This window comes from Orcinus orca, chromosome 16 (assembly GCF_937001465.1).
Source record: "Orcinus orca chromosome 16, mOrcOrc1.1, whole genome shotgun sequence".
In the NCBI taxonomy this organism is placed as follows: Eukaryota; Metazoa; Chordata; class Mammalia; order Artiodactyla; family Delphinidae; genus Orcinus; species Orcinus orca.
The window spans coordinates 62,373,271-62,949,986 of NC_064574.1; the positions used below are offsets into that span (position 1 = coordinate 62,373,271).

Genomic DNA, 576,716 nt, shown 5'->3' on the forward strand with positions numbered 1-576,716 from the left:
CCTCATGAAACCAGACTCATCACTTGTATCCCAGTTCAAAAGACCCTTCCTCCAGGAAGCCTTCACTGACTTCCACTGCCAGTAGGCCAGGAGGACCCTTTAAAACCCTCTTACTCCCACTTTTTCTTCCTAGCTTTTATCACAGCTGTAAATATACTTTGTGTGATTATTTGATTAACCTGTTCCCCTCCCATTAAAAAAAAACACTTTAAACACCCCTTCCGCGCAAGAAACCCCAACACTTTAAGCACCATAAGAGCAGCAACTTTGTCCTGTTTCCAGAAAGACCTGGCGTATAGTAGATGCTCAGTAAGTATTTGTTAAATGTATAAATGTCAAAGCAACAGCTCAAAGAGCATTATAACCTAAAAGTAATTATCCCATAAAAACTCACTCACCCTGAGGGGAACCTGGGCCAATAAAAAAAAGTCACAGAAAACAATGCTATCTCCCTCCCTCCCTCACTAGGTTCATGGCAGGGCAGTGGCAGGGGGAGGGGGGGCGGTCTCAAGTTCAATCACTCTTCCTGTTTTATTTGGTGCAGCTGGTGTGTGTGTGTGTGTGTGTGTGTGTGTGTGTGTGTGTGTGTGTGTGTGTGTGTGTGTGTGTGTGTGTGTGTGTGTGTGTGTGTGTGTGTGTGTGTGTGTGTGTGTGTGTGTGTGTGTGTGTGTGTGTGTGTGTGTGTGTGTGTGTGTGTGTGTGTGTGTGTGATGGAAACCATACATCAGGCAGGGGATTAAGGAGGAAAGCTTTGACTCCCAGGCCCCAGGCCCAGCTTCTGTCACTGGCTGCCTGTGTATTAAAAAGAGACAGTATAGTATGCATTCCTTGGAAAATCTGAACAAAATGAGTGAGAACACTCTACCGTCTCCTCATCGAATCTGAGGGCCAAATAAAAAGGAAAAAAAAAAAAAGAGACAGTATGGCAAGATGGTTAGCATTATAGATTCCTCCCTTCCCGATCAGTCAGCTTGGATTCAAAGTTTGGTTCAGCCACTTACGGTCTACATAATCCCTGACAAAGTACTCTGCCTCAGTGGGCCTCAGTCTCCTCAACTGTAAGATGGGGATAATAATAGTACTTACCTCTTGGGGTTCTTGTGAGCATTACACATGTTAATTCATGTTCATTGCTAACAGCTCAGCCTTGGGAAGCCCCATGACTGTGAATGCTTGTTAATTATTACTGTATCTCTAGTCCTCAGTTTCTTTACCTCAAAGGTAAAGATCAGTAACCTGGTTGTTTCCTAAGTGCTGCAGAGAAGGTGGAGAAAATGTCAAAGCTGCTTGCACACAGCTGTTTGGGTTGGAGATTGGAGCCTTCAGGCTGAGTGCTCTGGAGTCAGACTGGTCATGGGTTCCAGCCCCACTTTTGCCGCTTGCCAGCTGTGTGACCTTGGGCAAGTCGCTTCACCTCTCTGAGCCTCAGTTTCTCCACCTGTAAAGCATAGATTAAATAGAGTATCCACCTCCTACTGTTTCTGCGTCAGCTCTGGAGTCAGCAGGCTGGGTAAGCCCGGTGACCCTGGAGAAGTCACTCAAACCTCTCTGCCTCTTGTTTTCTTCCTTCATGAAAAGGGAGTCATAACAGTGAGGGTGCAGTGAGGACGCAGCTACGGTGTCTGGCACTCTCCTGGCTCATAGATGGATAAGTACACTCTATTTCCCCCGGTTGTTTCTATTACTAATGCTGTCGTCGTCGTTGTTGTTACAGCAGGATTTGAAAACTGGTCGCGGGGTCTGGACGCAAAGGTCGCGGCCGCATCTACAGCGGACTTCCCCGGGCCTCCTATGAGGGGGTAAGATCGGGCGCCCGAGGGTCCGGGGCCAACCGGCCGGACCAGCGACGGTGCAACCTCCCGCCGTGGCCCAAGCGGGCCGGACGAGGTGAGCGGGGCGGGGCCGTGCGGGGCGGGGCCGCCGCATCCCCGTGACGCGCCGGCCAACCAGGCGGCGTTGCGGCCCCGGCTCCCTCCGCCGCTGCCTCCCGCCCTCGCCGCCGCCGCCGCCGCCGCCGCCGCCGCCGCCGCCGCCGCCGCCGCCAGCAGCCGGGCTAGTCCGTCCGCCGCTCCCCGCCGTGCCCGAGCCGGCCGCATGGCGCTCCGCGGCTTCTGCAGCGTCGATGGCTCAGACCCCTTCTGGGTAAGTGCTCGGTGGCCGCCCGTGCCGCGTGGGGCCGGCGGCGGGGAGCGGGAGGGAGGGAGGCCGGCGGGCGGGGAGGCAGGCGGTTAGGGCGAAGCGCCGGGAAGGGCGGGCCGGGCCCGCAGCCCCGGGGACCCCTGCCGCCCCGAGCGCCGGGCTCCCCACCCAGCAGCTGGCCTGGGGGCTCCGCTCCCCAACCCGCCCGCGGCCGGCCCCTTCGGGAGTGCTGCTGAGGGGGGAAAACTTGGGTGACTCGGCTCCGGGGAAGCAGGGCGTTGGGGAGGGCTTGCCTGTGCCCGGCTCTGGGGCTTTTGGGGGAAGGTGAGGGGCCAGAGCCTGGGGGAGGGGGCTGAAAAGAGGGGCCCTGTCCGCTCTGGGGTTCCCTTTTCGATTAAAAATAACCTGCCGGGGAAGGAGGCGCCAGAGGTGGGGGGTGTCTCGCTGCTTAAGTTCCCCCATCTCCTTTGTGGTTTGGAGCCCCCTTTTCGCAAACACCCCGTTACCAAAGGGCTGAGCTGGGGAAGGGCTCAGGCTATGGAAAGGGGCTTCCAGCGACTGGGTTGAGGTTTTCCCCCTCCCCACTTGTTTTGCATCCATATTAGTCTCCTGTGGTTACAATTTTTTTTGTCATCTTTTACTTTCCTTTTGCTTATACTTTGAGGGGAGTTTGGGGGAACAGGGGGAAAATTAGGGAAGTTTGAGGAACAGCCAGGAAAGAAGGTAGGGCTGCTCACCCCTGCTCTGACTTGCCTGACCCTGGGGTCGGGTTTGGGGTGCAGCTGAGGATGCCCAGTATCCTGGTACCAGTGGGCGTGCCATTCCACCCCCTGAATCGTGAGGCTCGTCTCTGTGGGGACCCCCACCTCCAGGTTTCTTCTGAATGTCCATTGCTGAGCCTGCTGAGTCTTCGGAGTCCATTCTCTGTGGTTTAATCCCCAGTGTCTTGGGCTTTAGTTTCCCAGTAATGCTATTTGCCTCTTTGTTACAGGAAGCACTCTTGTGTCCCACCATCTTGATTATTGGTAAACACGGAATGCAGTTCTGGACAGGATAGTTTTCCCACTTTTGTTTAGGAATCAGGAGAGGGAAACACCCTTGGTTCTTTGGAGCCAGTGATTAGCATCCAAAAATACCTTCTTGTTCTGTTTTGTGGTCCTCTCCTTGCAGGCTGCATTTGGAGTGTTGAAAAGTCATCCTTGAGGGCCCCGTAGGAAAGGCTTTATTTTTGGGAGGTATCACTTGGTAGAATAACAAAACACTGCTGGGTATGTCTCACATTTTCAGGCCAGTGGGATCAGAGATTTACTCTGGGGCTGGAAATAGTCCAGAGCTTTGCACTCAAGGTCCAGGACTAATTGGAGAGCAGACTTATTTGCAAAGTAGTGTTGTACTTAGCAGAGAGAGGAGAATCTGAGGAGTCCTTGCTCCCCGTACCTGGTGTAACAACAGCAAGATGATTTCTGCAAGAATCAGATGGGGATCTGGTCTAGTGCTGGCTGTGAATACTGGAGTATTTCCTTGTTTATTTTCTTCTCATAAATTACAGAGGGGAAAAAATAGGCGGCTGTAAATTAGATTCTGCACCAGGGTGTATTTCATTGATGGCAACTGGCAGTTGACGTCTAGTCAGGTTTTCCAAAGTCGACTGGGTTTGGGGGTGTCCTCCGTTTATTTAGCTAAAGAAGCTCATCCGGGGAAACAGTTGTGTTTTTTCTCCTGCAAGGACTTTTGCTACAGAAGTTGCCAGGTGGTTGGCTTTCCCTTCTGCCAGGCCCTGCATCTTTCCCCAGTCTTTGGCCCTGCAGACTTTTCTCTGCGCTCCCTCCCTCTGGATTTCTGGACTTGCTGGATGTCCCAATTTCTGGATGTGCCCTGGAACCAGAGTTTGAGAGTAGGCAGCTGGGGCATGAGAACTTCCAGGTAGCAGGAGAAACCAAAGTAATTGAAAGCAGGTGACTTCTGTGTTTTCCAGGGCACACACTCAAGGCCGGGAGAGACTCTGTGACCTTGGGCAAGCCAGTGTGCCTCTCTGTGCCTCAGTTTCCTCATCTGTAAAGTGGTGGTGGGGGCCCCCAAAGTCTCAACCTCCTGCGGTGGTTTTGAAAAGTAAATGAGTCCGTCTGTGCAAGTGGCTCAGCCTGTGCCCTGCACAGAGTTAAGCAGAGGTTATTATTCTTCTTTCCAAAGATGAAGTTGTGTGTTTCGAGTTGCTTGTCCTTCCTTTGGACCCACTTTTTCTTCACCTGGGGCATGGGATTGGGCCACCCACCCAGTCATGCCTGCCTCCTCCCTTGACCAAGGTCATGTGTTTAGAAATCAAGGTGACTAGCCCACCTGAGACTCTAGTCAGAGCTTTGTTCCTGGGCCAGTGCCGGCCTCTGAGCCCCAGGAAATGGCCAGAAAAACCAGCACGTGGAAATAGCCTGTGGTGAGTGTTTGGCTGACTTCCCACCTTCACCCAGGCAAATGCTCTGGGATGGAAAAAGAGGAACTTGGTTATCTAAATGGAAAACAGGGGCTGAGTTCCCCAGCGCTGGGTTTGCCTTTGTTTTTTTTTTTGAGGGTGGTTGTAGGGGGGCGGGTAGGAAGGACTGTTTTGTGGCTGATGTTTAAATGATGGTTGGGAAAATGGGCACGGGCCTCCCCTTGCGAGTTAATTTTTTTAAAAAATTCATTTATTAATGTGTTGCGTGTCCAGTGTAGAAAAATCAGAAAATGTCGAAAAGTAAGCGACAAGTCAGTAAGCAGTGGAGTATGGCGGCTCTGAGCAGTGCTCACATCCCTGGGGTTCAAATCCTGGCTCTGCAGCTTGGGCGAGTTACTTCCCCCTCCATGCCTCAGTTTCCCCATGTGTATAATGAGGATGGTAACACGGTACCAAGAGAATCCTTGGCAGGTGCTTAGAATGTTGCTGCTTGGTATACAGTTAGCACTTAGTACATGTGAGCGGTGCAGCAACTGGAATTTTCTAGTTAATTTTTGCTGCTGTACCTGCTGCTGCTGGGGATGAACAGAAGTGGTGGATCTGTGTCATGGTTCATGGAGTCCTGCTAATATTTGGTCCTGGTGCTGATACTTGCCACGGAGCTGCCCTGAACCATCTTCCACCTGAGTAACCCCCTGAATATTCAATTTAGCTGCTAAAGGGTGGGAGAAAAGGAGTATTTTAGAAACCATTTGAAATTCTTCTTGGGGTAAGGTCTGACCTTGGGGTCAGGCTAATTCCTGGCGTAATTAGCTCCCTTAGGCTTTACAACAATGTAGAATGAGCGGATTTATTTTTCCCCCATTCTTCAAATTTTCTATGGGTTTTTAGACGCATCACTGTGCCTTCCTCCACCTTCCTCTCTGCCCCTCCTTCCAGTCTCCTCTTTCCCTTGCGGATTAGAGCCAAAGGGGCCCTGGAACTGATGGGGTCTTCCCCTCCGTCCACCCCACTTCACGCATGTTGAATCTGAGGCCCAGAATGGCAGCGTGACAAGGCGGATGGCTTTGGGAGGAGAAAAGCCATTTGAGAGGCATGGGCAGGGCAAGGGCTAGTTCAGGGTTCCTGGGTTCCCCTCCAGCCTTGCAGAACGAAGCCCCAGCGACCCAACAACAAGGAGCCGTGATCTTCTCCCAGCTGGACTGGCTCTGTTTGTGATAGTCTTGGAGGAGCCTCACGTTTGGAACCCAGTGGTGGATGGAAAATCTCTTTCCATTTGTGTTCTCAACTTTTTGGAACTAACGTCTCCACCTGGGTGTCTCATGGGTGGCTCCGGTTTACCGCGTCCCACATGGAACTTGGAGCCCCCTCACCCCAGCCCTCCCCATCTCAGCTGATGGCAGCCCTGTCCCCAGAGGCTCAGGCCCAAACCCTGCGTCATCCTGGACTCCCCACCTTTGCCTCCCATTGCACAGCTGATCTCTCAGCAAATCCTGTTGCCTGTTCCTTCAGAATGCCTGCTTCTCACTGCTTCTCCAGCTGCTGCTCTGACCAGAGCCACCATGGGCTCAATCCTGCATTTGGGTGTTCCCGCCTCAGTGCGTTCCCTGCTGCCCTCCTTGGCCCCTACAGTCTGGTCTCAACCCCGCAGCCAGAGGGCTCCTGTTAAAGACAGAGGTCAGATCCTCTCCCCTTCTGCCCAAGACCCTGCAGCGACGCCCCACTTCCCTCAGGGAAAAAGCCAGAGGGCTTAGAGAGGCTTACAAGGCCTGACAGCATCTGGTCCCCTCACCTCTCTGACCACATCAGCTGGTACTTTCTGTCTCCCTCACACTGCCTCAGGGCCTTTGCATTTGCTGTTTCCCCTGCCCAGAATGCTCCTGCACCTTCAAATCCTTGTTCAGATGTCACCCCAGTCAGCCTTTCCCTGACTCCCTGCCGCTTCCTTGTATTCCCTGTCCTCTGGCTCCTCCCAACCCCCCCTCCCCAACCCAGTACGTACTGCCATCTACACCAAATCTTTTTTTTTTTTTTTTTTTTGTGGTACGCGGGCCTCTCACTGTTGTGGCCTCTCCCGTTGCGGAGCACAGGCTTCAGACGCGCAGGCCCAGCGGCCATGGCTCATGGGCCCAGCTGCTCCGCAGCATGTGGGATCCTCCTGGACCGGGGCCCGAACCCGCGTCCCCTGCATCGGCAGGCGGACTCTCAACCACTGCGCCACCAGGGAAGCCCTACACCAAATCTCTTACTTATTTGTTTTGTTTACTCCCTGTAAACTCTCACCAAAAGGTCAACTTCACAGGGACAGGGGTTTGGCCTGTGCTGTGTAATCCCAGCACCTGGAACAGTGCCTGGAACATAGTAGGTGCTCAGTAAATATTTACTGAAGGAATGAATGACATGAAGCTTTGGAGTCGCTTGTGAGCTGGGTTGGAACCTCTTTCCAGAGCCCTCTAAGGATGAAATAGTCCCTTGCCTGTTTGGAATGGATTCTCAGGTAGAACAAGCCTTCCAGCTTCCACATCCAACTGCTTATATTTTGTCTTGCAAAGGTCAGAACTGAGTCTGGTCCGTCCCTTTTTCCAGGACTCAGAGCCTGGCATACTGTAGGCGCCATTAGCATTTGAATTTGAGTGTCTGAGGTATGAGTTCCTTGGGGGGAGTTAGATCTGGCCCACTGGTGTGCTGCTTTGACTTTATTTTAATGTTGAATTACTATGATTGCTAATATTTACAGATGGGGAGAATTCACAGAAAAATCTGCATTTCTGACTTTTGAAAGATCATTGCATGAGGGCCCGTGTTTGTACGTGGTGGTGGTCAGCTGGGGCTGACCACCTGCAGAACAGGCCTGCTGGCCCCAGGTTGCCGCAGTCCCCGCTCCTCCTTATTGTGCTTTAATTCGTAGGCCCGGCGTCCGTTGCCTTTTTTCTTCGTGCTTTCTTACCTGGTCTGCTTCCCTCACTGATGGACCCCACCTGGCACCCATAGGCATTTGAGTCGGCATCTCCCGCTTTGAAGCCCGGCCTTTTGGTGAGATGACTGGGGCCGCTCTGGCTCACTGGTTTGGTGCTGCTCTAGCTTGGTCATGTTGGCAGGAGGGAGATGGATAAACAAATTATCAATGCCCGGGGAATTTGAAGCAAACGTCTAGTTTGTGATGTCGGCTCCAGATTTTCATGGTGGGATAAGGTCTAGATTTCATCACCTCTTAATGGTCAGTAAAACTCTAGCCCATAAAAACTTACCTGAACGTTTTGCCAAAAGGAATAAAGGGCTAATGAAATGGATTGAGATAATGACAAGGACTTGAACATCCTGAGGCGAATGTTTCCCCCAACCTGGCGTGGTAACTGAGACAGCGTCTCTTCCGGTGGAGCTGTGGAACCCCTGCTTCCCTCTTGAAGGCTGAGCAGTGAGGAAGCCGGCGTGGGGGAGGGGTGATAGGTGTGGAGCAGTTTCTCATCCTGGGCACTCTTGACCTTTTGGGCCAGATAACTCCGTTGTGGGTCTGCCCTGTGCGCTCTGGGCTGTTTGGCAGCATCCCTGGCCTCTACCCACTAAATGCCAGTAGCACCTCCCCACTGTTGTGACAACAAAAATGTCTTCAGACGTCCCCTGGGAGGCGAAGTCCCACAGCCGTTGGTGGGGAGGAATCTGGAGGAGAAATCTGGGGCAAGACTTTTGCCTCACCCCTCCTGCATTTCCTTAAGCTTTTTTTTTTTTTTTTTTTTTTTTTTTTGCGGTACGCGGGCCTCTCATGTGGGATCTTCCCGGACTGGGGCACGAACCCGTGTCCCCTGCATCGGCAGGCGGACTCTCAACCACTGCACCACCAGGGAAGCCTTCCTTGAGTTTTTAGGCTGTTGAACGTCTCCCGTAATTGGCTTATTGGGGTTGCTGTGGAGAAGCTTAATGAGATGTTAAGGAGGTTAAACTCCAATTAGCTAGAGAAGCGATTGCAGCCGTTTCAGTGCTGTTTGCCACTTTCCACCCAGGGCTTTTCTCCCCGAATCCATTTGGGTTGGGAGTGGGGTTTCTGACGGCTCAGTCCCAGCGTGAAGTCCTGGTCCTTAGAGGTCAGCTTTGAAGCGCTGCTCGTTCATCTTAAACTGCCCCAGGATAGGTGGACAGTTACAAAGTCGAGACTCTACTTAAGTTTCCCCTTGGTTTAATTGTGGGGTTTCATCTCCTGGAGGAGGTTGCCAAGTTCTGGAAAATGGGTTCTAGGTGACCCGGGGAGGGTGGCATCCGGTACCCTCGGGGAATAATTCAGGTTTTTTGAGGCTTTTTCCTTCCCTCTCAGTGAGTTGTCTCTCTGAGAACCTCCGTTTACCTTTTATTGGCCTCTTGGGTAACTACGGATACGTGCTTGGGGATACCTTCCTCTCTGGAGAGCAGTTTTCAAGTGCCTGCGTTTCCCCGGCACGGACAGCTTGAGAGTGGTTTTTACAACACTGGATTCGTTCTCCTGTTCTTCCCGCAACCTTTTCTCACTCGTTCATTTATTCAGTCTTTTATTATTAATTGAGCATCTACAGGGTGCTGACACTGTTCTAGATGCTGGGAATACAGCCACGAACAAGGCAGACGAGGTCCACGTTCTCATGGAGCTTACGCTGGGGATGACCAAAATGATTTTGGGTGGCGGCAAGTGCCACAAAGATGTGAACTGGGAAGAACTGGGGTGCAAGCTATGATAGGGGCATGTCCAGGGAAGGCTTTTTGGAGGAGGTGACATTTGACCTTTGACCTGAATGGCAAAGCTGGCTGTGCAAGGGCTGGGGGAAGGGAGCCTCAGACAGAGGGAACAGCAGATGCGAAGACCCTGAGGTGCAGAGCCCGTCTCATGAAAATCTTGCCTGGAGCATTCTGCAAAAATCCATAAAGCACTAATAAAATGGCTTGTGGTAATAATAAGGGTTTGGAAATTCCAAGGAAGAAGCTCACTGCAGCTTAGCGAGGAGATGGAGCGTTACTTGCTCCCTGATAGTCATGGGCTTTTGATCCATTTAGGTTTGAACGAGTCTCAGGTTTATATTTTTCAATGAGTTTCATCTGTTTCAGAACCTTAGCTGCACCGTTCAGGGTCAGATCAAGTTGGAATTCCCCACTTGATTCCCCTTCAAAGCATTTTCAGGGCCCATTAAGATGATGAGGTGCTTTTCTTGCACGATTAAGATGACTTTCTACAGATTGCTAGAAAACTCTTCTTTTAAAACTAGATGTTGGAGTGAAGTAAGTCAGAAAGAGAAAAACAAATACCGTATGCTAACACATATATATATGGAATCTAAAAAAAAAAAAACGTTCTGAAGAACCTAGGGGCAGGACAGGAATAAAGATGCAGACGTAGAAAATGGGCTTGAGGATATGGGGAGGGGGAAGGGTAAGCTGGGACGAAGTGAGAGAGTGGCATAGACATATATACACTACCAAATGTAAAACAGATAGCTAGTGGGAAGCAGCCGCATAGCACAGGGAGACCAGCTGGGTGCTTTGTGACCACCTAGAGGGGTGGGATAGGGAGGGTGGGAGGGAGACACAAGAGGGAAGAGATGTGGGGAATATATGTATACATATAGCTGATTCACTTTGTTATAAAGCAGAAACTAACACACCATTGTAAAGCAATTATACTGCAATAAAGATGTTAAAAACAAAACAAAACAAAACTAGATGTTGAATTGGCCTGGAAGATCTTGCACGGTAACTTTTTTGATTGTGCTTTTACTTTCAAAAAATTATCATTTTAAAAAAGTTATAACTTTTTAAAAAAGTTATAAAAATCCCAGAATAAAACTATATTCTAGAAGAATATAAAGGGAAAGTAAAAGTTTCAGTACTTCCTCTCCCTGTGCTCTGTTTGCAGAAGTCGCCATTCATGGTAGTTTCTTGGGTGTCCTAGAAAATTTCAAGCATATGCAAATATGTATGAAGGGTGAGGGGGTGGGGAGAGATTGAAAATGAGTATCTTTTTTTCCTCCCCAAATAGTTTCATATTCTAAATAATGTTCTGTATCTGGCTCCTTTCACTAAGAAGCCAGTGTTGATTTTCTTTACATGTTAAGTCCATGCAAATTGAAAGAAAAAGGGAATAATACTTTGCAGGCCACACTTTCTTCTGTTAAGGACTGTGCTGTGTATTCACCCAGTCCTCCCTCAGTTGCTGTCAGGGTCCTTGGTTCCAGTTTTCAGTGTGATGAACGGTGCTGCCACGAGCACTCATCTTGGTACTGTATGCAAATAGATGTAAATGACAAAGCAGAGTAAATCCCTACCCCCACCCCCCCACCCCGAAATTGCTGGGTTGGGGGATATGTGCATTTTGAAATCTGACAGTTCTAATTGTCAGGTGGAGCTGTAGTTTATACTCCTACTAATGGACTCACCAACATTTATTAAGCACCTGCTGTGTTTGTGGCATTTGAGAGCATTGATCAGGCTGGGAATTGACCAGGCTCATGTTGCTTCCCTGTGTATGAGAGGGTTTTGCCCAGCGGAGTTAAACCTTACGTTCCAGTGGATTTGGTCCAGAGAATGATTGGTTTTGTTCTAATTTTAAAAAGATATGTTTAAATTTTAAACGTTCTTTGACGTCTTTGTTGTTTAAAAAGTGTTTTTACATCAACAATTTAACAACAGGTAAAAGTTTTACTCATAATCTAATGCTAATACATGCTAATACAACTAATACATGCTAATACAAGCTGATACAACTCGGATTTAATTTTTACATGTAAACTTTCTAGTTTCATTGTAGAGTTCTTTTGTTCCCAAAGTGCTACTCCTTGTGAGAAAACAACAGAGATGTTTAAATAAAGCGTTAACTCTCTCTCTAATCAATAACCAAGCTATACTTCCTGTCCTTTCTCTGTAATCATGGAAATGTTTATAAACATAAATAATATGCTTAAAAATAAAATGGGTTATGTTATAATCATCACTTTATTTTTGCTTAACATATGATACATGGCAATACATAGAATCTCACTAGTAATTCCTTAGTGAATTGTATAATATAGATTTGCTATAATTAATTCAGCCATTTCCCAGCTAATAACATCGCTTGTGTTATTCCCCATTTTTTGTTTCTGTAAACAATGCTCCAGTGAACATTCTTGTACATGGGTTAAAATTATGTAAATTTTAGTTTTTAATGGGTATTGGCTAGTTATTTTCCAGAAAAGTTGTAGCAAGTCCATTCCTAGTGACAGGGACTGAGAATTCCCATTTCTCTGCATCCTTCCTGGCACTGGACATGGCCGAATTCTGTTAATTTGATGGACAAAAAAGATATCTTTTTTCACCCATGTTTCCCTTAGAAGTTAGAAGCTGAGCATCCTACAACATATTCCCTGGTAATTTGCGTGTTCTTTTCTGTGCATGTCTTTCTTTCAGTGTCCTTTTTGTGCATGTTTACTCTGGTTTGCTTTTTCCTGTTAATTTGCGGGGCCTCTCAGCGTATTGGGAATCTCGCCCCTTTGTCTATCATGTGTGTCGCACATATTTTTCCATTGGCCATTGTTTGTTGGTGTGTTGACATCTGATTCTTGTCCAGATTTTTATGTGGTTTTGCAGGTTGCGCTTGTAAAGTGTGTACTATTTTCTATCCCACATTTTCATTTATTCTTGTAAGAATTTTCCCATGTTCCTGCACAACTTTTGTAATTATACCTTTAAATGTCCAAGCAGTAGTTCCTAGCATTGGTAGACTGTAATTTATATAATTATTGCCTGTGGTTTGACATTTAGGTTGCTGTTTCCCCCCTTCTTTTTTCTTTTTCTTTCACAGAGAACATTGTAATGAGTATCATACGGGTAGTGCCTGTTGACTTACTTTCTTGGAACATACTCTTAGGAGTGGAGTGAATATCTCAAATCATCGAAAAGGTTTTGTCCTATCTACAGCCTGGCTTGTGTTTAAAAAAGTGGTGGCTCACTTCTAGCAGGGTCTCTCTAAGGGTGCCCGTCATTATTGTTGTTGTTTTTACGATTGTTAATAGCAGATGACCGGTGCATATTAATGGCAGTGCCTTCTGCAGTCCCTCTAATCAGCTTTATAAGGCTGGAGACCAGTGGCCCAGGGGAAAGCTGGAGCTTTAGGGTGCTGGGGAAGGTGACCTTTAGGGTGCTGGGGAAGGTAGTTATAATTTAGATTACCCAGGAGCCCTATGATAAGGCTTCTTCCTCAAAAACAGTTTCACTCACTCAGGGTCGCGGAGCAAAGACACGTGGTAGTTTAGGCTCTGAGAACTGCAGTTGTAGTGTAATGGGGCTCTCCCTTCTTTTACTTTTGTCCACTGAAGTCCTTGTGGTCTAGGTGGACCACTTCACACTTGGTGCTGGGGTCAGGGCTGGCCTACTTCCAGCTCATTTGCATATTTGGTGGGGAGGGGTTGGAGAAATGGCCCCCCCCTCAGTCAGACCCTCTTTATTCCCAAAGAGGATATTAGTTGGGGGTGGTGGTGGGGGGGCCAAGCATTGGCAGCTGAAGGCATGGGGATACTTGGGCGAGGAGAAGGTGTAGCTCCAAAGAAAGCCAGGGACACATACGGCTGGGGTCACGAGGCCAGCTTCAGGGGCCTGGGTGCGAAAATCGGTCCTGCCAGTTCCCGGTGTGCGACCTTGGGCCAGTCACTTCACCTCTGGGAGCCTCAGTGTCCTCATCTGTGAAGTGGGGATCATGATCATGCCGTGTATCTCACAGAGTTGGAAAGAAAAGAGGCAAGATATAGAGGATGCTTAGCTAAGCGTGGCAGGCACTCGCTGTGGTGCTGCAGGAGGCTGGACAGGAGGGGACCGTGATGGACAGTTGGGGGCAGTGGAGTGGGGATTTCTGGTGTGGCAATTCTCTTCTGGTTTATCACCTCCTTGTAACCTCTGCGCCCACGCAGGCCTTGACAAAATCAGGATGGAGCCCAGCGCAATTTCAGGGATTCAGACTACCGGTCCCCAGCATCTGAGGATTTGGGCTAATTCGCCCAGTTGTTATGGGGTGTCTGTAGGGTGCCCGGGTCTGGATGAGGCATGCCAGGGTGTTGGGTGTCAGCTCTGAAATTGGGCTGATGGGTGGGGAAATTCATTCTGCAGATTTTCTTTGTAGTTGAGGATTAAGAAGACTTGCTTAAGTACTTAAATCCATGGCACAGGAGTGAAGGTGGGCTGTGACAGCTGAGACTGCTGACAGATGCATACTTGGGAAGTTCCAGGTTTTCAGCTACTGTAAAGATGGTCACGATTGAGTTACTTAAAGGGACTTCTTTTCTCTTATGCTCTTCTTTGTCTGACATTATAAGAGGTCCAGTATAAAATGAAACAGTACAGGAACCAGTATAGTAGAATGTGAAAATCCTCCATAATGATGCTCTTCTAGAGATAACCTCTTATTGGCATTTTAATTTTCAGTCTCTTTTCTCCGCACATCCCAAATATAAGATATTTTTTTAAAAAGCAGAAACGGGATTTTCTGAAAACATTCTTTATGTTTCAGTAACTGTGCATCTTGGATTCGACCCATTTTTAACTAACATATTTACTCAGAGGTGAAATGTCAACATGAGCCTAATTAAGTAATTTGCTAATAATTGTTTCCTCTCCAGGCAGTTGGATAGCCTTGTTTTATAACTTCTATGTAAGGGAGATCTGGGAATGATGTGAAGCAAGGTTGGGTGGGTGTCAAAGGGGCATGTTTTCCACCCTCTTAGATGCCCCTTGCAGGAGACAGAGCCTCCGAGGGTCAGTGCGCCAAGACTGTGAGCTGTGCACAGAAGACAGAGCTCTCACCCCTTGGTCCCGTAGCCTGGGCCCATTCAGTCGACATTCTCTGGGTGCTCTTGATTATCTTTGCACTGAACTTGATGCCGGGAGTCAAAGATGTGCAGAGCAGAGCTCCCTGCCACCGCTGAGTGCCAGTCTTGTCTGGGGATTGAACAAATGAGTGGAAAATCATAGCTGTGCAGTGCTACGAAAGGGAGCTCTGTGATGTAGTAGGGGGTTTGATCTGATCCAACGAAGGAAAGGAGAGAATTCCTGAGCCTATATGATATTATAGGTTTGGCTGCATGTGGCATAGACCCTAAACACAGTGGCTTAAGATAGAAGCTAAATTCTCTCTGGTGTAAAAATCCCAGTTTGGTGTGGCAGCTCTGTCCCTGAGGGTGTCAGGGGCCCAAGCCCCTCCTGTCTTGTTGCTTTACTGTCCCCAGGTGCCACCCACATTGTTGACCCAAGCATGTGTACCGCTGTGAATTCCCTGGTGGGCCAGTGGTTAAGAATCTGCCTTCCAGTGCAGGGGATGCGGGTTTGATCCCTAGTCGGGGAACTAAGATCCCACAGGTCATGGGGCAACTAAGCCAGTGCACCACAGCTACTAAGCCTGTGCGCTCTGGAGCCCGCATGCCGCAACTAAGACCCGACACAGCCAAAAATAAAATAAATAAATATTTTTTTAAAAAAAAAAGGAATGTGCAACCCCATGTCCACATTCCAGCCAGAGCAAAGGGGGCAGAAGGGTGCAACTCAGAAGTCACCCACATCACTCTGTTCACATCCCACTGGCCAGTACCTAGTCATGTGACCACATCTAGCTACAAGGGAGTCCGGGAAATGTAGTTTCTTTTCTGGACAGGCATGTGCCCAGCTGAAGATTAATTACTAGGGATTCAGGAAGAGTGGGTATTGGAGTACAACTAGTAGTTTGCTACAAAGACAAAAGCAGAAGATAAGAGTGTTCTAGGCAGTGGAAAAAGCATGTACAAAAGCCCCAGCTTAACAAGGAAGGCCAGTGTGGAGATTGGAGAGAAGGGGGGCCAGCGTGAGGAGACAGACATGGACCTCTAGACTTGGATCCTCCAGAAAGTCTTGGTTGCTTGATTTACTGTCTTTAGCACCAAGGCAGGGGTATTTTACATACAATCCTTACAGGCAGCTTCCTTTCTAGGTGTTGCAAAGAACCAATGACTGAATCAATTCTAGTCTTATTTATTTATTGGCTGTGGTGCATGGGATCTTCGTTGCTGAGCTCTGGCTCCTCTCTAGTTGTGGCACACAGGCTCCAGAGTACGTGGGCTCTGTAGCTGCTTCATGTGGGCTCAGTAGTTGTGGCACACGGGCTTAGTTGCCCCACTGCATGTGGGATCTTAGTTCCCCGACCAGGGATCGAACCGGTGTCCCCTGCATTGCAAGATGGATTCTTAACCACTGGACCACCCGCGAAGTCCCCAATTTTAGTCTTTAGTCCTATTTTATTGGGTAACTTTGGTGAGAATTTATTTTTGTAAATAACATGCATTGAGGATTATTCTATGTCAAGTAGTGCCTTCTTTGTAAATACTTTGTTTGGGGCTCATGGTAATGCTGGGTATGTGCTCTTATGATCCCTTATTTAGATGTGGAAACTGAGGGCACAGTTAAACTTGCCCATGTTCACACAGCTGGCAAGGGTTGTAGACAGTGTTCAAAGCTTCCAGTTTGACCTCAGTGCCTGCCGTCTTCTCCACTGTCTCACCCTCAGTCCCTTGTGTGATTTTCATGATTTTGACATTTATATCTCACTTCATACCTACTAGGATTGCATTTGGCTCTAAGGAACAGAAAGCATAACTCCAGTGGCCTAGACCTAAAAGTATTTACTTTTTTACACATCAGGAGGTCTAGTACCTCTGGCGGTTGCTGGCATTGGATTAGTGACCCAGTGGTGTCAGGGCTGACACCATTTTCTTTGTCTTTCCCTCAAAGCCCCAGAATGGCTCCCATCACATGTAGGTTCAAGGTAGGGAGAGAGAAGGAGCACACCAGCCTCATTTATCTCTTTTTATTCAGGAGAGTAAAGATCTTCCCTCAAAGGCCCTCTCCTGGTGCTGTAGACTTCTGCTCGTGTCTCCTTGGCTGGAGCTGGATCACATGACCACCTCTAGCTAGTAGGGAGGCAGGGAAAGTGAGCATTTGGTTTTACACTTCTTTAGCGGGAGACAGCGAGAGAGAAGGGAGTTGGGAAAGGCTGTTGAGGAAGCTAACCAGTAGTGTCTGCCACCTACTTATTTACTACTTTTCTTTAAATAAGTTCACTTTTTTTTTTTAAACCTAAATAAATTTATCCCCAAAGGAAGTTTCATGTCACTTTTGAATTTCTATGAGATTGCAGGTTGGTCATATTCTTGTATTTACCTAATAGCTGTTAAATATGTCACCACTAAATGAAAAAATAGGATATTCTGCAAACTGCTTAGATCAGTGCTTCTCTCCTCCAGGCAGTTTTGGCCCCAGGAGACATTTGTCAACATCTGGAAACATTTTTGGATGTCACAACTGGAAGGAGGGTGCTCCTGGCATCCAGTGGGTAGAGGCCAGGGATGCTGCTAACATTGTACAATGCATAGGGAAGCCCCCCCAATAACAAAGAATTATCGGGGCCCAAATGTCAAGAGTGTGAAGATTGAGAAACCCTTGCCCAGACTCAGTCCACATGCTGCCATGTTTTGGGCAAGGCCATGATTTGCTAGTCACTTATCACTGTCTGTGTGATTCTGTTTTCTCCCGGTTGACGGTATATCGGTAACACTTTACATCTGCAGCCTGCTTGTACTTTTCAGGCCTCTTCCCACAGCTAATCAGATCTCCAGCAAACCTGAGAAGTATACATGTGGATGTGAATTCAGCATGTTGCTGCTCCCCAAGTATCTTATAGAAATTGAGGAGAAGGGAGCTCATGGACCCAGAAGTGGTTGAAATAAAAACCCTTTTCTGAGGCAGATCCTATCTGAGTGTGTGTTTCAGAAAGAACACTGTGCTGGCAGAGAGGATTTCTCTCATGGGGCCAGGCAGAAACCATGGCCCTTGGGAAAGGGCTGTACGTCCTTTGTTGAGTAGGTTTTATTGCCTCCTCTCTGCCTGGGTTTGGCAAAAACAACCTGGCCTGGGCAAGGGCCTGGGGAAGGGACTGTGGAGACAAGAACGCAGCTGGCAGGTGGAGATTATCAGATGAGGCTGCTGGCGGTTTTGCCCTAGGTGGCCTGGTCAGGTAGCTTGACAGTTACACTCATCCTCCCGCACCCCCATTAAAGTTACTCGAGTTGTTACGGAGCTGTGCTGAAGAGGTGGGGCAGGGTGGTGATTGCCTCTCTCCTAGGGTTAGCTTGGCCAAGAAGTAAGGGCAGTTTTCATTTCTCCTTCTTGATTCTGGAAACTTAGGAAAAAGCCTCTTGCCATCCTTCATGGTGCAGTAAGATTAGAGAAGAGGCTGGAGTGTTGAGAGAGGCACACCACATCTCATCGAATCCAGGAGGCCGGCAGTTGTGACATGCATCCCAATTTCAGGGCCGCTAGGCTATGAAAACGTGGCCAGCAGAGATTGTAGGATGCACTGATCTCGAGATGCAGACAGATGTCACGTGACGAAACATGGGCCTTTGAATTGATACAATAAGATAATAGTTTTATTTTCTTTTTGGCCGCGCAGCATGCGGGATCTTAGTTCCCCGACCAGGAATCGAACCCCTGTCCCCTGCAGTGAAAGCGCAGAGTCTTAACCACTGGACCGCCAGGGAAGTCCCAAGATAATAGTTTCTGATCCCTCCCTGTTCTGTGTGTTACTGCTGTAGGTCCAGTGCTAAGTACAAGTGAAACCACAGCCTCCCTGCCTCATGGAGGCCAGTTGGGAAGATGTTTAGAGGAAAATAGCAACACAGGGAGCCAGTGTAGCCTCCGCTCAGATCCTGGTTCTGCTGCTTGCCAGCACTGTGACCTCAGTAAAGTGACTTTACCTCTCTCTGCCTGTGTTTTCTCATGTGTGCACAGTGGTAGCGCCTGCCTCATAGAGTGCTAAAATTAAATGAGTTAATATACAGTTATGGTGCCAGTCCTGTCACTGCAAAATGCTGTTATTATTACTGTTGCTCTCCATCGTTGTTATTACCATCGTCTTCATCATCATCATCGTTACACAGCAGTCCCTGCTCTGGTCCAAAGTGAAATCTGAGGATCTGGGAGGAAGCAGAGGTGGAAAAAGTACAGGACAGCCATGTAGGCCCCTCGATTGGCCCCTAAGTTAGCCACAGTTGACTTCTGGTCTTCCGGGTAACACGGTCTCCTTGGCCCAGGTCAGGGAGCGTTTTCATTCTGTGTCTCAGTTTCCGCATCCGTAAAATGGAGACTAGTGATAGGACCTGTCTCCTCATAGGTTTGTTTCAGGGATTAGACAGGTTGAGCCTGTGCCTGGGGCTATTTAAGGACTTTCTGTGAGGGTACCTAAACCTCTCCAGAAAAACAAGACCTCCCTTCCACCTTCAGCACCAAGCATTTCTGTGATGTGGGATCCTCCCCTAACCCTTAATCACAGCTCTTGTTCTTGGTCTGCTTTCACATGCAGGTTAAAAACCCTCATCAGAGGGCATGAGCCTGGGTGGCCAATGCCTGCCCCTCTCTGTTCGTGGCCTCTCCAGGGCCGGAGGTGGCCCCGGCTTTGGTTCGTGACAGCTGGGTCATTTTCAGCAGGATCCCCTGCCACTGTTTGCTCAGCTCTTGCGTGCCTGGGAGCTTCCTGGTTGTCACTGAGAATGGCCCAGCATGTGAAAATTGTTCCTTTTCTTGCTGTTTGAGTTATTTCCTTTGGGCTTGTGCCCATAACTATGATTGTTGGGTCACAGGCGGGGACAGTCTCTGGCTTTTCTTTGCGCGTTTCTGGGTTGCTCTTCAGATAGATTTATTCACCCCTTTCATTTGTTGAACAAGTCTTTAATGAGCACCTCCTGTATGCAGGTGATAAAGGACATGATCCTGCTTTGGGGAGATTACAGGTAGGAGGGAAAGAGAGACACTTAGAACTCAAACGGGAAGTAGTTGATAGTGCAGACGTGCAGGGCATTTGCAAAGCTCTGGGGACTGTGCTAAGCTCTTTGTAAGTCCTAATGATTCCGTCCCACAGTAGTGGAGTAGAGACTGATGGGGAAACGGAGGCAGAGAGAGGTGACATCACCCAGCTAGTAGATGGCAGAGCTGGTTTCAAACCCAGGCCCTCTGGCTCGAGTCTGGTTGGTAACCCCTGTCCTGTGCTGCCCCATAAACATAGGGGCACTGAAGGAAATACACGGGGTTTGGTCCTAGTGAAGAACCCGGGAGGGGGGCGCTTTAGACAGGTAGGCCTCTCTCCTCCGGCATCGCTGGAAGGATGTGAAGGAGCTGGCCTGGCCAAGGGTATTCCAGGGCCAGAACAGTGGGTGGGAGCCCCCGAGGTGGGGAAAAACCTGGGTGAAATTGAAGGACAGTGGGGAGGCCATCACAGCTAGAGCATCAGAGGTCAGGGGGAGAGTATCATGGGCCAAAGTAGGGGCACGACCATGCCTTACAGGACCCGGTAAGACTGATGATCATAGCTAACAGTCACGGTGCTCGTTAGTCCCAGGCCCTGGACAAAACACTTTCCGTTTAATCCTCAAAAACAGCCCTATGAGGTTAATAGACTGTTATCATCCCCATTTTACAGATGGGGAAACTGAGGCCCAGGGTGGTTATGTGACTTGCCCAAGGTAGTACAGCTCATATGTAGCAGAGCTGGGATGGGACCCCAGCTGTTTGGCCCAGAGTCTAGGCTCTCAGGGGTGGCACCGTCTCCACCGTGATGGGAGTGTCCCTTGTCGTCACAATAGTGGCCTGTTTGACAGTAGCCATTGTGGGTGCTTCCAGGTCAGTGGCCATGGTAGGAGGACTCAGGTGGGCCAGAGTGGAGGCTTTTCTGACAGACTGTGTCAAATGACTTTGACTAAGCCTGGAGCAAGACAGATGAAAGAAAGTCTCCTTGGGGAGGCTGCAGCATTCCGGCACAGGGCTTTATGAGCTGTTATCCTCACTCAAACAATGATAACGACAACAACAACAATAACAGTGGCAGTAATAATATAGCAGAAGTAAGCAGCAGCACGTTCAACCCCCAGTGGCCACTCCCTCCCCTCACACTGGGTTGGTTTGTTTGTTTAGTTATTTATTTTTTGGCCATGCTGCACAGCATGTGGGATCTTAGTTCCCCAACCAGGGATTGAACCCGTGCCCCCTGCAGTGGAAGTGCAGAGTCTTAACCACTGGACCGCCAGGGAAGTCCTGTAACGTTGAGTGTTTAGTCCAATGAGAGATGAGTGGCTCAAAGTCAGAGGTGGGGTGACTCCCCCAAGGCCACACAGCCAGGAAGCGGTGGTGATAGGATTCAAGGCCTTCGGCTCCAAAGCTTGTGCTTTTGGCCATCGAGTTCTGGTCCTCTTCAACAGTGCCCGTGATGCTTCTTGGCACGGATGCGGAGCACAGAGTTCAGATTTCAGTTGGGAGTAGAGACCTTGGGACATGGAGATGGGCGAGCCGGGACACTCTTTGCGTTGGAAGGCTCTGGGGCAGGGGACAGTGACAGGGTGTCTCCAAGGGATTGTTTTGAGGATGAGGTGGCTTTCCCAGTTTCCTGTTCTTGGGCCTATTCAAGAGAAGGGAATGAAAAGAGTAAGCCAGGAATTTTCTCTCTCGGTTTCACAATTCCTTGGAGCTTTTGCAGCGTATAGGTGATGCAGCACTTTCTTGGTGGGAAGCCTAAGTGAACCTCCCCTTTGCTTTGCTTAGTTTGTTCAGGCCCTGGCCTGTCCTCCCAGCCCTGTCTGTCACCCAGTCCCCTCCTGGCACTTCGTTCCACTTCTTTGTTCCACTCACATGCCCTAAGCTTGTCCAGCAGCTGCCTTCCATCCTGCCATGCCCCCGTCTTAGAACACCGTTCCCTCCTGTCTCCATATTGGCAAATCTGGGCCCCCTCCCCTTAGATTTTACCTACTTCAAGAAGACTGCTGAGTTCTCAAGTTCTCTCAACAATGACAATAACTTCCACTAATAGAGTGGTCACCGGGTACCCGTCTGTTGTCACATGTGTATTTTCTCAGGGAGGCAGGACCTGTAGCAGTGAACCAGCCTGCCTGCGTTGAAGTCTGCTTTGGCCACAAGGCTGTGCCACCTTGGGCAAGTTCCTTTACCTCTCTGTGCCTTGGTTGGTTCCTCTGCAAAATGGGAACAATAGTACCCACTTCAAAGGGTTGGGGGCGAAGATGAAATAATGTGATGTGTGGATTCACTCTTCATGATGACTCTGAAAAGCAGGTATTATTGTCCTTGCCGTGTGGATGAGGAAGCTGAGTTTTCTTCCCATTCGCTTTGTGAATTAACCCTTCTCTCTTTTCTGGAAGTGTCTTGCCATTTATGTGTATGTCTTTGATGACACTTAGTGCTTTCAAAATCCTTTAGCCATTTATGTACCCGTCCTACCTTCTGGACAAAGTTCTAAGCTCCTTGAGGGCAGGATAGGATGTGGATGTTTCTGGTTCACCCCTATTACAAAGTGGGGCTTAGGAAATGTGTTAAATGAATGGATGGCAGGTGGGTGGGTCTTGAGAGTCACTAGGTGTTGGCAGGAGTGGGGCCAGATGGAAAAGCTGTTAAGCCAGTGGATCAAAACTGGGGCAGTTTAGCCTCTAGGGGACATTGACAAGATCTAGAGACATTTTTATTGTCATGACTGGGGGCGGGGCAGAGGATGCTACTGGCTTCTAGTGGGTAGAGACCAGGGATGCTGCCAGACATCACACAGTGCACAGGGCAGCCCCACAGCAGAGAATTACATGGCCCCAAATGTCACTAGTGTGAAGGTGAGAAACCTAGGTTAGGGGAACAGGTAAAATCTAGTTATAAGCAAGATAACAATGGGAAAAGACATTGCATTAATTCTTTTTTTTTTTTTTTGCGGTATGCGGGCCTCTCACCGCTGTGGCCTCTCCCATTGCGGAGCACAGGCTCCGGACGCGCAGGCTCAGCGGCCATGGCTCACGGGCCCAGCCGCTCACGCGGCATATGGGATCCTCCCGGACCGGGGCGCGAACCCGCGTCCCCTGCATCGGCAGGCGGACTCCCAACCACTGCGCCACCAGGGAAGCCCCCCAATTCTTTTTTTTAAACAAGTGCAAACAAGTCCCGTCTAGATGTATCCTCTTCCTGAGGTGATGAAGTGGGGGGTCTTTGTATATTTACTAATTTTTTTGAAGAGTGTTAGGTTCTAAGGACAGCATATATAAGGTGAAAACTTCATGGAATTAAAATGATGCTGGGTCTTATTCATCTTTTTAAAATAGCTTTATTGAGATAGAATTCACATGCCAGGTCATTTGCCCATTCAAAATGTACAATTCGGCAGCTTCTAGTGTAGTCACAGAGCTGTACATCCAACACCGAGACGTCTTTGTGGGGAGAGCGGGATGCAGAAGAAATAATGTATAAAATTAGCAGCATTGGAAATTGCTGGCATTCAGTGATTCTTGACCTATATCCAGGGTTGGCAAACTTTTTCTGTAAAGGACCAAGTTGTAAATATTTTAGGCTTTGCAGGCCAAGAGGCAAAATTGAGCCACGCCGTTGGCAGAGGCCAATTGTTATTTTTTACATTTTAAATTAAAAAAAATGGGGAATCCATTCCTAGTTTGGGGGCTGTACAGAAGCAGGCAGCGGGGCAGATTTGGCACATGTGTTGTAGTTTGCCAACCCTTGTCCTGCACAAATGGCAATTCATATGGTTCATCTTAGTCATATATTATACATAATATATACTATATTGCATATTCCATGACAAATGTAATATAAAGTATTAAATAAGGTAATATATGACATCGACAAATAAATAATATCTGAAAGAAACGTGTAGTGACAGAGTGTGGTGAGTGCCCGAAGGAAGCATACAGAGTTCCGTGAAGTGGTTAAATGAGGGATTTGTTTGAGCAGGGCTTGGGGGTTGGGCAGGACCCCCTGAGGAAGGGATGTTTCAGCTGAGAATGGAAGGATACCTCTGAGTTGAAGTCAGGGCCGAAGGAACTGGCCGTGTAAAACCCTGAGGCATAGGGTGGTCCAAGAACAGCAAGCCAGGGCTAGACCCAGAGGCTGCAGTGAGGAGTTTTAGGCCGAGTGTGATGGGATCGGGGTTGCAGGTTGAAGCTCTCCCCTTGGCTACTGTGTGGAGGGTGGACTGGAGGAAGATCAGGCCACCTGTTAGGAGACTGGGATGGAATAAACATTTATCAGGTGTGGGATGAATCGAAGCAATCGCGTACCTTCTAGCGGTGCGTCACTTTTTGTTTTATTATTTCAAGTTAGGATTCAAAAGGATTTCTTATTTATCAAAAGGTCGTGGCTAGGGACTTCCCTGGCGGTGCAGTGGTTAGGACTCCACACTCTCACTGCCGGGTCCTGGGTTTGAGGCCTGGTGGGAGAACTAAGATCCCGCAAGCCACGCTGCAGGGCCAAAAAAACCCCCTAAAATCATGGCTATGTCTTATTCCAGCAAACCCATACGCTCTCATTTCCTTGATGATCTCTCTACCTTTCAGTGGCTAGCTGAGCACTGCCCAATAGAAATATAACGCAGGCCACATATAGGATGTTAATTGTCTGGTAGCCACATTTAAAAAAAACAGGTGAAATGATTGTAATAATATATTTTATTTAACCCAATGTATGCAAAATATTATCATTTCAACATGTAATTAATGAGATATTTTGTATTCTTTTTTTTCATCCTAAGTCTTTTAAATCCGGTGTGTGTGTGTTTTTTAAGCACATCTCAATTTGGACTAGCCTCATCTTAAGGGCCTAATAGCCCCAGGAAGCTGGGAGTTACTGTATTGGACACTGAAGGTGTTGGTGTTTTCTCTTATTTTGTTAAAAATTAAACATTATATAATAATATTATAATATTTATAGAACTATATATACCTCCAGGAACTACATACTTACTTTATTTACTGATTCCCCCCCCAGGTTTATTGAGATATTATTGACGTACAACATATGTAAGTTTAGGCTGTAAAGCATTTAATACCCATGTATATTGTGAAATGATTACTACAGTATGGTTAGTTACCACCTCCATCCCCTCACATTAATTACTTTCTTTGTTTTCATTTTGTGGTGATAATTGTTAAGACCTACTCTCTTAACCATTTTCAAGCATACAATACAGTATCTCATCTTACAATTGGGAGTTTGTACCCTTTGACCAGCATCTCCCCACTTCCCCCACCCCCAGCCCCTGGCAGCCACCATTCTCTCTAGTTGAGTTCAGCTTTTTTGGATTCCACATGTGAGTGAGAACATAACACTATTTTGTCTCTCTGTGTCTGACATTTCACTCAACATGATGCCCTCAAGGTTTATCTGTGTTGTCACAAATGGCAAGATTTCCTTCATTTATGGTTGAATAATAGTTCACTGTGTATATGTATGTGTGTGTGTGTATCACAGTTTCTTTACCCTTTCATCCATTGATGGGCACTTAGCTTGTGTCCACATCTTGGCTGTTGTGAATAATGCTGCAGTGAACATGGGGTACGGATATCTCTTGGTGAGTGATTGCATTTCCTTCGGGTGTATTTCGTCCTGTTTTAAGGACTACATTCCCACAGGAATCCCTGGGTCAGCGTTTATCTTTAGTTTGGTGACTCTCATTGTGTATCTCCAGGTTATCACAGTTAACCTGGGCCACCTTCTTTTCCGCCCGCGTGGCTTACGAGCGATTAAGTGAAGCCCTGTTGGTCTTCGGGTCAGGCTGTCCGTGTTTTCTTTAGCTTAAGGAGTAATTTCTAAGGGAATTCATTGTGTCATTGTTTGGAATAGCAAAAGCTTGGCAGCCACCCAAGTGGCGGGCAGTAGGGACTGTGCAGAGGGGATGGGCTTATGGGGAAGAGGGAGACTGAGTAACTTTCTACTGTTTGCCCTTGTATTTTACACACATATGTACATAACATATACGTAGTTAAATTTGAGTCATGCGTTGCCTGTTAAAGTGAAATTTAAAGATGGATTAATATTTTCCATCATTCCCTGCTCCCCAAATCATACAAAAGTGTTTCCTAAGCAGCTCCCCTGTAGGGGGAGGCAAGGATGAGCCAGCCCGTCCTTCAGGAAGATGTCAGAAGTGCCCCCCCGGGCCAGCAGAACCCAGGGCGTCAGGGAGCATGTGCTGTGGAGGCCGAGTTTGATTCAGAGCAGGACCAGGTCAGGATGAGGTGGGAACCAGAGCCTACCCGAGCGCATGGAGGCCTGCAGGAGCGTCTGCTCGCTGGGGGGCACCGCTGGTCCTTGTGCCCTGCGGGCTCTGTGCTGTATGAGTTTCCCATGGCTGCTGTAACAAGTCACTGTAAACTTCTGGCTTAAAGCAACACAGATTTATTCTCTTCTAGTTCTGGAGGTCAGAAGGCCAGGGTGCGGTGCTGTGTTCCTTCTGGAGGCTCTTGGGGAGAATCCATTTCCTTGCCTTTTCTAGCTTCTAGAGGCCAACCACGTTCCTTGAGTCGTGGCACCGCCTCACTTTGACCCCTCTTCTTTGGTCATCACATCTCCTTGTCTGACACCCCCCCTCTTTTCCCTTGTAATTCCCTTGTGGGTCCATGGGGCCCACCTGGATAATCAGGATCCTCTCCCATCTCAAGATCCTCAACTTAATTACATCTGCAAAGTCCCTTTTTGTCATGTAAGGCAAAACACCCACTCATTCTGGGGATTGGGATGTGGACATTTTGCGGGGCTCTGGCCAGCACAGTTCCTGGCACATTGTAAGGGCTCAGGACATCTCTGTTGGGTGAAAGAATCATTTGGTGAGGCTGGAAATGTGGAAGGGACATAACAAGAGGTGGATCTGGCAGTGATGTTTGTTGACCACCTACTGTGAACTCTGGCTCATGGTTAATTGAGTGCATGTTTGCATCATCTCATTAGTATTTCCACTTTACAGGTGTGGAAACTGAGGCTTAGTGGCTTGCCCAGTGTCACGTGGTGAGGAGCTGAAACTCCATCTGCCTGATAAGGGGTGTGTTTGGGGAATAGGGCCCCTAACCTTGGTAAGGGCAGGGATTCTCTTAAAACGGGGTTTCTCAGCCTCAGCATTATTGACACTTGGGGCCGAGTCATCCTCCGATGGGCAGCTGTCCTGTGCATTGCGGACGTTTAGCAGCAGCCTCAGCCCCTACCTGCAAAATGCTCATAGCATACCCCGCAGCCGCACTCCAAGAGTGACACCAAAAATGTCTCCAGACCTTGTCAGATGTCCCCTGGGGGAAAACTTGCCTCTGGTTGAGAACCACTATCTGAAAACATAGAGCAGATGATGACACGTCAGATCCACAGTCTCCACGCCATTCAGAGTGAAAGTCAGAATCCCGACGATGGCCTGTGAGTCCTGCACAGTCTGTCCTTCCCCAGCTCCCACCTTCCTCCCTGACTGCCTCTCCCATTTTTCTTGAATCATACTGGCCTCTCTATTATTGCTCCCAAACGCCAGACGTGTTCCCACGTCAGGGCCTTTGCACTGGCTGTTTCCTCTGCTTGGAGCGCTCTTCTCCCAGATTCTTTTCCCAAATGGCCAGTCGGCTTACTTACTTGTTTCTTTCAAGCCTTTACACACATACGCCTTCTCAGCAAGGCCTTCCCCCTTCTCTGAGTCCTTTCGTTGTTGTTTTTTTGTTTTGTTTTGTTTTGTTTCTTGCCTGCACTACTCGCTCAACTTGCAGGATCTTAGTTCCCAGACCAGAGATCGAACCTGCGCCCTCTGCAGTGGGTGCGCAGAGTCCTAACCACTGGACCGCCAGGGAGTTCCCTCTCTGAGTCCTTTTATTATTCTTTAAAATAAATTCTGTTTAATTTTATTATCTCATCCTTTTATTTTTAAAAAATATTTATTTATTTATTTGGTTGTGCCAGGTCGTAGTTGCAGCATGTGGGCTCCTTAGTTGTGGCATGCCAACTCTTAGTTGCGGCATGTGGGATCTAGTTCCCTGACCAGGGATCGAACCCGGGCCCCCTGCATTGGGAGCGTGGAGTCTTAACCACTGGACCACCAGGGAAGTCCCCCCTCTCTGAGTCCTTTTAATCATCACTCACACACACTATATTTTATATAATACATAGTTTGCGTGTATATATATTTCCTCTAGTTGACTCTCTGTCTTCTCTCATCAGACTAGACTGTCAGATCCAGGAGGGCAGCCCTTTGTCCTGCTGTTCACTGCTGGGTCCTCAGCACCTACAAGGGTGCTCAGTGGATGGATAGATGCTATCCCTCCTGTTTACTGCTGTGTCCCCAGACATGCCTGGCACATGCCTGACCCCTGACAGGTCCCTGGAACGTGACCAAATGGAGGATTTGGTGAAGCTCCAGAGTCCGATAAGAGGAGAGGAGTCGGCAAAGGGGTCAGGGCTGGATGGAGAGTGCAAGGACAAGTGTGTAATTTGCCCATGTGCTCACTGGGCGGGCTGGGGTCAAGGCAGGTCGGAGCAGACTGCCTGCTGCTGACATTCAAAACACCTATGATGGGCAGCCGTGGCTGCTTTCTTCTTGGCGCTTGAAGTCCTGTTCAGGCAGACTTTTGCGTGTCACTCCTGTCCCTGTCTCGCCAAAGTATCCAAATCTGCAACTTGGGCAGGAGGGTTCAGTGAGGATTTGGGACTCTTGCCTGGGCATGGCCAGGGCCTTCCCGGGCGCTGGGGGTAAGACCTGGATGCTGCCCCGCCCCTCCCCCCAGGTTTCTGGGCTTTATTCTTAGCTCTGGTGAGTCAGAGGGGGAAGGAGGGCCACGGCTCTGCCCGCAGCGTGATACTGGCACCACTGCCTTCTCCACCGCTGTGTGGGGGCTGTGGCCTCAGGCCTCTCCTAGATCTCTTCCAGGACTGTGCGGGGCAGTGGAGGCCTCCTGCCGCCTCTGTAAACAGGATTAATGTCCAGAAGCCCAGCAGGTCCCCTGACCTAACTTGGGCCTCCCAGCATTCTTTTTCTTGGCTTCCCTTTGCTCCAGAGCTGCCCCTTTGCCAGGGATCTCGCACCCGGGATGGTTCTGCATATGGACTTTATAGATGGCCTGTTGCCTCCACGTCCGCCCCTGCCCCTCCACGGTGGGCCCAGTCGTTGGCTGTGTCCTGCAGAGCTCCTTCTTTCCTTTGCTGGGGGTGTTGGCCCCGGCTCTGGAACCAGCCTCTCTGGGTTTGAATCCAGGCTGTGCCAGGTGCTGCCCGGGTACCTTACGACAAGTCTTCTCACCTCCAGTTGCCTCTGTGTCCCTCCCTGTAAAGTGGGAATGAGACAGAAGCTACCTCATAGGGTGGTGATGATGAAATGGAACGATGCACACTGAACCCAGAACACGGCGCCTGTCGTTACAGTCAGGGCTCGGTAAGAGCTGCCGTCTTATTGCTGTGATTGTTAGTCTGAGTTTCAGCCCCCTGGGTTTGCACCTTCTACCCTCCCAATCCCAGCCCCTGCCGCCAAGCTGGGGTGCTCACCCCCGCAGTCCGAGTGTTGGTGCCATTCTTAATCCTGTTTTTGCAGATGAGTGGTCAGGGTGGGAGAGAGGAGCTAATTTTCTGAAGGTCAGGAGCCAAGTGAGCAGCAGCGACTAGATTCAAACCCAGGCCCAGCGGTTCCAGGGTCCCCACTCTTTTGTGGCTATTGCTGTTGTTTGTATTCCCTTTATCCCCTTTCTCCTTTCTCTCCCTCCCTCTCTTACTTCTCCATTTCTGAAAATGTGGACAGGCTCCTGGGTCCCTTCCGCCTGCCTTGGACACGTTTCCTCCGACCTCTGGCTGCTTCTGGTCCTCTCAGATCCTCACCTGATACTTTCTGTCCCATCGCTCTTCCCCTTCATAGCAAGTGTTGTCCTTTGTAACTAGGTTTTGATTTGTGACCTTATGTCTTTAATGGACTGTGAGTCTTAAGAGGGCAGGGTCTGCACCTGCTTTGTTCCCATATCCCCATGATTAGCCCAGAGCTTGGCATGGAGTAGGCACTCAATACATATTCATTGCATGATGGACTGAATGAATGAATGAATGAAAGCTTGCACTTGTGTTTGTTGATTAGTCTCTTGGCCAGGAACTGAAACTGGAACCTTTTGGATCATCTCATTTAACCCTCCCGATCACTCTACAATAGGTGGGTCCTGGAATTAGTCTCATTTCACAGATGAAGAAACCAGGGCCTGGCAAGCCCACTGCATTAGGGTAGTGGGGGCAGTTTTGCCCCCCAGGGGCACATTTAGCAGTCTCTGGAGACATTTTAACTGTCACAACTGGCTGTGTATGTCACTTGAAGGTTATGTGACCTCAGTTTCTTACTCTGTAAGAAAACTGTAAAATGGGTTTAAGTATAGTACCTTCCTCCTAAGGTGATTTGTGAGGATTCAACCTGATGTGTGCTGTTGGCATCTATTGGGTGGAGGTCAGGGATGCTGTTCAACATCCTACAGTGCACAGGTCAGCCCCTCAAAGAATGTTCTGGCCCCAAATGTAAGTGGTGCTGAGCTTGAGAATCCTTGTTTTGGGGCACGTATCTGTGACCCGGAGGAGATTAGGACCCAGACCTTGAACCATCGTTCTTAACCATCACCCTGCATTGCTCACATTGGGTGGATGGGTAGGGGGAGTTGTAGAAGATTCTGTGTCTGAGTCAGCACTTTGCTTCTCCATTCTGTGCCCATGAGCTTGGAATCCCCAAGGCCTGAGGACAGCGTTGCCTTGCAAGCTGCCTCTGGCGGGACGGTGGGGCCACTGGCCTCGCAAAACGCTCAGCGCTCCAAGCACCTGGCTGACGGGTGGTGGAGCCCGGGAATTAAGAACTCAAGTGTCAGACAGACTCTCTATGGGTTCAAATCCCCGTGTTGCCTGACTCTTCCTGGCTCTGTGAGCCTGAACCAGTTCTGTGAACTCCCTGGGCCTCAGAGTCCTCACCTGAAAAGGGGGAGTTTTCACATTCCCAACTTTGTAGGGCTGTTGGGAGGTTTAAATGGACTCACGCTTGGAAAACACTTAGCATGGGGCCCGGTGTGGCCACTGTGCTTTTATGGTAGGCACCCAATAAATATGTGCTCTCTCTTTATTCCTAGCCCAGCATTTAGAAATTTCTACTCTTAAACTCCTGCTGCTGCTATTTATTTATTTAAAGTGTGAACTAGTTTTGTTTTTGTTATTTTTTAGAGGTAATACATGTGGAGTAAAAAAATTCAAACAGTACAAAAGATAATAAAACAAAAACTAGTAGTCGCCTTCCTCTCACCAGCTTCAGCCCTACCCCCTGGAGATAATCACTCTTCATGTTAACAAAAATGTTAGCTTTTGTTGTTCTTGTCCCCTGCTAAGAAAATTTCCCTGCCTAGGCAAACATCTATATACTCTTTTATACTAATTTTAAGTGGGAACAGTAGTACATGCATATGATAAAATATTGCAGACAATACATTTGCTACGTATATAGAGGCATCTGCGCTGGGATTCAAATTCTTGGCTGTCCATACTGCTTACAGGCTGTGTGACTCAGCCTCAGTTTCTGTATCTGTAAAATGGGTTTAGTTATAGCCCTGCCTCCTGGAGTTGTTTGTGATGTAAAGCCCTTAGATCAGTCCTGGCACATGATACTGAGAACCTTACTGACCCTTTCACTTTCCATAGATAGTAGAAGGTAGCACACATTTCTTCATTTGCTTCACATCTTCGCTTAGAGGACATCTTGGCTCAGAGGACTTTCCTGTCCACCTGATATAAAAGTAGCACCCAGTGCCCACCGTGATCCTCTGTTCCCTTGATTCTTCGTCAGGTCGTTTGTTGCCTAGACATACATAGAGTTGTTTGTTTAGTATCTACCTCTTGTGATAGAATGAAACTGAGAATGGAAACCTTATTTACCTCCGAATGGTATTGGCACATAGGAATCTCATGACTAATAGTTGTCCATTGAACTTCCCTGGTGATGCAGTGGTTAAGAATCCGCCTGCCAATGCAGGGGACATGGTTCAAGCCCTGGTTCAGGAAAATCCCACATGCCGCAGAGCAACTAAGCCCGTGCACCACAACTACTAAGCCTGAGCTCTAGGGCCCGCGAGCCACCACTACTGAGCCCGTGAGCCACAACTACTGAAGCCCGTGCGCCTAGAGCCCGTGCTCCACAACAAGAGAAGCCACCGTAGAGAAGCCTGTGCACCGCAAGGAAGAGTAGCCCCTGCTCGCTGCAACTAGAGAAAGCCCGTGTGCAGCAATGAAGACCCAGTGCAGCCAAAAATAAACAAACAAACAAACAAATAACTTGATTAAAAAAATTGTCCACTGAGCCTTAGAAAACTGATGGTTGTAAGTTATTGAGACAGTTGAATGCGAAAAGGGATGTTCAGGCCCCGGGGGAACAGCCTGGTACTAGTAGGCCCTCATTACTCAGTAGTGTCAGAGCAACTCTGCTAACGGATGCTGGTGATGCTGAGCGGCAGTTCAAGTTCATAATCGCCTCCCCTATCGTCCTCTCTGCAGCTTCCCTCCTGTCCCGAGGTCGGCCAGCTGGGTCCAGGCAGGACCGTTTCCATTGTCTCCACAGGCCCCAGCCAAGTGAAGCTGTGTCGGCAGGCCGGGGCTGTAGGGGCAGCCCTGCAGAGACCTTAGGCTCTGGCCTAGGGGACACCTGGTACCTGGGTGCTCCTCTCCAGAAGGATTGCAGCCCTGCAAGCACCTTGATTTTAGCCCAGGCAGACCCATTTCAGATTTCTGACCTCTGAAACTATATGAGAAGAAAAAGTCTGTGTCATTTTAAACCACGAAATCTATGGTCATTTGTAACAGCAGCTGTAGGAAACTAATACAGGTAATTGGTTCTGAATTTGGTGGTGTTTGGGGGATTCACATCTTCCTCTTGGCCCAGATTCCCTGTGGGTGAAGGCATGTGCTCCAGAAAGCTCTGTTAGAATTCTTATATTGCCCATCACTAGGAGTTGGTGTCAGGGGTGGGGTGGCTCAGTAGTCAGGCTTCCTAGGTTTGAGCCCCAGCCTCATCCCTTACAGGCTGTGTGATCTTAGGCAAATTATTTGACTTCTCTGTGTCTCAATTTCCTCATCTACCAAATGGGGATCAAAACAGAACCTCCTTTCTGGGTGATCATGAAGATTGAGTTAATTCACATAAAGTGCATGGAAGCAATACCTGGCATACAGTTAGTGCTCAGTTAAAGCTAGGTGTTGTTATTATCAATAACAATATAAGATTGTCGTATTAAGAGTATAATGCTATAAACTTCATTTATTTTTATTACTGATGTAAGAATTAAGATTAGTGACAATAGTCCTTTATTGAGTGTTAAGATATGACACTGACCTGTATGTATGTAATTTTATTTAAATTGCAGAATAGCTTTAGGAGATAGGTATTAGCCGTTAGTCATAGGTAAGGCTCAAAGAGGTTAAATAACTTGTCTAAGGTCACACAGCGAACAGAGAAGGAAATTGGACCTGTAAGAAAAGGGACAAAGAGACAGATAGTCTTTTGGGGAGGGGAGGAGGAGTGATTGGGAAAGAGAATAGGAAGAGAAGTGGGTTCCAAAAAGTCAACTGAGGCAGTTATAAATAATAGTCATAATCAACATTTATTAGGGCTTTTAGGATCTCCTGTGGAGGAGAAGGTAGTATCTCCATTTTGCCAGTGGGCTTTTTGAGCCTCAGAGAAGAACAGTGACCTGTCCAGCAGTATGCTTCTAGTAATGTTGTATCCCTAAATTCACTCGTGTCAAGTTCTAAATCATGTTGTTGTATAGAAAGTTGACGTAGTGGATCAGAACTTGTATTACTAGGGTGCTTTGTATTGTAAGTGAGAGCAAATTTATTTCAAACTTGTGTAAAAGTGAATTTATTGGAAAAGTCCAGTGGGAGGGTGGGCTGCAGGTGAAGCTTGATCCAGCAGCCCACAAAACACCAAGCATCAGTTTCTTTCATCTCTGCCTTTCACGATGTCAGCTTCATTCTCACACTTGCCCTGGTGGTGCCACCCCTTCCTCTCCACTCCCAACTCTTGGTGCTTCCTTTATAAATGGCTGAGACACCTGTCAACCCCACATCCTCACTCCGTGTCACTGGGGACAAGAGAGTATGTGTCCTTGTAGTGATTGGATTGACTGGGATCAAGTGCCCATTCTGGAGCTAATCACTAGCACGTGGGTAAAGGACTCTGCTGACTGGCTGATACTAAAGAGGACCTACCCCTGGAGCTTTGCCCCAAGCATGTGGCTGACGAGAGGATTTGCTTACGAACAAGGGCCAGCGGCTGTTGCCAGAGAAGGGAAAATGTGTGTGGGGCGTGGACAACATAAACCCACTGCAGCATGGCCTTTGGGAAGATGCCTTATCTCCTGGTGCCTCGATTTCCTCATCCGTGAAATGGGGATAACAGCAGTGCCTCTTCTGAGGGCTGAGTGATGTGCCTGGCCCATCCGTGCTCAGAATGTGCTGCTTGTCATTATTCCTCTGAGGGAGAAGGGTGCGACCTGACACCACACAGTAGAAACTGTATGAACTTCCAAAGCTTGTGGGCCAAGCAGACTTGTACTTGTTCCCCAGATCCTCGAATGTCAGCACTGGAGGGAGAGGGACATAAATGGATGACGAAGGTGTCCTGAGAAGAAAAGCCTCAACTGGGGGGATCAGGGGATACCCTTTCTCTAAGATTTCCATGGGCTGGGTTCCCGGAAGTGCAGAGCCTGGGCCAGCGCTGGTGACTGTTTTCCAGACTCCTGGAGCTGAATTTTGTTTCCCAGTAGTTGGGCTGATGGACGCTCCATTAGCAGAAACAGGGAACGATGGTCCGACCAGCTTGATTTCTGAAGCTCCCTGCGTTTGGAGGTAGAGCCCCTGAGGAGGAAGACTGTGGTTGGCTGTCATCTCTGGGTTCGGGGCAGTCTCAGTGAGTCGTTCTTCCTTAAGAGTGGCTTTCGGCATTCCCTGTTTCCCCCAGAAACCCCAAATAGAGGGGACCCCACTGCCTGTCTTCAGGGGTTCTCAAGGGGATCGCACAGAGGATTCATCAAATTCCCGGCAAGTGAGGGACATGCAGGAGGCCTTTGACCCAGTTACGTCACTGCTGTGACAGTGTTGTGGTCAAGACCACTATTGGCGGGCGGTAGTGGCAGCAGGGATGGTGCAAGTTCACGGTCACAATCGGATTTCCTCTTTTCATGCCCCCCTGTCCTTCCGCCTCCCTCCCGTCTCTGCCCTCTCAGTCAGGGCTGGCCACCTGGCTTTAGCAGGAAGCCGCTGTCTGAAGAATAAACCCCTTCCTTTGCTAAGCATTTCTCCGACCTCTCCTTCCCCGGAGTTCCGTGTCCTTAGATGCTCCCCAGTCTCCTCTTGCTCACTTCCTAACTTGAACTTGTCTTTGTCCCTTAAGCTTCCTGACTCTGGGCGGTGCTGCGGTTAGTGGTGGAGATTATTACTAATTATTGGTCTCTGCAACTAATAGCCATCACTTACCAACTCTAGACCGTGCCAGCTGGTGCAGAGGATGGGCCCATTTGATACTTTTTCCAGGCCTGTGTGTTTTCCTGACCACACTGCTAAGGAGATTGAGGCTTGGAGAAGTTAAGTGACCTGCCCAGGTTCACATGAGGTCAGGGCCTGAATTTTAATCCACATCTATCAGACCAGAAAGCCAGGGTCATAGCCAGGTTCTACCTTGATGGATGGTTTGGTTTTGTTTTTTTTGAATTTTACTTTATTTTATTTTTTTATACAGTAGGTTCTTGCTAGTTATCTATTTTATATGTCTTAGTGTATATATGTCAGTCCCAATCTCCCAATTGGATTGCTTTTAAATAACAAAGTAGGGGGACTTCCTGGTGACGCAGTGGTTAAGAATCTGCCTGCCAATGCAGGGGACGCGAGTTCGAGCCCTGGCCTGGGAAGATGCCACATGCCACAGAGCAGCTAAGCCCATGTGCCACAACTACTGAGCCTGCACTCTAGAGCCTGTGAGCCACAACTACTGAGCCCGTGTGCCACAACTACTGAGCCCACGTGCCTAGAGCCTGTGCTCCGCAACAAGAGAAGCCACTACAATGAGAAGCCTGCGCACCGCAACAAAGAGTAGCCCCTGCTCACCGCAACTAGAGAAAGCCCGTGCACAGCAACGAAAACCCAATGCAGCCAAAAATAAATAAATAAATAATAAAAATAAATTAATTTAAAAAATTATTTAAAAAAAGTAGGAAATAATGCTGGGGAGGGGAGACATGGTTTGGGCCATTTGTTTACTCAGTAACCTTTGGGTACCTGCTGGGTGAGGAGGAGATGAGTCAAAAGTAAATACCACACAGTCCTGGCACTGAGGTCCTTGTGTGGTCCTTGCAGGACAGAGGTATTGACAGACACGTGAGAAAATCATTGCAATGTACAGGGGGTGTCCTGATGGTTTGGGGAGTGAAGGAGAAGGCTTCTTAAAGGAGGTATCTGAGTTGGGTTTTGAAGGATGAATAGGAGTTTGTTACTGTGGAAAGACAGTGCAAGAAGAGCTTCTAGCAAGGCATCCCCAAAGAACCATTCATTTGACTAGCAGTTGGGGAATGCCTTAAAGGCAGGGACCTTTAAGGCACCTTAAGGCACCAGGGACCCTTCCTGAATCTCCAGTGCCTTGAGCAGTGCCTGACACAGGCTTGATAAATTCTCCTTTGAGTGAATAGTGGAGTTGACACATTGGGGAACAGGGCGGGAGAAATTGTAGAAGAAACAGATGGGGCTTGAATGTGGAAGGCCTCATGAACCGCAGCAAGGATCGGCTCTGAAAGGTGATCTGGAGCTATTGGAGGTTGTTACCCAATAGCAACAGTTGTGGTCAGGGCCACTATTGGCAGGCGGGGGTGATCAGATCTGTCCCACTTAATATCACAAGTATTTAAGCCTATAACTTTTCCCCTAAGGAGGAGAACCTGACTGCTTTTAAATGCAAAAAATGGCAGGATTTTCAGTTTCACTCATCGTAAAGAGAAAAGGAAGTTAAGCTACAGGGAGATATGTTCCACTATTAGATTGGCAGAGATCAAAAGCTTTTAATATACTGTGGTATGGGAAGTAGTTACCCTTGTACCTTGTTAGGTGCAATATAAACTGATGGTACCCGTTGGAGGCAGTGTCTGTATAAATTTTAAATGCATACACCTTTTGATCCAGCAGGTCTACTTCTAGAAAGTTATCTTACAAACATGCTTGCTTTGTGTGCAATGAGGCACTTATTAGGTTATTTATTCACGGCTTCATTGTTTGTAAGAGCAGCCCAGTGCCCAGTCAGCAGGAGGCTGATGATATAAGGTCAAGTCCATCCATACAATGGAATACAAAGCAGCTGGAACAAAGAATGAGGAAGTGTGCAGAGCAGGATGATCTTTCAGATCTGTTATTAAGAGATGAAAGGAAGGTACAGCGCAGGATGTGTGGAGTATGTTTCCCTCCATTTGATAACAGAAAATACGTATTTATTTTTGTTATAGATGCATAAAATAGTTTCTGGAAGGATACACAAGAAACCGATACTGTCACCTCTAGAGAGAGGAACTGGGAGGTTAAGGACCAGGAATGGAAGGTGGCTTGTGACTTCTACCCTTTTTTCAAAAGAAATAAAATTAAGCTATCAAGGATAAAGTAGATCTGTGGCACTGATAGAGATCAGTTTCTAATGTTAAGTAAAAAAAGCAAGGCATGGAACTGGTATGTATTATGGTACCTTTTGGGGAAGCAAAGTAGGTAAGCTATATTTGGAAGAATATACAAGGTGTTAGCCATGGTAGTTTTGCCTGTGGTTTAGGAGGGGAGTGCTGTGAGTTCAGGAAGGAGGATTTATTTTTCACAGTGTACCATTTTGTGTAGTTTGGGAAAATTTTAGCACGTAAAGTAAATGTATTACCCATTAAAAGTAAATTAATACAAAGAGAGACATGGATGAATACCTCGGTGGATGGGTGGGTGGATGGATGGATGGATGAGTCAGTGGATGGGTAGTTGGGTGGATGGATGGATGAGTCAGTGGGTGGGTAAGTGGGTGGATGGATGGATGGATGGATGAGTCAGTGGGTGGGTAGGTGGGTGGATGGATGGATGGGTGCATGGGTAGTGGGGGTGGGTGAATGGATAGATGGTAGATGGATGGATGAGTTGGTACATGGATGGGTGGGTGGGTGGGTGGGTGGATGGATGGATGGGTTCATGGCTGAGTTCATATCTGATGCACGTATGGACGCATAGATAAATAAGATAAATTTGGCTGTGGTGGGGAGGACTAAGTGGGGCCCAGAGGGGCTGGAAGCAGGGAATGGCTAGGAAACTACTGCAGGAGTCCAGGCAAGGAATAATTGGGGTAAGGATCAGATTATTGAATTGATTCACATAGGAACCGAGCTTCCTGTATACCTAACTGTGTATATTAAGTCCCAGCATTCTTTTCTTACTAGAAAGGCAGATGCCTTTGGAATGAGCTTTTTCTGGCAACTGCCCAGAAACTGCTTTGTATATAATAACCACCAACAGTTTAATCCCCATTTTCACCATCACCTTAAGAATTATAAGTGAAACCAATTAAAATAGTCTTTGATATAAACTACTCCTCTCCACGCTCATTCTTATTTCCAAGGCTGTCTTCCAGTGCCCAAGTCCAGAGGCATGACCTTTGTCCTTTTAAGGGTTTCTTTGTGTCTAGAAGTTTCCTGGCTAAATCCCTTGGTGTATGTTGACCTTTTAAAGTTTACTTTTCAATGATTCCTTGTTCTTTGTTCTGGAAAAATAACCATTTATATCACAGAATAATTAAACCTCTGAAGAACCAGTTTGGGTACTTAATACCTAGGTCTTTCTCTCTCCCTCTTTTTCAAGTCAAATCCTTTTTTTCAACCATCTTAACCATTTTTAAGTGTACACTTCAGTAGCGTTAAGTATACTCACAGTGTTATGCACAACTCTTTTGAAAAACTCGGAACATATATTTTGATTGATCATCAAATGTATCTTTAAGTGAAATGGTCTGCTTGTTCCCATCATTTTCTCTTCTGTAATGTTCTTTGATGTGGCTTTAAAACTTGCATGGAGTTGTAAGAATCCAGGTTCCTTGGAGTTCCTTGGTGGTCTCACTTATCTGATTGTGGGAAGGCTGTTGGAACCGGAGCTGTCTGGAGGTGTCTGGAGAGCACATCATCCAGTGGTGGGGAGAGAGTGCTGGGGGAAGGGGGCTGCATGGGGACTGGCCAGCTGGACCGCATGGACCTTATCCAAAGGCTGGCTACTTCTAGCTCCTCCCAATGGTTGTAAGGTGGGAATATGGGCCCAGTGCTGCCAGATTTTCTGATTTTTTAAAAGAGACACTGGAAATCCAAGTTTTACATGAAATTTCCTGATTTTTAAATGTTGGCAGCTAACATAAGATTTTTTTTAAAAAAAGCATGCTTAAAACACCAACAACAGTAACCGCAAACAATCTGCGAGCCATCTCAGCCTGGGAGCCACCTGTTTCAGACCTCTAATTTCATCCCACCCAATTATGGTAGAGATAGGAAATTGAGACCCCAAGATAGGGTAATAACTTTTCCCAAAGTTGTATAATGGTTCAGTGGTCAGATCAGGACTTGAATTAAATTTTCCATTACGGAAGTCTGAAGTTTATTCTTGGGCAGATACAGATATACCTGGTCTATTTATGCATGTATCTATCTACTTATCTATTTGGCGTGTCTCTAATGAAGTACAGGTGGCTTGTTAAAAAATTAAAAGTAGTTAAAACAAATTTGTTTCTGAGGCTGGATAGCTTAGTGGTTAAATGCAGGAACTCCAGAGCTGAATTCCCTGAGTTTGAGTTTGGCTCCAGATCTTACCAACTGTGAGATACTGGGCAAATCACTGAACCTCTCTGTGCCTTAGTTTTCCCTCCTGAAAAAGGAATGATAAAGTAATTATAGAATTAAAGGAGGTAATACATATAAAGGACTTAGAATAGGGCCTAGAACATAGAACTGCAATTTGGATGTTATCCATGCTGCTACTGCTGCTGCTGAAGGTGGTGATGACGATGGCCATGATGGCCATGCTGATGGTGCTGATGAAAGTGATCACGATAGTGGTGATGCTGATGACATTGATGGCAGTGATACAGGGATCATGGTGATGATAATGAAGAAGAATAATAGAAAGCTCTTAATTCCCAAGACTGTAAAGTAGGAATGATTTCTATGACTAAACGACGTGTCAGTTTACAGAATACCCTTTAGGATTCCTTTAAATGGCAGTCTCCACCTTTTGTACAATAATGGAACTTACCACAGGTCCCAGAACTTGTCCGTTAGGTGAGATGAGATATACGTTTGTTCGTTGTTCCTTGTTAGGAGGCTTTCTGGCTACTAATCTTTCCAGTTTGCCTGTTCTGCCTGGTGGGGCCTCGTTGTTCTTAAACCCCATGACAGCTAGTTTTGAACTCTTCATGGGCCCCTTGTCCAAGCTCTTGGGGACGTCCTGTTGACCTGTGCCTGTTTGTGTCCTCAGGAGTGGAATGTCACGTGGAACACCAGCAGCCCCGACTTCACCAAGTGCTTTCAGAACACCGTCCTCGTGTGGGTGCCTTGCTCTTACCTTTGGGCCTGCTTCCCCTTCTACTTCCTCTATCTCTCCCGCCATGACCGGGGCTACATTCAGATGACACATCTCAACAAAGCCAAAACTGTAAGTCACGTGGGAGTTTATCATGATGTGTGTGTTGTGGGTGTGTGTGTGCTGGGGTGGGGAATGGTGGTTGTGAAAACTGACATGTTCCTTCTGCTTAATTGGCCCTGAGTTCCTTTTACTGAGAGACAGAATAATAATGTGGTGGGTAAAGGCTGGGGCTCTGAGTTCAGACGTGGGTTCAGATATCGGCTCTGCCACTTACTAGCTGTGTGGCTTTGAGCAAATTTCTTTTTTCCTTCCAGTTTTATTGAGATAAAATAGACATGCAGCACTGTGTACGTTTAAGTGTACAGCATAATAATTTGACTTACATCGTGAAATGATTATCACAGTAAGTTTTGTGAACATCCACCATCTCTTATAGGAACAAAATCAAAGAAATAGAAAGTTTTTTCTTTGAGCAAATATCTTAACTTCCCTGAGCCTCAGTTCCCCCATGATTATAGTGGGGGTGATAGGATCTATCTCACGAGATTATCCAGAGGTCTTCCTCCCTGACCAAGGATGTCTTTTTATTTTTTTTTTAAGATTTATTATTTATTTATTTTATTTACTTTTGGCTGTGTCAGGTCTTAGTTGCGGCATGCAGGATCTTCGTTGAGGCATGCGGGCTCTTTGTTGTGGTGCGCGGGCTCCAGGGTGCACGGGCTCCGTAGTTGTGGCGTGCGGGTTCCAGGGTGCGTGGGCTCTGTAGTTTGCGGCACATGGGCTCTAGTTGTGGCGTATGGGCTTAATTGCCCTGTGGCATGTGGGATCTTAGTTCCCTGACCAGGGATCGAACCCGCATCCTCTGCATTGTAAGGCGGATTCTTTATCACTGGACCACCAGGGAAGTCCCAAGGATGTCTTTTTAATTTTAAAAAAGTTTTAATTTTGAAATAGTTTCAAACTATAGAAAAGTTGCAAGGATGATACTAAGCACTCCCCAGCCCTGTATACTCGTTACTCATAGTCACCGATTTTTAACATTTTGCCACATTTAACATTTTAACCTCATCCTTCTCTTTTGCTCTCTCCATATACACGTATTATTTATGTTTTTCTGAATCATTTGGGAAAAGCTAGCATCCACCACACCCCTTTACCTGTGATTCTTCAGTGTATCTTTTCTCAAAACAGGGATATTCTCTTATATAACAACAGTACAGTAAATTCAGGAAATTTAACATGGACACAATACTTAAAAAAAAAACCTACTGTGTATATTCCAGTTTTGTCACTTGTCCCAATACTGTCCTTTCTAGCACCCCCCTCCCCCTCCCCTCACTTCAAGGTCATGTGTTGCATCTAGTCACACTCTTTATTTTTCTGTAATTTTGGAAGCACTTTTCACCTTTCTTTGTGTTTTATGACATTGGCATATTTGGAGCGCGTGGGCCAGTTAGTTTAGAGTCAGTTCCTCAACTTGGGCGTTGGGACAATGTTCCCTCATGATTAGATTCAGGTAATGCCTGTCTGGCTGGAAAACTACAAAAGGGATGTGGGGTCCTTCTCTGGTTACATCTAAGGCCGCATGGTGTCCGTCTGCCCCTCGGTGATCGGCTTAATTTTGTTCCTCTGGTCAGCGTGTCTGGTTTCTCTGCTGTGCAGGTGCTGGTTTTCCCCTCATAAGGATGAGCTTTCTGGGGGAGACACGTGAAGGGCATGTATATACCTGCTTCTCATTCCACTTTCTCCTCTTGACTTAGCATGTGTCTCAGTCCTTTTTTAAGCCACATTTCCCAAAATTTATTTCCATAAGCCCTTGGCAAACAGGAAAACTTGAGTGATTTTACTGAAGCTGTCCCCTTGCCTGTAATACCGCCGTCCAAACCTGTCTCGTTCAGACCACAATCCGAGCCTATCTCAACATGCTGTCTGCTCCCCTATCCTCAGCTGGACCTGATGTCTTCCTCTTAGACTTCTGGAAGCGCTTTGTACTTCTCTTGGGGAACAACATCTCCCTTTAAAATGTAAATCAGATTTTATCCGTGCCTTGCTCAAAAAAACTCTAGTGGCTTCTCATTATAGGGAATAAAACCTGGACGTCCTCACAGTGGCCCCGCTTGGTCTGGCTCCAGGCTCCTCTTCAGCCATCTCCTGCCACACCCACGGCTCATGCCACAGCAGCCGCAACCTTACTGAACACATTCCTACCTCAGGACCTTTGCACTTGCCCTCTGCCTGAATTGTTCTTTCCCTCCAATAGTCACTGTTGGCTCTTTACCCAGATGTCACCTGATGGGAGAGGCCTTCTCTGACCACCCTATCTAATCTGTTTTATTTCTCCTTATATTACTTCTTGCTGGCATTATAGTATGTATTTTTCAGTTTGTTTCTTGCCTGTGTCCTTCCACTGGAATCGCAGCTCCATGAAGGCAGTGACTTCTGTCTGTTTTATTCTGTTATCCCCTTGGCACCTTGGCAGGTATGTGGCCCACAGTAGGACCCCAGTAGATTTTGGTTGGATGAATGGTCATCGTGAGAGGCGCCCTGTGCAGGCTGCTGGGGTTACAGATGTAGATGAGCCAGACTTGCGTTTTCAGGTGCTGGGGAGAATAGTGACCACACAGAGTTGTGCCTGTGGTGCAGGAGAGATACAGACCAGTGTGGGACGGCCCAGGTGCTGGCTCACCCTACCTAGGGCTTGTCTGTGTTCCAGAGGATACATGCTGTATCTGAAGACCACAGCTGATGGTTTAGGGGGTGGCTGGTGCCCCCAAGGCTGAGATTTTTGCACAGGTGCTGGGGGAGGTTCTGTCGCTGTCCGTTGTAAGATGTGTATGTACTTCTCTTCCAGGCCTTGGGATTTTTGCTATGGACCGTCTGCTGGGCAGACCTCTTCTACTCTTTCTGGGAAAGAAGTTTGGGCAAGCTCCTGGCCCCAGTGTTTCTGGTCAGCCCAACCCTCTTGGGCATCACCATGGTAAGTAGGGGCTGGCACTGTGGAGACCAGAAGTAGTGGCTGGCATTTAGAAATGAAATGATTTCACAGTAGAAATCCAGAAATACAGCTGTGTTAGGTGGATTTGATGTGGTCTTGGCAGGGCGGGGGGTAGGGAGGAAGGGATGATGGGGCTGAGGCCTAAAGGATGAGCAGGATGTTAAAAAGTTGAAGGGGCTGGGGGTAGAGGATGATCCAGTTGGAGAAAATAGCATGTGCAAAAGTCCTGGGGTCGGAGAGAGAGAGTGAGAGTTGGCCTGTGTGGCTGGGGCAGAGACAGTAAGGAGGGGAGAGCAGGGGAGCAGGAATGGCAGGAAGGGCAGAGGACTGACCCCGAAGGACTTCGAGCTTCAGGCTTAGTGGGTTTTGTCTTGTTTTTCATTCCTGAAGGTGGGTTCTAAACCTTTTTTGTGCCATGGACCCCTTTCTTCTTTGCCAATCTGGTCTCCTCAGATAATCACAGAACACATAGGCTTACAAAGGAAACCAATCATACACACATATGTATACATATGAAGATTTTGTGATGTACATTTATATTTTTACTTGAGGTTTAATTTACATAGGGTAAAATTCACTTTTTTCCTTGAACAATTCATGAGTTTTGATAAACAAATATTGTCAGGTGAGTACCATGTCCACAATCAAGATACGGAACGGCTCCATCACCCCCAAAAGTTCCCTGGTGCCGCCCCAGCCCTTCTCTCCACCTCTTTACCCCGCCCCCCGCCTGGCTACTGCTGCTGTGTTTTCTGCCCCTGTCGCTTTGCCTTTTCCAGAATGTCATGTGAATGGAACCATGAAGGCTGGAGCAGTTTGAGTCTGACGTCTCAGGCCCTGCGGTTCCAAAGATCTTTTTTTTTTTTAAAGTCACTCAGCGTGTTTGATTGTATGGATCCCGCACGCACTGTTTATCCGTTCTTCGGGTGCAGTACATTTGGGCTGGGAAACCAGTTATCTTTAATCACAGTTATGAAAAGATTAAAACGCAAAATAAAAATATATGTGCTTCTTTATGAATACATTTCAAATCAAGACCTACCAGCAGCTGTGACTGATGCCTCCTTAATTTCCAAATAGCAATTGACCATACGTGATAGTCAGAGACATCTTCAGGTACCTTTTTTTTTTTTTGGCTGCTGCCGTGCAGCATGTAGAATCTTAGTTCCCCAACTGGGGATCGAACCCATGCCCCCTGCAGTGGAAGCACGGAGTCTTAACCACTGGACCGCCAGGGAAGTGCCTTCAGCTGTCTATTTTCAGATAGGATGACAGAGCCCCAGGCACTGCTGATGCCATTGTGGTGTGTTGCTTTCACGTGTCATTGGTGGTGCTAATAAGGGAAAGTGAAACTGTAATTGTTTCCCATCTAAGTTCATGGACCCCTGGGTTCTATCCAGAGCCTGTCCTTGGACCCCAGGTTAAAACCCCCCAGTCCTAAAGGCAAAGGTTCTGAGCAAGGGCATGCCAGGCTGTGCATATTTAAGAGCTGACCGTGGCCTCCAAGTGGAGAATGGATTGTGGTGCAGGAGTGGAAGCTGGGAGGCCAGTAGGGGGTCCTCTGGCATTAGGGGATGGAGGCTGAGACCAGGGTGAGCAGCAGGTAAGCTGAGGGCGGGCCTTGGTGGCAGAGCCAGTGTGAGTTGCTGATGGATAGATGCAGGGAGTGAGGGAGATGGGGCGCTGAGGAGGACAGATGAGGACAGACAGACATGTCTCTGGCTCAAGCAGCTGGGGGATGAGGGGAGGTGCCCTGGGTGCCCATAGCTCCACGGGAGTCAGGTTCGTGACTGTGACTGGCGTTGGGGTCTGCCTCCAGAGGGCCGCCTGTCTGGGGAATGGCCGTGGCATTTCCTTCTTTCAAGGAAACACAGTTTCATTGTTTATTTTCTCTTCCTGATCTCTAAGTCACGTGTAAAATGGAAGTCATAGCTCCGGGTATCAGGAATGAAATAAAATCCCAATCCTCCCACCACGGTTGTTCTAATGAAGTTTCCTGAAGACAGGCGTGTGACAGTAGCAGGTTAAGTAAGTTTCCTGATCTGCAAACTGGGGTTGAAGACAGTTGAAAACAGGCTGCACCGAGTCGGTGCGTGTGAATGCCTCCTGTGTGGCGGAGATAAGAGAAGCTCAATAAAGGGGAGCAGTTAACCACTGATGCCCAAGGCACAAGAACCAGTCAGTATCAGGGCTGGATTTCCTGATCTAAATCGAGGGTCGGCCTGCCACCTGTTTTTGTAAATAAAGTTTTATTGGCACACAGCCGTGTCCACTCTTTCATGTATCGTGTAAGGCTGCTTTCACACTGCAGTGCAGACTTGAGTAGTTGTGAAAGAAACTCCATGGCCCACAAAGCCTAAAATATTTACTCTCCGGTTGTTTAAGAAAAAGTGTGCTGATCTCTGTCGTAAACTGAGCTTTCCCCTGACTTTTCCATCCTGTCCTGGGTCTGTACCTGGTCTGTTAGATTCCCACGGCTCTTGAGTTGGATACTGTTGTCATCCCCATTTTGCAGACAAGGCAGCAGAGGCTCAGAGAGGTTCGGTGACTTGTCCAGGGTCACCCAGCAAGGCGAGAGCAGAGCTGGGACTGGAGCCAGGTCCTTCCCAGGCTGTTCCCAGTGCTTCCCACGCCCGACAGCAGCCCTCCTCCAGGCCTTGCATCTGCCAGACTCTGGACTGTGGGAGCCTTGGGAGCCTGGCCTTCTCCTGACGACTCCTGTTGTATGCTTTTCTCTTCCAGCTGCTTGCTACCTTTTTAATTCAGATCGAGAGAAGGAGGGGAGTTCAGTCCTCAGGAATCATGCTCACTTTCTGGCTTATAGCCCTACTGTGTGCCCTGGCCATCCTGAGATCCAAAATCATGACTGCCTTAAAAGAGGTAAGTGGTGGCCTCATTTTGCGTCTTCCGTCAGCATCTCCTGGAAGATGCTTGTTCCTTCTGGCTTTTGTGGAGATCATGCGTTTCCATGGGAACCAGGGGATGGCTACTGCACGGGCCCAGCTTCTTTCCTGAGGATTTCCCTCGCCTGTGCAACCTTTGTTCTAGAACCTTCTTTCCTCAGGGCCCCATGTGTCTGTGTAGCTCTCGGGCAGGAGCTACAGGCAGATGCACGCCACCCTCTGAACCTCTGTCAGCGGTAACAGCCAGGCAGGTTGGCGCTCAGTGTCTATTGTCTGGAACAGAGCAGAGCAAGGAGCAATGTTTGCAGGGTGGTGGCTTGGGGACCCTAGACTCGTCCCCACTTTGCCTTGGTGCTGCTCTGGCTGGGAAGTGGCTCTCGTTGGCTGCCATCCGCTGCTCCTAGGGATTCAGAAGAGCGTGCTCTTTCAGACTGTCACGTGGTTCCCTGTCACCTTCGGGCTAATCAGGAACTGGCATCAGGCAAAGGAAGGAAGAGTAACTGAATGTTTGTTGAGCACCTGCAGTGTACATTGCAGGCAGCTGACATTTATTGAGTTGGTGTTTACAAAGTGCCAGGCCGGGGACTGAGTCGTTTCCGTGAATAATCTTACTGACTTCTCACAATTACCCTGACAGGGTCTCTCAGCTTCAGCACTCATTGACATTTGGGGCCCAAGACATCTTTGTTTTGTGGGACTGTCCTGTGCTTGTCGGATGTGCGGGGCAGTGCCAGTAGCCTCCCACTCCTGAACAGAAGTGTCTCTAGACACTACCAGATGTTCCCCGGGAGGCAAAGTCACGCCCACTTGAGAACCACTGGTCTGTCTGTAGATGGGGAAACTGACGCACAGAGAGGTTAAGTCCCATGGCCAGAATGAGCAGAGTCAGGCCTTGAAGGTAGGTCTGTGCTACTCCCAAGCCTGGGGCTCCTCCGCTGTGTCGGCTGCCTGGACCAGGCAGTGTGGACCAGGCTGTGACGTAACTGCTTGTCTTCTGTTATCTTGCAGGGGGTAGGGTCAGGGTGGGAAAGCTTGCCGTCAGGCCTGCAGGCTGAGAGAGTGGGCCTCCTGCTGTCTGCTCCCCCAGCCTCCGCAGGTTGCTTCCAGAAAGTGATGTTTTCTTCCTCCTTCCCTCCCTCTCATTCAGGATGCCCAAGTCGACGTCTTTCGCGATGTCACTTTCTACATTTACTTCTCCCTCGTGCTGATCCAGCTTGTGTTGTCCTGCTTCTCAGACCGCTCACCCCTGTTCTCCGAAACCATCCACGATCCCGTAAGTGTGATCACAGATGAGCACAGACACGTGTGTGCATGTGCGTATGCAAGAGAGAATGCACAGTGCCAGCTAACGTTGATTTGAGCCAGTATCGTCCATCTAGGAGCTCCTTCTGTCTTCCCTGAACACCTGGCAATACGTAACATTATCCTCTCCACTTTACCGTTGGAAAAACTGAGCCGTAGACGTGGCTCTGGGGATTTAAGGAGGGAATCTGATTCACAGTTGTTAACTGCTGTGTTTTCCAGCCCGTTGTCTCATTTGGTTGGCATAGTGGTTTTAGACAGTGCGAGTGAACTTTTAAAAATCAGGAAATTTCATATAAGTTCAAACTGTCCAGATTTTCTGGAAAAATGAGAAGTTCTGGCAGCAGTAGGGCTGTTATCCCACATGGCAGCGGTTGGCCAGATTTGAGGAGCATTGCCCTGGTTTCCTTCCACAGTCCTCACCACTCCCTGCTTCATTAGACAGTCTTGCTTCCGTCACCTGTGTACGTGCCTGGCCCATGGGGGGTTTGAGTTTGAGACCCTGGGTCTCTTCCGTCCGCTTGAGGGAAATCCTGCTTGTGTAGAAGGATCTGAGTGGACCGGGTGGGGATGGCCGCCCTTCTGCTGGTAGCAGGAAAGTGAACACGGTTATTTATCACCCTTGCCTGTCTTCTTTCTCCCTCTCTGCCTCCGTCCATCCTCTTTGCCTTCCTCATTCCTCCCCTTTCTTCCCTCCCTCCTTCTGTCTAGTGCTGAGTGCCAGGCCTCAATCTGGACACAGGGCTGTAGCAGTGAATAAAGCAGAGTTATTGCCACTTGAGGTTTATGTTTTCATGGGCAGGGGCACAAACAGTAACCCAGGAGCCAAGTATATATCCTATCAGTCAGGTGGTGGTAAAGGCTGGGAAGAATAGTGGGGAAAGGAGGTAGAGATGATGGTTTGGGGTCGTGTGTGGTTTTGATAAAAGCCATCAGGGAAGCCTGCCTCCCCCCCGCCTCCAGGAAACCTCATTGGAGCAGAGACCTGAAGGAGTGAGGGAGCCAGGCAAGCAGATACCCAGGGAAAGAGGTTCCAGGCAGAGGGGTGGCAAGTGCAAAGGCCCTGGGGCAGAGCTGCCGTGAATGTCGCCGGAACAGCAGGAAAGGCTAGTGTGGCTGGAGAAGCGAGAGGCAGGAGGGGGCTGAGGGATGGCCTCTGAGAGCCGGGACAGTCACCTATGGGCCGGGGGGGCTGTTTGGATTTTATTTTGAGAGGGATGGGAAGCCTTTGGAGCGTTCATTTGATGCTTTGTTCATGGTTAGTCAGCTGCTAACGGATGAAATTGCAGTGGGAGCAGTTTTCAGCTGTGGTTCTGCTGGGTTTGGCCTGAACCTCAGCAAAAGGCTGAGGCTGCTTTTGTGGGTGATGAAAGGATCTGTGGGGCATCAGCCTGGAGGAGGTGACGGATGCTCCCAGTGTAAGTTTCAGAAACCCGTGCCCTAGAGTGTGTTCAGAGAGGCCCCATTTTCTCATCTCCCTGCTCTGGGAGGAGCTGGGTTGGAGAAGTTAGACAAGTGTGTATGTGTGTCTGTGAATGTGTGTATATATGTGTGTTTGTGCACATAGGGGTGTGTGTGTGTGTGGTGTGTGTACGTGCATGCACATATGTTTACATGTCTTGCATGTAGATGTGTATGAGTGTGTGCATGTGTGTTTTTGTGTGTTCATGTGAGTGTGTTTTGCATGTGTATAAAGTTCACAAGGGCAGCAGCCATGCGTGAGCACCCAGGGGATCCAGCCCCCGGCTGGCACAGAGGAGGAGCTAAGATGTCTCCGGCCCTCACGTCTGCTGTTCATAGGTGTTTGTGTGCACGGGTGTGGGTGTGTGACAGTGGAGTGTCCCCATCAGAAACATTAGGTGTCAGGCTGTTCTGTGGAGAAGGGGATCACACTGAACAAGTCATACCCCCCCGAGTGACTGCAGACCCTGGGGTGCTCTGGGGGTAAACCGAGCCCAGGGGAGGCGGACAGGCCCACGTGGGGATCTCCTGACTCTTCAGGCTCCCTGTGGGGCCTGAGAAGCAGCCTCTCCCACTGGACGGTCCCTGATGCTTTATGGGGAATTTCTGATTTCTGGTCCCCTCTGGGATCTGGATAGAATTCCTGTCTCTTCTCTCCTGGGTGTGTGTGCCTCGGGGTGTCTCAAAGAGCTGCCTTCCTCCTCCCATTGTGCTTTCTGCAGTTCTGGGGTGTGGGGCCTTCTCTGCCCGGGTACCCCGACTCTTCTCCCAGCTGTTCCTTTTCTCTTGTGGGACTCAAGGCTCAAAGAGGTTGTCTTGACTTACAGCCTGAATCTGATGGTGGAGGCAACATGGTAATGGAAGGAGAGCCTCATTTTGGAGTCAGGCAGACCCTGGGCTTTAATTTCACCTGCGTCCCATTTATTCTTCCAATAGATATTTATTAAGCACCGTTTTTTTACTGCGCTTCGTTCTGGGGACACAGCAGTATGTGAAAAAGTGTGGTCCATGCCCTGCTACGCTTATCTGTTACTCCGTAACAAACCACCCTGAATTTAGTGGCATAAAACAGCAACAGTACTTTGTTATGTTTCACAGGCCCGGGCGTTGGCTGGGCTCAGCTGGGTGGTTTTCACTTAGGGTCCTTGCTCACGTGTCGGGTGGTTAGCGCGTTGGCCTCTGGCTGGAGCCTCAGCCAGGGTTGACAGCCCCACCTGGTCTCCCCGAGCTGCCTGGGCTTCCTCACAGCGTGACGGCTGGTCTCTAAGAGTGAGCACGCATGAGGTGGAAGCTGTGTCACCTTTTAGGACCTAGTCCCAGAGTCACATAGAGTCACTCCTGCCACCCTCTTCTGATTGAGGGAACCACGAAGGTCTTCTGGGTGCAAGGGGTGGGCGCACACAGGCCCCCACCTCTAGATGGGGGAGCGGCCAGGTCTCATTGTAAGAAGAGCATGTGAGATGGCAGGTGATTCCTGGCCAACTTTGGAAAGTACCATCTACTGCATGCCCCCAGGAAGCTATCGTCCCTTTAAGCAGGTCAGCAGACTGTGTGACTACAGTCGAGATGAAGGCTGGGAATCAGGTTATGTGACTTCTGGATCTGACTTTGGGCAAGTCGCTCCTCCTTTCAAGACCTCAGTGTCCTGTTCTTTTTTTTTTTTTTTTTAACATCTTTATTGGGGTATAATTGCTTTACAATGGTGTGTTAGTTTCTGCTTTATAACAAAGTGAATCAGTCATACATAAACATATGTTCCCATATGTCTTCCCTGTTGCGTCTCCCTCCCTCCCACCCTCCCCATCCCACCCCTCCAGGCTGTCACAAAGCACTGAGCCAATATCCCTGTGCCATGCGGCTGCTTCCCACTAGCTATCTACCTTACTGCGTTTGTTAGTGTGTATATGCCCATGTCAGTGTCCTGTTCTTGAAAATGGGTTGAGGCTCGATTTGATGCTGGCCGCACCCGCCTCCCTGCCCCGGAGCTGAGGCCTGTGACCTGGGGAGGAGGACGCTGCTAGGTGTCACCTCTGCTGTCTCCCCGTCACCCTCAGGGCTCACATCACAGTGGAGCCGGAAGATGGGGTGAGTCCAGTCCCTGTCGCTGTCCCACCCTCAGAGCAGCAGTCCCATGTCACCTGTCCTCAGAGCAGTCAGCCAAGCCCAGGGTCAGGCGGGGCCAGCCTGGGGGCCGGCAGTGCTGACCTTCTCCCTCCGCTGAGTCACCGAGCTGTCGTCCTCCCCAGCTGGCCCCGTGCCTGATGTGTGACTCAGAGCTGTGTCCTGGCCCTGCTTCCTGGCAGGGCTGCTCCCCTCTGTGCATCAGGTGGGGCCTGGCTGAGTGGGCCTCGCAGGCTTTCTGAGGCTGTCACCTGTCCCCAGCCTCTAGTGCTTTGATCTTGCTGGCCCTGAGGCTACCGCTTAGGATGCAGGGACGGGGTTGCCGTTGGCAGTTGGGGGCATCAGGGGCAAATGTGGCAGATAGTAGACCCTCAGTTCTCAAAGTGGGGTCCTCAGACCGGCAGCATCAGCATCCCTCAGGTGCTCATTAGAAATGCAGAGTTTCAGGCCTGCCAAGTCCTGTTGAGTCAGGGTCTCATTTTCACAAGATCCCTGGGTGGTTCATGGTTGGAAAGCACTGGTTTAGCAAATTCTTAAAAATTGCTCAGCTCATTTGGTGTAAGAGGTATTTTTAATCCTGTTCGTATTTTACTGTGAACATTTCAAATCTACAGAAAAGTTGAAAGACACAGCGAGTACTCCCCATCTACCCACCAACTGTATTTTACAAGTTAACATTTTGCTAAATTTGCTTTATCACAGATCTATCTAGTCAGCCAGCCGGCTAAGATTTTTGGTATTTAAAAGTGACCTTGAAATACATTAGTATCCTTCATTCACACACTCCACTGTGCAAATCATTAGCCAGAGCTCAATATCTCTTTATGGTTCGTTTTTTTTTTTTAAGTAAATTTACATAGTGACATTCCTGAATCTTAAGTTACCATTTGATGAGTTCTGACAAATGAGTAACTCAAACCCCTATTGATATACAGAACATTCCCAGGACCCCAGAAAGTCCCGGACCTCCTGCCCCTTCATGGTCAGTCTCTACCCTTTGCAGCCCAGAGGCAACTGCTGGGCCTAGACCTTTAATGAGAGCATCGAAAACTCCATTTTTAATTCCTTTCTCCGTTATGCTTTCGGCCATTTAGTGATTCGGCGTTGTGCCGGGGGCTCCGCTGGGCTCGGAGCACCTAGAAACGAACCGACATTGACCGCCCCTTAGGAAAGATGGAGGAGGCGGCGGGCAAATAAGCTGCTGCTGCGGGATGGACAGTGGGGTTCCAAGACAGGGGAGTGCTGGGGGCTGCGGGTGCCCGAGGAGCAGTCCTGCACTCAGCCTGGGGGGCCAGAGCCACCATCCGAATGAGGGGATGCCTCCATCCCCTCCCGTAATGTTGAAGGCTTGGAGGGTGGATGGGAAGGTGCTCCTGGTGGTGGAAGCAGCATGTCCAGAGGTCCAGCGGTACGATGGAACTTGTGGGTGTTTGGGTACTGTGTGGACTTCTGCTTGGTTGGGTCTCTTGCTGAAAGGAGGATGCATGAGGCTGGTGACACTTTAGGAAAGCCATTGCCAGAGTCCAGGCAGGTTGAGAGGAAGGCTGGCCTGAACAGTGACCCTGTGTGTAGCAGAGCATCAAAAACCAGGAAGAGAAATCGGACAAGTTCATGGGCAAAGCACACATCGTGTGTGCTGCAGTAGAAGAAGTTGTGGTCCTGCACCCGGAGGAGCTTTACACAGCTGAGAAGCGGCAGGGCCAACAAAGGACACTAGTGTAACATGCTGTACCAACGGATTTCTTATTGTCCGACGTTTAGGTGGTTCCAGCCAATAATAACGATAGCAGCCTTGTGTTAATAAATAAAATTAACTTATTTAATCCTCACGGCAACCCAACTTTGAGGCGGAACTGTGAGTCTCCCCCCATTTTATAGATGAGGACACCGAGGTTCAGGGTGGTGTAGTGTCGCCTGAGTTGACAGGGCTGGACTGGGAGCCCTTCCACCAGGTGAGCCCTTCACATCAGAGCCTGCATCAGCATCACCTGGAGGGCTTGTTAAAACACAGATCATTGCTGGGTCCCACCCCCAGAGCTTCTGAGTCAGTCAGTTTGGGTGGGGCCTAAGCCTTTCTGTTTTTAACAAACTGCCAGGCACCGTGGATGCTGGTGATGGGGCCAGGTTTCAGAACCCCTGGTCTGAGCTACAGTGCTGCTTACGCGTCCCTTACTGCTGGAGTAACTGGCAGAAAACTGAACTAAAAGTAGAATCAAAACCAGAAAAGGTGGGTGAGGACCCAGAGAGTTTCTGACAGAAAGGCCAGAATGCTGAGGGCCCAGACAAAGGTCCTCAGAGTGCCTTGTGGTCACGGGTGACCAGTTCTCAGAGAACCAGTGCCTGGGGGGCTGTGTACCAAATTAGTTTAAACCTCATAGTTTCAGGCCAAATTACCTGCACCAGGTAGAGATGCCAAAGAATGCAGCTCTCTGCATGAACCTCCCTGCTCCTCTTCCTCCGCCTTCAGCCAGGGCCTGTCTGAATTATTCTTGTTTCTTTTTTTTTTTTTTTTTTTCCCCGGTACACGGGCCTCTCACTGTTGTGGCCTCTCCCGTTGCAGAGCACAGGCTCCGGACGCGCAGGCTCAGCGGCCATGGCTCATGGGCCCAGCCGCTCCGCGGCATGTGGGATCTTCCTGGACCGGGGCACGAACCCGTGTCCCCTGCATCAGCAGGCGGACTCTCAACCACTGCGCCACCAGGGAAGCCCTGAATTATTCTTGTTTCTAACCAAATGGGGGATCAGTTAACAATCCTCCTTCCTCCTGGGACAGGAGTTACTCCATTTCAGTCTCAGAGGCCGGGAAGCCCCCAGCCAGCAGCCCTGTCTTTTCCAGTTCTGCTTGGTTTTGGTTGAATGGAACGCTGCCTGGATCCTTGTCCAGCGGCCTCTTTTTTTTTTTTTTTCCTTCTTTCTTATTTTATTAATTTATTTTTGGCTGCATTGAGTCTTCATTGCTGTGCATGGGCTCTCTCTAGTTGCGGCGAGCTGAGGCTACTCTTCGTAGCGGGCTTCTGATTGCAGTGGCTTCGCCTGTTGTGGAGCACGGGCTCTAAGGCGCGCGGGCTTCAGTAGTTGCGGCACGTGGGCTCAGTAGTTGTGGCTCGAGGGCTCTAGAGCACAGGCTCAGCAGTTGTGACGTGTGGGCTTAGTTGCTCCACAGCATGTGGGATCTTCTTAGACCCGGGCTCGAACCCGTGTCCCCTGCATTGGCAGGTGGATTCTTAACCCCTGTGCCACCAGGGAAGTCCCTTTCCTTCTTTCTTTAATTATCAGTTCTTGACTACTTCGGAACTCTAATTGTCTGTTATCACATGAGGCCTTTCATGTCAGATAGGGACTTCCAGAAACCAGCTCCCAAACTGATGTAATTTTTTATCTGTGCTGGTGACAGGAGCCGGTGTCTGCCCAATGTGACTTCTGATTATCTGAACATCTGGATCTGGGTCCAGAGGAGGGAGGAGCGGTGGGGAGCCGAGCTTAAGGAGGCTCCTGGATTGTGCACAGTAGAAGCTGAAGTGTTCACGTTGCTGATCCAGCCTTACTGCATCTGGAGGGTGCATTTTCTCGCAGGGGCTGGGATTTTTACTAGCCAGAGTGAGGATTAGTCTCTCCCCGCTGGGCCGTCATTTCTTATGGTCTTAGGGGTAGGACTCCATTTGGGTACAACTGGGTACAAAGGGAATGAATTCACCTTCAGTTATGTAGCTGACAGGTTGCTTTGTTCTTTTCCTTCGGTTTTATTGAGAAATAATCGACATACATCACTGATTAAGCTTAAGGTATAACAGCATTGATGGTTTCATTTACATATATTGTGAAACGATTACCACAGTTGGTTTAGTTAATAACATCTGTTTTCTCGAATAAAAGGAAAAGAAAAAAGCAGTTTTTTTTTTTTTTTTTTTTTGGTTGTGCTGCGTGGCTTTTGAGATCTCAGTTCCCCGACCAGGGATTGAACCCTGGCCCTCAGCAGTGAAAGTGTGGAGTCCTAACCACTGGACCTCCAGGGAATGCCCAAAAGAGCAGTTTTTAACTTTATAAATGTTGAGATGAAGATTGAATAACTCCACCTCTCCTTCCTCATCCTCTCCCCCCAATTTTATCATACTTTAAATTACATCAGTAATTAGTGTTTGCATCATTATAACAATTGTAAATATTGTTCACTGCAGACCTGTTTGAATTCTGTGTTTACATGTCCCTTTTTTTTTTTTTAATCGAAGTATAATTGGCCTACAATGCTGTAGGCATAGTGATCCGCCATTTCTATACATTTACAAAGTGATCATGATAAGTCTAGGTTGCTTTGTTCTTGACCCACAGCTGGGCTTGCCTGATTTTGAAACAATGCCAGGATTTGTGAGGCCCCTGTGTGTATAAGCCTGACACCCTGACAGTTTGCACCGGGCCTCTGTGCAGGTTAGAAAAAGGCATCTGGCCCTCTCTGGGTGGATGAGTTTGAGAAAGGCCCTGCGTCCTTTCAGCCAATGCAGTCCTGCCGCCCCCAGGCCCAGGACCAGCTGCACTTCAGCCCCCACTCGCCCCCTTGGCTGGGCTTCTTTGTGCAGGGCTGACTCTGTGTTGATGCCAAGACTGAAAGAAGGCTGGATTTGGAGGCAGAAGGCCCGCGTTTGAGTTCTAGTTCCTCCCCTTAAGAATCGCCATCTTTGGTGTCGTGAGGTCTGATGTAAGCAGGGGGCAGCCAACTTTTTCTGTAAAGAGGCAGATAGTGGATATTTTAGTCTTCGTAGAGCACATGGTCTCGGTCGCAAGTACTCAGCTCTGCCACTGTAGCTCAAAAGCAGATGTGGACAGTACGGAAATGAATGGGCATCGCCGTGTCCAAATAAAACTATTTTGCAAGTGGCCGGACTGTGGGCCTGACTTTGCCAGCCCTGATGTGAAGCGTCTGGTACAGTTCTTGGTGTGTCACGGTCTGCAGGAAATGGCGGACTTGTTACTGTGTTTACCGTTAGTATTCATGTTAATACTGCTGATGTCATTGCTTGAGCTTTTACTCTGCACCAGGAACTGTCGCCTAAGTACTTCACAGGTTTTATCTCATTTAATCTCATCATCACCAAGTAACTTGGCCCAGGCCCCTCAGTTAGTAAGTGGCAGGGCTGGGATTCAAACCTCCCTCTAACCACCTTGCTTCATGTTGCTTCACCCATGGACGCCCCCCAGCCTGGCTCCCACCCCCACCGGGACCCTGTTTTGTTGTTGTTGTCACAGCTCTCACCGTGTATAGTTGTATATTTATTTGCATCTTGGTTTGCTTACTGTCCCTCTCTTCTGAGGCGAGAGGCAGTACGGGGCCGGGACCTCACTGTCTCTCCTGCGTAGCTCAGTCTTGGATGTATTTAGCCACCTCCTGGCATATAAGCAGATCCTCCCTCATTATTTGCTTAAGAAATAAATGAGTCATTGCCAGCTGTATCCCGCCCCCATCCCCTTCTCTGCCAGCACCTTAGGGAACTGGGCTGTAGTTGAAGTGTATTTGCGATTCCGTGACAACCCACCCACTTCCGGAAGAAAAGCCAGCCTACAAAGCAAATACCACCACCTGCTCCAGGAATAATGCTGCGGCCTTAGGTTGGAAAAATGAGGTCCCATGGACCTCATTCCACTTGTCCCTCCTTGCAGTCCCATGAGGTAGGCTGAGCAGTGGGACTGACCGCTTCCAATTCCCAGATGCGAAAACTGAGACTTTGGGGTGAAAGGACTTGCCCAAAGTCATTCAGCTAGAAAATGGCATAGCTGGGATTTGAACCCAGGGCCATCTGGCTTTAGGTTTGTTTAGAATGTAGGTCTGTGTGCCAGCTGCATCTGATTAAAGACATACTGATGCCAGGGCCCCAGCCCCAGAGAGAGTGATCTAGTTGGTCTGGGCTGGGACTCTCAGCACCTGTGTTTACAAAGCTCCCCAGATGATTCCCGGGCTGGTAGGACCGGAACCTCCCCATGCCTCATGGCCCCCAGAGTGAAACCTGGTGGTTCTCAGCCCAGGCTTCTTGTTTGACTCACTGGGGAAGATTTTCATGATGGAAACTTTCAAATGTGTACAAATGTGGACAGCATGGTATAATGAACGCCATGGACTATTTACCCTGCATCGCATGTAAACATTTCAATATGTATCTCTGAAAGATAAGGAATTAAAAATTTTTAATAACATTTTATTTTGAAATAACTTGACTCGCAAAAAGTTACAAAAATGGTAGAGTTCCTTCCCCAGCTTGACCATCTTCCTCAGGGGCGCCTTTCGTGACCTCTGTCAACTAGATCAGCCCAGTGAGATACCAGTGATCTCACTGGTAATATTGACTTGCCTTCAGGGTATGATCCTTGTCACAGTTGCGGTTTTGTACTTGTTCACGTGATCGTTTGATTAATGTCTCTCTCCGGACCCTGACTGTTTGGGGCTCACATTCTATCTCCGCTGCTTCTAGCTGTTGGCACCCCGGGCAAGTCTTTTCATTTCTCTGCCCCTCCGTTTCTTTAACTACAAAATGAGGATGATGCTTTTACCTACTTCATAGTGTGGTTATGAAGATTAAATGAGTTAATTTGTGTAAAACATTTAAAACAGAGCTAGCTAGCAGAGAGTGTTAGCAGGTGGTGTTATTGCCCTGGTTTAGGGTTATGTCTGTTTGTCCAGATTTGTGTACAGGTGGCAGGCACATAGTAGGTGCTCAGAAAATATTTGTTGAATGAGTGAATGAATGAATGAAAGAAATAGGAATACTAGTAGTACCACACTTACGGTTCTGTGAGGATATGAGATCATGCTAGTACATCGTTGAGTGCCTGGCACATTGTAGATGCTCAATAAATATTTGTTGAATGGACAAATGAATGAACTAAAGCAGGGACAACAGTAGGGCCGTGTTTGTTGGGTTGCTGTGGGGATATAAGATAAGGCAGGTATGGGACGCATTGTACCGTTTTTACACATAGCAGACACTCAGGAAACAGTTACCGGGTAAAACTGGAGGAGCTGCCAGGTGTTTCTTTCCAGGCCACTGGTGCTCAGGAGGGAAGCCCTTTCAGGGTGAAAATCAGTGGCGTGAGAGTGGCCGCTGGTCCACTGGGAGGAAGAGCAGTCAGCTGGCTGCTCCCTGCCTAGAGCTGGCGTAGATGAGAAGTTTAACCATTCATTTCCCCTTTGCTCCCCACCCTGTGCTTTCTTTCCACTAGAATCCTTGCCCAGAATCCAGCGCCTCCTTCCTTTCCAGGATCACCTTCTGGTGGATCACAGGGTAAGTCCTGGTCCCCAAACCTCGGGCGGCTGCTGGGCCATGAGTGTGCCACTAGGGCCCCTGCTCTTCCTCCCTTGCCCTTTCCGATGGGGCTGTGTCCTGAGTGTGCCTCCCCTGGGCCGGGGTCTCAGAGACACTCACCCTGACCCCACGTTCATGTGATAAATGCATAAACCTAAACAGCTTGCACCTCTGTGGACGGCTTGGCCTGGGCAAGAAGCTGCACGCTCTTGGCTCAGCTTTGAATTTGGCTGTTTTTTTGCATTAGGTGTAATTATTGTTGTTGGCATTGTTTCCCCCCATGAGAAAAATAATGCCCGTGCACCGTAGGAAAAGTGGCTAAGAGTGTGGACCAATAGCAACAGAGCACCAGAGGCAGCCGCCGTCCACAGCTCAATACACCCCCTTCTCGCCCTCCTTTTATTTGCACATTTTTTTCTTTACATTGTCAGCATCCTACTGGGGATTATTAAAATCCTTCCCCCAACCCCCAAGCATTTTTCCTTGTCTTTATAAACTTTTTACAAACATTGTGGGTTTTTTTTTTCCATTTAATATTTGTCTTACTTAACTATTTTTCAGTTGCTGTTAAAGAACAGCGCTAGGACAGTGTAATTTGAATATGGACTGTAGGTCACGCCAGCCAGGCTCGTATTTCTGATTTTGGTCATTGTACTCTGGTTATATCAGAGCACGTCCTTTCTCTTAGGGGGATGCACACTAATATTTAGGGGTAAAGATGTGTAGAGTCTGCAACCTACTATGAAATGGTTCAGAAAAAAGAAATACTTCATTTTTTTTTTTTTTTTTTTTGCGGTACGCGGGCCTCTCACTGCTGTGGCCTCTCCCGCTGCTGAGCACAGGCTCCGGACACGCAGGCTTAGCGGCCATGGCTCACGGGCCCAGCCGCTCTGTGGCATGTGGGATCTTCCTGGACAGGGGCACAAACCCATGTCCCCTGCATCGGCAGGCGGACTCTCAACCACTGCGCCACCAGGGAAGCCCTGAAATACTTCATTTTATTATGCTTCGCAGACACTGTGTCTTTTACAAATTGAAGGTTGGTGGCAACCCTGCATCAAGCGAGTCTGTTGGCGCCATTTTGGGAACAGCATTCACTCACTTTGTGTCTCTGTGTCACATTTTGGTAATTCTCACAATCCTTCAAACTTTTTCATTATTATTATATTTATTATGGTGATCTGTGATCCATGACCTTTGATGTTATTACTAGGATTCGCTGAGGGTGCAGATGATGCTTAGCATTTTTTAGCAATAAAGTATTTTTAAGTTAAGCTCTGTTGTTTTTTTTAGACATAATGCTATTGCACATTTAATAGATTATAGGATAGTGTAAACATAACTTTAATATGGGAAACCAAAAAATTCCTGTGACCTGCTTTATTGCAATATTCACTTTATCACGGTGGTCTGGGACCGAACCCACAGCATCTCTGAGCTCTGCCTGTATGTGTTTGCATATGTATGTATCTAGAGACAGAGGCAGATACAGCACACTTAAAATGTTAACAGTCGTGAACTAGGTGAAGGGTAGACAGGAATTCTTTGTAAGATTCCTGTGATTTTTCTCTGAGTTTGAAATGTTTCAAAATAACAAGTTAAAATATTAGGTTTGCTTTTTATCATGAAAGTATTCAAACCGGAAAGACTAGTTTAATAAACCTCAATAAACTCATCACCTGATTTAACGATGGTTAATGCTTTGTCATATTCGCCTTAAAAAAATTTTTTTTAAGTAAATTAGAGCCATCCTGCTATTCCTCCTAAATATTCTGTATGTATCTCTAAAAATGAGGCTATTTTTCCTGGGTGACCTAACAGTAAAATTAGCAATAATGATTTAATGTGCCCACATGTCCATTATTCCTTATTGAGATATTCCTGAGTTGCGGCCGCCTTCGGTCGCATGGCCGTGGTGGCAGGGAGGGTCGTCGTCGTCCTCTTCCTTCTGACTCTCATCGCCTCGCGCCTTGTGTTTCGGCCACAGGATGATGGTCCAGGGCTACCGCCAACCCCTGGAGAGCACTGACCTCTGGTCCCTGAATAAGGAGGACACGTCAGAACAAGTTGTGCCCGTTTTGGTAAAGAACTGGAAGAAGGAATGTGCAAAGTCCAGAAAGTAAGTGCCAAGCATCCTGCCCCGGGGAAGCTGGGCACTCACTGGGGCGACCCCATAGCTCCATCCTTCCACCTCTTGCTAGCTTCATGGCCCTGGGAGGGCTGCTTCCCTCCTCCGAGCCATGGTTTGCTCATCTGCAGAATGGGGTAGAGTCTGACGTGTAGCTAAGACAATTTGGGTAGGAAAGAAGAGAGAAAGATGTCAAGTGGGAGAACCATTTTGTTTGCCGTGACCTTGGCGCGCGTGTACCTGGCTGTGTGACGCTGCCCTTCCCGCGTCAGTCTCATTTTCCCTGCTTCTCTCCGAGCATCTGGCATCCTGAACGTTCTTGCTGTTTTAAATGTTTTGGTTCAACACGCCACATCAACTACTTCTTGAGGTGTTCAGCCTAAGAACCCCCATTTGATAGTGATTTGGGCTGTACTGGATTTTTTTTTTCCAACAGCCTTTATTTTTTGGAGCAGTTTTAGGTTCACAGCAGTTCTGAGCAGAAGGTGCAGAGACAGGTGCACCCCTCCCCTGATGTCAGCATCCCCCATCAGAGGGGCACATTAGTGGCAACCCGTGAGCCCACATTGACACAGCATTGTCACCCCGAATCTGTGGTTTACATCAGGGTTCACTCTCGGTGTCCAGGATTTCAGACTCTCACCGATGAGAGCTGCATGCCAACCCCGACCTCTGTCATCGGGTTATTTGGGGAATCAGGCCAGGGCCTCCCCAGCACATACCTTATTTCATCAAATCTAGGACGTCATCAGTTGTGCGATGCATCATTATTTTATGCACCAGTGAGAAAAAGAAATGGCTGCCGATTAAACCAGGACATGACGTTGACATAAGACGCATCCTGCGTCCAGAGGGGCCGGAAGAGGAATCACGAGGGATTTGGTGGCAGGGGACGGCGTCATTACTTCTGTTGTCTTTACGGGGTTGGGCCTGTTGTCCACCTCAGAGAGCTGGCTGACGAGAGCCCAGCCTGGTGTGTGGCCCCGCAGAGCAGCTGGCCTCCCAGGAGAGAGGCCCAGGCTCTAGGTCTGATTCCTCACCCACTGCAGCAGTTCCAGGTCTTCACTCAGGCCGAGGCTGTGGATGGGAATGTGGGCCATCTGTGCTGGCCACCAGGACATCAGCAGAGGACTTGAGAGGCTGTGCCGTGGCCTGTTCGGGGTGGCCACGGACGGAGGAGAAGTTGTCCCTTGGGAGGTGGATTGAGCTTGAGCCTCTGTGGTTGGGCGTTGTGAGGAGATGGCCGGTGCTCTGTGCACACACGGCTCTGGCAGGGTCCCATGTCTGTGACCCAGTTGGAGGTTCTCAGGCAGAAGTGGGGTCTCTGGTTTCCTCCGGCCTGGCCTGCAGCCTCCTTCCTGATGAGAAGGCTGCGTCCTCAGCTTGAGTTACCCGAGCCTCGCTGACTGCTTGGCTCCGTCTCCTTCCCACGTTGGGTGGCAGGGGATGCCCACCGTGCTGTCCCGTGGGGCTCACCCAGTGAGCCGGTTGCTGCAGATGTTGTAGGAGGGGCTGGCAGTGAGGCTTTGTGGGAAGAGGACTGGCTATACAGCATGAAGCTTCATCATGGGCCTGGCCGTTCGTTGGTTCGTTCAGCAGATGCAGTTGATTACTGCTGATATGCTGAGTGCAGTTTAGGCCCTGGGGGTTCAGAGAGTGGAACAAGATAGACAGGCTCCTTGTTTGGTGCTACTTACATTCCGTGTGGGACACAGGGAGTTGGGAGTCAAACACACACTGTTGAGAAACTTTGAAGAGCCTTAGTGTGATGATGAGGTTAAATAGGGAAATGAGGGTGAGAGTGACTGTGGGAGGTGATGCAGGTTTGGTGGTCAGGGATGGCCTCTCTGAACAGAGATTTGTGTCAAAGGAGGGAGTAAGCCGCGTGCAAATGTGGGGAAAGGGCTTTCCGTTTCACGGGAACAGCTAGTGCAAAGGTCCTGAGGTAGAGGTGAGTGTGGCATTCTTATGGAGCAGCAAGGGGCCACATATGGCTTGAGTAGAGTGAGAGGTGGGGAGAACAGGAGGAGATAAAGTAGGAGAAGTGTTTGCAGGGATCTCATAGGCTATGGTACTGGCTTAGGGGTTGATCCCAAATGCGGTGAGAAGACCGCTGGGTTTTACACAGGGCAACGGCATGCCTGGAGTTCTGTTTTATATCAACCAGTTAGGCTGTGCTGGGGAAGGTGGTTTGTGGGGCAAGAATAGGGGCAGATGGGTCAGTGGCTCTGTTCCCAGAGGCGTGAGCCACATCCGGCCCTGTGACCCCTGTGGGCATGGGTGGGGAGGGGAGAGTCCTGTGCTCTGGGCTGCTGGGTGCCCCAGGGCTCCCGGGGAGCAGGTGACTGCGGCCTGGGCAGGGCTGCCTTGGCTTCTTGGCCTTGGGTCTCAACCTCCCCCCCCACCCCGCCCCCAGTTCTTCTCCTCACCCCTGAGTGGCTCCTCTCAGGAGTCAGGTCTGAGCTGCTTCCCCTGCTCCCCTGACCTTTGGGTTTTAAAATCCAGTGCCTCACTGGTTTTCATTAGATGATTTTGAGTTTAACAAAATGGAGTAGAAATTTCTCGACTTATGGCCTCGCATAGGTTAAGGCCATTTAGGACTGTGGTTCCTGATGGAATGACTATAAAATGGTTTGGCGGCTCTGGAAAAGACCTGGGCAGTTTTTTTTAAAAGTTAAATAGTTATGATACCACCCAACCATTCTACTGCTAGGTGTACACCCAAGAGAACTGAAGACATATGTTCATAAACTTGTACAGGATGTTCATAGCAGCTTTATGTGTGATGGCCAAGGCTGGAAGTAACCCAGACAACCATTAACAAGTGAATAGATGTGCAAATCACAGTGTATCCATGCAAGGGAACACTTCTGAGCAAAACAACAGAATGAACTATTGGTACACTCAGCCACATGAAAATCTTTAAATAATTACGCTGAGTGAACGAAGCCAGGCAACAGTACATACTAGGTGATTCCATTTATATACAGTTCCAGAAAATGAAAGCAAGTCTGTAGTGATGGAAATCAGATCAGTGGTTGCCTGAGGTAGGGGGAGGTAGTGAGATGGGAGGAGAAATTTCAGAGAGGAGAGCTCTTTGGGGGTGATGGGCCTGTTCATTATCTTGGTTTCCCTGATGGTCTGACAGGTGTGTAAATATGTCAGAACTCATCACATTGTACACTTCAAATGTGTGAACTTGATTTTACCTCAGTTATACTCCAATAAAGCAATATATAAAAAAGCAGTAGTGTTTAAAGGAAGGGCGACCATTTTACTTAATTGTGTCTATTTCATAAAGGAGTGCAAGCAGCAAATAACAAACAAAAACAAAGAAAACAAAATGCTCCAAAATACAGGTGTTAAGCTATGGTTCCCAGCCTTTCAGACCCATTACCCCCTTGAGTAATAAAGATATTGTTAACACCTCCTTAAATGTACTTTAATGAAATATATAAAAATAACCCACTCACGTATCTTACTTTAAAAATCAACAAAGTGTTCTTGCTCAACTTTAACAGAGAACTAAAAGGCAAGGGATTTGTAATAAAACGTCATCCATGTATGTCTGTGTGTAAACGCTCAGGCACATGCTAGAATAGAGAATGAAGAATCGCTGAGTGCTCGTAAGTGGAGCCTTCTCTGTGGCAGCAGCAAATCCTGACCGACCCAGTCTTGCGGTTGTGGAGATCAGAACCATCATCACCCTCACGGACAGGGTTTTGCAAAGTGGTGATTCATGCTTGCCAAATTTCTGAACAGAACTTAATTTGCACACTGACTGCATTTCTGAAAAAAATCGAGGTATATTTAAACTTGCAAAAATAAACCAAAACACTCTGTGTATGGATTTATGCCAAAGCTGGAGTTAAGAGTGTAGATTTAGGTGATTTGGGGACTTCCAGTTGTTAGTTGTTAAGTTCAGTTGTTAAGACTCTGTGCTTCCACTGCAGGGGGCGCGAGTTCGATCCCTGGTGGGGGAACTAAGATCCCACAAGCTCTCGTCGGTGGTGGCAAAAACAAACAAATAAACAAACAAAACCCCCCATAGACTTAGGTGATTTTAGTAGGCTCTTCACCTACATGGATGCCTGGTAGGGTCTTGTTCCTTTGGGATGGTCCTGTACTCAAAGAGGGTCTGGTTTCTGGCCCAGTCATTGTGACATCAGAGGGTGAGAAACCCCCTTGACAGCCTGTTTTTTTTTTTTTTTTTTTTTTTTTGACAGCCTGTTTTTGAGAAACAAAAAGCACTCTACGACAACAACAAAAAGGGAAAGAATGATCTTGAGTCGTTTGTATTTGTGCCCAACACAGTCAAAATCCTGCCAGGGCTATACTTTCCTTGCGGGACTGGAGGGGTGGGAGCGGGGAGGTGACTGCCATGCCCATCTGTGGTTTCCAAAACTGTTATCCCGTATATTGTGAGCTCTGAGGAGAATGAAAATGTGCGTTAAGGGTGTAAAGTCCATTCTCTGCAATTGTAGGTCAAATCTGCCCTTCCGTATTATACGGGGTATCATGGATCAAAGACAGTGCTCAGAGTACATCCAGAAATTTTAGTTTTAATTGAGCTGTGATCTTTATAAGTTTGAGGTTTTTGCCTTTGCCTCAACACTAGAGATCTTATTTGTTTAACAAATGACAAACAAAGCCTGCAGTAGCTCCTCATGGCCCTTTGGTTGGTTCACGCACCTCCCAGTCTGCTCTCTCAGCCCTGCTCTGGTTACTTGGGGTTCTTGGAAGGGCTGCCTCACCTCTTTTCAAAATCCCTTCGTTCCAGGCCTTGCTCATCCTGTTTCCCCTGCCTAGAGCACCCTTTCCCTCCCCAAGTGGACTCGATCCCTCATCATGCAGGTCTCAGCTTTGATGTCGCCCTCTCCAGGAAGCCCCCATGATAGCCCCCCTCACACGGCTGATCTGTTTCTCTCACGGGGCTGCTCGATGGTGGGGCTCTCCCCAGGGCCCGGCCCAGAGCAGGGCATTCGTGGAGGAGAGAGCAATGGGTACCTTTGCCCATATCGAAATCCCCTGGGTGAGCAAGTTCCTTTTTCTTCCCAGCCTCCAGCTTCCCCACCCCTTCCTGTTCCCCTGTCCTGAGCAGTTTTCTTCTGACTCAGACCTTCCCTCTCCAACTTTCCTTTCTTTCCCAGCCAGACCATTCAGGTGCCCTGCTTTCTTCCTCACCCTCCAGGAGCGCCAGCTTCCCTTGGAGGGCTCTTGTTCACTGGGTATTTTTTCTCTCCTGACTCGGCCGTAGCTGGTCCCTTCCACTTCTCTAGACCCCTTCACCCCAGGCCTGAGCCTTCCTCCTCTCTGCCCTCCTGAGACCTTCTCCCTGGCCCTTTGGCCGCCCATCTCCTGGCCACAGAAAACAGCCTGGGTCAGTGGCAGCCCAGGGAGGCCCAGGCCCAGGCCCAGGGCCAGGGCCCAGCTTAGGACGTGGTGCAGAAAATGAATGCGGAGGGGGGAACGACTCAGCCACTCCCTGCCCCCCGGTCCTGCCTTCTTGTCCTCCTTTCCAAGAGGGCATGTGTGTGCTGAATGAAATCATACTAAAAATCCCCGCCAGAATCCCAGCTTCAGGGGAAGTCAGTAAAGTGAGCAGGGAAAGAGTTTACGCAGTGACACTGACAACACGAAAAATAGAAATAATCCTCTGTGGTTGGTGGAATGACGCCCCCCCAAAAAAAAAGATGGCCACATCCTGATCCCCAGAACCTGTGAATATGTTACATGGCAAAGGGACTTTGCAGATGGGATTCAGTTCAGGATTTTGAGATGGGAGACTCTTCTGGGTTATTGGGGTGGGCCTGATGTCATAATCACAAGGGTCCTTATAAGGAGGAGGTGAGAGAGAGAAGATGCTGAGCGGCTGGCTTGGAAGGTGGAGGCAGGGGCCACGTGCCCAGGTGTGTGGGCTGGTTTTTTTTTTTTTTTTTTTTTGGCTGCGTTGGGTCTTTGTTGCTGCGCGGGCTTTCTCTAGTTTTGGTGAGGGGGGGCTACTCTTCGTTGCAGTGCACGGGTTTCTCGTTGTGGTGGATTCTCTTGTTGTGGAGCATGGGCTCTAGACGCACAGGCTTAAGTAGTTGCAGCATGCGGGCTCAGTAGTTGCAGCACATGGGCTCAGTAGTTGTGGTGTGCGGGCTCAGTAGTTGTGGCTCGCGGGCTCTAGAGCACAGGCTCAGTAGTTGTGGTGCACGGGCTTAGTTGCTCCGTGGCATGTGAGATCTTCCCGGACCAGGGACTGAACCCATGTCCCATGCATTGGCAGGCGGATTCTTAACCATTGCGCTACCAGGGAAGTCCCTGTAAGCATCTTCTAGAAGCTGGAAAAGGAGAAAACAGATTCTCCCATGGAGCCTGCAGGCCCACCTTAGATTTCTTTTTTCTTTTAATCTGTACAAATCAAGCATTTTATTTATATAGCAAGGAAGCACTCCTTTATTCTCCATTTAAATACCGTACTTGAGATTTAAAATGACAGTTGGTGGGGCTCCCCTGGTGGCGCAGTGGTTGAGAGTCCACCTGCCGATGCAGGGGACGCAGGTTCGTGCCCCGGTCCAGGAGGATCCCACGTGCCGCGGAGTGGCTGGGCCTGTGAGCCGTGACCGCAGAGCCTGCGCGTCTGGAGCCTGTGCTCCGCAACGGGAGAGGCTGCAGTGGTGGGAGGCCTGTGTACCGCAAAATATATAAATAAATAAATAAAATAAAATGACAGTTGGCAGTGTACTACAGGATGCTAAATAAGACTTCGTCCATATTGCTTTAGATATCTTGATATTTTGTTATATTTTCCATCATCCATTGGAACAATTAGTTCAGCTTCCTAGAAACATTTGAACAGTAGTTAGATGTTTGCCCAATAACCCAGTACCCTCCAGGTTTTTGAAGTGAAGAATGTTACTTGTGCCAGTCAGAATCTGATACCAGTTAAATAGTGACAGCTTTTCCAATAAACAAGAATGTGCTCTTCCATGGCTAGGAAGGGAGACTTCCACAGCTGACAGGTCCCAAAGATACATGGAGCCACCTTAGATTTCTGACCTCCACAGCTATGAGATGTTAAATTTGTGTTGTTTCAAGCCACTGAGTTTGTGTTAATTTGTTGCAGCAGCCGTAGGAAATTCTACACCTTCACCCAGACTTTAGATTGTATTCTGGATGCAGTGGGAGGCCAGCAGTGGCGCTGAGGTTGGGGTGATGCACTTTAGGAGGATCCCACCGGCTGCCGTGCAGGGACTTGGTTGTTAGGGACCGAGAGTGGAAGGAAATGGGGGGAGTGGGGAGGAGGCCCTGGCGATGGTCACTTGCATGGGTCAGAGGCTGTGGCGATGGAAAGCGTGGATGGATGACTGCACACATCCCGGGAGTGGGATGGACACAACACGTGCCTGACTAGAGCTGGGAGCGTGGAGGAGAAGGGTTCAGGGATGATTCCCATGTTTCTGGTCCTTTCCTGGGGTGAGGAGCATCGAGGGGAAGGATACCGACTTGACAGAGCCCAGACCAGTGCCCACGGTTTGGAGTGGGGACGGAGGAGGGCGTCTCCTTCAAGGCAGGTTGGGAGGCTGTGGTCTCCAGGAGGGCGTTTCAGTTGGTCCACATGGTCAGATGTGGCTTAGATGGGAGAGGCAAGAATCCCCTGTGATTAAACGATGTTCAGTGAGCTCATGCAGTGGACGATTGTGTCGGGTGGACGATGGGGATGAAGCTTGGGTGCACATTTCAGGGATGGAGCCCACGTTTGGCCTTTTGAGGAGGTTGCTTTGACTGCATTTTGGGAGAGGGAAGCTGTATGTGTTGCTACATAACAGGTCACCCCCAAACGTAGCAGCTTTAAATAAGAATGAACATTTACTATGTCACACAGGGTCTCTGGGTCGGGGGTCTGGGATGGGTCTAGCTGGGTAGTTCTGGCTCAGGGTCTGTCATGGCTGCAGTCCTCTGAAGCCTTGACTGGGGCCGTGGACCTGCTTCCACATTGCACATGGTTGGTAAGACTGTGCTGGCTGTTGGCAAGGTCTCACCATGGGGGCTTCTCCAGGAGGCTGGTGGAGTGTCCTCTTGACCCAGCAGTTGGCTTTGCCCAGAGTGAATGATCCATGAGAGGGCAAGAAAGAAGCCACAGTGTTTTCTGCAACCTAATCTTGGGAATGACACTCTCTCTCCATCATTTCTGCAATATCCTGTTACAAGTGGGAGGGGACTTCACAGGGGCATGTATGAGGGTTCCGATTTCTCAACATCCTTGCAGACCTTGTTGTTATCTGACTTTTTGATGATAACCATCCTAGCGGGTGTGAAGCAGTATCTCATCCTGGTGTTGATTTGCATTTCCCTGATGACTTAAGATGTTAAGCGACATTACATGTGCTTACCCCGTTCGCATGTCTTCTTTGCGCCTTTTATGGTTGGGTTGTCTTTTTCTTATTGATTTGTAAGAGTTCTTTATTTGCTCTAGTTACAGGTCCCTTATCAGAGTTTTGATTTGCAAATATTTCCTCCCATTTTTTTTTTTTTTTTTTTTTTTTTTTTTGCCGTACGCGGGCATCTCACCGCTGCGGCCCCTCCCGTTGCGGAGCACAGGCTCCGGACGCACAGATTCAGCGGCCATGGCTCACAGGCCCAGCCGCTCCGCGGCATGCGGGACCCTCCCCGACCGGGGCACAAACCCGTGTCCCCTGCATCGGCAGGCGGACTCCCAACCACTGCGCCACCAGGGAAGCCCCTTCCTCCCATTTTGTGGGTTGTCTTTTCACTTTGTTGGTGGTGTCTTTTGAAGCACAAAAGTTTTTGATGAAGTTCAGTTTATTTTTTCTTTTGTTGCTTGTGCTTTTGGGGTCGTATTTAAGAATCCATTGCTAAATCCAAGGTCCTAAAGTTTTGCCCCCTCTGTTGCCTTCCAAGAATTTTATAGTTTTAGCTCTATGTTAGGTCTTTCATCCATTTCGAGTTCATTTTTGTATATGGTGTGAAGTAAGGGTCCAACTCACTCTTTTGCCTGCAGCTATCTAGTTTCCCAACACCATTTGTTGAAAAAACTATTCTTTTCCCATTGAACGGCCTTGACAACCTCGTCAAAATCAATCAGATTTATTTCTGGATTTTTAATTCTGTCGCATTGATCTCTGTATATGCTCAACCTCATGCCTGTCTTGATTATGGTTGTTTCAGAGTAAGTTCTGAAGTCGGGAAATGTGAATCCTCCAACTTTGCTTTTCTTTTTCAAGATTGTTTTGGCTCTTTTGGATCCCTTGAGTTTCCATATGAATTTTAAGATTAGCTTCTCCATTTCTATAAAGAGCCAGCTGGGATTCTGATAGAGGTTGCACTGAATCTGTAGGTCATTTTGGGGTTGGCACTTTTCTCTGCCTTTTAGCTATATTAAGTCATGTATAGGTGAGGTAGGTCCTACTATTTCCCCATTGTACAGATGAGGAAACTAAGGCCTAGAGAGGTAAGGCACTTGCCTAAAGTCACACAGCTGGCCAGGATCCTGAGTCTGTGGTCAGAGTCACCGTGCTAAGCTGCTTCTCTGCAGCGACTGGTTTTCTTTGGCTAGGCCTCCCTGTTGGGGGGGCCTTCTCCTACCCTCTCCTGGCCGGTGGGCTGAGTGTCTGGCAGACCCCACAACTGCTCCTTGCTCCTCATGTTCCAGACAGCCGGTGAAGATCGTGTACTCCTCCAAGGATCCCGCCAAGCCGAAAGGGAGTTCCAAGGTGGATGTGAACGAGGAGGCCGAGGCTTTGATCATCAAGTCCCCCCAGAAGGATTGGAACCCGTCCCTGTTCAAGGTGTTATACAAGACCTTTGGGCCCTACTTCCTCATGAGCTTCTTGTTCAAGGCTGTGCACGACCTGATGATGTTTACCGGCCCAGAGATCTTAAAGTAAGGCCTCTCCCCTCTCAGCCGGGCAGCTCTTCACGTCCTTGACCTTCCACTTGCGACACCCTTCACCCTCCCTTAGGGTCACGTGGCCTGCTCCCGAGGGCACGGGGCCAGGCCTCTACCTCCTTACCTGCTTTGCCTGATGCTTTGCTTTAATACAACCATCTTAATTAAGGCCACGTTGGTTGCAAGTAACAGAAACCTTACCAGGCTCCCCTGAAGCCAAAGGGGGGAGGATAGAGGATTATCTCGGGAAACCAAAAGCAGGGAAATGTCAGATTGCATGAAAGCTGCAGCCTCAACCCTGAAAGGACGTCATCTCTGTTCACCTCCCTCCCTCCCTGCTCCTGTCTGTCTCTTTGGTGCCACATGTTCGTTCTCTTTCCCTCCCTCCGCCCCTTGTGCTCTCTACTTGGTCACTTTTGGATGATGAGGCAGAGCAATCAATGCGAGAAGCCCGGGGCTGCGCGCCGTGCCGTGATTACTACCCCCCACCCCCACCCCGGCATGGGCATCGCCACGTGGGTTGGGCTTCCCGTCCATAACACTGGCGTTGAGAGTGCCTGCCTTGCCTGGCTCAGGAGAAGGTCACCCGCGGAAGCCAGAGGACTTGGCCCCACGCGCACGCATTTCGCGGTCTTTGACGTGGGGCTCTGTCCCTGCTGCCCCACAGGTTGCTCATCAGCTTCGTGAACGACAGGAAGGCCCCAGACTGGCAGGGCTACTTCTACACGGCGCTGCTGTTCGTCAGCGCCTGCCTGCAGACCCTCGTGCTGCACCAGTACTTCCACATCTGCTTCGTCAGCGGCATGCGGATCAAGACCGCCGTCATCGGGGCTGTGTACCGGAAGGTGGGCCCGCGGCTCCCGCTGCCGCCGCGGAACCCCTGGGGGCTTGGCCGGGTCGCCTCTCAGGCCCAGCTTCTGGAGCAGTGGCATGACGGTGGCCTGAGTCGCCGCGGGCGGCAGGGAGTGACCGTCAGGCCTGAGGGCTTAGCAAAGCTGATCCCGAGGGCGAGCCTGCGGCGTGTCCGGGGCCCTGGGGTCAGCATGTCCGGGGCCCTGGGGTCACCTGCGGGTAATTGAATTTCTTAGATGGCACTTGATTTGGGGAGATCCAGGTTTGAATCCGTGCTGTGCTGCCAACAGTCTGTGTGTGAGCGTGTTCTAACCCTCCATCTGAACTGAGCAGATGGTATGTTCCTTGGGTGACAGATACTCAGCAGGTATCTGGGCATGGACAGCCTTACAGGACCTGGATTACCTCCTCGGTCCCTTCACTTCTTAGCCTCTGGGCCACGTGGGTTAAGAAGAGACTGTTCAGCAGGTAGTCAGGAAGGATGGACTTGATCGTGGGCTCTCAGCCCTGCCTGCAAGTTAGACTCACCCGGAGAGCCTCAGAAACTTCCGACGACCAGGGTACACCCCAACCAACTAAGTCATGATCTCCGAGGGTGGGACCCAGGCATCAGTATTTCTAAAACTCCCCAGGTGACAGCGTGAAACCGTGGAGAGCCAGGATGAATGTGTGTCCCTCCAGGGGATGTTTGGCAATGTGTGGAGACATTTTTGATTGTCATAGCTGGGGGTGGGGGCATCTAGTGGGTGGAGGCCCCGGATGCTGCCGAACATCCTAAAAGGCACAGGACGGGCCCTCAGAGAATTAGGCTCAAATGTCAGTAATGCCAAGGATGAGAAACCCTGGCTGAGACCTTGGTCCTTCAGGGTGACCTGGGGACCAGCAGCGTCAGCATCTCCTGGGGGCTTGTTAGAAATGCAGAGTCCCTATTCCAGTCCTACGATAACAAACTCCCTGGGGGTGCGTACACACTCAAGTGTGTGAAGCCCTGGTTTAGGCGACCTCTGAGGTCCCTTCCATACTGAAGAGCTCAGGATGGGGAGGCAGTGAGTGCTGTCGATAAGAGAGTGGACTTTGTGATGAGACACATGGGCTGGGAAGGCAGATAAGCCACCAGGAGAGGAGAAAAGAGCAGTGGCCTCTCGACTGTTGAGCTGTCTCCTTCCTCCACGTGGGCCCGGAGGGAGGGCGCTGGGCTGTCGCCTGTCGCACTCACCCTCTTTCCCTCTCCTTTGTCTCCAGGCCCTGGTGATCACCAATTCAGCCAGAAAATCGTCCACCGTCGGGGAGATCGTCAACCTCATGTCTGTGGATGCCCAGAGGTTCATGGACCTGGCCACGTACATTAACATGATCTGGTCAGCTCCTCTGCAAGTCATCCTTGCCCTCTACCTCCTGTGGCTGGTGTGTGTTTGATGTCATTCCCGTGGCGCGTGGGGAGGGGCCTCCATGTGTGGGCATTGGGGGCGAGTGAGTGGGTGTCAGTGATAAGAACCTCTGTAGCTCACTGGCATTTCTTGCCATCATTCACATTTTATTTTCTGGCCTGTCAGCCAGTTCCTGGATATTTTATTCCTTTCTTCAGTTGTTGGGTTATGTTCTCTAGGGTGGCATGGTATTCATACGCATTTGTCTCTTCTTGACAGTGTATGTAGTTAACAACCCTATAACATACACATTGTATTTCTCCCTCTGTATCATCCCAAATGCTAACCAAACTCATTTATTCACAAGTCCCAGGTTATGCTGGTTAAGAGTCTCTTGGTTGCAGGGGATAGAAATGCATCTTAGAGTAATATAAGCAAATAAAGGGAATTTTATGGGTGCATGTAACTGAAAAGTCCAGGGTCTGGCTTCAGGTAGGGATGGATCCAGGAGTTCAAGCAGTGCTGTAAGAATTCAGTCTCATACTCTTATCATTTCTTAGCCTGTGTTTCTCTGAGTTGACTTCATTCTCAGTGGGATTTCTTCAAATGGCCTCCATAGTGTTGGGCTTATATCATCTTCACAGATAGTGGTGCCAGAGAAAAGAGATTCCTTTTTGCATTCCTCTTTGTCTCAGCCGGGTCCCAGGGGGCACTCTGATTGGCTCGGCACAGTCCTATTCTCATCCCTGAGCCAATCACTGTGAAATAGGCAGAGTTCTCTGATGGGCCACCCTGGGTCACATGCTCTCTCTCATTGTGGAAGGGGTGGAGGTGTGATTGACAGCCCTTCCACACGGGGAAGGGCAGTTCCCAAAATATAAAGATGACAAGCAAAGATGCTTATAGCCTAATATGTGCCTTATTCTGTTCTACTCTTGGGGCTTTGCACGTGTCTTTCCTTCCACCAGGAATTCCCTTTCCTGTTTCCTCCCTACTGATGGAATCCCACCCAAACTTCAAGGCTGTGACAAATGCAACTTCCACTGATTCTTTTTCCCTTTCAGTTACATGGACTTCTTCCATCTAGCAGATGTCTTGGGGCATCTGCTTCCCCAGAAAGTGCTGCTATAGAACACTTCTTTTAGAATTGCCTTCACGGTTGATTTGTGATCCACTACAAAATTGCTTTTTTTTAGATGAGAGTTGCTGAATGTGTTACTGATATCTGGGGCCGGATAATTCTTCCTTGTTGAGGACTGTCCTGTGCATTGTAGGATGTTTAGCCGCATCCCTGGCCTCTCTCCATTAGATCCCAATAACACCCCACCTCCCCTCCCCCACACTCCCACCACCACTTGTGACAGTCTCCAGATGTTGCCACATGTCCCCTGGGGGAACAGTCCTCCCTGGTTGGGAACCGCTGCTTTAGACCAAAACCAGGGTTTCTCTATTTGACAATCAAGAACATGACATAAGATAATGGGGGACAGCGTGGCTCTGAAATCAGGCTGCCTGGGTTCAGATCCTGCCTCTTCCAGACCTTATTACTTAACGTCTCTAAGCCTTGGTGTTCTCATCTGTAGACTGGTAATAATAAGGGAACCTCATCATAGTGATGTTGGAATAATTGAATGAATTAGCACAGGTAGTGTTCCCTGAACAGTACATGGTACAGCGACGTGCTTGGTATCTTTTAGTTACTATGATTTGCTCTCAGAATTGATTCCCAATGCTTTCGATTGTTGGTAGAAATCACCTTCATGCTTAGAGGTGGATTAATCTTCACTGGGCAGAGATCCGTCACAGAAACAAGCGGTGGCAGCATATTTTTGGTAACTAGGACTGGAGACCCCGAGGGTGACTCCTTGGAAGGGACTAACACGCTTACCCTCTAGTTCCATCCGTCTCAGCTAAGCAAGTGTGCACTGGACGGACTTCGTAGGCTGTCTCTTTTTATTTGTGTAACTTGGAAGTTGAAAAATGTTGATCTGTATCTTGTCTCAGTCATGACCACTTAACCTTTCTGAGATGCAGTTTCCTTATCTGCAAATGCGATAATAGAACAGTCTACAGCATCTTATCTACAAGTCCTCAAGTTAAAGAGCTCTGAAAATTGAAAGTTTTTCTTAACTTATTTGGTGGCAAGATTTGACTTGAACTGATGTGTGATTTATAATTTTGATTATCCCTCTCATGGGAATATTCCTATTTTGCTACTGAAAAAAATCATCGCATTTGCTTCTGGAGCACTGTGCCAGGGCCCTGTGGAGGTGCGATATACAGGCATATCTACCTGTGTCAGGGGTCCCCGAGACCCCACCAGGTTCGTGATTTGCTAGGAGGACTCATAGCTATCATTTACTACAGCAAGATTAGCAAAGTTCGGAGGGAACCAAGGACAAACTTCCAGGAGTCCTCTCCCCCTGGAGTCACACAGGATGCACTTAATTCCCCAGCAACGATTTGTGACAATTGTGACAGCATGTGTGAAATGTTACCAGCCAGGGAAGCTCAGGAGAGACCCTGTGCCCCGGGATTTTTATTGGGGGCTGGTCACACCAGCAGCCTCTGCCTGGCACAGACCAAACTTCCAGACTCCCAGAGGGAAAAGGGGTTAATCAGGAGAAACCAGCGCAGTGAGTTCATGCAAACAGCTTAGGCGCAGTGAGTCACTCTTACCAGTTCTGAGAATGGTGGGAACCCTCCCAAAATCCAAGCACCTAGGCGCCAGCCAAGGACCTTTGAACGAGATAAGCCGTCAGGTGGGCCATGTTCACTGTTTTCTGCTCCACATCCTGTTACCTTTCTGAAATCCTTAAGCTCTCATTTGCAAAACTCAACCTGGTCCCAAGGGTTTCGGATAAAGGATTGTGGCCTTGAACGTTCTTACAGGGTTTGTGGGACCCCAAGGGATGCTCCCGGATAAATCTGAAAAGTAATGTGCCTACACTGGGTGGCTCAGCCCGTGGAAGCCCCGTGCTAAGGCCTTTGTTCTTGTTCCTTCCATAGAACCTGGGCCCCTCCGTTCTGGCTGGAGTGGCTGTGATGATCTTCATGGTTCCCCTCAATGCAGTGATGGCCATGAAGACCAAGACCTACCAGGTAGGGGGTGTGTCTGCACAGGGCTCCAAGCTGCACCCCTGCCTAAGGCCTTTCCACTTGGGTGTTAGTTGAGTTCCTTCTGCACAGACCTTGGGGGTCTCAGCCTTGTCTGCCTGTGGGAACCCCCTGGGGAGCTTTAACAAATGCTGATGCCTAGGCCCAGTTCCAGGGATTCTGATTCATCTAATGTGGGTGAGGCCTGGGCATTGGGAGTTTTTAAAGCTTCCCAGGTTATTACATTGGGTCGCTGAGGTTGAGAGCTCCCGAAATAGTTAGACCTCATGGGCCAGTGACTGAAGTCCCATCTGTGAGCCTCCAAGAGATTCCTTATTTCCCACGGGTGTATTCCTTTCTGTGTGTGTGCATTTTCAAGAGCTGAGCAAAAATCACCCCTTGCTTTTCTCCCCATTTCCTTATGCTGGTCGCAGGGTTAAACTCTTTATTTTCAGAGATACTTCGTATTTTTTAAGTTTTTAAATACTCAAGTAACAGAGTGAATGCCTTTTCATTATAAAAGGAAGTTCAAATAATACAAAAGTATATAGATAGGGCATGTCCCTTCTCTGTCCTCTTTTTTTTTTTTTTAAATTTTATTTATTTATTTATTTATTTTTGGCTGTGTTGGGTCTTCGTTGCTGCACGCAGGCTTTCTCTAGTTGCGGCAAGCGGGGGCTACTCTTCCTTGTGGTGCGCGGGCTTCTCATTGCGGTGGTCTCTCTTGTTGTGGAGGACGGGCTCTAGGCATGCGGGCTTCAGTAGTTGTGAAACATGGGCTCAGTAGTTGTGGCACGTGGGCTCAGTAGTCGTGGCTTGCGGGCTTTAGAGCACAGGCTCAGTAGTTGCGGCGCACGCACTTAGTTGCTCCGCGGCATGTGGGATCTTCTCGGACCAGGGCTCAAACCCGTATCCCCTGCATTGGCAGGTGGGTTCTTAACCAGTGCGCCACCAGGGAAGCCCCTCTTCCCTGTCCTCTTAACACACTAAAGCAAATCCTTCTAGAACTTTTGATGTGTTTATATAGAGATCGGACTAACTCTATAGTTAGGCTTGGTGTGTATATGTGTGTGTGTGTCGTGGTGTTATCACCATATATATTTTAACACAAACGGGCCTGTTTGGCAGAGTGATTTTATCGTCTGACACCATGCCTGGGAGATCTTTCTGCAGCATGCCATGTGGTCTGACTTCATTGTCTTGAACTCGTGCCTGATGGTCCATAGCAGAGACAGGCCAGAGTTCATTCCTCTGCTCCCCCACTGATGGCTGTTTATGATGTGCCTGTGGAATTTCAAATGAGAGAGCTTGGCCATGCTGGTGATGCCGAAGGAGAGAAGAGTTGCAGGACGTGGGGCTGTTGGAATGAGGTTTGGGGAGAAGGGAGGAGACGCGTGGGAGGGGCATGGGGCTGTGTCGACTCTTAGCCTCTTCCCTGAACGGCCCACCTCTGAAATGGCTTCAGTCTCTGGCTTTGACCTCATGTTGCTTAAACTGTCCTCTTCTGTGACCCAGGAATGACATAACACTTAATGATAGGGTTCTCGTGAGCAGAACTAAATGCACTTGAAAAGCTTAGAAAAGTGCCTGGCGTAAGGAAAATGCCAGGTGGCATTAAAAATATTTAACAACTCTGCAGCATGGGCACCCAAATGGTCAGAACCAGTGCTAGCTGGTACAGAAACACTTCAGCATTTTAACAACTGTGTACTGCCTGAAAAGCAATAAAGAAAATAAGAAAATGGAAGAAAAAAAAATATCATCTCTCGGTTTAGATCAGCAGAGTAGGGCATGTGCCCCTTCCTCCCTGGATACCTGAAAGGTTTTTCTTGCCTCTCTTCCTCCCTTCTGAATTTAAGAGGTTTCTCTGATGTCAAATTTAATGTGATTCGAAGCAGTTTTTTTTCCCTTGAAAAAAGAATCCCTTGGAGTGCTCTCAGGGTCAAGAGTTAGGGTTCATAGGGATTGCAGGCCAGCTTTCCCACCCTTAGGACGGCCCATTTTTAATAGGTGGGGTTGTTGAGTGTTGGTCTGATGCCAGGGCCAGAAGTGAGCAGCCGGCCCCCAGGTGTGATATTGACTGCTCCTCTCTTCGAAGGTGGCCCACATGAAGAGCAAAGACAATCGGATTAAGCTGATGAATGAAATTCTGAATGGGATCAAAGTGCTAAAACTTTACGCCTGGGAGCTGGCATTCAAAGATAAGGTACTGGCCATCAGGCAGGAGGAGCTGAAGGTGCTGAAGAAATCTGCCTACCTGGCCGCCGTGGGGACCTTCACCTGGGTCTGTACACCTTTCCTGGTGAGTGAAGCCAAGTTTATCCTGGCCCACATTGTTTGATGTTTTATTGTGTTGTCATGCCTAAATATTTTTCAGAAGTCACTGTTTCAGCAAGTCAGCAAAGCCTTCTCCAACCACTCCTTTTTAATAGTGCTACTCCCACCTTTTGTTTTATTCACAGCATTTACAGCTTCCAGCCCAGGGATACTCAAAGTAGCTAGTTCAGGAACTGTTTGTTACAGGTTCACGATAAGATGAGAAGTTTGTGGTGGAATGTAAACTTCTGCTGTCTGCTTCCTTCATTGAGAAAGTCTTTTTTTTTTTTTTATTTTTGGCTGCGTTGGGTCTTCGTTGCTGCACACAGGCTTTCTCTAGTTGCGGCGAGTGGGGGATACTCTTTGTTGTGGTGCGCGGGCTTCTCATCGCGGTGGCTTCTCTTGTTGTGGAGCACAGGCTCTAAGCACGCGGGCTTCAGTAGTTGTGGCTCGCAGGCTCTAGAGTGCAGGCTCAGTAGTTGTGGCGCACAGGCTTAGTTGCTCCACGGCATGCGGGATCTTCCTGGACCAGGGCTTGAACCCATGTTCCCTGCACTGGCAGGTGGATTCTTAACCATTGCGCCACCAGGGAAGTCCCGAGAAAGTCTTGCTAAGAAAAAAAAATGTCAGCTGAACTACATGCATGCTTGTTGCCATAGTTGAGCTACATTATGGTATCAGCTCCTTATCTACTGTCATCTGGTCACAAACCGCAGATTGGCAGTAACCTGTGGACCACACTTCAAGTGGCAATGCCAAACATACTCTGAAAGTCACCTATTATTTCATGAATTGTCTGCCTCTGTCCACTAGAATGTCAGGGATTTCTTCTGTTCACTGCTGTATCCTGGTGCCTAAAATGGTGCATAATAGGCGCTCAACAAATATTTGTCATTCACTGAAAAAAAATTCAAACTGTACAGAAAGTTATGAAATGAAAAGTATATTGTCCTCCCCTCCATCTGTCCCTTTCCTCCAAAGTGACAGTTTTGTATGTCTTTTTAGGAAAATTATGCATATAGATATTTTAAAAATATTTGTAATATATTCAAATGGACTCATACTTACATGGTGTTCTAGACCTTTGGACTTGATATGTAATCTCTCTCAGTTCATGTGTTCAGATCTGCTTCATCTGTTTTTTTTTTTTTTTTTTTTTTTTTTTCCGGTACGTGGGCCTCTCACCGTTGCGGCCTCTCCCGTTGTGGAGCACAGGCTCCAGACGCGCAGGCCCAGCAGCCATGGCTCACGGGCCCAGCCACTCCGTGGCATGTGGGATCCTCCCGGACTGGGGCACAAACCTGTGTCCCCTGCATCGGCAGGTGGACTCTCAACCACTGCGCCACCAGGGAAGCCCTGCTTCGTCTATTTTAATGCTGTGTGCTTGTCCAGAGCATGGATGTGCTGTAGTTGACTTAACCCATCTCTCGTTGCTGGCCTTTTAGGCTGGTCCCTCTTCTTTGCAGTTATGACCCACATTGCCCTGAATGTTCCCATATGCATGTCTTGGGGTACTGTAATGGGTCTACCCCTAGCTGGCCAACTTTGAAAAGTTTAAAGACAATAGCGTGAGTTAACTGTTTTCCAAAGCTGGCCCCAAACCAGGAGACAGTATGGACTGTGGAAACCCTTTAAGCTCAGTTGACAGTTGAGCATGGTTATGGAGGACTTCAGATCATGCCCCGCCCATGTTTATTTTTTCTCTCTGTCTTTATATTATTAACTATGTCATTCTTTTTAAAAGATGTTGTGCTAATAAGTATTACTTAGCTATGTTGGCAAATATATATTCTTATGGGAAGTTCCTATGACTAAAACCACACATTTTCATAAATTAGAAACAATTTTCTGTTAGGCTGCCATCCGCTTCATCACAGCGGAGTTGCAGGTGGAATGTTGAAGGAAACTCCTGCCTTTTCAGTGTTTGTCAAAGTGTATCCATTCTGACACTGGATTTTTTTAGGCTCAGCTTAATGTCTCCCAGAGTCTTAACCCGAACACAAGGCAGTGTGGTGGAAATCAGTGATGCTCAAACTTGTGTGGGCCTCCCAGTCACCCGGAGGGCTTGTTAAAATGCAGCTCACTGGGCCCCACTCAGAGTTTCAATCCAGTCGGTCTAGGTGGGCCCGGAGTATTTGCATTTCTGACATGTTCCCAGGTGCTGCTGATGCTCTTGGTTTGGGATCCACGCTTTGTCCTCAGCAGTGGGGCCCATGGACCAGCAGCACCGGCATCACGGGGTTGCTTATTAGAAATGCAGATTCTCGGGCCTCACCCCAGACCAGGCTAAGACAGACCTGAGTATTAGCAATCTCCCCCTGGGTGATTTGTATGCACATTAAAGTTTGAGAAACGCTGGGAAAAAGGAGGAGTAAGCAAACATTTCCTGTATAGGACCAGCTAGCAAATATTTTGGGTGTTGAGCCGTGCGATCTCTGTTGCAGCTGCTCATCTCTGCCGGTGTAGTGCAGGAGCGGCTGTGGATAACACGGAATGAATGGGTGTGGCCGTGTTCCTGTAAACATTACTTTATAGACACTGAAATCTGAATTTTATACACTCTTCATGTGTCATGAAATATTTTGATTTTTTTTTGATCCTTTAAAAATATAAAATCCATCCTAAGCTCACGGGCCCAGACACAGATGGGTAGACCACAGGCCATAGTTGGCTGAGCCCTGGCTTAGAGGAATGGAATGTTTTGCTGTGAGTCAGGACCCCTGCTGAATTCTCCTGCCAGCTCGTGGTGTGACCTGCAGCGGTCATTTCACCTCCCTGCCTCTGGGTTTCTGAGCGTGAAAGATGAAGGGGTTAGGCCCCAGGGATGTGACATTCGGGCCCTGCCCTCCCCCGCCCCCATACCACAGCAGACACCCCCGGTCTGTCGTGGTGCTCTCTCCCACTGAGTTACGTTCAAGCAACCCTCCAGGTGACCGCTGCCAATTGACTGGAGTTGGCCCAAGCAGAGACGTCTCTTAGCTGTTCTGAGATTCAGTGTTCCCTAAGATCCCCTCCAGCTCCCCTCCAGCATTCCAGGCTGGAGGGGTCTGCTGTCTGATTCTTTTCGTACTCCAGTCTCTCCAGCTTTCCCCAGGTCCTTCGCGACTCTCTTGGTTTTTTTCAAAAGTAAAAATGTAAGACTGGATGGTATAGAGGATGTTCGTTCTTTTTTTTTAAACTGTTAAATAGTCTCTATGTATTAAATACGACTGCTAAATAGTCCTTATTGTATATATGATACATTTTAATTTAAAAACAGAAAGCAATGCACTCGCGTGGTAAGAACAGTTAAAGCTGTTCCACAGAGGGCCTGCAGCTGCGTTTCTCAGCCCCAGTGCTGCTGACGTTTGGGACCCGTAATTCATTGTGTCTGTGATGGTGCTGTCCTGTGCATTGTGGGATGCTTAGCAGCGTCCCTGGCCTCTACCCACTAGACGCTCAGTGGTACCTCTGCCCCCACCTCCCCAGTTATGACAGTCCATTTTTGATTGTCTCCAAACATTGCCAAATGTCCCCCAGTTGAGAACCACCAGTCTGCAGTGAAAGGCACTGCTCTTTCTCTCCGCAGACCCCCATCACCTAGCTTCCCTCTCCATACCAGTTTCTTTTGTGTATTTCCAGAGAGAGCCTGCATGTATACCAGCGTAACATTGACTATATGCAATAAATGTAATCAAACTTAACCATCTCTTTACTTTACTTTACTTTTATGCAAGTGATAGCAAATCACACAGAAATTCAAGGCATTTGGATTGCATTTTTTTTAAATAGGAAAAGATCTGCAGTCAGAAGGGTCAGGCAATAAGGTTTACTCGGTGGGTTGTGTTACACTTAGGACGAAGGGGACCTTTCCCCCTTTCCCCGTAACCCTTTGCTCTGTACATCAGATCCTCTGACAAAACCTGCAGTTTCCAGCTTGTCACCCTCACTGCTAACCCTTCAAATATCATCTCCTGCCCTGGCTTCCGTTAGGAGGCCACAGCAAGAGATGCTTAAGAGTGGGACTGGCTTTTCTTGACCTTGAATTTGCCATAAAGTTTTTGGGTGATGATGGGCTTCCAGAGACGGTGTTGGTTCAGCTGTTTGGCATGAAACAGATGAGCCCAGGGGTCAGTCAGGGACCTTGGCCCAGACCGAGACACTGAAGCCTCTGACTACATTAGGATAAAATATGTGGCCTTCTGTTCCCTTGGAAGGTGTTTGCATGTGCTTTCCACTGGTGAATTCCTGCACTTCAAGGATGATGTGGTGTTTACCCACTGGTAGGTGTGATGGAAGACAGAGGCCTGGGGAGGTCAGGCAGGAATAGGGATGCCATGTGGCAGGATTGATGGGACTGTTTTTCTGGAATATAGAGCCTGGCATTTATCATGTCCTCATGTCCACCTAGTGCACTTTCCTAAAATAGCATCCCTGTCAGTATTTAACATTTGCTCTCTTGGAAGATTTGTGAGCTTCTTGCCTTCTCTGTGCCTTGTATGTCCGTCCCTTCTTTAGAATAATTATCATTCCATATGCTAATTACCTGTTGTGCAGTTCTCTGCTGACCGGAACATACATGGACCTTGTCTTTTTTTGCTTGTATCCCTAGAACATAGAGGACTTGGCAAATGGTACCCACTCACTAGGTGTATGTAGAGGAATGACTGACTAAATGAATGGACAGAAGATTTGAATAAACTGTATTAGTCAGGAACTATCTTGCAAGTGGCAGAAACCTAACGTAGGTCCACTAGAGTAAAAACACGAAAGGGAGATTTTTGAGTCACAAAACTGAAAAGTCTAGGAAGGTGCTGGTTTTAAGCACGACTGGGGTTTCGGGTGTGGCTGGACCTAGGTGCTCCAGAGATAATGTTGGGTATAATTCCTCCTCTGTCTCCCAGCTCTGCTTTCTCCATGGTGGTTTCTTTGTCAGATGGAAACTCGCCATGTGATTACAGTTGATTCTGTCATCTCAGTAACCACAGTAACCAAGGAGAGAGCTCCCCTTTTCCCATTAGTTCCTGCAAAGCTGTGGGGTTGAGTCTCATTGATTGCGGTTGGCTGCATGCTTGTCCCTGAATCACTGGGGCCAGGGAGCAGGGATGCTTGGATTGGCCAGGCCTGGGTCATGTGGCTTCTTTGGAGATTGGGGTCGGGTCCGGTATGGGCAGTTCATCTGTGGCTGAAGCTCATGGACTGAGGTTGGGGGAGGTTCAGCTCCCCAAAGGAAAACTGACGTGTTGTTACCAGCAACAAGAGTGGATGCTGACCGGGCAGAAGGAACAGATGTCCTCATGGAGAGATGGCAGATTTTTAGGGGTTGGGCTGGGGAAGTTGGTTCCGTCATTTGCCCCATTTCTCAGCATGGGGGGGAGGCTCTTTTAGCACTTAGAGGGGGGCGGTAGTCTTCCTTGTTTGCGAAGGATTTTTCGCATCCTGGACCCTCACCCTTTATAAGGCTGTAGCAAACCCCAGCTCCCCGTCCACCTCCACACGCAGACACTCGTGCTAGAGAGACCCTGGTGCATATCTGTTCCCCACTAGACCGTGCGTCTCAGGATCTCCAAGGCTGCCTCACACAGTGCCTGGCACACAGTAGGTGCCCAATTAACAACTGATGGATGAATGAGTGACCTCTGCTTCCTGGAGAAGTGGATGATGTGGATCTGACGGGGACCACGCGATGTTTCTCCCTCTTAATGCGCTTCCTGTGCTGCCAGCAGCCACCCTATCAGTTGGGCCAGTGGAGCTGGGATATTCTGGTGGTGAGATGCCTGAGGCCTGATTTTCTCTGTTGCTGAAGAGACACCCTTGAGTGTGTGCTTTCTCGCCCTTGGGCAAATCCATCCACCTGCCTACCCATCCATCTGCCTACCTCTCCATCCACCTGTCTACCCAGCCATCCATCCACCCACCCACAAACATTTCCTGGGTATCTGCCATGATCCAGGTGCTGTCCTAGGCACTGATGATAGAGCAGTGAATACTAAAGACAATAATCCGCACGCTCATGGGGTGTTCATTCGTTCTAACTGGGAGAGACAGATAATGCACACCAGTATGATAAATATATAGTATGCTAAACTGTCATAAGTGCTATGGGAAAAAAAGGTTCTGGTTAGAGTGATAGGGAGGGCTTGCAGTTTTTAAATAGGGTGATCATGGGACTTCCCTGGTGGTCCAGTGGTTAAGACTCTGTGCTTCCACTGCAGGGGGCATGGGTCCGATCCCTGGTCAGGCAACTAGGATCCCCCATGCTGCACAGCGCAGCCAAAAAAACCCAAAAGAACAAACAACAACAACAAAAGGGATGATCAGAGCCTTCACTGAGAAGGTGATACTTGAGTCTTAACCTAATGGTGGTCAGGGGCCTGACCAGGGAGAGGGAAGCGTGAGAGGCCCTGAGGCAGGACTGTGCTGCCCCAAAAAGGAATAATCGTGGAGGCAAGCGGGGCTGGAACAGAGGGAAGGAGGTGGGAGAGTGGTAGGAGAGGAGGGCACAAGAGTTCAGAAGAGGGACGTTTATGAATCAGGTGGCCCCTGAGCCTGAGTCAAGACTTTGGCTTCTATAGTGAGTAAAATAGACGGATATTGGAGAGATTTTTTTTTTTTAATTTATTATTTTTATTATTATTATTTTTTTTTGCGGTACGCGGGCCTCTCACTGTTGTGGCCTCTCCCGTTGCGGAGCACAGGCTCAGCGGCCATGGCTCACGGGCCCAGCCGCTCCGCGGCATGTGGGATCTTCCCCGACCGGGGCACGAATCCGTGCTCCCTGCATTGGCAGGCGGACTCTCAACCACTGCGCCACCAGGGAAGCCCAAAAAATTTATTATTTTTATTGACATATAATTCACCACTTTTATGTGTACAGTTCAGTGGTGTTTAGTATATTCACAAGGTTGGGCAACCATCTCCACTGTCTAATTCCAGAGCACTTTCATTACCCCAGAAGGAAGCCCTGTACTTACTGGCAGTCACTCCCATCCCCCCTGTTCCCCCCCCCCCCCCCGCATCCCCGGGCACCCACTAATCTACCTTCTGTCTCTGTAGATTTGCCTTTTCTGGGTATTTCATTTAAATGGAATCATACAACACGTGTGGCCTCTGTGTCTGACTCCTTTTACTTAGCATCATGTTTTCTGGGTTCGTCCATGTCGTAGTGGGCGTCAGCACTTCATTCCTTTTTATGGCTGAATACTGTTCCTCTACGTGGATGTGTTTAGAGAGTTTTGAGTGAGGAGAATCTCTGGCTAAGAGGCAAGTACGTCATCACTACCTGGAGGAGGGGACCTGTGTGTGCAGCCATCCCAGGGATCAGGTGTCAGTGGCTTTTTGAGCATCTAACTTCCCTCCTGGCCAAGGATCCTGGAAAATTTCTGTGTCTCCCCTCAGGGTCACCTCGCTCGTTAATGTCAGAACCAGAACAGGAACCAGCTCTGCTTTCCAGTACCTTGTTCTTGGGAACCAGTTAATAGACTCTTCGGAAAAATAGTCCAAGGAGTTTGGACCAAGTCCTGAAACAAGAAATAAAACAGCCACCATCTACTGCATTTTACTGTGCCCCAGGCACAGGGCTAAGCACTCTGCACAAGTGCCTGATTCCTTGCTGCCAGAAGCCCTGCGAATACGTATCATGACCCCCATTTTATAGACGGAAAAACAGAGGCTCCATTGGAGAGCTGAGGTGACATCACAGCTCAGGGTCACCCAGCTGATAAACAGGCAGAGCTTATGGATTTAATTTTTAAGATGTAGGACCTTTTAATAGGTAGGAAAGAAATGAGGCAGCTGAGACCCTGAAAATACCCTGGACCGCATCCACACCAGAATCTTGGCCACTCCGCCATCTCCTGATTGCCGGACATCTGCCCTGAGCTCAAGAATGAGGTCCCAGGCAGTTTGTTTCCCCTAGGGAAAGCCTTTAGTGGCTCTTGGCGCCTGGGACTAGCATGGGGTAGAGACTTTTGCCCATCTGCTGGGGTGCACGGTTTTCCAGGTTGCTTTGGTGGTGTATACCAGGTGATCTCAGGGGGGATGTTATTAGCCTCCTCCGGCAACACCTGGCCCTGCTCGGGGGCCAACAGGTGGGCGGGGCATGGAGATCCACCTGTTGATCTTTTCCCTCCTAAGCCACGCAGCCCAGCCTTGGATTATTCAGGGGTCCTTCCTTTTTCCTGGCGAGGGAAGTGAAGTGCTGCTGTCTCAAACAACCGAACCCAAATTCCGATTGCCTGAGAATTGAAATCCCAAGCCCCACTGCAAGGCTTAAGGCAGGTCTGACTTTGTGGGGAAGGGAGTAGCCTTTGGGGGACCTTTGGCTGTTTGTTTTCCTTTTTTTTTCTTTCTTTCTTTTTTTTTTTTTTTTTGAAAACCTATGTTCCTTTCCTGGGGATATAAGACCCTATACTCTAAGCTGGAAGGAGCTTTCAACAGTAGCACGAATCCTCCACATCCATTTCACTGATGAGATGTCGGAGGCATGGGGAGAGGAGGTGACTTACGTGAGGTCTCGGTGCTCCTATGTGCCTGGGGTCATTCTAGGCCCTGAGGATACAGCCGTGTACAAAAGTCCTTGCCTTTGTGGAGTTTGCATTTCATACTGCAGGAGACAGACAATAAACACCTATAATCTTACAATGTAAGGTAGTGATAGGTGTTATGAAGAAAAATAAACCAAGATAAAAGGATGGAGGGAAGTAGCAGGGCTGTTTTGGGTAGGGCAGCCTCTTGGAACGGGAAGAGGGAGTAACCAGGCCACTGTCTGGATAGGAAGGTCATTTCAGGCAGAGGGAACTGCAAGAACAAAGATCCGGAGGTGGGATCATGCTTGGTGATGTTGAGGGACTCTGAGAATGCCATCCGGTGTCCCATGGAGAATGTTGGTGGGAATGGCCCGGACTTCTGGCTTCTGGTCATTGGTTTACCCAGTTCGTTCTCTGGGTGTTTAGTGAGTGCCTCCTGTGTGCTAGACACTGTTCGGGCATTTCTGCTGCCTCCAGAGGCCAGTCGTCAGCCCCTGCAGCTCACACCAGGAGGCTGGAGCAACTTCCCTGGGCGCGTGTCACTGCTTCTGTGACTGGGACTCTGACTTGGCCTCTGCTTGCAGGTGGCCTTGTGCACGTTTGCCGTCTACGTGACCATCGACAAGAACAACATCCTGGATGCCCAGAAGGCCTTCGTGTCCTTGGCCTTGTTCAACATCCTTCGCTTCCCCCTGAATATTCTCCCCATGGTCATCAGCAGCATCGTGCAGGTACAGGCAAGGCTGGGGAACTTCAGAGAGGGGGTCTCTTGGGGAAACAAAGCAAAAGGGCATGAAAATCCCCCTGGATGCAGCTCCCTCTGTGCAACCCATCCCACTGTGGCCGGGGGGCTTATCAAGGCCCAGACTAGTGGCCTTCGTGCTTTTTTGGTCCTGCCCCAAAGAGAGACATACGTTTTACTTCTCGGTGCACACTCGAGTGTATGAAACAAGTTATTGCAGCTAGGCTGTCCTAAGCTCTGCAAGATTCTTTCTGAAACATTCGATCCTCTTCTATTCTGATCGAGTCTGTTCCACCGTGCCCTACGTTATCCTGTTCTGTTTCTTCAAAAAATGCAGCTTTTGATCCACTAAATTGGTTTTGCAACCCATTCACAGGCCTTGGCTCACCATTTGAAAAACCCCAGCTGGCCCGCCTAGAATACCCCCAGTCCCTGCAGTGGTTCTGTAACGAGAGGGAACCGCTCAGTCGCACTTGCACCATCTGAAACTCCTGCACTTTGCTGCCGACAGCATTTGTCACACTCTTCTCCCTAGCCTTGCACGTTTTCCTGTGAAAACCCTTTTCTTAGCCACATAGACAAATTAAGATTAAGATTTGGTTGTACAAGCCCTGGTCAAGGTTTTTTTTTTAAAAAATAAGCCAGTAAAACCCCTTCTTATTACGAACAATTTCAAATATACACAGAAGTGGAGCGAATAGCACGAGAATGCTGTGTGCCTGTCACGCAGAGTCAACATTTTGCCACAGTTACTTTGTCTAATCGTTTTTCTGTCTTCCTTCTTCCCTTCATTACTTTCTCTCTTTGCTGAAGAATTTTAAAGCAAATCACAGACCTCTTGGCATTTCACCCATAAATACTTAAGCACAAATTTCTTCTTACATAAGTATAACACCATTATCATACCTAACAAAATTAACAGTAATCTCTTAATACCCAGTTCATATTAAAATTTTTTGGATTATCTCAGAAATGTCCTTACCATTGGGCTGTTTGAATCAGAACCTTTGCTTTTTTAAAAAATTTATTTTTGTAAAACCATAATTCACATTGTGTTCAACGTGTGCAATGTGGTGATTGGATCCATGGATATGTTGCTATACAGTTATCGCCATAGCGTCAGCTACACTCCTGTCACGTGCCACAATTATCATTTCTTTTTTTGTGTGGGGGAACCATTAAGTTCTAGTCTCTTAGCAACTTTGAAGTTTATTATACAGTGTTGTTGGCCATAACCACCATGCCATGCATTCGATCTCCAGGACACGTTTATCTCCGAGTCGCAAGTTTGTCTTAAACGGGGCCATTGCCTTTGGTTGTTTCTTAGGTCCCTTGTCAGCTACGATAGTCCCCCGCTGTCTTTTTTAATACTGGTTGTAGGCTTTTAAAGGAAAGCAAACAAGAACCAAAACCCTTTTTGTTTTTTATTCTAAGGTGTGGCACTGCAGCACCTTCAGAAATAAGGGAGGATGTGGGCCCCTCTGCACCCAGAGGAAACCACTGTAAGTTAGCCTCGGTCTGTTTTGTAGAGACGTTTTTCAAAATAACTACACCTTGTCGTTGCTTTCTGTGTAGGCGAGTGTCTCCCTCAAGCGCCTCAGGATCTTCCTCTCCCACGAGGAGCTGGAACCCGACAGCATCCAGCGATGGCCCATCAAAGACGGTGTGTCCTAGGAGAGTGGGCGGGCGCAGGATCTTACCTAGTCTTCCCAGGAGGGTGAACTTGCACTTCTGTTATCTTGCTTTCTTGCTGAGAGGCAGCCTCCCTGGGAGAGGTTCACCCCTGAGGGCCGGGTTCCAGGGCCTGGGCTTTGATTCCATACTGGGCAGATGGACGGGCAAATCAAGGATGTTGGAGATTGACCAGCCCCCTACCCCCACTAGCTGTGCAGCCTTGGGAAGGTCACTTCAGTGCTCTGAGCCTCACTTTCCCCACCTGGGCAATGGAAATGCAGGTGCCTTTCTTTGGCTGGGTGTTACATGGATTTTTATTGGTAGGTTTGTTTATTTTATAGCTTATTAATTTATCCTTTCCTAGTCAACCCCCCTAAGCAGGGATTTCCAGGCACTTAATAATAAATATTAATAGCACTAATGGTAGTGACCACTTTTGCTGAAATGACACTCCCGCCACGCACGTCCCGTCCTGAGGACATCACTGTACTCCCCGTCCGTTGCTCACTGCAGCTCAAGGAGAGGGGCCCCCACCTACAGATGAGAAGACTCATCTGGGTAACTTGCACGGCCAATAAGTAGAGTCAGGATTCACACTTGCAGCCCGTCAGCAGAATCTGTGCTCTCACCCACCGTAGAACATCTCTGCACTGAGATTTATTGAGCACCTACTATGTGACAGTCATTGTTCTAAGGACTCTCTGTTTTGCATAATGTTCTCATCACAGCCCTGTGAGGTTGATCCCATTATCAGTCCCATTTTACAGACGAGGAAAGTGAGGCACAGAGAAGTTAAGTAACTTGCCTGTGGTTCTCCAGCTAGGAAGTGGCAGCACGGGGATTTGAACCCACACAGTCTGGCTCCCGAGCCCAGTAGATATGGTCAGGAGAATGAATGTGTGTATATGTTGGTAATAATGTGTGAGCGGTGCCTGGCACCTAGCAGGCATTCAGATGTCCTCAGTGACGTGAAAACACCCAGCACAGTGCCCGCCAAACAAAGATCACGGTGGTTGTCCCTTCACCAGTATGTGTGAGAGGCGATCGGCCTGGGGGCAGGGTTCCTCAGCCTCAGTACCACCGACATTTGGGGCAAGATCACTTTGCTGCGGGGGCGTCCTGTGCATTATAGGATGTTGAGCAGCACCCCTGGCCTCTACCCACTATATACCAGTAGCACCCGCCCCAGTTTTGGCAACTAAAAGTGTCCCCAGACATCGTGTTCCTCGGGGGTCAAAGTCACCCTGAGTTGAGAACCACTGCTTGCTGGAATCTCCCTCCCGATGTCCCTGGCCCGTGGTGGTCCAGTTTCTGTTGTGTGAGGACCGAGTCACTCCCCCCTTCTCACACACACACACACATACACACACACATACAGAGATGTGAACACACGCACGCACGCACGCACGCACACATGATGTGGAATGATGCCATCTACCAGGGTCAAATTTCCCTGCATAACACAGGTCTGAAATTGGGGGCAGCCGAGGAGGTTTCGAGCTCTTGACGTTGCTCACAGCTCACTACAGGAGTCACACTGGAAAACCCCTGGGCCTCAGCCCAGGCCTCAGCCCCACTTCCTGCCCTGACGGCAGTCTCCCGGGCGGTTTGACTTTATGTTTACCCACATTCTCTGGGTGCCAGGCGGGGCCCCCTTTGCAGCTCCGGGCCATGTCTTGCAGCCTCTAGCTTGACCGACTCAAGTGGCTTTTCTTAAATTCCTTTAATAGCACCTTCCAGCTTCCTCCTTGTTTTCTGTTTCAGGGGGGTGATGGGGGAGGGGGAGGTTAAATTAGGTTAACCAGTAACTTCCTCTCTCCACAGTTTTTGTTTCTCTGATGGGTGGGGGAATTTATTTCTTCATTGGACAACTTGAAAACACCCCCATCTTTTCTCTAGATGGTTTTAAGTTGGCTCATAATTGAGTCAAAAGTTGTTTTTGTAAGTGAGGGGCGTGGAGTAAAAAGAAAATAAGGGGAGCGAAAGTAGATGAAGGCAGAGGTGCGAGAATCACAGAGGGTCCATACAACGCAGGCTTCGTCTTAAGCACCCTCCCTCCCCTCCTCTGCCGCGATTCCCGACTTCCTGTTCCATCCCTGAGTTTGCACAGTTTACAGTGGCCTGTGTTTTAGGAAGACTGGCTTGCTGTGATGTGAGCAGGGTGGCTGGAGGGAGTGGGGGAGGGGGGGGATGCAGGGAGGTGAGTTAGGAGGCTGCCCTGAAATCCAGGAGTTTCAGGGCAAAGGACCCCGCTTTGAACATAAAGGAGGGGCCCCAGAGGTGTAGTGAGGGCCCTGGGCCAGCCCAAGCTGATGGACAGGCATCTGCATGAGGGCACTGCTTGTGCCCCGTGACCTTGGCTGCTTTTCGACTCACCCAGCCAGAGCTGCCGGAACCTCCCAAGACTGAGTGAGGGAGGCCCCCAGGGGTCCCCCGACCTTTCCAGATGGTGCAGCCTCCTATCTTTCAAAGGCAGAGCCCTCTCGCGGTTTCCTGCTGCTCTCTGGGTCTGAGGCCGCCTCCAGAGCTGCTGGTTGAAGTTCTTTAGAAACGGTGACTGATGTAACCAGATACTGCCTAGCGTGAGTGGCTAGCAGCTGGAGTTGAACCACTTGATGAGGAAAAGCAAACAGTAAGAGCCTGCTGTTCACGCTCAGGCCGTGGCTTCATCTACGCCTGACATACTGTCTCTGGTGCTTTCCAGCTGGGGCCACAAACAGCATCACTGTGAAGAATGCCACGTTCACTTGGGCCAGGAGCGACCCTCCCACGCTGCATGGGTAAGTGGGACGTGGAGAAAGCCACGGGGCTCTGGGCAAACACAAGTTTGAATTCCAGCTGCGCTCCAGCTCTGTTACCGTGAATAGGTCACTGCCTTTCTGAGCCTTAGTTTGGCTCGTCCGTCAGATAGATCCAGTCACACCTGCTTGGCCTTCAGGGAGAAGCAGCTGAGAGTGTGCCTGGCTCAGAGAGTTCCCTCAGACTGTATGTGACAAACCTTGTACAGATAGCGGATAGGTTTAGGCAACAAAGGGAAATTTCTGGTTCACGTAACTGAGAAGGTTCCCTTTCAGGGACATGGATCCAGGGGCTCAGACAATGCCATCATGACTCTCTCCATCTTGTCTTTGTTCCCCTTCCATCTGTGCTGCTTCCTTTTCAGACGTCCTCTCCCCTCGTGATCCAGATGGCCCCCATTGACTCTAAGTGTCCCTCCTACCTCATCAGGAGACCCACTTGCCTCTTATTGGCCCAAGTTGGGTTATATGCCCCTCCCTGAGCCAGTCACTGTGCCAGAAGAGACTGAGTGCACTGATTGGCCAGGCTGGGTCTGAGGTTGTGATGCCACCACTGGTGACAGGAAGGCTTGGGTCAGCTGAAAAGAGTTCTCGTCCACTCACGTTTGCTATCAGGATGGGTTGTTCTCCATCCTCTCCAAGGTCCCCCAGCTGCCTGGCTTACCCTTTCTCACACCATTTCCACATCTGGGACCCTGCCCACCCCGGTCCTTATTTTTCCAAATCACAGGATCCAGGGAATTGACCTGATTCCCTGGGTAACTTGTCAATTGCCTCTGATTTCTTTCTGACCGGAGGCCTTGCCCAGGGGCTCTTTTAAGCCTCCTTAAGGAGTCCCCCAAACACAGGGCCACATGGGACATTTTTAGGGGCCAGGTTTATCCTCCATGCCCCTAAATAATTGCTCCCTTAACTGGGTAGCCAAATTACTGCTGTATTTTATCTGGGGACGTGGGGAGGGGCAAGGGTCAAACTCTCCAGAGAAAAGAATCTGTGTTAACACCTCCCTTGATGGGACTGGTTGTTTAGGAAGTTCTTTCTTGTGTCTAACTTAACTTCTGCCTGCTTCAATTTTAGCTTTTCTCTCTAGTCCTGCTTCACAACTAAATAGTCTGTACCTGTGCCCCCATCCCTGCCTCCATCCTTCCAGTCTCAAAGACCTTACCTTCTTGTTTCAGTCACCCTTCCTCACCCCTTGAATCCCCTGCAAATTTCTCCATCCAAACCTTTTTTCTCCTCAGCCTATAAAATATTCCTGTCTCGCCTGGACGATCACAAGAGCTGCCTCACTGGGCTTCCTGTTCTGTTCTGCCCCCTTAATCCATTCCCCTCCCGGCACAGAACAAAACAATCAGTGTGACCATGCAACAGGTACACAAGAATTAGACAATGGCAGCAAAATCCATCAGCCTTTCCACCAGTATGTTGAAATCATAATAGCAGCGGCTGGAAGGCAGCCAATAGCCAATGTAGGTGAACCCAAGGAGGCCCTGGACGTACCCGCTCTTCCCCGGGTGGGTGGAATCCCAGCTCCGACTTTGCTGTCCACGTTGGAGGGGCCAGTCTTTCTGGCAGTGTTGAGCCTGTTTTATTGTACTTCGATTACTGTTATCTGCCATAGGGCAATTTCTGTAGAGACGTGTTTCTGAAACTCAGATTCACCCCCTGCATGGCTCCCAGCTGGGAAGCGTGTCCTCTGAGGCCCTCTTCGGTCTGGCTGCCACCCACCCACCTCTTCAGGATTGGCCTTACTTTCCCTGCCTCATCTTGTGTCATCGACGTGTCCACCCCTGATCACGCCTGTGATTTCACACCCATGGGCCTTTCCTCAGGCTGTCCCCTGGGTCTGGGGCACGCTCACTCTTCCTCCAGTGTTGGTTTTGGGGTGTCCTCTCCCTTGGGCATCTGCATCACGCCCCCAGGCAAAGCTGATCCCCTCTGCTCGGCCCCCTTATAGTGGCTCAGCCCCTCAGGTCTGTCCCGCAGGATCTTTTCTAAGATGCAGGTGCATCCCAGCACCTGTCATGGGCCTCAGGCCCAGAGGCCTCTGAGACAGTTCCCTGAGCTAAGCTCATCGTAGATGCGGCGGGAGGAGTTTCCAGACCTCAGAGGCTCGCGACAGCCCTGCCTTCTGTCTCTCTCTCCACTCAGGGGTCCATCCAGCTTGGGCGGGCCAAGCACCCCCAGCTGAGCCCCAGGGTGTGTCGTGTCGTTTCAGCATCACTTTCTCCATTCCGGAAGGTTCCCTGGTGGCCGTGGTGGGCCAGGTGGGCTGTGGGAAGTCGTCTCTGCTCTCAGCGCTCTTGGCTGAGATGGACAAGGTGGAGGGACACGTGGCTATCAAGGTAGGAGGCCTGGGTGGGGGTGGGGTAACTAATGGCCAAGGGGGAGGCCAAGGGCAACATTGTGTTCTCTTTTATGACGACCTTGTTAAGTGGGAACAGCTTCATCCTTTCTCCTCTTCTCTGTGCCATCCTAGGAGGCAAGATTGTGGTGTCATTTATTTCCTGCTGTGTCTCAGCACCCAGAATAGTGCCCGGCATGTCGTGGGCACTCGATAAGCATTTCTTGGGGGGTGGTCTGCAGCAAACTCAAACTCATCTTGCAGGATATTTGGGGAATAAAGAGTCCTGGGCTCAAACAAGCTTGGGAAATACTGCATATTCTGATTCCCTCCCTCCTGGAGACTTATAAGAAACATTAATAAAGTAAAGGCTCTGAGAAGTCCTGCAAGGAGAAAAAACCTATTTAACTTTGGTTAATCCAGCGTGTCCCAGACACATTTGTCTGCATCTTTTGGTTGTCTGTGTAGCAACTCCTTAAATCCCTAAAATTACTGTCTCCTGGAATCTGCTTTTGGGGATGCTGGTTTGTGCCATTGTTTTCATTTCAGAGCAAAATCCTTTGCTGATTATATGATGCCCTTGAGCCTAGTGTGCCTTAGAGAAAGCGTATATTACAATAGTTGGGTCCAGACTAATGACATTTAGCCCTTGTTTTAAGAAATGATCTGTCATTACTTTCAAATATACATTATAAAGTAAGATTAATGGGCAATGTGAGCTAGGTTAATGGAAGAAAATTCCAAATCACGGTGGGATCCACATTGCGTTCTGTTTCACTAACCCCGGGTTTCCACAACTGCAGCCCTATTGATATGTCAGGCCAGGTAATCTCTGCTGTGGAGGCTGTCATGTGCATTGTAGGATGTTTAGCAACATCCCTGACCACTACCCACTAGATGCCAGTGGCAGCCCCAAGTTGTGACAGCCAAAAGTGTCTCTAGACATTGTCAGATGTCCCCTGGGGGACAAAATTGCCCCCAGGAGAGAACCACTGTTTTCAAGTAAAAACGCTTTAAATACAAAGATATGATGGCTCTAAAAAGTGAGGGTGCTTGAGTATTTGGTTTGATAAGGTTATAGATTTATTTGTGACTGGTTATTTTGCCTTGGTAAGGGGAGTGTTAGAAATGTGTGTAAAACGTTTATTTTTTTCTAAATATTTTAGTTGGTAGGGCTTGTGCATACTGTGTCTGAATTATCTGTGGGCTGTACAGTGAGGCTTTGTGATAGTTTGGCCCCTTTAAGTTAGGAGACTGGAGTCAGCAATTTGGTTATTTATCTCAGAATGAAGGAGAAGAGTTGGGTTACCTGGGTTCCATTCCCAACCTTGTCCTCCTAGAATCCCTTTTTGCCTTTCCAGTGAAGCCCATACTCCTCACTAGGACCACCAGCCCCCCTGCCTTCCCCTGCCTCCCAGCTCATTCCTGCCTGTCTTCCCCTCACAGCGTGTTCCTGTCACACCAGGCTTCTTGTTCCTTGAACTTGGCGAGTTCCACTCATCTCCAGGCCTTTGCATGTGCTGTTCCTCCGACTGAAATGCTCTTCCCTCTTCTCTTGATCAGACCAAATTATTTTCACCTGTCAGTGCTTGTTTAAAATTTTTTTTCAATTACTAAAATATGTAAAACAAGTGCCCTCCCCCTAGCCTTTATTCTTGTGCCACTTTTGACACTTGATATTATGTGGAAATAAAGACTTTAGAAATGGACAATTTTTATACAGACATCCTTGGTTAAATTTCATCAAGGAAATTTCCTCAAGGACTGATGTCTCAAACTAAGTCTCCCTTTTTATTTTATTTAAAATTTTTTTAAAATTTATTTTTGGCTGCACTGGGTCTTCTTTGCTGCACGCGGGCTTTCTCTAGTTGCAGCAAGCGGGGGCTACTCTTCATTGCGGTGCACGGGCTTCTCATTGTGGTGGCTTCTCTTGTTGCGGAGCACAGGCCCTAGAGTGCATGGGCTTCAGTAGTTGCAGCGCGTGGGCTCAGTAGTTGTGGCGCACGGGCTTAGTTGCTCTGCGGCATGTGGGATCTTCCCAGACTACTGCTCGAACCCGTGTCCCCTGCATTGGCAGGTGGATTCTTAACCACTGTGCCACCAGGGAAGTCCCTAAGTCTCCCTTTTTTAAAAAAAATGTATTATTTTTTAATTGATGTACAGTTGATTTACAATGTTGTGTTAGTTTCTGGTGTACAGCAAAGTGACTCAGCTGTATGTGTATATATACACTCTTTTTCAGGTTCTTTTCCATTATAGGTTAAGTCTCCCTTTTTAAAGGACTTCTTAAAATTCTCATATTTTTCTCTCTTAGCATTTACCACAACAATAATCAAACCATTTTCTTTTATCATTCAGGTACTTCCCATTCTTGGGAGTTAGGAGGTTTTTGTTTATTTTAAAATTTATTTTATTTTTAATTTCTTTTTCAATTTTTTAAATTGAAGTATAGTTGATGTACAATATTTTATAAGTTACAGGTGTACAGTATAGTGGAGCTAAGTGTTTTGTTCGCTGCTGTACGCACTCAGTGAATAGTTACTAAACATGTAAGTGTAATCTCATCAACGAGGATTTCAGCTCTCGAACTCCTAATGTTGGGGCTAGTGATTGACCTAGTATGGGCTCTGGTCCCAGCCCTGGTGACTGTAGTCCTTTGGGACTCGGCTTCCCTCTTGTTAAAACCATAGATATGATGAAAATGTCTTGTGAAGCAGGGCCCTCCTGGTGGGTGGGTAGGCCGGCTGCTGTCTTGTTCACCAAGTCTGTCGGTCTTGCTGCCTTCTCCGCTTTCCTCCTAGGGTTCAGTGGCCTACGTCCCCCAGCAGGCCTGGATTCAGAATGTTTCTCTCCGAGAAAACATCCTTTTTGGACGCCAGCTACAGGAACGGTATTATAAGGCTGTGATAGAAGCCTGTGCCCTCCTCCCAGACCTGGAAATCCTGCCCAGTGGGGACCGGACAGAGATTGGTGAGAAGGTCAGTAGGCTTCAGCATGGCCCCTGTATCAGTCAGCTATTGCTGTGTAACAACTACAAAATCTGAATGGCTTATGATGTTAAACACTTACTCTCCTATTTATGGGTGAGTCGACTGTGACTGGTGACCCAGGCTGGGCTCAGCTGGGTGGCTCTGCTCCATGTTGCCGGCCAGCTGATCCTGGCTCCAGGCTGTGGGTTGGCTCAGGTCTGCCCCACGTGGCTTCTTGCTAGGGCCTAGGTGAGGGAGCAGCAGCTCCATGGGGGGGAAGCTCTTCTAATGGCGGCAGCAGAAGCCCAAGAGAACAACAACAAAAAAATGTGATGTCCCTTAAAGCACACTGTCCTTTCTACCCACAAAGCAAATCACTTGGTTGAGCCCAAAGACAAGGGACCAGGAAGTGCACTCTACCTTTGCAGTCATGTGACTTTGTCACATGACCAAGGGCACTATACAGAGAAGAGGGGTGTCAGTGATTCAAATGTCCACAGTTCCTTTCAAAACTGTGATAACGGTAAAAATAATACAATAGCTAACACTTACTGAGTAATTACTATGAGCCAGGCACTGTGCTAAACATTTTATACGTATTTTGTCCTTACAGCAAGCCACGAGATGGGATTTACTGTTAACCCTATGTAATGGTTGAGGAAAAGGAGGCCAAAAGACTTGCCTGAGCCCCTTCCCACCTCAGGGCCTTTGCATGTGCTTTCCCCTCTGCCTGGCTGGCTTGCTCGAGTGCCCCCTAGTGGTTACGTGGTGTGCGCTCGGGGAGTGTGAATGTTCTACAGCTGCACTGAAGAGCTTTCCCATCTTTGCTTTTAGTTACAAGCCAGTGGCTCCACCAGCTTTCCTAGTTGGTGAATGATTTCTTTTATTTGAGGGAAATCTGCAGCTCCTTGGAAAGAAAAAACAAATTACTAGGGTTTTCTGGGTTTTTAAGTAGAAAAGGAGCCTGAGTTATTGCTAGTATAAGCAGAAAATAACTCAGTGAGAACTGAGTTTAAGGATACAAATGCATTTCCTGGAATCCAAGGGCTGGTATGTGGTGGGGCTCACAGGCAACCTGGGACAGGCAACCTGGTTTCTCCTCTGTCTTTTGTCTCTGCTTTTCTGCACAGCTTTGTCCCTTTTTTTCACAAGTGTCTGTTTCTGCCACTTGGAGACTCCTCACTTTCGCTGTTTAGGTCCCAGTACCAAATTCTGGAGGGAGAGGACGTGATTGGCTTAGTTTGGGTCTGGTGTCTGCCCTGGGCCAACAAGCTGTGGCCAGAGGGACCCTCAAAATGAACCTGGCTACCAGGACCCCACCTCAGAGCATGGAGAGGGTGGGCATCTCTTGGGAGAGGGGCTGGGCAGTTAGCCCATGTCCACTTTGATTCCAGCCAGATATGGAAGTCATGCTGGGTTATCTGTTGCAGGAGGGCTGTGTGGGCCATGCCCCCTGGTTCAAATTAGAAAATGGTGCCCTTCCTGCCGGCGAGTGAGACACAGGCTGGATTGCAGCACCCCCAGGGCACAGCCTGCCTTGACTGTGTGGCTTCACCAGTGAGTGATCCAGAGTGAGAACCAGACTCCAAGATCAGGAGCCCTCCCTGTAGCCAGCGCTGTCTGGTGCCACCGGCCTCCCTTTCCCAACTGTGCCGAGTACCCTGCTCAGCAGTGCCCGGAGGCTCAGGTTTTCTCTTTGCCTGTTTTACATTTGAGGCCGAACCCCCTGCCGGCACTTGAACCCACGTCGGTGCAGGTGTGATCTCACGCCGTTGCCACCTGCTCCATCCGTGGGTGGCGGGTGCAGCCCTGAAGGGCCTACGGCCGCCGTCTCCTACATCCCGAGCAGGTGGCCCCCTCTGTCTGTCTCTGCTTCCCAGGAGGCCCACCCTTCTAACGTGTCTCTCCCCAGGGCGTGAACCTGTCTGGCGGCCAGAAGCAACGCGTGAGCCTGGCCCGGGCCGTGTATTGCGACTCCGACATCTACCTCTTTGACGATCCCCTCTCGGCAGTGGACGCCCACGTGGGGAAGCACATATTTGAAAACGTGGTTGGCCCCAAGGGGATGCTGAAGAACAAGGTACCTGCTGCACGTGTGGCTTGGGGTCTGGGTCTGGCCGTCGCTCTTTGGTCAAGTCGCAGTGTGTCCCCTTTGGGATACCTTAACTTAACTGGACTCGAGAACATGTTTCTAATCCTTCCCTTGGCAGCCTTCCCGGGACAGCCTTCTTGCTCTTGTCTTTATAGGCGGACGTCCTCGGCACTGACTGGAAGTCATTGCCTCCACTTGGCCAAAAGAAGCCTCTCTTCCTGATTAAATAACGGGGGGTGGCTTCGCAGAGGGAAATCCCACCCCAAGATCCCCTGTCAGCAGGGAGGCCGCTTTCCCTTCCCTGCTGAGATGGCCATGGGCTGAGGGACAGAGGTTTGAGCAGGAAAACTGCCACCACACCTTAACGTGACAGGAAACGGTTCCTTTCCTCTTTTATTACTTTTTAATTTATTTGTTTAGGGGAATTATAGGAGAGGCAGGTTAACTGGCTCTTCTTCCCCCTCCCCCATTAACAAAGTAAGACATGCCCGTGGGAAAAATGTAGCAAATTCAGAAAACCACGGAGGAGAAAAACAAAAGCAGTTATGCATAATCCCCCCACTTGGAGATTTTTTGTATTTCTTTCCAGTCTTTTTGCTGTGTATATAAGCTTTTTAATAGGATTATCACATCATGCCTAGATATAGTAAACCTCATGCCACTTAACGTGTTATAAGCATTCCCATGCACACCACAAAAATTCTGTATAATTTTTAAATATTAAAAAAAATTTTTTTGCTGTTGTCAAAGTAACATATGTCCATAGTAACAAAACCAGAGAGTATGAGAGCATATGTAAAGTTAAAAAAATGATTCTCCCTCATCCTGCAGCCCTAGCTCCTCTGTGGAAAGCAGGGGCCAGCAAATCTGGCCTGCTGCCTGTTTCTTGGGCAGCCCACTAGCTAAGAATGGTCTTTACGTTTTTTAACTGCTTGGAGAAAACCTGAAGAAAAATATTTTGTGACAGGAAAATTGCATTAAACTTACATATCAGCTTCCATAAATAAAGCGTTATTGGATCACAGCCAGCCCATCTGTTTATGTCTTGTGTATGGCTGCCTTCAGACCTGGCAGCGACCAGAGGGCCCATAAAGCTGAAAATATTTACCATTTGACCATTTAAGAAAAAGTTTGCCAACTTGTGTAAACAGTTTGATGAACATCCTCCCAAACTTTGAGATAGTTAGATAAAATGTATACACATGTACAAAACTCTGTACTCTTTTCGGGGAGGGAGAAACTTGAAAAAAATTCAGCTACTGCCTGCACATTTTTTGTAGCAGTGTCATTCTTTTATTCATCTACACATGCATGGTTCCCTCCTTCCCTCTCCTCCAGATATTTGTTTAAAAATAACCTCCCCCATAACCCTTGTTAAAATTGCACCGCCCCTAGCTACCTCGATATCCCTTCCCCTTTGCTAATGTGTGCTCACCATCCAGCACAGTGTTTTACTTACGTTGGTCATTTCTCCCCCGACCCTGGAATCTGGGGCAGGAATCTTTGTTTCCCTCCCTGCTGCCCCCCCGACCCCAGCTCCCGGCCAATGCGTGTTGAATGAAAGCACGTGCGGATTGGAATGCTTCTGCACGCTTGCATCCCAGGCGCGTGTCCAACCTCAGAGTTGAGATCTGTGTCCAGGTGGGCGGAGGGGGGCAGGGAATTTCCCTCTCGCGTGCATGAGCTGATGTGGCCATGGCTCTGCCCGCAGACGCGGATCCTGGTCACGCACGGCATCAGCTACCTGCCCCAGGTGGATGTCATCATCGTCATGAGTGGTGGCAAGATCTCCGAGATGGGCTCCTACCAGGAGCTGCTGGCCCGGGACGGGGCCTTTGCCGAGTTCCTGCGCACTTACGCCAGCGCCGAGCAGGAGCAGGGGGAGCCCGACGACGGTAGGGCCGCGTGGGGCCCCGGCGCGGGTGGTGCCTTGTCCAGCCCCAGTTGTCCCCTGGAGGTTCCCACCAGCCACCCTAGCAGCTCATCAGGGCATCAGATGGGGGGTTGGGCCAGGCACCCTGAGGAACCATCTGGAAGGACTTTCTGGGCTGAATTGAGAGGGGGCCCCAGTGCTTTATAGCCGGGTCAGCAGAGCTGGACGCAAGTCCGCACACTTTTCTGCGATGAGGCTCTGTGCCTATTGAGTGTCAGGGTCTCGGTGGCAAAAATGGAGGTAGTGATAGTTACAGTCCTCCTGGCTCCCAAGAGGCTGTGAGAAGCCAATGGCATATGTGCCATAATCCAGAACAGATAGATGTGAGGGTCATGAGGCCATACGTGGTGGCAGAGCCTGCAGGCTGGAAGTTGGCAGGACCTGGCTTCAAACCCCAGCTGCTGCCCTTTCCAGCTGTGTGATGTCAGGCCGTTGTTGATAAAGCAGTGTAACAACAGAACCAACCTTCTGGCACTTGGTGAAGAATGCATGTGCTAGATTACTGGAGCCTTTGGCACGGTACCAATGACAGCTGCTGTTATTACTCCCCTGGGAAGCGTGCCCCTCTGATGTCCCCATGCACTTGGCATCTACCAGGTCCAGGTAGACCTGCCCGCTTCCCAGCCACCACACCCGCTCTGTCCTCCCAGGTCAGGACTCTGAGAGCAGGGATAGTCCCAGAGGTACGCTTTGAATTCTGGGCTGGGAGCTCATCCTGTCTTTATTTGAAGCAAATGGGGTGAGGCTTATGAGAATCCTGTTCTCTCTCTTATTCGTCGGTTTAAAATTCAGGAAATTGGTTGGTAGCCTTTCCAGGCTCCCCTGTGTTTATGTCAGATTGGCGTCTGGAATGGATCCTCTGCCGGTCCTCCTCGGAGCCTCGACCTGAGTTAATACGGAGAGGGAAGAGGTCACCTGATGCCTCTTCTGCTTTGGGTTCAGCTGTTGCTAAAAAGAGTGGAACTAAAGAGAGGTCACCTGTCCTACTCCGATCTCCCTCTTTCAGGAGCTAATTACAGACTCCCTGAGTGTCTGGGGTGTGTTTGTTACATACTTAGTCCCAAAACAGGTCTCAGCTTGGCTGTCCCCCAGGGTGGGGCTGCAGGACTGCCTCGTTGCACAACTCCTGTGGGCAGAGTTGTCATCGAGGTGTCTGTGATGTAAAGACACACAACAGTGAATGGTTGTTGACTACTTACTGGGGCTTCTGTCCTCAACAGGGGTTATCCTGTTGACTCCTCCTACCAGCTTTTCGTGAAAGAGGTAGGATGTGGTTCCCAGTTCACTGGTGAGGAAACTGAGGCTTAAAGAAGCTTGTCCCTTCTATGCCTGGGGCAGACGGGTCCCTGTCCCTGTGAATGGGGCCGATCACTAAGAAAGCTATTTACTATTCATTGATTTAGTCATTCAGTAGGTGTTTACTGAGCACCTAATACGTGTTAAGTGCTTGTATTATTTTCCTAGCGCTACTGTAACAGAGTACCATCAGCTGAGTAGCTTAAACAACAGAAATGCCTTTTCTTACAGATCTGGAGGCTGGAAGTCTGAGATCAAGGTGTCAGCAGGGTTGGTCCCTTCTGAGGGCTGTGAGGGTTCCATACCTGTACCCCAGCTTCTGGTGATTTGCTGGCAATCTCTGGCATTCCTTGCAGAAACATCACCTCAGTCCACCCTCATCTTCACATGGTGTTCTTCTCCTTGTGGTGTGTCTATCTCCAAATCTCCCCTTCTTATGAGGACACCAGTTATATAGGATTAGGGTCCATCCTCATGAGCTCACCTGAACTTATTACATCTACAAAGACTGTATGTCCACGTACAGTCACATTCCAAGATACTGGAGGTTAGGACTTCAGTATATGAATTTAGTTGGGTGGGGGGGAGTATAATTCAGCCCATAACAGTACCGTTCTAGGTTTTGAGGAGACAGAAGTGAACAAAATATAGGCAAATCCTGCCCTCGTGGAGCTCAGAATCTAGTGAGAGAGAAAGGCAGTAAGCAATCAGCAGATGAAGATGGTGTCATGCAGCATTAAGTGCTGTGAAGGAAAGCACGTAGGGTAATGGGCTGGGGAGTGATGGGGGTTCGGGCAACTCAGGCAGGGTGGTCAGGGAAGCCCTTTGTGGGGAACAGTGTTCTGACACGGAACAGCACAGGCCTCAGCCCGGCGTGAGCTTGGTCTGTTCAAGGAACAGAGAAGAGGCCAGTGTGGCCACACCGTGGTGGGCAAGGGACAGGGTGGGAGACGAGGCTGGCAGGGGGGTGGGTGGTTACCCTTCGGGGCCTTCAGAGTGAGGAGTTTGGGTTTTGTTCTCAGTGCAGCAGGAAGCCACTGAATGTCAGAAAGGGGAGCGCACACAGCAAGAGTGCACACTTCATTCCTCTGTGTTAGAGATTGCTGGAGTCCTCGTAGTTTTTTTGTTTTTTTGTTTTTTGTTTTTGTGGTACGCAGGCCTCTCACTATTGTGGTCTCTCCCGTTGCGGAGCACAGGCTCCGGGCGCGCAGGCTCAGCGGCCACGGCTCACGGGCCCAGCCGCTCCGCGGCATGTGGGATCTTCCCAGACCGGGGCACGAACCCGTGTCCCCTGCATCGGCAGGCGGACTCTCAACCACTGCGCCACCAGGGAAACCCTCTCTTTTGGTTTTTTTTGAAGTGTAATTTACCTGCAACGCTATGCTGGTTCCTGGTTCACAGTGCAGTGATTTGATATTTCTATACATCACAAAGTGACCGCCACTCAAGTCTGCTTTCTGTATAGATTTGTCTTACTCTGAACATTTCATATAAACAGAATTCTTTAACGTGGTCTTTTGTGCCTGGCTTCTCTCACTTAGCCTGATGTTTCCAAGGTCTGTCTGTGGTAGCTTGCATCAGCACTTCATTTCTTCTGATTGTTGAATTGTAGACACACAACATTTTATTTATTCATTCATCAGCTGACGAGCATTCGAGCTGTTTCCACTTTTTGTCTATTATGAATAGTGCTGCTACAAACCCTAGGGGTTTTAAAAGAAAAGTATTTTCTTTTGCCAGTGCAAGATAGCTGACGCTCCCTCCAGCATTTAAACTCTAGGTTGGAATGAGTTTCTACATGTTCATGCTCCTGTGGTTGGAAGGTTCTGCTGTAAGTCTAAGCTGCTTTCCTCTTGCTGCAGAGTCTCCTTCCTCAGATTGTCTCTTAGCCCAAGTCAAGCCAAGGTCACACGATGGGTGGTGGCAACTTCAAGATCACTGTATTTCACCGGCCTGCTTGGTGGGCTGCATGTAGGCAAAAATAACCCTCTATGCTTTCTAAAGTGACGTGTGTGGGTTTATCTGAATCTTTTTCCCAGAATGAGGTCTCTGTCTCCCCTTTCTATCCAGCTGAGCAGGGACTGTCCTTATATCTTGTTGAGTTTTTTCCCTTCCCTTCCGCCCCAGCCGCCCGCATATCCAAAGCAGGTTATGCAGAACATGGAATGCTGCCAGTAAAAAAAATAGTTTTGTGTGCACGTCAGCACTTAATTTAGTGGTGAAAATACCATCCACCACCCTAGCTCCACTGTGGGTTTATTTCCCCAATTCAGCCACCCATCCCCAAGCTGGACAGGTCACAGAGGTCTTCTGCCCATGGGTCTAAAAATCAAACGCCCTCCCCCCTTTCTTTCCACCTCTGTGGAGGGGCCCCAGCGATAAGGCTTGGCGTCAGGGTCCAGACTTGCTCAGCTGTAGTCAACTCTGAGTGCCAGTGACCTTGGATTTGTTTGAACCACATTTTTGGCTCCTTCTAAAGGGAAACTTTTGTTTCCTCATTGGATTAATCAGGTCTTTTTTAGAACACAAGTGTTCTGAAGGACAAGTGTCTGCTGTGAGGGGATTCTTTCTCCCTGGAACGGGGAATAGTAGCTAGGCTTGGGGTCGGGGGAGACTGACCCCTCCCCAGGGATATGCATGATCCTGTTTCTAGGAGACTTTCTGTTTGTTGGTTTTGGTTGCAAAGAGAGTTACAAAGTAGTTCGTTAACCTTGTACTTGGAAGGTATAGAACATTTTCATTTTCTCTGGTTTCTTTATTAGAAACCTAAAACCTAGAATGGTGGTTTTCAGTAGAGAACATTTGTGCCTCCCAGGGACACTTGGCAATGTCTGGAGACATGTTTGGTTGTCACAGTGTGGGTGGAGGGGGACACTCCTGGCATCTAGTCGGGAGAGAGCAGGGATGCTGCTAAACAACCTGCAGTGCACGGGGCAACCCCCTGTGTCCCCCAGGAACGGAGAATGACCCAGCCCACGATGTCAGTAGAGCCGAGGGTGTGAAATCCACTCTGCTTTGACTTCTCTCTGCCCAGGTTCTTCCCTTGTCATCTTGGGAGAAAGACTTTGATTCCAACGACCTGGCTGCTTTTCAGAACCTTACTCGAGACATCTCTCAACCTTGTCACTCATTTTTTTCCCTTTTTTCAGATTTTTTGGGGAATTTTTTTTTTACCTGATTATAAAATCACCATGTGCTCCGTGTAGACAATGGCAAAGTGTAGAAAAGCTCCAAGAACCAGCAAAAAAGAACATCCTTCTGCTCTTGCACTGCCCAGAGGGGAACTGCGTTGGCATTTGGCCCCTTTCCCACCTGTCTTTCTAGCCCAGGACCTTTTCCCTGAGAAGAGCAGGGTCCTAGGGCGTGCTTTTGTCATCAGTTCACCTGTCCCTCTTTTGTTTCTTAACGTCAGGCCCCAGGCACCTCCCCGTGTTGCAGAAGTCTGTTGTAAGCACCGAACAGCAGCTGGAGAGTCTGTCAGACAGATGGCACATTCCTCCCTGCTGTCCTCAGTGTCCGTGTTTCTTCCCCTTTTGAGTCTGAAGAACTTGCAGGGCCGAGGCGGGAGGATAGGGCTGGGTGATGTAGCCGATCGATTCCGTTTTTGGTCAAAAACCAGCCGTTGACTGTAAAGCAGTGACTTGAATTCTTCCCTCAAGGGGGAGGCTTGCCTGCTGGCTCTTGCCCAAGCTGAGTTCCAGAACCTTCTTGAGAATAAACAGCGAGCCTGCGAGGTGCCCGCCTTGAGGGTCAGTGGCTGGCTGAACACACGGCCCGGGCAGTGCTTAGGTATGTGGTTCAAGGGCTGGGGTGGCGCCTGGCTTACTAGTATCACAGGCCCGTCCCTGGTGCTTAGACGTACTCAAAGAAGAGTCATTGGGTTGCAAGTTTTATGTCTTTGCTTCTTAATTATTTTATAGCACCCTCCCTCTCCCAACCCCCCACCATTCGTATTTTCTCCTTCCCCTGCTTTATTTTTCTTTGTAGCATTTAACACTGCCTGACGGTATGTTCTGGATCTACTACTTGATCATTTCTTCTTCTCCCTTGGAATTTAAGCTCCATGAAGGTTTTCTTGGTCACCTCTGTATCCCCAGGGCTGAGAACAGTGCCTGGCACATAGTGGATACTCAGGAAATGTGTTAAATATGTGACTGAATGAGTTGCATCTTGATTGTTTAAGGCATGCCCTGCGTAACCATCGGACATTAACACATCTGTGTATATATCCCAGATTGGAAAGAGCCATGAGCTGGTATTGCCCATTTCTCTCAGGGCTGGTTTAGAAACCATCTTTGTGGGTTCAGGCTAGGAGGTGGCACCACTGTGGCCCATACTGTGCCCCTTCTGGCATTGGAAGGTGGCTCTGCTCGTTCCCTTGGCCACTCGTTTGTTAATCCGTCCATCTGCTTATCTGCTGTGTGCCACGGGGACATCTGGTACATGAGCCACCATATGAAATGGTGCCCCTTGGATTGTGCAGTGCACATCCTGTGCAACCCCACATGACCATCGGATGCACCAGGTGCTGGGAGTAGAGTGGTAGGTAAGACCTAGGAATGGTCTCAAGAGTTCACAGTATGATGGGGGAGATAAACACTAAATAATCAGGGACATCATCGTGCTAAACGCGGTGCTGGAGGCGAGCCTGGGGAGCTGGAAGAACCCTGAGATGGGGTCCCCGTCCCAGCCTGGAGGGTCCAAGATGATATCTAAGCCAAGTCACCTCCTCTTCCCCCTTCTCTCCACGTGGAGCTGGCTCAGAGCAAGGTGTTCGTGTCCTTGAAGAAGCAGAGGCTGTGGGCTGGTGAGAGGCCTGTGCCATCTCCCAGCTGGCACACCTGCCCTGCGGTCTGTAATACTTTCTCTCTCTCCCTGTGGTGCCCGGAAAATAGGCATGAAGACAGAAGGTCTGTCTGCATTTTTCTAGCTCTCTTTATGTTTGAACACTTGCAGCTTTTAGAGTAGGGGGCTGGCCCAGGCAGTGCACTTGTCAGGGATGCGCCCAGAACACGTGGGATGGGGAAACTGAGGCACAAATGCAGCAGGTCCCTCAGCTGTCCTTGCCCCTCACCCTTAAGGAAAGACATTCATCCAAACCCTCTGGGCATTTAAGTGGGGGAACTCAAGGCTGGGGGGTTTTACCTTGGTACTTAATGCTTTCTTGGGTCTTGTGAATTCCCAGGCACCAGTGTGATGGATGAGGAAGGTCAGTGACAGCGAGGTGGAGTGGGCTGTGCTTGCAGAATGAGGCTGCAGATGGGCTTGTCCTGCTGCTGCATGCCTGGGAAGGGACCCTTGAATGTCTGCCTTTCCATCCCTTTCCATCATTCCTCCAGCATTTATTGGGCACCTGCTCTGTGCCCGGCTTTGTGGTTGACCCTTGGGGATACAGTTCGAATCTCCAGATTTCTTACAGGTCGGCTGAGTGACCTCAGCTAAGCTTTACCATCTTTGCAGGTCAAATGACCGTGACCAGCATGCCTTGAAGGAGATCCTGGTTGCGAAATGCCTGGTACACAGTAGGTGGACAATGAATGTAACAGTTTGATTATAACGACCCCACCCGTACCTCCTGGGCATGATCAAGACCCAGGCAGGCCAACACAGCACCGGGGTGATGGGTTCCTGATGGAGTAGCTGCAGGTGGCTGGGGCACCGGAGGTGGGATGTTTCTAGAAGAACTTCAGCAGAGAAGGCTGCCCTGGCTCTCTCTAGTGACAGAAAAGTGTGAACCCGCCACCAGAGCAGATCCCTCCCTCCTGTCTTCCGTAACCGGTACGTGTGGCTGAGGGTCCAGACAGAGGCCCCTTTTGGAAGCCACAGGAGCCAACTCCAGCCAGTTAAACAAGGGTGTTTACAGCCAGCTCAGAAATCAAAGGCAAAACTGAACAAGCAGGACTCAGGCAGTGGGAACTCTGGGCATGAGACTCCTTTAGGACAGAGCAGTTGTACAGATCTTTGGTCCCTGGCTGAAAGTGCCGGGGGGAGGGGTTCTGATAGGCTGGCCTTGGGCAGGTTCCCCCTTGGCGGGGAGCCTGGGCATCCTGGCAGACAGGCCTGGGAGACTCGGGAGGAAGGGGACTAAGCCCCTGAAAATTATGGGGTGTTGCGGCACACACATTCGGTTCCCTCCTAGGACTCTCGGTCCCTCCCTTGCAGACGAGTATTTTCCAGCTGGCATATCACCTGTGGGCTAACTGGGTGGAGAAGACGGGGAGGCAGCCATGGAGGCCAATGTGGGGGCCTCTACTGTGTGGGGAAAACAGGAGGGGGAGGGAAAGTTGAGGCTCCCAGAGGGCCCCTGGGCAGCCGTGCAGGACAGAGGGCTCTCTGAAGCACCCGCCGCAGGACAGGTGTCTCTGGGAGTGTTTTAAAGCATCCCCATCCCTGCACAGAGCAAGACAGTCAAGGCCGGGCTTGGGCCCCAGTGCTGTGCATGTATATGAGCACTGTCTGCATGCGGCTGCATGGGAAGTCCCGCTTGTTATCAGTCTTCTTTTCTGTTTGTTTTAGGGGTTTTTTTCCAATTAAAAAAAAAAAGGATGCTGATATTTAAAGAAACATTTAAAGCAGTGATTCTCAGTCCTGGCTGTGCCCCAGAATTACCTGTGGGACACGTTTAAAGATGCAGATATAACAGTAAGTGCCTCATCAGCATCTTACATTTCCCGAGCACCAGGCACACCCTCATTTCGCCCTCCTGATAATGAGGGCGGGTGCTGTTGTTGCTCCCATTTTGCAGATGTGGAAGTTGAGGCTCAGAGGTTCATTCCTTCTGCAGTACCCACAGCTGGGAAGTGAGAAAACACTTCCCACACGTCCCAGCCACCTGACTGTGCTCTCAGCATGGAGGTTGGCCTCCCTGGCAGAGTCAGTGCAGGGACCTGGCTGGCCCAGGGCATCCTGGGTGATTCATTCACAGCCAAGATTGAGAATCACCAGCTCAGAGCTCCTCCCATCAACCCAGGAATGACCCCCAGCCCTGGTTCCCTTCCATCTTCTGTTTCTTCCTGTGGCTGATGCCTGAGAGAGCCTGCCTTTCTGGATTCTGCTTTAATTCATGTCACATCAGCATGTTCTCAGGGTCACTGCTGGCTGCGTATTTATCCCCTCATATAACGTCTGTGCTGCATCCCCTCCTCTTCCAGGGTCAGTCCTTTGGAGCCCTACTTTATGCTTCTCTCTCCTGCTTTCTCTGTCCTGGCATCAAAGAATGAGGAAATCAGTGCAAAGTGGGTGGTAATAAACGTATCACTGAGTTGCTGGAAGATTAAAGGAGAGACTGTATTTCAACACAGCACAGTGGCTGACGATAAATGTTAGCCACCGTTCTTAAGGTGACGGTGATCATTGTTGATGCTGGGCAGATACTTCCTGGGATTGGGGCAGATATCCGGCTGGTATGGTGCCCCGTGGTGGCTGTATCAGTTGTTGAAGTGTTGAAATAGTTCCTTATTACTGGAAAAGCAGCCACTGCCCTATAGCAGTCCCAGGTACCCCTTACCCCGATCGTCAGGCCCTCCCCTTGATCCGGCAAACAGAGGGTTAACTCTTGGCTGGGGGCATCTGGGACTCTAGTGTCTGATGCCCTTGTCAAAACTGGTTGTCATTTATTTTGGGTTTCACCCCTGCTTGGGATGCTTGGGGACCAGAGGACTGTGCCCTTTCCCCCATGTGGTTCACTGTGTCCTGGCTCCATTATCCGAACTTCACACAGCACAGATGCCATCACCAGAACTGGATTTTACTGGTCGCTGCTGGCACGGGGCACTTGCTCAGGCCCAGGGCCCTTGAGACGGTTGCAAAGCACCATCCCTGCCCCAAGGAAGCTGGTTCCAACATCTCCTGCAGCCCAGCTGGGGAGCCTGTCCGTGGCTGCAGCAAAGCAGGTCTTTCTGAGCTTCCGGGAGGCCAGGTTATCTGCCATCTCCCCGCACAGTGACAGGTTTTGGTGTCCAGCTCTTAAAGCCATGATTCCCCCTCCCCGCTTCTGCCAGGCTTAGCAGGTGTTGGCAGGCCAGGGAAGGAGATGAAGCAGGTGGAGAACGGCATGCTGGTAACGGACGCTGTGGGGAAGCAACTGCAGAGGTAAGGCGGGGGGTGGGGGTGGGGACACCCTGGGGATTCTCCCGGCACCACTTTCTGCCCCCTGCCTGGGGAGGGGGGAGAGGAGGGAGACGGGTGCCCGCGGCGAGGCTCACCTACCAAAAAAGGCCTTCAGCTTCTGCCTCCCTCCCAAATCCTTGCGGGGGGACTTCACTTTCCAGGGAACAGAGGCCCAAAGGGGAAGCCTGGTTCTGTTCCTGCGAGACGGCATGGCTCACACAGGCCTCACGATTTACCCATCCCTCTGCGCTTCTGACACTCAAGCTCCCTACATGGTGTCTGTGGCTCTCTGCTCAAGTCACGCAGAGGGGCCTGGAACGTTCAGGCTTTAAGAACCAGCAGCTGATTCAAAATAGAAGTAATATTGACGGCTGCGTTTTATGTCCTGTTAGGAGCCAGGCACAGTGTCAAGCCCTGTAAGGTCTGTGGACCTGGAGGTAGTTACTGTCATCTTCCCATTTTACGGGTGAGCAAACTGAGAGCTGTCCATAGGTCACGCAGCTGCAGAGAAGCTGAGCTTGAATTTGAACCCGAGTTTGGCTTCTGAGTCAATGCTCCTAAGTTCTACACTTCGGTGCTTTAAAGAAGGTTGCTTTTGGTTAGATCATTGGGTATTTGGAGGAGCGGCATTAACCTCCCTGTGCCTCAGTTTCCTCAGTTGTCAAATAGGGTCTTTGGTGCACTCACCTTGTAGGGTTGTAGGAAGGCTTGTGTGATACGCTGCCTGTGAAGCCATCAGCACTCAGTAAATGCCACTCAGTTATTTGGGTGAGCTGGGACCGCCTGGGGTTACTTCTTTTGGGGTGGGGGGATTTCACAGAAATGGGCTGGGAAGGAAATTGGCACAAGCATCTGTGCCCCCCAGAACCCTGCCCACGGTCCCCTCCTGGGCCTGGCTTTGTATCATACACAAGAGGTGGACATACTTCCTTCCTTTTCTGCTGGTGCACCAGTACCGGTGATGAGCTCGGTGTGTGTGTGTGTGTGTGTGTGTGTGTGTGTGTGTGCGCGCGCGCGTGACCTATGGACAGCGTCCTGGGACGTAGGGGCAGGTGACTGCGAGAGAGAGCCACGGGTGGACTGAGCAGAAACACACAGAACACTGGGTATTCGTTTTCCATTGCTGCATAGCAAAGGATCACAAGCTTAGTGGTTTGTCATCTCAGTTTCTGTGGGTCGAGGCGTCCAGGCACAGCTTAGCTGGCTCCTCTGCTCAGGGTCTCTCACAAGCTGTAACCAAGGCATTGGCCAGGCTGGGGTCTCAGCTAAAGGCTGGGCTGGGGAAGGGTCGGCTTCCAAGCTCACGTAGCCGTTGGCAGGACTCAGTTCCTCAGTTCCTAACTGGCCACAGCCTGGAGCATCCCTCCGTTCCCAGCTCCGTGGGCTTCTCCGACCTCCACACACGCTTCATCAAGGCAGGCAAACCAAGAAGGCAGTAGGGTTGATGACCAAGGTGGAAATCGTACCCCATCCCTCTGCTTGTGTGTGTCTGAGCCGTGTACGCACACGCACGCACACGCACACACACCCACCCATGTCATTCCCCAAGCATACACCTCCTCAGGGAAAGAGACTGCCCCAGGGAGGAAAGCGCTCTGAATGATGATCTGTCATGATCTGCATAAAGCTGGTGAGTACTGGTGGGCAGGAAATGCTTTCTGAATAAAGTCTGCATAAAGGAGCGGTTCTTCCATGGGGCCCTGGGGCCAGACCCTTCCCCTCTCGGGGTCATCTGTGTAAAATCACAAGGGGGAACTAGTTTGGTGCTTTGGGGCCCCACCTCTGCCCGGGGCCTCCATGCGGTTGACGCCTGTGTGCCTTGCTTCCCCAGACAGCTCAGCAGCTCCTCCTACGGCGGGGATGTCAGCCGGCACCACACCAGCACCGCGGAGCTGCAGAAGCCCAGGCCCGTGGAGGAGGACACCTGGAAGCTGATGGAGGCAGACAAGGCTCAGACTGGGCAGGTGAGGGCGACGGCCCGCGTCGCTGTGTGTCCCTGGGGGCTGGACCCTGTGCGGAGTGCTGGGGTCGTCTTAATTCATGTCTTCCTTACAAGGAGCCTCGAAAGGTACTGTTTTAAGGGCCAGAAACCATACCGGAGGGCCTAGGTGACTTGCCCCAGGTCACAGCTGGTGCGTGACAGAGCTGGGATTTGAACCCGGAACTCAGACTCCAGGGTTGGTATCTGTAGTCTCTGCCGTCCTGACCACCGCCTCCTTCGAGCAGCTGGGGCCCTTGTAAGCCGTAGGTGACCCGGATGCCTTAAATCAGGGCTTCCCACCTCACAGGGTTCAGTTGTGTGTGCCTTGGTTTCAGGTCATCACAGACTCAGCCCTATAGAACATTAATTATGTAGTCAGAAAAAATTGTTTTTCACTTTTTAATTTCTATTTTTGCCCTTATGATTACAGGCAGATCCTGTTTTATTGTGCTTTGCTTTATTGCACTTAACAAAGACTGCATTTTTTACAAATTGGAGGTTTACGGCAATCCTGCGTGGGACACTGGTGCCATTTTTCCAGCAGCATTTGCTCACTTTGTGTCTCTTTGCCACATTTGGTAGTTCTTGGAATATTTCAAACTTTTTCGTTAGTATTATAATTTGTTGTTATTATTACTATATAAAATATTATATTGGTTATTATTATTTAACATTATATTATGATATTTGTCATCTGTGATCTTGGATGTTACTACTACAACTCACTGAAGGCCCAGATGATGGTTAGCATTTTTTAGCAATCAAGTATTTTTTTAAATTAAGGTGTGTACGTTGTTTTTTTAGACATAATGGTATTGCACGCTTAATAGACTACAGTATAGTGTAAACATAACTTTTATATGCACTAGGAAACTGGAAAATTCGTGTGACTCACTTTATTGCGATGTTTGCTTTATTGCAGTGGTCTGGAACCAAACCCATAATGTCTCTGAGGTGTGCCTGTATGTCAGTGAGAAAGTCTCGGCCGGGGCTTTGTCTTTAATACCTGTCTTAGTCCCTTTGGGCTGCTGTAACAGAAGACCATGGTAGAGGTGGCTTAGAAATGACATACGTTGGGGACTTCCCTGGCAGTCCAGTGGTTAAGACTTCATGTTCCAATGCAGGGGATGTGGGTTCAATCTCTGGTCAGGGAGCTAAGATCCCACAAGCCTCGGGGCCAAAAAACCAAAACGTAAAACAGAAGCAATATTGTAACAAATTCAGTAAAGACTTTAAAAATGTTCCACATCCAAAAAGAAAAACAAATGACATACATTTGTCACTCATAATTCTGGATGCTGGCAAGTCAAAAATCATGGCACCAGCAGATGCAGTGTCTAATGAGATCTTCCTGTTCATAAATGGCCATCTTCTTGCTGTGCCCTCACATGACAGAAGGGATGAGGGAGCTCTCTGGGGCCCCTTTTATAAGGGCACTAATCCCATTTATGAGGACTCCACCCTCATGGCCTAATCGCCTCTCAAAGGCCCCACCTCCTAATACTGTCACATGGAGGGTGGGGGATTAGGATTTCAACTTACAAATTCGGGAGGAGACACGAACATTCCATCTATAGCACAGAGACTTGGAAAGTAAAAAGGAAGCACTCAGTTATACCTTGGACCTCTGTTTTTCCACCTGCTTCATTTTTGTTTGTTTGTTTTGTTTTTGTTTTTTAGTTGTTTTTTTTTTGTGTGTGTGTGTGTGTGGTACGCAGGCGTCTCACTGTTGTGGCCTCTCCCGTTGCGGAGCACAGGCTCTGAACGCACAGGCTCAGCGGCCATGGCTCACAGGCCCAGCCGCTCCACGGCATGTGGGATCTTCCCAGACCTGGGCACGAACCTGTGTCCCCTGTATCGGCAGGCAGACTCTCAACCACTGCACCACCAGGGAAGCCCTCACCTGCTTCCTTTTAACCAGATTGCACCTCAAACAGATGATGCTTATCTTATGACCCAAAATTCAGCATGAAAAGCCTGACGTGACAATGAGCACACACACAGGGAAAGATACCTGGAGTTTGTTGAAACCACACCAAGCGGGTTGGGTGTGAGGCTGGCCCAAAGCACATTGTCCCTGTCTGTGGTGTTCAGCCGCCCTTTGAGTGGCTACACATAATTACGTAGCCCCCATGCTGGGCTCCATAGGGATATAGGAGTGAAAGAAGCCCCCAGCTGTCACCTGGTGGAGTTGGGGAACGGGCTGAGCAATGGGAGGCCAGTTGCGATTGGGAGGAATTGGTGTTGGGTGTTCAGAGGACTGGGGGTGGGGGGGATGTGACACTTGGTCGTGGGTGCTAGGCAACACGTCCCATCTTCCCATTTTCTTCAGACTCTTTGATGGCTTCCTGATGGTCCTGGAGTAAAAATCGGAATCCGGGACAGGATCTCTCAGGCCCTGTGTGGTCTGGCCGGTTCCTGTTCTTCAGCCTCATGTTGCTCCAGCCATCCTTTCCTCCTTTCAGGTTCCCTCCCACGTCAAGGCCTTTGCACATGCTGGTCCCTCTGCCTGGAGTGCCTTTTTTCCATTTTCACCTGGTTAATTCTTTGATGTCCCTTCCTTAGGGAGAACCTCCTCTGATACCTCCCCACCCTGGGTTAGGTCAGGATGCCCAGTTTTATACTCATATGAAATCATGTACCACTTCCAGCCCTTCTCTGGGATTATGCATTTATCTGGGCAATGATTTGTTGAAAGCCTGTCTTGCCACTTGACTGGAAGCTCCGTGAGGGCAGAAACCTTGACTTTGCTGCTGCTGACTTGTTTGCCGAGGAACTAAGGGGGAGGGGGTCGTAGGCATGAGCACAGGTTAGGGGGCTGGACCACAGAAGCTGTTGAAGTTCCTGACCTTGGGTGGGCATGGCTGGTGGGTGCATTCTGTAAGATGCCTTCTCTCCCTGGTCTCAGGTCAAGCTCTCCGTGTACTGGGACTACATGAAGGCGATAGGACTTTTCATCTCCTTTCTGAGCATCTTCCTTTTCCTGTGTAACCACGTTGCTTCTCTGGCCTCTAACTATTGGCTCAGTCTCTGGACTGATGACCCCATCGTCAATGGGACCCAGGAGCACACGAAAGTCCGGCTGAGCGTCTATGGAGCCCTGGGCATTTCTCAAGGTGGGCCTCCCTGCTGTTGGCACTTGGAGCCACTTCCATGTCTTGTTACAGGATTGGGTCCCCCAGCTTGTCAGGGTTTTGCAGACCCACAAACCAAACACACATGAATAGTAACTATCGCATAATAGACACTGAGGTATTTGTAGAATGAATGTTTCTCGAACGCTCTGTTTCGTGTGGCCCTAGGAGACAGAGGGGAGGGGAGCTCCAATGTGCCCATTTTACAGATGAGGAAAGTTGAGAAATAGAAGGCGACCAAGGGCCCTTGCCCCTCATTGTTCTGGCAGGGTAATGGTGTTTCTGTAAAGTCTTATTTGTGGACTTTTGCCTGCTGCCTAAAGGTGGGAATTAGTTTATACTAGTGGTTCATAATGCAGGCAGTGTTGTCCTCAGAGGACATTTAGCAATATCTAGCGATACTTAGAGTTGTCACAGCTTCAGAGTAGGGGTGGATACTACTGGCATCTAGAGGCCAAGAATGTTGCTAAACGTCCTGCAGTACACAGCACAGCCTCCACAGCAGAGGATGTTCCAGCCCCAGATGTTAATAGTGAGGAAGTTGAGAAATCCTGCATATACCCTTCCTGTGGTCCCATGAAGGTACCTAGACACAGCAGCGTTAATAGTCATAGCTAATGTTTACTGAGCACTTACTTGGTGCCTGGTTCTGTTTTAAACACTTTAAGGTGTTTTAATTTATTTTACTTTTGCAGCAATCACATGAGGTAGGAGCTAATGTTTCCCCCATTTTAGAGATGCAGAAACTGAGGCCCAGAGGGGTTAAGTAAGTTGCCCAAAGTCATGAAGCTAATCCATGGCACAGCTTGCATTGAGCAAGGCAGTGTGGCTCAGAGCCCATCCTCTTCACCACCACGCTACATGGTCCCTGAGCTATGTGTTTATGTGCTCATAAAAATGATGTATTTATGATAAATAGTGTATACATTCTGCATTTGGAGCACTTCTTGTGTACCAGGCACATTGCCAGGTGGGCCCTTTACGTTCAGCAGTGTTACAAGATGTGTCATTGTCCCCCGTTTTACAGTTGAAGAAACTGAGGTGCAGAGAGGTTAAGTGACTTAAGGAAGGTCCCATGGCTGGTGAGTGGCAGCGAGAGGATTTGGCTCCAGAGTCTGTTGTCCTAGCCCCTGCCTCATGGCTTCTTTGATCAAGGAGACCAAGATCGAAGCTTCTCTATCCCTGTGAAATCACCTCTCTGAACAGAAAGGGTGCCCTACTGTGGCTTGTTTGGAGGGACCATAAATGTCTCATGATCTCCAAGAGATGGCTTTGAAAAAACCAGAAGAGCAGGCAATTTCCTAATCCCTAAAACTCCCTCAAAGGGCTAGGGTCTGTGGCCTTCAGATTATAATTAAGAGAAGAGAGAGCACAGAGAGGGTGTGATGTTGACCTGGACCCATAGCAGCAATGTCTGTTCCAGAGCTGTGCTGTCCAGTATGGTAGCCGCTGGCCTCATGTGGCTATTTGAATTTCAGTTCATAAAAATAAAATAAAATTAAAATATCAGTTATAGAATTACACTAGCCATATGACAAATGCTTAATAGTCGCATGTCGCTAGTGGCTACCACATGGGACAGCATAGTTGCATACCATTTCCATTATCACAGAAAGTTCTGCTGTACAGCGCTGGTCTAGAGGATGAGGCGTACAGATAAGAGCATGACGCTGGAGCAGGCTGCTGCCGTGGGAACCCCAGCTCTGCTTCTGATTGGCTGGGTCTATTGAGGGCAAAGGAATTCACCTACCTGAGCTTCAATTTCCTTATCTCTGTGGCATGAGTACTAATAGAACTTATACAGGGTCCTCATAAGGATTAGATGCATGTAAAACTCACACAGTGAGGTTTGTACATACTAAGTGCTCGATTCATAATTGCCACCATTATTATTGTTATTAGAAGCTGGGAGTCCAGGCTGCTTGGTCCACATGGTCACATGGCCACTCGTCCCTGCCCTCAGCCCGGTCCCTCTCCCATCGTGGAATTTAACGCGAGAGTGTTTGTAGGTATCACAGTGTTCAGCTACTCCATGGTGGTGTCCGTCGGGGGCATCTTCGCCTCGCGCCGCCTGCACCTGGACCTGCTGCATAACGTCCTCAGGTCGCCCATGAGCTTCTTCGAGCGGACCCCCAGCGGGAACCTGGTGAACCGCTTCTCCAAGGAGCTGGACACAGTGGACTCGATGATCCCGCAGGTCATCAAGATGTTCATGGGCTCCCTGTTCAATGTCATTGGCGCCTGTATCATCATCCTGCTGGCCACTCCCATGGTGGCCGTCATCATCCCGCCCCTGGGCCTCATCTACTTCTTTGTCCAGGTAAGAGGTGGGGTCTTAGGGTCCAGGACGAGCCCAGCTCTGTATCACTCTCCACGTGAGCACAGGGCTCCCTTTGTTTTGTGTTTCCTCAGTGTGGGGCTGTGGAGGACGTGCTGGAGGAGGGTTAGATTTATTTTTGTCAGTTTTGAATACCTAAGTTGATTGTTTTTAGCTTGCAATAACCAAATATCCTTTTTTCCTAGCAATAAGGGTTTTTTTAAGCTGTAAGTTATAAAAGAAAATAAGCTATAGCCATAAAGGCATCTTTATTATTAAAATTCCTTTAAGTATGAAATTCTTTAGGTCCTAAGTCCCCTGCAGATAATGAAGACATGAATAACAGCAACTTAAATATTTTTTTCCCTTGTAATAGAAATCTTGAGGTAGACTCTTCAGGGCTGGTGTGGCAGCTCCATGAGTTTGTTAATATCCCAGACTCCTTCACTGTGGGTTGTTTGTTTTCGGGGTGGGGAGGGGGTGTTGTTCTATTGTCTTTGCCTTCCGTTCTTAAGTTGGTCTCATGGTCCAAGTTGGCTACTGGAGCTCCAGCCATCACATTTCTATTTCAGAAAATAAGCTTGAGGAAGGGGAACAGGGCAAGGGAGCATTTGACAGCTGAGTCAACATCAGCTGTGGTGCTTCCAGTTGACAGATGAGCATGTTGAGGCCCAAGTGGGGGAGCTGGGAATGTGAACTCGTGCCCGATTCGAAAGCTCTTGCTGGTAACTGCAGTGCTGCGTTGTGCTTTCCTGCCTCTGAGAGGTTAGCTGCAGCACAGTTGCTAGTGGGGGACTGCTGTTTAGATGGGAGCGTAATGACTGCTGCACAAAGTAAGAGTAAGAAACCACGAGGTGCTCCATACCTCAAACTGCACTCTGTGTGGCCTGTTCGTGTGGGTCCTGGGAGGCCTTGGCCCAGTCAGCCAGTGCCCAAACCCTCCCACACTGTGGCCCAGTGACTGGTGAGTGTGAACAAAGGTGGAATCAGAGCAGGTCCCGGACCCTCGCTGTGTTCTCTTTAAATTGGTGCCAGCTTTTCTGGAAAGTCGTCCAGCTGCATTTACCCAGATGCTATCCGAGTTCACACCCTGGCTGGACAATTTCCTGAAGGACCCAATTCAAGAGAACAAAATGGGCCAAATGCGGCGTTTGAGGCGGCTCAGATATCTGCCAGTAGCAGGGCCTTGAGCACACCATGGAACAACTGGGTAATGGAATGTTATGTGCCTTTAATGGGAGAATTAGGAAGACACTGTTGCGACACTGACAATTTTATTTTTAAACAACAAAGGGAATGAAGTTAGCGAAGGACCATGTTGTCAGCACACTATCATTATAACTAAGACCACGTGCATAATGTGTGTGGGCAGGACTGGAAAGAGAGGCACAAAAATGAAAACATTGCCTTTCTAAGGGCTGAGATTATGGGAGAATTTAGTTTTTTAATGGCTTTTAACTGAATATATGCTTGTCCTATAACCCAGCAGTCTCAATCCTCAGTGTATATGCAAAAGAAGAGAATCTATCAAGCAAAAACAAAAAAAAGCTAGAATGTTCTTAGCATCTTGATTCATAATAGCCCCAAATGTCCATCACAGGAGGATGGATACGTACATTGTGGTATATTTATACAATGACTCAGCAGTGAAAAGGAATGAACTACTGATACACACAAGGAGGATGAATCTCAGAGATACTATGTTGATCGAAAGAAGCCAAACACAAAAGAGTACATTTGTGTGATTGTGTTTTTATGAAGTTGAAGAACAGGCAAGTACGATGTGGTAAAAGTCAGAGTAGCGGCTATAAGGAGTGTTGACTGTGAGAGGACACGAGAGAATTTTCTAGATTTTGATCAGGTAGTGGCTATGCAGGTGCAGATAAACATAAAATCCATAAAGCTGTAAAGATTTAGTGCACTTTCCAGTGGATGTAAGTTGCATCTCAAAAAGTGGCTTTTGGGCTTCCCTGGTGGCGCAGTGGTTGGGAGTCCGCCTGCCGATGCAGGGGACACGGGTTCGTGCCCCGGTCCGGGAGGATCCCACATGCCACGGAGCGGCTGGGCCCGTGAGCCATGGCCGCTGAGCCTGCGCGTCCGGAGCCTGTGCTCCGCAACGGGAGAGGCCACGGCAGTGAGAGGCCCGCGTACCGCCAAAAAAAAAAAAAAAAAAAGGCTTTTAAGGGTGTATGTGTGTAAGGGTATGTATTCTCTCTCACTCTCTTTCTCGGGAAAAGATCTAAAAGGTTATATACTGAAATATGAATAGTGCTTATCTCTGGATTGTGGACTTAATGTAATGTTTAATCTTTCTGTCTATATCACTCCAAGATTTTAAAAAATGGATATACATTACCGTTTTAACTTAAAAGCAAGTCATTTTTAGAAAAAGGAATGTAAGAGGTAAGATGATGTGGAATTCTGTTTGGGCTTCCACATTGCTGGAATAAGGCATTTCTGCCTGTGGAACTGTTTGGCATCCATGAAAATTACCCGGCACACGTCTTAGTGTCTCGGCTCTCAGCCCGCTTCCTGGCACAAGGCAGGTGTGTGTCGGGCAGTTATTTTCACTCAGGAGACCAGGCAATGTCTTGGTCTCTGAAAGAGTAAGGTGAGTCCACGAGGTGGATTATGTCTCCTGGAACAGAGCTTAAAAGGAAAGCTAATAAGTATTTTTTAAAAACCAGGCTATTCCTTAACAAAAATAAATCTCAGGTTAGCTTTTTAGAGGAAATAAAATTCTGAGGACATGACAAGTGGAATAAAATGAGCAGGTAAAATGTTTTAGAACTGTTTCCACCCAGGATGAAAGAAAGCCAGGGAGAGGAGGTGATTCCAGGAGAGGGTAATGGGGACAGATGCCAGGGGGCCTTGAGCCAGACAGGAGGTCTGGATTTCATTTTGCCACCAGAGGAAGAGAGAGCATCTGACCGTGTGCAGGGATTGTCAGAACCACTGTTCTGAGATGGCCCTGGTTGGTGTGGTCCCTGGGTGAGTTTTCAGAGTTTCTGGAGCCCCAGAAGGCTGCCCAGCTTGCGGTTCAAATGACCACGTGAGCTGCCATCCAGAAAGAAGTGGCTGACCTTGGAGGCCCTGTCAGAGCCACCTGTTCTGTTCAGTGCTCTCCGTGGAAGGTCTCTGCCCCCAAAATGGCCCGGGGCACCCGACGCAGGCCAGGAGGCAGGAGGCCATGTCCCTGAGCACCCTGTGTCTGCTTGCCTGACTCCACTGTTGATGAAGCAGTGTTACATCTGCAGCACGTCCAGGAGAATAGAGGTGTCTTCAGATGACCAGTCCAGCCTGTGTCACAGCTCCTCAGCACTTCCAGTGAGCGACTCCATCTTGTTACATCTCTAACGAGCTGAATGCCCGGGATTAGGGCAGGAGCAGAGCGGATGTGGTCACTGTCCATGGGGACGGGTGGAGGCAGGGTTTGCGCTGAGGTCTGGTTGTCATAAAGCCACACTGCAGGGTCCATAAACCCTAGAGGTCAGTGGTATCAGAGGGGCCATGCAGTGCTGAGGTTAGCACTTTGATGGGGTTCAGATCCTAGCTCTGCCGCTTCCTAGCCACGTGACCTTAGGGAAGAGGTTGTCTTTAGTTTACTCATTGTGAAACTGGAATGAGCACCTCGTAGGTTTTTGGTGAGGATTGCATGAGCTGATATATGTGAAAGAACTTAAAACAATCCTAGGATGCTGGGCTCCACGTAAGCGTTAGTTATTATCATCATCACCACCACCGGCAGTATTGTGGGCGCTGTGCCTGCCATTCGCCAGCTGAGTCGGGACACCCTCTGAGAGCAGCCCAGCTCCAACATTTCGCCCCTGGAAGGATCCAGACATTCTCCAGCGCAGCCCTGGGAGGCTGGGATGAGGAACCCTCCCCCACTCCCCATCTCTTCTCTCCTACAGAGGTTCTACGTGGCCTCCTCCCGGCAGCTGAAGCGCCTCGAGTCAGTCAGCCGCTCCCCGGTTTATTCCCACTTCAACGAGACCTTGCTGGGGGTCAGCGTCATCCGTGCCTTCGAGGAACAGGAGCGCTTCATCCGCCAGAGCGACCTGAAGGTGGACGAGAACCAGAAGGCCTATTACCCCAGCATCGTGGCCAACAGGTGGGCGTGGGGCCGTGGGAGGGGGCAGGGGGAGCCCCTTGGTTCCTGGATGAGGGTGTGGAGCGATAGACTCGGTGCGAGGAGAGGACTTTATAACCATTAAAAGCAGAAAGGAGCACGGTCAGCACGCAGCTCCAGGGGCATTGGAGTGCAAGGACAAAGAGTTCTTCTGGGGTCAGAAGATACTGCAGGATCCATCATTTAGCTGTTGTCCTGGTGCTACAGGATCATCAGTGACGGCAGCCTCAGCTATTGAGTGTTTTTGCGCCATGCTTCTCATCACACCACCCCTGTGTGATGAGTATTGGAAGCAGTTTACTTATATTAGGTTGAACCATGTGAAATTGCCATTTGGGGGATCAAGAATGATTAAATACCATCAATCAAAAAAAGGGGGTAGAAGTTTGCTAATTACTGACGAATCTGGAAAAGTATCCTCCTCACTTGCTTACCTCCTGATGTATTTTTTGAGATGTGGGATGGAAAACTCTGGGGAGGGGTAATAGCACCCTGGAAGTGACCCACTGTGCACAATGTAATCCCATCGTGTAAGACTGGGCAGGGAGATTGTGAAGTACTGGAGAGAACCTTGCCTTCCCTTGAAGAATTTTTAGGGAGTTTGTCAAAATCTGGGTGTGTGTGGGAATAGCTCACACCCTGAGGACCAGTCACATGGATCTTAACGCTGTAGTGGAAAAAATGTTGATACTACTGTCTTTTCTAGAATGCTTTACATTTTAAAACATTAAAATAATGTTCCTATGTGATATCTTATAAAAGTTAGCTTTAAACCAGTTTATATTTTAAAGCTAAGGCAATACATTTTAATGTTTTTGAAATGAGGGTGATCTGGGTCTGGGAACCCTTTGGCTGTGTTGAAAATGGTGGTTTATTTCTCACTCCCACCTCCTCGTCTCCTGCCAAGAAGAAAATTATTTTAAATCAGGGGGTGCCTCTTATAGTTGATGATTTCTTAGTATTTAGGAATTTTCTGGGACATATTTTTAAAAGCACACATGGGTATATTTTAAAGGTTTCAGTGAGAGAAAGTTGGTTCTTAAAAAGGCAAGCTTCAGTTTCCTGGAAAGGTCACTTTTGTAGAACTCTATTTTAGTTCCTGGGCTTGCCAGATTAGTGAGGAATTCCTGAAATCGTGTCCCTTCGGCCCTCCTTCCCCATGTCCCATGAGCAGGGCAAATGAGGCCTCTCTCAGGAACTATTGGGGAATTATTTCAGTTAGCAAAGTGGCCACCACCACTACCCCGCCCCCCAGCTATAAATCAAGTCCCTGAAAAGCTGACTCTGGGCGTGTGTGTGTGTGTGTGTGTGTGTGTCCGTCCATGTGTCCGCCCGTCCCTCTGCCTGTGTCTCCACGTAGGTGGCTGGCTGTGCGGCTGGAGTGTGTAGGCAACTGCATTGTCCTGTTTGCCGCCCTGTTTGCAGTGATCTCCCGGCACAGTCTCAGTGCTGGCTTGGTGGGCCTCTCGGTGTCTTACTCACTGCAGGTAAGGGGGGTGCTCTCAGGTGGATTTTCCAGTTCTCTTAATGGGGAGCCAATTGTCAGGTTTTTGGGCCTTTGCTTTGGATCTCTGTGGGAGTGGGGGAGAGGAAAGGGGACCAAGTAGAGTTTGACGAGCAGGTCTAGAGCCCAGTGACCGACTGGTGCAGGAGAGAAATTAGATGTGCGGCCCTGATTCCCCCATCAGCCAAGGAGAGTCCTTGATGGCATGAGAGGATGCCCCCAGCTACAAGAGAAATGTACTTAATCCTATAAATTTCCCTTGAAGTACTGCTTTAGCTGCATCTCCCAAATTTTGATACATTGTGTTCTCTTCTTATCATCTGGTTCAAAATATCTCTTCATTTACTTTCTGATTACTTGTGTGGCCCCTGGGTTATTTTGACATGTGGTGCTTGCTTAAGAGACACAATGTAGGAAGTCTGGCCACAGTACTTGGGGTTGCTGTTTTGTGTACCTTGGTTATCTGAAACATTTCATAATGAATAATGACTTCATGGAAATAAAGCAACTCTCGCTCACTCTAGAAGCTCCATGTGACTCTTCCACTCACAGGTCACCACATACTTGAACTGGCTTGTTCGGATGTCGTCCGAGATGGAGACCAACATTGTGGCCGTGGAGAGACTCAAGGAGTATTCAGAGACTGAGAAGGAGGTAAAGCAAGCCCCCGGCCTGACGTCTTGGCCATGATCTTCAGTGTGGCTTTACCCAAAAGAATCCTTTGAGCCCTACCACGTGGGCCTTCAATAGGCAACCTCTATCTGACAAAAATAATCTTCTGTTATCTGTTATGTTTTTTGCGGGGAGGACTTACATTATGGAAAGTGAATCATACTAATTTTCTCTTTAAATAAGTTTAAACATTAAAATACAAATGAGTCGTTTAAAAATATTAAAAGTCAGGAACAAGAGAATCAGTACATGGATATTGCAAAAATCATGTTATTGGTAAGGAATTGACCAAAGTTTGGGAAACCCTGCATTTATTTAACCCAAGTCCTCATTTTATAGGTGGAATAAAAAGGCATGTAGGGAGGGACGATGGCTGGTCCGAGGTCACGCATGGTCCGTGGGACAGCTGGGAGTAGGACCCAAGTCTCCAGGCTTTGGTGCCATGATTCCCCTAAAAACTGCCTTATTCTGCCCACACACCACCTCCGAATAGCAGTAGTAGTGTTAATAATGGTAATAGCAGTGATGCTTGGAGATACCACCATCCCCACTACTACCAATAATAATAGTAATAGGGACACACATATTGTGCTCTTGTGGGGTGTCAGGGCCTGTACTAAACATTTTACATAGAATAATTCATTTATTCTCTACACAGCCTTATAACTCACATTCTACTGTTATCCCCATTTTGCAGGTGAGGAAATGGACAGAGAGAGGTTAAGTTGCTTGCCTAAGATCACATGGCCGGTAAATGGCAGACCCAGGATTTGGGTGTGTGCCTTTATGCCGCACTTTATTCCAAGAAAGTGCCCCTTGGGAATGAGACCAAAGTGACCCTGGTTAGACTTTGTCTTGAGGATTTACAGAGGTGAACTACGCCAGGTCCTTTAATGCTCTGACTTGGTGAACCAGGGCCCACTTCCTCAGAGAGCATCTGTCAGAATGGTGTGAGCGCCCCCTGTGGAAATAAGAGCACATTACACCAGGAGTTTCCCACCCTACACTGAATTTATCTATTTATTTATTTTTAATTTATTTTTATAAAAGCTTTCGAGATGTAATTCTTATGCCACTCAGTTCACCCGTTTAAAGTGTGAAATTCAACTTAATTTACTTTTAAAATATTTTACTACTTCTAATTATTTATTTTTATACTTTTAGAATAAGAGCATATTTGAAAAAGAGAAAGATCACCAGTCCTACCACTATTAAAATATATGTATTTACTTATGTGTTTATTTATATTATGTATGATATTTATTTATAGATAGAAAGCTCCACCCACTTCTCTCCAGTCCCCTTTGTGTTCTTATAGCATGTCCCCTTATTTATATAAAGGGTGTAAAAAAATTAACATAAGAAGTTTATGGGCGAGAAAGGATGGACTTTCTCTTTTATTGCCCTCACCATTCCTCTCCTTCCCTGAAGATAGCCCTGAGCCTGGCCCAGAGCACATCCAGAGGTAGACCTCAGGAAATGCTGAAATGAACTAAGCAGCTTTTCAGAAACAGGGGCTGTGTGACCCCAGGCAAGTTGCTTTCTCTCTCTGTGTTTCAGTTTCCTCATGTGTAAACTGGGGATAGGAAAGAACCCACTCGTGGGATTGTACTGAGGATTAAACGATGTAATGTGATAGAGTGACCTTCAAGTGTTAGTTGCTGCTTTTACCAGACCTTAGAAGCCATTGGAGTATCTCACCTTTACCCTTGTGTCTGTCGAGAGAAGACCACTCATTCATTGATTCAGTCCATGAGTGTTTATTGAACACCTACTATGTGCTCTGGGCCCTGGGATATAGCAGTGAACGAATAAAAGAACCTGTCCTCATAGAGGGGATTTCCAGTGGGCGTGGGTGACAGAACAAGCAAATATGTACTTAAAATGCTAGGAGGTGGGTAAGTGCTCTGAAGGAAAATGGAGGGGGGGAGGGGAGAGATGGGCCCAGGGCTAGGAGGGTGGTCTCATTGGCCTGAGATCTGCAGCAGGTGAGCAGGTCCAGAGGGTAGTTTGGGGAAGAGCACTCCAGGCAAAAGAAGCCGCAAGTGCAAAGGCCCTGAAGCAACAGGTGTGGGTGTTCATGGAACAGTCCAGAATTCAGTGTGGGGAGCGTAGTGAGTGAGAGAGAGAGCCATGTGGTCAGAGGGGTCATGGAGGCCACTCACACAGAGCCTTAGGGCACATGAGGTGGACTTCAGACTCCTGAACCCCACCCCACCACCCACTGTGATTGCAGGCTCCCTGGCGAATCCAGGAGATGGCACCCCCCAGCAACTGGCCCCAGGTGGGCCGAGTGGAGTTCCGAGACTACGGCCTGCGTTACCGAGAGGACCTGGACCTGGTTCTCAAGCACATCAACGTCACCATCCATGGAGGGGAGAAGGTGGGCGCACTTTGACCCCCACCAGTTCACGGTCGGGCGTAGGTTGCCACCAGGCAGATGAAATGAGCTTCCTCATTTTCCCAGTCTGTCCCTGTCCCAAACCACAGGGTGGAGTGGCCTTTCGGGGAGGGGCTTATGGAAGTAAAAGCTGCTCAGAGTGTCCCAGCAGGGTTGCAGACTGGTAGCCCGAGGGCCAAAGGAAGCCCACAGATACGTTTTGAAAGAAATCTAAATTGCAAATGTTGAAAAATCTGGAATGTTTTATATAAAAATCCATTTCCTGCTTTTCTTGAAAGATCAGAACACGTGGCAACACTGGGCCCATCCTCCTTGCCTGACTCTTTCTAGACAAGACACGAGCCTCCCAGTTCACCGACTGGTCCCTTCCTGCTCCATTCATGTGCCCACTCAGCCCCTTAGGCATTTGAGTTGGCAGTCTCTAGAACAGAAAGACGTCATCGTCACTACTAGGGATGGCTCAAGGGACATGTGAAATGGACAGAATTTTGGAACGTATTGCTGTTCCTGGAAGACATCCTTGCTCTGAGACCCAGGGTCCTCCTGGCCGTTTGCCAGAAGACAGTGTTTCATCTCTGAACATACGAATTTGTTAAACTTCCTACCCCAAGGCTCAGAATGTACCGTTCCCATGAGAGAATTTCTCCAACTTATAACAAGGGGGGGAACAGAGTGGGCGGTGTTCTCACTGACGCTTTATGGCTTATGTTACATCATGAGACTCTGCTCTGTGAGTTGCTGTCAGAGGGTGGAGGAGCTGGCCTCTTTGGAGCCCAGATGAGAAGGGAGAGTTCTAACTGGAACATCAATCATTGGCCATTAAATGGGGAGCCCAGTTCCCTCAAGAGAGGATAAGTAGAGGCCAGGTTGTATCCCTAACCTCTTTCTGCTTCCTCAGCTGGGATGCAGGGGGATCTGCTTGAACCTTGGAGATATTTCAACAGCTCAGATATTTCACCAGAACAATCTGATTGTTACTTAATATTATCTTGAGTTGAAAATAACTAATTTATAAAAAACAGCTGATTAGCTATTTGTAATGAGGTGGATGGACCTAGAGTCTGTCATACAGAGTGAAGTAAGTCAGAAAGAGAAAGACAAATACCGTATGCTAACACATATGTATGGAATTTAAGAAAAAAAATGTTATGAAAAACCTAGGGGTAAGACAGGAATAAAGACACAGACCTACTAGAGAATGGACTTGAGGATATGGGGAGGGGGAAGGGTAAGCTGTGACAAAGTGAGAGAGTGGCATGGACATACATACACGACCAAACGTAAAATAGATAGCTCGTGGGAAGCAGCCGCATAGCACAGGGAGATCAACTTGGTGCTTTGTGACCACCTAGAGGGGTGGGATAGGGAGGGTGGGAGGGAGGGAGATGCAAGAGGGAAGAGGTATGGGAACATATGTATATGTATAACTGATTCACTTTGTTATAAAGCAGAAACTAACACACTACTGTAAAGCAATTATACTCCAATAAAGATGTTAAAAAAACCTAATTTTAATTTCTAAAAAGAGCTGGCAAAGAGAAGGGAGTCCTTCTTGACCTTTGGCCAAAACAGCCCCTAAAGGAATGTCTCTGGGAAGCTGCTGAGGGTGGGGGCTACGGTGAGAGGTGGGTTGACCAGATGACTGAATTGCTCTGGGGCTGGTACTTAAAATGAGGGCACCATGGGGCAGGAGGTAACCCCAGATAGCAGCATTCCCACCTCACCCTGGGCCCTTCCTGTCCCACAGGTTGGCATCGTGGGGCGGACAGGAGCTGGGAAGTCATCCCTGACCCTGGGCTTGTTTCGTATCAACGAGTCTGCCGAGGGAGAGATCATCATTGACGATGTCAACATTGCCAAGATTGGCCTGCACGACCTCCGCTTCAAGATCACCATCATCCCCCAGGTGGGGCCGATGGGCTGGGCTGGGTCACGCTGAAAGCGACATGTGTGTATTTTCAGGACAAACCTACCTTTATTCCTACTTTCATGATTTTTTTTTTTTTTTTTTACTGAAATTATGCTGTGTTTCTTCACGGAATCTCCTCTTAGCACATAAATAACAGTGAGCCTTAAGCAGGTTTCATTCATTCCTTCACTCCTGCCACCCAGTAGGCAGCTTCCTGAGCATCTCACAGGATACAGTTAAGATACTGGCTTCTCTGCCGGCTGTCGGTCAGCACAGGGATCTCTGACCCTCCCAAGAGCTAGGCGAGAATGATGAATTTTCTAGACTGATGCCAGTAGGTGGTGATTCCTTAATACGTTGCCTTTTAGTGTTGTTTTGCCTTATATTTCTCCTAAGGTTCTTATTTGGAGGTGGGATGGGGAGGAATCCAGGTACCTTGCAATTAGGAATTGCCCATGCTGCATCTCCCTTCCCGAAAGTTCCCAACACATTTGCATATTGAATGCTCTGGGAAATCTTGCAAGAAAGAAATCTATTTTATTTCACTTAATCCAGAGTTTTCCAGGCTTTTTTCCCCCATTATTGACATCTTCGGAAGTGGTGATTCCAAGGGACTGTGAAACCCCATTTTGAACAATTCTGGCAAGAACTTTCTACATTGCACCTCTTTGCCCCACCCGTGTCCACCGTGACGTGAGCCTCACACGTCATCTGCCATCTTCCCTTCGAACAGGACCCCGTTTTGTTTTCGGGTTCCCTCCGCATGAACCTGGACCCATTCAGCCAGTATTCAGATGAAGAGGTCTGGACGTCTCTGGAGCTGGCCCACCTGAAGGGCTTCGTGTCGGCCCTTCCCCATAAGCTGAACCACGAGTGCGCAGAAGGCGGGGAGAACCTCAGGTAGGCGGGGGTGAGGCCCCAACCGGGTCTCCTCGGCTTCAGCTCTCCCTCCGTCAGGGCGTTTGTAGGTTTTGTCCATTTCCATCTGGTTCAGACCTGGGTTTGAGTCCCAGCTCTGCCACGTGAGCTGTTTGTCTCTTAACCTCTTGGGGCCTCAGTTTCAGTATCTAAAATGGGTTTCAATCTAGGCTCATTTTACCATGAGGTGTAACCAGGATGGCCAAAACGCTTCCTTGCTTACACCAGGTCCATTCAATGGAGAGTGGCTATCAGTCGTTAAACTTTGGAAAGGCTTCTCTTCCAGTCAGTAAATAGCACTGCTCTGAGCCCTCCCTGTCCCCACTCACTGCCCCAGCTGCCGTGGTCCGTCTCCCAGGCTCCCCAGGATCCACCCATGATCCAGCAACTGAAGTGTTAATGCCTGGCGCAGCAGAGATCCTGTGCCTCTGTCACTTACCCATCACCATGACAACCAAGCACCAAACCTCAGGTGTGTTCAACAAGAGCCTGACCGCTCACACACTGGGGCGGTCAGCCAGGCAGCTCTGCTAGTCTTGGCTCACGCACATGGGTGGTGGCCGCTGGCTGTAGGCAGATCTATTCGGCCTCTGCTGGGGGCAGTTAGATTCTGCCCCGTGTGTCCCTCATCCTCCAGCAGACCAGCCCAGGCATATTGTCATGGTGATGGCAGAGGTGCAAGAGTGAGCAAAGCCTGGTGTGCATTCCCATTTCAAGCCTCTGCCGGCCTTATGTTTGCCAGCATCCCATTGGCCAAAGCCAGGCACGTGACTGAGTCCAAAGTCCGCAGTGAGGGGCCCCACAGAAGGCATGGATATGGGATCATTTTTGCTACCTGTTATTTTGGATAGCACCTCTGAGCCCTGTGTTGAGAATGATTCTGAGCCTGCTTCTAGCTCAACGGGAAGACCATTCTGATTGATTAGTGATGTCTGCCATGGGCACAGATGTGGAGAGTGGAAGTGCTCTCCTGGTCTAAGCAGCACCCAGTGTCTCTTCTCCCTTCTCACAGTTCAGGCCTAGGCTCAGGGTCAGGGTGGTTTTGACACTGTTTCCTGGTCCTTCTCTCCCGGTCAAGCGTTGGGCAGCGCCAGCTTGTCTGCCTGGCCCGGGCCCTGCTGAGGAAGACGAAGATCCTTGTGTTGGATGAGGCCACGGCGGCTGTGGACCTGGAAACGGATGACCTCATTCAGTCCACCATCCGGACGCAGTTTGATGACTGTACCGTCCTCACCATTGCTCACCGGCTCAACACCATCATGGACTACACGAGGTGATGCCCTGGCACAGAAGGCCTCTGGACCTTGCGGTCCACCCCAGTCACCCGTTCATTCATTCATTCATTCATTCATTCAACACTGTCGTTATGCCTAGTGACAGCCTGAGCTGGTGGAACGTCTCTTTGTCCTGGTTAGTACCAGGCATTTTTTGACATCACTCAATCATTTATTCAGTCAACACATGTGTGGAGTGCCTGCCACATTCCTGGCTCCGTTCCAGGCACTGGGGACTGAGCAGGGATCTGTCAGACAGGGAGCCTGCCTAAGAGACCTTACAGATTAGTTGGGGGCTGGGTGCAGAGACAGACAATAAACACAGCAACAAATGGAATTGTGCTGGGAAGGAAATATAAAAGGTGATAGAGAGTACTGGAGGTAGCATCACAGGACATTGACATTGACTAGAACTGGGGTTGAGGATGGGCAGCCAGGTGGAAGGCTACTGTAACAGTCCTGGCATAGGGTGTTAGGGGCCTGACCCAAAGCAGGGACTTGCCCAGGTGGGCTCTTGGGGCACGAGGTGCCAACCCCTTCCCCACCCCTCATGTCTGCGTCCCCTCCTTGCAGGGTGATTGTCCTGGACAAAGGGGAGATCCGCGAGTGTGGTCCTCCCTCCGGCCTCCTGCAACAGAGAGGTCTCTTCTACAGCATGGCCAAAGACGCTGGCTTGGTGTGAGCCCAGAGCTGGTGCAGCTGCTCAGAACTGCAGGGCCGACATGCCAGCAGCCAGGGATCAGTCGGCATCCTTGGGAACCCAAGCCTCGCGTAGACTGAAACCAAAAAAAAAAAAAGAACAACCCAAAACCAAAACACACAGAAAGCAGCCACCCTCTGGCCCCCTGCCTGGAATTGGCTGTGAAGAAACAGGAGAGACACAGGGATGCAGTGCCCCCAAAACACGCACATCCTTGCCTCTGTTACCCCCACAGACGCACACATGTTCTCACGCCCCTGGGAGGGCACATGTGCTCTCCGTGCTCTGTGGGGAGGTTTGGGCCGCCAGACTTCCAGAGAAATCGGTTGCATAAAACATGCTAGTGACCAAATCCAGCCAACTGCCTCAGACCTCTCCAGCCGAAGTCTGCAGGTTCCAAGCTTTCGAGAAGCTCCCTTGTCCCCGGCACCTCTCTGTCCTTGCCTGGCTCTACCCAGATGCTTGTTTCCCCAAGGCTGCAGTTTGGAGGTGAGGGGCCTGGTGAAGGTCATTTTCACTCTCAGGCAGTGTCCTGAGGGGCATGGACGCGCTTCTCACCAGCCATCTGGTCTTCTGGGTGCTCAGACGTGGGAACCAGTGTCACAGCGCTGCCTCCACCGGGACTTGCTTCATGGACCAGAGGCCGCATGTCTCCCAGTGCTTCTCGTTGACGGGACTGGGCTGGCCTCCGGGTGACCTGGCCCTGGAGCTCCAGGCCGGGAGAGCTCTCTCAACGCCGACTTCCCCGCTTGACTGCTCACCTCGTCACCCGCTCCCGTCTTTGCCTTGCCTTCCTTCCTCCCTCTTTCTACCTGTAGCTAGAATGGGTTTATGCCTTCAGGTGCCCGAAAGAGAAGACCTGGTCATGGTTATTCAGCATTCAAAGCCAAGAGCGCTGGTGCCTCCAGGTGTGAGCAGTTGGTACTGAAAAGAGCCCCGTTGAGTCTCCTCCTTGTTCTTAGAGTTCAGTTTCTCACCCGGGGCCTCTGGTTGGCTGTCAGGGGCGGCGGGGTGGAGAACTTGACTTACGGTTACTGAGTCTCTTCTGGGACAAGAAAAGAACCCATTCATGAGTGTCAGTGATTTTCTTTTTCTTTTTTTTTTTTTTAAGTACTGCTCTAGGGAGAAAAACAGTCTCAAGACTTTAATTTCTTGGGAGGAAGTACTGGGCCGAGGAGCAGCATCCCAGGGAAAGGCCAGGTTGGCTCAGCATCTGGTGGTTGGTCCCTGTGTTCCTGGAAGGAAACGGGCAAGTGGGGTCCTTTCTTCAAAGCCCTGTAGGTCCCTTGATTGGAGACCAAAGTGAGACCCAAAAAGCAAAGAGAGGTCACGGCTGCCCCAGGATTCATGCTCGCTATGTGAATTACGTTGCTGACTTCAAGCCAGAGAAGCATCTTTCTTCTTTTGGGTGGAAATACATATTTATTTTTTGTAAGTTAAACCATTATTTCACATTAGATAAACCAAGTGTTTCTTGGGGATCTTTTTGTAATGACTTACACTGGAAACGTGAACATTTGCAAATAATTTGCAGTTAAAAAAAATATTTTATTTCTTTCTAAACGACTGTTCCATTTTCTTTCTAGCGAAGGTTCCTGCCGTCTCTCCAGGAGTCGGGATGGGGCACCCTCTCATCTGCTGCTGTTCTTTCTCCTTGGCGAGCATGTTGTTTCTAGCGGGAGCTCTTGGAATTGGGAACCTAGAGATTAAGAATCAGGTGGGGTTTGGTGGGGAATCGGTGTAGCACAGTGGACAGGGTCCTGCCCTTGTCATCTGCAGGCTGTGTGACCCTAGGCAGGTCACTTAGTCTTCGTGCCTCAGTTGCTTCGTCTGTAAAATGGGGCTGATCCCTGCCTCCTGGGCTTGTTGTGAAGATGAGCACTGATGTGTGTGTTACGTGCATGGCCCAGGTTGGGTTCTAAGACACAGGCGAGGCAAACATCACACATGGCAAGAATTAGCCTTGGAAATCCCTTTGTGGTGTTAGGCCAGGCTAGGCTATGCTGCAGTAACAAATTGGCCATAAACTCTTGGGACATGAATACAAGGGTGTATTTCTCATATATTTCTTGATGAGAATCAGGCGCCTCTCCTTTGGTACGATGACTGACAGATCCAGACTGTTCTGGTTTTATGACATCGCCTCTCGGGGGCTGGCTTCTGGGTCACCACAGCTGGGGAAGGGAAGTTGTGGACGACTCACACCCACTGTTACGTATCTCAAACCAGAAATGACACAAGTCAGTTCCACTCACAGCCTGTTGGCCAGAATTAGTCACATGGCCCCACCAGGCCACAAAGGAGGCAGGAAATGCAGGGACACATAAGGAAGGAAGCCCCTTCCTGTGGTAACTGATGTCATTTCTCAGTTTTGGATAGTGGGGGAGGAAGACCGGGGTGTTGGGATCTGAGTTCGTATTGGTGAGTCTGGACAGTGAGGAATGCCAGGATTTGGGGAGCACACACCCCAGGACCATGCTCCAAGGACACATGCAGGTGGAGCGGCCAGCGCTGGCTGCGTGTCCCCTACCCGCCCCCCGCCTCCAGGCTGCCTTGTCTGAGGAGCTGGGAGGTGAAGGTGCTCAATGAAAAGCAGCTGCGAGGTTGTCACCCTTAGAATGAGAAGCACTTGGATGTGCCTTGTGGGGAGTCGACTTTAGATGTGGGTGTGTTTCTGTCTCAGGGCCTGGCCCTGAGTATTAAAATCCTGGGTCAGATGCTAAATGAGTGTGCGATCGGCGTGTGCCTTCCACGTCAGGAAGAGGGGCGGGTGCAGCATTAACCCTGAAGAGAGTGAGCCAGGGTGTGGAGGGGGGTGGGAGGGGGCCTGCACACCTGCTCTTCCAGGTGAGTGCCCCAGCGCCATGGAAGAAGGGGAGAAGCAAGCTTTGTTGTGCACCTGCTGCGTGCCAGGCCCGGGGCTCAGCGCTTTGCACAGCTCTCCTCGTGGGAAAGGAGCCCCGGGCCAGAGAGCATCCCCAGCAACGCTTGCCTGCTCACCTCGCTGCTCTTCTTCCAACCTCAGGGTCCTCTCTCTCTTCCCAGACGTCTGCGTCACCTGCTCCTTTCCCTATTTGACAGGGGCAGCTCTGTGCAAGCAAGGCTGTAATCTCTTTATTTCTTGCTGAAGGCTCATCTCTAGAGCAGGGCATGTGGCACGTGCTTAGTGACTGCATTCTCCAACCTGGGACTGTGCTGTCCCTGTGCCGGGCCGGAACCCAGAGTGAAGTCACTCGGGCCCTAGAACTTGCCCTTCCGGAGTTGCAGCTTCCTTGCTGGTACAACTGGGATCTTTGTAGCCACCTGGCCAGGTGGCTGTGAGGATGAAGACAGCCATGCCTTGCCCTTAGGATGCCTTCATATGTGGTGATGCCGTCCATGCATTCATTTGTCTGTTCATCCATCCACCTATTCATTCCCTCCATCCATCCAGTCATACAGTCAGTATCTATTGACCCCTCCTACGTGCTGTGTACCACGCTGGGTGCGAGGGAAAGCACAGCCAATACAAATGCACAGATCTCTCGTCTCAGTTCAAGAAGGAAAGGAGCCCTTTCCTTCCCTTCTGGTGGGATTCTAGAGTGGAATTCAGCTCTTATCCATGAGCGATGTGCTAGAGCTAAAGGAATGTGCGAGAGGGAGTGTGGTACAGTGGTTAGGACGTGGGCGGCTCTGGCACCAGCCTTCCTGGGTTCAGATCCCTACTTGCTTACACTCTGTCTCAGTTTTGTCACCTGTAAAAGGGGCCTAATGATAGTACCTTCCTCAGCACAGCATCCTAGTAAGGTGTGGGGTGACTACTGGAAGCTAGTCACCCTCCGATTGTGAGGATTAACTGGGTGACAGGCATTTAGAGCAGGGCTTTGTGTTTGCTGTGACCAGTGGGACTCGGGTGAGGTTTAAGGACTTACCGAGAGAGGCACTGACCAAGGAAGGTCTGTACACAGCTTTCCTGCCTCTTAGCTGTGCTCACTCGCCAGCCAGGCGCTGCTGGCAGGAGCCACAGCCAGAGGATTAATGGCCCGGGTGGCCCGCGGGCTGATGTCCAAGGAGCCATGGGGTGGGCCCAACATCAGCCTTGTTAGTGGGCTCTTGCGGGCGCTGGTTCCACGGCCCACACTCTGCTTCCTGGCAAAACACCTCCCTCCATGAAGGAGGCTCTTGTGGCCCTGGAACAACACCACGTGACCATGCCAAGCACACAGCTGCCACCTTTGCCTGCAGTCGCTCTGCCAGGGCATCAGCTGACTCGGCTCCAGGAGGAGACATGAGAAGTGCTGTGTCTGGCCTCTTCCCGCGCCTCGCAGTAGGACAGACACCCACACAAGATGACTTGGACTTTGGTGTTAGGCCCAAGGGGAGATCCCCGCTCTGCCACTTACTAGCCAGGTGGCCTTGCCAGGTCACGTCCACTCACCGAGCCTCAGTTTTCTCATCTGCAAGATGGAGCAAAATCACTAGTAATGATGGCATTTTGTTGGCATGACAGGGGGTGGGCAAGGGATGCAGGCCCCTACCCCATTTTGAAGGTATCAAAATGAACTATGGTCACATCTTGAAAAGGGGAGGCAGCCATGACTGGACCTGGATTTAGATTCCTCTGGGCCGAAAACCCTAAGTCAGGATGGACAATCAGAAAGTCCCCATGAGGTTAGGAGGTCAATAGGCACAATGAAAAAGTGTATACAGAACAAAGATGACAACTCAAGCCTTAAACTATTCAAAGGAATATAGAAAAAAAAAAAAAAATGTCCCCATGAGCTGTCTGGGACAGGGCAGGCCCTGTGTCCGGGCAAGTAGGTGTGTGTCCACGGGCCTCTCCTGACACACCAACACAGCCGTTGCCCAGTGCATTATTGATGGCGGAGACCCATGACTCAACTGGCAGTGTCTGGAGACATTTTTGTCACAACTAGAGGAGAAGGTGCTCCTGGCTTCGAGTGGGTGGAGGCCAGGGACGCTGCTGAACATCTGACAGTGCGCAGGATGCCTCCACATGGAATTACCCGCCCCGCCTATCAATAGTGAAGAGGTTAAAAAGAAATCCTGTTGTATCTACCCTCCTCTGCTGTCCCTCAGAGGCCCGTAAACACAACAGTATCAAGAACAATAGCGAACGGTTATTGAGCACTTACTTTGTACCCTGCTCGGCTCCGACCCTCTCTGAGTATTAACTTGCTGTCTCCCAGCTGCAGTGCCGGGCGTCAGTGCAGACCCCTGGGCAGCCATAGTTATGATCCGGGGATTTGTCTCATTTCTCATGCTGTGCTTTTCAGCTGTGTCCCTGTGACCTCGGGCTTGGCTACTTCAGGCTCTCACCTCTTTCCTGGTGCCTGAAGCCATTTTTATTAGAATGCTGATCGCTGTCACAAACGGCCCGAGCCTTGTGCACTGTGTACTGCCCTTCATTGAAGCAAGCGCTGGACCTTGACCCACCCCTGACCTCGGCCTTCCAACAGCGTCTCCCCCACGGTGCCTGGCGGGTGGAAGTGTGACCAGAAACGCCCGAGGTGTTCCAACAGCTGCTGGGGCAGATTTAGTCCCGAATAAACAAATGGATGAAATGCACCAAATCCTGAGCAAATTCTCCCGGTAGGGCCCAGGAGACGTGGCTCTTCTCATCTCCCTTTTGGAATTGAACTGTGTGCTGGGCGAGGGCTTGTGCCCGGAGAGGCCCTTCCCTGGTGTGGGCTGTGGCTTGTGCATCTGTTCAGACATGATGCTCCCTGGAGCTCATGCATGAGGGTGAAGTAGCAGTTCTCAGTCCTGGCTGCACGTTGGAATCATTTGGGCTGGAGACCACACCAGTGGTTGTGAGGGCAGGGGGAGGTGGGTGTGGTTACAAAATGGCAATTTGAGGGGTCCACATGGAGACGGAAGCAGTCAGCATCCCGACTGTGGTGGTGGATGCAGGAACCTGTACGTATGATGCAATTACATAGAAGTAAACACACACACACCCAGTGAGTACAAGTAAAACTGGGGAATCTGAACAGGATCGGTGGATTGTACCAATGTCAATTTCCTGATTGTGATATTGAGCTGTCGTCTTTTAAGATGTTACTGTTGGTTTCTCAGGTGAATTCTACCAAACATACAAAGAAGACTCACACCCATCCTTCTCAAACTCTTGCAAAAATTTGAAGAGGAGGGAACACTCCCAAAGATATTCAATGAAGCCACCATCACCCTGATACCAAAACCAGATAAAAAGACCACCAAAAAGGAAAATTACAGGCCAATATCTTTGATGCATATAGATGCAAAAATTCTCAACAAAACATTAGCAAACCAAATCCAGCAACACATAAAAAAGATCATACATCACAACCAAGTGGGATTCGACAAAGTGGGATTCGACAAAGTGGGATTCACCCAAGTTCACAAGGACGGTTCAACATATGTAAATCAATGTGATAGGCCATGTAAACAAAAGAAAAGGCAAAAACCACATGGTCATCTCAATAGATGCAGAAAAAGCATTTGACAAAATTCAACATCCATTCATGAGAAAAACTCTTACCAAAGTGCATATAGAGGGAACATGTCTCAAGATAATAAAAGCCATTTATGACAAACCCACAGCCAATATAATACTCAATGATGAAAAGCTGAAAGCCTTCCTGCTAAAATCTGGAACAAGACGGATGCCCACTCTCACCTCTTCAACATAGTATTGGAAGTCCTATCCACAGCAATCAGACAAGAAAAAGAAATTAAAAGGTACCTACATTGGAAGGGAGGAGGTAAAACTCATTATATGCAGATGATATGGTATATAGAAAACCCTAAAGACTGCACACAAAACTGCTAGAGTTGATAAATTCAGCAAGGTAGTAGGATACAAGATTCACATACAGAAATCAGTTGCATTTCTTTACACCAAAATGAAATATTAGAAAGGGAATATTAAAAAAAAAAAAACTTTTAAAATCACAACCCCAAAAATAAAATACTTAGAAATAAACCTCACCAAGGAGGTGAAAGACTTATATGCCGAGAACTATAAAACATTAAAGGAAATTAAAGATGATTCAAAGAAATGGAAAGATATCCCATGCTCTTGGATTGGAAGAATTAATATTGTTCAAATGGCCATACCACCCAAAGCAATCTGTAGATTTAATGCGATCCCTATCAAATTACCCATGACATTTTTCACAGAACTAGAAAAAAGTAATCCTCAAATTCATATGAAACCATAAAAGACCCAGAATTGCCAAGGCAACCCTGAAGAAAAAGAAAAAAGCAGAAGGCATAATTGTCCCAGACATCAGACAATACTACAAGGCTACAGTAATCAAAATGATATGGTACTGGCACAAAAACAGGCATATGGATCAATGGAACAGAATAGAGAGCCCAGAAATAAACCCACACACCTACAGCCAATTAATCTTCAACAAAGGAGGTAAGAGTATACAATGGGAAAAAGAGTGTCTTCAGCAAGTGGTATTGGGAAAGTTGGATAGTTGCATGTAAGTCAATGAAGTTAGAACACATCCTCTCACCATGTACAAAAATAAAATGGCTTAAAGACTTAAACGTTAAGACATGACACCATAAAACTTCTAGAAGAGAACATAGGCGAAACATTCTCTGACATAAATCGTACCTATGTCTTCTTAGGTCAGTCTCCCAAGGCAATAGAAATGAAAACAAAAATGAACAAATGGGACCTAATCAATTTACAAGCTTTTGCACAGCAAAGGAAACCATAAGCAAAAGGAGAAGACAACCTACAGAATGAAGAAAACATTTGCAAATGCTGCAGCCAACAAGGGCTTAATTTCCAAAATAAACAAACAGCTCATTCAACTCAACAACAAAAAACCCCAAAACAACCCAATCCAAATATGGGCAGAAGACCTAAATAGACATTTCTCCAGAGAAGTAATACAAATGGCCAATAGGCACATGAAAAGATGCTCAACATTGCTAAATATTAGAGAAATGCAAATCAAAATGCGGTACCACCTCACACCAGTCAGAATGGCCATCATTAAAAAGTCTACAAATAACAAATGCTGGAGAGGATGTGGAGAAAAGGGAACCTTCCTACACTGTTGGTGGGAATGTAAGTTGGTGCAGCCGCTGTGGAAACAGTATGGAGGTTCCTCAGAAAACTAAAAATAAAATTACCATATGATCCAGCAGTCCCACTCCTGAGTATATATCTGGACAAAACTATAATTCAAAAAGATACATGTACCCCTATGTTCATAGCAGCACTATTCACAATAGCCAAGACATGGAAACAACCTAAATGTCCATCGACAGATAAATGGATAAAAAAAGATGTGGTACATATATACAATGGAATATTACTCAGCCATAACAAAGAATGAAATAATGCCATTTGCGTCAACATGGATGCAACTAGAGATTATCATACTAAGTGAAGTAAGTCAGAAGAGAAAGACAGATACCATATGGTATCACTTATATGTGGAATCTAAAGTATGACACATGAACCCATCTATGAAACAGCATCATGGACATAGAGAACAGACTCTGCCAAGGGGGAGGGATGGAGCGGGAGGTTGGGGTGAGCAGATGTAAGCTTTTATATATGGAATGGATAAACAACAAGGTCCTGCTGTAGAGCACAGGGAACTATATTCCATATCGTATGATAAACCATAGTGGAAAAGAATATTTTTAAAAAGAATGTATATATATATATATGTATGACTGAATCACTTTGCTGTACAGCAGTAATTATCACATTGTCAATCAACTATACTTCAAAAATAAAAACGATGTTCTTATTGGGGAAAAGTAGAGGGTACACAAGTAGTTTTCTGGATTATTTTTTACTGCTTGTCAATCTACAATCATCTCAAAATAAAAGGTTACTCTGTAAAAGGTACACACACCATTGTTCCAGCCCCAGGGATTCTCATTTCATTGGTCTATGGTGGAGCCTGGGCACAGGCAGTTTTTTGGGGTCCCCAGGTGAGTCCATTGGGCAGCCAGGGCAGAGAGCTGCTGTCGACTTTGGCTCCAGGGTAGATGGGGCTGGATGAGCCCTGATCAGGCTGACCTGTGGGTTGCTGTGTCCTCTTGGGTCTGGGGTGATCGGGCATTTTCTCCTCCCAGAGAGCAGAGAGGGGTCTAGACTCAATTCCATGGGGCCACTGATGACCCCGGGTCACTGTGTCTCCAGGGCCTGGCAGACTCTCCGGGTTGGTGGGGCGGGAGGAGGATCCAGGGGCTGGGCTCAGACCAGGCCTGACTCCTGCGCCAGCCTGTAAAACAGGCCCCTCTGGGCCAGCAGCTGGGCTGGGCTGCCGCTCTCTGCCACCTGCCCCTCGTCCATGACCAGCACCCTGCAAGGGAGAGGGACACAGCCAGCTCTTTGGACCCCAGCCCAGGGCCTTGGCCGCTCTGAATGCCCAGTGTGTCTGCTCTAAGCAAGTCTGGCCTTCCACGCGGCTTACTGACCCCGACAGCCCAGTTGGAAGCATCTGCTGGGCATGTGTCTTCGGGCTTATCCTTCCCCTGTGGGCATCAGTCTTGCCACCTGTACAGCGGGCACTTCATAATCTATTCCAGTGCCCTTCCAGCTCTAAACCCTGATGCCTTCCTCTGCCTGCAGGGGTGCCCTGGGGGCCAGCTGGGAGGGGTGGGGTGTGGGGGCCTACCTGGCACAGTCCAGAACGGAGCGCAGGCGGTGGGCGATGAGTAGTACCGTGCACTGCGCAAACCAGCTCCCCAGGGCGGCCTGCATCTGGCGCTCCGTCCCCGGGTCCACAGCAGCCGTGGCCTCATCCAGGATGAGGATCTGGGTTTTCCGGAGAAGGGCACGTGCCAGACACAGGAGCTGCTTCTGGCCTAGGCTGGGAATGAGTGGGACAGGCCAGATGTTTGCACATCAGGACTGACCTGCAGGGGGTGCCCACAAATGTGTCCTCATGGCAGCTGCGGGAGTGGGGGATGTGTGCCTGTGTGTCCCCAGACGTGGGTCCCTAGTCTACAGAGCTGGTAGGAATCCCCATCCTGCCATTTTTGAGCAGAGTGACATTAGGCAAGTCATTGAAACCCTCTGGGCCTCAGTTTCCCCATCTGTGCAATGGCTATCTCTGTTTCTATTCTGTGGTCTTCACTATGTGCCAGACACATCCTATATGCTTATGTATATTAACTCATAAAGACCACAAAGGTAGGTATTGTGTCAATGAGTCCTTCCACACTGGGTTGTGAGTATAAGACAAATCATATAAAAGCCATGCATGTCACAGAGTAAACCCTTCTTTTACTCGAGTTACAGATGAGAAAGTTGAGAGTCAAGGTCACACAGTCAGTGAGCCCCCAGAGCCTGGAGACTCAAGGGTGTTTGGGGCTGTTTCCTGCCATGTTCAGCTTCCTCAGAGTAAACCCTTTAGGGAACCAGGACCTACTACGGCCATGTGGGTGTCAGGTGCCTGGGCTTTGCTCCAGACTCACCACTTATGGGGTAGGTGAGTTGGCAACTCTCAAGCCTCAGATTCCAATTCTGTGAAATGGGATTAGTGAAAGTGCAGCTTTGAGGATTAAAGTGAATATTGAAATGAATATTTCTTACATGCCAGGCACTGTTGCAACAACTTTACACATAGCACTCATTTAATCCTTGCACAGATAGGCAGGTTCTAACTATTATTCCCATTTTACAGATAAGGAAACTGAGGCACTGAAGATTAAGCAACCTGCCCAAGATCCTACAACTATGTCTATGCTCCTGGCTACCAAGCCCTGCTGCCCTTCTAGTGCCATTACCACCCACGGTCCCTCACCCTAACATCTTCTGGGTCAGGTGGGTTTTAGAATCCAGAATGTCTTGACTTTTAAAAAGGCACACACCTGTATATCTGTGTTCACAGCAGCACTATTCACAATAGCCAAAAGGTAGAAACAACCCAAGCGTCCATCAATGGATGAACGGATAAGAAAAATGTGGTCTATCCATACAATGGAATATTATTCAGCCTTAAAACTGGAGGAAATTCTGGCACATGTTACATCATGGATGAACACGGAGGACATTATGCTGTGTGAGATAAGCCAGTCACAAAAAGACAAATACTATAATATTCCACCTAAATGAAGTACCTAGAGAAACAAAGTGAAATGGGGGCTGGTGGGAGGGAAGAATAAAGAATTGTTGTTTAATGGCTACAGAATTTCGGTTTCACAAAATGAAAAAGTTCTGGAGGTTTATTGCACAATGATGTGAATGTACTGAACACTATGGAATTGGACACTAAAAAATGGTTAAGATGCTATGTGTATTTTACTACGATTTCTTAAAGCTTTTAAAGGCGTACACCCTATGTTACTTGACGACCCCAGTGAGCGTGGGGTTAGCACCCAATATCAAACACAGTATCTTTGCAGCAAAATAAATGCTGAGTGAGATAAATACAGACCAGAAGTAGCCTCGTGTCAGTAGAGGTTGAGTTTTGCCACCAAATAAACTTAGAAACAAATTTAGGAAAAAGAAAAAATATCTCTTGATATTCAGAGATTGTGTTGGAGTTTGGAACGGCTGATGAGGGATGGGATTTGTACTGTGATTAGGAATAGAATGGGGTTGATCATCCTATGTGGGGAGGTGACTTCCAGGGCATATTACCCTGGGGGGGACCTTGGCCACACCTGCCTCTCCCCCAGCATCTCACAGGGTTTGGCTGGGGTGCGGCGACCGTACCTCAGGTTGTCGCCTTGGTCGGCACACTCGTAGTGCAGCTGGCCGGGCAGGCTGGCCACCGCGGCTCTGAGCTGCACCGTCTCCAGGGCCGCCCAGATGGCTTCGTCTGAGTGCTCGTGTAGCATGTCGAGGTTCATTCGCAGAGAGCCGGGGAACAGGATGGGGTCCTGGCCGGAAGGGACAGTGGGTCAGAGCTGGGCCAGCCATGCCTCCCACCTATCCCCCTCCCCCCACCTCTGCCCACCCCTCCCCAGGCCTCACCTGGGGGATGATGGTGATCCTGGACCGAAGTGTGTGCAGCCCCACTTGGGCGATGGGGACCCCGTCGATCCAGATCCCGCCCTCAGCCGCCTCTAGGAGCCGCAGCAGGCCCCCAGCCAGGGAGGACTTTCCTGCCCCTGTCCTGCCGACGATGCCCACCTGCCGGGGGATGGGGGAGTAAGGCCCATTCTGACCAGGCCCGGCCAGAAGGCAGGCCATAGCCCACAGGGTTCCTGGGCATGTCTTTGCTAGATGTTTCCCCTGCACCCAAGACCCATCCATCTATCCATCATCCTTTGAGCATCCATCCTTCCATCTGTCCATCTGTCCACCTGTCCATATATCCATTCATCAATCCATCCAACCTTCTGTCTGTGCATTCTTCTCTATCTTCCCCTCATCCTGATACACCTCTCCCATCTTTTCATCCACTTCCCCACCCTTCCTCCTATTCCTTCATCCTTCCCCTTCCTTCCATCCATACCCTCATCCTTCCCTCTGTCCTTCATCCTTCCTTCCACACACCATCCTTCCATCCATATTCCTATCCTGCCTTCCATCTCTCATCCTTTCTTCCACTCCATCCTATCCATCCATTCATCCTTCCATCCATGCCTCTTTCTTCTTTCCATCCAGCCCCCAATCCCAGCCATCCATCCTTCATCCTTCCATCTATCTGCCCATCTTTCTATCCATCCCCCATCCTTCCTTGACACTTGGTGGGGGTTCAACACTCTTTGTTTAATAAGTGAACGAAGCATGTGTGTCGCCCACTGTATGACAGGCACTCTTTTAGGCACCAGGAATACAGAAATTAAGGAGTCCTTGCTCCAAAGGGCTCACCATCTGGTCTTGGAAACAGTGCACCTGAGTAAACTTGAATACAGTGTGATGAACAAGCACTCTCTATAACCAGGCTCTGGCCTGCAGCAATGGAGGTAAGCATGGAGGTGCTGCTGTTCATGTTGCCTGGGATGGAGGTTGATGGGGTAATCAGAGAAGGCTTCATGGAGGAGAAGATACTTGAGTGGAATCTTGAAGGATGACTAGGAGTTCAGGGAGGGGGAAGATGCCGGGTGAACCACACCAACTGCTAGCCTGTAAGCTCCTCGAGGGCAGCACCATGTACCCACCTGGCCCAGAGGCTGCTGCTCCACAAATGTTGGCTAAGCCCTGGCAGGGCAATGAATGAAGTGGAGAAAGGGCCTTGAATGCCAAGCTCAGGAGTTTGGGCTTTACCAGAAGGAAGCTGGGAGAGAGAGGAAGGTCTGGAGCAGGGAAATGACATGCTCAAATCAAGATCACAGGAGAATAGATTGGAGGGGGTGAAACAGGAAGCTGAGGGCCTGGAGCAGTGGAGGGGAGGGCAGAGAGGAAGTGTCACCAGGTGGGGAGGGCAGAGAAGGATTCAATGAAGCAGCCTGACTAATCATCTGTAAATGAGGTGATATTAGGTGTGTTGTCAGAGTGAAAATGAAAATAATAATGAATAAAAGCATTGGTGAGCACTTCTGTAGCATTTGCTATGTGCCAGGCACTGTTCCAGGCAGTTTCTATGTATTAACCCAGGTAAACTTCTCAACAACTCTATGAGGTTGACATTATTATTCCCACTTTACAGATGGGAAACTGAGACCAAGGCATGCAGTGACTTGTCCAAGGTCAGGCACGGCAAAGCAAGGAACTGAGCCCATGCAAACTGGATAAGTATGTGGAACATTCAGCACCTCACCCAGCACATAGTAGGTGTTCAACTAATGATAGAGAAAGAAGAAAGAAGTTGGGGTGATGCCTCCTCATCTGGGACACCAAGGTGGGTGGGTTTCACCAAGATGGAAGCAGGTTTGGGGAAGATGATAAGTTCCCTTTAGGGCGTGGTGGGTCTGAAGACTGGGGGACCTGAGGTGAGGACGTGGAGCAGGCAGCCGGTGCTCAGGACCTGGACTCTGGGTGATGCCCAGCCTGGCCACGGCCCTGAGGCCTCTCCAGCCGCCCTGTGGCCTGGCCACCACGAGGAGGAAGTTGTAGGTGAGCCGCTCACCTTCTCTCCTGCGTGGATCTTGAAGGACACTCCCCGCACGGCCAGCGGGAGCTCGGGTCGGTATCTCAGCCCAAAGTCCCGGAACTCGATCTGCCCCCCACGAGGCCAGGGGGGCCGGGCCGCACAGGTGGCCGGCCTCCAGGGTGCCTAGGGCAGGAGGGGACATTGGGTCAGAGGAGCCTTTCTCCAGGCTTCTCACAAAAGGGCCTGCCTCTCTGACCCTCAGTTTCCTCTTCTGTAAAGTGGGCTTATTTACTGCTACTTTACAGGGTTGTTATGGGGCATGGAATGCAGCAAGGCTAAAAACAAATAATATTTGGTATAGTGAAAATAAAAAAATAATGATGTTAGCTACTCTTTATCTATTTTTGTTATTAGCCATTATTAATTTTCAAATATTCTCTCTTTCGCTAGTAGAGGTAGACACTCTCCTTTTAGGGAAAAGGGCAAGTCTGTGCAGTGGGGAGACCAGTGCTGCCATTTGCTATTCCTGTGACCTTGAACAGGTCACTCCACTCCCTTGAGCCTTGGTTTCCCCATCTGTGAAATGGGGCTAATTAGAGTGTGGACATGTATTGAGTGTTTGCGGTGTGCCAGACACTGTATGAAGTCCTTTATTGTGGGATGACCTCCTAGTACACCCAGCACCGTTACGTTGCTGCTATGTTTCTCTACTGTTCCTGCTATTCTGTTTCAGTAGTGCTATCGTGTTACTGTTGTGCTGCTGTCATGTTTCTATAATGTTGCTACCAAGCTGCTGTTATGTTACTGTCATGTTGCTGTTACTCCTGGTCCCCTGTCACTCAGAGTGCCCTGCCTTGCCATTCAGAGGAACCAGGATTTGACCTCGTCTCAGACCCTACCCTCTTAACCATTCCTGCCACCTTGGCTGTGACTGCAGTCTGCAGTGGTGGGGGCTCTAAAGCCGGTGGCAGATGTCAACATGGGTCCACCGTCCTCTGCTGTAAGTCCTGGATGGTGCCCGCTCCCCCTCCATCTCTTGCCCATCACCTCCTTGGGCGTCTGGGCGTAGTCCTTCAATCGTTCCACCGACACGATGCTGCTCTCCAGGTCTGTCCAGCTGCGAACAGCCCACTGCAGCGTCTGGGTCACCTGGTTCGAGAAGACACCTCAGGACAGCTTCAGCAAGGCCACCCCACAGGTGAGGCAGGGGCTGGGAGGCGGGACCCGGAGCAGACGAGGGGGCAGAATTTGGCTGTAGCCACAAGGATCCCTCTTTTCCTTTAGTTGAACTGGAGTATATGGACCAGAAAGGAGCCCTCGGACATCAGCTTATCCAACCCTTCTTGAAACAGGTAGGGAGACAGGACCAGAGAAGGTGTGTGGCCCTCTCAAGGACACCCAGCAGGATCCAGCCCAAAGACTTCCATTCAGAGAGGTTTCCCTCCACTTAACACTGATTTCCCACTTGGTACCACACCAAGCTCCTCCCCAGAGTCTGCTCGCCCTGCCCCCACCCCTTCCCAACCTCATTTCCCTCCAGTTTTGTCCTCACACTCTCTCCAGCCACACCGCTTTCTTGCTGTTCCTCTAACACACCAGTCGCACCCCTCCCGCCATCGCAGGGCCTTTCCTCCTGCTGTTCCCTCCACCAGGACTGCTCCTCCCCTATTCCCCCACTTCCTTTAGGCCACAGATCTCAAGCCCCCTTCTCAGAGAGGTCTTCTGGGCCATGCAAAAGAAAAGCACCCTCCCCCCAATCATGTTCCCTCCTGTTACTTGCTTTAGCCTTAAGCTTAGTTGCCTCAACTGTAAAATGAGGACAGTAATAGTACCCCTGGTGGGCTTGTGGGCGGGATTAAATGAGCTAATATTTATAAAGCTCTTAGAACAATGTCTCATTCATAATGAATGCTACTTACATATATGTATATATATATATATTTTTTCCTTTACAGATGTCATAACCTGACATTAAATATTGTTATTAATAGTTAACAAAACGTTAACAATGCACTGGAAATGGACTCTGTCTACTTTATCTCAATGAGTCTTTATAGTGTCTGAAGTGAAGGGATTACTGCCCATTTTTCAGAGGAGCACAGCGAGGCTCCAAGGTCGAGCCTAGGCTCTTGCAGAGCCGTGTCTTCCTCACTGGTTGGTAGTTTGGACTCAGGTCCTTGAAGGTCCCACTGGCAGAGGTCTGTGTCCATTCTGCCCGCACCCCAGAGCCCAGGTTGGGGTGTCGGAAGTACCTGCAGGGCGGCTGAGACAGAGAAGCCCACGAGGCCGGGGCTGAGGTGGGCCTTGCTCAGGACTGCGCACAGGGCGGCCGCAAACACCAGCCCATTCCCCACGAGCTCCAGGTTGGAAGCGAGCCACCTGCGAGGGGACAGGTAAGAGTGGGGTCAGTGGGGCCTCTCTGTGCTACCTGCCTCCCTGGGCACAAGGCCTGGACAGCATGCCGGCTCGAGTGCCCATGGGGTCCCGGCAATGGTCTCCTCCACACCCAGGCCCCACAGTAGGTGCTCAAGTAAGCTCTGCTGTGCTGCCACTTTTCTGTCCCCAGGCTATGCCAAGCCATGTCCCCTGTGTTCCCCCTGCCTGAATCCGACCTCCTTCTTCACATGGCCAACATCTTACCCTCACACAGCCAGCTCAAGCCTCACCTCCTCAGAGAGCCCTCAGGACGACTCCTCCCTTTTATCACTCTGTATAGCTAAACTAGTTAATCAGTCCTTGACTGTCGGCCTCCATCAGCAGGCTCATGAGGGCAGCAACTTTGTCTTTTTTTTTAATTAACTAATTAATTAATATTTCATTTTTGGCTGCATTGGGTCTTCATTGCTGTGCGTGGGCTTCCTCTAGTTGCAGCGTGTGGGGGCCACTCCTTGTTGAGATGCGCGGGCTTATTGCGGTGGCTTCTCTTGTCGCGGAGCATGGGCTGTAGGCGTGCGGGCTTCAGTAGTTGTGGCACGTGGGCTTCAGTAGTTTTGGCTCGTGGACTCTAGAGTGCAGACTCAGTAGTTGTGGCGCATGGGCTTAGTTGGTCCGCGTCATGTGGGATCTTCCCGGCCCAGGGCTCGAACCTGTGTCACCTGCACTGGCATGTGGATTCTTAACTACTGCACCAGCAGGGAAGTCCATCAACTTTGTCTTGTTCATGGCTCTGTCCCCAGGACCCAGCACAGGACTGAGCACGTAGTAGGTTCTCAACAAATACATATTGAATGGATGAGGAAATTGAATTCCTACTTCTTTTTCCTTTTATTGAATTCCTACTTGAGCATTCATTCATGCATTCATTCAGCAGATATGTATTCAGCACCTACTGTGTGCCATGCATGCTGGAGACACAGCCGCAAACCAAACAGATAAAAATCCCTGTCTTCAGGGAACTCTGGGCTTCACTGCGTATAACACCTAGTCCTCTTAACAACCCCACGATGGGAGGACTGTTGTCCCCATTGGACAGATGAGGACACCAGAAGGGTTAGGTACTTGCCCAAGTCCACAAACATAACAAACACCGGGATTTGAAGCCACATCTGCCTGACTGAGGGTCTGCCACTTCCTAGATGGCTGACCTTGGGGGAGTCCCTTCACTTCTCCGAACCCCAGTTTACCCATCTGTGGGATGAAGTAACGTCTGGCTCATTATAGTTGTGAGGATTAAATGAGATACACCCATCGTATATGGCGCAGAAATCATTGACCCTTCCACAAAGTAGGTGCTTTGTAAATGTTTGTAAGGTCCCTCCTCCCTAGGCTAGGACCCCAGGAAGGGGCAGGGCAGGTCACCCAGAAGGCATATGGCATTGAGACACTGCCCACAGCTGCAGGGCCTCATAGCCCCAGCTGGCTGGAGATCTGGGCAGAAAGAAGGAAGGAACTGACATTTATTGAATTCACACCCACTGTGTGCTTGACCCTCTCCACACTCTGGCACCAGACTGACTGGATTCAAATCCTCACTCCACCATGTATTTGCAGTGTGGCCCTGGGCAAGTTCCTAAATCTCTCTGTGCCTAAGATTCATCATCTATAAAAGGGTCTCTGCCTGGTGGAGTTGTTAATAGGATTAAATAAATTAATCCACAGAGGATGCTGAGGACTGTGCTGGGCATGTGGTAAGCACATTACAAGGATTAGCTGTGAGTGTATTTGTTTAATCTCAGTAGCCACTCCATGAGTGCAAACTCACTTTGACAAATGAGGCTCAGAGAGGTTATGTGACTTGCCCAAGATCATCCAGCTAGTAAGTTGCAGAGCTGGGATTTGCACCTGTGTCTGTCTGTGCTCAAAACTTGTGTTCTTATTCTTGCTTAGTACCGAAAGGAGGCCGAGGATGCTTATGTAGCTCCTTTGTCACCAAGGCAACAGAGGCTGGTCTAGTGGCCTGGCAACAGAGGCTTCTTCCCTTTTGCTGACACCTGTACTTCCTGCCCATCTGTGGTTGGGGATCCCTCAGGCCAAGGTCCATCTGCTCACACTGTGAGCCATGTGCACCCATGGGGTCTAGGCTCTGCTTTACCCTCGACTCGCTGTGTGACCTTGAGCAGGCCACGTGACCTCTCTGACCACACAGTATGACCTTAGGTCTCATCCTCTGGGGACACAGAAGGATTATAGGTTCTTCTCTGCCCCCTTCCTACCTGTCAGCCACCAGCCGCGGGAAACTGACTCTCTGGCTTTCATCCATGTGTGCGTCGTTCTGAGCCACAAAACAGCCCTGGACCCGGAAGGCCCTGACCACTGCTCCGCCCTGGAATGTCTCGGCCACATGGGAACACACGGATGAGTACCTGGCTGATTCCAGGCGTCTGAGCTGGCATGAGCTGGCCACATACAGGCTCTGAAGTGGGACAGTGGGGAGCAGAGAGGTCACAAACACAGAGATACAGTTTGAGAAGCATAGGGAGCTCTGTTACCAGCTTGCTGTGTGACCTTGGGTCAGTGGCTTCTCTTCTCTGGGCTCCAATTTCCTTGTAGAATCAGAGTTCCATGGGTCTTTTTAAAAATCACCTGAGAATCTTCAAAAACTCCCAATGCCTCACCCCCGAACTATTGAATCAGAATCTCTGGTGGCATCAACCTCTCTGGTGGCATCACCTTGGCCTTGGAATTTTTAAAAAGCCTTCGAGTGATTCTCATGTACGGCCAGGATGGAGTCTGGTCTATTTACTATAGACCTAGTCTATAGTAAATATCTCATTCTCAGCTCTAAGGCCAACTGCTTCACTTAGGGCCAGTCATTGTGGGAACAAAGCCACAAAGGGCAAGGAAGGCAGCTTGACAAGTCAAATTCATTCACTTAACTCGAAGGTTACATGCCAGGTGCTGCGAACACCATGACGCACAAACAATATATATCGTTATTTGGTTTGAGGTTGGAAGCTGTGTGCGGCTGGCAGGCAGGAAAGAACCTGCATTTGCTGATCACCCAGGCTGCATGCCAGGCTCTTTCCAAATACAGTTGACCCTCAAACAACATGGGCTTGAACTGCACAGGTCCACTTATTTGTGGATACTTTTCAATAGTAAATACTACAGTGCTACGTTCTGCACTTGGTTGAATCTGTGGCTATGGAGGAACTGTGTATGCAGAGGGCCAGCTATAACTTCTAAGCAGATTTTTAATTGCAAGGAGGGTCAGTGCCCCTAATCCCCACGTCGTTCAAGGGTCAACTGCAGTATTCAGTCATTGTGAGGTGGGCATTAGGGTCGTTCACAGTTTATAGGTAAGAACACCAGAGGCTCAGGGGGATTAAGCAGCTGGTCTAAGCCTCTATAGCAAGCAAGTGGCAGGACCTGGATTCAAACACATCTCTGTCCGACTCCAAAGCTCTAGAGAAGCAGTTCCTCCCCCAGGTCAAGAGGCTATAGAAAAGACTTGGGATAGTTGTGGAGGGCAGCGATGGCCATGGTTTTTGTCTGGCTACCATGTTTTGTTTTGTTTTTTCTACTTCTGATTTTTGTCTGGCTACCATGGTTTCTTCTACTTCTGATTTCCTTGGTGGGGATGGGGGGTTGGCGGTCAATCATGAGACCTGATCATGGAGGTAGTCACATGACACAGCCCTGCTAGGCAGAGTAAACTATTCCTTTGGTCACAGTGATGAGCTCAGGGATGACACATGCCTCATGAAAGGCCAATCAGAATCTTCCCTGGGATGGATGTGTGAATGCTGAGCTGGAGAAAAGTTGCTTTGTGTCGGGGGTTGCTGAGGTGGGAGGCTGTGAGTATAGGGTTGCAAGGGGGCCATCAGACCTGCCCCCTAGAAAAGGAGTGTGTGCAAAGTTAGGCCAAGCAGAGCTGAGCCAGTGATTCTTAAATATTAGCATGGATCAGAATTACCTGGAAGGTTCATTAAAACCCAGATTTCTGGGCCGCAGCTCCATAGTATCTGAGTCAGTAGGTCTTGAATGGGGCCTGAGAATGTGCATTTCTAACTAGTTCCCAGGTGAAACTGATGCTGCTGGTCTGATACCACACTTCAAGAACCACTGAGGGAAGATATGGAAAGAGTGACAGCGTCCTAGTAAGAGCTGACCCCCTGCACCCTGGGAGCATAAGCCATTAATTCTGTTCTTGTGTTTAAGCTAATTTAAGTTGGTCTCTGGTTCTGGCAACTGAAAGAGTCGAGCCTAATACAATGGTCTTTGAGAGCTTGCAATGCCTTCTTGGTTTCCAGATCACTGAGGAAGAGATAGCTGATTTCAGCAACAGCAGCAGGATAAACTGTTAGACGTTAAGAACTTTGATGTGAACATTTGGGAGACAGAGATGAGAGTAAGTGTTAGAAACAGACTGTGGTGTCTCCGTCTCTGAGAATTCTTCTAGGGGCAGCTCCTAGATGTCCAGCTGGGCAGAACCTCTTACACTGAGTCCTGCCCAGAGACAGGGGACTGGTGGAGGTGACCTCGGCTGGCCCCAGGAGCCTCTCCAACCTCCCCTTACCTGAAACCCAGCATAGAAGAGCAGCAGTGGCACGATGGCCACGACAGCCAGCGGGGTGGTCACTGTCACCACCAGGCCAACCTCCAGGAGTCCGAAGGCATACATCAGTAGAGACCGGAATTTGTCTGGGATGTCCACGTCTACTATGTCTGTCTCTTTGGAGAAGCGGTTCAGCAGGTTCCCAATGGGCGTCCGCTCAAAGAAGCCAATAGGAGACTGTGCTACGTCCCACAGGAGCCCCCGGAAGAGCAGGCTGGATGCCCGGATCCCTCCTAGGAGCACTGTGGCCATGGATGCAAAGAGCCCGATTGCTGGGGAGAGAGAAGGGGTCAAGGCATAAGGGCTGGAGACCCCCATCACCCTGTGGTGGCTATGTTATGAACTGGCCACCCTGATTTATCCTTTGATGGGACCACCATGCAGTGGGTTAAATAGTGTCTCCCCCCAAATTCATGTCCACCAGGAACCTCAGAATGTGACCTTATTTGGAAAGACAGCCTTTGGGGCTTCCCTGATGGCACAGTGGTTGAGAGTCCGCCTGCCGATGCAGGGGACACGGGTTCGTGCCCCGGTCTGGGAAGATCCCACATGCTGCGGAGCGGCTGGGCCCGTGAGCCATGGCCGCTGAGCCTGCGCGTCCGGAGCCTGTGCTCCGCAACGGGAGAGGCCACGCGTACCGCAAAAAAAAAAAAAGAGGGCGTTTGAAGATGTTATTAGTGAAAGAGCTTGAGGTGAAATCCTGGATTTAGGGCGGCTTCTAAATCTGATGACTAGTGTCCTTATAAGAAGAGGAGAGGACACACAGAGACACAGAGAAGAAGATGATGTGAAGACGGAGACAGAGACTGGAGTGATACACCACAAGCCCAGGAATGCCAAGGATGGCTGGCAACCAGCAGAAGCTAGGAGAAAGGCATGGGACAGTTTCTCCTTCAGAGCCTCCAAGAGGGACCAATTTTTGCTGACACCTTGATTTTGGACTTCTGGCTTCAGAACTGTGAGAGAATAAAAATTTCTGTTGTTCTAAGCTACCAAGTTTGTGGTAATCCGTTTTATGGCAGCCCTAGGAAACTAATACACCCCCTTCCTCCCAATGCCAATCTGTGTGCTTGGAACGGAGCTAACTTCACTCTCTGTTTCTGGGGTGGGGAAAATTTCATCCCTAGCCAATCCGAACCATTGCAGTTGGCTCGGGGTGAACACATGACCCAAGTCAGGCCAATGAGACCTGGGACTCTGCTGGGACTTCTGGGAAGAGGTACTCACTTTGTGGGATACTATGTTAGCACCAGGGGAAGTAGCCTGCCTGGACAGGAAGCTATCATAGAGGAAGAAAATGAAGCTAATCTTCCAGTATTTGCTGGACCCGTGGATCCAGCCATACCTCAAGCTAGTTACCTATGGATTCCAGTCCACAAGCCAATAAATTCTCTTGTTGCTTAAGCTAGTCTGAGACATATAGTTTTAAATAGTTAGTATATTATACCTGTATAGTTTGTAGCTATATTAACCTCAAATAGAGCAGACTTTAGAGTAAGAAAAGTTATCAGGGATAAAGAGGGGCATTACATAATGATAAAGGGGTCAGCTACTCAAGAAGACTTAACAATCCTTAATGTGTATTGCCTAACAAAAGGGCATCAAAATATGTGAGGCAAAAACTGATAGAACTGCAAGGAGAAATAAATGAATCCATTATCATAGCTGGAGATTTCAACACCCCTCTATCAGAAAAGGCAGAAAATCCAGCAGGGAGAAAATCAGTTAAGGACAGAGATGAACTCAACAACACCATCAATCAACTGGATATAATGGACATAAACAGACCACTTCATCTAACAGCAGCAGAACACAAATTCCTAAGCTCACATGAAACATTCACTAAGATAGACCACAATTCTGGACTATAGAATACACCTTAACAAATTTAAAAGAAGAGAAATTATACAATGTCTGTTCTTAGACCACAGTGGAATTATACTAGAAATAACAAATACCTGGAAAATCCCCAATACTTGAATATTAACACATTTCTAAGTAACACGTGGGTCAAAGAAGAAACCTCATGAGCAATTTTTAAATATTTTGAACTAAATGAAAATAAAAACACAACTTATCAAATTTTGGGCATGTAATAAAAGCAGTACTTAGAGGGAAATGTTTAGCACTGAATAAATATATATTAGAAAAAAGAAAGCTCTAAAATCCATCGTCTAAGCTTCTACTTTAGGAAACTAGAAAAAGAAGAGAAAATTGAATCCAAAGTGAGCAGAAGAAAAGAAACAATAAAAATTACAGTAGAAATCAGTGAAATTGAAAACAGGAAATCAATGAAACCAAAGCCTAGTTCTTTGAAAAGATCAGAAAATTGATAAGCTTCTAGCCAGGCTAAGAAGAAAGAGAGAAGACACAAATTACTAATATCTGAAAAAATTTTAAAAGGGACATCACTACAGATCCCATGGATATTAAAAGTATAAAAAAGGAATACCACAAACAACTCTCTGCCCATAAATTTGAAAACCTAGGAGAAATGGACCAGTTCCTTGATAGACGCAATCTACTAAAACTTATGCAAGAAGAAATAGACAATCTGAATAGGCCTATAACTATTAAAGAAATTGAATTGACAATTAATAACTTTCCAAAACAGGAACTGCCAGTCCCAGATGAGTTCACTAACAAATATTTAAGGAGAAATTATACCAATTCCCTACACTCTCTTTCAGAGGGTTGAAGCTGAGGGAATACTTTCTAACTTATTCTATGAGGGCAACATTTCCTAATACCAAAATCAGACAGACAGTACAAGAAAACTGTATAGACCAATATCTCTCAAGAACGTACATGTAAAAATCTTCAACAAAATATTAGCAAATTAAATCCAACAATGTATGAAAAGAATCGTACATCATGAACAGGTGGAATTTACCCCAGATATGCAAGGCTGCTTCAACATTTGAAAATTTGGGACTTCCCTGGTGGTCCAGTTGTTAAGACTCCGTGCTCCCAATGCAGGGGGCCCGGGTTTGATCCCTGGTCAGGGAACTAGATCCTGCATGCCACAACTAAAGATCCCGCCTGCGACAATGAAGATCTTGCACGTGGCAATGAAGATCCTGCGTGTGACAACTAAGACCCAGTGCAGCCAAATAAATAAATAAATATTTTAAAAATCTGAAAAATCAATTAATGTAATCTATCACATCAATAGGCTAAAAAAGAAAAATCACCTGACCATATCAATAGATGCAGAAAAAGATTAGACAACATCCAGTACCTATTCATGATAAAACAAATAAACAAAAACAACCCCCCCAAAACAAAACCCAAAACCTCTCTCAGTAAAATAGGAATCGAGAACTTCCTCAACTTGATAAAGAATATCTATTAAAAACCTAATGGTGAGAAGCTAACCTAATGGTGAGAAGCTTGGTGCTTTCCCAGTAAGATCTGGAACAAGGCAAGAATGTCCCCTCTTACCACTCTTCTTCAACACCCTGCTAGAAGTCCTAGTTAATGCAATAAGATAAGGAAATAAAAGGTATGCAGATTTCCAAGGAAGAAATAAAGCTGTATTTGTTTGCAGATCACATGATCATCTATGTAGAAAATCTAAAAGAACTGACCAAAAACTCCTGAAACTAATAAGCAATTATAGCAACATTCCAGGATGCAAGGTTAGTATGAAAAATTCAATCACTTTCCTATATGCCAGCAAAAAAAGGAAAGCCCACAACTAGAAATACAAACTGTACGAAAGGAAAAATCTCATTGGTAAAAGCAAATACACAGTAAAAGTGCTAAACCAACCACATATAACGCGAATAGGAAGATTAAAAGATGAAAGTCATAAAATCATCTATATCCACAATAAGTAGTTAAGGGATATACAAAACAAAAAGATGTAAAATATGATGTCAAAAACAGTAAATGTGGCAGGGAGAGGAAAAAAAAAAGCAAGGTTGTTAAATGCTTTCGAACTTAAGAGATCAACAACTTAAAAAACCCACACATATATGGATTGCTATATTTAAACCACATGCTAACCACAAACCAAAAACCTATAATAGACACACACACAAAAAAAGAGAAAGAAATTCAAAAATAACACCAAAGATAGTCATCAAATCACATGGGAAGAGAACAAAAGAAGAAGAAAGGAACAGAAAAGAACTATAAAAATAACCCCAAAATAATGAACAAAATGGCAGTAAGTACATTAAATGTAATGGACTAAATGCTCCAATTAAAAGACATAGAGTGGCTGAGTGGATATAAAAAAAGACCCACATGTATGCTGCCTACAAGAGACTCATTTTAGACCTAAAGACACACAGAGATTGAAAGTGAGGGGATGGAAAAAGCTATTCCATGCAAATGGAAATGATTATAATAGATGACTATGAACAATTATATGCCAATAAAATGGACAACCTAGAAGAAATGGACAAATTCCTGGAAATGTACAACCTCCCAAGACTGAACAGGAAGAAATAGAAAATATGAACAGACCAATTACCAGGAATGAAATTGAATAAGTAATAAAAAAAAAAAAAAGTCCAGAACCAGATGGTCCAGACTCTTTAGAGACAAGTTAATACATATCCTTATCAAACTATTCAAAAAATTGCAGAGGAACGAACACTTCCAAAATCATTCTACAAGGCCAGCATCATCCAGATACCAAAATCAGACAAAGATAGAACAAAAAAAGAAAATTACAGGCCAACATCACTGGTGAACATAAATGCAAAAATTCTCAACAAAATATTCGCAAACCAAATTCAACAATACATTAAAAGGACCATACACCATGATCAAGTGGGATTTATCCCAGGGATGCAAAGATGGTTTAATATCCACAAAGCAGGCAATGTGATACACCACATTAACAAACTGAAGAGTAAAAATCACACAATCATCTCAATAGGTATGGAAAAACCATTTGACAAACTACAACATCCATTTATGATAAAAATTCTCAACAAAGCAGAGGGAATACACCTCAACATAATAAAGGCCATACACAACAAGCCCACAGCTAACATCATACACTGTGTTGAAAAGCTCAAAGCATTTACTCTAGGGTCAGGAACAAGACAAGGATGCCCATTATCACCATTTTTATTCAACATAATATTGGAAGTCTTAACCACAGCAATTAGACAAGAAAAAGAAATAAAAGGAGTCCAAATTGGAAAGGAAGAAGTAAAACTCACCATTTAGAGATGACATGATACTATACATAGAAAATCCTAAAGATGCCACCAAAAAACTACTAGAACCCAATAATGAATTCAGTAAAGTTGCAGAATACAAATTTAATATACAGAAATATGTTGCATTTCTATACACTAACAGTGAACTATTAGAAAGGAATTTAACAATCCCATTTACAGTTGCATCAAAAAGAATAAAATATCTCAGAATAAATCTAGCTAAGGAGGTAAAAGACCTTTTCTTGGAAAACTGTAAGACACTGTTGAAAGAAACTGAAGATGACACAGATGGAAAGATATACCATACTCAGGGATTGGAAGAATTAATATTGTTAAAATCCTCATACTACCCAAGGTAATCAACAGGTTCAATGCAATCCCTATCAAAATACCAATGGCATTTTTCACAGAACTAGAAAAAAATAATTCTAAAATTTGTATGGAAACACAGAAGATCCTGAATGGCCAAAACAATTTTGAGAAAGAAGAATAAAGCTGGAGGTATCACACTCCCTGATTTCAAACTATATTACGAAGTTACAGTCATCAAAACCATATGGTACTGGCACAAAAACAGACACACAGATCAATGGAACAGAATAGAGAGCCCAGAAATAAACCCACATTATATGGGCAATTAATCTACAAAAAAATATGCAAGAATATACAATGGGGAAAAGATACCCTCTTCAATATTACTCAGCCATAAAAAGGAAGGAAACTGGGTCCTTTGTAGAGACATGGATGGACCTAGAGACTGTCATACAGAGTGAAGTAAGTCAGAAAGAGAAAAACAAATATCGTATATTAACACATATATGTGGAATCTAGAAAAATGGTACAGATGAACTGGTGTTTGCAAGGCAGAAATAGAGACACAGATGTAGAGAACAAACGTATGGACACCAAGAGGGGAAAGCGGGGGTGGGGGTGGGGGTGGGATGAATTGGGAGATTGGGATTGACATATATACACTAATATGTATAAAATAGATAACTAATAAGAACTTGCTGTATAGCACAGGGAACTCTACTTCACTGTACAGGAGAAACTAACACAACATTGTAAAACAACTATACCCCAATTAAAAAAAAAAAGACATAAGGTTGGATTGGATTAAAAAAAAAAAGACAGCCTCTTCAATAAATGGTACTGGGAAACATGGACACTACATGCAAAAGAATCAAACTGGTACCTGCAAAAGAATCAAACTGGACTACTTTCTCATACCATATACAAAAATAAATTCAAAATGGATTAAAGGCTTAAACATAAGACCTGAAACCATAAAACTTTTAGAAGAAAACAGGCAGTATGCTCTTTGACATTGGCCTTAGTAATATTTTTTTGGATATGTTCCCTCAGAGACGGGGGAATGCGGGGAGGGGGAACTGGATGAAGGCCGTCAACAGGTACAAACTTGCAGTTATAAGATAACTAAGCACTAGGAATGTAATGTATAACATGATAAATATAATAAACACTGCTGTGTGCTATGTATGAAAGTTGTTAAGAGAGTAAATCCTAAGAGTTCTCATCACAAGGAAATGTTTTTTCTATTTCTTTAATTTCATATTTATATGAGATGACGGATGTTCACTAAACTCACTGTGGTCATCATTTCATGATGTATGTAAGCCAAATCATTATGCTCTACATCTTAAACTTACACAGTGCTGTAAGTCAACTATATCAACAAAACTGGGACGAAATATTATGGTATACAACTCAGGAAAAAAAGACTCTGTGGTATTGGTGAAAGAATAGACAACGAGATCAGTGAAACAGAGATGAATAGGTGGAGAACAGAGAATTTTAGGGCAGTGAAACTATTCTGTATGATACTGTAAGAGTGGATATATGTCATTATACATTTGTCCATCCCATGGAATGTACAACACCAAGAGTGAACCCTGATGAAAACTGCAGACTTTGGCTAACTAGGATGTGTGGATATAGGTTCATTTGTAACAAATGTACCACTCTGGTGGGGGGATGTTGGTAATGATGGAGGTTATAGATGAGTGGGGAAATCTCTGTACCTTCTGCTCAATTTTGCTGTGAATGTAAAACTGCTCTAAAAAAATAAATCTATTTTTTAAAAAGGAAGAGAAGATGGGAGGAGATGATGGTGGGGATGTGATGCAGGGCTCTACCTCCTATGGGGGATGGGGGTGGGGCAGTGGCAGAAGCATGGGATTGGGGTGGGGTGCTGGAAGTCACCAACAGTCGGACTTGGGGCTGTCCTCAGCTTGGGAGAGGGGCAGAGTCCAGTGGACCTGCTGCCCCACCTAAGTGCTCAGCTGCCCCAGCATCTGGAGGCCAAGATTCTGCCTTTGCTGATGAGGCTGGAAGAGACTCTGAGGCTTCTGTAAAAGTAGGGATGTGCCCTGTCCCCCACTTCCCCAGCCCCATCTTAAGGATGCAGGTCTGTGTTTGGACCCAGGACATTTGCACAGATGTTCAGGAAGGACAGGGTGAGCCAGGGAGGTGTGGGCGAAGGAGCCCTGAGAAACCCTCGGGTGGAGCTGGAGGATGGAGAGTGAGGAAAGCTGGCAGGGGTACCTTGGAGGCAGCCCAGGAGCCCAAAGACCCAGCCCCGCAGGGCTGCGTGAGTCTGCCGTCCGTCCACGGTGGGGTCATCTGCCCACAGGCTCAGCCAGTAGCCACGGCAGAAGGAGGCCACTTGCTGGCATAGGAAGAGGAAAAGTGCGTGGAGGCAGAGCGGGGTGCCCACAGCTCGTAGGTAGGTCAGGTACATGGTAGCCTTCACCTGTAGCACACGTAGGAGAGATGGGGGCAGAGAGACACCCCAGGGGGAGAGAGGAAAGGCCAGGTGGGGCTCCCACAACTTGCCAGTGGGGCAGATGGAACCACCATGCAGTACCTCCCACCTGGAGCATCCTCTCCCCTCCAGGCCCGCCCAGCCTCAGGACCCCCTTCCTCTATGGCTCCCAGATGGCAGTGGGAGCCTTAAAGGGGACAGGCTGTGGCACTTTCCGAGTTTGGAGTGATTTATTGAACACCTACTATGGGACCAGCACGTGTCTCCATCCTCATCATAATTCCCACCTGACAGATAGGGAAACTGAGGCACAGAGAGGTTAAGCCACTTGTTTAAAGTCTGGTTCCTACAAATCTGAAATTCTCCATGCAGCTGCAGCCAGAGTGAACTTCTGAAAACATCCACTTGCTGTTGAAAACATCTTGCTGTTGCTAACCTGCCCTGCACTTTCTCTTGCTCTGAGAAGAAATTCTAAACCTCTTGTACACTCTTTCACCTTACCGTCTACGCACTATCCACTGGTTTCATGGGATCCCTTTCTTTTCTCTGGCACCCTAAGCTCCTCACCTCAGAGTCTCTGCCCCTGCTGTTCCCTCTGCCTGGAATGCTCCTCCCCCTGCTCTTTCCATGGCTACTTCCTTCGCATCCTTCAGGGATGTCAAATGTCACTCCTCAGAGCATCCTATCCAAGCAGGTCCCTGATCCTTGGTCGGTCCCTGTCTCATCACTTTCTTTATTTTGTTTATAGCATTTATCACTACCTGATATCACCTTGCTTATTAGCATAATTGTTTTCTCACTCTCTCCCCTGTCCCCCACCACTAGCCTGCAAGGTCCACCAAGGCAGAAACTTTGTCTGGCACACAGTGGGGGTTCTGCAAATGTCTTCTGGATGGATGAGTAGGTGGATGGTTGAGTGGGCGAATGGGTGAGTAAATGGGTAGGTGGGTGGGTGGATGAATAAATGAGTGGGTCTGTAGGAGGGTGGGTGCGTAAATGAGCGGATGGATGGATGAATGGATGGATGGATGGATGGATGGCAGGGTGGCAGATGGGTGGATGGTTGTGTGAGATGGATAGAAGAGTGAGTAGATGGGTAGGTGGATGGATGGGTGAGTGGGATGGATGGGTGAATAGGTGGAAAGGTAAATGGATGGATGGATGAATGAGTAGGTACGTGGGTGAATGGGTGGGGGATGGGTGGACAGAGCAGCATAGGAGAGAAGAAGTAGTACAAGTTTCAGATTCAGACTGTCCTAGGTTTGAGTCCCAAGTTGGTCACTTGCTAGCTGTGAGAACACAAATGTCTAAACTCTTTAAGAACCCAGTTTCTTCATCTCTACAATGGAGCTATCACCATCTGATTTTAGGGTGGTTGTGGGCATTAAGAAGTATGAAGTATCTAGAATCTTACGTGGCACATAGTAGGTGTTCAATAAAGGTGAGTCGTCCCCCCAGCCCCATCCCCCCCCCAAGTGCTGTATCTCTTGGGAGGTCCTGAGTCCCCCCCAAGTGCTGTATCTCTTGGGAGGTCCTGAGTCCCCGGGGGCAGCAGCGGCAGTGGATGTGGAGAGGGGGAGGGAGCAGCGGGTGGTTACCCTGCCATATTGCATGCTGTCCTCTCCTTTTGGCTGTCCTGCCCCCTCAGGATCATCTAGGGGAACCCCTGTCTGGGCCTCTGAAGTGGCGCTGTCCTTCTCAGGGACTAACTTCATGGACCTGTCATTTAGAGGAAATGAGGACAAATCAGTGTCTCTCTTCGTGGGGTGTATATGCCCAACCCTCATGGCCACTGGAAGCCACTGAGCCACTCTCTCATTCATTCATTCAACTAACGTACTGAGCACCAACTAGGTGCCATGCCCCAGTTCTCCCTCTGTGGTGCCCAGCTAGATGCCACCTATCACCCCAGAGTCAGGCAAGCCTGTTCTTCCGACGCCATCTCATTGAATGAACTTATTTGCCAACTTTGGAACCTGGTTTTCATTTTGGTCTAAGCTTTGCTGCAGTCATTTTGCACCTGCTGTTTATTCTCAGATTTGTCAGTCCAGGTTTGCAGGAAGTCAGCTTTGCACAATTCAGATGCTGAAGGTTTCTTGAGTGTTCCTTTTATCTGTGGCTGAGTAGGCTGACAACCGTAAATGTGAATTACCATCTGCTAACTGTGAAACCATGGGCAGCTGACAATCTCTCTGTGCCTCAGTTTCCTCAGGTGTAAAATGGGGATAATCTATGTCTCTCTGGCTGCCTATCTGTCTGTCTATCAATCAATCTATTTATTCACCTATCCATCTTTGTGATATTGTGATTTATGTTAAGAAATATATACTTGGTCTTTGACCCCATCCCTGGCACAGAGTTCCTAAAACCCTTGTAAATTCCTAAGTGATAAGAGCCCTAGGAGCATCTTTTGTTCTACTGAGGTGACTCTGGGTGGGCTCCTGGATGGCTCCTGATTGGGGGCTGGTCACCAGAAAGACTAAGCCATGACTAGAAGCTTGGAATTTTCAGCTCCACCCGCATTCTCCAGAGAGGGAAGAGGGGCTGGAAATGGAGTTAATAATGGATCATGCCCACACGAGGAAGCCTCCATAAAACCCCAACAGTACGGGATTCGGGGTGCTTCCAGGTTAGTGGACACATCCACATACCCAGAGGTTGATACACCAAGCTCCATGGGGACAGAAGCTCCTGCATGTGGGACCCTCCCAGACCTCGTCCTGTGAATCTCCTCAGCTGGCTGTTCTGTCTCCTTTGTCACATCCTTTAATAGACTGCCAAATGTACGTGTTTCCCTGAGTTCTGTGAGCTGTTCTGGCAAATTACTTGAACTCGAGGAGGGGGTGATGCAAACCCCCATTTTGTCCCCAAGTAGGACAGAAGTTGTGGGAACCCTGGAGACCTACTACTTGCAATTGGCATCTGAAGTGGAGGGAGCAGACTTGAGGGACTGAGCCCTTAACCTGTGGGATCTGACATCTCCAGATAGTGTCAGAACTGAGTTGTGGAGAATTGCTTGGTGTGAAGGTTTGCGGGGGGGCAGGGGGCACCCATCTGGTGTCAGAGTGAACGTTGTAGTTGTGTGAGAGTAATGGAGAGAAAGAGGGAAGACTAGCAGGTTTTTCCAATACAATATTTATCTATCTACATCCATCTGTCTATGAACTCTACCTATCATCTATCTGTCTATTCATCCATTCATCATCTATCTGTTTGTCTGTCACCCTATTTGTCTACCTACCTACTTACCTCTCTACCTATTATCTACCTATCTGGTCTTACTTAGGATACTGTGCACTGTGAAGACGGCGGGCCGGTCCAGTGTGTGGCCCAGGAGTACTCTGGCTGGCTAGCTGGGATGGGAGGAACTGGGGCCCAACCTCAGGGACCGAGGCCCTCCGGTTCCCCCTGCAGTTCCCTAACAGCTGGCACTTAAGCTCACACTCTCTGGTTCCCAGTGGTCTGTTGTTCTGTTTCACAAGGTCACTTTCCATAAAAAGGGAGAGCACAGGAGTCCAGCTATGGCCTGGCTAAAGGGGGCAGCAGGCCTCCTCCTGGTGGCCCCCACCAGCACCAAGAGATGCTGATGTCCTTCAGAGCATGAATGACAGGGCCTGGCACGGACATTAACAACTATGGCGTGGATCCTTCTTTGGAGCTGGCCCTGCCCCACTCCAGCCATGACAACTCTGATAAACTTTAAGGGATTCATCACATCTGAGGGCAAACTGGTCATCCTGTGAACAGAACATGTGGGGACTTAATCATTGTGGCTGATTGACTGTCAAATAGTCTCTGGTGAATTATCCCACGGCTGAGCCCCATGGTGGGTCTTAAGCAGATGTTCAATCCAGAATGGTTGAGATGCAGGTGGTGACACAGCCGCCTTGCTTCAGCCTCAGCTTTTGTGCCCTCCCCAAGCTCTGCACCAGAGCAAACTCACCTCTCCGGTCCACCCTCAGGCCTCCCACCTCCAGCAGAGCCTCTGCGGTCCTTGGCACTGGCCGGGGGTTCCGTTTCTGCAAGGTCAAGGGAGCCGTGTCACTCTATGGGGGTCGGTACCTCAGAGTCCAGATGCCAGCTTTGACACCCATGGGCTGTGCAGCCTCCGCTCGCTGAGCGTCCATTTTCTCTGATCTGCCTCCTCCCCCCTCTCTCCATCCTCCCTGGGTTCTTCCAGGAACATTATTCATTCATTCACTTATTCAGTTGGCAAATATAATCAAGCATCGGCTATGAACTTGGGGCTGGGAAACAGCAGGAAACACTGCACATAGTCCAAAAGCTCGGGTCTCCCCAATACCCTTGCATAAGCAATCCATTGTGTCTGCGATGTTCTTTTCCAGGTAGCTCTCACCCAACCTCAGGTGTCATCTCCCCCAGGGAAGGACCCTCCTGCCCACCATCCCCAAGCCGGGAGGGTTCCATCTTCAAGCTCCAGGAGGTTGACACCGTGAACCAACACTTAGGGTTTTTACCGGGGTGAGCCAGGGCTCAACAGAGGAGGCAGAGCCTGGGACGGGGGACCTGGCTGTGAAACCCCCTCTGTCATGCAGGGACAGCACACAGCCTGCAGTTGGAGGTTCAAAGCCCAACACTGCCACTTATGAGCCGGGTAAACTTGGACGAGTTCCTTAACTTCTGGGCCTCAGTCCTCATCTGTAAAATGGAGCTAAGTACAGTACTGACCTCACAGGGGCTAAGTGGTGATTAAATGAGTGAATGGAGGGGCCCCTGGCTGTTCTTTATCACTCACTGTGGCTGCGCTTGGATCACTGACTTCACTTCCAGAACACTGTCATTTTTCCAGTGGGCACTGTGTTCTCTGGATTAGTAGAAGCCCTAGCTGGCATGTTGGGGGCCTCTGGCCTCAAGGCACCAAATGACCTCTTTGCTCAGTCTCTGTAGCAGTTTCAAGCACAGACCCTGGAGTTGAACACACCCAAATTCTAATGTGACCTTGGGCAAATTATTTAACTCTCTTCGGCCTGAGTTGCTCATCTGAAAAGTGGCAGCCATAATTGCAGGGGTCCCCCAGGGGTGTTGTGGAGACCACATGAGACAATGCATGTTTATAGAAGCACTTAGCACAGCCCCTGGCTCACAGAAGGTGCCACGGGCTCTTACTGGGGGCTGGGTGGCCTTGTGGGAGAGGCGTCTGCCTCCAGGCCTGGGCCTGCAGGGAGGGTGTGGCCAGAGTGCTTCACTAGCCAGTGGGATCTGTGGAACCTTCTCCCCAAGGGTGACAGAAGCCAGGCACAGGGTAGCCCAGCCAGTACCTCCTTCTCCTCCATCTCCTGGCTGTCTGGCTCCATCCAGAAGGCCCGCCAGGGTCCCCTTCCTGTGCAGAAGCTCCTGGAAGGAACCCATCTCTGCAATGGCCCCATCTTCCAGCACCACGATCCAATCAGCCTGGGGCAGGACGTGGAGCGCGTGGGTGACAAGAATCCGTGTCTGGGCAGGAAGGGATGGAATTTACACTCGTGCGCTTGACCACTGTTCCAGAGCTGGGGGAATGGGCCAGGAATATCCTGGGGCTCAGAGTGGGGAAAGCTCTCCTTCTTGTGCTCCTGCCCTTTTTCTCAAAAATAGCATGTCCCAACAGTGAAATAGAGGGACTCCTTCAACCTGTCTCGAAACCAGAAGACATGGAGTTCAACTGAACGTGGCCAGTGACCTGAGGCAGAGCTGTGGTAGTTTAACCACAGACCCAGAAGCAAGAAATGACTGCTCGGACTTCCCTTGTGGCGCAGTGGTTAAGAATATGCCTGCCAATGCAGGAGACACGGGTTTGATCCCTGGTCTGGGAAGATCCCGCATGCCACGGAGCAACAAAGCCCATGTGCCACAACTACTGAGCCTGTGCTCTAGGACTCATGTGCCATAACTACTGAAGCCTGTGCACCTAGAGCCTGTGCTCCGCAACAAGAGAAGCCACCACAATGAGAAGCCCGTGCACCGCAACAAAGAGTAGCCCCCGCTCACTGCAACTAGAGAAAGCCCGCACAGCAGTGAAGACCCAGCACAGCCAACAAAAGAAATGACTGCTGCTGTGAGCCACTGACATTTGGGGGTTGTTTGTTATGCAGCACCGTCACAGCAAAAGCTGACCATTACAAAGAGGAACACTGGATTCATGGAGAATGGTGGTAAGCAGACTTGGGTTAGGACTTTCTCTGCCTTTGCTCTATGCCCTCTGAGACATTTTCCCAAACTTACCGTTCCCTGGAGCAGCCCATCAGGCCCAATGACCTGTTTGAAGACATGCTGGCCAACATGGGCGTCCAGGGCTGCCAGGGGGTCATCCAGCAGGTACACAGCAGCCTTCCTGTACACAGCCCGGGCCAGGCTCAGCCGCTGCTTCTGGCCCCCAGAGAGATTCATGCCCTGTGGCCATAAGAGAGAGACAGGGACCTGCGTCTACGCCTGCTGGGTGAAGCTGGTGTGACAGGGGCCAGGTCTGCTCATCAAAGTGAGCTGTGGCTCATGGGGCCTGTCCTCTAGGGCCACCTCCAGCTTGAAACGCTTGCTCTCAAGCCAACATCCCCCCCAGCTTCCACCCTGCCTGGCTTCTCCCCTTTCCAGACAAGCTTCCTGCACCCACTGCTCCCTCCACTTGAGTCTGGCTTCTGTTCCCATTTCTCCACTGATGCAGCCTTCCTCAAGGACACTGGTCATTCCCCTGTTGCCTAATCCAGTGGTAGCTTTTCAGTCCTTATGTTCTTATTTCCTTCCTTCCTTCTTTTCTTTTCTTTTCTTTTCTTTTTTCTTCCATTCTCTTCCTCCCTTCCTCTCTTCCTTCCTTTTGTTCTTTCACTTGTTCATTCATTCCACTCATATTTACTGCATGGCTATTATGTACCCAGCAGTGTTCTAGGCTCTGGGGACACAGCAATGAACAAAACCTCATCCCTGCTTTCATGGATCCTTCACTCTAATGAGGATGGGGTGGGATAGAGATAATCAATAAACAAACACATAAAATGTTATCACCTATCAGATGGTGTTATACACCATGAAGAATAATAGAGAAGGGGAAGGGTGTAGGGTGTACTGGCATGAGCAGGGTTGCTGTGCTGGGTAAGGTGGTCAGGGAAAGCTACTCTCCACTAAGAGACTTGACGGGATGAACCATGTGAACTCCTGAGAAACAGCTTTACAAGCAGAGAGAACAGCAGGTGCAAAGGCCCTGAGGTAGGAGCATACTTTGGGTGTTCCAGGAACATCGTGGAGATCCATGTGGCTGGAGAGAAGCAGGAAAGAGGGAGCATGATGGGAGATGAAGTCGGAGATAACTGGGGTCAGATCGTGGGGGTGCGCCTTGTCAGTGATGGTCAGCACTGTGGCTATAACTCTGAGGGGATGGGGAGACCTGGAGGGTTCTGAGCAGACAAAGGACATGAACTGACAGATCTGAAAAGAATCCCTTTGGCTGCTGCACTGGGATTAGCCTGTTAGGGGTGAGGACAGAAACAAGGAGGGCAGTCAGGGGCTCCTGCAGCAATGTGGGAGAGCTGATGTGGGGACTGGAACATTCTGGATCTGCCTCAAAGGTGGATCCAACAGGATTTGCTGATGAATTAGATGTGGGTGTAAGAAAAAGAGAGGAATTGAGGAGGACACCAAGGTTTTGGATCTGAGCTCTGAAAGGATGGAACTTCCACCACCCAGGATGGGGCGAGCTTCGGGGGAGGAGGTAATGGGAAATCACGTTTGGTTTAGGATGTGACACAGCTGGACAGACGTAGCCGGCAGCAGGCACCCCCTCCTTCTGATACCCCTTTCCCTTGGCTGCACGATGCCTCATCCTCCTCCCTAGATGTTCCTTCTCAGCTGATCTCTCTGGCTCCTCCAGACCCTTTCCAGGGCCCTCTCCTCTTCCCTAGAGGAAACCTCACCCATTTACTTGACTTAAACGTCCACTATTCCACTCTCAATTCCCTAATCTGGGGGTCAGGAAGTGTTTTCTGTAAAGGACCAGAAAGTAACTACTTAAAGCTTTGTGGGCACCCCACCCCACCCCCACTGCCCTGGTCTCTGTCACAACTGCTCATGTCTGCCCTTATCATGCAAGAGCAGCCATGGACCACAGGTAAATGAATGTGCATGGCTGGGTCCCAATAAAACTTTATTTACAAACCCAGACGGTGGGCCAGATTCGACCTGTGGGTCATAAGTTGCCAATTCCTGCCCAACCCACAGCTCCGTATGCATACATCCTGTTTATTGGACATCTCTGCCCAGACCCTTTGGTGAGGTCCAGAGAGGAGAAGCAGTTTGACCAGTGTCACCCAGAGAGGCAAGGCAGGAGCCTGGATCACCTCATTCCCAGTTGTTGGAGAGCCCCTCACCACCAAGCCCTGCCATGTCTCCCAGCCTCTCCTTGGTCTCTATTTTCAACCATTCACTCATTAATAACTATTTATTGAGTACCTGCTATGTGCTTGGCTCTGAGCTGGGCCCCTTTTCTCCCCTACCTCCCTGCCCCCACCCCAGTGACCCTCCCACCACACCAACCCACAGGTCAGGGTGGCAAATGACCCTCAGCCGCCATGCCTCCCTGGCCCAAGAAGGCCCTGAGACCCTCACCTGCTCCCCAGTTTGGGTGTGGACTCCTGCAGGGAAGCTGCCCACGTCTGGCCACAGGGCACAGGCCTCTAGGACCCTCTCCAGCCACGGCAGGTCCAGCTCCTGCCCGAAGCACACGTTGTCTACCACGGACATGTTCTGGACCCAGGCCTCCTGCGGCACGTAAGCCACCGGACCCTAAAACACAAGGAGGCTGATGGGGACGGAGGAGGAACGGTGGGAGCTAGGCTCTTGGTGGTGGTGGAAGGCGGCAGGGAGCTTAGCTGTGAGACGGGGAACGGAGGAGCAGAGACGGGGACATTCCAGCAGACAGGCAGGGGTGCAGCCTCACCTTGATGCTCACGGACCCCTCCACCTTTGACAGCTCCCCAAGGAGGGCAGAGAGCAGGGAGGACTTTCCTGCCCCCACTGGACCGACGACAGCCAGCAGGCAGCCCTGGGGCACCGTAAGGTTGATCCTGGCAACACAGAAGGGGTGACGTGTCCCTGGGTAGGATTCAGCCCGAGTCTGCGCAGAATTAGTGAACCCCAGACAGAGCCAGCCTCGGCTGCTGATGACACACCTGGGGTGGGGGGGCCGCTGAGAGGATGTCTGGGGGCCGTGCTTCCCTCTCCCGATCCCTGTCTGGCTATGCGAGCAGCCATTCTGCATGTGATCATACATGTGCCCACATACATGCACGCACATGTGTATGCGCACACTCATTACATCACACATGCATGCATGCATGTACACAGATGATGCATGCAAGCACACAGGGCACATGTGTCTGTGCACACATATACTACATACACAGACTGCACACACACAGATACACACCCTCACACAAGTGCACATATGCACACCATATGTGTGTACACACAGACATATGCACACAACATATACACAATCCATGCACACACAAGTGCATGCACACACACAAACATGCTCTCACACACGCCCGTGCATACACACATCTGCACGCACGCATGTACACCCGTGTGTACACATGTACCCGCACTCACACAGGGTTTATTGGGCAGGAGGTTTAACCAGCATCTCCTCTTGCCCAGGTCATTGCCACAAGCTCCTCACCACTCTTCCTGCTTCTGCCCTCCCTCCCCGCCCCTTTCTGTGTCATGCAGTCTGTCCTCCATGCAGGGGCCCAAGGGACCTGTTCAAACCCAAGCCGGCTCATGACACTCCCCCGCTGAAGCCCCCGGCGGTTCCTGTTTCACTCAGGGTAACACTCAAGCTAACAATCATGAAGGACACCCAGCATCCCATTGCTGCAGCCATGCTGACTTCCTGCTTCCCAAACACACCTGGGGGGATTGTGCCCTGCAGGTGTCACATAGCAATGTCTAGAGACACTTTCAGTTGTTATACCTGGTGTGGCTGCTGCTGGAATCTAGTGGGTAGATACTGGGGGTTCTGCTAATCATGCTACAATGCACAGGACAGCCCCCATGACAAAGAACTATCCAGCCCTGAACATCAGCAGTGCTGAGCTGGAGAATCCTGGGTCCAGGCATACTCCTGCCTCAGGACCTTTGCACTTGCTGTTCCCACTGCTTAGAAAGCTCCTCTCCCAGACACGTACAAGGCTCATTCCTTCCCCTCATTTGACCTCTGTTTAAATGCCAAGCCTTCCCTCACCGCACACACCCCTCCTTTGACATCGTGCTCTGCCTCCCGACCCTGATTTCTCATTTGTGCACCCCCCCACCCCCGATCAGAACATCAGCCCCAAGAGCACAGGGTTCTTATCTGTTTTCTTCACTCTATTCCCAGTTCCTAGGACAAGGCCTGGCACAGAGCAAGTGCTCAATAAATACAATGAAATGAGCAAATGACAAGAAACACAAATACGGCCCTGGGTGTTTTCTTTCCCTTCACAGGGAGTTTTGGGGTTGGCGGGGGTTTTCTGCCACAGAGACCCAGCCAAATAGTTGGGGGCTGGAGGTGACAATGACCAGTCTGACACAGGAGGCACAGAAGCGCCCACAACTGACTGGGCCGGGCCTTGGGGCTGTTCTTGGCCAGGCCTCCCTTGGCATCATCGTGACCAGCCTGGGGACCAGAGAGCCATCTCCTCCCTGTTGGGCAAGGCTCAGATGCCCTGTTCCCCCTCTGTGGGCAGGAGCTCTCCCTTTCCCAGCTTTCCCATCCTCCCCCACTTCGTCAACGGCAACAGGAAGGTTGTTACCAGGGAAACCACCTGTACCTGTGCAGGCAGGGAGGGCTTTCCTGGGACCAAGCGAAGGTGCCTTCCTGTATTCTGATGTAATCCTCTCCAGTGGCTGCAGGGCATTAAAGACCAGTTATAAGAGATGCTCCCGGCTGGCCCCTCCTCTAAGAGACCCCCAGGCAACAGGAAATCTCTTCCACTAAACAAACTGTCCCTCCACTCACTGGCTTGTGTGTGACCCTGTGGTGGTCATATTCTCTCCCTGCTGGATGGTTATACAACTCAGGTCGGCAAACCATAGCCCAGGGGCCAGATCCTGTCTGCTGCCTATTTTTATAAAGTTTTATTGGAACACAGCCATGATCATTCATTTATGTAGTGCTATGGCTGCTTTCACACTACAAAGGCAAAGGTGAGCAGTTACAACAGAGAACAAAGGGCCTTGGAAAGCCTAAAATATGTACAATTGGGTCCTTCATAGAAAAGGTTAGTGGGCTTCTGATACAATTTATCACCTGATCCAGGACTCTGGAGAGTGAAGGGAGTGTTATTAATTCCACTGGGACCACAGATGTAACCAGGGACATATGGTCTCCCTATGTCCCTGGGTCTCAGATGTTTTATCTATATAATGAGGGAGGAGCCAGATTTAGTGGTTTTGGACACAGAATACGCATTTAGAATCACCTGGAAAGATTTTTTAAAACACAAAGCTCTCCATGGCTCAGCCCAAACCAATAAATGAGAATCTCCATGGGAGTGGGGCCTGAGAATCTTACATCTAACGAGCGGTTGACACCCGTTGACACCCCCTGGACTGGATGGTCTCTAGGGGAGGGTTGCAGACAAAATGCAGGACGTCCAGTTACATCTGAATTTTGAATAAACAATGAGTACTTTTTTAGGATAATTATGCCGCCACATATTGCATGGGAGCTACTAAGACTAAAAAAACCTATGCTCTGAGTATGCGAAATTCAAATTTAACCGGGAGTCCTGTTTTTCTTTGTGAATCTGGCTACCCTACTCTGGGGTCTTGTCTTTTCTTAATGGTCTGGGGTGTGGGGATGCTTCTCCATTTCCCCATCTGTAAAATGGGTGGGTCGTAGAGGTATCCACCCCATAGTGCTGGGTGAGGAGCGAGGGGGTCTCCACTAAGTAAAGCACTTTGAATGTGCTGGCTCGTGGTAAACACTTGGTCAACATTAGCTGTCGGTGTCTGTGTTCATCTCACTGTCACACACCTTTGGGGGAACAGCAGGGACTGAGATTGTGGGGGGCGGTATGAGGCTCTGGCCGCAGGCAGGTGACCAGGTGTGTCAAAGTCATGACTCAAATATCCCTTAGGGGTCTCTGGTCCAGGGGCCCTCCTGTGGGGATAAAGGCACGACATCACGGACCCTAAGCTATTTATTGGGCAGCTCCTGAGACCGGGGACCTGCTATCTTTTGGTGGCCCTCAGGGTGATCCTGGTGGAGGTGGGGTGACACAGTGGGGAACGGAGCCAGCAGTGGGGGAGTTACTGCCCAGGGCCACACAGCCGGGCGAGGCAGACCTGGGGTTTGAATGCACAGCCCACCTCTGAATGCCCACATCGCACTGCTTTGGCTGAACAAAGCTTTGCCCAGCTGAAAACGTGCCCAGAGCTGTGAGGAGCCGCAGAGACAGCAATTTTGGGTTACTTAGAGGCCTCTTTGCTGACTTCTGTGGGGTTTTCTCCTAATAATAATTCTAACTAAAATGCACCGAATGCTGACTTTGTGCAGGGCCCTGCTCTAACTGAGATGCTTCAAAGGACTCATTTAACCCTCACAACAATCCTATGCAGAGGTGCTGTGATGATCATCATGTCCATTTTGCAGATGGGAACACTGAGGCTCAGAGAGATTAATAACTGGCCAACGTCACCCATGTTGGGGTCAGGGCTGGAGCCAGAGTTTGGATTCAGGCACAATGTCACAGGATATACTTCTAATCACCATGTGGGTGATTTCTAGGTAAGCAGCTTGATGCTTTCTTAGGTACAAGGGGAGAGCCCTTACATGGCATCTGTTTCCTAGTCACACGGCCGATGGGCTGGTCTGCACATGCCAGCACACGCCAGCAGCCCCTCAGCTGGGCCTGGCATTCCATCTGTGGGAAAGGGGAGCCTTGCTGGTTCCCTCATCCCTCCCACCCCCTTCCTGCTGAACTCAGCTCTCACCACATCTGCAGGACCTTGAGTCCACGGCCTCAGGGTCAATTTCTTCCAGGCAGAGGAAGGCAGCCAGACGGTCAAAGGACACCCGGGCCTGGAAAAACCAAAGCCCTAGGTCAACTGTGCCATAAGGGCAAAAAAAGAACTCGGGCGTTGGGTGCCTCAAGATGGTGGGAAATCTTCCGGACTACTGAGTCCTACACATTTGCAAGGCATCAACACAAAGCTTTCTAGGTCACGGAAAACGATGCACGTGAGGTTGGCACAATGAGGTAGTGGTGACCTCCCACCTCCTTGCTTCCGTTCTGCAGACCAGACCCGGGAAGAGGATGGTGGCTTTTCCAGTTGGCCGTCATCAGGAATGATTGCAAACTTTGTCCACCTGGAGGCACCCTCTCCACTCCCAGCCCCAACCCCATCTTCCGTGATGAAAGGATAGTTAAATAGGGACGGCTCAGCTGGACCACTTTTCTCATTTTCATCACACGGTGTGAGTGCAGACAGTAGAGGAAGAGAAATGAAGTGAAATTGCTTTGTATAAAAAGGGAACCGGACTGAATTCTTGCATGTGGAATTGCTGGAAAGGTGAGGCTGCCTATTTTGAGGATGTTTGCTGGCATCTTCCCGCTGTTCCCTGTGCCCTCCCGTCTCTTTCCCTGCTTCGTTTCCTTGCCCCAGCACAGCCTGCTACACCCCTACACGGCTCTTCCAAGACGGCCTCCCCTCCCTGCCACCTCACCTGGACAACGGAGTGGATGGAGAAGGGCAGGAAAGCCTGGGCCTTGTTGAGAATGTTGAGAACCGTGAGGGTCACGAAGGCCTTCTCAGCGTCCATGGCATTCTCCTCGGCCACCAGAGTATGGACAGCAAACACAACCAGTGCCACCTGGGTGGGAGACACAGGAGGTGACATTGAGCTGCTAAACGTGGCCAGGAAAGGCAGGCCAGCTGTGGTATCTCAAGGGGTCCTTGTGGCCACACCTGCCATGTGGGAATGGGTTCCCCTCCACCCAGATCTCCCCCCAAATTCTTCTACTGATGAAAGGAGTTGCGTGCATGTGACCCCTGTTCTAAGAATCAGAAACTCTTGGTTCCAGGCTTTGGGGGACACCACAGTTTTCCATCTTGGTGGCATATGTGTGGTTCTAGACATGGGTGGAACTTGTGACTCTAGACTCTGGGAAGATGACTCTGAAGTTGCAGGTATCAACAGCCACGGAGGGCTCTAGGTCCTGGTGGCATTTGTAGTTCCGGATGTCACTAGGGGGTGGTTCTGTTCCAGGGGTTGGTGGTGTTTTGGTTCCAGGTGTCGTCGATATGATGATGATGATATGATGACCAGCAGGTCAGTGCCCCTGTGATCCTATATGGGGAGCCCTTATCCCCACATCCAGCACTCCCTCCCCCAGTCCATGCTCTGCAGGGAGACCAGAGTGACATCACCAGAAACGTGGACACTTGGAAGGACACCAGAGACACAGAGAAGAGGAGGCTGGAGGTCCTCAAGGCGCCCAGCTCCTGGGCCCGGATGCTCAGGACTCTGTCCAGAAAGGCTCCCTCCCAGCCGTGGTACTTGACCGTCCTCACGTTCCTGAGGATGCAGCTGGTGAGCCGTGCCCGAGAGTCCTTCTTTCTCATTTGCTCTTCCTGGGACCAGAGGGAAGAAGAGAAGAGGGGACAGGGACAAGTCCGGGATTTTCCTTCTCTGCAACCGCCGCAAGCCGCCACCACGCCCACCCCACACCTCTCTCCTCCCCACTGCCATGCACCAGTGCAGGGCCCAGGACCTGCAGGCTTCCTGCCCCCTTCCTGCCTGGAGTGTCCCTTCTTCCAAATGCCAAACCTGATGGTGGTTCCTCTTCTTGGTGATGAAGAAATTCAGAGGGAGAAGGCTCAGGAAGACGGCGATGGCGGTGAGGGCAGAGGGTCCTAGAAGCTGGAGACAAAGGGCAGGATGTCACGAGACAATTCCAGAAGCCCAGCTGTCAGTACAGGGGTGGAGGGAGGCTCAGACTTGGGCCCTAAGGCAAGGAGGTGTCAGAGAGTCCAATGAGTGCAGCCACCAGGTCTTAGAGACCAGGACTCATGGGCTCCTTAGAAGGAAATACCTGTGGAAGATGGAGTCCATCTTCATTAGGGAGGGGAGAGAGGGGGAAATGATGCACCTCACACAATGGAGTGGGGACGGGGTCATAGTCAAGACGAGTCATGCACCTAGATGGGCAGGGCAAGGGCGGCGCCTGGCTAGAACGTGAAGACAGACTCTGGAATCGGGATCTGGGTTCAAATCCTGACTTTACACATACTGGTGTGGCCTTGGGCAAGTTACTGACCCTCCCTAAGCTGCAGTTTCTCACATTAAATGGAAATGGAGCTGTTCCCACTGCCAGTAGTGAATGCTGGTGTCATACAATCAATGATTATCCCCTGACAAGGGTTGCCAGATTTAGCAAATAAATATATTTAATGGCCTGCCCAGTGAAATTTGAATTTCAGATAAACAGCAAATAAGTTTTTAGTATAAGTATATCCCATGTCATGTTTGGGATATATTTATGATAAGAAATTCTTCTGTTTATCTGAAATTCATCTTTAACTGGACGTCCTGTATTTTGTCTGGCAGCCCTACCCCCCAGCTTTGTGACTTGGGACAGTTATCTTCCCTCCCTCGTTTGTTTCTCTATCTGGAAAATGTGGAGGTGGCGAGTAGGGTAAATGATTTTTAAGTGGCTATGATTTGAGATTCCTCCTGAGGTCATTTGGGTCCATTCTCTAGACAAGCCCCACCCCCCTCTTCAGTCTGTGGGCCTCATTTTCCCCTCTCAGCCCCTAAGAATGTTTACTTTCTAATCTTGACGCCCTAGCGAGCCAGTGTTTCATTTACGCAGCAATTGCGCCTCCCAATGGCCAAATGGAGAGATGCCCAGAAGGCAAACACCTGCCTACAGCCAGGGCTGGGAGAGTATTCAAAGGAATGTGAACAGAAGGTTAAATAAACTCTCTCTGGCAAAAATGCTACAAATGCTAACTGTAGCAACCCCAATTCCTACCCCTCCCCCTTTACCAGGGCCTCATGGTTACTTTCTGATGTTAGGACCACCTGCCAAGGGTCAGGGAAAGTGATGGGTGTGTTGTCTGCAGTTTCACTTGAGTCACCCATCGGCCTGCTTAACTGCCCTGCATTTTCCCCAGTGTCCTTCCTCCCTTTCTCTCTAATAATAACAGCTAACATTCATGCACTTGCTGAGCACCCTCTGTATGCTAGGTCCTAGACTGCAAGGTAGCAAGTCAAAAAGTGTCCAGGCCCCAAGCCCTTATGGTGGGGGCACTGGAGCAGTAGCAGAGGTACAATAATGATGATAACACACAGCTGATATTCTGGAGCATTCCACACTCACTCACAGTCAATATGCTGTTGATACACCCACCCAGGGGCCTGTGAAACACAGCACATGGGCCAGATCTCTCCTGTTTATATGCCGACCTCAAGCCGTACAAAGATTGGTAATCGGTCTTACATTTTAAAGTGATTGAAGTAAATCAAACGATGATGATTTCATGATATGTGTTAATTACATGAAATTCAAACTTCAGTGTCCATAAGTAATTTTATTGGAACACCACCAGGCCTGTTTGATTAGTATTGTCTGTGGCTGCTTGCGCACTAGAAGGGCAGAGTTAAATAGTTTTGAGAGAGACCCTATGGCCCCTAACGTCTAAAATATCTACAATCTTCTCCTTTACAGAGAAGTCTGTGAGGCTGGAACCAGCCCACATGGAGCAGAACTGAAGAAGATCTTCAAATGAACTGCCCCATCCCCATGCATAACCAACAAGACAATTAAACACCTATAGGGTATAGCTGTGTCCCAGATGCTATCTAAGTGCTTCACAGGTATTAGCTCATTTAATTCCTCAGCAACTCAAGGGCTGGGGCACTTCGGTTAATTATAATCCTCACTTTGCCGATGAGGAAATGAGGCACCGAGAGGCTACGTTACTTACCGGGAGGTTTTACAACTAGCAAGTGGTGAAAGCAGGATTCGAACCCAGGCAGTCCCACTACAAAGTCTGTGATTTTAATTAAAAAGAAAAAAGAAAATCCTGCACCACAAAACAGATGTAAGAAAGTTAGAAAAAGTTCTGATTTTTTTTTTTTTTTTTTTTTGCTTGGTTGGCTACTTTATGCTCTTTGAAAACCAAGTAGTAAATTCTTTCCCCTAAATTTTCTTTCCATTTTTTTTTGTTGTTGGTAGTGGTGGTGGTGATGGTGCCCTACCATTACTGGTAACTTCAAAACATGCCTAATCCGCCCACTTGGTACCCCGATATCACACCCAAAAAGTGCCAATGTCATCACCATCATCATCATATAGACAAGGAAACTGAGGCCCCAAGAGGTGAGCATCCAGCCCAAGGTGAAGTGAAGGTCATCCTCGTCTAAGACTTTGCCCATTACGTCAGCCCGCAGGGTGCAGGTGGAGATAGGATTAAGAAGGAGGCGAGGAAGGGTGGGGGAGGATTCAACTCAAATCCCAGCTCCCTCTGCCCCAGCACACCTGCCAGAGGTAGAGAAAGCAGATGATGATCCAGATGAGCGGCAGCCACAGCCCGTTGAGGTAGGTGATGCTCTCTGTCAGCCGCTGCACGTCCACAGACACCAGGTTGACCACGTCCCCCACTGCGCTGGCCTTTCTGGAGCTGCTAGACAGAGCCAGGACCTGGGAGGGGCAGAAGGTGGAGACCTGAGTCAGGAAGGAGGGAAGGAGTGGGTGAGGGGCAGTTAGGGAGGCCCATGGAGGCAGGGAGACCCACGGAGGGAGGAAGGGCCCAGGAGGGAGGGAGGCCCACGGCTTGGACTGAGCAAGAGAACAGCCACCCAGCAGGCCGGGGTCTAAGCTGTGCTGCCCCTGCTGGCTGAGGCAGATTTCTTTACCATCTGAGCCTCAGTTCACTCATCTGTAAAGTGGGCTAATAAAATCTCCTCAGCTAACTTCCCATTGTGAGACTCCGGGGAGAAGACAAAAATGAAAATACCCTGAAACCCCTAAAGCACTGGACTAATAACAATTAATAGCATACTACATAAAAACCTTGGATTCATGCTGATAGTGGTGGTCATCTGCTGAGCACTAGATCCTAGGCACTGTGCTAAATAAACTAACAGTTTCACCATTTTCCATGATGGGGCACATCAGACAACAGTATGGAGCAGGTACTGCCATATTTCATTCAATCCAAAACACTGTGGATAAAGTACTCTCTATTTTTGTATCACTATGGGAAAAAAATCAATGCCAACTAAATTAAAACATCTTGATTTCAGAAGTTGAAAAGAGAAAAAAAAGTGAGACTAGAATCAGTGAGATGCAGAATTATTAACCCCATTTCACAGCTAAGGAAACTGAGGCACAAAGAAATTGACCAATTTGCCCAAAGCCAGAGGGCTCCTAAGTGGCTGGGCCAGGATTGGAATCCAGGATGACAGAGGCACGACATGGGCTAGACAGGGTGTTAGACTGACCCCTGCAGGCATTCAGTGTGCCTCTCAGACACCAAGCTGGTTTTCTGGCAGCCCCAAATTTGCCCTAACTCTGGGGTCACAGTGGACCCCTTCCAGACTGTTGAATGCTACGTGCTACTCGCAATCCTCTCTCTGCTGAGTGTGTCAGGGAAGAAGTGAGGGGGTGAAGTGGTGAGCTGGAAATGATTGAGTGTAGAAATTCTGAAAAAAAACCTTCAAATCTTTACTGAGCACCTGCTCTGTAGGGCCTCACTCTGAGGTGAGTACTGTGATCAAGAGAGGCAGGGCCCTTGCTCTCTTTGGAGTGGAGTTTGAGCTGGGGAACAAAATTAAATAAAGATTTACATAGTTCATCCTTTAATAGTAATTATGATGAGTGCCATGAAGAAGTGTTTTAAAATATAGGCTTTATCATTATTCAGGCATGGCAAGCCCACAGATCAGAGAAGACTGCCCTTGACAAGAGGGTTTATTATACTCACAGATCTCAAGAGGAGGGGGCACCCCACGCTATGAGGGGGCCACTTGGGGAAGCACCAGGATGCTGCAGGGTTGGGGGGACCACAGGCAAGACCTTGTTGTGGTTTTCATGGGAAGGTCAGGCAGGGTAAGCAGGCTTAGGATTGGCTAGTTTGAATAATTCCACCAGGCTCTGGGCATAGGAGCTGGGCCTCATTGTCTGGTACCCTGCCCTGGGGCGATTAGGGCAGGGGATAGTGGCCTAGAGTGTTAGGGCCCAAAAAGGAGGCAGTTGGGGTGTGAGCTCTGGATTGGTTGGCTTGCATGTGAAAGAGATGCTTTCAGATGAGTCACTTAGCATCTCTGGGAACTGGCTGACCCTGGGAGGGACAGAGGGGCAGCCCCTCCAGGGTCAGCAAGACCCTAGATGTCAAAGCACCAGATACAGAAAATAGGAAGACACAGTTAAAACAGAAGCAGCCCAGAGGGCAGAGTGGAGGGGTATGGCCTCATCAGGTGATGAAGGCGGCTGCCCCAAGGGTGGGGACGGGAAGAGCAAAGGCTTCAAGTCATCTTCCTGCAGCCTCAGCTCCATGTGTGGACTCCCAAGACTGGACAGGCCATACCAGCTCAGGGGGATGTGGCCTGAAACTCAGGAGCCAGTCACATGGCCATCCAGGAGCTGATCCCTTTGCCCCCTTCTTTCCCAAGTGCCTTCTTTCCCAAGTGACAGCTCAGGTGTGAGAGAAAGGGGCTTACACAGGACTGGGTTGCCCTTGCTCAGATGCTCCAGACCCCAGAGGGGCCAACGTCTCTTAGAGCAGCAGCCTCATGGGTTTCGGTTCCAAGGTCCCCCAAGGGGACAAGAATCACTGCACAGAGAGAAGCCCAATGCTATGGCTTACCTCCGGGTATCATAGTTCATTGGCAGAACTTCCAGCCCAGATGCAATTTACCAGTGGGTCAGGGGTCATTTTCACTGTAAGCAGTGTTACCTGGTAAAATAGCTGACAGTCCACCTTTATCCAGTTTCCACACAGCCTGTAGGTTAGCCCTTTATCCTCAGGGGGGTGAGTGTTCACTACATGAAGAGTTGTGGAAAGGGTGCCCAGGCAGTGGGAACAGCAAGTGCAAAGGCCCGGAGGTGGGAGATTGTTTGGCGTGCTTGAGGAACTGAAAGAAGACCTGTGGGGCTGGAGGAAAGTGAAAGAAGTGTGAAGGAAGTGTGTGATGTAATCAGATAGAAGAGGTCCCAGGGTCAGATCATGCAAGGCCTTATAGAAATAGCCAAGAAGGTGAGGGTGTAGTGTGAGCAACTATGAGTAACGTGATGAATGAGTGTGGTTTTAGGCACTGATGACAGTAACGGTTCAGGAACATTCCTCTTCTTGGCTGGAACACCTGTCTGTAAATTGGGACAGGATGGAGAGAGAGGAAAGGCCACACCACTCCCCTGGGGCTCACCTTTCTGTACACCAGGCCCGTGATGGCCATTCGCAGCCTCATCTGTAGCACCTTGAGTCTGTACATGTGCTGCTGCTCGAACAGTGTTTGCAGGCAGGCGGAGAGGAACATCAGCACGGCGAGAAGATAGCCCTTCCAGGCCGGGGTCTTGGGGTCACCAATAAACTCCAGGAAGAGGCTGGTGAGAAAGGGCACCCATGGCTATTGCCTCTGCCTAAGCCTGGTCAGGTCTGGAGGACCAGAGAAACTCTAATTTGAAAGGAAACGTGCATCCCAGTGTTTACTGCAGCTTTATTTACAATAATAGCCAAGACATGGAAGCAACCTAAATGTCCACTGAATGGATAAAGAAGATGTGGTATAGATATACAATGGAATATTACTCAGCCATAAAAAGAATAAAATAGTGCCATTTGCAGCAACATGGATGGACCTAGAGATTATCATACTAAGTGAAGTAAGTCAGAGAAAGACAAATATCATATGATGTCACTTATACGTGGAATCTAAAAAAATGATACAAATGAACTTATATACAAAACAGAAATAGACCCATAGACATAGAAGAGAAGCTCATGGTTACCAAAGGGAAAAGGGGTGGGGATAAATTAGGAGTTTGGGATTAACATATATACACTACTATTACAAAATAGATAACCAACAAGACCTACTGTATAGCACAGGGAACTATACTCAATATTTTGTAATAAGCTGTAAGGGAAAAGAACCTGAAAAAGAATATATTTACAATATAACTGAATCATTTTGCTGTACACCTGAAACTAACACAACATTGTAAATCAACTGTACTTCAATAAGAAAAAGAAAAGAAAGAAAGAACAGTAGAAAAGATAAGCACCAGAAAAAAATTTCTGTTGTTTAGGTCACCCAGTTTGTAGTACTTTGTTATGGCAGCCCTAATGCGCCACCTCTTGAGTCTGGGCTGGCTGTGCAACCAGCTTTGGCCTCAGGAGAAAATGCAACTTTTGCTTTGTCTTGGAACCCTGTCAACTGGCCCTGTGAACAGGCTGGAATCAACCTTTTGAGGATGAGAGACCACCAGAGCAGAGACAAGATGTCCCAGCTGGGACTGTCTTGGACCAGCCAGTCCCCAGCCAGCCCCACAGGTGACTGCAGACAGATGAGTGAACCCAGCCAAGAAAAGAAGAATCGCCCAGCTGAACCCAGCTTGAATTTGCTGACCCACAGGATCATGAGCTAAAGAAGTGGCTTTAAGCCCCTCACTTTTGAGGGGCTTTGTTGTATAGCAAAAGCAAACTGATACAGTCAGGCTAGAATTCACTCGTTTTCCCTCCTCCCCAAGATCACTCACTTTCTCGTTTAATTGGTCCTTCCTGAGTATCCTTTTCACCCACCCTCAGTGCCCTGAGCACCAGAGGTCTAGGCGGAGGCAGAAGGAGGGCTTCTTCTCCTTCTCCAGGGGACCTTCAGCCCTCCTGGCCCTGGACGGACACCGTTAAAGGGACCACCAGCCTCAGCGAGGCACCCAAGGCCTGGACCCACCTGAGGAGCTTGGGCACCGTGAACCTGAAGACATCACTGATGATGAGGCTGAGGGTCCCCAGGAGGAAGGTGGAGCGGCCCACCTGCCAGATGGCCCTCAGCAGTGGGCCCCTCTTGCCCCCTTGTTGCTGTAGGAGGGTCTCCGTCTCTGGGGTCTCCGCACCACGGTTTCCTTTCCTTTTAAATGCTGTCGCCTTGGTGTGCCTTAGGGGAGAGGAGAAATCAGCTCTGGGTCCTTGTAATAGACTGAATGTTTGGGTCTCCCCCACCCCCACCCCCTCACCACCACCCAAATTCATGTTGAAACTAATCCCCAGTGTGATGGTATCAGGAGGTGAGACCTTTGGGAGGTGATTAGGTTATGCAGGTGCAGCCCTCATGAATGGGATTAGTGCCCTTGTAAGAAAAAACCTAGAGAGTGCCCTCAGGTGTAACCCCATTTCATACATGAGGAAACTGAGGTTCAGAAGTAAACTTGTCCAAGGGCACACAGCTGAGAAGTGTAAGAACTGGGATTCGATCCCAACCTTCAGAGCCCAGCACTTTTTTTTTTTTCTTGCGGTATGCAGGCCTCTCACTGTTGTGGCCTCTCCCGTCGCGGAGCACAGGCTCCGGAAGCGCAGGCTCAGCGGCCACGGCTCACGGGCCCAGCCGCTCCGCGGCATGTGGGATCTTCCCGGGCCGGGGCACGAACCCGTTTTCCCTGCATCGGCAGGCGGACTCTCAACCACTGCGCCACTAGGGAAGCCCTGTTGGTTGCTTTTACTAGAACCGGGTGCAACTAGTCTCTTGGCCCACTTTTAACAGATATGAGTTTCCTGTTGTCCAGCAAAGCAAACCGCCTAGCCCCACTCCACCTGAACGAGCTGAAGGATCAGTGGTGTGCCTGGGTCTCATTTTTCAGAGAGGTGGGTTGAGACCCCAGAAGTCAGCCTTTTTACCCCCAAGGCCCAGCCAGCAGTGTGAATACCCCTCCACCACAAGCCGGTCGTCCAGTCCCTCCCTCCCTCCCCCTCAAGAATACTCTCAGCATCTCCTCAGGATGGAGGGGAGGGACAAATCTCAGCAGGCAGTCCAAAGGAAAAGTGGTATTTTTAGCACAAGAGGCTATAAGGAACCAGTCTTTACCACCCGGTTAGCTAAGAAATAAGCAAATGTTAATCTTCTACCCCTGTCTTGAAGCCTACCCCCGCCCCCCAGCCTCCCCTTCCGGTATTTGCAATTCAGCCATTTTTCTAAGCCTGCGCTCACCTCTCTCCCTTGTCACCTCTGTAGCCCTGAAATGTGCTCTCCTTGGCGCCCACAATTTGCCTGGGGTCGGGCAGGTCAGAGGCAAGGCCAGCGTGGCGTCCGGGCCGCGCACCTCGATGCCAAATGTTGGGTGCTTGTCCTGACTCGACTGGTGCTGCACACCCACTGGGCTGGACGACCACTGGGCAAGTGCCAAGCAGGGCCACCCCCACCTCCGGCCCCACCCAAACTGGGACCCAGGTGGGTAGACTTTTTGCTTGTATTTTCTTTTTACTTGTATTTCCCCCAGCACCTAGTTCAGCACCTGAATGTATAGGTGCTCAATAAATACTTGTCCAGTGAATGGGAAAAAACAGATGGAGTGATGTGTGCAAAGGGCCTACTGCTTGATATTAATAAAGATTTGTGGAAGGAAGGAAGGAAGGGAAGGAGGGAGGGCGGGAGGAAGGAAATGATTTGGTTTGGTTGATAGAACCTGGCCTTTGAGCAGGAAAACTGAGGTCCAAATGCCCTTCCTTCTGAGCCTCAGTGTTCTCATCCATAAAATGGGGTGGGTGAAGAGACCACTGTGAAAGCCTCTTTCCAGCTGGATGTTTTGCTCTGTTCTGTTCTAGCTGCTCACCCCAAAATTCTGAGTCACTGTGTTCAGCCTGCAGGCTTGGGAAAAAACTTCTTCCTTTCTAGCTGGTCTCACTTTCCATCAGGGAAGGTCTCTAGACTGGTGGCTGGTCTTTGGTCTGTGGCCCCAAAGCCATTTAGTGCAGGACCCAAAAATGACCACAGGCCAAGGCAGGAGGTGTGAGTGAGTGGCCAGGTGTAAGCTGGGGGATATAAAAGGGAGTGGTGGCGACTGCAGCTCATATGCCCTGTTCAATGGGGAAGCTGCTACCCAGATCCACCCTCCTGTTGCCATGCAGGGATGTGGCCATTCTACTTTAAGAGAGGCCAAAATTCCAGATTTTCATGTGACATCTCCAACATTTTAAATGTTCATGACTTATTAGAAAGCAAAACAAAGAAAAATCCTTAAACAACAAGACACCGTGCTGGTCAAACACACCTGTGACCCTGACTTGGCCAGCAGACAGATTGGTCTGTGACCTCTTAAGATGACGTCCTCTCCCTTCCCCCAAAGGTTGCAAAATATTTTAGAAATAAAACCAAAGTTCTCTTGGTGTGTAATCAGTCAGCTTAGAAAATGCCTGAACCAGATCTGCCATCCACCTCTCTTTCTGTCAGTTGTTCACGGATCCTCAAACTCTTCTGGAGAATGTTTCTGTGTGCTATAGCTCTAACACTGGGTGACTATCATTCCCAGGCTGGCAGGGGAGGTGAGAGCTGGGAGAGGGTGGACAAGACCTCCAGGGTCCTTTTGAATTAATTCTGCCACTCAAAACTCACTTAAGCTGTACTTAAACTCACAGTACAGTAAGATATGCCTGGGGTGAGAGTGAGAGCTGCTGTTTTGAGTTGCTCATATTACTTACCCCTTTTGGAAAACATACTCCCTTCCTTTGGGGAGCAGCTCCTCCCTGTGTGGCTCTGAAGGGACTGCCAATTATGGGGCCTGCTCTCCAGCCCTGGGATTGGCCCCTGAGAGGCACAGGATTCAAGCCAGCCAATAAAAGGCCTTCCTTGGGATTTTCTATGTGGATGGTAGTAGGGGTTGCTGAGTTGGCATGATACAGGACAAGCGTCATGGAGAGACCAGTGCCCAGACAACAGCTGAGCTGAGAGATGGAGGGAAAGAATTTGGACATCATTCAAGTCCTGGATCCAGCCACACCTGAGGCCAGACCTACCTTCTCAGCTATGTGAGCCAGCAGACTCTGTCTCTCTCTGGCTCCTTCTAATTTGTGGGATTTAGCCACCTACAACAACCACCACAAAATCATAGAGTATGCAGGGGGACCCTGTAACTCTTCCCACAGAGCTACTTTTGTCTGTGCCCTGAAATACCTGGCTCCAGGGAGGTCAAGCGACTTGTCCAAGGTCATCTACCACTTGATGGCAGGGCTACATTTAACCCGGGTTTAATTAATCCTATTGGAGAGCTTATTTCTCTAGACCAAAGTTTCACAAACCAGGTTCCTCAGGCTCTGAGCACTTCTCAGAAGTTTCCAGAGATACCAGAGAGGGCAAGAGTGAGGCAGAGTGGGCAGGACTAGTAAAAGATTGAAATCCTCTGGATAACTGATATTGCTGGACCTTTTACCATTTTTAAGAAATTCGCTAAGTTCTTTACTATGAATCTTTTTTTTTTTTTCATCTCCCACAAGCTATGAGCTAGGGCTAATGGCATCCCCCTTGAACAGATAAGAAAACTAAAGGCCAGGAAACTAATCACTCAGGTTAAGTAATAAGTGAGTAGTTGCCTGCATGTTATGGACCATACCTACCTCTCCACCCCCAGTCTTAAAATAGTCCTTCTGTTCCCTGCCTCCATCCCACCATCCGAGCTTCCTTCTGGGAGCCTGGAGAGGTTCCCCCTCTGTCAATATCCTTTTGGAACCTGCAAAGCACTCTGGGAGGAAAAGCATCTTGAGCCCGGCCTGCTAATGCTTAGTGAGGTGAGCTGACAGGGAGGGGACCGTGGTGGTTGGAGCCTGGAGTAGGGGCGTGGTTGTATTTGGGGTCGAGTGATTTGCTGACTGAGCTTTGGGCTGAGCTCCCATCTTCCACACACTCACCGCTGGGCTGCACTGCAGTTCCTTGTCCATTCCTTTTCAAGCTGGGAAACAAGTTCTTTTGAGGAGTTTTCTCTCGCAAGCGACCAGAGGTCTTTTGGTCCCAGCGGCCTCCAGTAGCCCCTCCAAACTAACCTGTAAAAGAGGATCACCAGAGCAAGCTCCTCCTGTGTCTGCCCCTGAAGGGTCCTGGCTTGGTAGCTGTGTGACCCTAGGTAAGTCACTTCACCTCTCTGCACCTCCGCTGGCCCCTCGGTACAAGGAAAGCAATTTACCTAACTGCACTAACACTGGGGGGCACTTCTCGGTCTACAAAGAACATCTCATTTAATTCTCACGTGAGCCTATACAGTAGATTACTATTGATCCATTTTACAGAAAAGAAAGAAAACAGAGGCTCAGGGAGATTAAGTGACTTAACCAAAGGTTGACATGTGACAGGGGAAATAAACCTCCCTAGGAGTCAGAAGTCCAGAGTTGAAAACTATTACTGTGGAGGAAACCTGAACTCCTCCCTCAGCTTTAAATGTACCCATTCTCCTCCTCGGTCACTGCTCCAGCCACCTGGCCTCAGGACCTTTGCACATGCACGTCACTCTGCTTAAAACTTTTTCCCTGCCACTTCTTACTTGCCCTTCACCTCTGGCCTAGACGTTATTTCCTTAAAAGCCCACTTGATGACCCGCAACACCCAAGTCCTGGTAGATTCTCCCATTGCAAGATCCTCTAGTTTCCTGAGCTTTTTCTTTATAATGCTTGCTGCAATTATCATTATTTAATTTTTCAGTCTGATTATTTATTTAGTCTTTCTCCTCCACTGGACAGTAAGCTCCATAGGGGCAAAGACAGTACTTGCCTTGATTCTCCCTCTTCTGTATCCTCACATCCTGGCTCAGGGCACAAGATTTGTCAAATAAAAATCACTACTTTTCAGCCCTGTGACCTTGGGCAAGTCACTGCCCAGCAATGGACCTCAATTTTCTCACCTTAAAATAAGAGTGTTTCCCATCACTTGGGACTGGTATATGAGATGACTGTAGTTGGTGCATTGTTGGAGGAGGTCATCGAGAGGATGTGACCACTTGTGGACCTGTGACCTGGACCCAGGCAATCTGAGGCTCCTCCCTCCCCTGTCCTTGGAATGTACATTCCGCCCACTGTTCTCACACTAGGAGCTACTTCAAGGATGCAGTAGTTAAGTGTTATACCATCTGGACGGTGTATGTGTCTGAACCCTGTTAAGGCCTCTCTGTAAACTGTTGAGATTCTGGTGGGCAGGTGTGGAGATCTACTTATATTGCGGCACTCAAGACAAGCCTCATATGTAAGTTCTCTTGCTTGTTAACCCTGCCTCCTACCAGTCTGGAGTGGCTGCCTCTTTCTTCCGTCTCTCCAAGCCTACCGTCTATTGGGGCCAGTTTTTAAACCAACACGCACACACAAGAAATTAACGACTGCAGACTTCCACAGCAGGAGTGTTCTTATCTTTTTAGGTCTCTTTCATCTTTCTCATGACACCAAGGAGAAGGTGTTGTTTGGAGCTGGTCTTGAGCTCCTCTTTGAGACTTTCCAGTTCCCTTTTCTAATGCAGAGCAAACTCAGGCAAGCAACAGTTTGGATCCAGAAATTATTCACAATACTTGGTTTTCACTAAAATTATTTTTGGTGTTCTACATGGCAAGGGATTCTAGATTTTTCTGATTTTGGTAGCGATAGAAAGTTTCCTTTTTAAAAGGTTATTAAAGTAGAAAAAAATGAGTTGATTCAAAGAAAATTCATTAAGTAAATAGAGTTTGAGCGATACCCCAATAAGGCAAAAAGCTTGAAGAATGGTCCATAAGTGCCTACATTTGGGAAACAGAGGGCTAGATTCTCTCTAGAGATGTTTAGCAGATTTCTATGCTCTTTTCACCAATTCTACACCCTCAGAGTATCCTATTCTTCATTTATTTAACAACCACTTTATATAATACTCATTATGGGCCACATCCTGTTCTAAGTGTTTCATAAACCTTATCTCATTTAATCCTCAAAACCCTATGAGGTAGATGCTATTATGATCCTCATTCTACTAGTGCAGAGACTGAGGCACAGAGAGGTTAAGTAGCTTGCCCAAGGACACACAGCCAGGAAGTGGTGGGGCTTGGATTCAAATCTGGGTGCGACTGTGATCTGACTGTGGTGTGGTCAGGAGAGGGCCCAGTAGGTGGGTGCATCCTCAGTACCTGGTGTGCTGACCCTGGGGAAACATCTGTCTTCTCCACCAGCCTGGAAGCCTCTAGTGAATAAAGAATTGGTGTTTTACATCCTCATCCTCGGTGCTTAGCACATAATAGGTGCTTATTAAATGTTGGTGGAATGACTAAATAGATAGAGATATGATTTTATTGAGTGCCTTCCATGTACAGGCACTAAGCACTTTACATTTAATGAAGGCAGTGATGTTCCCATTTTACAGAGGGGAAAACTGAGACTCCAAATGCTTGTGATATGGCCATCTAAGAGACAGAGCCAGGATTCAAACTCAGATCTCACCCCAGTGAGTGAGTGGGAATGGGATGTGGATGGTGGACACACTAAAATCTGAGAAGGAAGCATGGAGTCTGGGATGGAGAAAGCCAGGCTGACCTTGGTAGGCTTCGGAGGAAACCTCCTGGGGGAAAAGCTGTGATGACAAATAAGAGGAGCAAATGCAGGTGGGTGGGAGCACCACCCCAGCCCCTTCCCTGCTACTTTACTTACCCAGAAACCCACCAGAACATGGCCTTGGAGGGGAAGGAGGCCCCAGCCTTTGGACATGGATTCTGCAAAGACAAATGATTTAGAAGGGGGAGGACTTGGTCTCATAATCCATGGCCAGTATGTGGTAAGGAGAACCAAGGGCAGGAAGACAGGATGAACTGGCCATGAGCTTAATACTGAAAGCACAGACTGAGATGTCCTGCCTACTTATCTACAGTAGATACCAAAGGGCATGGTGCTTCCTAGCAGGCAAGGCAAAAAAGGGATTTGGCCACAGGACTGAAAGTGCCTACAAGGTAAGAACGAACAGTTGCTCAGAACAACTTTAATAATACTGAGACCAAGAAGTTCTCAAAGCAAGGACCATGCATGACACAGACAAGAATGTCCTCAACAATATCCTTCAGTGAATGTGGGAAGGAGGTGAAGAGGAAGTGAGATTTTACCAGCAGCTCCAGGAAGACTGCACAGATTACACTCTTCACCAATAGGGCCTGAGAGTGCCCATTTTACCACGTCTTTGCCATCACAGCTTGTTACCAATTTTTAATTTTTTTTCTGCTACTCTCATTGGAAAAAGTCCTATTACAGTTTTAACTTAATTATTCAAATCGTTGAGCATCCTTTTAGATGATTTCTCAGCTCAGCTGTCTTTTTCTCAGAGAATTCTTTCCTGATTTCACAGACTTATTCAGGGTTACCTGTTGTAAACTCTCATAGACCATGGACTTCTCCTGCAGAGCATTTCTATTGGGCAAGTCACTTTAATCTTGAATCTTTACAACCAGTCCCAGTTGCAGTTTTCCACACGTTTGTGTAATTGTGTGATTAATGTCTAGTTCCCCTACTTGGGTGTTAGCTGCATGAGGACAGAGACATCGCTTGTTCACCATAGATCCTCAGTACCGAGCTGGGGCATAGAGCATGTTGGCAAACTGCAGCGCCCAGGCCAAATCCGGCCCACTGCCTGTCTCTGTGAATAACATTTTATTGGAACACAGCCATGCTCCTTTGTTGACATAGTGTCTGTGTCTGCTTTTGTGCTATGAAAGCAGGCTTGAGTAGTTGCCATACAGACACTATATGGCCCACAAAGCCTAAAATATTCTCTGTCTTGGACAGAAAGAGTTGGCCAACCCATGGAATAGGGTAGACATGTAATATGCTTTTGGCTGAATGAATAAAAAAATTAAAGGCCTGTGCTCTAGTTTAACTTCCTTCCATCACTTGGGGGCGCTGAGATGGAACAGAAGAGGAACAGGGACAAGCAAGGCACTGGGTTGGAGGTGTGGTGACTTACAGGCTGCGGGGGACTTTTAGGGAAGAAGGGGGGTTGATCGGCGAAGCAAGACAGCACAAACTCTGCCACCACCAGAGACAAGTATAGGTAGGTTGACAGGTGGCGGAAGGGGTCGTTCTGGAAATCCTGTGGGAGAGAAAGCAGAAGACCCACTGAGTCTGAGCTCTTGAGGAACAGAGATTGGGGAGGGTGTGGGGAAGGGGAGAAGGGGTGGAGGCTGAACAGGGTTTCTGATGCTGGGAGCAGTGACCAGGCAGGGGGCCGGAGCCGCCAGTTTTGAAAGTCAGAACCCCCAGCGTTCCTGGCCTTCTCGAAAACACCTGGCTTATGCATATTCTGTCCATACAAATGGCAGGTGGGGTGTTTGCCCTTAGCCAGGTGACAGCTGGCTTTAGGTACCCGGACATGAGTTGAAGGGACACTTTGACTTTCTCCTTGTGCAATAAAGGACCCCCTTCCCCTCCCCCCACAATCTCCGGTCCCACTCCCTTGTGGCTAGTGTTCTCTGGTTTAAGAAGGGAGCTGGTTTCATGGAGCATTTACTCTGCCTCGGGCACATGCTGGAGTCTTTACATGCACTGTCTCGTCAAGTTCCTCCCGACCCTGACCCCAGCTGGGGTTTACCTGCTCTGTGTTACTCGTTGGGAAACCAAAGCTCAGGGGAGTGATAGCACCTTGATCAAGGTCACACAGATGATCTGATCTAGATCATGAGCTTTTGCTGCCGTGCCATGATTGCTTTCGCATCCCTTGCCCCTTCTGGCCAGAGGACCCTAATTTTTTTCCCCATGCTCAGGTATGGGGTTTATGCAGAACTGATTCCATCCCAGGGGGTGGGCAGGTGATGGAGGCCTGACTAATGAGTACCATCTAGTCCCCTGGCTACTGATGGAACATAAGTCTGGAGCAATTGGGGCTCTTCTTGCCATCCCAGTGGAAAATGAAGCAGAACCAAGGGACAGAGAGAAATGGAGATCTGGTGGTGTTATCTAAAGGTCTGGACCCTCTATGCCTGGCAGGTCCCACATCTATGAGCTAATAGATTCCCTTGGACTTTTTTGCTTAAGCTAGTGTGAGTTGAGTTTTTGTGGCTTAAAACAAGAGCCCTAGCTTCAAATCACAATTTTTCTACTAAATTTTTTATACTTCTTTGTTTTTATTTTTGTTTTTTGGGGGCAGATAGTAGACAGTTTGATATTCCAACTACATTATTCCCCATAGTGTCATTTTTACCATCGTTTCTATTGGAAAGTTTGTTCTGAATTTGGGTGAGATGGACTTGGCTCTGCAGACCTGAGCTGCATGACCTTGAGGAATTCACTCACTTCTCTCAGCCTTAGTCTCCTCATCTTTAAAACAGGATGATTAGAGTCTTCACTGGATTCCTGATGTCAAGTGCTTGCCACAGGGCCTGGCACATGGAGCTCCAGAGCATAGGTGGTCCCAATAGTATTATTTCTATGCTGTGTTCCAAACAGCTAACTGATAAGTCAACTGTGGAAACCCATCCTTTCATAAATCAGTGGATGGCCTGTGGAATTTTCCCACTAGTTACAAAAATTGCTTTGTAAAGAAATCTGTCCTTAAGGACAGAAGGTGTTTCTCTGCCTTCTACTTTTTTTTTTTTTTTTTCGCGGTACGCGGGGCTCTCACTGTTGTGGCCTCTCCTGTTGCGGAGCACAGGCTCCGGACACGCAGGCTCAACAGCCATGGCTCACGGGCCCAGCCGCTCCGCGGCATGTGGGATCTTCCCAGACCGGGGCACGAACCCGTGTCCCCTGCATCGGCAGGCAGACTCTCAACCACTGCGCTACCAGGGAAGCCCTCTGCCTTCTACTTTGACGAGCAGGACAGAGTAACCATTTGGCTCTTGAAATGATGACCAGCAGCCTCTGATTGGTTTCCTTATCCGACGTCCTGGGTGAGTGCGCCAGCTATGCAAGTGGTTGTCAATTGGGGAGATTTTGCCCCCAGGGGACATTTGCCATTGTCTGTAGACACAGGTTACCATAATGGGGTGGTACTACTGGCATCTAGTGGGTGGAGGCCAGGGATGCTGTGCAACATCCTACAGTGCACAGGACACCTCCCCCCGCCCCCACCCAAAAGAGAATTACGTAAAGGGTGCTGAGGTTGAGAAACCCTTGTTGAGGTTATATATTTTTCTCTGTGCAAATCATGCCCCCTAACATGGAAACGCTGCCTCCCAGGTAGGGAAACAAATATGGGTGAGTGTGCAAAATGAGTGTGTAAATATGGGTGCATGGGAGCATGGGTGAGGGTGAGAATAGGTGAGAATGAGGGGAAACGTGCAGGTACATGGAGTCAGAGTGAGTGCAGGTGTGTGCTGGAGGAAGCCATCCAGAGGTCGTGACCGCTGGCTGACCTGTGAGCTGGACCCAGCAATTGGAGGCTCCTCCCCCCTCCCCTGTCCTTGAAATGTGCATTGTGGCCACACTGTTCCTGCACTAGGAACTACTTCAAGGATGCAGCCTTTCCTTGAAAGAGCAATGTGTTGATGAGACCCTCTGGACAGTACATGTGACTGAACCCTGTTAAATCTTCTAAAAACTGTTAAGATTCTGGCAGGTGGGTGCAGAGATCAACTTCTCTTGCATCACCCAAGACAAGCCTCGTAGGTAAGTTCCCTTGCTCGTTAAAATCGTCACCTACTGATCTGCAGTGGCTGCCTCTTTCTTTGGTCTCTCCAGGCCCTCCGTGTATGGGGCCGGCTTCTAATTTCACCCGGGAACCCCTGAGGTTTCAAACCAACAGTGTTTCAATGCCTACGCAGTGTGTGTGAGTGTGTGCATGTGGGACATTTGTGCCTGAGTCCTGTAGGAGCTTGAAGGCATAGCCACACCTGGGTGGCAGTAAGTGTGAGTGGACGTGTGCAGGCGAGTGTGTGTGTGTCTGTGCATTTGTGTGTGATGTTTCAGAGTCTGTGGTTGTGTGATGCGTGAATGGGTTCATACAAGTGTGTGCAAGTGAAGTGTGTGACTTGAGTGTGTAAGACAATGGGAATTTGTGTTGCTAAAAAGGTATGGGATGATGGGAACTTCGATGTGAAATGTGTTTGTGTGTCACTTTAGTTTAAGCACTTGTGGTGTGTGTGTCTCTGTGTAGAGAGTAAGCCATGGGTGGAAAGGCGAGGAGGAAGGATGGGACCCAAGGCCTGAAACTGCCCTACTGGTTCCCAGGTGGCCCAGGCCCCCACTTACCCCTTGTGAGGCCTGCTGGGCGGTGCTGGTGGCTGGGAAGAGAAAGCAGAGCAGCCAGTACCCAAAGAGCACCCCGGACGCCTGGACCCCCTTCTTCCTCTCAGTGTGGATCAGGAACACGGCGAAGCTCTGGATCAGAGAGTCAGGTGGGAGGTGGACAGAGGCAGGGAAGGGTGGGGGAAGAGAGGGTAGAGAAGGAGCCCCGCTTTGCCCCATGCCCTCCACCAGGGCATGAAAAGCAGCAGCTAGGGACAAGCCAGCATGTCTGGGGATGTCATTTACCATTGTGGTGAGCCACACGGTGGGGTGTATGAGGAACTCTAGGGCCTGGGGTGTTCCCTGCTGGATTCTCCAAAGAGTCACAGACACGCTGGAGGTGCACAGGATTATGAGGGCGAAGCCAAGCACCTGGGGAAACAAATTTGGATAAGGCTGGTGGGAGGCTGGGAAGAAAGATGGCAGCCAACTGGACAGTGTCCCCACATCCAATTGGACAGTGGCTCTGGATGGGGCACTGTAACGTACCAATGTGATCATTAAACAGTGCTGACGTGAAAGAAAAAGTTGTAAGGGGTGATGCCGTTCAATCTTGACCTGTAACTGTCATATAAATAATGCACCACAAGGGCCCAAGCCAACTCGGTGGGTTCCAAAATGCCAGCGGCGCTCCCATAATGCACGGGAGGATGCTTTAGGGATGAAGGAACAGCATGAAATGAAATTTACTCTCTAGGTGAAAAAGTTATACCCTCTTTAAGTCTCTTTCCCTCCCTACTATTAAATCAAGGAGGAACTCTCTGTTGGGACTGATATGTCTCCAGGCCTGCTCTAAGACACATTGGTCTCTCTTTTGAACAAGAGAAATCAAGAAAGTGGGCAGACCTGGGCACACTGGAGAAACTATTGAACATTTCAGTTAGTCTCAAGCAGGGGTCAAACTACCACCTGCAGGCTGAGTTTGGCCTCCTGCCTGTTTTTGTATCACCTCTGAGCTAAGAATGGTTTTGACATTTTTCAATCACTGAACAAGACTTTAAAAAGTCTAATATGTCATGACATGTGAAAATTATATGAAATGCAAATTTTAGTGACTATAAATAAACTTTTATTGAAACACGGTCACATCTATTTGTTTACCGTTGTCTGTGGCTGCTGCAAGAACAGAATTGAGTAGTGGGGACAGAGACCACATGATCCTCAAAGCCTCAGACATGTACTATCTGGCCCTTTAAGGAAGAGTGTGCCAACCCTGGATAGGTGGTGGGCAACAGGTCAAAAATTTACAAGGTGGTATGGGAATAAATGAACCTTGGAGGGCATTCTTGTAGAAGTCTGGAAAACGGGAGGATGAGCAGAAAAGCTCACACTTGCAATGCCAGTGTTTTTCTAACACTGTCAAATAAATACATAACAATTTTAAGAACTGTTCTTTAGTACCGCCAGTGGGGAAACACAAAAATCAATGCACAGCTGTTAAACATTTAAAAGGTTCATCCTAGCATGGCCCTAGAATCACCTTGTGTATCCCAGGAGTGTACACTGCACACTTTGGGGAATGCTGGGCTGTGATGGCCATAAACTGGATGTGTGGGTGTCCGGGGCTGTGTTTGTGGATATATGGTTTTTATTATTACCAGATCTGTTTGGGAGAATCTATTCCACTGAGTTTCCCTCTGTAGCCTCTGGAGTATTGCTCTGTTTGATTAACAGGGTCCCTTCTTGTCCCCACACTGTGTGCTCCTTGATAGAAGAAGTGCCTACTTTGGGGTCTCTGCCAGGTTCCAGCCTGTTTCCCCCGACCCCCTACCATTGTCTGGTTACAGGCTCCCAGGGGCAGTGGCTACCATTTTGGCCTTGAAGAAGCGGGACATCTGGAGGTAGCCCTTGTCATGGCGGTGGATGTAGAGGAGGTAGATGGGGCCAAGGACCCAGAGGTACATGGGGGGCACCCAGACCCCTGCTGTTTTCAGGAAGCACAGGCTCAGCAGGCGGTCAGCGGCGGGCTGGGGCTCCGTCTGGTTCCAGACCTGAGGGAACACCAGGGTGACTCTTATGATGGTACAACACAGGGATCCCAAACTCACCTGCTTAGGGGGCCAGGCAACTCTTTGGACCCCTAACATTTACATGAAAATGTGCTAAGCACTCTTTAGAGTACTTCATAATTCTCAACTTCTTTAGCCCTAACCCCAATCTTATGAAGTAGATGCAGTCATGCTGATTTTGCAGATGAGGCAGCTGAGGCCCAGAGAGGCTGAGTAAGTTGGCTGATGTCACCCAGTTGGACAGTGGTGGTGCTGGGATCTGAACAAAGGCAGTCCGGTCCTAGAATCTGGGAGACCTGGGCTCTCTGATGAGTGTTGGGCACAGACTCATAACCACTGTAGGAGGTGGGTATTACTGTCCCCATTTCATAGACCAGAAACTGAGGCACGGGCTTGGGGGGTAGGGGAACAGACTCCTTCAGGCTCACACAAATAGAAGTGGCAGAGCTGAGTCCATGCTGGCCTGTCTGAGCCCGCAGCTTGTTCTACTGGAGATCGCCATCTGTAATTCTTAACTCAGACCTTCTGCTGGCCTTTCCTTATCTGAGAAGTGTGAATGTGAGTTTAGAAGACGCTGCTTTAATTCTCCCCCTACTGCATCACTGCCACCCTCCCACTAAAACCCTTTGATGAGACAGGAACCAGAGAGGGGTGGGGGGTGGGGTCTTGTAGGCCCCTTTAACAGGGCTGGGTTCTTCGGGGGACCAGCTTGGTTGAGGGGGTCGCCCCGCCCTGCGGTTAGACTGGCAGGTCTCTTCCCCTCCCGGCCGGGAGTTTGGAGGTCTCTCCCCTCCCCTGCCCAAGAGATCTCTCGAGCCCGAAAAGGAGAGTGGGGCGGGATGGAGACACTCACCTCCGGGCCCGCGCAGGGCTCGCCAGGCGCGGCCATCGGGCGCCGTGCGTCCGTCAGTCCGTCTGTCAGACTGTCGGTGGGTCCCTGGACAGCTTCCTTGGCCGCGCTCCGCCGTGCAAGGGGCGGGGATTCGAGCGCCGGGATTGCAAGGCCTCGGGCAAGGTCCGGCCGCGCGGCGGGGGTGGGGCGCAAAGGGGTGAAAGGAGGCGAGGTGGAGGGGCGCTAAGGGAGGCCCCAGCAGGCAGCGGGGGAGGGGTTCCCGGAGCCCCAGAAAGTGCAGCGGCATCCCCATATGACCCCCCTTCTCCCTGGAACAAATGTCATCGCAAGCTTCCCGAATACTGTGGACCAACAATTCCAGGAATTTATCCTGATAAGTGAACCCAACAGGTGTGCACATGTCCAACAACCGGCACGGGGGATGGGGGCACTGCCTGGTTAGTTAGAGCCGCAGTCTCCTCACCTGTGGGATGGACATTGTCTGCCTCTACGGTGGGGGGAAGATTTTAAGATGACTAACAAAGCGTCTAGCACAGTGCCAGGCACACAGTAAACGCGCAAGCGGAGTTAGCTCTTATTAGCATTAGTAGTATTATTTCATCCCTAGGTTACTAAGCTGTGGTTCAAAGCGCCATTGCAGAAATATATTTAATACGGAAATATGGTTGCTGAATGCTAAGTGAAAAAAAGAGATTATAATACAAAATAGCCTGTGATATGTTTCCAAAGGAAAGAAGTATATGCTTAAGTTGGGGAAAGTGGGGAAGGAAGTCAAGTCATTTACCTTCTTCCTCTGGGTCTTAAAGCAAGGTGTGTCCCCAGCCACGAGTTCTTTTGAGAGATGACTCTATGTAACATATATGCATAGATGAAAAGATGGAAATGCTCTAAAGCAGTGGTCATGGGAATCCTAATTTTCCTTTTTCCTTGCATTCCCTTTTCTATTTTCTTTCCTTCTGCAATGAGCATGTATTCCTTTCAAAATAGGAAGGAAAGACTCAGCTTTTTCAGACCGACAAGCACAGGTGCTCAGTTTGAGTGAAGAATTCAAATCCTTTGCGCTCTCCATGCTGCCCTGTTACTTCTTGTCTTCTTTTTTGTGCCTCCGGCAGGGCTTCCACAGCATGGGTTCCCTGGCCTTTTCCCCTTTCCTTTTCTGAGTTTCTCCAGCCCTGGCCTGGGGCCTAGGCAGTATGCCTTCAGCTGTCCTCCTGCCTGGGAGTTCTGGAAGAGCAGGGACACAGAAACTCAAGGATCTGTCTTGAGGCTGAGTGTGGATGGTCTGCTGTTTACATTCAGATCACGTCTGTTTATTTGAGGTGGTTTTGGTGGAGGCTGATGGAAATTATGGGGAGGCTTGAGCCCCCTCTCCCTGAAACTCCCGCTGCAGTTGGCATTGCCACAGTCCTAGTGCTTTATTTCTTTGTATACCTGAAGATGAATTTGAGGGGAATGGTGAAAGTTTGAGGGAGAATGGTTAGGAAGGCAGGAAGAACACAGAGGAAATCAGTAGGTGAGCCAAGAACAGAACTCGGGCATCCCAAAGCCTGCTTTCCAGCTCTCTGAACAACACATGGCTGTGTGCCGAGCCCTAGATAAGTCCCTTTCCCTCTCTGGGCCTTGGTTTACCATTCTGTAAGATAAGAGGATTCCATAGGCCAGCATTTCCTAATCGATGGCTTTCACCCGCCTGGTAATTTGCTAAGACAAACCAGGGATTTATGTTAGGGACAGTAAAGGGCATCTGTTTCCATTGTAATGATAAATAATGAACCTCAGAAAATAAAACCATTATTTAAATAGTTTCTCTTTATAATTGAACAGTTGAGAATCTCACTGTATTTGTAGTGAGAATGCAGAGTGAGAAGCAGAAATCTGATGCGCTCATGATTGAAATCCTCAGTGGGTGTATCGTTGCATTGTAGCCAATGTGAAGGTTTTGACGATTGTGTAGTTTAAAATCATTGTGATTCATAATTGTATTATATTGCTTGAGTTTTAGCCACAATGGCAAATTTCAGTGGGAAATCTTCTCTCTTACCTCATCATTTAGAAACAAAGTATTAAAAACTATCAAAATAAAGCACTTGATGTTTTCAGGAATAAAATGGAAGACTTTCAAATATCAGGTCAGAAAAGCAATTTTTGTCTATTTTGATGTGGTGACTTGTAGTTCATCTACACTATGTTATACACTCAGTCTTAGGACAAAATATAACGTGCTGATTTTTGAACTTATTTGCAGACAAATCATGAATCGTCTCACGGAGCTAGTTCAAAGTAAATCAAACTGCATGCATCTCTTGCTTACTGGGGGAAAACCCTCAAAGTTTGTTTCTATACAAATGTAATTAGAGCTGGGATTAAATAAAATTTAAATACCTTTTAACTATTATGCTGAACTTAAATGACATGTTTTTCTTTTAAAAAAAAAACTAATTCATCATTTATCACGGAAAAATACATCAGTTGACACAAATCCCTAAAAGGGGTTTGAGATTATACTTGTGAAATTTACCGTCAAAAAGATTTGGGAAAGTTGTTGGATACTTCGATCAACAGTCTCTCGTCCTTTCCAGTTTCAGTGCTACTGAATTCCAAAGTAGGGTTTAGCTTTGTAGTTTATGACTGTATGCACACACCTTGCAACTGCACCTGCCAGACGGTGCGCGGAGTCCTCCAGGCCTCCAGAGGGCACAAATGGTCTCGTTTTGTTGCTGAGCATGCGCCATAATTCTTTTGCCTGGGGGAGTGGGCGTGGGGCCGGATCGCGCACGCGCGGCCGAGTCGGGGCGGGGACTGGGCTGTCAGCCGCCAGCGGAGGAGGAAGCCGCGGTCCGCGTGCGGTTTGAGGGGCGGGACCTGGAGGCCTGCGGAGGGTCTGGCAGCAGAGGCAGGGCCATGCGGGAGCGCCGGCGCGTGGGGCCGCCGGGGTCGGTGGTGGTGGTCGCCACCGTGATGCTGCTGCTGAGCGGCGTGGGGCCGGCGCGCGGCTCCGAGGACATCGTGGTGGGCTGCGGGGGCTTCGTCAAGTCGGACGTGGAGATCAACTACTCGCTCATCGAGGTGAGCGCCCGCCCCGCGGCCCGGAGCTCGCTGTGTGACCCCGGGCCAATCGCTCAACCTCTCTGAGCCGCGGTGGCCTCGCTTCTGACACCAGGCAGTTGCCACCAGCCCCCCACTCTGGGAGTCCTTTCCTTTTTAAAGGCGCCGCTCTCCGCGGGTCTCCACTATCTCCTCCCCAGTCGCGCTGGAGTGGGGGTTCTTATCTTGGGGTCAGCTACGGAGTGGGGGCGGGGTCGGGGCCCCGAAGGTATGTGCACATGGGTGTGAGGGACATTTTTGGTGACGATGATGGTGGTCTAAAACTTTTATTAGGTCACGCAAAACTAAGGATCCTGCAAATCAAGACCCCAGATTCTTGAAAACCTAAACTCCAGATCCGCAGAATCCAGGCCCCAGATCTCTTAAAACCCAGTCTCAGCAGGACCCAGACCCCTTAGGACTGATACCCCAGATGCTCAAACTCCCAGGAACCCAGACTTCCTGAAACTCAGATTTCTGAAACCTATATTCCAGAACCTAGAGACAGCAAGTCTTACCCACACAACAGAGAGTCCCTGCAAAGTTCTAATCCACTGCTCCTCCAACCACCCTGGGGAGCTTTTAAAGAGCATGGATTCCCATCCCAGAGATCCTGACCCAGTAGATCTCTCTTGGCATCTCTGGGGCTGGGAAACTGTATTTTTAATTTCCCTGGTTTCTCCCATGGGACCCCTTTTCCTCTGAAAATGGAGAGTTGTCAGCTGCCTGTACTGGGTAGTTATTGGAATTACGCTAGAGATTTGTGCAGAAGTCTTTTTATTAAGTTGCAAAGCCCTGTTCAGTTAGATGATTATTAGCCTAGTGGAATTATGACCCAGAAAGCTTGTGAGAAGAAGGGAGATAGATAGAGGTAGGGATAGAAAGTCACTTGCAGGACAGATGGGAAGGGACCCGAGGGAGGGCTGGCCTCTGTTTCAGGAGGTTACTGATGATAGGGCAGAAAAGGGAATTTGAGAGAGAAAAAAGGAAGTGGCTGAAAAAGAGAAGGGAGAGGGGACTAAGACCCCAAAGGCTGTCTGTCTGAAAGCACATTGAGCTGCTTCTGTGCTGGTAGCTGGATGGCTGCAAGGGTTGGACCATTGTGTTCTACAAAGTAGGTTACTGAGGATTGGGGGAGGGGTAGGAAGTAGATTCCCATCCCACTAGCTCTTTGACCTGGCCTTGCTCCAAGTCCCAATTTTTATTCCTGTAAGATGGTGTTGGGTGAGAGGCAGCAGAACCCAGCATCATGTATTTTCTGAAGAAGTTAATCAATCGTCACCTTCAAGACGATTGGTCTTAAGAAGTCAGGCGTTTAATGAATCTACCCACTGACAGTGGCAGGGCTCCTAGGATCTCTGGGTGCCCATGCCACCTCCTGGGTTGTGGGCACAGGACATTCCAGAAGCCGCCTGGAAAGGCTTTGCAACTTGTAGTTTCCTGGGGCTCCAGGAGGGAAGTGAAGGCAGTAAGGGGCACTCCCACCCCACACACTAATAGTGACCTTGAGAGCAGAGGGCAGGTTTTGTGACCTGGTATGAAATGTGTTCCCTGAGCCCTAGGGCTGCCTGTCCAGGTGGTCTGAGACACTCATTCTTTCTTAATTTCCGATTGTGAAATGAGGTGTTTCATACGTGTAATGTATATTGCCATTCTGTACCCTGACCTGTGCTTTATGAAAGAAATGTAAGTAAGATATTTCACAATCATTTCTTGATTGTGTTTTCTGTGTCCCAGTAAAACTACCTTCACTCTTCTCCAGCTCTCTTCCCTTCTGGGTGTTTTTCCATCATATTCATTCAGTCAGTAACTGTTGAGTGAGCCCCGGCATGTGCAAAAGCCTTGTGTCTGGTGGGGATATTCAGTTCAGTGAACAGAGCAGACAGAAATCCCTAAAAAAGAAAAACTATATTGGTTGCTAATTCTTTAACAATCAGGAGATTTCACATTAAAAACTGCATTCCTGATTTCTCTGGAAAACCAGCTGATCTTTGGGCTGCAAAACTTGGCTTGGGTTAAGTAGCGATCTGTCTCTCTTTAGGTGAATGCCCCTTGATAGGACTTCCATGGCCCCTCTGGACAGCTGGATTTTCAGTCCCTGCTTTCAGTGCATGCATCTGAATTTCTTTATGGCCTGTGAACAAGTTTGAGTATTTATTGAGTACTTACACTAAATAAGACACTGACCCAGGCGCCATGGAATGTAAGCCGTGGTCACCGCCCACGGGGAGCTTGCAGTCTGTACGTAATTTCACTGTGTTCCTTTCCTAAGTGCGCGCGTTCTGAGTCTGCTGCTTTATACATCTTCTTAGCTGGTGTGACCCAATTCTGTTATCATAGTTACAGATTATTAACATTAAAAGTTTCTAGATGGATGTTACTCCAAGCATTGGGACTCTTTGGGGTAAATAATACAGATCCCTGGCCCTCACCTCAGACCTTCTATTTTAGAAACAGACGTGGGGCTCAGAAATTGCATTTTTTTTAAGGTACTTTACAAAAAATTGAAGTATAGTTGATTTACAGTGTTGTGTTTAGTTCCTGGTGTACAACAAAGTGATTCAGTTATACATATATATATATTCTTTTTCATATTCTTTTCCATTAAGGTTTATTACAGGATATTGAAAATAGATCCCTGTGCTATACAGTAGGACCTGTTTTTTATCCATTCTATATATAATAGCTTGCATCTGCTAGCCCCAAACTTCCAATCCAACCCGCCCCAGGAATTGCATTTTAACAAGCCCCTTACTAACAGCAAACTTTGAAAATTTGTTTTAGACCCAGAAACAACGTAGAGACAGACACTAAAATAAACTGAAAAACATTGAAAAAAATGACTTTGGGAGATAGTTTCTAACCTGAAAAATATCAAATCACATTATTTTGGGGATACTTGTCTTATTTCCCTCTGTCCTAATGCCTAGTGTTAGTAGCTTCATGTGGTGGGTCCTCAGCAAATGCATTTTGACTGAATGCATTCAGGTGCATTATATGTAGCTAATTCTCAACAGTGATATTATGACTTCTCTTTTCTTTCCTTCCTTTCTAGATAAAGTTGTACACCAAGCATGGGACTTTGAAATACCAGACAGACTGTGCCCCTAACAATGGTTACTTTATGATCCCCTTGTATGATAAGGTAAGAGGGGAGAGTACTTTAGTCTTTTATGATGGGAAGTTGTCAGTGTGACCCACAGGGCTGCGCTAACTAGGAGAGTGGCTTTCCTACATGTGCAAATACTCATGTTTTGTTAATTGTAAGTGGAGTATGGTAATTCTGGCCAAATTCTGGCCAAGCTTATGAACTGGTTTGATTGAATGCAGTGATTCTCAATGTCTCCAGAGACATTTGACAACGTCTGGAGACATTTTTGGTCGTTACAACCGTAAGGGAGGGAGAGTGGTGCAGTTATCTCGTCAGTGGAGGCCAGGAATGGAGCTAAACATCCTGCCATGCTATACGGGACAGACCAAATGTCACCAGTGCCAAGGCTGAGAAACCCTGATCTAATAGAACCCTTTACTTGCAAGCAGCTTAAAATATTGTTAAAAAGAATTATATAAGTAATATGTGAATTCATGAGCTTTGTGAAAAAAATCAAGGTGTTTAGAAGTATATGAAGTAAATTTTATCTTTTATCCCTCAAAACCCCCTCCCTCTGTAGTGATAACCTCTGATAAAAGTTTCAGTGTGTATCCTAGCAGATGGCTTTCTCTGTATTTAGAGTTATACAGATATCCACGAATATACATGCATGGACATATATGCAGATACACAAACACATGTGCACATATATGGGTATCCATGCATACCCATTCTCCCACCCCTCATTCTCCCCACATTTCAACTTTTTATTTGGAAACAGATTCACAGGAAGTTGCAAAAGTAGTTAATATACTGTGTAGTTTTGCTTTTGATTAAAAAAAAATACAAATGGACTCAAACACTAGGCATTGTTCTGCAATGTGATTTTTTTTTCCCTGTGGTGATGTTTTGGCACACTTTGGACATCAGCGTGTATGGACCTTCCTTTTTTTTTTGCAGTACGCAGGCCCCTCACTGTTGTGGCCTCTCCCATTGCGGAGCACAGGCTCCGGACGCGCAGGCTCAGCGGCCATGGCTCACGGGCCCAGCTGCTCCGCGGCATGTGGGATCTTTCCAGACGGGGGCACGAACCCATGTCCCTGGCATTGGCAGGCAGACTCTCAGCCACTGCGCCACCAGGGAAGCCCTGGACCTTCCTTTTAACGGCTGCACGCATGTCAGAGGCAGGCCAAACTAATTTATTCCCAATTTCTCTATAGACACAGAGGCTTTTTCCCAGTTTTTAAAATTATTACTAACCACACAGCAATAAATATTCTTGAACTTACATCTTTATGCACAATACATAAGATTGATTTCTAGAGGTAGACTAGTTGGGTCTTGAAATCTGTTTTTGTTTTTCTTTTTAAACTGTTAAAACATTCTCAAGGAACCCTTCACTCAAGGGTGTATGTAAAATCTAGTTTTAAGAAATGACTTTAGTTCCTGAAGATCTGGCTGACACTGGCAACCTTAGTCGTATGAGGGGTTAACAGGAGACTGGATTAATAGAATGTAATCAGAAGACCAAGAGCACTGAATACAGAGTCTTTGTAACTCTTTGATGGGTTAAATGGGAGATTTGGGGGTTGAGATTGCAGCACATGAAGGGAATCAAGAGCTCACTACCATTTACAAGTACAAAGTTTATGATTGGAATTCCATTTCAGGTGTGAAAATTCTAGATAATAGGCTAGCACTGAACTAAATTAAACTAGTTGAATAGTCATCAGTTCTTAGTCCTTTGCAGTGATTTTTTTTTTTCTCCTTGTAGGGAGATTTCATTCTGAAGATTGAGCCTCCTCTAGGGTGGAGTTTTGGTAAGTTAACAAATAACCAGGTATACTCTGTAAAGGATTAGGTTATATGCTGAATATTAATTTAAATTGACAGAATGCATAGATTGTTAAAATATTAAGGATTCCTTTCTAGTGTGGAAGAGGGTTTTTTTGTGTTTTTTTTTAACCGCCTTGCCCCTATTACTTTAGAGTAGATTGGATTTACTTTAGACCTACTTTAAGATTTTCTGTCACGTTTCTTACAGTTGGCATCTTTTCTTGTACCCCTCAGAAAACTCCACCTTAGCAGCTTCGTTCATTAAGTGTCAGTAGAACTTGATGAATATAGAGGTCAGGAGTGGGGACTTGGTTCCTCTTCCAGGACAGCTTCTTTCTTAGCCCCCTCAGTGTTTTGTTTTGTTTTTTGTTGTTTTTTTTTTTTCCCCTCAGTGTTTTAAAAAAATTTTTTTCAGTGAATTAATGGCAACATTAAACATTGTGAGACTTGACATAAAAATCCAGATTTACTTCTCTTAAGAGATCAGAAGATCTGACAACCTTGGGCCTTACCAGCTCTGTGACGACCTTGGACGAGTTACTTCCGCTGGGTTGGCGTCCGTCTTCTCACTAGGGGTCAGGAGAGTAGTAGTACCCGCCTCACAGGCTACTGGAGGATTAATGGACCAGTGTAGTTATGTGTTCAGAATCGCTGGCACATAATTGGCAATTAATTAGTAACACTTAAAAGCAGTCTTTCCGCACACATACAAACAAAAGCTCCAGACTTTCCTGAGGTGACTGTCTTTTAGCAAAGTCAGAGGAGTGGGAGTGGGCTGGATCAGAAGAAGGGGTCCTGCTGTGACGTGGCTGGTGTTTTTGGAGAGCAGAGCCTTGACGTTTCGGTAGAGGGTGTGTGACCCCAGTTCTGTAGCTTGTGGGGAGACGTGGAGGGCCCAGTTGTTCCTACCAGGCCTGCCTGTGAGTTAGAGGGGGAAGAACTGAGTCCCTGCTGTCACAGTGGCAGCGACAGCCAACTCGCATCTGGGCGACAAGCTCTTTCTCAGTTCACGGCCGGGGGTGCCTGGCTGGTGCGGTCCAGAAAAGTGGAGGGGAGTCAAAGCCAACCCACGGCCAGAGAGACGACAAATAGGCCAGAGAGGTCACAGATCGGTGGTTTGCACGAGTGTTTTGTTTGAATCCCCTCCCTTCTTGTCAGTTCTTTTTCTTTAATAAGTTTTTAAATTAAATTATAGCATACTTTCCGAAAATTGTACTCATCACAGGGATATCAGGCGATGAATTTTCACAAAACGAACACACTCACGTAACCACCACTTAGATGACAAGACAGAACCTGACCAGCACCCAGAAGTGCCCCATCCCAGGCACTTGCTAATTGCGCCGCCCGACCTAAAATTATAGATTATTTTGTCTGTTTTGAACTTCATGTAAATAGAATCGCACAGGGTACATATTTGTGCCTGGTTTCTCTCTGTTGACAATTTTCACAGAATTCGTCCTTATTATGTGTTGTTATGTGTTAGTATATTAGTTCATTCTACTGCTGTGTGAATATCAAATGATTTACCCCCTCTACTGTTGGTGGACATTTGGGTTGCGCCCCAGTTTTGGCCACTAGGAGCAGTGCTCCTGCGAACATCCTTGTACATATCTTGTGGTGCACACAGGTCTACATTTCTGTTGAGTATATACCCGGGTGGAATTGCTGGGCGATAGACTTTTTACATGTTCAGCCCTAGTAGAGATTGCCGGACAGCCAAGGTTGATGTCGCAGAACTTTGCTCTACCAGCCGTGTGTAAGAGTTCAGACCTCCACATCCTCTGGCTGTCAGTCTCTTTCATCTTAGCTGTCCTGGTGGTGGAGTGGTGGCCTCGCACTGTGCTTTTAATTTGCATTTCCTGATGGTCCATGAGATTGAGCACTTTTTCATATGTTTCCTGGCCATTTGGATATCGTCTTTTTGTGAGCTGCCTGTTCAAGGTTTTGTCCATTTTTCACTGGTGCTTTCCCCTGTGTATGTGCGTCATTCTTCATTTTACCAGAAATTCTCTTGACTGGTTCAGTTTTTCCTCTGCTTCTCACTTCACAGTCTTCCGAACCTTTTAAAAACTCAACTTTAACCCCTATTATAATGAACTCTTCAGTTTTTTTTTAAATTTGACTTAGTTGCTAATATTGAAAAATCAGGACACGGCACATAAAATCCAGATTTCCAGTTGTTCTTGAGAAGGTGGAAGCTTGGGCAGCGCTGGGTCACGTGGCAGTAGTTGGTAGAAGCTGTCCCCCTTTTTCCATTTGCTGCAGTCCGCACCTGGCCAGTCTGCTGACTTCTAATCCACCGGGTTACTATGGACATTGGAGTTTACAGTCCTGGTATAATGTGGCCGAACTCCTGTACTTGGTCAGGAGACAGATGCCGAGCCAGACTTTTGGGGTTGAATTTGGGCTCTGTCCCTCACAAGCTCTGTGATTTTAGGAGATTCTTTAACCTTCCTGTGCCCCACTTTACCCCTCAATCGGCTGCAGATGTTACTACCTACCTCTAAGATAGTTGTCAGGATTAAGTGTACTTAGCTCAGTGCCTGGTCTCTGGTGGGCGTTCAGTAATAAAACTCTTTGGCACTCACTGGATTTTCCATGGGACTCTGAGATACAGCTCAGCTGCAAGACTGTTACAAAAGTATATTACACCGTAAACTCTGGTCCCCTTTGGGGTGGGGGAGTGGGTGTCAGGATGTAGGGGTGGGAAGGAGACTTTTCCCTGTGTACCTCCTTGTGCCTTCGGATTTCAAGCCATGTAAGTGGCTCAAAAGTGCATACAGTTAAACAGTTCAATGTGTTTTACGCAGACAGTTTCATCCTGTCGCAGAACTCAGCTTGCTCTTGTGTCCTGTACCCTGTTCCCCCCTCCCCCTGTCATTGGGCAGAGCCAACCACCGTGGAGCTCTACGTGGATGGTGTGAGCGACATCTGCACGAAGGGCGGGGACGTCAACTTCGTGTTCACGGGCTTCTCCGTGAATGGAAAGGTTTGGCATTTGTCACATTTGCTCTGTGGTACATACTGGGTCTTCTCTTACCTTTAAAAAAGCAAGATGTTTTTAAACTGGGGGCTTTGAGCCCACAAGGGACCCACAGATAAGCTTCAAGAGGGCCTGGGAGCTCAATGAAATTGCATGTAAAACATAGCGGGTGTTTTTAGGGGCCGGGTCTAGGTTGCTGGTCACTCCCCTGTCCGAGTATAGATACCAGGATGGCTTTTTAGAGGGACAGGTTCTCGGGGGAGAGTTCCCCCTCCCTGCACCCAGCACCGTGGCTGAGATGTGCATATTTATTGCCTTCCTTTTCTTCATGGTGGGTTTATTCTCCTTTCCCTTGACCCTGAGAGTGAGGGCCTTTGGTCTCGGCTTTTTGTGTGGGTTTCTTGTTAGAGATGGGGACCCTGGGTATTTATTCTTTCGCAGTGGTTTGTAAAATAATTGTGCACCTTTAATTGAAGGTGTCTTAGAGCCAATGAAACAAAGTGTCATTTTACTGTTGCTGTTCCCTCTCCCTGTCCCCAAGCCTCCCTGGGAAGGGTATCCACAATCTCTACCATCTTTTCCAAGGAAACTTGACCCAAAGAAGGTCATGGGCTTCGTGTGGGGAGCAGGATGGACCTTGCGGCTGGGAGGAGGACGTTGCTGCTGGGTGGCTCCTAACTCCTCCGTCTCCATGGCAGGTTCTCAGCAAAGGGCAGCCCCTGGGGCCCGCAGGAGTTCAGGTGTCTCTGAGAAACACAGGCACAGAAGCAAAGATCCAGTCCACAGTCACACAGCCTGGCGGAAAGTGAGTCATGCATGTTACGCCCTGCCCCGAGGCTAGAGCCGGGCCCTGATGTGGGGGGAGCTTTGGATTTAGGGAGACCTGCGTTCAAATCCTGTTTCGGCCTCTTAACTTCAGTCGGGTTCCTGCCCCTCAGGGCCTCAAGTTCCTCATCTGTAAAATGGAAGTCATTTGACCCATTACATCTAGCGTTGATGCAATGATTAAATATGAGATAAATAAAGCACCTGCTGCAGGGCCTGGCACATGGTAGCCCTTCATTTACTGGTTGGGACTGGCTCTGGAGCCCGACAGCCTGGGTTTGAATCCTGGTTCCCCCATTTGCTAGCTGTCTGCCCCGGAGCAAGTTACTTAACGCCTCTGTGCCTTGGTTGCCTCATTTATAAATGAGGATAATCATGGAACCTACCTCTTAAGGTTATTGAGAAGATTAAATTACGATATTATCGTTTCAAACTGTCTGGCATAGAATATGTGCTTAAGAACTTAGCTCAATACAGATTAGCTCAATTACAATTTTTAAAAATCATTTTATCGGGCTTCCCTGGTGGCGCAGTGGTTGAGAGTCCGCCTGCCGATGCAGGGGACACGGGTTCGTACCCTGGTCCGGGAAGATCCCACATGCCGCGGAGCGGCTGGGCCCGTGAGCCATGGCTGCTGAGCCTGCGCGTCCAGAGCGCGTCCAGAGCCTGTGCTCCGCGACGGGAGAGGCTGCAGCAGTGAGAGGCCCGCGTACCGCAAAAAAAAAAAAATCATTTTATCACTATTACCTCACAGTCATTTTGTAGTTGGAACTAATGACTATTTAATTAACCTTGCTGAGTCATATTTAAAGCATTTATGTAATGGATTTATATCGTTGAGTTGTAAATGTTAATAGATATGCCAAGATTAATATCAGAATAGTTCCACCTGATAATGTTGGAAGCATGCAAATCACCACTGACTACTTCAGTACACAAATATGACTAAACTGCAGAATAGAAGTTTGTAATGAGTCTGTCAAGTACATCATCCAATTTTTAAATGATGATTGTTGAAATTATATTTCAGTTTTGAAAAATACTTATTGATGCCTCTCCAACCCCCTCCCCTGATCTGTAGAGGATCAGAGGAGGGGGTTGAATGTGGGACTTGCATTTTTTCTAGTTTCAGTAATTTGCTGCTGACCGTGCTGGGAAAAGTGACTTGAACTTTCCAAATCACTTTCCAAATCTCTTTCCTGTGCGCTAACTAAACTGACAGTAACGTGCAGAACCGGGATGCTATGAACGTGAGGTAGAGGCTGAATCTTACCCAGGCCAAAATCCAGTGGCAGTGTCAACTCTTTTGTAGCAAATTGATTTCCAAGCTCTATCCAGTTATTACAGGCAACATTGGATGTAATAAAATACCACCACAGAAGAAGAAATTGCATGAAATTTTTGGAGTTCATATTGCTGGAATTAGCCCTTTCATGGTCTGATGCTTTGCAAATCTAAAGGGCTAAATGTGTCAGAATCCTGGTAGTGGTGCTTCCATCCTCAGCTCATCCCACTCTGGTCTTGGTGTGTTCACAGCTGCTAGAATAATCTTTGTCAGCTTCTGGTTTCATCACAGTTGCTTTGTGCAAGAACCCAGATTGGCTTCTATTCGTGTCTGGTAACAGGTCTTAATAAACTCTGGGGTAGGAGTCAAGCTCATTTTCACCTGCCCTCCCCTAATGCTTAGTGTCATCTTGTGTAAGCGTCCGTCTCAGCTTATTGGGTCTGTCCTCTGTTCTTCATCCACCTCTCGTCCATTCCCACTTCTTCTGCTTTGGATGCTTCCCTTCTCTCCTGTTCATGCCTCTCACTCTGTCAACACACACTTGAATGTTCTGTGACTGATCCTTGCTGAACCACAGGGACTGGTTTTTAGGCCAGAAATTTCTGGGGTTAAGGGAAGCATGAGCCTTCCTTCCCATTAGCACACGAACCCCTCTCCTTGCACACAGCCAGTGCCCAATAAGTGTTGTCTGATGAGGATTTGTACAGCGAAGGATTGAATTTCATTTATGCTCATTTAACTGGCTAAGGGCAAGTTCGTGATAACTCAAACATTATTTTCTTATGCTTCCAGTAGTTGTCCTAAAATTATAAGTGCTCGAGTTGTTGGCAGAAAGTGAAGTGGTATTTTGTATTTCTCAGGTTTGCGTTTTTTAAAGTTCTTCCTGGAGATTATGAAATCCTTGCAACTCATCCAACCTGGCCATTGAAAGAGGTGAGCATTTATTTCAGTTATGCCGATGGCCATGCCAACAGTGTGCTGGTTTGGGGACAAATGTAGAGGTTTTCAATTCTAGGTATGAAATGATTTTATGGTTCTTCTAGAAGTCGATGGAAAAAAACAATGGTGCTGCTGATTAGTTTAGTGGTACTTATACAGGAAAACTCCCTCCATGTAGCAGATGTTGCTTATATTGGTTTCAGTTTTAGGTAACAACATTGTCATCCTGCTGTGAAATTGGTCTGTTATTAACTGTAGCTATTTTAAGCCAAGTCAACACCAGAAGGACCCGATGAGATTATTTTATTGTTCTTTTTTTAGTCTGTAATAGCAATCTATAAATATACTTAACAATTTAGAAACTCTTGTACATGTGCCCAAGGAGAATGTATAAGAATGTTTATTGCAGCTTTGTTTGTAGTAACAGAATACTATAAACAACCTAAATGTCCATTAAGAGGAGAATGGATTGTGGTTTCATCACACAGCAGAATTCTGTATGTCAGCAATAATGAATGAACCAGAGCTATGCATATCAATATGACTGTGCTTAAAAGCATAAAGTTGAAGGGAAAAGGCAAATTGCTGAAGGATAAGGAAATATGATACCATTTATATAGTCATTAAAAACACTTATGATAATACCACTTATGGATACATTCACATGTAGAAAATTGTAAAGACGTGAGTGGGAATGGCAAACAGTATATTCATTATGGTACTGATGTTTGTAGAGGGAGGGAGGAAGGGGATGTGGGCATCTGCAAGGGTCTAGAATTGTGTTTCTTTTATTCTTTAGCTGGTTGGAACTTATATAGGTGTTCTTTGGTATAGATCCCTATATCTATTTTTTGTTTGACTGAAATAGTTTATAACAAAAGATCAAAAAAGGAAGAAAAATACTAAGCGAGGTTCTGTAATAACTGTGAAGAAACAAATTGAAGTTAAGACTTAAAGAACATTTTGACAGGCTTAGTTTTTATATTAGTTTTGAGGCTGCGTCTCCTTTTTTTGCTAAAGAAGCATCAGTATTTCAGTTTTTACCTTGTAAGTTTTACGCATTTATAATTGATGATATAGTTTCACACCTAGATATGTCTGTATTCTTTTTATGACTTTGTTTTCAGGATTTTTCTCTTCTGGGCAACATTGAAAAATGTTTCATTTGAAACTCCATAGCTTACACATTATAAATAGAATACATTTTAAGGTTTGCATTGTCTGTTAATTTTATACATAAAGGAATTTGAGTTTATTCATGTAAAATTGTGTTTTAAAGTAAAGCAGGCTGTTAAAAGTCAGGATAATGGCTGCCCTTTGGGGGAGTAGTGACTGGAAATGAGCATGAGGGGAGCTTCTAGGGTGCTGGTTCTGTTCTGTGTCTGGGTGTTGGATGCATGGTGAGTTTGGGAAAATCACTGTGCTGGACGCTGAGACTGTGTGCAGTGTTCCCCATGTGAATTATACTTTGACAAAGAGCTTAAAAATACACACATACATACCATTAAACATGGAAAAAAATAAAGCATGTTCATTAAAAAAATTGGAACATACAGAAGAGCATAAAGGAGCGGAAGTGGAAAATCTGGAAGGTGGAAAACTGTAAAAGAGGTAAATTGTTACCATCTAGACGAAATCACCATCATCTCCATTTTGCCACAGTTCCCTTCACTTCATTTTGCGAATTAAAAAACAGTTGTTATGGTACTACACGTGCAATTTTGTATGTTGCTTCCCCCCAGTTAATATTTTAGTGTCAGCATGTCCTCGTGTTGTTAAACGCTTTGTGTTTATTCTTTTGGAAGTTGACATCTTCTCTTGTAGGCGAGCACCACTGTACGAGTAACGACCTCCAACGCCAATGCCGCGGGCCCCCTCATAGTGGCTGGCTACAACGTGTCTGGCTCTGTCCGCAGTGACGGGGAACCCATGAAAGGGGTGAAGTTTCTTCTCTTCTCTTCTTTAGTAACCAAAGAGGTAAGCAAAGAAGAGTGAAGAACAAGAGAGATTGTGGGCAGGGCTGGGGGCACGGGGGATCACAGACTAAGAATACACGGTTTCAAATGCAGGTCAGTTTCAGACTAGAAGACAAACGTACGGTTACCAAAGGGGAAAGCGGGAGGTGGGGAGGGATAAATTAGGAGCTTGGGATTAACAGATAAACACACCACTACATATAAAATAGATAAACAGCAAGGTTCTACTGTGTAGCACAGGGCACTATATTCAATATCTTGTAATAAGCTATAATGGTGAAAGAATCTGAAAAAGAATATATATATGTGTAACTGAATCACTTTGCTGTACACCAGAAACTAACTCAACATTGTAAACCAACTATACTTCAATTTAAAAAAAATTAAATAAAAAATAAAATGCAGGTCAAGGTTGATTTATAGTTTCAGCATTTAAGAACCTTGTGTTTCTCTGTTGACTCACAAGAAATTGAATGTCTGCACTGGGAGGCAGTGGAATTCAGTGGAAAGTGCACTGGCTTTGAAATCAAACAGACCCAAGTTCAGACAAATCCCAGCTCTGCCGCTGACCAGCTGTGTGAACTTGGGCCACTCCGGTTTCTTACCTGGAGGATGGTGACCATTTTTAACTTTTCAAACTTGAATGTAAAGATTTTATAATCTACTATGTCCTCTGCTCTGTCCTAGGTTTCAGAAACATATATTTTGTGAAATAAAACTTATACAAGTATTTTTTAAAATTAATTTATTTATTTAGGGCTGTGTTGGGTCTTCGTTTCTGTGCGAGGGCTTTCTCTAGTTGTGGCAAGTGGGGGCCACTCTTCATCGCGATGCGCGGGCCTCTCACTATCGCGGCCTCTCTTGTTGCAGAGCACAGGCTCCAGATGCGCAGGCTCAGTAATTGTGGCTCACGGGCCCAGTTACTCCGTGGCATGTGGGATCTTCCCAGACCAGGGCTCAAACCCGTGTCACCTGCATTGGCAGACAGATTCTCAACCACTGGGCCACCAGGGAAGCCCCTACAAGTATTTTTAAAGCATGGCTATTTGATAATAATCAGAACATGTAAGTGGAAAAGGAAGTCATTTTGAGTTTTTTCTCCTGGCCTAGGATGTCCTGGGCTGCAACATCTCCCCAGTGCCTGGATTCCAACCCCAAGACGAGAGTCTGGTGTATTTGTGCCACACGGTCTCCAAAGAAGACGGCTCCTTCTCCTTCTCTTCGTTGCCGAGTGGAGGCTATACTGTGGTGAGTGAAGCCGACTTCCGTTCTGTTTATGTTTGGGACACATATCAACGGGAAAAGTCAGTGCCATTTGGATATCAAAGGACTGAATGGTTGGCCTGCAGTTCCATAAACATTTTATTTAGCAGTTACTGAAGATGTAACTGTCCCCTCAGTAACAGCTGGGAATAGTGCAAGTCTTTCTCTTGCACAAATCTGAAACAGTTATGATTAATAGTGTCTCTTTGCCTGCTTTGAACCCCTAGTTATTTGTGGGCTGCTGGATTGAGTGTTAATATTGATGGTTGAATCATGTTATTGGCTCTTGGTAATTAACCGACTTTTTCTTCCAGATTCCATTCTATAGAGGGGAGAGGATTACCTTTGACGTTGCTCCTTCTAGACTTGACTTTACAGTGGAACATGACAGCCTGAAAATTGAGGTAAGGCCTCTCTGTTGGAGTTCCCATCCCTGGGCACAGGTGTTGCAAATGTGTTAAAAAAAAATCAGTTTATCTAGAAGTACTGTTGGAAAAAACAGAATGTTGTACTCTCTTCCACTTCATTCTGGGATCCACTAGATCCTTCACCTCTCTCACATAATGTCTTTATCTTAGAGAATCAGAGCCCTATTTACATCTACTTCATTCAATGAAATATATTTACCAAGTGTCAATGACATATATTTTAGGTACTATTCTAGCGCTGGGCATATAGCAGTGACCCAAAGAGGCAAAAGTTCCTGTTTTTGTGGAATTCATGTTCTAATGGCAGAAAGAGACAATATACTTACAAATAAGTAAATAAGAAAGTATATGAGAAAGTCTTTGTTCTTTAGAAACATAAAGCAAGAAAGGAGATTATATAGTTTCAAGGTTAAGATAGGGTTGAGGTCTCATAGGTTGTTCTTGGGAAGGCCTTAGGGTGAAGGTGACTTTTGAGTAACAACCTGAAGGGGAAGAGGCAACGAACTGTACTTACATCTGTGGGAAGAGTGTTTAAGACAGGGAATGGCAGGTGCAAAGGTCCTGAGGCAGGAGTGTGGCCAGAAGGTTTAGGGAACCCCAGAAAGGCCAGGGTGGCTGGAATGGAGCAAGTGAAGAAGGGAGGAAGAGGAGAGAGTGTCAGAGAGATGGTCGGGTAGGTTGTGCAGGTCCTGGTGGGTCATTCTGGGTAACAGTTGGTACCACTGAAAGGTTCTGAGCAGAAGAAGAGGTGTGTCCCCTCCAGCTGCCATGTTGAGAAGAGTCTGCAGGGGGCAAGGTGGAAGTGAGGGACCAGTTGAATAGGTGAGAGCTGATAGAGCCCACAGTGGAATGACAGGTGGGGTGATGGATGGGGTGATACAGGCCCTAAAATATATGGTAAATGTGTTTTTCATCATAGTTCTATCTTTAATTACAGACGTAGAAAATGGTTACTGTAGAAAATTTGCTAGATAGAGCAGATCCCCAAAGAAAACAGCAGTCTTTCATAAGTGGACCACCCAGTGTTACAGTTATTGAAAAAATTAAATTTAATCGTTTTATTTTAATGTTACATTAGAAAGTACTGTGTTAAAGTAGCTTAAACTGGTGGGAGCTAGCTTTTAGGTCACATTCTCAGTGGGGTTCTCACTCTGCCTTTTAAGATTCAGTAAAGCATTTGACTGTAGCGCTGTGCCCTGGAGGGGGGATGGAAGGGTGAAGGTCAAGTCCTTCGTGCTTCAAGGGGCTTGCACAGAAGGATGGGGGCAGGTGAGTGGGGAAAGACATTTCCCAGATCACAACCAAATGCAAGGTTTTAAACAGACATGAATGGAATTTCAGGGAGTGGCTTGTAAGCTGTATGAGGTCGGGACCGTTGAGTCTTATTCCTTACTGTATTCCTAACACGTGATTTAGTGCCAGGTACGTGGTAGGTGCCTAATAAAAGTGATTGTTGAGTGAATATATAATTTAATAGGTGGGTTAACCACGCCTTTTTAGAAGGATGAAGAAGAGCTACCTGGGCTTCCCTGGTGGCGCAGTGGTTGAGAGTCCACCTGCCGATGCAGGGGACACGGGTTCGTGCCCCGGTCCGGGAGGATCCCACATGCCGCAGAGCGGCTGGGCCTGTGAGCCATGGCCGCTGAGCCTGCGCATCCGGAGCCTGTGCTCCGCAGCGGGAGAGGCTACAGCGGTGAGAGGCCTGTGTACCACAAAAAAAAAAAAAAAAAAAAAAAGGAGAAGAGCTACCTGACTAAAGAGGAAGCCATTTTATTTTCTTAGAGCTCAAATGCTCTTGCATATATGTGTGCATGCATGCATCCATCCATTCATTCAGGAGTCATTTATTGAGTGCCTACTGTGTAGCAGGTGACTGAGTCAGAACAGGTCCCTATCTTCATGAAGCTTACATTCTAGTGGGAGGTAGACAAACTAGAAGAAATCAAACAAGGACATACCAGATATTGGGGAGGTTTTTGCTGAAGCCTAGAAAGTAGGTTAGTGTGATGGACAGTAACTGGCTGGGGCGTGAGGCAGGGGCTCCTGAGAAAGGGTAGTTAGAGCATCTCAGAGGTGGTGACAGTTTGAGCTAAACCTGAAGGACGAGAAGGGGCGGCCTCTCCCCAGTCCTCTGCAGGTGTGGGAGGAGATCCAGGCTGAGGGAGCAGCTGGTGTGAAAGCCCCTCGTGGGGAAAGCATGCAGGAACCCAAGATCAGGGTGGCTGGAGCCCAGCTGAGTGCAGAGAGCCAAGCCCTGGCCCTCACAAGTGAGGAGGACCCAGACACATAAACCAAGCGGAAGACAAGACGTGGGAAGGGGCTGCGGGTGGGTGAGCTGGGAGGGAGCTGGCTGGCATGGGGCACCAGGAGAAGGCAGCGTAGGCAGGGGTGCTGAGTGGTGGCGTGAGGGGCATGAGGGGGGCTTCTGCAGCTCAAGCACATGACAGCCTCCTCCCTGTTCTTCATCTTCTAGCCTGTGTTCCACGTCATGGGATTCTCTGTCACTGGGAGGGTCTTGAACGGACCTGAAGGAGAGGGTGTCCCAGACGCGGTGGTCACCCTGAACAACCAGATCAAAGGTGGGCAGACACGTTGGGCCCTGGCCTGTTTGTCTGGGCTGGGTTTTGCTCACAGAGAGGAATGGAAAGGAAAGAAAATCTTAATGACTCTATGAAAACATGCCAGCTTTTGGTCTCGAGTATCCCTGTGTAGATGAGGGCTACACAGTTGTTTTTGTCTCATCCTTTGTTGGCCTGTTTTTGTTTTACAGTCAAAACAAAAGCCGATGGCTCATTCCGTCTGGAGAACATAACAACCGGGACGTACACCATCCACGCCCAGAAGGAGCACCTCTACTTTGAAACCGTCTCAATCAAAATCGCACCCAACACGCCTCAGCTGGCTGACATCATCGCCACAGGGTAAGGCGGGCGTGCGGGGCCTGGAAGCGCTGGTGCTTACGTTGGCGGCCAGCGGAGGACAAGACCACCTTCTATCTGACCGTGCGTTTCTGCCAAGGGTCCACATCCAGTCTCAGACACCTATGGAGAAACTCAGGCTGGCTTCTTTAGAAAGATCAGAGCTAAGTGTTATAAACTGAAGGTGCTTAACTGTTAGCTGCTTCAAGAAAGTCATCTTGCTCCAAAGTTAAAATGGGTTCAAGTTAGGAGAAGATCTGTTACGCCTGACTTCACATCTGTGAGGCCTGCCTTGGCTTCACTGGAAGATAATGTAGTTGGTTAAGAACGTTTGCTGTAAGATGCTTCGGGTCGTTGTCACAGTTCTTCCCACTTTGTACTTATTGTGAGTTGTGAGGGGATATCCTGTGGTTGAATTCCTGTAGTTTTACCAAGTAGTGACAGTGCCTAGTGCAGAGAACCCTGGCCTTGGAGTCAGAGTTTGGGTCTTTCTGTTATCCGTGTGTCACCTATAGAATGGGGAGGCTGCTATCCCTCCTTGGCAATAGGTGCTCACTAAACAGTAACTTAACGGGGTGGGGATTGGTGAGCAGGGTCTGCGTGGAGAGAGGCCTCTCAAAGCAGCGCAGTGCAGATGGGGGCATAGCACTTGGTGTTGCTGGAGTGTAAAGTGCTGGGTGGATGAAGGGGGCAGATGTCAGAGGGGCTCCTCACTCCCTGTTGGAAGACGGGGATTTTCTCCACCAGGGAGAAAAGTCAAGGGGCCGGTGAACGGTGTGAGCACGGAGGTAACGTGGTTAGATTTTTGTCTTCAGTGAGACACTGTGGTGCCACGGCTGCGGGGAAGGCCTCGAAGGGGACAGGAGAGGGTGCGGGAGGCCTGAAAGCAGAGTTGACGAGGGCCTGTCTTATGGGGAAGTCAGGGACAGATCGGGAAGATGTCTCAGGGTTCCCAGCCTGAGAGGCAGGATGGCTGTGGACGGGGAGAGGAGCCTGTTGGGGATGAAGCTTCAGTTTTGGCCGTGGCGGTCCATAGGCCCACTAGGTGGCGCTCTCCACCACGTGCTTGGATAGATTGTAAATCGGGAAGACTCGGCTGGCCGCAGGTGGCAGCCAGAACCTCGAATGTGTAAGAGCAGGTAGAAGTGGATCAGTGGACCGGAAATAGAATGTCAGCCTTCGAGGGGTGGCCTTAGGAGAACCTGGGGCGGGGGTTTAGGTGTGACCTCCCGACGGTCTCGGAGGTCCAGGAGCTGAGCCCTGAAGGCATGCTTTATTGGCTTGGTCGCTGAGGAGGTGACCATTGTCTGTAGGCAGGCGGGGGGTCCGGGTCCGGGGTTCAGTGTTGAAAGGCAGGTGAGGAAGCAGAGCACCCGTGGAGCCTGCTGCCGTGTGTGCCGTGGTGGAGCCTCAGGAAGTGACTCCTGGGCTGCAGTTCTCCCTGCTTCCCTCATAAACAGTTCTGAGCAGCGACTCCAGGTGAGCCACCATGATAAGTGCTGGGTGTGTACAGGGAACCAGGCTAACGTCACAAAGGCAGGGGTCCAGGAGGCAGACTGAAGACGAGGAGTCAGTGACGGTAAGTTGGGGTGGGTGTGCAGGAAGAGCTCGGGGACTCCGAGGGGACTTCGTTTAGGTGGGGCGCTGTGGAAGCCGAGACCTTTGGGAGGACCGAAAGGTAGCCGAGTGGAGGGCTTGGCAGGCAGAGGGGACAGCATGTGCCAGGGCCTGGAGGGGACAGAGGAGCTCTGGGGTCGGGGTGGGGACAGCCAGCGTGGCTGGGGGCGATGGTGAGGCTGGAGGGCCACGTGGCCTTGTAGCCATCTTGTGGGGATGGGCTTCTCCCCAAGTGAAGTGGGAAACCATTGATGAGTTTTCATCAAGGGAGCCGCGTGGATCAGGGCATTTTGGAAAGTTTTGGGGTTCTTTTGTCTTTTTTTTCTCCCGACTGCTGTGTGAAGAGTGGATTGGAGGAAAGCCCGAGTATAAGTGGAGGGCGTAGATGGGAGGTGTGACAGTTGTCTGGAGGAGCTGGTGACCGGTGGGACCTGGGACCCTGCTGGTGGGGGAAGGAGGAGACGTCGGTGGATTCGATGAGTGATGTGGAGGCTTTGTGCATCAGAGCCCAGGTTTCCTATTTGAGCATCAGGGTAGATTGAGGAGGTGCCATTCATGGAGATGAGGAAACATAATTTAATTTTATATTTATTTTCTTCTTTAAAGTGGAATATTTGGGTCAAAGAAAGAGAAACAACATTTGTTGAGCATAATTGGAAAAATTCATCATTTTCCTTTTTGTCCGTTTGCCTTTTAATTCATTGATATTTCTTACTCTTTCTGTTTTTCCCTTTTAAAAAAATTATTTGCTAATTTATTTGAAAATCAAACTCTGGCTTCTGTCTAAATGGCAACGAGAATATAGTTGTCTTACGATGCACCAAAATTACTGATTTCTCTTCATTAATGTATTAAATCCTGATGAAATAATTTATTGACACATCAATTTTTAAGAGCTTCAGTATAACAAAACATTGTCTTACTGGCTTTTTAGTTCTTTTTCTAAACTAAAACAATATATATTTGAGGTTTAGGGTAATTGGACACTTATCTTTAATTGAGAGTATGAGCTAAAACTGATTGTATGGTTAAAATATTTAAAACTTAGGCAAAAAAAAAAAAAAAAAAAAAACTTAGGCAAAGAGGTTCAACTTGGAATGAATAAGGGGACTTGCCCCCCGACATGGGCACAAATGAAGGGAATATGGAAGGTCCTTGAGAATAATTCCGTCAGTAGTCCCTTCCTATCCATTTTCTCTGATAGTACACAGTAGGGAACCAAAAGGCAAACCTTTGAATCTAGATCAGGGGCTGGCACACTTTGTCAAGGACCAGAGAATAAATATTTCAGACTTCATGGGCTGATAAGGTCTCTGTGACGAAACCCGCTACAGACAGTTCATAAATGAACGGGCTTGGCTGTGTTCCAGGAAAACTTTATGTGTGGACACTGACGTCATAGTAGCATGTCGTTTATTATGTCATGAAATAATCTTTTGATTTTTTTTTCCCCTTTAAAAGTGTGAAAACCATCTTAGCTCACGGTCTCTCCCGAAACAGGTGGCTGGTGTGACTTGGCCTGTGGGCTGTGGCGTCTTGCCCCTCACTGTCCAGCCTGAGCCCCCATGGCCAGGCTGGTCACATCCCTTTAGGGAGACAGCTGTGCTCTCCTTCGCTCCCAGACTTCACACACACAGCGTACCACCGCCTTCTTGTTCCTTCTGCTGTTTTTTCTTTGCAGCATAGTGGGTGTGCCAGCATTTAGTGCACCCCATAATTATCCAGCGCTAAATCCGGCATTTTTTATTCTCCTTCTGTCAAAAGGCACAACTGATTTTTTATCTAAAGTGATTCTCTTTAAGATTAGAAAATATTATCTTTAGGCAGTTGAAGAAGCGATTGTGGCCTCCAGCTGTGGGACATTATTACACTTAAACGCACCAACTGTCTAAAAATGAAGACGGTCACTCCACGGACGCCGGACTTCGTTGGTGTTTATTAGTGAGCAGATGTGCCTTTCATGTGCTTCTGGAGGTGTGCCTTGTAGCACTTTACACACTGCTCATTGCAGTCTCCAGTCTGAGCCATTACCTTAATAGGGCTTTTCACTTATAAGTTGCTTCTGTGGCTCCTAGCTCCTAGAGTTCAGTTTTAGCTCTGCATTTTTGTTTAACTTAATTACCTTTACTATTCAGATCTCTCAGATTGCTTTTATCTGTGCATTATATATAATCACAGGCAAGGAAGGCGTCTTTGATAACCCTGCCTTGTTTTATCCCCTGGGTAATACCACACTTTCATAGGCAGCTTACAGCTCTTGCTTTTTTTTATTTTTTATTTTTTTTGCCGTACGCGGACCTCTCACTGTTGTGGCCTCTCCCATTGCAGAGCACAGGCTCCAGACGCACAGGCTCAGCGGCCAGGCTCACAGGCCTAGCAGCTCCACGGCATGTGGGATCTTCCCGGACCGGGGCACGAACCCGTGTCCCCTGCATCGGCAGGCGGACTCTCAACCACTGCGCCACCAGGGAAGCCCAGCTCTTGCTTTTAAGGACTAGTCCACATTCTCAGTTCGAGGCTGCTCCACCATCCACGACCCAATTATCTGAAGCATTTTTATCATCCACAGATTGTTTGAAAATTGCCTCTGCAGTGGGAGATGGCCAGATGTCACCCAGAACATACAAACAGCCCTGCCCCGGGCCCTCGCTCTGCCTTTTCCGTATGCAGAAAGAGGTCCAATCTTCTTTCTAAAGGTTGCTTTTAAAACTGGAGTCATTTTGGCTACATTCCTGTCTCTTCATTAAGATCATACTAGTCTTAGGGACGAGGGCTGAAAGAGGGATGCATAGTTTGGGTTGCTAAGCACCTTTCCTGTGATAATTGAGTTCTCATGCTGGAATGAACGGTCCCCTTGTTGCAGGTTCAGTGTCTGTGGCCAGATATCAATCATTCGCTTCCCCGACACTATCAAGCAGATGAGTAAATACAAAGTTGTCCTGTCCTCTCAAGACAAGGACAAGTCTTTGGTCACCGTGGAGATGGATGCTCAGGGATCATTCTGTTTTAAAGCAAAACCAGGGACCTACAAAGTCCAGGTATGACGAGTTTTGTTCTATTTAAGATATTTGAAAAAAACACCAATGATTTAAAAAGGGTTATTTTAAAATGGGGTTAGAGAAGGAGCATTTCCATTCCCAACTTCTTATTTTGAAATCTTTACATTCCTGCATGTCACAGTTAGAGCAGACAGGCAGCTGGTTTGAAGGTGATGCAACAGGCCTTTCTCTTTTCCAGTCCTGATGTTTATTAGGGGTTAGTATCAGGCTGCCAGTCATGCCTCCACCTTCTCAGGCTTCTGGCTGCTGTTGAATATCCACGGGTCCCCAAAGGAGATCGCAGTGAACTCTTTATTCATGGCAGCTCAGTAACATCCACAGAGCATGGCTTCTGGACCCTGAGGCCAAACAGAGCTTCCCTTTTCCTGCCTTGCTGTAAATTGAAGACGCTGGGCAGGCACCACCTAATTTCTCCATCCAGGCAGGTGGAGAAGCAGGGGAGACCCTGGCTTGTAGTCTCACCGCCAGGGTGAAAGCCTGAGCACTGGTGGAGGCAGTGGGCAAGAGATGAGACAGAAGCGGAGGTCAGGCCACCGGCCCCTTGGGGTCTCAGGCTCTCACCCGTCAAGTCAGCTGCTCCCTGGGGAAGAGCAGGGGAGGGGACTGGGAAGGGTCCTTCTAAGACTTTGCTCTCCTGTAGGGCCAGTGGGATCCCCCCTGCCCCCGCTAAGCAGATGGGGTGGGCGCACAGCCTTGCCCCTGCTTCCATGAACAGCATACTGTGTGGGTGGGCAGCTCCTTTACCAGCCAGCCAGTGTCTTGTGACGTTGGCCACACGGACAAGCCTTTAGAGGCCCTTTCAGAGGCATAATCAGGCCCTTTTCCAGGGAAGGGCAATTCCAGAATGTGATCTCTACCAGGGATGAAGAAGGCGAGCACCGCCTCCTCTCCCAGTCCCTCTTGTGAGCTTGACAAAGGCACACAGAAATGAGGGAAGAAGAAATGGCCCAGTTTCACTGTTGGTCATCCACGTGGCCTCCACAAGTTCACAGCTTGTGTCACGAGTGACCTCAAGCCAGGATCAGGTTCTGGGATTTCGTATGGTTTCCACCTGGGTGCACATGATCAATGACAGCTTTGCGTGCCCTGATACGCTTCTGTGTACACCTGGCGCTGCTGAAGGCTAGTGCTTTATGTCTGCCTAGAAATACGTTTCCTCCACACCGGCTGTATGCAGATTTGTTGTGATTATAAAACTAGGCCTAGGAATGAACCTTCGTCCTACAGAATCCATTTAGCCTTGGGCCCAGGTGGATGTTCTGGTGCCACGTCGGCCAGGGAGCAGCGGCCCTGATGCAGCCGCTGACCTTGTTCTGTGTGTCCCGCAGGTGATGGTTCCTGAGGCGGAGACCAGAGCGGGGCTGATGTTGAAGCCTCAGATGCTGCTTCTGGCTGTGACTGACAGGCCTGTGATGGACGTGGCCTTCGTGCAGTTTTTGGCATCGGTTTCGGGGAAAGTCTCTTGTTTGGGTAAGATGTCAACTGAAAGCAAGAACAGATAGGTTCAAAGAAGTAAGTGGGGAGAGGTGGGATTTTGGTGAGCTTTTCCTCACTGGGCGGCATCGAAGGTAAAAGCAGAAGCTGCTCCAGGGGAGTGGTGTCTGTCTGAGAGTCTGTGTCGTGTGCAGTTCTTTCTGAATAATTGCCACAAACACCATAACATTTCTCTTTGAGTAATGCTGCCTTGGCTCCCAGAAGAACATGTGGGTTTCTTTTTATTGCCCTCTGACTCTGAAAGGAAGATGGTAGTTGGGCCCAGGTTTCCATCCTAGCTCTGTCACTTACCACTGTGAGACTGTAAGCATGTACTTGCCCAGCCTAGGTTTTTCTTCTGTAAAATGGGAATACTCCTGCTCTCGGGGTTTTAATGAGGCTTAAATGCGGTCATGTCAAGAGGCAGTGTAGCACAGTGGTTAAGATGTTAGACTCTGGAACCAGACCGCATGGGCTTGAACATTCGCTGTGTGACCTGGGGTAAGTTACTTAACCTCTCTGTGCTTTGAGTCCCTCATCTGTAATGTAGAGATGTTAATGGTACCTACCTCACAGGGTAGTTGTGAGGATCAAATGAGTTACTGTATGTATAGCCGTTGGAAGTACCTGGAACACAGCAAGAGCCATATAAATCTTTGCCATTATTAGTAATATTATTATGATGATGATAAAGGGCCCAGTTCTATACCTGGTATGAAGTGGATTTTCAATAAAGTTTCATCACCTCTGTCTATTTTTCTCTTGCTCCTGTTGATGCTCCATAGATATTACTTCCCCTAATGCAATAATTGCTGGGTGGCTTCATTGTTTGGTACCGATGACAAGCATAGGGGGAGACTTCCTAGAATCAAGTAGATGCATGTTAGCTTTGAAGGAACCTCCTGGCACTGTCCTTCAGGAGCTAAGGGGTGGGAAGCAGCACACAGAGATTGAGGGTTCGAACGGGTGCTATGGTTCACAAGGCAGTCAAGTGAGGCCCCCGCATCTTTTCTCTGCAGACACCTGCGGTGACCTGCTGGTGACCCTGCAGTCCCTGAGCCGCCAGGGCGAGAAGCGGAGCCTCCAGCTCTCCGGCAAGGTCAACTCGATGACTTTCACGTTTGACAACGTGCTGCCCGGAAAATACAAAAGTAAGAACCGAAGGCAGCACTTCCTGTCTTTCTAAACTTTCTAGAAACCTGCTCTCAAGTTGCATCCCAGCTGTACAGTTGTACTTGTTTAACTCTTCTTTACCCCTTGACCTTGAATGTGCATTATTTAGCCTTGGGCAGTAATGCAGAAGTTGAGGCTTTATGAGCTAACTGCCGCCTCATCAGGATGACCCACACACTTCTTCTCATGCCATTTTATTTCTAAATGCCGGAAAAGAGTGTGAAATAATTACACGGAAGTGTTCTACCACTTAGCAGCTGTGTGAGCGAGGCAGCTTACTTGATCTCCCTGAGACTCAGTTTCCCCTTTTGAAATAGGAGTCATAGAACCTTTCTGCAGAATGTAGGACTCATGAAATCCAGTATGTGAAGCCCCTTGCACAGGGCCTGGGAAGCAGAAGGTGCTGGCGAATGTTGTTTCTCTTTTCTCCGCCTTTCTTGAGAAGCTCCCATTGCTTGTATTTTTGCTATGTCAGAGTTTAGCTGGGAGCTGCTGGCAGTGAATGGCTTATAAAGTAGGCTGATTTTTCTGGGGAATTATATTTTCTATTATGTCAGGTGTTGGCAAACTATGAGCCGAGGGCGACTGCCTGTTCTTATGAATAAAGTTTTATTGGAACACAGCCACGCCCACTTGTTTGTTTATCGTCTGTGGCTGCTTGTGTGCTGCAGATGCAGAGTTGAATAGTTGAGACCATGTGGCCCACAAAGGTGAAAATATTTACTCTTTCGCACCTTACAGAAAAAGTTTGCCAATCCCTGAATGTCTTACTTGTAGTCTGCTCTTAGGCCCAGTTGAATTTCTTTCTTGGTGATTTTAATGGCCACTGGTTTCAGTTTTTCTTTAGCAGTTACTTATTCCCAGTGTGATTAGCTCTATGTGTATACTGACACGCACACACACACACACACACATACATATTTGTTGGTATGTATGTGTATAGAGGCCCACACATAGGATTCATTAGCACTGTTTTTCTGGGGGCATTCAGGGAGGCGGTGTGCTTTGTTCCCACGGGGGTGTGTGTTGTGTCCTTTGCAGTCAGCATCCTGCATGAAGATTGGTGCTGGAAGAACAAGAGTCTAGAGGTGGAGGTTCTGGAGGACGATGTGTCAGCGATTGAGTTCAGGCAGACGGGCTATATGCTGAGATGCTCCCTGTCTCACGCCATTACTCTGGTAAGCGGAGCTTCTGAGGATTCTCTTATGTGGAATGACACTCGCCTTTTGGAGAGCGAGAAGAACTAGCATGCTAAGAGTGTTATCAGCATAGATAGTCAAGGCGGATTCCCTTTTCTGCCCCTCGACTCACCCACCTATTATGGAAAGCACCATGAGGAAGCATTTTAAGTCCCTTATTGGAAAGATGCCTTTGTTTGGGAGATTTCCTTGTCCTGGCTCCACATTAAATTTTAACTTTGACTAGTGATTTGGGGAAGCTGTTGCCGTAGTGCAAAGCACGTGGGCTCTGTAGCATCGGGCAAGTTCATTTAGTGTTTGTGAGCCTCAGTTTTCTCCTCTAAAATTGAGATCATAATACTCACTCCCCAGGGGCATGGTAAGGTTTAAGTAACCCTCTTACGTATTTGAAGTTTTCCTGGCCATACACTGCTATTGTTTATGAACAGGTGCAGCTGAGGACAGAGTTGGTTATTCTCTTGTAGTCACTGAAGCTGGATTGGCAGTGTACGCAGTGGATTTCAGGAAAGGGAGCACCTGTGTACACCTATGTAGACCCAGTCATGAACTTTATATAATTTTTTGACTTCCAGCAATGGCAGATGTCACTGTAAGGTCCCAGTGGAGAAACAGAGGCAAATGGCAATTAAGTGGCCACTTACATTAGACACCAGAGGCAGTGAGACTGGTGTCTCCAACACCAGTTGAATGCTCTAACCGCTTAACTACAAGTGCTCAACAAACAGCTTTGTTACGAGAGATGGGTTGATTAATATCCAGTTGAGAATAAGTAATAGACATTTAGGAAACCATTCCTTCCCTTAAACCCTCCAGTGGATTTCCATTTCCCTTAGACGGAGATCCATCTTCCTTAACAGTGGCCAGCCCTTCGTTAACTCGTACCTTACCCCTTACCCCTCTCCCCTTCACTCACTGGGCCGTGGCATACTGGCCGCCTCGGCCAGTTCCACACCAAGCTCGGTCCCTTCTCTGGGCCTTTGCACATACTCTTCTCTGCCTGGAATGACGTGTCTTCTGCACAGCTGAGTGTATTTGCTTTTTCTCATTACTCAGGCTGCAGCCCCAATGTTACCTGCTCAGGAGGGGTCTGTTCTGAGCCCAGGCTGAACAGGCCTCTGTGGTGGTCCCTCTCTATCCTGCTCCCTGTTTATTTCTCTGTAAGCTCTGTTACTTCCTAGCTGAAATCTACTGACTTCTTTGTTGACTACCTGGGTTTTCTCTCTTCCTATATTAGAATGTAAGCCTCCCTGAAAATAAGAGCCACGGCAGCAACCAAGGCCCAGCCTTGAGCCTGCCGCATAGCAGGTGCTCAATAAATATTAGTTGATTGAATGAAAAAGATCACGTTTTTGTTGGAAGTTTTGGAAGCTTTTTGATTTTCCTGTGGCACCCAGCTGCTCACATGATTAATGGGCAAAACAGATGACTGGTTCAGAAACAGAAATATTATTAATCATCGCTGTGTCTCCATGTCCCCTAGTAAGTCATTGTATTGGCTTTGGTCCCTTAGGAATTTTATCAGGATGGAAATGGACCTGAGAACGTGGGGATTTATAACCTCTCCAAAGGCGTCAACCGATTCTGCCTGTCCAAGCCCGGTGAGTCTGGAAGGATTGATGTGCTACGAGTGAGAGAAATGGAAAGGCACCAGAGGGTGGTTTTAAAGGCATTTTTCCCTGTCTCGGTTCAGTTTGCATCAAGCTGTCAACTTTGGCCGTGGTTAGCTCCTCTGGAGGGAGCAGCGTTTTTACCCAAAGAAATAGAGGTGGGGGCTGGCATGTGTTCGCAGGCTCTCGGGTTGGAGTTGGGGCCAGACCACTGGGCCCTTTTCACTTCTGAAAGGATTGCACCATCAGCCCATGACCTCTCCTGACGAGTGATCTTTTTAAGATAAAGATTGGATCATCTCCCGCCTTGCTTAAAGTCCTTCAGTGGCTTCTCTGTCAATGACTTTATTGAGATGCAATTTGCAGACCATAAAATTCACCCATTTAAAATGTGTTCAGTACAGTGATGTTGAGTAACTATACCTAGCTTTACAACCATCATTATAATCCAGTTCAGAACATTTGCATCACCCCAGTAATATCCTTCCTGCATGTTTACATTTGATCTCTATTCCCAGCTCTAGGCAGCCACTAATTTATTTTCTGTCTCTATGGATTTGCCTTTTTTTGGACATTTCATATAATGAAATCATACAATACTGTTATTTTTTAGGCTTCTTTCACTTAGCGTAATGTTTTTGAAGTTCACCCAGGTTGTAGCAGGTATTAATAATTGGTTCCTTTTTATTGGTGAATAGTAGCCCATTGCATGGCTATATTACAGTTTGTGTATCTGTTCCCTGGTCGGTGGGTATGTGAGCTGTTTCCAGCTTGGGGCTATTAGGAATAACGTTGCTGTGAACATTTGTGTACTAGTCTTGGTTTGGACATTTGTTGTGTAGATACCTAGGAATGGAATCATATAATAAATTTATGTTTAATTTTTAAAGAAGCTGCCAAATTGTTTTCTGAAAAGGCTGTATTTGCCATTTGCTGTTCCTCCCGGCCATGCCTGAGGGTTCATGTTTTTCCACATCTTTACCAATATTTGTTGCTCTCTTTTTGATTTTTAGCCATCCTGGTGGGTGTAAAGTAGTATTTCATTGTGGTTTTATTTTGCATTTTCCTAATGAACAATTCAGTGACTTCTCTTGGTTCTCAAGATAAGATACAGTAATCCCCACTCACCCATGGTTTCACTTTCCACAGTGTCAGGTACCTGTGGTCAACTGTGGTCCAAAAATATTAAATGGGAAATTCCAGAAATAAACAGTTCATAAGTTTTAAATTGCATGCCATTCTGAGTAGTGTGATGAAATCTCTCACCATCCTGCTCCCGTCCAGCCCGGAGATGTGAATCGTCCCTTTGTCTGGCACGTCCACGCTGTATACATTACCCACCTATTAGTGTACGTGAAAACATAATATGTACAGGGTTTGGTACTACCTGTGGTTTCAGGCATCCACTGGGGTCTTAGAACGTATACCCCACAGATAGGGGGTACTCTTATACAAAACCCTTCATCAGACCTTGAGCTCCTGTATAATCTGGCTCTACCTGTCACACTCTGCTCCAGCCACTCTGTCCTGTGTCTTAATCAGGATGCCATTGGCTGCAGGTAACAAAATCTATACGACAGCCCCCAACAAGCGGAGTTAATTTGGCTCAGTAGCAAAGTCTGGCAGCACCAGGCATGGGTTCAGCAGCTGGTAGATGTTAGGGTTGGTGTCTTTGTGATTCTTTTAGCTCTTTCCCTGGTATTTCTTACCTTGTGTTTTCAAAGTGCCTACTGTTGCCCCAGAAAACTTATGTTTAAGGCAGGAAGATGAGGAGAGGGGCGGGCAAACATTTTCCGTGCCGCATCCTCCAGGAAACTTCATGTCTTACCGGCAAGAACCGTGTCACAAGGCCACTTTTAGCTGAAAGGGAGCCTGGGGAGGTTGGATTTGCTGCCTGAGGCTGGGCGCATTTTCACCCTAAACGTAAGCAGGAAGGACAGCTGTTAGGGAGACAGCCAGCAAGCCTGTGGTTCAGATGCTGTGCTCTACCTCAGTGCTTTCCCTGCCCTACCCCCTCTTCACCCAGCTCTGCCTGCCTGCCCATCACTTCTTGGTTCCAATGTTACTCCCCAGGGGGACTGGCCCCACAGTGTCGTTGAGAGCTCCCTGCTGTGCTCGTGTCCACAGTGCCCAGTTCCTCCCCTGCCCATACCCGTCACACCTGGTGTGCACGTGGCTGTCGAATGCTCTCTCTGTAGATGGCAAGCCCCGTGAAGGCAGGGACCGTATCTGTCCCCACCGTGTACCAACACCTGGCACAATACCCGGCCCGAGTGTTGCCCTGTCAGTGTTCGTCAAATGAAAGAACAAACAAAATGAATGAAGAAACCTAGTAATTTTTTTTCTACTCGTAACTGCATTGAGGCTTGATCAGTGTGACAGAAACAGCAGAGGTGATTTGAACTAATTTCATGTTTTGGTCGGTCATATGGCCAAAATGTTGGTTAAAAACCATTTGGGAGAATCCACTGTTACACTTTGCTCCTTCCTGAAACTATTCTTCTGGCAAATGACATCATATGCCCCTAATCTGAGTGTACCCCACGTGAGCTCATGGCATGAAAGTGTTTTTGCAGTTGTTGCATAATTTTCTGGGCCTCCCCCTGCCCCATGCCCCCTCTTAGGAATATTTATAGGAAGGAGTCCAGGCTGTGGCTGTCTTTTGGATCTTTAACAGAATCTATTAGGTAGAAGATTCTCAGTCTGATTCGCAGTAGAAATGTACTTCCTGTTCCTCCTCGTGCACGTGTCTGTTAGCTTGGTCTGTGTAGACTCAAGTGCTGTGACTTGTTAAATTATGCAAAATGAAAATCCTTGCTTTGTGAGTGGGCCTTTAAGTGGATCAGGTCATTGGTAAGAAGCCATCGTAGGCAGCGGAAAAGGCATTTCTGATCCCGTGTTGCACATCCATGATAGGTTGTAAGTGAGAGGCACCACCTTTGGATTTCGGATGTTGGAATTGCTCAGCATAATAGACGCTCTTCTCTGAAAATTACTTTTGATTTCCTGGCTGCAGGCGTGTACAAGGTGACCCCTCGCTCCTGCCACCGGTTCGAGCAAGCGTTCTACACCTATGACACGTAAGCCGGGCGCCGACTGCTCCGGGGTGTCTGTGTGTCTCCTGTGGAGGAGAGTGAGCGTGACTCTCTTCTTCACTCATTGCTGAGAACACGGGAGTTTTTTGTATTTTTTCTGGAAGCGGTAAGGTTAGGCATGGAAAAGAATTTCTAGACAAGGATTTTAAGACAGTTGGGTAAATTACTGAGGAAATGAAGGTAAAGCTCTCTTTCCCAAGAATTCTGTAAACCCAGGACGGAAGGCTGTGGTTTGGAAGTGGCTTAAATACAATGTTTGTTGAATCTTCCAGCCTCACTGATGAGAATTTCTCAAGCTCAAGTCTACCATTTTTCTATTTTTACAAATGCTTGTGGGTTTCACAGGGAATTGGAGGTGTAAAGTTTTGGTGTGGAGAATCAGTTTACTCTTAAAGACACTATGTATTTCAGGAGTTCTGAAGTGCTAAGAGCAGTGTCACATAGTATATTTCAGGGTCAGGAAGGTCACCCATAAGTGATGTTGTTTGTGATCCTTTGAGAACCATGAGGTGATGTGGTGTTTTCTTTCCACTTCTCTAATTTATAGGTCTTCACCCAGTATCTTGACGTTGACAGCCATTCGCCACCACGTCCTTGGAACTATCACCACTGACAAAATGATGGATGTTACCGTGACTATCAAGTAAGGCTAGTGTTCCATGGTGGGCTGAGCACGGGAGGGTGGTGGACCAGACCTTCTCTAATGGATGCTCTGAAAATTATTCTTGATTTCTTATCTCTAGGCGTAGTACAAACAGTCTTCGCTCTTATACTTATGTGACATAGCTGTAAATTCACAACAGCCTGTTCCTTTCCTTTTATGACTCAGGAATTAACTGTGGATGAGGAAGAGTCTCCTGACAGCTCGTTTCAGCGTCTTAAATTTCTGTTTGAACTCGTGACACTTCCTGTCTTTGCTAAGGAAAAAAAGAATCTCTGGTTTGTTCACTGTATTTCAAGCGTTTTAGCAAATTCAAAAAAAATTGCCTATTTTTCTTTAGAGCCTTTCTCGAAGGCTTGGGAAATAGAGATGACACCTTATATGAGAAGGGTCATGAGAGAAAGTGTATGAAAGGCAGTCCCTCACTGAGGGTCAGGTTTGTGTGAATGTCACCTTTGAGAGGAATTTTTGCTGTGTGGTGGGTGCATCTGATACCCTAATTTTCTCAAGAAAGGAAAGAATTTTGACAATATGACCATCTTTGTCAAATAGAATGGAAATCTGAGTAACTTTCTCCCAGCTTACCTTATTTGAAGTTGCCTTTCCAGCAGTGTCTCCATCTTTCTGTCCACCCGTCCTTCCGTGAAGAAAATATGGATGGAGAATCCTCAGTGGTTAGACACTGGGCGTAGGTGATAGCCCCTGCCCTCGTGGAACTTAGAGTCTCATGGGGGCAGCGGACAGTAGTCCAAGAGTCACATACAGAACTGTAAAATAAAAGCTGTCATAAGTGCTTTGACTTTGACCTTGTCAGGGGGTTGAGGTCCATGCAGGAGAGGTGGGCTTCTGGGGGCCAGCCACGTTAAGGGTCTTAGCTGTGTCCTGTGGACACTCTGACATATTTCAAGTAGAGGGATCACTTTCTCTTTGTTTCAAGAAGGTCCCCCTGGCTGCTGAGTGGAGAACAGATAGAAGAGGCGCAAGAGTGGAAGTCGATCGAGGTGGGGGCAGAGGCTCTTGTAGGAGTCCAGGTGAGGGAGGATGGGGCTTCAGCCAGGCGGATGGCGGTGGGGATGGAGAGAAGCGGACGGGTTGGAGAGTTGTCAGGGAGATTGAGTTGAAGGGACGCGGCAGCAGTCTGACCACGTGGGGTCAGGGAGGGAGGAGTGTCAGGGGCAGCCCGTGGTCTCTGACTGAATTGATGGGATACCTATTCACCAGGGTGACATGGTTTCTAGGAGAAGGACTTGCTGCGTTTGTCTTGTGGGCCTGGCACTTTGCCTGGTGCTGGAGCAATGTCTTTTAGTATTTTCCTGCTTGGAAAGTATGAATTACTGGTATGACTAGAAAGTCATATTTTTACCAGTAGTGACTCCATGTTACGTTGTTTTCAGTCTTTATTAACTTTATTTTTGTAACCTCAGAAGAGTTTTTGTTTGGTTTGGTTTTGCTGAAAATTATGTGAAATGCATCTTCCAGCTGGACATGGCCGGGGGTGGGGTCCCTAATGGGGATCTTGTACTTCCCGGATCCAAAACCAGATTCCTGGTGGTCGCCCTCCACAGACCTCCTCTGTAGCCTTCCCTGTTTCAGAAATGGCAGCTCCATCTTTCTCTTGCATCCCATACCCAACCGATCCATCTGCAAATCCTCAACTGTACAATCCTCGTTATCCATGGGGTTTGGTTCCAGGACCCCCCGTGGTTACCAAAATCCACAGATGCTCAAGTCCTTTATAAAATGGAGTCGTATTTGCATATAATCTATGCACATTCTCCTGTATAGTTTAAATATACTTTAAGTCATCTCTAGATTACTTATAATATCCAACGCGATGTAAATGCAATGTAAGTAGTTGTAAATACAATGTAAATGCTATGTAAATAGTTGCCAGCATGTGGCAAAATCAAGGTTTACTTTATGGAACTTTCTGGAATATCTTTTCCCCCAAATGTTTTCCATCTGCGGTTGGTTGAATCCTTGGATGCGGAACCTGCGGAAATGGAGGGCCAACTGTATATCCGTCATCCAGTCCTTTCTTAGCACCTGGCCTCTATACTTTGGTTCCACCCACCCTTGTCTCTTGCTGGGATTGTTGCCGCAGCTTCCTGTCTGGCGTCCGAGTTTTGGCTGTTGCTTTATAACAGTGTGTTGTTCATGGGGAAGTCCAAGTGATCTTTAAAAGTGGAGACCCTGTCATTCCTCTGTTTAAAACTCCATCCCCTCAGGGTCCACACCAAGGTTTTCCAAGCCCTAGTCTGACACCTGATCTGGCTCTACCTGATCTGGCTCTGCCTGGGTCCCTCTGCCCAGGCCTCCCTGTTCTCCTCCTTGCTGTCCCTTGAGCATGGCAGGGAGCTGCCTCCAAGGCTTCGAGAGACTTTGCACTCGACACCTTCTTGCCTGAGGCCTCACCCAGAGCCAAGTGGTTTGCTCTCTGTCGCCCTTCCTTCAGGTGGCAGTGGTGTCACCTTATCAGAAGGGACTTGGCTCAGCCCCTAATAAAAAGTAGTGCCCCTTGCCTCCCACCAGCTCTTTTATCTTTCCACGCTGCTTTATTTTTCCTTATTGTACTTATCACCTGACAACGTTTTTCTGTTGATTGTCTGCCTCTTCCCACTAGAATGTGGATTCCATGAGGTTGGGGAATGTTGTCTGTCCTGTGTACAGTCTCCCCAGTGCCTGGTTCTCTTGCAGAGTATGTTCTCAATAAAGGTTGAAAGAGAGACAGAAGATGGTGGTGTGGTGTGGGAAGGACTCCATGTCCTACGGGAAATCTGATGTTTCCTTCAAGTCATAAAGTCAGTGGTATTTCATCCCAGCCCAGATCTATCAGATACGTCCACCATGGCAAAGAAGTTCAGTTTTTTGTTTTTAAAAAGCTATTAGTTTATTCAAAACAGGAGAAGAATGTGTTGGTGGCTTTATGAGGTGCTTGGGTTTTTTTTTACTGCTGGATCTCTGCTTGCAGAAATGTCTGATTCCCACTGACTACAGGGATACGTGACTTCGTCTTCTGGACCGCTCCTTCCTTTCTTCCAGATCTTCCATCGACAGCGAACCTGCCCTGGTCCTCGGCCCTCTGAGGTCCATGCAGGAGCTGCGGAGGGAGCAGCAGCTGGCCGAGATCGAGAGCCGCAGGCAGGAGAGGGAGAAGACCGGTGGAGAGGAGGGGGTTGAGGGAAGGACCAAGCCCCCTGTGCAGGAGATGGTGGACGAGTTACAGGGCCCCTTCTCCTACGACTTCTCCTACTGGGCACGGTAAGCGCTCTCCGGCTTTCCCTGCAGGGTCGTCTGTTCTGATGTCCTTCCTCATGGGGGGACAGACCAGCCACATTGAAGTATCTTACTTATTTTAGGTCTGGGGAGAAAATCACTGTCACACCCTCGTCTAAAGAGCTGCTCTTTTATCCTCCTTCCATGGAAGCCACCGTCAGTGGAGGTAAATGTCAGCTCAGTGAGCCGATGACACACCTTTGCAAGTGTTTCTTTCCCTGCAATTAAAATTTTATTCTGTGCTGCTGTTATAGTGAAACCATCTTTGTAAGGCACTTCAGTCCCCTTTGCCACATAGATCTTACTACTTGATGAGTGAGTGGATGAACGAAAGGTCTAAATCAGTAAACGTAACTTTCACTATTAGAATTGGGGGATCTTTTTGGAAAAGGACTCAGTTTTCCTTGATGTTATCAGGTTGACACCAGAAGGGAGATAAAAAGCAAAAGCATCAGTTGTTGAAACGTCTGAAATGTCTTCGTGTGTCCGAACTGTTTGTGATGTTTATGTTTTTTGGTCGGGGTTATGGGAGGGTCTTTTGGGGACTGGATAACCAGAAGTGATTGCTGGTGGAATATTTAGGCTACCAATAGCTTTTCCCAGCATCGTGGGTTCATTAAACCCTGGACGTTTCTGTGTTTGGAAGGAGAGTATTGAAGGGTGTGGCTGTCCAGCAGGCAGCCTGTCCGGGGCAGCCTTCCATACCGGTCCTCTGAGGTCCAGCCGCACAGGCTCTGACCTGCAGTAACGGCTTCTCTCCTCACCTGTGGCCTGTGAGAGCCAAGGGAGAGGAGCAGGGGAAAGCCAGCTTTGTAGGCTGTACCTGCTAACATTCCTGGCAGTTGAACAAGGCCATTCGTCAATGGTGAGAGGCTTGGGCCACTTGCAGTCACTGAGGATTCTGGTACAGACAGCAGCCTCATTGGAGCTGGCTTCCAATATCTCCGTTTTAGGCCCTTCTTTAATGGGAAGCCCCAACCTAGTCTTCTGTTTATCTCTTCCCTTTTTAGAAAGCTGCCCAGGGAAGTTGATTGAGATACAAGGGAAAGCAGGCTTATTTCTGGAAGGCCAGATCCACCCAGAGTTGGAAGGAGTGGAGATTGTCATCAGTGAAAAGGGGGCGAGTTCACCCCTGATCACAGTCTTTACTGACGACAAAGGTGCCTATAGGTAAGGCCGTGACTAAGAAACATTTGCTTGGGATCAGTCGGGGAGCCTAGAAAGAAACTGGGGAGCCAGGTTTCCTTGGGGCAGGTGATGCTTCTTCCAGGATTTGAAGCAAAGCCATCTCCAGTGTTTCTTTTTTACTCAGTGTTGGGCCACTGCACAGTGACCTGGAGTATACCGTGTCTTCGCAGAAGGAGGGCTACGTTTTGACTGCGGTGGAAGGAACCATAGGAGACTTTAAGGCTTATGCCTTGGCAGGCGTGAGCTTTGAGGTAACACTGTGTGCTTTTAAAAAGCAGCTTTATGGGGTATAATAGACATACAGTAAGCTGCACATAAAGTGTATAATTTGACAGTTTTGACATATGATGACCCCCATGAAAACACTACCACAGTCAAAATGGTGGCCACATCCGTCACCCTCCAAAATTTCCTCATACCCTTGGCAACCCGTCTCTCCTGCCCCTCCCCACTGCTCTGATCTGCCTTCTTTCACTTTGGATCATTTCGCATTTCCTAGAGTTTTATATAAATGGAATCATTCAGGATGTACGCTTTTTTTGGTCTGGCTTCTTTCACTTGTAATTAGGAGATCTGTTGACTTAAGCTTGTGTGCATACCTTTTGGGAAGTATTTTAAGCTTTCATCCTTGACTCTGTTCTCTGTTGAAGGATGCAGAATGTCTTTCTCTCTTGCCTCAGTCCTTCTTGGGAAGAAGCATGCTGTGTAATGGACAGAGTGAGTCTGGAGATCTTGAGGCTGAATATTTTCAACATAGAGGCCAAATAAATTAAAATTCTATATTGCAGAATGCATTTTAAACCAAACTGAAAGATAGTCAAACTGGGAAGAAATATCTGTACCATAAATAACATTCCCTGTTTACCAGGGTCTCCTAAAATCTATAAGAAAAAGACAGCCCAACATGGGACTCCCCTGGTGGCGCAGTGGGTTCAGAATCTGCCTGCCAATGCAGGGGACACGGGTTTGAGCCCTGGTCCAGGAAGATCCCACACGCTGTGGAGCAACTAAGCCCGTGCTCCACAACTACTGAGCCTGCGTTCTAGAGCCCGTGTGCCACAGGTAATGAACCCTGTGTGCCTAGAGCCTGTGCTCTTCAACAAGAGAAAGCCCATGCTCGCCGCAACTGGAGAAAGCCCGTGCATAGAAACAAAGACCCAATGCAGCCAAAAATAAATAAATAATTAAATTAAAAAAAAAAAAGACAACCCAACAGAGAAAAGATGAACCAAGGATATGAAAGGCAGTTCACGGAAATCATCCAAGTCACTCATAAACATACAGGAAACACTCGACTTCGGTAGTCACTGGGGAAATGCAAAGGAACACTGGGTCTGGGGTGAGATTTGCAGTAATCAAGACAATATCCATCTTCTTGGCGAGCACGCATTTTCCCACACATAGGTAATTTGTTGGAGCTGGAAATGGTTACAGCCACCATGGAGGGCAGTTTGGGGGTTTCTTTCTGAATTTCGAGTGCACACTTCCGACAATTCTACTCCTAGGAATTGACTGTTCGGAAAAAGAAAAACTTAAGTGCACAAGGATACACACGCTCAGGGACATTCAGATCGTCTCTCCTTTTCCATCACTAAACTCGATGGCTAGCCTGTGTGCCATTGTTGGCTGACCTCTGCTTTAGAATGATGTGCAGCTGTTCCGAAGCAGCAAGGCTGATCGGTGGGGACTGGTGGACGAGGGCAGCCGGGAAAGTGGCTGAGGGCAGAGAAAGCAACTTGCAGTTACAGAACCATACAGTTTAGGGGGCCTCCCCCAGCCCCACCAGATCACTTATGAAGTCCGTCAACAGCAGCCATAATGCTGATAAGATTTGTGTGGGCACAGAGAGTTCTGGAAGGCTGCACACCAAACTATTAACATTGGTTACCCTGGGGATGAAGAGGAGACCTTTTGTCTCCCCCAGTGAATAACGGTAAAAGAAAAACAACCCATTAAGGATTACCTCTTGACTTGTTCATGGTTAATATGAATTAACCTTGCTCTGGGGTTCCTTTTTCCACCCCCAGATAAAAGCTGAAGACGACCAGCCCCTCCCTGGGGTCCTCTTATCCCTCAGCGGTGGTGTGTTTCGTTCCAACCTCTTGACTCAGGACAACGGCATTCTGACCTTCTCAAACCTGGTAAGGTGTCTGGTAGTTTACTGCCTGCCTGACTCCCCTGTGAGAGTGCCGGGACACGGCGGCTGTGACTTGTGTGTTGCTTGACAACGTGAGAACAGAAAACCAGCCTGGAGTGTTTTACGTTTCTTCGGGGACCAGACGTAATTAGAGGATTGCTCTCACTAGAACTTAATGCTGCTGATTCATGTTCCCTTCTGCACAGACTTCTTGTTTTCTGGTCACCCCCTTGTCACTGAGACAGTGTAATTAATTACCCCGGCCACAGCGGCTCCTGTCTCAGGCATCCCTTTGTTTCACCACAGGATCGTGCTGTTTATAATGCCGAGTCTCGTTTGGGGGTTGAGCTTGTGTTTCTTCTGCAAAGCACACGCCCCATGGTGGGAGGATAGCACCCATTTTTCACTGGGGATGTACAATGAGGCCCTGAGTGGTGGGCACTCAGGAGTGCACGTCAATTGGCCATCTTGTCAGTCCTGGGAATAAAGTGACTGTTACAGGGATGTGGCAAACAGGCAGTGAGGTGTATCTGAAAGATCACATGCTGTGCAGTGATGCGCACCCAGCTTCAAATCTTCCATCTGCTACTTACTTGCTGGGTCATCTCAGGCAAGTTACTTGACCTCTCTGAGCCTCAGTTGCTTCCTTCATAAAATTCACATATGATTTCTACCCCACAGCGTTCTTGTAGGCACACCATGATGACAGCTGCTGTTAGACTTGTAATTGCTGTCACTGTAATGATTTATTGTAGAGTTAGAGTTACCATTTCTGGGTGTCTAGGAAGCCATGGAGCTCTTGGGCCTAATTCTGGTCCATCATGACTTCAGCCGCCCCCTTTGAAGCCATACCTAGATTTGCAGCAGAGGCTCAGTTTGTGGTTGTCTCTCGGCAGAGCCCCGGCCAGTATTACTTCAAGCCCATGATGAAGGAATTCCGGTTTGAGCCATCCTCGCAGATGATCGAGGTGCAGGAGGGGCAGAACTTGAAGATCACCATCACCGGCTACCGCACGGCCTACAGGTAGGCAGCCCCACCTGCACCCCCCTCTCCCAAGCCCGGGCTGTGGGATCACACTCACGCTTCTATTCTCTAGAAACTCATCCCAGTCTTCATACTGATTTTATTTGGAAGACAAGGGATATAAGATATGAGGTCCACAGGCTCCTGACTGCTGCCGTTTTCTTCTAATATCTCCAACAAGTGTACACCCCCCCTTTTTTTTTCTTAATTTTAATTTTGGCCATGCCGGGCAGCTTGCAGGATCTCAGTTCCCTGACTAGGGATCGAGCCCAGGCCATAGCAGTGACAGTGCTGAATCCTAACAACTAGGCCAACAGGGAACTCCCTTCAAACGAATGATTCAGTCACAAAGTTCCTATTTTGAAATTGGCCTGAAAGACCCTATTTAGTTCCTAAAAATTTTCATTTTTTAAAAGAGTCTGAAACTTGAGGGAGTTACATTTTGAAAAGGAGGAAATGCATTCACTTGAGTGAAACTTGGAAATGCTGGAAAGAGTCTGTACAATGTGAAGTTTCCCTCCTATCCTGGTCTCTGAGCTACCTAGGTTTTCCAGTGTTTCTGAATACTTTCAGAGACAGTTTATACAAATATTAATAAATATATTTATACACATTTACAAAAGCACTCGAGGCAAAGATCGATTAATCAGAAAGAGTGGGTTTAGAAAAACGGACCATTTTCAATCGAATATAAAAATGGAATGAAAGGGGAAGTGACTTATTTTCATTTTATTGGATGCTTCATTATTTAAATTAAAGCTTAACAAAATACAATAAAGTGGAATAAAATAAAGCTTATCCTTTTTTAATTACAATTTTCTGGAGCATCCTTTAGAATGTACAAGAAGAGAAATTGATGACAGCCTTCTGGCTGGCCTGAGCCCTCCGGCAGGAAGGCTCGATTTGCAAGTGACACAGCTAGAACTGAGTTGTCTGGGTCATTTGGGGCAGTTCTCCACTGAGCTATTTTGCACTGTAAATTGTTAGTAAATGCAGGACACTTTCCCTGAAATCTTTTGTGTGCTTCAGAAAACCCCAAGAATGTCATGTTCTGTTTCTTCTCTCGTCCCTCTAGTTGCTATGGTACAGTTTCTTCCTTAAATGGAGAACCAGAACAGGGTGTTGCCGTGGAAGCAGTGGGCCAGAACGACTGCAGTATTTATGGAGAAGACACCGTGACGGACGAAGAAGGGAAGTTCAGGTTACGTGGATTGCTGGTGAGCGTTTGGACGTGTTTCATTAGTGGATTTTTGCATACCGGGTTCAGCAGTGCCTTGTAGTACCCCCAAGACTGCTAGGAATGGGGTCGAGAGCATTGCCAGGTCAGCGTAGGTTCTGGAACTCTTCCCAATCCCTATTGTAGCTGACATACTTACCTTTTATGTAGTTGATGTACTGGGTTGGGGGTTTTGTAGTGAAATAAAGGTGGAAAACCATGGGTTTGGTGCACCTTTTGCCTAGCATGGGTAGTGTGGCTCAGGCCAGGGCTCTCAAACCAGATGCCTGTGGCGCCAGAAGACAAGTGTGAAAGGCTGGAGGATGCTGGGTGCCTGGTAGGGAGTGGTGTGGACTGCGGGGCCCTGGAGAGGGCCTGGCCCACGAGAAGGGGGCAGCTGCCACTCAGCTCCAGCTCTACACAGCTGTGTGGGAAGACAGACTCAGGGTTGCCAGATCGTTTTGAGTTTGTAAAAATGTGAAAACTTCTGATTTTTAGAAGGTTAACAACCAATTAAAAAAAAAAAACAACCCACAACTCTGTGCAGGCCAAATAACCGACTTATTTGTCCTTTTGGCTGCTCAATTGCAACATTTGGTTCAGAATTTATGGTGCCTTTTTCCTCACTTTTACTTGCACATCCATGCATTCATTTGCTCATTCAGCAGACACTAAGTAGGAGTCACCAAACCAGAATGTGGGTTGATGGCACCCACTGGACAGGGCCACTTGGATCCAGGGTTTGGTCCTCAGCCTTTCAGATTCACAAACTGGATGTTCTTAGTTGACCCCAGGGATAGTCGTACACCTCTTGGCAACTGACTGATGTTTGCCTGAATCGCATGAGCTGAGGTGCAAATCCGTTTGCCAGTTTACTTAGGTATGTTGGGGCGATGCTGTCCTTTCCCAAAGGTAAGAACATCCATGTCCATTGTCTGCCCATCCCCACCCGCAGATATGGGGAAGTCAGGTCAGGAGGTTGCTTGGTGAGTGAGGAGGGTTCAAAAAGCTGAAGGAGGAAGATGGGCTTGGGGAGGACTGGAGAACGTATGCTCTGATGGCCCAGCCGGATGCACACCCACAGGTGGGCTCCCTGTGCCCTCTGCCCACCACTCCCCGTCTTCAGTATCTTCTCCTCAGACTCGGCGAGACAGCGGCGCTCTTGCTCCCGCAGGAGTCTGGATGGCCTGACCGCGACGCTCCCTTCTCGCTCTCCTCTGCCCTTGGAGAGGCCCACCCTCTGTGGAGCATGCTGCCACCGGGACACTGCTCCCTGCTGTCCCCCAGGCCTGCTTTCCTTCCTCGTAGCAGTGGTTCCAGAGAGCACAGAGTGGTGGCGGCAGCATGGATGTCCCCTGCCCCCCAGGCCGGCTGTAGCCAGGGCCCCGGGAGGGGCGACGGGTCCTTGGAGCCAGCTTCTCTGTCTCCTGCCTTCAGTGCAGGCCCTGCCTTTGAAATTTAGTCCTTCGTGGGCTGCACTAATGCCTTTCTCCCTGCCTCCGTCATTTCTTAGCTGTGTAAGTTCAGGCAAGTGTCTCATGCTTTTTATGTGTTTCATCATCTGTAAAGTGAGGATGAGAATAATGTCTACCTTCCAGGATGGCTGTGAGTATTAAGTGAGTTAATACACGTAAAACACATGGAGCAGTGTGTGATACACTGACTCCGTAAGTGGTAAAAGCAAGAACAGACAGCACCTTCCCCTGAGGTGGTCCTCACCAGAACTGCCAGCTTAGGTGTTTGCTTGCAGCTTTTCTTGGTCTAAGTTAGCAGCAGGTGGATTGCCTCGCAGGAGCCTGTGCACTTCAGTCTGCCTTCCCCTGGCCGGGGCTGGGGGGACTCGGTGTTTCAGGCTCACCTCCCTCTTATGGTTGTAGGAATGCAGATTTCGCATCACCGTGTTGGTTCTTCCGAGGGTCTTAGTGGCCCAGACATGTTTCTCTAAACTCACCAACTTAACACATTTTATTTAACTAAACCGAATATCGTTTTCTTCTCCACGACAATAGATTTCCGTTTTAAATGATGCTGCCCCACACCCTCCTCGTAATAGGTGTTAATTCATTAGTGGTTTCAGTGTTGTTTAGAGTCGCCCCCTTGTGGCAGCCCACGCCTTTTTCACGTGCCAGGCCTCAGATTCTGGAGGAATAGCCTAAGGCTAGACGTTTCCCATCTAGGGTTTAGATTTGAGTTTTCCAGTCTCCCAGAGGATGCCGGGCTGGAGAGCCCTTGTTGAACATTTCCCAAAGATTTCAACCCCCGTTAGAATTCATTTCCCCAGTTGATCTTTCCGGTCAGTGTACTTGTCAAGGCATCTTGGGTGAGAAGCTGCATCCCTAGGTGTTGCTGCCAGAGGCTGAAGGTGAATCCCAGAGTCAGCCGGCCAGGAGCGAGGAGTCGGGCCGGTTAGGATGGGAGCAGCTGCCCGATGGGCTCCTGCCCGGCTGGGCATGGGCATGAGAGGGCAGTGCCCATTGTTCCCATCTTCAGCAGTGCCCGTCCCTTCTTTTCTTTACAAATCGCTATGCATGTCTTTCCTTTCTGAGGTGCAGGTAGATATTTTGAACCAGACCCAATGCTGCTAGTCCTCACTGAGCTATAAAGTGAATTAATGCAATCACCATTGGTGATCATAAATTTGATTGTTCTTGTTTTTTTAATAATAGCTTTATTGTCTCTGTAAAGGTACCCGTGTGCTCATTATAAAATAGTTCAAGCAACATATCAAAAAGGATAAAATTTTGAAAGGGAAAAAAAAAATCACCCTTAAGCTACAACCTGGAAGGGCCCCTGGTTAATGTAGAGCGAATGCCGTTTCGGACACTGCTCTGCCCGCACACAGAGAAGAAGGTAACAGTGCACACGATTTTAGGAGACCAGGGCCGTGTTATCCTCGCTAACGTATAGATCAACAGTTACGATCTCAGGGTTGTCCCCTCTTGGATGCACATGGTCAACTTTGAACTTGGCCCCGGCTCTAGATCCTAATGTGTCATCGGGTCCAGTGTGCAGTTGATGATCAGCAATTGGTTGTTTTAAAAGTTTTTAAAACCCCGCTAGTATAAGTGATCTGTCATCCTTTGCAGAAGGATGCAGATCTTTTCTTTTAATAAGTGTGTAAGAAAAAAAGTAGTTCAGAAGTTGACAAACAGTGGGTTCTTTTATACTCTTAAAGCCTTGCGTAAAGCTAATTTTGTCTGATTTGCAGCCTTCCGAGAAGGCTCATATCTTGAACTCATATCTTTCTTTATTAAGAGTTGCAACTAACCCATACAGCAATGTGAGAAACAAACAAAAAACTTCATTTCTTTAAGGCAGTTTACTTCCCTCTATTGGAAAATTGTCATAATCTGCTGGCTTTATTAGAACAAAGTACTTTACTGCTATCTGCCAAAAAATTATCTAAGTAAATAATATACATCCTTCATGTGTGCAGTGTCAACAAAAAAAGTTTTTTTAGAAAAGTGTGGGTTTTTTTTTTTTGGTAAACATCATATATGCCTATACATTTGAGGAATAGAATAAAATGTATAAAGAAGAAATTTGTTTTAAAAAAGGGAAAACCTCAAATCCCACTCCCCAGAAATAATACCCCTTTGGGAATGTCATTCCAGATACCATTCAGTGCACATACACAGCTAGAGGGGCGGGCTGGGCAGCAAGGGAAGAATAATTTTATCAGAATAAGCATATCATGCTTGCAGTTTTGGAATCAGAAACCACATTTAATTTCCGTTGGGTAGGAGAAACTGAATGGGGTTTGAAGGAGTTGTAGAACTTCAGGAAAATGTTTCTGCATCAGGGTGCTTTTTCAAGGAACTCTTAAGAAGGTTAACAGGCCACATCTTAGGAACTGAGGTGGAACAGGAAGGCACCCTTCTGATGGGGGCCTGCAGGCAGAGCAGGCTCAGATCAGGTCTCGTGACAAGCCCCTTTCCAAAGAAGTGACTCCTGCTTTTGTTTGCAGCCGGGATGTGTATACCACGTTCAGCTCAAGGCAGAAGGCAACGACCACATTGAACGGGCCCTGCCTCACCACCGGGTCATTGCGGTATGACATGAAATTCTTCAGTGGAATCGTGGCATGATTGCTTCCCTGATCAAAAATCCTTCAGCACTCCTGTGGCTGTCTGCCTTTCATCTGTTTCGGCTGGGGCGGGGTGCGGGGGGCGCTTTAAATCCTAATTAAGGGCCCTCTTGGAATAGTGTCATTTTCACAAGCAGCATTTTCTTGGGCTTTTAATGAATAGCATCGCTGTCGTGCGTACAGAGAAGAAATCCCAGCTGTTGTTTCCCCACTTCCCCTGCAAGTTCCCATCATTATTCTGCAAGTTAAGGATCTTAAGGGCTAAGTAGCATTTCAAATCAAGGGAGGGTAATAAAGAGAACATGGGCTTAATTGGTGATGGGGCTGCCCACTTTTCTTATATTTAGATGACCTTGTTTTCCCACCAAGGAGAGCCTCTTGATCTTTAGGATCACAACTTAGCTAATTGATCCCTAAAGAGGCAGCCCTCCAGGTCCCAGGAAGTGGCCTTGGAATCATTTTCAGTGAGGTTTTCTTCCATAGAATAAGTCTTGTTCGCTAGAGTAGAGGGCTTGGGTGGACGAGAGGGCCTGCCTCTTGCTGGCTTTATTAGGTGGCATTAAGCATAAAGGTTATGAGGGGTTAGGAGGCCGGTGGGCCATTTAGGACTTTTTGGCCTAGAAAGTGAGTTTTCTTCATGTCTTTATGGCATCTGGCATTTTAAATGGTTGTGATGGCTATGTCTTATAATTTTGTATTTCCCTGCCATGGGGACTCAGACCAGGATCACAGGCAGCCATGTGGACTATGGTCCCACATAGGAAAAGGTCACAAACGGGGGCACCCACCCACCCGGGGGGGGCAGCTGGAGCTTGGCTCCTGCCAATCCCTGCCAGGCAAGAACATCTTTCCCTTTTTTCAAGAAAAGCTGGGAAATCTGGCTTTTTTTAAATGAAATTGCTTTTTTTGAATGTTGACAAGTCATTAAAAGTTAGAAAAAGAAAAAAACTGTGCTTGTCAAACAAAGCGTGCCCATGGGCCAGGTGTCGCCCATCTCCTGTCAGTTTGGGACCATAGACTCAGGCTGCTGGAACGGCAAGCTTTGCTCCCTGAATACAAAGTGAAGTCAGCTAGGAAATAGCTCCTAGGAGATCCCCCGGCTGGAGTAGAGGTCCCCCTTCCAGCGTCCTCAACCCCAGTCTTTCTTCTCTCTTCTCAGGTTGGGAATAACGACATTGATGATGTGAACATCATAGTTTTCCGGCAGATAAATCAGTTTGACTTGAGTGGAAATGTGATCACTTCATCCGAGTATCTTCCTACATTATGGGTAAGGCCAGATTTTTAAGGTTCAAGTGCTCTGTTCTTTCCGGCTTCAAGATGAGAGGGAGCAGGATATCCGGGCCTGTCTAGCGCTTGCTTTAGCTGAGGGTTGAGGTTGAGATTTAAGAATCTTCAATCCCAGCATGCCTCTGGGGGAATGATTCCTGATTGCTGGAGAGACACGTGGTCCAGTTTCAGATCACTGTTTTGCCAGCCGTGTGTGTCTTTGGAAGCATCACAGTAGAAACCTAATGAACGAGCAATACAATCTGGAGTCTAAAACGGAAAGATGGTTTTAGGGCAAAGCACCTCGTCACTTTCTAGATTCTGTCCCCTGCTCTGTGATACCACGGAGTTGGACTCAGTGGCCTCTTAAGGCCTGCTGGAGCTCTAACAGAACCCGCATGTCTGCAGTTAAGGAAGAAGTGTCTGTACAGTGCCCTGTGATGCCTGGAACGATGTTAATGAATCGCCATGGGGAAGTATTTTTCAGAGGCACATGTAATATATACAATGAAGCATTTGACTTGAGTGAGAACATGTGCTTAGGTTAACTCACCTCAGCTGCCCTTCAGGGGCTGCGGGCATGTTGTCTGTGGGCCTGGTGGGTGATGCCCAAGTGTGAAGAGGCCTGGGCAGGGATGGGGAAACTGGAGGGAGGGTATGGTGCCAGGGCTGTACCTCCCGTGTCTCACGCCCCATTGCAGATGGTAGTGGGAACAGGCAGCGAACCTGGGCTGGAGAGAAAGAAGGGCCACCAACAAAGCACTGAATTGCTTCTGGAAGCAGCCAGAGAACCAAACGCAAAATGGGAATGCATTTCAAGTTTAAGGAATACCTGTGGGGTTGAGGATACAGCATGTGGGAGGCCACGCCAGGTGGGCGAGGCCAGCAGTGAGGAGGGCTGGGTCCCAGGCTCTACCAGGCGATAACTGTGCGACCTTAGGTGACGCAGGCTCTCTGAGTCTCCATGGGGATGACTACCATGCCTGTTTAATAGCCAAGGTTGGTGACGATGTATGTGAAGTGCCTGTAGCAGGCCTGGCATGTTATAGACATGTTAGAAGCTATTCTCTTCAATAGTATCACTACACTATTTTGAGTGTTAACATAAGTTATCAGAATCTATTTTAAAATCTTAACATTTCGACACGTGTCACGTCACTGGCATCTCAGATGCGTTAGGAATGGCCTGTCAGGGGTGGACGGTTGCTCTTTCAAAGATCCATGTTTCCAGAGATCCTCTCCCCACAAGAGATAAGCTGACCCGAGGGTGTCTGAAATGCAATGTTTATCGTGTTTTCAGTTTTAAAAGCACGCCCTCTTTGTCTCTGCTCTCCAGGTAAAGCTTTACAAAAGTGACAACCTGGACAACCCGATCCAGACGGTCTCCCTGGGCCAATCCCTCTTCTTCCACTTCCCGCCCCTGCTCAGAGACGGCCAGGTGATGCCCGCTCCACTCTGCTTTCCGTCTTTGTCATAGTGGTTGCACTTTTAAGCTAAGGAAACACAGTTCTCCCATTTCCCCCTCATACCACCTTGCTGGCACAGTTGATGTCGTGCTTTCTGAATCAGAGGAGGTGGGGCTCTCTAAGGATTATTTTTTTGGAATTAGCTCTTTTTCTATTTACAAAAATAATACACATTCATTGCAGGAGATTGGGGAGGGGGGTGGAAATCAGACATAATCCCGTCATCCAGAAGTAACCACTGTTAATGTGCTGGTAGGTTTCCTTTTGGTCTTTTTTTGATTCATGTGCACATGTGTGTATAAATATAAATACACATATATATTTATTTTGATAATGGAAAGCTGGGACTTTTTCGTACATTGTTTTGTAGTCTTTGCTTGTACATTGTTTTGTAGTCTTTGCTTTTCAATGAAAACTATATCACAAATAATTTCCCCATCGTTAAATCTTCCATAGCATGATATTTAACGGTTGCACAGTAGTCCATGATAGAGGAAATACCATAATCTATTTAACCGAGGCCTTAATGTTCATCACTTACTGATTATAGGATGTTTCCTATCCATTTTAATTGGGCAGAGCAAGCTATCGTGGCTGGCGCGGTGGCAGCAAACTTTGCAGAGAACTTGGTCCCTTTCCGGGGGACTTAGCCTGAGGGTGTGAGTAGCGAGCCTGTGTGTGTGTGGTCCCTCCCCCGGCTTCTTACCATTTGCCACGGGGATGATACTCTATGGCCTTTTTCAGCATGAAATGGCTGTGAAATAACGAAGCAGGTTGTGATGGAGTTTGGGGCCTCCTCCCCACTTCTCCAGGTGCCCTTTGTAATCAAGCCACTTTCGGCAGCACAACACCATGGACACAGACTCCCCTGGGCTCACAGCCTGCTCGGTACCCTACAGCTGAGAGACCCTGGGCACGTCATGCTTCACTTCTTCAGGCCTCGCTCTCCCCATCTGTGAAATGGGGGCAATAATCCTGATCTTGTCAGTGGTTGAGAGCAGAACAGGCATTTGCCTAATGTGCTCATGGCACCGGGCCCCTGGTCGGGGCTCAGCATACCAGGACCATGACCGTCACTGGAACCACTGCAGAGACGCTGCGTCTTAGAACCCGCCAGCTAATGAGCCACTTAAGTATCGTCCCTTGAAAGTCAACCTCGTTTTAGATTAAAAACAGTCTTCCTCAGTTTAATCATGTGCCCCCCTCATCAGAACTGACTCATCAGAACTGTGTTTCATAAAGTCAGATTCTCCAAGGACCACCGTAGGTGCAGTGGTTGGATACGCTTGTAAAAACAAGCTCTGAGCGCCTCTTCAGAGACGTCAGGGACGCACGGCTGTCAGTGCTGGAATAGCCTGCTGAGGCCGCCCCTTGGGAGTTAGCAACCTAGGCTTGGAAGTGTAAACTTGGGGATTTCTTTAGAAATATAAAGTCCTTTACATCACAGTCATACGTTAGGAGTTAGTTTTCTTTTGCTTTGCCCCAGCTGTCCTTTATGAAAACAACAACTTCTTCCCTGTGCACAGAATTACGTGGTGCTTCTGGACTCCACGCTGCCCAGGTCCCAGTATGACTACGTCCTGCCGCAAGTGTCCTTCACGGCAGTGGGCTATCATAAACACATCACCTTGATCTTTAATCCCACGGTAAGGAGGAAGGAGTTTCTGGGTGTAGGGTGTGAAGAATGGTTCCAGGTACCACTGAGTGCTTTTCAGAGCCCATCCCGTGTAGGAAGTTGGTGGGAGTCATCATCCCTGATGTAGAGAGAAGGCTGGGGGCTCGTGCGTGGCAGAGCCCGGACTCGAACGTGGCTCCTCTGCTGGTTTCTGGCTTGTGCTCGATGACCTGGACCATGATCTTACCTGAATAGAGGGTTCCTCCCAGTTCCGCTCAGCGGAGACTCGGTCACAAAGTGCCAAATAGATGAGCACGTAGGGGAACTATTTGTCTCCGAGTGGAGGTGCATGGTGACCCTAGGGGAGGGAGAGAGCCTCTATGGACGGCGCTAGGGCTGCAGCCTGGGACACCTACCAGGGCTCGCCAGGACACTCCCTCGGTGCAGGGAGCCACGTAGGCGGCCTGGGCAGAACAGAGGTGCCACTTGGTGGGGGCTGAGCAGCCAGGCCTCGTAGCTGCTGCCAGGAGTGTGGTCCCACATCTGAGACGGTGAGAGTAGGGCCATGTGCCAGGGAAGGGATGGCCTGGCGGGGTGTCCTGCTGGTCCTCACGACAATCCTTCCATGGGGAGGTGCCATTCTTCCATTTTTTATGGAGGCTCAGAGAGGCTGAGTGACTTACCTGGGAGTGGTCAGCAGATCCGGGTTTTACCACGTTCCAGCCGTCTGCTGCACAGCTCATTGCTATACGCTTATGAGGGCCGTAAGGGCGCTTTGCTTTATCCCGTGTTGAATGTCAGTACTGACAGCCACGTTGTTGATGCTTGACCCAGTATTTCACGCACTGCTGACCGCCCCACACACCTCATCTTGTTGAACTTTCACAACATTCGCCTGCAGTAGGTGTTGTCTGTATTATCCCCATTTTATAGTTGAATCAACTTAGTCTTAAAGTGACTGCCCGAGATTACACGGGAAGACCTGGCCTGGAGCCTGGACCGCGGTCCTCAAGGCTTCTTCTCATAATCGCTCTGTAACTTCCCACTGACTTCAACTTCTCCTTAAGGATTTACTTTAATGGAAAATGGTTTGGGATCTAAGACATGTCAAAAAATGTTGAAGTAGGCAGTTAGGGATGGAAATCTGTTCCTGCCCTTCTGTTTATTAAGGGACCATGTCACTCTGCCTCACTCATCTCAGGTCAAAAGGCCCCTCAGTCATTCTCCAGCCTACGTGTTCTCAGATATTTTGGTCTTGGGACCCCTTTACACTGTTAAAAATTGTTGCGAATCTCAAAGAGCTGTGATTTATATGGGTTATATATATATTTATCATATTAGAAATTAAAACTGAGAAATGCTGAAAACACAAGAATCCATAAGTCACACGTCCCATTACCTGTTACAGTCATGACATCATCACATTTGCAGCCTCTGGGGAAGTCCACTGTACACTTGTAAGAGCATGAAAATGGCACGTAATATCTTAGTATTATTATGAGAATAGTTTGGACCGTGCAGATCTCCTGAAAGGGAGGCCCCTGGGCTGTATCTTGAGAACCAGTGCTCTGGCCCGTTAACCTGTTTCATCGTCAACCGAAAGTTATCTTTTAATTTATTTGTTTCTGTTGTCAGGGTGGAGTGGGCTAGTTAGGATATAGGTTCATTTGCTGTTACAGAGACCCAGCATTTCAGGGGCTTTAGCAAGAGGGAAGTTTCTGTCTTATGTCAGCACCAGGAGTGAGCAGTCCAGGGGTCATATGGCAGCTCCAAGGTGCCGGGGCCTGCAGCTCCTTCTCTCCCGTGGCTCTGCCATCCTCCAGCACGTCTCCAACCTTCCGAAATGGCGCACTTGGCTGGAGGCTGTCTGGCCAGCAAGGAGGGAGGGCCCACCATTTCTCTCCGAGAGTACAGCCTGGGTGTTGCACCGTCACTTCTCTTCCTGTACCGTTGGCCAGAACTGGTTCCAGGGCCCCACCTGGCTGCGAGGGAGGCTGGGGAATGTGGTCTGTTCTGACTGGCCCAGATGAAAGTCAGTCCTTCCACTGGAAGGAAGCGTGAATGGCCCCTGGGACCCAAGCGCTGCCTCTCCTCCTCAATGGGTATGACCTCTGGGACTAGCTTGCTGCTCACTGTGTCCCTAAGCCTGGAACAGTGGGTTCTCGATGCCTCCTTGTAGGAAAGAGTCCATGTGTGCGGCTGGGACCCAACAAAATGAGACCCTTCTACTTTTCAACCACAGGGGTCCCCTGCGGCCCGCAGCTGTTTGTCCTGTCAGTTTAGACAGTGAAGGGTGCGGGGCTGAGTAGCACCTTTTTATCGGAATCTGGTTATTCCGGAGCTTCAGAGAGCAAGTGAGGAGGGTTTGTGCAGCAGAGGATTCACTTGAGATTTATCTGTGTCGCTTCGGTTCCTTACTTTGGGTACTGAGTGTGCCGGGGGTCCCGGGGGGGGCCGGCTCAGAAGCCGGGCACATCAGGGCTGTGGATGGAGCACTGGTGTCTGGGGGTGACGGTGCTCTCGATGTTTGCAGAGGAAGCTGCCCGAGCAGGACATCGCGCAGGGATCCTACATCGCCCTGCCTCTGACGCTGCTCATCCTGCTGGCTGGCTACAACCACGACAAGGTAGGGGGTCCCGAGACCTCATGGGCAGCAGATGTGTCGGGGGGAGGGATCCTTCATGACTGGGACGTGGCAGTGGAAGAACGTCCACTGTTACAGAGTTTACAGCATTTTAGGTCATGTCCAATTCCTAAGGCCTCCTTGCAAGGCCATAACCCTCTTGTAACAGCTCTCCTAACCTTTAAACCTGGAGTACCTCTGGGTCTCTGGTGGCCGTCTCTAGTACAAAGACCTTCCCTGGTCTGAACTGAGATCTGCCTGAGAGCACAGAGCAGGTGGTGACGGGGCCTGGGAGGGAGCGGCATGGGGGAGGGTCTCTGATGTCCCACTGGACGGAAGTCTTCTCCTGGCGTCCCCCTCTCTCATACTCTCTCTCTTTCCAGCTCATTCCCTTGCTGTTGCAGCTGACAAGTCGCCTGCAGGGAGTCCGAGCTCTCGGCCAGGCAGCCTCTGACAGTAGTGGCCCGGAAGACGCTAAGAGACAAGCCAAGAAACAGAAGACGAGGCGGACGTGAGGGGAAGAGGCCAGGAAGTCTGCCTTGGGACAGGCCCCTGGCGTGGAGGACATGCTGCCTGTCCCCACCCGCCCCTCGCCCAGCCCCGGTGCCATACCGTGAATGGACCCTCCTGTCACTCTGCTGAGCACAATTGATTTTCTGAGTTGAAGATAATTTATTATTATTATTTTTGTCAAAGAAGTATTTAAGCTGTGCCGGTGGTGTGCGAATGTAATCCTCAGTCTTCTGCTTCATTTTCAAGAAGAGTTCTAGTAAATGGGGGCTCTGGCCCCCTAATCAAGCACCTGTTGGATTGACCTTCCCCTTAACTTTCCTGTGCAGTTGAGGTCCCTGCTAGAAACCACACAGCCCGTGTCTACTACTGGGAGGGTGTGTTAGGAGGTAAAACTCAATAAAGTTGCCCGTTTGTTTGTGTTGTAGGTCATCTCAGGTGTAGTCCTTGGATGACATGGGCTAATGCTGGGGTCACCGACTAAGCCGCCTGGAGGGGCATGTGAGTCCTGAGTGAAGGCGAGAGGACACACGGCAGCTGGCTTTTGGCCTCAGCGGTGGTAGGAAGACAGGGGAGGAGGGGTTGTGGCACAGCGAAGAGCCCCACCCCCACCTGATCTAAAGGAGCCTGAGGTTCTCAGGGGCTCTGGCTCCCCGGTGCCCTGTGGGAACATGCGTTCATTTTTCTAGAGAAGCCAGGAAGACAGTTTTATGTGAACTCTTCCACGTTTTAAATGTTAGAGACAAACAAAATGCATACGTAGGATGTGTGAAGCTTGAAGGCTGCGGGTTTGCATAAGGGATCCACAGGAATGCTCACCATTTGAACAGCATTAGTTTAATTCTTATAGGAAGTAATTAAGTTAATAAGTTATATTGGAAGCGGGGACATCCATCCATCCAATGTTTATTGAGTCCCATGTGTGACAGGCACCGGGGTATGCGATGAGCAGAGTAGACGACGGTATAAACGGAGCTGGACGAGGACAGGGCCCCTCTGCTTTGTTCCTCATCGTGTCCCCAGCGCTTGGTGTGGAGTAGGCATTCTAGAAGGAATGAATGAGTGAATGCATGCGTGCTTGCAGGAATGAACAAGCACAGGGCACGGGGCCCTGCCCCCCCAAGCGCACGACCCAGCCATCGTTGGGTGGAAGACAAGCCAGCAGGTGGACGAGGGCCGTGTGGAGAGCTGAAGGCCTCCTGGTGGAGGAGGCTCACATGGCCAAGGGGTCACAGAGCAGAGGTCCAATCCCACCTGAGAGCTTAGGGAAGCTTCCCAGGCATGATGTTTAGGCCAACTCTGGAAGGACCCAGAACGGAAAGAGGAAAAATAAGGCAGAAGGTCTTGTTGGGTGCCACGACCAGTGCAGACAGTCAGCTGGAGGGTTCCCGGCCCCTTGGTGGCCACCCGAAGAGCTGCTGTGTTTCCAGCCAGCGGCTGTTGAGCTGTTGGCCATTTCACGGGTGTTACTTTTTCACCATGAAAGGAAATAAACTCTTAGAGATCTGGGACAGTTGAGATACATAATCCATTTCTTGGAGTGTGTTCTAACTCTTATTCCAAATGGACACCCAGAAACATCCCTTTTAAATGTTAATGGGGCTTTTTATTGACACAGTGTAAAGGTTAAGAGCTCGTGAAAGATACGACTAAATGTCAATATGTTCCATCCAGTTCCAGGCACTGCCATTAAGTGGCAGTCTACCCCTGTCACTGCTACATGTCACCCTTGGTGGTGGTGGGTCTTCTAAAGGGCTCCGTTCCTGGAAAAGGCTGCTGTCTTTCTCGGTCCATTTGGAAGTTGGGCCTACTCTGTTGCCTGTAGTTGTCTTCATTTGCTGGCAATCTCAGGACAGCTCCCCTGATTCCCCTGTGAGGTGTAAGTATGAATAGTTAGAGGCTTTTGAACGGGGCAAAAGTTATATGAGACAGATTTTTTTTTCCCTGAGAAAAATGTCTAAAATGGCGGGTCCCTGAAGACCTCCATTGCTTGCACATTTTTTTGCTTATTAAAGTAGCCCCAACCTCAGTGAGGACACCCCAAAGACCGACAGGGAAGTGCCCTTCCAAGGTGCTGGCTTCACCTCAGTCTTTCCTGGTTTACTTGTTTGGAATGTTATCAACCAACCAGCAAGGATGGTTGGAGTAGGGGGTGGGAAGGGGTGGGTGTGAAGAATGTGTAGTGGGGAGGAGCTGGTGGCTGCAAGAGAGGTGGAGGGAAGAGGTGGTCCTTGTGCCCAACTCTCAGTGGTCTGTAAGGAAAGAAGATTTGTGAAAGTAGGGAAAAGTGAATGACTACCTCCCTGAGTTAAGAGCACTCGCGGAAAGACTAGCCTTTCTCAAGTGGTGACCATGTGCCAGGTGCCATGCTGAGTTGTTTCATGCATGAACTGCTTTGTCCACATGACCTTATGACACAGGTATGTTTTCAACCCTACTTTACAGAGGAGGAAACTGAGACTTAAAGATCTGGCAGCTACCAAGTAGCAGAGGTGGGATTTGAACCCAGGTGCAAGAGTTCTTGACCACTGTGCTCTGCTAACTCCTGCTGCACAAAATGAGTCGGTGCATTTGTGTGCCAGGTTGTCTGGGAATAATTCAGGGGTTTAGAAAGTGAATGTCATCTGCCAGAGATGTGGGCATAAGCTGTGATAAATTTAGTCAAGGCACAGTGACATGCAGCCATGTGTGCAATGGAGCATCGGGCCATAGGACCTTTTAACTGTTCCGTCAGCATTGTTTCCAGAGCCAGAGTTATGTGACTAAATGCTTAAATCCAATTCCCTAAACACAAATCCAAATCCAGTGGGTGAGATTCCCCTTTCCTCAAAAGCTGGAGCAACCTGATGAGGAGAGTTGGGAAGGATTTTTCGGACAAAGTTTGCATAGTTGCATTCCGTTCTGTCTAGGCTGAGTGTTCACTGGGAGTGAGGACTGTGTCTCAATCATCTGCATTTCCAGTCCCTCACACGTGGCGGGTGCCTGAGGTAGGGAGCCAGCCTCAAGATCATCCCCCTGATGATCCGCACTGCCTGTGTGTGTGGTCCCCTCGCGTGCTGAGTCAGGGCTGGCACTCAGATGTGAGTGATGATGTGTGCCTTCTCAGGCGGGGTCATAAAGGGCATTGCACAAACATGAAAACAACCTAAATGTCCATCAACAGATCATAGAGAAGATGTGGTGTATATATACAATGGAATACCACTCAGCCATAAAAAAGAACAAAATTATGCCATTTGTAGCAACACGGCTGCAAGTAGAGATTATCATACTAAGTAAGTCAGAAAGAGAAAGACAAATACCATATGATATCACTATGTGTGGAATCTAAAATATGACACAAATGAACCTATCTATGAAACAAACAGAATCACGGACGTAGAGAACAGACTGGTGGTTGCCATGGCGGGGGAGGGGAGACAGATGCACTGGGAGTTTGGGGTTGGTAGATGCAAACTATTCCATTTAGAATGGATGAACAACAAGGTCCTACTGTGTAGCATAGGGAGCTATACTCAATATCCTGTGGTAAACCATAATGGAAAAGCATATAAAAAAAAGAATGTATGTAGTGTATGTGTATAACTGAGTCACTTTGCTGTACAGCAGAGATTGGCACAGCATTGTAAATCAACTCTACTTCAATAAAAAAAAATTCAAGGGCACTGCACTTCCCACTTTGGCCCTGGGGGAAGCCAGCTGCCTTGCGTGAGGGTACGCAGACAGCCTTCGGAGAGCTGAGGTCCCTGGACAGCAGCCAGTCCAGCTTGCGAGCCATGCGCTTCAGGAGCCCTGGACGTGGATCCTCCAGCCCCAGTCAAGCCTTTGGTTGACTGCAGCCCCAGCTGACATCTAACTGCAGCTGCTTCAGAGACCCCCCAGGTGACACTGCCTGGCTGAGCTCTCCCCAAATTCCTGACTCACAGAATCTGGGAACATGATATATGACTGTATTAGGCCTCTAAGTTTTGGGGTTATGCAACATTAGGTAACATTAGGTATGGGACATTAGGTAACAGGAACAGTACTCACTAAAGGTCTGTCATGAATGGACAGTGACTGAGAGACTCCCAGTAAATCGATGCATTTCTACTTGTATTAGTCAAGGCTCTTTTGGTTCAAGTGACAGGAACCCAACTCCAACTAGCTTAAGCAAAATGGGGCATTTCACTGCCCATGTAGTTGAGAAACCCAGGAGTGTCTGGCTCCGTGCATGGCTGGATCTAGGGCATGTCTTAGCCTCCCGGCTCTGCTTCCCTTTGTGTGTTGACTATGCTCTTCCGCCCATCAAGGCTCTACGCTACCTCTCAGTGATTACCTCTTAAAGACCCCTTTGCTGGAAACTGACAGACATTGAAACCCGGTCCTTTTCTATTTGTTCAGTCACTGCTCTGCCTGAGGCAGTGGCAGGGGCAGATGTGGAATGGACTCCACTGTGAGTAGAATTTGGGAAAACTGACTTTTGACTTCTGATTTTTCTGCTTCTGTGGAAGATGGTCACCCAGCAGCGTTGGGCCTGTGTCATCCCAATTTGCAGACCGAAGAGAAAGAGAACTTCCATCTCACAGACCCTGTGTCCATCTGGGGAAGGTGAAGGAGTGATGGGCAAACTGCTCATGGGGCCCTGGCCAGCCCTGAGCCACACCTCCGTCCATGCCATATGAAGCTCCTGCAGGGGGTCGCTGTGTTTCCCAGAGAAACAAGGGATCCCGGGTGGGCAAAACCAATAGAAGTCAGCTCCACTCCCTTCAAAACTTGATGACAGGGCCTGGTCGAAGTCACCCACCATTTTTGGCTTTATTTTTTCATTAGCAAATAACTGTGACCTTATCATGACATGCCTAGGGGAGGGGAGAAACTCATCTTCTTGTGGGCCTACTGTGTGGAGTGGGGGAAGGTGTGAGGGGACCCCCTCCCTCCCCCCTTCTCAGTGGGAGCGTTTATGCTTCATGATACAGTGGTAGGATTTTGGATGGATAACGACCATTGTCACTACAGCCCTGCTGTCCCCACACCTGGGGTTGTTTACGATGCTGCCCGCTTACATACCCTTTCGGATGAGTGACTGTTTCACTGTTCCACCCTGTGGATGAAACAGCAGCCCATCTTGCATTTGCTTTTTGGAATTTGAAGATTCTGTAAAATAGATGAATGCATTGGAACAAGTGGTCCCCAAGTCTGTGTGGAATCCATTCCTCTGAGGACTGATGGCTACCCCTCCCTGCCTAGTCTCTGCAGGGGAGGCGGCTGGCAAGAGGAGGGAAGCTGACAGCTGCTGCATTTTTATCCTGTTACTGCTCTTAGAGCCGAGAGGAGAGATGGCTAACCGCCGCTGAGTGATCAAACTCGAGATGGGCCTCTCTTGCTTCCTTTTCATGGGCTGGGGTGGGCGGGAATACAGAGAAAGAACATTTTGTTGCCTACTAAAAATGCTTCTTCCCTTGTACAGTTTCGAGAATGCCTCACCTAAGTGATGACTGATACTCAGTTAATGATGGCAAAGAACTGATCACATATGAAGATGAGGTCTAAGACTGACACTGGTTGATGGCAGGGGTCAGCAAACTCTGGCCCCCAGAGTCTATTTCTGTTTTGTAAATAAGTTCACTTGTATCATTTTTTTTTAGATTCCACATATAAGTGATGTCATATAATATTTGCCTTTCTCTGTCTGACTTCATTTAGTATGATAATCTCTTATGTCCATCCATGTTGCTGCAAATGGCATTATCTCATTCTTTTTTATGGCTGAGTAATATTCCATTGTGCATATATACCACGTCTTCTTTATCCATTCATCTGTTGATGGACCCTCAGGTTGCTTCCATGTCCTGGTTATTGTAAACAGTGGTGCTATGAACACTGGGTTGCATGTATCTTTTTGAAAAGTTTTCATCTTTTCTGGATATATTCCCAGGATTGGGATTGCTGGATCATACAGTAGCTCTATTTTTAGTTTTTTAACGAACCTCCATACTGTTCTCCATAGTAGCTGCTCACAGACATGGAAAACAAACTTATGGTTACCAAAGGGGAAGGGGGGGTGGGGGAAGGATAAATTAGAAGTTTGGGATTAACAGGTACACACTACTATATAAAAAACAGATAAACAGGGACCTACTATATAGCACAGGGAACCATATTCCATATCTTGTAATAACCTGTAGTGAAAAAATATATATATAACTGAATCACTTTGCTGTACACATGAAACTAACACAACGTTGTAAATCAACTATACTTCAATTAAAAAAAATTACAAATTGCCAAAAAAAAAAACAAACCCCAAAACTATGCCTCCCCCACCCCTGCCAAATCTGGTCTGCCACTGTGTTTGTATATAAAGCGTTATGGGAACACAGCCACACCCATTCATCTACAAATTGTCCGTGGCTATTTTCATCCTACAACAGTGGAGATGAGTAGCTGTGGCAAAGACTGTAATGCCCCACAAAGCCTAAACTATTTACTATCTGCCCCTTTATAGAAAAGGTCTGCTGACCTCTAGTCTACTGGGTACTTTGTAAAGTTTGATTTTGGGGAGAGTCATTAGTTCATTCAACAAGCATTAGTTGAGCATCTGTGCTGTGCCAGGCCCTGCTCTGTGTACTGGGTGTTAGTGGTGAGAACATGCGGCCGGGCCTCAACTCTCCGGAAGCAAAATGCTGACGGAGGAGAGGGACATGAAAGGGGTGAGTGAGAACTTCCTGGATGAGAACGTGTTGTTAAAAAAAAGAGGGGAAGAGGGCGACGGGGAAGAGGGTGATTGGTGTCAGGGAAGGCCACTCTGAGGAGGTGCCGTTTGAGCTGAGACCCGAATTAGAGAAGGGCCCTGTTCGGCAGAGGTCGGGAGGCAGAGCTGCCCGGGTGGAGGGGACAATAATTAGAAAGACCCTGAGGAGGAAATGAGCTTCACGGGTCTGAGGAAGAGCCAGGAGGTCAAGCCCTGGACGGTGTGGGGTAGCTGCCAGAGAGACTGAGCGGAAATGGCCAGTGAGGTGGGGGAACCCAGGATAGGGTGGTTGGGTAAACAGTTGTCAACGCTCTACCCATTCATTGATGGATGAATGAATGACTGGTCATTAGAAATAATGTTGGTCATGATCCATCCCATGACTCATATGGAGACCACGTCACCAATTCACACTTGTCTTCTGTTTAGGATGAACCGTATGAAACTGCCATTTTTATAGGTCAAAATGATTGACTAACCAACCATTACACATGCGTACTGAAATTAAACAAGTAAATGGATAGTGGATATGGGAGCCAGGTTTCTCATTGTTGGAGTGGAAGGATACAAGTAAGCAAAGGAGGGAAGACTAGAATGATCCCTGTGGTGATAGATTAGAGTTGGAGACATCAGTATGAACTCACATTTCATATAGACACAGATGGCTGCATATGGAAATATTTATACATATGTGCATACACACAGGCTAGTAACACACATATGCTTCCTTGCTCTGCCAGCGGAGCAGGGCTAGAAGCAATGAGAGCTTAGTAGCAACAAACACCCAGTGCCTAGATCTCCATTCTCTAATAACACCCCTCTCCAATAAAAGGCACCCGGGCTCGGTGGAGAAATGTCTGATTCTAGGACTCGGGTGGGAAATATAAAAGATGAGCTGGGAACATCGTATAGTGTCAGAAAGTAAGGAAGTGATACCGACCAGGGTTCTTGGCCTTCCTTAATCAATAGAAATTGATAAAAGCCCAGACAAGAAATTCAGGCAGAGCTTTTCTGGGGCCCCTGCTGCAGCAGCTGGAGAGCGAAAACAAGTAACAGTTTCCCTTACTTGCTCTCTGAGGTTGGGGGAGCTGGTTCCTTATATGGGGTGAGGGTGGGGGTGTGTCCAGGGATTGGGCAGGAGGGCTGGCTTAGGTGTTTTGCCCACCCTTTTGGTGGTGTGTGCAGGGGGCATGTGCAGTACCCTGCTTTTGCTCCCGACACCCTGTTTTTGCCTCTGGCTCTTCAGAAGTGGCAGTTGGGTTTTTGGTCTTTTTGTATCTTGTTGTCCATAATTTGCCCCAACTGTGCGTGCACACATCTATTTTTAGTCCCTCATAGTTTCTTTGTATTTTGTTGCTGGAGGATTGTCCAGGTACAAGCACTGCAGCAAAGGGTCCCAGCCTGTCTCAGAAGCACTAAGCAAAACAAGACAAATCACCCCATTGATGGGGGTGGATCTCAAAGGGACACAGGAGCCAGCTGAAAGAGCTCCCATAGTCAAAGCTGGAACAATCTGACCAACAAAATAAAGTAGTACTGGATTATAACTCAAAGTATAGAACAAATATCCATGGTTCCATACTGATATAAATCAATGACTGAATAAACGGCCCAGAAAAAGGACACTAAGTAAAAACTAAGGAAATCTAAATAAATTTGGACCTTAGTTAATAATAATGCATCAATATGTGGGCATATGGGAACTTAACGATCTTTACCATTTTTCTAGAACTATTCTAAAATAGAAAGTTTAAACATTTATTTTAAAAAAAGGTCAAATGCAGCAGTGTCGTATGCTCAACCTAGTAGTGTTTTTCCTGGTTTAGTTTGTGGGCATGAATTCATATTGTGCCATTTAACCTCTGTTGCCTGACCTTCAGCATAGCCAATGACCCCAAGAGACAAAAAGCCCAAGTTAGGGATATGTCTTGGGGCCAGGAAATGGCCCAGCATCCAGACTGCATGCATTAGTTACCTGGAAAAGCCAAAGAATAGTATAGGCAGGTGTTGGCAAACTATAGCCCGTGGGTCACATCCAGCTGGCTGCCCATTTTTGTCAATAAAGTTTTATTGGAACATAGCCACGCCCACTTATTTGAATATCGTCTATGGCTACTTTTGAGCGACAACAGCAGAGTGGATCGTTGCAACGCAGATCACACAGTCCACAAAATATCTACTACCTATCTGGTCCTTTAAGGAAAAATTCTGCTGACTCCAGGATAGGGGACACAGTTCTGTCATCATCCTTTAGCAGGAGGGGCAAGGATTCCCCATCTCAGGACAAGTCTGTCTTTTTAACAACAGAACATACAGCTGGGCAAAGCCCAAGGCTCACTTCCTTGGGACTGAAACGGATCATTAATATTGAATGTTTAATATCCTACTTGCTCCAGATGACTCCATTTAATTTCTATTATCCCTCGCAGCAGGGCTCTCACGTGCAGGGGTCAGGGCTGTTTGTCTTCCTTGGCTCTCTGAGGCTTCAGAGCATATTGATTCTGCAGAATGCACATTTCTCTGAAAAGAGCGTCTCCCTACATGACAGGAGATCACACACCGCTTGTTTCCTGTCCCTTTCATTCCCCTCTGAACATGATAAAATCATGATCCCAGCATCACCGAGGGACCCTCGTGTCTCTTTGAAGAAGGGCTCCTTTTGCTTGCCTTCTTTTTAAATCTCTTTCAAGCCAGTGAGGCAGAGTGGAAAATGTTCGCTGGCTCTGGAGGCAGACAGGTCTGAGTGCGAGTCGTGGCCCTGTTATTTACTGGGCTGTGTGACTTTGGACGAGCTGCCTAACTTCCCTGAGCCTGTGGCTGTTCCACAGTAAAATGAGGAAAAGGGGGCATTACAGGGCAGTTGTGAGGATTCAGGAAAGTGGTGCTCACAGAGCACCGGCTGCAGGGCTTGCTTCCTGGTATAATCCCTTCTCAGAGGCGGGGCTGACATTCAGCTGATACCCACTGGTGTAGCTGTGCCCATGTTTTACAGCCAGCCATTGGGGTTGGTCACAGTGTTCTGATTGGTCAGTGCCCATGCCATGACAGATGTTCAATATTCTGAAAAGCATCCCTGAGTAGAGATGAATTCACCGCTTCCTTTTAGAGCTTCAGACAATTACATTGGTCCACACTGGTGCAGACACTGTAGGAGTCTTACCCAGATCCTGTTTACCTGGCCAGGGCACCTTTCCCCAGCTGCTGTGAGTGCTGGCTGCTAAGAGTTCACAGCTGTCTCTTCTCTGGAGAACTGCCCTCTCCAGATGCGAGATGCCTTACCCGGGAGGGGATGCCTTGCCCCAGTGAGTAACAGACACAGCAGTAGGGCTGGCTGGCCCCTGCCTCACGGTGGTGCAATCTGTGCTCCAGAGCTCCCTGTGGGATCAGGCTGAGGGAAGATATTACATTCTTGCTCGGCTCTTTCCCCTCTGCTTCCTGGGGCCCTCACTTCCCTTCTCCTGAAAGCCCCCCCTTAAAAACTCATATCTGCCCAAGTCCCTGCTTTTGGCTCTGCTTCTAGGACACCTGCCCTAAGGCCATCAGTGACCTGCTGCTACAGATCCAGATCTTTCTGCAATTGCTGGAATAGTGGTCAATCCTTGGCGGCCCGGTGAGGAAGGGTCTGAGGGGCCGTGTGCATGGAGCTGGTTTGGTGGGGTCTGCAGGCAGGCAGGACCCCATGGGGGATGTGACTCAAGGGTTTTGTCAAATTTCTTTTATCCCCCTGACAATGCAAAAAAATGTGGGCTCATACTCCAGGGTTTCCCCCACGCCACACTGGGCCCCTATGGTCCGCTGTGCTGTCAGCAGGTGTTGCACTTGGGAGACGTGTGTGTGTGTGTGTGTGTGTGTGTGTATGTGTGTGTGATGTGTGTGCATGCATTTATATATGGGGTTGTGTGTGTGTGTATGTGAGCTGAGGTTACGAGCCCCTTCCGGCTCAGTGCCCCTGCCTGGGCTTGCCTTGTCCACCTGTTGCTCTGGGCCCCTCAGGTAGTGACTAGCTAGCAAACAAGGAGGGCACTGGGATGCCTTGCTCACTGGGACTCTGGACCAGGCCACACCATATTGGGCCTTTTGGCCTCTGGGGCATGACTTGGCCTCTGCTGGCTTTGAAGGCCTGCCAGAGACACACCATCTGGTCTGGGAAATGTTCTCAGCCTGGGCACAGCCCACTGCTGGTCTGTGACTTCTCTGTCCAAGAAAACAGCCCAGCCTGACCTGAGTGGGCACCAGGGATGGGGCCACATATTGGGAAAGGATGCTTTGGGTGAACCTGGTTTCTGGACCTGGTTCTGCCACTAAGGTGCAGAGGACATTAAGTCAGTTACTGCCCCTGGCTCCATCCTAAGCCTAGGGGAGAGCTAGTCTCTCCCTGGGTTTGCCCAGGCTGGACCACCCCTGCCTGAGTGACGAGTTGGGAGAAAGACATTAATGTTTGGAGCAGTGTTGTATTAGTACTCTCGTTTGCAAGGGTTGGAAACACAGCTTGTTCTAGCTTAGGCAAATGTCTCCAGAATCCAAGGAAGCGCAGGATGTGCTGGGCTTCCAGAACACTTGGAACCATTGGCTGAGCCCCTGCTTCACCTTAGGCACAGAACTAAGGACTTTATAGTATTTTTCTCATTTGATACTCAAAACACACTGATGAGGAAACTGAGGCTCAGTGCAGTTAAGCGACCTCCCCAAGTCACACAGATCATAAAGCGTATCATTGACACCAAAGCCTGAGCTCTTAGCCACCAGGCATTGTTATCAGTGTATTCACCAGAGTTGGCTAAACTGTTATAACAAATAGACCTAAGCCGAATGGCACATACACAATGGAAGTTTATTTCTGATTCATGTTACTGTGAAGGGTGGTCTCGGGTGAATGGGGAGGGGTTGGTTTATGTTATGCACAATTGTTTGGGGCTCACAGAGTCTCTGCCGTCTCTCCAACATGTGGCTTGTAAGGTCCTCTTGGAGACACAGCACAGTGGAGCATGCATGGTAGGATTTTATGGGCCAGAACAGGAAGCGGCACCTCACTTCTGTTCCCATTCCACTGACTTGAACTCAGTCATGTGGGTCCACCTAGGTGCAAGGGCTGCTGGGAGATCTGGTTAGCTGTGTGTCCTGCAGGAAGGGAAGGACCAAATCTGATGGGCAGCCTGCAGTCTTCCCCACACCGCGTAAGTATTGCCATTATTTCTTGCTCTCTTCTAGTCCTTGTCCCTAAGTAGTTTTCCTACTCGAGCCAGAATATATATTCTAGTTCTTACCTGATTTCTTTCATTTATCATAATCCTTTTTCTGTGTGGCTCCACTGAGTTTTCATAACAATCATGATTATAGGCTGTGTACTCCAACTGTTGGACAGTTAAGCTGCTCCAGGTTTTTTCAGATAATAAAAACAGTAAACATATTTATGCAAAAAAATCTTTGCTACTGGTGAATTATTTCTTTAAATTTTTAGGAGTGGGAATTCCAAGGGTAATAAGTGAGCATTTTTACAGCTTTTGACCTTTATCATCTCATTGCTTTTTAAAGGGTTTGTCGCCATCCACAAGGAAACTCGTCATCTTACCAACACTGAGTGCTATAGCTTTTTCTAATTTGGTTGTTGTTATCTGGTTTATTATGATGACCTTTTTCAGGTCTTCAGTCCTTTAGGGGAGAAAGTGTTTGTGTGTATCTGGCCTAATTCATCCCTTCTGTAATTTTAGGGGTTGAATGAAAGGGGTTGCTTCGTGGACCAGGGACTAGATGCTGTCCATCTGTCACCTCTGCTGGTGTTAGCATCCTTGGTGACTTGGCCTTATTTTGTCCCACCACAGAAAAGCTCCTCTAATGTGGCAGGGAACTTGGAGTGAGTGAGAAAGAATCTTTTTGGCACTAAGCTACTGATATTTGGGGATTTATTTGACACTGCAGTACATTCATTCTAGCCTAATATAGAACTTTCCGTACATTGTTTATAATTTCTCAACTGTCTTACAAAGCAGATATTCGTATCTTCACTCATCAGGTGAGAAAACTGAGGTTCAGGGAGGTGGAAAAGCTCTCCCAATATCACCCAGCTGGTAAGTGGTAAATCCAAGATTCAAACCCAGCTCTGACTGGTTGTAGAGCTTGCTTTCTTGCCCCGCCAACCCGGGAGTCTTAAGGTGTAACTCAGGATTGAGGAGGTGGGGGAGGAGGAAGGTAGCAGAACTGACGAACAGGATGACGTGGAAGTGAATGTCAGTACAGCCCACCTCCTGCCATAACTTCAACTGTGTAATGTAACAGATTACACAATGAGTCCGGCACTTGGAATATTTTCAGATGAGCCGTTCTGGAGCATTTGCTAAACATTCTGGATGTGTCTTCAAAGACCCCCTTCATACTTCATGCAGGCAGGCAGAGCAGGATGGTAATGCATGATAATGCCCCTTCAAGGAAGTCTGGGAGGACTGCTCTCTTTAGTCCCTCATTAAAGCTGCATGTGCACTTCGAGGGAATGATGGCCAGCATCTGGACCAGATGTCAGAAGGGCCACAGTTGGGAGGGCCCTCAATCCTTGGCCAACTGGCTTCTTCCCAGTGAGGCTTCTGGGCAAACTTCCCTTGCTCTCAGGATGAAATAAATGCTAATGTCCCCAGCACGCCTCCCTTCTCATGAGGACGACTTTTACCTTCTTTCCCATCCCTGACATTTTGAAACCCTAGTGGGGTCCTGCCTCCACCTACCATTGACTGATTTGACACAAGTGTCCCCTGGCCACAGGTGACTGGCCCAGAGTTTGGCACGTGACCCAAGCTGGGCCAGTCAGGGCCCTTCCCTGGGATTTTGAACTTGGAAAGGGAGAGAGTGTCAGTCTGTCCTTCTATCGGGTGGAGGCTGTGAGACATGAGGCTGGGGTCTGTCGGGAGCCTCATCTCTGCCAGCAGGAGGGAAGCTCATCTGCTGGGAGAAGGAAAAAACTGACAGAGGCAGAGACGAAGAGTGAGTATGTTGAAATTCAAGTGCTTGTTTTCAGTTACGCTTGTACATGCCGCTCTTCCTTTGATTATAGTCTAATGGTGTTGGGTGCGGCCTCTGGAGCCAGACCACCCAGGTTCAAATCCTGGCTCATGGCTTAGGTGTGAGACAGCCAGACTGTAAAATGAGATAAATGAGAATACCTGCCTCATAGGGTGGTTGTAAGGAATAAGAGATACATGCAAAGTGCTTGGAATAACGCCTGGGAGGTATTAAATGCTACATAAATGTCACTTCTCCTTCTTTCTCCTCTTCCCTTTTCCTCCCCACCTCCTCATCCTCCTTCTAATAATAATAGCAACAACAATAATGTTATTATTATATCTACAACTACTAATAATTTTTATTGAGATATAATTGACATATAACATTGTGTAAGTTTAAGGTATACAGCAAGGTAATTTAATATTTTTGTATCCTGCAAAATGATTACCACCATATTGTTAGCTAACACCTCTATCACATCACATAATTACCATTTCTTTTTTGTGGTAAGGCTGTTTAAGATCTACTCTCTTAGCAACTTTCCAGTATATAATACAGTATTATTAACTCTAATCACCATGCTGTACATTAGATCCCCAGAATATATTCATCTTATAACTTACCTCCTTGACCAACTTCTCCCCATTTCCACAACCTCCCAGCCCCTGGTAACCACAATAATATTATTATTATATCTAATAATAGTATTAACAATAATATGCCATTATGTCTAATAATAATCTAATAATTTACTATTAGTATTATATCTAATATCTAATAATAATATTATTGTATTTAATAATAATAGTAATAATTAGAGACTGTTCAGCATCTTACCAATAAGTTGGGCTTCTTACACCTACAATAAGAAGCAGTGAGAGACACTTGAGAGATGAAATAGTCATTCAGAAGTTGGTAGGGCTGATGCTGGAACCAACTTGATCCTTCACTGGTTGCAGGTTCTGACAGTCAAATATGCTCCACCAATGACCGGAGGGCTTGCAGCTTCCGGTCTAGGGCTAGGTGGGAGGGCCTTGGGAACAGGAAGAGGCGGGACTTCTGCCTCAGCTCGGGGAGGGAGGTAGACCTTAGGTTTCCGCTGTGTAGGCTTCCGCTGTGTAGGCCGCAAACTTTGGAGCTTCCTGGGTGAAATTTGGAACTGGCCCGGGACACGCAGGGCCAGGAGAGACTGCGGAAAGCGGCAGCCGCTCCGCATTGGTAGGTGGTAGGTGGCGGTTTTCACAAGCAAGAGAATTTATTATACAAACGAGGCTTGTCTCGGATGCCGCAAGATGAGGTGGTCTCTGTACGCGTCTGACAGAATCTTCAAAGTTTAGAGAGGCCTTGACGGGGTTCAGTCACGTATCCCGGCCAGATGGTCTCCACGACGCCTTTCTCAAGGCTACGTCCTTGAAATGGCTCCTAGTGCAGGAACAGCACATTCCAAGGACAGGAGTGCGGTGAGGAGCCTCTATTGCCCGGGGCCAGCTCGCGGGTCACCCAGAGGTCACATCCTCTCTATGACCTCCTCCAACACGCTGGACGCTGAGCAGAAGAAACAATCTCCCTGCAGGGCTGAGGTGGCTGAATGAAGCGAAATGGGGGCAGGAACTGAAGTTTGCACTCCTGGAGTCTTTACTCAGCCTGCTTCACTTACCCGTACTGTCTTTTGCTTCTTATTCTGGCTGGAAGTTTCTCTTCAGCTTTTAACACCCAGAGTCCCCAGAAGCCGCCACATGGCTCCACCAGAGAGGAGAGCAGAATCAAGAGATGGAGACGTTGATCCCATAGTATCGTTTTGGACCCCTGAGTCCTACTGTACCTGAACCCCTGGACTCTTCAGACGTGTCAAAGAATGAATTCACTGTTCGCTGAACTGATTCCAGCTGCTTTTCTGTTGCTTTGCAATGGAAAGCGACCTGGCCAATACCACCTCCAAAATCAGCAGGTGAGAGTGAGATGCCAGCTATTTTTAAACATTTGAGACAATCAATTCAAAGATTAAAAGGAAAAGAAAATCCCAGGGGTGAGGACTCTGAGCACATGTCCTGGAGAATCACTCTGAACCAAGCAAGAATGTGGGCCCTGAGCTGCAGTTAGCAGCCTGAATGCAGGCTGGGCCAGGAGGGGAAGGAAGGACGGCAGACGGACAGGAACGGCAGCAGCATAAATCAAGGCTCCAGGACTGGTAAGTATATTTCCTTGGAGGAGGAAGCACAGCGCAGTCGTTGCCTGATGGATGAGAAGGGCTCAGCCTGAGTCTGAGGGACCCTGATTGTTCAGGAGTGCTTCCATTTATGCAGTGAGGTTGTTGTTGAAAAGATGGTGGAAAAGAGAAGTTAAAAGTAGGGTTTATTTTCCAGTTTTTATTTTTTAATTTGGTGTATTTTGGGCTGTGTTGGTTCTTCGTTGCTGTGCACGGGCATTCTCTAGTTGCGGCGAGCGGGGGCTACTCTTTGTTGGCGGTGCGTGGGCTTCTCATTTCAGTGGCTTCTCTTGTTGTGGAGCGCGGGCTCTAGGCGCGCCGGCTCAGTAGTTGTGGTGCACGGGCTCTAGAGCGCAGGCTCAGTAGTTGTGGTGCGCGGGCTCTAGAGCGCAGGCTCAGTAGTTGAGGTGCGCGGGCTCTAGAGCGCAGGCTCAGTAGTTGTGGTGCGCGGGCTCTAGAGCGCAGGCTCAGTAGTTGTGGCTCACAGGCTTAGTTGCTCCGCGGGAGCAACTGTGGGATTTTCCCAGACCAGGGGTTGAACCTGTGTTCCCTGCATTGGCAGACGGACTCCTAACCACTGCGCCACCAGGGAAGTCCCTCCAGTTGGTTTTTGTACTAGCCACAGTTTCATTTGTTGAGCCCCTACAATGTGCTGGACACTCTGCTTGTTTCTTTCATATGTAGTATTTACTCATTCCAACCAGGCTCGTATACAGCTGTATACAGCTCTTCATATCCGGTACTGCACAACTCCTGGGTGAACAGCAGTCCTTGGAATTTTGCAGTGCATAACCTTTGCAGCAGTATGGGCCAGTCCTGTTTCCAACAAACTGTAAGCTAGTTGGTGTTATATCTCCGTTTTTTTAAAAAAAATAGTTGAGGCACTAGCCACAGAAGGGGTAGGTGTGTTGCCCAAGATAACATAGCTTGTGGGTGGGAGAATTCTAACTCAAACCCAGGTCAAGGTAACTTACTTTCCATTGTATCACTTAGCTCTCTGTGAGTTAAAATACTCTCTAGGATAAGTTTAGTTGCTTCTCATATCTCAGACTTACTTGGAATGTGGACCAGTGGAGTCATATTGTTCATATTGATGCCTCCAGTTCTTAGCAAGGTACCTGTATCCAATGGGCAAGTGCTTGTTGAACTGAATTGGGACTGAACGGAGTGCCAGGGCTCCATGAAGAAAACCTCATCCAGGGGGCTGGACAGAGGAAAATGCACTTAGAGGAATGGGTGTTTTCTGGTTTCTAGTAGAAAAATCTAGCAGTACGTTTTGAAGTTGATGGTGAAACGGCTGATTTCTGTAGACATCACCAAACCTGACAACTTTTCTGGGAGCTGTCTAGTGTCTTGATGGAGTACACAGCCAGGCCCATCTGGCTATGTAGTGGAGACTTGTTTATCACTGGTGTATCCTTCCCTGTTCCTAAAATACAGTAGGGATTCAACAGTGTGTGTAGGATGGGATTCAAAAAGAATCACACTTTTGTTGGGAAATGCTTCTTTGAGATGCTCAGCTGGGGGAAGATAAGGGCTGGGGATTGCAACTTACCCTGAAGATAGAAAAATCCATTTGTAACACAAAAGGGATTTACCATTTCTTTCTGGAATTGGCCTTCAGGTGGGGCTATGTTTGACCTGTGCTTTGTTTTAAGTAAACTTGAATTAAAAGCAAACATTTAGAAGTTAGAAGAGTTTACGTTAAAAATCCCAATTTTGAGCTCCTCTTAAAAATCAGAAGATGGGGCTTCCCTGGTGGCACAGTGGTTGAGAGTCCGCCTGCCAATGCAGGGGACACGGGTTCGTGCCCCGGTCCGGGAAGATCCCACATGCCGCGGAGCGGCTGGGCCCATGAGCCATGGCCTCTGAGCCTGCTCGTCTGGAGCCTGTGCTCTGCAACGGGAGAGGCCACAGCAGTGAGAGGCCCGCGTACTGCCAAAAAAAAAAAAAAAAAAAAAAAAATCAGAAGATGGACCCACGCTCTTGCAGGGCAATGATCAGCTGGAGGTGAGAAGCAGCTGCCTCCTTTAGAAGAGTATGGGCTGCCCAGTTCACAACAGTTCCTCCACTCCCTATTGTATTATGCCCAGACTGCCTCTCCCTCATTTCTGCTGCTAACTGGTCCTTATAGATGTTTGAGTTTGTGATTCTTATTTATGAGTCTAGGCTGGAAGATCAGCCATTCTTGGTTTTTATTACAGCATGTTTTTTTTTTTTAATCATCTAAAGAAGGACTCACATAGATTCAATAGTTTCTCATCCATTTTTGGAGATGGGGAAACTGAGTCCAAGTAGAAGTTAAGTCACTTATCTGGGGTCACATGGCAGGACAGTGCTGGTCCTGGAAAGTCCAGCGTCTTTCTTCTTGTGTACCACGAGAACAGCTTCTGCTGCCCTTTCTGACTTGGCCACTGGGGAACTCAGAGCCACATTTTCAGATCCAGTTTAGGAACTGACCTTCTGGCCTGTGTATCTTTACCTTCCATCCTGCTCTATTCCTGTCTTTCTCTCTTATTCTAAATTATTTTTCTCTAGTCCCAAGTTTAAATTTATATTCTATAATTTTGTCATATATATTTCTTGGAGTCTACTATAAGTTCGATGTGGGTGGTGAATGAATAAACAAAATGTCATGAATTTTAAAAGTCCAAGAAGGGCCTGCATCACACCAAACTTGAAGCTGGATGACTTGTCATAGACTCAGACTGTGGCTCTGTCGTGACCAACTGCCAGTTTTTGTTTGTTTGTCTGTCTTGAGCTCTTTGCCAACAATACATTTTGCTTTCCTGGCATCACAGTGGCCCAGGCCAATGCCTTCAGCTTAGAGTGCCTGTGAGGGGTCGGTCTGGTGTTAGGAGGGGGTTGGCAGACTCTGTCCTCAGACAGGCCATGGGGGTGGAGATGGGGTAGGGGCAGCTTCACTACCTGCCTGGCATCTGGGTCTTGGTTGGAGAAAGAATTCCAGGCTCTGCCAACTTCTTTTCTATCTCCCATGGTCCCACCAGTGTGGCCATTCCTGCAACGATCTAGAGAGAAGGTTTCCAGCCAGGAGTTTTTGGCTTGTTTGATTTTGAACTTGTTCCCTCACATCCCTTTCCCCACCTCACCCTGTTGGTCCATGGACATTTTTTTTTGTTTGTTTGTTTGCGGTACGCGGGCCTCTCACTGTTGTGGCCTCTCCGGTAGCGGAGCACAGGCTCCTGACGCGCAGTCTCAGCGGCCACGGCTCACGGGCCCAGCCGCTCCGCGGCATGTGGGATCTTCGCGGACCGGGGCACGAACCCGTGTCCCCTGCGTCGGCAGACGGACTCTCAACCACTGCGCCACCAGAGAAGCCTATGGACATTTTTAAAAGAAACAGTTGCGAGACAAAATCAAGTCCAGAAATTCAAAACAGGAGCCATTTTTATTTATCTTGGCTGTTCCAGGGTAGGGAAGGGAACTCATATTTTTGGAGCTTATTCTGTGCCAGCCAATGTGCTGTGTTAGCTTGAGTGCCTCCTCTTTGATTTCAGAATAACTTAGAGATGGATGATGCACAGCCTGATCCTGGCTGACTTCTATAACTGCCTCTCTCTTCCTTGCTTCCTTCAGCTGAACTGGCCTTCCGTCACCCATCCTCGGCCTTTCCCCTCCCCCATCCCCCCTCCGTGCCCCCAGTACAAGCCCAGTCTTTCTGACTTCGCACGTGCTGCTCTCTCTGTACTGGGAATTCTTGTCCCTCCTGGTCTTTGCTTGGTTGACTCCTTCACACCCCCACGCCTCAGCCGACATATCCTTTGAGGCCGTCTCTGATACTGAAGTAGGTGATTATCTCACAGAAACCTTTCTTCCTTTACTGCACTCTTCAACTCTTTTAATACTTTTTATACTTGAATTTTTACAAATATGTTTCTTTCATTATATCATAAGTCTGTTTCTTCCATTATAAGTTTCATATGATGGAGTGGTGTGTCTTGTGTTCTGTTGTATCCCCAAGTGCCTAGCACATAGCAGGTGCTCAATAAAAATTTGTTGAATGGACATTGAATCCCATGATTTGAGTGTTATCATTATTGTAATTATGATTAGTAACCAGCTGCTGACTCTGTGCCAGGCACTGTGTTGGTTTTTCTAAATCTAGCATCTTTATTTAATTCCACAGTGATCCCAGTGGGGTAGATTGTATTATCCCCATTCCTCAGAAGAGGAAACAGGTTCAGTTCCTTGCTTAAGGCCACCCTATTAGGTAGTGGTAGAGCTGAGATTCAAACTCAGGTTTTCTAACACTAAAGGTGTGTTCCTCCCACTCTGCCCCCATGTTCCTCTCCAGAGGAGGAGTCCTCGTACTGCCCGGCTTACTGTTTGACATCCAGTGAGGCATGTGAGTCCTGGGGAAGAAGGGCAGAAGGGACAGGCTTGCCAGGTGGGAGGCTGCTTTGGATGTCAGCTGGGAAGGCTGATGTGGAAGTGGGGGCAGGCATCTTGCTCCACATAGCTGGGCTGGTGTGTGTGTGTGTGTGTGTGTGTGTGTGTGTGTGTGTGTGTGTGTGTGTGTGTGTGTGTGTGTGTGTGTGTGTGTGTGTGTGTGTGTGTGTGTGTGTGTGTGTGTGTGTGTGTGTGTGTGTGTGTGTGTGTGTGTGTGTGTGTGTGTGTGTGTCCTCTTTTTATAAGGACACAGTCCCATCCAATTAGGGCCCCACCTTTATGACCTCATTTAAACTTAATTACCTCCTAAATACCTTTTCTCCAGATACAGTTGCATTGAGGTTAGAGCTTCAGCATATGAAATTTGGGGAGGGGGGGGCGAGGGGTGGGGAGAGACACAATTCAGCCCATAGCAAGTCTCCAGAGTGCTTTGGGGAGTCCAGGCTTTAGGGCCAGATAAGCATAGCTCCAAACCCTGCCTGGTCCTTTCCTAGCTCTTGGACCCTATTTTTCTAGGTCTCAGTTTCCTTCTCTGTGGATTGGGGTTACCACCATCCACCCTCCTTGCTTCATAGGGCTAAGTAGGAGATGATGTAATGTGTAGAAATGCAGTTGTTTTATGTGTACTTATTGTCATTATCTCTACTCTAGAGCAGGCCGACTATAATTCTTCTCCCTCTTTTCTTCCCAACCTTGAGTAGTTTGGAAGTTATTTTTAAAAGTCTTTGAAATGTCCTTTTCTGTATTTGGCAAAGCAAAATGGAAATTGATAGCGTTGTCATGGCTGGCGTCCCCCTCCCCGCGGCTGCCTGGCTGGGGGAAAATCTTTGGGAAAACACAGAGGTTTCTGTTGAAGCGGCTGGTTTGTTACTGTGTGAACATTTCCTGCAAGACCTGACGAGCTCTCCTTTAAAGCAATTTTTCCTTTTCTTGTTCCTTTTCTTTTCCTGCCAATGTCAGGTCCTCAGTGTCACAGCTGGATTCAGAAATCAAGGCAGCAGGAGTTGGACCCCAATCTGGCCACTTCCAGCAGAAAAGCCCTCCAGTGGCTTCTTTTTGCCTTAGAATAACATCCAGATTCTTTATCGTCACCACAGGCCACGTGTGGTCCACCTGTCACTCCCCCTCTTTCACTCAGCCCCACTCCTGTGGCCTCCCTCTGCTCCACAAATGCACACATTCTTTCCAACCCCAGGTAATTTGCATGGGCTTTTCTCTCCTCTTGGAACTCTATTCCCCTCTGGTCATGGATGTCTCCTTCCTTGACATCTCTGCTCAAGTGTCACCTTCTTATAGGGCCCTTCCCTGACCCACCAGTTGAAAATAAATCCCCTTTGCTATTTGGTCACAGTTGGGCATAACCTCAGTTAGGGTTACCAGAGAAAAACGGGGTTCCCAGTTAAGTCTGAATTTTAGGTAAACATCGAATAATTTTCTAGCATTGCATGGGACATACTGTACTAAAACGTATTCATTGTTACCTGAATTTCCGCTTTAACTGGGTGTCCTGTATTTTATTTGCTAAACCTGGCAGCTCTGCCCTCAAGATCCATGTTGAACAAATGAACGAAGCTCTCCGCACAGAGCCTGGCACACAACAGGCACTGAGTGCATGTTAGGTATCATCTTCATCCTCTTCCTCCTCTAGTTGCTTCTTGGAACTTAGTCTCCCTGCCCCCTCTTCCATCTTTGTAGATGGACGAGAGAATGTTTTCTACCAGAGGGCCATTGCCCACCTCTTTAGAAGAGCATAAAATAGTTTCTGCTGCGGCTTTGGAATCTGATTGCGGTGGTGTTTGGCAGGGAAACTCAGTGAGTTATCACAGAGCATTCCCTCCAGCGCTGGGTCATGCAAATATTTATTGCAAGCGTTAAATAATAAATGGAACAGCCTGCCCAATGGTAAATCTGTCATGTTTGGTTTCAGCCAGGAGTTGTGACGGCCCCAGAATTGCTGCCCATTCCTCTGCCTCCGCCTGCCCTCCAGAGGGACAAGGCAAACAGCCGGCTCTCTGGGGGGAACTCAACAGGGCTGATTAGACACCTGAATGCCAGAGGGGGTGGCGGGGGATGCTCAGCCAGGCACGGAAACAGGCAGGTAAGGTCAGGTTGCGGCCGGGAACCCGAGCCGGTGGATGAGATGCTGGGTAGGCCTGGCACAGGCAGTCACGCTGCAGCCCCCGCCGTGGTTCTCAGGGCGGCGGGGCTCCTTGTCCACGTCTCGTGTCATCTCCAGTATTTCTCCTGACGCTCATGTCAGCTTCACTGGCCAGAGCTGGCCAGCGTCTGAGAGTGGGGTCAACATTCCACCCCCGTTTCTCGACTGAGCGGTGGCAGATGAGAGAGGAATGAGCATGTTAGATACTCAGATGCAGTGATGTTTCCCGAGCCTCTGACATGTGCTGAGGCCCTCAGCAAATATTCTGCCATTTAACCTGGCCTTACAATGTGGATCTCAAATATGTGGGTTCGTGAGCCAGACGGATCTGAGTCGGGATCCTCTCTGCACTCCTAGAGCCATAGTTTCTTGAGCTGTAAAGTCGGGGGAACGATAGTTGCACCTCTTAGGGTCACGTGGCAATGAAATGAGCTCATAGAGGTGAAGGACTTCGCATGGTGCCTGGGACCTGGTGAGTGGTCACCAAATGCCACCTCTAATGGTTAATAATGGTCCAGAGAGGAAAGTAACCTGCCCAGATCCGCAGACAGAGCTGCTCCGCTAAACCATGGGCAGGGATAAATCACATCCTGGAGTATGGGGTGAACAGTGTTCTGGTCACATAGCCACTGAGTGGTGAAATTAAGGCTCCAACGTGGGGTTTTATGGCCCCCAAATAATGCTCTTTCTCCTATACCAGACCTGCCCTAACCCCTGTAGGGTGGTGTGGAGTGCAGCCCACATGCCTTACTCCAACCCTCATAGCCTGGGATTTGTGGTGTCTCCCAGTGGTGAGGGATGGAGCTGGAACCTGCCACGTGGCTGTGCAGAGTGGGACCACGTAGGACGCGTTTGGCTCTGAATCACTGAGAACCCGACTGGAAGTGGCTTGGGCAACAGTGCAGTTATTGCCTCATAGTAGGTGACCCTGTGATTGGTTCATTCAAGCATTTTGTTGTGTAATGGCTGATCTAGTCTCTTTCCACCATTCTGCTCTTTTGCCCTCCACAGCACAAGGCTCTTGTCCTCAGGGGTGCCCCTCATGGTCTCAAGATGATACAGAAAGGGGAGAAGAGAGCCCAGCCCTTCCATTTGTCCCTTTTATGATCACTTCCCCAGAGCCCCCACAGCTGACATCCCCTTGAATCTCATTGGTCAGAACTGCATCACATGCCCTTTTTTAAGCCAATCACTGGCAAGGGAAGTAGAATTACCATGATGGGCTTGGATCAGTGGTTTTCAAAACGTGGTTCCCAGTCCAGCCTCATTAGCATCACCTGGGAGCTAGTTAAAAATACAAATTCTAGGCCCTTTCCCCACACTTCCACCCTCCAACATGCTGAATGAGAAACTCTGGGGTGGGACCCACAATTTATGGTTGAATAAGCCTTCCAGGTGACTCTGATAGATACTAAGTTTGAGAACTTCTGGCTTAGACCAGGGATCTTTTCCTATAAATAGCCAGATAGTGAATATTTTAGCCTTGTGGCCTTACAGTCTCTGTAGCAACTGCTCAACTCTGCTGTTGTAGTATGAAAGCAGCCATAGATAACACGTAAACGAATGGGCCTAGTTATGGACACTGAGATTTGAATTTCATATAATTTTTATGTATTAGGAATATTTCTTAGCCAGCTTTTTCATCTTTCCACTGAAGACAGTCTTCATTGTCCTGAAAAGCCTGGACATGTGTTCTCATACCTGAAACTCCAGCTCATAATCCCAGTGGTGTCAGAGCCTGGGAAGGTAATTGTGTGTGTGTCCAGGACACTGTTTCAAGCTTCCTGCACCTTCTTTGTGATCCTCTAAGATGCAAATCCCTACTCGCATTTTATAGATGAGGCAACTGATAACTGAGTTTCAAAAGGTTACAGGCCCAGCATCTAGAGCTACTTCACAGCTTCCCAGTTCTGTGAATTTTCTGCCAGTTCTCTGGGCTACTCCCTGGAGGGTCCGCAATCCATGGTCTGGCTGCTGGCCTCCCTCTTTCCTTAAAATAATAAAAATGCTGGTAGTAACAACAACAATAATAAATAGCTACCATGAGATTGAATGTTTACAGTCTTCCAAACACCATCCTAAGCACTTTATATATGTTACCTCCTTGAACCTATATCAGTATTGTAGGTGAAGTAACTCAGGGTCACCACCAGTGAGTGGGGCGCTGACCCAGTTTTGAACCCAGACTGTTGGGCCCCAGAGCTCAAGCTTGATTAATTACTAGAAGGAGACCAGATATTAAAATAGAATCAAAATAAATATACAGAAAACTTTAACTCTGCCATTCTTCCCCCATCCCTTGCCTGAAATCTTTTAAACATGAACATAATGGTTTTGCTTTGCTTTTGTTGCTTTCTACCTGGATAATTGAGGTCCAGTACTCCTGTTAAACAAATATGCCTCTAAATTTTAGAACTGCTATAGCCCTCCGTAAATACGATGATGGATAGGAAAGGGAATTGCATTGTTGTTTTCCTTTCTAGTATAGAGAAGAGAAAATTGAGGTTTCTGTGATTTGTCATGTCCCCCCAAAGCCCTAACTACCAATGTGAAGGTATTTGGAGATGGGGCTTTTGGGAGGTGGTTAGGTTTAGATGAGGTCATGAGGGTGGGACCCTCATGATGGGGTTAGTGCCCTTAGAAGAAGAGAAAGAGACACCAGAGCTTTCTTTCTGTCCACCATGTGAAAACACAGCAAAAAGGCAGATGTCTGCAAGCCAGGAATAGAACTCTTACCAGAACCTGACCATGCTGGCACCCTGATCTCAGACTTCCAGCCTCCAGAACTGTGAGAAAATAAATATCTGTTGGTTAAGCCACCAAGTCTATGATATTTTGTTATGGCAGTCCAAGATGACCAAGAGCAGGGGAGTCTATCCTGGCCTGTCAGGAATATCAGATCTCAGAATAAAGTGTGAAAGGTGACAGCTTCAAAGCTTCTTACTTCCCTGCCCTCCACCTCTCGTCATCACCAGTCCCTCCTGTTCAGGATGTGGGTGCACCTGGTGTGGAGTTGAGAGGGGTTGGAATTCATGGGAGGAGACTTGAGAAGTTACAGTAAACATAGCATCATAGATAACTTGCTGTATTCAAGGCATGAAACTATAGGTACCAGGAAACCCTGATTTAAGTGAATAGGGGATATTTTTCTCCTGTAACAAGATGTCTGGAATTGGGGCTTTGGGGATGGTTTTTGGCTCTGGTTAGCATCCTGGGGACTCTCCTGGCCTCCCTCTCCTGGTTCCAAGATGGCTGCCATGGCTCTAACCTCATGTCCTCATCTGACCAGATCCAAAGGCAGGATAGGGAGGTGATGGAGCATGTGAGTGTTCACGTAATTTCTCCTTGTATTAGTTATCCATTGCTGCATAACAAATTACTCCAAAATTTTGAAGCTTAAAACAATAAACATTTATCATCAATGTCTAGGAATTCAGGAGTACTTCACCTGGGTGGTTCTACTTCAGGGTGTCTTGTGAGGTTTCAGTCAAGATGTTGGCTGGGACTGCAGTGTTCTGAAGGCTTGACCAGGGCTGGAGGATCCATTCCAAGATGGCTTCCACACATGGCTGGCAAGTTGGGTTGGCTGTCAGTTGGAGGCCTTCACTTGTCTCCATTTGGGACTCTCCATGGGGTTGCTTGAGTGTTCTCACAACATGGCTGCTGTGTCCTCCAGGGCCATCTGAGACTGAGCCCAAAGAGGAAGCAGCAATGCCTTTCATGTTCTAATTTGGGAAGTCACACATTGTCACTTCTCTTACTTTCTATTCATTAGAAGTGAGTCAGTAAATTTAGCCTTCCCTTCAAAAGGAAGGCAGTTAGTTTCTACCTTTTGAAGGGAGGAGTATCAAAGAATTTGTGCACATATTTTAAAATCACCACACTCTTTATCAACCTCTTTCTTATCAGAGAGGGGTCTGTCCCAGAGGACCTCCTCCCTCAGATGCCCCTTATATTTCATTGGCTAGTCCTGGGTCACATGACCACTCCCCAGAAAGGACAGGACTGAGCCAACTTTCCTGAGATAAGAACCCCTAAGTAGTACTGGGGTTCTTTTAGCAAGAAGAACTGGAGTGGAGAGGATGGCTTTTGGGTGGCTGTCAACAATGTCTGCCATAGTACTTCACACGTTTGATCTTTAGTTCTCCTAATAACCTTACAAAAGTATGATTACTACCCATGATTTGCTAATAAGGAAACTATGGTTCAGAGAAGTAGGTAATTCCCCTAAGGTCATACAGCAAATAAGGTGGGAGAACCCAGGCTCATCTAGCTCCAAAGCTTGTACTCTTTCCACTGTGCTGCCTCTCCCATCACAACAGTGTTTTGCAACTGTTGGGGGGGAGGGGGAATTTTGACCCCTGGGGGACATTTGGCAATGTTTGGAGACTTTTTTAGTTGTCACAACTGGGGATGTTATTGTCATCCAGCGGGTAGAGGCCAGGGATGCTGCTGACCAACCTAGAGTACACAAGACGCCCCCACAACAGAGAAGGATCTGACCCAAAATGTCCATCGTGCCAAGGCTGAGAACCCCTGTAGTAGAACAAGTTCTGGGAGGGCAAGGATCATGCTATCTTTGCCATTTCTGAATCCTCTCCACTCAGCTTGATCCTGGCACACTGTAAGCGCTCAGTAAGCACTGACTGAGTAAACGAACAAGTGAGCTTTACCGAATTCCAGAGTCAAAGCGTCTTAGACTTGGGGAACTGCAGGGTTGTGGGAGGTGGAGAGTGACAGTCCCCACAGTGGACTCACCCAAGCCTCCAGCTTCCCCTGGTTGCAGGAGGCCTGGTAGAGACGTGGTCCTGCCTCTGAACTTGGTCCAACACAGCCTCTGCCCACCAAGTGTGAAGGGGGGCTGACCGATAGATGGTCAAGCTTGGTCACCTGTTCCTCTCTGATATCACAGAAACAGTGGGACCGAACAAAGAAACACTTCTCTGAATCTACCCATTTCTAAATGGACTAGACACTGAGGAGGAAACACAATGATTTATTTCTCACTGCCCTTCGTTCCACACTCTGTTCTTTGTAGGCAGTTGCTGGTGCTTCAGGGCAAAGATAATGAAAGTTCTTCCTTGTATCAAACTCCTTTCCCTGGGAGACAGAGCCCTGGCATCAGCCTAAACAGAAGGCCTGGGCTCTGGGAGCCTGGCTCGGAGGTCCAGGGTGTCCGTGCCCATGCTTCCCTGGAAATAGGCTGGACTTGCAGTGATTAACAATTATTATTATTTTTTTTTTTTTGCGGTACGCGGGCCTCTCACGGCTGTGGCCTCTCCCGTTGCAGAGCACAGGCTCCGGACGCGCAGGCTCAGCGGCCATGGCTCACGGGCCCAGCTGCTCCGCGGCATGTGGGATCCTCCCGGACCGGGGCACGAACCCGCGTCCCCTGCATCGGCAGGTGGACCCTCAACCACTGCGCCACCAGGGAAGCCCAACAATTATCTTGTAATTGATATTTCAATACCTGTTGGCTTCTTCATTGGATGTTTCCGTATCACATCAGGTTATGAGAGAAGGCAATATTCTGTAATGGCTAGACAAGACAGAATTTTTTTTTTCCCTAGAGGTCAGTTTTTGCAGCAAGGAGGGAGCCTTGAATTGACTCGAAACGTGTCCCTGGCTTGGCACCGCAAGCAGAATAGTCATCTTATCCTCACAAACACTCCATTCTTCAACTGAGGAAACCGAGGCTCAGAGAGATTATGTGGCTTGTCCAGATCCCATGGACAATAGGTGTAGAGTGGGGATTTGAACCCAGGACTGTCTGTCTACCCGCCACTACCCGGCAGTCTCCAAGTCTCAGGACAGTCTGGCTCAAAAGGCCACACTGTACTCCCTCGGCCTTGCTGTTGTGGTGACCTGCACCCCTTCTTCAGAGTCTTGGCTACTGCCAGAGGCTGGATGTTTGTGTCACCCCAAAACTCATATGTTGAATCCCTAACCCCCAATACAGTGGTGTTCGGCAGTGCGGCCTTTGGGAGGGGAGTAGGTCACGAGAGTGGTATTGGTTTAAACACCCACGTCAAAGCAAAGAATTCTGGAAGAACGCGTCTCAACTTAAGATGTGTAACGAATCCTGGTTGGGAGAGGATTGGACTCCTCCACCTCCTGTGTTATCTTTATCTTTCAGCCACTAACCCTCCCATCTTCATGTGAACTTTTGTCTGACAGAAGTACTGGCATGGTATTTGCTCAAAAGAAAAAAATTTAAAAATGAGGGCTAGTCTAGAAGCCCATATCCTGAGAAAGGCCAAGCAAATTCGAGTTAATTAGCGTGTGAAGGTGTTCGCAACACTGGTGGTGATTGCATTATAGTACTGATGTGCATTGTCACCTGGTCACACGCCCTAAACTTACACAATGTTATACATTAATTATATCTCAATTAAAAAAACTACATTAGACTAGGAAAAAAGTTAAATAAGATTACATTTGTGAAGCCAAATTTGGGGTTCCACTGGGAAACTGCCCTGTCTTCCTCACCATGTAAATCTCCATCAGCTAAATAAAAGTGGTCACAGCTTCATGGCTGCAAAGCTGACTTTTCTTTCCATGTGAACTTCTCTTTAAAAGACCCCATGCAAATCTAGAAAGATGAGGGGCAAGCCAAAAAATTGATTTTCTTGGAACGAGGCTACCAAAGCACACAACATATGAGTGACAATGAACATATTTTTTCACATTGTTCTCCTCATCCCTGTCTCATTCATGTCTTTCCTTGGTCTCTTCCCATGGACCTGCATGGGCCTTTCTCCAGTTTGCTTATGGGAGATGTGGATGGAAGAGAGAGAGCTGGTCTGTGGTTCCTCACGGCCCAATCACACCCCTTTCCTAGGTTTTGGGTCGTCTGCTGTCACATGCCCAGCTGGCAGGGAAACTCAGTTTTCCTCTGACTCTGCTGAGGCTCTGATTTTGGAGGAGGCTGAGATCAGACTGAGCCTTTGGGGTCCAGGTGGGTAGCGTTCTGGCTCCCTGGGCGCTGGCAGTTGCCATCAGGCTGTCCTGGGAGGGCAAGGGAAGTGGTCCCCACCTTGTCAAGTGTCTGAGGGAAGAGCTGGCTGTCGGGCTGGGCGCCTGTCAGCCTGGGAGGTGGCCAGACAGGGGCAGGTGCAGGGTGTGCTGGGGAGGCACGGCCAGCTGTTCCCAGGGCTCTCGGTGAGTCTGCCAGGAGGCTGTGTCTAGGCAGCCTCTGTCTGATCCCACCTCCTCTTCACCCACCATCCCCTCACTGCACCTCCCTGTCCTGAGACTTCCCACCAGGCTGGTGCAGGGACGTGGTGTTGAACAAAGTCTAGATCAGCCGTGTGCACAGTACTGGGTTAGGCCTCATTGGAGAATGAAAGGCAGCTTGTGTTATTCTGCTTGGGCTGCCATAACGAAGTACCATAGACTGGGCAGCTTAAACAACAGACGTTTATTTCTCACAGTTCTGGAGGCTAGAAATCCAAGGTCAAGGTGCTGGCTAATTTGGTTCCTGGTGAGAGCTCTCTTCCTGGCTTGCAGATGGCCACCTTTTCGCTTTGTCCTCACATGGCAGAGAGAGTCAGAGAGAGACATACACACACACACACACACACACACACACACACACACACACAGAGAGAGAGAGAGAGAGAGAGAGAGAGAGAGAGAGAGAGAGAGAGAGAGAGAGATCTCCATTAACCCCACCCTGAGGCTCCACCCTCATGACCTTGTCTAACCCTGATCTCCAACAGCCTCATCTCTGAATAGCATCACATTGGGGGTTAGGGCTTTAACATTCCAATTTTGGGAAGGGGGCACATTCAGTTCACAGCATACCTCCTCAATCTCAACCCCGCTCTATGTGCAAGAAGCTGCCAGTCTTTCCTGGAGGCCTAATGCCTTGATGAAATATGAGAAGAGCTCCCCAAAATATACACCCAGGGAGTATGGGCCCTGCAGAGGTCATTTCATCCAGGCCCGAGACCCCAGCCTGTCAGAAGCTAGAGGCCAAGGTTAGGGAAGGAGGCAGGAATCTAGGAGGCAGTCAGTGGAGAGGCCAGACTCCAGTGGAACCTGGAGTGAGAGGGGTTGGGTGTATGAGGAGGGGCACTGTGGGCAGGAAGGGCCCAGGAAAGGCCTGGATGGTGGTGGGGGCAGGGGTGTAGAAGCTGGTTTGGGTGAGGACACACTGAGCCAAATAGAGACCCACTGGGCAGGGACAGATGCACAGATGCTTCCTTGGCTTGTCTCCCCTGGAGAACGCAGCAACGTCCACACACCTCTTCTCCATCTAGGTGGGCCTCAGGTGTGGTCAGGAGCAAAGGAATGAAAGCCAGGGTTTGAATCCTGGCTCTGTCTCTCTTTTAGCCACATGACCTGGGACAAGCCACTGAGCTGCCAGAGCCTCAGGCTCCTCATTTGTAAAATGGGGGAAATAGTCTTCATGCATTGCATGGTGCTCTTGAGAGTCTTGGGTGATGATGATGGATGAGAACGTGCCTTGTAATCAGTAAAGACATTTAGCCACATCCCCTGAGCATCTGTTATGTGCTGGCCCCAGTACCAACTGCTGGGAGTCTGCAGCAGAAGAGTTTTCGGTGGGTGCTGGACAGAATGGGCTGGTGGGCTCATGGCTGGATCCCAGGCCTCCTCTGCCACTAGTCTGCCCTGGGCAGGAGTGAGCAGTGCCCACCTCACCTCAGGGTTATTATTCTCAGTCCATCAAATCCATCTGTCTATCTCATCCATCTCTTCATCCTTAGACTTAGGGAATTTCAGGTTTGGAAGGGATTCCGTTTTTGCAAGTAAGGAGACTGAGCCTGAAAAGGGGAGTACTTCTTAGCATAAATGTCTGAGCCACATTCCCTGGGTGGGTCCTGGGCTGGGGATTGAGTTGAATCAGACTTGTCTCTGTCTCCATGTGTATTGGGCCTGGTTCTGATATGATTTCTTCTGAACCTCTCAAACTCCCAGGCTATCACACACACCCCTCCACCAGTACCCCACCCCAGATCACCTCTGGTGGGAAGGTTAACAATTGTGCTGCTACAGCCTTCCAAGAGAAATTACTATTCCACCTTCCTCCCACCATGGAGCTCTGACTGCCAGGCAGCCAACAGGTGAGCCAGCTCCAAAGCACGGGTTAGAGTCTGATTCCAGGGTCCACTCTTGGTATCCACTCTCCTAGGTCGTGTTCCTTGGAAACAGACTCTGGGATGGGGACTTGCCTGCGGAAAGTGGACAGGGGAGTCACACCCGTGAAGAAGGGAAGCAGGATTAGGTAAAGGGAGCAGTTGGACTGTGGGGAGGTGGCAATGGAGGCCTCAGCTAATCCTTCTCAGAGCTCTGAAGCTGAGAAAGGCTTTCCACCTGATGCCTGACACTGACCCATCACGAGATGAGGACTGCTCCCTGGGGGTGTGACCTTGGTCGAGGCAGCTGTCTTTTGCCAAGGGAGATTTCTGGGGAGGGCTCAGTGGTGAGAGCCAACACCCTGGCAGCTGGGAGTGGTCTGTGCAGCACCATGGGGTGGCCACTACAGCTCCTCCCCTTCAAAATCACTGTCCATCATGGAGACTGAACCCACGTGTATCCAGAACCCCTCACCTCTCCTACAACGGCCCCACCCTCCACATGGCTGTGGTAGCGGCTGCTATGTTCTTCCATGTTGATCCCCTGGCCAAAATGGACTGGCTCAGAGGAGGGCACCTCACTGAAGCTGGCCCACTAAGATATCTGTCTTTATCGCCACTGGTGACTGGTCCAGTTATAGGCACTTGCACTAGCCTGGTGTGGTCAGAATTCTTCCCTGGGAGTGGGGTGGGAAGAGGTTTCTGTTGTTAATCAGTACTTTCCTGAGGATGGGAGGCCCACAGTGTGACACTTGGCAACTTTGGTGGTTGGAAGGGAGGCCAGTCTGCAGTGGGAGAGATGAATCTCTCTGTGCAGGGGGAAACAGAGGTGAAAGACAGGGACATGTGAGCCCTGATGAACTCCAGCAGCCTGGTTCCAGCTATTCCTGAAGCCTACATTCTTTTGTACCTTTCCCAAGGTTTGGTTGTTTAGCCTTTTTTTTTTTTTAAACTATCATTTTAATAAGTTACTCCTTTTGTTTAAGTCAGTTTGAGTCACTGGAAACAGTGACTCCCAGTACATGTAAAATTGTAAGGAGTTGTTCTTTTGAATGTGGTTTAGTTGATCATAATGAACCCTTTTGTCAGCTCCATAAAGTTCCAACTTAACAAATCCCTCTAGGTGTGGCTCTAGAGATAGGCTGGGGGGCCCAAGGACTACTTCCAGTCCTCAAATGTATTTTGTTCGATAAGTATGGTGTTTAAAAAATCCAGTTGGAGTGGGATAGGGAGGGTGGGAGGGAGGGAGACGCAAGAGAGAAGAGATATGGGAACATATGTATATGTATAACTGATTCACTTTGTCATAAAGCAGAAACCAACACACCATTGTAAAGCAATTATACTCCAATAAACATGTAAAAAAAATAAAATCCAGTTGGAATCATCTAATAATTGGGAGCTTTATATAGCATCTGGCCTTTTATCTTTCTCTTAGTGTATTAGAAGGTTGGGCAGCATTGGGCCCATATTTCCACATGGAAGCAGGTGGTCGGTACAAGATATGCAGCAGCTGCCCCCACCTTTCTTAATGGGGCATGAGCTCCAGAGACCCCACCATTCTCTATTGCTTTCCATCCCTCCCTCTTTCTTCATTTATGTGACCTGCATGTATTCTGCAGGCATTTTAGTGTGTAGTTCCTCTTTGTATATGGACTCCCTGAATTGTGTGGCCTTCTCTGACCCTGTCAAACTTCAGATTCCTAGAGGGAGACAAAAAAGGTACCACACATTGTGGAGGGAACAAATGAAGTAAAGTAGGTGAGAGCTCTCAGAAAGCCTAAAGCTCTCTGAAATCACAGAGCTATAGAAGTGAGAATTATCATCATTATTAATAACAACTGAAAGGACAGGAGACAGGGAAGTCAGCCCCCACTCCACCACCACCCCCCAAGCCCAGAAGGGTATTTGTGCCATCATGATGGCATTTATCATTGACATTGACAGTTATTATTAAACTATGTCAACTTGCAAATGCAAAATGTTAACCAAACGAACTAAAATGAGCTGGCAGAAATAATATCTAGGCGCTGTCTACCTTTAACTTTTCTTTCCATAAATTGTTGTGGCATTTCTCCAGGGCTCAGATCAACAAGGAAGAAAAGAAAGAACCCCTCTGGCTTATTGAAGGTGTTACTTGTTATTCCAGCTGATATCCTGTGTGTCCCACTGTCCCCCCTGTCACTGCTGATGTGATGTTTTAGACCTTGGAGACCGTACACTGCTGGCCAACTCCCTCCCCTGGACACATTTATTAAAAAGGGGTGAAGTGTCTCTCCCTTTGTGCCTGTCTCCTCTCCACATTGAAGTTGATTGACTACATTGCATCCTTTTCAAGCTCAAAGTGCAGGCAGAGGTTTGATGAAGCATCTTGCTGCGATCCGTAAGTGGGCTGTACTTTGAAAACATGATGGTTTTATATAACTGTTCATGTCTGTGGCTGCCTCACAACTGCTGATGCCAGAGTCACTGTGGCGTTACTTCATGCATGCCCAGGACCACTGTAATCTAGTCCACCTCCCCCTGGTCCCTTCCCACTCTGTGACCCCATCCCTGCCATATTTATGAGCGTGCCGTGTGAGCTCACGCTTCCGTGCTGCCCTTTTGTCCAAAATGTCCTCTCCTGCTGTGACTTCCTGCAAACACCTTATCTTTCCAGACTTTCTTTGATGATTAAGGAGCTTCAGCACCTGAGTCTTATAATTCTGAAAATCATCTCCTAGTTCCCACCACCCCAGATGCAACAGTATGGCTTAGGGGAAGAAGAATAGCCTTTGGAGAGAGGATCATGTGCGTTTGAGTCGTGGCTCTGCCAATTACTAGCTATGCATTTGGGGGCAAGTTACTGACTTCTCTGAACCTCAATTTCCTCATCTGTAAAATAGGGATAGTGATAGGACCTGAATCTTGTGAGGATTAAATGTGATACTGTATAAAGTGTACCGTCATCACAGTGCCTGGCACATAATGAATGATTAATAGGAGCAATTAATCTAGCTTTTGAGATGGATTGACCCCAGGCAGACGCTGGAAACCTTTTAAACTGAAATCCCATCTTTTGACTTCTAGGCTCCCTTTCCCTAAAAGGCAAGTGCAGAGAAGGATCTAGCCGATTGAAGTTTTTTGGTTACTCGAGGGCTTGTTACCCTCCTATGGCTTTGTGTTAATTTTGGGATAAAGACCGAAATCCTCAATGTGGTTTACAGGGTCTCACATGGAGAGGGGCCTTGCTCATCTCTTTAGCCTCATATCCCACTTCTTCTCACTCCCTGGAAGGGCACACTGCCACAGGGCCTTTGCACAAGCTGCAGTCTTCTGCTGACCCACCTTAATCCACATTACCTACCCATTAACTCCTATTCACTCTTCAGAGCCCAGGTACTTCTCCTGGAAGCTGTCCACAACTCCTTATGTATCAAACCATATCCCTTCCTACAGAACACTTACTCTGACTTCTGATCCATTTCACATTCATTTTTGTGTTTATTTGATTAATGTCTGATTCTTCCACTGGATCATGAGCTCCATGAGGGCAGGGACCAAATCTGTGTGTTGCTCACTGCAGCATCCCCATAGCTCTTATGTTAAGCAGTGGCTGTAATGGGCGTTCACTAAATAATTTGTTGAATGTACAGGTGAATAAATGACTGTTGTTTTAAGAATGTGTGCAGCCAAGATGTTTGCTTGGAACCTCAAAGTCGTAATCTTGAAGAAAGAAGGACCAAGAGATAAATCATTGGAAGACAGAAAATAGCATGATGGAACTGGGTTGCTTCTGACATCTGGGAAATGGACCGTTCGGGAGGATTTGAGAAGGAAGTGAGCGTGATTAGTGCTCATGGTTAAACTGGCTTGTAACTCGGGGGCTAAGTTTTATTTGAGAGTAGGGCTGCTGCTGGTGAGGTGGTTTTCATCCTTTGTAAATAGGGTGTTGATGGTTGGGTGGACTGACCCACCTTAGGGTCTTACAGGGTTTAAGGAGCACAGCCCTTGCCTCCTGAGTTCTTGACTTGCTATCACAAACACTTCTCAAACAAGCCAAACATTTATTATCCCCTGCAAACCTGTTCTTGATAAACAGATTTGGAAAATACAGAAAAAAATGAATAGAAAAAAAAATTAACCAGCATTCTACCACCCAGAGATAATCGTATTAACGTTTTGTGCACATGTTTCTAATTTTTTTAAAAAATGTGTTTCTCCCTGTGTTTTATCTATACAGCATTATAATCTGCTTTTTTTCAATTAGCAAATGTATCATGAATAGAAAATGCCCAGGAAAGCAAGTGTCTCCTTCCTCCTGTGAGGCTTGATGTGACAGTATCAGCCTTGTTCCAGGAGGTTGGGAGTCCCTGAACTGCAGAGTATCTGATTAAGGTGTGAACAGGGGCTTTGGGAAGGATGGTGAGGTGAGGAGACAGGCAATGGTGCAAACAGAGGCATAGACTCATGGAGCACTTGATGTGACACATCTCCCAGACACTCACCAAGAGATTTTGGGTAGAGAATATGTGTAAGGACCTCAAAAGCAGGGTCATCCTGCTGATAATCTGGAAGGTAGGGTCTTGGAACCATTGACATTTTCATTTATTCACTCAGCAAGTATATGTTGGGTGGCTTACATATGTCAGGTGCTGGGGATTGAAAGGAACATAAACATGGCTACATTTGAAACTTACACCATCCCACTTACACATGTAAAATGTTTGGCACAGAAGGAGCCCAATAGAGGGCAACCAGAGAGATTAGCATTCATCCCTTTTCCAGAATCTATGGTTGGTGATTATTCCCATGTTGCCAAATCACTGGAAGGGGCAGAGAGCTAAATGTTTGTGATACTTTGTGTCCATACAGATGATTGTTGCAAAGATATGTTGACTCCCTTTAATACGTATGTAACTAGTTGAAAGCAAGCAGTTTATGGGTGCGCAGTATCAATAAGACTGGCTCTGACACCATTAGCTCTAGCTCTGTTACATTATCAAGAAAACTTTCCTTGGGGCTTTGGGATACCTTATTGCTCCTTCAGTCACATCCTGGTCCTTAAGGAGCAACTGATAAGCCAACTTTTATTACCTTTTGTTTTTTTAATCACCACAGGGAAATGATAACAAGGCATTGGGAAGGGAGACTTTTCATACAAGATGAAGTGAGCCAAGCTTGGAAGATGACACTTTTATTTACCTTACAAAGGAAGTGGAATGAGATGAAGGCCTCTGCTGATCAGCAAACCCAAACCATTCTCCCTTCTGCCAGACAGAGAGCCTTCTAAATGGGTTGGGTTCTGTTGCACTTAGCAGCTCTCAGTTTTCTGTGGCAAGGAGTCTGGGGTTTGGAGTTGGAAGGTACGCATGTCATGGCCAATTCCAATTAGATTTGATTCCAGAAAAAATGTGTTTTTAATCCATTAGGTACAGAGTCTTTCTAGGATCTACAAGTTTTTCACGGTTGTACAAAAATGTTTAAGACTTGAAAAAAAATTATTGGCTCCAAAATGTAAAGAGAAAGCAGCAATGTTGAAATTAATGAATATTAAAAAAAAACCTCCCACAAACTGTGCTACTTTGTCAATATTGCTAATTGTTAAATTTAGTGTTCATAGAGATTTCATTACATCTGAAAATGCTGGTAGATTAGAATTTCCCACTTTCAAGAGCCTCTGAGTATGCAGATTGCCAGGAAATCACATGCAATCAGAAATTAAATAAGCCACTTATTGCCAAATAATTTCAGAAGCAAAATTTAAAAATTTGCTCAAAAATGTTTTATAGCAAAAAATCCATTTAACGTAAGATATAGGCAAATTTGTAATATGATTGAAATGCTGTCTAGTGAGGCCTCCCAAAGTAAGTGTGTTTAGGGTCTATGAAACTCTTAAAAAGGCCTTGGCATTCATCCTCCCTCCTCTCCCACCTATAAAATAGATTAGACAGGGCTTCCCTGGTGGCACAGTGGTTGAGAGTCCGCCTGCCGATGCAGGGGACACAGGTTCGTGCCCCGGTCCGGGAAGATCCCACATGCCGCGGAGCGGCTGGGCCCGTGAGCCATGGCCGCTGGGCCTGCGCATCCGGAGCCTGTGCTCCGCAACAGGAAAGGCCACAACAGTGAGAGGCCCACGTACTGCAAAAAAAAAAAAAACAAACAAACAAAAAAATAGATTAGACAGAAGTTTTTTTTTTTTTTTTTTTTTTTTTTGCTGTACGTGGGCCTCTCACTGTTGTGGCCTTTCCTGTTGCGGAGCACAGGCTCCGGATGCGCAGGCCCAGCGGCCATGGCTCACGGGCCCAGCCGCTCCGCGGCATGTGGGATCTTCCCGGACCGGGGCACGAACCTGTGTCCCCTGCATCGGCAGGCGGACTCTCAACCACTGTGCCACCAGGGAAGCCCGACAGAAGATATTTTTAATGGTGGCTCTTTTGTGAAGTGTTTGACCTTTATGGTAGACTAGATTATCGTTCAGTAAATATTCATTCTCTCCTTTACCTCACTGATGTTCAGCGAGGTCATGTGACTTTGCCTTGATGAGGGCTGTAGGGTACTTCTCCACCCTTTGTTGAATTGGCCATGTGATATTCTTTGGCAAATGGGATGTGAGAGGACCTAGCTCTAGCAGATGCCTAAAATGTGCTTGTGTGATAAGGCTTGCCCTCTTGTGCTCCTGCCTTCTCCACGAGAACTGCATGCCTTAATTAGTCACTGGTCCCAGAAAAATGAGAGACACATGGAGCAGAGTTACCCCAGCATAACTGTAGACCTGCAGCCTCAAGTAGAGTTGCCCTAGCCAACCCACAAAAGAATGAATGAGAAGTAAATGCTTGCCAAGAATTTGCAGTTGTTTGTTTCACAGCATAATTGTGGCCATAGCTGACTGTTACAAGCTCCTATACACAGAGGCACACTCATGTTTCTGACACAATAATGGTTTGTTATTTTCAACTATATTGCTAGTTACTTGTTATTTTCAACCATGTTACAAGGGTCATAACTCTAAAAATTTAAAGTTCAGCTACTTTGCACATGTGTTCCCTCTGCCTGAAAAGTTTGTCTCCCTGCTCTTCACGTAGATGGCTCTTTTTTCATCTTTGTCTCTGGCTTTAAATATTATTTCCTTGGAATGACCTCCTCTGATAAATTATTTAAGTTCCATCTGTGGTGGAGCCTGCAATTTCATATTCAAACATCCATATTCCCTTTTCTTTTCTGAAATAAAGCCTTGAATTTTGTTCTTCTTTTGGAAAAAATCTCAAACTTAGAGAAAAGTTGCAACTATAGTACAAATAACCCCCTTCCCACTCCCCACATCATTTGTGAATAAATTTCTGACATGATGCCCCTCATCTTCCAATACTTTAGTGTGCATTTCTTACAGTAAAGGACCTTCTCCTACATAATCATAATACAACCATCAAAATCAGAAAATTAACATTGATACATTACTACCATCTGATCTATAGACCCCATTCAAGTTTCACTAACTATCCCAATAATGTATTTTGTAAAGGATCCAATCCAGGATCCTGCATAGCATTTAGTTGTCATATCTTATTCTGGAAGGGTTCCTCAGTCTCCTTGTTACTTTCTTGACCTTGATACTTTTGAAGAGTACAGGCCATTTATTTTGTATAAGGTCTCTCATTTTTGATTCTTCTGATGTTTTCTCATGATTAGATTCAGGTTATACACCCCTCAGGCTTCAACACCTCATGCCAGGCAGACCTCTGTCCCCTGTCATGGATGCTTACCTTGTTTGGTTCCATCTAATGACTTTAAGACTGAATTTTTGAGGAAGGAAGGAAGTCAAAATTCTGATTTTAATCAGGGTGACATGAACTCAGCTGAAAAACCCCACATTTTCTAATCTCTCCTGAAACTAGCTGTGGCCATGTGATTTAGTTCTGGCCAATGAAATGCAAAAAGAAGGGTAATATGGGAATTTTCTCAGAGGGAGGGGTATTCCTTTCTTTGCCTAGTCCTGTTGGTCTGGGATTGGGATGCAATGGCTGGATCTCCAGGTACCATATATGACCATGAAGACAAGTCCAAATGAGAAGTAATGGTTCCCAAATTAAGCCCATGGCTTAAGAAGGCAAATTAAGGAGAATGTGGCAGTTGGTTAAATATGAGGCATAAGGGAGAAAGACTCAAAGATGATGTTCAGCACTTGGCTTGGGGAAGTGCATGAATGGTGATGATATACACTGAGAAAGGGAGCCCAGAAATGGGAGTGAAATTATTTGAGAGGCAGGATAAATTCATTTTTGGACAAGTTGAGTTTGAGGTATGTGTCTAAGAGACATGTGATAGAGCTCTTTAAGGTCAGAGACACTGGAAACAGATTTCAATACCAGTATGGTAGACAGAGGGATCAAATCATGATTCTATTCATTGGTGGGAAGGGAGGCTAGAGGGGAGACCTTGAGCATCTATTTATTCTCTATGCTGGCCATGCTTCCTGTTTCCTGAGCACTGACCATGTGTCATATACTCTGGAGACTGGGTCCCAGGGCTGACAATGGCTTGGAACACTGGTACAAATCACTGGATTCCTCATTTTAGAAGGGAGCATTGGGGGCAAATCCTTCCTCCAGATCTTTAGCTAGTTTACCCCTTCTGTGAGGAGAAGTCTAGATTTCTTTCCCCAACCCTGCTGTCTCCTTTTCTGGTGAATATACCTCACCTTATCCTAACTACAAACCAAGCCTGTGAGGAAGATCCTGTTATATTATTATACCCAGGCTTAGAGAGTCAAATTGTTTGAGATTACATTGGAACCCAAGTAGTCTAACTTAAAGAGCGTCAGTTCTTAACCTCCATGCTATACTGCCTCCTAGCAGCTCAGGCCTAGTGAATTTTTACTCCTGGTGGTGGTTCAAAGCTTACAAAGTGCTTTCACATCTTGATATGATTTGGTCCTCGCAACAGCTCTGTAGAGCAGGTGAGGCAAGTATTGTTAACCCCCAATTGGAGATGAAGGTACTAAGGACTGGAAAGATTAAAGGACATGCCCAAGGTGACCTGCCAATGAATGGCAGAGTTGCATACAACTTTTGATCTTCTAGTGCCCTACAGAGCACTTTTCCCACAGTACCATCTTACTTCTCTTTATTAGTATCTTTGAAAAAGGTATGCCCTTTATTTAGGCACTTTTAGCGTCTCAGAAGCACATAATACCATAAGCTGACATCTTAATACTCATTACTTTGTTAGAATGTACCCAGGATTTTGGTTTTATTCCTGTTTGGTGAGGCCAGCAGATCAGGAGATGATTGCCATTGAAAAGATATTTTGTTACTTACAGTTCCCAAGAGGAAGGGGTGTGCTATGCCATGCAGGGCCACATGGGGAAGTCCCAGTGTCAGTCAAGAGGCAGAAGGAGCAAGGGGAAAGCATGGGCCTGAGCATTTATTGTGGTTTCCGTGGGTGAGATAGGGTAAGTATCCTGAGCAAGTTCAGGATTGGATAATCTGAGTAATTTGGCAGGCTCTGGGTTATAGGGATGGTTGCTAGTTGTCTGATACCTGGCCCTGGTGTGATTTAGGGCAGAGGGATAGTGCCCCAGACTGTAGGAGTCTGATAAAAGGAGGTAGATGGGGGTGTGGACTGGAGATTGGCTGTTTTGCATGTCAAAGGCATGTTCAAAGTCAAGTTGTCTGCTGTCTCTAGGAATTAGCTAGCCCTGGGAGGGGCAGTCCTTCCCTGAGTCTGGAAGGCCCCCAGATGTCAAAGCATCGTAAAATATAGAAAGACAAAAAACATGATGAATAAAGTTTCACAGATGGGAAGTGGAGGCTCAGTAGATAAGGGAATTGGCCTTGGTTATCTGGTGTCTACCCTCCCCGTGGCTGTGGTGTTGCTGATCCATAACTCAGCAGTGGCAGCGACTCTGTGTGCAGTGAACCACTTCACAGCTGGCTAGTTGGGGCAGAGGAGGGTCCAATAATCGAATCCCCCCAAGCAGGGAACAATGTAAACCCAGACATTCCCCCAAACTGGGAATTATCAGGAAGAAAGTAAAAAATGGAAGGAATTACAAAGGCATTCCACCATGGTTCTTAAAACAGATTGAGCCAGTCTTTGTAACTTCAAATTCACAAGGATATTGCAAAGAGTTCCAACTGTATTAATTAAAATGGCTGGCTCTTTGGGACAGGGTCCTACTGACACCAAGAAAGCTGACTGTTGCCTGTCTTCTCTGGATTGTGCAAGGATTCAGTGTCATAATAGACAACCTCAGCCAGGACTTTAAAAAGCAGAAAAACTGCAAGTAACTGATCTTTATTAATTGGAACTGCATGTTTGGTGAAAACATGCTGGAGATTGTCATTATTTCCTGGTCAGTCACTTGTGCTGACCCTCTTTGTTCTGCAGGTGGTTCTGGGAATAGGGTGCAACAAAAGCTTTTCTGATACGAGCAGTCCTGCCATTCCAAGATCTCTGGTGCCAAAAGGGATTTCTGGCGAGAAGGTTCATCAATTTGCATAAATAACTCAGATAATTTTCTAGTAGGATGCGGGTCAGAGAGGCTATATAGCATAGTGTTAAAAGCTTGGGCTCTCTTATCAGACTGCTTAGTTCCAAATCCTGCTTCTGTTACTTATTTGCATGTGATCTCGGGCAACAAACCTCCTAGTCTTAGTGTTCTCATGTGTAAAATGGGATGATATGGTGATGATTAAAAGAAAATAACATACATATATAATTATTTAATTATACTGTAAATATATTAATATATATTATAAATATCTATCTGTCTATCTGTCTATTTGTATCTAGCTATTTATCTCAACGTAGGGCCAGGCATGGAATAAGAGCTTAATAAATACAGTGATTATAATCAGTTACTCACTCCTCTCCCAGTCCCTTCTTTATGAGATTTGGAAATCTATTTGGATGGATGTGAATGCCTAACGGCAGCTAATGCCTAATGGCAGAGAAGGGAAACGAAATTCTGGAAATAAAATTACCCTGAAGGAGGAAGATGTCCTGGCTGCTGACCCAGTTTAACACTAGACTAAGAATAGATTAGGATGGTCCCAAGTCAGATCTTAAGTGTAGGACCCTGAAGGCCTTAGAGAGGAGCATATGATGAAAGGTTTAAGTGTTTGCATATAAGTTCAAAGAGCTGGAACCCGGAAGCTGAAGTGTGGAGGTGGATTATTGGGTCCTATATAGGGATTGGACTATGTGGGTGTCGATTGTCACAGCACAGACACCCCAGCTGTACTGAACCGGGTTTCAACAGTGACACCTTGTGGAAGCCTTGGGGATGAGGGGAGATGAAAATGGGGCTGCAATGAATGGATCAAACCTCAGGTTTCTCTTTGCCTGGAGTTTCAGAGTGACCCTTGGATTAACTAAATCTTTGGATTTTGGACCGTAAGAACGGAAATCTAGAGGGAGATCCTGGCCTTCTTATTCCTATGAGCATGGTAAGAAGGCATGAAATTAATTGGAAAAGTAAGAGGTGTGGCTGTTTCCTGGGTTAATAAAATGGTCATGTCTGTTAAACACATGGGAACTCATTTCACCCTCATAACAGATCTGCAAGATTGTGTCATTATCCAAATCCCTGATGAAGGCTGACCAGGCGCTGCGTACACTGATTCCTGCCTACAGCTCTTATCTCTTCCCCTAGTACCTGCTGACTTATTTGCTCTGATCCAGCCACACTGGTCTCCATTCTCTTCTGTGAACAAGCCAAGCTCTTTCCCCCCTCCAGACTTTAGCATTCTCTCTTCCCTCTGCCTGGAATGCTGTTCCCTAGATCTTCACATGACACATTCTCATCTGTTGGGCCTCACCCCAAATGTTACCCTTTCAGAAGGTGTTCCCATCCACACCCCTTCCTCCACATTAATTTCCATCACATCACTCTAACTCTGAGATGATTTTTTTTTTTTTCCTGAGATGATTTTTGTTACTTCATGGTTTGTAGAGTTAGAGGCTGTTCCCTCCACCCCCCACCCCGGCCCCCCACCTTCTGGGCTGGAATGTAAGCTCCATAACAATAACTTTCTAAGTGTTGCTCAAGATCATATCCTCACTGGCCTCCATATTGCCTGCTACATAGTAAGTGCTCCACAAATATTTGTTGAAAGAATTCATGACTCCTTATTTTACAGATGACATGTTGGGGGCACAGAGAGATGAAACAGCTCTTTCACAGTTACACAGGTAGTGGATACTCTTAGCACTCCACCCGTATCTCCCAACTCTTACCTGTTACGTGTGCACTGGCTAACCAAATGCATTTGTGTTTCTCTGCCTGAAGACTTTCTCTGGTTGTAACCTTCTTTACTCACTTGAGTAACAACATGGAAGAGCTGGGGATTTTAAACCACCCTCCCCGGAAGCATCCCTCCAACAGGGATGGGTGGGAGTAGGTGGATAACTACAGCAGCCCTGTCTCCCCACCAGGAAAAATCCTGGCCCCTGGGTGAGACTGCTATGAGACGTGCTCATGTGTGCAAGAGCTGGCTGTGTGCATCTTTCCCCAGCTTCGTGTTCAGTGACGTCATGCGGGTGGTTTGAAATCAGCCACGGTGGGAGGATTTACACCATGGCGATGGGTAAACACTACACATCAGGGCTTTTCACTTTTTTCCAGAAAGTCAGTCATTAAACGCTCATCAGCACACGACTGGATGTGTTCCACGCTGCCTCCCAGACTTTCCCATCAGGATTAAGCTCCAGTCGTCCAAAGCGGTCACTTGCTTGATAATTTACCCTCTCGGGAGCTTTCTCTCCCCTGTCTCATTTCCCCCTCCTGTTTCATTTACCTCCTGAATAGACTACTTGCACCTGGACCTCAGGGTCTGTTTCTGGGGAAGTCCAAACTAAGGTAGGATTTAAAACCAGGCCTGTCAGACTCCAAATCCCTGCGTGTTTCACTAACACCCACCACCTCCTGTGTCTTCCTCATTCTTTCAGGGTGGCGAATATCCTCTGGTTGTGGAGGCGCCTCTAAGGAGTGAGACAAATGCATTATATTGATGCAATTAACTGGCAATTAAGAAGTTATCCTTCTTATATTAAAGGTTGGATTAATAAGATAAAACATGAGGAAATCTAATTTACTTAGTAAATCATTCTTTATATAAAAAAATGATTTTAAAACATAGTCATGGTTTCCATAAAACTTGTAGGCACCAAGATGGATTTTATTGCTGTCCTGTGTAATGATCCACATCATGCTTCCACTTCATGCTTGTTATAACTGACTGTTTATGGTTTCTAACTCTGCTGAAAGACTGGTTTGAATATTCAAGGGCCTCACCAGGTGGTTTAACAGATTTGACACACTGATGGTGTTAGTTACAAACTAAAGGGGCCCTCAGAGACATGTTAGGAGCTAACTAGTAGACCCTCAGCTGAAAAGAGGCCAAAGGAGAGTAGGAAGAGCTTAGGCTTTGGGACCTTGTATTAGTCACAGCATTTTTGTTCACAAGTGAGAGAAATTCAGCTCAAATGGGCCCTAATGCTTCAGGAAATTGGGAAAGAAAAAGAACTTCATGCTTCAGGAGGTTGGAAAGTTCAAGGATGTAGGTTTAGCTTCAGGCATGGCTGAATCAGGGGTTGCTTGCTAAAGAAGTCTGTCTCCTTCACTAGAATATAAGCTTCATAAGGACAGATACCTTCTCTGTTCTATTTGTTGCTGTATTCTCCATCATTTAGGACAGTGCCTGGCACAGAGTAATAACAACAACAGATATTTACATAGCACTTTGTAAGGAGATAGCAATATTCAAAGTGGTCTACACATACCAACTCATTTAATCCTCTCAACCCAATAAAGTAGATAAGCATTAATGATGTTCCTCATTTTTCTACATGGGAAACTGAGAACAACCCTCAGAATCCACTAACCCACTCCTGCAAATTCATCTAGCCTGGAGATTTTATGGCCTTGATCAAGACGTAGCTTCCCCTGGGGTCTTTTTTTTTTTTTTAATATTTATTTATTTATTTGGCCGTGTCAGGTCTTAGTTGCAGCACGTGGGATCTTTGTTGCCATGTGAGGGATCTTTAGTTGTGGCATGCAGGACCTTTTAGTTGCGGCATGCGAACTCTTAGTTGCAGCATGTGGGATCTAGTTCCCTGACCAGGGATGGAACCCAGGCCCCCTGCATTGGGAGCGTGGAGTCTTAGCCACTGGACCACCAGGAAAGTCCTTCCCCTGGGGTCTTTATCTTTATTTTTTTATTTTTATTATTTTTGCGGTACGCGGGCCTCTCACTGTTGTGGCCTCCCCCGTTGCGGAGCACAGGCTCCGGACGCGCAGGCCCAGCGGCCACGGCCCACGGGCCCAGCCGCTCCGCGGCACGTGGGATCCTCCCGGACCGGGGCACGAACCCGCGTCCCCTACACCGGCAGGTGGACTCTCAACCACTGCGCCACCAGGGAAGCCCCCCTGGGGTCTTTAAAGTTAGACAATAGGATATTCAAAATCGAACCTGTCTTTGTAACAGAAAATTTGAGATGCTCAGAAATAACCAGGATTTCTCTGTAGATGTCATAAAGAATTTATCACTTTGGCAGAACTGGATCCAGGTTTTGTGGGACCTGAAGCTTACACAATTTGGGGATCTCTCTGTAGGAAAAAGAATATAAAATTATGAGTATAAAATTAGACACAAAAGGGAATATTTGTTTGGAATGAGAAAATTAATCAAAAGACAAGTCTGGAGCCTTTGGATATTTAAATTCCATTCTTCTGAGTTCTCTGTAGGTAATGAATCAAAAGTATGGACCTGGAGGGGCTTTATGCTTGCAACCTGGCTTCCCCTCCCTCCTAGCGCCCTCCACAAGCCCAGCACGCACAGGGACCTGGGGAAAGAAAGGGCCTGAAGCCTCAGCTTCACTAGCTGTATAGTAAATTCACCCCTCTCTCTGGAGAAGTGGACAACAGAGTCTTCTCTGAATATTGAGGAGAAGGGCATGTGCGTGTCCATAGGCATGAGATCCAAGTTGAGTACACGGGAGCCTAGTTTCAGTTTCCTTTGAGGGGAGCTTGAAGCTTTGGGTTGCTCCCTCTCAGACAATATGAAGCCATTTCCCAAGGTTGTTGTATAATATTCTGTCCTAACCTTTTCCTCCGTCATCTTGCCTGACCCCAGGGTTTGTCATCTCGTGCTTCACACACACACACACAGAGCCAGCAGCCCTGCCAACAGAAAGCGATCAGCTCCCCAGGGACCAACCCCTGGCAAATCCTCTGCCAGTGTCTTAGTACAATTCTGTTCATTATCTGAAATCTTTCCATTTCTAGGCTGGTGTCCTTTTATTTTTGATTGTTTTTCTCTTTGCCAAGACTAATTAAAATGTGATGTAGAATCTTTTTTCCCTACCAAAGTACGGATAGGGTGCCAGGTGTCAAACATCCTGTCTATATTTGATTTGGAAGCTTCTTCTGACTTCAGATGTGCACTGTTATAGCGGCAAGAGATTCATGCAAAGTGTTTCCTCGGCAGGTGTGAAGGGCCTGATGGGATGGGAACCCAAAACAAACCAGGTCCCCAGAGTGGACATCAATTACTCATGAGCATCTATCAACATGGAAGCAGCATCCACTGATTCTGTATTCTAAAAATCCTGTGTGCGTGTGTGTGTGCACCTACTGTGTGGCAGGGACTGATACAGTGGTGACGAGTTAGCATATACATTAGTTTTCTAGGGCTTATTTTCTTCACAGTTCTGGAGGCTGGAAGTCCAGGACCAAGACCAAGGGTTCAGGAGGTTTGGTTTCTTCTGAGGCCTCACTCTGGGCTTGCAGGTGGCCTTCTTCTTGCTGTGTCCTCACATGGTCTTTCCTTTGTGCATGCGAGCCCCTGGTATCTCTCTGTGTGTCCAAACCTCATCTTCCTAGAAGGACACCAGGCAGATTGGATTAGGATTCCACCCTAAAGGCCTCACTTTAACTTAATTGCTTCTTTAAAGGCCCCATCTCCAAATACAGTCACATTCTGAGGTAGTGAGGATTGGGCTTCAACATATGAGTTTTGGAGGAACCTGTGTCATGTTCAGTCCATGACACCATGGATGGCTGGAGAGGGCCCACCCTGCCGCTGACCATGCTGAGAACTGGCTGGACTTGGACAGGGCCGCTGCCCCCCATGCCTTTGACCTTGTGAACGGTGACCTGATTAGTGCTCACCTGAGCTCCTCGTCCTTCAGTCCCTGATTCTCCAACTTCCCCAGCACCACAAAAGGATAATATATCTGTGTTATAAGGCAGTGGTGAAGAGTGTAGGTTATGGGTTTAAATTTAGACTCTGCCTCTTATTAGCTGAGTGACCCTGGGCAAGTCATTTCACTTCTGCTAATCCCATTTTCCCTTTCTGTAAATTGGGGGTTAATATAAGCACTTATTACCCGCATTGTAGAAGGGCTTAGGTGGATTAATGGACATAGCACATTAAACACTCACTGAGTGCTAGCTACTATTAATAGGGTTATTTTGGTTGTGAAGGACAGAAACTCATTGGAAGTAATTTAGGCAATAAAAGGGGAATTTATTGACTCCAGTAACCAAATCTGGGAAAGGCAGGGGTACAGTTGAGCATGAGGGCCACTGGAACCTGCAGTAAACCATCCCCAGATCTCAGATCTGTTTTCACTGAGGTGGTTTTGTTTATTCAGATTGCCTTTCCATACTTGGCTAGAACCATGGCTCCAACAACCTTCTCTATTTCAGGATGAAAGAGACCTTCTTACATGTTTACCATGTGAAAAATCCTGGAGAAGGACTCTGATTGGCTCAGCTTAGGTCACATGGTCATGCACCCATATGGCCAGGTCAGGGGCTAAAGTACAGGTCCCAGGGTGGAGTCAAGATGGCGGTGTGGAAAGACGTGGAGTTTGCATCTCTCCACAACTAGGGCATCTACCAGATGCTGGTGGGGGACCTCAGTGCCCAAAGAGATGGGAGGAACCCCCAGGTGAACAGGTAGGACGTGGGGGGACTGAGGGGTGAGGAGAAGTGGAGGCTGGGGACAGGACCAGCACCCCTGAGGGGTGGCTAAGAGGGGGGAGGGGTTCCCACACTTGGAGGGACCTTTGTGGGCTCAGATCAGGGGGCATTGTGCCCAGAGTTTCCCCTGCCCAATTGCCTGGGGAAGTCTTCCCAGCTCTTGGTCTGGGTCCTACATCCTCAGAAACCCCCTCTGGGCTGCGTTGGTCCTGGAGACGTAGGAGGGAGGCCAGGGGAGAACAGGAGAGACAGTCGGGAGGGGCCCTCCAGGACTGGAGGGTGGAGGGCGTTTGCCCCGCTCACTCCAGCCTGGGAAGCCTGCTGGGCTCCCAGGTGGGGTCCCCCACTCTCTGAGACCAGAGGCACCGAGGTATGCCTGGGCCCCTTCCGTTCCTTGAGCCTAAGCCCCACCCCCCACAGCCCCCAGAGTCTTTTCAAGCCCTGTGGGTCCTGAGCATAGGCCCCGCCCACTGCCCAAACCCCACTCCTGCTTAGTCACTACCCTCAACAGCCAAGGCCTTTTCCACCTTTCTTTTTTTTTTTCCTTCTCTTCTTTATTACTATTGTGGTTCTGTTTTACCTTCTGGTGTTGTTTCATCTATATTTTTATTTTTATATTCTTTCTAACATATCTGTTAGTTTCCTAGCCTAATTTTATTTTTTTACTCTTTGTTATTGTCCCCCCCCCCCTTTTTTTTCTGCCACCCTGCATAGCTTGTGGGATCTGGGTTCACGAGCCTGGGGTCAGGCCGAAGCTCCTGCGGTGGGAGCTCTGAGGCTGAACCACTGGACTAACAGAGCACCTCAGACCCCAGGGAATATTCATTGGCGTGAGGTCTCCCAGAGGTCCTCATCTTGTCACCAAGACCCAGCTCTACCCAACAGCCTACAAACTCTAGTGTTGGAAGCCTTAGGCCAAACAACCAGAAAGACAGGAACACAATCCCACCCATTAAAAAAAGAGACAGCAAAAAAATATGTCACAATGAAGGAGCAAGGTAAAAACATAAATGAACAAATAAATGAAGAGGAAATAGTTAATCTACCCAAAAAAGAATTCAGAGTAATGATAGCAAAGATGTTCCAGAATCTTGAAAATAGAATGGAGGCACAGATTGAGAAAATACAAGAAATGTTTAACAAAGATCTAGAAGAACTAAAGAACAAACAGAGATGAACAACACAATAACTTAAATGAAAAATACACTAGAAGGAGTCAATAACAGAATAACTGAGGCAGAAAAATAAATAAGTGAGCTGGAAGACAAAATGGTGGAAATAACTGCCAAGGAGCAGAATAAAGAAGAAAGAATGAAAAGAATTGAAGACAATCTCAAAGACCTCTGGGACAACACTAAATGCACCAACATTCGAGTTATAGGGGTCCCAGAAGAAGAGGAGAAAAAGAAAGGGTCTGAGAAAATATTTGAAGAGATTATAGTAGAAAACTTCCCTAACATGGGAAAAGAAATAGTCACCCAAGTCCAGGAAGCACAGAGAGTCCCATACAGGGTAAACCCTAGGAGAAACTCACCAAGACACATATTAATCAAACTAACAAAAATTAAATTAAAAGAAAAAGTATTAAAAGCAGCAAGGGTAAAACAAAAAATAACATACAAAGGAATCCCCTTAAAGTTATCAGCTGATTTTTCAGCAGAAACCGTGCAGGCCAGAAGGGAGTGGCAGGATATACTAAAAGTGATGAAAGAGAAAAACCTACAACCAAGATTACTCTACCCAGCAAGGATCTCATTCAGATTCGATGGAGAAATCAAAAGCTTTTCAGACAAGCAAAAGCTAAGAGAATTCAGCACCACCAAACCAGCTTTACAACAAATGCTAAAGAAACTTCTGTAGGTGGGAAACACAAGAGAAGAAAAAGACCCACAAGAACAAACCCAGAACAATTAAGAAAACAGTAATAGGAACATACATATCTATAATAACCTTAAATGTAAATGAATTAAGTGCCCCAACCAAAAGACACAGACTGGCTGAATGGATACAAAAACAAGTCCTATATATATGCTGTCTACAAGAGACCCACTTCAGACCTAGGGACACATACAGACTGAAAGTGAAGGGGTGGAAAAAGATATTCCATGCAAATGGAAATCAAAAGAAAGCTGGAGTAGCAGTACTCACATCAGATAAAATAGACTTTAAAATAAAGATTGTTGGGCTTCCCTAGTGGCGCAGTGGTTGAGAGTCCGCCTGCAGATGCAAGGGACACGGGTTCGTGCCCCAGTCTGGGAAGATCCCACATGCTGCGGAGCGGCTAGGCCCGTGAACCATGGCCGCTGTGCCTGCGCGTCCAGAGCCTGTGCTCTGCAATGGGAGAGGCCACAGCAGTGAGTGGCTCATGTACTGCAAAAAAAATAAAAAAATAAAAAATAAAAAATAAAGATTGTTACAAGAGATAAGGAAGGGTACTACATAATGATCAAGGGATTAATCCAAGAAGAAGATATAACAGTTACAAATGTTTATGCACCTAACATAGGAGCACCTCAATACATAAGGCAAATGCTAACAACCATGAAAGGGGAAATCGATAGTAACACAATGATAGTAGGGGACTTTAACACCCCCACTTACACTAATGGACAGATCATCCAAACAGAAAATAAATAAGGAAACACAAGCTTTAGCTGACACAACAGACCAGATAGATTTAATTGATATTTATAGAACATTCCACCTGAAAGTGGCAGAATACACTTTCTACTCAAGTGCACATGGAACATTCTCCAGGATAGATAACATCTTGGGGCACAAATCAAGCCTCAGAAAATTTAAGAAATTGAAATGGTATCAAGCATCTTTTCTGACCACCACGCTATGAGATTGGAAATCAGTTACAGGAAAAAGACTGTAAAAATCACAAATACATGGAGGCTAAACAGTGTGCTATTAAATAACCAAGAGATCACTGAAGAAATCAAAGGAGAAATAAAAAAATACATAGAAACAAATGACAGTGAAAACACGATGACACAAAACCTATGGGACACAGCAAAAGCAATTCAAAGAGGGAAGTTTATAGCAATTCAATCTCACCTCAAGAAACAAGAAAAATCTCAAATAAACAATCTAACCCTACACCTAAAGCAACTAGAGAAAGAAGAACAAAGACAACCCAAAATCAGTAGAAAGAAAGAAATCATAAAGATCAGAGCAGAAATAAATGAAATGGAAACGAAGAAAACAATAGCAAAGATCAATAAGACTAAAAGCTGGTTCTTGGAGAAGATAAACAAAATTGATAAACCCTTAGCCAGACTCATCAAGAAAAAAAGGGAGAGAACACAAATCAATAAAATTTGGAATGAAAAAGGAGAATCACAACTAACACCACAGAAATACAAAGGATTGTAAGAGACTACTACAAACAACTATATGCCAATAAAATGGACAACCATGAAGAAATGGACAAATTCTCGGAAAGGTACAATTTTGCAAGACTGAACCAGGAAGAATTAGAAAATATAACCAGACCTATCACAAATAATGAAATTGAAACTGTAATTAAAAATCTTCCAACAAACAAAAGTCCAGGACCAGTTGGCTTCACAGGTGAATTCTATCAAACATTTAGAGAAGAGCTAACACTGATCCTTCTCAAATTCTTTCAGAAAATTGCAGAGGTAGGAACACTTCCAGATTCATTCTACGATACCACCATCACCCTGATACCAAAACCAGAAAAAGATATCACACACACAAAAAATTATAGACCAATATCACTGATGAACATAGATGCAAAAATCCTGAACAAAATACTAGCAGACAAAATCCAACAACATATTAAAAGGATCATACACCATGATCAAGTGGGATTTATCCCAGGGATGCAAGGATTCTTCAATATATGCAAATAAATCAATGTGATACACTGTATTACCAAATTAAGGAATAAAAACCATATGATCATCTCAATAGATGCAGAAAAAGCTTTTGACAATATTCAACACCCATTTATGATAAAAACTGTCCAGAAAATGGGCATAGAGGGAACCTACCTCAACATAATAAAGGCCATATATGACAAACCCACAGCAAACATTCATACTCAATGGTGAAAAACAAAGCATTTCCACTAAGATCAGGAACAAGACAAGGATGTCCACTCTCGCCACTCTTATTCAACATAGTTTTGGAAGTCCTAGCCATGGCAATCAGAGAAGAAGAAGAAATAAAAGGAATACAAATTGGAAAGAAGAAGTAAACATGTTACTGTTTGCAGATGACATGATACTATACATAGAAAATCCTAAAGATGCCACCAGAAAACTACTAGAACTAATCAATGAATTTGGTAAGGTTGCAGGATACAAAATTAATGCACAGAAATCTCTGGCACTCCAATATACTAACAACGAAAAATCAGAAAGAGAAATCAAAGAAACAATCCCATTTACCATCCGAACAAAAAGAATAAAATACCTAGGAATAAACCTGCCTAAGAGGCAAAAGACTTGGACTCAGAAAACTATAAGACACTGATGAAAGAAATCAAAGATGACATAAACAGACGGAGAAATATACCATGTTCTTGGATTGGAAGAATCAATATTGTGAAAATGACTATACTACCCAAAGCAAGCTACATATTCAGTGCAGTCCCTATCAAACTACCAATGGCATTCTTCACAGAATTAGAACAAAAGATTTTACATTTTGTGTGGAAACACAAAAAACCCTGAATAGCCAAAGCAATCTTGAGAAAGGAAAACAGAGCTGGAGGAATCAGGCTCCCTGACTTCAAACTATACTACAAAGCTACAGTAATCAAGACAGTATGGTACTGGCAGAAAACCAGAAATATAGATCAATGGTACAGGATAGAAAGCCCAGAGATAAACCCACACACATAAAGGCACCTAATTTATGACAAAGGAGGCAAGAACATACATAATGGAGAAAAGACAGCCTCTTCAATAAGTGGTGCTGGGAAAACTGGACAGCTACACGTAAAAGAATGAAATTAGAACACTACCTAACAACATACACAAAAATAAACTCAAAATGGATTAAAGACCTAAATGTAATACCAGACACTATAAAATTCTTAGAGGAAAACATAGGGAAAACACTCTTTGACATAAACCACAGCAAGATCTTTTTTGACTCACCTCCTAGAGTAATGAAAATAAAAACAAAAATAAACAAATGGGACCTAATTAACTTAAAAGCTTTTGCAGAGCAAAGGAAACCATAAACAAGATGAAAAGACAACTCTCAGAAAGGGAGAAAATATTTGCAAATGAAAGAATGGACAAAGGACTAATTTCCAAAATATACAAACAGCTCATGGAGCTCAATATCAAAAAAACAAACAACCCAATTAAAAAATGAGCAGAAGACCTAAATAGACATTTCACCAAAGAAGACATATGGATGGCCAAGAGGCACACGAAAAGGTGCTCAACATCACTAATTATTAGAGAAATGCAAATCAAAACTACAATGAGGTATCACCTCATACTGGTCAGAATGGCCATTATCAAAAAATCTAGAAACAATAAATGCTGGAAAGGGTGTGGTGAAAAGGGAACCCTCCTGCACTGTTGGTGGGAATGTAAATTGATACAACCACTATGAAACAGTATGGAGGTTCCTTACGAAACTAAAAATAGAACTACCATATGATGCAGCAATCCCACTACTGGGCATATACCCTGAGAAAACCATAATCCAAAGACGTACTACAATGTTCACTGCAGCACTATTTATAGTAGCCAGGACATGGAGGCAACCTAAATGTCCATCAACAGATGAATGAATAAAGATGTGGCACATATATACAATGGAATATTACTTAGCCATAAAAAGAGACGAAATTGAGTTATTTGTAGTGAGGTGGATGGACCTAGAGTCTATCATACAGAGTGAAGTAACTCAGAAAGCGAAAAACAAATACCGTATGCTAATGCATATATATGGAATCTAAAAAAAAAAAAAAGAAATGGTGCCGATGAGCCTAGTGGCAGGGCAAGAATAAAGACATAGACATAGAGAATAGACTTGAGGATACGGACGGGGAGGGGGAAGCTGGGGCGAAGTGACAGTAGCATTGACATATGTACACTACCAAATGTAAAATGGATAGCTAGTGGGAAGCAACCACATAGCACAGGAAGATCAGCTTGGTGCTTTGCAACCACCTAGAGGGGTGGGAGGGAGACTCAAGAGGGAGGGGATATGGGGATATATGTATGCATATAGCTGATTCACTTTGTTGTACAACAGAAACTAACAGAGTATTGTAAAGCAATTAAGATGTATTAAAAAAATAAAGATGTATTAAAAAAATAAATTACAGGTCCCATTAAAGCTTCTTAGAGCAGGGGCTGCTTGGTAGATTAAAATAATGGGTTCTTCCCATGTCATCTCAAGTTTCTCTGTACTGTGTCTGGCAAGTGGTAGAAATTAAACAAATTCCCCCTTTCCCCTTTCATTCTGACCTTCATGCCCAACTTCTGTTATACAAAAGAGTAATCCAGAAAAGAAAGTTAGCTCAACTGAAGGACCTGAATAGTGAGGAAAACTGCGTCTTACAGGACGTGAGGTAAGAATGATGGCCTGGGCTGGTGTGGGCTCCATATGAAATCTACCTGAAACTCAAGTCAGGGAGATATATTCCTTCCTGAAGACAAGACAAATTTTAGGCAACGATTCACATTTACGTTTGGAGAGCTAATTGGAAATAGGTGTTAAGAGCCTTGGCAATTGTTCATGCCCTTTGACCCATCAAGTTTGCTTTTATGGTGTCAGGAGCTGTGAAGGGTCTGAGCTATTGCTCTGTGTGCAGGCTAACAAGTTATCCTGTTAGCTTGTTTCATGGATGTGGGCAGAAGACATGAGACTGCTCGGTCAGAGGCAAAAGACTTCATTGTTCATGGCACAGCAGGAAGCATGTGCTTCATGTTTGTGCCCATTCCCCTGGACCCCAGAGTTCCTCAAGGGTGACATGGAGGTGGACCCTGGTGGCTGCCGTGCATGTAGTGGGTTTGCATCACAGCTGAGGCATCCCAGTCTCTTCATAAAGGGGCTGCCCAACCTTTGCTCTGGAGGGAGGCATTATCTTTACAGTCCTGGTCAGCCAGTGAATCTGCTTTCGGCCCCATTATCTCTCTCTTCCAATGCCGTTGGCTATACAGACATCCTTGTAAAGATAGGTGGGAACAAAGGCTGGTACAAGATGTGCAGAAATGTGAGAGATGCATGGATAATTGTCTCCCAATAAACAGAATCTTTCCTAAGAAAAATATATCTGAAACATAAGGAAAAATTTATTCATAAAGCACTCAAAGGTCCAACATTAGGTGGGAGGTTAGGCAGACTTTTGTTGGAAATATTCTGCTGTTTCTGAAAATATTCTGAAGCTTTTGGAATGGCAAGTGGAAATGTTCAACCTAAAATATAAAGTGAAAAGTTCAGGCTGCAAAATTGAGTATATGTTTTTGTTAACTATGTAGAACAATCTATTATAGAAAACAATTGGGAGGGAGATTTGCTAAAGTCTTGTTAGTCTTTCTCTGGTCAGTGAGTCTAGGGGTAACTGTTGTTTTTTCATTTTGAATTAAAAAATTTTTTCACTTTTCTATAATGAACATGAATTACTTTCATAATAGAGGGGAAAAAAAACCAAGGTAAATTATTTTTGAAAGCAGTGCCCAGCATTCACAATTTGGCAAAAACAAGGGAAGAAAGCATGAAATAAGTGCGGGAAAAAAGGTTTCAGTTAAATTAGATGTCCAATTAAGTGATTTCCTTGTCTGCAAAATATCTTTTTGACAGACAATTAGTTCTGGGCAAGTCAAATGTTTCAACAGTATGTTCTTATGAGGCAATTAAAGTAATTCATATTTGATGTGCAGAAGTGTTGTGGTAATTGGGAAACTTTCCCAAATGGCATTTGAAGCTGGGCTCACTGTACTTTATTTTTCTTTCTGGAAGTTGTCTTGACTGGAGAAGTTTGAGTCATTTCCTTGACAAGCCATCTAGCTGGGTATGCTAAGGAGGCTGGTGGATTGTAGGGCAGAATTTTCCATTGGTTATAGGAAGTTGTGTTGGGATCAGACTATAAGGATCAATGCTAACAGCATTTATTATAGTATCAACCATATAAATAGTATCAACAACAATTACACAATGCATATTTTGAGTGTTTATACTGTGCCAGATATTACAATAAGCACTCTGTATATTTGTTAATTTCTCCAACTGTCCTGTGCAATAGATATGATTGGGGTTTCCCTATTACGGATGGGAAACTGAGGGCCAGAGAGGTTAGGTGACTTGTCCAAGGTCATACAGCCAGTAAGTTATGTTGCTAGAATCTGAATCCAGTCAGTCTGACCCTTAAGCCCTTGTTCATAAGCTCCTGGATGTATGTGCTGGAATTTCTTGGAAAATAATAATATTTTATACTTTTCTCTGTACTTTCCTGGATAAGGCAATCTGACTTTCCTCTTTTTTTTTTTTTTGATGTTTAAAATATACTGTTCTTTTATTTAAACTTGGTTCAGTACATGGACAGAAATGTATGGAGACAAAAGTTTTATGTAAATACTTAATATGAGGTAAAGGTTTTAGAAATCTAAGCGTTGCAGTTAATTGTGATGGTTTCATGAAGTTCTTTATAAATAAGAAATAATATTTAAAAATGAATATCAGAACATGTCAAAGTAATCTATATATAATCAAATAACAATCAGACAATTTGAAGGCAAATTATTCTAAAGTGCTTCTAAGTTTCACCCACTCATGTGTCTGACATTTCTTTTCCTGTTACGAAATTTGACAAAAAGATCCTTGGAAAAGGGAAGAAAAAAGATTAAAAAAATTTTTTTTAATTTAATTTAATTTTTATACAGCAGGTTCTTGTTAGTCATCAATTTTATACACATCAGTGTATACATGTCAATCCCAATCGCCTGATTCATCACACCCCCACCCCCACCCCCCGCTGCTTTCCCCGCTTGGTGTCCATACGTTAGTTCTCTACATCTGTGTCTCAATTTCTGCCCTGTAAACTGGTTCATCTGTACCATTTTTCTAGGTTCCACATATATGTGTTAATATACGATATTTGTTTTTCTCTTTCTGACTTACTTCACTCTGTATGACAATTTCTAGATCCATCCACGTCTCAACAAATGACCCAATTTCATTCCTTTTTATGGCTGAGTAATATTCCATTGTATATATGTACCACAACTTCTTTATCCATTCGTCTGTTGATGGGCATTTAGGTTGCTTCCATGACCTGGCTATTGTAAATAGTGCTGCAATGAACATTGGGGTACATGTGTCTTTTTGAATTATGGTTTTCTCTGGGTATATGCCCAGTAGTGGGATTGCTGGATCATATGATAATTCTATTTTTAGTTTTTTAAGGAACCTCCATACTGTTCTCCATAGTGGCTGTATCAATTTACATTCCCACCAACAGTGCAAAAGGGTTCCCTTTTCTCCACACCCTCTCCAGCATTTGTTGTTTGTAGATTTTCTGATGATGCCCATTCTATTCTAACTGGTGTGAGGTGATACCTCATTGTAGTTTTGATTTGCATTTCTCTAATAATTCATGATGTTGAGCAGCTTTTCATGTGCTTCTTGGCCATCTGTATGTCTTCTTTGGAGAAATGTCTCTTTAGGTCTTCTGCCCATTTTTGGATTGGCTTCTTTGTTTTTTTAATATTGAGCTGCATGAGCTGTTTATATATTTTGGAGATTAACCTTTGTCCGTTGACTCGTTCCCTTGTATGTTATTTGTCATTTTTCCCTTGCTGCTTTTAATAATTTTTCTTTGTCTTTAATTTTTGCCAGTTTGATTACTATGTGTCTCAGCGTGTTTCTCCTTGGGTTTATCCTGTATGGGACTCTCTGTGCTTCCTGGACTTGGGTGGCTATTTCCTTTCCCTTGTTAGGGACGTTTTCGACTATAATCTCTTCAGATATTTTCTCGGGTCCTTTCTCTCTCTCTTCTCCTTCTGGGACCCCTATAATGTGAATGTTGTTGAGTTTAATGTTGTCCCAGAGGTCTCTTAGGCTGTCTTCATTTCTTTTCATTCTTTTTTCTTTATTCTGTTCCGCAGCAGTGAATTCCACCATTCTGTCTTCCAGGTCACTTATCCGTTCTTCTGCCTCAGTTATTCTGCTATTGATTCCTTCTAGTGCAGTTTTCATTTCAGTTATTGTATTGTTTATCTCTGTTTGTTTGTTCTTTAGTTTTTCTAGGTCTCTGTTAAATATTTCTTGCATCTTCTCGATCTTTGCCTCCATTCTTTTTCTGAGGTCCTGGATCATCTTCACTATCATTATTCTGAATTCTTTTTCTGTAAGGTTGCCTGTCTCCACTTCATTTAGTTGTTTTTCTGGGGTTTTATCTTGTTCCTTCATCTGGTACATAGCACTCTGCCTTTTCATCTTGTCTATCTTTCTGTGAACGTGGTTTTTGTTCCACAGGCTGCAGAATTGTAGTTCTTCTTGCTTCTGCTGTTTGCCGTCTCAAGATTTTTTTTTTTTTGACATTAAACTTCTGAGCTTCAGTATCTTCTGTCTATTATCCTTTGTGCCTGCACAGTCCAAAGTCCATCTCTGGACCCAGGTTGGAGTTTTAACAGCCTGTGCTGGCAATGGATTGGATCCTGTGGCTGATGAGCTGGCAGAAAACCGAGAAAACAGCTTTCTGGGCCGGTTGGGAATCATGCATCAGAAAGGCCACGTCAGTTTCAGTTGCAGGAGAAATAGAGTCTGCTTCTTGATGGAAGAGTAGCAAAGTTAGTTCTGAAGGCTGGGAAGTCCAAGGTCAAGATGCCGGCTGATTGGTCTCTAGGGAGAGCACCCTTCCTAGCTTGCAGACAGCTGCCTCCTTGCTGTGTTCTTACCTGACTTTCCTTTTAAAGCAAGTAGGGTATGTTGAATTTGCTCAATTTGAGAGAGAAAAAAGCTGAAACACAGAATGGACAGGACTGCCCTAGGCACATAGTGAAAGAGTAGGAAAATTTCTTTTTTAAGATAGCAGGGGTTTTATATCTATACTCTTTGTAAATTTAAATTGATAATATATTTTATATTCCATGAAATTGGATGAGAGGTGAAGTGGTGTATTAGCCAAACTCTTTCAGTTATATGCTGTTGTTCCCTGCAATGTCAAAACCCACAAACAGACTTAGATTTCAGGTATGGCTGGATCAAGGTGCTTAAATGATGTACTTTGGAATCTCTCTGATCTCTAGCTCTCGGTTCCATTTTCATCTATGTTGGCTTCATTCTCAGACAGGCTTTTTTCTGTGTCATCAGCAGCTCTTGACTTACCTCTTACTGGCCTAGTAATCCCAGGGGGAAAGGAACTTATTATTGCCAAGAGACTTGACAGAAGCCCTGGGGCTGATTCTCATTGGACCATAATGGTCATGTGCCTATCTCTGAACCAATTATTCTGACTGTGAAACTAGAGGATGGTGATTGGTCAGTCTGAGTCGTGTGCTCACCCTTTGTCCCAGGGGATGGTGTCAGTCCTACCTAAACTACATGCATGAACAGTGAAAGAAGGATTGTTCCCCAAAAAGAAAACAGAAATGCTATAACCAACAAAGGAGAATGGATGCTGATTGGCAAAAATAACGGTTGTGTCTGCAGCCAGCCTAAAATACCAGAAAGAAACTTATAGGGAATAAGAAGAGCTGGTGTCTATTCCTGGCTCTGCCACAAACTGGCTGAATGACTGTCATCAGTTACTCTCCCTCTCTGGGCCTCAGGTTCCCAACCTGTAAAAGGGGCTAGCCCAGAGATCTGGTGTTAATTTGATTTGCAGGTAGCAGGCAGTCAACAGACAAGATGTTCTCATTGCTGCCTTAAGCTCTCCTTTAGAATTTCAGTTTCTGTTACATGTCAAAGATGATTGTTCTCAATGTGAGGAAAAGTCATTTATTAAACCAGGTGTGTACATGGGTAGTTGAAATCAGCACTTGCAAGGATTTTGTTAGGTTCATTACTTGAGGTTTGAGATCGGGGTGTGCCTGCTTTGACTGTTTTGGTCATGATGTCTCAACTGCTCCTGGGGAGAAGACACAGCATCTACAATAGCAAATTTAATCTGCAGATGTTAAGTGGCAGTTGGCTGATAATGTTGGAATTTTTGCTTCTGGTCTCCATCTAAAGGATAATTTGTTTAGTTATGACTGTTTTAGTCATAGGGAGGAAGGAAGGAAGGGAAAAAGTTTGGGAGGAAGGACAGCTAGCATTTATGGAGTCCCTTAATAACTGCTTTCATTTTTACTATCACCCCAGGTGACAGTATCTTCATGTTACAGGTGAGGAAACTGACCTTAAGAGATATTGGGCTGTTAGCACATTAAATTCATGTCCTTTTTTGACAATCATTCAGCAAGTGTCTACAGAGCTCCCACTATGTGCCAGGTAGTATTCTAAATGCTGACAACACAGTAGTGCCAAGAGAGACATGCTCCCTGCACTTATAGAGCTCACATAACAGCTGGGGAGACAAACAATAAATAAGTCAGTATATAAAGATTTTCAAGAGTAGGAAGTATTCTGAATAAATCAACACTGGCAACACTGTGGTGGAGAATGTCTGAAGTGAGGAGTGCCATTAGATGGGGCGATCGGGGAGGGCATCTGGGAGATTTTGAGCTGAGATTTAAATTATGAGAGGCAAGCAGTGGGGTGATGGCCTGGGGAAAGATGTCCAGGCAGCGGGTAGAGCAAGTACGAAGGCCCTGAGACAGAAATAAGCTTCGGACAGGAAAAAGGGCACCGTGGCTGGAGGAGAGCTAAGTGACAAAGGATGGTAAGCGATGTTGTTGGGAGACTCAGACAGGGGCCAAATCACACAGCTTTGGGAGGCCAGGGTAAGGGGTGGTTAAGAGAAGGTCATCGTTATTTTTTCATTGTTTTTTTTTTAAACATAGATTTTTGAGGTATAATGTACACATTGTAACCTTCATCTACTGTAAATGTACAATTCAGTGATTTTTAGTTGTTGATATTTAGAGTTGTGCAACTATCACCAAAATCCAGTTTTAGAACATTTCCATCGCCATCATTATTCCTTCAATTGTGCTTATGTTTAGCCTTTACATACCCAAGCTAATTATTAGAATCAAAGAATAAATTTTTTTTCAAGTTTTAATGAGATGTAATTGACATACAACATTGTATAAGTTTAAGGTATACAACATGATGATTTGATGCACTTATATATTCAGCCATGTTGCTTACATATTCATTCATTCTAAGAACAAATTCTTTTGATGTGCTGAAAAAATCATTTGGTTGAAAATGGAAGGGTCAGTCCAAGCACTTCAGTTGCAAAGTATTTTCACTGCATTCAATTTGGATATTACGACCACTCTAAGAGGTGAATATCACTAGCTCCATTTTACAGGTATTGGGTGGTTGTGCAGAGGGCTTAAGTAACCTGCCCGAGATCACACAGCAAGTGGCTGAGAATCCAGGACTTAAACCTAGTTTAGGCCTCCTGACTTCAAATTTTAGTGCTTTCTTGTCAACAGCCAACTACTATGTTGCTGATTTCTGATCATGGTAGATTATTAACCAGTTGATTCCCGACAAAATTGCATCCTATGTCCTTTCTCTGCCTCATGGGGCACAACCAGACACCATCAAGGCTGGAGATGAAAGATTTAGCTGCAGAGTTTGCATGAGTTCCTCCCAAAACAGATTCCCCTCTGTGTCTGCACAAGAGGTAGGATGCTGGGAAGACGGGATTCGGGAAATAAACAGAAACAGGCCATCGCAGAGGCTTTCTTGTACTCAAGGAGTGTTGGTAGGAAAGTTCAGATCATCTCTTTTGGGAGAATGTTCTTTTCTGTAGGCACTAGAGTTATTCCAGGGCCATGCGCATGGCCCTCATTCAATCATGAAAGGAGTCAAGTTCACTACACTGTCTGGAGCCCTCTGAAATTTGAGTTCTTTAGGCTGAAGTGTCCCCCTCGTGGGCAATCAATGTGGGAGTCCCTGCAGCGGGGAGGATCCAGGGATGGGAGCTGGGTTAGAGTTAGACCCGAATAGCCAGAGTGTGGAGTATATAAGTGATTGTGTGCTGAGTGTTGAAAGCAGAATTTACAAGATGCTGTGTTAGTTCCTCCGAGAAACAGGCTCTAGTATGTGATCAGACATGCACGATTTTTATTAGGAGAACCACCTGTGACAGAAAATGGGGAGAGAGCCAGAAGAGGCAGGGAGAGCCTCCAGACAGCACAGCAAGTCCGACCTCCAGTGAAGGAGAGAAAGGAGGGAAGTCAGGGTGGCATCACTATAGGGGAGTACTCAAGCCAGCTTTGGGGACAGGAGTCTTCTGTCTCTCAGGAAGGAGTGTCCCTGCCCTACTCAGTCACCCCAGGTGGCAGCCTGTGGAAGCATACGGATTTCAGATCACAGTAGCCCCTGGTCAGTTTCATTCCCTATAGTGGGAGGTCTGTGAGACTCATTCCTAGGGCCACCATGTGATGGCCCGTGCAGCATAGGGCTGGCGGGAACGTTGATTTGACTTACTACTTACATTAAAAAAGTAAGTTGCCAGCATTCAGTAATCTGTATATTTCACATTAAAAAAACCTGTACTTTCTGCTTCTCTTTAAAAAGTAGTGGCAGCCTGGCAACATTCAACTTCCATTTTCACAAGTCACCCAGGATGGAATCCTTGCTTCGATGAGGCGTGTGCTCTCCAGTTTGCCTCACTCGCCACCCAGCCCTGTTTTCCCATCTCCAGCCTTCTTCATTCGTGTTACATATCTGCCCCCTGTGGGCCTTTAAGTTTGCAAACTGTGCCTTAAAGATACCTGAGAAACTGAAATTTGAAAGTCAAGTTCAGGCATGGAATCACATGGGTCAGAGCAAATTTGGGAGTCAAGGCTAGAGGCTGACCAAACAGCAATAGAGCAGGGCGTCAGCACCACAGAGCCGATATGCCTGCTGGAGAAGCCACGGGCGGCCCGGGCCCATAGCAGAGTAACCGATCCTCATGGAGAAAGCTTGGTTGAGATGGATGTTTGAGCAGCTAAGCACTCTGCCGTTGTGTCAGGTCAATCCAGGAACCACCCTCCACATGCTCACACTTGGTGGGAGCTGTGTTTCACCCCATCCTACCTGCTCAGCAACTTGAACCATGATGGGTTTAGGTTGTTTTTATTTGCCCAGCACCCTCTTGTTTAGGAAGCACTTCTTCCTCCTTCTGTGTGGTTCAGCAAGGCTGCCAGTTCCTAGGCATCTTTCTTCTCCTAAAAAAGTCAGGCGTATCTGAGGCTGGGTTTCTCCAGGAGAAGGCCTCTGAGATAAGGATTTGCATGTAAGTGGTTATTTGTAGGATGACTCCAGGAAGTCATGGATGTGTGTTAGTCAGGGGGCTCCAGAGCAGCACGACCAGTAGGAGATTAATTAATTAATTAAAAGGAATTGCTCACACAATTATGGAGGCTGACAAGTCCTGAGATCTGTAGGATGAGTCAGCCAGCTGGAGACCCAGGAGAGCCAATGTCTCAGTTTGAGTCTGAAGGCAAGAAAATCCTGATGTCCCCGCTCAAAGGTAGTCACGCAGGAGGAATTCTCTCTTGCTTGGGGGAGGGTGACCCTATTCATTTCTATTCAGTCCCTTACCTGAGGCCCACACACGTTAGGGAGGGCAACATGCTTTACTAAGTCTACTGATTTAAATGTTAATCTCACCCAAAAACATCTTCACAGACACATCAGAATAATGTCTTACCAGCTATCTGGGTACCCCATGGCCCAGTCAAGGTGATAAATAAAATTAACCTTCACAGGGAGAAATGAGACAATGGAATTTAAGTCAATAAAGAGTGCAGTAATGAGAAAGCTACTTCTACAGGCACTGGGGCTCAGTCCTTTTGGTGAGCTCTGGTTGACAGTGTGGAACACACCTCAGAGGTTCCCATCTGAGTGGTGAGGAAACTGAGATATTCATCTTCCATTTCTCATCTGACATGTCTGAGGGATGCTCCTGGTGGGGGGTTACTTCCTGGAACTTCTGGCTCGTCTTGTCTCGGCCAAGAACAAGTGTTCAGGTGTTGAGTCTCAGGGGCTTGCAGTGGCATGCCTTCGGCTTGTATGGGGGTGACGGGGGTTCAAGGGACACGGGTGGGCATTGCCATTGTCTGCTGTGCTGGGCAAATGGCACATGCCTGGTCAACCACAGTGCCCCTTCTATCTAGCAATGTTGACCGTAGGGCAGTGCCTGGCCTGAACAGGGTCCATCAGGATCTCCCCTGGGATTAATTTATCATGGCTCCTAAACAGGTAGGATGTGAATATGGAGCTGTCAGCATCTGCTTTTCCTCGCGCACAGGGAGAGATGGAGAATAAGGCTGAGCAAAGACAAATGGAGGAGAGAAATGGGGGAGGTGAGGGTGCATGCCTCAGTGGCAGTGAGTCCTTTCTCTAGTCCCTGGGGCTCTGGTTCTTTCCGTAAACTATGCCAGTTGGATAAACCAATGTATTCCTTTTGTGATGAATTGAGTTAGAGTTGGGTTTCTGGGCATGAAATCAGGAGCCTTACAACCAGTTATGGCAGGCTGGAGGGGGCAGAGTGAGAGAGAGATTGGATTGAGAGAGAGATTGCCCTGGGCCTCAGAGCTTTCTCTACTTATTAGCTCCCAGTGCCTGAGATTTAAGATGCTGGAAGGAAGATGAGTTTGTGGTGGAAATCTGTAACTGACCATTAACTAGAATGGCACATCTAAGCCCCTGTGTCTGACCAATTGTTAGGTCTTAACGAAACAGCAATAAAGAAAGAATTTTTACTTTCAGCGCCTAATTAGCCATTCTTTTCCTTCCTGACTTTTAATTTTATGACTCTAGCTTACAGGATAAGATTTTATTGTACTCAAGTACAAATTAAGGCCAAACAAGGACTCTCCCATGTTTCTGCTTCTTCAATTTAAATTTATTTTTTGTAGGGTGACACACAGTACTCCATTAAATGTCACGTGTAAGAACTGTAAATTTTTTGAAGAGGGAAAGAAGCAAGCTTTTATCCATTGTGATCTGTGTTCTAAACACTACGAGAACTCATATTAATTAAAAAATAAATTTAATGCTGTTGTTTAGTTGCCTAAAAAAAAAATTATTTGTCTGAAGTACTCTAAGAATAGGCACTCTAAAATGTGCAATGATAGAAAATAACAGTAGTTGCCATTTGTTAAAATTCTATTAGTACTGTGCTAGGTCCTTAACATTTAATATCACCAATCATCCCATGAGGCTTTGAGGATGCTTGATCTCCAATTGCCATATGAAGAAATGGTGCCTCAGAGAAGACTTCACCAAAGTCTCAAAGAGAGAAAAGATAGAGCTGGGAGCCAGTTTGCATTAAGACCCTTTGAACTCCAAAAATCTGTGTTCCCACTTGTAAAGGGTGTGTTTTGCATGTGCTGTGTATGGGGGTGGTGTATGTGATGTGTGTTTCAGTGCTAGACATTGTGTTGGGTACTGTACATAGTAGGCACTCAATAGCACTTTTGTTTGGATTTAGAGTGTGTGGGTAACTGAAGCCTTGAGACCAAGGGGGAATTTATCTTTCCACTGTGTTTGATCAAAGAATTTGTTAGGTAAATAATTATATTTGTGTCATCATGGAAATTGTATTTGTGTCCCTATAGAAAACAAGGATTCTTATTTCTTTCTTTCTTGAAATTCAAAATAAAATAAAGAACCTTGCTAATATCTACCATAAATCCTCTTTTGTAACAAAGCAGAGTGTAAATAAGTCTATGAGAAGAGATTAACACTATCTTGTATTTGCACAGTACTTTACAGTTTAGAAAGCATTTGCTTACCGTGTCCCTTTAGATCCTCCCATAGCCCTGTGAGGTGAGAAGGAGAGGTACTAGGATACCCATTTTACTGGTAGGGAAATGAAGCTTTGGAGAGGTTGGGTAACTTGCCCCAAGGAGATACAAGAGTTAGGTGTCAAAACCAGGATGTGAGTGGGGTTCGTCTGATTTACAGTTCACACTTCCTGAACAAGATTTTGGAGTGGTGTAAAGTTCTCTTCAGAGAAACAACCATTTTTCAGGCATTTATAGCCCACTTTAGCAGTACTCAGTTGCATTCCTCTGATCTGTATGCTAATTTTGTATACGTCTTATCTCTTAAATAATCCAAGGATATGTGTGTGGATGCTCTTTGACTTGAAATCCTGTGTGCTTAGAACTAATGGGGTTGTAAAACATGCTCCAGAATTTACGCTTCCCTAATTCATCCTGATTTCTCCTACCATTCCGTATTAGCAGGGCCACCTCACCCCCTGCTTTGTGCTCATTATTTTCCAGAGTGAAAGCGCAAAGTTAGCTGCTCTCAATTTTTCTCCAGGGTGTTGGAGCCCAGGCTGGGTGATGGGAGAGAATGGGGGGTGGGGAGAGGAGGGATTTGAGCTGGAGAAAGACATTTTTAATTTCCTCTTGTTCTCTCTAGCTTGGGAAGTTCTGTGTTGCCTGGAGGGTGTATATCCATTTTATTTTATTTTTATTTTTTACAAAAAACAAGGTGAGATTCTGGCTTTAATTGGAGTAATTAGCCATGCTCTAAAGATGGGTCAGCTAAAGCAGAAATCAGTGGCCAATTGCTGGGGTTCAGGATGAGCCACCAGAGAGCTAATGCCAGCTTTATGTCTGATTACAAAAGTCATACATGTTCATTATAGGGAATTTGGAATCTAGGGAAATTATAAAGAAGAAAACGCTAAGTTTTATCTGTCTCTTGTCAGCCATTGGGCTGGTTGGTCGACCAAGAATTCATTACTGTTATAGCCATTCATTGCTCAATAGAATTATTTTATCAGAAGCCTTTTCCTTGATGGTGATAATGCTAATATTTATTGAATGGTTACTCTATGTGGAGTCTGGGCTAAGAGTTTTATATAATCTGATCTCATGAATACTTTTATTTTCACTGTTTTCCAGGTGAAGAAACAGGTTCAGAGAGATTAAGAACTTGCCCAAGGTCACACAGTAACTGAGTAGGGGTGCTGGAGTTTGGGTTCAAACAGTCAGACTCTAGAGTCCAGGGTCTTTATCACTTTACCATCCATGTGTTGTTCAAGGGACAACATGATTCACTTTTGGTTTTCAGGAGAATGCATGGGAGGGAAGGAAAAGTACCAAATGGAGAAACAGAGCAGGGAAACCAAACTGCATTTGCTGGTCATGGCCTATATTAAAAAAATAGAGCAAAGCTGAGGGTTTCACTTGTGTGTTGCCCCTTCCAAATAGCCACTATTGGAGTATGCACCTTCTCCTGATGCTGCCCTCAAGACTAAGAACATGGGCAACCTATTTTGCCTGTAATCTTTAGAATTAACAGCATATTGGTCCTCTGAGGGTGGATTGGATTTTTAAAAAACATTTGGAAGTCATTTGTGGTTTTCAAACTTTTAAAAAAATACCCCTAAAAGGAAAGGAGAATGACTTCAAACTCTGCAAGTGTAGCCCAAAACAGTCTCTCCAAGGGTGAACATTTCTTTGAAGTTTCATGTTTTATCTTAGATATTTGTGAATTCTGTGTTCTACGTCGTGCTGTATCTATTTTAAGTTACTCACAGAGTAAAGTCTATTGATGCTACAAGGAAGACAGTCATGTTTGTTCTGTAGCTTTGAATGTTTCAGGGATACAGTAGGGTTCCCCTGGGGTACCTGTGCCCCAGTTTGAGAACCATGGTTCTATTACAGGGAGTCTCAAACTCTGATCCTGGGGCTGCTGGTTGTCCCTCAGGGCATGCTCTTTTCCCCTCACTCTTTTAAATTCCAATGTTTTGAATAGTTTAAATTTCAAAAGAGAAATAATGTAAAAAATATAGTAAAATGTCTCTCTCCTATCCCCATCCCCCAGCATCTCAGTACTCCCCTGAGGTAGCCAGCTTCCAGGAGGTTCCCCAGTGATCCCTGCCTCTTGGCATTCACACCCTTTTGTGGTCCCCTCCCACATTGTAACAGGGTTGGTCTTTGTGACCAACAGAATGCTGCAGAAGTGATGGTATGTCACTTCTGAGGTTAGGTTATAAAAGACTCCAGCTTTGTTCTTGGGCTCTTTCTGTCTGTCCATCTCTCTTTCTCTGTCTGTGTCTGTCTCTCATCAGTTGCTTTGGAGGAAGCCAGCCGCTGTGTTGTGAGATCACTCAGGCACCCTAGGGAGAGGTGAGGAATTGAGGTCTCCAGCTAACAGCCAGTGAGGACCTGTGGCCTGCCAGCATCCACATGAGTGAGGCTGGAAGCTTATCTTTCAGCCCCAGACAACCCTCCGATGACTGCAGTCCTGGCTGACGTCTCCCTTATAGCCATGAGAGACCCTGGGCCAGAACCTCCGCAGCTATGCTGCTTGTGGATTCCAGAGCCACAGACACTGGGAGATAATAAACGCTTGTTGTTTTAAGCTGCACTATTTTGGGTAATTTTTTATACAGCAAAAGACACCTCATAAATCCCACCTTAAAGAGTTTCTTACATTGTTTCTAGAATTTATATACATGAATACAAGCAAATATAAATACAAATTCTCCTTTCCCTCTTTATTCAAAATATAATCTGTTACACATACTGTTCTATACCTTGCTTTTCTTAGTACAGTATTTTGGGGAGATATTAGTGCATAGAAAGCGTATAGAGAAACCTCTCTTTTTTTTTTTAGCAGCTGAATAGTATTCTATCAAATGGCCATACTATAATTTGTTTAGCCAGTTTCCTATTGATGGCATTTCCAATGTTTTGATATTATTATGTTTTTGTGTGTAATCTTATGCATATGAATGCAAGTGCATTTGTAGCATCAATTTCTGGAGGTAAAATTGCTGGGTTAAAAGGGTAATTTTGTAATTTTGATATTGTTAAATTCTCTTCCATAGGGATTGTACCAAGTCACCCTTTCTGCCCATCCAACCCAGGAATGTCTGAGAGTCCTGTTTCCCCAGAAGGGAAGGGAGAGCTGGTTGGATTTGAACTGATGCAAATGTGAAATCCTTCAGTTCCAACGAGCTGATGAAGTGTCCCTCCAAAGACTTTATTTTACTTAGGACTAAGGCAACCTTCCAAATTTTAAGTGTTTTCAAAATTTGGTATTTATAAATGAGACCAGTGTGTTCTCTGAGTTTGCAGAGGATACAAATTCAGTTTTCTTTTATGACTGGCTGCCATGTAGTGTCAGCAACTGCCCAGGTAGAAAGTGGGAACAAGAAGGGCACATGGTCATTGGAGTCTCTTTCCCTGAAAAAATGAGCTGCCCCAATGTGGCAGCTTGAACTCCATTCAAGAAATGGAGTTCTGGAGAACTCCAGAAGTATTTTCAACAATGGCAGCATCATTGGAGTAAGTAGGTACCTTCCCAAGGTGACAGTATTTTACCGTATTTCCTTATTTATAAGGTACTGTTGATTGTAAGTTAGATCATTGGTTTGATAACAGCTGTTTGGGGGAAAAAGAAACCCTACATTAAATACTTACATTGATTGTAAGATGAGTGTGTTTTAAAAATGATGAAATGTTAAAAAACATGTAGCTTAGATTCATGGAAACGCAGTCACTCAATTCAATTCTATTTGGTTAAACCCAAACCTGTATTGGGTGCCTCTCCCTTACTTCTCTCTCTCTCTCTCTTTTTTTAAATTTCACACCGAAAGGGAGTAATTAAGTCAATCCAGGTCTGAGGAGAACTGGTACAATGGGGCAGAGTGAGCCTGTCCTGGAATCAGACAATCCTGGGTTTGAATGCTGGCTTTTACAACTTAGGACCTGGGAGATCTTAGGAAGATTACTTATTTCACTGTTTTTTGAGCCTTGATGCTCTCATCTCTCAAGTAGAGATATTAATACCTGTCTCAAGGGATGCTTATGGTTACAAGTGCCGGAAGCCCAACTCAAGGTATCTGAAATGCAAAGGAATTTACTGGGAGGATACTGGGTTAGTTCATTGAACAAGAGGCCACGGAAAAGCAGCATGGCCATTGGGCTTTGGAAAACTGGCTCTAGGATTGATGCATCTACAGAATTGTTTTTGCATCTCTTGTGTAGAGCATGAAATAAATGTGAAGTTTTACATCTCGTTGGTCCAGTGACAGGAATGAGACCAAAGAGGTTCTCTTGGTCCCAGTGTCCAAAATTCCAAGGAAAGAACCGTCTGGTCCTGCTTGGGTGATGTGGCTGTCCCTGGGTCAACTCTGATCACAGGAGGTGGGGGTGGGGTGGGGGTGTTCTTAGAAAAAGATTATGGGGCAGAAAATACCATAACTATTCAAGCAGAGTTGCTATGAGGATCAAATCTCCATAATACACCTAGCCCATAGTAGATGCTCAATAAATGGCTAGTATTAATAAGAATGAAGATAGTAGATACTGGTTGGCAAACATTTATTGAGTGTTTTTTGCATGTCAGGCACTATATCAAGCCCTTTACATGCATATCTCATCAATAAAACTTTTGCATTTTTATTCCTTATCACTAGGAAATCCTTCTCCCCCACCCCCATCCCCAGTGCCATTTAAAAATCCACTAACCATAACTGACTCTCTGAGGGTGGCAGACATCAAATGAGAAGAAGGAAGCTTGAGTCCATGTTTCCTGCCTGGAGACGAGTGAGTTTCTGTTTTCTGTGCATGAAGGAGAGACTGTTGATGTTGGATGACACTAAACTTTTAGAAGTTATTGCACCCCCAGTTGGAAGCAAAGGGGCCACAGTGAATAAGAAATGCTTTTGTTGCTTTTTGGGTGAAGGGAAGAGAGCCTGCACATCTGCTGGGGCGGCTCACCCACACTGCCTGCCTGGGTCCAGATTTCTGGCATCGATATGACTTCTTGGCTCTCTTGAGCCCTGGATCTGCTTCAAAGTTGGAAAGCCCCAAGACTTCTGGGCTCTCTAGTTACTCTGGGTTTTGGAGGATAGTTTCTCTTACTAGCAAAATCATGGTGGAAATTTATACAGATGAAGGAGATACACCAGAGTTTGGGGTAAACCTGCTGCTGGTTGATGATGTTGGTGTCAGTGGGGTGGGATTGACTCTCCAAAGAGCTTTGGCCCTTCTGGGGCTGGAGGTTCTGGGTGAAGGAGATTTTCTTAGTCTGTCCTCTCTCTGTGCTGGATATTTAGCATTTGCCCCTCCAGACCTACTCTCCACCCATCCTTCTCCTGCTCTGTACCCCAGGAGGCTGACCTTTGTGGACTGCATCACCCGAGCTCCCTTACCCTCTTGTGGCTGGTTGGGTTTGGCCAATAGAGGACCCCCATAGGATAGTAGAGGGTGGGGGGAGAGAGAGGTTGGGGGATTTATTCCTCTGGCTCTTCCCCGCTGAGTTGCCATGGGTTGGCTGCCTCTCTCTACTGAAGGTCGCAGCTCCTGCCAGGCAGCTCTCTCCAACAGCTATAGCTACCCTCCTTGGGTTCCATAACTGTTTCATCTTCTTCCTCTTCTGGGGTTGTACTGGCTCCTCACTCTTGCTAGTTGTGGGGTACTGCAGCATTTCTTTTGGGTTTTCCTAAATCTCGCTCAAAGCTCTGTACGTAGCCCTTTATTAAACTCTTCTTGATTATACCACTTGAGCAAGCCATGTGTTTCCTGCCATGATCCTGATTGATACCATGTCCCAGAGAGGGGGTCAGCTCATTTATTCATTCAGTAAACCTCTCACTAACACTTACTCTGTGCCAGGGCTTGTGCTGGGGACTTAAACAATAAGATATGATTTTTTGTCTGCGTCTCTGAGTTCTCAGTTGTTCACCCCACAAAATGACTCTAAAGAAAAAGAGAATATTTTGAGGAGAGTCCTGAAGGACCAGCCTAGGAAAAGGGCCCCAAACCAAGGTTGCCGTAGAGGGCTATATGGCGGCAACTCCACCAACAGCATGTGTTGGGGATGGGCTGGTCTGCAGACCACAGCTGTCCCTGCAGAGAATCCATGGAAATCCAATAGGCCCCATGCTCTTGCATCAGGAGGCAAATCGCAGGAGAAATCATCTGATTGGCTGTGCCCAGACCCATGCTCAGTCACATGTAGGGTGACCAACTGTCCTGATTTTCCTGGGACTATAATAATTTTAGCATTGAAAATTCTTCATTCCACAAAACCTCCCAGCCCCCTGATTGTGGGAAGGAGACTCTGTCCCCTCTGGCTTCTGTTTCTCAAGACTGCACACAATGGAGGTTTGAAGGACATTTCAGGCCAGAATTTGGGTATTTTCAGGAACCAAGTATGACTGGAATGTAGGGGCGTTGATCAACCAGTTAATTCATGTATTCAATAAATATTTACTGAGGCAACTATTATGTATCTGTCTCTGTTGTAGGGGCTGGGTATAAAGTGGTAAACACAATGTGGTCCCTGCCCTCATGGAGCTTACAGAGTTGGACATTAATCATAGTGAAACAAATAAATGTATAATTACAAATAATGATAAACACTATGAAGAACATATTGGAGCTATGAGAATGTATAAATCTTAGGGTATTTTGACCTTGGATGGGTGCTGGCCAGAGATGGTCTGGCTGAGGAAGTGACTGTTAAGTTGAAACCTGAAATATGAAGAGGAATTAGCCAAACAATGGGGTGTGGGTGGGTGGTTGGAGGAGGGGTACAGAAAGCCTGAGGCCTAGTAACAGGGATCAGAGATAAGGCAGCTCTTTACAACCCTGTCCTGAAAAGTCCTCCTAGACCACCCCCCCCCCAGCCCCGCAGTCCAACCACCACCTGCCAGTGAGGCCAGCGAGGGTGAATTGTATCAGGAGTGAATTCCGTACAAAGAAATAACAACTTGGAATCCACATGTATTTGTTAGCAAGTAACAGAAAACTCAAATGGTTTAAACAACTCATTTGGAGAATTATTATCTTGCATAAAAAGGAGTTTGGAGGTAGGATAACTCTAGAATTGGCTTATTCAGTATTTCAGTCACATCATCAAAGACCTGGGCTCTTGCCATCTTTCTGCTCTGACTTATGGAGTGTGGCCTTTGTCCCAGTCTTTTCCTCTATTGGCCACAAGATGGCTGCCATAGCTCCAAAATCACATCCTCACATAACAATGTCCAGAGACCAGAAGAGAAAATTTGTCTTCCTGTATCACTTTTTGACAACAGGAGATACTTCTAAAGGCACCCAATAAAGTTCCCATCAATCCTCTTTGGTCACAATTGGTCACGTGCCTGTTCTTAAAGCAATCAGTAGAAAGGGGGTCAGTATTACTATGATTGGTTTAGATCAATCAAGGTTTACTCTTCATGGCTCAGGAGGGCTATAGCTTCTCCTGAATCATGTGACTGTTCAGTACCTAAAAAATTGGGGTTCCCTTAGCAGAGAAGAAGGGGTTCTTTCTTAGATAAGCAATAGTAGCATCTACCAAAGTGTAGGAAAAGCTTGTGGGGTGTGGTGAGTGATGAGGCAGGAGACTGGGAAGGTTCCAGAATATAGCATCCTGGTGAACTAGGCAATCCAGGAATCTCCAAAGTGACTGTCACAACGTCATAGAGTCCATTGGTGTCAGAGGAATCAAGATGCCTCAATGGAGTCATTTTCTCCATAAAACCTTTCTGCTGAGACCGATGACCCTTAGCTGTAGAGACACCTTCATTGAATCAGTGACAACCAAGGCTTCCTGCATCAGTGACAGTGCCTAGAATGGTGCTATCCTTGGGCCTTGCATCTGTGAAGCACTCAGCAATGTACGAAGCATTTCCAAGTCTGGACTCATTTCCCCTCAACTCGGTAATGGGGAAACTGAGGTTCAGAACGGTGAAGGGACTTGCTCAAGTTCCCAGAGCTGGAAAGTGGGAACACCTGGACTCAAGCCCATAGCTTTTAACTGAAGTTTCTTGTGTTCCACCCTCCTGCCTTCTAGATAACTCCCGATGGTCCTCAGGTAGATCCTCAATCATGATATATTGACAATATTAATGAATGCAAAAGAAAAGGTTAAAAAAAGTTGTGCAAATATAAAAACCCAGTTGTGACTCTCCTTGTGGACCCATGAATAAAGCAGAGTTATGAAACGGAGACCTATGAGCCGCCGAGCAGCACTCCCTGGGTTTGTGGGGCTCTGTCAGGCCCCTCTGACAATGCCGCGTATTTACCTTGCAGATGAGTGACTTCATTTCTTGTTCCACATGCATCACCGGTGGATAATATTTATGCAAATCAGAAGCCATTCCCCTTACTTTATTTTGTCCTGAGATCTTTGTATCCATTTGATTTTCTACCTTTTGACTTGACACTGTTCTTCCGGAGACCGTGGTGTGGGACGCATTTCAATAAACAATGCTGAAGTGACAGATTTCGGCTTTAAATGAAATTGTGTTCCATAAAGTGGGAGACAACGGCTTATAACTCACCATCGACTACAGACATTTCGACGAAAATTCTTTCATGCTTTGATCTCCACTGTATCATTTTACTGAGTGGCCTCATGTGCTCTATCAATCAAACCCACTGACGATGCAGGAGAATGACATTTAAAATCAAATGCAAGTCATAGATTCATCTGCCCAGGAGGAAGAGATATGTGTCGTGAATCCTCGTTTCAATCTTCTGTGATTACAACTGAATTAGTCTTTGAAAAATTCAGAGGATGAAATTTTCCACTTCCCAATTTTCATATTATTATTATTTTTTTAAAGGGGGGCAGCATCAGATCAGTATAGAGGCAGACGAAAATGATTTAGCTGTGAGATCACACGCTTGCCTTCCATCTGACTGTAGGTTAGGGCCTTTTCATATTCCTCTGACGGAGATTTTTCACATAGGAAGGGATGTTAAGAAGAAAGATGTTTTCTAACAAGAAACATTTAGACAAGGAGGCTGTGACCCCGCTTACTCATTCTCATCTGCTTTCTCGGCACACGTGGGGTGGGAGGGAGAACCAGGAAGGAACTGTGAACCGCTGGTCTCTTTTCTCTGTTTGAGGAGTTTTGCACAGATTGTGTCATTTTATATCCACATATCCCTGTGAGTAGGTCATCCACAACCCAGTTTTATATATGAGGAAACTGAGGTCAAGAAACGTGTGCAAAAGGTCAGTAGAGCTGAGATGGGATCCCAAGTCTACATGATTCAGAATAACACGCTTTTAGAAATTTTGAGAAGGAATATCCTTGTTGATTGCCCTCTCTCTCTGTAACCTTAGCGCCTGGCACACTGTAGGTGCTCAAGGGCACTTGTTCCGTGTCTAAACCAGGAGTCAGCAGACTTTTACTGGAAAGACCCAGATGGTAAATATTTTCTGCTTTTCAGGCCATAAAGTCTCTGTAGCAACTACCCAATTCTTTTTTGTAGCTTGAAGGTTGGCATAAACAATACAGAAGCAAATGAGAGTGGCTGAATTCCAATAAAATTTATTTATGAACTCTGAATTTTATGTAATTTTCACATCATGAAATAGTACCCCTCTTTTGTTTTATTTTCCAGTCATTTAAAATGTAAAAACCATTCTTAGTTTGCAGCCCGTAGGAAAACAGATGACATGGATTTGATATGCAGACAGTAGTTTGCTGACCCCTGGTTTACATAATAATTACTTTAATCATTCCCTACTTAGTAGGTGCCAAGAAATATTGTATCTCAAAGGTCTAGTTTGGTGCCTGGCACAAATGTTCTTTCTCCATGGGGGAAAGATTTATTTTGAGGGGGTTCATAGCCTTCTCTGCATTTTAAGGAGAGCCCAGACCTTGTCCTGGCTGGTTCCTGGGACTTTTCTCATGTAAAATCTGGGGAGGAAGAGAGCAGAGATGGCTAAAAAGTGGAGACAAAAGGGTTAAGTTAATCTACTTGACAGGGGTTGAGAGACACAATGTTGAGGGTAGGGCAATAAACTATCAGGTGTTTGGGGGTCAAAAGAGCTCTATGGGGGTTCCTGTGTGGGAACTGAGAAAGGCAGGAGAACTGGTGAGGCAGGAAAGGGGACTTTAGGAGCATTATTAGGAATTGGATCTCCCAATCTCATCTCCATTTCAAAATATCAGCAAGAACATCAGGGCATTGGACCTGATGGAGCTGAAAACCTGTGCCCCGTGATATTCTTTGGATTGGTACATGGGGACCTGCTGTTAAATTACTTTCAAGTTGCTGGAATATGTTCCTTGAATGCAGAGATTGGGCCCCTGATTATATTAGGGACACAAAAACATCAACTGTGGGCACCTGGCAGAGTGAAATAAACGGATGCTTCCTTCGGGAGCGACTGCTTTCTTACCTCCTGTTTTCCTTTTGTTTGCGGGGTAAAGCCAGACTCCTTCACCTCCCACATCAGTGCTGCATGCTCTGGCCAGAACTTTTAAAGTGCTTCTAACTTTCCTTTAGCTCAGTTAGAAGAGCACTTTTTCTTCCCAGTCTAATTACGGTTGGAGATGACCATCAGTTCAGGCTGTGCCCAGCCCACCCGCTCTCGGGTACTAAGGTGCTTTCTCCCTCCCTGGAAAGTGACTGTTGTCAATGTTCTCCTTTAGGCAGCTTGAGCCATCCTTCCCTTTACCCAGTAGGACCTTGATAAAACTGGCATCTCCGGCCCTTCCTTTTATGGTTGATTTTTATTCTCCATGTGCCCAGAGATATAGTAAATGAAAAGGTTGGCTGGGGCGGGGCAGACGTTTTGTTCTGATGGAAAATTCCATGAGGATTTTCTATTATTACAGTAGAGTGTGGTGGGTGAATCCTTGAATCAGACTACCTGGGATCAAACTCTGCCTCTACCCCTTACTAGAAGCTGTGTGACTTTGGGCAAGCGAGTTAACCTCTCTGAATGTCACTTTTCTTATCTGAAAAGGGTGTAACCGAGCAGGACCCTATGGGGCCTTCCTGGGACAGAACTCCCCCCACCCCCGCCCCTGCCCCGCCATGTCCTTTGCCTGCCTCTTGTTTCCTTTACCACAAAAATCAAAAGCGCCCTGGGATAATGATGCCTGCTTATTGGTAAGCACTCAGGGCTGTCTCTGAGACAAAGGTGCTCAGGCAGCTGCTGGACAGGATCTGGAAGCTGCCACTGGCCAGAGGCCCACGTGCCGCAGGTGAAATGCCCCCTTGGGACTGCCATCCCATCTTGGGTGCCAAAATTGTTACTGAATCAAACTTGGGTCCATTCACCCATGCACAGTAAAGCCAATCTCCTGACACCAGACTGTGGTGAAGGAAAGCACAGCATTTATTGCAGGTGCCAAACAAAGAATTCAGGTCTTTTGAGTATTAGCTGCCTGAATTCCTTGTTCGACGGCTGCAGTGAATGCTGTGCTTCCCTTCACCACAGCCTGGTGTCAGTAGATTGGCTTTACTGTGCAAGGGTAAATGGACCCAAGATTGGTTCAGGAATAAGGGTAGTGATAGTACTGTGAGAATTAAATGATACAATGCATAGAATATGCTTAGCAACCAGTACCTGGCATAAATTACCCACTCAGTAAACATCAGCTTTATAATGTCAATTACTGTTTATCAGTATACAAAATAAAGCTCTAAGATTTCAAACTCATGTTCTCTTAAATGTTCTCTAAATTATTCAGGCAAAGAACTCATTTTTTTGTGTATGTGTAAACCTAATATCCCTTAATAAATTTTTCCAAGTTTTGTATGTTCTCAGGGTTATAATCCTGTTTGACCTTTCCAATACCAATAGCACAGGAACACCCATGTCTGTGATGCATGCTTTCTTTCACTGTCCTGATTGCCTTTCCCAAGCTGGGCATTGGAAAGTAGAAATGTTGGAGGGAGGACCAACCATCCTTTACTGTCTTAGTCAGTTTGGGCTGCTAACGAAATACCGTACACTGGGTGGCTTAAACAATAGGCATGTTATTTCTCAGAGTTCTAAAGTCTGGGAAGTGTAAGATCAAAGTGCTGGGAGATTTGGGGTCTGGTGAGATTCCTCCTGGTTTGCACATGGCCATCTTCTCATTATATCCTCACATGGCAGAGAAAGAGAGAGCTCTGGTCTCTTCCTTTTCTTATAAATGCACTAATGGCATCATGGGGGCTCCACCCTCATGACATCATCTACACTTAATTACCTCCCAAAGGCCCCACCTCCAAATACAATAATATTCAGGATTAGGGCTTCAATATGTGAATTTTGGGGAAACACAAACATTCAGTCCATAACATTTCCTTTTCCAAAACCCCTTTTTAAGCCCTCTCTGTCATCCTTGCTGTCCTCATTTGCTGGATGAGGACATTAAGACTCTAAGACATGCTTTGAGTCATCCATGGCTGCACAACTTATAAGTGCCAGCTCCCCAAAGGACTGCATTTGGTGTGAGAACAGAATTCACCCCCACATCATATCCATCCAAGGTGCATAAAGCCTTATTAATAATAAGTGGGGAGACCCAGCTTGACCTTGAGATTTTTCTGTGGTTGGGCTTCAGGTTCGTTTGATTCCCAGATCTACCACTGAGATGTTCAACAAGTTCCATCACCTCTGGTGCTCATTTTCCACATCTATAAATGGGAGTAATAATAGTGCCTTTTTATCGTTGAGAGGATTTTATGGCATAATGCAGGTGAAATGCCTATCAAGATCCTGATAGAGTAAGTGTTCAATGCACATTGGGCATTATTAGCTAAGATGCACAAGCAGCAGTGGTTTGGTTTTTATTAGTGGATAACATTCCTGTCTCCTGTCATTTCGGGAGAGCAGAGTCCTAAGGGGAGAATTCACAGGTCAGGAGAATCTTGGGGGTTGGTGAACATTTCCGTCTAATGTTTCAAAATGGGAAAACCTGGGCATCCCGTGAAAGCCCCTGATGTCTTAAAGCAAAAAATGGACATGACGAAGGAGGAAAAACTCAGAGGAGTGGTCAAGGAGGGGGTGGGGAAAAAGGATTCGTGGAGTGCTCAGCAGTGCCAAGAATTTTCCATTCGTTGCATCACCTAATTGCAAAATCACACTGCAAGGTGGGTGATATTAGCCCCATTTTACGGATGAGAGAAAAGGGACCAGCCGAGTTAAAGAAATGGTTCAAAGTAGCACAGCCCGAGAGGGGTGGAGCCGAAATTAGAACCCATGGCTGTTCAGACTCCAAAGCCCATGTCCTATATATTGACACAAACTTCCCGTCCAGCTAGCTCAGTCAGGTAAACTGAGGCACACAGTGACAAGGGGGCTTACGGAAGAGATGTCCTGCCTCCTCCTTAGATATCTCCCCCTTCCCATCACCAGTTGCCACCTATAAACTCTTTCAAACTGTGGTAATGGTTTCGAACTTCCCTGTTATCTTCATTTGGTATGAGAAATTTGGGATTTCCAAATTGACAGAGAAATCCGATTTTAAAGATTCTGGGGCTTCCCTGGTGGCGCAGTGGTTGAGAGTCCGCCTGCCAATGCAGGGGACACAGGTTCGTGCCCCCGTCCGGGAAGATCCCACATGCCGCGGAGCGGCTAAGCCCGTGAGCCATGGCCGCTGAGCCTGCGCGTCCGGAGCCTGTGCACCGCAACGGGAGAGGCCACAACAGTGAGAGGCCCGCGTACCGCAAAAAAAAACCACAAAGATTCTGGAAGGCAAACATCTGTGAAAAATCAGAGGAACAATGTCAACATCTGTCCCTGTGAAAGGAAATCGCTGAGATTCTCAATTCACAACCAATCAATCTTGGAGGCCAGGGTGCTTGCAAATTTAAAGGCATGTTGCAGCTATAGGAATGGCTACTTAATTTAGTTTGCATGCCTATGGGATTTTTCATTGTTCCTAGCTAAAAAAAAGTCTTTTCTGAATAGGGAATGTGCATATGGCAAAAAAATTTTAACAGTAAAAACAAAGCGTACAGCGCAAAGGAAGTCTCCTTCTTATCCCAACCACCAGTTCTTCCTCCCCAAAGGTAACAAATGTCGCTGGCTTCTCTTGAAATCTTCCAGCAGATACACTCTTTGTATAGAATAATGTATGGATGTATGGTCCCTTTCCAATTTAAAAGCTATAAATGATAGCACAGTGTACACATTATTCTGCATCTTGATTTTTTTCACTTAATAAGGTGTCTTTGTTATGTATCTTTGTTGCATATCAGTACATCCAGAGGTGCCTCCTTTTTTCTAGTGGCTGTGAAGTGTTCCAGCATATAGATATGTATAAATTAGTTAACCAGTTCTCTGAAGCTAAACATTCAGGATGTTTTCTGTCATTTTCCACTACAACCTATGCTTGTATGTACATTGGTGCATATGTATGTGTTCATCTGTAGGATAAGTGTTTAGAAGTGGAATTGCTGGGCAAAGAGGTTATGCGCTTATAATATTATGTCTTCTAGTTTAAAAGGAAAGTTTTATTCTTTATATTGGAGGGAGCATCACCTTCCTCAAGGAGATCAGATTGATGGAGCTTAGTGACCACTCACAGTTGCTGTGGCCGCCTTGCTCCTCCCCAGCTCTTCTTCAGGCCAGAGAGATGGAATGCTGTCTGTTTGCTACATCTTGAGTTGCTGGGCTCAGAGATAAACTACCACATATTTAGAGTTACCCCAGTCCACGAGGTCTGCTGTGTTTCTGAATCCTAGTTTCCTTCTTTTTCCTAGATCCACATCAGCCCCTTTTTACTCCAGTGCTAGACTCAGTCTTGTCAAGTCAAGGTTCACCAAGACTCTTCTGGTTGAAAACCTAGTCTCCTGGGTATACAATCAATTCAGGATTCTTAAGCCATCCTGGGTTTTAAATCTTAATCAATTCAAAGTTTCTCCCATCTTTCTCTTCCCTCTTTGGTGACAGGCTTTGTGCTGGGTGCCGTGCCCCCAGCCTTCTATGTAGGACTGTGGAGGCGTGCCTGCCCAGCTCTCAGGAGACTTGGCTGCTGACAGCTCACAGCTGAGTTGTGCCTCTGGCTGAAGGAAACTACCCAGTTCCAGGAAATCCTCCCTCTGCCTATGGCATCCACAACCAATGATTGATTTTTAAGGGCTCCAAAGGCCATGTCCCTTGCCTTGATTTGGGACATCTCTGAAGGAATGCCCCAGTTTCAAGGTTCCCCATGGGATTGCCTCTGGTGTCCATAGCAACTGCTCCACCTCCTGCCTGCTGCTCTTTCCTTCCTTACGACTGATGCTCCCTGGTAAACCTCCTGCACACAGATCTCCATCCTTGCCTTTGTCTCCCTGAAAACCCAACCCGTGATGGGCTTTTAAACATCACAGTGGGGCGGGCTTCCCTGGTGGCACAGTGGTTGAGAGTCCGCCTGCCGATGCAGGGGATACAGGTTCGTGCCCCGGTCCGGGAAGATCCCACATGCAGCGGAGCGGCTGGGCCCGTGAGCCGTGGCCGCTGAGCCTGCGCGTCCGGAGCCTGTGCTCCGCAACGGGAGAGACCACATCAGTGAGAGGCCCGCGTACCGCAAAAAAACACAAAAAAACCCAAAAAACATCACAGTGGGGCGTGAGTGTTCAGCAAAAGGGCCACCCTCTGGCCTGCGGAGGAACGGAACTTGCGTACAAGTGCCTCCGGGGAGGGGCAGTGTTCCTCTTGCCCACGTGGGGGGTTCTATGTAGTGTGGGGGTGGAGGTGGCCCTGGTTCTGCCTGAATGTGTCTCCTTTCAGCCACTTGTTTGCTTTCCTGCCCAGTAGCTAGAGAGTGTGGTGTCGTTCTCACCTGAATATTGTCCTTTTGCTGTAAAGGGTTGGTTGACTCAGCAGGTCTGCGGTGTTTGAATCCTGCACTTTCCAAAGGAAGGTCTGGCCCTTGACTGGCTGCTGGGAGATAACCTCTAAGTCCTTGGAATATTCTGCCTGCTAAGAATGTCTTTGTTTAGTGGGGCCTTGGGACGTGCCAGATAATCTATGCCAACAATGTGATTTATGGGGAATGCCTGTTTTTGTACATCTCATAGGCTTTGCCCTCTGGAGGGGTTGGAAACTGAGTAGCTAAGATCAGCCGTGAGGGCGGGTGCTCCATGCCTATGTGACCCTCAATAAAAACCCTGGACAACAGGGCTTGGATGAACTTCTTTGGTTGGTAATACTTTGTACGTGTTGTCATACATTCTTTCTTGGAGAATCAGTTGCTGTCCATACAGTGCCCCTGGGAGAGGACAGCTGGGAGCTTGTGCCTGGTCCCTCCTGGACTTGACCATATGCACTTAGAAACATTTTTTTCTCCAGCTTCATTGAGGTACAAATGGTATATATCATTGTGTAGTTTAAGGTGTACAATTGTGATGATTTGTTGCTCAAATATTGTGAAATGATTACCAAATAAGGTTAGTTAACACTTCAGTCACCTCACATAATTACTTTTTTTTTTTTTTTTTGTGGTGAGAACACACGATCTATTCTGTTAGCGACTTTAAGGTATATAGTACAGTATTGTTAACTATAGTCACCATGCTGTACAGTAGATCCCAAGAAATTATTCATCTTACAACTGGAAGTATAACATTTGACTAACATCTCCTCATTTCCCCATCGCAGCCCCTGGACCACCATTCTACTCTCTGTTTCTATGAGTTTGGCTTTTTTAGATTCCATATACAAGTGATATCATGAAGTATTTGTCTTTCTCTGTACATTTATTTCACTTAGCATAATGCCCTCAAGATCCATCCATGTTGTTGCAAATGGCAGGGTTTCATTCCTTTTTTATGGCTGAATAATCTCTCTCTCTCTCTCTTTGTATCTATCTCTATCTCTCTCTCTATCTCACATTTTCTTCAGTGGACATTTAGGTTGTTTCTATGTCTTGGTTATTGTGAATTATGCTGCAGTGAACATGCACGTACAGATATCTCTTTGCGATTCTGATTTCATTTCCTTCACATATATACCCATATACTCAGAAGTGGGATTGCTGGATCATATAGTAGTTCTATTCTTAATTGTTTTGAGGAAACTCCATACTGTTTTCCATATTGGCTCCAACAATTTACATTCTCACCAACAGTGCACAAGGGTTCTCTTTTCTCCACATCCTTGCCAACATTTATTATTTATTGTCTTTTTGATGATAGCCATTCTGACAGGTGAGAGGTGATATTGTGGTTTTGATTTGCATTTCCCTGATGATTAGTGATATTGAACACCATGTCATGTATTTGTTGGCCACTTGTATGTCTTCTTTGGAGAAATGTCTATTCAGGTAATCTGCCCATTTTTAAATCAGATTTTTTGTTGTTATTGAGTTTTATGAGTTCCTTGTATATTTTGGGATATTAATTTTATTATATATAATTCTATATTTTAGATATTTGTATATTAACCCCTTACCAGCTACATGGTTTGCAAATACTTTCTCCCATTATGTAAGTTGTCTTTTCATTTTTAAAAAAGTTTTATTTTTATTGAAGTATAGTTGATTTACAGTATTGTGTTAGTTTTAGGTGTACAGCACAGTGATTTAATTTTATATATATATACAGATATATATATATATATATCTTTTCAGATTCTTTTCCCTTATAGTTTATTACAAAATGTTGAGGATAGTTCCCTGTGCTATACAGTAGGTCCTTGTTGATTATCTTTTTTTTTTTTTTACATCTTTATTGGAGTATAATTGCTTTACAATGGTGTGTTAGTTTCTGCTTTATAACAAAGTGAATCAGCTATACATATACATATATCCCCATATCTCTTCCCTCTTGCGTCTCCCTCCCTCCCACCCTCCCTATTCCACCCCTTTAGTTGGTCACAAAGCACCAAGCTGATCTCCCTGTGCTATGTGGCTGCTTCCCACTAGCTATCTATTTTACATTTGGTAGTGTGTATATGTCCATGTCACTCTCACTTTGTCCCAGCTTACCCTCCCCACTCCCTGTGTCCTCAAGTCCATTCTCTACATCTGTGATTTATTCCTGTCCTGCCCCTATGTTCTTCAGAACCATTTTAAAAAATTTAGATTCCATATATATGAGTTAGCATATGGTATTTGTTTTTCTCTTTCTGACTTATTTCACTCTGTATGACAGACTGTAGGTCCATCCACTGCACTACAAATAACTCAGTTTCATTTCTTTTTATGGCTGAGTAATATTCCATTGTATTTATGTGCCACATCTTCTTTATCCATTCATCTATCGATGGACACTTAGGTTGCTTCCATGTCCTGCCTATTGTAAATAGAGCTGCAGTGAACATTGTGGTACATGACTCTGTCTGAATTATGGTTTTCTCAGGGTATATGCCCAGTAGTGGGATTGCTGGGGCGTATGGTAGTTCAATTTTTAGTTTTTTAAGGAACCTCCATACTGTTCTCCATAGTGGCTGTATCAATTTACATTCCCACCAACAGTGCAAGAGGGTTCCCTTTTCTCCACACCCTCTCCAGCATTTATTGTTGGTAGATTTTTTGATGATGGCCATTCTGACCGGTGTGAGGTGATACCTCACTGTAGTTTTGATTTGTATTTCTCAAATGATTAGTGATGTTGAGCATCCTTTCATGTGTTTGTTGGCAATCTGTATATCTTCTTTGGAGAAATGTCTATTTAGGTCTTCTGCCCATTTTTGGATTGGATTATTTGTTCTTTTGATATTGAGCTGTATGAGCTGCTTGTATATTTTGAGGATTAATCCTTTGTCAGTTGCTTCATTTGCAAATATTTTCTCCCATTCGGTGGGTTGTCTTTTCGTCTTGTTTATGGTTTCCTTTGCTGTGCAAAAAGCCTTTAAGTTTCGTTAGGTCCCATTTGTTTATTTTTGTTTTTATTTCCATTTCTCTAGGAGGAGGGTCAAAAAGGATTTTCCTATGATTTATGTCATAGAGTGTTCTGCCTACATTTTCCTCTAAGAGTTTTATAGTGTCTGGCCTTACATTTAGTTCTTTAATCCATTTTGAGTTTATTTTTGTGTATGGTGTTAGGGAGGGTTCTAATTTCATTCTTTTACATGTAGCTGTCCAGTTTTCCCAGCACCACTTATTGAAGAGGCTGTCTTTTCTCTATTGTATATTCTTGGCTCCTTTATCAAAAATAAGGTGACCATATGTGGATGGGTTTATCTCTGGGCTTTCTATCCTGTTCCATTGACCTATATTTTGGTTTTTGTGACAGTAGCATACTGTCTTGATTACTGTAGCTTTGTAGTATAGTCTGAAAGCAGGGAGCGTGATTCCTCCAGCTCTGTTTTTCTTTCTCAAGGTTGCTTTGGCTATTCAGGGTCTTTTGTGTTTCCATACAAATTGTGAAATTTTTTGTTCTAGTTCTGTGAAAAATGCCATTGGTAGTTTGATAGGGATTGCATTGAATTTGTAGATTGCTTTGGGTAGTACAGTCATTTTCACAATGTTGACTCTTCCAATTCAAGAACATGGTATATCTCTCTATCTGTTTGTATCCACTTCAATTTCTTTCATCTGTGTCATTGTTTTCTGCATACAGGTCTTTTGTTTCCTTAGGTAGGTTTATTCCTAGGTGTTTTATTCTTTTTGTTGCAATGGTAAATGGGAGTGTTTCCTTAGTTTTTCTTTCAGATTTTTCATCATTAGTGTATAGGAATGCAAGAGATTTCTGTGCATTAATTTTGTATCCTGCTGCTTTACCAAATTCATTGATTAGCTCTAGTAGTTTTCTGGTAGCATCTTTAGGATTATCTTTGTATAGTATCATGTCATTTGCAAACAGTGACAGCTTACTTATTCTTTTCAGATTTGGATTCCTTTTATTTATTTTTCTTCTCTGATTGCTGTGGCTAAAACTTCCAAAACTATGTTGAATAATAGTGGTGAGAGTGGACAACCTTGTCTTGTTCCTGATCTTAGAGGAAATGGTTTCAGTTTTTCACCATTGAGGACAGTGTTGGCTGTCGTTTTGTCATATATGGCCTTTATTATGTTGAGGTAAGTTCCCTCAGTGCCTACTTTCTGGAGGGTTTTTATCATAAATGGGTGTTGAACTTTGTTGAAAGCTTTTTCTGCATCTATTGAGATGATCATATGGTTTTTCTCCTTCAAATTGTTAATATGGTTTATCACACTGATTGATTTGCCTATATTGAAGACTCCTTGCATTCCTGGGATAAACCCCACTTGATCATGGTGTATGATCCTTTTAATGTGCTGTTGGATTCTGTTTGCTAGTATTTTGTTGAGGATTTTTGCATCTATGTTCATCACTGATATTGTTCTGTAGTTTCCTTTCTTTGTGACATCTTTGTCTGGTTTTGGTATCAGGGTGATTGTGGCCTCGTAGAATGAGTTTGGGAGTGTTCCTCCCTCTGCTATATTTTGGAAGAGTTTGGGAAGGATAGGTGTTAGCTCTTCTCTAAATATTTGATAGAATTCGCCTGTGAAGCCATCTGGTCCTGTGCTTTTGTTTGTTGGAAGATTTTTAATCACAGTCTCAATTTCAGTGCTTGTGATTGGTCTGTTTATATTTTCTTTTTCTTCCTGGTTCAGTCTTGGAAGTTTGTTCTTTTCTAAGAATTTGTCCATTTCTTCCAGATTGTCCATTTTATTATCATATAGTTGCTTGTAATAGTCTCTCTTGATCCTTTGTATTTCTGCAGTGTCAGTTGTTACTTCTCCTTTTTCATTTCTAATTCTGTTGACTTGAGTCTTCTCACTTTTGTTCTTGATGAGTCTGGCTAATGGTTTATCAATTTTGTTTATCTTCTCAAAGAGCCAGCTTTTAGTTTTATTGATCTTTGCTATTGTTTCCTTCATTTCTTTTTCATTTATATCTGATGTGATCTTTATGATTTCTTTCCTTCTGCTAATTTTGGGGTTTTTTTGTTCTTCTTTCTCTAATTGCTTTAGCTTTAAGGTTAGGTTGTTTATTTGAGATGTTTCTTGTTTCTTGAAGTAGGATTGTATTGCTATAAAGTTCTCTCTTAGAACTGCTTTTGCTGCATCCCATAGGTTTTGGGCCACCGTGTTTTCATTGTCCTTCGTTTCTAGGTATTTTTTGATTTCCTCTATTATTTCTTCAGTGATATCTTGGTTATTTAGTAGTATATTATTTAGCCTCCATGTGTTTGTATTTTTCACAGGTGTTTTTCCTGTAACTGATATATAGTCTCATAATGTTGTGGTCAGAAAATATACTTGATATGGTTTCAATTTTATTAAATTTACTACGGGTTGATTTGTGACCCAAGATATGATCTGTCTTGGAGAATGTTCCATGAGCATTTGAGAAGAAAGTATATTCTGTTATTTTTCGATGGACTGTCCTATAAATATAAATGAAATCCATCTTGTTTAATGTATCATTTAAAGCTTGTGTTTCCTTATTTATTTTCATTTTGGATTATCTGTCCATTGGTGAAAGTGGGGTGTTAAAGGCCCCTACTATGATTGTGTAACTGTCGATTTCTCCTTTTATAGCTGTTAGCATTTGCCTTATGTATTGAGGTGCTCCTATGTTGGGTGCATAAATATTTACAATTGTTGTAACTTCTTCTTGGATTGATCCCTTGATCATTATGTAGTGTCCTTCTTTGTCTTTTGTAATAGTCTTTATTTTAAAATCTATTTTGTGTGATACGGGAATTGCTACTCCAGCTTTCTTTTGATTTCCATTTGCATGGAATATCTTTTTCCATCCCCTCACTTTGAGTCTGTATGTGTCCCTAGGTCTGAAGTGGGTCTGTTGTAGACAGCATATATACGGGTCTTGTTCTTGTATCCATTCAGCCAGTCTATGTCTTTTGGTTGGAGCATTTAATCCATTTACATTTAAGGCAATTATTGATACGTATGTTCCTATTACCATTTTCTTAATTGTTTTGGATTTGTTATTGTAGGTCTTTTCCTTCTCTTGTGTTTCCTGCCTAGAGAAGTTCCTTTAGCATTTGTTGTAAAGCTTGTTTCGTGGTGCTGAATTCTCTTAGCTTTTGCTTGTCTGTAAAGGTTTTAATTTCTCTGTTGAATCTGAGTGAGATCCTTGCTGCATAGAGTAATCTTGGTTGTAGGTTTTTCTCTTTCATCACTTTAAGTATGTCCTACCACTCCCTTCTGGCTTGCAGAGTTTCTGCTGAAAGATAGCTGTTACCTTTATGGGAATTTCCTTGTATGTTATTTGTTGTTTTTCCCTTGCTGCTTTTAATATTTTTTCTTTGTATTTAATTTTTGGTAGTTTGATTAGTATGTGCCTTGGCATGTTTCTCCTTGGATTTATCCTGTATGGGACTCTCTGTGCTTCCTGGACTTGATTGACTATTTCCTTTACCGTTTTAAGGGATTTTTCAACTATAATCTCTTCAAATATTTTCTCCGTCCTTTTCTTTTTCTCTTTTTCTTCTGGGATCCCTATAATTCGAATGTTGGTGCATTTAATGTTGTCCCAGAGGTCTCTTAGACTGTCCTCAATTCTTTTCATTCTTTTTTCTTTTTTCTGCTCTGTGGTAGTTATTTCCACTATTTTATCTTCCAGATCACTTATCCATTCTTCTGCCTCAGTTTTTCTGCTACTGATTTCTTCTAGAGAAAATCAAAAATCAAATTTTTGATTTCATTTATTATGTCGTTCATCATTGTTTGTTTGCTCTTTAGTTCTTCTAGGTCCTTTTTAAACGTTTCTAGTATTTTCTCCATTCTATTTCCAAGATTTTGGATTATCTTTGCTATCATTACTCTGAATTCTTTTTCAGGTACACTGCCTATTTCCTCTTCATTTGTTTGGTCTGATGGGTTTTTACCTTGCTCCTTCATCTGCTGTGTGTTTCTCTGTCTTCTCATTTTGCTTAGCTTACTTTGTTTGGGGTCTCTTTTTCACAGGCTGCACGTTTATAGTTCCCCTTGTTTTTGGTGTCTGCCCCCAGTGGCTAAGGTTGGTTCAGTGGGTGGTGTAGGCTTCCTGGTAGAGAGGACTGGTGCCTGTGGTCAGGTGGATGAGGCTGGATCTTGTCTTTCTGGTGGGCAGGACCGCGTCCGGTGGTGTGTTTTGGGGTGTCTGTGACCTTATTATGATTTTAGGCAGCCTCTCTGCTGATAAGGTGGGGTTGTGTTCCTGTCTTGCTAGTTCTTTGGTATAGGGTGTCCAGCACTGTAGCTTGCAGTTTGTTGAGTGGAGCTGGGGTGTTAGTGTTGAGATGGAGATCTCTGGGGGAGCTTTTGCTGTGTGATATGACATGGAGCTGGGAGTTCTCTGGTGGACCAATGTCCTGAACTCGGCTGTCCCACCTCAGAGGCACAGGCGTGACACCCAGCTGGAGCACCAAGACACTGTCAGCCACACTACTCAGAAGAAAGGGAGAAAAAAGAAAGAAAAATAAAATAAAGTTATTAAAATAAAAGCTAAAAAAAATTATTAAAAAGAAAAAAATCAAAAAGTAATAAAAAAAGAAAAAAAGAAATGGACAGACAGAATCCTAGGACAAATGGTAAAAGCAAAGCTATACAGACAAAAGCACACAAAGAAGCATACAGATGCGCACTCACAAAAAGAGAAAAAGGAAAAAAAATATATATATATAAGGAAGAGAGCAACCAAATCAATAAACAAATCTACCAATGATAAACTCTAAATAGTAAACTAAGATAAACATAAAACCAGAAACAAATTAGATGCAGAAAGCAAACCCAAAGTCTGCAGTTGCTCCCAAAGTCCAGGGCCTCAATTTTGGGATGATTCGTTGTCTATTCAGGTATTCCAGAGGTGCAGAGTACATACATCAAGTTGATTGTGGAGATTTAATCCGCTGCTCCTGAGGCTGCATGGAGAGATTTCCCTTTCTCTTCCTTGTTCGCACAGCTCCTGGGGTTCAGCTTTGGATTTGGACCCCCCTCTGTGTGTAGGTCGCCTGCGGGCGTCTGTTCTTCGCTCAGACAGGACAGGGTTAAAGTAGCAGCTGATTAGGGGGCTCTGGCTCACTCAGGCCCGGGGCTAGGGAGGGGTATGGAATGCCCGGTGAGCCTGCGGGGCAGAGGCCAGCGTGTTATTGCAACAGCCTGAGGCGTGCCATGTGTTCTCCTGGAGAAGTTGTCCCTGGATCAGGGGACCCTGGCAGTGGCGGGCTGCACAGGCTCTCAGGAGGGGAGGTGTGGATAGTGACCTGTGCTTGCACAGAGGCTTCTTGGTGGCTGCGGCAGCAGCCTTAGCATCTCATGCCCATCTCTGGTGTCCGCACTGATAGCCACGGCTCGCGCCCGTCTCTGCAGCTCGTTTAGGCGGTGCTCTGAATCCCCTCTCCTCGTGCACCCGGCAGCAATGGTCTCTTGCCTCTTCAGCAGGTCCAGACTTTTTCCCAGACTCCCTCCCGGCTAGCTGTGGCGCACTAGCCCCCTTCAGGCTGTGTTCACACAGCCAACCCCAGTCCTCTCCCTGGCATCTGACCTCCGAAGCCCGAGCCTCAGCTCCCAGACCCCACCTGCCCCGGCGGGTGAGCAGACAAGCCTCTCGGGCTGGTGAGTGCTGGTCGGCACTGATCCTCTGTGCGGGGATCTCTTCACTTTGCCCTCCGCACCCTTGTTGCTGCGCTCTCCTCCGTGGCTCCAATGCACCCCCCCCCACCCCGTCTCTGCCAGTGTAGGGGCTTCCTAGTGTGTGGAAACTTTTCCTCCTTCACAGCACCCTCTCAGAGGTGCAGGTCCTATCCCTATTCTTTTGTCTCTGTTTTTCCTTTTTTCTTTTGCTCTACCCAGGTACGTGGGGACTTTCTTGCCTTTTGGGAAGTCTGAGGTCTTCTGCTAGCATTCAGTAGGTGTTCTGTAGGAGTTGTTCCATGTGTAGATGTATTCCTGATGTATTTTTGGGAAGAAGGTGATCTCCACATTTTACTCCTCTGCCATCTTGAAGGTCTCCCCGATTATCTATTTTATATATTGCAGTGTGTACATTGTTAATCCCAACTTCCTAATTTATCTCTCCCCGCAGCCCCCTCTCCCCTTTGGTAACCAGAAATTCTCTTTCTATGTCTGTGAGTCTCTTTCTCTTTTGTAAATAAGTTCATTTGTATCATTTTTTTAGATTCCACATATAAGTGATATCACATGGTATTTGTCTTTTTCTGTCTGGTTTACTTCACTTAGTATAATGATCTCTAGGTCCATCCATGTTGCTGCAAATGGCATTATTTCATTCCTTTTTATGGCTGAATAATATATTCCATTGTATTTATATATACCACATCTTCTTTATCCATACCTCTGTCGATGGACGTTTAGGTTGCTTCCATGTCTTGGCTATTGTAATTAATGCTGCAATGCACACTGAGGTGCATGTATGTGTTTGAATTATGAATTTCTCTGGATATATACCCAGGAGTGGGATTGTAGGATCATATGGTAGCTCTAGTTTTAGTGTTTTAAGGAACCTCCATACTGTTCTCCGTAGTAGCTGTACCAATTTACATTCCCACCAACAGTGTAGGAGGTTTCCTTTTTCTCCACACCCTCTCCAGCATTTGTTATTTGTAGACTTTTTGATGATGGCCATTCTGACCGGTGTGAGGTGATACCTCATTGTCATTTTGATTTGCATTTCTAATAATTAGCAATGTTGAGCATCTTTTCATGTGCCTTTTGAGCACAAGGAATTAAGGCTGTTGGGGCTTATATTAAGGGACTGGTCTTTTATTTCTCATTGATTTAGGTAACATGAGGCTGGTGTGTCCTTCTTTGAGGCACCAAGACATGTGAGGGGTTGCATTGGGTGTTCCCAGGCTTTCCAAGGTTTTTGAGTCCCAAGGGTCTTCTCTTTGCTTGGGTTCTCTGCTTCCTGTTGGGGTGACAGGAATATATTTGGGGTCCCTCATGGATATACCAGCCCCCTCCTTAAATTTTCCTGCTTGCTTCCAGGATCTAACTCCAGCCCCATCCCTTGAAGATGAATTTTTGATTTACCTGATGTTTTTGCAGAAATTCCTTTCTTCCTTTCACCACATGGTGTTTGGGAAAAAGTCAACTCCAACATTTAGTAGGTTTGCGAAACTGGGAAAAACCCTTCATCTTTTTGAACTTTAATTTTGTACTGGATGGTATTTTTTTATTTGTCTGATTTACTCTATCTTTTTCTTCTAGGAAAGCTTTCTTTTTCTTGTAATTTTCTTTCCTTTCCTTTTGCCCTGTGGTTCTTTGGGGGTAACTTATATGTGCATTCATTCATTCGTCACATATTTATTGTATGTTTTCCATGTGAAAGGCCCAATCCTAAATGCTAGAGATACAGTAATGAAAAAGATAGGCCTAGCCCTAGGAATTCAAATATATACCAAAACTTGGGAGAGTGTGTGAAAGGCAGCAGTAAGGCCTGGCAGTGGCCCCAGTGTGGGAATGAACCACTTGGAGTAGGTTGAGCTGGGAAAGTAAAAGCTTACAGAGGAGGAGATTCTTCGGCTGGGTCTTGCAGAGTGAGTAGGAGTTTGCCACCTGAACAGGGATGGGAGAAGGGCATATCAGGCGACCCTATAGAGGAAGTCTGTACTTTTGCTTGTTCAGCATCCATCTGCTTCTCTTCCAGTAAGAGCAAAATTCACTTTGGGCAATCACTGCTCTACAGAGTTGATATTTAGCCAACACACACATGTATGGCCACACTGGTTATTTATAGCCAGCATCCATTCTGACTAGTGGGTTTCTGTGCCATACTAGTTGTTAACTGTTTTGAACATCATGCCTCTTTCCCCTATATTTCCAGACTATGATGTTTGTTAGGGACTGTTTCTCACCCACCCTTTTAGGGGTAAGCATGTGATTCAGTTCTGGACCAACATCCTAACCAGTGATTCATTCAGTTATGGACCAGTTGGTGTGACACAAGCCAAGCCAATGAGCACTGTCCCTGAGACTTTTGTTGGGACTGTCAGTCTACTGGAGTTGCTAAGTTGGTAGAATATAAGCTGAAAGTTGTTAGGAAGAGCTAGTGTATGGAACAGGCTGGGAATGAAGCCAACACAAAGGAAATAAAGAGTTCGGAGATGAAGTTCAGATTCCTGTTTGTATCATCAGAACTCCTGGATCTAGCTATGCCTGAATGTACCCCTGGGTGTAAGTTAATATGCTGTTTGCTTACGCAAGTTTGGTTTGGGTTTCATTTGCATCAGAAAAAATCCTGACTGTTGCAAATCACTATGCAGTCAACTGCATTTATTCTTAAGTGTGAGATGTTCACAGTGAAAATTTCAACAAACTCTTTCTGAGACATCTACTGGAAGTATCTGCCATTTTCTTCTGTTCTTCAGATCTATCCAAGAGTCAATTTGGCTTGGTGTGGAAGCACAAGGGATTTAGAGGCAAATAGGTATTTCATTTACCAGTTGAGTGATCCTCTGTTTTCTCATCTTTAAAATGGGAATAACACACCAGTGTGGGGGGTAAATAAGTTAATGTCACAGTGGTAACATACTAGCACACAGTTAAATATAATTCTATCTGTCACATGTGGAGAGGGGTGGAGAACACCTTGGCAATCACTTCTTCCTGGTGCACCTTGCCGGCTCTACAAAGGAAGACAACAATCCAGTCCTGGTGCTCTCAGCCTTGATGCAAGAACTGATGAACCAGCTCTGTGTCTTGGGTGAGCCACCCCACCAGCTGGGAAGTAATGAGTTCAGGGGAAGCTGAAGGGAAGTTCTTGTTGAGTTGCTTGGCACCTCCAGCACCCTCGAAGCCTTCACTGCAGCTCTTCCTATATCTTTTGGCTCCTGATGACAGTTTCTTATGAAATGCAGGGCTGGGCTCACTGCTGCAGGGAGAAAATGGGTGTGGGAGTCCTTGAGAGGAGTTACCAGGGCCCAGAGGACCAATGGGGCTTCATCCATCACAGAGAGAGAGAGAGTTCAACACCAGCCCTTCCCAGGTTGAATCTCACTGTTCCTCCTCCTCCCTCACTGTCTGCTATGGACTGAATGTTTGTGTCCCCCCCCCAGTTCATAAGTTGAAGCTTAAACCCAAGTGTGATGGTATTGGGAGGTGAGGTCTTTAGGTCATGAGGGTGGAGCACTCATGAATGGGGTTAGTTCCCTTGTAAGAAGAGACATGAAAGATATAGTCTCTCTGCTCTGTGGGGACACAGCTAGAAGGCTGCTTCTGAAAGACAGGAGGAGAGCTCTCGCCAGAACCCAGCCATGCTGGCACCTTGATCTTGGACTTCCCAGCCTCTAGAACTGTGAGAAATTAATGTCTGTTGTTGAAGCCGCCCAGTCTGTGGTGTTCCGTTATAACAGCCAAGGTAGGAGTGTGTTCTTGACCCTGCATTTCAGACATGATGAGGTTGGACTCCACACCCTAGAACTTTAGTCCAGGGGGATGAGGAAAATGGGAGGGGACAGTATGTAGAGGGTTGTAAATTATGCTCCCCTAAATAGGGGATATAGACTTGAACCAAGTGTCACAATTTTTCTGATTCCACTTTGCCTTTTCTGTGAGAATTCAGCTGCTTTCAAATTCCTTTCAGACAGCCCTGAGAATCCTGAGGGAGTTTTCTTTGTGTTTTAGAACACAGCAGCCTCTTACATATTCTACCAGAAATAATATTTTATCCACCAGCTGTTTTCTCAGCCTATTGTTTATTCTTCACCTCCATTCCTTTTCTTCAGAAACTTGCTCTTCCCAGAGCCCTGGAAAATTCAGAACCCTGCATATGTGATTCTTTTGGCTCTGGTCATGGCCAGTTGTATCTACCAAAGGGCAAATATGGGATCAAAGCTAAGCCCTGTGGACTCTCTTCCAGGAATTTGGAATTTAGAATCTGAGCTCATCACTGGTGGGTGTTTGAACCTAGAGGGGATGGAAAATTGATGCCAGTACAGGCATGTCTGACTTATGGGCGCCTGGAGCAGAGAAAATGAGTACAATGGGTATGGAGAGACAGAGAAGGAGAGAGGGAATAAAACACATAAACAGAGACATAGGAAGGACAGGTCAGGCAGTCTTAGAAAGACATGGACAAGCTGTGTTGGCTCCTGCTGGCTTTCTACCATGAAACCTTGCTGTATTTCTTTGGGTTTTGTGGGGTACCCTGTGTTATGGGTTAAATTGTATTCCATCAAAGATATGTTGAAGCTCTAACCCCCCCAGTACTCAGAATGTGACCTTATTTGGAAACAAGGTCATTGCAGATGTAGTTAGTTAACATGAGGCCGTACTGGGGTAGGGTGGGCTTCTAATCCAATATGACTCATGTCCTTATAAGAAGAGGGTAATTTAGACACAGACATAGAGGAAAGACCAGCATGTGATGACGAGGCAGAGGTTAGAGTGATGCTGCCACAAGCCAAGGGACGTCTGAGGCTGCCAGGAGCTGGAAGAGACAAGGAAGCCTTCTCCCCTAAAGGCTTCTGAGAGGGCATCGCCCTGCCAACACCTTAATTTCATGCCTCTGCCCTCCAGAACTGTGAGAGAATAAATTTCTGTTGTTTTAAGCTACCCAGTTTGTGTTGTGTCAGCCCTAGGAAATGAATGTACTCTGTACCCTTCTTGAAGTGAGTTCTGTGCCTTATAATGAGATTATCTCAACCTAAGAATCTAGGTCCAGCTGCCAACTTGCAGTAACATCACAGGACAGAGGAATATATTGAACCATCCCATGAGTGAGCAGTCAGCAAAATCCAGACTGGATAACTATAAGCCAGATGTCCTGGGTCCTTCCACAGATCAATTGTAAGGTAAAGAAAAGGATAGAAGAGAAACCTGTAGATTAAAAGAAACTTAAAAAGATGCATCATGAAGAGAAGAGCCCTTCACCTTGGTGGTATTCTTTCCCAAAATCCACAGCTCCCGTCTAATCATGAGAAAAGCATTAAACTGAAATTGAGGGACGTTCTACAAAATCCCTGACCAATACTCCCCCAAACTGCCAAGGTTATGAAAAACAAGGAAAGACTGATAAACCATCAAAGACCAGAGGAGCCTAAAGAGACCCGATGAATAAATGTAACGGGGTTTTGTTGTCTGCTTTTTGTGTCTTATCCAAAATATCATTGCCAAAACCAATGTCAATTCACAATAGCCAATATATGGAAATAACTTAAGTGTCCATTGATGGATGAATCGATAAAGGAAATGTGATACACACACACACACACACACACACACACACACACACACACACACACACAGAGGTATATTATTCAGCCATAAAAAGAAGGAAATTTTGCCTTTTGCAACAACATGGGTGAACCTGGAGGACATTACGCTCAGTGAAATAAGCCAGACAAAGACAAATCTACATAGAAATGGTGGACAATACCTAAGCCTCAGCCTTTTTGTGTCGGGGGAGCTGCCTTCTTCAGAGAAAAGGAGGTCAGGGGGTTATGGGGAAATGTGAACTAGTTGTGTTCCTGAGTTTTACCAAATAAAGTAGAATCTAAGAAGAAAAAAAAATCTTATTTTTATATTTCACTTATATGTGGAATCTGAAATAGTTGAACTCATAGAAACAGACAGAAGAACAGAGGCTGGGGGGTGGGAGAAATGGGGCAATGCTGATCAAAGGGTACAAACTTCCAGTTATAAGATGAATAAGTTCTTATAAGTTCCAGTTATAAGATGAATAAGTTCTTATAAGTTCCAGTTATAAGATGCATAAAGCACAGCATGTTGTTGTAATTAATAATACTGTATTTTATACTTGAAATTTGCTAGAAGAGTAGATATTACATGTTCTCATTACACACACAGATGGTAACTTTATGAGGTGATGGATGTGTTAATTAATTGTTCTAATCATTTCATAATGTATATGTATATTAAATTAGCATGTTGTACACTCTAAGTAGCTACAATTTTATTTGTTAATTATACCTCAGTAAAGCTGGTAAAATAAAAGAAAATAATAATGTGGTATTCTGAATGGAATCCTGAGACAGAAAAACAACAGTAGCAACCATTAATGAAAAAACTGGTGAAATCCAAACACAGTCTAGGTTTTAGTTACTAGTAATGTTGGTTCTTTGGTTTTGACTAATGTACCACAGTAATGCAAGATGATAACATTAGGGGAAACTGATAGTAAGTGAGGGAGTAAATGAGAGGTCTCTGTACTATCTTTGCAGATATTGTGTAAATCTAAAATTATTACAAAATAAAGTTTATCTATAAAAGAGAAAAGGCATATCAAGTTACAACTTGGGTCAGACTAAACTATAGTGTCCAAGGATGCACATGTGGGTGATAGAACTATAAAAACATATAAGGAAGGGATGACTGTATAAGTTGGGACAGCATTAAATGGGGAAGGTCTGTGATCAGGATGAAGGGCACGGTGGGGCTTCTGGTGGGGTTGGAGCTGGCAAACTTCTCATTCTTTACTGATGAGAGGTAGCTGCAGAGATTTTGCCTTGTAATAATTCAGTAAGCCACCAATTTGTTTTGTGTGGTTTTCAGTGTTTTATTTTCCATTTGAACAGGTTTAGACAGTGGATCCCCCTGACAGCTGCTGAGTTGCCCACTGCTCTATCCATGTTTACCTCTGGCTAAACTAGTAGGATAGCCTCCTAGCTGGTCTCTGGCTCATTCTGGTTCTGTCCATCCCAGGACTCTGGTCCCTGTAGCCAGAGAGATGTTTTACAACTGCCAAGCTGGTTATGTGTTGGGTGTCAAGTTGAACCATTAACTGAACTAATCCAGAAGCCATCATACCTTGGTCCTTGTTGACACAACCCTGTTTTTTCAGGTATCAGGCAACCATATACCTAGGGAAGGTGGGGCTTGTCCTCAGCCCCAGGGGTGACTTGTGAAGGCCATTCCCCTGTGCCAGTGGTTGGTCTAGGGATGGGCATGTGATCTGGTTCTGGCTGATGAATGAGGGGGGTAACTGTCTGACAGCTATAAAGGGCTCCCTGATAGAAAGAGAGCTGCGCAAGGAGAAAGAGCCCCACCCTTCCTTCCTGCCTGAGATGTGTAACGGGAGACAGCGCAGCTGCCATCTGTGACAGTGATAGGAGACCTTGCCACACAGGGAGGATGACAGAGCAGGACAGGAGCCTCTGGGTCTTGCTGACACTGTGGAGCAGCTAGGCCCATCTTGGAAATAAATAAATGAGAGTGTCAACTCCCCAAGCAATTCATACAAACTTCCAGGAGGGTTTTGGACCCACCAGGATGGATGCCTAGTGGGCTTTGACCCTCTCTGATTTAGACCAACAGGAGACTTCAATGGACATGCAAGTTGTTTGAAAACAAACATATTTGTTTTCCCTTCTGCTGCCCTTGATTATGAGACTTTGAGGCTTTGAGCCTACGGAGAGTGTCTGCTTCCCCTGAATTTCCTTAGCCTATGTACTGTGCTTAGTACAAATATTGGTCACATGTATTATACCACTCAGAGTAGTGTTTGAATGAAGAGAGAGAGAGACTCAGAGTCTGAAGTCCAAATAGGAAGGCTGGACTGAAGAAGTGGAGGATAAGCATTATATAGCATTACCATCATCACCATTATCACCATCATCATTATCATCATCACCATCAGTTCCATGGGTTTGGTGCTCTGTACCCATTTCACAGATGAGAAAACACAGTCTGAGAGCAGTGCAGTGATTTGCTCAGTGAACACTGGGCAGGGCCAAGACCAGAATACTAAGCTTCTGGGTTCACCGGCTGAATCGATCTCTAACTAACCTGATGTAAATGGCTTTTTCTACTTTTCTATAATGAAAGTGTGTGGTGGCAGATGGAGTTAGGTGACCTCAAACTCAAGTACCTGTATTCTAGCTGCAGCTTTCTACAGTTATTTTTGAGCCTCGTTTTCCTCATCTGAAAAATTGTGTATTACTTTCCTATTGCTGTGTAAAAATTACCACACACTTAGCAGCTTGAAATAATACTCCCCGTTCCTCCTATTTATTAGCTCAGTTTCTGTGGATCAGGAGTCTGTGCACAGATTAGCTCGGTCCTCTGCTCCGGCACTCCCCAGGCTGCAATCCATGTATCAGCTGGGGTTGCAGCCTCATCAGTGGCTAGACTGGGGAAAGACCTGATTCCAAGATCACTTAGGCTATTGGCAGAATTCATTTTCTGTGGTTGCAGGACTGAGTCCTTGTTTTCTTGCTGACTTCTAGCTGGGGCCTCTGTCAGCTCCTAGAGGCTGCCTACATTCCTTGCCATGTGGTCTCACAACGTGGTGACTATTTCCTCACAGCCAGCAAGGGAGTTCTCTCTTTTAGTCTGCTAAGATGGCATCTTACATAATAAAACATAATCAGGGGAATGACATCCAGCACCTTTGCCATATTCTCTTGGTTAGAAGCAAGTCACAGGTTCCACCCACACTCAAGGGGAGGGGACTGTACAAGAGAGTCCTCTTAGATGTGTCCGTCACAAATGGGTGTCACAATCAGGAATTGAAGCCCAGGGACCATGCCTGGCACATACAGGGACTCAATATGATCATGCTTATTAATATGTAGAGGGAGTAGACAGATGCCAAAGCTGAATTCTGTTCAGGTATTTGTCAAGGACCAGTCCTTCCCATGCACAACCCTCTGGGTAAACCTCCTTTGACTTGGGACTCACCTTAGCTATGAGAATCATTTTTGGAACTTGCTAGCAAAAAATTAGAGCCTAGAGAATTCTGAGGCAGCTGCTTCTCAGGCTTCAGGCAAATGATTTTGACCCGTCCTGAAGCCAAAATCATTTCAAGGGCATGGATCCCTTGCCCTGGATCTACCAGCAGCAGATGCTCCAGTGGGGGCCATGTGTCCACTCCGAGCAAGGGTGAGAGAATCAAATCAATTTCTTTTATGACTCGAGGCAAGTTTGAAATTGGCTCTTCCAAGATGAAAAGGGAAAGTCAGGAGCAGCTCGGCAAGGCTCCCAACTCCCCTCTCCCTCTGCCTCCTTTCTGTCAGGGCTCCTGCAATTTAACTGGGGTGGGATTCCTTCCACCAAGCAAGGCAGTTGGCCTCTCTCACTGCAGCATGGGCCAGGCCAGAGACAATTTCTTGAAGTAGCAGCTGTAGGCCGCCCTTGGGGCAACTCCATTGAGGTGGTGCTTGTACCTTGGTAGATTTTGTGACTTCGTAGATGTCAGGGACTGTAAGCAGTACCTGGAGTGGGATAGGGCAGAAATAAGCCCTCTGTGGGAGGTGAGCCTCTTTGGTCCTGAAACTGCCAAATGTGAGTGGCCCCTGAGTCTCAGCCTCCAGTGATGATGGTGTCACCTCTTATTTGTACCGTGTGTTGGGGGCAGGGTGACCGTGTGTCCTGGTTTGCTGGGACAGTCTCTGCTATGCATGATTTCCTGGTTTTGCCTGACTCAAAAGTGCTCTGGTTTGGATGATAAACTAGATGATCCCCCTAGTTCAGGGTTTCTCCACCTCTGCACTGTTGACATTTTGGGTTAGATGATTATTTGTTGTAAGGGGGTTGTCCTGTGCATTGTACGATGTTTATCAGCATCCCTGGCCTCTACCCTCCAGATGCCAGGAGCACCCTTCCTCCCAGTGTTGCCAAATGTTCCCTGGAGGGAGGGAGGAATCCCCGCTAGTTGAGAGTCTTGGCCCTGGCTGGAGCGCACTGTTGAATCCTTCCTCCTGATATCATCTGGGGGTAAGTTGAGTCTTTGATTCATATTCTGGGGGAAAAGCTCTACATAGTGGTTCTTTGTTGATTTTGTCTGCTCAGTCTCCATGCCTCTTTTTCTTAGACCAGCGTCCCACATTTCTTTTGGGGAACCTCCCCTTCTTTATTCTCAGTCTATGTGAATGGCTCAAGGGAAAGGGGGCATCACCCATCCAGGTTGGGCTGATTAGAGAATGTCATTCCCCCATTGACCGGTTCAGGAACAGGCCTTTTATTTGGGACAGTGAATCAATTGCAGGACTTTTGTTAGCTCCGTAGAGAAAGACATGTTCTCTCTTTGCTGAGGTTGCACAGCTGGTAGGATGGAAACCTGGAGCTGTTGGCTGTCATCTTCATCCGCTTGAGGGCGGAGCCTGCCTGAGGATGAAGCCACAGGAAGGCAGAACTGGAAGAGGAGGAAGCAGGATGATCCACACTGTTTAAGAACAGATATTTCGTTGAACGTAAAGACAGATCTCACCTAGAGTTAATTTCTTTGTTAAGCCAGTTTTGTTTTTTTTTTTAACATTTTTATTGGAATATAATTGCTTTACTTTGTTGTGTTAGTTTCTGCTGTATAACAAAGTGAATCAGCTATACATATACATATATCCCCATATCCCCTCCCTCTTGTGCCTCCCTCCCACCTTCCCTATCCCACCCCTCTAGGTGGACACAAAGCACCGAGCTGATCTCCCTGTGCTATGTGGCTACTTCCCACTAGCTATCTATTTTACATTTGGTAGTGTATATATGTCCATGCCACTCTCTCACTTTGTCCCAGCTTACCCTTCCCCCTCTCCGTGTCCTCAAGTCCATTCTCTATGTCTGCATCTTTATTCCTGTCCTGCCCCAGGTTCATCAGAAGCATTTTTTTTTTTTTAGATTCCATATATATATGTGTTAGCATACGGTATTTGTCTTTCTCTTTCTGACTTACTTCACTCTGTATGACAGACAGTTTCTGTCAATTCGCAGCTCAAAAATGCCCTGTGTTTCCATGGGCTATCTCTCCATTCCCTTTCCCAATCTGTAGATTATGTAACTTTAGTTTGGTTAATGGTCAGTTTTGGGACACCACATGGGAGGGTCCCAGAACCCTCTGATCTTGCTCCCTCAGCCCTCCTGCTGCTCTTTCACCTCATCCTTCTGAATGTCTCAAGAATGCACGGAAACAGCATCTACTCCTGCTCCTCATTCCTTTCTACCTCCCATTTCTCTTTCCAACACTAGATCCCTATTTTAATTACACCCACATTTACAAGCAGTTCCTATAACTTACGGCACACCTGGACAGAAATAATCTCTTTAAGCTATTATCTAGTCTGCTGAAATCTCTTGTAACAGATTCTATCCAAGCCCTCTGATTTAAGGATGACTACTGAGGAAAATCGGTAAAAATACAAAACTATGAGAAGCCCCATTTCAAGAGCCAGAGTAGATAAGTTTTGGATTATTCTCTTTTGCCTTTCATATGTCTACATAATTGAGTTCATAGTCTATATGAAATTTTACATATGTATTTTCAAAAATATAACATGACTTAGATTATGCCCAATTAAAAGTTGTGAACATTATTTATTATTATTATTTTTTTTTGCGGTACGCGGGCCCCTCACTGTTGTGGCCTCTCCCGTTGTGGAGCACAGGCTCCAGACGCGCAGGCTCAGCGGCCATGGCTCACGGGCCCAGCTGCTCTGCGGCATGTGGGATCTTCGTGGACCGGGGCACGAACCCATGTCCCCTGCATCGGCAGGCGGACTCTCAACTACGGTGCCACCAGGGAAGCCCCGTGAACATTATTTTTAATTATTGTAGAGGATTCCATTGTATGAACATAGCATAATTTTAAAAATGTTTTCCAATTGTTAGACACTTTATATTTTACTATTGGCAATAATGTGATAGCATCCTTGGGCATGAATCTTTATCGCTTTACTGGACCACTTCCCTAGAATAAATTCCTAGTAGCAGACTTTCTCAATCAAAGGGAATATTTGTGAGGCTCTTGATATATATCACCAAGTGGCTTTCTAGAAAAATTGTATCTGTTTGCATTCCCACTAGCAGCATGGGACGGTCAGATGTCAGAATCATGATTGCAGTTGTTGATAAGGATCCTGAGCTAGGTATTGCCAGCAATATTTAGCACCACCAGCAATCCCACCAATAATAATAATTAAATAGGCTCATTGGGAGCTCATAATATTCCAATTATTTTACTAAGAATTTTCCATGTGTTATCTCATTTAGTCCTTCCAGTAACTTACAGGTTAGAGAATCATAAAAATTTCCCCATTTACAGATGAGGATAGAATACCTAGTGAGGTTAAGCAACTTGCATAATGACCACAGCCAGTAAATGGTGGATCCCAGATATGAACCTGGGCAGTCTGACTTCTATGAGTGTTATTCTCTACTTGTTTTGCAAGATAGAAATGACCAGTTGATGGTAACTCTACCCAATGGTTAGCTGCACTGTGCACAGCTCCCTAAAGGTCTATCTTGAGGAAAAGCATTGGCACACGTTGCAAATAAAAGTCAGGGCTCTGGTATTAACATTTTTCGTGTATCCTCTTCCTAAGAAAATTGTTACCCTCCCAGCCAGGTGTGTGGCTGAAGGAAACGACTCTCATGATTCTGTGAATTCCAAAGAATTCCCATTAACTGTAGTTCTAAGCAGGTCTGTTTCCCTCCACTGTGCTCTCTCTGCAAAATGCCAGCTGCACGTGTCTCTTGGGAAAAGCTTCTCTCTAAACCAAAGTGGGTCATTTCTCACTGTGAAGATGGGGATTTGCCTAATATTTGGCATTACCTTTTTTTGAGGCATTAGTGCTTTTTGAAGAGTCACTAACTTGGTTTTTACTGCTTTTCCCTCTTGAAGGGCTAATGCCTAGCTTCCAAATTGTGTGACTAGGCTAGCAGCGTCAGTGTCATCTGGGAGCTTGTTGGAAATACAACTCGTTGAGCTTTATCCCAGACTCGCTGAGTCAGAAACTCTGAGGGTGGGCCCCAGATATCTGTGATTTAAGAAACCTTCTGGGTAATTCTGATGCACATTATAGTTTGAGATCTACTGCTCTAAACTGTACTTTCCTCCTTTATGAAATAGTAGTAGTGATAGTAATTAACATCTGCCTTGTGGATTATAGGGGGGATTACATGAGCTAATTTGAGTCTTTGGCACAGTGAATGGCATAAAGTAAGCATTTAATAAGTGGTAGCTGGCATCATCATCTCTGAACTTGTCCAGGATCACTGTGCAGGGCCTGTGTAGTCTTTATCTGTCCAGCATCACACTCCTTTCGGGGCAGCCTGTCTCCTGCCTGTGGGTTTGGTGGGGCTCCAAGCATCATTTCCTACTCACCCACCCACTGGCATGGTGTGACCAAAGCATGCACAGTCCAATGCTTGTTGTCTGGGGATTTTGCTCTTAAGCAGAGCCTCAGGGAGTGGCTAGATCAGGGGTTAAACCCTAGTCATTCCATGACACTCCAGCCCTGTGCTTCTCAACTTTTAATCTGCTCAAAACTTACCCAAAGATCCTATTAAAGTGCAAATTCTGATTCAGAAGGTCCAGGGGTTTCTGAGAATCTGCATTTCTAACAAGCTTCCTGGTGATGGTGATGCGGGTATTGCCGGTTTGTGGACCACACTTGGAGTAGCATCCCAAGAACAGTGGTTCTCATTTTTAGCCTCACATTAGAATCACTGGGACATCTTTGAAGTGAGAAGATAGCCCCACCCATAACAATTAAATCCCAGTTTCTGAGGGTGAGGTGTCTGTGTCAGTGGTTTTAAAAAGTCTCTAGTTGATTCCTACCTGCAGCTAGGATTGAGAACCACCACTGTAGAGAGATGGTCCTGGTGTTTCTGGCAGGGAGAGCCCTGGGACCTCCTTAGGTGTGGGTACCGTATTCTTTCTTTGATGCTGTGAGTTCCCCCCTTTAAATTTTTGTTTGATTTTACTTCTGTTCCTTGCAACCAAAGAAGCTTAACTGATAGAGCCCCAGAAATAAGAAGCAGACTCAAGGCTAGTATTCATTTTCTCTGGCCTTTCAATTTGCAGATCTTTCTGCAACACTACCAGCTTCTCTGGGGTGGGGTTTTGATTTGGTTGGGATAGTGCCATAGGGATATAAAATGTCTCCTCTTCTCTCTGTCCCCTTCAAGACCCACCTGGTGGGGTGGGGAGACTGCTTCTCTCTAGGACTGCTTTGCTCTTTTCTCAGTGCTAGGTCTGGATTCTGTGGGTGAGAGCTTCACCAGTGTTGACAAGGAACACCAGCTGACAGGAGTATGAACCAGCCTGCACACCTGTCAGGTGGCGATATGAAAACTGATGGTCTGTCCCAGGCAGGGTGATCAGCAGCCGGTATAGTGTCTTCTTCCTGTCTGTGGCATGACACACAGCCACTTGGGCTTCTCCAGGAGGTGACGGTTCCCTGAGCTGATTACATCTACCTCGTGGAGCTAATATTCTCCCACTCCAAATGGACTTGCTTTGACCCAGACCAGCTGACCGTGATCTCCTGGAGACAGCATTGCCAGGGAGACGCAGATGCAAAACAGGTGTCCAGGATGCCTTGGCTATAACTCTGCCTGGAGGTCCAGATGTCCGACTCGTATCCTAGTCTCTCCACTTGGGAGATGTCCTCACCTCTGAATTTGGTGGGGCCCTCATAAGCAGAGCTGATGCTCGCTGACATTCACCAGGGTCGAAACATTTCCATACCACAGTATATAGCTGCTTCTCTTTCTGCCAGCCATGCCTCCCACCTCCTCATGGTCCAGCATCTAAAGAGTTAATGCCTGTTCCAGCAGAGGGGGCTCCAGGGCCTGCTCCCACTCCTAATTGCGATCCTCAGCACCCCTGCCACAGCATTGTTACATGTGAGATACCACCCTGCCCCAGAAGCTGATCCTTAAGGCCAGAAGTACCGGGGACACAGGAGCAGATGGAGGGTGAGTACGGCAAGGTCAGCCTCGACAGATCCGAAACTAAGAAGGGCTATAGGTGCTTGCCTTTCAGGGGTGGGGGCTGGATTGGGAGGAGAGCTGGAGCAAGAGAGCTTTGCTTTTCATTTCAAATCTTTTTTTTTTTTTTTTCCCCCGGTACGCGGCCCTCTCACTGTTGTGACCTCTCCCATTGCGGAGCGCAGGCTCAGCAGCCATGGCTCACGGGCCCAGCTGCTCCGCGGCATGTGGGATCTTCCCGGACCAGGGCACGAACCCGTGTCCCCTGCATCGGCAGGCGGACTCTCAACCACTGCGCCACCAGGGAAGCCCTCAAATCTTTTTTATCACATGATTGTATGCTTTCAAAAAATTTTTTAAAAAATTTCTTGAAAAAACCAGAAGTGAAAATAATTCCTCTACAGCTATGGACATAACAATTAATAATTTTTAATGCTATATACTAATTTCTATCAATGTACAAGGTTCTTTACATGTCACCAAATTCACTTCTAATTCTCACAACAACCTAGGGTGACCCAAGTCTTGGCTTGCTCAGGACTTTCCTGTCTTTAGCACTGAAAGTACCGTGTCCCTGGAACCTCCCCAGGTCCAGGCAAGCCCAATGGGATGGCCAGTCACCCCACTACAACCCCAAAAGCCAAGTGTGTTTTACTTGAGGGGGAAACCGATGCTCCAAGAGCTTCTGTAACTTGCATAATGATCACACAGCTAGTTGGTAGTAGACACAGTTAGTTAAGGGTCACACAGCTGGTTTGTGGTAGACACAGTTGAGAGCCATACTACTAGTCGTGGACACAATTAAGAGTCATACTGCTAGTTAGTAGTAGACAGAGTTAAAGGGCATAATACTAATTTAGTGGTAGAGCTTGGATTTGAACGAGGCACTTCCCAATTCTGAACCCTGTGCTCTGTTTGTTACACTACATCATGTGGAGCCTTAGAGCTGAAAAGACTTTAGGGTTTACCTTTGTTTGTAGACAGGGAACCTTGGCCCCAGAGTGGCGAAACGAAACGACCTACCCAAGGTCACACCATGAGTTAATTTTGTGCTTTGAAGGGACCAGTGGACTGGAAGTTAGGGGAGATTTATGCCACGGCAGGGACCCATTAGGAGGCCTGCCAGTTGGCTTTGAGAAGAGCATGTCTCACATCTCACACCTCGCTGGAGCAGAATTGGCACTGGCAAGGCTGGTATCTGGGACCAAGGGCCTGCGCCCAGGGCTGGGGCCCGGTTGGAGCAGGGAGGCTGCTTCACTTTATAATTTACATACACGACAGCAACAGCCTGGGGGAAAATAACCCAAACAAACTCTCAAAGGTTGTTTTGGACTTAATCCCAGGATCAGAAGCAGCTCGGTAAGATAGGTAAGATAAATAAGATAAAGCTGGTGTGCCTCTAAGGTTGAGCGATCATATCACTATTGCATTTGAAATATTCATGAGGGGAAGGGAGGTATGAGAAACAGCTACAGAAACATATTCTGGTTTGAAAAGGCAGAATTCAAAGGCATGAAAAATGAATCAGGGGAAATTAATGTTGGGGCAAAGGGGGAGGAGGTGGGCTGGTGTGGGGGACAATTATTGCCCAGAAGGAGTAAGGAAGGAGACGTGGAGGAGATGTTTCAGACTGGGTTGTGATCAGAATTCTCTCCTCTGCCTGGAATATTTGAAATGTCAGTCGTCTCATATATCAGTTGAAGTCAACACTTGGTCGCAAAATGGATGGTTCTGGCAAGAATTAAAAAGCAGGGTGTGGGGTGAGGGGGATGAGATGGGGAGGGAGAGATGGAGAAAAATCAGCAAAGTGAACTAACTCCTGTAAATTATGGACGAGTTTCTGATCTCTGGAACAGGGCTCGGTAGAGGAACAAAATGACAAGAGACAGGAATGTCGAAACCTGGCTCTGCCAAAAATGTCTGCGATTGCTTGCACAGCTCTGAGCCTCAGCCTCTCCCTTTGAAAGCCAGGGCTTGGGCTGGATGCCCTCCTAGGTCACTTCACTCCAGAATTTAGGGGCTCTCATTTTCTGATGTACTTAGAAATCAAGGATAACTTATGGCAAAGTGGTCGTGTGCACATCAGCGGATGGTGGGACACAGTGCTTTTGGGTAATGGTGGCTGTTGACAGAGCCACTTGTCTACACCATGTCAGTGAGTTCAGTGGGGTTTGGCCTCTTTTAAAGGCAAGTCCTTGGAATGTTGACGGGTGCAGTGGTCCTGGAGAGAGATCTGGCACTAAAACAAATGATGTCTGCATATCCTCTGTGGTCCTGGACCAGCAGCATCAGCATCACTTAGGAGCTTATTAGAAATGTAAGTTCTCTTGTCTCATTCCAGACCCCCTGAGTCAGAATCTGCCTTTTAACAAGATCCCTGGGTGAGTCATGTGCATGGTAAAGTCTGAGTGGCACTGACCCAAGACAGAGCAATTCTGCTTCTGGATTTATACCCCAGAGAAAGTTTCACCCCTGAATGTTCAAGGAAGTGGGTTTGTGGCAGTGGGGACTTGGAAGCAATGGAGGTACCCACCAGAGGGGGAATAGATAAGTATGACATGGTGGATGAGCTCTGTGGAATACTACCAGGTAGCAGATAGAAGAATATATCTGATTTATGCACAGCAATATGTATAGATCTTAAAAAGAAAGTACTGAGAGAAAAACATAAGGAATAGAATCAGTTCTACAGCATGACACATTTATTGGTTAAAAATGCATTACACACAAACCAGCACAATATGTTTAAAGCTCCATGAGGGCAGAGACTTTTGTCCTTTTTTTCACCACTGTATACCTGGCATACAGTAAGCACTCAACATTTGATGAACAGGTGCACTTTACAAGTATATGAACACATTCAAGGGAAAAGAAATACATACAGTGAGAGAGGATTTTGTTCTCTATGATGGCTCTATGACAGCAACTAAGGAGTAATCCCTTCAACCTTTTGTCTCTGGGGTGGAATAGAAGCTCAGGCTCATGTGAGAAGGATGCTGGCCAGGCAGGGTTTGTCCCACCCAGCAGTCACTTGGCTGCCAGCCTCTGGCCCATCCCATGTCCCATCTGCTCATCTCTTGGCTTGCCATCTTCCTGCTTTATCACTAAGGCTTTAGTCTGTTTGTTCCTATAGAAACAGACTGTCCAAAGAATCTGATGTGTGTGCATCACCTCACTTATCCTCACAACACTGCCTGGACCAGTGATTCTCAACTGGGGACAATTTTGCCCCCCAGGAGACATTTGGCAATGCCTGGAGACACTTTTGATTGCCATGACTTGGTGGGGGTAGTGCTGCTGGTGTCTAGTGTGTAGAGGTCAAGGATGCTTCTAAACATCCTACAATGCACAGGACGCCCCTACAGCAGAGAATGATAGGGTCCAAAATATCAACAGTGTCGAGGACCTCTGCCCTATAGGTCAGGGGCTCTACTAGCTCCATTTTCACAGGAGAGGAGATGTGGAGAGGTTGGGTAAGTCATCCCAAGGTTCCGTAGCTGGTGAGCAATGAGCTAGGATGTAAACCAAGTGAGGCTGGCCCCAGAGCCCTTGCTCATACCACACTGTACATGACTGCTTCTCAGAAATGGAAAACCCAAACAGAGATGCAACAGCTTTTTACTCCTTCACTCAGTTATGCTACAACAAAGGGTGACCAGCTGTCCCAGTTTGCCTAGCACTGAGCAGGTTCCCAGGATGTGAGACTTTTGGTGCTCAAGCTGGGATGGATGGTCACCCTAGTACAACCCAGACTCTGTAAGCATCTGAGCTTGAGGCTTGGTCACCATTATTAATCTGTTGCATTCATACCATGTGGTAATCACTATTGATATAGGGACCCAACCTCAGTCCCAGGTTCACATAGTCTCAAGGCCAACTTTCTTCATGTACTGAAAATATTCATCTGTTAGGTCCTTGAGTTAAGTCAGCAAGCCTCCAGGTAGATCAAAATTTATCCTTGGAGGATTTTTAAGGTTTGTTGGAGAAGCAGATCAGTTGGCGATAGTGTGGTAGAGGAAAAATTCCCACGGTTTGATGGCAAGGTCAGAGTTCCCATTGCCTAACCTGTCTGGGGCTCAGCGTCCTCATTTGCAAATTGAGTCGATAACAGGAGCCACGGTTATGAGTATTACCTGTACCAGGTACTGTGCTTTCAAGGTGTTTGCACATAAGTTGTTATAAGGTTATCTCATTTAATCTTCAGCGCTGGGAGTGGGTAGCTCCTTGGGTTAAGTGGTGAGCCCAAGGAGGCAGCCAGTGAGTGATGGAGTCAGGACGCAAACCCAGATTATCTCACTCCAAAGACCACACTTTTACAGCTATGTAATATCTCCCGGGGCTGGTTCTGAGGAGATGGGAAAACATGCCAGTTAGAGTGAAAAACAGGAGGTGGCCTCAAGGGCACGCGCATTCAGTGTGTTTGCAAAGGCATGTGTGTTTCTCAACTGCCTAAGACCCCTGCAGCATCCCTGGCTCCCCAGCACCTACAGAAAGGGTCCCTGTCAGCTGACCTCACCCTCCAGCACCTGAACACCTCTCTTGCTTGCTGCCCACAACAGTGTGTGTTTGATGTGATCAGTGGATTCGAAGTATGGCTCAGGCCCCAGGAGCCTTCTTGTTTCATGGGGAAGCAGAGCTCCAGTCTCTCAGCAGCAGCTGGCCTGTCTGTTCTCGACCCTACTGTATGAGTCTGGCTTGAGCTGCAGGATTTGTGTGTCAGCTTCAAAAGTGCCTGAGGCTGTGTCCACACGGTGAAGGTCCTTGATGTGTTGCTGTGGTTTGCTGACGCTTCCAAGGCCAGGGGTCTGCTGGGGAGTCGATAGGCTGATTTCCTTCTTGTTTGCAGCCGAGTGCCACATTCTTACATGCTAATCATTCCGAGAATAGTGGTGGTTGCTGTTTTTGCGAGCACTTATTCTGTGCCAGATGTCATGCAGATAATTTCCCACAGAATGCTTCCCTCCTCTTCCCGGGCTGCTGGTTCTCCTTACGCTGCTTTACTTTTCCTTTCCAGAGCTAGGAACTGTATTCCAAAAACCTAGAAAAGGGTCTGACAAATGTCATTACTCAATATCTGTTGAATGAATAAATGAGTGAGTGCTAGGCTCTATGTTAAGCCCATTGTGTGCATTATTTCACTTAAATCTCATGATAATTCTATGAGATAGTCATGATTTTTGTCCCCATGTTACAAAAAAGAAACTGTTCTCAGAGAGGTCAAGTAGTTTCCCCTCAAACACACAGCCAATAAGTGTCAGAGCAAGAATGCAAACCTAATTCTTTCTCCAAATCCTACACCATTGTCCAATACTAGCGCCCATATGTGGAGGTATATTTTTAGTATTTACACTTATATTTCCATGCCACACATCCACAGATACGTATCCTATATAATATGTACATGTGTAATATGTACACGTAAACATGTGTAAGTGTATCAGATGACTGATCAGTGTATCAGTCATCTATAGCTGTGTAACAAGCACCACAAAAACAGTAGGTAATAAAAATAAGCATTTATTTCTTGTGCATAGGTCTGTGGTTTGGCTGGGGAGACTCTGCTTTAGGCTGTAGGTTGCATTCAAGTCTGATCCCTACATTTTCTTCTGAGGCCCAAGCTGGAGAGGCAGTGGTTTCCTGGTGAAAGTTGGCAACTTCCGATGGGTGAGCAGAAGTAATTGATGCTTTTTAAGGCCTAAGCTGAAAACTGGTCCTCTGTCACTTCTGCCCACATTCCACTGGCCAAAGCAAGCCTAACATTAATGGAGCAGGGAATTATATTCCTCCCATGGTAGAGGGAATGGGGAGGAGTAAATATTTGCTGAACAATAACACACACCAACATATTGTATTTTCATTATATATGGATATGTCTGGATTTTTTGCTCCCATGAAGCCAGCTTATGTGAAGAGCTCTATTATGCTCTTCACTTTTCCTGGGAATTAATTTCCTTGTTTGAAAAATGGGATACAAATGACTAGCTTCTGTTCAGAATTAACTTTTGCTATTTATCTGAGTTAAGCTAACACACACTCGAGCTCCCGTGTGTAATAAAGCGACGTGGACAGGGTCTTGAGCTCTGTGGCCATATTTCCTGGCTTTTCGTGATGACCTGGGTGACCTTGGAGAAGCCTCTCTGAGCCTCGGGTTTCTTTTCTGTGAAATGGTGTTGGAACAAGCACCTACTGCACAGAGCACTGGGAGGATTAAGTAAGAGGATGCATGTAAAATCTTAGCACAGTGCCTGGCTCTGGAAGGCACCCAATAAATATTAGCTATTGTTATTAATATTAATACTGTTCTTGCAACAAAAACAGCCCAGTATTCTGTTGCTGCTCAAGGCTATTATCTCACCTTGTCCCCTGCTGGTTTCCAGAACTAATGTTCCTCTGACCCAGTGCCTTTCCCAATTATGAGCACACTCTTTCCTTCTAGACTTGGCCTTGGGGTTTGGTCTTCCTGCTTGGCTTAAGACTCCTTCCCTACAGAAGTGTTCAGACTTATCTTACCGATTTGTGCCTTCTCTGCCTGGTCAGACACTTTGAGCACAGGGCTGGCCCCAGTCTGGTACTCCAAGTTCATTGGAGCATCACAGGCTGATTGTGAAATTTCAATGAGAGAATGGGTTATGGGGGAACCTTCAGATGCCCATAGGCAGCAGCTCAGATGTTTGTGAGCTGGAGTGTGGGATTCTTTTTACCTGAAGTCCTCCGGGAGTTGTCAAGCTTCCAGTCTTTGCAGTTTAGGCAGTCTGTTTGTAATGGTCTCAAGAAAATCCATTCTGCCTACAAATGTGGTGACCTTTAATTTTTTTTTCAGAATTTTCCAAGATGCACATTGACTCTTCCTGTCAGCGTGGAAGGCTCTAATGCCGCCTGGGGCATTTAGATTGCATTTGCCAATCGCTGACTGCTGTAGCCAATTTGTTCCTGATCTCAGGGTCAATTTTGAATAATTTTAGCTGGGCTAAGTCTCTTGCACTGAATAACTTAGAAACTATTAAGGCAGAAGCAGGAGTGGGTATGGGTCTGTATCTCTTTTGTAGATATTCTTTCCCAGCTCTTACATTCATGGATGTGGTGACATCAAACAAGAGAGGAGTGGACATGTACTGGGTACCTCGATATGCCAGACATCGTGCTGGGCACTTTACATGTGCTAGTTGTTTAATCTACCTTGTGAGGTGAACCTGATGATCTCTAGAATACAGATGAAGAAACCGAGGCTACTGGCCGGCAGGGCTGGGACTGGACCTGATTCCAAAGCTCAAGTTCTGCCTTCATTAGTGTACAGCACCCATCAGAATACAGCACGTGCGCTGGGATCTGCTGCCTCCCCTTCTGTTGCCTTCTTCTTTGGATCAGCCCCTCTAGGCCTGTCACCCTGGTGGGGGCTCCGTGCCGGGCATGGGGCTGGCATCACAACTGTTCCTTGATCCCACCATGCAGTCCTATAGAAGTGACCTGGTGCAGGCTGGTGGTTTCACACGTGGCCTTTGGAGTGGGTACACCCAGATCTGAATCCTTGTGAGGTGTGTGACAGGTTGGGCTCCTCTGAAGCCTGAAACAGGGATTTGGGTGGGTGTGGTTTACTGTGGGAGGGCTCTTGGGGAAGGGAGGTGAGGGAAGGAGGATGGGGAAGGAGAAAGAGCCCAGGGCTATGGCCTGAATATTTGTGTCGCTCCCAAATTCGTATGTGGAATTCTACCCCCAAGGTGGTATTAGGAGGTGTGGGGCATTTGGGAGGTGATTCAGTCATGAGGATGGAGCCCTCATATTGGGATTAGTGCTCTAATAGAAGAGACCCCAGAGATCTCCTTTGTCCCTTCCTCTGTGTGAGGACACAGCTAGAAGACGGCCATCTATGAACCAGATGTTGCAGGAAGGGGGACCCCTTCCAGGACCCAAGAGTGGGCTCTTGTCTAACACTCGGAAGTGAATTGTCTGAGGAGACACATGGGCTGACAAAGCAAGAGACTTTATTGGGAAGGGGCGCCCGAGCGGAGAGCAGCAGGTAAGGGAACCCAGGAGAACTGCTCTGTCACGTGGCTTACAGTCTCAGGTTTTATGGTGATGGGGTTAGTTTCCAGGTTGTCTCTGGCCGATCATCTTTCTTGGCCAGTAGTTGGTCTGACTCAGGGTCCTTCCTGGTGGCGTGCATATCACTCAGCCAAGATGCATTCCAGCGTGAGGGTTTCTGGGAGGTTGGTCATCTCCTCCCTCCCTCCTACTTTCGGACCCTCCTGAATTCTCCCGGCTAGTTTTCGATGGGAGCGCCACATTCTTTATCGGGACCTCCTCTTGTGAGACACCTCAGGCAAGCAGTTATCATCATCGTGCCTGGCCAAGGCTGGCGGTTTCGGTCAGCGGTCCCCTAACACAGAGAGCCGGCTCTCACCAGACACTGAGTCTGCTGGCTCTTGGATCTTGGACTTCCCAGCCTCCAGAACTGTGAGCAATAAATTTCTGTTGTTTATAAGCCACCCAGTCTATGATATCCTGTTATAGCAGCCTGAACAGACTAAGACACTGGATACGGAGACTGAGACACAGTGAAATGACATATCTTGACCGAGGTCACACAGCTTATAAGTGGCAGGGCTAGGATTCCAATTCAGTCTGTCAAGCCCTAGAGCCCCCAAGTGAGCTGTCCTTGCAGACTGACTGTTTTGATCATGGGACATCTGTTTTTTGTCACTCCCGATTTCTTGAATTCGCCATCTTCTCTCTCGTCTCTTAGCTTTTGCAAATTGTATTTTCTGTGCTGGAAATACTTCTCCCCCCTTTTGCCTGATCTCCTCTGGTTCATCCTTTGAGTCTGAGCTTAGGTTTGGCCTCTTCCAGGAAGTCCTCCAGGTGATCTCCTCCCACTTGTACTTTCCCCAATCAAAGCATCTATTAGGATATATTGGAATCACCTGGCCACTCATCTGTCTCTCTCACTAGACTGTGGGTCCAAAGGGGTGGAGATTTTACCTGTCTTATTTATCATTATAACCCCAGACCCTAGCATTTTGTCTGGCACATAGGAGTACTTGATAAATACTCACTTGATTAAAGGAGCACTCTAGACTCAGAACTGAGTACATTGGAGGCTTACAGGAGTTATTGTTCTGTTGAATTAAAACTACATGGACTAGGGACTTCCCTGGCAGTCCAGTGGTTAAGACTCTGTGCTTAGATCCCACATGCTGCACCACTCAGCCAAAAAAACAAAACAAAACAAAACAAACAAAACACACACACACACAAACCAACCTGCATGGACTAAATGCTTTCTGGGAAGGTTTTATAACCAAGTCTACAGGCCTGCCTGGCTAGAGCCTGTCAAGTCTATGGACAGAGCTCCCCATCCATAGAACCAACCCCCTTCCCTGGGAAGTTCCAGGAATTAAAATAAGGTTCTGGTGTAGTAGCCAAGAGTTCTTCAGAGACTCTTCTGACATTTTTATTTAATCACTGCTCAATTCATTTATTTAAAGTAATGAATTATTTTCTTTTCATTATGAATATAAGAGAATCACATTGCTGCAAATTTGGGAAACAGAAAAGAAACCCACCCATTATCATTTGGTATGTACATTTCTTGGGAGTCTTCCCATTCCCCATATATATGTTTTCTTTCTTTCTTTCTTTTATTTTTATTCTTTTCTTTCTTTCTTTCTTTTTTTTTTTTTTGTGGTATGCGGGCCTCTCAATGTTGTGGCCTCTCCCATTGCAGAACACAGGCTCCGGACACGCAGGCTCAGTAGCCATGGCTCATGGGCCCAGCCAGACCGGGGCACAAACCCATGTCCCCTGCATTGGCAGGTGGACTCTCAACCACTGCGCCACCAGGGAAGCCCGGTTTCTTTTTTAATTAAACGTACTTACAACCATACTAGGAATATAGTTTTCCATCCTGTTCTGTTACTTTTTTTTTTTTCACTTAGCAAAATGAGATTTTTCCAAGTTTAATTACATAGTTTTAAAAATAACCATCTTTTTTCCCTACTTTTTCCCCTTTTAAATTTTTTATCAAAGTAATATGTGCACATAGTAAAAAGTGAAAGAACAGAAGGGCCTCTAATGAAAGCAGCAGTTCATGACCCCTTCTCTCCTCTCTCCCCTCCCCAAATCCTATTTCCAAGAGGCAACTCCTTGAAATGTTGTTTCCATTTTTAGATCTTCTGGTATTTATCTCTATAACTCCGAATAAGATGCTTATGCAGCTGTTTCTTGATTTATCAATTTAAGACATTTTCTATTGACTCTCTGCCATAGAAGATGAGGATTCGGCTTACTGACATTGTCCCTACCCTCCTCGTCTCTCCCTCCACATTTTTTTACTTGAAAAAAGTAGTATAATACAATGCACATGGCAAATCATGCCAACAGGGTGAAAGGAACCCTCCTGCAATGCTTCAGTCTTTACCTCCCCCTGTTCCCAGTTTCTTATGTGTTTGTGTCTGGAGATCAGAAGATGGCTGCAAACTTTCTGACATTCTACCATGGAGAAGCAGGCTCTATCTCCCCTCCCTGTGAACCTCTGCTGGCCTGTGACTGCTTTGACCAATAGAACACCGTAGAAATGGTGCCATATTGGTTCTGGTCCTCACCTTTAAGTGGTTGGGTAGTTTCTGCTTCCAGTCTCTTGGAACTCTTGGTCTTAAAGTCCTGAGTCACTGTGTAAGGAGTCCAGTCGATGACCCTGCTGGAGTGACACGTGGGGAGACCCTGAGATGACATGGAGAGGGAGAGGGGTCCCCTGAGACCAGCTTCCAGCTGTCCCCAGCACAGCACCCGGCATGTCACTGAAGCTGTTTGGAGCCTTCAGAGCAGCCCAGAAGTCAGCTGAAGCCAATGAGGGACCCCAGTGGGTACCACGTGGAGCATAATTGCCAAGCTGCTTGAATTCCCGACCCTCAAAAGTGTGCGCTGTAACAACCATGGTTGTTGTTTTAAGCCAGTAAGTTTTGAGATTAAGCAGAGCAGCATCCTTCCAGAGATAGTCCATGAGTCACAGATTTTGGGAGGTGTTCTCTCCACCTATCAACAGAGCCCAATAGAAAGTGTATACACTATTGATTTATTGGGCTAAGTAATCAGTGGGCTAAGGAAGGAGGAATGAGGAAAAATGGAAGTGAGGCAGGAAAGGAGAGAAAGCAAATGCCAGGTGGTGCATATCATGGACTGGCCACGGCTTTACAGAAACACAACCTGTCCCATGGGCCACCTCTGGAGACGTTCTGTAGAATTACTGCATCTCAGGACTGTCTGTAGTGAGGTAGGAAGGGCGAGTCCTTTATCTGCCAGCTCCCTCCTGCCTCCTGTCTTTTATTAGTGAAAGTTTGCCTCACCCTGTTTTATCCCCCAGCCCCTCCTAGCAGCTACTGGGGAGTCCAGAACCTCTGGGAACTGGTGGGCGTGATCGAGGCCAGCTCTTGCCCCCACTCTGGGTGGACTGAGTAATTTTTGATTGGATGCCAGACTTTGTGAATTTTACCTTGTGTTGGCTGCTGACTAATTTTGTGCCTCGATTCTGAGGATGCAGCATTGAACAAAACAAAGATCCCTGCCTTTGCTGAACTTTCGTATTAGTGTGGGAAGACAATCAGGAAACAATAAGCATAATTCATGTTTGCTAATATTATTGTTACATTCGAATCTTTATGAATACCTACCCCAAACAGCTGTCATTTTTAGTGGTTTCATATTTGATTGAATGGTTTTATCACTGTTTAATGATGCATTTCCCTATTGGTGGTTAATCAAATTACTTTCTCCAGTTGGAACCATCTAGAAGCTCAGAGGCTTAAGCTTCAAAGTTCAACAAACAGAAGTTGAGAGTTCATTCTGAAGTCCATTGGGGAGCAGCCACTCCTATACGTGGAACTAAAGATTGATCTCCCTTGTCCTGTGAACTGGAATTGTCGTGGATTGGATGGTCCTACCTGGTGTGCCCCTGGCCAGCAAAAGAGATGATGGGGGATTTTAAGATGGCAGGAAGGACCTTACACACCCCCTTCTACAGTCTCCAGCTCTTTGACTACACCTGTAGCCCAGTATCTAATCAGTCACCCAGACTAGGGTCAAGGTCTTAAATATCTCTTGAGTCTATATTTTCCCCTCTGTTCCGGTGCCTTGTTCTTCATTTGGGCTTCTGTTACTTTTTGCCTGTTGGTTTTGAATTCTTGTCTCCTATTCCATTGATCTCCAGTTTCCAGTAATAATTATGTTATTTGCATTGGAGGATGTGGCAGATGCTGTTGGTACCTTGCCCACACCCACCGGTACTCGCTGTTCCTACCGCAAGCACCTGCAACAATGCCTGGGGCTTCCTTGGGCAAGGAAGTGCAGAGAAATGCACACTCAGGGGAGGGTGGTTGTCCCATCTTCCTCACCTTTAAGATGAGGGCTGCTCTGTGCTGGCTCCCAGAAGTCCCCCGTGGGACTGAGCTCCACTTATCTATATTAACTTGCTCAATGCACACGGATTGGCCTCTTCCCCTCCCCTGTCTCACTTCTCCACTATCTTACCAGTGTTTTCTGGAATTGCTTCCAGATAAACCACGTGCCTTCAACCCTTCTCTTAGGATCTGCTTCTGGGGAAACCCACCTAAGGCAATGAAGAATACCAGGAGCCATGAGGATATATTTATATATATAACACAGGGGAATCCTACCTAGTGTTGATGAGCGGTGAAGCAAGACTTCCCTGAGCAATGTCTTCTAAGGTGAGACCTGAAGGATGAGCAGGAATTAGCTAAGCAAATTAGCAGGCATGGGGAGAATAGCGGGAGAATGTTCCAGGCCTAGGGAACAGCATGTGTGAAGGTCCTGGGGCAGGAATGCTAGCATGGCCAGAGTGCAGAGAGGGAGGCACAGTGCGGCAGCCACGTGGGGATGATCTGTGTCTGAAAGGTGAAGTTGGGTCCCTGCCTTTACATCTCTTTCTGCTTCATTTTAGTTCTTTGTATACTTTTGTGAATGTCACTATGGTCTGGCTTCATTTAAATGCATCTGAAATAAAATCTCTAATGTTAATAGTGTTGTCAGATGCAAAAGCCTCATTTGTCTTTGGTTCTTTTTCACAGAACGCTGTCTCTGAATTTCAGGGGAGGATATGAGGATTTTGATTGGTTTTTTTTGGTATGACCACATTATGTTAATTTCCCCATTGTCTTAGGGTATGAGAACATAAAAGCAATAACTCATTTATACTACGACTGAATGTGCAGAGAGGTTGTCATGGAAACTAGGGGAAATATTCACATTGGCTTGAGTAAATTGAATAACCCCCATTAAAAGATTGAACACAGAGCTTATGTACCCAATTGTGTTGTGTGCAGAAGAGATGAGAAAATCAACGTGATAAATGAGAGTTTTGGGGGGCGGGGGACGAGGTGAGGATGAAGAGGGTGATTGAATACTTGGGATGTGTTATTTTTATTTAAATAGTTATTCCCCTTCTCCTTCCAAAGGCTGTATTTTTGTTGCTAAATGGGAGTGGGGTCCTGGGGTGGTAGGGGAAGGGTCCAGAGGAAGTGAATGTGAAGTTGCTCCCCGGAAAGATAAGCTTAGGGTGTTCTATGACTCTGGATGCCAGAGCCCTGGGCGTATTTCCCCCTCGGAGCCTCCTCTGAAGTCTTGGTTGGAGTGGTTGAAGGGACATGAGCATTTTTAGCATTTCCCCCTTTGCTTTTGGCTGGGTTGTTTGTTGTGTCTCAGGCTGATTAAAAAAATATACTAGTTCTTTTGCTTTTTATTTTTTAAAGCAAATGCTTCAACTTTTCCCAAATAACTCCTTAAAAAACGGACGTGGAAGTCAGGCGAGGAAGTCGAGTTGGGGACACACTCATTCTGGATTGTAGTGGCAGGAAGCCCTCTGAGCCCAGGGCACAGCCTCCTGAATGTGGTTATAGACCAAGGGGGCTTCAGTACCAGCCCCTCTGAGGGTTGTGTCGGGCCAGCGTGGAGAGCAGTCCTGGGCTCTGGAAGGCACTGCCAGCGCTTCTTCAGGGGCACCTTGATGTTGCACCTGTAGGTCTCATTCTGGGAGATGCTTTTAAGAGGCAGGTTTCTCATCAGCAACTTCCACCCCAAGCACCACAGTCCTGCCTCCTCGTGATGTCTCTTCCCCCTCACAGTCTGCCCTGCCACCATTTCCAGGAGTAGATAATTCAGAGCCTGTTGTGGTGGGTTGATTGCAAAATATGCCCCAATGATTTCCCTGCCTGGATCTACACTGTCTTTGTTCAGGCTGCTATAACAAATTACCATAGACTGGGTAGCTTATAAGCAACAGAAATTTATTTCTCAACTGTTCTAGAGGCTGGAAGTCCCAGACCAGGGCGCCAACATAGCTGAGTTCTGGTGAGGACCCTCTTCTGGGTTCTAGACAGCTGACTTCTCGCTGTGTCCTCACATGGTGGAAAGAGGGTGAGAGAGTTCTCTGGGGTCAGGTTTTTCATTTATTTATGTATATATTTCAATAAAATTATATATGTTTAAGGTGTGCAACAGGATTTGATATATATACATAGTGAAGTAATTAATATAGCCAAGGTAATTAACCATCTCCTAACATAACTACAATTTTTTTTCTTTTTTGGGTGTGTGTGTGTGTGTGTGTGTGTGTGTGTAGTGAGAGCACCTGAAATCTGACCTCTTAGAAAATTTCCTGTGTTCATTACAGTACTATTAACTATAGTCATCATGCCTGTACCATAGATCTCTAGATTTATTCATCCTACATAACCACAACTTTGTACCTCTTGACCAACATCTCCCCATTTTACTTGCCTCTCTGGCCCCTAGTATCCAAAATCTTTTGAAAAGGATGACATAAATTAAATTTGATATTCACAAAGTATCCTCCTCTGATATTAGCTCCTTTTGTTGGGTGGGGAAACAGAAGCCCAGAGAAATGAAGTGACTTGCTCAGGGTCATGCAGCTAGGATAGGGCAGAATCAGAACCAGAACTTAGGTCTCCTGGTTCCTCATGAAGTACTTTTTCTTCAGTCCCAGGCAGCCCCTGGAATCCATCTCCCCTGGTGGGGAAGTTCTCCATACACTGATCTGTTCTGAGTAAACGTTACCAAAGCTCCCACAGAATGCATTTATTGCAGCATCGTTTAATTAGGAAAAAATTGGAAAGACCCTGAATGTCCAACTAAAGAGGAACAGATGACACTTATGATCCTTTCATACAGTGGAATATTAAGGATTATAAATAATATGCAGGAAGCACAAAAACATAAGATGGCACATATATCGTAGTATAAAATAGGGAAAGAAAGCAAAATGACAACGATGTACATTAAATGCACTAACAAAAAAAGAAGGAAGCATGCACAAAATAACAGTTGTCTGTAGATAGTATGTCGGTTCAGGTCCTCTAAGAAGCAGAAGGCAAAACAGGGATTAATCATGCAAGAAATTTATTGGAGAAATGCCTGGGGAGGAAAATGGGGAGGGCGCAGGGGTAGGCAGGGAGGACCTTCAGGTCATGATGCAGGTCTGACACCTATGAAAGGAGAAGGAGAAGGAAGGGAAGTTTAGCCTCCTCTGAGAAAGTTTCAGCCAGGCTAATAGGGAGTTCTTGAGACAAAAGTTGCCTGTTGGACAAATCCAGCACTGGAATAGAATAGTCTGGTTCTAGTACTCCTGCCATGCTCAGCCATTGGCTGGGAAAAGCCCTGGGAAGAGTGGCTTGGCATGAACACCTCAGTGGTCCAGAAGTGCAGTGGCTGGAGACTGCTGGTCAGCTCTGCTCTCGAGAGTCGGTTCCTGTGAGGGAAGATCTGAGCAGGGAACCTCCATGGCTGCAGCTGCTGGTGCATTATTATAGCAGAAGCATTTGGTGAAGGCACATAATGGTGGTCTTGAGAAGATTAAGGCTTTGGGCTGACTCTCCCTACCAAATACAGGCTCATCTCATTAGCACCTGTACTTTCTCCTTTCTTGTGCCCAGCGAAGGTGTGCTGAGTCATTGGACAGAAGGGGTCTGTCTATCCATCTCCCATGACAGGAAATTGTCACAGCTGCCCCAAAATGAATGGAAGGACTTTGCCAAGTTAATCTTTCCTGATTTACTGCCTGCACCATATCCATTTTGAAAGACACACTTAGTAGTATTAATGGTCTAATGTTTTTAGGAAGTGATTTTTGGTGAGCAAGGCTGCAGAGAAAGGTAATTAAGGTCAGAAAGGGACCTTGAACCCCCTACCTGTGGTTTTGAGGTCCTCCTAAATACTCTATGGTTCAAAGCTCCACGAAGGAAGGGACTTGCTGACAACTGAATATCCATTACCTAAACCAATGCCTGGCTCTCAGTAAGTACTCAGTACGTTGCTTATTAAATTAAAGGAATGGTTAAAAAGAAAACAAATGATATGTAGAATCTGTGCATCTGTAAGTCAGCAAGCATTGGCTGAAGGTTTGTTGAACTTGGTCCTGATCAGCAGTGTACCTGCCCACCTATTACCTCTCAAAAGGCTTGTGATGTTTAATTTTATGTGTTGACTTGACTGGGCCACGGGGTGACCAGATTAAACATTACTCTAGTGTGTCTATGAGGGTGTTTCTGATGAGATTACATTTGAATCGGTGGACTCAAATAAAGTAAATCACCTTCCCCATGTGGGTGGACAGCATCCAATCCACTGAGAACCTGAATAGAACAAAAGGCAGAGGAAGGAGGGATCCTCCCCTTCCTGCTTCACTGCTTGAGCTGGGACATCTCATCTTATCTCCTGTACTTGACTAGGATCTATGCTATCAATTCCCCTGGGTCTCAGGCCTTTGGACTTGGACTGAATTACACCATCCACTTCTCTGGCTGTCCAGCTCGCAGATAGCAGATTGTGGGACTTCTTAGCCTCCATAATCATGTGAGCCAATTCTTCATAATAAATCTCAATCTCCCTCTCTTGGGAGATTTATTATGAGGGATTGTATAATTGTAATATATGTATATTATTGGTTCTAACCTGACTAATACAGGGCTCTAGAGAATTTATTTCATCATGGCCTTCCTCTGGTAACCTATCACCTTGTCATTTTCTTTGGGATCTAATATCAACAATTCTTGATCTCCAGCCCACCTGCTTGGCCATAACTTCTAGAGTTTGGTTGTTTTTCATTTATTCCACCTTCACTGGATTTCAAGATCTCCAAGCATAGTTCCAGGCATTTGGTGTGCAACTCTGAATAAGACAATGTTCAGATCATCTACTGCTGCATAAAAAAATGACCCGCTCACATGGTAGCTGGAAATAAATATTTGATCTTATCACTCACGACTGTACTGACTGAGAAGTAGGTGCTTCTCACTTCACATATCTCATGTAGTTGCAGTCAGATAGTGGCTGGGGCTAGAGTCATCTAAGTCTTGACTGTGGACCATACAAGATGGCTCAAACACATGCCTGGCAGTTGATGTTGGCTGTTGGCTAGGAGCTCTCAGTTGGTGGTGTTGCCTGGGGCACCTTCATGTGGCCTCTCCATGCAGTTTGGGTTTCTCAGAGCAAAGTGGCTGGGTTCTAAGAGTGAGTGTTCCAAGAGATAGGAAGTAGCAACTGACCATTTTTTAAAACCTGGATCAGAAACTGGAACAGGGTGATTCCCACTCTATTCTATAGGTCAAAGCAATCACAGAATTCATATGATCAAGGGAGAAGAGGTAGATCCCATCTTTTAATAAGAGGAATGTCAAAATGTGTAGCCACTTGAAAATGACCATAGATGGTCTGTACTGTTAAGGAGTTAATACAGAGATAATGAATACAGTGATAGAGTTAATATAGAGACAGTAGGCTGAACAATGGCTACCCAACGATATCAGGTTGTAATCCCTAGAACCTGTAAATGTTACCTTCTACGAAGGAAGAGTCTTTGCAGATGTGATTAAGTTAAGGATATTGTAATGGGGGGAGATTATTTCAAATTATCTAAGTGGGCCCTAAATCCAATCACAGTGTCCTTATAAGAGGAAGGCAGAGAGAGATTGCACACAGAGAAGAGGATAAGGCACTATGAAGACAGAGACAGAGACCGGAGTGATGTAGCCACAAGCCAAGGAATGCTCACAGCCGCCAGAAGCTGGAAGAGGCAAGAATCAGGTTCTCCCCTAGGGCCTGTGGTGGGAGCATAGCCCAGCTGATGCCTCAATTTCAGCTCAGTGAAACTGATTTCAGCCTTCTGACCTCCAGAACTGGGAGAGAATAAATTTCTTTTGTTTTAAGACACTGAGTTTGAGGTAATTTGTTACAGCAGCCTCAGGAAACTAATACATAACCACACAGTGACAAGAGAGTATGAAGAGGGTTATAAAAGAGAGAAACACCTAGGGAGAGACCTAACACCCAGTCCAGTGGGGAGAGAAGTGGGCAGGAAACAGTTAAGACCTGAGTCTGAATCCCTAGGAAATATGTGTGGCACAGGACGGGGTGATGAGGGCTGGAGCCATACTTTTCTGTTGGCATCTCAACTCTGCCACACATTAGATGTGTTTTTAGTTTGTGGCAAGGTTTCAATAAGTAAATTGAAACTTGTAAATTCTTGGCACATAGCCAGCAGTTAAAAAATGCTAGTTGTTAATTATTGTCATTATTTCCTTTGGGATTTGGTGAAAGATATTGTTCTTCTGCGGTAGAACTTGGCTCCTATTTTAGCCATGATTTATGTCTGCTGCTGGCTATGTTTTCGGGTTATTTCCCTTTCCAGGTAATTACACTGCCAGTTCATTGCCAAGGTGTTCTGCCACTGTCAAGGAGAACCAAACAATTGTCACCCAAGGGCCCAAGGCTTAGGAAATGCTCCTCATCTATTTTCCTAGTAGCCTAGGCTTTATCTCTGCAGTGAGTCAAATCCTCAGGAATCTAGGCACCACACCTTCAGGAAATCATCCTAACAATATTCCCTTGATTTATCTCTTGTAATGAAGTGTGACATATGTACAGTAATAATAAGTATAAAAATCATAAGTGGATAGCTTGATAAGTTTTTGGCACATGTATAAAACTGTGTAACCACCATCCTGATCTAGAACATCTTAAGCACCCCAAAGCTCACTTGAGCCCCTTTCCAGTCAATATCTCTCAAAGAGAACTGCTATTCTAACTTCTTTCACTGAATGAATTTGCCTGTTTCTGAACTGCATATAGATGGAATCATACTTTATGCACTTTTTGGATGTGTGTTTGGCATCTTTTGTTGCAACATATTTCTGAGATTCATTCATGTTGCTGCACATGGCCATACTTCATTCTCAGTTGTGTATCATTCCACTGTATAAACAAACCACAGTTGATGGACATTTGGACTGTTTTCACTTTATGGTAATTACAAATAAAGCTGCTACATTCTTATGTTAAACCTTATGATGCATGTATGCACTAATTTTGTTATGTATATACCCAGAAGTGAAATTGCTGGGTTACAGGGAATATATTCAGCTTTCGTAGATGTAGCCAGTTTTCCAAGGTGCTTATACCAATCTACACTCACCAGCCATGATGCCCTACATCATTGCTGACACTTGATATTGATATCCAACTGACCCAGCACCACTTATTGAAAAGACCATCTTTTCTCACTGAATCACAGAGGTGTTTTTGTCACACATTTTCTGGACCTCCTCTTCTGTTCCATTTGTCTACCCTTGTGCCATTTTACTGTCTTAATTATTTTAGCTTTATAATAAATATTGATATTTGGTGGTATGTCTGTAGCTTTGTTTTCCTTCAAGATGGCCTTGGCTATTTTTGGCTGTTATAATACATCTTCATATAATTTTTAGAGTCATTTTGTTAATTTCTCAAAAAAAAAAAAGGGCTTCCCTGGTGGCACAGTGGTTGAGAATCTGCCTGCCAATGCAGGGGACATGGGTTCAAGCCCTGGTCTGGGAAGATCCCACATGCCGCAGAGCAACTAGGCCCGTGAGCCACGACTGAGCCTGCACGTCTGGAGCCTGTGCTCTGCAACAAGAGAGGCCACGATAGTGAGAGACCCACGCACCGCGATGAAGAATGGCCCCCGCTTGCTGCAACTAGAGAAAGCCCTCGCACAGAAACGAAGACCCAACACAGCCAAAAATAAAAAATAAATTAATTAAAAACAAAAACAAAAACAAAACAACCTGCTGGGATTTTGAGTGGGATGGCACTGATTCTATAGATAACTGGGAAGAATTTCTGTCTAAACAATATTGAGTTTTCCAGTTAATGAGTTCTCTGTTACTTGTAGCCATTAATTTCAGTCTTCTTTAATTTCTTGCAGAAGTATTTGAACTTCACAGTACCTGACCTGGCTATTACATTAGTTTGTTTTTTGATTAAATGGAAAGATTAATGGATGGACATGAGCTTTATGAACTGTAAAATGCTTTGCTCATTATTAACCAGGGGAAGAACATATTTGTATTTGACTTAAATAAGGGCTCCCCACGTCCCCCTTTCACTTTCTCTGTTGGCTCTGAATTGTGTAATCAAGCTATCAAACTATCTAAAGGCTCTAAGATCTCCCCTGAATATCCAAGTCACTCTGGGCCTATTCTGCATGACTCTTGTGCATCCTTAGAAAAGGATGGCCTTTTCTACTTTATCTTTCTTTCAGAAAGTTGCCATCCATTATTTAAATCCAGGGACCCATGCACTCATTTATTGAGCATGTACTATTGGGGATGTGTTGGTTGTCTACCCAACAGCCATTCCCCCTTCTTCATTGCTGAGAGTACTGTCATTTTGTTTATGCCAGTTGGCCATACACCCAGAGAAGACAGGGTCCTTCCTTCCCCTGGCCTCAGGGCATGGGCCTCAGTTGGCCTAAGCTAGGCATACTCATCTCTTTCTTTTTAGCAGTGACTGGCTTAGCATTGTCATGTGCTCTGTTCTTGGCAATGAGCTGTAAGCATCAGAAAACCCCCAATGCTCTGACATTGAATTAACCTTCCTGGACCACCTATGCCTGGGCTTTTTGTGGAAGATAAAATAAACCTATGTCAGTGTCATTTAAATCATTTTTAGTTCAATTCTCTGTTACATGCAGCCAAAGTACCCTAATCAACTAACTTTTAGTTTGAGTTCTCACTGAAGCAGCTTCTGAGGCAAGGATTTGGGTCGAAATAGTCTATTAAGCTAGGCAAGGTGGGGGGAAAGGAGACAGGCCAGGAAGGGAAGGGAGATGATAAAGAGTTCATTATCAAGTTAGTTACCACTGTGGGGGTCACAGAGTTTAATCTCTCTGGTTAACTCTGGAAAATAGCAAAGAACAGGGATTTGTAGGTTACAGTCCATGGCAAATCTGGCTTGCCACCTGTTTTTGTAAATAAAGTTTTGTTGGAATACATTCACACCAGTTCATTTATGTATTGTCCATGGCTCCTTGTGCACTACAACAGCAGAGTTGAGTAGCTGTGAGAGACTGTATGGCCCACAAAGCTTGAAATATTTACCATCTGGCCCTTTGCATGAGAAGTGTGCTGACCCCAGGGTAAAACATGCACTCTGGATTTACCTCACCTGAGAAGTGGAGGAGCTGGGGTATTTACACACCCCTCCAATCAGTCGCTGGTTGAGTCCTCCCCCCCCAGGGGTGTATTAATTCCCCAGTACTTCTGACCTGCCACTTGCACAGGCAGAGTGGGCCCTGGCCACCATCAGTGGATTCTGCATCAAGCAAAGAGATGTAGATACTTGCTGTTGGCAGTTGGGCAGGCGTGGCCCCTAATGGTAGGATCCAGGATGGACTGCGCACTGACAGGGACTGCTCGGCCAACGCACGTGCATCCAGAGGTGGCTGAGAAATGCTCCTGATCCAGCACCTCATGGTCCCAAGGCAAGGTTGGAAACTGCCAAACATTTTTATAACAAAGGAGTGTAACCTGGATGTCAAAAGATCTAGGTAAAATTTACTCTTGCTAATTCCTGCTTACTCAGGGATGGGGGTCTTCTCAGGGTCCCATCTGGCTCTGGTGCTCCATGCACTCTCTCAGTTTCATCTCCCATGAGCCCAAACTCAGAACTTGGCCTCTTCCACAATGCCTACTGGAAACCTACTCATGTTGTGAGTTCAGGGGACTCTATTAAAGACTGGGGCCTCAGGACAGGATGATTTTCTGGCACACACAGGCTTCTAGATCCTTCTTTTCTCTCTCCAACTCTGCCCCTCCCCCCTTTCCCAAAGGGCTCCAAAACCTTCCCTTTTATTACGCAGGCCATTTCTCTCCAGTTTCCACTCCCAAATTTCCTTTCCTAAATGCTTGCAGGGCCTCTGCAGGGCAAGGCCGGAGAAGTGGAGTCGCTTGATCTTTGATCAAGCTAACAGCAACAAAGGACCCAAAGAAACAAATGAAACTATTTTTTATGTTTTTCCTTCAGACCAAAACATGCATCTTATTGGTAGCATCAGGTGAGGGCCCCCTTTGGAAACATTTTCCTGCACCCTGTGATTCTGACAAATCCTCTAAGTTTCATCTCTTCCTTTGCCAGGTTAGTTTCCGGACTCACACAGTCAAGTGGCTGGAACACATATTTGGTATGCTCTGCTTCTGTTTTGTTTTCTAGAATAGAGACCCCGTATGATGTTAGATCTGTAGAGCATCATGTCAATACACTGGGTCAACTCCTTGGAAGAACTCTCTGTCTTGCTTTCATGATAGCTAATTAAGTAGGGCATCTAAAGGCAGTCTAGAAAGTTCTTTCATATGAAAGTTCCCAAGAGTTTAGGTCTTTGCTTTATTTTTTTCGGGGGGGATAGTAGTTGGAATATAAGTGAAAAGTGATTAATACTGAGAAAAGTGAATCAGGTTCAGAAAATTCTGCAGTGTGAATTGTGCTTGGAAAATCCCACCAGCACAGTATCCACAAGGGGCACTTCGTTCTCCTTTTCCCACAAGGAAAATTCTGTGCAGTTTCATCCTCTATATGCAAGTGGAAAGTTCAGGAATGTGATTTTGATTTTATAAAAATTGTTCTTTTTCATTCCTCTCAAATGATCTGACTTTTTTTCTTGGCTCACTTAGAAGTAAAAATGGAAAGGTTAGACAATTTAAATATTTAAAATATTTTTGTATTCATTTCCATGAAGTCTCTTAACCCTCCCAGACTGGTGTCAGAGTTTTGTCTTCTAACTTATCTCGTGTTTCTGCTGTGCATTTAAAATGAAAGATTACTTTTAATTGGAATTTCCTACGTTTTAGAGAGAAATCTATCTCTTTCTCTCTTTTATTTTTAAGTCACAGAATCAAAGAATGTCACTTGCAGGCTTTGACATCAAGCTGAATTACTGAAAAACAGTGGGGTTCAGAAGCCTGAGTTTATTTTATTTTTATTTGTTCCAGCTTTATTGAAATATCACTGACAAATAACATTGTATACGTTTAAGGTATACAATGTGATGATTTGATATACTGATATCTTGTGAAATGATTATTACAGTAAGATTAGTTAACATATCCATCACTTCACATAGTTACCATTTGTGTGTGTATGTGTGTGTGTGGTATGAACATTTACAATCTATTCTCTTAGCAGCTTTCAACTATACAGTACAGTACTATTAACTCTAATCACCATGCTGTACATTAGATCCCCAGAAGTTATTCATCTCGTAACTGGAAATTTGTACCCTTTGATCAACATCTCCCTAGTTTCCCCATCCCCCAGCCCCTGGTAACCACCAGTCTGGTAACCAACAGACAGTGTCTGTTTCATGAGTTTGAATTTTTTATATTCCACGTATAAGTGACATCATACAGTATTTGTCCTTCTCTGTCTGACTTACTTCATTTAGCCTAACGTCTTCAAGGTCCATCCATGTTGGTGCAGTTGGCAGGATTTCCTTCTTTTTAATGGCTGAATAGTATTTCATCACATATAGATATATTCTTTATCCATTCATTCCTAGATGGACACTTAAGTTGTTTCCGTATCTTGGCTTTGTAAATAATGCTGCAGTGAACATGGCCTTGTTTTCATTTCATTCAAGAGCCTGAATTTAAAATAAGCATTGGGACTTCCCTGGTGGCGTAGTGGTCAAGAATTCGCCTGCCAGTGCCAGGGACACGGGTTCAAGCCCTGGCCTGAGAAGATCCCACATGCCGCAGAGCAACGAAGCCCATGTGCCACAACTACTGAAGGCTGCACGCCTAAAGCCCGTGATCCACAAGAGAAGCCACTGCAATGAGAAGCCCACGCACCGCAACGAAGAGTAGCCCCTGCTCGCTGCAACTAGAGAAACCCCTCGCGCAGCAACAAAGACCCAACGCAGCCAAAAATAAATAAATAAAAAATGAATAAAATAAGCACCTCAGGAACTTCCCTGCAGTTAAGAATCCGTGCTCCCAATGCAGGGCGCCCTGGTTCGATTCCTGGTCAGGGAACTAGATCCCACATGCCGCTACTGAAAAAAACCCAAGATCCTGCATACTGCAACTAAAGATCCTGCATGCCACAACTAAGACCCAGTGCACCCAAATAAAAAAATAAAAAATAAAAATAAAATAAGCACCTCAGGCAGCACTGGCTACAAAACTTGCAGGACCTTGAGCAAAATGAAAACATGGGGGGGGGTCCTTGTTAAAAATTATTAGGAATTTCCAGATGCCAGCAGCAGCGTGAGGCCCTCTGAGCAGGGGCTGTGTGTAATTGCTGGCCCTGTGAATGAGCTGGCCCTGATCTCAGGAAATTGCTCTGTGATCCAGGTTTTGAAAACCTCTGCCTCAGGTTGTCTGGCTATGACACGGTTGTGAATAAAGAGGTTATAGCTGGCATTAAGTGTAGAATTTGGTTTTGTTGCTTTGTGTGAATACAACATGGGAGATTTTTTGAATGGCATTTCCCCGACTCTTACATATGTTGTGTATTTGCACATTACTATACACAAGTAGTTTTGCCTCACAGGGGACATTTGGCAATATCTGGAGACAATTTTTGTTGTCATAACTGGGGGTGGGGGGGATAGCTGCTACTGGCATCTAGTGGGTAGAGCCCAGGGGTACCACTAAACTCCTACAGTGCACAGGACAGCCCTCCAATAGAGAATTATCTGGCCCCAGATGTCAGTAGTGCCAAGGTTGAGGAACTGTGCTATATGTTACATACTGGGCTCGTACCCACTCTCGAGATATGAAATCAGAGGCCCAAGGAGGCTAAGCACTGTTATTTATTATTTCTTTGTAGGAAAAAATAAATCCTTCTTGTTTCAGGAAGGAGCAGTCAGTATAATTTCTAAAGATACATACACTATAACATAAAAATAACTAGGAAATCAGTGGAGATGTGTTTTCAAGGACACTCTGTAGACTCAGGACAAATATTCAGCCTTCAGTTTGTCCGGTGAGGTTAGCACTTGTGCACTGGGCCAAGTCAACATCCTTTTAGTGGTGTCTTGTCTCCTTCCTGATTTAGAAAAGGCAAACCCACCTGCTGTCATGAAAAATACCTTCTAGAAGCTGCCAGGTAATTGGGTGATATTTCTGGATTTGTCTCCCTGTCTAATGTACATCAGTTAAACTTTTGACTCTTCAGTGCTTTCTGGAGAAAGTAATAATCGGAAGCTAAATTGACTTGGTTCTTTTCTCCCCCCTTTGCCCCATATTTGTAAAGATTGATCTTCAGTATCTATGAGTGCCGCGTGATTTGCAGAAACTGCAGCCGCTTTATCAATATCAACCTGGCCTCCATTGATCAAACCCTCATTTAGGCACTCGCTGCGTTTGCTGGAAACAGCCCAGAGACAAGGAGGGAAGGGAAAGGGCCCCTTCCGGTGGCCTCCTTGCCTTGGAGTTTCCACTGTTTTCTGAGATGATCTTGCACGTCACTGGTCAGCACGGTCACTTAGAGAGCGGCCTGGAGGTGGTGCTGTGGGTGAGTCACTGTGGGAATAAACCTGACAGTGGCAAAGACGAGTAAAGCAGTGGTTGAACTGTCCTGGCTGAATTGTTTTTCTTTTTTGTTTCCCACACTGGATTCCCTTGGCTTGTGTCTGTGATCTCTGGTGGGCTTGCAAATACAAGCGATGCATCTCCATTTCATTGAGGAGTTTGTGTGTACTTGGAGGTAAAACAATACTCACGTATAAGTGAGGTCATACTGTATTTGTCTTTCTGTGTGTGGCTTATTTCACTTAGCATAATGTTCTACAGGTATCTATGTATCTGTCTATCTATATTTCATTTTCGTTATCCATACACCCATTGATGGACTTTTAGGTTGCTTCCATGTCTTGGCTATTATGAATAATGCAGATATCTCTTTGAGATCCTGATTTCAATTCCTTTGGATAAATACTTAGAAATAGATCATAGGGCAGTGCGATTTTTAACTTTTTGAGGAAACTCCGTGTTGTTTCTCATACTGGCTGAACCAATTTACAATCCCACCCACAGTACATAAGGGTTCCCTTTTCTCTATATTCTCACCAACACTTGTTATCTTTTAAAAATTTTTTAATTTATTTTTTTAAATAGTAGCAATTCTAACATAAGCGTGAGGTGATATCTCACTGTGGTTTTGATTTACATTTCTCTGATGATTAATGATGTTGAGCACATTTTCATATGTTTTTTGGCCATTTGTATGTCTTCCTTGGAGAAATGTCTGCCCAGGTCCTTTGCCCATTTTAAAATCAGGTTATTTGCATTTTTGCTACTGAGCTATATGGGTTCCTTATATATTTTAGATAGTAACTCCTTATCAGATAGATGGTTTGCAAATATTCCCTCTCATTCTCCAGATTGTCTTGTCATTTTGTTGATGGTTCTCTTCGCTGTGAAGAAGAGGATATGTTGGTCAAAGGGTACAAAGTTTCAGTTATGCAAGATGAATAAGTTGGAGATCTAATATACCACATAGTGTCTATAGCTAACAACTGTATTGTATACTTAAAATTTGCTAAAAGGATAGATCTTATTTTAAGTGTTTTTACCACACGAAATAACAATGGTTATAATAAAGGGGATGGGAGGAAACTTTGGGGGGAGATGGATATGTTTTTGGCCTTGATGGTGGTGATGGTTTCATAAGTATATACCTGTTCCCAAAGTCATCAAGTTGTACATTAAATATGTATGCCTTTTTGCATTTCAATTATACCTCAGTAAAATGGTTTGACAGAAAACAATACTCACAATGCTTCTCATTTTGGGGGCAACTACCGTATATTGGACAAATTACATAAATTAACTCTGATTTTTCTTAGCAGCTTGCGATGGCTCCTCAGTGCTTCTTTAGTCTGATTTCTAAAACCCTACTTGATGGGATCCCTGTTTACATTTGCAACCTCATCCCTCACCACCTTCTTTTTATCCAGTTCATTCCAGCCACACTGAACTTCTTTCTGTTGCTTGAATCGACTTTGCTCTCTGCACCTTTGGGCCTTTGCACATGCTTTGCTCTGGGTTTAGAACATTTCACTTTCATTCACTCACCCTCACCAATATCTTGCATGGGACCACAGCATTGCCCGTGCCTGTAAATATTAGAAAACTCTACTAAAATTGCTTGAATGCAAGCTTTTATTTGGCCTGAAAAATAATAAGCTCAGTGGTAGACAGGCTATGGCTGGTAGAGTGAGTCAGAGATGCTAGTAGGGACTCCAGCTTCCTTGACTTCCTGCTCTGCCATGCAGCTTCCATCCTCATGGTTGCAAAATGGCTGCTTCACCTCCAGGCATCACATAGCAGGCATGGAAGCCAGTGAAGGACAAAGATCCAAAAGGCTCAGGGTACATTGTGCCTTGCTTTCAGTGATCAGAACTATGTCAGGTGGCCAGCCTCAGCTGCAAGAGATGCTAGTGAAAGAAGGTTTTTCTGTTGGATACGTTGTTACCCCCCCAAGAAGAAAAACAAAACAAAAGTATTTTATTAATAAGGAAGAAGGATGAAATAGAAATCAGGAGGCAGTTCCTGTATACCCATTAGTGCTCATATTCAGCTGGGAAGTCTTTCCTGAACCCCCAAGACTGACTGTGGAATGTATAGGTATTGGGTGATCTCATGGAAAGCATTGAAGTTACATGAAATTGTGATTATGCTGATCTGTCTTCCTTACTGAATTGGAAGCTCCATGAGAAGGGGGACCTGGTCTACTTTGTTCACAATTACCTAATTTGGTACCCTGGTACCTAACATAGTTCTTGATATGTAGTGATTCACAATGAATACTTGTTGAATAAATGGAAGTAGCTGCTATTTTGCTCACATTACAGGTGACACACTGAGCTTTAGAGAGATGAAATAACTTGCCCAAAGTAACACTTAAATAGTGTTACACTTCATTAATTCCTTCATTCAGTAATGTTTACTGGGTACCTACTATATGTTTATTGTGTACCTACTATGTTCCTGACACTTGGGATACATCAATGAACAAAGCAGACAAATTCATTACCTTTTAGGTCCATTACTCTAACATTTTATTATGAACAACTACAAACATATAGAAAAGTTGAACCAGTTTCCCAAGGAACAAGCATACACTTACTACCTAGATTCTACCATTTCTTGGGGCACTTTTATTTTAGTGGAGGAAGACAGATAATAAACAATAAACAAAATAAATAAATTACATAACATTGTAGAAAGTGGTAACTGCTGTGGAAACTATGGAGCAAGTAAAGGGATTTGGCGCATGCAGGTGGGGATGGGGGTGGCCAGCCTTGGCCACATCGAGATGGCAACATTTATGTGAAGAATTGAAGGAGGGTGAGGGAGTGAACCATATGTGTATCTGAGGGAAAAGCATTTCCAGGCAGGGGGAATGGCCACTGCAAAGGTTCTGAGTTGGGAGACTCGTGTTTAAGGAAGAACAAGGAGGACTTTGTGGCTGGAGGGATGTGAGTGAGGAGGAGAGTTGATGGTGAGGTCGGCACAGGAGGAGCAGCTTTGGGGAAAAGAGCAGGAGCTCAGTTTTGAACATGTGATGCTTGAACCACTCAGGGAGCAGAACTGGGATTTGGACCCCAGTCTTCCCAACTCCTTCCATTTTGTCATCTCTGTTGGCCAGGTGTCAAGAGGGTCCAGGGCACAAGCCTGCAGGGCTGTAGAGAAACTTCAGTTTTACATGGAAGACTGTTTGGCAACCACTTATGTTGAAAGCAGAAGTGCTTTGGATTGAGCAATTTCACGTGCGATGATTGTCTTTGTCTCAAGCAATAGGAAAGACCCATCCTTAAGAAGAACAAGAGCATACTTTGGAGTTAGGCAGAGAAGTTGGTTCAAGTCCTGGCTCTGCTATTTTATTAGCTGAGTCACTTTGGGTGAGTGACTTAACGTCTCTGAGCCTCTCTTTCTTGATCTGTAAAATGGATGCAGTAGATCCCTCCTCAAGAGTGGTGAAGGGTTAAAGGAGCTAATGCATGTACGTGGCTTAGCTGAGTGCCAGTCCATAGGGACAATGATAGAGATGGAATGGGAGATCCCAAAGGGCGCCACAGAGAGGGTGGAGCTGCTGCAGGGAAACAAATGTCCTCCCTATCCTCATACACACAATGATGCCTGGAGGAGCAGCAGATACCTTACTTATCCCAGAAAATCCTAGGGAGGCCTCCTACCCACAGCGACTGAAGAGCGAGTGCTCAGCAGCCCACACTGACTTTCCAGCATCATAGGACCTGACATTTTCCAGCCACAAATCTTTGCGGGCCATATCCCTCATCAGAAGTGTCTTTCCTGTTCCTTGACAGCTGGATATCTAATCTTCAGGACCGAACTAAAATTTCTTCTCCTTAAGTTGCCTTTTGTTACTGTTCCAACCTATAGGATGCTCTGCCTTGTCAGGCTCCCCGCTGTACTGCTTGCTGGGACTCATAGACACAGGGAGACCAAAACGTTTGGGCAAGGGCGGGGGAAGGGCAGTACCCCGCTCATGGAATGGCGGCAGGGATCAGCACAAGATGGCCCTACTGAGCCATCTCTGTCATTTGGGGCACCAACGTGCCAACGTGGTTTTTCTTTGTTCTCATTTTCTTCCTTGAAGAGAATTTTATGATTTCCAAACTGTCCCAGAAGGAATAGAACAGTGACTGGTGTCCCATAGTTAAACAGAGGTGATTTCACATACCTCTGGTAGTCCTGTCGCATTGCCAGGCATCACAGACTTGTCACCATCCTCCATCCATCAAATAACTTGGCACTTGCTGTGGACAATTGACATCCAAATACTGCCACCTCTTTTTTGGATTATATTTTATATCTTGGATTAGAGTGTAAATGCCTTGAGGGCAGGGCGTGGGGTCCATGCTAACCCAGCAAAAGTTCCATAAAGTCTTGTTGAATATTGTCAACCTCCCTAGCGTATGGAATCCACACAGCTGCCTGGAAAGCTAAAAAACCCAGCTTTGAAACAACCCTGCTCCATTTCCATACTGATGGAGAGCAAAGCAGCAAATCATTTATGGCCAAGAGTCAGCTCTCTTCATTTCTTCCTGGAAATGGTATTGATGGTGGTTGGGGAAGTCATTTGTCTTCTTATTTTTCCCTTGGCAGGGTCCGATTACTCAGAGCCCCCAGCAATGCAGGGGCAGTATTCAGAGGCCCAGCATGCAGGTGGGATTTGATGCATGAGAGGAGAATTAGAGCTTAAATAAGGAAACTTGGGTAGGATCACGTGTCCAGGCCTCAGCCCTATTGTCGCTCCCTGTAACTGCAGAGCAGTCCTTGAGCAGATTTGTGTGGGCAAACCTTAAAGTCAAGATGCTCTGTGCAAAACACCACACTGTTATTGACCTGTTTGACTTAAAATAACCAAATTTTGTAATCGATTGTGTTCCAAGTTGGAAACCACATTATGCTAGATTCTAATACAGACAAGTAGAAGTTGGTGCCAAGATTTAACGAAAAATCAATGGGAAACATAAATTTTTTTAACTGTTAAAATTTATTCATCTATTTAAAACATTTTTATTTTTAGGATTTATTCATTCTTCCAGCCTCTCATTCATGCATATATCTATTTAACAAGGTGTTTTAAAATTACTTTTATATTGCTACTTATTTTAATGTAAGCATTACACACAGCTCAAAATTTGAAAGATATAAGAGACTGTAGAGTAAAAAGTAGTTCCCACTTTCACCGTTGTCTCATACACTGTTCCCTCCCAGAAATGACTACCACTGTTGATAGTTTCCTATGTTACCTTTTAGAAATAGTCTTCACTTGGAAATGCATATCCATGCATCTGTTTGACCGTCATCCATCTGTCCATCCATCCAGCTATTTATCCATCCATCCATCCATCTATGCACCCGTCCATCCATCCATTTATCCATCCATCTATCCATCCATCCAACCATCCATCCATTTGTTGATCCATCTATATACATTTTTTTCAAGAATGAGGAAAATCAGCTATTATTTGATTTTAGATGGAAGACTACCTTGTTCCACTGATCCAGTGGAAAAGAGATTTGGAGCCACTGTCCTTGCTGTTTAACCTTCCACACGAAGGCTGTAGTGTTGGAAAGTCAGAGATCCACCAGGGAAGACTGGGCATTTTAAAACAGCTACATGCAGCTATTCAGATTTTATTCTGGTCCAGCCATATGGTTTTGTGTTTGATTCTGAGGGAGAGGGACACTTGCAATAAATGAATAAAGAGAAATTAAAAGTGAGAGAGTGAGGTGCCATGGAGAGGGTGATTGGAATCGGGCATTCTTGGATTCAGCCCTCATTAAGAGCTGTAGGATGAGGTTATTTAACATCTTGGAGTCTCAATTTTGCTATCTGTGAAGTGGGGATTACTATATCCTCCTTTGCAGGTTGAAGGCTAGCATAATTCCTAGATATAGTCAGTGCTCATATCATGATTCTGCTATCAACATTATTAAGCACATGTGAGTCCTTTTTTTTTTAACATCTTTATTGGAGTATAATTGCTTTACAATGGTGTGTTAGTTTCCACTGTATAACAAAGTGAATCAGCTATACATAAACATGTATCCCCATATCTCCTCCCTCATGCGTCTTCCTCCCACCCTCCCTACCCCACCCCTCTAGGTGGACGCAAAGCACCGAGCTGATCTCCCTGTGCTACGTGGCTGCTTCCCACTAGCTATCCATTTTACATTTGGTAGTGTATATATGTCTGTGCCACTCTCTCACTCGTCCCAGCTTCCCCTTCCCTGTGTCCTCAAGTCCATTCTCTACATCTGCGTCTTTATTCCTGTCCTGCCCCTAGGCTCTTCAGAACCATTTTGTTATTTTTTAGATTCCATACATATGTGTTAGCATACGGTATTTGTTTTTCTCTTTCTGACTTACTTCACTCAGTATGACAGACTCTAGGTCCATCCACCTCACTACAAATAACTCAATTTCGTTTCTTTTTATGACTGAATAATAGTCCATTGTATGTATGTGCCACATCTTCTTTATCAATTCATCTGTCGATGGACACTTAGGTTGCTTCCATGTCCTGGCTATTGTGAATAGAGCTGCAATGAACATTGTAGTACATGACCCTTTTGGAATTATGGTTTTCTCAGGGTATATGTCCAGTAGTGGGATTGGTGGGTTGTATGGTAGTTCTATTTTTAGTTTTTTAAGGAACCTCCATACTGTTCTCCATAGTGTCTGTATCAATTTACATTCCCACCAACAGTGCAAGAGGGTTCTCTTTTCTCCACATACTTTCCAGCATTTATTGTTTGTAGATTTTTTGATGATGGCCATTCTGACCGGTGTGAGTTGATACCTCACTGTAGTTTTGATTTGCATTTCTCTAATGATTAGTAATGTTGAGCATCCTTTCATGTGTTTGTTGACAATCTTTATATCTTCTTTGGAGAAATGTCTATTTAGGTCTTCTGCCCATTTTTGGATTGGGTTGTTTGCTTTTTCAATATTGAGCTGTATGATCTGCCTGTATATTTTGGAGATTAATCCTTTGTCAGTTGCTTCGTTTGCAAATACTCTCTCCCATTCTGAGTGTTGTCTTTTTGTCTTGTTTATGGTTTCCTTTGCTATGCAAAAGCCTTTAAGTTTCATTAGGTCCCATTTGTTTATTTTTGTTTTTATTTCCATTTCTCTAGGAGGTGGGTCAAAAAGGATCTTGCTGTGATTTATGTCATATAGTGTTCTGCCTATGTTTTCCTCTAAGAGTTTTATAGTGTCTGGCTTTATATTTAGTTTTCTGTATGGTGTTAGGGAGTGTTCTAATTTCATTCTTTTACATGTAGCTGTCCAGTTTTCCCAGCACTGCTTATTGAAGAGGATGTCTTTTCTCCATTGTATATTCTTGCCTCCTTTATCAAAGATAAGGTGACCATATGTGTGTGGGTTTGTCATATATGGCCTTTATTATGTTGAGGTAAGTTCCCTCTATGCCTACTTTCTGGAGGGTTTCTATCTAAAATGGGTGTTGAATTTTGTCAAAAGTGTTTTCTGCATCTATGGAGATGATCATATGGTTTTTCTCCTTCAATTTGTTAATATGGTTTATCACACTGATTGATTTGCCTATATTGAAGACTCCTTGCATTCCTGGGGTAAACCCCACTTGATCATGGTGTATGATCCTTTTAATGTGCTGTTGGATTCTGTTTGCTAGTATTTTGTTGAGGATTTTTGCATCTATGTTCATCAGTGATATTGTTCTGTAGTTTCCTTCCTTTGTGACATCTTTGTCTGGTTTTGGTATCAGGGTGATTGTGGCCTCGTAGAATGAGTTTGGGAGTGTTCCTCCCTCTGCTATATTTTGGAAGAGTTTGGGAAGGATAGGTGTTAGCTCTTCTCTAAATATTTGATAGAATTCGCCTGTGAAGCCATCTGGTCCTGTGCTTTTGTTTGTTGGAAGATTTTTAATCACAGTCTCAATTTCAGTGCTTGTGATTGCTCTGTTTATATTTTTTATTTCTTCCTGGTTCAGTCTTGGGAGGTTGTGCTTTTCTAAGAATTTGTCCATTTCTTCCAGGTTGTCCATTTTATTGGCATATAGTTGCTTGTAGTAATCTCTCATGATCCTTTGTATTTCTGCAGTGTCAGTTGTTACTTCTACTTTTTCTTTTCTAATTCTATTGATTTGAGTGTTTTCCCTTTTTTTCTTGATGAGTCTGGCTAGTGGTTTATCAATTTTGTTTATCTTCTCAAAAAAAACAGCTTTTAGTTTTATTGATCTTTGCTATTGTTTCCTTAATTCCTTTTTCATTTATTTCTGATCTGATCGTTATGATTTCTTCTGCTAACTTTGGGGGTTTTTTGTTCTTCTGTTTCTAATTGCTTTAGGTGTAAGGTTAGGTTGTTTATTTGAGATGTTTCTTGTTTCTTGAGGTAGGATTGTATTGCTATAAACTTCCCTCTTAAAACTGCTTTTGCTGCATCCCATAGGTTTTGGGTCGTCGTGTTTTCATTGTCATTTGTTTCTAGGTTTTTTTGATTTCCTCTTTGATTTCTACAGTGATCTCTTGGTTATTTAGTAGTGTATTGTTTAGCCTCCATGTGTTTGTATTTTTCACAGATTTTTTTCCTGTAATTGATACCTAGTCTCATAGCATTGTGGTCGGAAAAGATACTTGATACGATTTCAATTGTCTTAAATTTACCAAGGCTTGATTTGTGACCCAAGGTATGATCTGTCCTGGAGAATGTTCCATGACCACTTGAGAAGAAAGTTTATTCTGGTTTTTTTGGATGGAATATCCTATAAATATTAATGAAGTCCATCTTGTTTAATGTATCATTTAAAGCTTGTGTTTCCTTATTTATTTTCATTTTGGATGATCTGTCCATTGGTGAAAGTGGGGTGTTTAAGTCCTCTACTATGATTGTGTTACTGTCGATTTCCCCTTTTATGGCTGTTAGCATTTGCCTTTGTATTGAGGTGCTCTTATGTTGAGTGCATAAATATTTACAATTGTTATATCTTCTTCTTGGATTGATCCCTTGATCGTTATGTAGTGTCCTTCTTTGTCTCTTGCAATAGTCTTTATTTTAAAGTATATTTTGTCTGATATGAGAATTGCTACTCCAGCTCAAAAGAATGGAATATATTTTTTCATCCCCTCACTTTGAGTCTGTATGTATGTGGGTCTGTTGTAGACAGAATATATACAGGTCTTGTTTTCAGCCAATCTATGTCTTTTGGTTGAAGTATTTAATCCATTTACATTTAAGGTAGTTATCGATATGTGTGTTCCTATTACCATTTTCTTAATTGTTTTGGATTTGTTATTGTAGGTCTTTTTCTTCTCTTGTGTTTCCTGCCTAGAGAAGTTCCATTAGCATTTGTTGTAAAAGCTGGTTTGGTGGTGTTGAATTCTCTTAGCTTTTGCTTGTCCATAAAGTTTTTAATTTCTCCATTGAATCTGAATGAAATCCTTGCTGGGTAGAGTAATCTTGGTTGTTTTTCTCTTTCACCACTTTAAATATGTCCTGCCACTCCCTTCTGGCCGCAGAGTTTCTGCTGAAATATCAGCTGTTAACCTTATGGGTATTCCCTTGTATGTTATTTGTTGCTTTTCCCTTTTAATATTTTTTCTTTGTATTTAATTTTTGATAGTTTGATTAATATGTGTCTATCATTAATATGATAGTTTGATTAATATGTGTTTCTCCTTGGATTTATCCTTTATGGGACTCTCTGTGTTTCCTGGACTTGATTGACTATTTCCTTTCCCATATTAGGGAAGTTTTAAACTATAATCTCTTCAAGTATTTTCTCAGTCCCTTTCTTTTCCTCTTCTTCTTCTGGAACCCCTATAATTCGAATGTTGGTGCGTTTAATGTTGTCCCAGAGGTCTCTGAGACTGTCCTCAGTTCTTTTCATTCTTTTTTCTTTATTCTGCTCTGTGGTAGTTATTTCCACTATTTTATCTTCCAGGTCACTTATCTGTTCTTCTGCCTCAGTTATTCTGCTATTGATTCCTTCTATAGATTTTTTTTTTTTTTTTTTTGCGGTACTGTTGTGGCCTCTCCCGTTGCAGAGCACAGGCTCTGGATGCGCAGGCTCAGCAGCCATGGCTCACGGGCCCAGCCGCTCTGCGGCATATGGGATCTTCCCGGACCGGGGCACGAACCCGTGTCCCCTGCATCGGAAGGTGGACTCTCAACCACTGCGCCACCAGGGAAGCCCCCTTCTAGAGAATTTTAAATTTCATTTATTGCGTTGTTCATCATTGTTTGTTTGGGCTGATGGGTTTTTACCTTGCTCCTTCATCTGCTATGTATTTCTCTGTGTTCTCATTTTGCTTAACTTACTGTGTTTAGGGTCTGCTTTTTGCAGGCTGCAGGTTCGTAGTTCCTGTTGTTTTTGGTGTCTGCTCCCAGTGTGTAAGGTTGTTTCATTGGGTGGTGTAGGCTTCCTGGTGGAGGGGACTGGTGCCTGTGTTCTGGTGGATGAGGCTGAATCTTGTCTTTCTGGTGGGCAGGACCGTGTCCGAGGGTGTGTTTTGGGATGTCTGTGAACTTATTATGATTTTAGGCAGCCTCTCTACTAACGGGTGGGGTTGTGTTACTGTCTTGCTAGTTGTTTGGCATAGGGTATCCAGCGCTCTAGCTTGCTGGTCGTTGAGTGGAGTTGGGTCTTCACACTGAGATGGAGATCTCTGAGAGAGTTTTCACTGTTTGATATTACGTGGGGCCGGGAGGTCTCTGGTGGGCCAATGTCCTGAACTTGGCTCTCCCACCTCAGTGGCTCAGGCCTGACACCCGGCCAGAGCACCAAGACCCTGTCAGCTACATGGCTCAGAAGAAAAGGGAGAAAAAGAAAGAATGAAAGAAAGAAAAATAAAATAAAATAAAGTTATTAAAATAAAAAATAAATTATTAAAAGTAAAAAAATAAAAAGGTAATAAAAAAAAGAAAGAAAGAAAGAAGAGAGCAACCAAACCAAAAGACATATCCACCAATGATAACAAGTGCTAAAAACTATACTAAAACAAACTAACAAAAAAACGGACAGAGAGATCCCTAGGACAAATGGTAAAAGCAAAGGTATACAGACAAAATCACACAAAGAAGCATTCACATACACACTCACAAAGGGAGTAAAAGGAAAAAAAAAAAAAAAATATATATATAAAAAAGCAAGAGAGCAACCAAATCAATAAACAAATCTACCAATGATAGTAAGCTCTAAATACTAAACTAAGATAAACATAAAACCAGAAACAAATTAGATGCAGAAAGCAAACCCCAAGTCTGCAGTTGCTCCCAAAGTCCACTGCCTCAATTTGAGAATGATTCATTGTCTGTTCAGATATTCCACAGATGCAGGTACATCAGTTTGATTGTGGAGATTTAATCCACTGCTCCTGAGGCTGCATGGAGAGATTTCCCTTTCCCTTCTTTGTTTGCATGGCTCCTGGGGTTCAGCTTGGGTTTGGCCCTGCCTCTGCGTGTAGGTCTCCTGAGGGCATCTGTTGCCACCCAGACATGATGAGGTTAAAGTAGCAGCTGATTAGGGGTCTCAGTCTCACTCAGGCTGGGGAGAAGGAGGGGTACAGAATGTGGGGCGAGCCTGCGGCGGCAGAGGCCAGTGTGACGTTGCAACAGCCTGAGGTGCACCTTGTACTCCCGGGGAAATTGTCCCTGGATCATGGGACCGTGGCAGTGGCGGGCTGCACAGGCTCCCGGGAGGGGAGGTGTGGATAGTGACCTTTGTTTGCACACAGGCTTCTTGGTGGCTATAGCAGCAGCCTTAGCGTCTCATGCCCGTCTCTGGTGTCCGTGCTGATAGCCGCATCTCGCGCCCGTCTCTGGAGCTCGTTTAGGTGTTGGTCTGAATCTCCTCTTCTCACGCACCCTGAAACAATGGTCTCTTGCCTCTTAGGTAGTTCCAGACTTTTTCCCAGACTCCCTCCTGCCTAGCTGTGGTGCACTAGCCCCCTTCAGGCTGTGTTCACGCAGCCAACCCCAGCCCTCTCCTTCGGATCTGATCTCTGAAGCCCTAGCCTCAGCTCCCAGCCCCCACCTGCCCCGGCAGGTGAGCAGACAAGCCTCTCGGGCTGGTGAGTGCTGGTCGGCACCGATTCTCTGTGCAGGAATCTCTCCACTTTACCCTCTGCACCCCTGTTGCTGTGCTCTCCTCCGTGGCTCTGTAGCTTCCCCCTCGCCCACCCACCGTCTGCGCTAGTGAAGGGGCTTCCTAGTGTGTTGAAACTTTTCCTCCTTCACAGGTCCCTCCCTGATGTGCAGGTCCAATCCCTATTCTTTTGTCTCTGTGTTCTCTTTTTTCTTTTTCCGTACCAAGGTACGTGGGGAGTTTCTTGCCTTTTGGGAAGTCTGAGGTCTTCTGCCAGCGTTCAGTAGGTGTTCTGTAGGAGCTGTTCCTCATGTAGATGTATTTTTGATGTATTTGTGGGGAGGAAAGTGATCTCCGTTTCTTACTCCTCCGCCATCCTGAAGCTATCTCTGAGTCCTTCATTTTTTATGAGAAACTGTGATCTTTAGGTTGATGATTTAAGATACAGTGTAACACAGAGGCAGAGGGTAGGCTGCAAAAAGTTCATGATGTAGGGCAGAGTCTTGGAGTATGGAATTTAGGGATAGCAGAGGATATCTTCCAGTTTGAGAAAGGATGGCTGCTGAGCTACAAAGCTACTGGAGAAACAGTAACCTCAGTTCTTATTATGGCAAGGGCCCTCATTCCCTGCAGCATCCCTGTACCAGCCTGGGAGAAATCTTCCTATGCCCCTGTCTCTGGGCAGGTTTATTCACACTTCTGGCCAGATCATGGCCTCACTGCTGGCTGCCTCACCTTCCATCCACCTTCCCAGTTCCATCTGTTGACTGTTTCTAAAATGCTAATGTTGCCATTTCACTCCTCTGGTTAAAAGTCCCCATCACCTTCAGGACAAAGTTAAATTCCTTAGCACACAAAACCTTTGGTATGGACTGAATATTTGTATCCCCCTAAAATTCATGTGTTTAAGCCTAATCCCCAGTGTGATGAGGTGTTTAAGTCATGAGGGAGGAGCCCTCATGAATGGGATTAGTGCCCTTATAAAAGAGGGCTCAGAGAGCTCCCTTTCCCCTTTCTCCATGTGGGGACACAACGAGAAGATGGCTGTCTGTGAATCAGGAAGGGGATCCCCACCAGACACCAAATCTGTTGGCATCATGATCTTGGACTTTCCAACCTTCAGAACCTGAGCAATAAATGTTTGCTGTTTAAGTCACCCAGTGTATGGTATATTTGTTATACAGCCCAAACTGACTGAGACACTTTTGAGAGGGGACCCTTTCTAACTCCTCCCACCTCAATTTTGTCCACTTGTTTGTGTGCATCTAAGTCTTGCAGTTTGGTGCCTTGGCATGCACTGTGCTCTCCCTGGAACCCTCTTCCCTTTCTTTGTCCAACTCCCTCCCCTTCTTCCTTCAAGGCTCAACTCAGACACCCCTCCTACAAGGTTTCCATGACACAAGACCAGCATCTGGTCTCAGGTGACTTGATGGGGCACAACAGCCGCCTCCATACATTTCTTTCCATGAAGTAGCTCTCAGGGGAGATGAGGGGTCACAGGGTGAGAGTTGGAGTTGGGTTTCTTATAAATCTGTGAGGGTGGGCATTCAACCAGCAATATTCACTACTGTGGCCTCTTCTTGTCACATAGGAATCCCTCAGGGCGATGAGGCTTGCGGGGAATGGTAAGCAAACACTGAGGAGCCCAGCTTCTTTGGCAAGGTTGTTCCTGTCCCAGTTGGCAGAGGGTGAACATCTATTGCATTTTAATTTAATTTTAGTTTACTTTTATTGTTTCTTTATGTCTTTGCTGGGGTTTTAAACAAGATTTTTAAAAAAGGTAGTCATAGGACAGGCTTTGACCTCCTCTCTGGACTTGGTGTTTTATTTTGTTTTCAGATCACTGTGTCAGATTTATTATAGAATAAACTTAATTATTTTTATCAAACTATGCATAAAACAATGGAATTTGAAAAAATTTAGAATATTAATTTTTTTTAATTGAAGTATAGTTTCTGTACAGTATTACATAAGTTATAGGTATACAATATAGTGATTCACAATTTGTAAAGGCTATACTCCATTTATAGTTGATATAAAATATTGGCTATATTCCTCATGTCATACAATATATCCTTGTAGTTTATTTTACACCTAATAGTTTGTACCTCTTACTCTCCTACCCCTATGTTACCCCTCTCCTCTTCCGTCTCCCCACTGGTAACCACTAGTTTGTTCTCACAGTGGAGTTTTTAGGGCATATAAAGTTTAAAAAATATTTTTCTAATTTTGAAATAATTTTAGATTTGTAGAGAAGTTGCAATGATAGTACAGAGAGTTCCCGTAACGTTATCATCTTATGTTTCTGTGGTCCATTTGTCACATCTAAGACACCAACATTGCAACTTAACTATTAACTAAATTCCAGATTTTATTTGGATTTCACCAGTTCTACTAATGTCTTTTTTTCTGTCCAGGATTCAATCCAGAGTCCCACGTTGCATCTAGTCTCATGCCTCCTTAATCTCCTCTGTTCTTTGATGGTTTCTCAGTCTTTCCTTGTTTTTCAGGATCTCGATAGTTTTGAGGAGTGCTAGACAGGTATTTTGTAGACTTGGACTTGGTGATTTTAACCAAGGTTTGGCCCCCCTCACTCATCACATCAATAGAAGCCTCTCCTGAAATTTAGCAAGGGCATGAACATTTCAGATGAGCCTGCCATCTGTGGTGCCCCTGGAACACAGGAGAGACCCATCTGGGAGACAGAGATCTCTCAAATTCAGGTGTTTTCTCTGGAGGGGATTTTGTCTGTAGGCTCATCACAAAGTTGGATGAGACTTTGGCCAAGGCCAGGGTAACAGATGTGCTAAAAAATTTAAGATTTATTTCCTTGCCGTGGGAAGCTGAGTTCCAAATCCTAGCTTGTGTGTGCAGCCTGCGCACCACCAAATAATGAGGCACTGGGTGCTTTTTAAGGCAGCTGACCTTTGGAGCAAATTATCCAAGGAAATCTGATTAGCTAGTTCACTGGGTTCCTGCAAAACGGATCTTGGTATATTTCTGCAGCAGAAGTGTCAGCATAATTGAGTTCCTGGAGCTCAAAGAGCTTCTTTCTCATTGTTTCCATCCTTTGGAGAAAAAAAAATACCAAACAAACAAAACCCAAACCCCCAAAGAATTATTCTTTGACTTATATTCTTTGCTTTTTGCACATGGTTCAGAAGCTGTTTCCGGCTGTATTTACAACTTTATTAATCATGGGAACAGCCTGAACATCATTTAAACAAACAAGCCAAAAGAAAAAAAAAAATTCATCCCCAAATAGATGATGTGAGCTTAATAGAGATAGCCCAGACAAAGACCCTAAATAAATAAACTGACTTTAATTCGAGGGAAAGAACATGGGGTGGTAATTACTTGAGGTTGTGTGCCATGCAAAGTAACCAAATTCGAAACTCACTAATTTCATTATTTTAATGGAAGTCTGCATCCCGTTCATTAGGCTGACATATGACTAGCCATTAGTAACAGTTCATTTCTAAAGCTATATTGGAGAAAGAGTGATTGGAAATGAGTGAGGGCCAGGCCTGGTGGAAGTTGACAGTGCTCAGAAGGGGACTTCTGGATGGGATTTGTGGAAGGGGCAGGGAGCGCAGGAGGAAAATTGCTAATTTGGATGGAGGCGGCAAACCATAGAGTCAAAATACAGGCCTTAGATCCAGAGACACCCAGGTTCAAATTCTGGGTCTGCCGCATACTAGCATGTTACATCCTTTCTCTGAGCTTCATTTTCCTTATCTGTGAAATGGGGATAATAATAGTCCATACCTCATAGAATTGCTTGTGATGATTCAATGAGGTAGTTGTTTACAGGGTTTAGTTTAGGTCCTGGCACATAGTAAGCTTTTTTTAAAAAAATTGAAGTGTAGTTGATTTACAGTGTTGTGTTAGTTTCAGGTGTATAGCAAAGTGACTCAGTTTTATATATATATTCTTTTTCATATTCTTTTCCATTATAGTTTATTACAAGATATTGAATATAGTTCCCTGTGCTATACAGTAGGTCCTTGTTGTTTATCTATTTTATATATAGTAGTGTGTATCTGCTAATTCCAAACTCCTAATTTATTCCCTTCCCCCTTCTCCTTTGGTAACCATAAGTATGTTTTCTGTCTGTGATTCTGTTTCAATTTTGTAAATAAATTCATTTGTATCATATTTTAGATTTCACTATAGGTAATATTATATGATACTTGTCTTTGTCTGACTTATTTCACTTAGTATGACAGTCTCTAGGTCTGTCATGTTGCTGCAAATGGCATTCATTTTTGTAGCTGAGTAATACTCCATTGTGTGTGTGTGTGTGTATATATATATATATATATATATATATATATATATATATATATATACACACACATATCACATCTTCTTTATCCATTCATCTGTTGATGGACATTTAGGTTGCTTCCATGACTTGGCTATTGTACATAGTGCTGCTATGAACATTGGGGTGCATGTATCCTTTTGAATTAGAGCTTTTGTCTTTTCTGGATATATGCCTAGGAGTGGGATTGCAGAATCATATGGTAGCTCTATTTTTAGTTTTTTAAGGAACCTCCATACTGTTTTCCATAGTGGCTGCACCAATTTACCTTCCCACCAGCAGTGTAAGAGGGTTGCCTTTCTCCATACCCTCTCCAGCATTTATTATTTGACATTTACTATTTGTAGATTTCTCGATGATGGCCATTCTGACTGGTGTGAGGTTATACCTCATTGTAGTTTTGATTTGCATTTCTCTGATAATTAGTGATGTTGAGCATCGTTTCATGAGGCACATTGTAAGCTTTTAATAAGTGGTAGCAATGACGAGATGATGTTGCTATTATTAGGTAACAGTATCTTAGGACTAGGAGATTTTGCTGTTGAGGAAACTGAGGCTGATAAGGGTAAGGTAAGTTGTCCAAGTTCACCCTTGGACAGATTACTGATCTGTTACTCAGATTCCTGATTCCCAATATAATGCTCTTAAAACATAGTTTTTTATTATTTCATTTTCAAATAGACAATTTATTCACATGATTCAAAAATTTAAAAATAAGCATATGTCAGTGTATCCAGCAAAAAGTATTCCTCCTACTTCTGACACCACCTTTTCATAGGCAGCCATTGTTAGCAGTTTCTTCTTTATCTTTGTAGAATTTCAGGTATATACAAGTAAATATAAATACATTCCTTTTTAAAAAATTACACAGACAGTTCTGTATCCTGCCTTTTTAACTTACAATGTATCTGCTTATCTTTCTGTATCAGGTTAGTAATAGTTCTTTCATTCTTATTCATAATTCTATATTTTTCTATTATATGGATGTATCATGATTTATTTAATTATTGCCCTCTTGATGGACAGTTAGGCTAGCTCCCGTTTTTTGCTATTATAAACCACATTGCAGTGAATAACATTGTGCATATGTCATCTTGCACAGGTGTGTGTATACCTGTAGGATAAATTTCCAAAAGTAGAACTGCTAAGTCAAAGGGTGAGTACATTTGTACCTCTGATAGTGTTCAAAGATCCAGAGGTGCTTGGGGTGGTGATTTAGCCATTAGCATGAGCTTCCACCTGTGAGGAAGCCCATTTCCCAGGTGCTATTGACTGAATGTTTCCCTGTTCTTGTATCCCCCACGTCCATTCATATGTTGAAACCTAATCTCCAATGTGGTATTTGAAGGTGGTGCCTTTGGGAGATGATTAAGTCATGAAAGTGGAGTCCTCATGAATGGGATTAGTACCCTTGTGAAATGGGGGCCTCAAAGAACTCCCCTCCCTCTTCCACCTTGTGAGGATACAGAGAGAAGATGGCCATCTATGAGCCAGGAAGCAAGCTCTCACCAGACACCAAATTGGCCAGCACCTTGATCTTGGACTTCCCAGCGTCCAGAACTGTGAGCAATAAATTTCTGTTGCTTATAAGCCACCCAACCTGTGGTATTTTGTTTTAGCAGCCTGAATGGAGTAAGACACCTGATTGCCAGTATTGTGTGTGTGTGTGTGTGTGTGTGTATACACACATTATTTGTCTGTATCTATATCTGAATGACATGTTGTTTAAAGAACATGTGGCAAGATGCAGGCTCGGAGATAATGATGTCACTGGAAAGACAGAAGATGGGGAAGCTGGATTATGTTGCAAAGAGAGCATAGAATGTCAAGTAAGATGGGCCTGGGCTTGAATCTTGACTATGCTACTCATGGCTTTGTGGCCTCAGGTAGGTTGCTTCACCTCTGTGAGCTCAGTATCCTCGCCTGTAAAACGGAGATGATAATACTTCCATCACAGGCTGCTGGAAGGATTAAAGGAGAGCATATAGAAAGTAGTTAGCATGATGCCTGACACATAGTGGGTGCTCAGTATGTAACTGGGCCTAAGATCAAAATGACTCATAATTAACCAGCATTATGTTATGTATTATATAAACTATACTATATTAGTGGGGAATAGCTAACATTTATTGAGTGTTTACTATGTGACAGACACTGTGCTTTACTGCTTCTCATGAAACATTCCACTTACACCTTAGGACAATTCTGTGAAGTACTCTTGTTATCCTCACTTTATGGATGGGGAAATGGAGGTAAGAAAGCTGAGTACCTTGTTCAGTGAAACACAGCTAGTAAGTGCTAGAGCTTTTATTTGAACTGAGGCAGCCTGTCTGTGAAGGCTCCTTTGATCCCATTTCCTGTTCTCTTGACCTTACTTTGTGGGAAGGAGCTGGCTGTCCAGAGAGAAGAGGACATCATGGGGGGAACATTTATCCCTCAGACCTGTCAGTCCCTTTCCCATCTCAATGTGACCATGTTCAGCTTCCTTATCTCCTAGGCAGACATCATTCTGATCTGAAAGATTCAAGAACACTTCCCTGTCAGCTTCTCCTAAAACGGTCCAAGACTTATGCTGTGTGATGAATACCAAATCAGATAAAGATTTTTATCCTTATGCGAAGAATGAACACACTGCCCAAACAACTTCACTCTTGATTAAAGATACCCAAGATTCATCCCCTGAAAGTTGTGTTTTCCTAGGATCTTGGGAAAATTGAAATAAGAAGACACTAAAAAGGAAGCTCTCTGAGGACAGGGATTTTTGTTTTGTTCTCTATTGTAACGCCAGTGATTAAAAAATGCCTGGCACCATAGGAAGCACTCATGCTAAACGGAGGCATGGATAAATGCATGAACTCAAGAGAAAAAGACTCTTTGCCACAGAATCCTAAGAGATTTTATTGTCCTTGTTGCCATAGAAACCATGCAGCTATCCCACCAAGCATGACGTCAGTGACCACCCATTTATACATAATGTGGTAGGAGAGAAAGGAACTGCTTTTCAGGTGGGGCATTTTGATTGGAGGGGGTCTCTGATTCAGAGAGTGAGGTGGGCTTGTTTTGCCTTGAGAGCTCTTGGCATTTGACGATCCTTGGCATTTATTCATAAGCGTGGACGAATTTGAGATTTACTTAGACATCTTGGCATGCAATGCCAAATCTCTAAATTCCTAAATTTATTTACCAGTTAGGGGAAGCATATTCCCAACTATAATTTTATTTACAAAGGGCTCTAATCTGGTGTGCGTCTGAAGGCATGTTTGTTTAACAAGTTACTCAATTAGCCGGCAAGGAAAGAACAAAGGAAAGTCATTATGCAGATGTATGCCCATTCAAAGCCATTCTGCCTTTAAGATGCTTTCTTTGCAGTGAGGGAGGAGAGATTCCAAGTCTGAAAGTTTTCCGTCCCTGTTGTGCTTACTGCTAATTCTCTTCTAATATTAGACTGTGAATGATTAATAATATTGCATTTCAACAGTCTTAGATTTGTCAATTTTTTCAGTCTAAAAGCATATAATTACAGATTATTTTAAAAACTGGGAAGGAAATCAAACATGAGCCACACTCTAACTCATCCACAAACTCTTTTGATACACTTCTTTGAGTATTTTTCTATACATAGTTTTACATATTTATAATCCTAGTGCACATATGTAGTGAGTATTGCGTTTTCCACCTATGGCATGTTACAATTATTTTGACTTCTATTATGAAACTTTCAAACACATAGAAAAGAAGAATAGAATAGTATAATAAACCACCACATATTCATCATTTAGAATTAGCACTAAATATTTGCTATGTTTCTTTTGTTTACTTATGTGTGTTTTTTCTAAAATGTTTTAAATTAAATAACACACTTCATGCTATTGAACCTTAAATTAGTGGTTCTCAACTGAGAGCGATTTTGACCCCCTCAGGGGATATTTGGCAACGTCTGGAGATATTTTTGGTTGTCACAAGGGGAATGCTCATGTAATGGGTAGAGCCCAGGGTTACCCCTGAACATCCTACAATGCACAGGACAGTCCCCCCACCCCCGCCCCAACAGAGAACCATCTTTTCTGCAGTTAGTGCTGAGGTTGAAGAACTTTGCCCTAAATTACTGAGAATGCATTTTCTTTTTTATAAATTTATTTTATTTATTTATTTTTGGCTGCGTTGGGTCTTTGTTCCTGTGCATGGGCTTTCTCTAGTTGTGGCCAGCAGGGGCTACTCTTCGTTGCGGTGCGCAGGCTTCTCATTGCGGTGGCTTCTCTTTTTGCAGAGCATGGGCTCTAGGCGCGTGGGCTTCAGTAGTTGTGACATGCGGGATCAGTAGTTTTGGCTTGTGGGCTCTAGAGTGCAGGCTCAGTAGTTGTGGCACACGGGCTTAGTTGCTGCACGGCATGTGGGATCTTCCCAGACCAGGGCTTGAACCTGTGTCCCCTGCATTGGCAGGTGGACTCTTAACCACTGTGCCACCAGGGAAGCCCAGAATGCATTTTCTAAAATGTAAATTTCCACATAACCACATATCACCATCACTTCTAACAAAGTTAAACATAATTCCTTAAAATCATCTAATCATGAGTCCATATTTCCCCAGAATTCCCCTAGAATGTCTTTCACAGCTGGTTATAACATTTTCTCATTTTATTAGCACTCTTTATAGAATATCATTCCAAATGACTATAAAATAGTCTATTGACTGTATTCACCAAAATTCATTCAAAGGATCCACTATTTGGGGGCATTAGTTTTGCTTCCATGTTTTAAGGAAATATTTATGTAAACAACAATAGTTTACTTCTTTTCAAACTTCATGCCTTTTATTTATTTATTTATTTTACTTGCCTTATGTCCTGGCTAGGAACTTTAGTAAATATTGAACATAAATACTGAAATATTTAGTGAACATCAAACAGTGTTGAGAGTGGTCATCCTTGCCTTGTTTCTGATTTTAGGAGAAAAAGGTTTAATGTTTTCCATTAATTATTATATAAACTGTACTTTTTTAGTTACACTAATAGGTGTAATTTATCATATTGAAGACATTGCTGTCTATTCCTAGTTACTAAGTGTTTTCGTCGTAAAAGATTCATGATTTTTGTTGAATGCTTTTTCTGCATATTTTGAGATAATCAAATAATTTCTATTTTATTCTGTTAGTATGAGGAATTACTTTGATTTTCATGTTAAACTAACCTTGCTTTCTTGGAATAAAACCTGCTTGGTCATGAGGTATTATCATTTCTATATGTTGTTAATACTTTGTTTAAAATTTTTTGTCTATGTCCATGAGAGATATTGGCCTGTTATTTATTTTTTTCTTGTAATATCTTTGTTATCAGGGTTATGCTGGCCTTGTAGATTAAGTTGAGAGGTGGTACCTCCTCCTTCATTTTCTGAGTCTGTGCAGAATTGATGTTATTTCTCCCTTGAATACTTTGTAGAGTTCACTAGTGAACCACATGTACTTGAAGTTCGTTTTTGTTTTTATGGAAAGGTTTTTGTTACAAATTCAGTTTCTTCAATAGATAGAGGGTTATTTATTTTCTTTGTCTTCAGGGTTGGTAATTTGTAGTTTCATTTAATTGATATTTTTGTATTATTGTCATAATATTCTTTTAATATTTATGTTTTTAAATATCTGTAGGACCTGTAGTGATGTTCTGTTTTCATTCTTGATGTTGATAATTTGTGTTTTCTCTCCTTTTTCCTTGATTATTGTTGAGACTTTGTATTTACACTTTACTTTTAGTATTTTCTTCTGTTTACTTTAGGTTCTTCTACTTACTTAAGATGGAAGAGTAGATAATCAATTTCATACTTTTCTTTCATACTTCTTTATTTAACTTTTTAAAATTGAAGTATAGTTGATTTACAATGTTGTGTTAATTATTGCTGTACAGCAAAGTTATTCAGTTATGTGTGTGTGTGTGTATATATATATATATACACACACACACACACACACACACACACACACACATTGTTTTTTTAAATATTCTTTTCCATTATGGTTTATCATAGGATATTGAATATAGTTCTCTGTGCTGTACAGTAGGACCTTGTTGTTTATCCATTCTATATATAAAACTTTACATCTGTTCACCCCAACCTCCAACTTCATCCCTCTCCCAGCCCTCTCCCCCTTGGCAACCACCAGTCCTTCTCTTGTGTTTCCTGCCTAGAGAAGTTCCTTTAGCATTTGTTGTAAGGCTGGTTTGGTGGTGCTGAATTCTCTTTGCTTTTGCTTGTCTGTAAGGTTTTAATTTCTCCGTCAAATCTGAATGAGATCCTTGCTGGGTAGAGTAATCTAGGTTGTAGGTTTTCCCCTTTCATCCCTTTAAATATGTCCTGCCACTCCCTTCTGGCTTGCAGAGTTTCTGCTGAAAGATCAGCTGTTACCCTTTTGGGGATTCCCTTGTGTATATTATTTGTTGTTTTCTGCTCTTAATATATTTTCTCTGTATTTAATTTTTGATAGTTTGATTAATATGTGTCTTGGCATATTTCTCCTTGGATTTATTCTGTATCGGACTCTCTGCACTTCCTGGGTTTGATTGACTATTTCCTTTCCTATATTAGGGAAGTTTTCAACTTTAATCTCTTCAAATATTTTCTCAGACAATTTCTTTTTCTCTTCTTTTTCTGAGACCCCTATAATTCGAATGTTCATGCATTTAACGTTGTCCCAGAGGTTTCTGAGACTGTCCTCAATTCTTTTCATTCTTTTTTCTTTATTATGCTCTCGTTAGTTATTTCCACTTTCTTCTCTTCCAGGTCACTTATCCATTCTTCTGCCTCAGTTATTCTGCTATTGATTCCTTCTAGAGAATTTTTAATTTCATTTATTGTGTTGTTCATGATTGTTTCTTTGTTCTTTAGTTCTTCTAGATCCTTGTTAAACGTTTCTTGTATTTTCTCCAGTCTACTTCCAAGATTTTGGATAATTTTTACTATCATTATCCTGAATTCTTTTTCAGGTAGACTGCATATTTCCTGTTCATTTGTTTGGTCTGGTGCGTTTTTACCTTGCTCCTTCACCTGCTGTGTATTTCTCTGTCTTCCCATTTTGTTTAACTTACTGTGTTTGGGGTCTCCTTTTTCCAGGCTGCAGGTTCGTAGTTCCAGTTGTTTTCGGTGTCTGCCCCCAGTGGGTAAGGTTGGTCAGTAGGTGTTGTAGGCTTCCTGGTGGAGGGGACTGGTGACTGTGTTCTGTTGGTTGAGACTGGATCTTGTCTTTCTGGTGGGCAGGGCCACTTCCGGTGCTATGTTTTGGGGTGTCTGTGAATTTAGTATGATTTTAGGCAGCCTCTCTGCTAATGGGTAGGGTTGTGTTCCTGTCTTGCTAGTTGTTTGGCATGGGGTGTCCAGCACTGTAGCTTGCTGATCGTAGAGTGGAGCTGGGCCTTAGCATTCAGACCGAGATCTCTGGGTGAGCTCCCGCTGATTGATGTTACGTGGGGCTGGGAGGTCTCTGGTGGTCCAATGACCTGAACTTGGCTCTCCTACCACAGAGGCTCAGGCCTGACACCCAGCTGGATCACCAAGACCCTCTCAGCCACATTACTCAGAAGAAAAGGGAGGAAAAAAAGAAAGAAAGAAAAAAAAGAAAAGAAAGTTATTAAAATGAAAATTTAAACAAATATTATTAAAATAATGAAATTAAAAAAGTAATAAAATAAATAAAAATAAAAAAGAGAACAACCAAACTGATAAACAAATCCAGCAATGATAAAAAGCGCTAAAAACTAAACTAAGATAAACATATAAATCAGGAACATGTCAGTCGTATACAGCAAACCCCAAGTCTACAGTTGCTCCCGAAGTCCACCACCTGAATTTTGGGATGATTGGTTTTCTATTCAGATATTCCACAGATGCAGGGTACATCAAGTTGATTGTGGAGATTTAATCCGCTGCTTCTTAGGCTGCATGGAGAGATTTCCCTTTCTCTGCTTTGTTCTCACAGCTCCTGGCTTCAGCTTTGGATTTGGCCCCGCCTGTGCCTGTAGGTCGCCTGAGGGCTTCTGTTCTTTGCCCAGACAGGAGGAGGTTAAAGGAGTGGCTGATTCGGGGGCTCTGGCTCACTCAGGCCAGCGGGAGCAGGGGTACAGATTGTGGGGTGAGCCTGTGGCGGCAGAGGCCAGCATGACATTGCAGTAGCCTGAGGTGCACTGTGTGTTCTCCTGGGGAAGTCGTCCCTGGATCACGGGACCGTGGCAGTGGCAGGTTGCACAGGCTTCCAGAAAGGGAGATGTGGAGAGTGACCTTTGCTTGCATACAGGATTCTTGGTGGCTGCAGCAGCAGCATTAGCATTTCATGCCTGTGTCTGGTGTCTGCGCTGTTAGCTGCAGCTCATGCCCATCTCTGGAGCTCGTTTTGGTGGTGCTCTGAATCCCCTCTCCTCACGCACCCCAAAACAATCGTCTCTTGCCTCTTAGATGGTTCCAGACGTTTTCCTGGACTCCCTCCTGGCTAGCTGTGGTGCAGTAGCCCCTTCAGGCTGTGTTCACACAGCCAACCCCAGACCTCTCCCTGGGATATGATCTCTGAAGCCGGAGCCTCAGCTCCCAGCCCCGCCTGCCCTGGTGGGTGAGCAGACAAGCCTTTGGGGCTAGTGAGTGCTGGTCGGCACTGATCCTCTGGGCGGGAATCTCTCTGCTTTGCCCTCTGCACTGTTGCTGTGCTCTCCTCCGTGGCTCTGAAGCTTCACCCCTGCCCCCCCCACCACCACCGCTGCTGCTGCCAGTGAAGGGCCTTCCTAGTGTGTGGAAACTTTTCCTCCTTCACAGCTCCCTCCCACTGGTGCAGGTCCCATCCCTATTCTTTTGTCTGTTTTTGTTCTTTTACTTTTGCCCTACCCAGGTACATGGCGCATTTTTTGTCTTTTGGGAATTCTGAGGTCTTCAGCCAGCATTCAGTAGGTGTTCTGTAGGAGTTGTTCCACATGGAGATGTATTTTTGATGTATTTGTGGGGAGGAAGGTGATCTCCACATCCTACTCCTCCGCCATCTTGAAGGCCCTCCTCCTCTCTAAGAGTTTTTATCTCCTTGTTTATTTGTGTTGCATGCTGGATAATTTCTTCAGGTACATCTTCAAGTTTTAATTCTCTTTGCTTTCAACAATTATCTATTTATAAAGTTTTTATTTGGTTCCTTTTCACCTATACCTGGTCCCTTTTTGTTGTTGTTGTTGTTTTGGTATGCGGGCCTCTCACTGCCGTGGCCTCTCCCGTTGTGGAGCACAGGCTCCGGACCCGCAGGCCCAGCAGCCATGGCTCACGGGCCCAGCCGCTCCGCGGCACGTGGGATCTTCCCAGACCGGGGCATGAACCCGCGCCCCCTGCATTGGCAGACGGACTCTCAACCACTGTGCCACCAGGGAAGCCCTATCTGGTCACTTTTTTTTTTTTGCGGTACGCGGGCCTCTCACCGCTGTGGCCTCCCCTGCCGCGGAGCACAGGCTCCGGACGCACAGGCCCAGTGGCCACGGCCCATGGGCCCAGCCGCTCCGTGGCATGCGGGAGCCCCCCGGACCGGGACATGAACCTGTGTCCCCCGCATCGGCAGGCGGACCCCCAACCACTGCGCCACCAGGGAAGCCCTACCTGGTCACTTTTGATAGTCTTTGATTACTTTCTCACTTTTTCTAATTCTATATTTTATTTCTTTTACACACGATTATTGTGTATTGCATATCTGGTTGTTTCTCTGTTTCCTGTATCTGTATCCAAAGTCAGTGATGATAGAAGTACGTTGTGTATTCTTTCTGCTGATCCTCACTCATGGTGGCTTATTTCCTGGTGAGTTTGGTAGTTTTTGATTGTGAACTCATAGAGGTTTGATCTTTATTAAAATACCAAAGGCCTAAGTAAGAAAGTCTTTCCAGTGGAGAGGATTTGTATTTGCCTCTGCTGGAGCCCGGAGAGTACCTTGTCTCCCTTTAAGAAACTGGCCTAATGTGTCATTCTCAGATTCGTATGCCTTGCCACAGTCACTGATTGGTTGTCATTTTAATAATAATCATTGCTTATTTTTAAAGCCACACACTGTCCTGGGTGTTCTACAAACATTATTCCTAACCTTCCCAGTAATGCTGTCACCCACGTCACTGATGGAGGAGATGGCGGCTCAGCACGTTTGGGAATACTCCCATTGTTGTGCACTTGCATGTCATCTCTGCTCATCAGAATCCCTCCCCTCCTTCCACATGTACCTCAAGTGCTACCTCCTCAGGGATACATCCTTTAGACACAGAGCTGAGCTTAGGTTCTTACTCCCATGTGTTCTCATAACAATTTGGCCCTGCTGTTAGAGCACTCAACCCATTTCACAGATGAAGCATTTGAGGTCATTTGTGGGTATTTGTGGAGAACAAGCCATAAGCTTATGTGAGTGTCAGGGAATTCCTATTGTCAATATGTGCCCCAAAGACCCACTGAAAGTCTCTTCCTCATTGGGTTGCCCTGTCCTCCAGTTACCTCAGGTAAACAATCTTTTAAGTGGGATTTTGTTCAGAGATTGCACTTGGAGTGTTTTTAGTGGGCCACCATGGCTCTTCATAAGTTTCTTTGCACCTTTATAAGCCACATTTTTGGTATTTTATTGACCTATGTTCTTTCTGCATCATGTTTAAAGAGGTCTCCAGGGAATTTGTTTATTTTTACCTCTTTTACATGTTGATAGAAATAAGCTTTCCCACAACACCTCAAGAACAAGTACTGTCACCTATTTACTTATTTATTGTTTTCCAAATTAAATAAAAATTGCTTGAGTTGCCACCATCTGAGTTGGCCAGAAGTCCTATATTACATTATTGGGGCTTTCCTTTACCATGGATCATGCAAGAATCACAGGGTTTTTATGACCCTAACATCTTACTCAATGGTGAAAATCTGAAAGCCTTTCCTCTAGGACCAGGGTTTTCTATAGTTAAGAAAAAAAGGTCCTCACAACTTGTACTCCCAAGTAGGGAGCAGCTCTGGTATTTGTCAGCCTGTTATTGTTCCTCACTGCCACAGATGGCACTGTTGAACACTGATCCGGCACCACTGGGCTGCATTGCCCTGCAGCCTGATAACTCTTAGAGTAACCCCTCTCCTTAGGTCCACATTTGACTCACTGGGCTCCCCCAGCTACAGCCCTTGGAACAAAATTCTTTCTTTCATACACTGAGCCTTCATTTCCAAGGACTCTCCCCTCAAGAGGTCCTGTTCCAGAGCAGGTTTATGTATACATTCACCATGGGTCCCATAACTCCTGTGCCTTTCACAAGGACAGGAGGTTAGGAAAAATCAACTCAGGGCCAGACCATTTTTATTTAAGTCTTTGAAAGAGAAAAAGAACTTAATTTGGTTCCCTTTCCTGGACAATAGAGATTTACTGCCTCTAAAAGCTTTTAGCAACATGCAATGGGAAAGGAAAGACAAGACCTTAGATCAAGAAGAAGGGCAGTCATGCTTTGTGGCAGTGAGTACTACTTACACCCTGGCATTTTACTTTCTCCTTATTCCTGTCAGTGATAGAACCTCCCAAGCCTTAGCTGAGTACATGACCATCCAGGTGGAGGTTACATTTCCCAAGTTTTCTTGAAATTACATGTGGGCATGTGACTAAGTTATGGCTAGTGGAATGTGAGCAGAAGTGATGTGTACAACTTCCAGTTAAATCATTTGAAAGGAAAATGTTTGCAGTCCATCCTCTCGCCCGTCTTTCTACAGGCTAGAATTTGATGGGTTTCTGGTAAGCCTGCTTCATTCAACCATGTTGTTGAGAACAATTCTCCAGAAGAAAGAAGAACAATAAGATTTAAGAAACCTGGGTCTGTGGATAATTGCAAAGGGCAGAAGAACCGTGGCAGCCCAGACTATTTACCTCTGGATCCATATGTGAAAGAGAAAGAGATCCCTACCCTATTTGAGGCACTTTGTTTGCGGGTCTGTTATTCCATCACCTCAGCCAGTGTACCAACTAATATACATCTTCCATAGTCAGTGGGATTGGAGAACATATCATCTCTAACTCTCCAATGAGCCAACCTCTTTAGGGCAAACAAGAGGAATTTCACATACGTCTCTTGGTAAAGCAGCAATAAGCAAAACCCAAGTGGGACACTTGACTGCATGTTATTTTGGGCTCTGAAGCCTGTCTATCAGATGAAAGGAGCAAGAGGGAGATCGAGTGTCCTGGCATCATAATCACAAATGCACAGAAGGCAAAACCATTTGGAGAGCAGCCTTGTGTGGTGGGGAGAGTATGTGTTTGTAGCCAGAGATTTCAGGGTTCACATCCTGTCTCTACCACTTGTACAAGTCACTACTTCATAATATGTAAGATGGGACTTGCAGAGCATATATTACGTACTTGTAGGAATTAAACAAGATAATATGTTTAAAGATCTTGGCACAAGGTCTGTTAAAAATTAGGTGCTAAATGAAAGTAAGTTCCCTTCTGTCCTTTTAATCATCGCACCAGGCTGCGTCTGTAAGACTCTTAATGAACTGACGCATTTTTACCTCTTCAGCTTTATCTTGGGCCACTTTTCCCTTGCCCACGACTCTGTATGACTCTCCCAAGCCCATGACTACCTTCCCTTCAGTACTGTGACGACTCCAGTTCTTTCCTGCCCCTGAGTCTTTGCACTTCCTTTTTCCTTCCACTTGCAACCTCTTCTCACTGTCACATATTAGAGAATCCTCCTCCTAAGGCCATTGTATCTAAAATAGTCCATTGCCCATTGTGGCAGGCAGGATGACAACACACCCCCGCAAAGATACCCCATCCAAGTCCCTGGAACCTGTGACTATGTTAGGCTACATGGCAAAGGGGAATTAATGTTGCAGATAGAATCAAGGTTATTAATCTCCCTAAACTAGGGAGATTGTTTTGTAATGTCTGGGTGGGCTGAATGTGGTCACAAGAGACCTTAAGAGCAGAATAGGAAGACAGAGGAAGAGAGAGAAAAAAGCATGACAGTGGAAGCAGAGATATGTTGTTGCTGCCTTTGAAGACAGAGGAAGGGGCCATGAGCCAAGGAATGACAGGGGCCTCCAGCAGCTGAAAAAGGCAGGGAAATGAATTCTCTCCTAGAGTCTCCAGAAGGAGCACAGTCCTGCCAAAACCTTGGTTTTAACCCTGTGTGGCCCATGTTAGACTTCTGAAATACAGAACTATAAGATAATAAATTTGTGTTGTTTTAAGCCACTAATTTTATGGTAACTTGTTACAGCAGTATAGAAAACTAAAACTGCCATATCCTAGCCCAGCCGTAGCCCTCTAACACATCACCCATTTTATTTCTGGTCTAGTACTCATCACAGTCTGTAATCATCTTGTTTAGCTGTCCATTGGAAGACTCCAGTCAAACGTGTGTTTTATGAAGATAGAAATGTAGTTGATCTCATTCACCAGATCACCCAGTAGATTCAATATTTGTTGAATGAATGCATGAACAAAAAAATGCATTTTCCTCATCTGTAGGGCTTCTTCTTTCAGGAAGGATAGTTAGCATTTCTGAAAGTGAACAAGGAGATTGAAGGTGACTGTGGAGGGGGACCATGTGACAGAGTGGCAGGAAAAGCAGACTCGGAAGTCTGACTGCTGGCCGAACCAAGTCCTAATATTCCAGTTCTGTTTTAAGGGTGAGGCAGAATGGAGGAGATTAAACCCAGACTATATTTAAAGCACTCTTCCAGCCTACTTTTAATCAGCTGTAAATCTTTAGTGACCATCAGGAGGGGATCTGAATGTCCCACGTGCTGCCTTTTCTCAGGAAAACTCAGTCTGGGACACTCCAAGTTTTTTTATTTTTATTTATTTATTTTTTTGTTGCGTGGGCCTCTCACCGTCGCGGCCTCTCCCGCTGTGGAGCACAGGCTCCAGACGCACAGGCTCAGCGGCCATGGCTCATGGGCCCAGCCGCTCCGCGGCATGTGGGATCCTCCCGGACCGGGGCACGAACCCGTGTCCCCTGCATTGGCAGGCAGACTCTCAACCACTGTGCCACCAGGGAAGCCCCTGGGACACTCCAAGTTTTGACTAGTATCTGCAACACTTCTGCTCATTCACAGCAAGACCCGGGGCCCTCTGCAGCCGCAGGATCATGTGTTTGTTTAATTAGGGCACCGAGTACAGCCTCATCCGGTAGCAGATGTTGCCATGTGTAATATAATAAATAAAAGTCTTTATAGGGCCCAGCAGGCAGTGGAACCTTCAGTTAGCAGATGGCGAAATATTAAACTGGCAGAGCAATAACTTCACCGCCAGAATCAGCTGGTCCCTGCCCAGATTTTCTCTGACATGAATCAACTTCATATAGGATGTGTCACTCAGCTACAGATTCATACCCTCACCTGCCCTCTCTCCATTTCCCTGCTAGCACCATTCTTTCCTTGGCATCCCATTATTGAAGTCAGCTTCCTGGGGAGTGGAATCTTGTAACCCCATTAGCTGGTCGATGAGAGGAGCTGGCTGGGCTGGACTGTAGGGTTCCTTTATGGGGGAAGGAAATGCAATAAACCTGGTGGATGTCCTCCAGTGCCAGTTTCTGCTTGGTCCCCAGTTAGCCAGACGTTATGATACCTGGACCCTGGGCCCTAATGGTGCAGGAGGGTAATCCCACTTGGCTCCAGAAGTCCTCCTGTTTAGGATGGGAGGGACAGGGGAATGGCTAAATTAGTCCAAGGGCACTCCAGCGAACTGGAGAAAACAGGCCTTTTTGGTCTGAACAGGGATTGATTGACATCTGTACCATTGCTCAGGGGGCACAGAGGGGAGCATTGAACTTGTTTACCAAACACCGGATTATACTACTCATGTTTATGGAGGGCTCGCTGAGTGTCAGCCAGGACTCTGCATATGAGCTTTGCAGGAGCAGTGCTGTCCCATCTTCACCATAACCCCTTGAGGCAGTAATAACAGACCCTTCTAGCACTTCCTGTGTGCCAGGCACTGTTCTAAGAGCTTTATGTATATTAATCCACTTAAAAACCCCACACTAAGCCTTAAAACCATTTCTCACATGGGAAAACAGAGGCTCTGAGAGATAAAATGATTTGTTCAAGATCCCACGGCTAGTAGATGTCAGAGCTGGGACACCACCCAACTCTGTCTAAATTGGGGGGTGATGTTCTTAGCAGTTGCACTAATTTTGACTGCAGGAGACTTAAAAGTAAACTTTGACAGAAGATGGTGAATATATAGGCAAAATACTACCGAGAACATGGGGTGGAGAACTGTGGTAGGAAAGAGGATGTGGACCTCACATTTGTTGACATTCACTAAAATAAACTTGACTATTTTTTGACAGGTATTTGAAAGACATTCTCTCCTTTAATCCTTATAGCAACCCTTTGAGACAGCTATTACTATTATAATCCAATGTTACTGATGGGAAAATTGGGATGAGAAGGATGATTTGACTTGCCCAAGTTTGCACAACCAATAAGGAGAGGGGCCTGGATTGAGACAGAACCTGTCTGAACAAAGCTCTTGCCTTATCAACTCAAGTTTTTCAAAAGGTTTTTTGGAAGAGGATTTTGGAGATGTGAAGAATTTAAATAAGTAGAAATGAGGGAAAGGCATTCCAGGCATAGCGAACAGCATAAGCAAAGGCCTGGCCGGTGTGGACAATAGGGTGTGTGTGTGTGTGTGCGCGTGCATGTGTGTGTGTGTGTGTGTGTGTGTGTGTGTGTGTGTGTGTGTGTGTGTGAAAGTGAAGATTGGGGAAATGAGGCCAATTGCTGGAGACAGGCAACCATAATCCCACTACCCAAAGACAACCATTACTAACATTGGGTGTTTTTCTTCACAGTCATTCATACAGACATACATAACACACACGTCTGTCTTTATGAGGTGTTTATGTAATTGAAATCTCTTTGGATATATAATGTTGCATTCCAGTTTTCTACCCTCATAAAATTAGTACCGATTTCTCAACATCATTAAGCCTTTTGTAAACATGTATAGATATAGGAAAATACCTTGAAATAAGGTTAAGGGGGAAAAGCAGGATCCAAATTCATAAGTTTGATATGCGTTCATTAAATCTCTTTGTAAAAATGTATAGATATGGGAAAACACCTCAAAATAATATTAAGGGGGGAAAAGCAGTATCCAAATTCATACATTTGATATGCTTTCAATTGTGTTAGATACACACTCTCGCATGAAGGCCCACACATAAAAAAATACCGTATAGAATGGAAGGGCATCCTTCAAAATGTTAATAGAGGCTGTCTTTGGCTGGGGGGGGAGTTTTATTTTCTTCTTGGCATCTTTCTGTATTTTCCACATTTTCAATAATGAATTTTTATGATGAGAACATTTTGCATAGCTACATAATATTCCAAGGTATGGACTTACCATTATTTATTTTGTTACTGCCCTATTGAGGACCTTCAGGTAATTCCTACATTTTTATAATTATAAATAATGCTGTATTAAATATTCATTTATTTGTTCAACACATATTCAAGAGTCTGTGATGCACCATATATTGTGGTGCACACATCTGCTCATGTTACTTAATGCCCATCATTTTACATATGAGGAAACTGAAGAGCAAAGAAATCACTGAGCTAGTTGAGGGTAAAGGTGGGTCTGTGCATCCAGGTCTTTCAATTCTGAGGCTTTATCTTTACCAGACCACCTCCGCCAAACATCTGGTCTTCCTTTTCCAGAATGGTGGCAAATCAGGAGAGTTACTTTGGGTGTACTCATTCACAGATCTCCTCCCGCCTCTGCCCCCTGGAACTTTATTAACCATAATTGACGTATAACATTGTGTAAGTTTGAGGTGTACAATGTGATGATTTGATACATGTATATATTGTGAAGTGATTACAGCTATAAGTTTAGTAAACACCTCCATCACCTTGCATAGTTACCTTTTTTATTGTTGTTTTGGTGGTGGTGAGACCATCTTAGCAACTTATAAGACAGTACTGTCAACTATAGTCGCCATGCTGAATATTAGATCCCCAGAACTCACTCATCTTACAGCTGGAAATTTGTACCCTTTGACCAACATCTCCCCATTTCCCTCCCCCCGCCCCAGCCACTGGAAACCAGCATTCTATTCTCTGTTTCCCCTTTACTTACTGGGTTCTGTTCTCTCTGATCCCTCCCAAATTACTTTTTAAAAATCACATCATTCTGTGTGATAGTTTGGATTATTGCCCAGCAAATGTTTACTTCCTTCGTTCTCCAATTGTGGGTGGAGTTTATTTTCTTATCCCATGATTCTGGACTTGGCCATATGACTCATTTTGGCCAACCAGATATTAGTAGGTGTGACATGAGCAGAGGTTGGAATATCACAGAGTTGTTGGGCTTGCACTCTTCACTTCTGCCATGGCCATGAGAGTAAAATGCCCTGGGTAACCTGCTGGTCCTGGAAGAATGAGAAATGCCTGGAACGGACCTGAACTGAACCAATGGCCTGGAGCCAAGCCTTGCATGTATCAGCCAGACCCAGGCTGAACCATAGATGCACAAGCAAGATTTAATGCTTGTCATTGGAAACCACTGGTGTGTGCTACGCAGCACAGCTGTGGTGTAGTACATCAATGCATGCTATTCTGTTGCTTTTGAAATTCTGTCTTTTCTCATTGGGGCACAGTTTCCATGGGAAAAGAGACAATGTCCATTTTTGCTCACTCTGCAACACCAGCACTTAGCATACAGTAGATGCCAAATAAATACTTATTGAATAACTGGCGACCCCAGGATGCTTAGCATAATACTTGTACCCATCAGTGTTTCCCGAATGGAATCATCGAACCATCCAAATTAGTTTGTGTTGTGTCCCAACAAATATATCTTTAAACTCAAGTTGGCACATGGGCCAAAAATGGTTAGTGGTGACGCTTCTCTCTCCTTTCCTGCTCTCCCACCGCACGAAAGATCCTCCTTGTGAGGTTACACATACTGAAAACAGATGATGTGTCAACTCAGTAATTTAAACCATGGACCTGTAGTTGCTTAAAGATGAACTTGTTTGGAAGAAAAATGAGAAAAAGGCTTGTGACCATCCAACAGAGTCCCCAGATAAGGGCATCAATTTCGGTTCTTGGCAGGTCCAGCACACATAATAAAGGAAAACTGCTGAGGTCAGCAGCGGAGAGTAGCTACACTTCTTATTTTCACAAACATGGTTTTGGGAATGGTAATCATATCTATTAGCAAGGGTGACACCACTGTGGGCCTGGCAGAAAAATGAGGTCTCCCACATTGCAAAATGAGCAAAGTGGAGATCGATAAATCATAACATTAGTTGAGACATCATCTATCTTTTGTGGCTTTCCCTTTATTCGCGCCACGGTCCCTCAGGACACTAATTTATTTACTGCATTTTATTGTTGGGAAAACACGTCAAGGTTTGGAGGCTGCTTTCAGTTAGGGGAACAGGGGCAATAATGTGTGTCATTAATTAGGCAAGGTTGAGAGTTTCAATCCAAACTCTGGTCTCCACTGACTTCCATAAATTGAGTTTTAGGACTGTGTCTGTGTCTTGTATTACTTCATCAAAAAGGAGTGTTATTGAAATATGCCCTGAGAGGGGGAGAGAGAGGAACATGTCTGCTCACTCTGAAGAAGCAATAAATTTAGGGACAAACCAGGTGATAAGCCAGATGCAATCTGAGTTGTCTAAAGATTCGTTCTGTTATCTGCATGTAATTGAAGTAAATGTGGGAATCTGGAGGATACGGAGCTTGAAGTACCTGTGTATGTCATCTAGTGGCCATATTCTTGATCCTAAGACATACACTGAGCAGATTTTTAAGGATTCTAAAATCATGATGCACTTTTCATTTGATACGTGCGTTGAATGTAGGATTATTACTTCATCAAAGGAATCCTAGAATCAAGGTAGTTATTAGATTGAGTACTTCAGTTACCAATTGCTGCATATTAACTACTTAGTGGGTTAATAAACTTATTATTGCTATGATTCCAGAGGTTGGCTTAGCTCAACTGGCAAAACTTCTGGTCCACGTGTCGTTAGCTAGAACTGCAGTCACGTGGGACTGCGACTCAGCTGGAGCGCCCACGTGGCTCACTCACACAGCTATTGGCTGGGAGCTCGACCAGGGAGCCTCACTTATCCTCTGTGTGTTCTCTTTGGGTGGGTTGGGCTTCTCCCAGCATGGCAGCTGGTTTTAATGAGCAGGAAGTAAAAGTCACCAGTCCTCTTAAGGCTCAGAAGACTTGGCATGTCACTTCCATCACATTCCATTGCTCATAGCTGGTGCAGCCAGCCCAGCCTGAAGGAGAGGGGAAATAGCACCCTCCTTCATGTGAAGAATGGTGTGCATGTTGCGGGCCATCTGTGGAAATTAGTAACCCACCGGACTCTGGTGCAAAGTCTAATATAGACCCATCTTTGTTGTGGTCCTTTTGTGAATCAAAACAACGCCTTTCCTTTCTTCTCTTTGCAAGGAATCTGGGCTTGGCTAAGCAAGGAAGATGTCTTTGCCAGAAGGGAAGGGGCTTGTGCTCTGAAGAAAGGAGTGGTTAGTGGTTCCCAAAAGCTCATATTAAGCTTCTCTGGCTCCTTGATGTTCATGGAGTTCACAAACGTGAGAATTTTTCATTCTCTACCCCTACCCCCGCCGAAGGTGTAGACTTTCATCTTGGTAAATACCACCACCATCCATTCATTTGCTCAGCTCCTTAAGCCTGTAGCCATCTTTGCCTTTTTCTTTCTCCTACATTCCACATCCAGTTCATAGCAAATGGCCAAGATACATCCACAAGCCTTCTGTCTACTTCTGTCCATCTTCAATGCTACCCCTAAACCAAGCCACCATCCCATCTCCCTTGGCCTGTTCCAGTAGCCTTTATAACTGGTCCTCCTGCTTTACCTCTTGCCCTGTTCTGTCTGTTCTCCATATAGCAATGAAAGTGATCTTTAGACTAAACATAATCAGATGATGTCACTCCTCAGCTTACAACTCCCCAGAGGCTACCCATTGTACCCAGAACAAAACCCAAACCACTCACGCTGGTCCACAGTGGCCTTTGTGATCCAACCCTTGCCTGTCTCTCTTAGCTCATTCCCCAGCGCTCTCCCTCTTGCCATGCTAGCCTTCTTCCTGCTCTTTTAGCACACCATGGCCATTTGCATCTCCTGGCCTTTGCACCTACAGTTTACTCTGAAAAGTGTCAGGCTCTGGGGATGCATCATGGATAGACCTTGCTCTTATGGAGCTTTCAGAGATGGAAGACAGCAGACAAGTCAACACATGGGTAAATGTCAAGAGACAGTGAGTGAGCATTCTGAGAGTAAATAAAGTGGGGTAAAGGGATGGAGAGTGATGGGGGGGGCGTGAGGGAAGCCCTTTCTGAGGAGGTAGCTTTGAGCAAAGACCTGAATAATGAGTCCTGCAGATACCTGGGGGCAAGCAGGGCAGAGGAAAGAGCTGATTCAAAGGCTCCAAGGTGGGCAGAGAGCTGTCGGGCTTGGAAATTGTGACTATAACCATAAAACATGCTTCAGTAGAAGCTCGTAGTTAAATATGAAAGTCACGCAGCTGAGGCTATGATGAGCTCTTTGTGGGGTTTCCATGAGGAGGGGGCTTCCTTTTAGGGAAGAACTCTGAGATACGTTGTTCAAAGGGACTGTTTGTTGGCTGAATGGACAGGGCGTGTCCTCAGCTTTCCTTCTGCTCTGCCCATGGCCTCTTGGCATTAGATTTAGCACTCGAGGCTCTGCCAGTGTGATTTCCCTGGAAGAGCAGAGTCCTGTTACGAGGACAAAGTGCAGTCCTGACGATGATGACATCTTCATGTCCCTGTTGACACTTCTAAGGGGACAGAAGAAGAACTGCAAGCTCCCATTCTGATATTTTTTTGTGTAACGTCACCGCCCCCCCCCCCCCCCGCCCCCGAAGGTCCATCTGGGCTCATTTGGACTTGGATTTGAATTCCGCCATGATGTTTATGGCTGTGGGATTTTGGTGAGGAGTTGCCAAAACCTGAACTAGACAGGGGTCTGTGGTGATGGTTCTCAGATTTGGATTATTTATGCCCAGTATTATGGCTCTTGCTTTTTTATTTTCAAATTTTGTTTTATTTTTTGTATACATAAAACATTTACATCATTCTAAACTAAGAATGGTATTAAAAAGTTATCCTCAAAACATTGGGGGTACAAAGAGGGGTTGCTGGTGAGTGGTTGCCTTGGGGGCACAAGGTAGGTGTTCTATCACTGATATTGTTTAGTGGTGCCAGTACACAGTGATAATAAAAAGCAGATGACTTTTAGTTGCTTCCTTCTCCTCATTTCATATTGCTTATTCATTCATATGCCCTTCAACATGTCTCATATATTAAAAAAAATAAACCTTGTATTTTGGAATAATTTTAGATGTACAGAAAAGTTGTAAAGATAGCACAGAGAATTCCCATATTTATCCTTCATCCAGTTTCCCCTAATAGTAGCATCTTATACAACCATGATACATTTGTCAAAACTAAGAAATTAATATCAATATAATACTGTTAACTAAATGATAGACTTTATTCAGGTTTCACCAGTTTTTCCACCAATGACCTTTATTTTGGACCCAGGATCCAGTCCAGGACACCACATTGCTTTTAGCACATAGTTAGGTTTATTACTGTTTTTTAAACTCTCTGCAGATAGTACATCTGATTGACTGCATCTGGTGGGGCAGACCACTCCCACACTCCTCCTTTCTTGGTACCTCCTCCCACTCTCAGCCTCAGTGCAGTCCCACTTCCATTCTGATTACCTCTATCCTTATCTCCCCACTGATGGGAACCACTTTCTGATGATCTATTCTTCCATGTTTTATTTTGCTAATATAAACAAAGATATATGCTCATATCTTTCCTATACAAAACTATATACTATTTTCTGAACCTTGCTGATTTCATTTAAAAGTTATAAATTATAGACCACTCCATATTGGACATAGAGATCTTCCTCATTCTTTTAGTATGATTTCATGGCACTCTATTGTGTGGATGTACCATGATTTAGTCAACCATTTCCCTAATGATGGACATTTGGGTTGTTTCTATTTATTGGGTATACAATACTGCAAGGAAGGAAAACAGTGAGACTGGGATGGAGAAAATGATATTCATTTGAAAACCCATAAAGAATAGAACTGAATTGCCTCTTCTGTGGAAACCTGGGGACCCCTAAAACTTATCTTTCCTCTTTCCTAAGGGGTTGTCCCTCTTTAATGGCCTTGACTATGGAGGCAGGCTTTGAAGATGTAGCCTTGGTGATAAGCAAGGGATCCCATAGATGAAGCATCAAGATTTGCACTTGCACTTGCTTTGTAACAGTTGCCAGCAAAAAAATTATGCCAGCTCAGGAAATGGACGCTAGTCAATAATGCCTTCAGTGCAGATATTCTCTTGGAATAATTTATTAACTCCCAGCAGACCTTGTGGTCAGACACAATTAGAACCTTCTCCCACAGTGGCCACATGCCATTTAACAGGCTGGGGCTATGGCCTGCAACGTGGAATTGATGAGGCCCAGGGGACATCTGTGAATGGAGGTGGGTGAAGATGGGATGGAAGAAACAGCTTGATGCAGGGGAAAGTGCCGTGCAGGTGGATAGACCTGAGTTTGAATCTTTGCTCATTGTTTAGCTGGAGTCCTTTGGGCAAGGTCCTTTACCTCTTTGAGCCTCAGTTTTCCCATCTGTTAGATGGGGTAAGGGTTGTGAGGTTTAAATGAGCTAAAATATGTAAAGCATTTAGCACAATGTACACAGTAAATGACAGGTAATTAGTCTGGGAAGAAGTTTCAACTCCATGGGATAGAAACATGGAACCATTTTTTCAATTATATTATCAACTGTGTGGTAAATCTCTACCCCACTGCTTGGCAGCTCCCTTAACTTTCTGATTACTTTCAGCTATTAAAAATCTCAGTCAGGTCCAGGTTAAACTTCCAATTTCAGATCCAATGGAAATTTCTCTCCCTTCCCAATGGCAGGGGCCTAAAGAGGTGGGGGGAGGGATAGGGAAAGGGTGTTACTTAACTTGGCAAGGCTGTAGCTGTGGGGTGGCACTTCTGACCTGGCATCAGCCAGAGTGACACCAGGTCTGTCTGTGGCTCAAACTTGTGCAAATGCGGTGGCCCTGTCATTGGTGGTGGGCTTGGTCCCAACTTCACCTGTGTCCTGTCTGTCACTGAGCCCCCTAATAGAGGGCCAGCCCTGCCTCCCTTTGTTTCGTTTCAATCATACTTGGCCTCAAGCCCCCAAACGCAGAGGCTGTAGGCCTCTCAGCTCCCTTTGGCTTCTCCTGTACAGAGAGTCACGGGCATCCCTGAAGGGCTCTGAGGGTGCAGGGAGTGAGAGGTGCTTACTTTGCTTAGAGTAAACTTTCCCAAGAATCCTCACTTTGACTTTGGTCTGATGACAGCACTGGAGGGGTCTTGTGGTTCTGCACCTCAAGGATGGGGACATTAGCTCACCTTCTTATAAGTCACCTCATCCCTGGCTCCAGGGTAGGTGACCATATAATTTATTGTTCAAACTTGGACACTTCTGAGTATGAAAGGGAGTGGGGAGTTATAAATAGTTGTGCTAAGACATCAGGTATAAGTTGGGACCATCCCAGGCAAACCTGGGTTTGTGTGATTGTCCTCCCTGGGAGCAATTTCTCTTGGAGATCTCCTACCCTGATCTAGAAGCCAGCTGTCTGCCATAGTTGTCAATTCCAGAACAATAGGAAAATTCCCACTTGATGTGGGAATTCCCACTGCCATGCCATGGTAACGAAGTAGGTGGTGGTGGTGAGGATTAAGTGAGAGAACTTAGCACAGTTGCCAGCACACAGTAGGTAGGTACTCATAGTAGGTCCTCTCACCTCTGCTCCCCATTCCACCCCATGGAAGATCCATCTGACCAGTCCACTCTGAATTCAAAGCCAAATGATAATAGCTCACACTCATTAAACACTATGTGCCAGGGGCTGTGCTAAGTACCTTATATGCCTTATCTTTTTCCATCCTAACAACAACTCTAAGGTAGGTAAGTATTATGATGTCTATTGTACAGTTAAGACAACTGAGGCCCAGAGAGGTTAAGTGCCTCCCCAAGGTCACACAGCACATAGTGACAGAGCTGCAGTAGAAACCTGGGACTGCCTGACTCCACAGTCCATACCTTTAACCATTCTGTTGCATGAGGAATTGGGAGAACATAAGTAGAGGTGGCAGCCAGACCATTTAACTTCTGCGCAGTCAGGCCAGAGATCTCAGGCCTGTTACCCAATGGAGAGGAGGACAGGAATTGTCTCTCTGAGTTGAAAGTGGAGCCTTGTGCAAGAATGAGAGATCAAGAGAACTCTTGGACCCATTGCTGAGGGGTCTGAGGTGGTTGGAAAGAACTCAACCTGTGGAAGGGTGGATGCCACATGGGAGCTAAGACTAGGAAACCTGCCATGCATTTTCTGTTTTAGGTCCTCTGGCAGATCTGATATGCTGGAGGGCATTTAGATCATCTGAATCTATAGACTGTCCAATTTAATCAATTATTGTCTAGTTTTGCATGCATTTTGACTTTGGTTCATTCCAGCATTTGGCTGAAATGCTCCCAGTTGCTTATGTTCCCAATCAAATACTGACTGACACATTCGCATCAAGTGTCCTTAAGTGCCCAGCTCTGTGGTGGTCACTTAGGGGGACATGTGGTCTGTCGTCAAGGAATTACTACCTACTTGGGGGAAAACTTAACATGGGACAATTTGCTCTGTCTTAGCCCTGCAAAAGATTGCTTATATTTACTAATTTATGTTTGCCATGCTTTGGCGTTATGCCTTCACTTTGCATTTGGGAGATGTTTTAGTTAGCTAGTGCCAGGATAATGCCACATAACAAACCTTCCCTATGCTGTGACATGTAACAATAAACATGTACTTAGCTCTTGCATCTGGAGGGATGGCTGGGGAGGGTCTGCTGAACTCAGCTGGGCTTGCTCATGCAACTGTAGGCCATCAGGATTTGCTGAGCTAGGCTGGTCTCAGCTGGGTGGTTCCGCTGCAGGTTGCAGGACTGTGGGTTAACCTGAGTCAGATTGACTCTTTGGACCAGGGGGCTGGCTAGGGCATGTCCTTCTTATGATGATGGCAGAGATGCAAGAAGGCACATCCAGCCTCACAAGACCATCTAAGCTCTTGCTTGCATCATGTCTGTCTTCATCCCTTTGACCAAAGAAAGTCACATGGCCAAGCCCAAACTCAAGGAGTGGGGAGAAACTACCAGGTTACATGGCAAAGAGAATGAGGTCAGGGAGGAAAGGAGAACTCAGAGGAAGTTGTAAATAGTCATGAAAGACTCCTGGGGTGTTGATGCTGCTGAGATTGCCTGTTTCACTCCCAGTGCCTGTCATGTCTCAGCATCAGAGAAAGCTGTGTTTCCCTTGAGCAACGGGGGTATCTTTATTGAGTGGATGAATCTCATGTTTCTTTCTTTGCTATGGCCAACAGGAAGCCTAGAGTCAAATTTCAGCTCATCTCTACCTTATGGCTATAATCACCATTCCTGATGCTTACCTGATCCCAACCCACATATGGCTTCATCTTATTTTCTCCTAAGACACTCTCATTTATTTTATCCTGTTGTATTGCATAGGTTTTTGTTAGCAGCTACAATTTTTTTTTGAATATGGTGGGTATGAATGAACACAGCCAAATGCCAGATGAGGGGAACAGATAATCCATTCCTCTGTGGTGTGCCAGGCTCTGTACCTGGTACTGAGGTTATGTGTTGAATCTTACACATTCCGTGTCCTTGAGGAACTCACATGACAATAAGCTGTAGCAGGATTTCTCAATATCAGCACTATTGACATTTTGGGTGGGCTGGATAATTCTTTGAGGTGAGTGTGTGTGTGTGTGTGTGTGTGTGTGTGTGTGTGTGTGTGTCCTGTTGTACTGTAGGATGTTTAGCAGCATCCCTGAAGTCAACTCATCAAATGATGGTAGTACTTCCCCACCCCAAGTCGTGACAATTAAAAATATCTAGCAATTTGCCAAGTGTCCCCTAGAGAGCATAGTCACCCCTGGTTGAAAATCCCTGGGAAATAAATATATATATATATGGGCTCAGGGAAGGTTTGCCAAAGGAGGTGATACTGGAGTGGGGGCCTGGAGGCCAATTGCAGGAGCCAAGTGCAGGGGAAGGGAGAGGTCATTTCTGTGACATGGGGCAGTAGGTGTTGGTGGAGCTGTATGGAGCCGGGCAGGAACAGTGACTGATGAAGTCAGAGGTGCAAGCAGAGCCAGGCCCTAAAGGCATGGTCTTGGCTGTGACACAGATCTTGGATGAATTTGATTCTGTAGGTCAGTGTTTCTCAACTTTCAGAATGTCTGAGAAGGGACACTTGTTATCCATGCAGATTCCTGGTCCCCACCCCAGGGATTTTAATCCAGGATAATTGGATATTATGAATAGTGTAATTATGAACATTTGTGTATAAGTTTTTACATAGATATATGTTTTGAATTTTCCTGGATATATACAAAATAGTGGAATTGCTGGGTCATGTGGTTAACTTTGTGCTTAACCTTTTGAGGAACTGCCAGCTCTGTTTTCCAAAGCAACTGCACCACTTACATTCCCACAAGTAGTGTGTGAGGCTTCAGATTTCTGCATATATTCACCAGCACTTATTGTTGTCTGTATTTTTTATCATATCCATTCTAGTGGGTATGAAGTGGTATCTCATTGTAGCTTCCCTGATCGCTAGTGACCTTGAGCATCTTCTCATGTGCTTGTTGGCAAACGGTGTGTTGTAAACCTTCCCCAGTTTATTTTAAGGTGTGGTCAGAGGTGTGAACAACCTGTCTGTGTTGAGGGAAAGCAGAGGTGCTTGTGGGGAGTGTAGCTGGGAAGAGCTTCCTGGAGGAAGGCGAGCAGCCTAGAGAGGTTAGAATTGTAGTGGGACCCGCTGAAAGGACCTACTGAAAGGTGTGAGGTCCCCCTGGGAGCCCCTACAGGAGGGATTTCAGGGAAAAGAGCTGGCAAGCGGAGTCCAGATCAGAGGCTCCTGCAGGGGTGGAGTGCAGGGGGTCTAACTGGGAAGAGGATAGTGGAAATGTAAAGAGGGGCTGGACAGAAGGGACGTGGCGAATTGGAATAGACTGGACTTTGGGCTGATGGAGTACTGGGGGCAGAGGAGAGGGGAGAGGTGGGAAGGAAGGGTCAGATTTTGAACTTCTTCTACTTCAGGGGCAGAAATGGGGAATCCATTTTGGGAAGGCTACAGAGGGTGGGTCAGACCTGGAATAGTAGCCGAGAAGAAATGGGGACACGAAGAGTCTTAAGTCTGAGGTGTGTCCCCTTACCCTCGCTGAGCCTCCCCTGGCTCGTCTCTAAATTGGGGGTGACAATCCTTTGTTGCAGGGTGTTTCTGGGGGTTAAGTGAGGTAATTGATATAGGCTGGAAAGCTATATTGACATGCACTTTGTTCGTTCATCTAATTTATTACCTTGTATTATTATTTACATTTGGTTCTCTCCTATGAGACTGTCTTATTTATGTTTATAACTGTCTCATATGTTTGTATAAACTCAGTGCCTCAGATTTACAGTTTCCTTTCCTTCCCCTTAATAACAGTTGATCACTCACTGTGTGCCAGGAGTTGTATAATCGGTTACCTTCCCTCTGCTTCCAGCATCCCTTCAAGGTTCCCATCCCTGGTTTGCAGATGAGTAAAGGAAACCCTCGCGAGAAACTTGTCTGTGGGCTGAGCCTATTTATGTTGCGGGGGGGGGGGAAGGGAATAATAAATTATTGATCCTATGTTATATGCCAGACTATATATATTTTCTTACTTAATCTTCCAATCACTCGGTGAAATGGGCATGATTGTCCCCACTTTGCAGATAAGAGAACGAACTGAGCAAGACTCCACAGTTAGGTAAGTGGAAGGGTCAGACTGCAAAATCCACAGCTCCGCACCTCCCCACCTCCCCTCTCCCGAGACCTCCCAGCAATGGGAAAAGGGGGTATAGAGGGGGAGGGTCTGCAAGAACAGGGAGGCGAGGCCTGCAGTGCCTCCCTAGGCACCTAGATGGCGCTCAAGGCTCGGCTTCCAGGACACACCTGGGGCTCCAACCTACAGGAAAACAGGCTGCTGGTTTTATGCAACAATTTATGGTAAGGAAAGGAAGAGGCTGAAAAATTTGTCTTGCCTCTGTTTTGTTTTTGTTTCTGTTTGCAAAACGAATCTACCGCCTCTAAGCCTGCAGTTCATCTTTGTAGCTCCGTCAGCCTAACATGCCGGCAAAACCCTGAGGGTGGGGTGGTGAGGGCACAGGCAGGGTGAGACATTTCAAGCAAAAAATGAAGTGAAACGGCCCCATCATAGAGGGCCCCTCTCCTGACCCTCTCATCAAAGTTGCCATGGTTTGTAGATGTCAGCGAATTCCCCCACCCTGGAAAGCAGGGCCTCTGCCAGTCAGAAGACATAATATTGTCAGAGGTGGAAAGAGTTTCTCTTTTGGTCTCTGACCCCTCATTTTGTGGATCTAGAAGATGGATGGCTAAATCACGGGTCTGAATTTAGGTCTTCTGGTGCAATTTTACTCACCCCATTCAACTTTTCTCTTTGTTTAGAAAAAAATTGCCTTTTTTTCCCCTGATTTGGGCAGCACCTCGAGGAGGGGCAGGGCAGGGGGGAGCCTGGGTGGAGTGGAAGTCCTGGGGTGGGGCTCAAATGGGAAACGAAGCATCAGGTCAGCTCAGAAAGGTCTTGCCTGGCTTGGAGGGGCAGCTTGGCTGGGTTTTCAGCTCCTGGGACCCACGTTCAAAGGAATAACAGGACTCTTCTGAGAAATTGAATTGTGTCGTATTTATTTCCTGTTTTCACTTCATGATTATTCTCAAAGTCTGAATGTGGGAACTTTCTTCATACACATTGTGGATTTGGATACTAACTTGAAATCCGCCGCCTCATCCCCCATTTTTTTTTTGCTTTGGCTTGGCCACCAGGGAGCTTGGCATCCAGTTGGAGTCCAAATGCCTGAAACTGTGAAGAACCTAGTGAATTGCATAGATGCATTTCCCCTTGGTCTTCATTTCCTGTCTCAAGTATATTTTCCCCAGCTTTGTTTCTTAATTACATTTTCCAATTTTATTATGTTGTGTACCTTCTTTGGAGCTGCCTCAAGTCCTTCATGGAATAAATAAAAATGCTTTTGTAGTGGGGCATTTTGGCTGACTGAGCTGGGGGTCTAGATGCTTCTACTGCGGGCACTGCTTCCCTCTCCTCTGTCCCCTCCCAGGCCCTCGAGCTTTTATTGTGGGAAGGAGGAACGCAGAGGGGACGGGTGAGCATCTGTTCTTCCTTTACCCCTCTGCGTGGCCTGAGGTCCTATGATTAGAGGGACGGAGACAGACAGCTACTTTTCATAAGAGGACTGCTGATGTCCTAGGCAAGGTGTGGCGGCCAGAAGTTGGCAGAGCTCTCAGAGGGACTTTATGTGCCTGTGCAGGCAACAAGCAAAGCAGCTTCAGGGACTGAGTGACAACCGATGGCACAGGGTTGGCCAGAAGGCCATTCTCCCAGGCTCTGCAGGGAACTTCACTGTTTGCTATACTCAGGCAACTCAACAGACTGGAAGCTTTCGGGCATCTGGAATAATCTGTTGACCAGAAACAGCAACGAAGCTTTGCTCAGTCTCTTTGTGGGCAACTGTGGGCCGGAACAGACGTGAAAGTGCTTGGGGGACTCTGGTGGTTAAAGGCAGATGGACACATCACAGAGGCTCTTCAAGTCAACTGGAGACTGACTGGAGGGGGGCTAATGTCTGCAAACCATCCAGGTAAATGGTGTACATGCCCTCATCATTTGTATATAAAAGAAAGTATGACTAATTTGTCAGGACCTATCAATATTAGAGATGCACATCCCCATTAATCCAGCAGTTCTCTTTCTTGGAATCTATCTTATGGAAATGTCCAGGGGTGTGTGGAATACCATATGTTCAAGATGTTCATTACAGTATTGTTGTAATAGTGAAAAAGTAGGGGTAACCTAAATGTTCATCAATAAGGGAGTGGCTAATTATGGTACACCAGTACTATTGAGTGTTATATGGCTGTTACAAAGGTGAGATACACTTATATGTGCTAACATGGAAATCTCCCAAACACACCAAGTTTAAATTAACTATCTGTATATATAAAACTATATATGATATCTACATCATTACATATATATAACTATATATGTATACATATGTATGTGTGTACACATATATAATGTGTACTTTATATATACAATAAATACCCCCTCCCCCAAAGGAAGGCATCTGGGTTTGTAGACTGGCTGTGATGACTAATGATCCTAGAAAGTCATTATCTGTGCTTGGGATCATACTAAAAATATTTGACCACCTGTAGGGCATGAGCACTGACTCATCTGAATGGATGCTGGGGCAGAATCTGGAGACCCCTTGCTGTGCCAGGTGTTAACTCTTTAGTTCTTGGATTATGTGGGGGTGGAGGTCTGGGAGATTCCAAGGGTGATTGTTGACTGACTACTATGGAAGAATTTCTGTATGTTAATAACCAGTATGGCCATACTGATGCTCTTGGTTAAATATCAGCCTTGCCATTGGTGGTCATATTTTAAAAATTCTGATAAAAACGAAATGAGCTTCCTGTACCCTGATTTGTGAGTGGCAGACTGTGAAGTGGGTCTCACAGAGCAGAGTCCTCCGGGAGTTGCTTGATCCTAAGCTGTGGACTCGCTGCTCTGGGAACTGAATCCCTGCCCTGGATCCAACATTGCCATGAGTCCTGCTGTATCACACCCTTTAAGAGAACTAACCCCATCCTGCAGAAAACTTGGTATAATTAGTCATTAATAACCAGAGCCTGGCTTCTCCATGGTGCAAATTGTTTCTGTATTGATCTCCACCCGCACTGTCAGCACCCTGAAAAGATTGAACTTTAAGTGCTTAATTCAGCCTCATTCAACCGAAAATTTTGGTTTTGTCCTCCAAACAAAAGCACCCTTGTTTTAGTCGTCTTTTTTCCTCCCACAAATAATAAAATCAATCAATTTCTCCCCCTTCCCCCGCCCAAACCTAGTCTTCCCCTGTAATCAATACATTTTGAAATGTCAGTGTATTCCTGGGTGAAGAGCTGGGAAGGGCTGGGGGAGGAGCGGAAGGAGGTGGGAGCTGATGGGAAGACAGCTTCAGCATCTCCAGGCCAGCAGGTTGCCTTTAAATCCCATCATGGCAAATCCCAGCTTGTGTCAAATCTCTGGGCTTCCACACCTGGGTACGTAGCGTGGGGTGCGGCCTTTCAGGTGTAGTTGATTGAAATATTAACCAACATTTTCAGTTTTGCTTCACAACCTTAAAAACAAACTGCTAAGCTTTCCACTTTTTTAAAGTTATCAAGTAAACGGTATGGGAGTGGTGATCACACTCCATCCCAGATCACTTGTCCTGAGCCCCACCTTTTCCATGAAGTTGGTATTGATGGGGTTTTGGAGGGGGTGGGGGGCACGGAGGGGGAGAGACTCAGAGCTGGTTTATTGGAAAAAGCCAGAGCCAAACCAGCCAACCAGAGGTTGACATCTCCAATTTAAGAAGTTAATAATATTCCTGCAGAACTGGTTTGGACAGATTGTGAGAGGTCATCCTTTGGGGGAAGAGGTGTTAACCTTTAGTGCCAGCTTTGCGCCAGTAACTTTGTAAATATGATCACAGTGAATCTTTCCCAGTTGCAGAGATGAGGAAACAAACAGGGACTAAGTGAATTGCCTTCAGGTCACAGAGAAGGAAAATGCCAGAACCGCATCAGGAACCGTGCCTTTCTGGACTTGCCTCATCCCCCCAGGGATGAGAACACAATAGTACCTCCTCGTAGAGTGGCTAAAAGGGTTGCATGAACTATGCCTGTAAAGTGTTTAGTTGTATTAAGCACTTAGAAATAGCTGGTATTGTTATCATCATTATAATTATTCTCCTGATACACATATAATATTTGCTTTTAGAAAATTTCTGGTATCAGTACATTTGCAAAAATTTTATTTTTATTTAAAAAATTTTAATTTTTATTCTTTTTTTAATATTTGAATTTAATTTTTTTTTTATACAGCTGGTTCTTATTAGTTATTGATTTTATACATATTGGTGTATATATGTCAATCCCAATCTCCCAATTCATCCCACCACCCCCCATCCCCGCTTTCCCCCCTTGGTGTTCATACATTTGTCCTCTACATCTGTGTCTCTATTTCTGCCCTGCAAACTGGTTCATCTGTACCATTTTTTTAGATCCCACATATATGCGTTAATATACGATATTTGTTTTTCTCTTTCTGACTTACTTCACTCTGTATGACAGTTTCTAGGTCCATCCGTGTCTCTACAAATGACCCAGTTTCGTTCCTTTTTGTGGCTGAGTAATATTCCATTGTATATATGTACCACAACTTCTTTATCCGTTCGTCTGTCAATGGGCATTTAGATTGCTTCCATGACCTGGCTATTGTAAATAGTGCTGCAATGAACATTGGGGTGCATGTGTCTTTTTGAATTATGGTTTTCTCTGGGTATATGCCCAGTAGTGGGATTGCTGGGTCATATGGTAATTCTATTTTTAGTTTTTTAAGGAACCTCCATACTGTTCTCCATAGTGGCTGTATCAATTTACATTCCCACCAACAGTGCAAGAGGGTTCCCTTTTCTCCACACCCTCTCCAGCATTTGTTGTTGGTAGATTTTCTGATGATGCCCATTCTAACTGGTGTGAGGTGATACCTCATTGTAGTTTTGATCTGCATTTCTCTAATAATTAGTGATGTTGAGCAGCTTTTCATGTGCTTCTTGCCCATCTGTATGTCTTCTTTGGAGACATGTTATTTTTATTCTTAAAATATGTTTGACATTGAAAATAAAGACAGAATCTCTACCCTCAAAGAGATGACAGTCTGATTTTGAGAGAATAGAGGAAAAAGAAAAAAAAAACAAGTAACAATTCTGTGTCATACTTATTATAGAAGGAACATGCTAGAAGGAACACAGAGGAAGGTCACCTTATATAACCTGGAGAGGAGACATCAGAAAAGGCCTGTAGGGGGATTTGAACTCATGAAAGATGACGATTAGGTGTTAGCTGAGTAACCGAGGAGTAGGAAGGGAATTGTGAGCAAGAGGGAGCAGCATATGCTGCGGTGCAGAGCTGTGAAAGGCGCGTGGGCTGCAGCTTGTTGTGAAGGGGGTGGCTGAGAGATGGCCAGAGATTGGGCTGGGCAGGTGGGCAGGGCTGGATCATGGTGGGCCTTCCTTGCTAAAGAGAAGAGGTTTCATTTAGGAGGCTCTGTGAATCCTTGAAAGTTTTTAAACAGGAAAGTGGCAGATTCAGAATCATGTTTCAGAGGATGACTTTGTGCTGTGCCTGGGGGCTCCCCTGGAGAAGACTAGAAGTAGTGAGGCCGCATCAGAGGCTGCCGTAGTGACCTCCAAGCCCTGAATATGAACACAATAGCTGTGAATGGAGAGACACGGGATGGGAGAGCCATCCAGACCTGGGATCCATAAGAATTGGAGACCAGTTGGATGTAGAGAGTGAGGGAGGGAGAGGAAGTCTAAGATGATTTTCGTTTGGTTGGTTGGTGGAACCTTTGAGCAAGAAAGGAGGCAGCAGGAGAAGCATGTTTTAAGAGAAAGATGGAAGGTCAAGTTTCAGACACTTCAAGTTTTAGGTATATAGGGCATCCAGGTGGAGATGAGTGGATATACTCTGCGGTCCTCTGTGTGTAGAGCACAGTAATTGGTGATCGACAGATGATTAACATTTGTTGAGGGAATGAGTAGATGGCTAAAACCATAATGTGGATGAGATTGTCCAGTAGAAACGTAAGTCCAGCAGGGTGAAGAGGAAAGAGTCCTGGGGGAACATTAATCACCCCACTGACACCCAAAATAATGAATTAAGAGAAGCTTGAGATTCAGAAATCATAAGCATATCAGTCAAGAGAAGAAGATTCAGGGTACGGCAAAGAGGCATTTTCAGCACTGACGTTGACCTCTACAACTTATCGACGAGCTAACCATTTTCTTTCTTAGAGATAATAGCCAACATTCACTGAGTACTGCCTATGCGCTGGGCCTTGTGTCAGGGATTTACCTGTATTTCTTTACTTAACTCACAACTCAGTGACAGGGGGATGCTATGTTTTTTCCTTTTCTAGAGATAAAGAAATTTGGAGTCTTGGAGACATTAAGTAATTGCTCAAGTCCTGTAGCTTATCTTCAGTGGACTTGGGATTCAAACCCAGGTCTGGCTGACTCAGCCAAGAATCTTCATCACTCTTTTGTCTCGTAAATATCCAGTCATTTAAATAAAAAATCAAGGCTGAGCATATCAGGCTGTGCAAAAGGTGCTTTGTCTCTTAAGACAATCAGATCGAGAGAATGGTACTATTTGTGAGGAATGTGGGATGTATAAGTTGTTACACTGGCCTTGTATATCTTTGGGTTTTTCCAGGTACTTTATCTGCCATCTGTCTCTCCTCCTCTCCTATGATATTAAGTTGATGGCTTTTGAGAAGCTGCCATCTTTAGTGGAGGTTGCTCATTTTCCTGATCATGGCCTGGAGGACTTTTCTCCATCTGAGTGAGCATTGAGATAAAGGAAAGCCAGTCCCAAGGTCAATTGGATTAACAGAATCTTTCTTTTGTTGGCTTGTGGAGACCAATTAGTAATGGTGGATGAATGGATTCGATTAAATGCCTTCACTGATCTGGGTCTACTGGGGGTAGTGATAAATTCCCAAATGAGGTGAGGGACCTATTGGGTCTGAACACCTCACCTTGCCCTGGCTTTGGTAGATTCAGAGCAGCTCCTTCAAGTATCAGAAGAAGAAGGTCTACCAGTACTTCCATTCATTTACTTTTTGAGCAGCTTGTTTGCCTCAGTTCCCATCCATCATAGTGGCAATACCACAATCTTTAGAGCCAGGCAGACATAACTTTGACTTCTAGCCCTGCTTCTTGCTAGATGCATAGAATTGGGGAATGATCTTAACTTCTTTGAACCTCACTTTTTTTTTTTGAGTTATACATATATATTTTTTAACTTTTTATTTTACATTGGAGTATAGCCGATTAGCAATGTTGTGATAGTTTCAGGTACACAGCAAAGGGACTCAGCCATGCATATCCATGTATCCATTCTCCCCCAAACTCCTGTCCCACCCAGGCTGCCACATAACATTGAGCAGAGTTCCCTGTGCCATACAGTAGGACCTTGTTGGTTATCCATTTTAAATACAGCAGTGTGTACATGTCAATCCCAAATGCCCTAACTATCCCTTCTCTCCATCCTTCCCCCCCTGGTAACCATAACAAAACTCACTTTTCTTATCTGAAAAATAGGACCAGTAGAGCTTAGCTTACCCTTCTTGTGGACATGGCATAGCGCACTGAGGTGCTCATAATGGGACCTGGTACTGTGAACATGCTCAGTATATGTGAGGCCCTTTTTCTGAAGGGAATGGAGGTGTATACCCCCTAGATAATCTGTAGCTGGGTACTTATTCCATTGCCTCCAAGAGTTTTTGTATTTTCATCCAAATAAGATCTGGTATTAAAATGGCCCCCATGTTGTCATTGTGTTGTAAAAGTAATCAGAAATTGTCCAAGAAATTCAGATGTCACAACTACTTGCAAACCATTGCTTTTAACTGAGTGTGAGAACCCTTGATGGAGCCCAGTACAAGTATTCCATATTATTCACAGTACAGAATCACATGAGCTGGATTCCAGGTTAAATGAAGAACACCCGTTTCCCCTGAAAAAAAGATATAGTTGATGCAAAATGGGTAAAGCTAGACTGATATTCACAGGCTCATGCTGACCTGTGGTGAGGAGGCACGATACCTCCTGGAACTTATGCTGACTATTCTACGAGTCTCGAACACTGTGGATGCAGGTCACCTCCCACAAGTTGATGTCCAAGCAGCTCCAAAGCTCAAGAGGAGTGATGTGATGGGCAGCTGTGGGGCCGAAGTGACACAGGTCTTTGCAGGACGACGTGGAGGACTGGGTCACACTTTCAAGAACCCTTCAGAATGTTTTGTCATGGAAGCTCAGACTGTCAGGGTAAAAGGGGTAGAAGATGCAGGAGGCCCAGAATTTGGAAATAAGGCGAACCCTGTTGCTAAAACATAAAATTAATAAGTATTGGATCAGAGGTAAGAAAGGCAAACTCACCGTAGCAACAACAGTAGAAGTCACACATAATAAGTATGTACTATGTGCCTGGTTTATTCTAGGCTGGGGGTTCATATAAGTTTGGGAAGACATTCTAATGGGGTGGGAAATGGACAGTAAACAAAATAAATATGTACATTATTTTGTATATTAGGAGATAGTAAGTGCCAATATGAAAAATAAAGCAGATAGAGAGTGTGGGACAGGGAGCGGGTGTTGTAATTTCAAGTTGGTAGTTGTGGAGGGTTTCAACAACTAAATAACATTCAGCAAGACACACTCTCATGACCCGAGAAGAGCATTGCAGGAAGAGGGAACCCCAAAGTGTCCAGGCACTGAGGCATGAACTTTCCTGGCACGTTCAAATCAAAGCAAAAAGGCTGATGTACCTGGAATGGAGCAAAGTTCAGGTAAGAACAAGGTGATGGGAATGAAGTCAGAGAGCTAACAAGACTGAAGGTTCTTGGGACGACCAGGTTGATACTTATCCCATCAAAGGGCATATTGTCATCATCATCTTTTTATTCTTCTCCATCTTTTCCTTGCTCTAACATTTTCTAGGCACTTTGACAAGCAGATGACCTGGAGGGTCTTCTCAACCCTCATAACAACCCTTTGAGGCAGATCGTTTATCATTCTTATTGCACATACAAGAAATCAAGGTCTGGAAGGTCACAAGCTCCGTGGCAAAGGCTCAGCACTTTTTCTCTCATGCTATCCCGCCTCCATTTCCAAAGCACTGTTTATTTGCGTCGCACCTTCCAGCTTTGGCTCATAGCTTTTCACATAAGAGCATCCAAGAAACTCTTGTGTATACCTGTCAACTGCTGGGTTTTTTTTTTAAAAACTTTGAAAAAACAAGGTTTATTATTCACAGGTCCTGGGGGGTACACATGGTGCGGGGCCACATAGCAAGAGGTTTGGTCAGGAGGTGAGAAACAGGAGTACACGCTAGAGAGCAAGAGCGCACACTAGCAGACCTGGGGTTCTGCCTTCATTCTGGTTGTGGGTGGCGTGCGTAGGGTTTCGCAGGTTCACTCTTTATTGGTGAGTTTAAAACATGAGAGCGGGAATTAAAGCACAGGAAGGGAAAAGCAGGGTCACTCCAATGATCAGTTATCTAGGTCAACCAGGGCTTTCTAAAAGGGAAACTTCATGGGTGGGGTGGCCTGGCTCTTTATATAGTTGTATAGCTGGCAGTGGGTTTATTTGAGATGAATTTCTTTGAAATGTATACCTCAGCAATCAAAAGCTTAATGTCAGGCATGCACTTATATTACAATGAAAAAAGCTAATTGTCAGGCACTTAACACCACACTGCTTCTTTCTAATCAACCATGGGATCTCATGGTAAAAACATGCCTTTTGAGATTGGCTTTTTTGACTCAGAACATTGTCTGCGATTATTTCAGTTATTTTGTGTTATAATAGCTTGTTCCTTTTTGTTGCTGAGTAATATTCCATGGTATGGATGTACCACAGCTTGTTTATCCATTTACCTGTTGAAGGATATTTGGGTTGTTTCAGTGTTGGGTTTTACAAATAAAGCTGCTGTAAATATTCATGTGCAGCTTTTCAGTTCACTTGGATAAAATACTCAGAAGTAAAATTCTGAGGCATATGGTATATGTATTTTATTTTATTTTTTAATTTTTATTGGTATATATATTTTAAAATTTTAAGAAACTTCAAAACTGTTTTCCCAAGCAGATGCATCATTTTCCATTCCCATCAGCAATGTATGAAACTTCTGTTTTCTCTGGATGCTCATCAGCATTTGGTGTTATTGGTATTCTTTATTTTATTTTATTTTTATTTTTTATTTTTTTTGCGGTACGTGGGCCTCTCACTGTTGTGGCCTCTCCCGTTGCGGAGCACAGGCTCCGGACGCGCAGGCTCAGAGGCCATGGCTCATGGGCCCAGCTGCTCCGCAGCATGTGGGATCCTCCCGGACCGGGGCACGAACCCGCGTCCCCCGCATCGGCAGGCGGACTCTCAACCACTGTGCCACCAGGGAAGCCCGGTATTCTTTATTTTAACCAATCTAATAGGTGTGTGGTAGTATTACATGGTGGTTTTAATTTTCATTTCCCTAATGATTAGTGATGTTCGACATTTTTTCCCTTTTGCTTATTCTGTCAATTGCTTTTGATGCCTCATCTTCCTTCTCACTGGCAGTGGTACAAATGGAACAGGCAGACAGTTTCTCTGGGCCTCCCTGTTACGGACTGCATGTTTGTGTCTCCCTTAAATTTATATGTTGAAGTCCCAGTCCCCAAAGGGATGATACAAAGAGGTGGGGCCTTGGGGAGATAATTACGTTTAGTTGAGGTCATGAGGGTAGAGCCTCCAAGATGGGATTAGTGCCCTTATGAGAAGAGGAGGAGACCAGAGCTTTCTCACACCATCTTGTGAGGATATAGCAAAGTGTCTGTCTGCAGACCAGGAAGAGGGCCTTCGTCAAACCTGACCAAGTTGGCACCCTGCTCTTGGACTTCTAGCCTCAGAACTGTGAGAAATAAATTCCTGTTGTCTAAGCCACCCCATCCATGTATTTTTGTTATAACAGCCCAAGTGGACTGAGATGCTCTTGTTTGTTTTGCACAACATTTCCTTTTTGAGTTGTGGTGCGGGGCCTTGTTCATAAGCACGGACCTTCCCCACATGCTTGTTGGTACTTGGATGTGAACCACCATCTTCCATAACAAAATTCTCCTTTGTCCCCATCTCTTTCTTTGAGAATTGCTATCTAATTATTAATTTTTGTTTTTGTGTTTTCTCCTCTCTCTTTTGCCAGTTTGCAGAGGCAGGATCTGCCAGGTGTTCCTTGCTGCCCAGTGAGCAGACTTTCTCAATTTTACAAAAACTGCTATGGTTGGGACTTTTGGCACTCAGCCACTTCTGGTTCTTTCTCCTTCTGGTAGAGAATTGCATTTCTCTGCCCCTAGGCGTTAGGTTAGGTCCCGTGAGTGGAAGCGATGCTGCTACTTCTGGGCAGAGGCATTCAGTTCCTGGCGTGAGATCTTTGGGGCTTTTTTCCCTGATTGAGGCAAACCCTGAGGCATCTGTTGAGCTGGAGGGTCCATGAGCTCCATGAACACTGAGCCACCACACAAAGAACAGTGGCTGCCGTCCTAGAAAGCTGCCAAGGCTCGAAGAATCACTTTTGTTGTGTCACAGATGCGATTTTGGTCTGTGTGTGTATGTGTGTGTGTGTGTTGTTCCTGTAGCATCACCTAGCTTATACTGATTGACACCTCTTTTTCTGCAAGACCAGGTTGAGTGTCAGGCAATACCCTGATTTTTACTCAGTGTGAGGTTAGAATTTGAGGTTTTGCGGGAGACAGACTTGCGTTGTATGACCTTGGGCGAATGACTTTACCTTTCTGCATTTTCTGGTTTTCTTTTCTGTAGATCGAAGAGACTTATACCCACCTTCTAGGGTTGTTGTGAGAATTAAACGTAGTAACACGTGTAATGTAGGTGGTATACAGTAGACGTTTAATGAATGCTTGTTTTCGTTCTCCTTTTCCTGCACCATCATAAACTCGAAGATTACGTGCCCATTTTTTTTTTTTTTCTCCCAAGGATTTCGCCACTTTTTCATTAACCAGTGTTTCCTTGTTGCCGGGATTTAGTGCCAAGTAACCATCTCCCTTGTTGCTTCCTCTGACTTCTGAAAGATGAAATCGTCAGCAAGGCAAGGCGAAGGTTGATCAGATGAGACACCCAGCAGATGTCCAGAGAGTCTGAGTCCCCACTGCTGGTCCGTCCTGCCTCTGTGCCAGTTCTCTAATCTGTATTAGGAAAACATGGTCTGCTTGATTGCTCTGTAACAAACTTTCACAACATTAGCAGTTGCTTCCCTTTCTTCTAGTTCTCCATGATATTTGTTTTCATTTTCAATTTTTATCCAATTCAATTAGATGCTTGTTTTGACTCCGGCTCTGAGCTGGGCGTGGGGGATACAGAGGTGGATTAAGGCATAGCTCCTGCCTGCTAGAAAGTCACTCTGGTGAGGGGAACAGATAAGGTAGACAAACCCACCCACCCACCAACCACCAACCAACCAACCAACCAACCAACCAACCAAGAGGACAACCCCAAATACTGTGATGACTACAAACACATAAGCATGTACATGATACAGAGAAAGGACTAGGGAAGAACTGATGAATTCCTTTGGGTCTAGGAGTGGGAGAGGGACGAAGTCTTTTTCCAAAACATTCTGTTTCATTAGGGTTTTGATGGATGAATAGGAGTGCACCAAGCAGATTATGAAGGAAGAACATTTGGGAAAGAGAAACAGCATTTGCAAAGGCACAGTGACATGAGATGTGAATAGTTCTGGGCAATATATGAGATTTGGTGTTTAACAGAGCATAAAGGGCAAAGTGGGAAGTGGTAGGAGGTGAGGTAGAAGGTTTTGCCAGGCAGGCCAGTGGGGAGAGGACACATTCTTGAGTATATGGGCATTTATTAGACCTGCTTCTCTTCGAGGTTTACTCTTTATTGCTTTTTGCTAGCCATGCCCTTCAGTTAATAAGATTGTATTTGTTGCCTTGTCTGATAATGTTGGGTGGTTAGCCCTCATGGGTCTGGATGGAGCAGAGGGCTCTTGAAATGTGCAGAAAAGAACATGGAGTCAGGATAAAGGCGGACTTGGGCTCAAATCTGACAATGTGTTTTATTAACCCCATGTTCCTGTGCCTGAGGTCTCTATTACCTCCTCTGCAGAGGGGGGGAAATCATGCCTGCCTCACTGAGCATCTGTGAGGACTAAAATGAAAGAAATATTTAAAGTACTCAGTACAGAACTTGGTGTCCATTGGGTACTCAGTACATCTCCCAGTTGGAGAAATCAGTTACTTGTGTTTGGGAATTGCATTAAGCTCATAAAGAAACAGCTGAAAATTGTTAAGACTGCTTTAAAAAAATACAATTATGCTTTTTTTTTTCCTTTTGAGAAAAGTTGTTAGTTCTTTTTCATGACAAACCTCTCAGGGCCCTCAAAGGAGGAAAACAAATTTGCAAAAAAAAAGAAACTTGAAACAATATGACATTTCTGTTGTATCAAACCTCAAAGGTCTTACCTTGAGATTATTTTGGTAAATCCATTTACATTTTTTACTCCCCCCACCCCCAAACGTCATGTGTTAGAACACATTGCTGTTTTGACATCTCCATTGTGATATTTTTTTTAAGCCATCAGTAGAGTTTTAAATATCTCAGGACTGAACTCTGGCCTTTGAGGAAGGCAAACTAATTATTTCTCAAACGATTCTGTAGAGCAAGCCGCTGGCATTTGTTTCCTGGCAGCTTAGAAAGGAAATGCGAAACTGGTGGCTTTTTAAGGAAGAGGATGTGCAGTCAGACAGGAGTTCAGAAACTTGTCCACCCCGTTTCAAGAGGAAGCCCTGATGTTCCTGGAGAACAGCTGGGGCCAGGGTTTCATGCAAATGGTTTTGCAGCTGACTGAGGCAAAACAAAAGCAGTGCTGATGGGTGGGATAAAGGTGGTCACAGATGTCAAGGGCTGACTGAAGTCTTATATAATCATTTGATGGTTCCAACAACTCTAGAAAGTAGAGACTTCTAGTCCCCTTTTACAGATGTGGAAACTGAGTCTTAGAGAAGAGAAGTCTTATTCAAGGTCACAGGGCCAGAAGTTGAGGGCTGTTTTTTGCCTGACACTGGAGTGTGTGATCTTAACCACTTGGCTCTGCTGCCTGGGGGTCTTTATGCTGTGTGACCTTTGGTAACTTACTAACCTCTCTGAACATCTGAGTTTCTTCTTCCATCAAACAGGGATGACAGTACTACTACCTGCTTCTTAGTTGTGAGGATCAGGTATACTTCCTGAGGAGGAGGCACCTAGTGAAAATAAGTGAAACATTGTAATTAATTGGGTTCTGAGTACACTGACTAATATGTCTTATGGTTATACCCTCCCTAGCTCCATCCTGTTCCATACCTGGCTGTTAGTTTGCTGTCAGAGATGGTTCCCCCATGGACCACAATACACATCTCTCATCCCCTTTATCTTTTCCCACCTTCCCACCTCTGGCTTTTGTTTCCTCCCCACAGGGTTCCCTGACTCCTGAAGTTCTTACTGAAATTCCTTCTTCGAGATATAAGTTTCCTGGTGGAGGTTTTTGGGTACATAGAAGAGAGGCAACTGACCAGACTGGGGGTTTAGTGGAGATTCCTAGAGAAGCTGACTCTTGGGGGATGACGAGGATTTGGGTAAGAGGAGAGAGGAGGGGCGAGAGGGATTGCAGGCTTGTGCAGGGGCATGGCATGTTCTGAGACCCACGAGTATTCGTACAAGATAATGGGTGAGGGTGGAATGTCAGTATTGTTAAAAATTGGATGAGTATTTTTCCACCTTGTTTCCTCAGCTAGACTGTTAGTCCCAGGAGAGGAGAGACTGCATCTTAATTCCATGCCCCTCACAGTGCCCTCTCTGGGGGTGGGCACAGAGCCAGACCCAAGAGAGACTCACGTCACTGATTTTTTAATACTCACATGCTAATGAGTTGGGTTTTACTGGAAGAAGTGGGCAGCTTAGCAATGCAGGAAGGCCATAGACTTTGGAGTCAGACAGACCTTATGGAAGTCACTTATTCTCTCTGAGCCTCAGTTTCTTCGCCTATGAGATGGGGGCAACGTGTACATGCCTCATAGGATTGCTGTGAAAATGAAATGAGATATGATATCTGTGAAGGGGTGGACAGAGCAGGTGCAGTATGTGTTAGTTCTTGTTGTTTTGCTGACTCTTCTGTGAATTAATTCTCAGGGCTCATGGAGGTTGAAACTTTGTTGTTGGCAGCTAGGGATGGGTGATTCATCTAAGCAGAAACTTGCCAGCGTTGGCCACAGCTCAAGTTAGCTCACTGCAGCTTCCACCCAGGAGATGCTGCTTTGCCATCTCCCTGTTCTGGAGACGGGAGTATGCTTCCATGGCAGATAAGATGGAGGAGGACATGTGGATGTGGGAAGCATTCTGTTTACTTAGACTCACCTCTGTCAAAGTCGTGGGGGTTAAATAGGCTTGTAGGACATAGGAAGAGTTCAGGCTTAATACAATCCCTTTATCTGCAGCCCTTGACCATCCCCTCAAAACTTCACCCTTTGCCTACTACAGTGTTTGCTCCACAAGTGTAAGGATCTCTGTTTAGTTTGTATCCCGAGAGCCTTGGACAGTGCCAGGTGCAGAGTAGGGGCTCAGTCATTTTGCTGAAAGAATAAATGCACAACTGCCTCCCAAACTCCTTCCCTTATTTGCCTTCAAGATGGAGTTGGCTAGATCACGTCCTGTCCCATCCTGTTACTACTTTCTTCATGGCATGTGCCTGCTTTGCTATAATATCATTAGCATGGAGCAACCAGGAGTGGAGTTCTGTGACATCCAGTCATCCTGGGAAGTCTCATTTCCTGCCTGCCTCATTCGGTCAAACTTAGACACGAGTTCTTGGCTGATGTTGGTCTCGTGGCTCAAGAATGTACATGCTCTGAGGTGTTTGGTCAGCGTGCTCCCAATGACCTGTTCACCCATGCGTGAGCCTTTGAGTCAGTAACTTGGCAGACTCTCAAGCTGCTACCCCAAAAGGATGATTTCTCTCCATCCAATAAAAGATCGTATAACTTTCCAATTAATATTATTGATGGTTCCGGCAGCAGAATTTCTCCCCTCTTCCCACCCCGAGAAACCAGGTCAGGTCAGCAGTCACCAAGCATGTCCCGTGTGCACTGGGGGAAGGGCACTCACTGTCCACTCTCTTTCCCTCTCCATCTTTCCCTGGCATCAGTGGTCTTCAGATAAACAAGTACGTGTATGAAGTGTAATCATATGTCTAGCTGTGCCTGTGTCTTGAAAACTCTCCTGGCTGCTGTTTTCAAAGACAATTGAAAAGATGGTAGCTGTACTCACCTTGAAACTTCATTTTTTTTTTTTTTACATCTTTATTGGAGTATAATTGCTTTACAATGGTGTTTTAGTTTCTGCTGTATAACAAAGTGAATCTTGAAACTTCATTTTGATTTTCTTATTCAACACAACGTGACATTTTCTTGAAAGGGATATTCCAGTTTAGGAGCCAAAATGTGGGTCAGTATCATAATGATAAGAGTAATAACTGGCATAAAAAGAATTTCAGATAGAATTAGTGAATGCAGGCTGTCTGCTTTGAGTGTGTTGCTAATAATTACCACCCTGCCATGCCTCATTCTGAAGGGCTAGCTCATTTTCAGCTGAGCTTCAGTTTACAATATGAGGTTGATGATCAAACACAAGCTTCACTTAAAGTAGGGCCATCAGGAGAAATGGCTCTGATAGCTGAAGCTGGCCGTGATGGAGTGCGATGAAATGGGAGTTTCAGGAATGTAGTGTGGAATCTCCACTGACTTTGTTTTTATTTCACAATCAAGAGCCATGAATGAGAGAGAAATATGTTAGTTACATTACTTTAAAATAGCCTGGCAAAGATATAATTTCTTATTGATTAGTTTCCTGTCGAAGGCAAGGCCTGTGGATAAAAGAAAATTGACTGCTGAAAATTCTAAAATAAAGAAAGTAAATTAGGGAAGATGTTTAAATTTTTAAAAGGAAGAAAAAGGTGTAATCAATGTACCCAAATCTGCCACTTATAAAACGTACTGCTGAAACTGAGTTCTAAGTTGTTCTTGATCTGATTGACTTGCTTCATTTACTACAGTATTTAAATACAAAATAGACTGTTTGGCTTTGCTTTCTATGTTTCAGGTACCATGGAAAGGAAAGAAATGTAGGAATAAAAATTATTCCTGGAAATTAGGTAAGGAATTAGTTGGTGGGTTCATATGACATCGTAACTCTTTTTGGTTACAAGCAATAGATCCAAACTGGTTTAAACCAGTGGTCCTCAATTGGAAGTGGTTTTGCCCCCTAGGGAGCATTTGGAAATGACCGGAGACATTTTTGGTTGTCACAGCTGTGGGGTGAGGATGGCTATTGACTTCTAGTGAGTAGAAGCCAGAGGTGCTGCTAAACATCCTACAAAGCACAGGACAGCCCCCATCCAGCCAAAAAAGTCAGTAGTTCTAAGGTTGGGAAATTCTGGTTTAATATTTAAAAAAAGTAGAATTTATTGACCCATCACTGAAAAATCCAGGATAGATGTAGTTGGACACAGATGTTCCAACAATGTCATCAGAAGCATCTTTTTCTCTCCAACCTGCTACTTTCCCTGTGAGCTTCTTTCTTAGGAGGTTTTCTCCCTCAGAATCACAATATGGGACCCAGCAGCTCAATGAAAAAGAGCTTGTCTTTCTCATTGATTTGATTCCCTCCAAGAATCCTGAGATTGGCTCTTGTTGGCTAACCTTTGTTATATCTTTTCTGAACCACTGCTGTGGGTCTGGATATACTGACTGAGCCCTGGGACACGTACCCACCCCTGACTCTGGGGTGGGGGTGTTGGCTTGGTCCATCTAAACCACTTGGACTGAGAGAGTGGTGAGGTGTTTCTCCGAAAGGAAAAATGGGGTGCTGTTTCTGCAATAAGGGAGAAGAGATGCTGAACAGCCAAGCAACAGACGTCCACTATGTTTATTTTCTGAGGAAATTCAGAGTGGTGGTGGTACAGGGGATACCAGGACCCCCTCCTCCATCCTTCTTTTTTTCCTGTCATCCAAAGTAAGTTATTTTTAACATTCCTGTGATAGTCTCCCTTTCTCTATCTCTCCTAGTACTCATGTTATGTTATAATTACATTATAATAAACTTATTTATTTACATATCCATCTGTTTTCCTAAACCATGAGCTTCTAAACACGGGGATTACATCTAATTCATCTTCATGTTTCCAACACCTTGCTCAGGGTAGAACACCCAGTAGGCTACAATAAAACTTTTTTTCTATAGAGTAAAGGAGAGCTAAAAAGTCAGTTTGGTCTTATTAGACTATTGATTAGCCATTAATCAGATGTTTATTGAGCAGCTACTATGTGCCCGACACACCAAGCCCTGGAGACATAGGTAACAGGGCAGGCACATGTCGAGTGTAGCATCTGGGGAGGTGGCAGCCATTGGACAAGTAATCAAGTGGGTTGCATGATGCAAAGGGGAAGTTCCGAGAGCATGGGTCCACCTTAGAGTGGGACTCTGGGGAAATGATACTTGAAGGGGGCAGCCTGGAATGTTGAGTGAGAGCTAGTTTTGCAAGATGTGGGTGGAAGAGCTTTCTGTGCAGAGGGAACAGCCTGTGCAAAGGCCTTGAGAAGGTGGTGGGGCACACGGTCATGGTTATTATGACCTGTTTGCAAGACAGGGTAGCATTTCAGATCTGATTTAAGGAAGGGTGGCCTCAGTTCTCCACTTTGATGAATCTCTTAGGCAGTGATTGTTTAATTTCAAGGAACAGAAACACATTCAAAAAAATTAAAGTGAATAGGAAGTTTTATTGTCAGGACACAAGGTTCTCAGGGGACCCACCATAACAGCTGGACCTCGTGGGACCTGGAATGTTGTTAGCCAGACGTTCTCTGTGTCTTGCTCTCTGGGGGGCTCATCTTTGCACATCTGCTCCAGTCTCCTCTCTGCAGACTGGCATCTGCCATCGAGATCTTAGGTTCTGCTCTTGATCACTTTCCACTTGCCCAGGGCTCTGGCTCTTCCTCTTTATGACCTTATTTTTCCTGCTTCTAACACCCTCTGACCAAATCAGCCTGTATCTCCGTTTTAAATTTCCAAGTGTAAGAATCTGATAGGCCCATGTGATGGGAGGTGGAAACAATTAAGATGCAGAAAGTTGGGCAAACATTGCTTCAGATGTTACTTTTGTGAAATGTTAGTAACCTAACATGTCTGGATTCCAACCTCATGGAAAATATCACCCCCAGATAATAGTCTTGGGTACATAGGGTAATTCTTACCCCATTCTCTCTCCTTCTCACTCAGAATACTCCAGCCATGCTGGTATTCTGGTTTCTTAAACATACAGCCTTTGCACATGCTGTTTCCTCTCCCAGAGATGCTCTTCTCTCCTGCTCTTTACTTGGTTAATCTTTATTATCCTTTAGGTCTTAGCTTAGACATCATTTTCTCAATGAGGTCCTTCCTGACTCCCTGAATAGAATCGGTTTTGCCCTTTCTGGTTCATGGAACCCTGTTCTTTTCTCTTAGTTTTTATCAGAATTTGCAATTTTATAAGTTTTGTACAATTATTCTTCCGAGACTTTTAACTCCTTGAAGAGAAGGAATCACATCTGCCTGGCATCTAGTAGGTGTCCAATAAACACTGGTTAAATTGGTAAAGTAAATGTAATTATCCAGAGGGAGGTCCCTTTGAAAATTTTGTTTACAAAGGGTAAAACCTTCTTTTTAAGATGGTTGCATCTTTACTTGATGGTAGGAGAACACCTTAAGTAGGGACAACTCTGATATTTGATATGGATGCTAAATAGAAGATGCCCAAATAAACTTCACACGTGAGTTAGGAAGATCCAGTCTCTGCTCCCAGATTTCTTCCTTCTGTTATTTTAGGATGATTCACAGGGCCAACTTGTACCAAAATTTTGGCAAAGAGAAGGGAAACTAACATTTATTGGGAAGCTATTAATGGCACTTTATAAACACCATCTCATTCAGTTCTCTTGACAACCCAGTAATGTGGGGGATACACCTTATAGACAGTCTCCTTCAACTTCTGTTCCAGCATCTGTCAACTATGCTATCTGTACTGCAGAGGCTGGAAACCTAAAAGGTACGTTTCCAAGACTCCCTTGCAGCTAGGATCCTGGATATCATTCAGGTTTTACAAATCAAATGCACCCTGCGAGTCTTGAATTTAGAACTGAGTTAGAGGGGAGAAGGGCATAATGCAATCCACCTTGCGGGTGGATCACTGCAGGGTCAAAGTGGTTCTATAGCCATTAGCTCCCTGAGTTGGTGACTTCTTGTAGCAATGGTGGCAGTTTTCCCGATCATCATAGAGGTAGGGAGATTTTGGGGCAGGGAGTTGTTCCTGGAAGCTCCAACTCTTTGAGTGCTTCTAAGTCAGTTTACAGCTAGTGATGTGTTCCTTTCTGCTTAAAGTAGCTGAAGTGATTTCTGTAGTCTGCAACTGAGAAATACCTAAAACACCAGGTTTCTTGTACCCTGTCCTCTCCCCACATTTTACAGATGAAGATCTGAGGTCTGAGGATCAGGGTTCAAATGACCTGACTCAGGTTTCATGGCAGGTTAAGTGGCTGAGAACTTGAAACCAGACTGACTCTTTCCGTTTGTCTGTCTTCACTGCTGCCGCCCACTTCTTTTCTCTGGGCTGCTTTTCTCTCTCTCTTTCTTCCAATATCCTTCTACCACAGAACATTTCGTTCCAAACAGATGGGATCTGACAGTCATATTCATTCCAAGGCCTTAGGGATGTGATGTAACTCTTCCCAGGCATCTCTACATCTTTCAGAGGACCGTGGGGACAGGGCGATGCTGAACCCTATAGCAGGGCATGACTCACAAGTGGAATCCCAGACACCATGGCAACCACTTGAGGCGAAGTTGAGGGAAGAAAGCTGGGACGGGAGAGAGTGGAAGGAAGGTCAGGAAGAATAACTTGGGTTCTCATCTCTTAATTGTCCTGGCCTGATTTCCTTGAGACATGTGTTAATCTTCCCAATTTGCGGAAGGGGGCTTGCCCCAGGTGGTAAGCTTCCTAAAGCTTTGGATTTGGGTTTATAAGCCTGTCGGAACGGAGCATGCCCCCCCTTTTGACCCACTCCCAAGAGCTCTCCTGTCAGATTTTAGACATGCCAGCTAATTCCTTTCTATAGATTTGCCCGGCTTTATTAGGAGTAATGGTCTCCAGGGTATTTTCCTTTATAGACATTATAACTAGTAATTGTTTTGAAGGGCAATTGCTGTTAAACTACTTATTTTTTCTTTTCCTGGAGGACAGGACAATTTCCAAGACTGATTATTTCACAATTGAAATTCCATGTCTCCCAGAGGTCGATTTTTATAGTGGTTGGTGGAAGCAAAATCCTCTCTTGATTTTTTCCATTACGCCTTCAGACACACACACACACACACAGAAACATTCCTGGGAAGACAGGCAGAAAAACAAAGCCTCCATTGAGTGTTCAACAGCTTTTATAGACAGTTGTCTGGCTCTCTGGCTAATGGGATAGATGATAAATGCTCCCAAGATACCATTTCAGTCAATTAATTAATGTTTAAAGATGGAAAGTGTCATGTAGTTAGAGAACATTATGATTTTCTTAATAAAAAAGACTTGAAGTGAGAAAAAATAGGAATGAAAAGACAGTGCAAGTTTTGCCTTTGAACTGTAATTCCTGTCTCTGATTCTGTAGCCAGTTACAGGGCAGTAAGCATCTGCCTATTGTCAGGTCACCTCCATGAAGTTCTCTCTTTGGGTCAGAAATTTTCAGTACAGTAAGTGTGATGACGTAGCTATTTTTTTTTCTTGTAAGTGGAACGAGGGTAGGGATATCTAGCTGGGTTTGTTGTTTGGGGCTCCGAAGCTGGGTTGGAGCAATTCCTAAATCAGTCCCGCTCAGGAAGGACTGGCAGATGAGGGTGTGGCGTGCAGGCGCTTCTTTAAGATGACCCAAGGTTCAAGATCCAGGAAGTAAAATTCAGTCCGTCCTTATGAGGCTTTTGAGCTTTGAGCTGGAAACAAGAGGGAAAGCAAAAGACGGGATGTTGGGTGAATATTAAACTGAAGTGAAGATGGGAGTATAAGCATTGGTGTTAATGAAAGGAGAGGGTCGCAGAAAATGACCACCGTTAGGGCTGCAGGACCCAGTTCCCACGATTTTGCACAGTTGCTTCCATGCTGGTTGGGTGGCCGCTTTGGTGAGAAGGTTTGCGGTGAGGTCAGACAGCCCACATCAAACACAGGTTCATCAAATCCAACCACTCCAACCATCCTAGACAGATGCCTGCATCACCCATTCTACTGCTTGCACCTCATCTGCCTGTTGAGAGGATCTTTCAGCAAGGGGGTGCATCTGAGAAGCACAGACACAATGGTTTCTTGAAATTCCATTCAATTCAGATATTTGAGAAAATAGCAGTGTTTGATTTGGAGACACATCCCTTGTATGACATACTCGTGATTGTGGGCTGATAAAAGACTTTATTTTCTCATCACAGCTGCTCAGACATTTTTCATTAACAGAATTTGGAAAACAATTGATTAAAGCATAATCTCTTGTCTTCCCACACAGTAGCTAGTAGTGATGGAGAATTCAGGCTCTGGAGTTAGGTCTGTGGTCAGAAGTCTGGCTCTCACCCACTAGCTGTGTAGTGTAAACTTGTAGTTTCCTTATCTGCTCAGAACCTCAACTTCCTCCTCTGTAAATGGGGATCATAAAAATATTTATCTTGGGAGGATTAGAGAGAAAGTTATTTATTCGTTCATTGCACAAATATTTATTTATTTTTATTTTTTAAAAAATTTATTTATTTTTGGCTGCATTGGGTCTTCGTTGCTGCATGTGGGCTTTCTTTTTAGTTGCAGCGAGCGGAGACTACTCTTCGTTGCGGTGCACAGACCTCTCATTAAGGTGGCTTCTCTCGTTGCGGAGCATGGGCTCTAGGTGCACGGGCTTCAGTAGTTGTGGCTTGGGGGCTCTGGAGTGCAGGCTCAGTAGTTGTGGCACATGGGTTTAGTTGCTCCACGTCACGTGGGATCTTCCCCGACCAGGGCTCGAACCCGTGTATCCTGCACTGGCAGGCAGATTCTTAACCACTGCACCACGAGGGAAGCCCCACAAATATTTATTGAGCTTCTGTGACATGGCAGGCAGGTACTGGCATGTGGGTCTCTCAGTAGTAAGACAGGAAAGTTCCTTGTCATTATGGAGTTTATATTCTCATGAGGAGGCAGACAATAATTGAGTTAATTAAAAATGATGATGGACTATGGAGAAAATGCAATTAAGGAACATGATAGAGAATGGCTGGGCATGGAAGGTGGGCATCTTAGCTAGGGAGGGCCTCTCTGAGATGACACTGAATTGGGAAATGAGGGCTGACAAGGAGTGAGCCACACGAAGATCAGGAGAAGAGCATTGTTGGCAGAGGGAACAGCAAGTGCAACGGTTCTGAGGTAGGAAGAGCTAGACATGCTCTAGAAAGGAAGGGGCCAGCAAGGCCATAGCATGGGAAGTGATGTGGGGGCCTGGGAAGAGATGTAGTCCAAAGGGTAGGCAGGGGCTGGATCATATAGGGCCTCAGAAGCAATGATCATAAAAAGTGCATAAAAATGCAATCTTAGTCTAGTGCCTGGCATAGAGTCAGTGCTCAATAATCTGTTTCCTTTCTTTATAATTCCTTTTCCTTGAAATGGTGTTGAATTTTGGTCAGGGTATGAAATACCCATCCTGGCTTCTTCTTCCTCCCCTAGAGTTGAAAAGATCTGTTAGTTTAGGAACAAGGAAGGGTTCCCATTTCTCACAATGCCACAGACCATGGGAAGGAACTGAGTAAGAGTTCCATGTGTTTCAGAGGGAGGGGGAGTAGGATCTAAGATGCTCCGGAGGCTATGATTACCCATTGAGTAGGTAGAATATGAGACATTAACAAGCTTGGATTTAGACAATATTAATTAGAATACAACTTATATGAGCTGGACTTTAAGAATCTGGAACCCTCAAATAACCAGAATACAGACTATTCTTTGCTTCGAGGAGAAGGGCAAAGACAAGGAATATGATGATAGCAATAATTTTTTAAATAAAAAATTCCACCCTTCAAAGCCCTCTGCTGATTCAGCCTAGTTTCTTTTTTTTTTTTTTTTTTTTTTTTTTTTGCGGTACGCGGGCCTGCTGCGGAGCACAGGCTCCGGATGCGCAGGCTCAGCAGCCATGGCTCACGGGCCCAGCCGCTCCACGGCATGTGGGATCTTCCCGGACCGGGGCACGAACCCGCGTCCCCTGCATCGGCAGGCGGACTCTCAACCACTGCGCCACCAGGGAAGCCCCAGCCTAGTTTCTAACACCATCTTTACTCCTCTGGCCTGCAGAATGCTCATCTCTTTCAGAGAGACACAGTCTCTTTGGGGGGATTTATTTACAGTGAACAGCATTGTGGGCTAACATATTGATTCTTTTTCCAAGTAGTAAGGGAGGAAATTAATGGCATTTTCAGTTTTATCCCTCAGCTAACCAGGAAAAAAGAACCCTAAACAAACAAACAAACAACAACAACAACAAAAAATGACTGTTTGCTGAGTCCTGGTTAATCAAGTTTTTGCTGTGGTTGGCAGACAAAAGCTGAGCAGATTTCTTCCAAGTGTGGTGCAAAGTAGGGCTGGATTTTTCTGTAACTTTTCATTAGGACCAAAAGAAGAAATCACATCAATCAGAGATAATTTCTCTGGGCTTCCCATAGGGGTATGAAAGGAAGAGTGAACTCCCTGTTGCTCTGAAGTGGCAGCAAGTGACCATCCAACAGATGAATCAAACAGATGGGATGAAGTGTCAATGTGAAATTGATAAGCACCCTGATGATGGAAAAGAAGAAACTGCTTAGAAAGTGACATAGAGGATGCATAGAGTAGAGATGTTGCTGAGTACTAAAGGCCTGCTGTACCCTTGATTTGGCATGTGGAGAATGATGGAGTAGAGGGAGACATTTGGCCAAAATCTCATAGTGAAAACAATTAACAAATAAATTAATTACTTTAATAAACATTCAGTAAGCATCCACTCTATACCAGGTACTATGCTTAGGTGATAAGTTAAAGAAATATATCAGCCCTTTTCTCTCCCATATGTCTGCCCTGAGGTGATAAGTTGGGGAGACATGGGAGAGCCAAGGGATATTGATGATTAAATTCAGGGTTATGAGAACCATGACAGAGGGGACACAAGGGCTCTGGCCTGGGGATTCAGAAATGGCTTTTTGGAAAAGATGTCTGATTTGGAATATTTTCTAATTATAGAATTACTGTTGACCCTTGAACAATGCAGGGATTTGGGGTGCTGACCCCCGCACAGTTGAAAATCTACATATAACTTTACAGTTGGCCCTTCCTGTCTGGTTCTGCATCTGGGGATTCAACCAACTGCCCATCATGTAGTACTATATTACATATTTAGTGAAAAAAATAAGTGGACCCATGCAGTTCAAACCCATGTTGTTCAAGGGTAACTATATTACCTGTTTTTTTATGTTGAGATCCTATATGTTACCTATTGCCACATAACAAATCACCCCAAAACCCAGAGGCTTAAAACAACACAAATTTATTATCTCATAGTTTTTGTGGATCAAGAGTATGGCTGTAAAAAAAAAAAAAAAAAAAGAGTCTGGCACAAGGCTACAATCAAGTGTTGGCACATGGTCTCATCCGAAGACTCATTTGGGGATGTATCTATTTCCAAGCTCACTCAGTGGTTGTTGGCAGCACTGAGTTCTTTGCTGGCTGTTGGCCAGAGCCCACTGTCAGTTCCTTGCTGCTTGGGTCTCTCCCACGTGGCAGCTTGCATTATCAAAGCATGCAAAATGGAAGGACAATACAGAGAGTCGTCCAGCAAGATATGGCATAATCTTTTCTAACCTAATTATGGAGGTGACACCCATCATCTTTAGACTTAGAAGAAAGTCACACTCAAGGGAGGAGATTTCACAAGGGCATGAACATAAGGAGATGGAGATCATTGGAGGCCATGTCAGAAGCTATCTGTCACAGATCCCAGAAGCAGACCCTGGAATAGGACTCATTTTAAACTGATCTGTCAGGAAGTGTTTCCAGCAAAACCACAAGGAAGTATGTGATACCAAGCAAAGTCCTGCAGAGGAGAACTTTGGCTCAATCTGCAACGGTGACTGGAGACAGTCTATTTTGGAGTTATCCCCATTGGGGGCAAGGGAGTTGGAGTATTTATATCCTGCACCTGCCACTCGTTGGCTAAGGGCTGCTTTTCGGGGGACATAAATTCCCAGGAACTTGTGGCTCTCCAAACATTAAGAGAAAGTGGGTTCCAATAGCCGGAAGCTGTTGAGAGTGAAAGAACATGGTGTGCATGAAGATGTCCAAGGGATCCTAGGGGTGTGGGAGGGCAGTGACAGCATCTGCTACTCATGTTCATTATAAAAATTTGTGAAATAGGAAAGTATAAAGAAATGGATAGTTCTGTAGGAATAACTGCTACTGGAAATGAATCTTAAAGGTTGAGTAGAAATGATTCCAGGAAAAGGAGGTGGGGAGGAGAGATGTAGGCAGAGGATTGTGGAGGTGAGTGAGCATAGCACATTACACTAAGTAGTTTACAAAAAGAGATTCTAAGTAAAGCATAGGGTAGGGATCCATGGGCCGCAGATGGGGTTTGTCGGCCTACACATTGTTTAAAACTTTTGAGCCAGTATTGAAAAATGGCAGATCCTATAAAAATATCTGGATTTCCTTATTCTTTTGAAAATGAGGAAGAGCTCGCAATACTGACTCTGTATTCCTGCTGGGAAAAGGGGCTGGACCAGTGAAATTGCTGCGTTTTTGAGTTGGGGCATGCACTTGTGGTTTTCTCTGGGCCCAGCACCCTCTGCTGCATCCCTGTAGGCCTTTGAGATTGGGACCTCTGGTCTGAGTGTGTCAAGTGAGTGGTGGAAGATGAGATTGGCAAGAGCTACATAGTTCAGGCCCTCAAATATCATCCTAAGGACTGAGGAGGAGGTCCTGGGGGCAGTGGGGAGCCACTGAAGGTTTTAAGTATCAGGATGACATGGTGAGATTTGTGCTCTAGAAAGCCCTAACCACTTGACCCCACTGACACACAAAATCAGGTCTGGGAATCAGCTATTATCTAGATTAAACTTGTAAAATGGGTCTCAGATGTTCAGAATTAGGTTAATTATAATCCTTGTTCATGACACACTGTCATCATTTCTCTAAGAATGAACCTCTTTTATTTTACTTTAATTGATTAAGTATTTAATAATCTAATAAATGCCCTTGTAATTATCATCCAGTCCACATGCTGTAACATTGACAATAGCTTCCGACCGTTTTCATCTCACCTGTTAGTGGATTCTGTTCTCTTTGCTTGTTCATCAACCATTCCCCATCATAGTAACCTGGTAAAGGTTAGATGAACTTAGACGTCACCTAGTCCATCTGTTTTTAAAGAATCTTTCTGTTATACATATACATGTATCTATTCTTTTTCAAATTATTTTCCCATTTAGATTATTACAGAATATTGAGCAGAGTTCCCTGTGCTATACAGTAGGTCCTTGTTTTTTGTTTTTTGTTTTTACAGTAGGTCCTTGTTGGTTATCTATTTTAAATATAGCAATGTGTACATGTCAATCACTTTGCTCTACACCTGAAACTAACACAGCATTGTTAATCAACTATACTCCAATATAAAATAAAAATTAAAAAAAGAATCTTTCTATCCAGTCATGGGAAATTCACTGCTTCAGCAAGCAGCCGGTTCTAGTCGTTAAGAGAGTTGGTTCTGTCCACTGATTCTAGCTGTGCTGTCTGTTAACTTCTTCCATTCACCTGGAATCTGGTAAACACAATCTTTATTCAACGTGTATTGAGCACTTCCCTTGGACAAGGCACTGTGGGGAATATAAAGTGGTTAAGACAAGGTTTTCTGCACCAGCAGAGTTTATAGTTTAGTAGAGGAGATAAGACAAATACACAAATAATTATAATTATAATACAATGTCAAGAGTGCTGTGTATTATAAGAGAGGAACAAGCAAAGTGTTATTGGAATTCAGGGAGAGAGACAGAGATTAATTCCAGGTAGAGGAATTTGGAAGAGCTTCAGGCAGGAGGTAGCATTTGGGCTGTGCCTTAATGGGAGGTGGACATAATGATTTTGCAAACTGGGAAGAGTTGATAGGATCATGCTATCCAGGCAGACGGAACAGCGTGGACAAAGGCATGGAGGTGGGGGAGCACAGGGTCAATGACTTCCAGGGAAATGATTATGGGTTTAGATTCTCTTTGTCCAGGAATCTAGATGAAGAAGTCAGAGGTTGAGGTCACTGCAAGGGGACTGAGGCCACAGGCGTTCATGGTATAGACTGTTTAACTGCCAATATTCCCTCACCTCTTCTTCAGCTTTACTGATTCTTCCCCATCCATCTCCTCCTCCAGGAAACCTTCTATACTTCCAGTTGTTGGCCTAAGTACCTCTCTGTGTACTCCCAAATCATGGTGGGTTTACCTCTGTCTTAGGCCTCAATTCTGTCCTATCTTGTCATGGCTGTGTTATGATTGTGTGTTTATGTCTTGGTCTCCTCCATAAGACCAGAGCAGTCTAGGGCTGGAATCATGACTTCTATTCCACCATGTCACCAATACCTAGCACAGTGACTGGCTGTGGTAGGTGTTCAATATATAGTGTCAAGTGAGTGAATGCTTCCTATTCTGGTCTTATTACTGTCTATTTCTTTCCTTCATATCCTGCCCATTGGACTTAGAATGTGTATTTGGCTCCCTCTACTTTGCTGTCACTCAAGGTCTTTACTTTGCCTTATTCTAGAGTATATTTTCATTTTATGCATTACCTTTGGACTCAGATTCTAGCTTCCATATTGGCTCATCTGGCAAAGACACAATTTGGACAAATACTATTTATTCAGCCAATCTTCTCTTCTTGGAGCCCCAATATCTGATCCCTTGGACATTGTTTTCAATTAAACAGTTATTTATTGAGTGCCTGCTACATGCCAAGAATTCATGATGAGGGCAGCCCAGTGATGTCACTGGGTTGACCCAGGTTTGGGTACATCTCTGAATATCTCCAGAAAAACTAAGAGGCTGGAGGAAATGGTACATTCTCATGGAGAAGAGAAGTCTGATGTGTCAACCAGATTAATTCATACTGGGCCACAATTAGATGAGTGTTTGGGTCCATCAAGCAAGTCCTGACGCAGCTATCTCTTCTGCTGATCATCAGAAATCTATATGGGCTCTTGCGAGGGTAACAAGAGATTGTAATTCTGAAGTGGAACAGAAAGAAACGTAATTGGATCAATGGGCTGTTAATGATGCTATTGAGTAGCTTTCTGCCAGAGCCGTGTTGTGGATGGGGCTGGCCACAGAGGACCTGGCCACACTGTGTGAACGCCCGACTTTGACACAAAGCCTTCTGCAGATTGTAAAGTGCTTTCTGTATGCATGATTTCATGTAATTTGTTCTAGTCCTCCTTGGTTAGAGATGGAGTTTTAGGGTATCAAGGCAGGCTTGCCAGACAATTGGCTACATGTCTGGGGATGGGAAGAAAGATCCACATGGATATTTGTGCTTTATGGGGTGGTTGTGAGCATCACATGACCTTGTGTTTGTTGCTGTGTGGTTTCTGATGGGGGAGAAATGGGAAGCAAAGTGAGTGCCTCTCCACAGAGGAATGACCAAGTAAGTTATGTTGCATCTGCCCATGGACTTGTTTATGCCCGTCATGGAGAATGAGGTAGCGCTCTAACAGTTGACTTGGAGGGCTTTCTGCGAGGGATTGGTGTGTATAATATGATCCCATTTCTACAAAACAGACAATGATCACGCATGCTCATTTATGTCTGTATGTTTGTCTAGAGTGAAATGAGGATGGAGAATATATAGAACACAGGGCTCTTTATATAGGGATTTCAGTCAGGACAGGTCATGGGGCAGGGGTGGGAGGGGGATGGGGCAGGGCAAGAAAGCAAAAATAAGGGGAAAAAAGTGCTCTCTCTGTCTTTCACATACATACACATCTGTGGATATATATGTAAGGCAAAATAATTTAAAAAATGATAAAGGAGTCAAGTGACATTATTTTTATTCACATAACATGTAATCACATAACATATGCTGGGCACTGTGCTTGGCATAGGTGATAGAGTGATAAGACCCAGGATCCATCCTTTAGAAAGTACTTTATAAATGTATCAAAGTGCAATGCAAACTAGAGTGATTTTTTTAATCCTAGCTGCACATTAAAGTCTCTGCAGGAGCTTTAAAAAAATCCTGACGTGCAGATCCACACCCCAAACCAATTAAATCTGAACCCAGGGTCTGGGCACCTGAATTTTAAAAATCTCCCCTGATATGAGATGTCTTAGGACCTGAATTCTAGTACCTTAGGACATGTTATCCTGGGCCAAAATATCTACTGATAACTCTAGGCTAGCCTTTTCAAAGCTTGCATTTATTTAACAAAATGCTAGAGCTAAGTAAAAATCTCTAAAGTAGTATTGACCTAGGGAGGTGGTCCCTGAATGCCTGTACCTGCTGTCATTCCAAGGCTGCTGAGCTGAAGCGGGGTACCAGAGGGATGCTAAAGGGTGGAGGGAGACTAGGAAGGGGGCGGTCTGACCTCACGGCCCCTTCCTGTGGGCTCCAAGTCCCCACCATCCGCTGAAGCTGTTTTTCCCCTGGCTTCATGGTGTTCAGATCAAAGCAGCATCTCCTCAACAGGTGCTTACCTGGCTGAAGCTATGTGATTCTGAAATTAATTGGGGACACTCCCATCCTCTAAGATGTTGGCACTTCCTAATGAGTTGTTTTCCCACTTAAAAATACAGACTCAACAGGTGAAGCCCAGTAATTATGGATCTCTGCAGGAAGGGGAAGTGAAAGCAGCAGCTGGTTCTCTGTAACAGCGCCATTCATCAGCCCCACCTGCACAGGAAAGGGGAGGCACCAGTCACAACACCAGCCCAGAGCACCGGGCCATCCCATCCTTAGGAGTTTCACTGTCCCACAGTGCTGAGGAAGGGAATGTGCAAGGCCAGGCAATGGTGAGGCAAGCAAGGCACCTCAGATGCAAAATGCAAGTTGTGCTCACCCTGCGGGGTAGCCTTTCAAAAGGAAGAAGGCAGGAGCTGTAGGCCTATTGAGGCTCAAACTCCTAGATCATCCCTTCTGTGAGATTTTATTGGTAAAAGCAAATCACGTGGCCAGCTCAGATTCAAGAAGGTGGACAAATAGACTCCACACTTTAAAGGGAAGAACAGCAAAGGGGTGTGCATGTAGGGATATTACTACTTTAGTAATCACTATAATTCCGACTTGATGCACAAGCACTATCAGAACTGATCATCACCATCTCCTAATCCACACAGCAGTCCTCGCAGCAATTCATAACAGGTAGAAGTGTGAAGGATGTGCCTCTGCCAATATGGACTTATTTGCATGACTAATGGGTCAGTGGGAGAAGCAACAGACCTGCAAAATCCCAGAGATTCTCAAGTGCCTAGAACTTGCATTTCCATATTTATAAAGAACTTCAGCCTTTCTGTTGTCCTTGTTGACCCTGTAGGCCCTGGTTGGTCCTATATTTCTACCTATTTCTATTCCAGAATTAGGCATGTCCCCCCATCTCTTTGTGTTACCGCATTATCATGAAACAAGGAGTGGTTAGGTCTCCTGGTTACCTTGGGGCTGGGTAGCCCCTTCTTGGTGATAGCCCATTGGTTTCTTTCAAGTGTGTTTAGCCATATGATACTTCTCCAATCTAAATCTTGCAAACAACTAAACATTTCTATTCCATGATCTCCTCTAAATACCTGTCAGTGTTAAAACAACTTCAATGACTTTCTGTTGTCCTGGTATTTTTGGTGTGAGCCTGTTTTCCTCAGGTGTTAGGTCTACTTAAAAAGTACTCCTGAACCTGGACACCTTGATCTCCTTTAGATCTTTATTCAAAGATCGCTTTCTAGTGAGTTCTTCTCTGACTTTACCATTTAAAATTGAAACTCCTCCCCGCCAGTCCCAATCTCCTCCGTTTTTATTTTTTCACTCCATAGCACTTAACACCAGCAACCATTCTATATGTTATACTTATTTGTTTATAGTCTGTCTCTCTTATTCTAGGATGTAAGCTCCATGAAGGTAGGTGATGTTTCCCTGTTCTGGTTACTGTTATATCCTCAGCACCTAGAACAGTGCCTGACCCATAGTAGATACTCAACAAATATTTATTGTGTGAATGGGTAAATCACCTCTCTCCATCTCTCTTTATTTATCTGTATCTCTAATTGTATCTAGTTCTTTCTGTATCTGTCGATCTCCATTCATCCACCCACCCATCCATCCATCCATCCATCCAGTGAGCCTGCCTGATTAACACATGAGCATGGCTGAAATTATACTCAGAACTGACGACTAGGAGCAGATCAATTAATATCAGAGAGTTTCTGAGGCTTTGCAGTCTCCTTGTTCTTGCTGAGCATCTATCTTTAAGGTGAGGGAAGTCTGTGGTGAACATAAAGGCAATTCTTCAGCTAAACAGAGCCCAGGTCCTGTTAGATCTAAGAGGTTTCATTAGGGAGTGAAAACTCTGTCATGCCTGAAACTTTCAAAAACTGAAACTGCAAACATTAGAGAATTTATCCTTTTAATCTGAGAAGCTTTGGAGCTGGGGGGCTGGGAGGGTGATTGTAGGCAGGTGAGAATCCTTCCATCTTTAGATTATCCTTGAGGAGATTTGTGAGTTGTTCTCTGCCCCTCTGTACTTCTCTGTTTTTAAACATTTGCTGAGGGGTTCTTTGGTTGTTACACAGTGAGGCAAAAGTGAGAGAAAAATACATTCAGGTCAGTTTGCCGAGGGCAGTGCTGGTTTAATATGAGGAAAGGGGAGGGACATTCACTCTGTCTCCCTGTCACCGGTGGCTCTAATCTGCCTCATGAGCTGAGATGGGAACATTCACGGGGTTCCTTTTCCCTGTGGTTGCAGCCCTGAGAGCAGAGTCACAAGAGAATGTCCATGGCTATATCTGGTCAAACCATTGTTTTGTTTGACTCATACAGTGTTGATTTGATTTGATTTTTTTCTTTTGGACTACAGGCTCAGGACACATCGACATTGGTCTGTGCAAAGCTCCAGTGCAAGGAGGAGCTCACGTAGTGGACCTGAGGTTGTCTCTTTAGAAGGGTGTGCTTTGGGGTTTGACCCTTGACTGGCATCAGGGAACTTGGCTTTTGCATTGTTCCCTCTTTTCAGTAATAAGGCTGTTTTGCCCACCTGGGGCGCCGAATCCCTGCTTCCCTTTTAGGAGTCTGGAATTTCCGTATGTGATCAGCCCCCAGTCAGCCCCCTGAACTTTGAGTCTTAAGTGGGCTTCCCCAGGCAGAAACACTGCACACATGTTGCTGAATTTTGCCAGAGGGAGGAGTATGTTCAGTGTGATCCCTGGGGGACGGGGAGAAATGGGGAGATGTTGGGAGCTTGTGCACAGATTCCTCCAGACCTCGCCTGATATAGATTTCCCCCCTTGCTGATCCCTGTTATAAACCACAGCCGAGAGTACAGTTGCCTCAGTCCTAACTGCTAGTCTTTTAGTGCATCACTGACTATGCCTCTTATTTTATTTATTTGTCTGCAGGCTCATTTCCTTTTATCCCCACACTTCACTTGCATTCATTTATATTCACTACTCTTAAGAGGCCACCGTTTTGTGCTTAACGTACATTTTGTTTATGTTCTTGCAGCATGTGTATTTTGTGTGTGTATTTATGTTTTGTCCAGCTTTATTGAGATATAATTGAGATATAACATTGTGTAAATTTAAGGCATACCACACATTGATTTGATACACTTACATATTCCAAAATGATTCCCACCATAGCATTAGCCAACACCTCCATCATTTCACATAATTACCATTTCTTTTTTGTTGTGAGAACATTTATAATCTACTCTATTAGCAACTTTCAAGTATATAATACAGTATTATTAACTATAATCACCATGTTGTACATTAAATACCCAGAAATTATTTGTCTTATTTCTAACATAGCTTTATATTAATTGTGTAATAGGGCTCTGAATCAATATCTTATTTATTTTATATTTTAAATTATACAGTACAGGTGCCCCCTCCCCTTTTTGGTGTATAGTTCTGTGAATTTGAACACACGCATAGATTTATGTAACTACTGCCTCCACAATCAGGATATTATTCCTTTACAGTCCCACCTTCTCCCCACCCGTAACCCCTGGCAACCAGTGATCTGTCTCCATCACTATAATCTTGTGTTGCCAAGAAAGTCATACATAGGGGATCATCCAGCATGTAATGTAAGCTTCTGTTGCTTAGGATAGTGCCTTTGAGATTCATCCACGTTGTTGCCTATATCAGTGGTTTGTTTCTTTTCATTGCTGAACAATATTCCATGGTGTGGATGTCCCTTTATCCGTTCACTCACTGAAGGACATTTGGATTGTCTCCAGTTTTTGGTCATTATAAATGGAGTTGCTATAAACATTTGTGCATCTGTGAATGGGTTTTCGTATGAACCTAGGTTTTCATTTCTTCAGCATACTCAGGAGTGGGGTCGCTGGGCCATATTGTAAGTGTATGTTTAACTTCACAAGAAACTGCTGCACTGTTTTACAGAGTGGCTGTGCCGTCTTGTACTCCCCTCAGTAATACATGAAAATTCCCAGTTGCTCTTATGTTTGCCAGTACTTTGTACTGTCAGTTGGATCTGTATCTTCTGAAAGTGCCCCCTCTAAGTTTTATTTTTAGTTAAGGTATAATTAACATAAAGAGCACAAATCTTACATGCCTAGCTTGATTTTCTTTGCATATGTATAGATGCCCACATGATCACCACCTAGATTTAGCACTGCAGGTCTCCCTTGTGAACACTTAAATTCCCTCCAGAGGGAAGTGCTGTAATGACCTCGAACAATATTGATTAGTTTTGCCTGATTTTGAACTTCATTAAAGGAATCATACACTGTACTCTTTTGTGTCTGGCTTCTTTGCTAAACCTTATGTCTATGAGGTTCATCCATGTTTCATATAGTTGTACTTTGTCCATTTTCATTGCCGTATAGTATATCATCATATGGGGATACCTTAATTTATTAACAACTAATTGTTTTCAGTTTGGGGCTATTATGAATTAAAATTCTCTGCATATATTTGTACCTGTCTTTCGGTGGACACAAGTGCTCATTTCTCTTGGGTATACTTCCAGAAGTAGAATTGATGGGTCATAGTATTTATATTTGGCTTTAGTAAATACTAAACCAAACAATTTTCCAAAGTACTTGTATCAGTGTACGCTCCTAATGTGTGCACTTCAAAGAGGTTGATGTATGTGGAATTGTACTAATGACCTCATGAGGTTTCTTATTCCTCCTCCTCCCTCTCATTGTAGTTGTAAGGTTTATCTTTACTGCTTTGTGTACATCTAAAGTGTCACTTCTGGGCTTCCCTGGTGGCCCAGTGGTTAAGAATCTGCCTGCCAATGCAGGGGACATGGGTTCGAGCCCTGGTCCAGGAAGATCCCACATGCCTCGGAGCAACTAAGCCCGTGCGCCACAACTACTGAGCCTGTGCTCTAGAGCCCAAGAGCCACAACTACTGAAGCCTGCGGGCCTACAGCCTGTGCTCCGCAACAAGAGAAACCACTGCAATGAGAAGCCTGCACCCCGCAACGAAGAGTATCCTGCTGCGGCTTCCCTGGTGGCGCAGTGGTTGAGAGTCCGCCTGCCGATGCAGGGGACACGGGTTCGTGCCCCGGTCTGGGAGGATCCCACATGCCGCAGAGTGGCTGGGCCCGTGAGCCATGGCCGCTGGGCCTGCACGTCCGGAGCCTGTGCTCCGCAGTGGAAGAGGCCACAACAGTGAGAGGCCCGTGTACCGCAAAAAAAAAAAAAAAAAAAAAAAAAAAAAAAGAGTATCCTGCTGCTCTCCCTAACTAGAGAAAGCCTGAGCACAGCAATGAAGACCCAACTCAGCCAAAAAAAAAAAAGTCACTTCCAGTACTCCATGGTGTTTACTCATCTGCTTTTACTTGTCTGCCTCTCTAGTAATGGACACCCTGTGGCCTCCAACTTCCTGAAACAACAACTAACATTGCAGTGATCACCTTCATATGTGTCCTTCTAAGGGGCCTTGTAAGAATTTCTTGTAGAACTGCTGGTCATTGAGTCTGTGAATCTTACTTTGACTAAAAAGTAACAGGTTGCTTGGGTCATACCAGTGTCCAATCCCCTCAGCTGTGATGAGGATTCCTACATCCCCACATTCCTGCCAATTCTTGTCCTTTTTTTTTTTTTTTGCGGTACATGGGCCTCTCACTGTTGTGGCCTCTCCCGTTGCCGGAGCGCAGGCTCAGCGGCCATGGCTCAGGGCCCAGCCGCTCCGCGGCATGTGGGCTCTTCCCGGACCAGGGCATGAACCCGTGTCCCCTGCATCGGCAGGCGGACTCTCAACCACTGCGCCACCGGGGAAGCCCCAATTCTTGTCCTTTTTGAAGTGTCAGCATACTAAGTCTGAAGTATCTCATTAATATTTTAATTTGTATTTCTCTGCATACAAATACATTTTAACATCTCTTTTTGTATGTTTAATGTTTATGTGGGTAAAGCGAGTTCTCTTAAAGCAGGGTTTCTCAAGCACTGTTGAATTTTTGGGAAGGATAATTTGTTGCCGGGGGTGGAGGGGGCTGCCTGTGCGTCGTAGAATGTTTAACACCATACTGGGCCTCTGCCTACTAGATGCCAGTGGCATCCTGCCCCTAGTTGTGACAACCGAAAATGTCTCTAGATGTTGCCAAATGTCCTTTGGGGGGCAAAACTACACCCAGTTGAGAATCAGTGCTATAAAGGGACCAGAGTGAAGCAGACACTAATTAAAGATAAAATATCCAATAGTACGGGCATTTAGGAATGGTGGAGTTAGAGGAGGATAGGAATTTGGGTGACTGGGATGTAGAATTGTTATATTTTCAGACCTAACTAGCTCCAAGTGGCATCAAGATCTGGAGTTGCAGTCTCTCACATTTTGCTTATCTCCCCATTACCCACAGATTTTTGTCTTAGAGATTTTCATCTTGAGAGTCAGGTAAACCTGGTTTACAGTGACACCCAAGGGGACAACAGGGGACTGAGAAGCCCAGGTTGGTGGGAAATACCCATGGTGGCCAACCAGAGGGACATTCCAGTTGTGGTTAAGGATAAATGAAAAGGCTGTGGTTGGAGATGCAGTGCCCTTTATTGGAGCTGAGATGGATCTTGGAGTCTGAAGCTGAGCAGATTGGTCAAGGAGCTTGAAATAGGGCCAGGAAAATGGCTCTGTGCATCATAAGAGTATGGGAGGCTTGCTGTTAAGAATATCAGACACACCACTCGTCGTCTTTTCTCTTCCCTGAACACTACAAGGTTCTTCCCGCCTCAACACTGCCATGCATGATGTTCCTTCTATCCCAGATGTTCTTCCTTTTGTGCTCTAGGTAGCCACCTCCTTCTTATCACTTAGGACTTGGCTTAGGTATCACTACGAACCACCCTATTGTTTATTGCCATCTTCCCAGTTCTGAGAACAGTATTGAATAGATCAAAAATTTACTGTGTTCATCATTTTATAGATGAGAAAAAATTTCAGAGAGCTTAAGAAACTTTCTTAAGGTCACACAGCTATTAAGTGGAAAAGCTGGGATTTGAATTCAGAGCTGTGTCAAAGCCATGGTCTTATCATTATACTATACTTGACCTCCATCTGTGAAATGGGATGATAACTCTTGTCCAAATTAGCAGATATTCAACTAGGGGTATGGCAATGCCGTAGATGCTGGGGTACAGTGGTGAAGAAGAAGGAAAGGGCTCTGGTGTCACTAAACCCACAGTTTAGTGGGATTGATTGACCTGCAAGAAGACAGCTTCCATAGAGTGTGAAGGGTGCTGTGACAGGAGATCACCTGGTGAGTAGGAGCTGGCCAGGCTTCAAGAGTAGGGGATGATGGAGAGGACTGTTCTAGGAAGAGAGGTGTTGCAGGTGAGAAGAACTTGGTGACTCCGGGGAGCTGAAAGAAGTTCTGGGTCACTGGAGGGGAGAGGAACTGTTGGGGGGGGGTGGAGGGTAGGGGTCCAGGAGATAAGAACTCTAGAAGCAGTGCATTTGAACTTTATCCTAAGGGCACCAATCTGCGTCAGTGACTCAGGTGGGATATTGGAGACATCTGGGCTTAGGGTTTTTCTAGGTGGATCTTATTTGACTTGGTAACCCAAGTACCCAGCACAGACTTTGATAGAGTTTATCAGCCCGGTGGCCACATTGGGCTAGCCACAGGAGTGGATTTAATTAACTAGTCACTTAATCAAACAACTAACCAGTTAATTAATTAAACAATTAGATATTGAGTGTGTAATATATACCAGACACTGTTCTAGGTGATTGGGGAGGCAGCATTGAATGAGAAAGCAAACCCCCTGCCTTCCTAGGTCATGAATACTGCTGTGGGGAAGAGAGTAAGTGATTTCGTAAAATGTGCAGTATGTCTGGTGGTATGTGCTATGGGAAAGGATAAAGAGGGCAGGGGCATAGCACGTGACAGGGAGGAGAGGGGCTTACAGAATTAAATAGGGCCAGAGAGAAGTTCTCACTGAGAAGCTGACATTTGAGAAAAGTCCAAAGGGAATTTGGTTGGAGAGCAGGTACACATGACCTTGAGGCATCTTTGACATGTCTGAGAAGCACGAAGAGGCCTGTGGGGCTGCAGTGTCATGAGCCCAGAGCTGAGTCTTAGGAGATGAGGTCAGACAGAAAGAGGCCAAGCCCACCATCTCTGCAACTTGAAGGTGAGCATCCCGAGCCTCCTGGAAATTGTAACAAGGTTGTCTAGGCATTGGACTGTCAGCTGGAGCGGCTGGTGCTGACTGGCTGGTGTTAATTACATGTCTTCAGCTCATGTTCCCAGGCAGGGTGGCTTAACTTAGATTAAGTCTTTGATTTAATACAAGGTTCGTGTCCCTTGTGCTTAAGGATATGACTTGATTTAACTGTTGAATCTATAAATTGACCTTCCAGTTGGGGATTTTCTTTTAATCTTTCAATTAGATCTAAAGATGCTAACTCTGTTTGCAGAGGGATAGGTACCGTTGCACATCAAGGACTTTTGCATCAATGCAGATGGCCCAAAGGGTATTCAGTTGACTTGGACTAGGCTTAGAAGAAGTCCTAATTGTTTTGGGCTAGCCCTCTCCCTTGCAATATACACTGTATACCTACAGGGGAACAAAAGAACCCCCAAACAAGAATTTTCAAAGAGGGAAAACAGTAACACGGAGCTCAGTGTTCCTGACATGAATATCCATTGGGGTTTTTTTGTTGTTGTTTAAAAAAAAGGAATAGGAGGTTGGGAAGAGATACCTCCAGGCTTGGCCATTTAGTCATTCAAAGGATATTTATGGAACATGTCAGGCACTATTCTGGGTGTTGGGGACATGGCAGTGGACAAAGTAGACAAAAATCTTGACTTTATAGGATTTACATTCTAGTGGGCTGATAGGAAGGGAGAGACAAAGAAATTTTTTAAAATTATATGTTATATTGTGGTAAATGCTTGGAAGAAAAATAAAACAGGGCCAGGGCATGTTGAGAGTGGTGGGGTTCCAATTTAAAATAGGGTGGTCAATTTTTTTTGTTATAAAGAAAATTATTGGGAAAATTGGTAATATATGAACAAAGTCTGTGCATTGGGTAATAGTATTAAGTCAACATAAATTTCCTGACTTTATGTAGTAATTATATGACTTTGGTCTTAGGAAGTACACGCTGAAGTGTTTAGGGGTAAAGGAATATTGTGTCTGCAACTCACTGTCTAATAGTTCAGAAAAAAATACAAATATGTGTACACAGAGAGAACATGATAGAGCTAGTGTGGTAAAATGTTGACTATTTTGGGGGAACTAGGTGAAAGGTTATGTGAGAGTTCTTTATACAAATCTTACAGTTTTCCTGTTAGTGTAAAATTATTTCCAAATCTAAAAAAATTTACAGAACTAAGCAAGCCAGGTGGTGAGGGGGGGAGGGGGCATCACAATCCCCACTGCTCATCTCCTACCCCTCTGCTTGCCCTTGTTGGACACTATAGGTTTACTATCTTCTGTGCAACGCTTTTTTTTTTTTTTTGCGGTACGCGGGCCTCTCGCTGCTGTGGCCTCTCCCGTTGCGGAGCACAGGCTCCGGACGCGCAGGGTTAGCGGCCATGGCTCACGGGCCCAGCCGCTCCGCGGCATGTGGGATCTTCCCGGACCGGGGCACAAGCCGGTGTCCCCTGCATCGGCAGGCGGACTCTCAACCACTGCGCCACCAGGGAAGCCCTGTGGCTTCCTTTTTTATTCTTCCCACCCCTCCACCCACCAAACATGCCCTTGCACAATTTCCTATCTTTGTTTCCTCTTTTTCTTCCTGGAAAACTCCTATTCATCCTTTAAAACCCTCATCTACGAAAACTTCTTTTTGTCCTCTCCTATGCTCTCCAGAGAGAATAAATAACCCCTTTCTCTGTATCTTGTTTTTCCTCATATTACTGCATGGGAAACACATTACTCTTTTTATTTTGGTGTAAGTTTTCCACCCTTTTCTTCTGACTATGGGTGCCATGGATCTTCTAAGTCCTGGGCCTCATTCATCTTCCTATCCCCAGCCAAGATAGAAGCTCAGTAGAACACTGTTTGAGATGGATTGAAGGGTCTGATTGGAGAATAGGAGCTTGAGGAGGGGATGGTACAGTGAAGGAGGGATCCTGATGGAACAGCCCTACAGTCAGCTCAGTCAGCAGAAACACCTTTTTATGGAAATAATGACACATCTGCAGTCAAGGCACAGTGTTCAGGGAAATCTAGAGGGCAGGGAGACATTCACAGAATGTTTGCATCCCAGAGCTGGCTGACAGTGATTGGGTGCAGGGCAGGGTCAGGAAGGTGATGGGGTAAGATAATAGATAGAATTATGGCTTAGGTTGGTCTAAAAATAAATGTTAGTGGGATGTTGGCCAGTTAGCCTTTTTCATGAAATGATCAAGACTTCTTTTGCCCAAGTTCCTGTCAGGTTTTCTCACCATGCTGAACTCAAAATGACGGGGTCTCAGTACTGAACCACAGCTCAGTGGTCATTAGTCCAAACCTCATGGAATGCTCGCGCCCCTCATTACTTTGATGCCCCTGGTTTTAAGCTCAGGAGGAATGAGACCTGGAACGTTAACCTTCCGAGTGGAATGCGGAATACAGAACTGGTAACAGACGTACTTCTGTATCGCTGGGTGCCCTGGGAACAGATATTCTTTGTTGTACATGGCACAATTTTCAGTCAATGTAGCTATCAGTATAGTTCAAGCAAGGCTTTTCCCTAAAGTTTGGAGACTCAGGCACAAATTGATTGAGGCAGAGTCATGTGGGGTCTGTAGGGATCTGCTGATGAGGGAGCAAAAGAAAACATTGTGGAATGGAATAGCTGGTGGGTCAAAGAAAAGGAGTCTTGGAGACAGATAGATCTGGGCTTGAGTCACAGCCCAGTCACTCACCAGTTACGAGACCTCAAGTAAGTCACTTGGTCCTCTCCGAGCTTCAGTGTCCACACCTGTGAAATGGGAATAGTCATCATACCTACCCCAAAGGGTCCTTGTGAGGATTGGGTGAGTTAGTGCATGTAAAGTGCTTAGTGTAGTGCCTGACACATAGTAAGTGCTCAATAAAGTTAGTTAATAATAATAATATAATGAAAATAATTAAAAATAAAAAGAATATATCTCATTTTCTCATGTACTTCCTCTACTGTTCTGTGAGCACTTCAGGGCAGGGGTTGTGTCTGATTTACCTGTGAGATCCTGCACCCTCTACAAGGGCTGATGTGGAGAAGGTACTTGGTGAATGCATTTCTTGAACTGAGTTAGACCCACCATTCATGTAGCCCAGATTTCGTCTCCAGGATTGGCACTGAGTCTATTTGGTTCACAGCTGTATTCTGAGCACCTCACGCGGCAGCTGGCACATAGCAGGCACTTAAACATTTGTTGACTGGTAGAGGAATGAATGAAAGGAGCAGTAAACAGGGTTTCTGAGAGGTGTCCACCGAAAGGCCACATGCATGCTCCAGAGACCAGGCAAGGCTGCCGGCCACTCTGGTGGATATTTCACCACTTCTGTATAAATATGCAAGATTATATTAAATTAAACGAGTTACTTATATGTACACAGTAAATATTGGGGAAGATTATGTACCAAACTGTCACCAGAAGTTTTCTAGGGAGTGGGAGCACTCATTTTTTACTGTGCATTTATCTGTTGCTTGATATTTGGAGGGTAAGTGCACAGTACTTTGGTAGCTAAAACATCAAATAAGATAAAGAAATAAAATGTTGAATTGCTAAGATAATTGAAGAAGGAGAGGTTGAAGATGAGGAAGAAGAAGGAAGAACAGAACGAGTGGGTTTTTTAGAAAGAAAAATGTCAGACACTGGTACAACCACCTTTGGCCAAGCATTTTGTCACTCCCAAACCGCAGACCTTATCCTCCTGCCCTGAAGGGGTGCTGTCCTTTCTTGGTACACCTTTAAATGTCTAGGTCCTATGGAAAAGGAGTGAATGAGGCACATTTTCACACTTAAAGGGCAGTGTTTTGTTTGGGATAATGCTAACCATTCATGAGAGCAGCTACCAATTATGAACACTCTCTGTATATAGAATAGTGTAATTAGGAAAAATTTTGCAATTGGTCAAATTTGGGTCAGAATGCCAGCGCTATCATTTGCTAGTTTGAAAAGTTATTTTGCCTCTTGAGACTGAGCATTCTCATCTGTAAAAGGGGACTAATAAATACCTATTTCCTGTATTGCTTCGGGGGTTTAGTGAGAGGGTGTTTCGATACAGCCTGATTCTTGGCACATAGTGAAAAACACTCGATAGCCATTTTTTTTAACATCTTTATTGGAGTATAATTGCTTTACAATGGTGTGTTAGTTTCTGCTTTACAACAAAATGAATCAGTTATATATATACATATGTTCCCATATCTCTTCCCTCTTGCGTCTCCCTCCCTCCCACCCTCCCTATCCCACCCCTCCAGGCGATCACAAAGCACCGAGCTGTTCTCCCTGTGCTATGCGGCTGCTTCCCACTAGCTATCTACCTTACGTTTGGTAGTGTATATATGTCCATGCCTCTCTCTCGCTTTGTCACAGCTTACCCTTCCCCCTCCCCATATCCTCAAGTCCATTCTCTAGTAGGTCTGTGTCTTTATTCCTGTCTTACCCCTAGGTTCTTAATGACTTTTTTTTTTTTTTTTTTTTTTTTGCGGTACGCGGGCCTCTCACTGTTGTGGCCTCTCCCATTGCGGAGCACGGGCTCCGGACGCACAGGCTCAGCGGCCATGGCTCACGGGCCCAGCCGCTCCGCGGCATGTGGGATCTTCCCAGACTGGGGCATGAACCTATGTCCCCTGCATTGGCAGGCGGACTCACAACCACTGCGCCACCAGGGAAGCCCAGATAGCCATTCTTATGATGATGATGATGATGATGGTATTTGTTGGTATAGATAGCCAGTCGGCTACTAAGTCACACCCACATCTCCTACGTTTCCAAAGGTTCATCATGAGATATTGCTTTCAAGTTCTCAAATGCTTTTCTGAAAAGGACATGTGCTATTTTTAAAATGGTCTTCTTGAGAGGTTCCAACCTGGTAATCCTGTGCAGTGCATTTGGTGAACATATTCTTGGTGAACTTATGGTGGGTCCTATTGATCAACTCTTCTCTAAACCCTTTTAAATCTGCTGTTTTACAATCTGTTCAATCATTTCTTCAGAAATCAGTGGCTGAGTCTAGTTCTTGGATTATCAATTTCCAACTCATCCCTGTTTCCTTTGTGGTCTCTCTAATTTTTTGGTTTCTCCCAAAGGTGTCAAAGCCCAGGTCTTTAATGGCAGCTCCATGGACAGAGCCATGAATTGTGACACTTTGCTCCTCCCACCTTTGAACTCATTTAAAGCAATGTTCTCTTACCAGCTGCTTATTTATGTCAGATTTCAAGTTATTCTTAACAGTACATGTTCCTTCATTTTTGCTCTTAATTTTTTTTTTTTAATTGAAGAGATGGTCATGTATGAATTTGCAATTTTCTCTTTTATCTGAGGTGACAGCTGTTGTTTTGCTGCCCAGTCTCTTCTTCTGGTACCTGCTTTCCTTCTGGAACAACATGCTTCAGATGTTGTTGAAACCACCCTGGACTCCAGGTTTTGCTGTGTGTCCCAGGCTGGCCGATCAGAACATTGCAACATCTTGACCCCAGTGATTGGTTCAGAGATGAGCATGTGACCCAATTGGTGTGAATTAGATGCTTTTGCGTCTGTGGGAAGATGAGGCAGAGGCTCTTTTCTTCTAGAACTGCTAGTAATAACAGTGAAGTGAGCCTAGGCTTTCAGGAACCACTACCTGGGTCTGATTTTTCTGAAGACACACAGTGGAGGGCTGCACCAAGAGAGAAAGCAAGCCTTTCTGTGGGTGAGCCTTAGAAGCAAGCTATTCCTGAATAAACCCTTACCCTGGGCTTTTCAATTCTATAAGCCAATAATCTCCTCTTTTGCTTAATCCAGTTTGAGTTGGGTTTCCTGTCAATTGCAACAGAAAAGTCCTAACCAGTACACTTAAAAAAAAAAAAAAACAAAAAACCCAGAGAACAACCACTGAACAATGCTTTAAAACTCAATTTTGAGAGGCCCTTGGCATTTTGTTTTTTGGCAAGTTATTCTAAGATTTATGCCTTTCTAACCATATCTTCGACCTTTTCTGCCATTCTTTGGTGTTTGCTTCTTGATCATGGATCCCTTATACGTGTTGTAAGGTTTTAAAAATCTAAGCAAATCCCTAGCCTGGACTCATGATTTCTCTTACTAAAATTTTACCACACATCTAAATTTAGAAATATAGAAAAATGGGAGAAAAAAATCCAGTGATCTGTTACACAAACAAAACCAGCTAACATTTTCCCAAACTTCTTTCCCAATTTTTCTTGTCCCTGCATAGATTATTGGATTACACTCAATTAATAATTTGATATATTGCTTTAAATTGCTTTTGCAAAGTTAATGTATGCTTATGACATAACATTTCAAAGATACTACACATCCTTCTGTACCTTGCATTTTTTCACTTCATGGTTAATCTTGGAAAGGGTATCCGTACAAAGAAAGGTGTCTCATTCTTTGGTTATGTGGATGTACCTGAGATAAGTTAAGCAAACCCTTACTTTCAGGCATTTTGTTTCCAGGTTTATGCCATCAGAAGCCAGTGCTGCACATCTTTGTGCATGAAGCCTTAGCGATATGTGCATGAAGCCAAAGGATGCACTCTCTGTAAAGAAAGAACATGATCAAACAGCAGGAATGCTTTTTAAGGCCACTGAGGCCACTGTGAAATTACCCTTGCCAAGGACTACTGCATTTGCTGCTCCATCCAGTAGCAATGAAAGAGCTATGTATATATATATTTGTTTGTTTGGCACTGAGATCAGTGCCTGGCATATAGTAAGTGCTTAATATGTTAGATATGATTACTGCTATTTTTCCCTTTTACTCTCCTTACTCTTTTCTAACTCATTTGTATAATTTGAGAACATGTTGTCAGTATTTCAGTTGTGCAAACCTCTTCCCCAAGCCTGCAGACTGTGATCTTGCAAACATAATCTTTTCTCTGAACTTTAGGAAACATTCCTCTCCCATCTCAGGGAATAATATGGGCCATAATTCTGAAAAGAGAAAAAAAGGAAAAAGTGATGCCTCCTCCCTTGGATAGGTTAAAATCTAAAATATGACTTTCTCCCAAGTCTCTTGTTGCTTCCCATTTTTGGGGCCCAATCAAAATCCCAAGCACAGAGCCTGACACATAGTGGGCACTTCACTTTTGAATGAATGAACGGTTGATTGATTGTTAGGCTCTTTTTTTTTTCGGTACGCGGGCCTCTCACTGTTGTGGCCTCTCCCGTTGCGGAGCACAGGCTCCAGACGCGCAGGCTCAGTGGCCATGGCTCACGGGCCCAGCTGCTCCGCGGCATGTGGGATCTTCCCGGACCGGGGCACGAACCCGTGTCCCCTGCATCGGCAGGAGGACTCTCAACCGCTGCACCACCAGGGAAGCCCGATTGTTAGGCTCTTTGATTAACATCTACAGTAGTCAACTGTAAGCTCAATTAGGAAGGTGGCCATCTTTTCTTCTTATTTCTTTCTTACCAAAACATGTAATGGATATTTGTTAGATAAACAGATGGATAAATCTAGGTGCCTGTAATTCAAACAATCCAAAAGTTGGCTGTCTCTTCAGCATCATAACCTGTGATTCTTTTAAAAATTGCTAACAGCTTCCCAGGGACCACTTACTGTCACTGGACTAGAAACTCTAGGGATGGGTCTGAATTCTGTGCTTGAAAAACCTCTCCTGGTGATTCTGATATCACCATCCTTACAGAAAAGATCATGGACCAGTGCTTGGGGGACCATTGGCATTTCCTATCCCAGTAGCCCATTATAATTTTTTATTTCTGAAGTGGCCTCTTGGCTACTCTGTGGGTGATCTTATCTGTGAGTATACACTATTTCATGCTGATAAGCCACCCTGACTCTCCAGCAGCTCCCCCTGACTTTAATCCTATTAATAAACCTGTCCCCTGGCCTCTGAGGATGTGCTCTTTATATCTTGCCTGTTAAGGCTGCAGCAAACAGCTTTTCCTAGCATTCTACTACAACTCAGTTTTATTACAAACTTCTGCTCTCTTTTGGAGAAATAGACTTGATGCTTATGATTTCAGTCACCAGGCTCTTGCTGGCCAAATGGCTCATCTGCTGTTTTTATGGGGCTCTAGTGATTCTACCCGATTGTGGAAGTTGCAGGACAGGAAGGAATGAACAGTGCCCCCCCCCCCTTTTATGTGCAGATGCTGTGCTGGGCACAGTAGCAGTAATTTACATCCATAAGCAGGTATTGTTATTTCACTTTTCAGGTCAGGAAACTGAGGTTAGGGAAATGAAGCAAATGACCCAAAGACTGAATGTCAGGATTTAAACCCAGGTCTGTAAGATTCCAGGGTCTCAGCTTAGAATGTGCAGGTCCACGGGGGCTGGGCAAGATACAAGAAGTGGCTCTGTTGTGGAGGGGATGGGATGGAGAGCCGGACCAGGAGAGACTGAGGGGATCAGCCTGGAGGGGGTCCTGCGGCCATCAAACCAGGGCTGAAACTTACAAGAGGGTTCCTGAGACTTGGCCGTGGGAAGGAAGGAACAGCTGAAGGCACCTGGGCAGCAGGTCTGCAGGCTGCTCAGGATCATAATTTATCACCAGCAAAGCTTGCCATTTAATTCTCTCATTCAACAAACATTTATTGAATTTCCTCCTGTGTGCCCAGAAGTGCTGGGGTGCTGAGAAAACAACGCAGAAAAGGTCCCTGCTATTTTGGAGCATATGTAATACTGTATTAATAATCATTATAATCATAGTAACTGACAGTCATTGAGCACCTAAGTACTAGGCACTGTTTTAATTACTTTACATATATTAATCCATTAATCTTAACAACTACCCTGTAAGGCGAGTACTATTATTACCTCCATTTTACAGCTGGCCAGTGAGAAGCTCTCCTGGGACTGGGACCTGTAACTGTTGGCTTCCAAAGCTCATAATCTGATCCACTGGACTCTGTTTCCTCCCATTTGGCCTTTTTCCTCAACTTCTTTCAGTAGCTTTTGATAACTTCCAGTTTCATTTACTTTGTGTTGTGTTCTTAATTGTTCTCACAGGCATTTCTTAAAGAGTCTGCTTTTAAAATGTAAAGCATTTAATTGGCTTCTGTGGTAAAAAGGCAGACACCTGCATTTTGTAGAATGTCATCTGTATGCAAATTACCAAACAGCCTCCTAGTCCTTCTGCTGTGTGGGATTTAAGGCTGCTTGGAGACCCACTCCTGGTTTCATTGCTGACCTTCCTCTGCTCCTGTGACCTGAGACATTTTAGCATCTGTTGAATTGCTCAGTTCAATATGATATATTTTTCTTTTCTTTCCTCCTAAGTGCCCAAGATATATACTTGGTTGACCAAGATAGACTATAGACCAAGTCTATAGTCTAGCTGTTGAGACAGGACATACCCAGGATGAAATACTGAGATTATCACAGCAATGCTAAATTAAGTGTTAAATTTTTGCAGTAGGGATTGCCAGCTGCTACAGAGGTTCAGAGTAGGGAAACAGTAGCATGGCTTTTGTGAAGGAGGGAGATAAGCTAGGTTTTGAAAGATTTGGATAGGTGGAAGTAAAAAGGAACATTATTCCAGGCAGGAGCCTCACAAGGGCAAAGGGATGGTGGTGGGAATGGCTTGACCTTTGTAAAACATGGAGGAGACTTGGTCCCCTGGAGTCTTAGGGAAGGTGAAAAGCTTTCAGAACCGACTGTGAAAGGGAAATCAAAATGGAGTTGGTATTGCTAAGAGAGCTTAGATGGAACTGGGAGGCTATTGAGGAAGTGGACTTAGGCACGCCTCAGCCCAGATGGAATCTGACCTTTTGACCACTTATTGTCTTAACGCAGGCATCCAGAACATCTGCCAGAAACTCAAGATACTTATCGGACCCTTGCCTTAAAATAACTCGTGACAGCCCATCTACTTGTCGGACCCTTACCCTAAATAACTCATGACAGCCTATCCCTTAAGGACAAATATTTCCTTTCTTGTGTCAGGGTCAGTCATAACCCTTGAAGTTCTGTGGGTTTTGCCCTGACTCTTTTTCCTGGAACACTCGCTCAGTTTTACCCAAATCTGTTTCTTCTGAATTGCAGTTCTTAAGACCCCAAATAAAGCTATTTGTTCTTTTCGACCTCTATACTGATTATTGTTTGACACAACACTCCACAATAACAAAGCTAATGTTGAAGTGTTTTATATGTGAAAAGCACCGTTTAAACTCTCCCATTTGATCTTCAAAATACTAGGTGAAGTATGTACTATCCTCATGGTACTTAGTGGAAACTGAGGCTCAGAAGGCTGACGTAACTTGCCTAAAGCAGCAGTGTAAGTGACAGAGCTGGGATTTGAACCCAGGCTGTCCAATCTCAACCTCCAAGCTCCAGACATCTATGTTATATTCCTAATACTGCTAATCATTCTTCCGTCAAAGGGTCAGAGGGGTTAAGTTATCTTTTCTTGATTGATTCAAGCTAGTTTAAGCAGAAAGGAATTTGTTTAAAAGCAACGAGGGTGGGGCTTCCCTGGTAGCGCAGTGGTTGAGAGTCCACCTGCCGATGCAGGGGACACGGGTTCGTGCCCCGGTCCGGGAAGATCCCACATGCCGCGGAGCGGCTGGGCCCGTGAGCCATGGCCGCTGAGTCTGCACGTCCAGAGACTATGCTCCACAACGGGAGAGGCCACAGCAGTGAGAGGCCCGCGTACCACAAAAAAAAAAAAAAAAAAAAAGCAACGAGGGTGCACACAGACTCTACCAAAGGGCTGGAGGTTGAGCTTGCCAGGAGCTCCAGTGCAGGGCTGGTCTTTAAAGACCACACTCTTGCTGTTCATGGGTATGTGCACCATGCTCATATTACTGAGTCTGAACATTGCCCTGATGCCTCAAGAGCCAGCTGCTGCCATGCCACCATTGCCGGAAAGATGGATTCTGCCAGATGCCTGCTTCCTCATAGTGCTGTCTTCTGAATTGATGTTTCTCTTGAGTACACCTGATTCTCAGGATACTGGGCAAGCAAATCTTCTGGCTTCTCTCTTGGGGAGAAAGGACTCGTAAGGTAGAAATGCCCCTAACATAGGAAAGCTGTTGTCCCCAAAATGCTGGGCAGCTGGAAAACATGACAATTTTCTACAACATTAGTAAATGTGGAGCTGGTGACCAGTGCTGTGTCACTCTGGCCCAAGACCATGGCTCCTAAGTAATGGTCTATGGTGTGAGGCTTGGCTGGCTGAAGAGAATCACTCAGGAAGTCTGTCAAAAATACAGAGTGCCAGGCCTCTTCTCCAGAGGTTCTGATTCAGTGAGTCAGAGCAAGGCCTGGGAGCATACATTTGTCAGAGCTCTTCACATGATTCTGATGTGTAGGCCAGGTTCAAGAGTCAGTGACATTCTCAGTGACATTTTTTGCTAATTCCAAGGAAATACTTAATATATTAAAGCTACAGGTCTCCACTGGGGGCGATTTTGCCCCCCCAGGGAACATTTGGCAACACCTGGGGATATTTTTGGTTGTCACATCTAAGGGCTGCTACTGGCACTCAATGCATAGAGACCAGGGATGCTTCTGGACATCCTACATTGCGTAGGACAGTCCCTTTCAACAAAGAATCATCAGCTCTGTATGTCAACAGAGCTAAGGTTGAGAGTATCTGTACTAAAGGGTGCTCATTTTTCCTGAGATCCTACAGCAGCATTCTCTCCAGAGGTGTTGCACTCCCGTTAAGATAGAATAGCATGTAAGAACTTTGGAGATGCCAGTCCCTCTTTAAGTCTTGGCCATTTGAAACATAACCCCCTATGCTCATGTTGTCATTTCAGAGAGGGAAGTTTCCAGAGCAATGTCCCTGTGACCACTTGATCACATCTGTTCTCTGGCTTTTAAACTTCACCTGCCCTACCTGTGACTCAGACCTTGATAAAAGCCCAGGAAAAGTGTCACTGCTGGGCCAGTCCTTGGCTCTTCTCTTGGCCTGAGAAGGAGGTTCAAGGAGGTGGCATAGTGTAATGGTTTTAGGCATGGTCTTTAAAGGGAGACCTTGATTAGAAACCTAGATCTTCCACCTACTCTTCTGAGGCAAGTTATTTCGCCTCCCTAAAACTCTGCTTTGTCCCCTATAAAATGAAGTCAATGACAATGCTTCTGTCTCTGAGTTGTGGAGAGGATGGAATGAGACAATCATGTGTCTCAGTTGGCTCTTGCTGCAGTAACTCTGTGTAACAACAAGTGTTGTTCAGTGGCATACCACAACAAGCATCTGTGAGGATTAATTTTATGTATCAGCCTGACTGGACCATGGATGGGGTGCCCAGATATTAAGTCAAACACTATTCTGGGTGTATCTGTGAGGGTGTTTCTGGATGAGATTAACATTTAAGTGAGTAGACTGAGTAAAGCAGATTGCCCTCCCCAGTGCGGGTGGGTCTCTTCTATTCAGTTGAAGGCCTGAGTAGAACATAAAGGCTGAACAAGAGGGAACTTTGCCTGAATGACTGCATGACTTGGGACACCGGTATTCTCCTGCCTTGTACTGGAACTTGCACCACTGGCTCTCCTGGTATTGGTTCTGTGTCTCTGGAGAACCCTTATTAATACCGCATCTTCCTCCTGCCCATGCACCTGCAGGTTGGCTGTAATTTGGCTGATCTGGACTGGGCTTGCCTGCAACACTGTGGGTTGGGCCAGGTCCATTCCACGTCTCTCATTCTCCCTGGACCAGCAGTTACCCAAGATATGTTTCTTTATAGGGTGAGAAGCAGGAGCACAAGAGGGCAAGCCCAACCATACAAGTACATTTCAGGCTTTTGCTTATATCAACATCTGCTTCTATCCCACTGGCCAAAGCAAGTCACATGGCCAAACCTGAAATTAATGGGGCTGAGAAGTATACCCTGCCCACAGTAAGAAGGAGAGAGGGATGATAACCCAAACCATCACTCCTCTGTGGCGAGGACCTTAATATAATAGTCTGAGTCATTACTCTGTGCTAGCTCAGTCTCAGTCCTTCACCAGCTTGGTGCTCTGACCTCTAGTTGATCCATGTGTGCATTAGCTTCAACCTCTTGCCTGTGAACCTGTCTCAGATCTGTTCATCTGGCCATCCCAGGGGACCTCAGTTTCCTCTTCTGTGCCAAATTATTAGTTGTGTAAATAAACAGCTCACCCTCTGTCACTGCCCAACAGCACTGCATGCTAGGCTTTTTGTATGGTAGGTGCAGCTGACTTGAATTCACTCTGGTCTTGGTTCATTGAAACTTTCCCGTTAGTCTCTGACTCTCTTTGCTGCTTATCTTAAATCCTTCCCTTCTTTCCAGGATCTGGTCAACCAGTAAACCTGTTGAAATGGCTCCAGCCTTCAGGAGTCTCTTCTCAGCATTCTTATTCTGTTCCCCACTCGGTTGGGCGCGCCCTGCTTCTGCAGGATGGCTAGCTCTCTTCCACACGCTGACATGGACACATGGACAAGGCCCTGGAGTCCACAGGGTGCTCAGTGGGTTCTCAGCCAGTGTTTGTTGATATTGAAGGTTTAAAAAAATGGTTTATATTTATTTTTCATTTATTCGAGACAGAGGTCCCTATATATTGAGAAGCAACATAGCACGGTAGTTGGGCACACAGGCTTTAGAGCAAGAGTTCTCAGTCTTGGCTGCACGTTGTAACTGATGGGGACATTTAGAAAGTTCTGGTGCCTGGGTCCTGTGTCCAAGGGTTCAGATTTATTTGGTTTGGGGTGTAGCCTGGACATCAGGATTTTTAAATGCTTCCTATATGATTCTGACATGTAGTCAAAACTGGAAATTGCCGCTTTAGAGTAGGTCAAAATTTATTTTTAAACTTTGGCTTTGCACTTACCAGATCCAGCTTGGTCAATTTACTAAGCCCGTCAGAGGCTAACGCCCTCATGTGTAAAATGAAGATAATATTATGCATTTCCTTGCGTTATGTAAAATGGAACAAAATGGCCAGATAACAGGCACTCAGTAAGCATTTATTTTCCTTTAAAACAGAATTTCATTTATTCAGCAGAGTTAGGTTCATTAATGAAAGCCAGGACAATACAGAAAATGAGGGGAAAAACCCACTTTGAGTCCTACTCCAGCAACTTTTCATGTATTGCCTTTAGTTCTTGTCTCCTTCATATTGCACATCTTTTTATTTAGCTTTTAACCTAGGTTGAAATCATTGTGAAATACAGTCTATACCCCGCTTTTCTTCATTCAACTTTTATGAGGTAATAACCGCTGTTTCACTAAATCTGCTAAGGGTTCAGAATTCTGAATGTCTCACAAAGCTAAGGTGGGTCTCTCGTATTGAGAGTCATGGAGAATTGTCAGCCTCTCTGGTGATTTTCTTGGTGACAGTCAGTCCCCCTGCTGCGCTCTTGCGCGCTCCAGAGCGCTATGTCCAGGGAGCGACCCTGAGGGCATGTGCACCAGTCTGAGCTGACTTTTCATGCGGAAGATCCTGCTGCTCTTTACATTACAGGGCAGATCTGGTGCTATCTTTATGAGGGATTAAACTTTATTATTACTAGGATGAGAACATCTCCTGTCGGTTGCGACAGTGCAGGGATGTCTGCATTCACCCCATTCTGTCAGCAACCCAGTGACTCTTCCATGCCCCAGGGCTCACACCCTTCATTTCCAATCACACAAACACCGTCCTGACTCAGGGCAGAAAGAATCAGCCCTATTTTCCATCCAGTTGCACTCACCTACAAACCTAGCCCTTCTGGAGTTTCAGGGCTGTTGAAGAGGCAATACCATGCATGGAGAAAAGAGGTCTTTGGGATGTAGCAGCTTTGATTTTGAATCCAAGATTTGCAACTTACTTTATGATCGACTTTTGGTGAATCACCTAACACTCCAAGCCTCAGTTTCTTCATATTTAAAAGGGGAACAATGTGGTCTGCCTTTTAGGGTTGTATAAAAGTTAACAATGAACTCGTTTATCCATTTAAAAATATTTATTGAGCGCCTGTTATATGCCACAGACTGTGTTAGGTACTGGGAATATTGGGGGAGCAAGCCAGAAAGCTCATGCCTGTGTGGAATTTGTAGTTTAGTAGGAGGTACTTAAAGTAGATATTATAATCCACTGTGGGTCAGTTTCAGATGGGGAAGATGTTCTGGAAGTGTGTGGCAATGACACCTAATGTGGATGTGGGGATTTAAAAATAAATATAATGGATTGAGTTGCTGTGGCAAGTCTACTCTTCCTGTTTCTCTTTAACTCCAGAGAAATTCTGGGCAAGTATGACAAGAAAAAAGAAATGTAACTGAGCTTGGAAAAAAGGAAGGAGAACTTCCATAGCAGAAATAAAGAGGAAACTAAAAGCTACAGTGGTGGGCAGGAGCTGCATCTGGACCGCCCCAGGTGTCTCCTCTGTGTGTGGAGCTGCTGGCTTCAGGCAGAACTCACCCATCATGGGAAATGGGAACTCGAACTCTCCACCTGCAGGCTTAGGGCTGCAGCAAGCAGGCTGGGCTTCTGTCTGGGGCTGTGGGTGGGAAAAGAATCCCCTGAGAGAAGCTGGAGTCACACGGGGCCTTGTGCGTGGGTGCAGGTTCTGACCTTGCCCCATCACACAGCGTGGGAACCCTGAATGGAGGGAATTAATGTAAAAACTGGTCCAAAGGGCTCTGGTGGGGGCTCTAAGACCAACCCATGGAGGACCTTCCCCCTCGGAGCTTTTGTACAGGCTGCTCCCCAACCTGGGATAGTTGCTCCCAGTCCTCCTTTGGGTCGTCCCCTCCCTGCCTGCTTCACTGGACAGGGTCTTGACTCAAATGTCACTTTCTTGGAAAGGCTGTCCCAGTCCTCCCAGATTAGATCAGAGCCCTCCCCTCCCCTTATGCTTTCCCTTTCTCTTTAATGTACCTATTACAAACACAAGTTAATAATTGTGTAATTATGTGGTACACAACTGCCTCCCCTACTAGATTGTTAGATTGTAAAAGTAGGTAAAATCTTGTACATCTGTCTTTTTACCTAATGCTGCGTTCCCTGCATATTAGCTAGCACATAGTCGGTGCTCAAAAAATAGATTTTTGAGTAAATGAATGAACAAATGAATGAATTTGTCCTCAATGGCCATGTCTACTACCCCCATCTCCTACCAATCCCAAATGGAAATAAAACAATAACACCTTCATGCTTTGTAGTTACTGCACAGTGAAAATACACACTTCTACTATGGCAGTGGTGCTCAGATTTTACTGTCCGTGGACCACACCTTGTGAGCCACTGCTGCACAGCATCATTATTTTGGTTTGTTTGGTTTTTAAGCCAGAGCTATAAAATATACCACTGATGACATGACTGTAGGCTTATGCCTTGAAAACTTAGCATAAACAAGTGATTAACATATTCGATGCCTGATGATATGTAAGCATTCTTCCTAGGAAAATTGGGCTTCCTGTCTTTCTTATAAGTGGGGAAGAAAGTGGAAGGGCGAAGAGCTTGGGTTCTGGAGTCAGACCTGATGGTTTCCAACCCTGCTGCCACCCCCTGCAAGTGTCAGAACTTAGGTAACTTATGTAGCCTCTCTGACTCAGCTTGCTAATCTATACAGTGGGATGAATTGTAGGACCTGCTTCACAGGGTCGTTGAGAACTAAAGGAGGTAACATTAATAGTTTCCTTTCAACAGTGCCTGGCATGTAGTAAGCAATCCCCAAATGTTATTTATTATAATGGGGAAGAAGAGGAATATTTAACAGTATGTGTTAGGCATCCTGTTAGAGGTTTTCACACACATTGTCTCGTTTAAGCCTCCCAGCAATGCTATGAAACAGGTATTATTAGCCCCCTTTTATAAGGGAGGAAACCGAGGCACAGAATGGTTAAGTACTTTCTCCAAAAATACATATTTATCAATAGTAATAATATCCAGGGTTGGCACTGAGTCTGTGTAGTGTCATAGTCTATTACTATTTTGGTGCTGCCAGGCCTCCCAGCATTTCCAGGAAGCAGGCTCCTCGGAGAGACTGACAGTCTAACCATGACAGGAGTGGGTTCTGTCTATCTCGTAAGGCTAGAGGCCCCTCCTCCAGCTGACCTGAGGCTGCAGCTCTGTCCTTTCTCACTCACATTGAAGGGCGAGCTGACATGGGAACATTTCAAAGGCGCCTCAGCCCGGAAGGCCAAGCTGTCCATCATGCTTAGAGAGTGACAGTGATGATGCTTCCCAGGAGAGCCGTGCGGCAGGACCAGAATCTCTTAACAGCCTAGAATCCCACTTTTAAAAGCAGGTTCACCAGCAGCTGCCCGACTTTCAAAGAAAACAGCCCTGGCTCCTGTCCGAGGGCAGGATGTGGCTTCAGTCTTTATTTCCCAATAAAGTTGAGAGTTGGTTGAGGGTCCCGTTCTTGACTGGTTTGCACAGAATGCTTTTGAAGGTGTTACTGGAAAGCATCCCAGTGAGAATGGGGCTGTGAAGGCTCAGATGAGTTGCCTATATTCTCTGGAATCTCAAGATGTCCCTGGAGGGTGGGATCACCCTGCCTGGCAAGTTGGCAAATACCCTTCCTTGATTGGGAGGCTTTGGGCATGGACTATATAGGCACCTTCCTTGGGGTGTGAATTGTGGGTCATAGAAGGTTGCCTTATGTCCCATTTATTTAATTTTTTAAACACACAACAGACTGTGTGGTGCCCCTACTAGTAACCGTCCTGGCTGCCTGTTGCCCTCAGGGTCAAGTTCAGCATGGCTTACACGGTTTTCTTAGCTTAGGTTTGCCCGGAAGTGGATCAATGAGATAATGGATGTGAGATCCAGTCATTCATTTGGGAAGGATCTCAGGAAACACCCAGATAAAGCATAGAATTGAAACACTGAAGGGAAAGCAACCAATAAAACTATTGGTTTTATTGGTTAAAATAAACTATCAACTGGAGTGATGGTGGGCAACTGGAGGGTGGTCTTCCTGGGGAATTCCAGGGAAGGGTATAGAACATGACTTCAGAGTTTTCTGTCTCCAGAGGTGAGGGAGCTGGGGTATTTATCCTCCAACTCTTGTCAGTCACTGATTGGGGGCCCCTGGGGTGGGGCAGAGGGGAGCATGAATTCACTGAAACTTCTGTCCTGCTGATGGCAGGGCCAAAGTGGGACCTAGACTCAGAGAAGGCGCTCAGGCAAAGTGGTGCCTGTGTTGGCATTTGGAGGCCAGCTGCCTTGCATTGAAGAAGGGACATGAGTGGGCCTCCAACAGCATCTACTGTGACATCCACAGTCTGGTTCAGCCCACCCCTTATACACACCACACACAACCCCCCCACACAATCCACAACTCCCACCCACACAACCCACCTACATGACCCAACACACACATAACACGGCCTAAAACACACACACAATCTATGAGACACACATACAACCGTCAATCCACCGTAAACTCACAACCCATAATACACAGTCATACACAACACACACACACACACACACAACCCCCCACACAATCCACAACTCCCTCCCACACAACCCACCTACATGACCCAACACACACATACACGGCCTACAACACACACACACACACAATCTATAAGCCACACATACAACTGTCAATCCACCATACAACTCACAACCCATAATACACAGTTATACACAACACACACACACACACAACCCCCCACAACATACAACCCTATTATTGCCCTTTTTTACAGACGTGGAAAGTGAGACTCCCAGTGTTACGAGTTACTCACTTTCCATCCTGTTGGGACCAGACCCCAGATCTTCTCATTCCTGCTCAGGCACATTTCCCATTCACCCTGTGAGAACAGGCGTGGACCCCCTTACAGTGCTCACCTTGGGAAGTTCATGGCTAGTTCAGTAATGCTGCTGATCCTCAAAGTGTTCTCCTTTTTCAAAATGAAAATATCTTTTTAAAGTAGAAAACCAATATATGCTTAAAAAAAAAAAGAAAACCAATATATACTTTTCTTCTTAAATATTTTTGGAAAAGGCCCTGAAAACAAGTTTTAAAAATAGATTTCTTTGCAGTTTTTAATCAAAGCAGAATTTTCTGGCCTCAGTTTTCCTTACCTGTAAAATAGAGGTGTTGGAATAAGTCAGAGGTCTTCATTGTGGCTCTGTGACACCCCATTGATGAGCTTTTGGAGATCTGGGAATCGTTGGAAATTTATCGAAGAAGTTACATGTGTGTACCTTTTTTTTTCCTGGGGAAAGGATTTATAACTTTTTCAGATTACTGTAGTTCTGTGACCTCAAAATGTTTATCAGTCATCACCCTAGATATTCCTTAAGTTCTCTTCTGGAGGAGTTGTGTTAAAATCTTTGTGAAATGTCAGCAGGTACCGTAAACCTGAGGACCAAGAATTATTTTTCAAGAATTGCAGTAGGAGAGTGGGAAAGAGGTGGTATATCTTGTATATTTTATGGCCAACATTCAATAGTCTAGTTAACTGTGATTTTAGTTGTTAAAACACAATGCTGGAGAGAGTTTGTTTTCATCCATTGCTGGAGGAGGTGTCAGTTGGCCCAATCCTTTGGGGATGCAGTTTGGCAAAATGTATGAACTTTGAAAGGTTTGTATCTTTGATCTAGTAATTCTACTGCTGGGCCTGTAACATGGAAAAATAAAGGATTATGGAGATCTATATCACAGAAGAAGTATTATATAAATCTTAAGATCATCTTGGTATATCCCTAAAAACATTTGATAAAATCTGATATCAATGACTGATAATAGGACAAATGGAATCTGAAAATGTGCTTTTTAGACATAACCCCAAATTTATACCAAGTCAGTAGTCAACCAATATTATGCCTGTAGATGCAAAGAGATACTAAAGGCATTTCCACTGAGTATAAGGATAAATTACTCTCTCTGTCATTATTTACAAGTGCCCTGGGATTGCTTGCCAATGCAATAATGGAAGAAAATGAACTAAGAATATATACCAGAAAGAACATGGCAAAGTAATCATTACTTAAAATGATAGGAATATCTACATAGAAAATTTCATAAAGTCAACTAAAAACTATTAAAAGTAATAAGAGAATTCAGTAGTTTGAACTTTACCGTTTCTTTACCAACGATAACCGGGTAGAAAATATCATCATTTAAAAAGATTTCATTGATAGTGGTCACCAAGTATATAAGCCACCTAGCAAAAGATGATATGTAGGACATACTGAAATAAATTTGTAAAATTACTTTAAATATTGTAAAAGACTACTAGATGTGCTCTAGAATGCGACGCCCAGGATTTCTAACCAAGTCCCATTAATCTACAAATTTAACATTAATCTATAAATTTAACTTACATTTTTGTGACAGAAATGATTTTAAATTTCATTTGTATGAATAAATAAGTGAGGACATGCAGTTCCATGGGTGGATTTTGTGCCTAAATTCTAATCTACATTTTCTACAACAGGCATTTTTTATTCAGTGATACCCAAATAGCACATATTTTTAAAAAAACATGGTAAATAGGAAGAGAGTGAACATTGTGGGTGGCCATGCTGAGTTTCTGCTGGCTTTGTGCTTTTAGCAGAGTGAGGGTCCCAGTGTGACTGATACCACTTCTCATGTATTACTAGAGAATTTCCAGAAATTATCCATCACTTTCTTACAGGTGGATATAGGCTGTGATGCTCCTGAAATGGGCATCGTTTACACAGAGGGGGTCCTCTTAGGCTTGGTCACCTGCCTCACCCCCATCATCCTGCACAAAGTTACCCGAAAATTGCACAGAGGAAGATATAGCCCATCTCTGTGTCTGGCCACTGGCAACCAGCCTTGGCTCTGGGGATTTTGTGGCAGGGGCCGTGGGGGAAAATGGTGGGCTTTTTTTTAGTCCTCATGAATCTCTTCCTAGGGATGATGTTGGGTCCCAAGATTTAAGGAGGGGTATAGGGATGCAGTGACCCGAGGTAGTGACCCAATCTTTAGGGAAGGCTGCCTGACATTCTACATAATAATGGCCTCAGCAACTCAGAGTCAAAAAAAAAAAAAAACAAAAAAATCACAGAATTCTGACTCTGAAGATGTTCTAAGATGTCTAGACCCATTTTGTACATGTTTCCCCCATAGCATTCTTTCAATTTTTTTTGAACACCTACGACAGGTTAACCATGGTGCTGTGCAGTTTACCACTTCTGTTTATTTACTAATTTACTGTCCTTTTCCCTCACTAGAATGTAGATGGAAACTTGTCCACTGCCAGAACTTCAGTGATATTGACAGTGCCTGGCATATTCAGGCCCCCAGTGAATATGTACTGGGTGAATAGAGATGAAAAAAATAGTTCCTATCCCCAGAAGTTCACAGTTCAATAGGGAAAAAGGGGGGAATATAAATGATTACAGTGCAAGGTGATTGTTTTCTAGTGAAAGTGTGCACAAGTTGCAAAGAAATATAAGAGGAATTTTTGCAGGGGATTTCTGAGGCTTCACCAAGGAGGTGGTGCTTGATTTGATCCTTTTTAAAAAGTATGAATATCTGTCAGTTGAATAAAGTACGGGAGGGCATTCCCAGAAGACAAGTGTTATGGGCTGAATTGTATCTCCTCCAAACTCACATACTAAAGCCTAAATCCCCAGTACCTCAGCATGTATTGGGAGATAGGGTCCTTAAAGGTAATTAAGGTTAAATGAGGTCACCAGAGTGAGCTCCAATCCAGTGCGACTGGTGTCCTTATTAGAAGAGGAAACTCAGACACAGACAGACACACAGAGGGAAGACATGTGAGGACACAGGGAGAAGATGGCCATGTACAAGCCAAGGAGAGAGGCCTCAGAAGGAACCAACTTCATGTTACTTTGATCTTGGACTTCCAGCCTCCAGACTATGAGAAGATAAATTTTATTGTTTAAACAACCCAGTCTGGTACTTTGTTATGGCGGCCCTAGCAGACTAATACAAGGGGGATAGCATGCGTAAAGGGTGGAGGTGGGAGCGGGCATAGCTTCTTTGGGGACTCTGGGTCTTTTGGTAGAACCATAGTACATAGTTTTAGGAAGAGGGCTGTCAGGTAAAGAAAGAAGGAAGGGTATGGGGTGTCAGGCTCATGCCTACATGAATGAAGCAGGCCTAGTGTACGACAGTAGGGAGGGGTGGAGTCTGTGGTGATCTGGGGAGCACAGGCACCATCTCGATGGGCAGATGCGTGGTGATTCTGTGGCTGATTGATGCCATGTGGGAATGGGGGCCAAGTGTTGCTAAAATTCCCTATTTTCAAGACAAGTCAGGAATATGAATTTTTATGTATAATCTTACGATTTTTAAAAGTTTGCAGTTAATGTTTTAAACTCTGTGTGGGCCACAAAAAGATATATTTATATGTGTATACATATATATATATATATATATATATATATATATATATATATGCTAGATGAAGCCTATGGGATGCCCATTTGTAATCCCTGAACAAACGAAGGTCATAAAGGATGTATGACGAGGAATTTTAATTCTCCTATTTGGCAGGGGGAACAGTTGGTGAATCTTGAGTGAGATAAGTGACTTGAACTCACACTGGCGGTGGTTGTTTAGGGCAGAGCTAGGCAGGCTTTTTCTTAAAGGGCCAGATAGTAAATATTTTTTACTTTGTGGGCTGCAGGGTCTCTTGCAACTACCCCACTCTGACATTGTAGCATAAAAACAGTTGTAGACAACATGTAAGCAAATGGGCCTGGCTGCGTGCCAAAACACTACATTTACAGAAACAGATGGTGGGCCAGATGCGGTCCATGAGCTTGTTTGCTGATCCTGGGTTCAGAGGGCTGGCAACCTGAACGGGGGCTTGGTGGGGGTGGGGTCCGGGGGATGGGGGTGAGGATGAGTTTGGAGAATAGTCTAGGTAAGAGATGAGCTGAGGCTGTGGTGGTAATGGAATGGGGAAGATAGGAGAGATCCAAGAGCTATTGAGCAGGTAACATTGTCAAGACTCGCTGATTGATGAGCCTGTGAGGGAGAGAAAAGAACAACAGATAATGCCCAGGGTTCTGGCTGGACTGAGGGGCTCAGTTTGAACCCCTTGTCGGAGAGGGAGACATTTCCCTCTACCCTTCTAGGTTCTTCTGGCTGGTCTAAGGATTAAATAGACATGAGACAAATTAACAGGAGAAAATCAAACAAAAGTTTAATAACATGTATACATGGGAGAGACTCAGGAAAACTCACCAAAATGGCTGAAACCCTCACCTTAAATACCATCTGCTGCTAAAGACAAAAGAGGATGTTGGGAATAGGGGTTTGGGACCTCCAAGGGGAGGAAGGCAATTGCCATGGAAAAGGAAACACAAATGTTTAGTAAACAAATGTTTGCTGGGTCTGCAGAGACAGTGGGACACAGAGGAATTTTAACAAACACTTTGTTTGCTAGGTTCCACACATCTAGTTCATACTCCAGTGATCTGTGGTGATGTTCCCTTCCTGGAAGGGTCCTCTGTCTACATTCTTTAGGCAGTTAGGGGGAAGGTCAAATTTCTTCCTGAGTCTTTTGGGCCTTGATTGTTTTCAGCCCCAAATAATCCACACGCCGAAGACATTTTGGGGTGGCATATTTTGCTCCCCTACAATTTCCAGTGTCCACAACTTCCCAAGCCAGCCCATTCCGCTTTGGGGTGACCCTGATGAGTCCCTTTTTCCTGTGGACCCTAACCTATTAGAAGGAACTCTTTAGATCACAGAATTGTCCTGCCCTGCTGCTCCAGCTAAAAATGGAAAACTTCATTCTGTCCAGCACTTAGGCCATGAGCAAGTTTCGTGTCTGTTGCCTTTAGGTTATTACAGAGTCTCTGGCCCCTGGTCTTGGGATACGAAAATGGGTCTCCAAATAATTAGAGTAACAAGGAGCTCTGCAGGGATCAGGACAGGCTAGGACTTGGGATGCCAATTACCAAATCTCTGTAGGTCGCCACTTTCCAGAACAGTGGGAAAAATGTGATAAATTGTTTTCTGAGCAGAGGTGGCCTGGCCTGGCCTGAAATGCACCCGCCAGGCTCTGGTGCATGCCTGCCAAACCAGGAGGCCACTTTGATGTGCTCCAGGTGGCCACTGGGGCCACTGCAGGGCATCGGGAGCTGCTGGACTCTCTCTTTTCTCTGCCATAGCCCACAGATGCCCCACAGAAGCAGGAATGCTGGGGAGGGCGGGCGAAGGACCTGTTGCAGAGCTAATGAATTCTGCTCTTACATTTCTGCAGCCTCTGCTGAGAGGTGTGTGCAAAACGGTCCCTAGGCACTTAACAGGGAGCGGAGGAAAGGATATACATATGGCCTGGTGTGCAGGGGGCTGGGCTGCCTCTGACTTTGAAGGAAGTGGCAGTACAGGACTTTGTGAGAGGAGAGTGGCCCTGGAGGAATCTGTGGGGATCAGACTGTATTTATTTTGAGACCCAGCAGGCCTGGTCCTGTACTCAGAGATGAGCAAGACCTTGACAATCCAGGAGACTGATGAGGAAGGTCCAAAGGGGGAGGAAGGAGGCTCATGCATTGGGCTCTGTGGCGGAAAACAGACTGGGCTCATTCACACATGTTTATCATCGACTCCTGCTAGCACCCCAAAGCCAGGGATTATTAGGGATGCAGTGTAATTAATTTCAAGTGTTACATGCTCTTGGCTTCATCTTGTTTCCTACCTTTGTTTTCTCTTCTCCTTAATTTCTCACTTTTGAAATATTGTATTTGTCATTGGAGGTGGATTGGATAAATCTAAATTGAGGTCTCGGGGTGTGGGTCTGCAACCACAGTTGTCCGTGCCTGGGTTGATTTTGTAGAAGGAAGGGTTCTTCAACGAGGAAATTTTGGGTATCGTGGCTGCATGAGAGATCCTCCGAGGGACCCTATGGTGCAGTGATCTGCTTCTCAGCCCCACTCCAGGGCTAGGTCTGGGCTCTCAGGAGAATGGAGGTCCTTTGTACAAGCTGAAGGGAGCTTTGTGAGAATTGATGCACAAGCAGTGGGGCTGTGCATCAACCTGACAACCTGACAAAGTACAGCGCCCTCTACTGGTGAACCACAGGTTGGTTCCGACTCAATGACCCCAGAAGGGGAATCACACCATTTAGCTCCCCAGGGATTTTAGGTCCGGCAGGTATGTCAGAGATAATCAACATTTCCTCTTCCTGGGAGGAAAGCTAAGCACTAACACCACCTCCCTTTCACAGACAGCAAGTCCACCAGCCAGCCCCTGCTGAGTGAGCCCCAGTGGCGGGGCCCTGAAAGAGACACGTTCCATATGTGTTTCTAGCAGGCAGTCAGGAGCTGGCCAGAGAGATAGGAATCACAAGCCTACATCCAGATGATTGGAACAGCTGAAGTGGTCCATCCTGGGGCAGGGGAGGAGGTGGGCTGTTGGTCCGGGACTTGTAGAGAAGGTGGAGTTTAGAGGGGTGGGTGGAGGATCATTCCAGGTCGGGGTGCAACATAAGCAAAGACATTTGGGGGGAACAGTGAGGAAACTGGCCCAGTGGAGGTCCAGATTTCCTGTTGAGGTGGACAGGTGGTTCCTCCCTCTATGCATGGCCTGTCCCATGTTACTCTGTAGCTCCTTGCACCAAAAGAATGTAGTTTAGGGCTTCCCTGTTGGCGCAGTGGTTGAGAGTCCGCCTGCCGATGTAGGGGACACAGGTTCATGCGCTGGTCCAGGAAGATCCCACAGGCCGCGGAGCAGCTGGGCCCGTGAGCCATGGCCGCTGAGCCTGCGCGTCCGGAGCCTGTGCTCCGCAATGGGAGAGGCCACAACAGTGAGAGGCCTGTATACCGCAAAAAAAAAAGAATGTAGTTTATTTCCTTGCTCCTGAACTTTGGGTTTGGCCATGTGGACTGCTTCGGCCCACAGAGTAAGGCGAGAGTTACTGCATGTCAGTTCCGGGCCCAAGCCCTAAGAGGCCTCACCCGTTTCTACGTGCTCTCTGTGTCTCTGCCGTCACCATGAGATGCATATACCTTGGTTAGTCTGCTGCCAGAGCCAGAGGAGGATGAGACACACATGGAGCAGAGCCAGCTGCCCCAGCCAAGCCCAGATCAAATCAGCCAGACCAGCTGAGCCTACATCAGCTGAACCGCAGATGCAGGAGTTACATAAATTCTTATTGTTGCATGACACTGGGATTTTGCAGTTGTTACACAGCAGAAAGCAGTATTGTAGCCATAGTTAGCTGATAGAAGAGTGAAGGAATTCATTGGCACCTCCCAATTCTGAAAGGATGCACTTGCTTCTAAAGTCTGGGTGCACATGTTTGGGGCTATTGATATTAGCTTCTTTTCCCTTCTAGTAAAAACTTCCCCAGAGAGAAGAATTGATTTCCTCAAGGTCACATAAGTTAGCAGCAGAATCAGGGCTAAGAGGGAAAACCTCTCACCTCGAGGTCAGAGTCCACTGCACCACCGGACCTTCCTGTTTGTATTCCTGCGGAGCACGGCGTGGAGGTCAGGAAAAACTTTTCCTTGCAGGTTGGTGGGGTCTTAGGGTTTCAGCAGACACCGATGCTCAGCTACTATCCAGATTGATGTGGCCGTTTGCCGTAACATTTAGCAACCTCTCTATCAAATAAATGGCCAGAGAGGCTCCTGACGCTTCCAGTATAAAAGAAAGAGGAGCCATATTGTGCAGCTTTACGGGGCTGCCCGAACAAGACGCGTTAAAGGAGTCATTGTGGGTTGAGGCCCTGGGGCTGAATTGGTGGTGTTTCTTTGCCCCACATGCCTTCAGAGTTTGCTATGAGTGATTATGTAGGATAAAAAGGGCAGGGACAGTCAACCACAGCTGGGCAAAGTGGGTCTTGGCTGGACAGGAAGGACCACACCTATGAAATCATGGGCTAACAAGAGAGGGCCTCTTTATAGAGAACCCCTTAAATAACTGTTCCTAGGTCGGAATTTGAGAGTGGGAAAGGGACTATTTTGCAAATGATTTAGCCATGTATAACCAAATACCATCAGGCCCATTATCTTTACTTAAGTCATTATTTACTGTAAATTGCTGGTGCTGCTGCATTTTGCCTTATGGTAAATTCTCCTCTTGGAATTAAAGATGCCTAATAACAATTTGAGTTTTCATATGACATTGGAATGATCCAGTATGCAATGTACATAATAACCGCATGCTAGAAAGGCATAACAATTTAAAAGAGGTTGAGAGAGAGAGAGAGAGAGATGGAGTGTGTGTGTGTGTGTGTGTGTGCGCGCGCACGTGCACGTATGTGTTTGATGGTGATGTTGGTTGTAAGGCTGGAATTGGTGGGAGGCAGGGATAGTTTGGAAAATCTCACTCCATAGAGCTGCAAAAAGGTGGAAATAATTCCCAGTCTCAATGCTACAACCTTAGAAGCCTCTTGAGTCTCAAGAGGCAGAGTGAAAAACTGTGGAGGAACTGAAGGACTCTTTCTTACATCCTTGCTGTTCAAACTGTTGTCCTCACAGCAGCAGAAATGGTGTCACCCAGGTTCTTGTTAGGAATGCAGGATCTCAGTTCCCACCACAGACCTGCTGGATCAAAATCTGCATTTCACAAGGTCTCCAGATGATTCGTGTGCACAGTAAAGTTTGAGAAGCCCTGTCTTACAAGACGGGATGAAGTGGAGGAGGTGGAAAGGATCTGTCTGATTTCGACAGTGTATGTTACAGGGGCTTGCCCAGTTTGTCAGTGTGCCATGGACTTCTGTCCTGGTGCCCTATGTGCCTTGGGAGAGTCCCTTGGCCATGTAGAGCCCCAGCGTCCCCATACATTCAATGGGGATAATAGGATTTAGCATGACAATAGCATGCAGTATTACTATGAAGATGAAGAGAGTATAAGTAAAGAATCTGGGACAAACCCAAGGTTCAATATTTGTTCTGTTGTTCTTGCCCCAAGACACTGAGGGTTTTCCTTTCTGAATAGGTGAGCAATTAGGAGGCAGTTCAATGGCAAAATATAACCAAAATCTATTGAGCATTTTCTGTGTGCCAGGCTCACTACTATGTTTGCTAAAGGATTTTAGCCTGGAGCCAGACTGCTTGGTGCAAAGTCTGCTAGGAGACAATGGGCTGGTTACATAACCTCTCTATGCCTCAGTTTCCTCATCTGTGATGTGGGGATCATAAAACTGCCTATTTTTTTGTGAGCATTATGTGAGTACAGTCATCCCTTGGTAACCCTTGGGGGGATTGGATGTTAAAATCTGCAGATGCCCAAGTGCTTGATATAAAATGGTGTAGTATTTGCATATAACCTATACATACACCCCGCTTATACTTTAAATCACCTCTAGATAACTTATAATACCTAATACAATATAAATGCTATATAAATAGTTGCCGTGTACAGCAAATTCAAGTTTTGCTTTTTTGGAACTTTCTGGAATTAAAAAAAATATTTTTGATCCATCAGTTGGTTGAATGTGCAAATGCAGGAACCACAGATACAGAGGGCCAACTGTAGTACATACATGTTCAGTGCTCACTGGAGAGTCTTATATATAATGAGTACTGAACCATAATTAGCCATTATTAACACACTTATTTAACCCTCACTGCAGTCTCTGGAGGAGAGCATTCTTATCCTTATTCCATAGTTGAAAAACTGCGAGGCTAAGGAAGTTGCGTAGGGCCACATGGCTGGGAAATAGTAGAGCCAAGATTTGAACCCACATCTCAGACTCAGAGACCATGTACCTCATCAACTCATAGTTCTGTTCTGCTCATATTAAGAGGCCAGGAGAGTAACCCTGTAACCAGACCAGCTGCCCCAGGAGTTGCTCTTGGTTTCCTTCCTTACGGTGGTCAAGGCAAAACCAAATGGAATTGGAAGAAATCAAAGTGCCAGGAAGTGGAAAGGCAGACTCTCAAAGCACTTGTGCTGATATTTACGGCTTCCCTTTGAAATGCTTTGTTCATAACCTATCAAGGGCAATTTGGAAACATGTGCTCATGGAGGACAGCGTTGGCTGCTTTTTGACACTGTCGTTTCTATTATATATACAGTGACAGCCGCACAGGCTCGGCCTGGACATGACTTATTTATGGGGCAGCCCGGCCTCAGCTGAGCTAGTCTTCGGTGCTTGCGGTAGATTGCACTAGAAGAAAGGGAATGTGAAATTTGGGGAGGTAATTATTTTTTCACGTATTCATTAAAAAGAAGGGATTTTCCAATTACCACTGGAATGAAAGAAACTTTTTAAATTAAAATTTCAGATTAAAATCTAGAGAGAGCTTGTACTAGATTGGAAACCAAGAGTCTTGGCTTCCATGCAGCTCAGTGTACTTTTCAGATTCCAGTCGTGTCTCTGCATCTTACCAGCTGAGTGACCTCGGGTGAGTTACTTCACCTGTCTGAGCCTCAGTTTTCTTATCAGTAAGATGGGCGTTCTGATTGTTCTGAGAAGATTAAATGAGGTATCACACGTAGAGAGCTTAGTGCGAGACCTGGTAGGTGCCTAGTGAACGTTTGCTATTATTATAAACAGTTGCAGAACTGGCTTTGTGACCTAGGGTGAATTCGTTTTTTTAAGTGGCTTACTTTTTAAAAATGAGAAAGTGGGGTAAGATTATTTTTAGTTTCCTTCTAAATCAGCCATTTTGCATATTTTTCTTCTCAAGTCCCTTTGTCTGTGTCCCCCATGGACAGGAGAAAGAATCCATCTGAATGGAATCCATCTCTGCATCTATCTATCTATCTATCTATCTATCTATCTATCTATCATCTACCTATCTATAATATTATCTATCATCTATTGATCTCAGATGCACATTCCATAAAGACTAAGAGGAAAAAAATTTCAAAACATTTCCGTTCCTTGAGACTGAGCAGAGTGTAAGCTTGCCATTTGAGTGGATATGGAGTTTGTGGGCAAGACATTCTCTTCTTAACTTACTACAATCTTTATAACCACAGTAGAGATCTTGGTCTTGGCTTAATTGCTGGATGTTTCATGGTTGTCCGACTTTTTTCCCCTGTCTTTGTTTGTTGATAGTTTGAAAGGAGTGGGCGAAGTCTAATGAAATCCACCTTGCTATGAAACTACCTCACAAAATGTTAAAGTCTAGCTTTTTTTCCCTTAGACCCACATCTTGAAATAAAACAGTGATTAATAATATTTTTATAGGAGGCATATTGACTGAAATATTTTAATGGAGTTCAGTGAAATTTATTCTGTAAGATCTAGAGGAGAGATGTAATTTCCATGAGTAATAGTTATCACGAATATTATCATGCTCCCTAGGAGGGAGAGAGGGAGGGAAGGAGAGAGGAGAGGGAGAATGAGAGAATAACTTAAACCTTAGAACATGTTGTTATAAATGATGGTAATTTTTTCTTGCATTTGAATACTCTATAATATCTGATATATAACATATTAACATATATAATGTATTATATAATAATAACACACAGCCTTTCTTATTTCATCCTCACAGCCACTTTGTGAAAATGACATTTTCCCATTAGCCAGGTTGGGAAGCTGAGGCTCTAAGAGCCTTAGCCCAAACGTGCCTCTGGTTAATGAAGAGCCAGGGTTCCCACCCACTTTTCTAGACTCCAAGCGCAGTGTTTAAATTGTAACACAGCCTTCCTGGCACAAACCCAGTGCAATGGGTTACATCCTGTTTCTCCCACCCTCTCTCCCCATCCCCTCATGCCCTGCAATTGTTGAGAAGTGGATTATTTGATGGACAGAATATCCACATTAACTGAGAACTGCTCCAGAGGTCATACCAGAAAGTTGGAACCCTCTTTATTCTAAAACTCTGTAGGGGAAAAAAATCTTTTGATTCAGAGAGCACTTCAAGTTCTTATAAGGCCTGAGCATCTTTTGGCTGAGAGCATCACTGTTCTTTTAAAAATTCCAAGGAACCTTTCTGCTTATTTTGAGTTCCCTGGTTGCTCGTATTCTGAATAAGCAGCTGTTTGCTGAATTTACACCGCGCTCAGAGTAAATACTCTTGTATTGCAGAGGAAACCTCTTTGCTTTCTGTGTTTCCCTTGTGCTTTTCCAGTTTCTTGCTGTGTTGGCATATGTATTAGTCTAAGCAGCGCCACTTATTAATTAATTGATTATCTAATTCGGCCGACTGTATGAAGCAGGAGGATTTATGACTAAATGCTCTGAGATAATGTCCTGTGGCCTGCCCAGTTCTCGGGTGGAAAATCAGAGGTGCTGAGAGCAGCTCCTCAGCTTAGGGGAACCAGTGCAGCGGCTTTTATGTTTCAGTGCAGCACCTGTGGAACTCTATCCAGGATTCCCCAGGCTGTGAATTTTGGCTGCCTGCTCATCCACCTCCCCTAGGAGCATTATGAAGGAGGAAAAGGGAGGAGGAGGGGAGAAACTGAGACAGAGATAGAGAGAGAGAGATACAGAGGGGAAAAGAAGAAGGAGGAGAAGGAGAAGAAGGAGAAGAAGGAGGAGAAGGAGAAGAAGGGGAGGAGGAGGAAAGGGAGGAGGAAAGGGAGGGGGAGGGGGAGAATGAAGGGGAAAGGGTAGGGGGAGGAGAAGGGGGAGGGTGGGTGGATGTGTGCAGGACAGGGATGTATAGCATCTCCTCCTCAGCTTCCTTCAAAGCCCTTTGTCCTTCCAGTTGGGTGTCCTGCTTTGCATTCACAGCAGGTCTGTTTACAGGACTTTCTGTGCAGAGAGAAGGTAGATTTTAAGCAGCATTTGTATCCTTGTGGTGTGAGAGTGGTCCTAGGTGGATATAAGTTGTGTAAATAAATTTGCTCATTACTTTAACTGCAAGCGAAGGAATATATTTCCTGGACCAAACTGCCTCTATCTCCCATTCCCCCTCCCTTTTTTGAGGGTAAGGCTTACATTTGTTTGCTTATCTGTTTATTTGGTAAGTCTGTCAGTCTGTTAGTCTGGGGTAAAGGAACTAGAGAGCGTGTAAGAGGCTTTGAATTCTGCTTCTTAAAAGGAAATAAACGTTAAGCCTACAGAGCATTTTGGGAAATACAGAGAAGGGCATTTGTATCCACAGCCCAAGGAGGGCTGTGCCTGTATTACCAAGAAACAGAGAAGCTCTTGGGCTCTATTGACGGCCAAACAAGGAAGAAGAGAGACTGCACAGGTAGATTTCCCAGAGGTCCCTGACTCTGAATTCTAGTGACAAGTGTCGAGCCTCCTCTAGTCTCTCTGGACATCATCATTTGTTCAGCCAACCCCACGGGAAACGAAAAGGTGGTTACTTATATTAGAGCAGCGTCTCCTGGATGCTCTTGTTTGGTTCCTGGGTGAACTTCAAAAACTTTCAGAGTTTTATGTTTATTTTAATGACTATTAGGAGACAAAGTATAGCTGGCACATTGAACTTTTGTTCTCAGCAATAATATAAATTTTCCTTTTAAAATAAATTAAATTAAAATGTAGAGTCTATTTGAAGAGAAATATTAAGCAAATAAAAGGGCGGCCGATATACCAATACAGCAGAAAATTGTGAAGGCCGTACGTCCTCCTTTCTGTGTTTAGGGAATTGGCTGCTGACTGTCTTGGAGACATGCCTGGCCCCTGCTTCTGCTATAGAAGCTAAAAAGCCAGTTCTTTGCTTTCCATGATCCCTGAAGGATACAGTGTGAGCCCTAAACCTAAGTTCAGCCAATAACAAGCTCCTTCCTAGGACCTTGAATCTAGAGCTACTGACACAAAGACATGGGCCATGGGGGATGTAGAGACACTCTCACTGGACTTTTCCCAGGGTGAGATGTTAGCTGTAATTTTGGTCATCTACTTTCCCTTGATTCTTTCCCACTTTCAAAGTCTAATGTTCTGTTTCCTCTTTGTCTATATGAGCAGCTGGGTACTTCTGATAATCCCTCTCCTATTTAACTTAGAGTCCAGTTCTGTTGTTGATAACTTGGAACCTAATACCACGAGGTGGTCTATGTAGCGTTTACAGCACAGATTCTGGAATCAGGCTATGTGGGTTCAAATCCAGGATCTGCCACTGACTAGTTGTGGGCTGTTAGGCAGATGCCTTTTTAAGCTTCTGCTTACCCATCTATAAGATGGGGATTATAACAGTGTCCATGTCAGAAAAGTGACATCAGTGACGTAAATGAGATAAACATCTAAAATTGAGTTTGTCATAGAGCAGGCTACCTATTCCAATGACCAGATTTGGAATTGTAGAGGGACAAGAAAGATTAATTTCAGATGCTCTGTGCCCACTTTTATTTTGTTTATTTGTTATTGTCTGTTTCCTTTCAGTAGGACTTTACGTGGGAATAGATCTTTGTCTGACCCATTGATCTACCCCAAATGCCTAGAAAGTGCCTGGCGAAGAGCAGCTGCTCCATAAAGTCATGTGAAAGAATGAGTGAATGAGACCGGACTAGTCTTATTTTTTTTATTTTTTATTTTTTTGCGGTACGCGGGCCTCTCACTGCTGTGGCCTCTCCCGTCGCGGAGCACAGGCCCCGGACGCGCAGGCTCAGCGGCCATGGCTCACAGGCCCAGCCGCTCCGCGGCATGTGGAATCTTCCCGGACCGGGGCACGAACCCGCGTCCCCTGCGTCGGCAGGCGGACTCTCAACCACTGCGCCACCAGGGAAGCCCAGGACTAGTCTTATTTTTAAATCTCGCTCTTTAACTCTGCTTTTGGATTTTTGGGTGGGAGAAGCTAATGTCTGGATGAAAAAGGGAATTCAGGCTAATTAGCTTTAATTAAAACAGACACTCCCTGGGGATGGGGACAGCTCTTCTTCTCCTTCCTTCCATCCCTTGCCTTCTCTCTCGAGATTCACTTTCTTTGCCGTCAGTCCATCTTCCCTTTCTCCCTCTGTATTCCAGTCACCCAGCAGGACTTGGTGCTTACTCTGGAGGTCTGTCATAAGGGTCTGGAGGTAGCTGGATAAAAGGACAAACCAAGATGAAAATCTCATATTTAGGGAAGAGTCTTTTTCCTAAACCGGCCAAAGCTGCCTAGTCTATTCTCTGGAATAGAATTTATGCAAATGAGGCTATTGTCAGAATGATTAGAAACATGAATTCTGGCATCAGACAAACTTGGTTTTTAATCTTTCTACTACACCCTAGTGTGGTGACTGTTGGGAATTCATTTCACGTCTTTAATGCCTTGGCGTTCTCATATGCAAAATAGGGGTAATGGTGGTACCCACCCTTCTAGGGAAGTGATGAGCATTAAATGCAATGATGCAGCTCTGTGTAGTCCTGGTACTGTGGATTGATTGAGGCACTCAGAGGGAAGTGTTGTTATTAATGTCTTCCTTCTCTCTCACCCCTTTCCAAGGACATGGGGAAAGTGTTTATATTTCCCCAAGATGCATCTTGGGGAGTTCATTTTCTATTTTTTTGAACAATTTTGGAGAGACAAGGATTTTGATGCCTTCTCTCTTCCCACTCCAAGCAAGCACTTCGTTAGTTTTATTTGTGTTGGCTCTTTTCTGTGATTTCCCCTCCCCCATTTTTGACTTAAGGGAGTTTTCTTATCCAGTTAAAACATTTCTGACCTCAACCTTTGGTGGCAGCAAAGTGACATGCTTATCTATATTATTCAATAGGAATCCTCAACTTCAGGGGGAAATCTGATGACTCCATTATTCATACCTAGGAGTGAGAGTAGGCAATGAACAAAAGCCTTTAGGAATCCCGGAAAACAGGCTTAACACTTTCTGGTCAAGGGTAGACACAACATCCTACACGATCCTAATGATATGGGGCTCTGGCTGTGCTCCTGGCCGGAGCTTCATTTCACTCCATTCTCTCTACTTTCTTCTCTTTACTTTTTCCAGCCCCTCTTATGCTTTTTTTTCCATTTGCTGAATGACATTATATTTCTCCTACTACAGGGCATTTACATATTCTCTTCCCTTTGCCTTGAGTGATTTACCCTTCTTCTCTCTCCTCATTAGTTGACTTATCTGCAACCTTCAGATATCATCCTCCAATCATGTTCTCCCAAGCATCATTTTGGTATTGTGAGAAGGGCATAAATTAAACAAACAAATTAAGAAAAGGGCAAAGATTAATTCTGATGAAGATCAAAATATCACCTTTGTTAAACTGGGCAAGCTAATGTTGGAAAATATGGCTTATTTCTGTGGTTGAGTGAGATTCTTAATACTAAACCCGGAATTAACTAAGCTCACAGGCAGCACTGGACCACACAGGATCCGCAGTGGTAAGCCTGCCTCTGTAAAACTTAAAGCATAACATCAAAAGCACAAGCAACACAGAAAACATAGATAAGTTGGACTACATCAAAATCAAAAACTTTTGTGCATCAAAGGACACTAGCAACAGAGTGAAGGGCAACCCATGGAATGGAAAAATTATTTGCAAATCATATATCTGATAAGGAGTTAATATCCAGAATATATAGAGAATTCCTACAACTCAACAACAAACAGATAACCTGATTAAAAAATGGGCAAAGGACTTGAATAGACATTTCTCCAAAGAAGATATACGGCTGGTCAATAAGCGTATGAAAAGATGCTCAGCATCACTAATAGGGAAATGCAAATCAAAACCGCAATGAGATAACACTTCATTCCCATTAGGATGGCTGTTATCAAAAAGAGAAATTAAGTGTTGGTGAATTTGTGGGGAAATTGGAACACTTGTGTTTTACTGGTGGTCATGTAAAATGGTACAGCTACTGTGGAAAACACCTTGATAGTTCCTCAAAAAATTGAAAATGGAATTGCCACATGGTCCAGCAATTCCACTTCTGCGTATATACCCCCTAAAAATTGGAAGCAGGAACGCAAACAGATATTTGCATACCCACATTCAGAGCAGCATTATCTACCATAGCTGAAAGGCGAAAGCAGCCCAAGTGTCCATCGATGGCTGAATGGATAACAAAAATGTGGTGTGTGTGTGTGTGTGTGTGTGTGTGTGTATACATACATATATATATATATATATATATATATATACAATGGCATGTTTTTCAGCCATAAAAAGGAAGGAAATTCTGACACCTACAACATGGATGAACCTTGAGGACATTATGCTAAGTAAAATAAGCTAGTCACAAAAAGACAGATACTGTATGATTCCACTTATATGAGGCATCTAAAGAAGTCAAACTCATAAAGACAGGAAGTGGGATGTTGGTTGCCAGGGTCTGGGGGAGAGGGGAGAATGGGAAGTTATTTAATGGGGACAGAGTTTCAGTTTGGGAAGATGAAAAAATTTCTGGAGACAGATGATGATGATGGTCGCACGAGAATGTGAAGGTACTTAATGCCACTGAATTGTACACTTAAAATGGTCAGAATGGTAAATTTTATATTATGTATATTTTGCCAAAAAGAAAAACTTAAGCATGGAAGAGCAAGCCAAGCAGATGTTTCTGCCGTGGCTGCCTCCTAAGAGGAAGGAGAAGGCAACAACAGGCTCAGCAAAAATTCTCTTCCTAACTCACCAGTGGAGGAGGGGGATGGAGGGCAGGACTGTTTCATTAACGGAATTCTCTCCACCTGAGAAGCAACATAGGGCTGGCGAAGAAGCATCTCCCCAACACCATCCTGAAACCAGGATTTAATCAGTTTTCCCTGTTTTATTTTTACATAGAACCCTGTATATTTCTTGAGGGCTTCTTAGATCATAATTGTATTTCTGTTTGTGTAATCATTTAGTACATATCCCTATTATTAGGTTGAACCGTATGAAATTGCCACCCTTGTCAGTAAACCGTGGTTGATTATTGGCAGTCTCATGTGGTTCAGTACTCAGCAGAGTAAGCACTGGCAGGTAAAGGCTGTGTCTGGTTTTGATAACTCATCCTACATGTGGGGCTTAGCACAGAGCTGCCATAATGTCGGCGCTTAGCAAATTATTATCCTCATAAACGTAAATAACTATTTACCGAAGAAATGGAATGGATGTTCCCATCAGATATCACAAATTAAAAGATGAAAAGCCTTAATTCTTTTAAAAAGAAATAGAGTGATATGTCTGATGTTGAGTACTAATGTCATGACATTTAATGGTCAAATATTAGTTATCTCTCATCTATCCTGATTTTGTTGTCTTGAATAGTATAAAGTAATAGAAATAAAATATCACTTTCTAGACTATGTAGGAATGAATGTTTTAAGGAATGGATAAGAGTCCACCTGTGATTACTAGCTTGCTTTAAGGAATAAACATTCATTTCATCAAACAAGATTGGGGCTGACCTTCTTGTTCCCCAGCATTCAACTGGATTTTTTTTTTTTTTTTGGCTGCGTTGGGTCTTTGTTGCTGCGCGCGGGCTTTCTCTAGTTGCGGCGGGCAGGGGCTACTCTTTGTTGCGGTGCGCGGGCTTCTCATTGCGGTGGCTTCTCTTGTTGCAGAGCACGGGCTCTAGGTGCGCAGGCTCAGTAGTTGCGGCACGCGGGCTCTAGAGTGCAGGCTCAGTAGTTGTGGCGCATGGGCTTAGTTGCTCCGCGGCATGTGGGATCTTCCTGGACCAGGGCTTGAACCCATGTCCCCTTCATTGGCAGGCGGATTCTTAACCACCGTGCCAGCAGGGAAGCCCTCAACTGGATATTAAGTCTCAAGCCAAGATTCAAACCAATTCTGCTGGAATCCATACCCACATCATTTTCCCCTGTATATTTGCCTTCTCCCATGGTGCCTGTTTTAATTTGAATTCAGTATTGCCTTTTCCTCTATTCTATTTCAGATGGGCTGATTTTTTTTAAAGCAATATCTAGGGCTGTGGGGTGTTAGGGAAAGAGCCCACCTCACTGACCCTTACTTTCATTTCACAGGATTGCAGAGTTGAATTTTTCCCTCTTTCTCCCCTTATTTTCCTATTACCTCACTCTGCACCCTGTTGTTTGGATCCAAAGTTTATTTCTAGAAATGGAATTCCATTTCCACAATTTTTTTTTTCTCATAGTCTGTGCAGAGAGGCAGACTAGCATAATGGTTAAAAGTGTAGGCTTTGCCGCAGAGCACAGGGAGATCAGCTCGGTGCTTTGTGACCACCTAGAGGGGTGCGATAGGGAGAGTGGAAGGCAGACACAAGAGGGAGGAGATACGGGGAATATATGTATATGTATAGCTGATTCACTTTGTTCTAAAGCAGAAAGTAACACACCATTGTAAAGCAATTATACTCCAGTGAAAATGTTAAAAAAAAAAAAAGTGTAGGCTTTGGAATTAGACAGCTTGGGCATGCCAGTTACGAGCTGTGTGACCTTCGGCAAGTTACTTAAGTTCTCTGTGCTTTAGTTTCCTGATTTCTAAAATGTGGGTTAAATGGGTTAATATTTACAAAGATCATAGAACAGATTCTGGAATGTAGTTAAAGCTCTAGCAATATTAGTTATTAATACCATCATTAATATTATTATTATTAATGATATAGTAACAATCACTTGAAATTTTAGTATGAGTGAAATCTTTCAGAAAGGATTTCTAGGAAATCAGAGACCAAAAATAAAAAACAAAAGAAAGAAAGAAAGAAAGAAAGAAAAGAAAGAAAGAGAGAGAGAGAGAGAGAGAGAAAGAAAGAAAGAAAGAAAGTCAACTAAAGTACCAGAGGTTTTTGTTTGTTTGTGTGTTTCTTTGTAGAATTGGTTCTAAGATGGAGGAAGCAGGGAGCAATTTTGAGTCTTAATGGCTGGAAAAGGTAGTGGAAAATAAAGAGAGAGGGAGAAGCTTAGTTACATTCGCTCCTATGCAATACAGAGAGGGTCAGTGAGGTGCACTATTTCTCCAACACTTCAAAGCTGTAGATATTGTTTTTAAGAAATGGACTCAATCTCAAATAAAATGGGATTAATGTGATGCCAAGCCCAAATTAAAACAGGCAAAACAAGAGAGAATTCTGGGGATCTGGGATGGAGCAAGCCTACTGAGAGGGAGAAGCATAAGCCTTGGCATGCTGTCGGTATGCAGTAAAATATTGAGATAAATTTGTTGAATCACAGCAAACTAGCATTTGGAATTTGGGAGCTCAGAGGTTATGGGCAAAAGTTGACATGACCCGTCTCTGACAGAAACATTTCCGCCTAGAAAATGAGGTGGCACAGAGCCATCAGGTCCAGCTCAAAGATTCCAAGATATCAGAGGGGATGTGGACTCAGTGTGATGCATGGAAGTCCCTGGAGACACAGGAGAGAAGTTGCTCTCTGTGTAGCAATATCCCAACCACCTTGAAGAGACTGAATGACAGTTTGAGCTGCATGAAATATGGCTGAACCTTCTTAATAATGATAGTGGCAAATGATGATGATAATGATAATGAAGTCATTTCTTTGTGCCAGGCAATGTTCTAAGCTCTTCAAGTATATAGACAACCCCACGACCCAGGTACCACTATACATCCTGTATTTCAGATGAAATCTTTTGTGGCAGCAGAATCCTAAGATGACCCTCATGATCTCTGCCCCTAGGTATAATGCCCTGGCCAGTCCTTTCCGCATTAGTATAGAAGGACCTGTGACTTGCTTCTAGTCAATAGAATATGGCTAAGGTCATGGATGAGGTATTACTTCCTTGATTAAGCTATGTTCTGTGGCAAGGGTGATGGCATGCCACTCCCTTCATTATGTTATTTTATATATCTATATCTGTATCTAGCTATATAGATATTGATGGGTAGAGAGTTATATTTATACTTATGTGACTCTGAGAAGAGTCATTCTCACTTTCCTGTTAGCTTTAAAGAAGCAGGCCACCAAGAGTTCTACAGCCACAAGGAAGTGAATTCTACCAGCAATATGAATGAGCTTGGGAGCTGATCCTCCTCCAGTCAAACCTCTAGGTGAGACTGTAGCCTAGTGAGACACTGAGCAAAAGGGCCAGCTAAGTCATGTCGAGACTCCTGACCCATGGACACTGTGAGATAATAAATGTATGCTGTTTTAAGCTGCTAAATGTATGGTAATTTGTTGCACAGTAATAAAAAAAAACAGTACATCTTTTGTCAAGGAATTAGAGTGATCGACTAGGTTCTATGATTCAGATAATCAGTCTCCCAAGAGGGCCAAACCAAAGTAGGACAAGTAAAACATAAGAGTTGAGGCCCCTTCCTTATATGGAACTATCTTAGTCCAAATAGTCTCTCTAGTTTTCCCATGATGCTTCTGAGACATTCTGAGCTCCTTATCCTAGTTAGTTGTCCCATAGCACTCGGTACTTTGCTATCATACTGTCTCATGTAGAACACTTGCTTATTTATTTGTTACTGCCACTGAAATATAAGCTAGTGAGGGCAGGGACTGAATTTGGCATCTTCAGCATCTAGCCCAGTGCATGGTTCTATAAATATTTGTTAAATGAAAATATGAACATGTGAATGAGCAAATAACTGACTGATGGACATGGCTAATAAGGGTGTCACAGCCTAGTGATTAAGGGTAAGAAAGCTGAGACATTAAGCAACATGCCTAAGATATGACTATGGACGGGCTGGGACTTGGGACCTGGGCAGACCACCTAACACCATCCCTCCGGCCCCACCCACCGCTTGGTCCCCACCCTCACCCCATTTAAGAAACCAGCTCACCCCCTCAGAGAGCAAGAGGGCCAGCAATGGAACCTGTTCCTTGTTTTTCTCCCTCGTGCTGTAGCATGAGTCCCAGTAAAGTCTTGCCTGAATTTCTTGTCTGGCCTGTAATCAATTTCTGTTAATTAAAGAGTCCAAGAACCCAGGGCAGTAACATACTAGAAAGTGGTATAGATCGGGGATCTGCAAGCTTTAGCCCACTGGCCAAATCCAGTCTGTCACCCATTTTTGTAACAACCATGTGATAACAATAGTTTTTACATTTGTAAATAGTTGGAAAAACCAAAAAATAATATTTTACAGTGTTTGAAAATTGTAGGAAGTTCAAATTTCAGTGTCCAATAAATAAAGTTTTATTGGCACACGGCCCTGCCAGTTTGTTTACCTGCTGTCTAGTGGCTGCTTTTACACCACAGTGGCCGTTGAGTGGTCGTTAACAAAAACTACATGGCCTGGACAGCTTACAGTGTTTGCTATCTAGTACTTTACAGAAGAAGTTGCCTCTGGAGTCAGGCTGTATGGATTCCAATCCCAGCTTATTTCTCTGCTGTATAATCCTTTTTTTAAAATTAATTAATTTTTTTGGGCTGCTTTGGGTCTTTGTTGCTGCACGTGGGCTTTTCTCTAGTTGCGGCGAGTGGGGGCTACTCTTCATTGCAATACGCGGGCTTCTCGTTGCGGTGGCTTCTCTTGTCACGGAGCACAGGCTCTAGGCGCGCGGGCTTCAGTAGTTGTGGCACGTGGGCTTCAGTAGTTGTGGCTCACGGACTCTAGAGCGCAGGCTCAGTAGTTGTGGCGCACGGGCTTAGTTGCTCTGCGGCATGTGGGATCTTCCCGGACCAGGGCTCGAACCCATGTCCCCTGCATCGGCAGGCAGATTCTTAGCCACTGCGCCATCAAGGAAGTCCCATCTGGTGTATAGTCTTGAATATCAGTTACATTTTTTTGTTTTCTCAAAATGGAGACAATTACCTAGCTCTTAACACAGTGGTGAGAATTATTCTCATGCACAAAGGAAGCTTCTGATCAATGTCAGTTTTCATAATTACTATGCCATAGAATATCCAATTCATGTTATGAAATTTTATTCTGTAGGAGAAATAGTTGTGCTATTTTAGATGGCTATCTGGTGTTTCTGGATACTTTTTGATTATTTAAGATTCTGGTGACCAGATTATTTTAGTTAAGATTCTGGTACAAATGACCTTTGTACCCACTGAACTACCATCTTCTGCCAGTCCCTGCCAGACAGAACAATACCTTTCCCAGGCTTATTTGTGTGTGTGTGTGTGTGTGTGTGTGTGTGTATAATACATATTGCATTTGGAGGATGATTCTTCCTTTGGTAAAATGCCCTGCTTTGAAAGCTTCATGACAAGACAACGTTGGAAATTTGGACTTATATGTGGGGCCAGGTTCTCATCTACAATATATTGTCCTGGGAGCCAGCATTCATATGACTCTCTCCTGGGAGCCAGTGAAGAAGACGATAAGGTAGTATTGCCTATGAATAATCAGAGTTAAAATGTTTTCCACCAGCCTTCATAGTACCTGAAATTCTTCTATTGGATATTCATTACTTGAGCTCTCAAGTTATTTTAGTCTTTAGAAATATTCTAGCACCTAGTGGAGCGACAAGGATATTGTAGATACATGAAACTGAGCAGGATTGTCATGCTAGTGGGTGGTCCAATGAAGCATAAATGTCTCAGAAGTGATGAATATTCCTCAGGAATCTCACCTCTTTTTCTCTCCGTGAGGCCCTGATGATGGTTGCATATTCAGAGGAAAGTGACCAAGGGCAGAGAGAAGTCTTACTACTGGCAACTGAGAGTAAGAGACTTATTCTCCCAGTTCAGCTCTCATCCATCCCAACAAAACTTCATCAGAGTTTCTCAAACTTTAGTGTGTCTAACAGTAATCTGTAGAACATGTGAAGAGTGAAGATTCCTAGATCTCAACCCCAGGGATTCTGGTTCTGCAGCTCTGGTGTGGTGGCTTTTTCTTCCTTTAAGAGCACCCCAGGTGATTCTGATGGAAGTGGTCTCTGGACTGCACTTTGAGAAAGTTTAACCTAGGTGTAATTGACTTTCAAACTCTTTGAGTTCAACCATAAGTAGACAGTGATTGGCTTTTGCCAGTGTCCCTTTTTTGTGATTGATGATCCCAAAGGTGATTTGTAGTCCCACCAGAGAATCTAACTTCTGTAATCAGAGAACGAATTAGCCCTAGGGTTCTTCCAAGCCAGAGTGTTGGAGGTCTAGCCATTAGGCTTTCTGGTCAGATAAGTGTGTAGTCAATGATCTGTACATCAAGCAACTTGTTCAGGCCATAGCACAGTGCTTCTTTTGGCCTTTGGAAATGATAGTTAATGCCTCCTGCTCATTATACTCTTCTCCAAAAAGGTCCTCAGAACGAAAGTGTCGCTGAAGCAATGACCACTGGCTTCCATAAAGAATCTCATCAAGGGCCAGACTCTCACATACTGGAGCTAAAACAGTCAGCCATAGAGGCTTATAAACTTCAAAATAAAAGATTCCTTGGCCTCTGGCAGGGAGGCATTATAAATCTTGCTGAGAACTTGAAATGCTGGTTAAACTCATTATTTGCTGTTCAAGACTCTCCTCTTGTAGTTTTCATCCTTTGTTAAATTTATAATCTCTAAATCCTTAGCCAAGATCCAAGCCTTTAGGGAGGAAGCAGCCAGAAGATTTAAAATTTATCCTGTCCCCAGGGATGTTAATGGTGAAATAGATTTTGGTAATATGTTCTTAATTGTCACCATAAATCAACATCGTACGATATAAGTTTGCCCATGCAAATTGCCAGTTGGAGAGGAAAATGCTTTGGAGACAGCTGTAACTTTGATGAGACAAGTGGCCTGTCTCTGGAGATGTGGCCCAATAAACATACTAATTCACTCCCTGAATACCTACCTACCTGCCGTGCTCTTCACCCTCTGATAAAGTACTCTCCTGGCTGAGGAAAGAAGCTCCTAAGTGTTGAGTGTTGAAATTTCAACACACAGAGAGAAGGACATTCTTGCCCCTGGGCTGTAGTTTTTCACTGAAATCTTCTGTACCTTAGGGATTGTTCCTTTAAATGTGTCCTCTGGAATATGTCAGTCAGCTTATGCAGTCTTTGAGAGTTTCTCTAAGGAAATCCCAATTATTTTTTCTTTGCATGCATTTCCTTTCCAATTAATTCACCCATCAAACCCATGCTGCATACTTACTATGTGCACTGTTCTTGGCATGCAGCTATAGCAGAGAGTAAGAAAAGATCCCTACACTTATGGGGCTTATATTCCAGAGGAGAACAACAGACAACTTATTTTTATGAATAAAAATATCAGGCTCTTTTGGGTTGGGTGGTTAAAGAAGTCTTATCTGAAGAGTTCAAATCTGAGACCTGAAGGAAAAGAAGCAGCCAGACACAATCCAGGGGAAGGGTGATATAGGCCAAGGTAAAATCAGGGGCCCTAAAGAATGAGGTTGGCATATTTGATACACAATAAAAAGGCAAAAGTGGCTGAAGTACGAGTAAGAGGCACAGTGCAAAGAGATGAGATTAGAGAGAAGGGCAAGGTCAAATCCTAGAGGGCTGGCAATGGGCAGTATCCTAAGCATGAAAGGGAGCCCTGTAGGTTTTAACGACATGGTGTAATTTTAATTTTAAAGTCCAGTTCATTCTGCAGAGAATGACCTGTAGCAGGACAAGCGTGGAAGCTGGGAGGTCAGTGAGAAGACTCTAGCAGCTTTTCAGGTGAGAGATGATGACCAGGATAAGAGGGGTGAAGAGAGGATGGAGAGAAGATGATGGATTGGAGGGAGTGGAAGGAATCAAGAGTGACATTTCAGTTTTTGGCTGGAGCAGCTGGGTGCCTGGTGGTGCCATTTACTGAAATGGCAAAGAGACAATTTGTTTTTGCTTGGGGTTTTATCTAGGGGATAGGAACTCAACAGTTCTGTTTTGGCCTTGTTAAATTTGAGGTGACTAGAAGACACTGAAATTGGGCTGCTGAGCCTGCAGGTCATAAATGAGCCTGGAGCTCAAGGGGCAGAGTGAAAACCCTTACGGGTGAACTGAAAGGCTCGCAGCTGAAGGACAGGAAAATGACAGCTTCCGTTAGCACTGCTTTATTATTACAGATGATTAGCTGAGCCCCCACCTGGCAGGGGCACTGAGCAAGTAAAAAACTAGACCGTTGAAGGCCTCGACTTCAAGCTACCCCCACTTATGTATATAGCATCTCACTCGTGTTCTTTCATGGTGTTTCCTGTATGCAGATTACCAATGTTTTCATTCAACAAATATTTCTTGAGCACCTACTATGTACTGGACACTGTGCTAAGCTCTTGGGAAAGAAATATATGTGTCCCTGCCATCTTGACCTGCTTTGTCAACTAAGTTATAGTTGTCTTAGGGAGTAGTTTTATAAGGTTCAAGAGACCAAGATTTTGATCCCAGCCCTCAAAGTTGCTAGTTCTATATTTTTAAGCTGAGTTTGTTTTTTAAGCTATCATATAGTAAAAGTGATTTTTTGGTATTTAGTTCTATGAACTCTAACACAAGTATGTATACCTATAACCATCACCACGATCAGGATACAGAACAGTTTCCATTCCAGGAAATTCCTCTTATAGTCATGCTCTACCCCTACTCTTGAGTCACCTCAGTGTAAGGGGGAGGGAGTTAAGTTATTTCTGAGTTCTCTCCCACATTTCAGACTCTCTGACCTATGATCCCCAGTGTTTGGTTCATGTGGACAAGGTCACAAAAGGTGCATCACTGGAATGAGAGGAGAAATACAAGAAGAAGCTGAACTTAGACAGGAGAATACATTGAACCGGAACAGAGGTGGCCTCAGAAAGGAGGGGAAAAAGAATGACTGAATCCAGGCGCTGTTCACCTAGAATATATGCCTGTTTTGATGGAAGGGCTGCATTTTATCCCTGTGCTCTCATCCGGGAAGCAGGGACTAGAAACTGGTTGGTGTGCATGGATAGGTGAAGCCATATATGCTGGAAGGTAACCAGGTAACCCCAGGATGAGGAGACCTCAAAGTTACTGAGACAAAGTTTCTACCTTCCCTGTGCAATGAGCTCTGAAAATCAAAAGTAAGTTCAGTTTAAAAAAATTGTGACATTTCTTGCTTATCTCTTTTGGACTCTGACTTTTACCCAAGACAAAGAATAACTTTAGAGGGAAAATTTAGTTCCTTGTCATTGATCACAAATGTGCTGAGGCAGGAAGTAGAAATACACACAGTTGCAAGGTTGTCAAGTAAACTTTTGAGGCTGAGGGCTGCATGAATTTACTGAAAGGGTCTTCCCATGAATACCTGATGCATAGAGAAGGGAGAAAGAAAGCAGAATAACCATCACCAGGCTTGCTTGTGGTGCTGAGCAGACCACACCAAGGATGTGGGTCGCAAGTCAGCATTTTGCCTTTTTCCTTCGCAGGCTCCTTTCCCTGAATTGTATGGCACATTAAATTCAAACAATAACATCCTTCAGGATCCATAACGGTGCATCATTATATAAATTAAGGAACTAATTAAAGGGGGGCCCTGTCTCCCTGCTTTCATTGTACTAAATCACCTGTGCCCCATTTCAGCCAGTGTTTCCAAGCCAGTAATTTGCCCATAAAAATGATCTCACATTAGTCCAGCATGTTGGGTTTCATTTCCTCTTATGCAATGATCTATTAGTAATTGGAGAAGACATTACAGCAGAATAAATAATTGAACATATATTAAACGACGTTGGAGTCGCACTTGGCTGAGGAGACGTGCACGTGTCATGCATTTAAACTCTTGAGAGGGCAAAGCATCCTTTCCCGGCAGTTGTCCATCCTCTTCTGGAGGCATGGGGTTCTTGTTGTCGCATATCCTCTTTTTGTAGGTGAAATGCAGACCCTGTAAAGGTCAGACCATCTGCTGAAATGTAAAAGAAGTTGGCAGCAAAGTCAGGGTGTCACCAGGAGGGTTCTAACTGTCTGATGTGGGGCTTCACAAGGTGGCCTTTATTTTGGGGAGAGGTTTATCATTGTCCAGGACCTCCCAGGCTCAGAAACTCTCTGTATCAGCACAGGAGAGCAGAATATTCTCTCTCAGGGAGAGAGCTTGATTCAATCAAGCTTGCAGACATGGAGAAAACACCCAATTGCCAACATATTCATTTAAAAGGAGGAAATATGACAGCCTGGAGGCAGGGTCTCTGTGTTTAGTTGCACAGAAAGTGTCCTGCATAATTCCAGGGGGTACCATTCATATTGGGGTTCTTTCCAAGGGCATACTTTTGTCTCCTGGACAAAGCCTTGTACCCTAGAAGGCAAGTGACCACTTGGTTTTACAGATGAAGAAACAGAGGCCAAGATAATTTGGTGATATACGTAAGAAATAGATTGATCTAGTTGTAGAACTTGGGCTCAAACCCAGGTCTTCTGGTTCCTAGTCCAGTCTTACCTCTCACTACATGTTGACTTTTTAGGTTACATCCCATATGACTCCATTTATGTAACATTTGTGAAATTACCTAATCTTAGAAGGGGGGAACCAAGGTTTAAAGATGGGGAGGGGTATGGGTTGGGAGTGAGGTGGGGGTAGTTATAGAAGGCCAACCTGAGGGATCCTTGGGGTGATGAAAATGTTCTGTATCTTTATGTGATAGTAGATACATGTACCTATACATGTGCTAAAATTGTATACCACTAAATACACCCCCCACCCCACAAATGGGTATAGATAACAATGTGGAAATCTGAATAAGACCAGTAGGTTTTATCACTATCAATATCCTGGTTATGATATTATACTATAGTTTTGCAAAATGTTACTACTGGGGAAAACTGAGCAAAGTGCACACACTGTATCACTTCTTACAACTGCACAGCTACAACTATCTCAATAAAATTTCAATTAAAAGATAAATGGGGCTTCCCTGGTGGCGCAGTGGTTGAGAGTCCGCCTGCCGATGCAGGGGATACGGGTTCGTGCCCCGGTCCGGGAAGATCCCACATACCGCGGAGCGGCTGTGCCCATGAGCTGTGGCCGCTGAGCCTGCGCGTCCGGAGCCTGTGCTCCGCAACGGGAGAGGCCACAACAGGGAGAGGCCCACGTACCGCAAAAAAAAAAAAAAAAAAAAAAAAAAGATAAATGAACTGAAGTTCACTATAACAACATTGGTAAGTCCCAATGATGCTGTTTACTTTTCTCGTGTTTGGAATATTTATTTAAAAATTCCTTAAAAACACTGTGATATTTTTATTATGAAACTTTTCAAACACACAAAGTAGAAAAGACAGTATAATGAATACCCATTTATCTCTCACATAGCATTTGTTAGCATTTTGTCATATTTTTCTAGATCATTTTAAAGTAAATACAGAAACACTTCACCCCTAAATATGTGAATCTGGATATCCAAAATATAAGATCATTTTCCTGTATTACCACAATACCATTATCATACCTAACAACATTAATTCCTTAATATCGTATAATGTTGGTCCATATTCAAATTTCTCCAGTTTTCTCAAATTGTATTTTTTTTTTTTTTTTTTTTTGCGGTACGTGGGCCTCTCACTGTCGTGGCCTCTCCCGTTGCGGAGCACAGGCTCTGGACGCGCAGGCTCAGCGGCCATGGCTCACAGGCCTAGCCAATCCGCAGCATGTGGGATCTTCCTGGACTGGGGCACGAACCCGTGTCCCCTGCATCGGCAGGTGGACTTTCAACCACTGCGCCACCAGGGAAGCCCTCAAATTGTATTTTATAATTATTATTTTTAAAAATCAAACAAGAATAATGGGTTGCATTTGGTTTTTATGTTTCGTACAGCCCTTTAGAGCTAGTGTCCAAGTTCATACGTTGATTACAATATCCCCGATAACACAAGGACAGCCTTGGGATGGCTATGTTTTTGGCAATGGTGCTCCAAAAGACTGTTTTGAAAACCCTTCACTCACGGAGTTCTTATTAAAGCTACCTTATCTTTGTAGGGTGCTATTTACCTGATGAGTTTGTTATTTCATTTGATTCTCTTAGCAACACCGGATGCCCCAGTTTTCTCTATTATAGATGAGATAATATGAACTTTCAATCAAGATAAGTAGTTAACGAGATGCTTCTTATTATCCCTAATTTACAAATGGAGGAAACTGAGTTTTAGAGAGGTGGTGGTTTTCCCAAGGTCACCATTAGTGACAGAACCAGACTCACTGGTTTAGTCATCTTTCTATGGTGCCAAGGACCACACAAGAGGAGAAAGGGAAGCCATGACACCCCACACCGAGTTCCGCCCAGCAGGTTCTGGGAGCCCCACTAACCACCACGTATTTGAAGGTGTGGCAGACTTTCTTCTCTTGCTGCCAAAGGCAGAAATGGGATTTACCCAATGCGACTAGAGGACTGGAGGGCCGGGCTCCATCTGCATCTCTGCTCTGACCCACTGTATCTGCAGGTGCGGCTCATCCCCTGCCCACATCCCTCCGGCTCTTATCACTTCCGTGGATGTTGGTTTAACTTTCAACGGCTGGCACCAGTGTCTCTTTGCCTGAAGGCTCTCTGTGGTCACCAGAGCCCACTTTGTCCCTGCTCACGGGAGGCTAGGACTGGGAGGTTAATTCCTCAGGAGGAGCCCCCAGCCGATGTTGACTGAAAGTTGGTGAACAATACACAGCTCTCGGGTGTCTCTGTGGGATGACTCTGAAGTGCATCTTCTGCCCTGGTCCCAGGTGGGCCAGCGTGGCTAAGCCCCAGTTGTCCACAGTGGTAACTTATCTGCTACCATACCCTTTGTATTGGTTTCCTTCCCTTCCCTGTCTCACTTCTCTTCCCCCTACTCATGTGTCCTTGGATCGCCTCCTAATAAATTACTTGCACTCGAATCCTTACTTCAGGAGGAACCCAAATGAAGACACTTCCCTAAATCTTTGTCTCGATCCACCAGGAGATGTGGCTTTTGTTTTCCTGGGCACACAGTTCATGCTGACTCACTAAGTACATGGTTTGGGATGAAAAAGAGATTGAGAACCCAGGATGAAAGGTTTTCTCCCAGCATGAAAGCTAAATGGCCTGGGTTATAGAGAGTTCTCTGTGGTCAGATCTTGCTTGGAAGGAGAATGAGATCCCTAAAGGTAGACTACCCTTAGAAGATATTTCACCATATCCATTAAGAGAGGCCTATAAATTTTAGGATTAATATTCTGTTTTGGGAACTTTGCAAGTACAATATTCCTTTTTTTCTAGGGGAAAAAATGCTTGCATAAAACTCTGATTTTAATTAACAACACGTAGTTAAACTAATGTTGGTTCATTAGGCAGAGTGAGAACTTCTACTGATGGCAACTTTCAAAGGGAGAAAGTACCGATCTGATCTGTGTTGACCAGAAAGCATCATTTCTCAAGCAGCTTAGCAGAGGTAAGGCTGGGCAGATTTATTTAGATCGTTAACCTTGGGCTCTAAAACTAGAGCCCAGTGCGGGGTTTGTAAAATGGCTGCCTTGCCCACACTGGGGTGCTTTGCTTCCCAGTGGAAAAGAGAAAATGATGGAAAAAACGGGGCACTGGATTGCTGCTCAAAGAGCTTTGGATGGTACATGTCCCCTCCGGCTTTATCTTCCTCTTTCCAGAGCTGGTTGGGTTTGCTGTGCATTAGAACACATCCCTTCTACGCTCAGACATGCCTCTCTTTCCTTGATTTGGGATGGTTTATTGGCCAATCTGTGCAGAAAGGCCTCAGTAAGGATTTCTGGCTATAGCAACAGGGCAGCAATTTAATAATCAGAAATCCCAGGTAGATCTACCCAAAGGGGAAATAAAGAGTGCAAATCGACAAGGGGTTATTTGACCTTTCCCAGGAGATGCAGGGGTAGTGGAGGTGGCACAGCAGGTTTGGGGGTATGGCTACAGCTCAGTTTTATTACTTTATTGGCTCATGTGCTCAGAATGTTGAAGTCTAACATTTTAAAAGTGTAATTTTTCAACTTTTGGAATAATTTTATATGTTCTGGAAATTTGCAAAGATGGCACAGATCATTCCTGGATACCCCTTCCCCAGATTCCTCTGTGGTTGACATCTGACACTATCCTGGTACCTTTGTCAAATCTAAGAAACCAGCGTAAGTGTATTACTATTAGCCAAACTCCAGACTTTATTTAGGTGTCACCAGTTTGTCCAGTAGTCTTTCTTTGTTTTTTCCATGACCTTGAGAGTTTTGAAGAGTAGTGGTCTGTCCTTGATTAGGGCTTCTCTGGATTAGACTGATGTGGAGGGTTTGGAGAAGGACACGACAGAACTGGAATGTCCATCTCATTTTGTCATGTCGGGGGTACATGCCATCAACATGACTTGTCACTGGTGAAGTTAACCTGGTCACCGGAGTCTGATTTTTAAATATCTGTTTTCCATTTTCAGGGCAGGCATATGGCGGGTGGGGATGCTCTTTCAGGGCAGGAGGATCTTAGAGTTGAGTCAAACAGCACATTCTCGAAGAGGAGGGGGACAGCAGATCTGGGGCAAGGAGACAAATTTGATGAGAACCAAGATGATTCCATTCCCCTCCTGGCCACCACGGAGCCACTGGAAGCAGTTAAACAAATGGACAAGATATATGAAATAACTGTTTTCCAACACTGATCTTTGAATATTCATAGACACTTTATGTATAATACTCAAAAGCTGGGAAAACCCAGATGTCTTTCCACGTGTGAATGGATAAATAAGCAGTGGTGGATTCATACAATGGAATACTCCTCAGCCACAAAAAAGAATTAATTACCATTACATGCAACAACACTGTGAATCTCCACGTCACTCTGAGTAAGAGAAGCCAGACACAAAGGAACACGTACTGTATGATTCCATTCACAGTAAATCCTAGAGCAGAAAAACTAATCACTAGTGACAGGACTGACCACAAAGGGGCACGAGGACACTCTTTAGTGTTTTATATTTGATTGGGATGGTGGTTATATGGGTATATACGTTTGTCAAAACTTAAAATGGATACGTTTTGTTGTACATAAATTATACCTTCATGATGCTGATGTAAGAAGAAAAGTAAAGTAAATAAGGACAGAGTCAGGAAAGTAATTTTAAGCCTAAGTTTTAAAGAAAGGAGAGGGGATGACAACAGGAGAGCAGGAAGGGAGGTCAGTACCTGGGAAAGTCAAAGGCAGGATGGAAAGAGGTAGAGCAGGGGACATGGGGAGAAGTTCAGACCAGGAATGTGAACCCCTCCAAGGGCACTGAGGCCCCAGTGGCTTACAGGCCTGGCATCCCTAGTACTCCTTCCTACTCCTAACCAAGTCTTCCCACCGTCCTCCCTCACAGCACTCAATATTAAATTAGTCTGTATCCCTGACTATACCGTGACTCTCATTTTCTTAATAAGATGGTTAAGGGCTTCCCTGGTGGCGCAGTGGTTGAGAGTCCGCCTGCCGATTCAGGGGACACGGGTTTGTGCCCCGGTCCGGGAGGATCCCACATGCCGCGGAGCGGCTGGGTCCATGAGCCATGGCCGCTGAGGCTGCGTGTCTGGAGCCTGTGCTCCGCAACGGGAGAGGCCACAACAGTGAGAGGCCTGCGTACCGCAAAAAAAAAAAGATGGTTAAATGCTTTTTTATGGCCAACTTAAAAATATAAACTAGAAATACAGATAGAAAGTCAAATGGCTACTTACATTTAATTCATTTAGTTTATATGCCAGTTTCAATTTGTATATAAAAGAATAGGTTATTTTAGAACATGGCTTTTTTCTTACACTCCCTGTTCATGAAACAATTTCATTTGTACTCTATCTGTGCGTGGCGTCTGTGTCTCCATCATTCCCTCAGTCACCCAGAAGAGTTATTCTACTAGTGAGCACTGCCTTATGCTCACCCTAGTGGGGACCCATTTGTCTCAAGGCTGGCCAGCCCTGGACATGGCTGACAGGTGGGGGTGAGTTAGCCATTTGGCCACACGGCAGATTCAGAACAAGGGGGCTGGAGAGTCTACCCACCCTAGTAGAAGGGTATGCACTCCCCTGAAGTATATGTAGCATATCCTCAAAGAATCCTTCAAGAAAGTCCTCTCTGGCCAGTAAATTTGGCCAAACAGGTGGTCGCCAGAGGGGAGGAAGGTAGGGGGATGGATAAAATAGTTGAAGGGGATTAAGAGGTAGAACCTTTCAGCTATGAACTAAATAAGTCATGGGGATATAATGTACACATAGGGAATAGAGTCAATAATATTGTTACAACTTTGTATGGTGACAGGTGGTAGCTGGATTTATTGTGGTGGTCATTTCATAATGTAAAAAAATATTGAATCACTATGTTGTACGCCTGAAACTAATACAATATTGTATGTTAATTATGACTCAGAAAAATTGGCCAGATAGATCACTTTCAGTTTTGGCCACACGGGAAATTTCACACATGGTCTGTGAAGCCTGAAGCTATCTTGGCAGCTACTCCTAGAATTAGTTTCTGAGTCTCCCCTAAAAAAGCCAGGGCCATGGGGAGAGCCCAGGACTGCCTGGTGGCCTGTTATCTTGTTATCTTACAACTAACTAACTAACTTCTGAGTTTCTGGAAGCCAAACTCAGAAGAGGCTGTGGATGGAGTCTTGTGCCTTTGTGTCACACCCTTTCTGAATAAGTTATTTGAAGGCAGACAGCCACTAAGGATTGAATTTGTTTTGTTTGTTTGTTTTTTGCGGTACGCGGGCCTCTCACTGTTGTGGCCTCTCCCGTTGCGGAGCACAGGCGCTGGACGTGCAGGCTCAGCGGCCATGGCTCACGGGCCCAGCCGCTCCGCGGCATGTGGGATCTTCCCGGACCGGGGCACGAACCCGTGTCCCCTGCATCAGCAGGCGGACTCTCAACCACTGCGTCACCAGGGAAGCCCAAGGATTGAATTTTTTTTTTAAAAATCTCAATATTTGTATAATCTTTGTTCAGAAAATCTGGTTTGGGGCATTGAAATCAGTTAACCATGTAGTTAATTTCAAAGAATTGTAAATAGGGGGCCAGAAGACTGTAAGTATAATGTAACTGTAACTATAAAGCAAAGCTACACTAGACAGATACATACTTTTGTAAATGGCTGGAATTCTATCACAGGGCTAAAACCTCTGATAATAATAGCTATTGTGTTCATTAATTGCTCCCTCCTCTTACAAGTAAACACTATGCCCTAGACAATTTGTTATGGCCTGGGGATAAAATAGTTGACATGGCAGTCTTTATACCCCATTGAAATGACTGACTTATGATTGGGTTTCAGGATCCCAGAACACATCAGAGTATTTCATGCTCTTATATCTTTGCACCTGTTGCCCCCTCTGCTAGGGATCACTTTCTGCTGACACTTCCTCCTCCATTTGCCTGGCAAACTCCTACTCATCCTTTGAAACGCTAGTTGAAGCATTATCCCTTTTTGTGTAGTTTTCCCTAACATCTCCTTGTCACTCTTCCCCAGCCCTTGATAGAATTAACTCCTCCCTGCTCTATGCTATGCTGTACCTTGTAAGTGCTCCTTTTTCTATGCTGAATTGCAATTATTTTTATTTGTGTCTCTCTTTCTTCCACTAGACCAGGAGCATCTTTGGGAAGAAGCTGTGTGTTTTTTTCTACTTCTGTATCACAATGCCTGGCACATAATAAGCACTCAGAAAATGTTGCAGGGTGGCATTCTAAACAAATTCAACCTCTAGTCGTTTATGCTTTGAAGCTTGTTTCTAGGAGTTCAAGGGTCACCTAGGTGACTGGAGTTCCACCTGTTGATTCCACTTCCTGTACCCACTCTGGAGTCTTCAGAGGGTCCCTTAAGCTAACTTTCCTTTGCTACCCCAACCAAGGTGTTGGTCAAATCAGTCACCTCTCCACTCCATTTACCTACCTCATGTTGATTTCTTGAGAATCTGCGGCTTTACCAACTCCTCGTGGCTGGAGAGTTGTCTCCTTTTATTCTCACCAGAAACCCAGTGGGGTAGACAAGGATTGTCATCCCTATCTGAGCTGAGATGAGAGGTTGAGCCGTTTGCCCAGGCTGTGCATTTAGGAAGTAGAAAGTGGGATTCAAAGTTGGGTTTTCTGATTCCAAATCTAAACCTAACATACTTTTCAGAATGAGAAGACTCCCTTGTCTATATGCCCAGCATATAGTGCTAAGTATTATAAAGGAGGTTAAGAAGGTGAGGTTCATTTCTTAGAGGAACAAACAGACACATTTAAAATGCAAGGTCAACACGGAGAATAGAGGAGACAGAAGAAGGGGAAGAGTAGTACCTGATGGTCAGGGGCTGGCCTGGCACCCACAGCTAGCCCTTGGTGCTCTCCTGTTGAACAATTTCACTAATGATCAACATGAAACAAGGCCACTCTGTGGCTGTAATGGAGCAAGACAAACACGAGACCATTCCACAATCAGGTCTGAGCACAAAGCAAGACCACTGTCAAAACCTTAAAAATGGCTAAGTATCCTTATTTCCTGCCTTATAGGAATGACTGCTGCTTCTTTATCAATTACAGCTTTAGCCCTACTTTGTTCCTCTGATCTCTATATAAGATTCATTAAGACACCTAATCATAGAATTGTCTCATCCAACTTCCTGACACATCCAATCCAGAGCAAAGTCCTGCTTCCTTGAAACCTCCCCCATATCACACAACACCAGCCCCAATCCCACAGTGAATTCTTGCTAATAGTCTCTTACTGAGATGCCCCATGTTTTCCCTGCTGTGCCATCCCCCTCATTGCAGTGGGTCAGTAAACCTAGTTTTGTCTAATGAAAGTGTGTTCCTGATGGTCTTCGATGAATGGGCACCAACAAAGGGGATAAGACTTGGTAGAATGCGTTCAAGAAACACCACATGAGTGGTCCAGATAACTGTGAATCAAAGGATGCCACAGGAGACCTTTGGAAGTCTTTGAATTCCGGTTTCCCCCATTGATCTTATCTCTTCCTTTCTGAAAAACCTGGGACCTCTTACTTCTTCTTTCTGTTAGTCATGGGGCCAGGGTAGAGATTTCTCAACCTTGGCTGCACATTGAAACCACTTGGGTAGTTTTTGAAAACACAGATACCTGGTTCCCAACTCCAGAGATCCTTGTTTAATTGGTGTGGGCTGTGGCCTGGGCATCAGAATTTTAAATTCCCAGGTGAGGCCAATGTGCAGACAAATTTGAGAGTCACTGGTAAAGTGTGATTTGTGTGTGCGGGTGCATGTGTGTCTAGAACAGTGTAAGAGGATGCGAATGTGTGCTGCTCATGTGTTTGTGATATCGTATGTGTGACAGTAGGAATGTGTTTATGTGTATTGTGTAACATGAGGCTGTATGTGTGTGTGCCACGGTGGTCCATGCCTCTGTGTATGAGTGTGGGCCCTGTCTGTGCAGCCCTGTGGGAGAACAGGACATCAGATGGCCTTGGGGGCCAATTGCAACTGCAGGTGATTGTGGGGAAGTCAGCAGAGGGTGTCTATGCCAGGCTCTTTGGCAGTGAGGGAGACTTTGTTAACTGGGGAGCTGGGTAGGGGGAGGAGCCCCAGTTAGCAAGGCATGCCTTGAGCAGCTGGTGAGAGCCTCTGAAAACCCAGCAGTGTGGCAGTCAGGTACCAACGTGGGGAGGCTGTTCTTATGACTCCTGTCCTGATTTAATGACTTGGCAGGAGGGCATTGGGAAAAGATGGACAGCAGGATTCTTCTTTCTTTAAAAACTCATTTCTCCAGGTAATTTTGCTTAGAGCAGTGGTTCTCAAACTTCTGAATGCATCAGAGTCACCTGGAGAGCATGTTAAAACACAGCTTGCTAGGCCCCCGTTCCAGAGTTTCTCCCCAGATATACAGAATCTGGAGAGATGCCTGAGAGCTTGCATTTCTAACATGTTCCCAGGTACTGCTGGTGTGGGGGGACCACACTTGGAGAACCACTGGTTCTCACGTTTCCCCTGCTCATTGGAGCCAGCTGAGAAGTTTAAAACAATTTTTTTTTCTAGTCCTTATCTTGGACTACTGTAATAAGAATCTGTGTGCACATGTGCGTGTGTGTGTCCCAAGTAATGGGAGGTTTCAGAAGTCCCCAGGTGACTCTAATACACAGCCAGGGCTGAAAACCAGCCCAGCACGTAAGCTTCATGAAGGTGGATGTTTCTGCCTACTTCTTTTGTTCACTGGTGTATCTCCAAGTGCCTAAGAATTGCCTGTCTCCCAGTCGATGTCCAATAAACATTTGCTGAATGAATGGTGTTACTCACCAGGGAGCAGCTCTCCAAGACTAAGAATTATCTGATAATTCAACATTGATCTGAGCACCTCCTGTAGGTAAGGAGGTGTTAAGAGTAGTTTCTTGCAGCTCCATATTGAGGTCCATGGCCTGCTGGCTTTTTTGGTGAGGGGCGTCCAGAGGTTGAATAGCGTGGGTCTGTCTTCTAAAGTTCCGGAGTTCAGAACGTTCATGTCCATGTACGTGACCAAGATTTTAAACTTTTTAATCCTTTAGATGCCAGGAAAAACAAATCAGTGATGAAGAGAGAATGGACCAGCCACCATCAGCAACTCAGCCCTGTCATCCCAAGCACCCTGGCTCCAGTGACAGGGATATGCTACTTCCAGTTCAGATTTACTCCTGAGGAGTTGGACATGATTTGTGTCATCATGACACCCTTGCTGTCAGGGCTCATGCCTCACGCTTGGACACCTAGTTAGAGCTCAGAGCTCTTTTGTCATTATTTATTCTGTTTATTCCTTACCAAATGTATTCAAAACTAGATCTTGACGGTGCTGGATGTTAGAAAAAGGGGCAAATCTAAGGAGGAGGTGCTATACCAAGGGCCTCTTTTTAATGAGAATGTCTCCTTACTGTATTCATTCAGCAAATATTCTTGAGTGTTGTAATGTGCCAGGCTCTAGGAGACAGGGAAAAGCGTGTGGGCAGGACAGCACTGTCCAGTAAGACTGTGATGATGAAGGCGTTTTGTATCTGCACTGTCCGCTGTCGATGGCCACTAGTCACATGCAGCACTTGGGCACTTGAAATGTGGCTGGTGTGACCAAGAAATAGACTTTTGTCTTATCTGAATTAATTTATACTTAAATTTCAATAGCCACATGCTGTTTAAAATGGCTGATAACTAATAAGGACCTACTGTATAGCACAGAGAACTCTACTCAATACTCTGTAATGGCCTGTATGGGAAAATAATCTTAAAAAGAGTGGATATATGTATATGTATAACTGATTCACTTTGCTGTACACCTGAAACTAACACAACATTGTAAATCAACTATAGTCCAACAAAAATATAAAAAAAAATAAAGTGGCTACCATATTCAACAAAGCAGGACCGGTGGGTGAGAATGGCATATCATCTAAATATATGATGATGACATTTATTAGGTGCTTTGAAAGAGAAATGGAGAGCTTATATCAAAGGCATGGGACCTCATGTGGGGAAAGGGGAAGGCTTCCCTGGAGAAGTGAGGTTTGAGATCTTTCAATTGTGCCTAGAACTTCTCCTCAGTGGGGGCCCCCCTTATATCAATGTGAGGGATCAGGTGCTGTTTCATTGTACATCCCTTTAATTGACCTTGCTTTCTTCTCTTTCTAGGACAACTCCTACCACCTCCTTCCTTGCTCTTTAGCCCCAGAAAAGTATCCCAATGCAAATAAACCCATAAGAGGAGCCCCTAGCCTGCCAACACAAGCATTTCATCACCATATTCAGGTAAGTAAAAATTAAAACTTGCATCATGTATTATTTAGTGGTTATCATATTACATATGCAATTTGTGTCCTGCTTTTTAACCTATCATAGTGTGACTATGTTCTCACGTTATTAAAAATTCTTGCTGGCTATCGTATTTTCGCTGGCTATCATAATTGTCCATCCTGTGGCTGTATACAACAATATGTTTCATCAATTTCTTACCTTTGGCATTTGGGTGCTATTTTCTTTTATTGCTATTGTAAATAAGGCTGTGATGAACATGCTTGTGCAGAGATCTGTGTTTACATTTCTGGTTATTTGCTTAGGGTAGATTCTTACAGGAGAGGAGGACACTGAATCAAAAGTTATGAGGTTTTTGATCTTAAGGGTTTTCAACCCACATTGCAAAATTGCTTTCTAGAGAGTTTGTATCAATTTATAATCCCTTCATCAAGGAATGAGAATTCCAGTTATTTTGCTATTCTCTTTTAAAATCACATCAAACATGTCTGCATGTTGCTACAGAGACTTTATAACCATTACTTGTAGTGGCCGCATGAAGCTTGATTGCAGTCATGTGCTGTAATCGTCCTCTCTCAAAAGAGGTTGCTAATTGATGCTGTTTGTGCTGGGCTTTCCCTGGTCCTGCCAAATGGAGCGCCTCCATCAAGTCACAGCTGTTTGGAATCCATCTGGCCCTCCAGGGCTGTTCTGTCAACTTTCCACATCCAAGGGCAGCATTTCTTAGGCATGTACTTTCCTTTAATGATATTCCAAGAAGCAGGGGTTTCTTGGAGCAAAATCCAGCCCACATCGGCAACGTGGGTCTTTGGCTAGGACAAAAGGTATCTCACCTAGGGCATTCATTTCTGCCTGATGCTTGTTGAAATGGATGAGCACTGGAATGGGAGTCAGAAGATTTGGGTTTATACCTGACATTTTTTGGTGACATCCTGTGTGCCCTAACTACCAGTCAGGGATTTTTTTGGTTTCAATGGACAGAAACTTAACTCCCACTACTTAAAAAGGATCGTTTATTGTTTCATATAAATGAAGATATCAGGGAAATTAGTTTCAGATATGGCTGGATCCAGGGTTTCTAATAACGCTACAGCTTTGATTTTGCTCTCCAGTCTCTTCGTTCTGCATATCTCTATACTGGTTCAATTCTCAGAAGACTGTCCTCTTATAGAGGATCACAAGATGTGCTCTCAAATACCCTAGTACAAGAGTCAATAAATAATGACCAATGAGCCAAATTTGGCCTGCTGTCTAATTTTTTAAACAAAATCTTATTAGGACACAGCATGCTTATCCATATATGTATGGTTTATGGATGCTTTTGTTCTAGAGCAGCAGAGAGTTCAGTAACGATGACAGAGACTATCTGTAGCCTTCAGAGCCTAAAATATTTACTATCTGGCCCTTTACAGAAAATTTTTGCTGATACCTGCTCTGGTAAAAAGGTACTAATCCGCAGTCTCAGAAATTTCTCCATGCTTGATCAATTATTAGCTCTCCAGCTATCCCCTCATTCTTGGTTTCATACTACAGTTTTTACCTAACCTCTTGAATCCAGGGACCTGTTCTTTGGAACTTCTAACTGGCTTGGACTATAATCATTCTAAACTATTTTCCTTAGTTCCACCTGCTGCAAGAGGGGGTATGTGTGGTCTGGTTCCCACTCCCAGTCATACTTCCCAGCTCCTGCCGGTCAGGAGGAAAGATCATCTAGACTGTCTGCCCGCCCCAGGGGTCCCCAGTTGTCCTTTCCCGTGTTATGGGGCAGCTTCAGCTGTGAAGGCAGCATGCCTGCAGGAGTCTAAATGCTTTTTATTCATGAGGTTGTTGAGTTCCTGAAAAATGACCTTTGGTGTAAGTCTTTGAATCTGATACGTGGCTTTGGAGGTTTCTTAGATCAGTGATTTTCAGACCCCATTCATGAATCAGACAAGAGTAGATTCCTTTTGTAAATTTAGTTTGCGTGAAGTTCAACAGCAAAAATAGATAAAATAAGTGTTTGAAGTGTGTGTGTAGAAGTATCTGGTGGAATCTTAACTGCCCTTCAATCTCATTCCCCTTTCCCCCAGAAGTCCTGCAGTCCTACCCCTAAGGTTAGGATTAAGTTAACCTTAATCCTAACCTTAACTAGAACTCTAACCTTAAACCTAACCTCAACCTTAACTCTAACCTAACCCTACTCTTAACCCCAACCCTAACATTACCCAAATCGAACCTAACCTTAGCCCTAAACCTTAACCCTAAACCTAAATCTTAACCTTAACCTTCATCCTCAAAGAAATCTAGGACTTTGAGTTTGATAGCCATTGTCTTAGAAAAACTTCATTAGCCATGCTATTCAGTGGGATTTCCTGGTAATTTTGCACTGAAAGAAGTTAGTCAGAAGCTCCATCAAAAAGGAGGGATGAGAAGAGTTATATTTACAATTTAAAAGGAAGTGCATTGATCATTGGAAAAGCTTACTGTTGCCACAGACACTCTCAGGTAAATAATTATTTTAAGCAAGTGACAAACATGTTCCCTTTATATCAAGATGAAGATATCATTTCTGCCTCGTTTTCAGACTGTCTGTAGAGCCCTCATGTTGGGGAGAAGTGTCTGTTTGTGCTTGGGGTCATGCTGGAATGGAAGGTTATTTCTCTGAATCCCGATTGATGCTGGTAGGACTACCTGGCTAAATTCATGATTCTCTAACATCCAGGGTCAACAAAATCCATGTAAATGGAAACTATAGGGAGGGAAAGAATATATTTGAGAAGGTAGAAGAAAGGAGAGAAAAGGATGGGTCGGTGGGAAGAAAGGATGGGAAATAATCAAAGAGAGATACTAGGTCCCAGTCACTAATCTCATGCTGCAGTCTGGTCAGATCAGTCCTCTGCTTTAAATTCTTCAAGGGCTGCCCAGTGTCTACAGGATAAAGGCCAGGTTCCTTGGCAGCACACACAGTGCAACAGTGTCTTGTACCACCCTACTCTGGATTCCTGTATTTCAGTGCTATGTTTTTATGCAGTTTCCCCAATGTACCATGCTGTCATACTTCTGTGTTTGTCCATGCTGTTCTCTCTTTCTGGGATGTGCTTACTCTTTTTAGCTGTCCGGATAGATCCTCCATCAGGCTTCCCTGACCCCCCCTCCGTGCTCCTCCTCTGTGCCTCAGGCTCACATGGATCACAGTACTCTTTCCTTCATTCAGCAAGCGTTTGTTGGGCTCTCCTCTGTGCCAGGTGCTATGCTAGATGGTGAAGATTAGCAGTCAGTATACCATCTCAATCCCAAGTAGTTGTGGAAACAGATAAATCACCAGGAAATTACCCAACCACGCTGTGGTATGGGAGATTCAAAGGGCTGTAGGCTTCTGGAGGAAGGCAGCTCCTCCAAGCCTGGGACTGAGTGCTCCAGGAGGGCCAGCAGTGTGATGAAACAGTGTGAACACAGAAAGAGCTTGAAACTTCGAAGGCGTGAAAGCAGTTTAGGAAGATTTAGTCTGTGGAGAGAGTTAGGCAGGAGCCAGGTCATAAAGGGCTTCGCCAGCCATATTGAATATTTGGACTCCATCCTTAGAATTGCAGGGAAACCACTGAAAGTTTTAAGCAGGAGATTCACATAATCACGTCTGTACTTCAGCTATATTTCTTTTCTTATTTTCTCTTATACTAATAATCTCAGTTAATGTTACTGGAGGATACCACAAGAAAGCTATTATGTTGAACCCTTTATATAGATTATCTCAGTTAAGGCTTGCTACTATCTCATAAGATAGATATTGCTGTATAAGATTATTATTTCATCATGTATCAGAGAGATTAACTAACTTGTTAGAAGTCATGCTTCTAACCATTAGAATAATTCTGCACTTCATAATTATCAAAAATTGAGATATTCATAGTCACCACTTGAGAGAACTCAGAGTACATTTACTTACATGATCTTATTTATCCACTTGATATTCTTAGAACTCTTGGAAAGACTTAAGACTATAATGACACCGAGGAAGTGATTTGGCCAGGTCCTCCCAAGTGAGGTCTCAGTCTACCTGGAAACTAGGCTCTTGAGGATTGATCTTATATTTCATTAGTCTCCATGGTTTTGGCTCCACTGCCCAGAAAGCATCTGGCTATGAGGGTTGTGGTGAGCACATGGCTACATGACTCTCTTCACACAGAGAATTGAAAGAATAAGGTTCTTTTCTCATTCTTGGATGAGGAGCGTGCTAGATGATGAGATGGGTCAGGGGAGCCCTGAGTCCATCTCCATTGTTGTGCTTGGTGTTGTCCCTCCAATCAGAAAGAAGATATCTGTTCTGGTTGGAGGAACAGAGCACCTTAGGTTTGGGTTTGTGAGACCTGGTCATCTGTGAGTTGTAGTGCCTGCTTTAGGGAAATCCTCTTCTTTCTTCTTTTAATTCCTTCTTCCATTTTTCTGTTTTCCTTCCTTTTTCCATTTTGTTTCTTCTGCCTTCATCTTGTTCACCTATACCAACATCATCACCACCAACAAACACATCAATATCACAATCACTGTTCATCATGGTCTTACCATTGAATTGCATCTTCTACCACATCAGTCTTCATCATCATCATCATCAACGTCGTCATCGTCATCATTAACATGATCAGCAGCAGCAGCAACATCTTCCACCACATCAACATCTTCCACCACATCAACCTCAACACATCATTGTCTCATCATGGTCTTGTCTTTGCATCATTGCTTTTGGCATTATCATCACTGTAATTATCGTCATCATTGCCACCGTCATCACTCCCTTTAATGTGCCAGGCACTATGCTCAGCACTTTATACACAGTATCTCAGATCATTTACAAAGCTAACTTTTGTGCTTGATTATCCCCATTTTACAGATGACAACCCTGAGTCTCAAAGAAGTGAAGTAATTGTCCCAAGGCCCCAGAACAATCACCAGTATCAACATTGTTTCTTCTATAAAATTGATTCGTTCTGTAGGCACCAGAGGTTTCAGTTTATTTTTAGGAATTAAGGAAATTACAAGGCTGAGCTCTTATTCTCTGTTAACTGGGGCTGCTATGAATACAATGAAAGAGATTTGGGGTTTTTATTCTCTGGTGACAGTTGTTCCCTGATTCAGAAGAGCTGTTCTTCTTTTGATTAATTGTTAAATTTATGTTTATGATTATTATTTCTAAAGGGACATTTAGAGTTGAACTGTTTCAGATAATAAATCAGAGCCATGATTCAAACCAGGTTTGCCTGATTCCAAAGCACCATGCTATCTGACTTCCCTTGGTGATTATGCCAAACGTAAGTCCTGTGATTCCCAGGCCCATGGTTATCTATCTCACTAGCACACCTTGTTTGGCTCCCTGGAGCATTAAAGTATTCTATGGCAACAGTTAACTCCAGGAAGCCCTACCTGAATGGATGGTATCATTTTCCAAACTCCTTTTTCCTTCCTTAGTCATCATCCAGCCCTTTTAGGAGATAGTGTAATATTGTGGGAAGACGGATGGGGAGTCAAGTCCATGTTCTAACACTACTGGTTGCCTGACTTGAAATAATTTACTTCCATGATACTGAATTTATTCTTCATCTATAAAAGAGAAATAACACCAACTACTTCATAGCTGTGAAATTTAAATGAGAGTCCATGTAAACTGTTTGACATGTATTAGATGTCAATAAATGTTGACATTAACTCATCAAAATGAACTCACCCTTCCTTCTTTTTCCCTGCAGTACTGTGCTAAATGGCTAGTTGAAATCCTTAATATATGAGAGGAAGAGATAAACCTGATAGACCTGAAATGGTTCAGTCTGTGGCTAGCAGAGGGTCCTTTGGCAAGTCAGCTAGCTTGGCTAAGAATTATTTTCCCTATTCCTTTAACATCCAGATGTCAACTGTTCACTTATCCTGTTCTTTGAGTCCCATCCGCCTCTTCTCAAATGAAATCCACTCACACAAGAGCCAAGCAGAATTTACTGAAGAGGTTGTAGGGGAGACAGAGCAATAAGTTTATACCACATCACAAGAAAATTGAAAAATTCCCAAGTGTCTTACTATTACATTATGTCTGTATTTTTCTTCCCTGACACCCAGTGTAGTGTTCTGGATCCTCAACAGTTATCAGAGCAATTCTTCTCTGCCCCTAACTTGGAAATTCCATTCATAACAGTACTTGACAAAATAAAAGAACCCAAGGTTAACTGTGGTCACCATTTATCCAAGGCACTTTGTTGTTCTTCTTTTGTGACTTGTGCATAACTTTATGGCCTCGTGCTCTACTTCAAGCTGTTAATCAGTGTCTCCTAAACACATACAGTGCTTTCTCCACCAGAAGTTATCATGACAGTGGGTAAGTGTATCAAATCTTGCTTCACCTCATTACATGTGAAATGAGGGTGCTGGTGGATTCCAGACAGCTTCATTGTTTAAGTCTGTTTATACTCAGTAAAGTATGGGTTTTGGGCCCTTTTGGGGAAGAGAAATCTCATGGTGATTTCAATATTTGTTTAAACATAAGTTTCAGAGTCAGACCCTCCCAGGCTTAGATGTAATTTCATTAGAATTAGAGCTCAATATCCATTATTTCTATATAGTGTCCGTGCCTATTTTTGTGCCATGTAGACACATACAAATGAACTTTGGAATTTAGCCCCATTTATGACCTTATTTCTGCTTTTATCTCTCTGATCTGTTCATGTATGCTCATTCATTAATTAAACCATTAATTACATGCATATTTATAGGGCGCCACCTATGTGCTAGGAACTGTATTAGATAATAGAAATATGGGGCTTTACAGTCTTATGTTTGTGTGTGTGTGTATACATTAATTAAATAATTACACAAATAAAATAAGGAGAAAATTGTGGTATGTGTAAAGGAAAAAAAAGCCTGTATGAGGAGACCTGTCCAGTTGGAAATGTCAGTTAGGAGCTGCCTAACCTTCTTGCCTCCGTTTCCTGTTTTGAACCCTGACCTCTCTCTGGACTTAAATTTTCAGTTCTTTAGGAGGTCAGAACAGACTCATTATGTGTTCTGGAGGTGGGATGATGAAAGGCACATGAATAGATGGATACAAATAATATAAGAGGCAAGTTCAAGAGGCTGAGACTAAAGAAGGTACTCATCTGGCCTAGAGGTGATCAGGGAAAACCTCCTAGAAGAGGTGATGCCTCGGCTAAGTTTTGAAAGGCAATTAGGAGAGCTAGACAGGTAAAACAGGGAAGGGGAGGAAGGGTGGTCCAGGCAGAGGTATCATGTGAGTACAGGTTCAGGGAAGAGACACATTGTGTTATAGCGGGTGTGTGTGTGTGTGTGTGTGTGTGTGTGTGTGTGTGTGTGTGTGTGTGTGTGTGTGTGTGTGTGTACAGGAAGTTTCACATAATGGGAGCATCAGTGGTGAGCAGTGAGGCTAAAAGGGCTGCATCAGCCAGCACCTCCCATCAGAGCTGAGCTCCACATAGAGGATAATCATAGAATTCTATAGAGGAAGCAGGACAGGCTCCATCACCCCAGACACTCCCCTGCTTCCTTCCAGGCATCTCTTTAAACTCTTATTTGTTGAGTTCCATTTCCTCATGGCTCTTTGTCCAAAGATCTCTCCCTGCTTAGCCAGGTAATCTGGCCTTTCTCTGACAGTAACAAGGATGTGCATCTTGGCAGAGACTGCCCGAAGTGGCCAGAATTACTCCAGGGGGTGAGACAGTGGCGAAGTGTAAACCACACAAGAAATATTGAACTTTGGGGGCCAGCGAACAATAATATGCCACTTTATTCCACTCCTGCCGGAGGTTTATATATGTTACTGTCACTTCTATACTGTTCTCTACCACTGGCAATTTTCTCTCAATGTAATTTTTATTTCCCAAGGGTCTACCAAGGTTAAAAGTGCTGGAAAACGAATGACTGTTCTTTTGCCAAGGGACAGTAAATTAAATTAACTGTTGGTGGTGGCCAGCTCTGGTCAGAACTATATGTAAATAGGTGAAATCCCTCAAGGCATTTCTGCAGGTATTAGTTGTTCATTCCAGATGTTGACCATAATATGAGAGGTCATGAAGAAAATTCTGGGAACAGGGGGAGGAATTTCTGCCTGGTCTTCCATTGTACTAGCTAGCTTTCTGTAGCTCAAGCAGCACTAGCCCATGAAAACTTTTCTGCCAGCTTAATGACTTGAGAGTCTGAGGGTGAAGCTATTCTTCGTCCCATACGGACAGTGAAAACAGTAATGGAAGGGTTAAACCCTATTGCATGGGCGTTGGTTGGCATTGTCTCAGGCTCTTTCCAATCAGAAAACAGTGAAATTTGCATACTGCTCCCTGGTTGGCCAGCATCAATTAAGTCAATAACAGGCTCCTCCCCTCATGATTGGGGTGTTCCTAATGAATTTTACAGAGGGAGGATCTCTTTTGAGGAACATTTATAGGACAGTGGAGCCCTCCCACTGAGTGGTACCATGTTTATGGAAAATACAATAGCCCAATATACTAACTTGGTGCCTTTGGTTGGCTTTTCAATATCGGAGGATTACAGAGGATTGTTTCAAAGTAGCAAGTCCCAGAGCTTCAGTCCATTCCCTGTTCCCTTCTTTTTCATCTCCAGTGCCAAAGAGACTCAACACTGGCATTCCTCTTTAAGCTACTACCGCCCACGTTATCCTTTACTCCAGCTACCAAATGATTTCTGGGCTGTCTTCATAATTTATAGCCTGTTTCTATGCTTGTGAGCCCACGTGAATGGCTCATTAAATCAAGCCCTTCAAGAGAGGGACTTTAAAGAAGAAAAAGGGGGCTTATTTATTGAAATACAGGAGAGAAGGTAGAACTTGTCCCAATATCTCAGCCTTGCCTCCATTCTGCCATTCCTGCCCCAGGGCGGAAGACCCTCACAGGTCTTGGCAGGTCTATCCCTGGTCTGGAAGTTGCTCTATTAATGGCTCCATTACTTAACCGAATGGTTTACAACTTCTTCTGAGGTATCCTGAGCTTGTTGAGAGAGGTAGGACTCGGGAGGACTGGCTGAAGCACATTCGGTCCATCTACCCCAAGATAGTCTTGAAAAAGACCCCTGGGGATTTTAGGACCACATTATCTTGGCCCCTGTAGAATTGTTTTCCTTTAAATTTCCCGTAGACACATGTTCTTGGTTTTCACCAAAGGCTGAAACATTGCTTCAGGGAACCCAATATTATTCCCATCGTTGAGAGTTTTGCCCGTTCTACCTCTCCGTGGTCCCTGCATGAAAAAGTTTTAGAATTAAATCCAGGTCCTCATGCACAGTGCTGCCAAAGGAATACGTGGAAGCTTATATCAAGCCAGCATTTGCTTGCCATGCTGTTTTCCTCAGCTGTGTCCTCTTGGAGGAAGAGAGCCTTCTTCCTTGCATTAAGGCGCAGTCAGCTTGCCTGCTTCCAGTCACAGGGCAGCTTATTTTATTGCTAAATTGCATGCAGACACTCTGTACTCAACAAGAGGAGCCTGCTCATGGAAGGGGTGTGTGTGGAGGAGAGGGTGTTGAGGGGTGGTGAGTGGTGGTGTTCCTAGCTCTCCCGAGGCACTTTATAGGTTAGTGGTGGTCCTTGCCCAGGAAAATGTCTGCTCTCCCTATGGAACCATGTAAGGGATGAGGTTCCCTTGATGTCTTGACTGCCAGGGGGCTCAGAATCAATTGGCTTCACTGGCATAAATATGCAGGGTTGAGATGTAAGTCTCTGCATTATATTTTACCCAGTCTTATCCTAGCATCTGAGTTCTAATTTTGCATTTCAATTTTACCAGATTGGTATCCTATATACTGTTTGGCAATAAATTTTTAAAAAATGATGCTGTGGCGAAAGTCAATAACCTGCAGAATGAATGGATCAGGTTCTTTTCAGAAAAGGCTGTTTCAAGCACACAGGAAATGCCTTCACTCTTCTGCTAGTTCCCTGCAGCTTTAGTGATCTGTGCCTCAAGCTGGTTGGACACCAGGAAAGTCACAAAGCAGTTCTCATTCTGCCTTATGGTGTGGCCATTCTACGATAAACAGGACAGAAGAGTGTAAATCAATTAACGGGATGAGGATGTTGTTAAACTCACATTAAAATTGAATTCATTGGGGGAAAATATTTTCCCACAGACACCATGAAATTATTTCAAAAAGAGAATGATGACAGGAGAGGAAGCCCATTCCGTCTGTGTTCCACCTGAGAGAGCGCCCTCCCTGGACTAACTAGTTCTTTCCTTCACGCGAACAGCAGGGAAGAAACTTAAGAGAATATTCCCCAAAGGAAAATTCCTGCCCAAATTGCTTTAAACACTGAGTCAGTATCATTTAATTGTACATTTCTCTGCACAGATCAAACAAACCAGCCAGATACATACATGAATGACTGTATTCATATAGGCAGCGGAAGAGTTTTTATCTCCTTACTGGAGAAATTGGTATAAATGCACTGGGGGCAAATCTTCCTTTATATGGTGCACATGTGTTAGGCTGCAGGGTTCATAAATTAGCCTTTTGGAGAGTCCAGTCACAATCGAATATGCTTAATATTCAGACAGCGTAATTTCAACATTAAAGATCTTGAACAAAGATTACGATCTTGGAACAAAGATCACAATCTTGGAAGGTACTAAATTAAAAAAAAAATACTCCCCCAGAATTGCATTTATTAGCTCCTGATTTCTGATGTATGTTTCGTTAGCCTGTGGTGGTAAGTATGGAACCGTGTAAAGGAAAAGCATGAATCACCATTTTGGAACATTAAATCCAGATTTTTGACGATAACCTATTTTTGTGCTGCTATTAGGGGAGTGCCAGCTTGTACCCACATCCAGTTATTAATCTGTGAAATGTTTTCTCTCTAGTGTGTTATGTTCTTTCTAAGTCTGCTGCACTTAACCGTCGCTGACTAAGTGGGTTATTAAATGGGAGCGAGAAATGAATCAACAAAGTATATTCAAATGCTCGATCTCCAGCATTGTTCTTTGACTTCATTATTTAGGCATTAAATTCCATGCAGCACCGGATGTAATTGTCAATACAGAGAGGCTTGATTTGTGGGGGATGAGTTCTCTTTGGCAATTACAGTTTTAGGTTTACAAGCACACCAGAAATCCTTGCTACACGATAATAGCATGGATTCCACAATTACATCTTTCAGTGGGATCATGGCTGGCTGTGTTGGGGAGCTGACATTTTCATTAGAGAATGGAGCTGGTCTTTGCAGTAGTACATGAAAGTTTTTGCACACGCAGCCACTGGTGACACTGTGCTTTGGTGTGGAAGCACATCTTGGCACCATAAGGCAACTGATCTTACTCTGTTTACCCAGCTTAGTCAGAAAGAAAAACATAATCATGCATCATGTTAAGAGCCAGACTGCCTGGGTTTGAATTCTGACTCTACTGCTTCCCAGCTGTGTGAATTTGGGCAAGTTACTTAACCTCTCTGTGCCTCAGTGTTCTCATCTGAAAAATAGGATAATAATAATAATAGTATTGTCTCCGTTTTAGCTTCCTTAGAAGCAGACCCTGAGACAAAGATTTGGGTGCAAGTAATTTATCTGGAAGGTTCAGAGAGAACATGGGTACGTGAGTGGGGAAGTGAGACAGGGAAGAGAGGGCAGCCCAAAAGGTGGTATTGCTAAGGCAGCTGCCAGTGAGTCACACAGAGGAAATTACTCTGGGTGACTGTGATGGACATTGCATAACATGCAGCTCAGAGTTATCCCTCCGGAGGGATGAGTGAGCTGGGGTATTAGTCAGCTGTTGAAGGATGTTCCCAGGGGAGGGGCAGCAGTGCATGGCACACGGGAGGATAAGCAGACTTCAGCAGCCCAAGAAGCCCTGGCAAAGAAACCAGGGGCTAGAAGCTGGGGGTTGGGCTTACATGCCTTGCAGTGATGAGTGTCGGCACCCATGGCATCTGCTCCAAGCACCTACCTCTTCAGGTCATTTTGCAGGCTCAATGAGCCTAGCTTTAATAAGCCAGTGTAAGTGTTTACTATCATCTACTTCATGGGGCTGGAGTGAGCACTGAACAAGGCTGGGTAAGTAAAGCCTGAAACAGCACAGTGCCTGGCACAAAGTGCTCAGCAAATGTTTGTTAAACAAAATACCTACCCTGTGTGCCATTATTTTATTAGCTTCTTCAGTCCTCTCAAATAGCCCTTGAAGGTGAGTGTATCACTCTTTTTCTTTTTCTTAACATCTTTATTGGAGTATAATTGTTTTACAATGGTGTATTAGTTTCTGCTTTATAACAAAGTGAATCAGCTATACATATAAATATATCACTATATCTCCTCCCTCTTGTGTCTCCCTCCCACCCTCCCTATCCCACCCCTCTAGGTGGTCACAAAGCACTGAGCTGATCTCCCTGTGCTATGCAGCTGCTTCCCATGAGCTATCTATTTTACATTTGGTAGTATATATAAGTCCATGCCACTCTCTCACTTCGTCCAGCTTCCCCTTCCCCGTGTCCTCAAGACCGTTCTCTACGTCTGCATCTTTATTCCTGTCCTGCCCCGAGGTTCTTCAGAACCTTTTTTTTTTTTTAATTCCATATATATGTGTTAGCATACGGTATTTGTTTTTCTGTTTCTGACTTACTTCACTCTGTATGACAGACTCTAGGTCCATCTGCCTCACTATAAATAACTCAATTTCATTTCTTTTTATGGCTGAGTAATATTGCATTGTATATATATGTCACATCTTTCTTATCCATTCATCTGTTGATGGACACTTAGGTTGCTTCCATGTCCTGGCTATTGTAAATAGAGCTGCAACGAACATTGTGGTACATGACTCTTTTTGAATTATGGTGTTCTCAGGGCATATGCCCAGTAGTGGGATTGCTGGGTCATATGGTAGTTCTATTTTTAGTTTTTTAAGGAACCTCCATACTGTTCTCCATAGTGTCTGTAACAATTTACATTCCCACCAACAGTGCAAGAGGGTTCCCTTTTCTCCACACCCTCTCCAGCATTTATTGTTTGTAGATTTCTTGATGGTGGCCATTCTGACTGGTGTGAGGTGATAGCTCATTGTAGTTTTGATTTGCATTTCTCTAATGATTAGTGATGTTGAGCATCCTTTCATGTGTTTGTTGGCAATCTTTATATCTTCTTTAGAGAAATGTCTATTTAGGTTTTCTGCCCATTTTTGGATTGGATTGTTTGTTTTTTTGATATTGAGCTCCTTGTATATTTTGGAGATTAATCCTTTTTCAGTTGCTTCGTTTGCAAATATTTTCTCCCATTCTGAGTGTTGTCTTTTTGTCTTGTTTATGGTTTCCTTTGCTGTGCAAAAGGTTTGAAGTTTCATTAGGTTCCATTATTTATTTTTGTTTTTATTTCCGTTTCTCTAGGATGTGGGTCAAAAAGGATCTTGCTGTGATTTATGTCGTAGAGTGTTCTGCCTATGTTTTCCTCTGAGAGTTTGATAGTGTCTGGCCTTACATTTAGGTCTTTAAGCCATTTTGAGTTTATTTTTGTGTATGGTGTTAGGGAGTGTTCTAATTTCATTCTTTTACATGTACCTGTCCAGTTTTCCCAGCAGCACTTATTGAAGAGGCTGTCTTTTCTCCATTGTATATGCTTGCCTCCTTTATCAAAAATAAGGTGACCATATGTGCATGGGTTTATCTCTGGGCTTTCTATCCTGTTCCGTTGATCTATATTTCTGCTTTTGTGCCAGTACCATACTGTCTTGATTACTGTAGCTTTGTAGTATAGTCAGAAGGCAGGGAGTCTGATTCCTGCAGCTCCGTTTTTCTTTCTCAAGATTGATTTGGCTGTTCGGGGTCTTTTGTGTTTCCATACAGATTGTGAAATTTTTTGTTCTAGTTCTGTTAGAAATGCCGTTGATAGTTTGATAGGGATTGCATTGAATCTGTAGATTGCTTTGGGTAGTATAGTCACTTTCACAATGTTGATTCTTCCAATCCAAGAACATGGTATATCTCTCCATCTGTTTGTATCATCTTTAATTTCTTTCATCAGTGGCTTATAGTTTTCTGCATACAGATCTTTTGTTTCCTTAGGTAGTTTTATTCCTAGGTATTTTATTCTTTTTGTTGCAGTGGTAAATGGGAGTGTTTCCTTAATTTCTCCTTCAGATTTTTCATCCTTAGTGTATAGGAATGCCAGAGATTTCTGTGCATTAATTTTGTATCCTGCTACTTTACCAAATTCATTGATTAGCTCTAGTAGTTTTCTGGTAGAGTCTTTAGGATTCTCTATGTATAGTATCATGTCATCTACAAACAGTGACAGCTTTACTTCTTCTTTTCCGATTTGGATTCCTTTTATTTCCTTTTCTTCTCTGGTTGCTGTGGCTAAAACTTCCAAAACTATGTTGAATACTAGTGGTGAGAGTGGGCAACCTTGTCTTATTCCTGATCCTAGTGGAAATGGTTTCAGTTTTTCACCGTTGAGAATGATGTTGACTGTGGGTTTGTCATATATGGCCTTTATTATGTTGAGGTAAGTTCCCTCTATGCCTACTTTCTGGATGGTTTTTATCATAAATGGGTGTTGAATTTTGTTGAAAGCTTTTTCTGCATCTATTGAGATTATCATATGATTTTTCTTCTTCAATTTGTTAATATGGTATATCACATTGATTGATTTGCATATATTGAAATCCTTGCATTCCTGGGATAAACCCCACTTGATCATGATGTATGATCCTTTTAATGTGCTGTTGGATTCTGTTTGCTAGTATTTTGTTGAGGATTTTTGCATCTATGTTCATCAGTGATATTGGCCTGTAGTTTTCTTTCTTTGTGACATCTTGGTTTTGGTATCAGGGTGATGGTGGTCTCGTAGAATTTCCCTCTGCTATATTTTGGAAGAGTTTGAGAAGGATAGGTGTTAGCTCGTCTCTAAATGTTTGATAGAATTCACCTGTGAAGCCATCTGATCCTGGGCTTTTGTTTGTTGGAAAATTTTTATTCACAGTCTCAATTTCAGTGCTTGTGATTGGTCTGTTTATATTTTGTATTTCTTCCTGGTTCAGTCTTGGAAGGTTGTGCTTTTCTAAGAATTTGTCCAATTTTTTCTAGGTTGTCCATTTTATTGGTATATAGTTGCTTGCAGTAATCTCTCATGATCCTTTGTATTTCTCATGATCCTTTGTATTTCAGTTGTTACTTCTCCTTTTTCATTTCATATTCTATTTATTTGAGTCTTCTCCCTTTTTTTCTTGATGAGTCTGGCTAATGGTTTATCAATTTTGTTTATCTTCTCAAAGAACCAGCTTTTAGTTTTATTGATCTTTGCTATTGTTTCCTTCATTTCTTCTTCATTTATATCTGATGTGATCTTTATGATTTCTTTCCTTCTGCTAACTTTGGGGTTTTTTCATTCTTCTTTCTTTAATTGCTTTAGGTGTATGGTTAGGTTGTTTATTTGAGATGTTTCTTGTTTCTTGAGGTAGGATTGTATTGCTATAAACTTCCCTCTTAGAACTGCTTTTGTTGCATCCCATAGGTTTTGGGTCATTGTGTTTTCATTGTCATTTGTTTCTAGGTATTTTTTGATTTCTTCAGTGATCTCTTGGTTATTAAGTAGTGTATTGTTTAGCTTCCATGTGTTTGTATTTGTGACAGATGCTTTTCCTGTAATTGATATCTAGTCTCACGGCATTGTGGTCGGAAAAGATACTTGCTATGATTTCAATTTTCTTAAATTTACCAAGGCTTGATTTGTGACCCAAGATATGCTCTATCCTGGAGAATGTTCCATGATCACTTGAGAAGAAAGTGTATTCTGTTATTTTTGGATGGAATGTCCTATAAATATCAATGAAGTCTATCTTGTTTAATGTATCATTTAAAGCTTGTGTTTCCTTATTTATTTTCATTTTGAATGATCTGTCCATTGGTGAAAGTGGGGTGTTACAGTCCCCTACTATGATTGTGTTACTGTCAATTTCCCCTTTTATGGCTGTTAGCATTTGCCTTATGTATTGAGGTGCTCCTATGTTGGGTGCATAAAGGTTTACAGTTGCTATATCTTCTTGGATTGATCCCTTGATCATTATGTAGTGTCCTTCTTTGTCTCTTGTAATAGTATTTATTTGTCTGATATGAGAATTGCTACTCCAGCTTTCTTTTGATTTCCATTTGCGTGGAATAACTTTTTCCATCCCCTCACTTTCAGTGTATGTGTCCCTAGGCCTGAAGTGGGTCTCTTGTAGACAACATATATACGGGTCTTGTTTTTGTATCCATTCAACCAGTCTGTGTCTTTTGGTTAGAGCATTTAATCCATTCACATTTAAGGTAATTATTGATATGTATGTTCCTATTACCATTTTCTTAATTGTTTTGGGTTTGTTATTGTAGGTCTTTTCCTTCTCTTGTGTTTTCTGCCTAGAGAAGTTCCTTTAACATTTGTTGTAAAGCTGGTTTGGTGGTGCTGAATTCTCTTAGCTTTTGCTTGTGTGTAAAGGTTTTATTCCCATCAAATCTGAATGAGATCCTTGCTGGGTAGAGTAATATTGGTTTTAGTTTCTTCCTTTTCATCACTTTAAGTATGTCCTGCCACTCCATTCTGGCTTGCAGAGTTTCTGCTGAAAGATCAGCTGTTAACCTTATGGGGATTCCCTTGTGTGTTATTTGTTGTTTTTCCCTTGCTGCTTTTAATATTTTTTCTTTGTATTTAATTTTTGATAGTTTGATTAATACGTGTCTTGACTTGTTTCTCCTTGGATTTATCCTGTATGGGACTCTCTGTGCTTCCTGGATTTGATTGACTATTTCCTTTCCCATATTAGGGAAGTTTTCATCTATAATCTCTTCAAATATTTTGTCAGACACTTTCTTTTTCTTTTCTTCTTCTGGGACCCCCATAATTTGAATGTTGGTGTGTTTAATGTTGTCCCAGAGGTCTCTGAGACTGTCCTCAATTCTTTTCATTCTTTTTTATTTATTCTGGTCTCGTTAGTTATTTCCACTTTTTTATCTTCCAGGTCACTTATCCGTTTTTCTGCCTCAGTTTTTCTGCTATTGATTCCTTCTAGAGAATTTTTAATTTCATTTATTGTGTTGTTCATTATCGTTTGTTTGCTCTTTAGTTCTTCTGGGTCCTTGTTTCATGTTTCTAGTATTTTCTCCATTCTATTTCCAAGATTTTAGATCATCTTTACTATCATTACTCTGAATTCTTTTTCAGGTACACTGCCTATTTCCTCTTCATTTGTTTGGTCTGATGGGTTTTTATCTTGCTCCTTCATCTGCTGTGTGTTTCTGTGTCTTCTCGTTTTGCTTAACTTACTGTGTTTGGGGTCTCCTTTTTGCAGGCTGCAGGTTCATAGTTCCCTTTGTTTTTGGTGTCTGCCCCCAGTGCCTAAGGTTGGTTCAGTGGGTTGTGTAGGCTTCCTGGTGGTGGGGACTAGTGCCTGTTTTCTGGTGGATGAGGGTAGGTCCTGTCTTTCTGGTGGGCAAGACCGCGTCCGGTGGTGTGTTATGGGGTGTCTGTGACCTTATTATGATTTTAGGCAGCGTCTCTGCTAATGGGTGGGATTGTGTTCCCTTCTTGCTCGTTGTTTGGCATAGGGTGTCCAGCACTGTAGCTTGCTGGGTCTTAGCATTGAGATGGAGATCTCTGGGAGAGCTTTCGCCATTTGATATTATGTGGAGACAGGAAGTCTCTGGTGGACCAATGTCTTGAACTCGGCTCTCCCACCTCAGAGGCACAGGCGTGACACCCGGTCGGAGCACCAAGACCCTGTCAGCCACACAGCTCAGAAGAAAAGGGAGAAAAAAAGAAAGAATAAAATAAAGTTATTAAAATAAATAATTATTAAAAATTAAAAAATTGAAAAGTAATAAATAAAAGAAAAAAAAGAAAGAAAGTAGAGAGCACCCAAACCAAAAAACAAATCCACCAATGATAACAAGCGCTAGAAACTATACAAAAAACGAAACAAAAAAACCCAAAAAAACAGACAGATAGAACTCTAGGAGAAATTGTAAAAGCGAAGCTATACAGACAAAATCACACAAAGAAGCATACACATACACACTCACAAAAAGGGAGAAAGTAAATAAATATATATATCGTTGCTCCCAAATTCCACCGCCTCAATTTTGGGATGATTAGTTGTCTATTCAGGTATTCCAGAGATGCAGGGTACATCAAGTTGATTGTGGAGATTTAATCTGCTGCTCCTGAGGCTGCTGGGAGAGATTTCCCTTTCTCTTCTTTGTTCGCACAACTCCCGGGGTTCAGCTTTGGATTTGGACCCGCCCTCTGCGCGTAGGTCTCCTGTGAGGTGGAATTGAGGCTGTGGAATTTGGGAGCAAGAATATATATATTTTTTTCCTTTTTCCCTTTTTGTGAGTGTGTATGTGTATGCTTCTTTGCTCGGACAGAACAGGGTTAACGAAACAGCTGATTCGGCGGCTCTGGGTCACTCAGGCGCGGGGGAGAGAGGGGTACGGAATGTGGGGCGAGCCTGCGGGGCAGAGGCTGGCGTGATGTTGCACAGCCTGAGGCGCACCATGTGTTCTCCTGGGGAAGTTGTCCCTGGATCACGGGACCCTGGCAGTGGCGGGCTGCACAGGCTCCCAGGAGGGGAGATGTGGATAGTGACCTGTGCTCGCACACAGGCTTCTTGGTGGCTACAGCAGCACCCTGAGCGTCTCATGCCCATCTCTCGTGTCCACGCTGATAGCTGCAGCTCACGTCTGTCTCTGGAGCTCGTTTAGGCGGTGCTCTGAGTCCCCTCTCCTCGCGCACCCCGAAACAATGGTCTGTTGCCTCTTAGGCAGGTCCAGACGTTTTCCTGGAGTCCCTCCCGTCTAGCTGTGGCACACTAGCCCCTTCAGGCTGTGTTCACGCGGCCAGCCCCAGTCCTCTCCCTGGGATCTGATCTCCAAGGCCCAAGCCTCAACTCCCTGCCCCGCCCGCCCCGGCTGGTGAGCAGACAAGCCTCTCGAGCTGGTGAGTGCTGGTCAGCACCGATCCTCTGTGCTGGAATCTCTCCGCTTTGCCTTCTGCACCCCTGTTGATGCGCTCTCCTCCGTGGCTCCAAAGCTTTCCCCCTGCCCACCCCTGTCTCTGCCAGTGAAGGGGCTTCCTAGTGTGTGGAAACTTTTCCTCCTTCACAGCTCCCTCCCAGTGGTGCAGGTCCCATCCCTATTCTTTTGTCTCTCTTTTTTCTCTTTTCTTTTGCCCTACCCAGGTACATGGGGGAGTTTCTTGCTTTTTGGGAAGTCTGAGGTCTTCTGCCAGAATTCAGTACGTGTTCTGTAGGAGGTGTTCCACATGTAGATGTATTTCTGATCTATTCGTGGTAAGGAAGATGATCTCCACGTCTTACTCCTCCGCCATCTTGAAGGTCTCAGTATCACTCTTTCACAGAAGAGTTCATAGGAGTTAAGCTAGCAGTCAGAGCATAGCCTTGGGATCATGGCGCAGGAAGCACTGTGGTTGGAATTTGGCTTCTTGTGCTCACTAGCTCTGAGATCTCGGGCAAGTGGCCAAACTCCCCTTAGCCTCAGTTTCCTCATCTGTAAAATGGGTGCAGTAAAAATATTTTCTTTTACTCTTGTGACCATCAAATAAGATTGATGCTTGTGAAGATCTGCAAAGTGCCTAATAATTAGTAGCAGGAGTGATGGTTGTTATTATTATCAGGAATAGTAGTAGTAGTAAGGAGAAGACCCAAGACAACCTAAGTCTGTCTGACCAAATCATTTCCCATTGCTTCTGAGTAGATTACCTGATGGGGATGCTTTAGAAGGATTGGTTGGCAGCTTCTACAATGGCTCCCAATGATCCCTACCTCCTGGTATTCATACTCTTCTGGAGATCCTCTCCCCTGTGTGTGATCTGGTCCTAGTGTCTGGCTTCTGATGAGCAGAACACAGCGAAAGGGATGGAATGGCACTTCCAAGGTTAGGTTACGTAAAGGTTAGGTTGTTTCCATCTGGTCTGCACTCTCTTCCTCACTTGCTGGCTCTGATGGAAGCCAGTTGCAATGCTGTGAACTGTCAGGTGGAGGATGGAGAGGGTCCCTAGCAACAGCTCTGGCCAACAGCTAGAGAGGAGCTGAGGTCCTCAATCCGACACCTCTGAGAAACTGAATCTTGCCAACAGCCATATGGGTGATCTAGGGAGTGGAGCCTTCCCCGGTTGAGCTGGAGTTGACTGCAGTCCTGGCCGGTATCTTGCCAGCAGCCTTGTCAGAGCCTGAGTCAAACAACCCAGCTAAGTTGTGCCTGGATTCCTGGCCCACGAAAACTGAGAGATGATAAACGTTGTTTTTAGGCACTAAGCGTTGGGGTAATTTCTACTACGATCTACCACAGTAGATCACTAACTAATACAGAAAGTATTAAGTTCTTCTGAGGTTTCTTCTACTTCCAGGAATTGATAATAGTTGATGTCCAGGCATAGGGAGTGTTTTGGTCAGTCACCACAGTATAAACTATAGTCCTTAGGTCTGGCTTAATATTCTAAAAGGCAATTCCTTTTTGTTCTAGTGATACCATGAGAGAGGAAAGTCAAAATAATGTTGTTATGGTACAGTTCAAAAATGATGCTTTACACTAGTTGTTTTTAAACCTTTTTGATCCATGGAACCCTTTGTTTGAATCAAATGTTGCTGGAGGAGGTCCACGAGGAACCCAGGAAAATAAGATGCTGTCCCAGTGGGAGGAAGGTGGAGTCCTGGGGCTGCTTTGTTCCTAAAGGCTCCCAGAGCACAGGTCTAAAGCCACTGCCTAGACCTTATTCCTCAGGGGAGAGATGGGTAGTGAGATAAAATAAGCACACACTTTGATCACCTCTCGTAGCAAGCTCGTACATACACTGAACAGGCAGGAAGGAAGCTGTGTCAGGGAATCTGAGAGCCAGGAGGCCCTGCTTTCAGATGCAAGAACTTCTAGGGAGTCAAGTCTGGTCACTGCATGGGTGTCAGGCAGAATGCAGACCTCTGGGTTCTGCTGCCTTCGAATGCTCTGGTAAAGAGAGTGAGAATGGAAAGTTGTTTCTCGGTATCCGTAGGGGGATCAGTTCCAGGATGCGCAAGTTCCTTGCGTAAAGTATTTGCATATATATAACCTATGCTCATCCTCCTGTATCTTTTAAATCATCTCTAGATTACTTATACCCAATACGATGTCAGTGCTATATAAATAGTTGCTGGCATGTGGCAAATTAAAGTTTTGCTTTTTAGAACTTTTTGGAATTAAAAAAAAATTGATCCGTGGTTGGTTGAATCCTCGGATGTGGAACCTATGGATACTCAGGGCCAACTGTATAAGGCTGCATTTGGAAGGGTTGAATGTCAATAGGGAGGGAATACACAGTGGCTAGAAGTGGAAAGGGCCTGCCTCTCATTTAGAATGTGAGAAGCTTCAGCTGCTGAAAATTGCCCTGTGATGGGAAACATAACTCATGGACATTTCAGGTAAGGATGCATTAGACAGTTGGATTTAACACATGTTTTTCAAGCTTGCCTGATGGTCAGAGCTTTGAGATAGACAGAATTTAATACTCTAGGGTGGGAGCCTGAGAAGCTATAGATTGAACAAGTGCCCTGGATGAGTATCAAGTGAGTGGAGACACAGGCATTTGATACAGGAGTACTCATTCCTGGTTTAAAACATCCATCCATCTGTCAGTCACCTGCTCGCCTATTAAATCATTCAATACAACGACTAGTGTGTATCAGGCACTATAATGGCTCCAGGAATGCAAAGAAAGATGACACTTAATCCCTGCCCTTTAGGGGCCCACAGAAGGATTTGGAAAGCAACAGGGAAGAGTCCTTTCGGACTTGGCAGGATGAGATAGATCTACGACAGAGGAAATAAGAAAGCAAAGGCAACTAATACATACTGATTGCCCCAAACTCACCTAATTTATCTGGTAGTCACCAGTTCTTTCTTTGTGGTTATTTAAAGTGAATATAGTGCAATTTAAATATGGCCTTGCATACTCCCTCTTAGGGATATCCCTGTTCATCTGATTGATCCAAGGATTTCAAAGGGCCACACCACCCTGTACTCCTGGATTTGTAATTAGCAAGCCAAGTGGAATGGACTGGGTTTTCATACATCCTTTCCCCAAGAAGGACTTCAGCCACAATCTCAGTTTTCCTGCCTGCTGTGTTCCTTCCTCAGAAACAAAATTACTACCAGTCCCAGGAAATGAGCCCCTTGAAGCAAAGTGATTAGCCTTGGCCTCAAACTGCTTTCAAAAGGTTTGCAAACAGTACGACTAGAAAGTATGAAGAACGGGGTGGGTTTCTTTCCCTTTTAAAAAATGATTGAATCCCACTGTCTCCTGTAGATGAATATTTCTGCTGGGCAGATTTGCTTTGTAAATTACAGACTCGAGTGGCTTTTTTTTTCTTCCTGCTGCTTCAGTGAACCAGGAATTAAACATATTTGCAATCAAATAAAATATGAGGGCTCTTGATGGGTTGGAATTCTGACAGCTCCGGGGCTCAGATGTATAGGAATAATGTGATGGTGTTGACCCAATTGTTCCACACGTGCTTGTGGAGATCTTACGGGGGGGGGGGGTGCAAGGTGCTGTGTTAGTGATGGAATGATGTAACAGTGACTGAGAGAGACAGGCCACTGTGTTCAAGGGCTAAAAGTTGAGGGGGACATAGATTTTATATAAATAATAAGAAATAGCATATATAAGAGCTAAGATGAAGAAAGCATGTAGTCAACAAATTGAGTGTCTGTCTACTCAATAATGCCAGGCCTGTTTCTAGCAGTCACCAAAATAGACGAAAATCGCTGTCTTCATAGAACATTTATTTCCGGATGTGTATGTGTCTGTGTGGGAGGCAAGTGCCATATTTTTCTTATTTATTTGGATTGTCCAATGGTGAGTGGTGTGGAGAACACAAAATCAAGGAGGGGGGTGGATAAAGAGTGTGTGTGTTTTGTGTGCCCACATGCACTCATGCATGTGTGAGTGTTTTGTGCAAATACATTCACATGTGTACATTTGGTGAAGCATATAATTTTAGATTAGTAGCTGAATTCATTTTCTATTGCTGCTGTAATAAGTTACCATAAATTCAATGGCTTAAAATAACATAACTGTATTATAATACAATTCTGGAGGTCAAAAATTTGAAATGGGTCAGCAGGCCTGCATCCCTTCTGGAAGCTCTTGGTGAGAATCCATTTTCTTGCCTTTTCTAACTTCTGAAGGCCACCTGCATTCCTTAGCTCGTGGCCCCATCCTCCACTTCGAAGCTAGCATCTTCCAACCTCTCTCTCTCCGACTTGACTTTCTTGCCTTCATCTTATAAGGACCCTTGTGATTACATCGGGCCCACCTGGATAATTCAGAACACTCTCCTCATCTTGAGATTTAACTTAATCACATATGCAAAGTCCCCTTTGCCATATAATGTAACATATTCACAGGGTCCTGGGATAGGACATCTTTGGGGGACCATTATCAGCCAACCACAGTGGACAAGAAAAATCTCATGAAGGAGCTATTTGAACAAGGTCCTGAAGGAGATGAGGGTGAGAATCAAGCAGATTGCTGGGGGAAAGCATGTTATAAGAAGAGGAAATAGCAGGTGAGTTTGGAGAGTGACTGGAAAGTTTGAGGAACAGCACAGGGGCCAGTGTGGCTGGAGGAGAGGGGAGTGATGGGGAGAGTGGTACAAAAAGGCTTAAAGAAATGATGGGACTCAGTTATGCAGAATCTCAGTATGAGAACTGGCTTTTACTCTGAATGAGATGGGGATCCATTGAACCCATTGAGTATTAGTTTGAGAGCTGCATGTGGGTGGAGCCTCTAAGTCAGTCTTAGAGGAAGGAAAATATAAACTGAGATCTGTAGGCTTCCCAGAGAAATCAGTATTAATTATAGATAAAGTGTGTCATCCATTCTGCTAAATACCTTCTAGACCGACCTCATGTAACACCCGCGGTGATTACTTATCCCTTAAACAATTCCATAATGCCCAAGACTGTTTTGAGGCAGACAGACTTATTGTTATTTTACAGAAGGAGACACTGAGGCTGAGGAGGATTAGTATTAGGGCAAATCGCTAATAAATATGATGAAGCCAGAATTTGAGCTCAGGTCCTCCCAACTGCAGCATCTAGACTCTTTGATCTATTGTTTTATTTGGCTGCCTCTCAGTTTCCAGTTACATGGGTCAGCCTAAGTGACCACTGGTGCTTAGAAAGGAGTGTTGCAGGCCTGAATCAAGAAGGACCTTGCTTTTTCTGTTGGTTTTGGAAATTTGAGCACAAGGGGTCAGGTTACAGAAGCAGAAAACATCTCAGGAAAGATCAAGAACCACTGTTTCACGAATTGGGATGCCAGGCAGGCAATGCGCCAGAGGCAGACCCTTCTACTGTGGGCAGCCCAGGTGAGTAACCTAGGGATAGCACTGAGTGTATTCATTCATCGAGTCCTGACTGTGTGCCAGGAGCTGGGGGCTCATCCTGGAACAGGACAGAAGGTCTCTGCAATCACGATCCTGACTGTTTGGGTGGAAGACACAAATACAGTAGGCACAGAAGGATGATGAAAATTTCTGATTAAGTGATATAAATGAGATAAAACAGGATGGTGTGATGGAGGAAAATCAGGGGACAATTTAGATGGGTGGTCAAGGAGGACCTCTCTGCAGAGGTGACCTTTCTTTGAGACCTGGAGAATGAGAAGGCAACAACTATGGCAAAAGCCAAGGAAAAGGTGTTCAGAGGGAACAGTATGTGTGAAAGGTCTGTGTCAGGGATGAGTTTAGAGTGACTGAGGAATGGAGATTGGCCCCCATGTTTGGGGCTGAGTGAGAAAGGCTGGCCATGAGCAAGCAGGTGTCAACCTGAACAGGCCTCGTAAGCATGACCGTAGGTTTGGAATTTGCTCTACGTGGGATGGGAAGACCAGTGGTGGTTCAGAGCAGGGCACTGCCTTAATCTGATTTATATTTTATAAAGCTGACTCTGGCTGTTGGGTGTGAGGTAGTTTGGAGGGAGGGTAAATGGGAGCTAATACAGTCATACAGGGGGCCTGGGGTGGAGTGATGTGTCAGGGGAGGTTAGGGAGATGCTGATGGCTCAGGAAGTGTGGGGAGGGGGAAGGGAGGAAGCAGAGGTGATTCTAAGTTTTTGATTTGAACAACTGGGTGGATGGTGATGGTGACTGGGGAGGACTGGAGGAGAAAGTGGTGTAAAACTGGGGTAGGCAGAGAACAGTAAAAGGAAGAATCGGGAGCCCCAGATGGAATTAGAAGGCAAGATGGAGGATCCAAGGTACATAGAGAGAGCAAGGCAGAGACAGCGGAGCTGAGTGGGATGAGTGGGTTGAAGGATGTTAAAGAGGTGGCCCGCCACGGCCATGCTGACCCATGCTCTCGGCATCTGGCATTTTTGGGGAATGGAGCTTATTTTTGCCGGGGTGGGGGACTCCACCGAGCTGCTTAAACCACGTCGTGGTCTCCATCTTCAAGGAGTGGGTGTGATAGGGAAGGACACCTGTCAGTTTAAGGCCTTTGGAGACTAGACAGCAATAAAATCTTGCCTGGAAGATGCTTATGAGCCCTTCCAGAGATGGGCTAGGGACCATTCCCACACAGATGTGGAGACTCAAGTAAGCAGATATCTGTCTAGTGAGTTGAGCACCCAATTGTTTTGATATGGAGAAGAGACTTTCTGGGTGAGGGAAGGGAGTTGTTTACAACATAAGAACATCAAAACAGTAAACCTGGGTAGCAATTTGGGCTTTCCAAAGCACTTTCTGTTTTTCACTAGGGTTATTTTCCCTCTATTTAAAAAACTCTTTATTGAAGTATAATATACATTCAGAAAAGCACATTTACATGAATGAGTGGCTCAATGAATTTTCACAAACTGAATACGCCCATGTAACAATCACCCAGATCAAGAATTAAAACATTTTCTCTCAAAGCATTTTTAAATTTCAAGACCAGATACTAGAATGAACTATTTCTTCGAGGTCTCTCCCGTCAGTGCCCCAAATCAGGCACCAAACCCCACTTCAGTCAGCCAACCTCAGTGTTGTATGTGCAGAAGGTGGATTCTCTATGCCCTCGGGGTCTGCCCCGTGAATCTCCCTGAATCCCACATCCCTTACTCGGGTTCGGTTGACCTGCAGTTCACCTGACTTGCCCAGATTTCTCAAATGAGACACGAGCATTTCAATTTCTTGGGTTCTTTCATTGACCAAGGACATAGCCCCCTTCACAGAGCCTCCTCCTTAATCAACTTTATCCAAAATGTGTAGATGTATATATTTTAGCTTTCTCTTGTTCAAGGTAGCTAGAAGCGTTACGAAGAACCTGGAATTTTCAGTACAAGGCTTTGCTTTTAGGTCTGAGAAGATAATCTGTGTGAAGAATGAACTGAATGAAGAATGAGGTCTTTTAATTTGTTGTTTTTGGAGGGAGGGGAATCAAAGTTTCTTTGGTGTGCCATGGAAATGCTTTTGTGGTTTATTCTTTTCCTCTGAGATTTGAATATCCTACAAGGCAGGTGGCATGGAATGCCGGCACACGGTGGTGAAGAGCAGGGGCCCTCTAGTCAGTCAGACCGAGGTTCAAATCTTGTCTCTGACTCTTGCCAGGTGTGTGGACTTAGCTGTTTACGGAACCTCTCCGAGACTCTGTTTTTCTATCTGTCAAATGGAGATAAGAAGTACCATTTCAAAGAGCAGTTATGAAGGTTAAAGAAGAGATTACATGTAAAGTGTTTGCCACAGAATTTATTACCACTAGAATGATTATTATTATCATTAAAGGAATAATAATTGCCATTAGAACAATGTTAAATTACTGCTGTTGTTGTTATTATGGTTATTATTACTCTTGCCGTTTGGCAGGTGGTGAAACTGAGACCCAGATTAAGTGACTTGTCCAAGACCACAGGGCAGTGCCAGTCCCCTGACTCCCAAGCCAGTGCTCTTTGCACTCAGCACGTTTCCCCCATTAAGCACACCCAGGCCCCTTTCCCAGCCCAGCTGGTCACCGATGGCAGCTCTGATGAAGCAGCAGGGGCAGCTGCCAGCCTTAGAAGAGAGACCAGCCAGCTCTGTGTGCTGGGCGTCATTTAATTAGATGACCTCCGAAGATGGCTTTTCCAGCCGACTATCTGGCCTCCAGAAGAGCAGCATTAAGGAGTTAATGGGGCTTGGCTGAGGTGATGAGCCATCTGTTCTTAATTACCCAAAGTGCACAAGGCCAAGGGCAGGCTGGCTTGGGGCAGCAGGGCACTGCCAGCCTGGTCCAGTTGGCTGCCCTCTCTCAGCTGCCTGGCCTCGTGGCTCCCAGCAACCCTGGGTCCCCAGGTCCTTCAGTTTGCCTTCTGCTGTTTCTCCTACCTCTGAGGTGAAGAAGCAGAAGCTCGTGTCCAGGAACCCCAAGTGATGGGAACAGGAGATGGGGGTATCTTACGTTTGGTTTTCTAGATGCAGAGCCTGAGGCAGGGATTCTTGTGCAATTGGTTTTTTGGGGGGAGCTGAAAGGGGAGTGAGGGAAGCAGGATGGGGCAGAGGGACTGAGCAGGATGTAGGCTAGTGTCACACTGGTCCCTGGGGAGCTCTGGAGCTTGAATCCCAGTACAGAGTTGGTCCTACCTCAGTGTGAGGGGTGATGCAATTCTCTGGAGAGGGGGGTGGGCATCTATGAGTTGCTATCAAAGGGTTCTTGCAGCAGCTGGGGGAGGGATGCACCCACCAGAAAGGAAACCTGGGTTGGGTACCAAGCGGAGGCTACAAGGTAGACCCTTGAAAAAGAATCCCCTTTGGAAAGAAAACAAGCCTGTCCTCTGCTTCTTTTTTTCCCCCTGTTCTGTGCTTCTTTTTTTCCCCCGACAGGAAGCTGAATTTTGTCTCTCACTCCCCAAGCCCTGATCCATATAAAGCCCTTTCTGCTTTTCCTCCGAGGCAGACGTAGTAGCTGTTTAAGATGATGGACTTTGCACGTAGGTGTGGGTTTGAATCTTGGTTCTTCTGCCCACTAGCAGTCGACCTTCGGAAAGATACATGAAAATTCTGAGTCCCAGTGTCCTTGCCTATAAAATGGGAATAATAGTACTTCCTACCTTTTGGGGCTTTCTGTGAAGATTTAATGAGATGGTGCATGTAAAGTACTCAGAACATGCCTGGCACTTAGGAAATTCTTAGTTAATGCTGGTGGTCCTTCCTTCTCTTCCTCTTCCCTCTTCCTGTCTCTCCTTCTTTCTACTATTATTGCTGTTGTTGTTGGCAGAGGTCGTGGTGTTGCCCTCCCCTGGCAAGGTAATGGGCTTGGTTTGGCGTGAGGCACAGTTCAATTTAGGGAAGGAACCAAGACTCATTTCCAGGTGATGCTGTGATATTTCTGAGATAATCATAAAAATTCACATTTGCCAAGAGGCACATGAAAAGATGCTCAACATCGCTAATCATCAGAGAAATGCAAATCAAAACCACAATGAGATATCACCTCATACCTGTCAGAATGGCTATCATCAAAAACAACACAAATAACAAATGTTGGTGAGGACGTGGAGAAAAGGGAACCCTCATGCATTGTTGGTGGGAAGGTAAATTGGTGCAGCCACTGTGGAAAACAGTATGGAGGTTCTTCAAAAAAAAAAAACTACCATATGATCCAGCAATTCCACTACTTGGTATATATCCGAAGAAAATGAAAACACTAATTTGAAAAGGTACATGCACACCAATGCTCATAGCAGCATTATTTATAATAGCCAAGGTATGGAAGCAACCTAAGTGCCCATCAACAGATGAGTGTATAAAGAAGATGTGGTATATATATAGAATGGAATACTACTTAGCCATAAAAAAGGATGAAATTTTGCCATTTGAAGCATGGCAAACATGGTTGGACTTGGAGGGTATTATGCTTAGTGAAATAATTCAGACAGAGAAAGACAAATACTGTATATTATCACTTATATGTAGAGACTAAAAAATAAAACAAACGAGTAAATATAACGAAAAGAAACAGACCCACAGATACAGAGAACAAACTAGTGGTTACCAGTGAGTAGAGGGAAGTGGGGAGGGGCAAGATAAGTGTAGAGGATTAAGGAGTACAAACTACTATGTGTAAAATAAGCTACAAGGGTATATTGTACAGCACAGGAAATATAGGCAATATATTATAATAACTATAAATGGAGTATAGTCTTTAAAAATTGTGAATCACTATATTGTACACCTGAAACTTACATAATATTGTAAATCAACTATATCTCAGTAAAAAATCCACGTTTGTATGTGTTGGGGGATCCCTGGTCTTCCCCTGTGACCCCTCAACAGGCAACATGGTGGAGAGAAAATACAAAGTCAGGCAGCACAGGATTCCTGTGGGTACTCTGAAGTTACTTGTCCTCTCTGAGACACAGATTTCTTATCCATAAAATACCCAACTAGCAGTGATGTTGTGAAGATTAAACGAGATGATGCCTGAGCCTAGGTCACATGCACTGTGGAAATGCACGGTCTGGGCTTGTCTGGTGTTCTGGCACATTGTAGATGCTTAACAATTGGTTTCTCTTCTCACATTAATGCTGGTGGATTTGGATTTGGAGTGAGTTCAGCCACTTCTGTCTTGGACTGTGGAACATTTTGCTGATCTTTGGTCTCAGTTAGCCACAGCTTTGGGCCCCTTAGATTTTGCAGCCCTGGAATCAAGGTCTCTGCTGTGGTGCTTCTGACCAAGGCTCTGGCCACTGCAGGCCGCTGTGTACTCAGGTGTCAGAAAGACTTGGGTCAAAGCCTTGCTCTTTCACTTTGTGAGCTGTTCACTTAATCTTTCGGATCCTCTGTCTTCATCTGTAAAATGGAACCATTATGTTCTTCTCAACATTGTTGTACAGATTAAACTAGATAATGCAGTTCAGTCCAGGATCTGAACAGTGAAAGGAGAACCAATGCCTAATGATGTCATTAATGATCTCAAGGAAGAACACCATCCTTGAGGCTGGTAGATGAAAATACTCAGGACTTTTTAGTGATTCTAAAAAGTTAATTCAACAGGCAGAGCTGCCCTGGGCATTTCCATTCGATGGCTCCAGGCTGGATCCATTTGCACCCTTGGATCTTGGCTCTTGAGCCCAGCTATCTGGTGCACAGTGCAGGCTGTGAAGATGAGCCTAATAGTGAAGGAGTGAGTGTCACATGTCCCTGTGATCAGAGCACGGTTTGATGCCTGGGATCGCCGTGGTCTGATGGTGGTATTTGGAGATGGATATCGGGTTTGTGAGGAGAGTGCCGGGGACCTTGGCCAGTATTACAGCCTGATTGTAAATTCACTGCAGAGCTCCTAGTTGCTGTTCTGAAAATGACTTCCCTCGCTCCCTCCCCTCTGTCTGGCAGGACATGTTCATAGTTTTCAGTCTTCGGCTAGGATTATATTTCATCAGCTGCTTTAAAGTTAGATGTGGACATGAGACCTGCTGTGGTCCCAGTAAACCTCCATGAACGGATGGCACGAATAAGAAATCAGTGTTTGTTATATCCCACTGACATTTGGCATTTGCTTGTTACTCCAGCATTACTGATGTACCCCGACTAACACACTTGATGGATGTGTACAAGACCCACAAGACGGGGGACTCTGCCAGATTTTGTTCACTGTCCTCATCTCAGGGCCTAGCATAGTTCCTGGCACATATAAGCAGTTGATAAAAACTTGTTGAAGAATGAAAGAAAAGCCTTGGAACCACCAGACCTAAGTTTGATCCTGGTTTTGTCACTCATCAGCTCTGTGAACTTTAGCAGTTCACTTAACCTTTGTAATCCTTAAATTTTCTCATCCTTGGAATGGGAGTATCATTCCTTGAAATGTTACTGGAGGATTTATTCTGATAATGTGGAAGTTTCTGGCACATAGTAGGCACCTAATACATGATGGTTAACAAAAGTCTTTTACTTTGAACAGAGAGGGAAGGGATGAAGGAGAGGGGACTGAGCCTGTATAAGTATTTCTTTCTGTAAGAAGGATTAGGGTGGGAAGGAACTTGTGGGCAGCATTGATGGGGGAAGGAGACCCCAGTGACAAGTGTCCCCAAAAACTAGGAGTTGGGGAGGGGAAGGATGGAGAAGATCCAGGCAGATGTCTCTCCAGAGTCCAAGAGAACCAATTCAAATGGCACAAAACATCCCCAAATATTTGAGTAGAAGCCATAGCTAGTACGTTTTTAATTACCCTGCCAATAAAGATTCCTGGGCAGAACGGTCTTCGATGCATAGTAATGTTTTGCAATGTTTTTAGTAATTGGGTTAAGATAATTTATTAGAGTACTGACTGGATATATTTCAATAATTGCTAAGACTGGAATATTCGTCTTTCCTCCCTGAATGCAAATCACTCCCCAATGGGCCAAAGCACTGGAGAATATAGTCCTGAATATGCAAGTCACTTTGAGACAAATTCTGAAGGCTGACTGTAGTACCTACGTGAATATTTATTTTAAATTGCACTTGGAACCTCCCTGAACTGTGAGTCCTGTGTTGGGGAACCTGTTTTGCTGGCGGGGTCACAGGCTATGGTGGGGTGACCTACTGCAGTTTCTGTTAAAATTAAAGGAAACCTGAATGCAGATGGGAAGTGAGGAGGGTTGTCCAGGGCCCCGGTGAGGTCACTAGCAGCATGAGAGACATAGCTAATGGCTAAAGCAGATATTCCCCTCATCTCTATTTTCTCTACTGAGCTTGTTGGGGTGAAAACAAGCTAACCCTCTTTTAAGAAAAATAATCAGCAGAAGTATTAACAGAGGAATTGAGAGGATGAGAGTCTTGCTGGGAGGAGGAGGGCACGTTTGCAATCAAGATTTAAAGGTAATAAGCTTCCTAAGGTTAATTTGTTTTATCTGGCATGAGCACAGCATTGGGAAAAATAACTTACTTAGTAGAAGCTTTGCATTGTTGGGAGATAACAATAGTAGTGGGAGTTGCACGTATAACTGTTGACAGTGCCAGACAGGGTCCTAAGCACGTTGCGTGTATCCAATTCATTTAATCCTCACGAGAATGCAATGAGGGGAGGTATTATTATCCCCATGAAGAAGTTGAGTCTTGGAGAATTGAAGCATGTTGGCTAAGGTCTCTCTTTTTACAAGTGGATGAGCCATAATTTGAACCAAGACCTTAGAACCCTGAGCTCCTGCCTTGGACCACCAGGCTATATTACAGCCACCACTTACTTAACAGTCACTGTGTTTTGGGTCCATTACATGCACCGGTACATTTAACCATTGAAATGTTTGTTAAGATGTGTGTCGCTACAATTTGGAAGGCAAGGAACAGAGGAGCAAGATCTGTGGATATCTGATTAGTGGTGAAGTTGGTGTTGCTGAGAAGGGTGTTGGTGATTTAAATGAGAGTGGGAAGGCATATTGGGTGGGAGAGGCAGAGAAAATGTAAAAAAGTTGTAGACCTAGAAAAATACCCATAGCCCTTAGCTTCCTCATTCATAAAATGGGGTTGATAATTGCACCAGCTTCAAAGGTACTTAGCGCCGTGCTTGACACATAAGTGCTTAAATATTGGGTATTAATATTGCTCATAGGGGATAATAATTGGGATTTTCTGAATACTTAGGAAATGTGAAAGCGCAGTAATTGTTCACTACCATTTGGAAAGTTGATTAACCTACATCTTCAAAGAGTAAATAAACCTTTATAAATATATTCCCAGAACAGGAAAAAAAATTGACATAATAGTCAACCACGGGCCCACAAGAAAGGAATGAGAGTCACCATATCCCAGTGTTAATTACAAAATAACCGGAATCCGACCTTTATTCTTCCACTTTTAGATCTCTTGGGGATGCCTGGGGATAGATTTGTTCATGGAAGACAGTGAAAAAGACAAGTAAGAATGGGGTTGCTGTGCAGAATCAGTCTTTCCATCACTCGAAGTGTTGACAGCATCTCCCATCATCCCCACAACTGTGCAAAATAGGTAAAGCGTATGATATCCATTGTATAGGTGAACAATGAGGCTTAAAGAGGACAAAGGACTTTCTTATGACCACAGAGTGACCAAAGGGTAGAGGCTCAAACCTAAAGTCTTCTCACTTTGGATCTCCTGAACTTTTCCCATTCTTCCCAAGAATCCTGGGCGAGGGAAGTGGGTCCTAAATTGGGAGCTGGACTTGGAATTGTCACTGTTCTATCCCCATCCCCATCCCCATCATCCCCATCATCCCCATCACCACAGAACCCATTGCCAAGACTGCCACCACCACCATCACAGTCAAGGTATTTTTACCAAATGAGCTCTCACGTCAGTTGAGAGGCTGTTTGTTAATCCCATCATCCTCCCCGAATAAAGAAGAGTCTATGCAATAAGAGGTGGTTACAGCATCCCCAAAAGTTTCCTAATAGATAATAAATTAGGAAGAGAACATTCTTTGCTCTGTAATTAATGGAAATTTACTATTTTTAAGCTTCCTCTGGGAAATTTTCCATGTCAAATGAATTTGTTGATGGGGCCTGAGAGGGAAGATATCACAAGTGTTCCTGTGTATACTTCTTCATTAGTCGGCTGCTGGAGGTTAAAGTTTTAGTCACGTCTTCGGATGGCTTTGATCTCTCATGACAGTGTTAACTCTATTTGCTCCTTGGTATCAGTCTTGTATTTTAAAATAGTCTTTTGAGATAGCCTTGCTAATTATTTTGCTGGAAGTTTAATTAAGTCTTGTCACGGAGGAATATGCTATCTTGGGGAATGGCTGCTAAACATAAGTCAAATTGCTAAGAAAAAAACTCGTGACAGCTTGATTAAAAAAAAAAAAGAATGACGTAGTTTCAATGTATGATATGCAATGTTCTCCCAGATACATTTAACATGAAAAAGCAAAGTAACTAAACAGTATTAAAAAGGGATTGGCAAACTTTTTCTTAAAAGGCCAGATAGTAACTACTTTATGCTCTGTTATGGTCTCTGCCCTCCTCATGTGAAAACCAATAGACAGTATATAAAGGGCTAGGCATGTGTTTCAATAAAACTTTATGCTTACTAAAATTTGAATTTCAAAAATTTTTCATACATCACAAAATATTGCTCTTTTTTCCCCCAGTCGTTAAAAATTATAAAAATTATTCTGGGCTTGCTGGCCATATCAAAAACAGGAGGCAGGCTGGATTTGACCCCAAACCATAGTTTGCAGACCCCTGGTCGTCACTTGTGTATAAATACACTCACACACCACAAACACATTTATACCTACACACAGCAAATATGATAGATGTAATATTTTTGAAATACCTCTTGAACAAACCTCAACAAATTTAAGAGGATAGAAGTTATTTCAAGCATCTTTTCTGACCACAATGGCGTGAAACTAGAAATCAAGCAAAGAGAGAGAAATGAGAAAAAATGATTACATGGAGACTAAACAACATGCTACTAAAATACCAATGGGTCAGTGATGAAATCAAAGAGGAAATTTAAAAATACCTTGAGACAAATGACAATGAAAACACAACCATACAAAATCTATGGGATGCAGCAAATCAGTCCTTAGAGGGAATTGCATAGTGACACAGGCCTTCCTCAAAAAAACAAGAAAAATCTCAAATACACAACCTAACATACCACCTAAAAGAATTAAAAAAAGAAGAATAAACAAACCTAAAGTCAGCAGTAGAAAAGAAATAATAAATATCAGAGAGGAAATAAATAAAATAGAGATTGAAATACCTCTTGGTGATTAATTATTCCCTCAGAAGCCAGTTTCTTTCTTCATGGCACCCCTTGGGTTATGAAAGCTAAGCCACGAGGCTATTGTCCCAGAGAAGGAGAGAGCCACATGGAGTAGAGCAGAGGTTCAGTCTTGAGTCTCAGATGACTTATTTCTTTTTTCCCTAATAAAGGGCAAGAAAATAACCTTTGAAGCCAAACTTCATTGAGATGAAATTTTGTGCATTTTTTGTTTGCTCTTTCTTTCTAAATTCCAAAAGCCTTTTTACACACCAAGGTGCAAGCCTGGCCAACTTAGACCATAGAGTTTCGTGACAAGCCATTGTGTCCTGCTTGGTGGAGGTGCTGGAGGAAGCCTCTCTGGCCCTGGAAGGAGCAGTAGACCAGGTGGGAAGGAGAAAGACATGTGTGTCAAATGCCTTCTCCCTGATGGATACACCAGAAGTAGCATAAGAATCAGGAAGATAAATGTGGGGGCCTTTCAGAGCTTGATGGGGCACATTCCTGATTTCCTGTAGTGCAGAGTAAATATTTTCACACCCATGGCATTTAGAAGTTCCACTTTTAGTTTGGTAGAGAAAATGCCAGAGAGGAATGTGGGGGAATGGATTCCCTGCAGCCTGTGTCCAGAGGTCCCCACAAGTCCCTTCAGGGGGATGTGGAGATGCCGGGAGAACCTAAGGATCACCTGGGATCAGAGCCAGGAGGGCTCAGAGGACACGGAATTTGCAACAAGAGGCAATTGGCCAGAACCAGAAATTGGTCCCAGTATGATAGTCCAAACATCTAGAGACCTGCCAGAGACAGACCAGCCCCAGCCATACTGTTGCAGGTGCCAGAAAAGTCCTGAAGGATGTCTGGTGGACCTGAGGCTTCCTTCTACTGCTGTGAGGACACCTACAGTCTTCTGCACCCATGTAATGTCTTGTGGAAGAGAGCAACAGTCTTGGTATGGAGTTTGAAACTCAGATTTGATTGAATATTTATCCTAAAGAGTCTGAACCAACTCAAGACTGTATTAAACTTCCTGAGATGAGGATGTAAAAAACTGGCACATTTACTGTTTTTCATACTACCTAGTGGAATGGGTCTCTGATAAAGATGAAATCAGGGAATATAAAGTTTGCTAATTTAAAAACAGGCTTTATTTTTAAAGAAACGAAATTGAGTTATTTGTAGTGAGGTGGATGGACCTAGAGTCTGTCATACAGAGTGAAGTAAGTCAGAAAGAGAAAAACAAATACCATATGCTAACACATATATATGGAATCTAAAAAAAGATTTTTTAAAAAAATGGTTATGAAGAACCTGGGGCAGAACAGGAATAAAGACGCAGATGTAGAGAATGGACTTGAGGACACGGGGAGGGGGGAAGGGTAAGCTAGGACGAAGTGAGAGAGTGGCATGGACTTATATACACTACCAAATGTAAAATAGATATCTAGTGGGAAGCAGCCGCATAGCACAGGGAGATCAGCTCGGTGCTTTGTGTCCATCTAGAGGGGTGGGTTAGGGAGGGTGGGAGGGATACGCAAGAGGGAGAGGATATGGGGATATATGTGTATGTATAGCTGATTCACTTTTTTATAAAGCAGAAACTAACACACCATTGTAAAGCAATTATACTCCAATAAAGATGTTAAAAAAAACCCAAAAGACTTTATTTTATTCTATGAAGCCGTTTAGGTTCACAGCAAAGTTGAGAGGCAGATACAGAGATTTCCTGTACACCTCCTACACCCCCAACGCACAGCCTCCCCCACCATCAGCACCACTCACCAGAGTGGTACATTTTTTACTAAGGTTGAACCTATACTGACATCAAAGTCACCCAAAGCTCGTAGTTTACATTAGGGTTCGCTCTTGGTGTTGTATGTTCTATGGGTTTTGACAAAAGTATAACTACATGTATCCACCTTTATAGTATCATACAGAGAATTATCACTGCCCTAAAAATCCTCTGTGCTCTGCCTATTCATCTCACCCACCAACTCGACCCCTGGCAGCCACAGATCTTTTTGTCATTTCCATACTTTGCCTTTTCCAGAATGTCGTATAGTTGGAAGCACACAGTATGAAGCCTTTTCAGATTGGCTTCTTTCATTCTGTAGTATGCATTTAAGATTCCTCCGTGTCTTTTCATGGCTTAATATTCAATAGTTCATTTCTTTTTAGTGCTGGATAATATTTCATTGTGTGGATGTACTACAGGTTATTGATTTATTCACCTATGCAGGCATGCTGGTTGCTTCTAAGTTTTGGCAATTATGAATAAAGGTGCCATAAACATCCGTGTGCAGCTTTCTGTGCAAACGTAAGTTTTCAGCTCCTTTGGGTAAGTACCAAGGAGTGATATTGCTGGATCATATAGTAAGAGTATATTTATTTTTATAAAAAACTGCCAAACTGTCTTGCAAAGACTTGTACCATTTTGCATTCCCACCAACAGTGAATTAGAGTTCCTGTTGCTCCACATCCTCACCAACATTTGGTGTTGTCAGTGTTCTAGATTTTGGTCATTCTAACAGGTATGTAACAGTGTCTCATTGCTGCTTTAGTTTGCAGTTCCCTGATGACATAGGATGTGGATCGTTTCGTATGCTTATTTGCCACCTGTATATCTTCTTTGGTGAGGTGTCTGTTAAGGTCTTTGGCCCATTTTTAAAATCGGGTTGTTTGCTTTCTTACTGTTGAGTATTAGGAGTTCTTTGTATATTTTGGATTACAGTGCTTAACCAGATGTGTCTTTTATAAATATTTTCCCCCAGTCTGTAGCTTGTTTTCTAATTCTCTTGTCTTTTCACAGAGCTGAAGTTTTTAATTTTAATGAGGTTCAGCTTATCAATTATTTCTTTCATGGATTGTGTTGCATCTAAAAAGGCATCATCATACCCAAGGTCATTTAGGTTTTCTCCTATGTTATCTTCCAGGAGTTTTATAGTTTTGCATTTTCCATTTAGATCTATGATCCGTTTTGAGTTAATTTTTGTGAAGGGTGTGAAGTCCGTGTCTAGATTAATTTTTTTGCCTGTCCAGTTGTTCCAGAACCAATTATTGAAGAACTGCCTTTTTGCCACTGTTTTGTCTTAGCTCCTGTTTTGTCAAAGATCCATTGACTATATTTGCTGTGTTTTTTCACTTGTGAGTTATAGTGGATGAAGTTTGATTCTCCTACATAAAATGCTTATATACACATCCCACACTTCTGGAAGTATAAGTAAGAAATACGCTTGTCTCCAGGAAGTGGATCCTGCGGGTCAGGAGGTGAGAGAGTACTTATTGTTTACTTCTTTTTTATTCCACTTAGAAATGATCACTGTAGTCCAAACAAGAGGTGGTGGTAGTCTTTTATACCATGGTTTGAAGCTTGGAATTGATTCTATATGTGAAGGGTGTGAGCCGAGCAGTGTCCTGGTAAGGATTGTATAATTAAACAGGTTGCCTAGTCACTAATCGAGAAATGAGGTTGGCCTGCGGAAACTGGAGTCTGGAAGGTCTTTTAGGAGGCTGTTGGCATAATCCAGGAGAGAGAAGGTGAGGGTGGGAACTGGGGTAGTGACAGTGGCATTAACAAAGAGGGGAGAGATTTGGGAGATAGTAGGAATAAGCTCAGATCCATGTAAGACAAAGAAGGGGTCGAAGAAACAGTAGGCATCACAGAAATTGTAAATGGAAAAGCGAATAGAATGAGAAGAGACAGAGTAATCTGGATGCAGTGCCCATCTCTTTTATGATCTTGTGTATTGTCCATCTCTTACGTTGAAAGTAGTTTAAATCTATCTTTACTGCATCTCTGGAAAACGCTAAAAAGGAATTAGGTATATATTATACAACAAAATCATCAGTCAATCTCTCTTCTTCTCCCCCTCCTTCCTTTCCCCCTTTTTCTTTTAATTCCCCTCTCCCTTCCTCACTCTTATCAGCTTGCATGGCAGTGACCCCAATTCCTCATCATTCCTTCCAATCCTCCCCAGTCTTTCTCTTCCAAAACGTAGTCTTTCTCAGCTCTTCTCCTCCTCCATGTCCCCTAGCCCCCAACATTCTGGATTTGTGCCCTTTCCCATATGAGTCATTCTAGCCTCCTTTCTCTTCAGTTTTGCTGAGTGATTAGGAGAATAGGCTGAGAGTCAGAACCCCTGGGTCTGCATCCTGGCTCCACAGCTAACTAGTTACGTGACTCGGGCAGGAACTGTAACTCTCTAAACGTCTGTGTCCTCACATGTGGAAAGGGGGCAATTGATCCTAGTACCTCTTTCACTGTGTTGTAAGGATTAAGTGAGATAATACTTATAAAGTTCACCACAGTGCTTGACATATTACAAACGCAGATTAAATAGTAGCAGTTATAATAATGATCAGTACTGTCCTGATTAACACAAGAAATGCCCAGATTCAATCAGCAGCTGCTTGAGCAAAAAAGAAACAAACAGCAAAACCTCCAAAACAAAATCAAACAAAAAAACAGAAGAGAAATCCTCAAACAGAACAGCAACAACCAAAAACCCTTATAACGTGGAGCAGAGAAAGGCTTTGAATTCTAAACACTGTGTGTGTTTTCCCTTTAAAACTATCATAATGATTCTCTCCCTGTATTGCTGCATAACAAATGACCCCCAAATTAGCAGTTATAAACAACACAGTTTCTGTGGGCAAGGAATCCAAGAATGGCTTAGCTGAATCCTATGCTTCAGGGTCTCTCACAGGCTGCAGTCAAAGTGTTGGCTGGAGCCTTAACATCTCAAGTTTAACTGGAGCAGAATCTGCTCCCAAGGCCACTTGGTGTTTTTTGGTAGGATTTGGCTCCTCATGGGCTGTCAGGCGGAGAGTGTAAGTTCTTTGCTGGCTTTTTGCCAGAGGCCATCTTCCCTTCTCGGCAGTGTGGCTCCCTCCACCAGAGCAAGTATGTGAGAAGAGCTGGTGAGAATACGAGCAAGAGGGAAATCGCAGTCTTTTGTAACCTAACAACAGAAGTGCATCCCATCACTTTTGCCATATTCTATTGGTTAGAAGTGAATCTCCTGGTCTGGCTCACACATAAGGGGAGGAGATCATTAGGGGGCTGTTTTGAAGCTTCCCACTACAGTCCCCTAATGTTTTCTCCCATCCCTTAATCCCAGCTGTCTTCTAAGAATACATCTTACTGCACCTAGATACCACTGCATCTGATCACTCATTGAATATTATTGTCAGATTTCAGGAGCTTCTCCATCATGATCCTCCCTGGAGCCTAAAGAGAAGCTGTCTCCTTCTGTCAGTTTAAATCAAACCTGCTAGAGATCAGAATAGTGTATGTCCCGCTGCAGAGAGGGGCAGGGTAGTGTGGTGCTATTGGTGATCACTCGGTATTCTGACTTCCTGTTCTGAAAAAACTGAGGGAATTGACATCAAGGTGGCCAGTCGAAGGGCCGTTGCATGTTTTTGGAACATGCTACAGTGAAATTTCCCTCTTCCACAAAGATTGGAGATGGGGAAAATGAAGGATGCTCGTGTGAGAGGCATCGATTATGGAGAATGTATATTAACTACCTATTATCATTACTGGTAATTACCATTGTATTATGAGACTGCTAGTGAGAAGAGAAGATGGGCTTGTCTTTTCTGAAATTAGACTCATTTATTTCCATTGGGCTGCTGCTTTGGGACATTTCCAATAAATCCAGCATCAGGAAAGAGGAATTCCAAATGCATATTTAAAACTAGAGCTAAAGTAGGGACAGCCAGACGTGCCTCTCAGTCTTCTAGTCAGACAACAAAGCACTTAGGTATGGTTTGGAAGAGATAGATGGAAACAGAGAGAAACCTAAGCAGGCATTCTGTTAAGTAAAAAACTACTACTATAGTTCTGCTTCTAATAATACTAATTAGAAATGCTCTTAGGTATAAGTAATAGAAAAATTCAAACAAGACTTAAATGAGGTTTCTATTCATGTGTCAGAAAGTCTAGTGGCATGTGGCCACTAGCGTTGTTTCAGTGGTTCAACAATAAGAGGCCAGAATTTTGTGATTCCCTCCACCCCATGGCCACAAAATAGCTGCTGTGCTCATAACGTCTCATCTATGTTCAAGTCAGGAAGGAGGAGGCAGGGATGGCACCAGCTCAACTGTTGCTTTTATCAGGAGAACAAAAACATTTCTCAGAACCTGTCTCTTCCCTCATTACTAGGGTCTCACCAAGGTGCAAGGGGATCCAGGAAAGTTGAGTATTTAACTTTTCTCTGCTGTGATAGTAGAAAGTGGCAAGACAGCATATACTAGTAAGTCAGGCTTTGACTCTCTGTCTGTCTATTGCCCAGAGCCTGACCTTTTGATCATGACACAATATTGATCTATTTTGCAAGCATTTACTGAGAGGCTTCTGCATGTCAGGCCCTCTGTTAGGGATGAGGAACATGAGAATTCCTGTGCTTGAAGTGACGTAGTACCACCAGGGGTGAGGGAGGGAGGCCTTGTTGCAAGGATTAAATGAGGTCACCTTGGTCAGTGCTTAGCACATGCTTATCATGTCATCATTTGCCAGATCACTCAATGGCCACTTCTTTTTTCTAATTTTTTTTTTTAGATTTTTAAATTTTTAAAAAAGCTTTTTAAAGGTATAATTTACACATCATAAAATTATCCTATTTTAAGTGCACAATTTAATAAATTGTAAATTTATAGAGTTGTGCAACCATCACTATAACCCAAATTTAGAACATTTTTATCTCCCTAAAGAGATCCCTTCTGCTCTTTTGTGTCACTACCATTCCTGTCCCCAGCTCCAAGTAATCATAATCTTTGTTCTGTCTCGTGGATTTAGCTTTTCTGATATTTCATAGGAAATTATACAACATGTGCTCTTCTGCATCTAGCATCTTTCACTTAGCATAATGTTTTTGAGGTTCATTCATGTTGTGGCATATTTTAGTGTCTCATTCCTTTTTTTTTTTTTTTTTTTTTTTGCGGTATGCGGGCCTCTCACTGTTGTGGCCTCTCCGGTTGCAGAGCGCAGGCTCAGCGGCCATGGCTCACGGGCCTAGCCGCTCCGCGGCATGTGGGATCTTCCCGGACCGGGGCACGAACCCGTGTCCCCTGCATCGGCAGGCGGACTCTCAACCACTGCGCCACCAGGGAAGCCCTTCTCATTCCTTTTTATTGCTGCATTGTATTCCATCATTTGGGCACACCACATTTTGTTTATTTCTTCACCGTTTGATGGACATTTGGGGTGGTTTCCAGTTTTTGGCTATTTTGAATAATGCTGCTATGAGCATTCATCTAAAAGTCTTTTGTGGGCATGTTTTCATTTTTCTTGGGTAGATACTTAGGAGTGATATTGCCGGGTCCCTTCTACATATGGTAAATTTCTGTTTAACATTTTAAGAAACTGCTACTGTTTTCTAAAGCAGCTGCATCATTATACATTTCACATACAGCAGTGTATGGGGGTTTCCATTTCTGATTGCATCTTATTACCAAAGGTAGAACAGTAGTGAAAAAACCCAACTCTGGTTTCATGGTACCCTGATCCAGGCTCTGCTCTACTATTTATGACTTGCCTGGCTTTGAATAAGCTATTTCAGCCTCAGTTTTCTGCTTTTAAAATGGAAATCATAATCTCTGCTTTGTATGGTGGTTGAGAGGACTAAATTAGACTACTGGCCCAGTGTCTATCATATAGCAATTTTTGTATTAGCTCTTATCACTAGGAGTAAATCTTCCGTGTGTTGGTTGGTTGGTTGGTTTTGAAAAATTATTTTACCTGTAAAGTAGAAAAAAAAAAAACATTAATATTTGGATTCAATAAATTAGTACAACTTGCCCCATTAGGGGGAGTGATTTGGTACAAGCTTCCAGTCTTGAGAACGTAAAACATGTTGGGCTGGTTGAAATCTCTCTGGAAACAAAGTGGATGAGTTCATGTCCCCACCGCCCCACCGCCGCCCCCACACCCAACAACCTTGTCCCAATTCCTCCAATTCTCCAGCCACATTCTTGGGCTTTTTTATGCTTTTCTGACTCTAGGGTCGGGGGTGCCCAGGTGCCGTGTTCCATTTTTCTGTAGCTGTTTTTCCCACTGCAGTTTTCTGCCCTTTCCCAGCAGGTACACAGGGAACCATCTGCCTTTCATGATCTCTGCTCTTCTTTGACCCAGGGACGACCCCCCCATCACTCAGGAAGTGCCATTGCACCTGAGTGCCAAAGCCATTTCTGTGCAATATGATAGTTAGGAAGTGATTGTACTTTAGTTTCTGAAACATAAATTGTTCTGCAACCGATGAGAAATAGAGCATCATGTGGCTCCAGTCATTTGGAATAGCTGATCATGGCCTGTCACGTGAGCGCATTGACACACACGGCTTTCAATTAAAGCAAACAAACGAAAAAAGCCAAGAGAAAAGTCCCAGGAAAATGCAATTTGCAAGTTGTTCAATATTTGTTTTGAATTTCTACCTTATTCCAAATGCCATCTTGTAATGAGAGCACGATTTCCTCTTTTTGTCTCCCCCCGTCCTTCCTTCCCTCCCTCCTTCTTTTTCTTTTCGCTGGAGGTGAGAGGGCTGTCTTGATATCCTCGGGGATGTTGTCCAGCTGATGATGACTCAACAGTCCTTTGGCTCAGCTAGGGGTTGCAGCTCTTCTCCAGCACACAGACTGTGTCCCTCCCAAGTCAAATAGGTTCGCTGGCTCTTTCTTTCTCCCTTTAAAGAGGGTTTCTGCAACTTGCTGTTTTCAAGAGACTCCAATAAAGATATTAAAAGAAAAAGAAAAAGGAAAGAAAGAAAGACAACTGGGAACTCCGGAGACCAGATCTGCATTTTAACTACAGCTCTGGGTTACTCGAAGGCACATTACACTTGAAAAGCACTCTCTTGAAGTAGTGGTCCTCAGAGCCAGAGTTGCATCTTTGTTTTCACCCAGGGAGTTGTTAGAAATGCAAATTCTCAGGCCTATTGAATCAGAAACTCTGGAGTAGGGCCAGCAATCTGGATTTTAACAAGCCCTCCAGGGGATTCTGGCGCACACTCAAATCTGAGAACCGTTGAATTAGAGTTTTGTGGGTTTTTTTAAGCTGATTTCTCTTTAGATGTGCTAGGCTGTGTCAGACATTTTAACCTGTGAATCCACTGGCCTGACCTTTGAATTACTGTATCAAAAAGCTCATACCCATCTGCCCCTGAAAGTGTTGGGACTCCATGAATAGGAGACGAGAATTGAGTAGCATTGACGGGCTGTAGCCCAGCAAACTCAATTAGTTTGTCTTTTCCATCAAGGATAGTATCCAAACAGCAGTTTTCTCAGAGAAATCTCCTTGCTCCAGGGTGAAAACAGACAATGACTGCTGTCGGGGAAGTAGACATTTCTTCTGCCCTTCCAGGTTCTTCTGGATGGTCTAAGGATTAAATTGACATGAGACAGATTAACAGGAGAAAACCAAACAAAAGTTTAATAACATGTATACATGGAAGAGACCCAGGAGAACTGGGTAACTTGCCAAAGGGGCCGAAATCATCACCTTAAATACCATCTTTAGCTAAAGACAAAAGAGGGTGTTGGTCTGTGTCTTTGAGAATGGACTTGAGGATATGGGGAGGGGGAAGGGTAAACTCTGACAAAGTGAGAGAGTGGCATGGACATATATACACTACCAAACGTAAAATAGATAGCTAGTGGGAAGCAGCCGCATAGCACAGGGAGATCAGCTCGATGCTTTGTGACCACCTAGAGGGGTGGGATAGGGAGGGTGGGAGGGAGGGAGATGCAAGAGGGAAGAGATGTGAGGACATATGTATATGTATAACTGATTCACATCGTTATAAAGCAGAAACTAACACACCATTGTAAAGCAATTATACTCCAATAAGGATGTTAAAAAAAAAAAAGAGGATGTTGGGGTAATAGTTTTCGACTTCGGAGGGGAGGAAGGCAATTTATACGGGGATGGAAAGGCAAATTTTGGTAAACAAATGTTTGCTGGGCTGTGCAGAGACAGTGGGACACGGAGAGGAATTTTAACAAACAGACTTTGCTAGGTTCTTCCCTGCCCACACACTTGGTTCATATGGTGATAGATCCCTTCCTGGAACAGATCCTCTATCTAAATTCTTTTAGACAGTCAGGGGAAGGTCAAAGGTTCTTCCTGAGTCTTTTGGGCTTTAAAAATAATCAGCCTAAATTAATCCTCAGTCCAAACAGATACAATTTGGTGTGGCAAATTTTGCTCCCCTGCACTGTTATCACAAGGTGTTCTCATAGCAAGCCCCTATTCTGGTGGGCTGCAGTGCCCTGAGCTGCACACAGTCATCAGCGCTGGCGGCCCCTGCTCCTGGGGCTGTATAATCCACAACAGGTGATGCCGTCCTGGAGACGAAGCAATGCTGGTGGCAGGCTGGAGGACAGTCCGACTGTACCCTGGTGCGATTTGACTCGCTTCTCTGGGCTTATGTCTTCAAGGTGCTGATCTCGTTTACCAAAAGAGAAGAGTGCTATCGCCTCTCTCTCCTCCCTGGTAGATCTCTTGTAAATTCCAAAAGGATGTCTAAATGCATAAATGCTTTGAAAATTTAAAGCTGCTCTACAGATATGCAGAATCATGCGTGTTATGAGCAGAACGTGGAATAGGATGGGAGAAAGGGTTGGAGCTGCGCGTTTTGAGGGAAGGGAGTTTAAAGAAAAATTATTTCCGCTATGCTTCTAACATTGACATTGTTATGTTCCTTCACAAAGTTCATGCCTGAATGAACTCTATTTAATTATTTAATACAATTGTATATATTTAAGGTGTACAGCATGATGTTTTGTATATGTACACATACACATAAGTGACATGATTACTGTAGTGAAGCTAATTCATGTTTCTATCTCTTCACCTAGTTCCCAGTCTTTGCCATGCACACTTCGGTGTACACCAAAATCAGCTAGGTTCACAGGCTTCCCCATAGACTCACTACATCACAATTTCTGGTGGTGAGTCTGGGAACCTGTACTTAAATCAGCACTCTAGATTATCCTGTTGGAAACTACTGCTTTAGCCTCTGGGCATCAGGGATGACAAGCCTGTGATGTGTCTATCATCGCTCTCCCACATGGCATCCAGGGCAGACATCATTAATCAATCACAGTTCTCTTCATCTCAGCCCAAACACAGCCTCTGGATCCTTCTCAATGCCAGGCAGCCACTTCCAGTTAATCAGGGCAGAATGCCAGGGAGCCTTCAGTAGGGAAACTGAGAGAAATCCATTCTCTTGGAATGGTTTAGTTTCATCTCAGTTTTGGAGAAAGGAGACAGAAATGGGTTTTGGTTGTGGGTCAAGGAAAAATAAAACAGACTGAAGTTAGGATAAGGGTCCAAGGACATCTTCATGGCTTGGAGATGACCAAAGTAGGCCAGCACAGCCTTGCTGGGGGTGGGTAGGTAGCTGTGAAAGTACCTGCTGAACTGGAGGGAGGAGAGGTAGAGATACACAAATGACCTTCTGCTTTCATATAGCTTCTGGTCCTCTTGCAAGAACTTTCATACCAGTTATGGACTGAATGTTGTGTCCTCCCGAATTCATATGTTGAAGCCCTCACCCAAAATGGGATGGTATTAGGAGGTGGAGCCTTTGGGAGGTAATGAGGCTTACATGAGGTCATGAGGGTGGAGCCCCCATGATAAGATTAGTGCCCTTAGAAGAAAAAGAAGAGTCACCAGAGCTTCCTCTCTCTCTCCACCATGTGAGGACACAGAGAGAAAGGTGGGGATGTCTGCAAGCCAGGGATTGGACCCTCATCAAGGATTGAATCTGCTGGCACTTTGATCTTGGACTTCCCAACCTCCAGAACTGTGAGAATTAAATCTCTTTTGTTAAAGCCACCCAGGCTATAGCATTTTGTTATGAGCTAACACAGTACCATTAGTGATAGAGCAGAGGGGTGAAGACTGTGGCCTCAAGTTTGCTGCTTTGTGGCCTCCGAGTCTTGTTCCCAGAGAGCAGGGGTGAAGATGGGATTGTTCTAGATGAAAAGATTCTTGAGAACACAGTCCACCTCCTCCCATTTTAATAGAAGAAGAAATTCCTTTCTGGGGAGATGACATGACCTGTGCAAGGTCACAAAGCATGTTTGTGGGAGAGCCCAGAAATATACGGGTTCTCAGCATCCAGCTCAAAGCCCTTTCCCCTCCTTTCTCTGGTGCTCAGAGTGTTTCCAGAACCTTCAGCCACATTTCGGATCTCCAACACCACTTGCACAATACTTCCCCAAATAGCATTGAGGTCGAAGTCTGCTAATCACAGTCTCCTGAAAACATTCACAGTGAGATTAGAAAAGGAATTGAACTAGACTCAATGGTCTCCATTGGGACGGAAACCATAACATGCCGAGTGGGAAATTAAAACAGGGTCTTTGGGGAGAGAAAAGAGGGAGAGATGAACGCAGCCTCTCTTATCTTCCTGCCACATGTGAACTCTGTCATCAGAGCTTCAGGTTTTGATAAGCTCAGTGTGTCTTATCGCTGCCTCTGACACAGGCATCGATCATTCCTTAAACCGTGTTCTGGGAGGCATCTCCCCCTCTCCTTGGACGGCCCTACAATCGCCTTTTCATCCCTCCCCCTTTATTTGTTGACGTTGACATTACATGCAGAGAAGGCTGCTTTCAAAAATACATCTTTTTAATCACTTGTCTTCCAGAAGAGCAAAGGGGTGCACGTCTTTGCTTGGGTGGGTTGCTGAGATGCCTAACATCTCCCAGCACAGGCAGCCTCTGACAAAGAAAAACGGGCTTGCATTTGGGACTTATATCTGGCCCAGTCACTGAGGCTGGACTGCAGATTACAGCGGTGGAAAGGCATGGTTAAAGCAGCCCAGTTGCCATTGGGGCTGGATTCTGCGGAAGACTTTAACCCTGATGGGCCATGCAAAAGCCTGTATCAGACTTTTATTTTCTGTTATTTTCTCAAGAAATTAAAAATCCTAGTCAAACATCTTCTCATTTTCAGGGTAGTGATTTTAAAAACTTTGATTACCCCCCAGCTTGTGTGACCATTTCTGAAAGCAGCACATTACCATTCCATAATAGTAAGGCATACATACAATTCAATTTTATGCATTTTAGGGATGGGAGTGTTTAGTGCTTAGTCTAATTGATCAGGTGGGATGGAAAGGCTTTGAGAGCTAATTACCTTCCACATTGGAAACACTTTATTGCTTGGATGACCTTTCTGGAAAACCAGGGTCAGCTAATGGCCCTTTCAGATCTTGCTGGAAGAATACTATAGCCAGAAACAGCAGGAACAGGAAAAATGGCTTTGGATGGAAGCAGGAATGATTTCATTTGTTGTTTCTGTCTTTTTATGCAGTTGCTACTTAATATCCATAGATCATTTTATGTTTACTGAGTCATTCTACATTTTCTAATGTCTTTGAGATCTTGGTAGTGCTGTTATTTTTTTATTTTTTATTTTTTTGCGGTACGCGGGCCTCTCACTGTTGTGGCCTCTCCCGTTGCGGAGCACAGGCTCCGGACAGAGAGGCTCAGCAGCCATGGCTCACGGGCCCAGCTGCTCTGCGTCATGTGGGATCTTCCCGGACCGGGACACGAACCCGTGTCCCCTGCATCGGCAGGCGGACTCTCAACCACTGCACCACCAGGGAAGCCCGGTAGTGCTGTTATTAATGCCTCCATTTTAAAGAGGAAAACCTCAGGGAGGCCAAGGGACTTGTTTAAGATCACATAGCTGGCAATTGGCTGAGTTTTGAACTCAACTCAGATCTTCTGAATTATTTTATTGAAAATCCCACCATTTTTTTTTCTAGGGGTGGCTATCAATTTAACTTTTTGCAGATGACCTCTGTTTATGAAAAAATCATTCATAAATGATTTTTTATGAATGGGCTCAGTAGTGAAACAGATATAAAGGAAAATGGCCAAGTATTCCTCAAGAAAACCCAAGTAGAGTCATGGATGTCTGTGCAGGTTGCTTACTGCACAATGGTAACATTGAAGTCCAGCCCATGATCTCCTTATCCAGCCTTGAGCGCTAAGGTGAGGTATGTCCACCCAGAGGAGGGCACAGCTCGGCTCTAACCCACTTAGACACGGTGCACCTGTCAAGTGGTACGCCACTTTATCTGCAGGGAGGAGGCTGCCATTTTCTAATTTGCACAAAGATGCCATATGAGCGCTTAGTGACCTTGGTCATTATTAAATGCTGAGGCTACGGCCCAAAATGCTCAGACTTCTATTTAGTGATGGAAATTAAGATTATGTTCATCAGGGCTCTGCCTTTGTAGGGTTAGAGGAGACTTGCTCCTCTCTAAAAATGGATTTAGGTTGAATGATACTAAAAACTTTTTTTTAAATAAATTTATTTGTTTGTTTTTATTTACTTTTGGCTGTGTTGGGTCTTGGTTGCTGTGTGTGGGCTTTCTCTAGTTGCGGTGAGCGGGTGCTACTCTTTGTTGCAGCGCGCAGGCTTCTCATTGCAGTGGCTTCTCCTGTTGCAGAGCACGGGCTCTAGGCGCGCGGGCTTCAGTAGTTGTGGCACGTGGGCTCAGTAGTTGTGGCTCGCGGGCTCTTGAGCACAGGCTCAGTAGTTGTGGAGCACGGGCTTAGTTGCTCCGCGGCGCGTGGGATCTTCCCGGGCCAGGGCTCGAACCCGTGACCCCTGCATTGGCAGGCGGATTCATCACCACTGGTGCCACCAGGGAAGCCCCCTAAAAACTTTTTATTTGCTCCTGGGAAATATGTGTTTCTTTTCCTAGACATTTGTTTTCAGGTGATCAGGGCTGCAGAATCCTTCCTGGAGGGCAATTTGGTCAGGCCTGATCTCTTTCCCTCAAGCTGGAGAAAGGACTTTGAACATAAGCTAGACTGACCTTGGTATATATACCCGTTCCAGCATAGTGAACACCCCAGACTTTTAGAAGTGCACTGTAAAGATTTTTAATGCCTTGTTGGGGCCTTTCAGGGTGGAGCCCGCTGTGTGGTTGGAGTGGGGATTTCTCCTGAAGGAAGGGTCTGTTCGACAGTCAACATCCTGGCATGGAAATTGAGGTAGCCTCGGGTTGGGAAGGGGGCTCTTTTGCGTCTGGGGCTGGGAAGAGTAGGGACCTACATCTGTAGGGTTCTCACTGGAGAGGCAGTGATTCTAGTGGCAGCAGTGAGTTCCTCTCTGTGAAAAATTTTGAAGTCCCCAACAATTTAGTAAAGATTTATTAAAATTTTATGACCTAGTCTTGGTTCTGCTTGGATGGGGGGCATTAACAGAGGGGCTTCTCTTCAAGGTTGGAAAATAAAGTTGGCACAGAGATGATTGAATAAATCCGATCAAATGCATTCCTCTAAAATGTGTTCCCAAAGCTCTTTGACCCTTTACAAAGGGAATGACTGAGGGAGCCTCTTGCCAAAATGTTCGCTTTAATGTTAATATACTAGAGAGACGTCATGCTATGATGTTGGAGACAAGTTGGTCTGGTTTCAAACACCAGTTCTGTAACTTACAGGCAAATGATTAACTTTCTGAGCCTCAAATTTCCTCCCCTGAAACATGACCATGTTAATCCCCACCTCAAAGGTTTGGGGTGAGTCTAATCTTTAAGAAGGGAGCCTAGTGTCAGGCACACAGAGGTGCTCAAAAAAACATTAGCTCCCTTCTTGTAAGAAAAAAGAGGTCTTTTCAGAAAAAAAGGAAGAGTTCCCAGTATTTCTTCAGTCACACTGAAAAGGCATAATGCTGACTCCACCTAGACCAGGGATTGGACAGCTTTTTCTGTAAAGAATCAAAGAGTAAATATTGATATTTTCTTCTTTGCTGGTCACACAGTCTCTGTTGAACCCACTCAGCTCTGCCGTGGTAACAGGAAGACAACCAAAGACAGTGCATACACAAATGGGTGTGGCTGTGTCCCAGTCAAACTTTATTTACAAAACAAGTGATGGGCTGGATTTGGCCCTTGGGCTATAGTTTGCAGACCCTTGACCTGGGCAGTGTTCATCTCAAAGCCTCTGTTTTGATTCTTAAGCTTTGTCCACTCTCCTGTTCCCCTTTTGGTGAGTCATTTTTGTTCTCTGTCCCTTATCTCTCTATGGACAGTACACACAGTCACTTAATAAATGAGGATGCAGAGGAGACCCCTAATTTTCAAATAAACAGAGAGGATAAATTGCTAAGCCTCCACAGCAAAGTGGATGCAGAGCTGGCCTAGCACACCCTCCCCCAGCCCTTCCTCCCAGAATCCATCTCTTTATTTAACTCACTGACCCATTCTGCCCTTTTGTAAATCAACTGGATTTGAAATGGCACCTTTAGCATATTTTTAAATCTTTTGCCCTACTTTTCCACATTCATCTGTGGATGGTAGAAAGTTTTCAAATTAAGTGTCACTGCTCAAAGTCAAAAATTAATTAATTAGTCAGTGGCCAGACGTGTGCAGTGCCCAGAATGCTTATCAGTCAGCCTCAAAAGCTTTGCTAATTAGAAAGAAGTCGGGGTGGAACCAGGCAGATCAAAGAGCCCAGTCCCTCTCTCTTAGAACTTCTATCACACTGGTCCTGGAATTCTAATCAATTCTACCATTTTAATAAATTCTGTGGGCTGGGTCTTATTTTGTTGAGTGTACAGTTTGCAGGTAGGGATTCATCACAAGTGTTTCCAGTTTGCAAGTACTTATATATGGGGCACATCCTTCGATAAAAAAGACTTCAGTGCATCCTTCCAAACACAACCCAAAAGGTAGGTACCATACGCAAATTGCTCAACTTTCCCAAGTGCGATGACAAACTTTACACCTGAAACTTTACCCTTCTTTACTGTAAAAACTTTTGCTCAGCACCTTCATTTGAGCAAGCATAGGGCTGTGCATATAGCTTGACAGGCATTTTTTTTAGCTTAATAAAATTTTATTTCATTAATCAGTGACAGCACTTTTAAAAACAACTTTATTGAGGCATAATTTACATACCATAAATATATATGGTGCACAGTATATATGGTGCACTTAATATATTAAGTGCACAATTTAATGATTTTTTAGCAAAGTTACTGAGTTGTGTGCAACCATCACTACAATTCAATTTTAGAACATCTTCATCACTTCAGGAAAAACTCTCATACCCATTTACAGTTAACCCCTAATCCTAACCCCAAATCCTGGCAACCACTAAATCTACTCTCTGTCCCTATATATTTATATATGTCATTTCTTATAAGTGGAATTATACAGTGTGTGGTCTTTTGTGTCTGGTTTCTTTCACTGAGCAAAATGTGTTCATCCGTGTTGTAGCATGTATCAGTATTTCGTTTTTTAAAATTGCTGGACAATAATTCATTGTATAGCTATACAACATTTTATTTATCCATTCATTTGTTGATGACTTTTTGGGTTGTTTCCAGGTTTTGGCTATTATGAATACTGCTGCTATGAACATTCACATGTGGCTGTATGTTTTCTAAAGGTGAAATTATTGGGTTTATGGTAAATTTGACCTTTTAAACAAACTGCTAAACCTTTTCCCAGAGTAGCTGCACCATTTTACATTCCCATCAGAAAAGTATGAGGGTTCCCACTGCTCCAGGTTCTCACCAACACTTGTTATTGTCTTTCTTTTGGTCATAGTCATCCAAGTGGGTATGAAGTGGTATCTTACTGTGGTTTGAATTTGCATTTCCCTAATGACTTGATAACAACTTAATTGAATAGAATGATTTATACCAGTATCTCCCACTGCATATTTGGAAGAACACCAGGGCTATGAGATGCCTCACAAGTAAACGGGTTCTCTGGGCCATAAGTTTGGGAAATACCACAAATTATTTCTACCTCTATTCATAGTTTACTGTACTGAGAGCTCTGGCAAGTTCTGTAATGGAGAAACCTGTCTGAATTTATTGAACTTGCCACTTCCTAGGTTTGTTTGAAAACAGAAATTTTGAAACCATGGTGGAAATAGGTTTTGGGAAGTGCTAATGTCTGCCCATTCCTCAGACTCTGTCTCATTGGAGAGAGTGGACAGTGGGCTGACCAGTGTCAT

General features: G+C 45.7%; 3 protein-coding genes and 2 non-coding genes across 11 annotated transcripts; 3 read left to right on the top strand and 2 right to left on the bottom strand.

The window, feature by feature from the left end:
* Positions 1-796: 796 nt before the first annotated feature.
* Positions 797-890, top strand: LOC117201547 (small nucleolar RNA SNORD116). Its single transcript, XR_004483611.1, has one exon. It is a non-coding gene; the product is annotated as a small nucleolar RNA SNORD116 (small nucleolar RNA).
* Positions 891-2,011: 1,121 nt separating this feature from the next.
* Positions 2,012-135,711, top strand: ABCC1 (ATP binding cassette subfamily C member 1). Of its 5 annotated transcripts, XR_007472257.1 has the most exons (33): positions 2,012-2,142; positions 39,929-40,105; positions 42,888-43,013; positions 45,774-45,911; positions 47,082-47,207; positions 58,022-58,083; positions 60,092-60,223; positions 69,891-70,121; positions 70,795-70,972; positions 72,222-72,383; positions 75,356-75,448; positions 77,541-77,744; positions 86,850-86,996; positions 88,583-88,670; positions 91,386-91,461; positions 93,698-93,824; positions 96,625-96,801; positions 98,705-98,872; positions 100,596-100,779; positions 107,299-107,322; positions 110,114-110,204; positions 112,054-112,186; positions 115,112-115,319; positions 117,347-117,657; positions 121,569-121,768; positions 123,147-123,273; positions 123,843-123,944; positions 126,199-126,345; positions 128,111-128,269; positions 129,006-129,172; positions 130,269-130,463; positions 131,038-132,595; positions 132,751-135,711. XR_007472257.1 is itself a non-coding variant. In XM_049699592.1 (32 exons), the coding sequence occupies exons 1-32, from the start codon at positions 2,095-2,097 to the stop codon at positions 131,144-131,146; spliced, it is 4,617 nt and encodes a 1,538-aa protein (XP_049555549.1). In that variant the 5' UTR covers positions 2,012-2,094; the 3' UTR covers positions 131,147-132,727. The 5 variants fall into 5 exon arrangements, 4 of the variants coding, with proteins under 4 accessions (XP_049555549.1, XP_012388726.1, XP_049555551.1 ...); XM_049699592.1 differs by lacking the exon at positions 132,751-135,711 and having other exon boundaries at positions 131,038-132,727; XM_012533272.3 differs by lacking the exons at positions 107,299-107,322; positions 132,751-135,711 and having other exon boundaries at positions 131,038-132,727.
* On the bottom strand, positions 67,128-67,258 carry LOC117201553 (small nucleolar RNA SNORA24). The gene has a single exon (XR_004483617.1). It is a non-coding gene; the product is annotated as a small nucleolar RNA SNORA24 (small nucleolar RNA).
* A 4,255-nt stretch (positions 135,712-139,966) lies between the features above and the next one.
* Positions 139,967-196,208, bottom strand: ABCC6 (ATP binding cassette subfamily C member 6). Of its 2 annotated transcripts, XM_004270146.4 has the most exons (31): positions 196,115-196,208; positions 195,061-195,243; positions 193,499-193,624; positions 193,217-193,345; positions 189,996-190,121; positions 188,696-188,757; positions 185,957-186,088; positions 182,016-182,219; positions 180,492-180,669; positions 177,604-177,765; positions 174,888-174,980; positions 174,488-174,691; positions 173,784-173,930; positions 173,051-173,138; positions 170,884-170,959; positions 169,008-169,134; positions 168,677-168,853; positions 166,307-166,474; positions 165,367-165,541; positions 164,031-164,106; positions 161,686-161,806; positions 159,868-160,075; positions 152,081-152,391; positions 149,775-149,974; positions 147,375-147,501; positions 146,170-146,271; positions 145,159-145,305; positions 143,118-143,276; positions 142,857-143,023; positions 140,812-141,006; positions 139,967-140,496 (listed from the first exon to the last, which is right to left on the bottom strand). In XM_004270146.4, exons 1-31 carry the CDS (start codon positions 196,148-196,150, stop codon positions 140,388-140,390), a joined length of 4,515 nt encoding a protein of 1,504 aa, XP_004270194.1. In that variant the 5' UTR covers positions 196,151-196,208; the 3' UTR covers positions 139,967-140,387. The 2 variants fall into 2 exon arrangements, with proteins under 2 accessions (XP_004270194.1, XP_049555552.1); XM_049699595.1 differs by lacking the exon at positions 189,996-190,121 and having other exon boundaries at positions 140,353-140,496.
* A 2,661-nt stretch (positions 196,209-198,869) lies between these two features.
* On the top strand, positions 198,870-251,467 carry LOC101280990 (nodal modulator 1). 2 transcript variants are annotated; one of them, XM_004270144.4, is made up of 31 exons: positions 198,870-199,180; positions 202,254-202,343; positions 204,064-204,109; positions 207,017-207,117; positions 207,810-207,916; positions 210,082-210,154; positions 211,985-212,137; positions 213,247-213,384; positions 213,714-213,803; positions 216,301-216,406; positions 216,598-216,748; positions 221,226-221,400; positions 222,750-222,891; positions 223,914-224,045; positions 225,109-225,245; positions 226,777-226,864; positions 229,890-229,953; positions 230,516-230,611; positions 233,672-233,890; positions 233,989-234,071; positions 234,916-235,075; positions 235,218-235,344; positions 237,121-237,234; positions 238,127-238,254; positions 239,330-239,471; positions 243,438-243,521; positions 244,717-244,827; positions 246,163-246,264; positions 247,819-247,938; positions 250,441-250,533; positions 250,914-251,467. In XM_004270144.4, exons 1-31 carry the CDS (start codon positions 199,016-199,018, stop codon positions 251,043-251,045), a joined length of 3,669 nt encoding a protein of 1,222 aa, XP_004270192.1. In that variant the 5' UTR covers positions 198,870-199,015; the 3' UTR covers positions 251,046-251,467. The 2 variants fall into 2 exon arrangements, with proteins under 2 accessions (XP_004270192.1, XP_049554943.1); XM_049698986.1 differs by lacking the exons at positions 247,819-247,938; positions 250,441-250,533; positions 250,914-251,467 and adding an exon at positions 246,872-247,812 and having other exon boundaries at positions 198,909-199,180.
* The last annotated feature ends 325,249 nt before the right edge of the window (positions 251,468-576,716 follow it).

What these genes read in the sequence shown, in the direction of transcription:
- ABCC1 (XM_049699592.1), top strand. Translation starts at nt 2,095, where the DNA reads ATGGCGCTCCGCGGCTTCTGCAGCGTCGATGGCTCAGACCCCTTCTGG. An exon ending in GACCCTCCCACGCTGCATGG is followed by an intron (nt 91,462 to 93,697) that starts GTAAGTGGGACG and finishes GTGTCGTTTCAG; the next exon opens with CATCACTTTCTCCATTCCGG. An exon ending in CAGTGTGATGGATGAGGAAG is followed by an intron (nt 107,323 to 110,113) that starts GTCAGTGACAGC and finishes CGCTTCTGCCAG; the next exon opens with GCTTAGCAGGTGTTGGCAGG.
- LOC101280990 (XM_004270144.4), top strand. Translation starts at nt 199,016, where the DNA reads ATGCGGGAGCGCCGGCGCGTGGGGCCGCCGGGGTCGGTGGTGGTGGTC. An exon ending in TTCTGACCTTCTCAAACCTG is followed by an intron (nt 237,235 to 238,126) that starts GTAAGGTGTCTG and finishes GTCTCTCGGCAG; the next exon opens with AGCCCCGGCCAGTATTACTT. An exon ending in TCAGGTTACGTGGATTGCTG is followed by an intron (nt 239,472 to 243,437) that starts GTGAGCGTTTGG and finishes TTTTGTTTGCAG; the next exon opens with CCGGGATGTGTATACCACGT.
- ABCC6 (XM_004270146.4), bottom strand. Translation starts at nt 196,150, where the DNA reads ATGGCCGCGCCTGGCGAGCCCTGCGCGGGCCCGGAG. An exon ending in CCGTGTGGCTCACCACAATG is followed by an intron (nt 193,346 to 193,498) that starts GTAAATGACATC and finishes TCTCTGATCCAG; the next exon opens with AGCTTCGCCGTGTTCCTGAT. An exon ending in CTGTCTCAGCCGCCCTGCAG is followed by an intron (nt 146,272 to 147,374) that starts GTACTTCCGACA and finishes TTCTCGAACCAG; the next exon opens with GTGACCCAGACGCTGCAGTG.